General features: G+C 45.9%; 7 protein-coding genes and 1 pseudogene across 27 annotated transcripts; 2 read left to right on the forward strand and 6 right to left on the reverse strand.

The window, feature by feature from the left end:
- The first annotated feature begins 36,600 nt into the window (after positions 1-36,600).
- On the forward strand, positions 36,601-293,559 carry RBFOX2 (RNA binding fox-1 homolog 2). Of its 20 annotated transcripts, none has more exons than XR_004424162.1 (16): positions 36,601-36,884; positions 118,645-118,695; positions 235,684-235,908; positions 251,607-251,753; positions 254,549-254,602; positions 263,774-263,866; positions 266,659-266,719; positions 269,747-269,800; positions 269,919-270,011; positions 271,013-271,157; positions 274,882-274,921; positions 280,617-280,693; positions 284,322-284,410; positions 284,851-284,923; positions 292,178-292,253; positions 293,091-293,559. XR_004424162.1 is itself a non-coding variant. In XM_033117852.1 (15 exons), the coding sequence occupies exons 1-15, from the start codon at positions 36,693-36,695 to the stop codon at positions 293,096-293,098; spliced, it is 1,404 nt and encodes a 467-aa protein (XP_032973743.1). In that variant the 5' UTR covers positions 36,601-36,692; the 3' UTR covers positions 293,099-293,559. The 20 variants fall into 20 exon arrangements, 17 of the variants coding, with proteins under 17 accessions (XP_032973743.1, XP_032973745.1, XP_032973744.1 ...); XR_004424163.1 differs by having other exon boundaries at positions 292,178-292,241; XM_033117852.1 differs by lacking the exons at positions 274,882-274,921; positions 280,617-280,693 and adding an exon at positions 278,253-278,295.
- On the reverse strand, positions 66,606-66,981 carry LOC117028960 (40S ribosomal protein S24-like; annotated as a pseudogene).
- An 11,652-nt stretch (positions 293,560-305,211) lies between the features above and the next one.
- APOL5 (apolipoprotein L5) lies at positions 305,212-306,055 on the reverse strand (the record flags this gene model as incomplete). Its single annotated transcript, XM_033116724.1, is given in 5 exon segments — positions 305,212-305,564; positions 305,567-305,641; positions 305,644-305,735; positions 305,737-305,845; positions 305,848-306,055. Coding segments are annotated over 5 exon segments (837 nt in total), but the record flags the coding sequence as incomplete, so codon positions are not given.
- A 3-nt stretch (positions 306,056-306,058) lies between these two features.
- Positions 306,059-339,537, reverse strand: APOL6 (apolipoprotein L6). The gene is made up of 8 exons (XM_033116725.1): positions 339,375-339,537; positions 331,929-332,022; positions 328,980-329,802; positions 314,069-314,236; positions 312,872-312,923; positions 310,301-310,412; positions 307,061-307,119; positions 306,059-306,147 (listed from the first exon to the last, which is right to left on the reverse strand). Exons 2-8 carry the CDS (start codon positions 331,982-331,984, stop codon positions 306,059-306,061), a joined length of 1,359 nt encoding a protein of 452 aa, XP_032972616.1. The 5' UTR covers positions 331,985-332,022; positions 339,375-339,537.
- Positions 339,538-360,169: 20,632 nt separating this feature from the next.
- Positions 360,170-375,007, forward strand: MB (myoglobin). The gene is made up of 4 exons (XM_033118571.1): positions 360,170-360,321; positions 365,194-365,296; positions 370,429-370,651; positions 374,307-375,007. The coding sequence occupies exons 2-4, from the start codon at positions 365,202-365,204 to the stop codon at positions 374,451-374,453; spliced, it is 465 nt and encodes a 154-aa protein (XP_032974462.1). The 5' UTR covers positions 360,170-360,321; positions 365,194-365,201; the 3' UTR covers positions 374,454-375,007.
- A 46,816-nt stretch (positions 375,008-421,823) lies between these two features.
- On the reverse strand, positions 421,824-435,279 carry RASD2 (RASD family member 2). 2 transcript variants are annotated; one of them, XM_033118264.1, is made up of 3 exons: positions 434,900-435,279; positions 427,957-428,236; positions 421,824-424,300 (listed from the first exon to the last, which is right to left on the reverse strand). In XM_033118264.1, exons 2-3 carry the CDS (start codon positions 428,225-428,227, stop codon positions 423,771-423,773), a joined length of 801 nt encoding a protein of 266 aa, XP_032974155.1. In that variant the 5' UTR covers positions 428,228-428,236; positions 434,900-435,279; the 3' UTR covers positions 421,824-423,770. The 2 variants fall into 2 exon arrangements, with proteins under 2 accessions (XP_032974155.1, XP_032974154.1); XM_033118263.1 differs by lacking the exon at positions 434,900-435,279 and adding an exon at positions 433,754-433,926.
- A 76,649-nt stretch (positions 435,280-511,928) lies between these two features.
- Positions 511,929-531,383, reverse strand: MCM5 (minichromosome maintenance complex component 5). The gene is made up of 17 exons (XM_033118744.1): positions 531,315-531,383; positions 530,909-531,083; positions 528,561-528,687; positions 528,354-528,482; positions 525,742-525,914; positions 524,213-524,368; positions 522,449-522,615; positions 521,856-522,027; positions 520,793-520,904; positions 519,323-519,466; positions 518,880-518,945; positions 518,493-518,669; positions 517,761-517,873; positions 516,088-516,216; positions 514,937-515,079; positions 513,126-513,253; positions 511,929-512,234 (listed from the first exon to the last, which is right to left on the reverse strand). Exons 2-17 carry the CDS (start codon positions 531,073-531,075, stop codon positions 512,133-512,135), a joined length of 2,205 nt encoding a protein of 734 aa, XP_032974635.1. The 5' UTR covers positions 531,076-531,083; positions 531,315-531,383; the 3' UTR covers positions 511,929-512,132.
- Positions 531,384-534,103: 2,720 nt separating this feature from the next.
- Positions 534,104-541,078, reverse strand: HMOX1 (heme oxygenase 1). Its single transcript, XM_033118436.1, has 5 exons — positions 540,926-541,078; positions 539,686-539,806; positions 537,119-537,610; positions 535,712-535,811; positions 534,104-534,835 (listed from the first exon to the last, which is right to left on the reverse strand). Exons 1-5 carry the CDS (start codon positions 540,946-540,948, stop codon positions 534,705-534,707), a joined length of 867 nt encoding a protein of 288 aa, XP_032974327.1. The 5' UTR covers positions 540,949-541,078; the 3' UTR covers positions 534,104-534,704.
- Positions 541,079-568,085: the final 27,007 nt, after the last annotated feature.

The raw sequence follows: 568,085 nt of genomic DNA on the forward strand, positions 1-568,085 counted from the left end.
AAGAAAGATCACCAGCAGGTCCCTAGCATCTAACACCTGGTACAAAGAAGGGAAACAATAATTCTTTTCAGAATGACTATCAGCCCATATATTCTATTGGGTGCCATGCCCTGTGCCCACAGGTGATCAGAGTTTATGGGGTGGACTCCAGGGCTGTGACAGGGAGAGCATGGATGAGGAAGCGTGTGCTACCTGGAATCTGGGTGCAAAGGTCAGGAAAGGCTTCTAGAATGAGGTGAGACCTGACACGAGTAGAACGAAGCAGAGGGAAAGCTTGAGCTATGGGAGGCCTGAGAAAGCTTTTTGAACTGTATGCATGGGGCTGACAGGAGCCAGTCAGTTCAGGAGGATGTAGGGAAGGGAACGTCCTCTGCAGGAGGTGGGAGCAGCGGAGGAATGGAATGTCATGGAAGTTGGAGCAGAAAAGAAAAGGTATAGCTTAATCTCAATATAGGGATTGTGGGATTATTTTTTCATGTGCTCCTCCTTCCCAAAAATAACGCTTAGAGATTACTGTACACACACGTCCTTATCTTGTACCAACAAGGAGAGGTAAATACTTAGTGCGATAGCAGCTGCCATCTTGTGGTCATATTGCTAAAGACACCCTGAGGGAAAAGCGCCTAGGCTTGCCTTTGATCACTAGTTTTGTTACTGCTGCAGCGATGATGATGATTAGATATCATTTATTGAGCTCTCCAATGCGTAGGATACATTACTCATTTAATTCTTGCAAAAAATCTTTCAAGGTAGATATTTTTTTCCCATTTAACAATGAGAAGCCAATGAAGAGGGTCAAGTAACTTGCTCAAGGTTACACGGCTGAGCAGACAAGGAACCAGGATTTGAATCCAGATCTCTCTGGCCACAAAGTTCATATATTTGCCACTACACAAGGTTCCCAGATCCATGAATATGGTGCCTTACATTTAAAATAATATAATTTACATAATTTGCATAATATAAATATATTTATAGTAATACTATTTGTGACAGGCAGACCTCTAACGTGGCTCTCAGGGATCCCACCTCATGGTATTTGGACTCTTGTATAGTCCCCTCCCCTTGAGTGTGGGTCACACTTAGTGACTTCCTTCTTATAGTAGAATACAGCAAAACTGAGGTGATGTAATTTCTGAGATCAGGTTATAAAAGATACCATTAACGAGATACCATTCCCAACCACTGGGATGGCTATTAAAAAAAGGAAATGGAATAGCAAATAAGTTATTGGTGAAGATGTGGAGAAACTGGAACTCCTGTGCAGTGCTGGTGAGACAAGTAAAATGGTTGTAGCTGCTGTGGAAAACAGATGGCAGTTTCTCAAATTAAAGTAGAATTACCAATGGATCCGCAATCCCACTTCTGGATATGTATGTACCCAAAGGAATTGAAAGCAGAGACTACCACACATATTTGTGCAACAGCATTCGTAGCAGCATTCACAACAGCCAACAGGTGGGAACAACCCAAATGTCTGTAGACAAGATGTGGTATATACACACACAATAAAATGTTATTCAAGCTTAAAAAGGAAGGAAATTCTGACACCTGCTATGACATGGATGAACGATAAAGACATTGTGGTAAGTGAAACAAACCAGTCACAAAAGGCAAGTATTATATGAGGTCAGACAATTAAGTTTGTGAACTTGTTGCAGCGATGTTGCTAACCTTTTTGATATCAGAGGGATTATTCATTATGAATTTGTACCAACTGGTCAAACAGTTAACCAAGTGTACTATTTGGAAATGCTGAAAGTCTTCGTGAAAAAGTTCGATGAAAACGACCGGAATTTTCGCCAACAATTCATGGCTCTTGCATCGCGACAATGCACCAGCTCACAGGGCACTGTCTGTGAGGGAGTTTTTAGCCAATAAACAAATAACTGTGTTGGAACATCCTCCCTATTCACCTGATCTGGCCCCCAGTGACTTCTTTCTTTACCTGAAGATAAAGGAAATATTGAAAGGAAGACATTTTGACGACATTCAGGACATCAAGGGTAATACGACGACAGCTCTGATGGCCATTCCAGAAAAAGAGTTCCAAAATTGCTTTGAAGGGTGGACTAGGCGCTGACATTGGTGCATAGCTTCCCAAGGGGAGTACTTTGAAGGTGACCGTAGTGATATTCAACAATGAGGCATGTAGTGCTTTTTCTAGGATGAGTTCGTGAACTTAATTGTCTAACCTCGTATAATTCTACTTATATGAGCTATGTAATGCAGTCAAATTCATAGAGACAGAAAGTAGAATGGTGGTTACAAGGGGCTTGGCATGGGAAGGGGAAATGGAGAGTCATTGTTTAATGGATACAAAGTTTTAGTTTTGCTAGGTGGAGCGTTCTGGAGATGCGTAGCACACATAAATGTACTTAACACCACCGAACTGCTCCCTTAGCATGGTTAAGATGGCAAATTTTATGTGGTATGTTTTTCACCACGATGTTTAGAAAAGGGAAAAAAGGAAGGAAAGTCTGACACATGCTACAAGATGAATGAACCTTGAAAACATGATGCTAAGTGTAATAATCCAGTCACAAAAAGAACAAATACTATATGATTCCACTTGTATGAGGTCCCTGGAGTAGTCAGATTCATAGAGACCAGAAGTAGAATGGTGGTTGCCAGGGCTGGGGGGCAGGGGGAATGGGGAGTGAGTGTTTAACGGGGACAGAGTGGCTGTTGGGGATGATGAAGACATTTTGGAGATGGTGGTGGGGATGGTTGTGCTATACGTGACTATGCTTCATGCCACTGAATTACATACTTAAAAATGGTTAAAATGGTATATTTTGTGTTACGTATATTTGAGTACAATAATAATACATTAATAATAATTTCTGAAAAGCCTGTGACTTCCGTCTTGCTGGCACGCTCTTTCTCTCTCCCATATACTCCCTTTGATGAAGCCAGCTTCCATGGTGTGAGCTACCCCATGCAGAAGCTCCCGTGACAAGGAACTGAGACCCTCCGTCCAACTGAATCCTGCCACTGAATGAGCTGAAAAACAAATCCCGGCCCCGCTGACTCTTGGGGAGACCGTGGTCCCAGCTGTCACCCTGATTGAGACCCTGAGCTGGAGGGCCCAGCTAAGCTGCACCCAGGTTCCTGACCCACAGAAACGGTGAGGAAATCAATGTTTGTTGTTTTGGAGTAATTTGTTAGTCCGCAAGAGAGAGCTAATACACTGTTCTTGGCATGTCTGCCTCACAAATCTTGTTAGTAGGATGAGATGGCATTTATGGAGGTGCACGGATATGTTAGGCCTTGTAGAAGGACAAAGAATGACATAAGAGGCAGTGTCATCCAGTGATTGAGAGCCCAGACTTTGGAGCCAGACTGTTGGGTTTATTTACAGGCTCTGCCACTTTCTAGCTGTGTGACTCTGGGCAAGTTAGTTTCTGTCTCTGTGCTTTAGTTTCCTCTATAAAATGGAGATAACAAGTACCTTCCTCAGAATGTCACTAAGGATTGTAATTACTTGTAAAGCACTTAGAACAGTGTCTGACACGTAGTTCTTTATGGTACTATATAATGATATTTGCTATATACTACACTAAAGGATCTTATAAATTTTGTTAAATATCTAAACCATAGTAGCTAGGTAGGCGCTGTTGTTCACAGCTGTTGCTATGATAGATACTTCTTACTTAATTCTGTGTATACGTATGTACATTGGTTACCAAGGTAACTCACATGGTTGGGTTCCCTGATGTATTAGGACCACCCCCCCACCCCCCACACACACACGCCACACGCCACCACCATCAAGACAAGAGAGCTCCCAAGAACAGCCTATCACTTGCCAGTCACATAGCAGGTACAGCAAACTCAGACACCTGGGAGAGACAGAGAAGTCTGTTGGCCCCTACAGGCTGGGGAAATACTGTGCAAATGCCTGACCCTGGTGGGAGGTCCCTCTAGACTTACCCTTAGATGAAGTATCACAGAAACTGGACAGCCCCTTCTTCCCCCACTTTCTGAGTCACAGGGATGAAGAAACCAAATATGAGTGGTCACATTACCTGGGGGAGGTGGGAACTGGTAGTTGACCCAGCGGCCTGGGCTTTGGGGGACTAGGCTCTATTCCTACTACCTGAGTGACTGTGGGTGAGTTGCCCTCTTTCCCTGGGCCTCAGACTCCAAATCTGTAAGAAGAGGTAGCTAGATGATCACCCTGTGATCTGAGAGGCAGTGTGGTAGGTGATTAAGCATATGAACACTGAGGCCAAAGGCTTAGGTTTGGATCCTGGCACTGTCACAAACCAGCTGTGTGACTTCAGAAAAATCAATTCACCTCCCCGTGCCTCAGTTTGCTCATCTGTAAAGTGGGCATAATAATAGAACCTGCCTCACAAGGTTGTTGATGGGCACAAATGAGTAAATAGACAGAAAGCATCTAGGGCTATGCCTGACACATGCTCCCTAAATGTAGCCATTCATATGACTCTTGGGCTCTTCTTTTGTGTTTTGGACACGAGGTAAGAGGTGGGAAAGAGGTCAAGGTCACTCAGATTCCTCTAGACCTGGAGATGATGCCACCTGGAAGGTGCTCTGGGGCGCAGCAGGGATTGGGGCCAACTTCAGAGCAGAAACAGGATTAGAAGTCTGACACCTGACGCTCAGAAAGAGGAAGGACTCGCCCAAGGCCCGTGTGCAAGTCAGTGGCACCCAGGCTGGTGAAACGGACAGTTAACAGTGAAACATGTTTAGGTGTTAGATTAGAGTCTAGAGCTATAACTATAGGTTTTAACTAAATGTTTCGATTGCTTTGGTTGTCATGTAACTTAACAGTCAAGATTAAGAAAGTATGTTAGTCATATCCTAGAGGCCTGCCTGTAAAATAAGTTCCAGGAAAAATGTTTAAAAGTACATTTGCTTGAGATAATAGAGAAAATGTAGCTACTCATCAGTAAGCATAAAGTAATGATAGCTTAAACAACAACAAAGTTCACAAGATGTTTACTTTCCGCATTTGCTTCAAAGATAACGTCACCGACATACAACCCTGAGCCAGGTAGATCATCCAACCAACCACAATGCTGAAAGCTCTAAATAAGATGACATCAGGACCTAAATACATCAGACAAAGGAAAACCACTGAAGCTTGCCCAGGAACTAACCAATCAGCTTCGCCCGTGACCCCTAATGCGTAACCCTCAATCTTGGCCTTTAAAAACCTTGATTAAAAACCATCGGGGAGTTCAGGAGTTAAGCAATAGCTTCCCGGTCTCCTGGCTGGGCGACCTGCCAAGACTTTGCTTCAATGTCTCCACAGCGAAACGCAGTGCTCCGTGTTTGGCTCTGCTGTGCATCCAATGGCCAGACTCTCTTCAGTTCAATAACCCTGGCGATACCCAGGCGTGGAGAGCTCTGGAATTCTTCCCTTGCACCTTCCTGGCCTCCATGGGCTGACCACAGGGTCTGTGCTGGGAAATGACCAGTGTCCCATCTTGAAAGACTGGCAGGTGTCCCCACTCCCCACTGGATGGGGATATATGCATGCAAAGTGGCCCTGGCTTCCATGGAGGAGGGAAAAGCAAGCAGCCAAGCCTCAGCTACCAGCTAAAATGTGATCTAATTTAGGAAGGTTTGGAGAAAACCTTGTGGTATGTGGCAAAGCGACCCCTTGAATAATGTGGGTGCTCTGCCCCTTCCCACTTGGCAAGCTTTTCCCTGCTGCCTTCCTCTACCCCACGCACACCACTGGTCTCACCCCTGGTGTGCGAGGCAGGGGGTGGGGGTGGGACGCACCAGCTTTAGTCAGGCATTTCAGTTCCAACCTCACCGCTCACCATGACTTTGGGCAAGTCGTTTCCCTCTCTGAGCCTCCATTTTCCATCTTTAATTCCGTAGCCTTTAGTTTTCTCATCTGTAAATGCAAATAACAATCTCTGTTTCATAGGGTTATTTTGAGGATGAATATGTGAATAAAAATGGTTAAATAGGTTAAGTGAAAGAAGTAGGTTAAAAAGTACTGTGATGTCAGTCGTATTAGAGTAAATGTATATGTGCATGTTACCGCACAGGAAATACCTGGCCCATTTGTGACAGGTTCAGGGGAACAGTGGGGGCTAGTGATGAAAAACACACACTAGAACTAGACCGGGAATAAATCTCCGTTCCATCCCTTCCTACCTGTGTGGACGTGAGTAAATCACCTAACTTCTCTGTACCTCAGTTTCCTCAACTGGAAATTGGAGGTAATAATAATCAATACCTACCTACCGAATATGGTTGCGAAGGAAATATGTGTGACCTGCACGATGCCCAACACACAGTAGGTGCTCAATAAATGCTAGCTACAGCTCTATGTGGGCTGTGCTCACAATGATTTTCAGGCTTTCGTGGAACTTCCTGCAGTTCCTACATCGATTATGAATTACTTCCACATCTCTCGGGGAGACATTTATATGAATTGTAGTATGTGGCAAGTGACTGGCACAAAGTGACCTTTTGAGTAACTTGGGAGCCCTGTTCTACCTGCCCCTCAGCAAGCTTTTTTTCCTCTCTACGTCGTGTGAGAAAGGCACGGAGGGTCTGACCCAGGGTCACTACAGCAAGGCACAAACATTTGTATGGCTGGAAAGGTGGCTGCCAACAAGGAGACAGGAGTTGGAGCTCGGGGGGTGGGGTGGGGTGCTGCGTGAGGGATGTGAACTGTGGGGAGAAGGGTGTTCCGACTGAACCCCCTCTGGGGTCCTCAGGGAGGTGTGCTTGGGGGCTTTCTGCCTCAGGGGTGACCAGAGATACAAGGTGAAGAGAAGAAGGTGGAGTCTAACACGTGGGTATATAGGTGCTCACTATAAAATGGATTCAATTTTGCTGCTTGTTTGAAAATTTTCAGTTGTATGTTGGAAAACTTATTAGCCAAGGGGGAGATAGAGAGAACGAGAATGAGAGAGCGCTGGAATGAGAACGAGGGAGAGATAACAAAAATGAGAGAGAGAGAGAGGGACAGACACGAATGAGAGAGAGAGGGCAAGAATGAGAATGAGAGGGGGGCACAGAATGAGAATGAACAGGGTCTGAGACAGATGACAGACACCGTCCATGGACTCAGGCATGTCCCACAGTGTAGAGCAATTAACTCACTTGGATGTCACGTAGGCCATCCTTCTTGCTTTCCAGATGAAGAAACCTCTGTTGGTTCAAGGTCACCCATCCAGGTGCAGTGGCACACGCTCCTGTCGCAGCACTGAGCTGCCTCATGTTTTGGATACAAAACAATGGAGGATTTTTCCCCAGGCTTCCATCTCATGCAGAAAGTTCTGTGTGCCTCTGACTCATCCAGATGGGTAAAGGCCAGAGTGGGCGGGGCTGAAGGAGCTGTGGGCTGACCCCCATGGAGGACAGGTGCTCAAAAAGCCTGAGTGGGGTGACTGGCCTCAGGGGACGGGCCTGCCCCACCATGAAGAAGCCTGATATGTGGAAACCCCCATCGCGTGTTCCTTGCAGAAGGAGTTATTTAAAAGCCTCTCCAGAAGGGGTATGTCCGTTTCTGTCACATTGTTATATTTTAGCCGATCACTTTCCCAGAATCCCTCGACCAAGCAGCGACTCGTGATGAAAATACACCAGCGTGAAGTGATGGGACTGCAGGAACTAGAGTCCTGGACACACTTGGCTTTCGCCTCCGCTCCGTTTCTTGCTAGCTGGTGACATTGGTCACGACATCTGGATTCTCAGCTCCTCAGTTTCCTCACCTGTAAAATGGCAAATTACCTCACCAGGCTTTGGGAAATGAACTGAGGTAATATAACACCACAGGCTTAATCCAGTGTCTTGCGTGTATAAACACGCAGTAAATGATAAGTAGTGTTGCTGTTTTTGTTGTGGTAGTGTGTTGTTTATTTGATTTGTTAATTTTAAAAGACTCATCCACGTAGGAGCTTCCGCAAGAGGTACGTGACACCCCCTCTAAACCTCAATTTCCTTCTCTGGAAAATAAAACAAGTAACTCCCACTTCAAAGATTGTTGTGAAGACTTGGGATTAATGATGTGAATTGCCTGGCTCATAGCCAGAAAAGGCCATGCTCCCAGGCCCTCTCCTGCACCTGGGGCAGACATTACTAGCTGAGCTTAGATGCAATGGCATTTTTGTCAATGCATGAGTCAAGGTGAGGATGGAGATGAACTCTATTTGCCATCCTTGGCTTGTACTCAATGAATATTGATTCCCATGATCCTTTTCTATCACCTTTCCTTCCCAAATAACTAACCTCCATGTGCTGACCTGATTTGGTGAGAGTGTCAACCTGGATGAGGCTGTGCTCAAAATTGTAGAGTCCCATGAATTATGAAGGCTCCAAATACATGTTGACACTGTGTCCCTTACCATCCAGATTCTTGGGTTTCCCAGAAAAAGCATTCTAGCTAGGGAAAGGCCCCCTGTGAGGTTAGGGTATCCCATAAGTGGAGGTATGGGGGCTGACGTTCCAGGAGCTCTATGTCCCTCACATCCATAATCAGTGATTAAAATTTCTACTTCAAAGCTTTATACCTCGGCCCTCACACGTTTTGAAAATGAAAACACTGCAGGAAGAATAACTCCATAAAATATTTGTTATTTATTATATTGTTCGGAGCTAAGAGTTGACTTTGAGAGGCCTGAGTACACCAAGGATTGGGAAAAACTATGAGGAATGCAATTAGTTCTGAAAAATAAAATTTGACTATAGAATTCTAGAACAGTGCTGAACTTGAAGGTAGGCAGAACTGACTTCAAATTCCAGCCAGACCACAACTAGCTGTGTGACCTTGGCCAAGTCCTTAACCCCTCTGAGGCCAAATTTTCTTCTATATAAAAATGGGAGAATAATAGGCAATATTTTTTTATTATTAAAGCTCCCCCCTTACTTTAAAATGCACTATCAAAGAATATAATAGACAGAAAAGTGCTTCATAGTAAATGTCCCACTAGATAGTGGGTGGTTTATTTATTACAAAGACTCAGTTATGAGAGAAATCCAGTTCTAACTAGCTGAAGCTGTAGAAAGGAACTTATTGGCTCTTGTAAGTAAAAACCAGAGATGCAATGGCTTCAGGCTTAGCTGGATCCAGGAGATGAAATCATGTTTTCCTGGCTGTCTCACCATCTCTCATCTCTGCTTCACTCTCAGCTGACCTAATTTTCTCCTACTGCATATAGTTTCTTCCATGTGGCTGGGAAAGATGGCCACCAGCTGCAATACATAAATTTCTTCCCACCTTAACAACTCCAGGGCAAACGAGAGTTTCCCTCCCCCCCACCCCCACATCATCATCATCATCCTATCGATCCCAGGGAAAATTCTAAAATTCTAAATGGCACTGATTTGGTCGCGGGCCCCCCTTGGAACAATCACTGTTGTCAGGAAATGGAATACAGTCGTTGAGTTACCGACCTACCTCATAACTAGGGGTGGGTAGGATGGATGGACTTTATGACTGACGGCCCCATGAGACCTACATGTCTGGGGCAGGGGCAGGAGTAAAGGTTCTGAACAGGCAAAACCCAAAGCTGGCCGGGTGGTCTCTGCAGAAGGCCCAAGTTGCCTCATGAGAGAGACAATGTCATATGAGCCAGGGCTGCCATATGGCCCTTCAGTGGAGGAACAAAGCTGTAGCCACTGCTTGTCACGTTTTCCGTATACCCATCACATTTTCAACACCTTGTGATATTTGAGAAGTTTGCAGCCTTTTAAGCCCCATCTTCCCAAGGCGGGACACAGAAACGTTGGCTCCCCAGCCTTCCTTACAGCTGAGGTACCAGCACGTGACCCCAGTTCCACCAATCAGACTCGCCTCGGAGAGGCTTGGATAAGGAAGTGAGGACTCAAGGATAGAGGGTCTGTGCCGCAAGGGTGGCTGCGGGAGCTCAGTTTAGGCTGAAATCCTTGGTGCAGAAATGTCTAGCGAAGCAGCAGAAGCGGTGGCATTTTGCTCATCCCACGGTTTCTATGGCCTTTTGGGTCATTGATCGTGGAAGCTTAGCATGGAGCCAGGTCCGCCAGCCCCTCCTATTCCGTGAGTTAATATCCTTTTAATAAGCTCCTTTTCTGCTTAATCAGCTGGAGTGTATTTCTGTTGCTTGTAAGGAAAAGCCCTGATTAATAGATACTCTAATCCTCCTGGGCAGATACCAGATGGGAACGTTCCTCTGGAAGGGCTGTTTTCCTCACTTGCCAGGGAAGACCCAATGGGGACCAGCGGAGCAGGGCAATTCAAGGCAGACCAGGGCAATGCTGTCAAATCACCTGCTAGCCCAGCTCCAGCCCCAGCCTAGGGATCATGTGCCAAGGTCCTAGGGAGAAGATGGCTGACATGAAGACAAACTAAGTCAGATGAAAAAGCAGTATGACTGGATGGACATGGGTGACCTAGCATTTCTTACGTATGTAGGTATGTATTTTATTGAGGCAAAATTCTCATAACATAGAATGAGCCATGTTTAAATGTACAGTTCAGTGGCATTTAGTACATTCACAATGTTGCACAAACATAATGTCTAGCTAGTTCCAAAACATTTTCACCATCCCTTAGAGGAGACCCTGTACCCATTAAGCAGGATTCCCCATTCCCCCTCCCCCTAACCCCTAGCAATCGTTAGTCTGCTTTCTTCCTCTGTAGGTTTACCTATTCTGGATCTTTCATACACATGAAATCATATAATATGTGATATTTCGTGTCTGGCTTATTTCACCTGGCATAATGTTTTTGAAGTTCATTCATGTTGTAGCAGGTATCAGTACTTCATGCTTTTGTAGGGCTGAGTAATACTCCATTGCATGGATGGACCACATTTTGTCCATCCATTCATCAGCTGGTGGACATTTGGGTTGTCTCCACCTTTTGGCTATAGTGAGTAGTGCTGCTGGTCAGGAAGAAGAAGGAGGGAGTGACTGTGGGGTGGGCTGTTGGAGTCCATTGGGGTGGCATCCGTGAGCCAGCCCTAAGGCAATGACACAAGCCAACATCTTCAGCCTAGAGCAGACACTGACAGAGTCTGGGAGCCTCCTAGTGAGTCCCGGGGTGATCAAAGGACCTGAGACAAGTGCCAGGAGGGAGAAAAAGAGGTCTGCTGTGGTAGCTGATACGTGTGGGAGTCTCTGGGAGCTTTGAAGGAGAAATGGTGGGTCTGATGGGGGAATTGAAGTCATTTTGCCAGAGGCCAGTATAGCATAGTCATTAAAGTACAGCTCTGGAGGCAAACAGGTCAGCTTCTTGAGTCCTGACTCACCAGCCGTGGGACGTTGGGGCAATCCTTCCAGGTCTCAGTTCCTCTTTTGTAAAGGGGCGAGTAGCCATGCCTTCACAGGGTTGTGAGGATTAAGTCAGATAATGTAAGTGAAGCACAATAACGGACCCCTGGTAATAAATAGTAATACTCTTATTATTATGGTTTGGTTAGTATTATTGTGTCTCTGTTCTTTTGTTGCACCCTGAAGTAGGTGTACGGTGCTAAAATGACGCAGTAGGTGTGAATCGACTTAGCCCATAAATTTGGGAGTGCAAAAAAATTGTCTTTCTTCATTTTTCAGCATCTGAACTAAATTTCTTTATTGATTCTCCATTCCCTTCCATGATGGAAACTTATCTCAGCCAATTTGGGGATTTTCTAACTCTCCCCAGGGCGGCAGCTAGCCGTTGACGGGGGCTCACATCTGTCTGGTCTTTGGTTCTTTGGTCATTGTATCAGTCAGTCTTCCACTGGAGAAACAGAACCAGTAGGATATATTAAGAGATTTATTGCAAGAAGTTTATTTATGCAATTGTGGAAGATGGCTAGGCAAGTCCGAAATGTGTAGGGAAGGATGTCAGCAAAGCTGAAACTCTCAAGCACGAGCTGAAACTGCAATCCACACAGTGGAATCGTTTTGGCAGGGGAGCTTCCGTTTTGGTCTTAAAGCCTTTCAACTGATTGAATCAGACTCATCCAGATGATCTAGGATAATCTCTCTTACTTAAACTGATTATATAGACTAATCACAGCTACAAAATACCTTCACAGCAACAGAGCTGTGAGTAACTGGGGATGATAGCCTACCCAAAGTGACCCGTAAAACTGACCATAAGCCTCCATCTCTGTTGTCCTCTCCAGCTAGACTCCTGGGCTGTCTCAGGCCAGTTATCCTCCTTGCTACCCATCACAGTGTGGTGGAGAGGAGCATGGCTTTGGGGGCCAGGTAGCCTGGATTTGAATCCTGCGCTGTCGTCAGTAGCTGTGGGACATTGGGAAAATTACTAAACTACCCTAAGCCAGACTATGAAATGAGGATAATAATAGTATCCACCTCCTATGTTTGTTGTGAGGATCAAATGGGTAAGAATACGTAAAAAAGTGCTTAGAACGGTGGCTGACCCAGAAATATTCTCTCATCCTGCCCCCATGCTGGATGCAGGAACTCTGGGATCTTCCAGCGTCGTTGAGATGGCTGTTCTCACATCGCCAATCTTACCACAAATCTGTGTTATCTCCCAGCGCTTAGCGCATCACATGCCAAACCAAGTGGCGGCGAGAAAAAGACAGGTAACCAGGCACATGAGCAGCCCACCTCAAAACCGGTCCCGGCAGTGCGCGCGCGCGCCCCCCAGAGGAAATAGGGGGAAATAATAGGAAATAATCGTTTCCCTGGACGCTTTGCTGTGGAACAGAGGGTAACACAAAAGAAAGAAGTTTTCTTCTCCCTCTCACTTCAAAAGATACTTTTGAAGGTGCCACCATTTGCTCTAAACAGAGGTGGAGGCGCATAACATCTTTGCACAGCGGGAAAGAGCCAGCAACCGACCCGCCTCCAGGGGGCGTGACTGAGCTTCGGCTGCTCAGCTCTCGGCTGCGCGCCACCGGGACCTCGGGCACGTGTCCACACCCTTGAGCGTTCTTGGAAAACCCAAGGAAAAGACTGCACTTCCTGTAATGCAGTGGGTGGGGACCTCGAGAGTTTGTGATCCCGGGATTACTGTAGCTATGACTTCATTTGCACTGTCAGCCAGGACAGCTGTCATGTGACCGTGCCTCGTTTCCCAGGGAGTCCGCCCCCCTCACTTTAGTCTCTGAATGAGCACGCGTTTAGAGTTGATTGTGCCTGTCTCGGTTTTCCCTGGTGTAGCTGAGGGAGCTGTAATTAGCCTGTGCAGACCACTCTGAGACGCCTGGCTGGAAGGCAGCCCTTGTGAGTATTCAGGGTCCGATGGTTAAAGGACCGTCTGTTCAATTACCCGGCATCACGGGGCCTGTCTCTCTGCTAATGAAGAGGAATTTATGTCGCAGTGACTGACACTGGTCAGAGCAGGCTGGAGGGAAAGCAGAGGATCAGAATAAAAAGTGACACCTCGTGGGGCTTTGTCAAAATGCTTCCTCCTTCACTAACTCCCTAGCCATGGTTTCGGGACCAGGCTGGTGCCCTCAGACTCCAGTCCTGCCCGGGAGGTCAAGAGGCAGGGGCCCTGTCCCCTGAACATGCAGTTCCCTCGATGAGTTTATCAGGACCTCATGCAAACCAGATCCCACAGGTTCCCTCCATGCTTGAAGAAAAGAAGTTGGGATCAGGGAATGAGCCTGAGTTTTGAAAACAAGCAGACCTGAGACCAGGGCTGGAATCTTGTTTCGGCTAATATCATCATGACCCTGGTTAGATCATAAGTTCTAGAAGTTTTCTCAATGATAAAATGGGCATTGTAATACTACCTATCTATTAGGATTAAAGACGTATGTGAAATACCTAGTACAGAACCTGGCATGTAGCATGCAAAAAATAAATATTTGTTGTATAAATGAATAATGTATTTATATATAAATACATATCTAATTTGAAATATACTTATTTATGTGTAAATTAAGTAATCAATTAATAGTGTAGATAAGTAGAATCTCAATGTTATAGACCCATAAAACTGGAAGCACCTCTGAGATCATGGCCCAACCCCTTCTTAATAAATGTTTAGGGTCTTCCCAAATCCGTTTATCATGGCAGAGTGGTTAAGCTGTGGACAACAGGGCCAAACCGCTTGGTTCAAAATCCTGCTGAGACACTAACTAGATATGTGATCTTGGGCAAGTTACTTAATCTCTCTTTGCCACAGTTTCCTCATCTATAAAATGGGAATAACGACGTCTACTTCACAGGTTGCTGAAAAAATTAATGAGAGAATGAATAGCTGAAAAACAATTAGGTCAGTTTTTAGTAAGGGCTCTGCAAACGTTCACCATTGCATCAGGAACCATCAGGAATTGTGTCAGACACAAATGACCTCATCCAGAGATCAGTAGTTTCCAAAGTTTTTGTTTTCTAAACAAAAAACTTATGTAGATGTCAAATCATTCATTTATTTGTTCAACAAATATATATTGAGTGTCTATTCTGGGCCAAGCCTTATCTAGGTGTTGGCGATACAGACTTCAAGCATTTCTGCTAGCAAAGAACATATACGCTACTGAAGGGAAGCATAAAATATACAAAAAGCAAAAATAGATCCATAACGGGGTGGCTGGTTAGCTCAGTTGGCCAGAGCGTTGTGCTGATAACACCAAGGTTGCCGGTTCCATCCTCGCATGGGCCACTGTGAGCTGTGCCTTCCTTAAAAAACAAAAAAAAAATTCTTTTAATAAAAATAAGTAAATAAATAAATCCATAACACAGGTGGTGATCGAGACTAGGCAGGGAAAGGGGGTACAGAAAGATGCAGAGAGAAAATTTGTGGGTTTAGGGAAGGCCTCTCTGATAAGGAGACATTAGAGCAGAGATCTGAAGCAAATAGGAGAGGGAGCCATGTGGATACCTGGAGTAAGAGCAATCCAGGCAGAGGGAATAGCCAGTGCAATGGCCCTGAGGTAGGAGTGTCCTTAGCATGATCAATGGTCAGCATGGAGGCCAGCATGACTGGAGGGGAGTGACCAAGGGAGAGGGTAGTGGAAAATGAGGTCAGAAAGGTAGCCAAGGATGGTGAGAGGTGGTTGGATTATGTGTTGCTGTCAGGATTTACTGCTGGATTCAAGAGCTCCATGGTGTTTGGCCTAAGCAACTGGAAGAATGGAGTTGTTATTTATTAAGATGGGGAAAACTGTAAGGAGCAGGTTTGGGTTGGGAAAAATCAGGAGTCTATTTTGGGACACATTAAGATTGACACGCATTGGACACGTCACCAAGACTAAGAGGAATGTAGATGAAATGCTTGCTGTGGTGGGAACAATGAGAGCGGATTATCAAGAAGTCTTGACTTTTCTACTTCTGGAATGTTCCTTTCAAAAATCCTTTCCTCTCCCATCCCCACTGCTACTTCCATTCTCTCCTCATCTCTTCCCACTCCCTGACTGGGGCACCTGCCTGCAACCTGGTTCCACTCTAGTCTGGCTTCCACACTGCTTTTAGAAGGATCTTTCTAGAACAAAATCTCAACTCTTGTTCAAATCTGCCATGGATTTCTCTGCTTGCAGCAATGGTTCTTATGTTACTGAGAACCCCAAAGAGCTTTTGTTTATGTGGGTGATAGCTATCAATATTTACCATATTAGAAATGTAAAGTGAGGATATTTTAAATACTTATTAAAAAATAAAAATAGGAAACCCATTACATGTGGATATTTATGTGAAAAATAGCTAAATTTTCCAAAACAAAAACATTTAGGAACCAATGTAGCGTCATTTTATAATTTTGCAACACTTTTTATTGTCTGGCTTAAGTAGGAAACAGCTTAATTCTCATCTTTGCTTCCACAATCCATCTGTTGCAATATGTTGTTTTGGTTGAAGTTTATGAAGAAAATTGGACCTCACACTTTACCACTCACTTGGTAAAATAAGAGTATTTTAATAGCCCTTTCAGATAATTGTGAATATTCTTTAATACCATACCAAAACTCAACAAATTGTAGTTTCTTAAAGGTTGGTTGCAATGTGGAATCTGAAACCATATCAATGAAGTTTTCTTACTCTGTTACATTAAAATTCATTGATCTAGCTTCCATTTTTAATAGACATTTTATCCATGAATGATTTTGGAGCGTCATGCATTAGTCCTGTTAAAAAATATCGAGTCGCAAACTTAAGCAGATCTTTGGAATGCTGGCACATTGCATTACTATAATGAAAATCTCATTAGTTAATATTACCACTGATATTACTATTGATCTCATCAGAAAATTCTTTTGAGTATCGGGAAGCTGTCAAATCCATGGTGTAAAATTTCCAACATGTTAATTTTTGCTCAAAAACTCAAATTTTATCATTGGCAACAAATAACTGTCAGTTGTTTACCTTGAAGTGACAGGCTGACTGCATTCATTTTCAGGATAATGCCTGCCAAGTATCGAAATCTGAATAACCATATTTTTTTTTAGCAGTTATTCTTTCGAATGAAAATGGTGTTCTATGAAAAAGGGATAGTTTGACCTGCAACTCAGACAAGTGCCCGAGTGCTTTTTCTGGAGATCGCCATGATTTTGGTATCGAGCAGAATTGCTTTATGCATATTTCCCGTTTCATCATACAGAACATTGAAAAGTTAGGTAGTCAAGGGTCAAGGCTTAAGGAAAATCATAGTTTTACTGTTTCATCAAAGATATTCTTAAGTAAAGCAAGCTTTTTAAAATAATTGCAAGTGCCCCGTGGTGAAGCATAAAATGATTGCCTGTACAGTTAATTCCTGCTAAGATGCCAGCAGTTTTACTCAACATTGCATATGTCAACAAAGTTTTTAAAAAGCAAATACGTAATGTGTTAGCATTACTATGATAATGCTTTTGACCTTTTGGACTCCTTGAAAGGGCTTGGGGACCACACTTTGAGAAATGCTGTCCTACTGGGAGAGGCCCAAACTTGGCATGGTCCAGATGCCCTCATGGCCCTGCCAACCTCCCCAGCCCCGTCTTTCTTACCATTCCATCCCTACTGAAGGTCATGCTTTCTCTGGAAAGAGTGAACTCATCCTGTGGCAAGACACCTGGCTCTAGAACTGAAACCAAGCTGCCTAGCAGCTCATTTTCTCCAGGAGCAGGAAACAAAGTCACATTCTTTCAGGCTTCAAACCTCTGGGCCTTCGCTTGTGTTGCTCACTCTGCCTAGAACTCCGTTTTCTCTCTGGTGAGCTCCTACTCGTTCTGCAAGGCCTAGCTCAAATGTCATCTCTTCTGTGGAGCCTTCCAGTCTATATACCCACTGTACTTTGTACATACTTCATTTGTAGAACTTAATGCCTTGTAGAGGTTCGCAGGGCCTGATCAACAACTCAGAATTCCCAGGCTGAAAACTGGTCTTAGTTTGTTTTGTTAAATCATTTAGTTTTCAAGCCTGCCCTGGAGGGACGTGAGGCTGTTAATAGTCTCTCTCTCTCTTTTGTAGCCTGTTTAATGTGAATACCCATATGTTTCACTGCAGCAATAAAAATGTGTTTGATTCCCAGGTGTTGCTGCAGGCCTCTATGGCGTACTATGAGAATAATGGCATATGCTTCATATTATCTTTATAAAATCTGATCAATTCTTAAATCCAAGATGCATTTGACCCTCAAGGATTGTGGACTTGTATTCCGTTTCCTTGAGTGTTTGCATCTTTTCAGCTTAACCGATATCTGTGAGGATGGGTACCGTGTCCGAAACACATCTGCATTCTCAGATTCCAGCAGAGTGCCTGGAATTTCAGGGACAGATTGGATCCCAGGATTTTTGGGTAGCGTTCAGGTTACAGTGACAGATTGAATACATGCATCTAATTTTACTCCTTCCTGAAACCCCACTGCTACCTCTGGAAGAGGGATTTTTGAAAAAAATAATAAACCCACAATGTTGAGAAAACAGGATGGGAAAACCACAGCCACAAGAGGAGAATGACAGGGTAACTAATTTGTCGAGCCTGGGAAAGCTGAGTCCAAAGCAGCCGTGGGAAGGGCTGAGCACAAACCCAATTTTACACAGCAGATTCGGTCCAAGACGAAAAAACTGGCAACACCAGGCCCTCTGTGAGTGGACGGGGAGGGGTGCTAAAATAAGAAGGACTGAGGGAGCTATCTCGGAAGCAGTTAGACCCTAGATCCCTTCTCCCACTCCACACTCCTTTGCAATCATCCTCCCCCACACAGGAAAAGTCTGGAAGATTATTCTCAGGAGAGAGTAAAGCAGAGCTTCTCTGGGTTGGGGGGTGCACAGTTGAGGACGTGGGTATTGCACAAAAAAGGGGGAATAAAGGAACCATGTGTGTTTTAATGTTGATTGCTGAAGCACCGCCTCCCCACTGCTCCACCCCTCACCCCTCAGCTTGGTTTCTAGAACTCTGGCAACCAAACCTTTACCTTCCAGGGAGGGTGTTGGAAGATGTCTTAGCTTAAAGGAAAGACTTCAAGACAGTGAGATACTGGGTTTCCCAACAAATAGGCCCCCAGACAGTCCTGCTGTAAAGCTCCAAGTGGATGGTCTCCCATGTGCTCAGAGCTTTCAGTGAGCTTTTTAGCATTTCGTTGACAATAGAACTAAGGGATACCTCGTATCTGAGGAAAACCTTGAACATGGACGAGAAAGACCAAAACAAACAGGATAAATGCAACCTGGAAGACACAGACACCATGCAGGGAGTTTTTTAAAAAGTGTCTTCAGAGAGATAAGAAAAGACAACTGCACCCCTGAACTGAAACAAAAACAGGGTACCAGTAGAAAACATTCAAAGGTTCAGAAAGAGCTTTTAAAGGCATGTTGATTGAAATAAAAACAATCAATTCAAGAACTGGAAGATCCAATTGAGGAAACATCTTAGAAATCAGAGCCAAAAGACGAAGAGCTTGAAAATGCAAAAGAAGAAAAATAAATGGAAGTCTAGAGCAGGAGATCCAGCATCAGAATAATATGGGGTTCCCAGAGAAGAGAACAGAGAAAATGAAGGGGAGAAAATCATTAATGGGGGCTGGCCCGGTGGCTCAGGCGGTTAGAGCTCCATGCTCCTAGCTCCAAAGGCTGCCGGTTCAATTCCCACGTGGGCTCTCAACCACAAGGTTGCCAGTTCAATCCCTCAACTCCTGCAGGGGATGGTGGGCTCCACCCCTGCAACTAGGATTGAACACAGCACCTTGAGCTGAGCTGCCTCCTGGATAGCTCAGTTGGTTGGAGTGCATCCTCTCAACCACAAGGTTGCCAGTTCAATCCCTCGAGTCCCCCAAGGGATGGTGGGATGCGCCCCCTGCAACTAGCAACGGCAACTGGACCTGGAGCTGAGCTGCGCCCTCCACAACTGAGACGGAAAGGACAACAACTTGAAGCTGAACGGCACCCTCCACAACTGAGATTGAAAGGACAACAACTTGACTTGGAAAAAAGTCCTGAAAGGACACACTGTTCCCCAATAAAAGTCCTGTTCCCCTTCCCCAATAAAAAAAAAATATATATATATTAAAAAAAAAAAAAGAAAATCATTAATGGAAAACTGGAGACAATCAGCAGAATGCAAACTTCCAAACTGAAAGGGCCAAGTGCCCAGCATGATGGGTGCAAATAGACCCAAATCAAGGCACCTCGCAGAAATTTCAGACCACTGAGGGGAGAAAAGGAAGATCCTACAATCTTCCAGAGAGAAAAAGAAAAAACAGAATTCGAACAGCTTCAGACTTCTCATAGCAACACTGAGGGCTAAAGGATGACCTACTGCCTTCAAAAGTCTGAATGCAAATAATCTTTTAATACAGAATTCTATTCTCAGTGAAGGTATCAAACGGGTCTGATGGTTTGACAAAAACATTTTTAGACATCCAAGATCCCCAAATACTTTCCTGTTCAGCCTTTCTCAGCAAGCTACTGGAGGATAAGCTCCACCAAACCAAAGAGTGCAAATCACTAAGTTGATAGATGCCCCAGACTCAGAGCGCGACCAGTTCAGCCAGTCCAGAGGGAGTCCTGGGACTCGGCACACACCGCGTTTCCCCGAAAATAAGACCGAGCCAGACCATCAGCTCTAATGTGTCTTGTGGAGCAAAAATTAATATAAGACCCGGTCTTATATTATATTATATTATATTATATTATATTATACCCGGTCTTATAGTAATATATAGTAAATTATATAGTAATATAAGACCGGGTATAATATAATATAATATAAATAATATAAATAATATATATAATATAATATAATATGTATATATTACTATAAGACCAGGTCTTATATTAATTTTTGCTCCAGAAGACGCATTAGAGCTGATGGTCCGGCTGGGCCTTATATTCGGGGCAACACGGGAGACAGATGTGTTTTGGGCATTATCACGAGGATCCCAGCCTGAAGATGACAATGCCCAGAGAAGCAGAGCTCTGGTTCTTTTCTAGCTCTGACTTGCCTTGACCAGGTGCTAGTGGAGCTCCTGCTCTCCCACGGCTGCCCCACATGTGTTCAGCTTTCACTCCCTCCCAAGACCTAGAGGTAGGTCATGGAGCTAAAAGACAAAACCAAAGTAGAATGGAGCAGCCTCCTCCCAGTGAATGAAGTTCTACCAGCGTGCAGTACGTGGCTCACCCTACAGCCTTTCAGACGCCCTGGTCATCCTCACTGACATCCCTAAAAGCATCTCTTGTGAACAGCTGGAGGCACACTGTGATCCCCACGCTGTCCAGTTCATTTTCCCCTGGGAGAGGAGAATCTATCAGTAGCAATATTGTCCCTTCCTCTTCATGGTTCGAGCTTGCTTCTTGCTCAGGCAAAACGGAACAATATGTTGTGTATTGTTACACACCTGTCTGTACGCAGATGGTAAAACTGCAAAGAAGTGCGAAGGAATATTGAACTCAAAAGTCAGAATAGGGCTTACCTTTGTGAGGAGAGGGGTGTAGCTTGGAGGGGCTCACGGTGGCATTTTAAAGCTACTGAAAATGTTCTTATTTCTGAACCAATTTCTCCAAATGGCACACTCATCATTATAGATTCTTATATATTTCTGGTTCAATTCACAATAAGAATTTTAAACTTAGGACAAATGAGGGAACTTTAAATGCAACTCAGAGATATCAGATATTTGATTTGTAGGTTTATTTCTCAATGGAGCCAACTTGTATCAGCCTATTTAATACTGTAAACTGCCCCTCTCCTCCCCATAACCCTTCCCCTGCTTCTATTACCTCCCGTCATCCTCGGGCTCTTTTAATTCCCCTTACCTGACTCTAGTTTTTCTTTTTCTTCCATAGTATAGTATTTATTAGCTTCTTACATCCTCTAGAATAGTGGCTTTCAAACTGTTGGGTTTTAAGACCCCTTTTATGATCTTAAATATTATTGAAGACTTCAAAATAACTCTTGTTATATGGGTTGTAGCTATTGATATTTAACCATATTTGAAATAAAAACAGAACATTTCAAGACCGAAGGATCGCAAACACACATTCTATAAGCTGTCAGACGTCACATAGCCTCTGGAAAACCCCACTGGACATTCATGAGAGAATAACGGTGAAAAACGTAAATAACATTAATATTGTTATGAACATATTTTTGACCTTGAGGACTCCCTGAAAGGGCCTCAGGGGCCCCCAGGAATATCCAGGGTTCTACTTTGAGAACCTCTGTTGAGAACAATGCCCAGCGCTAATAGGCATTACTCAGCAAATATGGACTTAGAGGCCGTTACCCAGGAAGCCCTCTGTAGGTGCTATTGGTGATGCAAAAGTAGGACCCCCCCACCCCCCTGGACTCACATCTCCCAGACGCCCTTGAATGTTTGTGTTCAACCCAATTCTCTGTTTCTCGAGAAACACTTTCAGGGCAGCAGTCCTGGCGTTGTTCCAAGAAGAGTCTACAGCCAGCCCACGCCGTTAACTAGTCCGGAGGCCTTTATGACATATTTGGGAGTTTCTCACAAGGGACTGGTCGCTGTCTTAGAAATGGTGAGAGATGAGCACATGCGGCTCCTTTCTGAGAAGAACCAAAGGGAACAGTGACAGGAGGAGAGATGCCGTGGGCCCAAGAACCACGTGACCTTGGGTGGGTCGCTTTCCAAATCAGTTTCTTCCTCTGCTAGTCGGGCTATGCAATGAGAGGCTTGTCAGTCCCTGGGTAATGGCTAAGAGTGCTTCCAGTGTTAACATGCCACGGTTCCACTAATGTCAATGCCACGTTTCTGGATTCTAAGCACTTAGTCATCAGTTATCTGTCTGATTAGTGTGTGAACCTGTGGAAATTAGCCTGTTTCGGAGACATTTGATCTCCTGCCGCGAAAACCCCAAGGCCACTGGAGTCCTTTGGGATACTGGAGTAAGAAAGAAAACAAACTGGAATGCCATCACATGATGAAACAGAAAACTAAGCCCACCCAACATTTCATCTGGAATCCAATTTTTAAGCCAACTGATGACAATTTAAGTCTTAGGTGGATGGCAATGAGAAGAGGTGACCTAATAAATTCCATAAAGTTTGTTTCCTTTATTCAACAAATATAATATTATTGAAAAACTATTATTTGTCATTTGTTGTGTGAGATACTGAGAATACCGTTAGGAATAAAATGAGATCCCTACAAATGAGGACTCATTGAACTTTTCCAAATAATTAATTGCCAACTTTTAAATATCTAAAGATTTCACATAAAAATCCAAATTTCCAGCATTACATGAAAATTGGTTTTCCATTGGCCTCCTGTTGCCTTCACTTGTTTTATAGTCATGTACCATCCCCGTGTGGACCTGCGGGCCTTGGGGTTTGCCGCCCTTGATGTACAGCTGGCGGGGTAGACACACATGTTCATGAGTAACAATGCGTTGAATACATAACGGAAACTGTTGCAGACGCTAAGGGAGTGTGATGAGAGTGGGAAGAAACAGGCGTCAGGAGAGATTTCACAGAGCAAGATTATGTATCAAATGGGCCTTGAAAGGGTTCTTCACAGCATTTCTTGACATAAGTACTGTGTGTCCTGTATCTTCCTAAATGCTGGAGTGGAGGGTGGGGAGGAGAGATAGAGATAGAGATAAAGATAGGTAGATAGACGATAGATAGATAGATAGACAGATAGACAGATGATAGATAGAGATTCCAGCCCCCAAGGGGCTCCTAGTCTTGGAGAGAGAGTGAGAGAGAGCTGATGTAGAATTCCAGTGCCGTGCCTGTGGGATACGCTCCAATGCTACCGTGGGGTCTTGAAGGAGCAGTTCATTTCACCAAGGTTGGGAGTGGGGGCAGCTTCTAAATTCCAAGCCGTGTTGAGAGAGAATAAGCTAAAACGGGTGATGGAGTGAGAAGGGGTTGTGATCGAGCTGGGAGTCCAAGCTCTTTGTATGGACTCTTCAAAGCCCACTCTGAAGACGAGTGTGAGAATTAACACCCTCTAGTTTTATCTCCACGCCAGCACTCTCTTTTCTGGGTGGAATGTTTTCCCCCAAATCTTTCCATGGCTGGCATCTTCTTGGTATTCGGCTCTTAGCTTAAAAGTGACCCTCTCTGAGAAGCAGACGTCTCTGGTCTCCCAAAGGAAAAGAGCCACCCACTCCTCCTCCTCAATCCCATCACCATCTTCTGATTCTCTGAGTAGCATTTATCACTATCAAATGCTTATTTTCCCCCTCTCCTCACCAGAAAGGAAGCTCTGTGAAAACAGGGGCCTGGTCCGTCTTCTTCTCTGTCGTATCCCACGCGCCTACAACAATCCTCCACTTAAGAGCCACCCAACATCTGTTGAATGTGAATGAACTGTGTATGAAGCATGGCGATGGACACAAAGGGACAATTGGGCAATCTTAAATTACAGGCTGGAAAGAAAGGGAGGCACCGAGATGTCTAAAGCGGAGACTGGCTCACACCAGCCCAGATAGCCGCAAAGTCAAGGTGGTTTGACCAGAAGCCAGAAGCCTCCCCAAGAGTGCTAGGGGGGCTGGCACTGGATGGCCACAGCCAGTGCCTCTCCGGGCCTCAGTTTCCTCATCCACAAAATTGGGGACGATAATGATACCAACCTCACACGGTTATTTGGAGAATTAAATAGTGAGGTTCAGGATAGGAAAGTGCTTAGTATGTTCATATTAGTTATTTTATTTCCTTTTTTTTTAATATATAGCCAGAGGTCTCTTATTTGTTTGTTGGTTTATTTTCACACCTACGATGCTATGAATTCAACGGGAATGGTTTCCAGCAGCTCAGGCTCCTTTCCTTCGGTTCCCACAGAATGTGCTTCTCTGGATGGAGCAGACTGGCGCTTCTGCTCCAGGAAGGAACCCAAGTTGCCTTTCTTCTTGGCATCCTTCTTTTTCTGGTCCTTTTCCTTCATCCATTTCAGGGAGCTATCTCAGCCCTTAGAGCGCTTAATATGGTGTAGAGCGCTCCATACATACACCAATTTTCTTGGCAAGAATCTTGCCCTTAACCTGTTTGTTTGCTACAACGCCAATGGCATGCTGGGTAACCTTGTAGACTCATCCCCGTGTGCCATGGGAACACTTAGCGGACGTTCCTTTTGAGTAGCATCCATTCCCTTAATGTCAATGTCACCTGTCTTGTAGATTCATATGTATGTGGCCAAAGGAACAACTCCATGTTCTCCTAGAAAGCACCTAGCAGAGTCTCTGCTCCTTCCCTTTGTGTTGGTCATTTTGGCAAATTACTAGAAGACGGCAGCTCCAGCCGAAAGGAAGGTGTTAGTTATTGTTTAAGATGAATTTTGCACCCACACTGTCTGTTTTGTGCTCTGAGTCTGAGATGACAGAAGAATCGCTGGAGCCTGATGAGAGATTAGGAAGTAGGTCTTTGATAGGAGAAGCTTTCATCCCTGGTACAGTTGGGTTTCTCCAGAACAGACCCCGACCCTGGGATTTGGGTGCAGTGCTTATTTGGGTTGTGATCCAGGCGGCGTAGTGGGGAAGGAAGACAAGAGAGGAAAAGGCACATTTGTGAGCCAGTTACCATTGTGGGCAACTGGTGCTCACTTCCAGTGTGGGTCCTCTGAGAGACTGCGTGGAAACACCTCTCTGCTGTTCTGCTGAGAGGGGAGGACCGTGGGGAATTTCTATACCAATTTCGGTCCCTCCTTGGTCAAGGGGTACACCTGCGGGTGCTCCTGGAATCCTTGGCTCCATGGCCAAGCATGCTTCTGCAGCTAAAGAAAGCCCTCGGGCAGGTGTCCGAGTGAGGGAGCAGGTGACGTGTGTGGAATGTGTGGGAACTGCCTGCAGAATCCACAGATGATTTCCATGGTAGGCCAGGGGGCTATTCATGCAGCAACAAAGGCATCTGCTACTACCCCTTTGGCCTTTGGGTATAGATTGGGAAAAACGACCCCCACATCTTCATTTTCCCCCTGGCGAAAGGAGTGTAGAATTATTGAATTTATTTAAATTATTATTTTAAAACATTCATTGTCTCTCCTTTCAGGAGGATTAAACATTCCCACCTCATTGGGGGCAATCTTGACCATGTTATTTGCTTTGGCCAATGGAATGAGAGGAGAATACAGGTGTGTCCCTTCCATCATGTGACCCACCACCCTCCCTCTTTTCCCTCTGCCACAGAAGAGTACAGGCAAACCTCAGAGATACGGTAGATTTGGTTACAGACCACCGCAGTGAAGCGAGTGTCACCATAAAGCAAGTCATACAATTTTTTGGTTTCCCAGTACATATAAAAGTCATGTTTACACTATACTGTGGTCTGTTAAGTGTGCAACAGCATTTTGTCTAAAAAATGTACATGCATTAATTTAAAAATATTTTATTGCTGAAAAACTCTAACCATCATCTGAGCGTTCAGTGAGTGATAATCTTTTTGCTGGTGGAGGGTCTTGCCTCAGTGTTGATGGCTGCTGACTGATCAGGGTGATGGTTGCTGGAGATTGGGCAACTGTGGCAATTTCTTAAAATGAGGCAACAATGAAGTTTGCCACATCGATTGACTCTTCGTTTCATGAACAATTTCTGTGTCGTATGCAAGGCCATTTGACGGCGTTTTACCCACAGTAGAACTTCTTTCAAAATTGACGTCAGTTCTCTCAAACCCTGCCCCTCCTTCATCAACTAAGTTTATGTGATATTCTAAATCCTTTGCTGTCATCTTAGTGATCTTCATAGCATCTTCACTAAGAGCAGATTTCATCTCAAGAAATGACTTTCTTTGCTCCTGCTTTAGAAGCAACTCCTTACCCATTCAAGTTTTATCAGGAGATGGCAGCAATTCAGTCCCATCTTCAGGCCCCACTTCTAATTCTAGTTCTTTTGCTATTTCCACCACATCTGCAGTGACTTCCTCCACTGAAGTCTCAAAGTCATCCATGAGGGTTAGAATTAACTTCTTCCAAACTCCTGTTAAGGTTAATATTTTGACCTCTTCCCATGAATCATGAATGTTCTTAACGACACCTAGGACGGTGAATCCTTTCCAGAGCTTTTCAGTTTACTCTGCCCAGATCCATCAGAGGGATCGTTATCTATGGCAGCAATCACCTTACGAAACGTGTTTCTTAAGTACTAAGACTTGAAAGTTGAAATTACTCCTTGATCCATGAGCTGCAGAATGAACGTTGGGTTAGCAGGCATGGAAATAACATTCATCTCATTGTCCATCTCCATCAGAGCTCTTGGGTGACCAAGTACACTGTCAGTGAGCAGTCAGATTTTGAAAAGGATCTTTTTCTCTGAGCAGTAGCTCTCAACAGTGGGCTTAAAATATTTAGTAAACCATGTTGTAAACAGATGTGCTGTTATCCAGGCTTTGCTGTTTCACTTATAGAGCATGAGCAGAGTAGATGTAGCATAATTCTTAAGGACGCTAGGATTTTCGGAGAGGTAAATGAGCACTGGCTTCTGCTGCACTGGCTTCTAACGAGTCAGCCTGTCCTTTGAAGTTTTGAACCCAGGCACTGATTTCTCCTCTTTAGCTATGGACGTTCTAGATGGCATCTTCTTCCCATATAAGGCCGTTTCTCCTACATTGAAAATGTGTTGTTTGCCGTAGTCACCTTCATTAATTATCTTAGCTAGCTCTTCTGGATAGCTTGCTGCTTCTTCACCTTGCACTTTTATGTTATAGAGATGACTTCTTTCCTTAAACCTCATGAACCAACCTCTGCCTAGCTTCAAACTTTTCTTCTGCAGCCTCCTCACCTTTCTCAGCCTTCATAGAAGTGAAGAGAGTTAGGGCCTTGCTCTGGATTAGGTTTTGGCTTAAGAGAATGTTGTGGCTGGTTTGATCTTCTATCTACCCTTGTAACTTTCTCCATATCAGCAATAAGGCTTTTCTCTCTCTTATCATTCATGTGTTTGCTAGAGTAGCACTTTTAATTTCCTTTAAGAACTTTTCCTTTGCATTCACAACTTGGCTGACTGTTTGGCACAAAAGGCCTTGGCTTTCAACATTCCTTCCTCACGAAACTTAATTATTTCTAGCTTTTGCTTTAAAGTGAGAGATGTGCACGGCTCTTATTTACTAGAATGCTTGCGGTCTGTTGTAGGGTTATCAATTAGCCTCATTTCAATATTGTTGTGTCTCAGGGAATAGGGAGGCCGGAGCAGGGGAGAGAGACAGGGAAATGGCTGGTCATTGGAGCAGTCAGAACACACACGACATTTATGGATTCAGTTCACCGTCTCATGTGGGCACAGTTCGTGGCGCCCCCAAACAATTACAATAGTAATAGCAAAGGTCACTGTAATCAGTGATTACAGATCACAATAACATGTACAATAATAATGAAAATTTTGAAATATTGCGAGAATTACCAAAATGTGACACAGAGACATGTAGTGAGCAGATGCTGTTGGAAAATTGGTGCCAATAGACTTGTTCAACGCAGGGTTGCCACAAACCTTCAATCTGTAAAAATAAATGCAGTATCTGTGAAGCACAATAAAGCAAAGTGCAATAATAAAATAAGGGATACCTGTAATGACCAAGACGCGGACCAGCCCATCCACCTGGGGCCCAAAGTGAAGACGACATACAGCCAACCCACAATGGATACGTGAACAAGACATCTTTGTGGTTGTAAGCCCCTGAGAATTTGGAAGTATTTGCTCTAGCTAACCTTAACTGACTGACAGAAGAGGCGATTTACCCGATTGGTGATTTGGGAAGAACACCTGGACATGGCTTGGATTAGCTTCTTCCTTACTCTTTCTTCAAATCTGTTGGTCTCTGTGAGGGGGATTTCTGGTGAGCTTTCTGCCATGCAGACTGGGGAGCAGTCTGCAGTTTTTCAGCTATGCCAGTGGCATGGTGGTTGCGTTTATCTAATGCGAGAGTGGAGGCTCCCAGCATATCCATCTGGCTGCACACTCAAACCTGGTGTTTATTAGTAATAAATCATTTTGGTTTCCTCTCTATGTCTATCCCTAAATTGGTTCCTGACTTGACAGAGAAGGCAGGCGCTATGTCTTGAGCCCCATTCGAACCCCCAAAGTCTTTCTGCATGATTCCAAGTCTTAGGGACAGAATGGCTTTTTCCAACCTATTGACTTCTGCCTGCCTCTCACTGTGGCATTTTCCGTGCTCAGCTTCATTTTGTTTGTTAATGTCAGTAATAAGTAGGAATTGTAACTTTACTTTTGTATATTTGTGAGCATGTAGAGGGAGAAATTGCAGAAGGTTCTGGCTGATAAGGACTGTTTTAAGTAAAGTGGGCATGGGTAAAGGTACATGCCTTCTGGAAAATTATTTCCACCTTGCCTTCTCATTATTCCCTATTTTCCCAGGCCCTCTCTTTTCTCTTTTCTTTATCTCTACCTCTTTGCTCTTCTCCATAAAATTTAAAATAGTAAATGTCCTGGGTTTAACCAGAGTTGATAGGTTAATGGAGGTTTTTCATTCATTAGTCATTACTTATTAAGCATTTCAACATTGTAGGTATTATGCTAGGTTGGTTGAAAGAAGGGACCTGACATACCTTTTTTTTTTGTTTTCTTTCCCATCATTCTCCTTCAGCATCAAGCTTTGAATATTATCCAAAGATAATACTAAGTTTGTTTCTTAGAATTGGTGTCCTTTTATGCACCTTCAATTTCATAGATTTTAATCAAAATGGTCAAGCTTCTGGTTCCCAGTCTCTGATATTTTGTGCATTAATTATGAGGTAGAACAATATTTAGGCATTTTATTAATCAGAGTAAGTAATATAAACTGCTGTGAAACACACATACAAACATAAACCTCAGTGTCTTAACACAACTAAGTTTCATTTCCTGCTCACACCACAGTCTGTTGCTGGTGGGGCAGCTTCTTATTGTAGCTCTCCTCCAACTGATGACTCAGGCTCCAGGTTCCTTTCCTCTTGTGATGTTACTGTCTTTAGCTCATGTTTTCCACCACTGCCGTGGAGGAGAACAAGAGGGCTAGAGGACTGGCAGGCATGTTTTCAGGGGCCAGGCCTGTAAGTGGCCTCTATTGCTTTTACCCATACTCCTTTGGCCAGCATGTTGTCACATGTTCCCATCCCAACAGCAAAGGAGGCTGAGAACTGTCTCACTGTGTTTGCAGGAGGAGGAAATGGTGCAGAGATTGTCTTTGCCACAGAAATATTAACTTAAGTTCTCTGTTTTCCCTCTCCCAGGTATCCTCCAACCATTCACACCCTCCCTTCCTTTCAGGATTAAAGCTGTTATAGCGGAAATGCAAAGAGAAAGAAGAGTAGGACTGAGCTTTTGAATTCCCAAATAGACTTTGAAACACATGGCTTGAAAGGAAAGTCTCTGTGTTTCCTAAGCCAGGTCTTTTGAACTCCCAAAGTCTAAACCCTGCATGACTCTCTGGTGGTGAAATTCATGCCCTACAAAATTTAGCGATTTTTGCCAGAATCAGAATCAGTCAGGATGAGTCTTGTGTCCCCCACCTAGAAGAGGCAAATGAGGCAAATGAAGAGAGAGAGAGGCAGCCGCTGAGAACAAGAGCTAGGTAGAGCCTGGGGGGGGGGTGGTGTCTGGAGGACACCTGCCTCCTGCCTCCTCCTAGATGGAGCATGGGGAGGAGAGAGGGAGGGAGAAACCAAGCTCCAGGTAGGTGTGGCATCCGGAGGGAGAGATCGTTGCCTCTGCCTCCATCCGAGGTCCTGGAGGGGCACATTTGCAGTGTTTTCCTCCAATAAGGGTATGAGGAGTTGGGTCACCTCCTCAGTGTTTCTACACAACAGGGCACCGAGACAGCCAGAGCAATGTGGGAACAGCCAGGGTTTTCCCATGCCCCGACAGAGGTGTGAAGCCACTAAGACAGAGCCTTTCCAGGAGAGGCCCCAGGCAAGCTGCGCTCTGGGCAGATCAACCACTGAGGAGACAGGACAGCTCAGTGGAGGCCAGTTGGGATCGATATGACAGCTAGACAGGGACCTGGGGAAGACACCTGAGCAGATGCCGGCGGGGACAATGAAGGCCCAATAATCTGATACAACAAAGGTCTAGAAGGTTACGCCCCAGAGGGAATGCAGGATCAAGATAGTTCAATTCTATTCCAGAGGGCAAGAAATAAAATTTCCTTAGCAGATTTGTAGCCACCCAAATTAAAACACCCTAAAAAGTCCACAAAGCATGGAGAGGCATGAAAGGAGCCTGGAGAAGGGGGACGGGTTCCTTTGTCAGGCACCATTCTGTGTGACCTTGAGCCTGTCGTTTCACCTCTCTGGAGCTCAGTTTTCTCATCTGTAAAATGAGATGTAATACTACCTCCTTCGTGTATGTGCTGTGAGGATTAAATGCAAAATGAACGCACCTAGTTCAGAGCCTGGCACGTATTAGGGACTCAGTGAATATGGGAACCTTCCCCGCCTTTCACTTCTGAGGTCATTTCCCATTTCAAATCACCATAATTCTTTGTGGAAAAGATGGATATACAAGCTTATGTATACCAGAGCCTGGAAAATAAAATTAAATGCCCCCCCCCCATTCTGTAAGGAAGCAATAAAAACCTAGGAGGAGGCACCAAACAGACAATGAAAAGCCGACTTGAGAACAGGGTGGGGGGAATGGGCAGGGTGAGGGCGTCGACTGCACTAAATGAAAAACAACAACTCAATACCCTGCTATCATCCTTCATCAAACTACAGAAATAGAAACCAGACAAACACATTATGTGAAGGGCAAAAGGCTTGGCAAGGTTCTGGCCTATAGGAAAAACCCAGGTTCAATACCACCATGAGCAGAGGGAGGTAGGGAAGGGAGGTCAAAGTCAATCGTGGGGTTTGTGGCGAAAAGCCTGGTTTTGTAGTCCTAATGAGGCTTAAACCTCACACCTTCCCCTGTTGCGAACTCAGTTTCTCATTACGCTCTGTATCTGCTCCCGGATAAGCCGGCCACATGGCACTTCCACTTCCTCTGGCCAGTGAATTATCCAGGGTATTGGCTGCCTTTCTTTTTTTGGGGGGAAAAGAAAACTTTGGAGTAGAAAATGCTGTCTTCTATTTATATCTGCTCTTCTCTCTCTGATTAGAGAGATGATAAATATGGGGGAAGGACCCAGCCCCAGAGTGCTCTGTCTTTATTTAGAAGGGTACATGGTTAAGATAGCATTCTAAGGTCATCTGCTCTGTTCTGGGCCTTTATCTGCTCTTCCGGGGCAGTGGGGGTCAAGGGCTATGTTTTTGAATATTTTTAGGATTATTGGAATAGCCACATATTTTGTGTTAAGATCTGGGCTCGGTGCTAGGGACACAAATATCAAGTAAGGGATTATGAAAGTGCTCGCGTTCTCAAAAAGCTTATAAATACAGAGATTTACACCAGTAGTTTGTCTGATGACTGTCGGTCACCAGAATACTGGGTTAACAATAAATGGTGTTGGAATAGATCTTTCATAACATTGATTCCCTCCTACAGGCCCCACTAGCCCTGTGGCTAGGTGCTCTGGTACCCACCTACCTCTTTTAGTCTCAGTTTGATGACCATAGCTGGTCCTGACTCTGGGCCTAGTCTTCTGACCCCAAGGCCAGTGCTCTATTCTACTGGAGTTTTCTCCTGGCAAAGAGTGCTGAACTCCTCCTAAGCCCTTGCAGGCACATAAGAATTTGCTCACTTTTTAATTGGAAACTGTATCCTGGGAAACTCTTCTTCATTTTTAAAGACCCAGCTCAAATATAAGATTCTCAGTGAAGTATGTCCTGTCTTCCCCGAGCACGGTGGTGACATCTTCCTAAATGCTCCTATAGCTTTCAGCGCACATAAAAAAATCATATTAATAAGAATAATAGGAGGAATAATAGCAGTAACAAGGTGTGAGTTACCATTATTGGGAGCCAGGTGTCATGCTAAGTGCTTTGCATACATTATTTAATGCTCAAGAGAACCCCAGGGGACATACTATTATTATCCTTGGTTTACAGATTATATCAGGAGTTAAGTTTGGCTGCATGTAGAAACCTGTCCATAGTGGCTTACCCAAATGGGAATGTATTTTGCTCAAATAACAATAAATTAGAGGTAGAAGGGCTAAGGCTGGTATGGTGGCTCCGTAATACAATTCTTAGCATATAGCTTTTGCTACTTTGAAGACAAGATGTCTGCTGTTTTTCCAATCTGTGTTCCAGGCAGGGGGAAGGGGAAAGGGCAAAGGGCAAAGGATGAAGGGCAAAGATCCTTTTCTTCTTGTGGTTTTGTCTTATTAATTGGGAAAAGATGCTATCGCCTACCTGTACCTTGCTGGCCAGACTGTGTTATGTGACCACCTTTAGCTGCCAGGGAGCCTGACATTTTTATGTATATTTTTTCTCTTTTTAAAGCTGGAAAGATTTCTTCCCTGAATAAAATGGGGGTTCTGCTGATTAGGAATAAGAGGATATAAGGGTTGGGAACTACCAGTGCTTGCCACACAAATGAAGAAACTGGGTCTAAGAGGTGGTAAGGATCTTGTACAAGGTCAAATATATGGCCAAGTCATACTCAAACCCATGTGTGATACCAGAGTCCATGTTCTTAACCGCTATGAGAGATGCCTCCTTCTCATGGTGCATTGTAATTCTTAAAACACACACATACACAACCTTGGGGTGCCCAAAAAAAGTGTATACAAGTGGACACTTTGGTCGACATTGCTCAGGCAGTAGTTTGCCGTAATGCAGAAGTGTCTGGATGCCGATGGGAACCACTTTGAGCACCCTTGTAGTTGCAGAAATCAAACGTAATTTGTATTCATCTTTTGTTATTGGTATATATTGAGTAGAATAATTTTAATACAGTTTTCCTTTCTTAAAATGTGTATACATTTTTTTGGCACTCTCTGTGTATTTAATTTTTCAATTACAGTTGACATTCAATATTTTATATTAGTTTCTGGTGTGTATTTGTCTTTTTATTTGTTCATCCTTTCTTTCCCAGACTGAGCTCCTCAGTACCAGGAATCAATTTTATTCTTTTTGATATCCCAGACTTTTGCCCATAGTTTGTCAAGTGGATAAATAAATAAACATTAGGACTTCAATAATTTCTGCAGCTAAAAATTCTTTCTAGGAAAATATTCTTTAATTGTTTTCTTCCTCTGTAATATTTTATAACCACCTGCTCCCACAGAGGTGGCTGCAGATGTACATGAAAGAAACGATCCTGGTCTTTGTGTCACTATAGGCTCATTTGGCCTCTTCTACTATTTATAGGCTTCTATTCGCAAGCTCTCTCTAAAAGCTTAATGCTTGTTTACAGGACAAGGTTCAATTTCTCTTTGTTCTGCCTGGTCATTCAAACATTCCTGTACCACATCGCTCTATTTCTCAGGGAAATGTGTGCTACTTGACTTACAATAATTTGAGTCACAAGCAGCCCTGATACCAAATCTCATTTCTTGCTGGGTCGTGGAGCAGCCCAGGAAGGACCTAGAGTCATTTAAATTCTAGTATTTTGGCAAGGCAGGTAGGGAGGGGAGAAGAATTTTCAAGACACCAGCTTAATAAGTAAAAATTTCAGAAAACCAACCACTGACGTCCCTAGGTTAGACAAAAGAAGCCATTGTTGTTCCATAGACCACCAAGAAACATCCTGATTTTTCTTTAGAGCTATAATGCGCATGCTTGGTTGCACAGGATTAAGGCCTATCTGCCCAGGGGGCACTGCCAACTGGAGATCCCTGCCGTAGGTTGGGACTAATTTAGCTCAAGTACAACCTTTCAGGCACTTGGACTTCCAACTTGATGGCCCGAATGGCAGTAGTAGAAGCTGCCTGGGCTTCTCTTTCCAGCCGCATGAACCCCTGACCAGCGGCTTAGCATCACTGAACAAATTAGGTGATAAATATTGACCACTTATTAAGCAGTTCGACGCCGTGCTCTGGTCAATATTTATCACCTAATTTATTTACATTGTTGTTCTTTATTTTGTCTCATTTAATCCTTAGAACAACACTGTAACTAGTATTGTCATCTTACAAACAAGGAATGTAAGGTTTAGTGAAAATAAATGACTTGCCTAATATAGCTGTTGCACTAAGGGGTGACTTGGGGTGATTTGTCAGCCCATCTTAATCTCTAGCAGGCCCCCACCCCCCACTTTATGTAATTGGAAAAAAAAACCAGTAGTAGTGATAATGATATCCTTTGATCTTGATAAGAATATTTTTCTTGCTCACATTTAAGATGTGAATAAAATAATGGTAATAACAATAATAATAGCTAACATTTATTAAGTGTTTATCATTGGCCAATCTGTTCGAAGTTCTTAATGTGTGATAATTCATTGAATCCTCACAAGAACCCTTTCAGGAAGGTAGTATTATTATCCTGATTTTCAGATGAAGAAACTAAAGCATAGACAGGCTAGGTAGCTTTCACACGGCATCATGACTGGTTCAGGGGCAGAGCCAAAACTTGGCTATTTTTATTGATCTAGGACACAGACTAGGTAAAAAACAATGAGCTAGGAAAACTCAGCTTCAGGACAAGTCCTTCAGTCTTCCCTTCCAAACAGTCTGCAGGCCCTGTTCCCCTTCTATATAGAACTTCTTAAATGATCACTGGTCCAACATCACATGGGTGGTAGATGGGAAAGCTTGGACTCAAACCTTGGTTGGTCTGATTCCAAAGCAAGGATCTTTACCATTGTACTGTTTCAGCGGGTTAAACCCAAGTCAAAGGACAACTCCTAGACCCATCTGGAAATGACCTTAGAAATCATGTAACTCAGGGTTTCTCAATCTCAGTACTGTTGACATGTTGGGGTGGATAACTGTTGTGAGGACTGTCCTGTTCATCAAAGCATGGTGAACAATATCCCTGGTCTCTATCCACTAGATGCCAGTGGCACCCCTCAGTTGTAATGACCCACAATGTCTCCAGACAGTTGACAAATGCCCTGGAGGAGAGGGGAAAGGACAGAATTGCCCCTGGTTGCCAACCGCTGATCTAAACTATCTCCCCATTTTACAAATGATGGTCAGGGGTCCAAAGAGATGAAGCTCGTTTGTAGAATCCAAGTCATGCATGCAACATAACTATATCCCTGTAACGTACAGGGCACAATATGGAACCCAGAGAAAATAGATGCCCTTTTGGTCCTTACAGACTGGTAGGAGAAAGAAGCTGTTGCACAGCATCTCTAATTGCAGAAAGTTGAAATTAACAAAGTGTTACACAGGCAGCAAGGCGTAGAGAAAAGATGATCTGATGTCCTGAGAGCTGGATCTGCCACTGTTTAGCTCCAGGACTTAACGAAGCTTCACGTTCATCATCAACGTAAAGGAGTTCCTGGTATCTACTCTGCTCATACCATCGCTTCAAAACGGGTCTGTGAACGCATTGTGCAAACTGCATTGTGCAAGCTCTTACAAACATCAGGTGTTATTATTAAGATGATCAGGAATGGGATAATTATTATTATTAGAGTCAAAGCTTTTAGAATTGGGGAGAGCCATGTAGTGGTGATTTCATTCCTGGACCTTCCAAATCGAGATCCTCATTCTTCCGCGGGAGAGGGAGCAGGCTAAACGCCCCCTCCCACAGAGTGCCGGTTCCCTAGTCGGGAACTCACGGGGCCCTCGGGCCTCTCAAGCTCCGCCTGTCCTAGGCTATGGCCCCGCCCCTAGAGGAAACAGACTCCGCCCCCTCCGCGCTAGCTGGAAATCCAGCCGCACGGTGCCTCCAGGACAATCCCTCGCCGCTGGCGGAGACTCCCGAACTGTCCTGCTCTCTCCCCGGCCTCCCTCGGGCGCCAGGAGAGGAGGCGGCGGAGATTGCCGAGGGGAGCTGGCCACGCCCCCTCCGCAGGCTCGGCCCCCACCCCCGCCACGCCCTCCCCGCCCCACCCCCGCCACAGCCTCCCGCGCGGGCTGGAGTCCCAGATCCCGGTCCCTCCCTCCTCCTTTCTCTCTCCCCGCCTTCCCGGTGCTGCCACAGTGGCGGGTCGGAGGATCCCGGCCAGTCAGCTCGTTCCGGCCTCGAGCCCCTCCTCCCCCCAAATAAACACCCCTCCCCAAGGCTCGGGAGCCCGGACCGCCCCTTTCCTCCCTCGGCCCGGCGTGTTGTGAGGGACAGTGTGAGGGAGCGGGCGCGGGCCGGCGGGCGAGCTCCGTGAGTGTGAGGCGGGGCGCGCGGCGGGCCAGGCCGTGGGTCGCGTGTGCGCGTGGGGGCGCGAGCCAGTGCCCGTCGCGACCCGCCAGCCTCCCACAGCCGAGGACCGCGCGAGCGAGGACGCCGATCGCCAGTCGCAGAGGAGCGCCGGGCCCGCGCGCTCGCGCGCGCGCACGCACGCACGCACGCGGGGGCGGGGGCAGGCGCGCGCCCGCCTGTCGCGACTGTCGGGGCCGAGGCCCAGGGGGAGGTGGCCTGTCGCGGGTCGCCCGGCTCCCGGAGGCGAGGGGGGCGCGGGCGGATGGCGGAAGGCACCCAGCCGCAACAGCCATCGCAGCTCGGGCCCGGCGCCGCTGCCCGGGGGATGAAGCGGGAGTCGGAGCTGGAGCTGCCGGTGCCCGGTGGGGGAGGAGACGGAGCCGAGCCCGGCCTGAGCAAGCGGCCGCGCACCGAGGAGGCGGCGGCCGACGGCGGCGGCGGCGGCGGGATGCAGGTGACCGCGCGGGACGGGCGCCCGGTTACGGCGGGGGTGCGGCGCGGGTCCCGGGGGGCGGCCCGGGGCTCCCGGGGCTTGGAAAGGGGAGGGCCTCGGGGTCTTGGCTTGGAAGTGGGAGGGGGCCGGTCGTGGCCTGTTTGGAAGGTGGGGCGAGCCCCGGCTTGGAGGCGAAGTGTGCCGGGGGACCCTGGCGTGCCCACGAGGGTCCTGATTATTGAGGGCACAAGGGGACACGACGCGTGGATGGGTTTCGGGGGGAAATCGAACATGGTTGAGATGGATTCCATTTCTTCCAACCCTTCCTTAGTTCCTTGGGGTGGAGTGAAAGCCGGGAGATCCTGGGTCTGCAGCCCAGAGAGCCGCTGGACTGAGTCGAGGACGAGGGGACAGTGGTGGGACACCTCCCGAGGAGGAGTACCTTTTGGCAGCCGGGGACACACACTGGGATGGGGAAGGGGAGTGGCACATAATAAAAGAGAGGAATCAAAGGCCAGAAAACTCCTCGAGAGCCCAGAGGGGATGTGGCTTCGATTGTGGGTTAAATCAGTTCCACCAGGAATGTGAGAAGTACGCGGCGTGTGGTAGTCTTGTGGGGACACCGTGGTGCTCCGTCGCATTAACTTTGTGAAACATGCTAATGAGTCTGAAGAGAGACGCAGGGCATGTCCCTCCTGGACTTTGCCAGTGGCCTCTTCCATAGCTAGGGCACCGACTAGCTCTGTAATGTTTTGGGGTATGAAAGAACAGGTATAGGGCTGTTAGAAGCCTGGATTCTGAGTTGTGGAGTCAAGGATGAGCTGATTGATGTGGGTAAGGAATGGGAAATGGAGCAATGATGTCAGTTGACTTTGTAATTTGAGGAAGAATGTGAAATCTTGATAAGCTTTAGTTTTAGGATTTGGTCTTTGTTCAGAAAATACTTGCTATGAAATGGTGGTGGTGGTGGTGGTGGTGGTGGCTGGGGGTGGGTGCTAATGTACCAGCAGTTGTTTAGACATCTGCCTAATTCTCTTAGAATCATAGAATGTTAGAAGGGACCAGCGACGTCATCTTTTCCAGGGGTTCTAAACCTGGGTAGACTTGGAAGACTTGTGCAAAATAGTTTACCTGCACTTTTTAGGGGGGGAAGTCAATAATTTCTTTTTTTCTTTTTCTGGATTGGATTCAAGTTCCCAAATGTTTTAACCATCTCATTTTATAGATGGGGACTCAAAAGTCACGAGAAGACTAGTGACTTGCCCAAGGCCACCCAGTGAGCTCGGTAGTAAAACTAGAGCTGGAAGCCTACTCTTCTAATTCCTATTCCTGTGCTCTCTCCATTACACCACTCTTGGAAATCTCTGCAGTGCTAAGAGACTTCCTGTGCTCTGCTCCTGCTTTTCAAGGCTCTGCCTGACTTCCTGTGTTAGAGACGGAGCTGTAGTTAAGCCTGGCGTGTTTACTGTGTGCTTCTTGGTCTCCTTTGCAGAGGCCACTCTTACTTCTGTTGACTTGGGTACAGTGATCCTCTGTGGTGTTTATTTTTGAATTCTTTTGTTTTGTTTGCTTGCTTTTGTTCTCCTTTAGAACTCTGTCAGGCAGAGGGATTGTGAGAAGTGAAAGCTCAGGGCCATGGGAAAAATATATATAAAGGAATATGGGGAGACTTCAGGTGAGGTGGGTTAGTACTGGATGGGAAGGAGGGAAGACTGGATGAGTGCTGCTGAGCGTTTTCTGCGTGGTGTGAGCATGTATCTGTGTCTGTCGGTATTCATTTATTGTTTTGTCAATCATAGTTAACAGCGAGACTCTTCCCTTTCCCCCACCTTTCCTCCTGGGGCCCATTATTTGCTGGTTGCCTTCAAATTGGCTAAGGACAGTAATATTTGGAAGTGGAACAGTGTATAGGGACTCTGGGGTATGCAGAGGAAGGAGTGGATTAGGTCCTTTGGGTACAGATGGGCGACTTAGAACCATCCCACAGAGAATGTTTTTTGCACTCTGTGTATTTGTGGATCTTTATTTATTTTTCACTTTATGCATTCTCATTGTTGGACTTCCAACATACCATGTCACACAGGTATTCATATCATCATTGATTTAGTCCCCTGCCTTCAACTAGCTGTATGGTTCTGGGAAAATCCCTTCTTTTTGGGCCTCTATTTCCTTAGTTGTAAAATAAAGTGTTCATACATGATGATTTCTAAGTTACCTTCTAAAATATATGTCAAGTTCCCTGACCTTAAAGTGTTTGGTGCTTACAATCTAGGTAGGGAGACAAAATGGGTGAAAAGTTGTAAAAAGTGTATATGTGTGTGTGTGTATATATATTTATATACACACACACACATATATATATATATATGATTTTTTTTTGTAAGTTTAGAGAAATAGGAGTAGAGATACCACAGGGTAGATGCATGCCAAAAGGCATTCATTGCATGGTTTAGAGGATTTGTGCCACTCAGTCCAGAAGACGGAGATGGTCATTCCTGCTGAAATGGTCAAGGAAGGCTTTCTGGGGAGCTTAAAATTTGAGGTATAATTGGGAGTAACACCAGTTGATTCACACCAGTCAGACCCTCTTGTATCCTTTATATCCAATGCTTGTTCATGCATCATGTATATTGTCCCTTAATTGTTTTGTTATTCTTGTTTCCCTAGTGAGACTAAGCTTCTAGGAGACAGGAACTGTACTTCTTTGTATTAATAATACCAAACGGTTTTGGGTCCATTGTAAGTGCTCTGTGCTGGTTAAGTTGAAGTTAAAATTTACCTTTTATACAAATAATTGAAGGATAGAGAAAAATCATGAAACTTAAGGGGGAGAGTACCTTCATGAACCTCCTCAATCTTTTGAGTGTCAAAGGATTAATCCCTTTTTTACAGAAGAAAGTAATTTACTGGGATTGATTTCCCAAGGCTGCTTATGAAATGGAGCCCCACCTCTAAGTTGCAGACTCCAAAGCTAAACCCTGTTGAGACTCAGCCACTGGGCTTTTGGAGTAAATCACTACTTCCCAAAGTGGACCATAGGGGAACCCAAGAGAGTCTGTGGTACTTACGTTAAAATCCTTAGGCTCACAAGGAACCCTAAGGGAGAGAGCGTAGGTCCTTTTAAGGGCAGGATCCAGAAGCTTTATGTGGATGGAGGAGTCAGTACAAGCCTGGAAATAGTATAAAATAGATAACCCTGAACCATGGAGTAGGAGGGAACGGATAAGTTCAACTTGAAAACTGGAATAGGGTTTGAGAAATGCAGTTGTTAAAGAGGGTACTTGGCAATGTTGTACTCTAACCTAGTGGAAGGTTAAATGTGTTACATGTATACATATTAGAGGTTCATTTCACTTTAAGCAAGTCTGATATGTATGGAAATTGGACTTTCTAAAACATAGTGGGGAATGAATTCTTTTGGTCAACTTTCCTACTGAATAAAAACAATTTAACAAAAGTTCAGTTTTTGTGCAACTTTCCGGGAACTTGGCTGCTGTGTAAGGCAAGATGCACCTTAATGATTACTTATAGCTTTCAGCAAAATTCTGGATGGCAGTGAAATGTTGGTATGTGATCACTATATGGTCGACTAACTGCTTTGAACCATAGACTCCTAACTCCAATTTAGCTAAGTGGGTTCAGCAGTTGTTCATATTAGTTGTTGATTTTAGTAGAAGAAAGACTTTCTACCTGGTCTCAGGGAAGGAGCTCCAGGTAGCCTTTAATTGTGATGTGGGTGCTGTGTTTCCTGAAATAGTTTATCTTCCCTTGTCCTGGGAGTCTTTCCTTCTCCAAAGAGGTGGGTGTCTCTTTGGACTCTCGTTTAGTCTTTGGTGCTGAAACTGAACATGGTGCTACCATTTGAGTTATAAAAGTAAAGTGCTTTCCTTCCAAGTGATAATCATAAACAGTATTTCACTAAAATTGTTGAATTTTTCATTTCTACCTGTGTTAGTCTGCTCGGGCTGCCATAACGAAGTACCAGAGACTAGGTGGCTTAAACAACAGGAATTTATTTCTCACAGTTCTGGAGGCTGGAAGTCCAGGATGAAAGTGCTGGCAGATTCATTGTCTGGTGAGGGCTGTTTTCCTGGCTTGTAGACAGCTGTCTTCTCTCTGTGTGCTCGCATGGCCTTTCCTTGGTGCATATTCCTGGAGAGGGAGGAGGAGGAAGAACAGCAGGAGGAGGGAGAGGAGGAGGAGAGAGGGAGGGAAAGAAGGAGGGAGGGAGGGAGGGAAGGAGAAAGAGAGAGAGAGAGAGAGAGAGAGAGAGAGAGAGAGAGAGAGAGAGATCGAGATCTTCTTAAAAGGGCACTAACTCCATCACAAGGGGTGTATCCTTATGACCTAATCTAACCCTAATTACCTCCAAAGGCCCCACCACCAAATGCCATCACATAAGGGCTGGGGCTTCAATACATTAATCCAGCCCATAATACTACCGGATGCAGAAACAGACACAGTCACATAAAAAGGACCAATTTTTTTCAAACCTCACAAGGAAGACTGACTGTAAAACTGGGAATATCTTTGAGAAGGAGAAATTCAGATCTGAATTCAAAGTAGAATTATTCTTCAGGGTGATTCAAGAAATTAGCCTGAGTTGAATTTGTTTCCCAACTCCCTCTCCCATTTTCTAGCCACCTTGTCATTTTCTCTCAATCACACTGACATGCGAACACAACAGAAGCTAACTAGAGATTTAATTTTCATTTGATAGAAAGCGGACTAGTGCAGACAGGCTTCAGCTCCACAGGACTAGAGAAAGAACTCTATACTATGTAGTGTAAGCAAGAATGTTGCTAGTGAATTACTGGTTTGACATCTTTCAGGCCATCAGTTTGACGTCAGGCTTTACTTGTAGAAACAATAAAGATGGTCATTTCAGTGAGTAGAGTTGTTTGCATTTTTGTTGCTATGCATTTGTAACAGATAGTAAATGTCTTTATTCTGGGGTAGGTGTGCACTTCCTCCCAGGGTAGGGAAGAGCAGCAGCAATTCCTGGGAAGGAAACGGCAGTAATTGGAGCATGAGCGAACAGATGCAGAGAGGGGTGACAAGTGCATTTGGTGTTTTAGGTGGCCCCTAGGAGTATTGAGTTTCTTATTCTTCTCCCCTCCAGCCCCAATACACGCAGGCAGCTTACATGGCTAAGGTTTCATTATCTAATCCATCATAGATCAGCTTGAATAAACCCATTGGCTGGCGCTGATCTAGTTAAGAGGGTAATGCAAAGCTGGTTGAGCCAGGATTGGGGCAAATCGGATCAGAACTGCCAAGTGAATCCTGGACATATTTCTGTAATTTGGGTGGGGAAAGTAGTTTGGGCAATTGAGAAAGAGAGAGAGAGAGAGACAGAGAGAGACAGAGAGAGACAGAGAGAGAGAGAGAGAGAGAGAGAGAGAGAGAGAGAGAGAGAGAGAGAGAAGCCAGCCACGAATTTTTTCAAAACGTTTTCTTAGGGACTCTGAGGGGAAAGTGTATGGAGGACTTGATATATGTTTTTGGAGTAGAGCCAAGTTGCTCTGATTATTTGAAGTCGGAACATTTTTTGGTCACTAATGCTCAGGAATGACCTTTTTAGGTAGCATTTGGAGATTGCAGTTGTGATCATTCAATTGTGACCTCTCTGAGTGATCCCTTAATCCGAGACAGTATGATGTGGGTCCCCTCTCAATTTTTAAAGGGGGAGATATTGTTTTTATTAGCAACATACTATATAATTATATTTGTTACCCATATATACTTGAAGTTTGTTACAGTGAAAGAAACACTGTTTCAAATTTCTCATATTTGGGTTTGAATACTGGCTCCTCCACTTGCCAACTGAATGACCTTTGGCAAGATATTTAGCATCTGAACTCCTGTTTACATATCTGTGAACTGCGAGAATTAATACATACACTAATGAGCTGCTATAATGAGTAACCACGATTATTTAAAGTGCCTGTCATGGAACCCAGCAGGAAGTATTTATTTCTTGCCTCCCTTATAACCTGCTCTGTAGCAGCACTCAGGGAGTTCCTGCTCAGGGCTTGATCAGCATGGCGCGGGTAACGCACTTCCCACTGATGAAATGCCTGAGCTGGGAACTACTAGAGAGGTGTGTTAAACTGGAAACCTAATTTGCTGCTCCTCCGGGTGAGAGAGGGAAATGGATCTGGCCATTGTGGTCTCTCTGGTGAGAGGAAGACGGGACATTTACTTCTTTGCTAAGGACTGAAAGGAGGACTGAAGTATCCCAGGGCCTGAGTCAGGTGTGTGGACGTTTCATGGAACCTCTGGAATCTTTACTGGGAGTGGGGCTGACAGATAGATGCCCTGGCTGTTTTGATGGTACATGGACGCAAGAGCAGTGAAAATGTCAATTGTTTCAAATTTTGTATGGTTTGTTAAATATGTTGCATCAAATAGTAGATGGCACTTTTTGTTCTCATTTTGGTGTGTGGAAATTGAGCTGGGATGCCTTTGTCTCTTGTGGTCTCTTTCCAGTCTTTTTAAACCCACCGTCCAGACTACGAACAGTCATCCATCAGAAAGAGCGTAAAATCATTTGGTAGCTTGTCTTTGACTAAAGGGTCAAGTCCATTGTCTGGTTGGGCCTACCAGGTCCTCCTGGCCTGACTCCTGCCTTTCTAGCCTCATCTTTTTTTACTCTTCACCTCCAAGTACCCCGTTCGGGGGCTTGTAGTTTCTTGAGCACACTGCCACCCCTGCTAATTCGTTCCTCTTCTTTCTGTTCCTTCAACCTGAAATTCCTGCTTCCTGTCTCTCTCTCATTTGTAAGCTCAATGTTCAAGAATCAGTTGGGATATTGATTTCTCCTGGAAGCCTTTTGAGTCTGCTCCCATCCCTCCCACATTCCTGCTGGTTTCCAAAACATAATGTCCATAGTTCTGTCTTAGGACTTTTTCGATTAACATTTGTTTAAATGTCTGCCCTTCCGCCCCGACCCAGACTGTGAGGTCATAGGGTCCTTTGGGGTCCCTAGGATTTAGCACTGTTCTTGGGGCCATTGCCCTTGAATTGAAACTTTGTCTTCCCGCTCCTCAGTTGGGGCCTGCAGATGGCTTTAATTGTTCCTCCAGATTTTCCCTGGGGGGTCTGGCCCTTGGTCTGCTTTCCAGCTCCAGTGAAGACTGGGTGTTAAGGGATTTGTGAATGGTACCTTTTTTTTCATTGATACTGGGTTAAAGGTGAGGGAGGGAGTCTTTGAAAACAGAAGCTGGGGTGGAATTTAACTGCTGAATGTGCTGGGTGGGCATGGCAACCTGATGTTTCGTTTCCTGTGCTCAGATATTAATTGAATGCATGTGTTGTATGTGTAAAAAGTGCCTTTGTGACGGTGTGGTTAAGGAATAGAGGAACCACACAAGTAAGGGGCAGTTAGAGCCAACCTGTTCCAGCTCATTGAAGCAGTCAGTCTGTTGATGTGCTTTCACAGTGCTGCTGGGAGATTGTGGAGTGTTGCAGTTGGATGTATTACCACCATTTGGGCCTGAGCCCATTTGATCAACTATGGACCTTAAACTTTCCCTTCTATACCAATGAATTTCATAAGCTGTTATAGCTTGTTTTTATGGATGCAGGAAAAATTCCATATTGAGACACCTCACAAAATACACGCTCTTTTTCAGATTACTCATTGGATATGCTGAAAATAAGGAAGTTTGATACAGTTCCTTTAAATCTCAGCTTTGGAGATAGATTCATAAAATAATTTTGCAGGAATCGTCTCTCACTGGCTCTTGTTCTCCCCACCTCCTTCCCTTTCAGCTTCTGATTTGTACTCTTGTATAACCCTCACCTGTTCTCCAACCTGGAGACTGCCCTTGCTGCTAAGTGGGGGCCCCTTTCAAAGGTGGAGGTGAAGAGGTATACTTTGTAGTGCCTCTGGCTTTTTGGATTCTGAATGAATAAAGCAGATTCTGAGAAGGGAATGGAAGAGAGAGCAACCAGTAATATGATTTCCTTCTGATGTGTCCTGCACGTACGTGGCATCTAGAAATTTTAGCTGAGGATTCAAGGCGCAGGACACATGATAAATACCACTTAGGAAGTAGATGACAATTTTGAATTGCCAAATGATAATGGTTCAGTAACTGCTTAAAAAGCTATTTTTCCAAGGGTGGAAACTGAGCCTTTGAAGTTTAGACTTCCCCATGGGTGTGTTCAACCATAACACTGGGGTTTTTTTAGGGACCTGAGTCCCCAGACAGTATTCTGGTATGTGGGATTTTTCCCATGTAGAGGCCGGTTCCTTGGTTTCTCCTTTGCTGAAGAAAAGAGATTTTGCACTGAGGATTGGGTGTTTTGTTCCAGGCATGTGGCTTTTGAGGAGGCATACTGTTTGTTTTTCTTCTTGGCCACATCGATTTTGTCGGGTCCTAATGGGGAGTATGACAAGCAAAGCATGATTTACCGGGAGGGATGACCCGGGACAGCTGTGGGACTCTCAGCTCTGGGTTTTGGGGTGGGTGCAGAAGCGACAGTGGTCGAACTAGTCTGGGGGTGCTGTGGGATTTGAATGTGGGCTCCAGCTACTGCTTGAGTTGGGACACTTGGAGCATAGGCTCATGGGAAATTCTTCCCGTTGGTTTATTTTGAGCAGCTTTTTCCTCTGCGAATCGGCAGCTGTTTGGAGGAGTGGGTGTCGTTTGCTGTGAGCCAGAACGATTTCCAAAGCAGACCTGTATGGATTTCATTTAGGGACTTATTTCTGGGGTGTGGGGCTTGTCCTGAGTCAAGAGGACTCCCATTTGCCTGGAAGTTGGTGGGCTTCTGTGATCCTGCTGTATTTTTCTTGGACTGTTAGGCAAGTAGAAAAGCAGCTGCATAGTTAGCCCTCGTTGCATGGAGCTTAGTTTCATAGGTCATCCTGTCTTGGGGATTTTTATACAGTCACGTTTACAGCCTTAAGTTGTCCTTTTGTTATTACTATTATTATTACTATTATTTGTCTCTTCTGCAGTTCAGTGCTGCACAGAAATTCTGAGGAGAGTGGGCAATGATTTTGGGTAGAAGCGGGAATTGGTTAGCTCCTTCCCTCACTGTCTTACTCAGTCCCCCCACCTCTCCACACTCCAGCCCTGTGCAAAAGAATCCTCTAATCAGACTGGCTTGTCCCCTAATCAGTCTGAACATGTATGTGGCTTTGACAGCTTTCACCTGTTATTTCTTGGTTTCTAGGGTGTAGGGGAGTAGGAGTGTGTGATTTCAAAGCAAGAACTGGCAGCATGAGAAGATGTTTTGTGGTGGCTCCCAGTGCCCACAAAGCTGAGCTCATTGGTTTGCACCTCATACAAGCTTCCAGGGACACGGTCACTGTCCGAGGCTGGCACAGTGGGTCTGAGCACTTTGTGGAACTTCAGGAAGTCCCCACAATGGCCGCCTCTCACAAGGGGAGCTTTGGCAAAGCTCACAGGGAGTTGGTAGTGCTTGTTTTGAAAGTAGAACTCTGGTCTTACGCTGTACATCTCTGAGAGAGGCGGAGACGGACTGGTTCAGAGGATGGAGAACAGTGCTATCCAGCTGTCACGGATGTGGTCCATTGCATGGGTCTGTGTTTGCTTCTCACATACAGATTTTACTGCACGTTTTGTATGTTGTATTCATAATTTGACACATGCCTTTTACTAAGCTGATTTGGCTAATTCTGATATCACCCTGGACTTGGAAGTGATGCTGGTCGTATTTAAAAGGCCTGTGTTGGGGCTTAGAGGTTAATATTTCTGTTGGCTACCTCCTCTCCATCCCCAGCTGCTGCTCGTTATGCATTATAGGCACGTATTTGTCCCCTTACTTTCTGTTATAGGTCTTTAGCTGCTTGTCATACTAAATAGATTTGTTTTTTTCTGCAACATTTTGGCTTTGCACTGGTTGCTTTACAATATTGGCAATCAGTTGGTTAATGATGGCATGTTATAAAGCCTTTCAGAAAAGTGCCTTATCAGGTCAGGATTAGTGATTTTTGTCAGCTGTATAAAAATGCTGTGATTAACAGGCTCATGTATCTGTGCATATGTGCAATTTTCCTTTATGCTTACTTTGTGTTTCTCTCTCTAGGAGTAGTTTTCAGTAAGTGCGAGCCACCCTGTAGGTTCTGCTTTTTATCCCAGGAAACCTGTTTCAAGAAGCCTTTATATTTGATTTTCATGAGCTCGGTGAAGGGATCATTTACCCTTTCTGGATATTTGCCTTACCAGAATTATTTTCTGCAGTGTTAATTTTAAGCAAATAGTAAATACTTGTTTTGCTTAGCAGTATCCTAGAGTTCGAAGAAACCTGAACAATTTGACTGGTTTAGTATCCTGTTTTAAGCAAGGAAACGATCTAATTCAGGGTATCCCAACCTGTTTTCCATTGATTGTTCTTTGAGAAACGATAATAGGTATTATTCTGGAAAAAAAATCAAGCAATGTGGAAATTAAATAAAATTTTCTTAACTATTATTGCATTTTGCTTTTCATAAGCAGATGTGACTCTAAATTTATAAAAATGTATTTAGTGAAGCATCTTCCTTACATCCCTGTTCCCTATCTGCCCTGTACCCATTCACGGAACAAGTAACATTGTTGTCAGTTTCTTAGGTTACATTTCCCCCTTTTTTTTCCCTACACAAACAGTAGCGTACTCACCACTTTCTCTTGCACCTTGTTTTTTTCATTCAGGATATCAGAAGTTAATTTTTTAAAAAATGTAACAGGGTCTGTTACTGTTTTCTTTAGTGGTTTCTGTTCTTTTGTATCGTACTTAGGAAAGCTTTTCCCACTCCAGGGTTACAAAAAATGAATGGGCTTGCAGACAGGCAGACGAGTTGGAGTCCCAGCTTTACTGCTTCATAGCTGTGTGATCTCGGTTAAGTTACCTAATCTTTCTAAGCCTCAGCTTCTTCCCTTGTAAAACAAACGATAGGGTTAGTGTAAGAATGAAAAGAGATAATGTATGTAATGTCCTTAATTCAGGGCCTGACACATAGTAGGTGTTCAATATATAATAACCATTTTTTATTATTATTACCCAGCCCTGTATTTTCGTACCCCAGTGTCTTTTGAATTCCTTAAGGCTGGAACAGTTTCTTAATTTTTGTATCCTTAGCTCCTTTAGTGTCAGGGATATATGATAATAGGGAACTCAGTGAATGTTGAAAAAAATAAATCAACCTTTATATAAATATTTTTAAAATTTCTCCTTAATTTTTGTTGCTTTTTCTGTAATCGCCATCTCTGTATTTGAAGCACGGTGACTAAAGTTGCACATAATACTCAATTCTTAAATTTATATTACATTTTACAGTTTACAGAGTGCTTTGACACAGGTCTTTATTCACTACTACAACCCGGAAAGATAGTTGATTCTTCAGATGGTGAAAATACACCTTTCTAAGCCTCCTGACCAGGAAGTGGCAAAGCTGATGCTTTTACCCACATCTTGTCTCTTTAGCCAGTGCCGTTTCCTCCTCAGACAAGGGGTGTGATAGTTGAGGAATGGAGCAAATATGTACTTCCTTGTCTTTGCATGACAAATATTTAATATTGAAGACATTTTTACCCATTACCTGAAAGCTGATTCATGTAGAACTTGATGTCAATACTGAGCCCCCGTTTCATTCTTCAATAACTTAGATCTAGCCAGTGTTTTGAATTGGGATTTTGCTAAAATTTATTTTATACTTGAATGTGCTAAGCATTGTGTTAGGGACTTTATGTGTTTCTCCCCCTTTCCTGTAGTTCATATTCAGGGGAAGTTAAATGAGAGAATTGTACGAGTATATATGGTGGGTTTTTTTGTTTGTTTTTGTGCCTCAAAGTTATTCCATCTCTGATTTTATTATTGATCAAATAATAGATCAACATTAGATAAATCAGTGGATTCATAAATGTTGGGTAGTATGAAATCATAAGAGCTGAAGTCATCTAGAAGTTACCTGGACCAGCTCTCTGCTTCAGTCAGGTAAAGCAGATGATATTCTCATTTTTATGGCTCAGGCAGAGTATCTGAGAGCAAGCAATAAGCTCAAACTTTTGGCTTTAGGGCTGAATAGAATCTTTCATTTCGTAGTCTTTTTTCTATTCTGGTGTGATTTCTCTGAGAGTTTCTTGTATGGAGTTTTTTCCCCTTTTCTTTTACATTTATTTTTAAACCATATGATACATTCACACGGTTAATGATTCAAAATATGCAAAAGATTGAAGAGTAAAAAATTCCCTGCCTTCTGCCGGTACCTGGTGTCTCTCCTTGGAGGCAATCAGTATGGTTAATTATTTGGGTGTTAGTATAGTATACATACTATTCTGTACTTTGCTTTGCTTTTCTCTGTATTTGGAGATTACTTTATATTAGGTTGTAGTGTTTTTTTCTCTATTTGTTAGGTTTCTGGAATTAGGATTATTCTGTGCTGGTCTACTGAAATGACTAGATCCGAAGGTCTCTGGTAAGGATGATATAATACAGGGTCTCATAAAGTATGAGTCTACTTTTCTTGTTTAGAAACATGGGCTCACAGGATGGGAGACCTGATTTGCATGTCAATTCCTTCATATGAGTACCTTACCCATTCCTGATTGGTGATACCTTTTAAGGATGTCTGAGTCAATGATGGGCTTCCTCAGCTCTCCACCTGCCCCAGTCAGCTGCTCCTGGTCCTGTCTTTTTGCCCTAGTCGGGCTCATTTTGGGTCAGATGTCCTGTTTGTCACTAGTAGAGTTAGTAGTGATACTCAGGATCTGCCTTGAGACCTTGTACATCTAACTGCAGTGTGATTTTATTCAGTATGACGTCTTTTATACCAGACGTATCCAAAATGCCCAGGTTGATCCTGATTGAACATCACTGATGTCAGGAGGCTGTGCAGTGAACCAAATTCGGTGTTGGATTGTGAGAAAGGAAGGTTTAGTTCCTCTAGGTGTTTGCATTTCAGCAGCCATAATTGCTGTTGCTTTCACTTAGCCTCTATATTTGTGGAAAGTGCCAGGACTGAGTGAGTGCTTTGCATCCCTGGGGTATTTCTGCCACTGAAACTTGATGTGGTTCAACAAATGGAATATTTTTCTTTTGTTTACTGGACAGTAGTGGATTCTGATTCCGGCATAGAATTAAGGATTTCAGGGTTAGGCTTGACTGTAGCTCAGTTGTCCTTGATAGACTCCTGCAGTTAAAGATACAAAAAAAACCTGCTTCTCAGAGTTGGCTTCTGCAGTGGATCTTTGTCTGACGAGGACATTATGGAGGAGACAGCGTTCCCGCTGTTTGGAGAACGAGGCCGGTGGGGATGCTGTCTTGCATTCCAGGTGGATGCTGACCTCCATTGTCTGTTAATGCTAATCTCACCATACAATCTTTGTGGTTCCAAGGCTTCATGGGTGAGTGAGTTAGGCCTACTGGACCTCTCTGGTCCCAAGCAATGAATGGAAGCAGGCAGGGCACCAGATGCTGTGCTGTTTCCCCTATTGCTTCTCCCGTCACACTCGGTGTAAGGTTTCCAGGCATTTGTGCAACCTGATAGCAGAAAGCGCCTGTCTTAGCAGTTGAGAGATGGGTTGGCAGGTAGTTCAAATTACTCCATCTTCCTGATAAGAGCCACTGATCCAGGCTGCTGGCTGCTGGGGGTGGGAGCTGCACTGCCAGTGCCCCTACCCAGCAGGAATGACGGTGTGAGTCTCTGGTGTGTCAGGACTCCCAGAAGGTACCCAGGGCACAGTGAGAGGCCTGGCCAGCATCTCGAGGGAAGCAGCACAATGTGAGAAGCAGATCTTGTCTTAGAGGAGATAGGTTTTACGAAAGGGTAGCACACAGAAGCAGAAGAAGCACCAACATTGAAAATAAGTGCAAACCCAAGAAATAGAAATGATATTTTCTTATTGCACCTCTTAACCCCAAACCCAGTTGAAGAATTTGTCGAGTCGGGTAGTGCCAGGCACAGTGACGGCTAGGACATGAGTCTGCAATGTGGAAGTGACGTGGACGCAGGTCGTTTTAACACCGTGTGATAGTTGCTGTGGTAGACAGATGCACAGAGCCTGCGTATGGCCAAACCTCGTGCTTTGGGAACACACACTCCATGTACCACTTGACCAGAACAGTACCACACTGCGCTCAAATACTGGGGTAGGCGGACCCGTTCTGGTATCAGACCGCCGGTGGTGTTTCCCTGTCGCTTCTGGACTGTGTGGATTCCCATTCTGTCCCTATACCTACTTAGCTCTGTGTCCTCTGAGCAAGTTGCTTGCCTCCTCTGTGCTTTGCTTTTTCATTTGTAAAATGGGGATAATAGTTTCTATCTCATAAGGTTGTTGTGTTAAATGCTCTAATATAGGAAATATAACGTGCCTAGAAATCTGTTGCAGCACCAGGCAGGCACCCCAGAGCCCATGGCGAACATGCTAACGGTGGTGCTGCAGAGTTCAGTATTAATTGTATTCACGGAGAGATTTTTAGTGTTAATATGCCAGGGAGTGTACAGAAACAAATCAATGACATGTTAACCAATTCTGCAGTTGTGTATAATACACAATGAGAGTCAAATTTTTGGAAAGTTGTGTATAAAAGCAGTATTACTGTAAGAAGCTTCAGTATCCCATGGCAGTTTCAGAGGAGTCTTGCTGTTCCTTTGGGAGTTGCAGTAGAGGCCCTGCAGTTTTCTTGACATTTTGAAGATAGGCCATATACCTTACTTTAAGGTAGGATAGTACTTACCTATTTCAGACAGGTATGAATCTTTACTGATTTTTTAAAAACCTCTAGAATAAACCATTTTAGATCAAAATCTATCCATCCATTCACCCTTTCTTCCTTCCCTCTCTCCCCCTCTGAAAGGGAAAAAAAATGCTAATATTTAAATCACTGTCATTGTTCCTTATATTAAAAGTAACCCTCTCATTGTGCAAAAGCCCTTACCCTTTTGCATGGGCATTCACTCTTTAAGCACCATTTGAATGCTGTGGCATGGTGTAGACCCTGGGGTTACAGAGTTAAAGGAGTGTTCTTATGGAACCTCTGAGGTTCATTGGGGAAGTTTCTGGAACAACTATACATTAGAACAAAAATTTCGTAACACAATGTATTGATAAGGCTTTAGGTAGCGAAATAAATACTGGTCTTGCTGGTGGGGTAAAAACTCGCATAACCTCCATGAAGAGAGCTATTTTGCAACATCTGTTAAAATGTAAAATGCAAATCCTTTGACTCAGCAGTCCCATCTCTAGGAATTTATCCTACAGATCCTCTTGCATCTGTGTGTAAGAATAAACATTACAGCTTTATTTGAAATAGCAGAAGACTGAAAAACCAAAAAACTCTTTGACAGGAATTTTGTGAACTAAAATAAGTTACATTTATAAAATGGAATACCACGCAGCCACTAAAAAGAATTAGACAGCTCTATATGAAAGGACATAGACGATTCTAAAATATATCAAGTGCAAAAAGTCAACATGCGGAAAAGCATATAGTTTACTACTGTTTGTGTAATAAAAAAAGTATATATCCATATGCATGTAGACTGCGAGGAAACACGAGACTAACAGTGGTTGCCTCTGGGTCTAGGTGTGGAGTGACGGGAATTAGGGCTACAGGTAAAGACTTAATTTTTAGGTGTACCTTTTATGCCTTTTGAGTTTTGTAGTATATGCATGTATTGTGTAAAAATAAAGTAATTTACATGGGGATAAGTACAGGAGCTATTTTACTGGTGATCTTTGAACTTGGTAATTTTCATAAAATAATGAATAAAGTTATGTGTTGGAGAAAAAGTGTGCCAATTCTGCTTACCACAAAGAAAAAATGGTGCTAGTGGTGGCATAGGTTATTTCAATTTTGTCTGTCCCATCGTTTATTGGTAGACAGGGTGTTTTCAGTGCTTATATTTATTATTAACTATGTCTTATTGTATTTATTATTAACGGTCTTATTAAAGAAAAATCCTCTGATTGTAATGAAAATGCTGATACAAAGGGGTGGTTAAAAACGGAAGTAATGTTGAATATGTGGACAGGATGAATGATTCAACAACAAAATTATTAAGGATCAAGTACAAATCTAAAGTGAGTTGAGAAGAAATAAAACAAGTGAGAACCACTACCGTAAGCCTCTGCGGGTTTCTTAAGAAATACTCCCTCACTACATGTGCACCCATGGGTTAGTTGGGTTTTTTCCCATTGGAATTTTATGAACCAGTGGACTTAGGAGCTCTTTCATTCCAGACCTAACCTGATGGTAAATATAGGAGCTTCTGTCCCTAGATAGCAGTGAGTACAGTGTTTCTATGGGAGCATAATCACAGAGGGATTCTTATGCAGCCAGGTGCGGTGGGCACAGGGAGCGTGTCCTGCAGGAGCTATTTCTGAGTGTTGAGTGAGTGAGCAGGGGTTAGGCAGGCAAAGGGGGGGGGGGGGGCAGGCCATTCCAGGCGGAAAGAGCAGTCTGTACAAGCACACGGCATGAGAGGGACTGCAGGGGGGTCAGTGGGCTTGGATGGAGGGCATGCGGGCAGGGGATGGCCCCCAAGTATCGTTGGTAGGTAGTTCATCCGCAGGCTGGCTGCCATCCCTTGCAGTCACGTACCGTTCTTCTCTAAGCTGCTTGGATGACGGTGATCGGCTTATCCTGCCATTCAAAGGAACTGGGAGTCTTAGTGGTAGGTGCAATGGTAACACTTTGTTCATCCCCCCCACCCCCCAAATAAATAAAAAGAGTAAGAGAGAACAGAGAAAGCCTGTATTTGACGATGTTGTGTATACGAGTCTGTAGTTGTTCAGCCTTTTAGCAGAATTACTAATTTTTTCCTAGCTGTCTTTTCCCCTCCATTTGGAATCACTTCGAGTGCTGCATGGAAACAACGTGAACCTTATGTTCCATTTCATTATATTTAAATTTACGGGAAGCCCTTTCTACGAACATGCTGGCGTACAGTTTGCTGTTTTAGAGCATGGACTGCTGTCACAACAATGTTTTGTCCACCAGAGGCTTTCAAAAATTTTTATAAATGTTATGTGCTTAATCTCCATAGTATACCAGGGTAGGTGGCAAATAGGCAAGTGATATTTCTTTACATACCTTGTATATTAGCACAGTTTGGTCATGTCTCTCGAGGAGAAAGTTTTCCTTCGAAGCTGAAATGTTCTATGCTTTGAATCCACTCAAAGACAAATTATTCTGGAAAGCTTGAACCAAACCTGGTCAGAAGCTTCTGAGTTATGAGAGAGGGATTGAAATAAACTTTTTTCAGCTAAAAATAATTTTGCTCACAAGTTACCAAAAATGGCTGACTAGAAATGCTTTTAAGATACTTGTCTAAGCTGCCATAAGCTGAAGGTCAAGAAAAAAAGTTTAGGTCACGTTTTGAGAAATGATTGGCTCTCTTTCGCTAAAGCTTTTGCCAAGCTTCTTATTCCATGATTACCTCACGAGACAAAAGCTGGTGGATGTGTTCTTCCTTAGATTCAGTAGGGACCTAGCGCTTTCTTTAAGGAGAATGTGTTATATGTGCTACCTGTTCCTTCTGAAGGTAAACTTGCACTCGTGGAAGGCATTAGGGTTAGGTGAAAATGGGACATTTAATTCTGAAGATACTGTACAGTTGCCTATGCTAATTAATTATTTCAAGCCCTTATCTCTTGTTGCAGAGCAATGTTTACTCTCAGGGAATATTTGTCAGTCTCCACAGAGAGCCACAGGGGCCCGTCTGTTGCATGTGGACTCACCATTGATACTTCGTCATCTGTTAAGGTACTTTCTCTGCATCTCATTCAGTTGGAATGAAGATTCACTCACAGTTAAGGGAAATACTTTCTATTTGCGGTGTGGTCACTTATCATTGGAGTCTCTATTTTATGCGTTCTAAAACCTGCATGTGGTTTAGTGACTACCCAGAGGGCCCCTTTGCAGCAGCAGTAGGTGCCATTGTTTGCTGGTGGGAGCCTTGAGAAACTTCAGCGGCATGTTGACTTTTTTCCTTAAGGTTGCTTAGTATTCTAGAATAGAACACAATTTTAAATTAGAGTAAAATTTAGAGCTTTTTTCCCCTCCTAAAAATTCCCATTTCCAATCCAGCCAATATAAAACTGTGGTGCTTTTCCTTCATAAATACAGTGCGTCGTTATTGAGTATCGAATGTTTATGAGGTAATGAGAAGGAAAGGTGACGGAGCTCGTGTCCTCCTTGAGTTAGAACGGAATGCTGGCCTGGGGGCCGGGGAGGTGTTGACACTTGGAGGAGAGAAGTTTTAGAAGTCGGGGCTGTCGCAGTGTAATAAAGATTCATCCAAAAGGAGACTAAAAGGATTGCTAAACCTCAGTTAAGTGCCCGCTTGGATTGAGGTGGCCCTGGTGGCTTCCCAACTTGATCGCACAGTAAGTGCTCAGAAGCCCACGAGTGTGGCCAGGTGCACAGTTCCTGGGCTGGGCATCAGGACACTGGGGCAGCCAGGGGGCATCAGGGAGGTGGCAGACACGACGGGCCTGTGATACGAGATGCTGACGTTAGAAGAGTTTGGGGGGTGATGATTCCTGAGGAGTGGCTAGTAATGGGCGATGGTGATGGAGGTAAAGCCCCGGAAATCAACAGGTGGAAGGCCTTGGCGGCTTTGGAAGGGTTGTCACCCTTCCAAATTGAAATTATTGAGGGCTAAGCATTGAAATCACGGGGGGAGTGAGGGAAAGTCATGGTTGAGGAAGTGGAGAGGGTGCTGACATACAAGCATTAACTCAGTGATTCTCAGCTGGGGGAGGTTTGGCGCCTCCAGGGCCCATTGGGCCATGTCTGGAGACATTTTTGGTTTTCATAACTGGCGGTGCTGCTGGCATCTAGTGGGGAGAGGCCGAGGATGGTGCTTTCTCACCCTAAAATGCATAGGGCACCCCTACACTGAGGAATTATCCGGCCCAAAATGTCAGTCGTGCTGAGGGCGACAAACGCTGGGTTAAGTTCGAGAGAACGGCTGCCGATGGAGGCGGCGGCGGGATGAGTGCTTGTCTCTGCCTCCGCTCTGCTCTCTAGGACTCTGCACGTGCATTTAGTCCTTTAGTTAGTGAGCGTTTCTGGAGCTCCCTGGATGTGCCAGGCACCATGCAAACGAGCATTAGGAATCTAAAAATTAGATATCCTCTCCTTTTTAAAGTTTATGTTTAATTGTAAATTATATGCAAATATATTCTAAATAAAAAAAACCAAACCTCCAACATGACAAGCCAGCGGCCGCTTTGACCACCACCTCCAAGCTCCGTTCCTTTCCTCGAGGTGCCCAGAGCCTTCAGTTTGTGGGGTACCGCTCAACAGCAGAAGGTTGCTTCCCCTGCATCTGGTTTCTTTCCCTCTCTTGTGTGCTGTTCTCAGAGGTTTAATTTTGAAAATTTGTCCTAAACTGCTAGTTTCCTCGGACAGAGACCAGGTTTGGTTTCTCTTTTTGATTTATTATTATAATCCGTGGTATATGATTGTCACCCAATAGATGTTTGTTGAATAATGAATGAAATGAATTGGTAGAAAAGCAGCAATGAGCAAAAAAATGCCAACTCTTATGATGACCTGTAGGCTTTGGAAGGCTGTGAGATAGGTTTACGGAAAAATGAGTGAATGTTTGGATGTAGAAGTATTGAAAGAGTGAAGACAAGTTCAAAGCTGTCGAGGTGTAGGGACGGGGACCAAAGGGTCCATTTGATGAGCTGATAGTAGGCAAAGAAGGGGCCGAGAAGGAACAGAAGCTTCGCTGTACTGGGTTCAAGAGTTCAAGGAGAGCTAGTGGGGCTGAGTCTTGAAGAAGGTTATTGCAGGTTATCAGTGGGGAAGAATTTACGAAGCTAGGAACGTTCTAGAACTAGAAGAGTCCTACAGTTTCCGTCGGAGTGTCAGTGTGACAGAAACCTTAGTTTTTGGTACGTTCTGGAGAAATGTGGTGCATGTACGTACGCATGGATGTAACCCCTTCAGGTGCCCAACGGCCCTTTGTTGGTTTTCACTGAACAGAATGTCTTGGGGAACATTTTATTTAAGTTTATGCAGATCAACTTCATTTTTTTTGACATGACCACATAGTAAGATTTGTTTGTTTGTTTTTAAATCATGATTTGTTTACACATTTCCTATCGCTAGATGTAGGTTGTTTCCAGTCTTTTGCTACTGTGAGCAGTGCTGTTCGTATGTGTGTTCTTGCACACACAGGTAAGTACACGAGAACGGACTCTGAGGAGTGGCATTGCTGGGCTTCTCAGGGTATGGACATTTAAATTTGATAGGGATGACCAAGCGGCCTCCAAAATGTATACTTCTACGAACAGCGAATTCCTGCCATCTGGTCAAACTCTGCTATCGTTCTTTGATTTTTACCGGTCTGATAAGTGAAAAGTGGTATCTTGATCCTTTGTATTTCTGTAACATAAGGGGTCTTTAAAAAAATATACCAAAAGCCATTTGTATATCTTTGTCATGAACTCAGGTTTGAAAGAATTGTTTCCTTACTGATTAATAAGACCTTTTATAAATTAATGAAATAACCTTTGTCATTCTTGTTAGAAAATTTCCCATTCAGTTTGTCATTTGTCTTTTGAATTTATTTATAGTATGTAAGTATATATGTACGTGTTCAAGTGTGTGTTGGGGCCAAAAACATTTTAACGTAATCAAATATGTACGGTATTTATTTTTAAACGTTTGGGTCTTGTTTCTTTCTGAGAAAGACCTTCTCAACTCCGATTTAACAATAAGTTTCTATGCTTTTAGTGCTTTAATGGGAAAACCTGGAGTTTAGTTTGAGTTCCATCATTTATTAGTTTTGTGACATTGGGCAAATTATGTAATCTTTCAGAGCCTCAGTTTCCTAAACTGGAAGGTTCGATCAGATGATTTCTAACATGTAAAGAATTTGCAGTTCTATAATTGCGCGTATGGTTTTGAGTGGGGTGTACTTGTGTGTCATGTGGAGATGTGGAGTTGGAGGCCGGTACAGGGACGAATGTAAAGAGGCTGGCGGGCAGACATGGAAGGAAGGTGGACAGAAGCGCAGGTGATGATCGAGAGAGAAACCAGCACTGTGAACAGAAAGAAAGCATAAGAAAACCCAGAGAGGATAGAGAGGGCAACGAGGGAAAGCAGACAGAAGGAGGGCAGATACTGAGAATCTGAGGGGGTGAGTTGTTCATATCACAGGAGGGAAGAAACATTTTGGGCACCTTTGTTCATTCACTCTCCCTCCCTTCCTCTTTTCCTTCACTCTCTCCCACTTCCTTTTTTCCTTCCATCCCTCCCTGCTCTCCTTTCCTTTCTTTTTCTTAGAAGAAAGTTAACTGTAATACAAAGACTGAATAAGCATAAAGTCCCAAAGTGCGAAAGTTAAAAGCTTTGCAGTCTTACTCATGCTGCATATATATGGTATTTAAAGCCAAGTGCTTTGAACTTCTTGGATGCCAGTGTGGTTGGAATTGTTATTATATTGGTTTATTGTCTAGCCATCCCTTCCAGCTCTAAAATTCTGTGTTAAATATAGTGTACGTGTTTTAGCATTGTTATAAGAGCTGTTAACTTGCATTTCCTGCTTTTGGATATGAAATGTATAAAATTAGTAGTGCATTCCTGTATCTTTGTATTTCATGTCTAAGAAAGACATTCTCCCCATAAATTCTGCCTTTAAGAAGTCCAGTTTCTGTCTTTGGATACCTGTCTTCTGTGAAACCTTGAGCTGAGATGCTTAACTTCTTCCCTGTGTGTTTCCCTGTCTGCTAAGCATGGATAACAATGCCTATCCAACAATGTATAGTTAACCAAAGTTCTTACATGACATGTCCCTCTCATGTATAATGTTTAATTATTTCCGTCACTTATTTTAAAATAAGAAAGCAGTTTGTGCTTTGCCCTTAGACCCTAATTGTGATTCTTTTTTCTTGTTGCCTTGGTTGGGGGGAAAAAAACCTTAAAAAAATCCTGTGGTTTTTATCATGTACACATTTGAGTTGAATACACTCTGGCCTTTAGCTGATGATAAGTTCTTCCCATAAACCCCTTCTTACCCTTTTAGCATCACTGACCACCAGAGCTGGCCTGGGACATTCTTATCTGTTGGCTTCCTCAAGTTGCCCTGAAAACAGATGACGAGACTTATTAAAATCATTGCTGGTTATCAAGGCAGTGGCTGTCACCGTGGGCTAATTGGAAAGGAAGTTATTGTGGGTATCTAATATGTACTAAAGGACAAGAGATGAAACTAAGTGGCTGTGGCTGCCTATCTGTTAGCTATCTGTGGGGGGGACATGCAAAGAGTCAGATGTCATCTTCTCGTAAGATTTGATTCAAAGCGTCTCTTCCAGTTCTGGAGGATGGCTTCTTCTGGAGACAGTCACCTTTGTGGCTTCCTCATTTTGTGCATTTTGGATCTAGTCTCTCCTTCTCATGCCTGCACTCATTTTATATGAAAGAAAACATGAAGAGGTGCTGTTTGAAGGTCTGCTCTGTTTGGGCAGGAAGAGTAAGAGCCAGGGGACGTTCTGTAAAGGCTTTTTATTTCATTGGGTTCATGACGGACAAACTCAGCGTAAATTAAATAACAGTTTAAGTTGATGGTGTAAAATATGGTAAAGGATCAATGCACCATGCTGATTTGGAGGTGAGAAAGACTAAGTTTAGTACAAAATTGTACCATGGTTGTTTTTCTAGATTTGCTGTACTCTTGGAAAGGTGAAACATAAAGGAGAATAAAAAGGGGACCCAGAATGTAAGCTGCAGAAAGTGAAAAAGTTTTTAGGACTTTATATTCTTTTTAAAGAAGTTGTCATTATTTTGATCTTCAACCTGGGGGGCCAAGGGAAACTTCCCTCTGGCCCCAGAAGGTGACTCAGACCCTTTATCCCACCCCCCACCCCCCACCCCACCCCTGTCTCTCCCACCACTTACAGGATCTCCAAGGCTGGCTTTAGAAATTAGTTGAAAGCGGTGCTATACATGATGTAATAGACTAAATACTTAGTTGTTTGTTTTTTTTGTGTGGAAGAAATAACTAAAGTTCTGTAGTGAAAGAGAAGGGAATGTATAGGGATATTTTGAATCTTTGTATCTTACTTTGGCAACAGTGTTACTCGTGGCAGGTGAGCGGTGGGAGAGTTGAAGGGGCTTTTCCTTGGCTTTTAAAAATCTCTCTAGACCTCTCCTGAAGGCCACAGTTCTTCTGTTCTGAAGGATGGTTTGGCTGGTGAATTTGAAGGACATGAACTGCTTCTACCACATGAATGCCCAAAGAATGACTGAAGAATGCAAGACTGTCCCCCAGGAGTGTGTGCTGTTGATCAAAGCCATTTGAGCTGTAGGCACCGGGCTTTTGAAGGACGGCTGTCTGGGTGGACTCTGACCGCGTGGAAGGGAATGCCCGTGAGCCCCCGTCTCGTTACAGAGCCCTCTGATACTGGTTGGTGCCAGGGGCCTGTAAGTCCCTCTTCTTCCCTTTTGCACTCTGAGAAGTTCTCGTTTAGGACAGGCTTCTGTGGTTACACTGTCGTTTTAGTGCAGTATCTGAACCGGGGGGTAGCAGCCACCTTTTCTGCAGGACCTCCAGGACTGATGGGTGAAGGAAGCTCTGTATCCTTTTGGCTGGTAGAAAAGTGGTCTAGAAGTCTAGAGGCTGGATATCTTCTGTGCAGCGAAATGCTCTTCTGGCTCCTCTTCCTTTTCCTTACTCCAGTGTTTATAACACTATCATGTAAGGAATGAGAGTGGAACCCCCTTTCCCCTAGGCCTGTTTTTCTGCTAGATGTCAGCAGCCTCATATTTCCTGGTGAATTTTTTTAAAAAGAGTTTTATCCAAGTCAAAGGTGTCTTGCCTCTCCGACTACATTTTAAGAGTTCTTTCCTTACCTGATGGATTCTTGTTTACCCTGTGTTATAGGAGACACGTGGTGGGAGTGGTATCCCACATTGGATCATGGTCTCGGGGGCTTTTTAGTGGTGAATCAGTTGTTGCTTGCTTCATTAGGAGAAGAATCTTAAGTAAGAAGGGAGAAGAAACTTTTTGTTTGGGAGAGAAAATACAAACCAGCTTTTCTGAGGCCAGCATGAAATCATGTGTAATAAACGATGAATTCACCCTCTTCCCCTTCTTCCCTCCCAGTTGGAGTTGATCTCACAGCAGCTGTTTCCAGCTGTCCTCTGGATTTCGCCCAGGCCCCTCGGGATGGCTGCAGTGACTCACACAACTGGGCTTTTTTCCACAATGGTCTCAGTCTGGCTTCTCAAGCAGTAGGAGCGGGAGGAGGCCGAGGGTGACTCTGGTGGTGCAGGAGTAGATTTTCTCTCTGAGGTGACTGTGTCTGCTGAGGGCTGTGGCTTCGATTTGTCGTCCGGTACAGCAGTGACCCTAGAAGAGAACCCTGCTGGGAAGGGGCGGCAGACGTGTCAGCTGGTGGAAGTGTTTTTGGAGAAAGCAAATGTTCTTTGGCTTTTTTTTCCCCCCTCTTCATTTCCTTCCATACCTTCCACTTCAGAACAAACGGCATCTTTCCTTTTCAGATGGATGTTGGGTTGTGTGTGTAACGGCTGAGGGCGAATGCTGAGGGAAACATCCCCTGAAAATGCGGATGATGTTCTTCATACTCACTCTGATTCTTGGTGTTGGTGGTTTTGTAAATAGAAATAGTTTTTTGTTTTTCTTTTCGGTTTTTCAAGGTGGTCCCTCTTTCCAACATTAAATGTTGCCCTTTCCCTCCCTCTTTCCTTCTATGAGGGCCCATCCTTCCCAGCTTCAGAACCTATGCAAATGAGATATCTCCGTTAATAAAAGAGAAAGGATCTTTTAGGTAATTACAAACTTCTTTCCTTTGACCTCTTGGGGCTCTACACTCAGGTTTCTAAAAGGGGAACAGGCTGCAGAAGAAATATTGCCTAGACCTGCTCTAATACGGTAGCCGTGAGCCACAAGCGTGACCGAGGACCTAAACTATGGCTGGTCCGAACTGAAGGTGCTCCGAAAGGGGAACAGACACACTAGGTTTCAAAGACTTAGTACAAAAACAGATTTCACTGAAATTTGAAAACTATTAACTATGTTTTTATAGTGACATGTTGAAATGCTAATACTTTGAATATGTTGGATCCAGTAAAGTATATTATTAAAATGAATCTCACCTCCTGTTTCTTTTTACACTTTATTTTTTGTGGCTACTAGAAAATTTTAAATTATGTAAATAGCCCATATTTCTGGCTCTCATTGTATTTCTGTTAGACGTCACTGCTCTAAGCAGAAGAGGACGTTACTCCTCTCTGGGAGTACCTGTGTGCAGAACCTTGGGGGACTTTTTTTTTTTTTTTTTTTTTCTTTTTGAAGATTTTATTGGGGAAGGGGAACAGGACTTTATTGGGGAACAGTGTGTACTTCCAGGACTTTTCCCAAGTCAAGTTGTTGTCCTTTCACTCTTAGACGTGGAGGGCGCAGCTCAGCTCCAGGTCCAGTTGCCGTTGCTAGTTGGACGTGCTCCAACCAACTGAGCCATCCGGGAGGCAGCTCAGCTCAAGGTGCCGTGTTCAATCTTAGTTGCAGGGGGCGCTGCCCACCATCCCTTGCGGGACTCGAGGAATCGAACTGGCAACCTTGTGGTTGAGAGCCCACTGGCCCATGTGGGAATCGAACCGGCAGCCTTTGGAGTTAGGAGCATGGAGCTCCAACCACCTGAGCCACCGGGCCGGCCCCATTGGGGGACCTTTTTGATAGTTTGGGATTCACAGTCCAGTGTGCTACAACATGCCTTCTGTATCTATTGCTGTGTAACACATTATTCTATATTTACTGACTTAAAACAGCAAACATTTATTATCTCACAGTTTCTGAGGGTCAGCAATCTGGGAGCCACCATAGCTGTGGTTCTGGCTCAGGGTCTCGTGTGGTGTCATGTCAGCTGTTGGCTGTAGCTGCAGCTGAAGGCTGGACTGGGGCTGGCGGGGCTGCTTCCCCGGTGGCTCATCTCATGGCTGTGGGTGTGTAGTCAGTGCTCACTGGTTATTGGCAGGAGGCCTTAGTCCCTCCTGACGTGGACCTCTTCTTAGGCTCCTGGAGTATCTTCCTTACATGACAGTTCACTTCCTGAGAGTGAGTGATCAAGGAAGAGAGAAAGTGAAGAGGAAGTTGTAGTGCCTTTTATGATCCCGTCCCTGAAGTTTGCCCTGTCATTTCTGCTTTATTTTGTCTGTTAGAAGCAAGTGTCTAAGTCTAGTTCCTCTTGAGGGGAGGAGAATTAGGCTCTACCTCTTGAAGGGAATAGTATCAAAGAATTTGTGGGCATATTTTGGAACTACTACATCTACCTTTTTTCTGCTGTTTTTCCGTTAGCCTACCTGCATTTCACTGCCTGCCTCTGGCGAGGGTCAGAGTCTAATGGCTGAAGTCCATTTCACCCTCAGCTGCTGCATCAGCAGTATTAGTTGGAACAATGACATGCATTTTGGGGATGCAAACTCTGACTTATGTAGTAGTCCCCCCTTATTTGCGGAGGATATGTTCCAAGACCCCCAGTGGATGCCTGAAACCACGGATAGTACCGAACTCTATACGCTCGTATACTATGTTTTTTCCTATAACCCATACCTATGACAAAGTGTAATTTATAAATTAGGCACAGTAAGAGATTAGTAACTGATAATAAAATAGAACAATTCTAACAGTATATCATAATAAAATGATGCGAATGTGGTTTTCCTCTCTCAAAACCTTACTGTACTGCACTCACCCTGCTTGTGCTGATGTGAGATGATAAAATGCCTGTGTGAGGAGATGAAGGGAGGCGAATGAGACATTAAGTAAAATAAAGGCGACCTGAACACAAGCACAGCGATCCGCAACAGTGGATCTGATAACAGACGGCTGCTCAGTGACTAATGGGCAGGGCGTGTCTGCAGTCTGTGTTTCTGAAGTTCAGGTTGAGGCCTGAGGCAAAAAGGACAGGATAAGTGGCCCAGTACATGGAATCAATGAGGGCCAATTTTTGTCTGCTCTGGGTCAAAATGGAGCTTTAGCACAAGGAAACTAGGTACAGCAGGGAAGGTGGATTAGGAAAGGGTTCAAGATTGAGCAAAGCAGGTATTCATTTCAAACCACTTGACTTCGTTTTGTTCGTGATGTCTTGCTATGATTAACTCAGAGATTTCCTGAAGATTTTGACACTTCTTCTGTTTGAGAAGTTTGACAACTTAGATGAGTGGGTTGTTAGAAAGTGTGTTGCCTTGGAAAGAGACTTAAATGGATTTGAAGAATCTATTGAATCTAGTAATCTTTTAAATCCCTGTTTTTTCATAATCTTGGTACAGTAAGTCCTCATTTACTGTTGTTGGTAGGTTCTGCAACTTGAAGCGAAATGATATATAATAAAAACAGTTTTACCATGTGCTAATTGATATAAGCAAGACTTAAGCTCCTACTGCATCACATCAAAGTTACAAGGAAACGACATTGAACCAAAGGACGTTATTCCAGGACCTGCTGTAGTTGAATATAGTTTTGAATTGTTGCTGTTTTGCGTTTATGTGTTTATCTTTTGTCTCTCTAGCCAGACTTAATTTTCTTAAGGACCATGCCTTTTGTTTCTTTGTTTTCTCCCTAATAATGACTATATTTTGAATTGTATATTCAAGAGGACATGTACTTAGATATTTTGGCAATTTTCTCTGGTGTAGTGGGTTAGGCATAGAGTTCAGTGGTTAAGAGTTTGGGGTTTAGAGACCTTTTGGCTCTGTTGCTTAATAAATTTATAGCCTTGGGCAAGTTTCTTAATTTCTCTGAGGCTTAGTTCCTTCATATATGAAATGTTAGTAAGTTTCCGTCTCATAGAGTTGTGAAAACTAATGAGATATTGCAAGTAAAGCACTTTGCACAGGAACAATTACATATTTAGATTTGTAAAAAATTGTTTAGCTTATTAATTTTTTTATTACAGATATCAAAATTCTTGACTCTTGAGACTTTTGTTATTTCTTTGATGTTATTTACTGGTTGATCAGTCATTGTTCTTAAGGTACCAGAAACCCGAATCTGGTGTCTGTTTTTGTCAGCCCAAATGGGTCCACCTCATATAACTGACTCCACCCAGAGAGTTTTCTGGTCTGCTGTGGCAAAATAGATGGTCTAGGCCATGGCTTCTTCCTTGGCGAGCTCGAGGGTGACCCCTCTCTCCAGCTACCAGAGGCCACCATTGTTTTCAATAGATGGTGGGTCACTTGGGATTCAGATCACCCTGCGTTGGTCTTCAGCTTAGATTCTGACTCCTCCAGACGCTCACGTAAACCTGGCAAATGCGGACTCCTGTCAAAAGGCCCAAGTCCTGCACCCCTTCCAATTTTCTATTCAGGAGTTATTGGGACTTGCTTTGAAACCTTTCAGGAAACCTTGCAGCAGCCAAACAGATCGTTCCTTTCCACTCTGCACTCCTTGGTCAGCATCCAGGATGTGAGCAGCGATGGCCATCTGTATACGGCTGTGATGGGCCTGACGATGGCCTGGCTTCCTGCTTTTTCTCGCCTGGCCTGACCTTCCAGTGGCTCCTTCCCTCATAGACTATCCCCTTTTCCCTGTTACAGTCAACAAACTTCTTCCTCCTCTGCCTTTTCACTGCGTGTTATTTCTACCCCTTTCATTGAACTAAATTGGGTTTCTTTCTGAGGACATCACATTCCCCTCGTAGTGGGTGTTATTTGTTCTCCTTCATTGGGGAAGTCAGAATTCTGACCTCTCTCCCCCTTCCGGTATAATCTTCTGCCCTTGGATGAAATTCCTTCCTCCTTTAAAGCTCTTGTAATCTGGCTAATGTACCCTCTTCCCTTCCTAAGCGCTGTCATGTATTAACTGCTTTGTCGCTCTTCCTCATGGACAACAACAACCAACGTTGGCATGTGGATGGTGGACTTCCTTCCTACCTGAAGTCCTGTGGTCCCTGTGGGAGACCCCGGTGTGTGTGGACGACGAACCCCGCAGCTCAGCTGCCGCCGTTCATCTTCAGTTACTCACCTCCCTGACGCCAGTCGCACTTCACTTCTTCTAAGGATGCACCCTGCGTCTTGTCAACCTGGACCTGCTTCGTTTCTGAAAGTTAAGACAGGCATCTTGTTTTCTCATTAAGACTCTTCCAGTTCTCTTGTTCATTTTCTCCCCCCACATCTTTTCTCCAGTGTTAGCGAGAAACCCACTGCATTGGCTTTCTCTGCCTCCGTGTTCTCTTCTTTCCTGTTAACTCCCCCATCTCTACTACCTTCCCTCCCTTGTTTAGATTTCGTGCTCCTTGGCCAATATCCTCTCTTTCTTTTCATTTTGTTTTACCTCCCTAGCAAAACCCCAAGCCTAGATCAATACAGCTGTCTGCCTTCATGGTTTCCAACCTTTCCTGGACCTTAGAGTCCTGTCTGCCTGGCAGTCTTTCTGTTTTTAAGTGACCTCTCTTGGGGACCTGCCACAGTGGCCGGTTCAGACGTTCCTCGTTGCCCTGTATTCACTTTCCCTTCACATACAGCAAGAGATCTTGCCTTGTGATTTATAGATCGAACAGAAGCCATCAAATTAGAACTCTTAACTTTCTGCCACCAAACCTACAAACTTCGTATGTTATAGTGAAAAATGTATCTTTCTTCTTTTCTATGGTGAATCTTACTTGTATCTCTTTCCTAGATTTATTTATTTATTCATTCATTCATTTGTTCCTTCTTAGTTTATTAGTCCTCTCATGAAAATCTGCTCAATCACCACAGATAAAGTCACTGAGGAATCTTTACTCCTTCTGTCGTCCAATCTCCACCTTACTTTTTGCCAGCACCAGCAGTGGTCTTTGCAGTTCCTCTGACCTTCTTCATTCTGTTCTTGTGTTCCTTTTGCTGTTTCTTGAGGTCTTTTTCTTCTCATACAGGCCAGGTCTTGCAAGTCTACGTTTGGGTTCACTTTTCTTTGCGTAATCCAAGGAATCATAAATCGTGCCAAAGCCAGTTGTCTTGCCACCACCAAAATGGGTTCTGAATTCAAATACAAAGATGACATCTGGTGAGGTCTTTACATTTTGGCTAGTTTTTCCTGAATTTCTGTCTTAGGTACTGCGGCCTTCCCAGGGTGAAGGATGTCGGTGACTATTTGTTTCCGTTGACGTAGTCCTTTGGTCATGAACTTGCTGGTCCGGATAGTTACTGTGTGTGTCGTTCATGATGGCGGCCGACGCTCAAGCAGCCAGGGAGGAAAAGAGCTCTTTCTAAGATTTTTAAAGCTGCCCCTGTATATCTTTTTTTAAAATCAACTTTGTACATGCTTTTCCCATTAAAAATAAATGAAATCTAGCATATTTAATCCTTTAGTCTCCCTCTCCCTCCAGACCCTTTTCACTCATTTCCCTTCTACGCACCAACTTATTGAAATAATTGTCTATGCCCTTTGAACCCACTGCTTTCTGGTTTCTTCCTCAACTACAACATTGAAACTCTTTCCCCATTGTCACCAATAACCCTCTTGTGGCTAAATCCAGTGAATATCCTTTTCTGTCTCCTACGTCCTTGAAACAGCTCTCTTCCCCTGGCTTCTCTGGCACCTTCCTTTTCAAAGTTTCCCCTCCCTCTGCTGGTGCCCTTGCTGAGTCCCTTCCTTGGCCCAGCACTTAAGAGTTGCTGCTAGTCAGGATTCTGCTCTTGGCCTTTTTCTTTTTTCTCTTTATTATATATGCTCTCCTTGGGCCAGCTCATCCGTTGCTCAGACTTTATTTATCCAGTGTATGCTGACAGCTTCCAAATTGCTATCTCTAGCCTAGATCTCTTTCCTGCACTTGAGATGTCTGTATCCAGCTGCTCAGTGAGCGACTGCACTTGGGCGCCCCATAGTTACTGCACACCCAGCACGGCCAAAGCTGACCTCGCCGCAAAACTTGGCCCTTGTGCAAGTCAGTGGCTGGTGCCGCCGTTTACCCTGTGGTCTTTGTGCCTTTAGTTTTGTCCCTCCCATTCCACGTCGCTGCATTGCAGTGGTCTTCCTTAGAGGGATCCTTCTGAAACAGCTCTAGTCATATCATTATCCTCAGTTCCATGAAAACACATGGGTGATCCGGCTCCTACCGCCTCTCCTAAGCCCTGGGCCCACTCATACATAGACCTGCGGCGCGACCTGAAGTTACCTCTGTAACACTTCTCCTCCCACCTTTGGCTGCTCTAACCCTTATCTTTGAGATTTCGGATTAGAGGTCGGTTTTCTTTGGGAACCTTTGCAGAGTGTCTAAGATGGGGTCAGGAACTCTCCTGACTGCTGTCATACACTTTGTACTTGTCCCTTTGTAGCACTTATCGCACTGTATTATAAGTGCCGATTTACTCTGACCTACTAAACTCTAAGTTCCTTGAGGGAAGGGACGAGGCTTTGTTTTTTCTTTTTAAATTCCCATTACCTGGCAGAGTGCCTGATATATAGTAGGCCTAATACTTATTGGATGGTTAATGGTTGGATAGATTATACGATTTTAGAACTGAAAGAACCGTATCTGTATAGAATACAGGTCTCAGATATTCCAGGTGAATGATCACTGAGTGGCATTTGGTTCTTTTGTTAGAGGTAATCATTTCAAACAAAGTGCTATTCAAAGTCCAAAACCTCCTTTTAATGTATTATGCTTGACTTCTTGAGTTAAGCAACCTTAGCTAGTTTGTTTCAGGGCTTATTATTAGTTTGACCGATGTTTCTCAATGCTGGCTGTCCACTAGTATTATCTGGGGAGCTTAAAAAAAAAACAACCATTGCTTAACCTCACCAAATAAGAGTAACTTTCATTCTTATCCTGGGAAGTCATCCGTTTCCAGCTTGTTAAAACTGATTAACACAGCCTTACTGCTTGTTGATAAAAGAAATGGCAGGTAAGAGTGTATATACCCTGTTTCCCTGAAAATAAGACCTAGCCGGACCATCAGCTCTCATGCATCTTTTGGAGCAAAAATTAATGTAAGACCCAGTCTTATATTTATATTATATTATATTACATTACATTACATTATATTATATTACCTGGTCTTATATTATAGTAAAGCAAGACCTGGTCTTATATTAATTTTTGCTCCAAAAGACACATTAGAACTGATGGTCCGGCTAGGTCTTACTTTCGGGGAAACACGATATTATCTGATTTCTAGAAGTACCAGTCATTAAGCGTTTGGACAGTAGGGGCCCTTTTCTGTCTATGACTCTTGGGAATGTGCCTTATGAACCCTTGGATCATGATCTGTAACAGAATGAGAGCAAAAAGTTTCCATCTGGTGTCGTCACTGTCGGCTCTAATAGGGTCTCTGGTTTGAGTCACTGCTGTTGTACCACAAGCCTCTTCATGACGGGCGGACAGATTAATTTCCTAGGGGCTGACCTTATGCATATGGGAAAATTTGGTTATCATCACCAGAAGGAGCAGGTTGTTATTTAATTACTTTTTTTTTTTAACTGCTATTTCTAATTTGCTTTTAGGGCTGAAACATCCCCTGTTCAGCTATTTAAATTTTAGAGAAGTTACTGCTTTTGGTAACTTTGAGGAATCAGGTTAATTTTTAAAATGGTTTTTAAAAGTGTGAGCTCACTCTAGAGCACACTTATTTGTGTTAGTAATTGCTTGATGGAATGTTTTCTGCTCAACCAGTATAATATTTAGGATCTGTTTATTGCAGAGAGACTTTGTATCTTCACAGAGGATTTGAGGAGCCCCTTAGATGTGTTCTCTTCCATTGATTTTTGTACCAACACAATTTGAATACCGAGGCATCTAGAAGTTAATACATTCTTGGTGTTTTGTTTGCAAGTTGCGTTTTACAGTTGCAACACTGAAAGAATTACTCGCACCAATGAGTATCATAGATTTGAGAGATTTAAATGCGGAATAATTACAAATATTTTTTTCTTGTCATTAAAAAACAAACAAAAATGGAAGAATAAACACCAAACCCATCATAGAGACACAGGAAAACAGGTTGGGTGGTTTACCTTCCTTTTTCTCTTCTAGCTCACTTATGTAGCAGCTTTAAAAAAAAATCTTTATACGAAGTCCTGGTTTCCAAAAAAAAATAAGAGTTTATGATGACTGATGAATGTTAGGGATACATCTGAATCTGTTTTCAGCATTGCCTGTGTCTAAAAGTCACATGGAACTTAGGTTAAGTAATTGGTGACTATTAGTTCATAAATTGGTCATGATTGTTTGTTTAAAGACAATTAATGGTGGTAACTTTCTTCAACCTTGGAAGTAGGACAGGAGGGGTTGGGAAGATGTCTGTACACTTTTAGTGATTCTAGCTGATAAGTTTTTCTTTGGCCTTCCTCATTATCTTGTTCACTTTGGCTTTCTAGTCTGATGGAGACCTTTTTAAAGAGGGTGGGCATAAATAAAATATGCATGTTTGTTTTTCCTTTGCTAATGACAGTGGGAAAACATCGTCTGCTTTTAAGTGTGGTCTGTTACGATGAATTGGCTCTCAGAAGAATGACTTGATGTATTCTAGGTGCGAGTTTGTCATTTCTTCCCTCTCCCACCTTCCGAGCAGGCACAGTTGGCTTCCATTCAGCAGTGAGCTCGTGTTGCCTTTCAGCTGAGGGAGCTCGGTCCACAAACCCTGGGTCTCAGCTTGTGCTTGACACAACTTTGTTAAGTGAATCGGGGAGTCTGAATTATTCATTCTCCTTCCTCATCCTGCTGTTCAGATCAAATTCCTGCTGTGTCTTTGGGGCATCTTGCCAGTCTTGAGCATAATTGATTTCCTTGCTTTGTGCGGTGTGTGTGTGCGCGTGTGCACGAGTTGTCCCTCTGCTTAAGCGTTCCTGATGGCTGAGGCTAGGCATAGTTATTCAGCACATGTGGGCAAAAGCACAACAGTTCAGCTCCAAATCACTGAAAACATAGTGGCCTTGCTGCTTTTATAATCTAAAGGAGAGGTTGGATTGTTCTTTTTATTGCCCAGGATACATAATTTTCTTTCCAGGTACCAAGATTGTACTTCCTGATGAATTATGAAGGACACTCTTCTGTGATCTGATTGGAACACAGGAGAAGGAGACTGTTCTCTTCTTGTTGTCTAATCCTGTTGTCTCTTCTTCAGTGTTTTTCTTTGAGAAGATGTCATTCTACTTGGTGTGTTCAAAAAATACGGTGAATGTTTAACTTAAAAAATTTATTACAGTAAAAGACACATTGTCATTAATCTCTCTCAAAATACTCTCCTTGCTTTGAACACACTTATCCCATCGTTCTTGCCACTTTTTGAAGCAGTTCTGGAAGTCCTCTTTTGTGAGTGTCTTTAGTTGCGCTGTCGTGGTTGCCTCGATGTCCTGAATCGATTCAAAACTTTTACTTTTCATGGTCATTATGACTTAGGGGAAGACCCAGAAGTCGCACGGTGCCAGATCTGGTGAATAAGGTGGATGAGGACACACTGTAATGTTTTTATTTGACAGAAATTGCCGTACCAGAAGCGATGTGTGACAGGGAGCCTTTCCGTTGTGATCATAACATACGGTGAATGCTGCTGCCGAGTGCTATCCAACGGAAAGGCAGGGATCTTCAATACGGGAAGCAGTGCATCGAACCTTAGTAACAGTGTGTGACAAGTTTCAACTTGTTTGGTGCAGTCAGTCGGGTGTGAGCTATGGTTAAGAGAAGGAGTGTTTTAAAGTGTGCCATAAATCGTCCTCCATCATGACAATGCTCAGTGTCACACATCGCTTCTGGTATATGGCAATTTCTGTCAAATAAGCACATTATGGTGTGTCCTCATCCCCTTATTCACTGGATCTGGCACCGTGAGACTTCTGGCTCTTCCCCAAAGTCAAAATGATTCAGGACGTCAAGGCAACCACGACACCGCAACTAAAGACACTCCGGAAAGAGGACTTCCAGAACTGCCTCAGAAAGTGGCAAGAACGGTGGGATAAGTGTGTTCAAAGCAAGGGGTGGGGGGTGGTTTGAGGGGAATTAATGGCAATGTATCTTTTACTGTAATACATTTTTATAAAATTTGAACATGCATCATATTGCTTGATCACACCTTGTAGGTCCCTGGACTGTTAGAACTCGGAAGGATTTAGAGATGATCTAGTCCAGTGCTTGCAAACTGTAGGCCTATCATCTGGCCCTTACACAGAGGTTTTGTTTGGCTAAAGACTGTGGATTTAACTTGAAACACTGGGAGAGCTCACATGAAATCCAGCTTTTTGGCTTTTCAAGGCACACTGGGCTCACATCCCTGCGTGGTACACGCTGTGGGACGGGATGGTGGTTGCTTTTAGGAGTGGCCCGTTTGCTCCAGGACTACAGTGTCTAACAGCGCACTGCATTTTTTATGTTCCCTGTGGTGAGCATCACAGTCTATTCTAATCCAGTCTGTTTATTTTATAGAAGAGAGGGAGGGATTTGCCCAAAATCTTGTAGGTAGTGGGGTAGTGGGACAACCTCAGGTGAGGATTCAGTCTCTTGACTCTTCCTAGTTGATGATGATGATGATGATGATGATGATGATTTATTTATTTATTTATTTTGGTTGCTATGATTTATTTTGTTCCTGTGCAAAGTTGGTGTTTGCAGCTCTGGTCTCACTTTAGTGAGCCTGTGAATGCCACCCTGAATGAAGTGACACCACAGGCCAACTGCATGTCCTCTGGCTGTTGTCTTTTTTTTTTTTAATTAAAGCTTATTGGGGTGACAATTGTTAGTAAAGTTACATAGATTTCAGGTGTACAATTCTGTATTACATCATCTGTAAATCACAGTGTGTGTTCACCACCCAGAGTCAGTTCTCCTTCCATCACCATATATTAGACCCCGTTTACCGTCTTCTAGAGCCCCCCTCCCTCCTTACCCTCTGGTAACCCCTAAACTATTGTCTGTGTCTATGACTTTTTGTTTCTTCATTTGTTTGTCTTGTTCTTTTGTTGTTTTAGTTTTATATACCACATATCAGTGAAATCACATGGTTCTCTGCTTTTTCTGTCTGGCTTATTTCACTTAGCATTAGAATCTCAAGATCCATCCATGTTGTCACAGATGGTCCTATTTCATCTTTTCTTACCGCCAAATAGTATTCCATTGTGTGTATATACCACAACTTCTTTATCCATTCATCTATCGAAGGACATTTTGGTTGTTTCCATGTCTTGGCCACCGTAAACAAAGCTGCAATGAACATTGGAGCACACGTGTCTTTATGGATGAATGTTTTCAGATTTTTTGGGTAGATACCTTTTTGGGTAGAGAGGGATTACTGGGTCGTACGGTAACTCGAACCTCCACACTGCCTTCCATAGTGGCTGCACCAATCTGCATTCCCACCAACCGTATATGAGGGTTCCTTTTTCTCCACAGCCTCTCCAACACTTGTTACTACTTGTCTTGTTGATGGTAGCCATTCTAACTGGGGTGTGGTGATATTTCATTGTGGTTTTTATTTGCATTTCTCTGATGATTAGTGATGTTGAGCATTTTTTCATATGTCTATTGGCCATTTGTATGTCCTCTTTGGAGAAATGTCTCTTCAGGTTGTCTTGCCCATTTTTCAATTGGGTTGTTTGTTTTTTTGTTGTTGAGTTGTATGAGTTCTTTGTATATTTTGATATTAGCCCCTTATCGGAGGCACTGTTCGCAAAAATCTTCTCCCATTCAGTTGCTTGCCTCTTTATTTTGTTGATGGTTTTTTTTGTTGTGCAGAAGCTTTTAAGTTGGATATAGTCCCATTCATTTATTTGAGCTTTTACTTCCCTTGCCTGTGTTGTCAAATTCATAAAGTGCTCTTTGAACCCAAGGTCCGTAAGTTTAGTACCTATGTTTTCTTCTATGCAGTTTATTGTTTAGGTCTTATGCTTAAGTCTTTGATCCATTTTGAATTGATTTTGGTACATGGTGACAGATAGCAGTCCAGTTTCATTCTTTTGCACGTGGCTTTCCAATTCTGCCAGTACCATTTATTGAAGAGGCTGTCTTTTCTCCATTGTATGTTTTTTGCTTCTTTGTCAAAAATTATCTGTCCATATTTATGTGGTTTTATTTCTGGGTTCTCAGTTCTATTCCATTGGTCCATGTGTCTGTTTTTCTGCCAATACCATGCTGTTTTGATTATTGTAGCCCTGTAGTACAAGCTAACGTCAGGGAGTGTGATACCTCCAATATTGTTCTTTTTTCTTAAGATTGCTTTGGCTCTTCGGGGTCTTTTGTGGTTCCAAACAAATCTGATGATTTTTTGTTCTACTTCTTTAAAAAAAAATGCCATTGAGATTTTGATAGGGATTGCATTAAATCTGTATATTGCTTTGGGTAATATGGCCATTTTAACTATGTTGATTCTTCCAATCCATGAGCACGGAATGCCTTCCATTTCTTTGTGTCTTCTTCAATTGTCTTTTAAAAATGTCTTACAGTTTTCAGCATATAGATCTTTCACATCCTTGGTTAAGTTTATTCCTAGGTATTTTATTCTTTTTTGTTGCGATTGCAAAAGGAATTATTTTTTAAATTTCTTTTTCTGAGATTTCATTGTTAGTATATAGGAATGCAATGAATGGACTTTCGTACGTTGATTTTGTAGCAGGCAACTTTACTGTATTCATTGATTGTTTCTAATAGCTTTTTTGTGGAGTCTTTAGGGTTATCTATATATAGCATCATGTCATCTGCAAAGAGTGATAATTTAACTTCTTCATTCCCAATTTGGATGCCTTTTATTTCTTTCTTTTGCCTGATTGCTCTGGCAAGGACTTCCAACACTATGTTGAAAAGCAGAGGTGATAGGGGACAGCCCTGTTGTGTTCCTGAATGTAGAGCAAAGGGCTTCAGTTTTTCACCATTAATTATGAGATTAGCTGAGGGCTTGTCATATATGGCCTTTATTATGTTAAGGTATTTTCCTTTTATACCCATTTTATTAAGTGTTTCAGTCATAAATGGATGTTGTATCTTGTCAAATGCTTTTTCTGCATCAATTGATATAATCATATGATTTTTGTCCTTTATTTTGTTTATGTGATGTATCACATTGTTGGATTTGTGTATGTTGAACCGTCCTTGTGCCCCTGGGATGAACCCCACTTGGTCGTGATGAATAATCTTTTTAATGCATTGTTGCATTCAATTTGCTAGAATTTTGTTTAGGATTTTTGCATCTGTATTCATCAGAAATACTGGTCTGTAATTTTCTTTTTTGTGGATTACCCTTACTAGGTTTTGGTATCAGGGTAATGTTGGCCTCATAAAATGAGTTAGGGAGTGCTAACTCTCTCTTCTTCAATTTTTTGGAAGAGTTTGAGTAGGACTGTTATTAGGTCCTCTTTGAAATTTTGGTAGAATTCACTAGTGAAGCCATCTGGTCTCGGACTTTTGCTTTTGGGAAGGTTTTGGATGACTGATTCAATTTCCTTACTGGTGATCGGTCCTTTCAGATTTTCCAATTCTTCATAGTTCAGCCTAGGAAGACTATATGTTTCTAAGAACTTGTCCATTTCTTCTAGGTTATTGAATTTGGTGGTAAATCGTCCTTCATAGTATTGTTGGATGATCCTTTGTATTTCTGTGGCATCTGTGAGAAGTCCCCCTCTTTCATTTCTGATTTTGTTTATTAGTGTCATTTCTCTTTTTATCTTAATGAGTCTAGCCAAGGGTTTGTCAATTTTATTAATCTTTTCAAAAACCAGCTCTTTGTTACATTAATTTTTTTCTATTGTCTTTTTGTTCTCTATTTCATTTAGTTCTGCTCTGACTTTTATTATTTCTTCTGCTGACCTTGGGTGTCATTTGTTCTTCTTTTTCTAGCTCTTTAAGGTGTAATGTGAGGTTATTTATCTGGGATTTTTCTTGTTTCTTGTAATGATATAAATTTCCCTCTTAAAACTGCTTTCGCTGAATCCCAAAAATTTTGGTAGGAGGTATTTTCATTCTAATTTGTTTCTATGTATCCTTTGATATCTCCTCTTATTTCTTCTTTGACCAGGTTGTTCTTTAAAAGTATGTTGTTTAATCTCCACATATTTGTGGTTTTTCCTGCTTTCTTTTTGCAGTTGATGTCCAGTTTCAAAGCCTTGTGATCAGAGAATGTGCTTGGTATGGATGATTATTTTTTTTAAGGTAGCTTTTGTATTACCCTTATGTTTTTTATTCATTGAAAATATTTGTTTTTCATTCATTCAAAATATTCATTGTATGTGTATTAAGAGTAAATGCTGGGAGTGTAGAGAGGGCTATGGTGAAGCCCCGGGTCTTGATTTGGTCCTGAGGTACCCAATGAGTCTGCCTCTGGGGACAGTTACCAGCCACCATTACTGTGTCATGTTGTGATGCTTTATTTTCTTCCTGTCGCTTAACCACCATCTGGAATTACTTTGTCTCCTTGTTTAGTGTCTGGCTTCCCGAGTAGAATGTAAGCATCGTGAGACCCGTGAGAGCGTCTTGCTCAATGTCACATCTCAGTACCTAGAACAATGCCTGACACGTAGGATATTCTCAGTGTTTGTTGAACGAATGACTTAAGGAGGCATTTGAACTGGGCTTTGAAGGACAGATAGGAGTTTTTCCATGAAGACAGAGATATTGGTACGAGCAAAGAGAGGCATGGAGGCATGAAAATACATGGCATATTCTTGTGCTTATTTGGGGTTGGTCACAAAAGCTATTTTTGACACAGAAAGACCATCTGGATTTGAAGGACTCTGCATCCTTGGTAAAAAAATCAGAAACTAAATATGTTTCTGAGTCAGAAAACTCCAGTACAGTCCCCCTCAACCCCCCGTAGTCTTTCAGAGGCTGCTGGCCATTCGTTGTCATTAATGTTTTATACAGCTTTACTGGCATATTTACCAAAGTATTAGTATATGACAGGTGTGAAGCAAGGGTGTGGTTCTAATGTGCCTTTGTTCTAGCAACATGTGCCTCGGTGCAGAGCAGTCTAATATTTTGCAAGTTCAGAACAACCAGCAGTAGTTATTTTTAGAGTATATAATGGACCCAGTGGTGAATTCCTGCGGGTGGGGCAGAGGTTCGCAGTGGTAGCTGGCCGTGCATTAGACTCACCTAGGGAGCTTTGAAAAATTTCCTTCCTTGGCCATACCCCGCCCTGACCAACTAAATCATGAATTCTGGGGGGAAGACCCAGGAATCAGTTTCTTTTTTTTTCAAACGTGCCCAGTTGATTCCAGTGTGCAGCTAAGGTTGAGAACCATTGGCTTAGGGAGAGCCACACAAGAGAAGGGACACGGGTTGTTGCAGGTCGAGGTATAAGGAGGGATCCCAGAGAAGACAGTCATTAAGAAGATTAGGAAGGAATTGAAGAGAATTATTAAAATGGTACCTGGGTGGAAGAGGAATGAAACTTTGGGAAATTGGTCTAGAAGTGTTGTATGCTTTTTAGAGCAGTTAGACCGCGAAGAGGTTGAAAATCTTATAGATGGTGTCAGAGATAAAGGGAGTGAACGACAGAGGGAGAGAGCCTGAATTCCGTGGTGTCTGCTATACACGTGAATTACCATCCATAGAGCCGAGCTTTCTAGTCACAGATGATGAAAACACACTATACTTGAAGTAAAGCATCATGGGTCATAGGCCTAGATTTCCCACTAATTCGTTGCATTCATTTAGTTCAGTTCATCAACCATGTATCAAGTGCTGAACATGTATTGGACCCTGGGGATGAGTGAGATACAACTCTTGCCATTTAGGATCTGACATTCTAGGGAATTCCTTTCTGTAACTGTAGTTAGGCACTTACTTCTCTGGGCCTTTCTCCATCTGTGAAGTAAATGTGTGGGTAAGAAGAGGTTATTGTGAGGTTGCTTTCAGCTCTGACATCTTATGCCAGTGATTCCAAGTATAGTCTAGTAAAAATCAGCACCTCTCCAAAGTAATTGTAGTTTTCTTCAGTGTAAAAAAAAAAATCCAAGAAAAAGTATAGCCAAAGGGTTTAAATGAAAACAATCCCAGGACCTTACCAGACTCTTCCCATCTTAACCTTTGTATCAGGTTCTGTTTGAATTTCACAAATAGAGTTGGTAAGGAAGATTCCAGAACAGATGTCCCTAGGGGAGGAGGTTCCTAATGGATGAGAGCAAAAGAAGAGCCTGATAAATCCTCATAGCCGCAGAGCTGCGGGCAGATTGGGAAATGGTGCTAGCAAAGTATGCTTTTCTAAGGCCTTCCATTGTTTCCGGCATCATGTGGAGTTGTTGACTCCTTTCATCCCGCAGATGAAGTCTACTGTAACCGGGAACAAATTGCTTATCTTGCCAGCAACCCTGAGATAAACTTGGGAGACCTGAGGAGATGTGTCTTTCTCAGTATGCTTGGGGATTGGCAATACATTCATTGGGGTTTTTTGTTTTTTGTTTTGGCAGTTGTAGTGGGGAGGGGAGAGTGCAGAGGTTAAGGGGCAGTGATGAGCAGATACGCTTCCAAGAAAAAGAAGAAAGAAAAATGGAGGCCAGAAAAGCCGAACCTTTGTGCTGTGAACTGGAGCTGGGTGGCAGCTGTGCTAGTCTCGTAGACTACACTCTTTTGTTGCTGTTCTGTTTTTGGGGACACAACACTAATAATTATGATTTTTCTTTTTTTTTAATGATACTCTTAGCTTTATTTTTTGTACTAAAATCTATTAGTGGCTGTTAAAAATATGATTTTCTTATGTAAATGTCATTTCTTATGTCTTATGTCATTCAACATATTGTTCCAATGTAGAGACTGTACCATGACTTCTGTTCAGATAGCCTGGACCATCAGATCTTAAATTACAGTCCAGCCCTTTGCTTTTCCACCGCACACTTCCCTTCTCATTCCGCAGTTCTTGTGTGTACCCCCCGAGCCTTTACCGGCACCTCTTCGCCCGGCACTGTGCTGGCTTTGAGGGTGTGGAAGGAGGCCGATTGCGAGGCCATGCCTGGCCTCAGGCGCTCACAGCTGGTGGGCAGTAGGTACCAAGCAGGTAGGTAACGTGGTGAGGGCCATGAGGGAGGTGAGTACATGTGGAGACGGGCAGAGGGTACCCAGTGCAGCTGGGGCAGGGAGGGCATCAGGGTACGGGAGCTCGGCGACATAACAGGGGCCACATCTCTGTGTTTTAGAAGAAACAGGGCAACGCTGGTTTAGTGGATAGAACACAAGGTGGGGAGTTAGGACCCTTCCTTTTTGGTCTTTTTATTCCAAGTACAGCAGCTTTCGTTGCTTCCCACTCTTGGCAGCAGATTTTTCTCTATTCTTCTGGAATTATTATGTGGGTTGGAAAAGAATGGAGAGGAATTGGCCTACCTTCCTAAGGGGAGCAGGAGGCATTAGGGATGTGGGTGTTTACAGTCTCCTGGCGTGATTGGCCGTAAGTACTGACAGCTGTGTGCGTTACTTTATTGTTGCTGTTACGCCTGCATTCCCTTTGGTGGGCCTCTCTGCGGGGCTAATTGTGGGGTCCTCGCATCCATCTCTTCCTGCTGCCAGATAAAATAGATGCTGATGTGTTGTACATTGCAGAGTATACAATGAATTCTGTGCGGGCTGTCTTTCTCCTGCTGCCTTAAGCTTTTGGGGCCTCTGCAGGATAAGGGAAAAAATGTTTTATTTTTGTGTTGAAATGCATATTGGTGAAAACATAAAAATGAGTATATTAGATTTTACTGAGGGATTGACCCCCAAATGGAGCTAAAATTAACTTTGGTGACTGGATTTTGAAAGTATTAAATACCAAGGATTGAATATCCACAGAAAATGTGATTTGTGTGGGAATCCAAGGAACTAATCACATTTTGGGTAAAACTCTTAAGGGGGAAAGAAAGAAAGAGAATGGACTTTACAGCTGAGCTGCCATTTGTTTGTTGTGACCTTGTCCATTTGCCTTAACTTTTCTCAAGCCTCCGTATTCTCGTTAGTAAAATAAACCGTAGCTAATAATAACTACCATAGAATTGTTGTGGTGGTGGAACGTTTATTTTTCCACAACTTAAAGCTTCTTTCTTAGTATGTATGTCCCAGCAAGATGGAATCACTTGCTATTTCTTTCCCCTCTCTGCTTTTGTACACATTTTTTCTTGTATTGCTTTTTATCTGCCCACTCAGAAAATTCTTCATCAAATAAAACACACCAACCTGGCACTTTTGGGTTCATGCTCTCTTGTTCGTCAATCTCAGCTAAATGGTGATCCCTTTACAAGGAGGCCTTTCCTGACCCTGGCCCCACTCCAGTCGAGAAGGCATCCTTGCTAGATGTCCCGCAGCACTCTTTCTGTTTGTCTGTCTCCCCTGCTCAACAGGCAGCTTTCTGAGGGCAGGGGTTGTCACCTGGACACTGTTGTTACCCGCATGTGTAGGCAGCCTGGGCCCTTCTTCCCTTCAGTGACATGATGTTTGAACCCAAGCTACTTGCAAAACTCGGGGCAATACCTAGAGGCACACACTCCCTCTGTCCCGAGTTGATTTATAACTAGAAGAAAACCACTTAATTTGGACATAATTGATGGTGAAACCCACTTCCTCTGGGGGTGGATTTGTCTTTCAAAGTCATTGAAGCAGGGAGCCCAGTAAACCTGACTCTTGGTGCTTTGCTAGAGATTCGGACTTTCACTCTCTTTCATACGCAAGACTTGTTTCTTTGCTCTGAGTAGAACACCACTAGAAAACAAGGATATGACTTCGAGCAGTAATTCAGTTTCGTAATTGGGCTGAAGAGTTCTAATCTCATCACAACCACTACTTTTTAAGAAAAAGTCCCCTTTAAACGAAATACAGAATGCCTCTGGGGATGATGACATCCTCAGGGGAAGAACAGTTTAAGACTCCTCAAATATACTCATATGATCCCCCCTCTTTTTTTCTTTAGGACTGTTCAAATTTTGGGGGGTGTGTGTGTGTGTGTGCGCGCACTGATCAGACAGGAGCCTTTCACTTCCATGACTGAGGCACATTCCACCGTGGCTATTGGTCCCTTTGTCCTATATGTACATCTCAGGAGTGACCTTCCACCCTCTCATGTGTCGTACTGGATTTGCTGCAGAGTGAGGGCCAACATTGCTGTGAAGGTAAAGGCAAACCATAGCACTTACAACCCGTTACTGCTTGATAAGACTCTCTCTCCTTTAGACTGAGTTCCTTGAGGGCGGGATGTTCCGATTCTTTTTCCATCCCCAGATCCATCATCAGTCCAGATGTTGGCACGTCCCTCAGTAAACACCGGTTACCCCTGTTTGTTGAAGGACGCCGCGTGGTGTGGTAGAAGAGTAAAGGCTTTAGAGTTTGACCTCGGTTTGGATGGGTCCAGCACTTGGTAGCTGGAGCGTTTTAACCTTCTGGGCTTTAGGGTCAGCTTTTGTTGTGAGGATAAAAGATACTGTGTCTTGCACAGGTCCTGGCAGTAAATGGCTATTATTTTTTCCTGATAATTTATTTTGAAATAATTTCACAATTAGAGGAAAGTTGCCAGAACAACCAAAAACAAACAAAAACCCCTAAAAAATCCTGTATTCCCCTCACTCCAGTTCCCCAGTTGTTAATTTTATTTCCTTTCTGCCCTCCTTCTCTGTGTGTGTATGTATGTGTACATGCACACTCCTTATCATTCGTCCTTTTCTGAACTCTGTTGGGAGCAAACACTGCAGCATGTGCGGCCCGGTGACTCCTGTGTAACCATGTGTAACTCTCCGAATCGGGAAACCTGGTTGGCCCAGCGTCACCGTCCATCCACAGACCCATTAACGTCTTACCAGTTGTACCTGTAATGTCTCCTCCTTTGTTGGTCCAGGACCTTCTCTAGGAATATATGTTACATGCAGTTACGTGTCTTCTCAGACTCCTTCCGTCGGGAACAGTTCCTTAGTCTTTGCCGTTTTTTCACGTCCTTGACATTTTCACGGCGTCGAGGTCTGGGTCTGTCTGTTTCTTCATGACAACAGTCAGATCGCTTTTGGCAGGAGCAGCACAGACATGACGCCGTGCTCTTCTTAGTGTGAGACCTGAAGGCGAGCGATGCCTGCCTGCCTCACCACCCGTGCTGCTAAGCTCTGTCACCTGCTTTATTTGGTCTTTGCCAATTTTCTCCACATTAAATCTATCATTTTCCCTTTTGTAATTGATTCTTTTCTTGTGGAAAGATATTCTGAGATGATATCACTGGCCCGTTCCTCACCAAGAGCTACCTGCCACCCACTGACAGCTCCTTCCTGAACCCACCTGCCACTTCTGTGGTGGTGGCCAAATGGCGATTCTGTGTTTCTTTCAGTCTGTCTCTATTTGTTAGTTGCCATTCTACTATAAGGAAGAGTTTTCCTTTCTCATTTGTTTGTTTATTTCTGTCAGTGTGGACTCATGGATTCCTGTTGCATTCAGTGGATTGCAATCCATCTGTATAATTATTCTGATCCTGAAGCTGTCCCCAGTTTGGCCAGTGGGACCTGCTTTACGCTGCCTTCTTTGTACTGTTGACCTGTCCCTGTCATTCATGGGACGTTTATCTTGACTTTGTGGCACAAGATTGTTTTTCAAGCTTAGCTTGTTCTTTTCCTGCCGTAGCCCCGGAATCAGCCATTTCCTAGGATCCCTGGTTCTTTTAAATGGAGGGTAGTAATTAGAAACCAGAATCTGGGTGCTAGGTATTTATGCACGTTGCTACTGGGGTATCATTGCCTCTAGGCTCTCTCAGGAGAAAGAGCTAGAAGATATATATGTAAGTGTATATGTATACACAACACACATACATACACACATACACATACATACACCATACATGTCCATCTGTGACTATTTCTGAATGTGTATATGTGTATGTATGTATATATGTATGTACAAATATATGCATGTATGTATATGTGTTACATATTTTATATTAGAAAACAGTGAGTTTTATATTGTAAAACCAGACTTCACGGTGATGACTCCATCTTAAATCCAGCCAACCTTGTTCCATTTTTGTAATATATTCTCGAGTCAGGAGAAACTTGGCTCTTCTTATCCTCAGTATATTTACTTATTTCGTTTTACTTATTTGCTCAGTGTAGCCATTTTTCCAAGCACGATGACTGTCTTCTCTGTCTCTATACCCCACTGCTCACGGCCTGGAATCGGCCAGTGGGGCCTTTGGCGGGTTCTGCCACAGGGCCTGTCAGCTCCCTACCGCTCCTCAGCTTCCTCTAGTTGCTTAGCTCCCCCAGGCGCTCTGTGCTGGGCCTCGGGGCCCGCCGGCCTGTGCGTCCTCCTAATTCCTCTTCTCACCTGTGTCCTTAGCTGTTATGCTGACCTCTTCTCTTCTGCCGACGGAAGGGGGCTGTTGTTAGTTTTTGAGGAGGTCATATTTTTTTGTTTATTGAGGTATAACATATATGCAGAAAAATTCATCCTTTTACATTCCTGTCAGTTTTGACAAATGTAACACAATCATGTAGCGACTACCTCAGTGAAGATATAGAATACTTTCATTACCATAGTAAGTTCTCTTGGGTCCCTTTCTGGTTTATCCTGCTGGCAATCACTGATCTAATATCTGTTCCTATGGTTTTGCCTTTGAAATGTCATATAAGTGGAATCATATACTACGTAGCTTTTTGAGTCAGGCTCCTTTTACTTTGTGTTCTTTGAAGATTCATCCCTGCTGTTTTATGTATCCATAATTTGTTCCATTTTTTTTAATTGTTGAGAATGACTTATGCCTGGGCCACCATTTACTTTTCCGTTCACCAGGTGAGGGACACTGGATGGTTTCCAGATTTTGACAATTGTGAGTAAGGCTGCAGTAAGCATTTGTATATAGGTTTTGTGTGGTCATATGTCTTCATTTCTCTTGGGTGAATACCTGGAGATGGAATTGCTGGCGCGTATCTTAAGCACACATTTAACTTTATAAGAAACCGCCAAATTGTTTTCCAGAGTGGCTTTCCATTTTTGCATTCCCACCAATAATGAATGTATGAGAGTTCCAGTCGCTCTATATCCTTTCACTATCTGGTGTTGTCAGTTTAAAAAACAATAATCTGTCATTCCAATAGATATGTAGTGATATCTCCTTATGGTTTTAATTGGTATTTCCCTAAGTACTTGTGGTATTGTGCAGCTTTTATTTGCGTATTTGCCATCCATATCTTTCTGATGATGGGTCTGTTAAATCTTTTCTGTTTTTTCTTTTTTTAATTGGGCTCTTCATTTTCTTAATGAGTTTTGAGAGTTTTTTATATATCCATGTTACCAGTCCGTGATCAATGCTGTGTTTGCAGATATTTTCTCCCATTCTGTTATTCTAAATGATAAACATAGTGGCGTTAGTATATAAAAATGTTGGATTGGATTCTTTGGGACTTTCCATATAGCCTCGATGCTGTGAGTACCCAAGAGACATGTTTGTAAGAGGATGAATCTGTGCTTGATGGGCAGTGGAGATCTTGGGGGCTCAGAACTGCCTCTACTCAGCGACTGAAGGGAACTTAGGAAAGGAAGGAAGGACTGAGGGGAAAGGAGGGCAGTGAGGGTGGTGGCCAGCCTTTTGTGCGAGAATTCAGTTGTCAATTCAGGGCTGGGAGAATGGTTGCTAGAATTGTCTCAAATAGACAGGTAAGGAGCCTGAGAGGAGCCAGGGGGACTTCACATGGAGTGTGCTGAAGTGTTGGACCTACGTGAACTCAAGCAGGGAGATTCATTTGGTATGTAAGAGAGACTTAGAGAGGGGATGTGACCTATGGAAGATGATATGGGTCAGCAAGTGGCGGAGCCGGGGCTTAAGTGAAGATCTTTAGGAAGAGTTGTGAAGAAGGGCCTCAGCAGCATATGAGAGGGGAAAGGACTGTCAGGCAAGAAGGGGCGAATGCTAAACTGCGGAGATGCATGTTTTTGTTATTCTTTATATCTATACATGATGTATAAATACTCTTCTTGTAGCTAGTAAATGTTTAGTAAAACATAACAAAGCTGGAATGGCAGCAGAATTGGTGGTTGAACTGGTAAGAGTTTGACTAAAAATCAAATTGAATTGTATTTTGGGTTAAACAGAAAACACTAGAAATCAAATGGGAATGAATTTTTAGCAGAAGAAGAATGTTTGGTTCTTCCTGTCACCAAAAGGGAAAGGATACTAAAGACAGTAAGACATCACAGATCTGGCTTTTGCTAATTATCATTAGCCATGAAAATACTAACTCCCAAGGTTAGGATTTACTGGAACTGGAATTACCTTTGGATTAAAAGAGAACGATGAAAGGAAAATAGCTGGAGAAACCTGAGAGGAATTGTTATCTTGTTGGATTCCTGGTCTAATTCAGGCACTGTGCTAGTCTCCTTGCCATTGTGTTGTTCTAGTCCTTCTGTGACCCTGCAAAGTATCTGACAATACGGTACATTTCTATTTTACAAATGCAGAAATTGAGATTCAGAACAGTAAATGATATGGCCAAAGTCATATGCTAGTGATTGAGCTGGGGTTTGTCCTTCGGGCTGTGTGGAGTCAAAGCTAGTTCTCTACTCACTGTCCTGGTGCTGATCATAGTGTCACCAATAGGCTGATGTTGGTCCCCTGCTCGTCACCAATTGGCCACCAGATAGGCATAGAAATGGACTGTGAGCGCCGAGACTCTTCCCGCAACTTGATAGAGTGTTGAATCTAATAACAAAAAGTTTGTATTTCGTGTGTCTTTTTAAAATTTCATTTTTTCCAGTAATTCATTTTATTGCATTTTGCAAAAATATTGCTCCATGATGGACTGGAAACTTACAAAGGAAAGGGTTGCCACCGTCAGTTGAGAAGCCCTGCCCTCTGCCATGCTGCCCCTGCTGTGGAGTTTGGAATGGCAGGGGTGACAGGGTTCCAGGTAGCGTTAGAGCCATAGGGAAAGGCGAGGACCGCGGGGGAAGGCCCCAGACTGCCCTCAAGTGGGAGGAGTCAGGGTGAATCCCCGTTCTCCCTGCCTCCTTTGGTCCAATGTGGTGCTGGGATTGTGGTAGCCTTTCTATAGCGTCCTAACCTGCTTTGTGTTACATTCTACCACAATGCTGGTGTCCTTGCAGAGGAGAACAAATACAGGAAAAGGAATTTATGGAAATAAAGTTAGCTGAAGGTTGGAATTCAGAAAGTCTGAAAACTCCTTTCCTCTCCTCACAAATACACACACATGAACGTTCACCTTGAAGCACTTTCCCTTTAAGGAAAAGACTGCAGTTCTTTGGCAGGGCCGAGAGTTTGGGTTGGCCCCTTCTGCTGCTGTTTGCCACGAAGACTCCTGACCAGTCCAGTTTTGTTCAGAGCTGGTTTGGGAGCCAGCCGAGCTGCCAAGTTCAATGTACCCAATTGGAAATATGTTCATGTTTAGGGAGTGGGCCAGATCCCTCGGGGGCGCCTCCTGCAGTTCAACTTTCCAAGGCCCCCCAGGAAAATGACCCTGCTGTTTGTGGAACCCCATGTCATAGATTCTTCTCGATCAGTGTGTTTGAAGTCTTGCCGGTTTAGGGAGCGGGTAGTTTAACTCCTCACTGAAGGGAAGCTGTTTTTAGGGAGCTGACCCGGAATGGGGTACCCTCTGCAGCGGCCCAGGAAAAGGAGCCTACTCAGCCTTCTGGTGACCGAGGATAGGGAAAGGAAAGAGGTCTCAGTTTTATAGGATCATTTTTCTTTCTATTTCCACGTGTGAAATAGCAAAACGGGCCCTTTAAGAACTAGAGCCTTGTTTGACCATTTTACTTAAGAGGGAAACATCGAGCACACACCTGAGATAAAAGCTGGTGTTTCGTGGTACCATGTTTTCCTGAAAATAAGCCTGGGTCTTATACTGTATTTCCCCAAAAATAAGACTGGGTGTTACATTAATTTTTGCTCCAAAAGACGCATTAGGGCATATTTTCAGGGGGTGTCTTATTTTTTCATGTACAACAATCTACATTTATTCAAATACAGTCATGTCATCTTCTTCTGGAACATCCTGGAACATTCTGGAACATAACGTACTAAATACATCCGTCTGGCTGACGATCGTAACTGGGGTTTGTTCTCAGGGTAGGTCTTCTTTTCGGGGAATCACGGTAGGTAGGTGCCGCTTGCCCCAAACCTTACTTGGGATCTGTAGTAATTCATGCCGTTCTGGTCGTGGCTGAGGGCAAGGCTGCACTAACGGCAGTTCTAATCCAGCTCTAGTTGCAGGATGTTCACCGGCACCATGGTTCTTAATGTCTAGATCCCAGCCTCGGGTCAAGAATTGATTTCCGATTGCCCTAGGCCTAACTGTTGAGACGTTTTCAGTGCTCCTGCACTGGTGACAAATGTGGGTCAGGGATTGGTTTATGTAGGTCTCTCTCTCTCTCTCTCTCTCTCTCTCTCTCTCTCTCTCTCTGTAGAAGCTGCTTATTTAACATTTATTGAACCCTGTGACTATTTAGAGAGTTTATAATGCCAGCCTTTAAATTTCATGGTGAAACATAATTTTCAGATTTGTTAGAACGCTAACAGTTTAACGGAAGGAAGAATATAAGGGAAAGAGCTCTAGGAAGGTGTAGCCCTCCAGGAATGTGCGTGGGGGAAGCAGCCGTCAGGGGCCTCTCACCATACGCTGTAAGTGCCTCATTGTTGTCAAGTCTTGAACTAAAATTACGTTTGAACGTTCCTGTGTCTCTCCTGTAGATTATAAACTTCCTGAAGATAAGGCAATTTCTGATTCTTTTTTGTATTCCTCAGAGAATCTTGGCCTTCTGAGTAGATTCAGTAAATATTTGTTGAGCTCAATTAAGTAAATAAGAAGCTTCTAAACTGAGCACAAAGGACAGAATTATATTTCAGTCATTTATTTGTGAATTTAATTCTGCAGGTCTTCGTGCTGTACTTCTTTGATCAGGTGGCTGGGCGCAGATGACTAGCCTAGTATTTGTCCTTAAGCATTTTACCCCTTCCTTGGTTATGGTATCAGTAAGCCATGTGAAGACAGAGAATGTGGCTTCTAGAAGAGTCGTAGGAGCTGACGGCCTCTGCCCATTCTCCCCGCCGTATACCTAACCCCTTCCTGTACGGTCTTTGGGGGCAGTAAGGAAATTGCCTTCAAGTGGTGATTCCTAGGTAAAGCTGGAGGCTGGTTGTGTGTGTACTGTTACGTTTTGTTAGGTGTGTGGAAGTTGAGGGGGTGGTGGTGCTGGAAATAATCGTAGAGACTCTGCTTCTCCGCCATGTTTCACCCATGAAAAAACAGAGACCCAGAAAGATGAAGGAGTTTTTTCCTATCCACGTGGCTAACGAACGGGCGTCAGGACTGTTCTCTGGATTTCCCAAGTCTTAGTTCTAGGCATTTGCCACACTACATAGAAGTCCTGGTTTTTTATAGAAAGCGTCAGTAAAAACCGATTTCCTGCAGAAATGAATATTGGCAGTTTAACTGAGGAATGTGAGTGGAAAAAGATTTTTCCTTTGGAATGCTAGGAGAACCATCCCAAAGTGTCTCTCTTTTTCTACTTTTTTTGTGATTTAGAAGACAGAACAAAATGAAAAAAATTTCATAAAGGACATGCTTCATTTAAACACTTAAAGAAAAAAGCAGGCCTCTTCAAATTTCAAAAAATAACATTTAAAACCTCCCAAAATTGTGTAAAATGAGATTTTAGTTGCACGAATGCTGTAATTTTCTTGGGGTCCCCAGGCCTGGGGAGGATGCTAGCTAGCTCTCTGAATGCTTCATATTCTTATGTGACTCTTTTGTTTATGGTGACCCCAGAATGTGAGATGGAATAACGTGCCTGAAGGATGATTTGGGGGGAAGGGATGAGAAGATTGCAGGCGGGAAGGCGCAGCCTAGTGCTTTCAGCCTTGTTTTCTTTCCCCCCCTTAAAGGAAAGGCCTGCTAGGAGCCTGGTCCTAACTGATTCCAGATGGGCCTGCCGCAGTACAAAGGTTTTCAGTGTGGTTGGGACCGGGCTGACCGAGAGGCCCCCTGAGCACTTCCTGTGCAGCCCTGCAATTGTACTCACCTAATCAGAAACAGCCCTGACTGCTGGGGCGCAAGAGCAACCTGGGGCTCTCTAGGGGCCTCGTCCTGCCGCTGCCCTGCTCACCTCCCCATTTTAGTCTCCTTTCCTCCTAGTCTCCTCTCCATTTGTTTTCAGGGAATATTAAAAAAATTATATGAATATGAATATTTATATTGCCCTATTCCGGGGGGGGGGGGAGCAGGGATGAGGGGGAGGAGGAGGAGAGAGGGAGGAGGGCGGAATGGCCAAATTAAAGGCAGATGCCGAAAGGCTTTTTTTCTGGACCTGGCAGCTGTTTGCTGGAAGTGGATGTTGGGAACATGAGAATGTGAAGCCAACTTGGAAAACCGAGCCACTCTTTACTTTTTTATTTTTTCAATCCTGGCACCCTTTCCAAAGGGTTTAGAATATTGCACAGGGATGTTTACGTTATAAACAGGCTCATTGGCCCCTTCTGGCTGTGTGCCAAAGGGCGAGTTTGATGGTGACCTTATACCCAGTAGAGGGAGCGAGGTGGTTTGCACTCAGATCCCTCGTAGCACTATTGCCAAGCGAGCGTACCTTCTTTGCTGTGATGTCGAGTCGAATGTGGCCAGCTTCTCAACTACCGCACGGTATCTCAGGCGCTCTGCAGAGGTTACAAGAGGATTTTGTGGTGACACTCAGCTGCGGGACCTGGGCTTGTTCTTAAGGGCCTTCCAGACTCCACCAGAATATATTTTACGTGTAAACTTAATTTTGTTTTGGTTCAGACGCCTGTTAGACTGAGAGTATGCGTGGTATTCAAATCGCAGGCTTCTTTCTCCACTTGCAGAAACCCTGCGGTCCCCGGGGTGCCTCGGGGGCTGCGCAGTTTCAGTCCGACCTATCTGGGTGTTCATGTTGTTGCATAAATGTGCATTTATTAGGATAGACTGTGTGAAAATATCCGATCTAGTCATAAAGTTCTCAGCAGCATTGGGTTGCTCTCCTGACCTGTCTACTTTTAGTGTCCCTTTTATCCTCTTGTAAGTATGATGGTCACATTTTTCCTTGAGCCCGGTGTGGTATATGTTGTCTGATGAAAAAGTTTTGTGCTATTTCTAGGTAACGAGGTCGTCTGGGAGATATGGTTTGGAAATGGAAATATTTGAATTTCTGGAATATTTTGATGTTTGTGGGAATAATGGATCAGAGTATTTGAAACTGGGATTTCTTAAGACAGGTCACATGATCCCCCTCCTTATGAGTGAGTGTCAGCAATGTAGCATTGACGCTAACGCAGAATTACCTGATGTTTTTAACCGTCGGCTGCTTGCAATAACGTCCTCAATTTACCTTTATTTTTTAAAAATCCTCCTTTAGGTGTGAGGAAGAGAAATCACCTGAGGTGTTTGCTTGTTTGTTTGTTTGTTGAGTGGCTATAATTTGCCAAAAATCATATTATCTCACTTAATATGAGGTGGCCTTCCATTTGCAGATGAGGACACTGCACTTGCCTAGTGTCATACAGCTTGTACGTGTCAGGGAGACAGGCTCAGCCCCTTACGTTCCGGATCCAAAGGTTCTTCCACACCCTGAGTTGTATGTGAGTCCTAAATTCTTCTCAGGAAGAAATTCTTTCCTAAGGGGAATGTAGTGATTAAAAATCGGTTTCAAGATCATTTTAAACTTCTTATTGTCATTGTCTTCCCTTTTCAGACGTGCTAACTTTATGCCTCTGACATATAAAGGTCTGATACCGGAGAGAGGAAGGAGATGAACCATTTAGTTACTGTTTATAGAGAGGCTTTGAGGCTCTAAAAGCTGCTGTGTTTTTAATTGCACTTTTTATTGCAATAATTGTAGATTGACATGCAGCTGCACAGAAGCTTCTTTGGAAGTGGCAGGAAGGCAGAGGCCCTGCTTGAGAGCACACAGACACCTTTCCACATCTTCCAAGGCCGTGGGGAAGGAGCTGTGTGAGAGGCTCTTGAGGGCTTGCTTCACCTCGGCAGCCAGCTCTGCTGTCTTGCGGATGCGCGCTCGTCAGATGCTGCGCGCTGTGCCGCCAGAGCGCCCAGATGCCGTTCCATCGCAGGCCGGCCATCCCAGGAAGTCGGGCTGATTTGAGCAGAGACAACATTGAGGATATAGGGATAGACTGGGTGGGGGTGGAGACAATAGCTGACGTTGGAAGAAATGAGTCAGAAATGATAGGGGTGAATCAACCAGACATCTTGGTTGTGGTCACTCCGAAGATTCCTTTCATTGTGTTCCCATTAGCTTAGATGTTGTCTTCCTAAGCAGGCCTTTTGTAACCCTAAAGTACATTTACCGCCATTTTCTTTAATATTTATTGTGATTGGTAGCTAGATATTTGCTTATTGGTGTAATGTCTTCTCTCCAGTTTGACTAAACCACATTAGGGCAGGGACTGTCTGTTTTTCACACTGTGTATACATGGTGCCTAGGCGGTGAGACCATAACAGGTGAACATATTGTAAAAGCTTGTTGAGTAAATGAATACTGGGGGAAATGATGGTTTCTGTTGAAGAGCTTAATTCTTAGCTGGTTATGCCTTTGCGTATTATTTTGGGTCAGAGCATTAACTTGGAACATTTTCGTCATGAAAGAGTTTTAATTCTATAGGTTTCTTTTCTTTTCTTTTCTTTTTGTAAACAAGGTAATAAACTACCTGAGCTTGAGGGTCATCCCTTAAGCTCTGTTAATGGATTCTTGCTTCATTTCAGAAAATGTGCTTCCGGCCTAGAAGCCCAGCCTATAAAGCAGCTGGTCCACCTTGACCTCTAAAATTAGCAGACTTGTTCTTTTCCCTCCTGTTCCGCATGTTTGGAAGAGCAGCACAATTCTATTTTGAGGCTTGTTACAAAATAAAACTCAGTGACTCTGGTTTAAAAACTCTCTGCTCATCTAAATTGGTTTAATGACGATTCTTTAACCCCTTTCAACTTCTCATCTCAGAATTGACCTTCCCTAATTACCTTTTATAAAATAGGGGTCATGTACGCATATATATTTAATCTCTAACTCACTGAGACCCTTTCTCAAGTTTGGCTGTTCTTCTTTTTCATTAAGGTCACCTTTCTCCTCAAGACCAGGAAGAAAAGGATAAATAATGATGGGCAAGAAAATTAGGAAATATTTAGGAAAAATATGTAGGGTTGTGTGAGTGTGTCAGAGTATATATGTATACATATATCTTTTTTCTCCTTTTCAGCCCCACTCTTCTCTAGCTAGAATGATATTTTCTTTAGTCTGGGAATAATTGCAGAATTTCTAGATTCAGCTATTTCTTTTAGGTAGTTGTGCAATAATACTGAGTAGGTAACTCTTGTTAAGATCTTTGCTGTACTCTTATGAAGACTGGTAAATGATTTTTAGATGTGTGCATTGAAGAAGCAGTAACAGTAATAAAGTAAAGCCTTTGTCCTACTGTCCCTTATTGAAACATAAATTGGGAGAGCTGAGGGTGGTGGAAGATTATTTATGATTTTTGAGCTCTGATGTCAAAATCCTCGGTGAGTTTTACTTAAACATTAGACACAACTAATATTTGAGTATCATGCTACCAGGGAAGGTTAATATTCACTCAGGTCAGGGATCACCTCTTACATGTCCCCTTTATTTGTTGTAGCACCTACCACAGTCTCGGGCACATAAGAGGCACTGAATGAATTTAATTTAGTGTGATTGTGCTCAATTCACAGATGATTTGAGTTGGTCGATCTATTTGGTGGAAGAAAACTTCACTTGTGTATTTTGTATATATATAAAACAATGTGCCTGGGAATTTTTAAAATAATGCATTTGAAATACTACTTTTGTTAAAGTTTCCAGAAGAAAACATATGAGAATATCTTCATGGTAGTCTTTACTTGAACCAGGACATAAACACTAAGTGTAAAGGGAAAAAATGATTGATTGACTACATTAAAATGAGGAATATTTGTTCACTAAAAGACATCACTAAGAAAGTTAAAAGGCAAACCGTAGAGTAGGAGAAGAAATTTGCAGTGTACGTATCTGGTTGGTGTCCAGGATACAGAAATAATTCTTACAAATCAATATGTAGAAGTCCTATAAATCAATCTTTGAATGACCTAGTAAACAAAATGGCAAAAGATTTTAAAAGTTACTTCACAAAAGATGATATCCAAATGCCCAGAAAGCGGTCCACAGCATTCATCAGCCACAAACAACCACAGTGAAATAGTGCCACACCCACTCCAGGATAACTGGAATGAAGCAGGCAGACAGTGCCACATCTTAGCGAGGTTGTTCAGTATCAGGAACCCTTATGCCTTGCAGTGGGAATGCAGGTTGGTACAACTTTAGAAAACTGGCAGTTGCCAGAATCTCCCAAAGCGGAAGGAACATCAGTGTACCCTAGGACCAGCATTTCCACGCCTGGGTATAACCGACAGAAATGGGCACGTACTCATATGTGCACCAAAAGACATGTACAAGAATATATGTAGCAGCTTTTTTAGTAATAGCCCCAAGCTGGAAATACCACAAAATACCTTTCAACATTTCTGAAAAGTTTTTCAATAAATCGATATATTTATAAAATGGAATACTTTCCAGTAGTGATGATGAATGAACTATTGGATCATTTTACAAACACAATATGGAGTGAACAAAGCAAGCACAAAAGAGTACATAGTGTGTGATTCCATTTATTGAAAATTCAGAACAGGCAGGACGAATTGATGGTGTTGGCAGCCATCATTGCAGCCAGGTAGGAGTGACTTTGCAAAGGCATGAGAGAGGCTTCAGGAGTACCTGTCGTGTTCTTTATTTTTTTACCTAGATGCTGGTTACATGGGTGGGTCACTTTGTGGAAATTTACGGAGTCCACTTACGATTTTTGCCCATTTCTATATATCATATAGTCACGTCATTAAAAAGTTTACTTAAAAATTTGATTCTACTTTTATCCTATGATTGCGACAGCTGATACATAGGTTTCCTTTCATACACGTGCTAATCCTTTGCCTGTCAAAGCTGGTAGGATGTGGGTATGTACATACTTTACGTATTTATATGTTAGTGTTGTGTGTGGGTATGATGATGCTTCTTTTATTAATCTAAATTTGCTTTTCAGATAGCACTCTAAAAGTTTCACACAGCCATAGGAAGGGAACATTGATTGAATAAACTCCATTGATCACTTTTTAAACCAATTCTCTTAGTAGAATAAGGAAAGCTTCACTCTCCTTCACCGGGCAGCAAATTTGGATTTTGCTCTGCAGACAGGATCCTCTTAATTAAGGATTCTCAGCCATTAACAGCTTCATTTGGAAAAGAATGCACCTCATTTTGAACTTTATTCTTTTTTAAAATTGAGATATAATTGACATATAACATTGTTAGTTTTAGTGTAATGATTTGATGTTTGTCTGTATTGTGAAATGATCACCGTAATATGTCTAGTTAACCTCCACCACCTTATATAGGTACAGATTTGTTTTCTTGTGATGAGAACTTTTAAGATCTACTTTCTTAGCAACTTTCAAATTTACAATACAGTATTATTAACTGTAGACCCCATGCTGTACATTACATCCCCATCTCTTACTTATTTTATAACTGGAAGTTTTACCTTTTGACCCTCTTCACCCATTTCTTCCATCCTATACCTCTGGCACCCACCAGTCTGTTCTCTGTATCTGTGAGTTCATTTAAAAATTTTTTTTTAAAGATTCCACATATAAGTGAGATCTTACAGTATTTGTCTTTCTCTGACTTACTTCCCTTAGCATGATGTCCTCAAGGTCCATTCATATTGTTGCAAATGGCAGGATTTCCTTTTTATGGCTGAATATTGTTCCAGTATGTATATATACACCACATTTTCTTTATCCATGCATCCATTGATGGATACTTAGGTGGTTTCCACATCTTGGCTATTGCTGTAATGAACATGGGGGTGCAGATACCTTTTCAAATTAGTGTTTTTGTTTCTTTCAGATAACTACCCAGAAGTGGAATTGCTGGATCATATGGTAGTTCCATTTTTAATTTTTTTGAGGAGCTTCCATGTTGTTTTCCATAATGGCTGCAATAATTTATATTACTACCAGTAGTGTACTAGGGTTCCTTTTTCTCCATATTCTCACCAACACTTGTTTTTTCTTGTCTTTTTAAAAAAATTAGTTTCAGGTGTACAAAGCAACATAATAGACATATACACCCCTCACAAAGTTATAACCCCCCCAATCTACTCCCCCTCTGACAACATACACAGCTATTACAATACCATCGACTATATTCCTTATGCTGTACTTTACAGCCTATGAACTAATATATATATTTGTGTGTGTGCGTGTGTGTGTGTGTATATATTCTACTTATTCTACTTTAGCTTCAGGTGTACAGTGCAGTGGTCAGGCATCTACACAGTCTATGAAGTGATCCCCCTGAGAAGTCCAGTGCCCATTTGGCGCCCTACGTAATTTTTACAACATTGTTATATTCCCCATACTCTGTTTCATTTCCCCGTGACTATACTGTGATTACCAATTTGTACTTTCTAATCCCTTTGCCTGCCCCCCCACCCCCCTCCCATCTAGCAACCTTCAGTTTTTTCTTGTCTTTTGATAATAGCCTTTCTGACAGGTGTGAGGTGGTATCTCATTGTGGTTTTAATTTGTGTTTCTCTAATGGTTAGTGAGGTTGAGCACCTTTCATGTACCTGTTGGCCATCTATCTGTATCTTCTTTGGAAAAATGTTTGTTCAGAACCTCTGCCCATTTTATAATCAGATTGTTTGTTTTTGCTATTGAGTTGTATGAGTTCTTTAAATATTTTGGATATTGACCCATTATCAGGTACATGATTTGCAAATATTTTCTCCCATTTTGTAGGTTGCGTTTTCATATTGTTGGTAGTTTCTTTTGCTGTGCAGAAGCTTTTTATTGATCTTTAGTCTTATAATGGACACTGTAAAGAGAAGAAATCTCCACATGGTGTTGAGATTTTCCCCCTTTAGTCTATGGAAACCTAACTTACAGTAAGGCATTTTAGGAAAACTTAACCTGGATGAGGTAGAAAACCTAAAAGATGTCGCCTTGTCTTCTCTCAACTGGGCATATCTCTCAATTCTCCACCTAACCTTAGTAAAATACTTGAAAATTCTCTTAAGTTTGCCATGTTGTCTGATGACCATACCTTGGAAATTTTCATTCTCTCTCCGTGGAAGGCCCTAACCTTATCTGCCTCATTACCTGAGTGGTGGAGCTCAGTCTCCATGACACCTTCTAGAATTAGTCATTTCCTCTTGTGTACTTTCACCGTTCCTGTATACCTCTCTGCTGTATCACATCACATTGTAGCTGTGTTTGTCCTCCAGTGCTGGCCTTTTGAGACTATCAGTTGGCATGTGGTAGGTAATCAATAAATATTGAAAGAAAGGATGAATGATGACCATATTTTCTGAAAGACAATAGCTATTTTCTAAAGGGTAAAAGCCAATTATAATATTTGACATCAGTAGATACATGTTTTAAATTTTTTTCAAAAGAAGTGATATTTTGCATTAATCTCTCAGTAAACCCAGGGGTATGTTTACAACAGGGCCCCTATTGTTGGGAGTAGGAGAGGGCGATGCTGGCCGGTTCATGCTGGTATCAGACGCCTGACCTTGGCCTCGTTAGCATTGTCCTCTAATCAGCTGATTTAATTTCAGTGGGTTCCCTGGAGAAGGACTTTGAAATGCTCTGGTTCTAATTGCAGAATTTAGAAATCATAAATCTAATGTATAGATGCTGACTGCATTAGGGTTTATGGATTAAAACCAGCAGATGAGACTGTGTAGGTATCAGGACATTATAGCTGAGCCAGTGTAGGCATTGTGACAGCGATAATTTTGTTCATTTCAAATATTATAAAATTAAATTCCGGAATATGTTATCTGAAGTTTTGTCATTTCCCTTCAGCATTTAATTTCTCAAGCCAGTTTTAATTTTAAAAGATCTGAGTAGAATCATTGCCATTAGTTCAGAAGTTTAAAATAGTGGGATTAGAACAATAAATCAATAAGTATTGAGTGCCCGCTTAGGGTTCAATACTGTTGGTAATACATAAAAAGTATGACTTTGACCTTGATGTCAAGCAACCTATATTTTATTGATGACATAAGAACACACAGATACAAAATGATTTCTAAATATTTCCTTCTAATCTCAACAGTCTGTAAATGGGAGGCCAAGTAGAAAAAAGCACAAACTTGGGAGTCCAAACAGATCTGGGTTGAATCTTCCCTTTTAAAAATATTAAATGAGTTATAGAACCTTGGTCACGTTGACATCTCTAGAAATCTTTGTTTCTATTTGCAAAGTGAGGTAAGAATATATACAACTTGCCAGTTTTTGGTTTTATTTTTGAGAAGTAATGACAACCCATATGAAAAAAACCCTGGCACACAATAAGTGCCCCAAATGCTCACTTGCATGAAAGGAATAGGTAACTAGAGCTTAATTTGTAGCAGCTCACTCATGCAGTCCAGGTATTGTTGATAGATTTCATAATGGTAACTAACGTAAGTCAAGCTCAGTAATTGATCTGGTAGGCAGGCAATCTTGGAAGCGCTGCTTCAGCCTTCCCATTGTAGAACAAGGTGACTGATGTGTTTGTTGTTAGGCATTAAGAAGGCCTTTTGGAAGAGTGCTTCTCACGGTGAGCCTGTGGAGCTTTCTGACCAGTGATGGTACGCAGCAAAGGTTTCACAGGAGGAGTGGCTTGTCAGGAGCCACAAGGGGTAAGATAAGCAAGCACGTATCTCAGAGATGGGCTAATCAGACTGAGTTCCTTCCTCCCCTCTCAGCTGTTTATTAGCAAACGCTGCATCCTTTGGTGTTTTCCATAGCAGTTGTGAAGCTTATTCTGGATGCCTGTGTGGTAACTAGTGGGACATTTTGACTTTGCTAAATGTTCCAAATTGTTTAAATTCTGTTTGGGGTAAATGACTATTTCTTATTATACTAAGTCATTTTCCATTCATGGCTAATTTTTCACTGGAGAGTTGATGCCCTGGAGCTGAGTCTTTGCCCTGCAAACCGAAAATACAGTTTTCCCGGGTGTGTCTTATTTTAATCCACTCTCTTTCATACTACAAGGCTCTGACCTCCTTGGAGCCTTTCCTACTTGGTGACAATTGATGCTTTGTCCTTTAAAGTCATATAGGATATAGCTGCTCGGTTGATAGTGTTCAGCTATCACATATGGCTCTGAGAGAAACACGCCTTCCCTCGAATGGGAGGTGGACAGCTGAACTGGATAAAGAAGCCCCGGTCCATATTCAGTCATCATTTAGGGAGCGTGAGTAGCAATTTCCAAGTTAGAGTCAGGACTAAGCAAAGAAAAAACAGGGCCAGCTCCAAAATTGGTTAGTAATCAAAAATTGGCTGGTGTATGAGGCTGGATTTTTCTGGAAGTAGACACCTTTTAAGGAATTGTCTATGGTTCAAGAAATTATGTGCATTTTATGGTATATCTATGCTTATGAAAGGATAGTTTTCTGCAAGTTCATGTTGTTCCTCTGCAGATTATTAATTTCTGTTAATATCCACAGGAATTTCACTCTAATGATGTCAGCTTACTCTCTATTTATTCAGTCCCTTTGGCCCAGGGACTTAAACTACTTTACATTAATTTTGTCAGTAATTCTTACAGCATCCCTGTGTGGGAGCTGCTTTTTAGATGAAGGATGTGAGAACATGCTCCAATTTACATAGCAGGTCAGCCCCTGGGATGGAAAATTGGACCCAGGATTTGTGGTTCCAGGCTTAGCGTGTTTGGTCACCGAAGTATGCAGTCTTTCTCCCTCACTTCCCTCCCCCTTTTCCTCCTCTTTTTTCCCCTCTGGTAGAGGAAATGTTATCAAGCCAATAGCTCGAGAATCCGGTCTTTTAAGAAGTTAGAGACTGCTGTGCCTTTCGGCACGGCTTGGGATGGAAGGAAGCAGCGGAAGACTGACGCTCGGCACATCAAACATTTTTTGACCGCTGCGTGCTTTTATTTTGGTTCTCTCATTGGGAGGAGAGGTGGGTGTGAGATCTTTTTTTGTGTGCCAACCTTCTGTGGGGGCAGTCCAGCTCTTTTAACGCTCAGCAAATATTGCTTTTGGGGAGGGGGCCAGAGAGAAGGAGGTGAAGCAGCCACGTTGGGGTGGGCTTGAGAGGAGGATGGAATGTAGGAAGGAGGACATTTCTCTGTGTTTTCTTAGTCATAGGACTCTGAGTCCCAAGTAGCTAAATTTAGCTCAGGTTCCTGTTGAAAGCATCATTTTTTGGGGGCGGGTGGTGCGGGGAAAAACGGAAAACCTTTTTGTGTATCCTGCTCTGTGAAGCCAATAGGGAAGCAGGAGGAGGTGAGGTTGCCATGGAGATGGTAGCTGTGTGCAAGGGGAGAGCAGCAGGGTTTAGAATTCCAGGAAGGAAGAGAGAGTGATGTCATCAGATTCCATGGACCAGCCCAGGAACCCCTGTGAGGTTGGTGGGGAGTTGGGTGTGCGTGGGGGGTGGTGGAGTGGGAGTTTGTGCAGGGGAATTTGTGGCTTCAGTAAGGTGTGGGGAGTCCAGTTCAAGCAGAGAGGTTGGTTGTGTGAAATTGTGCTGCTCTGCATTAATGCCTGCTTTTTAAAGACCTGTAAATCATTCTGAATTTGCAGAATGTTTTCTTTGTTGAAAAAGGACGTATTCATTTAACAAAGGAGCAAATCTAGATGTAGAATATAATGTCTTTTTATAGTTGTGTTCCTGGAGTATTTGTGTGTGCCTTTATCCCTTGTACGTGAGGGTATTTGTGCATACATTTTGGATATATATTTGCCTTTGTGATGCTTTTATGATGCTGCATGCAGTCAAATGCTTCGCTAATACCTGATTATCGTGTTTCTTTTTCTATGACTGGATGTGTGTACATAAAACACACTTTTTATTAGAAAAATCTGTAAGAAAATCAGAGCAGTTGTTTTTGCGGCAGAAGGGAAGAGTGCGTGCTGCAAGACAGCCGTGGTGAACATATGTGTGCGTGTTCGTACTGATTGTGAAGGGCAAATGGGGTGCTTTGAGAATGACCGAGAGGCTGATTTTCCTTTGAAACACATACAACAGCATCTGTGCCTCCAAATGAGTCCTGCCCTTGAAAATAGTCACTTTGGTTCTGGTGACACAGCCGTTGCGCAAAACATAGATTTCTCATTTGGAATCGGCTTCAGAGATGAGTGATGAGCAAAACATCACAGTACCTAACACTGAATATTTTATTTAAAAAATACCCAGCTTGATCAGACACTAAGGTTTCTTTGAATTGGCTTTTCCTGATTCAGGGTTGTCAGAGGTCAAATCTATGCTCAGATGATGACCTTTTATCCCAGTTAAGATATTTAAAGTCGTAGGTTTAGGTTCTGAAGGCATTTTCATTTTCAGAGCAAGAGCTCTTAGATTATTTAGTTTAGCAATGGCAATGTTTTGAATGATGGCAGCATCTGAGGAATAAGAACATAACCTACCCAGGGTGACATCTTCTGAGGTGACCCATTTGGATGTATTTGTTCAAATGTGTCTGTTACCATTGGGTAATGTGGGAAGCAGGCTTATGAGTGCGTCTGCGAGCACAGACTCTTTGGAATCAGATCGGCTCCAGTCTGAATGCCTGTTCTGCGACTCCCTGTCTGACCTTGGACAAGGAACCGTCCCTTGGTGCGTTAGTTTCCGCATGTAAAAGTATAAAGTAGGAACGCCAGTGCTGGGAGTACCAGCCGTATAGGGTGGTGAGGGGTCAGAAAGCTCCACGGGAGGCACCGAGGCGTTTGGTGTGTTCTCAGTCAGTGCTTATTTTGGTTATTGTCATCAATAATGGTGTGTTTCTTTGAATTACAGAATTATGAGGTAGAAGGTCCCAGACACCACTGAACGTCTTGGAAGGAGGGACCTCCCAGGAATCTATAGTGTTTAAAGGATTTCCAGATGATTCTGATGATCCAGCCAGGTTTGGGAACCATTACTGAGTGTAGTCTCTTTTGAGTATGGCCCAAGCACTGGAAGCTGGAAGCTGCATCATCTCCTGGGAGCTTGTTAGAAAGGCAGAATCTCAGGGGCCACCCCACACCCACTGAATCCCAATATGCATTTTTAGCAAGATCCCCTACAGTGACCTGTATGCACATTGAAATTTGAGAATCATTGCTTTTCTTCTAGCAAGGGGAGTAACTGGGTGCTAGCTGCAGGTTAAAGATGCATTGCCTCTCACTTATGCCCACTTGAGAAAGAGGAACGGTCTGGCTAAGCCCGTGTGGAGGTGAGCATGCACTTACCCTCCAGGTTGCTTGGCCTGGGGATAAATGCTTCTCTGAACGAAGTCACTGTGTACCACGGAATGGGGAGAGCACTGTGAAAATTGTGACTCTTGCTCTGCTACGTGCTAGCTGTTTGGGCTTGGCCCAGTCATTGCATCTTTCTGAGTCTCAGTCTCCTCACCTGACAATGGAAGTAATACCTAGACCACGAAATCATACGTATAAAGTATCTAGAATATTGCAGTGCCTCTATATACTACTGCCTTCCCCTTTGTCCTCCCCTTCAGCCTGTCAATGATACCCGTATTGTAGTTCTGTCCCCTCCGAAAGGGCTGCCAGGGGACACCCAGTACCAATCTGTCTGTGTAGGTTCCTTGCCTCTTGCCCTTCTCTCAGCTCTCTTGACCTCTAATTGTACTACAGAGAAGTGTAAGTATAGTTTTCTTTGCTGTCGTTTTCTACAAAGTGCCTTTTACTTAATGGAGACTGTTATCCAAGAAGGCTGGAAGAAGAATTATAGGAGTTGAATAGTTGAGCTGGTACCGGAATCAAGGTATGATGAGATGTAAGAAAGGCAGCTCTGTTAGCAATTCTTAAATGTTGACCATATATTTAAAACAATTAAGTTAGTGTTTTTAAAAAAATTGGTATTGGAAAAGAACCCTAAATAAATTCAGAGGGTTTCCTATGAAGTCTTTTATTTGTTTGTTTGTTTGTTTGTTTGTTTATATATTTTTAAAAGATTTTATTGGGGAAGGGGAACAGGACTTTATTGGGTAACAGTGTGTACTTCTGGGACTTTTCCAAGTCAAGTTGTTGTCCTTTCGACCTTGGCCAGGGAGAGCGCAGCTCAGCTCCAGGTCCAATTGCTGTTAGTTGCGGTGGGGGGCGGGGTAGGGGGGTGTGCAGCCCACCATCCCACGCAGACTCGAGTTGTCGAACTAGCAACTTTATGGTTGAGAGCCTGCGCTCCAACCAACTGAGCCATCTGGCCACTTGGGGGCTGAGTGGCAGCTCATTGACTACATTCTAGTTGCGGAGGGCGCAGCTCGCTGGCCCATGTGGGAATCAAACCGGCAGCCCCGTTGCCCAGAGCTCTTGCTCTAATCAACTGAGCTACCCGTCTGCCCCCCATGAAGTCTTTTAGACTAGTTCCAAGCAAAGAATTAGCATGGCAATTATCAGAAGATCATTGAATTGATAAGTAATGAGTATTAATTTTTTTTTCTGACCATGGAATTAATACAATAAAAGCAAGTTCAGGGACTGACTGTGGGGACAGCAGAAGTAGATGGCAGACAGTTTAGATCTGAGGATTGGCAGTGTAGCCAGTAGGGATTGGAAGCAACAGCAGAAGTAGGAAATAAAAAGGTCCATTTTCACTTAAATCATACAAATCTCAGGGGACTGAGGGATAAGACAGAATTGTGAACTCAAAACATATAATAAAAATTGTTATGATAATAGCTTTCTTCTGTAGGATAGGTACACACACTCCTATGTGTTTTTTATACGTTATGCCTAATCTTACTTAACATCTCTGCAAGGCACAGGCACAAGCACACGTATTATACGGATCAGAAAAGTTGAGTAACTTGCCCTAAGTTGACTGCTGATAAGCAACAGAGCTGGTTTGACATCATATTGAATAGCAGTGGGAGTGATGAGACCCTTAGAAAAGCGAAATTGAAATAACTAATACACGCCAGTTAAAATAAACTTTATTTTGTCCAAATTGACCTCTTCGGTAAAAGTATCAATTTAAATTAAGACTGTGATATTCAGCGTGTTAGCCTATCTCAGAGGGGTGTTTTGAACATTGTAGCATTATCCTTTGGGATATATTTCTTTTGTGCTCTAATGAGGCTAATGAAGAGGTATCTCTTTCTTTTTTAATGTCAAAACTTGTGAAGTTCAGTGACACACCAGTTTGAATTGAATATCAACACAAAACTAATTTGTTGGTGGTTATCAATTTGCATATTTAGTTATAATAAATATTCACATAACCATATCAGTTATTCTATTCAGATCTAAATGCAAATAATTATCAATGTTTGCACAAAGTGAATTTCATGTTGTTGATAGCCTTCTAAGTTATAGTTGGAAGAACCCCACATTTGCAATTGAAGTCTTGGGTTCCATGCCCCTTGTTGGTATTTATAGCGTATGAGACCTTGGACATATCATATAACCTCAGTAAATCTGACCCTGAGTTTCCCTTATCAATCAAAAAGGATTACTATCATCTATTTAGCAGGATTGTTATGAATAAGAGGATGGTTTGACACTAAGTTTGCCCCTCATGGCTCTATTAACTGTGAGAAAGACGTTTAAAACCTTGTGCTGAGTGGTGTTCTTATCTGTGAGGTCTGTCTGTGTGTGTGAATGTGGGCCAAGGTGAGAATGCAGGGAAAGGAGCTGGATTAGAATTAGATGACTTATGTAGTTCCCTCAAAATCTGTGATCCTGTAATTGTTGGGCCTGCCTGTGTTTTGTGTGTGATGAAGTGTTTTGTATGAAGAAGGCCTTGCGTCTTATTATCATTACTGTTCTTTAGCAGTGTTGTCCCATGAAGGGACTGGCACTATACACGTCACTTTGCATGTATTCTCTCGCTCGATCCTTGGAACAGCCCTGTGAGGTAGGTCATGTTCTCATTTAGAAGGTGAAGAATTTGTGACGTGCTGTGATCATGGAGCTAGTAAGTGTGTCAAGGACATAGCTCAGGTCAGTGTGATGCCAACGACTATACTTTCCCCTCTGTGCCTCAATATACGTGCAGTTATTCGTGACATGTCAAAACTAGGAAGTTTTTGTGAGCTTAGTGTGCCACACACAGGTTGTTTGTTGGGCCCATAATACACTGATGAGGGAATTTAATACATTTTTTGTTTTGAGAACCTGTGATATATCTAGTATCACTGGGGGAATATACAGAGATGTATAAGACGTAGTTTGAGAGCTTTGGAAATAGGAGCCATAGGCATATGTGTAATACATTTGGAGATTAGTCTGTAGTGGAATAAACTCAAGTGCTCAGTAAATGCTATAGTAGTTTTAAGAAGGGAGTAATTGCTATGGGCTAAAGGAGTGTTTTGCAAGCTTTTTTGACCATGACCCATAGATGATAAGAAATCCATTTTATATTACAATCTAGTATATAGTTAAATATCTGTACATATGTGACTAAGTTTCATGAAATAATTCATGTCCTTACTTAGTGTGAGGTAGTTGATTCTTTTTAAAAATGGTGTTGTGATTCTTAAAGTGGTCAGGCGATGGACACCCCTCCCCAGGTGCCCAACACTCTTTCAGGGTCAGAACTATTTTCATAATAGTATTAAGAGGTATTTGTTTTTCCACTGTATTGAGATTTGCACTGATGTTGCATCAGCAACGATGAGTAAAACTGCTGACACCCTAGTATGAATCAAAGCAGTGGCACCAAACTGTACTAGTCGTCATTATATTATTCACCAACACAGACTTGCAGTTAAAAGAGGAAAAGAAAAAAGCCAGAATGTTGTTGATCAAACCAGAAAAATTACGACTATTATTTAATCTCCACCCTGATTACGTCTTTTTAATATTCTGTGTGACAAAATGGGTAATGCACATAAGGCATTTCTGCATACTGAGTATGACAGTTGTCTCAAGGAAAAACACTTTTGTGATTATTCGAGTTTCCAGCTGAGCTACCCACTTTTTTTCATGGAATACCATTTTTACTTGAAAAATAAACTGACAGACTGTGGTTATTCAGATTAGGTATTTGGCAGACATTTTATTTAAAACGAATGAAGTGAGCCTGCCATTTCAAGGAAAACAATGACAGAATTTGTTCCCTATGATAAAATTTGAGCTCAAGCAAAAGTAGATTTTTGGAAAACTTGTGTCCTGGATACTGACTGGGCTTGACAGCTCCAGTGCTTAAAGATTTTTCTGATGAGATTGATGGTGATTGAGTGAATGTGATTTTTTAAAGATTATGTAATGAAATGTATCAAAATTTAGAAGAGCTTTATAACTTACTGAACCGGTATTTCATAAATGAATGATGTATAATGTTACATAGTCATGATTGGTAAGAATCCCTTCAAAAGGCAAGACAGACCAATAGATTTTAATCAAACAGAGTATGAAAAATTTATTGATAGGATTTCAGATGCCACATCTAACTTTTAAGAAACTTACTTTTCAAGTTTTGGTACAGTATTAAGGAAGACTATCCATAGATATGTGAAAAGACTATTAAAATGCTCTTATCTTTTCCAAATACATGTCTGTGGAAGGCCAAATTTTCTTCATTTATTTCAACCAAAATAACATATCATTACAGATTGAATGCAGAAGCTGATAGGAGAATCTGTCCATCTTAAGTTGGATATGAAAGATACTTGCAAAAATGTAAGACAGTGAAACTACTTTCACTAAATTTTGTTTTAGTTTTATAAAATGTAGTTATTTTCATAAAATTTTTTTGTTAGTGTAATGGTTTATTGGTATAAAATGAATTAACAAATATTTAAAAAATTACTGAGTTTTAGTTTCTAATGGGCAAGTATCAATACTTATAACCCACATAAACAAAACTTTTTGGGGATCTTAATTTTTAAGGTGTAAAGGGACTTTAAGACCAAAACGTTTGAGAACTGCTGCTCTAATTTTTTTTTAATAATGATTGAGACCTCTTAAATAAGTCGTCAATGGGTCTTGACCCACAGGTGGAAAAAATACTGAGCTTTAGGGATTATGGGGATTACATTGTGAAGAGACGTAGGACTTCACTAGATTTTACTTAAGTTGAGTTGAAGTGGGAGAACACCCTAAGATAGGAAGTAAATTGAGTAAGTTTGTATCTTGAAAGTAGCCATTGGCCGCCATCCTCCAAACTCCATTCATATCTTGCCTCTTGTGTGTTCCCTTCTTTGTGATTTCTTCATGCCTTTATCACGCCATTATCAACCATGTACTCTTGTTCCCTCTGGGCCTTACATTTACATCTTATTACATGATTCTTGTTGTATTTATTTACATGCCTCTCTCTTACTAGACTATGAGTTCCTTAAGAGAAGAATTGATAACTTATTTGTCTTTCTGTTTCTACCATAGTACCAGACACAGGAAAGTCCCTCAGTAAATATTTGTCGAACGAATAAGTAAATGGGGAGAAACAGGGAATGACCTGGTGAGGCCCGATTTGGGATGTTTGGTACTTGATCGTCTAAGCAGTGGGGGGCCGTTAGCATGGGCCGTTAGTGAGCGATATAAATGGTGTTTTATGAAGTTAACCCTGGCCCTGGTAAGAAAATTGTGAAGAGGTGGATGGAGGCTGCTGGTCCAGCTAAGAAACTATTATTACATAATTTAGGCTGGACTCAGGTGACTCAGGCCTGGATTAAGGTGAATGCTTTTGCCTTAGATAATGAAAGACATGTATCCTGAGGAAAGGTTACAAATCCATAAACATAATAATATCATACTACCTAACATTTATTGTGTACTTACGATATCCTGAATACTGTTAAGGGCTTTATGTGTATTATCTCATTAATCTTCACAGCATTTGTGAGGAGATGCTGTTATTGTCTTCATGTTTTTGATGATTAAATAAAAATAATACATGTTCATTGTTGATAAATTAGAAAATACAGATAGGCAAAATAAAAAATGTATATCACTCATAAACCCAAACTCAACACTAAGACATGTCATCACTAAACATTTCAGGATATAGCCTTCTAGATTGAAACAAAAAAGGTATGTATATGTGCTATATATGCCTGAATATGAGGAAAATCTGAATATAAGGATTTATGCTGTTTTTTTCATTGAAAGTATGGGCCAACCTAAATGTATATACTTTTAGGGATATTGATGAAATAGGCAAATGTCTTTAAAATATTGATTTTATTTATGCATGCATATTCAAAATTATATATAAAATTATATAGTATTTTAGAAACATGTTTTCTTCTATGCTTTTGGAAGAACGTTTATATATACTCTACTGCATCAGAAATACTTTGAGTCTTCAGTTTTCCAGGGTATATATTGAGGTGCAGCACTTTTTAAAATCTGTATCTGTTGAAGTCACGGATGTTTTTATTTCAATCTATAAGTGCCCATTCAAGATAAAATCAGGAAGGTTAGTTTTCTTCATTTACACCATGGTGTACACTGCATTGCTTTTCCAGACAATTTTTATTGAGATGAAATTCACATAACATAAAATTAACCTTTCTGAAGTGAACAATTTGGTGGTATTTAGTACATTCATAGTGGTGTTGTATAGCCACCACCCCTATTTAATTCCAAACATTTTCATCACCCCAAAAGAACCCTGTCCGTGCCCATTTAGCAGTCATCCTCCATTTCCCCTTCCCTCCAGCCCTGACAACCACCAGTCTGCTTTTGGACATAAATGGAATCACACAGTATGTGACCTTTTGTGTCTGTCTTCTCTTGCTTAGCATAATGTTTTCAAGGGTCCTCTATGTTGTAGCATGTGCCAGTACGTTGTTCTTTTTCATAGTTGAATAATGTTCCTTTATATGTACATGCCATAATTTGTTTATCTGTTCATTCATTGATGGACATTTGTGTTGTTTCCGTCTGTTAGCTGTTGTGCACGGTTCATAGCTGCTATGAACATGTGTGTACAAGTATTTGTTTGAGTACCTGTTTTCACTTCTTTTGGGAATATATGTAGGAGTGGAATTACTAGGCCATATGGTAGCTCTATATTTAGCGTTTTGAGGAATCGCCAAACTGTTTTCTGTAGCAGCTGCACCATTTTATATTCCCACCAGCAATGTACAAGGGTTTGTCGATGTATTTTTAATGAGGAACACAATAAGATGGGGAAAGTGAAGAGAAAAGACTCTGCAGCCTTTGAGTTTATTAGAGCTGCGTATCTCGGATTTTGCCTGATGGACTTATTAAATATTTAGCATCACTTCAGCACTAAGAATGAAATTTAGCTCAGAGAAATGTATCTAATCTATTTTAAGTGGTGAACAGACTAAGAAATGAAGATCAGAGAAGTGAAAGAAGGGAAATTTCAATAGACTGGCAGATTCCTTGAGGGCGAAGGCCTTATCCATCGTTGTGTCCTCCGCATTTAATAAAATGTGTGGCATGTTGTAGGTTGTGTCCGGGGGTCCCCAAGACTACCTTAGGTCCAGTGCTTCACTAGGATTTACAGAACTCAGCATACATATAGTCATACTCATGGCTATGATTTATATCAGTGAAAGGATAGAAAGTAAAATCAGAAGGGGAGAATGTGTGTGGGGTGAAGTCCAGAAGACGCCAGGCTCAAGCTTCTAAGAGTTCGCTCCTAGTGGAGTCACACAGAATGCGCTCACTTCCGTCAGCAGTGAGTCGAGACTTGGTTGTCTACCAGGGAAGCTCATTAGACTTGGTGCCGAGAGTTTTCTTTTTGGGGGGTGAGTGGGAAGGGCTGTTCATAGAGCCACCCTCTCTGCCTAGTACACACCGAATTCCAGACTCCCAGAAGGAAAGCAGCTTCCCAGCACAAGCCGTATTGTGTGCACAGCTTAGGCACAGCGAGCTGCTCCCACCAGTTCTGGGAGGAGAACCGCCCCGACATCTAAGCCGCTAGACAGCAGCCGAGGCCAGCCGTGCAAGCTGCCCTTTCCAAGGATAGCACTTAGGTCTGCTGTGTTCATTCGTTCCTTGTGCAGAGATGTTTAGTTCTTTAAAAAGTGTTGCTAGGTTCTGTGAAGAAAAATAAATTGTCATAGCAGAGAACCAGCAGGGACTTTAGTGTCAGACAGACCTGGATTTCTGTAGGCAAATTGCATACTTTTCTGAGCCTCACCTTTTTTTAAGTATACAGAGATACTTCACAGAGTTTTAGTGAGAAAGCAAAGTGGTAATATATAGAAAACACTAAGCATAATGTCTGTCCTGTATATAGTTAAGTGGCTGTTAACGTTTTGTTTCAGCTCACCTGTATCAGTCTGGGTTCAATCAGGAGAGAAACTACAAGTACCGTGTTCCCCCAAAATAAGACCGAGCCAGACAATCAGCTCTGATGCGTCTTTTGGAGCAAAAATTAAATATAAGACCTGGTCTTATTTTACTATAATATAAGACCGGGTCTAATATACTAATACTATACTATACTATACTGTACTATAATATATTATAGGGCTTATTTTCAGGGAAACACGGTAATTTGGACTCGGAATGTAATATAAAGAATTATGTACTACAACAGATGGTTGAAGTAGTGTTTCCCCAAAAATAAGACCTAGCCGGACAGTCAGCTCTAATGCGTCTTTTGGAGCAAAAATTAATATAAGACCCGTCTTATATCATATTACATAAGACCCAGTCTTATTTTACTTATAGTAAAATAAGGTCTTATATTAATTTTTGTAAAATAAGACCAGGTCTTATATTAATTTTGATAATTAGGGAATAGCTTGTAAAAAGTAAAGAAAACTCTAATGAATAGCAGATATAATAGCAGATATAAGATAAAGTAATATAATAATGAGATCGATACATGATAAAATATCATTAATATCATTAGTATAAAATTACATATTACCCCAGGGCTGAGATAAAGCACCCAGAAGAAGAGCTCTCTCCCCCTTCCTCTGTCCCCTGCACTGGGGACTGAGATCTAGACCTTATTGGAGAGGGCATGGCTGTGGCTCTCTGAGTGGCAGAGAAGTAAGTCCCTGTGATACTACTAGACTTGCAGAACTTGTTGGAAATCTGCCTTTTTAAAGTTGCCAGAAAACTACCCTCTAGGGTACTGGGGGGAAAGCTGTTCACAGGGAGTTGTCTGCACTCTGCTATGTAACAGCCCAAAGGGGGTTACTGGGGGAGGTTGCTGGCTGCTGGGTACTGCTGGCTGCTATGCACTGCATAGCAGTCTCTCCTGGGAAGGCGGAGACTGCTGAGAAAGTACCCTGGGACCAAGAAGCAGAACCCATTTTTCCTAAAATGTCTTCCCTGTGCCCTCTACTGACAAAGCTTGACATCATGCATGCTGGAAGAATATTTAAAGGGCCCAGATCCATTTTCACTGAGCAAGCAAAAAAGGTGAATTTGGTGCTGAATCAGTTAATTGATAACCAGCACATGGGTAGAATGGATATCTAATTCCAGATGTTCAGAAACCAGAAGATGGAAAGTAGAGATCTAAGAAACTTCAAATATAAGTAAGACATGCAAAAAAATGAAGTTGGACTCTCTTCCCTTACACCATATACAAAAATCAACTCAGAATAGATCAAAGACCCAAACATAAAAGCAAGAACTATAAAACTCTTAGAAGAAAACATAGGGAGAAAACATGACTTTGAATTTGGCAATAGGTTTTTGGATACGACACCAAAAGCACAGATAAAAGAAAAAAGAGATAAATTGAACTTCATGAAAATTATAAACTTTAGTGTATCAAAGGGCATTTATCAACAGAGTGAAAATGTAGCCCACGTATGGGAGAAAATACTTACAAATCACGTATTTTATGATTCAAAATATAAAAAGAACTACAATTCAACAGCAACAACAACAACAAATGTCCCTATTAAAAAATGGGCATAGGACTTGAATAAACATTTCCCCATACAAGATATACAAATGGCCCAGACATACATAAAACGATGCTCACCATCAGTAATCATAGAGGAAATGCAAATCAAGACCACAATGAGAAAACAACTTCACACCCATTAGAAAGGCTGTGGTAAAAAAACAAACAACATAAGTGAGGATGTGGAGACATTAGAACTGTTATGCATTGCTGGTGCGGATGTGAAATGGTGCAACTGCTGTGGAAAAGGGTATGGTGAGTCCTCAGAATATTAAACAGACGTTACCAATAATTCAGCAACTCTGCTTCTGGGTATGTACCCAAAAGAGTTGAAAGCAGGGACCCTAACAGATATTTGTACACCCATGTTCATAGCAGCGTTATTCACAATAGCCAAAAGGTGGCAGCAACCTAAGTATCTATGAACAGATGAATGGTATATACGTATAATGGAATGTTATTCATCCTTATAAAGAAGGAAATTCTGACTCATGCTAAACATGGATGAACCATGAAGACTTATGGGAATTGAAATAAGCTAGACACAACAGGAAAAATAGTATATAATTCCACTTATGTGAGGAACCTAGAATAGTCAAATTCATAGAGACAGAAAGGAGAATGGTGATTGCCAGGGGGTATGGGGTTGGGGAGTTTATTGGGTATAGAGTTCCAGTTGGAGAAAGTTCTCGAGATGGATGGTGGTGATGGTTACATAACAATGTGAATGTACTTAATGCCACAGAACTGTACACTAAAAAATGGTTGAAAATTTTGTCCTCCAATTTTATGTTATTTATATAAAATCACAATTTTTTAAAAAAGAAAAAGGACTCTGCTGAAGAATATTTGTAGTATGATTTCAAACCTTAGTACCGGAAAGGGTAGATTGAAGGAGAATTTTATTTATTATATATTACTTATGTACATCAAAATATAATTTTAAAAAATAAGAACATGGTGGATTTGTAAAGGAAATTTGAAGAGCTGGGAGTGTTAGCCAATGTGAATTGATCCCAGCAATGGCCTGCTTAGCTGTATGAAGCATGTATGTCACAAAAGGCAAAGGTGCTTTGGTCACATTAGAGATAATCTCATTCATTCTCTCATTGAACCCTGGAATCGATTTCCAACATCACTAATTTTTATCTAGTTTTTGAACACCTTCAGTGAGGCTGGTTGGCCATTTGGCACATATTCCTAAAGAACTGACTTTAGAATAAGCTAAGAAAAATGGAAGGTTGGTTATTTAGAAATGTGTTACTTAGTTGGAATGAGTCCCATAGATTGATTCAATTTCTCACGTCATTTGCAACTGGTAGGCATAGAGGTGGGGAAGGATTTTTTTCTGGAGCTTCTGTATGTTAAATACTGTGCTACATAAACTTCACCCGAGTTATCTCTTTATCTGTTACACAATTGAGAAAATTGAGGCTCAGAGAGATTAAGCAATTTGACCAGAGTGATGTAGTTAGGAAGTGACACAGCCAGTATTTACATCGACATCTCTTTGATTCCCAAAGTCCACACTTTCTCTAGTGCATCATGAAAGGAGCTAGTTATGCCTTCCGTTAGCAGAGTCTGAGGCATGAATAGCATACATGATTTGAGAGTCAAGAGTTCTAAGTTCTAGGTCCTCTTTTATGTCTTAGTCCATTGACTATGGACAGGACAATTGTCTAAGTCAGTTTCCTCACCTTTGAAGAAAAGGGGTTTGATTGGTTACTTCTTAGAAACCTGTGACTGGTTTTAAAAAGGGGAAATTATAGTCTGTTTCAAAGGTGGGCTCTGAGGACCCAGTAAATTCCTGTGTCAGATATTAACATGAAAAATACTACTTATACCAGGGCATTTTTAACTTAAAAGACAAAATGAAAAACATCAGGCAGGGTATTTGAGATGGAGTGATGAGTGTCACAAAAAACTAAATCATCAGTTATCTTGATGGGGAGGTGGAATAATGTTTTATTTTATTGGTGCTTGAAAGCGTGGTTTACGTTACCAGCGGACCTTATGCCGGGACTATGTTAACTACTACGAGATTCATATCCCTTATAAGCTGTTATCTTGTCTTTGGGTACCTTGAACCCTATGTGGTTTTGAAGCAGCACGATGCCCTGTGGTTTGTTAGCAATCCGTCTTCCTGAGACAAAGGTACTTGTTGCTGGTACTTTTGAATATGGACTTCAGGTATAGCGTCAGTTTCTGTGGTGTTCCTTCCATGACCCAATTCAAAAAATACTTGAAAAACAGTAACTCTGGCTGCAAAACAAGATAGTGAAATATCCTGGGAAATTTGACTTGCTTTTTCTCCCCAGCCAGGATGGTCTAAATCAATCTCTCCTTCCGTTGTTAAATGTATGTCAGATAATGTGCGATTCATTTTCAACTGGGAGTAAGTCAGTGAAAAGTCTGGGCTTGTACTACCACTGCCCAGTTTTGCTTCTAGAGGACAGCTTCATTTCTTCCTCCCTCTACTTCCTTTTACTTTCTGCTCCCAAAAGTGCACGGTGACAAGAATTTATTTTGTTCCATTCTCAATATTTTTCTTTCATCTTGTGAAAAGGGTTTGATTTTGTTAGTCACATAAGAAAGACAACAGGGTGGGTTTTTAAATTTTTTTTTTTTACTTGCTTAAGGTAACTTCATTGTGCATTTCCATTTTCTTCACCCTGCTCCTACTGATAGAAGCTACCGTGTTTCCCCGAAAAGAAGACCCAACCGTAAAGTAAGCCCTAGCATGATTTTTCAGGATGCTTGTAATATAAAATGAGCCCTACTGTATTTCCCTGAAAATAAGACCAGGTCTTTTATTAATTTTTGCTCCAAAAGATGCATTAGGGCTTATTTTATATTAGGAGCATCCTGAAAAATCATGCTAATACTTATTTTCCGGTTAGGTCTTCTTTTCGGGGAAACACGGTAGTAAGAAATACTGTTGTAACAGAAGCTGGGTCGTTTAGTCTTCAGTCCTCTTTTAGTACCTTTCTTTTAACTGTATTTTAAAAATGCTTAAGGAAGCAGTACTTTTGTTTTTCTTCTCAGGTGCAGTATTCTGGGTAGTTTTACTTTGGAATGAGCAAATATATTGGCTGATCATTTAGAAATGATACTGATATTTTTCAGAATACATTTCGAAACGTGGCTTTGAAATTGTCTTTTCAGCATGCATCAATCCGTCATAGCATTGGAGATCTTGTCTTGAGGTTAGAGGTTAGTATCTGCTTCCCAGGCTCACACACACTTTTAAAAAAGATCACCTGCAGCCCGGTAGTTCTTTTTGTAGACTTTGGTTATGTGGTGTCAGTCACATTATCTTTATCTAATTATTATGACTCTGAGCTCCTGAAGTACTTGGATTCCAGCACAATGCTGCCATAAAACAATTGTTCCATTCACTCTGACTGAAAAAATGAAGGATTTTTCTGCTTAAATGGATTTTTCAAACATAGGTGCATATGGGAGCTTCTAAGCAGCCAGTGAAAAATACAAAAGTCAGGTGTATTTTCCTTCACTTCTGTGTCCACTGTACATGCACGATCCATCGCAGTTGCTCTATTGGCCAGTTACTTAAGGATCCGTCTGTTACTCTTTCACATGTCCACAAACTAGAAGCTTCTAAACTGGTTTAATTGCTGTCCTCTAGTCAGTAAGGATTCTTGTGGTTGGTATTTTATTTCTTATGTAGTCTTTTTATTTTTGAGCAGCCTCTGGGCCTAGGCAGAGTCAGTTTCTAACTCTTTCAGTCTTACTAGGCCGGTAGCTCCTGTATGGACACATATGGTAGCTGCTGAAGACTTTTCCTCTTTAGCGTTCAATACATCTGATTTCTATCCCATGTGTTCCATTAGCTTGTCTTATGATTCCAGCTCTGCTTTAAATGTTGGTTACTATTTTTACACTGATTACAACCTCAGATCTGCACGTCTTTAGGCAATCATCATCATCCCTACCTGGACCAGGGGAATGTTTTGTTGTTGTTGTTTTTTTCTAGTTGTCATGAAGTAGCAGAGTACTGGGTATAGAGTTAAGACCTAAATCTGATGGCAGCTCAGCCATTATCATTAGCTGTTTGGCCTTGAACAAATCACTTAATCTTCCTGAACTTTGGTGTTGTCTTCTGTAAAATGAGAGTTAGAAAGCCTATTTTCTGCAGTGTGAGGACTAAATAAGATTATGTGAAAGTATTTTTGTAAGTTATAAAACATTATGAAACACTGGTAATAGTGACTTTTTTGATTCTTTTTAATACTCTACGAAATACGTGAATTTTACATTTTGTAAAATTCCAACAATTCAGATAAAGTATGCCCTCTCTGCCTTCCACAAATCTTATGATTCTCTTTAGAGATAACCACTGTTAGAAGTTTGTTGTGTATCTTTCTAGATCTTTTCTATGCATTCATTTCTTTTTTATACTCAAATAGAAATACGTATTTTTATATTGTGATAAAAAATACCACACTGACTGTTATGCTATCATTTAATATTACTTGAGATAGTTCATAGGGATTTTTATCTTTTTAAAAACTTACACAGAGGATGTTGAAATAGTACAATAGTTGATAATACTGTTTCCCTATTATTAATGGAGACTTGAGGTTCTTTCTAGTTTTGCATGATTACAAACTGCACTGCATTGAGAAATCTTTGCACGTTTCTTTGAGCACATGTGCAAGTGATTCTCTACATACAGAGATCAAAGATGTGAAATTACAGGAAGGTATGTGCATTAAATATTTTAATAATTATTGTTAAGTTGTTTTGCAAATATGCTTACATCCTGCTATTAGATGTGAAGGTATCTATTTACTTACTCATCTTGCCAATTTGTGATACTTTCATTTTCTCCAATCTCACGAGTGAAAAGGTATCTCAAATCTAAAAATGTTCATAGGCAACGTGGTTTGTGAGTGCAAACAAAAAGGACTGGAAACAATTTAAATATATATTGATGGGGAAATAAGACAGGTAAATAAATTGTGATATGTTCATAAACTAGAAAACTAACAGTAGTCAAAATTAGTGAAATTCATCTTATAATATTGAGCAACCAAAAAAAAGGAAATTGCTAAAGAATACTTACAGTAGGACCCATTTCTATAATCTTCAAAAACATGCCATGTTAATGCATTTTGAAGGGAGAGCTACATACATGGTGAAGTTTAAAGAGAAAGCAAGTCTTTGTCATTACGTACAGGCCGCTTTCAGAAAGGTGGCAGCTTCGGGGACTGCAGAGTTCCAAATAGCCTATCTGGGCGATGCGGACAGAGAAGGGTAGTGCTTTGCCAAGGCAGGTGGAGGAGTAGATTCATTTCCTCTGCTACATCTCCGTACAGCCTGTTGCGTCTGTCTTTGCTAGTCAAGTTTTTGACAGTACTGGCTTGTAGGATTGTGCTTTTCTTTCCCTATAAAAAGTTTTCTACGTTGTTGAACCCAAGAATATGGCTTATACATGGATATTCTCTGGGAGTGCTGAATCTGTTAATTTTGCTTTTGGATGTTTTTGGTTAGTTTCTTAATCATATAATTCCCTTCTCAGACGATCTTGAAATACTGTAAAGGAATAATATGGAATGGTTGTTAGAGAAGAGAACTTGATAAATGGGAAGAACAGGGGCTTTGGAGTCTAACAGACCTGGGTTGAAAGTCTGGCTTTCCCACATCGTATCTGTGCTTTATTATCTCCTCTTCGCTGCTTTCTCTTCCTTCTTGCCTCCATCCTGAAACTACTATACCTGATCAGTTGTTCAGTATCTAGTGTTATCATTATCTTTTTCCTCATCATTGTTAAAATCTGTAGCGCATGGTGTTGAAATAAATTTGTAGAATCCAGAACAAACAAGACACTTAAAAGTTTCGAAGGAGCACTGTTCATTGGTTACAGTTAAGCTGTATATGTCTCCCCTGTAAAAATTAGTGTGAAAATAGCCAACATTGCCGTAATTGTTATTATTTTTAAATAATAGGTTTATTGACATATAATTCACAGACCATAAATCTCACCCTTTTGAAGTATTTTTAGTGTTTTGATGGTTTTTAGTATATAATCATCGAGTTGTGTATCCATCATCACTAGCTAATTCCAGAATATTTTCATTACGGAAAATAAACCTAGTACCCATTAGTCGTCACTCCCCATCCCTCCCCGTAAGCTCCTGGGACTGCTCATTTACTGTCTTTCTCTATGGATTTGCCCATTCTGGATATTTCATATAAATGGAATCATACATTTGTGGCTTTTTGTCTCTGATTTTTTTCCACTTAGCGTGATGTTTTCAAGATTCATCCATGTTATATCAGTGCTTCATTCCTTTTTAAAATTGCCAAATAATATTCAGTTATGGATATACCACACTTTATCCATTCATCAATGGATGGACATTTGGATTGTTTCTACTTTTTGGCTATTATGAACTAAGCTGCTGTGAACATTTATTTACAAGGTTTGGGGTGGACATGTTTTCACTTTTCTTGATTGTACCTGGGTGTGGAATTGCTGGGTCATATGGTAACTGTTGTAACATTCTGAGGTTCTGTCAGACTGTTTCCAAGGTGGCTGTACCATTGTACATTCCCGCCAGCAATGTACTACGAGATTCCAGTTTCTCCATATCCTTTCCAACACTTGTTATTGTCTGACTTTTTTATTATAACCATCCTAGTGGATGTGAAATATTAATATCATATCACTGTGGTTTTGATTTACATTTCCCTAATGACTAATGATGTTGAACATCTTTTATGTGCTTATTTGCCATTTGTATATCTTCTTTGGAGAACTTCCTGTTCAGATCTTTTGCCTATTTAAAAATTTGGGTTATTTGTCTATTTGTTGTTGAGTTGTAAGAGTTCTTTATGTACTCATATTCTGAATACAAGTCTCTTATTAGACATGTAATTGGCAAATATTTTCTCCCATTCTGTGGGTTGTCTTTTCATGGGTGTCTTTTTGCCCCCAGCTTTATTGAGCTATAACTAATATATAACATTGTGCAAGTTTAAGGTGAGCATGTGTTGATTTGACACATTTATATATTTTGGAGTGATTAGCATCATTAGCTAATACCTGCGTCATGTCATATAATTACCATTTCTTTTTTCTGGGGACAACACATAAGATCTACTTTCTTAGCAACTTTCAAGTACATGATACAGTATTTTTAACTGTAATCATTATGCTGTACAATTAGATCCTCAGACTTGATGGTATCTTTTGAAGAACAAAAGTTTTTAATTTTGGTGAAGACCAGTTTATCCAATTTTCCTTTGTCACTTGTGTTTTTGGTGTCATATTGAAGAAACTATTACCCAATCAAAGGTCATGATGACCTTTGTTTCTTCTAAGAGTTTTATGGTTTTCAGTATATGATCTATTTTGAGTTAAGTTTGTATGTGGTTTGAGATAGAATTCCAACTTTATTCTTTTACATGTGGATATCCAGTTGTCTAAGCATCATTTGTTGAAAAGACTGTTCTTTCCTTCATTGATTTCTCTTTTTTCTTTTGCACCCTGTCAAAAATCAATTTATCATAACTATAAGGGTTTATTTCTGGACTCTCAGTTGTATTCCATTGGTCTGTATGTCTGTCCTTATGCCAGTATTACACTGTCTTGATTGCTGTAATTTGTAGTAAACTTTGAAATCAGGAAGTATGAGTCCTTCTACTTTGTTTTTCTTAAGATTGTTTTTAGTGGTTAGGGGCCAGGGATGCTAAAGTCCCACAGTGTGAGGTTAAGAATTGTTCTTCCTCAAATCCCAGTAGTTCCCTGTTTGAGATATCCTGAGGATGACACAGATTTAGCTGCACAAGGAGGAAAATAGTGTTTATGAATAGTGTTCATGAGCAAATACTGATTTTCTTGTTTGTTTTTGTGTTTTGCCATGGTAGAGGCTGAACTGAGAAATGTATATAGTTAGGTAGAGTGGAATATAGCAACAGAACACCTTAACATCCAGTGCTGGAATTTATATTTGATCAATTTGGATGATTTTGATTATTTGGACCATTTTCTTTCATCTTATAATTTGATTTTTCTTTTCTTTCTCTTAGAACGAGCCTCTGACCCCAGGTTATCATGGATTCCCAGCACGGGACAACCAGGTTGGTATCTGCTTTTTATAACTCAGATGGTGTGTGTATGTGTGTGTGTTCGTTTTATCTAAGAATGCTATGATAGAGAGCATTACCTCAAATTATTTATTTTGGAAAGCGATATGGCTAGTTTCAGCAATGAATATATATTTAGAGATATAAATAAAATATATTTCTTAATCCTAAAAGTATTGTAATCATGTTATTGAAATTGTGGATATTATAGGGTGGAAAATCACTTAAGCGCAGTCATAATTGCTTTTGTTTTTTCTTCTCCAGGCTATATAATCATTTTTCAACCAGGTTTTCTTGATGCCTCAGAATTCTAAATGCTGGACTTGTTTTATTCTCTGCTACTTAGCCCCTGCCTGCACAGATTTTTGAGTCTTGCAATAATCTACAACAAGAAAATTCCATTCTCCTCCCTGGGGGAATTCAGCCTTATGGTTTTAATCAGGGAAGGCTTGCTTGAGAAAGGGAAGTTTCTGCTGCCTTTCTTTGTTAGATAGCAGGGATGACTGGAAAAAGCCCAGGCTCTATTGTGGGTTGGAGCAGAACTGCTTCCTAGGAGACATGCTGTGTGTGGTTTAGGTGAGTGTATAAAATGCTTCCCCTGTCTTTTGCTATTGGAAGCTTTGAGCAGATGAGACCAAAGCAGAGTAAGGGTAGAACAGGTAAGGCTGAGTCAGAGACGGTGTGGCTTAGGACACACAGTCCCTGAAACTTACCTCCTTGCTGTCTGGGGATATTGACATTCTTCAGGAGCCTTGAAAGGGTAGCTTCTAGAAATATCTTCGAATATTTATCCAACAGTCCTTACAGAGTTGTCAGAAAAAGGGTTCCACCATTATTAGGCATTTTCCAAGGGATTTGGGTCATCAGAGTGCGAAACCAAAGTCGGCATAGTAGTTCCCCTTTCTAGAAATTAATGAATCCCATCAAAACTCCTGAAGCTGATTTGAAAATAGGATGGCCCCATAATCAACAGTCCTCTCTTTGGGGGGCCTTCCAGATTTGAGAGAATTTGCCCAATTCTTGCAGTTTTGGTGCTGGGTCGGCACCAGAATGGCCCCAGGAGGGATATGGAAACAAAGGGAGAGAAAAAAGGTTGTTCATCTCTGTGTTCATCTCCCAGTGGGATCATCACCGTTGGAATTTAAGATTGGCTCTATGAGCATTTTTGGTGAAAGATAGTCATTTACCCCAAATCTAAAGAGAATGTAGAGGGTTTTTTTTTCTTCCTGGTTTGGGTCTGCCCTAGAGTTTCTGTAAGCTGTGACATTCATGCCCTTTGATAGTAGTTCTATATCCTGTTTATATATCAGAAAAAATACTGTTGCGTGGAGCTCTCGCCCTCAGGATTTGGATCACACAGGTCTAAGGCTGGGCTGGGCTGGGCTGGGCGGGTGTTCAGAACTCCCTGCAGGTGATGCTGTTGCGCCGCCACGGCCTGTGTCTGGGCTTCTCTAAAGGAGTGAGTGGTCTGTGCTCTTTCATTCTTGCGCTTCCCCTGGGACCCTTCAAAACATACGGGCTCAAGGTCAGTCTCTTAATTCAGTCTTGCATACTGAGGCAAATATTTAATCATTTATAAAATGTTGCTTATTTTGCATATAGGCTTATTTTAGGTATAGGAAGGTAAAACTAATTGAGGTATGGGAATAGACTTACTGAGTTGAGAAGAATCTGGAAGGGTACAGTAGAATGCTGTGTTCTTCCTGTGGGGGTTACAGGTCGATCAGGAACCAGGCGAAAGGAATAAGAGGAGTTTTTTTAAAGCACAAAAAGGAGTCTGTTTTCTTAGTACTTTATTTGCCCTTCCTTTTGCAGCAGGGACCCACTTCTGTAACCTGCACGTTCATTACTCTGACGTTCTCTGCTGTAGGCCTATGCAGAACCTTGGCCATGGTTTAAAGCTGCTGATTTACTCGGAGGCACATTCTGATGGTGACAGGTTTATTTTAGGTTACTTTCTTAGGCTTTTTTTTTTTTTTTTTGTAGTCTGGCTAGATCTTTGCATTAGAGATCTTAGAGTGGTGCAAATAGGCGAATACTGAATTGCTGCTTGTTGTGTTTGATGAATGCAGAATCCAGGTGAGTGCTGCTAATAATGTGCCTGACCTTGTGAACTCGCACTTTGTGCTCTGAGATTTGAGAGGCATTTATCAGTGTGAAACCTGGTCGCTGAGCAGCCTGAGCTGGGCAGAAACTGAACTTGTGATCTTACATCTCCCCTGAGTGGTTTGGCTCCGCAAATCCAGGATCCGGGGGATGGGGTGAAGGTGACTTTTAATTGTGGGTCATTATTTGCTTTCCTTATTTATTCTTTTGCTGTTCCTTTCTAAATAGATAGGAACCATCACCAGGCAGGATTTTTATCAGCATCTACTGGTGATTCTAAAAGCGATAAAATATGCAGTAGTTTTTATTGCCACAGAGGACTTGCATCAATATTTTCTCATCTCATCCTCACAACCATTTTTTCAACCAGATATTCCTTTGGAAAGCTAAGGAAACTGAGACACACAGAGATTAAAGTGATTTATCCAAGGTAACCATACAAGTTGGTAGCTAAATATGAACTGAATGTTGTCTTCTCTTTGTCGAGGACTCTTCCCTCTGTACTGGGGATTATTGAGTCACCTAGAGAAGTGTGGGCGTGCGCAGGTCTGCCCGCTCACTCGCTTTACTTTATTTACCATTTGGGGACTTCATAGGCCCTTCGAAACTAACCTGTAGATCTAGGAGACCATGACCCCTGGGAAGATTATTACAACTGAGTTCCTTAGCAGAAGTGGACCAGCATTTCACTGTTTTCAGTGACCCTTTTCGTCCTGTTATGAAGCTCCTGGCAACACATTTGAATTAAAAACCTGTGAAGAAAAGGAGGGGGGAAAATACCCTTCACCTTGTAGAGGTTTTTTATGCAAGGTTACCTCAGCCTCTTTCCCAGTCAGTTAACAGCTAGCTGTAGGGGATGGCAGTCCATTACTTTCAGGAAGCACTCCAAACACTTCACTGGGCGCGCTAATGCGGTCTCTCTGTGGAAGTGGAGGAGACACACGTCGTTCCAGAGGCGAAAAGCGGCTCAGAAAGGCTGCATATTTTATCTAAGGCCATGCAGGATGTGAGGTTGATGATACAGTGTCGTGGTTTAGATTCCTCGCCGACTTTCTTTGTGATTATGTGTATGTGCTCTTCTCTAGTGTTGATTAAGACTGGACTATTTGGTGGGTTTGTAATATGTTTTAAACCAGAGAATATTTGTGTGCATTAGCTCCCGAGTTTTTGTATAGGAGGGGTTGAGGATCAGCAATTTGGTGAGGCTCGGTTCTGCATAGCACGCTTACTGTTTTTGCTAACATTGTTTGTTTATTTGGGATGGCTTTCAGGGGCTCCTGGAAAGTACAGTGGGAATCCTAAGGCCAGCCCCTTGTCACCTCTTGGTACCACAACTTTATGTCTGATATAATTAGGGTGACCTTATAATGTGTCATTCAAGTGGAAGCACTTTTGAAAGTGAGAAGGGATGGTAATGTGGAAACAGTCCTAGACAAACCTGGATGAATGGACGTGTGGTCACTCTAGCTGTAATGAAAGAAATGCAGCAAACATCCTCTTAACAAATGTGATCAGGACTCGCGATTATGGCTCATTGCCTAATAACACGGTGTGGGAACAAAACATTGCCGTTCGCATTTGAGATGAGAGGTGACAGCACAGACTCTTGGTGGGGTTCAGGTATTGAGTCAGCTATGGAATTGGGAATATCAGTAAATTATAAAAATTAATATTTGTAAAGTACTTTACAGTTTATCGTGTGTGCTTCCATGGGTATTCAGTTTTGATCTTCACAATAGTTCTGCAAAGTAGGTTGGGCTTTATTATCCCTGTTTTGTAGATAAGGAAACCAAAGCAGAGATTTTTAAATCAATTTCCCAATGTTACAGAGATAGTAAGTAGCAGAATTGGACTTGAACCTCGGATTTTCAGCCGCCATGATTTGGATTTCCCTTTTGTGTTCTCCTGTCAGTGTTCCCTCTTTGAATTGGGGATGTTCTGTTGCTATTGTGACAACAAGATATTATGGAATATTTGGAGAAAATAGCAACATGAAAAGACTTTATATGACCTGTAGGTCCCTCAAAATTTATTTGTGTCAAGTTTTCTTTTTTTCTTATTTGTAAAAATAGTTTATGGTCCACAATTTATCTTTTTGTATTTTAAGTATAAAGAAAAAAAAATTGATGTCATTGTGTCAAGCTCTTTATTTGATTTTTTAAATGCTAAGTCAGTGCCTCCTTAAAAAATTTTCCCTTCAGTTTTGTAAAATTCTGTTGAAAAACATCTTGTCCATGAACAAGATGGACATGTTCAGATGATTCACAGAAACAAAGTGGGAATATCACCTGAGATGTGTAAGTTGACATACGACGTCTGACAATTAAGTTCGCGAACTAGTCCTAGAAAAAGTGCTACATACCTCATTGCTGAATATCACTATAGTCTCCTTCAAAGTACTCTCTTGGGAAGCTACGCACTGACACCAGTGCCTAGTCCACCCTCCAAAGCAATTTTGGAACTCTTTTCCTGGAATGGCCATCAGAGCTGTCGTCGTATTACCGTTGATGTCCTGAATGTCATCAAAATGTCTTCCTTTCAATATTTCCTTTGTCTTTGGGTAAAGAAAGAGGTCATTGGGGGCCAGATCAGGTAAGTAGGGAGGGTGTTCCAATACAGTTATTTGTTTACTGGCTAAAAACTCCCTCCAGACAGTGCCGTGTGAGCTGGTGCATTGTTGTGATGCAAGAGCCATGAATTGCTGGTGAAAAGTTCAGGCCGTCTAACTTTTTCACGCAGCCTTTTCAGCACTTCCAAAAAGTAAACTTGGTTAACTGTTTGTCCAGTTGGTAGAAATTCGTAATGAACAATCCCTCTGATATCAAAAAGGTTAGCAACATCGTTGCAACAAGTTCTGAACTTAATTGTCAGACTTACAAAATTAGAGATTTAAATTCAGAGTGACAACCTTACTTTTACTTTATAGACTAAAATGACCTAAGGGATGGATATATTTTTTTCCAAAGGAATTTCTTCTCAAGAATTTTTTAAAATTTCCTTTTGTCTAACCAGTTCTCCATTTTATCCATGGGATGGACTTTATTTTAGTCCAACTTTTTCTAAATGAACTTTTTCAGGGATTTTTGATATTTTGATCGGGAGCCATAGACAATAGCAAATGCATTTTCTTTCATACTCATTTGGTTTGGTGGCAAATAAATGATGGCTACTTTTCTTCCCTTGGGGAGAGTTGGACTAAGAGACACAGTGAGGATATTCAAGATCTTGCTCAGTGCTTTCAAGCTCAGAAAAAGATGGCAACCACTAGTGAGCAATACGTTTTACATTGTGACCCATTGTGCACGCACACACATGTATGTGTGAATATAACTTAACATTAGTCTTACCAAGTAATAGTTTATCCTTTTTATGTTCTAAGCACTGTGATACTTTCCATCCTGTTAAAAAAATTGTTGGTGTGACCAACAATTGATTGACCAAAATTGATTTCCTGGACTCACTAATAACTTGCAGTGTGTAGTTTTGAAAACAGAATTCTAATAATTGTCCTAAAATACAGCCTTAAACATAGTCACGTCCCTATTCCGTATCCCTCCACACCAGCCCTAAGCAACCACTACTTTCTGTCTCTGTGGATTTGCCTATCCTGGACATCTCATATAAACGGAATCGTACAGTATCTGGTCTTTTACGACTGGCTACTTTCACTTGGCATCGTGTTTTCAAGGTCCATCCATGTTGTAGCATGTGTCAGTACTTCATCCCTTTTTTTGGTAGAGTAATATCCCATCATATGGACCTATGAGTGTTTTTACGTGAGCCTACTGCCTACCTCTGTAATTCTGTTTCCATAGCTCTGCTCTTTACAACCGGCGTTGGCCTCCATGGGCATTCTGTCCATTCTTGCACTCGTCAAGCTTGATCCCAGGTTTGTGCCGGTGGAATCACGGTCTCCTCCACCTTCAGATCTACAATGCTCTTCACCCAGATCCTCGCCTCCTTATCTGGTACAAAGTTTACTCCTCAGGGAAGCCTTCCCTGAGCGCACCAATCGAAAGTTGTCCACACACATAACCTGACTCTTCAGTCTTCTTCAAATCTCTAATCATTATCTGAAATTCTCTAGTGCAGGTATTTTATTGTCTGTCTCTCCCACTAAAACGGAAGTTCTGTGTGAGCTGGGATTTTGCTTAGAGCAGAGCCTGGCATGTAGGAGATCAATAAATATTTGTTGAATGAATAAATGAATACTATCCTCAATTTAATGCTAAGCCTTTGAAAGGTTTTAAGCAGAGAAGTGACATGATCTATTTACATTTTTTAAGAACAACATGCTGATTGTTGTGAAGAATGAATTTTAGGAGGGCCAAAAAAATATGCAACCTTAAAACTGTCTAGGCAATAACTTTATCATTTGTTGTGTTTAATATCAGTTACAGCTTGAACTTATTTGTTGAGTGAGAAGCTTTATTCCACCCCACCCATCCCCTGCAGGATTTAAAATGACTGGTTCAGAAGTAAAATGTTTCATACCCTTTCTGTATCTCACAATCTATAATTTTCTAACTGCCCTCCCCACTTTGAACTAAAATACTTCTGATTTACTTTTAAATTACAGAAAGTATGAACGCACTTCCTTTTTGTCCTGCTAGGTTGCCCCGAACCCCACTTCCAGTCTTTATGTGTGGTTTATTCAGACGGTGCTTCTCCCAGTATCTGACCCGAGTGGTTGAGGGCCTTCTGTGGTGTCGCCTTGCGCCCTCTAGTGGCTGAAGGGCTGATGAATGCGGCGGCGTCATGTTCTCCAGCCCTTTGCTCAAACCACGTGATCAGCCTCAGGTTTAGGATTGCATTCTGCAAATAGATTATAAGCGTTTCCCTCCTGGGAAACACCATTTTATTTCATCTGCTGCTTACTGCTATGTATTTAAGTACCGTGCTTATTGTGCTGTTTATCAATTTTAGACACTTCTTTGGCTTCCTACTGTTGAAGATGAGAAATTAAGTTTTATAAACACTCTCCTTTCAAAGAAACCATTTTTTTGGTTAAATCAGTGTTCATTATTGATTTATGATTGCTTAATGATTATGTTATGACTAAGTATTTTATAGCTGAACCATAAAATATTATGATTACATTCCCTTTCTCATATACTTTTTTTATTTCCCCTGGAGTTATTAAATATACAGAGGGTGCCAAAAAAATGAATGCATATTTTAAGAAAGGAAAAAACTGTATTAGACTTGTACTACAACGAATGACGCTACTAGCTTTCGTTTGATTAACGCTATCTTTTGAGCGAATGTCATACTACACATTGCTACTGTAATTCAATTCAACTTCGAAAAGTAGTACATAGAGAACATCTCTTAAAATATGTACATTTTGGCACCCCCACTGTACATAAATATATAGGAAATAAATAAATATATATTCACTAATTACTTTTAAAAAGGCACTATTGAGATGTAAATTCCATACCATAAAACCCTCATTGTGAGTGTACTACTTCAGTGATGTCACACAGTTCTGCCACCATCACTGCAGTGCAGTTTTAGAACGTGTCCCCCAAATTTAGAACATTCCCCCAAATTCTCTTGAATTCTTTTGCAGTCAGTCTCCACTCCCACTCCAGCCCTAATAGGCAACCACTGATCTGCTTTCTGATTCTATAAAATTGTCTTTTCTGGACATTTCATATAAATGGAATCAACGAAATGTATGTAGTCTTGTGTGTGACCTCTTTCATTTAGCATAATGTTTTTGAGGTTTGTTCATGTGCTAGTATCACTACATCATTACTTCTTATAGCTAAATTGTATTCCATTGTATGGATATACACATTTTGTTAATCCGTTTACCAGTTGAAAAATATTTGTATTGTTTCCAGTTCGGTGTTATGAATAATGCTATTATGAACATTTGTGTACAAGTCTTGTGTGGACATATATTTTAATTTCTCTTGGGTAGATTTCTAGGAGTGGAATTGCTGGGTTTTATGGTAAGCTGTTGCTTAACTTTTAAAGAAACTGCCAAACTTTTCCAAATTGGCTTGGTTTTATGGACCTTTTTGATTATAGTGAGTGTATAGTGGTATTTCATTGTGGTTTTGGTTTTAACTTGTATTTTCTTAATGATTAATGATTTGGAGTACCTTTTCATGTGCTTATTAGCCATTTATATGTTGTCTTCTTTGTTGAGACGTGTGGTTAAGTCTTTTGCCACCTTTTTATTTATTTGGTTTTTGTCCTCTAATTGAGTTGTAAGAGTTCTTTATATATTCTGGTTATGGGTTCTTTTTTATATTTACAATTTACGGATACTTTATATCAGTTATGAGATTTTACAAGACAAATCTTCCCCCCTCGCCTCAATAAAACATAACTATGTTTCATCCTAATTTGCTAAGTTTGAATACACTACATAACTCTTATACATGTGAAAGAGACAGTAAACAGACATTAGACTATCTCTGTTCAGGCCTAGTGATTGCTCCAAGGAAGATTGGCAGGTTTCTGGCGGCTTTGTGTTTGGCTGACACAGCCTTCTCCATATCCTCAGTGACGGGCACGTTTGGGCAAGAAAGGAAAATTATGCTGCCGTCTGCATGTCCTAAGGGATGTGGTATGGTAGAGGGTCAGCCAGGTTCATTGTAACTAAGACACTGTAGCTTCTATGTAAGGCTGTCTCATGGAAATTCCTCTGTAGAGTCTCTCGCTCTCTCTCTCTCTCTCTCCCTGTCTCTCCCTCTCTCTCACCCTCTCTCACCCAACCACCCACACATCCTGGCTTTGAGTTAAAGTATCAGCTCTGCCATTGTAGGCTGTATGACTTTGGGCAGGCTTTTTCTTTTTCTGAGCCTCAGTTTTTCTTCATCTATAAAATAGGAATAGATCTACTCTGAAAGGTTGTTGTAAGATTAGAGATAGCATATGTAAATTTCCAGGCATGTAATGGGGTCAATAAATAAATTTTCTCATTTATTTTATACGAAAGAGGCGTTTGGGAAGCTTTCTAAGGAAATGATTAGTTCTCAGTCTCTGCTTGTCTATTTCCTCATTTTCTTTTTGAGTCTTAGTTTTTCACCATGTGAAATGAATTATATCTGTGGATTTGAAATTGCTAGCTCAGGAACATAGCTTTGCCATGTTTTCAAGAAAACTATGTCTGTGTGAGGGAAGTGAAATATGTGTAAGTTTATTTACCTAACTCATTATAGGTCTTGACAGTTTCAATAGAGAGAGTCGTTTTTGAGACTTTTATGACTTGAACAGAATCTGGTCCAAACTGAGCCAGACAGACATGCAAGGCTCTCTCCCACTTCCCTGGCTCAGAGTTACCCTCTGCGCATGTTTCTCCTGCTCTGTATGTCTCCTCGCAACCCTTCAAACACATGGCTTGGATATTTATTTCTTCCTAGTGCTTTTTGCTTGAAATGTTCCTCCTTTTCTCAGCTGAATCCTAAATATCCTTCAAGATCCCTGGCCACAACTTAACCTTTATGAAATCTTTCCTAATTGCCTCTAATCATTTGAACTCATTTACCAGGTTGTCTGTAGCGTTAGTATTTCCATAAAGTTCAGGTCAAGTAAGTTTGGAAAATATTGTGAAGACCGTGAGTAAGTTATTTAACTTCTTTAAGGCCCAGTTTTCTCATCTGTGAAAGTGAGGATAATAGTCCTTACTTCTGTAAGGATTAAATTTTTAAAGATTTTCTAGGTCAAGAGCGACTCATTGGTTGATGCTGTGATGTTGCACTTACCTCTCTGCCTTTAGCTTTCCATGTAATTAGAAAGTCTCTTCTCATCTCTGGGCCCAAGTTTCTTGTTTTTCCTTTATGAGCTCTTTTGGCTGTAATGGCTTTGATTTTGTGGTTCTGGGGAGTTTCACGCTTTGTTGTGAAAACATGGGAACTTTTATCACTTCTTACTTCTGAATCCATCAGGGCTGCTGTGGATCTTTGTGGATGGACGCGTGACTTGAGCCAGAAGCATGGCTGGCTTTTCTCATCTCCCTTCTGTACCTGGTTTCTTGGTCACATCCTGTTTTTTATGCCACAGTCGGACTCCTTCCCCCAGCTCTGCCTCTTTGCTCAGTTTAGGGGTGCTGTGATTTCAGGCTGTTAGATCAGTTCATATATGACCCTTGACCCAGTTGCTGAAGTATTTTGTAAATGGATGGATTATAACTTCACCGCTTGGCTTTCTAATAGATTGACCTAATAATACTTGGTACATAGGCGATTGATTTATATTATGAGAGGTTTTACTGTGGCCATTAAAAACAGTTGTCTGACTCAAGATTGTTAATCACTGGGACTATTTGCAAAGGAAAATTACAGAATTTCCTTTATTAGCAATTTTCAAAATTAGAGAATTCATCTGTGTAGAATTGCTTAGGGCAGCCAAGTAGTTAGTAAGCATATTCTTGCTCTAGTGGTTAGTTCCACCAAGTAGCAGATGGTCTCACCACCAGGCCTGGCTACCATTTTGTGAATTACTTTTACGAAGCTTGATATATATCTCCTCAACCCTTTATTCTTCAACAGACAACAATCTAAATCATACAACATGAATCCAACTCATTCAACAGATGATTTAGAATGAAACCAACTAGTTAAGTAAAAGGGAAAAGGCCTCGTAGTTGGCGGCCAATATAGTTTTGTGTTTCAGTTACAGATTAAATATTTTTATTTTCTCAGTAGCATTAGCTGTATACCATTGTACTGAGCTGATTTAGGGTTGATTTAGAGAGTCGGGAATACAATAGATGCCTCAAGTTCTTGTGTTAGAAAATATGGTGCCACCAGAAAATAGTTTCAGCAAGGTCTGTGTAATCATGCATTTAAACAAAGGCCCAGCTCTGATCTCACTGGGGTCTCATTACTCTGCTTAGCTTTTATCTGTTGACAACTCTTTAATGGATATTCTAGGCCTTCCATGATCTGGCCCCAATCTTTCCCCATCTGTGTCCTAGCCATACTGTGGGGTGCGGTAGGAAAGCTTTGAAATTAGATATGGGCTTTCATTCTATTTCTTTCCTTCCAGTATTTTCCATGTTTAAATACAGTCCATCTTTGAATCGCTCTTCAGATGCTACCTCCTCCGTGAAGCCTTCCCTGTGTACCTATTTGTGCATAGACTCTTAATGTCCACTGAACTGCAAGCACACTCCTCCTCCTTTGTAATGGCGCTTTATCGCTGCCTGTTAGGTTATGGGGAGCAGGTTTGATGACCTGCACAGTTAGTTCTGTGACGACAAGCACCCCATCATACTTCTTGATATTCTTTTATACTTTGCACAAAGTAAATGCTCCGGAAGAATTTGGTAAAGGAATGAATTACAAACTAAACTTATCTTCAGCATTTTGAAGCAATAGACTACTCTGTTGGGATTTTTCTTCCTGTGGACAAAGGAAAAAACAACAACTTTGTTCAGACTTCCACTAGGTTTTTATTGCCTTTGCTTTTCCAGAGCGATATGAAAAATTAATACTTAGGAAGCTAGATATCTGATCTTCAGCAAGAGAGGGCCTCTTACAACTTTAATGGGTTTGGTCAAGTGGATAGTAAATGTAAATCTGTCATTATGGAGCCATAGAAGGCTCTTAAAACACTCAATAAATATCCTTACTGAATTAGTAGAATTTCTCAACAGAGGACTGCCTGTGTATCTCCTATTATTAGGATCTCTCATTGTTCCTGTAGAGTGCCTTCAGCCTGTGCTCTCACAAGCTTTGCAGTGTCATGTGGATCACAGAAGCATCTAAAGTGAGGATGCTTCTAGCTTCTTAATTCGATTATGCCGTTACTGGTATAGGGAGCCCGTATGGGAATTCTAGCAGGTGTGTCTTAGTTTCAGAGTAACAAGTGTGTGGGGTCCCCATGAAAAGAGCTAATATATATTGAACACTGATTATGTGCCAGTCCTGTACAGAACATTTAAAAAGTGTTATTTTATTTCATCCTTTTTGCATGTGAAGAAACCAAACTCAAGGAGGTTTAAGTCATTGCCCAAGGCTGGGTAGCTGGTAATTAGGGAAGCTGGGTTTTAAATCTAAATGTATGAGATTTCAAAGTTTATTATGATCTTTTTAAAATAATTCTTTATTTTTCAATTATAGTGATATACTATTATATTATTATATTAGTTTCAGGTATACAATATAGTGATTAGATATTTATATAACTTATGAAGTAATCACCCCAATGAGTCTAGGACCCATCTGACACCATACACAGTTATTATAATATTATTGAATGTATTCCCTATGCTGTGTTTTACATCTCCACGATTGTTTTTATAACTGGCAATTTGTACATCCGAATCCCTCCCCATTTTTCACCGATTCCCTCAATCCCCCTCCCATCTGGCAACCATCAGGATTTCCAAGTTTGTGATATTTCTACTACTGTGCATATTTCTTTTACTTACTTACTTTTACTTGAATGTTTGTTTGTTTGTTTATTTTACATTTTACTCGCATGTTTGATTTTTCTTTGGTCAGCAACAAATATCATTTCCCTATTTGCTCCCCTCCCCAGCACTTTACTGAGGAGATGATAATTCTGTATTATATTTCTGTGATCCTATATAGTTTATATGACACTTTCATATTCATTCTCATTTGATGTCGGTGAGACCCCAGTGAGGTCTGTATGCAGGCGCCAGAGTCTTAACCTCCGTTGGCAGATGAGGAAATTAAGCTTTCCAGTTTTGGGAGAGATTTGCCAAAGACGGTACTAAGTGTCATGGAACTTAGCTTTCATTTTGAAGAGATATACTGGCCTTCAGACTAAATTTTTCAGCAGCAAATTCTCGTTTTCAAAATAATAACAAAAAAAAAAAATGTAAGTGAAGTGGTCCTAGTGGAGGATACGCAAGGCCTGGAGCCCCAGCCTCTGGGCTTCCTTGTGCCCAGGGGGCCCCTTAGCTGCCAGGAGCCCTGTTTGGAAACCCCTGGGGAGTGATCAGAGAGGCCTTTGGTGCCACACAGATCGCATACAGACTCTCGTTCGGCCCGACATTTCAGCTCTCTTTTCTCTTAGGCTTGGCTCCTTGTTTGTAAAGTGGGACTGCTCTTAGGGAATGCTGATGAATAGTAACTGAAAAACATGCCAAAGCCCAGCACAGAGCCCTCTGCTGCTCTAGAGGGGAGATGTGGTTGGCAGGCCGTTCAGGTGGGCTCTCACCCCATTCAGAACTCCTGCTGTACACGTGGTGTGGGGAGCTTGCGCCTGGGCCTCCATAGAACTGACCACCCAGTAAGTACTTGGTACTCGACGGAAGGTTCACACAGCACGTTTATCAGTTTAGAACAGGGACGGGCAAAGATTTTCTGTAAAGGATCAGAGAGAAAATATTTTCAGCTTCTTGGGCCATACAGTATCTGTAGCTGCTACTCAACTCTGCTGCTGTAGCAAGTAAGCAGACATAGATAATAGTAAACAAATGAGCATGGCTGTGTTCTAATAAAACTTTATTTGTGGGCACTGAAATTTCAATTTCACATAATTTTCACATGTCATGAAATACTATGCTGTTTTGGATTTGTTTCCCCCCAACCATTAAAAAATACATAAAAAAATCTTAGCTTATGGTCTATACAAGCCACAGGCTAGAGTTTGCTGATTCCTGATTTAGACATTGCTTGTTGATAACCAATATAGTTTTTGCCCCTGGGAAGAATAGTTTAATTTAGAAACAATTGCTATTAAGGAAGTATTGATAGTAGGAAAGGCTTAATTTTCCCAATAGAAAAGGGTAGAATTTTTTTTTTCCTCCCTCCCTCAGGAATAGCTAGATGTTCATTAGTTCATTCTTTACCCTCTATGAAGTGGTTAAAAGGCAGTTATCCTGGTCTTGGTAATGACTAAATGAAAACAATTTCTAAATACAGACTGTATAATATAGTGGAAAGACCGTGAGTCATGCGGGAGTCAGGAAACTTGGCTTTGACACTAATTTTGTGACTTTGTATATGTCACTTTACCCCTTTGGGCCCTTCAGTTTCCTCACATAAATGAGGAAGTTGGAGATGATAACAGAAGAGATCTTTGCCAGCTCTAAAATTCTCTCTTTCCACTTTTAGTTGTCTGGAATAGAAACTCTACGTACTTCATCACTTAGTATATATTTTTTAATACCAACAGGGTTTCACATTGTATTGGATACTGTTTACAAAAGCAGTTATTCCCACTGTGCTAATGCTAGCCATCTCTGGCGTGAAACACAATTGGGATTTAAATTCTACATACCATTCTGATAAATTCTGTTCCCTTCTTGTTCTACCCTCCTGAGGCAATTGATTTGTTTGGAGATGAGCTGCAGGTACAAAGAGAAGGGGACTAGGAAAACTGGAAGAAGAAAAGATCTATGCTGACTATGTATGGACTTAGGAAAGTTTCATAACTGGAAAGCTTTCCTCACGTCTGAGTCACACTGGAAGGACTGTTGGCTCCCCTGGGATGGGAGGAGAAAAGGGAGGGCGCAGCGGAGCAAGTGGCTATGTCTGTTTTTGTCAACAGAGGGCACCCAGAGCAAAGCGAGTGCTCTGTGACACTGGAGACCGTTCTCAGACGGGTACAGGGCACAGGGCAGCAGCCTGCGGTGCGCTCGCCTCGGTCCGGCTCTGTCATTTTGTTTTATCTGTGGCCACATTCTCAGATGATTTATCCCACGTTAAGTCAGATATTCTGAACGCAGTCCTAATAATTGTTATTTGCTTCCATCTCAAGTGGAAAACCTGTTCTCTCGAGGTCTTGGAATGAATGATCCCAAGTTAAAAGTCTGGGCTTTTGGGCGAATGTACAATATTAGGCTCTAATTTAATTGAGTATCCAGTGAGCAAATATTTCTGGAAGATTGTTCTGAAAGAGACTTAGTATCTGGGTAGCACATTGTAAGAAGACTTTGTTCTTACTACTCAGAGCAGTGGTCCTCAAAGTGTGCTGTCCCGCCCAGCCACGCCCCCATCACCTGGGAACTGCTGCAAATTCATGGTCGCCTCCCCCAACCTCCCCAACTACTGAGTCCACACTGCTGGGAGGTTGGGAACCAGCCATCCTGTTCAGCGCACTCTCCAGCTGATTCTGGTACACACTCAAATTGAGAACCATGGCCAGGGAAAGACACTGAGACCTACTGAAAGTCCACATGCCAGGCATTCCGCTAGGACGGTCATCTTTACCTGCACTTTCCAGATGAGAACACCACGTCTAAAAGGTTTCTGTGACTGCTGCAGTCATACTTGTAATAAGTGCTAGAGCGGGGATTTAAAGCCTGGGTTTTCCGGCTCCAGAGTCATACTATAGTGTCTGCTAAGAAAACGTTAAGAGGCATTGTAGTATTTCAATTCATTTTTTAAACATCCTTAAAATCTGTTTTGTAAAAGGAATATAAATTCATCGAAGAAAATTTAGAAAATACAGCATATCAAAAGAATAAAATAAAAAATTTAAAAATATATTTAACTTTATCTTTTTATTGTTTGTTGGTCTAATCTTGTTTCTGTGCAGCTGTATTTGCATATACACACGTTTTTAAATTCCTTCCAGAATGTCATCACATTGTACAAACTTTTGTAATATGTTTCCAGCTTCTTCCCAATCTATTGTAAACATCTTTTCATGCCTACTAGTTCTATGCCTTTTCAGCTAGTTCTACATCATCATTTTTCGTGATGCCTAGTATTCCATTGTAAGGTTCCATCATAATTCTTTCTAATGTCTGTCTTAAGTTGTTTTGATTCCATGCTAGGCTTTTAGGAGGAGTGGTGTGCTGCTCTGGGTAAACAATTTATCCACTGTGCTTTAAGTGTTATCGTTAAGGTGACGCATGCAGGTTATGGCTGAGGAGGGGACACAAGCTGAGGGACCGTACGAAGCCTAACAGTTAAGGTTAAGCTGAGTCCAGAAACAGGACAAAGAAAAGGTGAAGTAGAAATCCGTACATATTAGGAATGGACTAGGGATCTGTGAACGAGGTGGGTTAAAGCAACTAGTCAGAAGAATGATTATAAATAATGTGATGGTGCCAGTGGCCTGCTTTTATTGCTGCCTTTTTTATGTAGAGGCTGGCGTGCTGGATGACAGGATGAAAAGTCTGGGCCTAAGGCGTCTATAAATAATGATTATTATTTGTTGAGTACCGTCTGTGTGCCAGACATCATAGTCATCATTTACATAGATCTTCCCATTTAATTTTTATAATAATCGGTGCTTTAGCTAGTGTTTTCCCCCCTCTTGTAGAGGTGGACACTGAGAGTGAGACTTTAAATAACTTGTTCAAGTGCTTTGATTGGAACCCAAATTTGTTGAAACTCCCAAACCTGTGCTTTTATAGTATCATTTATCTTCATTCCTTTTTCATGGTGTGGCAGGTCTTAGCCACTGACGTGGGGCAGGGAGTGATTTTACTGTCTCTTCAGGGAGAAAGGAAAACTATACGTGGAAGGAAGGACACCAAAGTCAAGATAGAGCAAGGGTAGACTTTAAGAGCCCTGCAAGGCTTCCATCCCATCCAGTTGTCCCAGGAAAGGTGTAAGCCTGAGCTGGAGACCGCAGCGGAGCAAGGGGCGGGGGCGGCACAGTGAGCAGTAGACGGGAAGGAGCGAGGGCAGGCCTTCAGAAACGGGACGGCCGGAAGACTCAGCTCTCATGAAATGTCCCTTTTTAGAGGAGGGTGTGATGCCTTGGAAGCATTTTTTAACAGCTTTATGAGCTCTAAGTTCATACTATTACAGTTCCCCCATTTAAAGTACGTATACAATCCAGTGGCTTTTAGGAGGTTCACACAGTTATTCATAACCACAACCAATTTGAGAACATTTTCATCACTCCAAAAAAGAAGCGGAGTACCCCTTAGTCATCATTTCCCAATTCCTCTATGCCCCCGCCCACCACCCCATCCCCCCCACCCCTCCGCCCTAGGCGACCACTGATCTACTTTTCGTCTCTATAGATTTGTCTATTCTGGACATTTCATATAAATGGACTCAGTATAATATGTGGTCCTCTGTGTCTGGCTTCTTTCACTTGGCATAATGTTCTCGACGTTCCTCCAAGTTGTAGTGTCAGTACTTCATTCTTTTTTATTGCCAAATAATATTCCATTCTACGGCCATATCACATGTTGATTTCGGTTTTTATGTTGGGAAGAGAAAGATAAAGGGAATGGGACAATAAATAAGAATTCTCCCTAACTTAAAATGGATGGAACGGGCAACGAGTGTGAAAGGCAAATGTACCCGGTTCTCTTGAGGAATTGTAACTGAAAGCAGAGGGAGGCAGGGTTTGCGTGGCATCTGCTGCTTAGAAGGCGGTGGCAGCAAAGCAGGAGCTCTGGTGACCTGAGCACGTGCAGCATTCAGGGAGCTCATTGTGTAAATCTTGTGTGTTGGCCAGTGCCATTGCCCCCTACAATACCTCCTGTGGAACCGGAGAGGCCTTTGCTGATCTAATCTGGGTACATTTCCCTTGGTTACTGCAGCTCTGGGTCCCCAGAGAGTTCTCTCTAAAGAGCTGCCAGTTTGTTGAGTGCTGGCAATTGCAAGATTACTTCAGACTATACGATTTGTTCAGTGGAGATTACACCCACTTTTCAGGTCCCGATCCATTGGCCAGAAATAGCAACTGTCATTCCTGTATTTTTGGAATGAATGCTTACTCTGAGGCTCTGTGTGCCCTTTTCAGTGTCGTGGTGGGAGGGCTCCTTTGGCCAGCAGAGGATGTGTCCTTCCAGGTGCCAGGTCACTTTACTGTTGTCCCATTGCCTTCTGTGGCTTTCTTTTCCGGTTTACGATCCAAGGAACAGAGAGTCCGAACCTTCATAAAATGAATGGTCTGGGCCAGGACTGTTAAGTCCCCAAACCTTCCAGTTTGTATTCCAGAAATGCTGTGGCTGGCTTTCTGCTGTGCCTGAACTTGCATCTGCTTTAGAGAGTGGCTTGTAATCACTTATCTTAACAGCCTGCTCTCCCGTGGCACGTCTGCCCCAACGCTGACACAAGATCAGGGTAGGGAACATAACTTGACCCTCAGGTCCTAAATCCTTGAATGTTGGAGCTGGATTTCCTGACATCGCCCTTGTTCTGCAGGTGGGAAGTGAGTCCCGGAGAGGTTAGGTGACACACCCGAGGCTGCAGATAGTGAGGTTAGGTGACACACCCGAGGCTGCAGATAGTCACATTCTTGGAGCTCCCGCTAGTGGCAGATCTGGGTCTGTGATACAGAGCCTCCATTCTCAGTTCAGTGCTTTCCCAAGCCCAGGGTAATGCTGTTACCTGGTGACCAAGGAGGGGCCTGGTCCTGCTCTCCTCCACCAACAGGGCTGCCTTTGAAGTGTGTGTGAGAGAGTGTGACAGCTTGGGGTTGTGATGGTGAAAATTTCTAAGAGAGAAAGAACAAGAGCACAGGTGTGTGAGTGTGGGCGCCCCTGACAAGTAGAACCCAGCCCCTCCGGTCTCCCCAGTGCAGTGTCCAGTGAGTATGCGTGTTTTTGATGACACGATTGTAATTCCTTGAGATCCCCATGTCTATTTGCCGTATATATATATATATGCACGAACCCAACACGCAGTGATCTTACAGTGCCTGCTGGAAACGTGGGCTTATGGTTGCCAACTCCATGCTTGTTATAATTTTTGCCTGGTATAACATGAAAAGACCAAAATCCTTCCACTGTCCACATTCCCACTCTCCCCTCCTCTCACTCTTAGTGTGTAGAGCTCTAGAACGGTCCTCGCTTTCCAGCACTCCCGTCTCATGACCCTAATAGATCTACTTAACGTGATCCTAACTGTTGAACTGGACTTACACATTTCACGTGGAATACATAGGCGAAGTCGTGGTTCCCTACTGAGCCCCTCCCCCCACCCCCATGACTTCCTTTCTGTCGTGTCTGCTCTCACCAGCTCAAGCTGCCCTACGGGGAGAGGTTGTCCTTCACTCTTCCCTAGCGCCTAGCACATTGCTCAATAGAGTCATTAAATAAACTTCGGCATTCTCCTGCTGTTTACAGTTGTTGGCTGGCAGTGTTATTTCTTTATAGGAGTTGTTTCATAGTCCTCAGTCATAATTTATAGTGACAGCTACTGTTTATTTATTGAATGCTTACTATGCATCAAGTACTGTGCTAAGTACACGCATATACCCTCAATTCCTTATTATTCTTAACAACTCTCCCATTAAGGTAGATGGTAGAAGCCGTATTCGATGGATGCAGAAACTGAGCTTTGAGAGGTTTAGGTCACAGAGCTAGAAAGTGGTGGAACAGGTATTTAAACCTAGGCCTGCTTGACACTGAAGCCTGTGTGTTTAATGACCATGCGGAACCTTCTTGTGTAGTTAATTTGCTGAACATTCCTGCGAAAGAGAGCTGAGTCACTTATGTTCCCCGAGGTTTATAAATGAGACATCTGTGTTAGCAGAGGGCATTCGTAGCATACTTTAGATTAAATTGAGCTTTGGGATTATAGAGCAGAAACAAAGGGGAGACATGAGGAGCCTGTGCGATTCTCTGAAGCTCGTTTGCTTTGTTTGGCCCCGTGTGGAGGAATCTTTGCTTTTTGAGGCCACTGTGGTTTCAGGTCATTCCTAGTCTGCACAATCCTGAGAGGTGGGTCTGCCCACAGTTTCGGATGGCTTGGGTCAGGGGCCTAGTCCTACTTCCTGGGGCCGCACTGAGGCGGGCTCACATTGGTCCCTGGACTGACTTGGTTTCTTAAAGATTTTCTCCTTTTAGTCATTCAGTAGGAGGCTTTCTCTTCAGTGTTACTGTAGTTGTCCCCTCAACCCCCAGGATTCAGTTATTGGGACTTTTGAATTTCGTTGTAGTCTTGTGTAAGAACAAAGGGAATGAAGTTTCCGGTGGCTTTGCAGTGATCTGTCCTGTGGAGTGCCCGAAGTGCACTGGGGCTGAGGGGCTGCCTCTCATTCTCTGCTCAGAACTGAAATACTTTGTGCACACCCGTGAAATAGGAGAGAGAAACTTCTGGGAGAAGAGAGTTGTTGGGGACAATAAGGTTTTGAGGAGACAGGCCCCTCCTGCATTCTCCCCTGGGGGAAAGAATGTAGCCAGGATTGAAGGGCATTACCTCAACCAATTCGGTTAAGTGGCCCCGTCCTGGATTAATAACTTGGGCAGACTTCCCAATGGATTTGGCAAGGTATTGGGTTTCTCTCTCCGCAAACCCTCTCTTCTCTCTGCTCTGCACATGTGTGCTAATATAATTACGGAAAGGTTACATCTTGCAATAAGATACCCTTTTAGAAAAGGAGGGGGCTCCTCTTAAAGAGGATGGAAAGAAATTCAGAGGAGGAAATGTGATTGTGTAGTCTTGGCATGTTTTTGAAACGCAGGGTTTGAGAACAATGGTGGAGCAGAAGCGAGCAGGCTGGTTCCTCTCTGACTGCGAGGGGGAAGGCGGGATGGCGGCGGTGTTGATTTCAAGCACCGAGAGCATGAGCGTTGGATACTAATTTTGTGCTAGAGTAATATTAAACTGTCTGTTTGCATTTGTCTGTCCAGATTGTATTACCAAGAATCTGGTCATTACAGAACAAGGGCTCTCCTGTTCGTGAAGGTTAGAGGTTACAGTCTTACGAGTTTGGTGGTCAAGTGTTCAGAAATATTTTACAGATTTAGTTGAAAACCTGAGCAGATGCTCCTGCTGTTGTTTACCCGTGGGGATCGGGTGACATTCTTCTCCCTTTGCCTCTTCCCCACCCCTTTGGGAACCAACCAATCACACCGAGGAATGGATTCCAGTGCGGCTCTGGCCCTTGAGGAGTCGGCCCAACTGCAGCTCTCCCAGCCTGGCTGGGGCTGATGTTTAACTCTTGGGTGTCTGGTCGCAGGACGCTGCTGACATTGCAGTTAGTGTGTTCTCTTGTTCGCATTGACTCGCTGAGCCCACAGAAGGTGAAGCTAAGCTTGCCGTGTCCCCGAGGGAATGTTACTAATGAGGCGAGGTGCACCGAGCTCGAAGAAGCTGGTTTTAATCCCTAATTCTGCCAGTAACCAGCAGTGTAACCTTGGGAAAGTGCCTTTCCCTACTTGGACTTGATTCCCCTTCCTGCTAAGTTAGCAGGAAAGGACAGGGGGAGAAGGAAGCTTTAGGATACAGCTACCTGTGCCGCCAGCCTGTTACACACAGCGAGCCTGAGGGTTGGGGAGGCACGGCATCTGTATCGAGTGCCTATCCTGAAACAGTTGGCTTTTTACGGTTTGCCCTCTGCAGCAGGGAAGTGCTGTTCACCTGATTGTATAGATGAGAAGAGTGAAGGCTGGAGAGGCTGTGCAACTTGCCCAAGGTCAAATACCTGGGAAGGCCCGTCTGGCTCTAACACCCAGACTTTCCTCCATGCCACCGGGTTGGCTAGAAAAGCCCTAAAGTCCTTCCAGCATTTTCATTCTAATGCCGCGAGCTTTAACGTCCTGTCCTATAGAAGGACCACAGGGCTGTCTCCCCTTCCACAGTCCTGTTGCTAGAGCAGGTGAGTGACTTAAAACAGTCCTGCCATCTCCTGAAAACAGCAAAAGAAGATGGTGAGCCACTAGTATTCTCTTTCTTCCATAGGCAAGTTCTCTCCCTGTCTCACCAGCATCTCCCACCTCCTCAGCGGCCCCTTTCCTCACACAGGTGCAGGTGCTTCCTTTTCTCTTTGTCTTGGGTTTGCGATTGTCAGGTAAGTATCTCTGGCTTAAGGGAGGGGTGGAATTTTGAGATTAAAAAAAACACCACTCCTTTACTCAAAGCTTTTCAGTGGCACTATTGGGTTTACTCTTACCCGAACTCCTATGGTAGCTGTCCCCCGGCAGCTGCTCCCCCTTTCTAAGAGCGTTGTTTTCACTGTAGTCCTTGTAAATGACCCTAGCCATCTGGTTTTCTTAGGGACATCTTGCCCAATGGAACACTGCGTTTTTCTTCTGCAGATTTTACTTTTAATCACAGACAAAATAGCTATCTTTAAGTGAGTTCTTATTGATATTCTATTGCTACCAATTTAAAATAAATTCTAATAGTAACCCTAAAATGTCAGATTTGCCAAGGAGTCGTTTTCTGTCTTTTGTTGTGGGCTTAGAAAAATGACAATAAGCAAATACATTAACAGTTGTAATTCATTGAGCCAGGCACGGACTTAGGTGTTTTATGTACATTATTTCTAATTTTCATAATAACCCTGCATTTGTAGATGAAGAAACAGACTTAGTTGAAAACAGGGGTTAGAAGAAGTTAAAGTACTTGCTCAAGATTACAGCTAGTGAGTGGTGCTTTGGCAACTTGATTCCAAGTCTGTTTCGCTTCCAGACCCAAGTTCTTTCCTTGCTGCGTCTGGACACTGACCTTGAGAGTTCATGTAATCATCCATGCTCATGCCTCAACTCTGATCACTCCAGAAAAAAAAAAGCCGCGTCTTTTGTTAAAAAGGGAAGTACCATTTTTTATGATAAACTTCACATTCAAAAAACGTTTTTTAAAGAAGCAGTTTCTGGTCTTTGCCAACTTTTATAATTGGGTAAATTTACCAATATTTAGTTTGCTTTATTATTTTCTATAAACTTAAATCCATCCCTTGTCGTTACAAGAGAAAATGCTAAATCCCTAGCTACTCATCAGTTACTGGAGAGTTAGGGCTTTCACGGTGGGTTAGGCTGGGCGGGAGGAAGTAGGCCTCGGAGGGTGAGTAAGGGATATAGAGGGAGATGGAGAAAAGCAGGTAGAGTTTTCTTGGCATAAGGAAACGTTATCGATTTCTCCTCACTTGGTCCTCCCTCCTGTGTTCACCATCTCTTTGAGCACCGGAAGGTGTTGGCGAGGATCCCGTGGAGGGTGGGCTGCTGTCACTTAATGTGCTTCTCCCTCCTTTCAGGAATTGGTTGTGATTCTGTTCTACTCCCGTTCTGTGGGCTTTCTCAGTGGTGTGCCGTGAGCGAGTCACACGGAGGAAGTATACTTACTGCACTGTCCTCACCCTGCAGATCAGCCTAACAAACATGTCACAAGTGTTCACTGTGTGCCTGTTACATGCCAGTCACTTGGCAAAACGCTGATGATACTGAGACGAGAAGACGCGGTCATTGCTGTTCAGGGGTTCCTACTTGAGTGGAAATTGCAGTCTCATTCAGGATGCGAGACCTGTAAACGTGGAATTCACAACAAAGGGCAGTATATCTTTAAGGCTATAAAAAAATAAGTGAACCTGGGACAGCAAATTTTCCTGGGGTTCAGAGATGAACGGGGTTAGGGTTTGCCAGAGCAGTAAAGCCAGGGTTAATTTACCAGTGCACCAGGGAATGGGCTGGGGCAGGGCTCGGGTGAGTTGGGTGTGGGTCATGCCACCACTAGTGGAAGAAAGCAGTGAAAATGGTGCACTGAATAGGGTAAAACCCCCTTGGAGGATTGGTGATGGAATCATATCCAGCAACTGGGGGGGGGGGACCAATTAGCATTTTAAGTGGGGAATGTGAAGATGCCAGCAGCTAATGTGAAACAACAACAGCTGAAGAGATCAGAAATTTTGAAGAAAATTTTAATAAATCTCATTATGTATCTTTTGGTTCCTTGGTTGGCTTCTGAGTACAATATTCTCTACTTTAGAAAGCCCTTCACATTTATTCTTGTTGGGTTTTTAAAAGATGGAAAACTTTCAGCTAAATCACACACAGATAAAGACAGCAGTAGTCCCATTTGCCATATGCATGGCTCACTTCTGTAGCAGTATTTTTGATGATTGCTGAATATTTGTGGGGTTCCCTCCCCAAAAGCTCAGCAAATGAAGAACTCCTCTCTTCCCCCTTTTCCTGAAACTTACGTAAAAGTCTCTGGTGGGAGATTCTTTCCTTCTCCCTTCCCTCCACTCCATAGTAGCTTAACTTAAGTACCCTGTGGAGATAAAGATAAATGTGAGAAACTTCAGGATGAAAAGAACATTAGAGACCAGAAAAGTCAGGGGAGGTCATATCAGGCTTAAAGTGGAAACTATGTTACAACCTAAGCAAGGAGCAACTGATAGGTCTATAAATAGGATTTTATCTCCTCAGAAAATTTTTGGCATGGTTGTAGCTTCCCATGTGGGGGACTATTATATTTACTAAAAATAAACTGTGTTTCAGAAATGATCAAAGTAAGTCCCACTGAACTCATTTATGTTATTAAAAGTATAGTCATAGCCCGCAGATAAGTTTCTAGAGTTTGGTATGTGCTAACTTTTGGGAGAACTTTGATATTGAAGCCATCGGTTGGAACTGGGATGAAATGGTCTAGTCCAGTCTGGCATGGGTTAGATAGCGCACCTTTGCAGAAGCTAATGTTATTTCAGTTTTTTCCTGCTAGTTCAGACCTCTAATCTCCAGTTACATGTTTAGACTCTTAAATCGGCATTATAAATGTATCATATAGGAAAGGTAAAGTAGTTCTTATTTTCCAGAAATCTTACTGCTTAATAAAAGCTGCTTGAATATAACTCTTCAGAGCAGAGGGGTATATAAATCAGCAATACCTTTGGTATCCCGTCTGGGGAGCAAAAGCCTTCAGAGCCGCCTGAGTTTGTTTCTCACACTCCCATTATCCTGTCTGTAGCCCTTTAAATTGTGTGGCAAATTCTTGGCTTCTATCTGCCTGTCCCCTAATCTCTGACACCCCGGAATAGCTTGTTTTCTTCCTATGAGTATATTTGAAATTAGTAAAAAGCATCTAATAATTTTAGTATCCTGTTAGAAGATTACGAAAAGCTGAAATTTGACAAATAGTAAAATTGCTTAACACGTGTTTCCCAAAGTCACTTGAGCCTGGATTACTTTTCAAAATTCAATGCATTGAACAACACAGTGCAGTATGACTCACGAACAGTGTGGGTATGGATTAGAGGAGCCGCCAGAAATGGTTTCAAAGACGAGTTAATGGCTCCCAGAAGTGAATCCATTTGATTTATTTTTTCGGACTTCAAAGCATGTTTTGGAGAAGTTAAAACATTTTTAAGTGCAAAAATGAAAGAGATTAACCCTTTTTGTTTTAAATATACCGCCTGTACCTTAGTGCATAGGTTAAAAATCGCCTTCCTGCATCAGAGGACCTCACACATACCATCTTTATTTCTCAAAGATGGCATCCCGCTTTTAAATGATACGTTGTTGTACACTCAGTAGAAACTATATACATGTGTTTAGTATTTTTGTTTTGAATGAATAATACTGTAGAAGAAAAAGACTGCTAGCTTCAATTTAAAATTTGTTGGACTACATATTGACAACTTGTGAAATGCTAAAACAAGATTATGTATTTCAAATGTGTCCTATTCTCTAATTACTTTAAACCTTTTACTACTGTTCTTTTTCTCCCCTTACAATCACTCAACTCCCATCAGCCCCCCCCCCCCCCCCCCCCCACCCCCCCCCCCCCCCCCCCGCGCTTTAAAGAAGTTCTTGATGTGTTTTCTGTAAGATAAAATAGGTTGGTTAAAGAGGCTTGGTAAGTTCCCAGAATTCTTTGGGCTCCAAACCCAAGTTTCTGTCTCTGTAATTGCTTTCATCTGATTTTTGTTTTGTGATTCATACTTACCTATCGTCTGTTATAGTGGTAATTGTGATGGTAATGATAGTATATAATGCTATTTACTGAATAGTTAATGTATTCAATTTTATTTGGGTCAGACACCATCCCTGCGATGCAGGCATTATTTCTTCATTTTACAGACGATGAATATGACAGTGTGTATATACAGAGGGAGCCAAAAAAATGTATACACATTTTAAGAAAGGAAAACTGTGTTAAAATTGTAGTACCCAATATATACCGGTAACAAAAGATGAATGCAAGTTGCGTTTGACTCCTGCAATTACAAGAGGTGCTCAAAGTGGTTACCATCAGCGTCCAGACACTTCTGATGACGGTGAACTACTACTTGAGCAACGCTGACCAAGTGTCCACTTGTGTACATTTTTTCGGCACCCCTGGTACATTTGACTTTTTTTCTTTTTTCATTACTAGAAATCAGGAATTAAGATAAAATTTTATTTCTATCATTTTGTGTAGAATGGTGAAGGACAGTAGTAGATTAGGCAGATAAATTTAGTTGACTTTTTGGCCTCATCCTCAGGCTTGTTCACTCTTAAGATATTAAGCTTTGTGTTGTTTCAGTTGAAATTGAATTTTGATTTGTAAGTTACAGTAAAATACTTTACTGTTGAAAGCATCCCTTAGAATTAAGTTCAGCTGCATAAAGCAGAACACTCCCTAAAGTGGCTTAAACAAGAAAGGGGGATTTTTTTGTCTTTCATGAAAAGGAAATTTGGAAGTAGGCAGTAGAGGACTGATGACTTGCTCCAAGGTGTCAAGGACCTGGGACCCTCACTGCTCTTGGCTTCTGCCTGGAGGACTTGGCCCAGAGAGTTGCCCCACCTCCAGCCATGGTTCCCACGTTTCCGTGAAGCAGTTTCTACTTAAGACTCCTAGGAAGTCCCACGTAACATTTCTGCTGACCGCTCATTGACCAGAACATAGTCTTATAGCCACACCTCCCTGCAGCTGAGGTTGGGAGATAAGAGTCCTGTTTTGGAGGGTGTGTATGGTCATGTCCTGGAATTAAAACTGGGGTTTTGTTACTTAAGGAAGAAGGAGAGAAAGGATATTGGGAAACCACTTGCATTCTCAATCTCAGGACTGTCGGAGTGACCTAACCCATGTGGTACAGGAGACCATTCTGTAGCTCTCCTGGGAGCTTTCCAGCCCATCTCGGTTATATTATCCAACAACATGACTTTTTTTCTTGAAATGTATATATCTTCATGCAAACATTTTTTTTAAAAAGTTAATACTAGTTAATAATGATCGTCACAGTTTCTGTTTTAAGTTCAACTTTGAGTTTTTAGAAATCAGTTTATTGGGACTTCAAATAGTATAGTTAGCTGTTTAATAAGATCTAATAGAATATTTGTTAGATATTTAGATGATTAGTTATTGGTAAAGGAAAAAGTGTAACAGTTTTTTGCAGCCTGGATAAGACATTAGATTATACGCTTCTTGGGGATAGAGAACTTGCTTACTTTTCTTTCTTTCCTTCCTTCCTTCCTTCCTTCCTTCCTTCCTTCCTTTTTTTGAATTTAAGGTGATTACTGTTTTTTGAATGAATAATACATTTATCTGACTCAATATTCCAAAGGTACAAAGTGGTCACATAGTGGAAAGTTGCTCCCGTATTCCTCTCTTGAGTTCCCCAGTGTCTTTCCCCTAGAGGCAAGGAGTGTTTTACATTTTTATATATAATTGATCCTTTTTTTCTTTTTGAATTCGATGGTACTGTCCTATACATTGTTCTGAAGCTATTTTTAATCACTGAAAGATGTATAGTAGAGTATTCACCCAGTATTTTAAGAGCGTCCTCATGCCCTCCCCCAAAGGCTATGTACTGTTGCGTTGTATGGGTGGAATAAATCCTTCTAAAATGCGCTATATAACTATATAATTTATTTGCTCTTAATAGTATAATAGTAGACACTTTTCTTAATGGCTTAACATAGTTGTCAACATCTGTTATCGTTTAGGACTGTAAATGAGTGATATTTCAGGAGCTATTGTTGGTTTTGCCTTACTGTATGACCTCATTTTGACTTACGTCTGCTTTTTGATATCTTACCTGGTTTTTAGATTTTTTTCCCTCTTGATCTGCTTTGTTCCTTATGTGGCTGCCTCTAATATAATATTCCTCATTCCTCTGGTACTTATTCCCTACTGCTTCCTAGCTCCCTTTCCTAATTTGCTTTAGTATTTGGTGGGCAAGTAGCCAGATAACAAGGACAAAAAAATTCTAAAATGAAAATAAATAGATTTAGAGAGAAAACCTGGCAGAGCTTTTCTGCTGAGGGTCATATATGAACGTTGTGATATTCTGAGTACTTACCGTAGAGGGCCTTCTGCTTCCTGGTTATCACCATGGTCTAGAACAGCTCTGTCTGGTAGAACTTTCTGTGACAATGGACATGTGTCATACCGTGTTACCCTGAAAATAAGACCTAGCTGGACCATCAGCTCTAATGCGTCTTTTGGAGCAAAAATCAATATAAGACCTGGTCTTATTTTAATATAATGTAAGACCGGGTATAATATAATATAATATAATAAATATAAGACTGGGTCTTATATTAATTTTTGCTCCAAAAGACGCAGTAGAGCTGATGGTCCGGCTAGGTCTTATTTTCGGGGAAACACGGTATCTGCTCTGTCCACGAGAATAGCCAAAGCCTTGTGCGGTGCTTGAGCACTTGAAATGCGGCTAGTATGACTGAGGAACTGCAAGTTTAATATTAATTTTTAATTGAAATGGAATGAGATGCAAATGGCCACATGTAACTAGTGGCCACTCTGTTGGATGCATGGTTCTAGACCAGGGGTGTCCAAACTGCGGCCCGCAATCCATTTTTAATTGGCCCACAGCAAATTCTAAAAATATATTTAGTTTACTTAAATAAACCAGGTGAGGCAATACGTACTTCACCTCGAGTGAGTGGCCCGGCTGTTTGTGTATTTTACCTCATATGGCCCTTGGTGAAAAACGTTGAGAAAAGTTTGGACATCCCTGGTCTAGACTATAGATAATTAACTCTTACACGGCAAGCTTGATTATAGTGGAGCTTAGATTGGAGATGCTATTAGGTTATTGTGCTGAGCAAAATAAATTTACAGTATTGGAAGGGAGGCATTTTGGAATGTTTATGTTCAAATTAGCTTCAAGTAAATGACTGGATTGGAACTGCTTTTTGATATTAATATTATCATTATTTCAAACTGACATTCTAAAGCCACTGGTGTTGGCATGTATTTGTGGTTTGTAGCTAGAATAAAACTTGAGTCCTTTTGGTAACTAAGGAAAAATTAGTAGCACTCTAACTTTATTTATAGGACTTGGTTAGACAGTTGCCTGAGTGCCAGAAACTCCTACAAATAACTTTGACCTTCCCTAATGAAAGTCAAGGGATAAAATGTTCCATAGTAGAAGATCTCAGTTGTATGTGCTATACAGAGAATATTACTTTCTAATGGAGAAATCTGTAACAAATAAGAAAACAAATGAATAAGTAAGTTAGTTGTAGACTTTTGTAACTGCTAGGAAGAGTAAACAGAGCACAGTAATAGAAAATACAGGCTTGTGGGGATGGAGCTCCAACTAGCTGAGGGGTCTGCTGCCTTTTATCTGAGGAGGTGTTATTTAAGCTGAGGTCTGAAAGATGAGAAGGAGCCAGCCTTGCAGAGAATGAAGGCAGGATGAGGAGGGCTTTCAGGAAGAGGGAATGAGAGGGTTACAGGGGTGCCAGGGGGAGGGATGGACTTGCTCTAGATCAGGAGCTGACACAAGATTCCTGTTTTTAGAGCAGAGTGATTGAAAGGGAGATAATGATATGAAATGAGGCTGGAAAGGCAGCCACTTAGCGGATCATAAAGGACCTTAAAGGCCATTATAAGGACTTCGGATAGAAAAAAAAAAATTAAGTGCATCGTGAAGCTGTAGAACCAGAGAAGTAATGTGATCTGATTTTCGTCTTAAGAAGTCCTTCCGGCTGCTGTTACGAATGTTTTGAAGGGAGTGGAGGAGCTATTGTGATGTGTAGGAAAGAGTGATGGTAGCTTTGGTTAAGGTGGGGCAGTGGACATCAAGGGAGGTCAGCACACAGGACTTACCCATGGGTTTGATGTAAGGGGTGAGGGTAATACGGGTAGGGGCTCTGGCTTTTATAATTGCCAGGCACCACTTACTTACTGAGGAAGGAAAGAGCAAGAGCGAATCAGGTTTCAAGGGTGGCGGTGGCGGAGAGTTAAGAGCCCAGTGTTGTGCATGTTACGTTTGACTTGCCTGGGAGACAGCTGCATAGTCATACTGGAGCATGAGAAGAGGTCAAGGCTAGGCCTATAACTGGTAATCAGTAGCCTGTTGATGGTATTTGAAGCAATAGGAATGGATACGAGAACTCAAAGAGAGAAGAGGATGAGGCAGGATTGAGCCCCAAGGAACACTTCCTTTTTAGAGGTCTGTTGAGAGAGAAGCCAGAAAAAGATACTGAGAAGTAATCAGGGATGTAGGGGAAAAGAAAACAGGGTTATAGTATTGCAGAAGCTAGAAGAAGAGAATGTTTTAAGAAAGTTGCCAACTTTATTGAATCCTGCTATGAGGTCACATAAGTTGAGGGCAGCAAACTGTCCATTATATCAAGTCACGTGGAATTGGTTGACATTGGCCAGTTAATTTAATAGAGAGAGGGCTTGGAAGCTTTATTTTGAGTAGATTGAAGAAGAAATGAGAGGTGAAGAAGTGGCGACAGACAGACAACTTCTTAAAGAAGTTTTACTGTGAAGTAAACAGGGAAATGGTAGGTAGCTGGAGGGGAAGTGAGGGATCGAAGGAGAGTATTTTTAAAACCATGCTTCACTTAGTCACCTATCTAGTATTGGACATTTATGGTTTTGAAGTATTTTTCTGTTACAGATTGCTACAGTGTAGTTCCTTCTACTGCTACAGGGATTTCCCAAGACAGGCTCCTTGGAGGCAAACTTATCAAGCTCCAGGCAATGCACATTTCAAAACGGAATAGATACTGCCACACTGACTTCCAGAGTGGTGACACCATGTCCACTGTCCCCATCAGTGTATGAGAGCAGAGGGGAGGTTTTTCTGAAGATGGACATGTGTTTATTTGCTGGCAAGACAGTAAGGAGTGGAGAGGGGAGTGATGGGTGGATGATGCCGGGGACAGTGGCTGCTTACAGAGCAGCACGGTCCTTCCGCAGGCTCGGGACGGGGTAAGGAGTGAGCAGAAGTAGTGAAATGAGCCTTTGGTGTGACGGATTCTCCTTCATTGTGACAGGAGGAGCTGCATGCATTTCTAGCTTTGATAGTAGATTTGGTGGACAGAGAGGCCGAATGCTTCTCTGTTAACACGAGATACTTGGAGAGAGCAACAGCTCAGAGTTGGGTGGTGAGGAGAGAATGAAGTAGGTTTGAGGAGCAAGTCAGAAGGAGTCATTTTGCTGAGATGGAAGGCTTACGAGGGCGGCTTTCGTAGGATTGCTTGCCATTGTCAGCACGCAGTTGAGGTTTGTGATCATGAATGTGTAGTGAAGTCAGTCAGTGGGTTATGTGATTATTTTTTTAACTCCGGTAACGTTCAGCTGATTGTGCCCAGGCACAGAAGAGGCAGAGTATTGTATCTGGATTGGAGTTTTGACAAGTGGTAGTGATGGCGAGAACAAATGATTGAGGGTATTCACAAGGGAGGGGTTGTACTTATGGACCATGGAGTCAAAGTTGGAGAAAGGAAGGCGTGGAAGACGAGACCGGAGTGGGTGGTAGATAAACGAAAAGGTGGTTGGGATAAGGGGTTTCATGAGGTCAAAAACTGTGGTGGAGGAGATACCAGAGCAAGTTATGGGAGGTTATTTGAGTGTATGATTGAAACGTAGTAAGGACAAATAGAGCTCTTAAGAGAATACGTTTTTCTCTTTTAGGGATGGTCGCTCTGAGGTCCCTAAGATCTGGGGTAAGAGCGCTCACAAATCATCTATTTACCCGTAGCTTTTCTGAGAGCTGAGCTTTGAGATGTACCCTTTGCTCGTGTCTGCACCTGGAGCTCTTGTTAGACACTGTCGACCACAGTTGACTGGTGTTTCCGGAACCATTCTCTTAATGACGTCAGTCACAGCAGCTCCATTTGACCAGAGCCCCAGCCTTTGGAAACTCACACACAGTGTGTCCGAAACCTCTTCTCCATCATTTATTGTTTGGCGTCTCGGAGATGGGCAGAGGCAGACTGCAGGGTAAACTTTCCAATGATTTTGGCAGTCTTGATTTGATTTTATCAGTGAATAAGTGTGGTGTCATTGAGACGATCTTGGAGTCTTAGAAACTTGTGTTCAACTTTTGGCCCCTTCACTTACTTGCTGTGAGACCATGAGCATTGTGGAACCATTTTAAACTCCAATTTCCTTTTATATGTGAAAAAGACAAAGGAGAGCTTACCTTACTGAGATACTGTGACGATGCAATGAGATCATCCATGTGGAGTCCTGGCATATAATATGTTCTGAATAAATAGTAGCTGGTGTTACACTGAAATCAACAAGCAGGGGTGGAATACTCACTAGTCTTCCTAGTGGTTCAAATCCCGTAACTGGCGGTGGCAACCACCTCCACCCCTTTTTTCCAACAGTCTCTGCTGCTATGTGAGGACGGTGCTCTGTCTACACTAGCTTCTCACTTAAATGTGCAGGTCAGTCACCTGGGGCTTTTGTTATGTCAGTTTTGATTCTGTAAGTCTAGGATGGGACCTGAGATTCTTCATATCTAAGAAGCTCCCAGTTGATGCTAACCTTCCCATACTGCTCCAGGGGTCACATTTCCAGCAGCAAAATTCTATTAGAGAACTGCCCTGTGGGAATCCTCGCTATTTTAAGCTGACAGGAAACAAGGTTAAAAGAGCCCCATTCTTTCAACTTTTTTTTTTTAAGTCAAGTTCATTTGGACCATCTATTGCCCATTTCTGTAGCTCATTGTTGTGGCGAGGCTGTATTGTCTTTACTAGTCCTGAAAAGTGAAAGGAGCTTAAATTATGCACAGAGGGTTGCCTCAAATTTCTTTTGAAAAAATTTCAGTGCCTGATTTCTCGGGTATAGTTTTGAGAAGTTGTGTTGGCTCCCCAGATGTACACGCTCCCCCCACCAGCCTTTTACACCTACAGAGAAACTTGCATAAAGCATACAGTTGCATTAGACCTTGAATTATTAGACTTGGAGGCAGGAGTCTAAAACATGGCTCCAAACCCTTTCTGCCTACCACACTCGTCACGTTACAAAGTCCAGCACTTTCAGAAGCAGGAATTCAGGATGTGCTATCGGGGTAGAATTTCTGGCAGCACATAATTGCTGTCCCAGATAATCTGATTTTTCTTCCTCAGAAGTGAGTGTGCCAGACTTCCCCTGTGGGCTCTCCCTGGTAGAGTCCCTTTTCTGGTGTTCAAATTCACACATTCTTTCCTCTGAACTAATAGAAAGGCTGATACTGATACGCTTCTGAGTCAGGCAGTCTGATAGAATGTTCTCCTGATAGAATTAAGTACGTGTGCGTCTTAATCCTTTGTGTAAGAATGTGGTCCTTTTCAGAGTGTCTTCCTAGTGTGGAATTATTAGACCTTTGTGTGTCTTAATCCGAATCCTGCATAGTTATAAAGCATAGGTTTCCTTATTTGACTTCAATGACTTGAGACAATTTTTTCCCCTCCTACCTCTTTGTTTCCTTTCTTCTTCTTCTTCCTTTTTTTTTAAGGTAGGGAAATGTGGGCATGCAGGAGCATGAATGAAAAGATTCACTTAGCTTGTCTGTGGATTCTTGGGTGTGTGTGTGTGTGTGTGTGTGTGTGTGTGTGTGTGTGTGTGTGAGAAACACACAGAGGAGCTTGATTTCTGACCAGGGTATCCACCCAATTCTTAAAGTTATGATCAGGGAAGGAAGAGATGCATTTAGTTTAGGGTAGGAATTTATGAACTCTTCCTGTTTATAATGGTTCTGCTCAGGGGAGTTTTGGAGGTAGTTGTCAGTTTTTGTGACATACTTCGATTTTTCTTATTTCATTTGAGGCTCGATTTTCTCTATGTATTTTTCTCTTCCTTTGCTCCAGGAGAGTAGGGATATCTTTATCCTATCCTAAACTTGCTTAAAAGATAACACCATCAAGTGACAGATGTGAAATTTTATTGTATTTGGTTTTTGATATTTGCTAAGAATGAATATTAACAATTTTGTGTCTCCAAAGAGCTTGGAAGGACTAGGACCTCTTAGTGTGATTTTAATATAGTTATTTCGAGTGCAGTATAAGAGGTGTGGTGACTAGAGAGTAAAGGTTCATAAAAATATTGATTACAGACATACAGAGGGGGCCCAAAAAATGTATACACATTTTAAGAAAGGAATAAACTGTATTAAAATTGTAATACAATGAAAGGACACTAGCATTCATTTGATTAACGCCATCTTTTGAGCGAATACTACACACTGCCACCATAGTTCAATTCAACTTCGAAAAGTAATACATAGATAACATCTTTAAAACTGTATACATTTTTTGGCATCACCAGTGTAAAATACTCTAAAATAACAGTTTATGGAAAGTCAAGATTTGTTTTCCTATTTAAAAAGACCCTCAGTTTTAGACTTGGAAGTTCTTTTCTACTGAAAACGAGGGAGCTCTCTTCAGAGGAAGCTGATAGGTTCTGCATAAAGAAAAAGAAAAGGTTTGGGTGAGGCCGAAAAGAATACTTGCCCTGCCTTTCCAAGTTTAAATGAGCTGGGAGATTAAAGTGGGAGGAGAGAAAATGCACATATTTAGTGCAGAAGAAAAGGAAAAGTGTGGACTTTACTTTCCCCCTAAGAGACAAAGAAACTCCACCTGGCAGGTAACTCGGGTCTGAGCATTGCTGGGGGTGGGACTAGGTGGGAGTCTGAATGTACCTGGACCTGCGCAGGGCCGGCCTCCAGTGTGAGACTCGCAGACCTTACTTGGAGATTTTATACGCAGGAGAGAGCTGTTTGAACATGTCTGAGGGAAACAGAACCCCGAGGCAGCTGGAAGGCGGTAGGCCTCGTTTTTGTTTTTGTTTTATTTTGTTTTTCCTTTAATGAATCAAAGGAGTGAAATACTTCTCAAAACACAGAACTTTTGAGAATGTATTGTGCACCTACTGTGTGTTGGGTCCTATGCTAAAGACTCCATGGCCAAAAATAGAGGAACTGTACCCTGAAAGGTGTGGCTACGGAGATAAGACTGGTAGGTACATGAATACCTGTAATGGCACCTGGCAGAAGTGGGGAATGCCTTGTTACCGCACCAGGCTCACAGGCCAGGGAGAGGCACTTACACAGCGGGGGTGGGCTTTCGGACTTGAACATGGAGAAGTGGGTAGGCAAGTAAGGAAAGAGCATGGGCATTGGCGTGTGGAGAAGACAGCTATTTTCTAAATAAACACCGTGAAGACAGATGATTTGATGTTCGCCATCGAACGTAGTGGATAAGTGTATGCCTGGCTTACAGGAAATGCTTAATAAACGTTTGAACTGAACTCAGTTAGAAAGCATGGCCACCAGGAACATGGCAGATAGTTTACGTCATGCGATCTAATTCCAACAACTCCGAAAGGAGTATTGTACCAGTTTTTGGTCGAGGAAACAGAGGCTTAGGCAGGTGAAATAACTTCTCCCAGGCCATGATGACAGTAATTGCAGACCCAGATTTCAAGCCCAGGCTTTGTACCTTGCGCTGTACCCATGCCTAATAAAGAATCTGCCATACAGCAGGGGCTCAGAATCCACTTGATGTGGAAAACCTGATCCTTTCTCCCTTCAGAAGGGCGGCTCTGTTGGTCTGAACGAGGGCAGTGGTAACAAACAAGAGGAAAACTTATTCAAGTTTCTATAGCATTTTTCCTGTGTTTTAAAATCTTCTAAGATTCAGAATTAGCAGTGGTGAGACTTGATCAAGAACAGTGGCGCAAGGCTGACCTTTCGGGGAGGGAACATGGGCCCCGAGCAGGTTCTGTGTTCATGCTTGGCTTCTGCGAGGGGCCGCGGAAGAAGTGGGGCAGAGGGGAGGCTTGGCTCATTCCCCTTGATCTTGGAGGTCAGAGTTTTTTGATTGCTTCATTTATGTTTAAAGAACCCATCTTAAACTAGTTTATCTTTAGCATTAGAAACTGGTGCCGGTGGTTTATTACTAACCCCACCCATCCCTGCCTTTTGCAATAATCTCTATGAGAGATGATTGTGTTTCTAGAAGTAGAATGACAGAGACAGATTCCCTGAAGGCAAATACAGAGAGTGTGCTGTACACTCCAGATCTGACACACGGGGCTGGGAACTCCCAGAGAGAGAGAGAGGGAGCGAGAGGGAGGGAGAGAGGGAGGAGAGAGAACAACAGAGCAGTCAGCTGGAGAGGAGGGAGGAGGGGGGAGGAGACCGGTCGTTTTTTAGATTTTTAAACTCAAGTGATTTTGGGGGGGTTTCTCCCACCCCGAACCGTAGCCCCCCATTCTGGCACCTCCTTCCCTCCAGTTCACTGCAGTGCCTTTTTGCAGTCCAGGATCAACTGACCGCTGAGTTTGGGCAGCCCGGTCTGACATGATGTACCTCTGGGTGAGTACAGAGTGCTGTGGGTGAGGGTTTGCACTTGCACATATAAGGAGTGGAAAGCTGCGGTTCTGCTCTTGCACAAACGGCCTTCCCCACAGAGCACAGGCTGCCACGTCCCCTTCTACTCCCAGGTGTTAGGTTTTTCAAACCTAGCAGTGATTGTGACATGGGTTGTTTTTTTAAAAAATGTTGTTTATCTTGTTAGACTTAGGCGCAAGGGTGAGCTCCCAGTTCAGTGCCATCCTCTGCGCTTGCCGGTAGGTTTGCAGTAGGCGAACAGGGCAGCTGGTGAGCCTGTCCCTTCCAGAGCTGCCGTCTTCCTGGTGGGGCAGGAGCCACCTGTGTTTTGTGTGGGGGACACTGACTTTGCTAATCAAACCATCTTTTTAGATATTAAGAGCCAATAGGTGGCGCGATTCTTAATAAGGAATAAGCTTCTCTAAGTTTTTATCTAATCATTTTTATTGTCCTTTACAATAGTCTTGTAGGTCACTGTTATTAAAATTTTATGAGGGAAGTAAGTAAGTCACAAAGAATGACTTGCCCATAGTTAGAAACCACGCCTATAGCAGCTAGAATAGTCATTAATAACCAGACATTTGATATCGGCCAAGAACTTAATACCTTACATTATTTTAATTTACTGTTAACTATGGCATTGTCATTTGGGATGGAGGGAAACACACTGGGATTGGAGAGGTTTTTAAATTAGGAAATGTGATAACTTTTAGGAGAATGACAGGGAAAATAATACAGGGGGAAAAAATCACCCCTGCTTTTAGTTGTGAAAACAAGAACATCTGCAGTTCCTTACAAAGATGGCGGTGTCCTCTCTTGAGCTGTTGTGTGTTGCTAAGGGAGTCTCCCAGACGTGATGCCCTTGGCGATGAGCCAGCTTTTGAAAGTTTCACTTTGCCCTTTGCCCTTCATCCTAGATGTCTGGAATTGCAAAAACCTACTTGGCTCAGGCAGGCTAAATTTATAAATATTAGAAGGCAGAATTATAACTAGGTTTACAGAGACAGAGTTTGGTCACAGAGGGGGGGTGTGTGTGTGTGTGTGTGTGTGTGTGTGTGTGTGTGTGTGTGTGTGTGTGTGTGGAGGGGCTTTTCCTGCTTCTCCCTTCATATTTGAATATGACCTTGAAATGTAATTTCCTCCCCTCTTTGATTTATTTTTGTAGTATTTGTAAGAAGTCAAAGAACTTCTCTGACACCCTTACGTGCTTTCAGTTGTTTTCATCTGCCTGTGAACTAGGCATTTGTGTCTGGGGTCTTTGCAGCCTCGTCAGTGGGACTGATCAGCTATCTTTGACCAGAGGATGGGTTGTTTTGTCTTTGGATTTGTTTGTAAGAAGAGTTATGAAAGGAAGCAAATTGAATTAATCTCATTTCCACTCATTTAAGTTTGATGGAAGCAGACAATGACAGTCTCCTCAGTTATTTCCTTTGCACTGCTGTTCCACATATTTCTACATTTGTTTCAGTCCCCTTCACTTATCGGCCCTAGAACAGAGCTTCCCCCGCAAAGGCCACAGGTTGAACTGAGTTGCGGGTATGTGAAAATAACTATTCCGCTCAACCCTTGGAGCAGCCAGGTGGGACCTACGCTCCCCGGGTCACCTGGACCATGTGCACTCTAGTTTGTTTGCCACTTTGTGCCACACAGATATTACCATTTTCTATGTGTGCCAAGACAACTGAAAGTTGGGGTAGCACTGTCTGGAGAGCACAATGTTTGTCAGCTCTATCTCTTTATTATCTGCATCATCTAGCCCAGTGCTAGTGAAAATGTCCAGAAGGAGCCATAGCTGCGTAACACCCAGGCATAGAAAAGGAAATCTAGGTGGTCAAGTACTAAGTGGGAGGCACTGAGCAGCTGCTGTGGAGAAACTTACTGGACGAGGAATAGGAGATGGGAGTTTTGTCTAGGCCAGTACCAGGCTGTGTGACATTGAGCAATCACTGAGCTGTTCTGAGCCTAGCTTCTATATCCCGAAGCTAATAGAACCTCTTCTAATTCTGAAATTCTGTGGAGTGGATTTTGTGGAGCAGTCCGTATGCCACAAAAACACCCAATTGTGCAAAAATGTTTGGATCCTGGAAAACATGACAAAGCTGTGAAACATGTATCACCTCCATTTGCTGCTTGGTTTGGTACCAGCAGTGAGTTAAAGGCACTATTTCTGCGCATTCTAGAAAAATCACTGAACTGTGTTCAGTTGTCAGCATCTCTGAGTAGTGTGGACATTTGTAGAACCTCGAGAGCTGAAGAGTGGAAGTTACAGCTCCTCCAGCATCTTAGTTTGTGAGTTAGGTGTGGCTCGTTAATTTGCTCCTGTGTGTCTAGAACTCCGAGATGGAATGCCATCTTGTGTGTGCTCTGTATGTATCTCTTTGCCAGATCTCCTCCCCACTTTCCTATTGAGTCACCTTCCTTTTTAGAGAATTCGGTAGCGTCAGTGGACAGCATGGTGTGGTGCAAAAATTATGGCTTCCAGAGACTTTACTACGTCTAAATGCCACCTCTGTCATTTTCAGTTGTGTGGCCGTGAACAACTTGCCTAACCTCTCTGAACCTCAGTGTCTTCATTTATCACGTAGGGAAAATAATGCCCATCACGCAGAATTATTGTGAAGATTTGAGATAATCTTTGAAACATGCTTAATACAGTGGATGGCACGTAGTAGATGCTTAATAAAAACTACTATAAGCCAACATTTCGCTTTGAACATCTGCATAGAGAGACTAGTCACTACCCCAGAGCGTTCTCTCTGGCGGAAGGATGTCTTTGAATTCATGTAGGGAGCACTTTGATAAACGCAAACCAGTTTTGTGTGAAACGTGTCTCCCTTTGATCAGCATTTTAAGTACTTGTGACTGGCGGACCCTCATTAAAGTGGCCTCCTGATGGACAACATCCCCATTATTTTTTCTAAACTGCTGTTTGGAGGGGTGCAATACTATTAAGTATTCGTTTATTCTGTCTTCTCTTCATTGTCCAAAACAGGGAAGGAGGAGGGTGGGAAACATACACATGATTCCTGTACTGAGGGAACTTACTTGTTTGATGATTATACAATTTATACCCAGTAAACAAAATTAATAGGCCACTTATTTAAATTCCCAGAAGTCAGGATGTAGTCTCCCTGTCTGAGTTAATCTCAGCTAGACTGGTACCAGGCTCTCTTTCCTCATATTCTATATGGATGAACGTCTGGATTTCATTTTGAGCTGTTATTTTGTCATAGGTTAATCCTGTCTTCTTAATAAATCAGTTCAGCCAACATTTGATGAATGCCTGTAATGGGAGAAGACTGTGCTACCAGCTGTTCCAGACACAGAGATGATTGAAGACAGCTCATGTCCTCAAAGAATTGATGACACAGTGATAGAGAGTGTGTGTACACTGATAATAATGATTTTTGTATGATGCTATTCAATTAAGAAAGTGCTTTTATACGTTATTTCATCCTCACAGCACGGCACAGGGCTAAGTATCATCTCGTTGTACAAGTGAGGAGAGAGACAGAGTGCATTACAGTTAGTAAATGGCAGAGCTGGAAACTCAGTCCCACCTTTTTAAAAAATTTATTTATTAAAGTTTATTGGGGTGACAGTGGTTAGTAAAGTTACATAGGTTTCCGGTGTACAATTCTGTAATAATCGTCTATATATCACACTGGTGACCACCCAGAGTCAGTTCTCCTTCCATCAACATATATTTGATCCCCCATCTGTTTTTCAAACTCTATGTCTCATTTCTTTTCACACTATCCTCTTTTGGGAGAAGCTATGGTTTTGTTTTGTTTATTTGAAACTGTTCATTGAGTGATAACATATGTTAGGCATATACTTTACTTAGCTGTCAACATCACTGGGAGTTAGCTGTTATCTTCTTACAGATGAGAAAGCAGAAACTTCAGTAACTTGCTAAAGTCACACAATCTAGAATTGGCAGAGGTAGGATTTGAACCCTCATCTGTCTGGCCTCGGAGCTTATTGCATCACACCTTCTTTTATTTGTTCAATAGTGTCCGGTTTATCATTGCTACAGTTCAGCATGATATAAGCTAGAGTAGAGAAGTGAAAATAAGGTGACCCGCATTCTGTTTCTATATCCGTTAGTTACTTGAGACAAGTTACTAAACTGCATGTACCTTGATTTTCAAGGTTGTGAAAAGGATATGCTAGTTCTTAGGAGAACATGAGTGGAGTAATCTTTGAAAATGTGTATCGGCCATTTTAGAAATAAAGTATAACTGATGGCTTTATCATAAATCACGGACATCATGGACCATGAGTCAAAAGATATGATTTTTGGTCTCGGTGGTGCCGTTTGTCAGTGTGTGACCTTTCTAGCATTAGTTTCCTGATCTTTATAACGGGACTATTCATACCTAACAGATTATTGAGATAATCTATGTTAACATTTTTTGAAAGCATTTTGTATTAAACAAATGTAAAGTAATGATAATAAAAACAGCACTTTATTATTCAGATTATAGTTAGGCTAATCTTTGAATACTCATTGTTTATCATTATTTCTCCATTCTAATTGGTCTATACAGTTAGAGAATTAGACTTAATAGTAAATTGAGTTATCATAAAATGTAGAAACAGTTTAGTTCAGATAACATCGGAGGCCAGACTCTGAATAGATACTTGGCAGTGAAAAGCCATTAAAAGATTTTAAGTAGGATGGGAGTAGGGTGAAGTAGAGTTTATAATTAGATTTGTTTTTTTTAAAAGATATCTACACAGATGAGAGGGGAGTAAGAGTGCAGAGAGAAGTTAGGCGATTGTTGTGTCGTAGCCTAAGTGACAGAATGATAATGATAGTTTGTGCTAGAGAGTAGAACTATGTGAGAGGAAATCAGAAGGCAAAATTGACAAGGTATTGTCATGATTTGGAAGAGGACCAGGGTGGTTTTTGTAGGAGAGAAGATGAAGGGCTCATGCCTTTGATTTTGGATTTAGTAATTTGGGGTAACTATAGTTAAGCCTCTAGATTTCATTGTATTTCCAGACTTAGCTAGCCAGCTAGCTAAGCAGCATTTCCTCTTGAACATCTCAAAATTGGCGAGAAATCTTCAGGCAGTAGTAATTGAAGCTGTGGGCAGGTATGATCATGGCTTAAGAGGAGAATGGCTTATAGGAGAAAATGTAGCACAGGAAGGGACGCTTGTGTCTGGTAGAGAAGATGGACCTTCAAAGGAGGCAGGACACAAGGTTCCAGAGGACTTGTTCATCAGGACGAAAACCAGGACACTAGGAAATTAAGATAAAAGAGTGGCAGGAAGAGAGAACTGAAAGATGCCCATGGGTTTAGCAACGTGGAGGTCATTGGTGACTTTTGCAAAGGTCACTTCTGTGACCAATGAGGGCAGAAACCTGAGAGTGGAGTCAGTTGAGGTCACGGGGAGGCAAGGAAATGGAGACAGAAATAGTGAGTGTGGACAATTGTTGGGGAAGTGGGGCTCTGAAGGAATGTACAGCGTAGCTAGAAGACTGTGGAGCAGAGAAAGATTTATTTGTTTTACGTTCAATAAAAGAGACTTGATCATGTCTGAAAGCTAATTGAATAAATCCATTCGAGGAGGAGAAATGGAGTATATAAAAGAAGAAAAAGGGTAATTGTTCTTACGCTTGAGAAGATGGAATTGGCTTTAGGAGTAGGGAGGTAACAGGAAGCAAAGCAGATAGAGGACAGAAGACCTAACAGCATCTAGGAATTCATAAAAGCATACAGAGAGGAGATAGACAAGCAGAGTGGGTGAGGAGTAGAAAGGGTGATTGATTTTCCAAAAAGGAACAGTTTGGTGAACAGTACATACATTTGGGAACCACATATAATTACATGTGGTTTGTATGTACCAAATGAGTGACATAGCGGTGGATGAAAATTTAAATTTAGAGGTCAGAATATCTGAGCAGTTTAAGATTTTTGTTTATTCAAATAAGGAGCCACTGATGGATTTTAAGCAGGATCAGGTAGGATCAGACTTATATATTAGAAAGATAACAAGAAGCTTCCATTATTAAACACCAATTCTTCTATTGCAGAATTTGTACTTATACTTTGGGCAAAAGTGATTTGATGCCTATTTTAAAGGCTCAGAAAATTGTAAGGGGCTAAACAAATCATTATATCAATGACATGAAACTCCAGAAGTTGACACTTGTATCGATGACTACAGTGTGCTGTTCACTTTCTCGGGTTGGGAAAGAGCATGAACAAGACAAAGTTCTCTCCCATAGAGTTTGCATTTTTTAACCGAGGAAAGAAAACTGTAAACACCTAAGCAAGGAATATGATTTCAGGAACGAATAAGCACTCCAGAGAAGACAAGATACTGTGAACCTGAGTGCTTTAGCTATTAGGGTGCAAAAGGCCTGAGTGATAAGAAACACCCTCTTGTCAAAACGGGAGGAAAGCATTACAAGCAGAAAGAGGAGCAAATGCAGAGTCTTCCAACAGGAATGCGTTTGGGGTATTCAAAAAGAGGGGTGGTGTGGTTGGAGTGTAGAGAACAAAAAGAAGATCAGACTGGAGCGGTGGGCAAGGGCCAGATCATTCTCTATGGTGGCGATTTGAATTGTGTTCTGGTTACAATGGGGAGGAATTGGAAGATTTAAGCAGGAGAGTGACGTTCCTTAGGAAAAGCGATAAGGGAGGCCAGGAAGCCGTTGCTGTGTCTAAGCGCGAGGTGATGGCTTAGGTTCCGGAGGGCAACTTGATAGGACTGAAGATGGCTGCATGTGGGGTAGGTGGAAGGGATCTGTGGGCCTTACTCGGCCTGTGGCCGGAGGAGTTAGAGGGGAGGGGCCGTTTCCTTACAACAGAACAAAGAGGGCGCGGAAACAACAGTGTCTGTGTCTTACGTTCGAATGTCTATTCTACATCCAGGTGGAGAAGATGAGTGGCAATTTGATACGAGTCTGGAGCTCAGAAGAGAGAGATGTGAGCTGAGGGTATAATGTTGAGATTCATCAGTGCTCATTTAACGCCTTGGGAGAAAACGTGACTAGAAAACAGGGCCGAGGCATTTCCGTGGAGGTCTGAAGGGTACTGAGCATTGGGTGGCGTAGGAGGGAAACAAGGCAAGTCTGTGGTATCACAGACTCTGGAGAGGAAGTGCTGGCTTTGCATAATTGAACGTCAGATCATCGGCCATGGGCCTTGGTAGGCTGTTGGTCATGGTGAACTTGGTAAGAGCTGTTTTACTTGGAATGCTGGGGATAGACAACCAGCTGGAAGGCCTGGAGTCGTTCATTGGCAGGTGAGGAGGAGACAGTATTGTTTAGTTGTGGAATGGAGCAAAGAATTGGAGCAGTAACTGGGTGGGTGTGTGGGTTCCAGGGAGGCTTTTTAAAATGTAGGTGATATGACGGCATGTTTTGTATCATCATTAGGAAAGATCAATAAGGGGAAGAAACTGCGGATGCTGTAAAGACAGGATAATTGGAGGAGCAAAGTGTGTTACATCCAGCACACAGAAGAGGGAGGGGCCTCAGATACGGCCAGAAGCACTTTTTTCTTTTTGATCGGAAGGAGGGCAGAGTGTGGGTTTAGAGCCAGGTAAGCTGGTGGCATTGGTTTCAGACGGAAGAGAGTCCTCTGATTGTGTCTGCTTTTTAAATAATATATTGGATGAACATAGCTGAAAGTGGACATATAGGGGAGTGAAGAACTAGTGCAGATTTGAGGAAAAGAGGACAAGGTGTAAAATAGGAATCATTTCAAAAAATGGGAAGTGAACTTACTAGAGAGGTGTAGTAGGCTTCAAATCTGTGGTCCTAAACATGATTTGAGTGGTGGCAAGTCAGTGGCGTGATTTTTATCCAACAGTCTTCTGGTGTTTAGATGCAAGAGAGGAATAAGTAGATAGATGGATTTAACTAGGAACTGAGATTTTACCTTGAGTTAGACCAAGAGAAAAAGGGGCCGGGGAATTAAGATTTTTGAAAAGAACTATGTATAGTCTTGGATCCTAGAATCTCAACTGGCTTAGGAGGGAAGTAAGAACATGAGGAAGAGTAGGAATAGTGAAAAAGTGGTAGAATCAATTTATAGATTAGAGGATTAAGGAGGGTGACAAATGCTGGTGTGGGAAAACTACTAGAGCAAGCCAACTTGATGGTGTGAGAGGAGAATGCTTGAGATTTAGGGAGATGGCGTGGTTACTGGTGACGGTAATGCTAGGGGCGTGGCTTAGGTGAAGTGGTGGAAAAATACAGTTGGTGCTAAAGATGTTAAAATGAGACCAATGAGGAGGCCAAAGTATTGGATGAATCATCGATGTGTTTGCTGAAGTCACCAAGGATGATAAGACTAATAAAGGGGATGGAGACAGCAAGCCCGTGCTAAGACGGGAGCAGGTCGGCAGGTGATTCCTGACTCAGGACCTGCAGTTTGGGTGCAGGGAAGAGAAGTGGTTTGGAAGTCGTATAGGAAAGCCAGGAGGATACATGTACGGTCCAACACTAAATGGTAACGGGCAACAAGGAGGCGGCTTGCCCTGGCCGGAGGTCTGTGATGGACATGAACAATGCTTTCCCAGCAGAAGAAGCAGTGTTCTCAGGGGTAGGCGGGTTTCCTTTCGAGCAAAACGGTGAAGGAAGCATCACAGATAAGAGAGGAAGAGTATTGAAAAGTTTGCGAGTGATGGCTCATGACTTCAAGGGCCCAGGAGAGCAAGGAAGAACAGGAGATGGGGTCAGACGAGGGTGTCCAGCGCTGTATGGGCTGAGCCATCTGGAAGGCTTGGGCTGATGATGAGGATGGAGGTGAAGGAGGACACGAGCCAGACTGGAAATGTTCCGGAAACACTGTGGAAAAACAGGGTCATGCCTTAAATCTATAAGCGAGAGCAATAGTTCTCAAACTGTGGTGCCTCAGAGTACAGCTTGCCCAGCCCCACCTCCAGCGTGGTAGAGTCATTCGATCTGGGCGGACCTGGGTATTGACACTTCTAATAAATTCCCAGGCGATGCTGCTGCTGCTGGTGCAGAGCCCACACGTCATCCCAGAGAACCCGGCTGTGGCTGAGGAAGCAGCTGTTGGGAACCGTAGCTCCAGATGCTGTGTGGCCGAGGTTTCCTCAGGAGAGCTGGGTCAGGCCTCTCTTTGAGTCGGGCAGTTGAAGAAGAGAGTACATTATCATTTCTTTGGAGGGATAGACATTTCTAAGTGCTTCAGTTTGATTATCAGCAAGCGTTTGTTAACTATTTATTTTATGCAGCAAAAGGAGGATACCTAAAAGAGTTGTACATTATGTTTTTTCCTTTTTCTTCAAGGATAATGGTAAAAGGACACAGAAGTTAAATAGATAAATAAGTGTAAGACTGCATGGCAATCAGGGCAGTTGTCAGCAGGAGTTCTCAGAGAAATGGGCAGTCATTAAAGGTGGGATTGGCTGGGGAAGGTTTCTGGAAGGAGGTATAATTTAAGCTAGATTCTGGCAGGACGACACAGAGACAAGCTGGATGGAGAACTGGCATCAGCGAAGGCACCGTGTCAAGAGTGAACATGAACTTGACTGCTCCGGAGTCCCACTGCTTTCCTCCGGACCCAGGCCACCGTTATCTTCTGCCTATATTATTATAGCAGTTTTATGACTAAACTCCCCACTTCTGTTCTTCTTCCCCAACCCCCTCCCCAAGGGAGAGTGGTCCTTTTAAATGTTACGTTATATTGCTCCTCTGCCCAAAAGTCTCCAGTGGCTTCGTATCTTACTCCCCATAAAAGTCAAATGCCCTACACAGGCCCACAAGGCCCTGTGTGACTTGTTCCCCTGGCTGGGTGCAACCTCGTATTTTTCTACACTCCTGGCTATTTTTTGAACATATAAAACATTCCCTGGCCTCAGAGGCTTAGCACTTGCCTACCCTCCTGCTCTTTCTTCAGATACCAGCATGAATGCTTAATTTACATGAAATCTGTACTCAAATGTCATGTAACCATGAACGTCCTATGTAACTGGTAATTTCTTACCCCTTTGTGCTGTATTTCCCATCCCTTTCCCCCTGTCTTTATTTTTCTCCATAGCATCCCCCACTATCTTACTTGCTGTATCTTTGTTTCATGTCTCCTCCAACTAAAGGGTAAGCTCCATGACGGCACAGGTGTATCTTCTGTGCCTAGAAAGATGCTCAGCACATAGTAGGGGCGCATTGGACATTTGTGGGATGAAAAGAAGGGTGGAAGGGAAGTTTGGGGAATTGTGAAAGACCAATATCATTGGAGGAGACAAATGAAAGAAATGGTTTGATGGATAAACTAGAGGATCTTGAATATACTAGATCACTATTCGGTAGAAAATAGGAATTATTAAAAAAAATTTCAGTATAACAATATTTAACTTTCTTGAAATAGTCTGTGTAATTGGGTTCTGTGGATAGGATGGTTTGGGGAGGGCCCAGAGCAGGGAGGTCAGCTGCTGTTGTAGTTAGTTGTTCAGGTACACAGGTCTGAGGTATAAAAAGGCCTTGGGCGTGAATAAAAATGGTAAGCAGAGAGGAAAGCTTATGCATGAATGCTAAAAGATGATAAGCTTCCAGCTGTATGAGAAAGCTGCCTTGTTTTGGTATGTATGTTTTAATACTATTTGTTTTAATATGGCATTTAACCTTAAATGAGTATATTTTGTCATGTTTCAAACCAGAATGTGGAATTTTGTTGTTTTAAAATTTATGAATTAGGGAATAAATTTGTAACCAATTAAGCACATATTCATGTTTGTGGATCTTAAATTGTATGTTTGGGGGTTGGGGGGAAATCAGCGAGGTCCAAGCACATATATATATTGGCGAAGGCAGGGGCGGCTGGGGGCCACAACTCCCATGACTCTTGGGATCCTCATTTTGCTGCACAAAATAGATATATAATAAATGTTTGCTGATAATCAAGCTGAATCACTTAGAAATTACTATCCTTCAAAAGACATTATCGTGCACTCACTTCCTTCTTGAACTGCCCAAGTCACAGATGCCTGACACAGCGGGTCCTGAGGAAAGAAACCTCTGCCTGTCACCTCAGGTCCCTTTGTTCCTTTTGGCAATGATGGAAATACGTGCCGCTTTTAAAACTTGTGCTCTCTTCCTCTGAATCTAAGCTTGCCTCTCCTCCTCACAATTGCTTTCTCGGCATCCATCACTATTACGAGGTGAGATAACATACAGTACTTGTAATAAAAGGCCAGCATAGAACAGATGCTCCACAAATACTGGTTGAAAAGTTAGATACTCTTAGTATAATGAACTGTCTGTGTAGCTGCGTCCAACTAAAATACTGGGTTTTGCTTCCACTTAAACCTGTAGGTTCTGTACGATTGTAATTTACATATTAACTCCTGTGGTGTTTTACTTGCTTATTTGAATCTAGACCACTAAATCAGAGGTTTAAAAAAATCAATCTACCTTTTATTCTTCAAAATAACTGTCAAGTTGTCGACATAAGAAACATCCAAACCTGTAGAGAATTTTTGTAAGAATTTGAGTGAAACAGGATAAGCCTGGAAGGAAGATCTCAACAGACTGAGAAAAATGCTTCTGAGAATAACATTTTTTAGGGTTTTTTTATGCATTTGAGATGAAGGAGGGAACGCAAAGAAGATTACTTGAAGGTGGGAGAGAGCAAGACTAGGGATCAGATTACAGAATAGTTAAGATTATGAGGTCTCTTGCAGGCTTTAGAAGGTCTGAAAGGGTGGTCAGGTATTAGAAGGAGGAGTCTGAAAGGGGACATTTCAAAGGTGTGTTAACCTAGATGTACAGAGACATTGGACTGGCCTTGCTTAAGGCAAAGATAAGCCTTTTCTAGAGAAGTTATGTGCCTGGGGCGTGACTACCCACCATGACCTGCCCAGTTAGGAATTTATGATCGGATCTCCCTGTGAAGGTACTTTCTGTAGAACTCCTCTTTTTTGATCCACAAAGTTATTTTTCCTCAGTGTGAGATGAACCCTTTAATCGCTGGCTGTTTGAGCCAGATTGCCATATCCATGAAAATCAGAAATAACTGATTATAGCTTCATTGTGTCTTACGTCATATGCTGGTTACAGTTCTGTTTCTGGCTCAGTCATTAACCTGCTATGTGATTATAGCCAGTCACAAGGTCTCTGTGCCCTTGTGTCTCATCTGTACGATGGGGGCCATAGCACTACCCAGTCACATTGTTGAAAGCTAGTCCTCAGATAAACGACATCTGCATGAAGACATTCTTAATGAGTTAGTTATTCTATTTATTGTGCTTGTAGTTGCCAGTTAGATAAAAAGTGGTACAATGTGATTGCCAAGATTAGCTTGAAAGTCTTACTAAACATTACAATTTAGAAGCAGGTGGGAAGGTGGGGCAAGCACGTGTTTGGGGAACAACAGTCGCTATTGTGTGTATGTTCCCACGGTTGTAGTTCCTTAATTCTGGATGTTTATTTTTATCCTTTAGTTTTCGTGTTTAATTTTATTAAATTGAGTTTATCGAAAATAAGTTTCCTGCACTCATTGAAAGTCAAAATCATTTTTTGTATGTTGCTCAGTACCGTGTTGCTGTGGGATGTTTGCAGATTGCATCCAACACCAGAGAAATTTTCAAGACTGTTAAAAACATTTGAGATTAGACAGCAGGAGAGGACAGGAATTCCCAAGTGCCTCCTGTGTAGGAAGCACTGGGTTAGGTCCTCTCACCACTATTATTTTATGTTCCTCTTGCGTCTTACAATGTGGAAGCAAGAATCAAACCCAGTGGTCTTGTTCCAGCCAGCGCTCTCAACCAACAAGCTGTCGTGCTGTCAACTTGTCTGTGGTCCACAGGCCTGTAGGGGGCCCGGCGACCCACCTCCTCCCAGTCAGGCCCTGTGCAGCCGCTTGCCTTTGAGTGCAGGTTGGACCTAGTGACTGACTTCCAACTAACAGAATATGGCAAAAGTGATGGGGTGTGACTCCCAAGATTTGGTCGCAAAGATACCGTGGCGTTCAGCTTGGGTGATTGCCCTCCCTCACTCTCTCTCTACAGATTTTGGTACCAGAAGTGGGGTGCTTCTTCATTTAGCAAAAGTCTAAAATGTGGGAGTGACTTTGGAGGCGGGCAGTGGACTTTGGGGAGAGTGTTGTAGAAGAGTAGAGGACCTCTAACACGTTGTTGGTAAAGTGTGGAACTTTGAAGAGGTTGCCGTGAGGGCTTTAAAGGAAAGGAGACTAGGAGAAAGGGGTCCTTGCCGGGGCAGGAAGTTCGGCAGCGCTCTTGTGTATAGTTTATGAGAAGCCGAAAAAGTGCCTAATGAACCAGAGACCTAGCTATGTAAATTGCCAAGCAACACACTGATGATTTTGAAAATTCTCAGCCTTTCTGCTTGGGTTCCTAGCAAAGATCACTTCAAGGGCACTGCCAGGAGAATGGTAATCTGAAGATGGATCTGAGGGTCTGGCTGTAAAACCTTTTGTTAAGACCTGAGAAAAATCAAAGGTAGTGCCTCAAGAGGCAAACAAAAGGCCCCTCAAACACTAGGGCTTCTGGCCATTTTGGCAGGAGCATAAGGTAGAGAAGGCTCTATGGGCTTATCTTGAAGCTATTTATATACACAAATACAGTGTCTAATGCAGTGAATCTCAAGGAGATAGAGTCACAGGAGACCCACTGCAGCTAGGACAGAAATGAAACGGCTCAAAATGAAAAGAGGCTGTTGAACCCCCAAAATTCTTCTGGTAGGCTGAGAAAACTCCTTAGCTGTTAACACATGCCACCTTTCTTGAAAAAGGAAGGATGGCTCAAAGGCGAGAGCTTTGAGACCTAACCAAGGAACGCCCAGCAATTGCCCGGCCACATTTCATGTTTTGTTTGTTTATTTAGTTTTGGTTTTGTTTTCTCTTTTTTTGCCCAGCTACATTTCAGAATCACTGCGGACCAGTGACTCCTCTGTGCTTCCCATTCCCCGTCCCCCCTTTGAAGAAGTTATGCCATTTGGAGATTACAAGAGATTTCAGAGTAACAGAAACCAAAAGCGGGCGAGTGCCCTGATACCATGCCATTGAGGCCAGGCTCCCGCTGAATACCATGCCTGTCACTACGTTGTCCACTTCTTTTGGCGTTTGTATAGGTCTTATAGTCACCACAGGACATGTATGAAAACTGAGGCAATCGGATTTCCCACCACTGCATTTATCCACCTTGCACCATCAGCACCACCGGAAAACTTCTCTCCTATCACCGTACACGAAGCAGTTGTGCCCCCATCTAAGGCCAACCCCCCAGTGGTAGACCAGGCCCCACCTCAGCCAGCCGGTTTATTGAGACATGGACCCAGCGAATCTGTCTTTTCTCTCTGGGATCATTAAGTTTTTTCTCTTGACTAGATTAGTCCCATTAACACACAATTAAGCTGTTTCACCCATGTAAAATAATACTCTTGACCTCACTTTTCTGCCAGCAGTTGCTAAATTTCTTTTCCTTTAGAGCAAAACTCGATAGAGTCGATTATATTTTGTCAGACCAATTCTTCTCCTTTCGTGCCTTCTTAAACCCGCTCAGTTAGGTTTTTCTTGCCGCCACGCCACTGAAGTGGCTCTTGTCAAGATGGCCAGTAGCCTCCAGGCTGTTCAGTTGAGTGGTCAGCTGTCAGTCCTCATCTTACCCGACCGTCTATAGGACATGACATTGCGGGTCATTCCCTCCTCTGTGATACACTTTCTTGGATACTCGTCTTCCAGGACATCATACGCTCCTGGTTTTCTTCCCACCTCACTGCCAATTACTGCTCAGAAGTGTTAAAGTTTTAATACTCTGGGCCAAGTCTTTGGACTGCTTTTCTTGATTCTTTGATTTACTGATTTCATCTAGTCTCGTTGCTTTAGCTCTCGGTTAACCAGGACAAATAGCCAAAACCATTTATCATCTGGGTCCAATGGACTCTCTAATCTTTTTATATTGTTTAGCTCTTATGACTAATTTAAAAAATAAGAAGTGATAGTGAAAAACCACCTTATTAGAAAGAAGAAAAATATGCATTCATGCAACTAATTACATACCACCATTGCAGTGACTACAAATCACATTTCATTTTTTAAAATCTTTTTTTTTGTTTTTTTGCAGTACTTCATGTTTTTCTATCCTTTTTGTATCACCTTTCTTTCTTGCTATAGTCTCCGAGTCTCATGCTTATGGTTGGGAGGGTAGACATTTTCTTCCTAGTTCTGTATTTATTCCTGCAAGTTCATTTACTAGCTGTGTGAGGAATTCTTATTAATTTACAATCTTATAATTGAGGACTTTCCTGTAAATAAAAACATTCACTGTACTAACATATCAACTATATTGAAGAAAAGACACATAGGCTGTCTATCCTCCAGTCACTTTCCCAGGTCCAGATCCTAACTCTCTTACCACTGGGCCTGCCCCTCCTTTACCTTAGTTCCTAGTACAGGATCACTTTAGGTTTCTTTGTTTGTTTGTTTTTTAACAGCGGTTTTTGAATCTGTTAAAAGTTGAGAAAGCACTGAGCTGAGAAGAACTTTAATAGTTTGTCTTAGGACAGAAAGAATCATCGAATCTCTTTGAAATCCAAATAACGTATTCTTGATTTCTCTTCCTTTTTTGTCTGTGAAAATACATTGAAATTCAACCCTATTCTTGCTCATAGTGCAAACTACAGCAAGGTTTTTGCTGAGGAAGCACTCAAGCCAGTGCCGAACGTGTTCTGAAATTGTCCCAGTTACGTTTGTGCCGTAAGCGTCACGTGCTGCGCCAGTGCGTGCAGCTTTGAGCCCTCTCTGCCTGTGCTCTTGCTCCTTGGAGAGCTCTGCCTGTGTGGATCCGAATCTTCCAAATACATGACATGCTGTTTCACTGACACGTACTGTCCGCATTTTTATGCCCTATTTTCCTGGTTTTGAAAGCATATATACCTCAAAAGGTGACTTTCTTTGTCATTTAATTGCTTCTGCGCTGCCATGCGTCAACCTCCATTTTGCAAATTCTGACTCCAGATTCCAAATATCATATACACCTTTAGTAAGTTCTAGTTTCTAGTTTTCTTATTACCTCTGGTTCTCCTTCTTGCACGTACATAGTCTAAATGCAATATTTAAAGATTTAAAAAAAATCTTTGACAATACATGATTTTGTTGAAGAGACAACGGATATCTTCTTTGCTCCATAATTACAATTTTTTAGATTTATAAACACTATTTTGGAATGATCAAAGAATTTTTTTTTCATTTCTGTATCATCTGTTTCCTTCCAGTCTACCTACCTACCTACCCACCGTCAGCATTTGGCTACTTACAAACTCCATCAAGTAAATTTTGTCACATTCTAAGAGATGAAAGAATACTGTCATGTGTCGTTTTAGTGAGACACGATAATCACGGTTCTTGTTGTAAAATACTGCATGAAGAAATTCTTTCTGTTGAACTGAACGAGAATACCATGGTTCCCTTTCGTTCTTAGAAATAGATTATTCAGTATTGATTCTTGACGTTGGTCAAGGTTGTATGCTAGGCTAGGGTACGATAATCTAAAAAGTCATAGTCTCGAGATTTTGCTTGTATATCAAATCTCACCATCATCTTTAGAGTTTAGAGTGCTGCTATCTGTGTTTGCATTCATCTTTTGATTCATTTAATAGCTGTGAAACATTTTCCTGTGTTTGTTTTTCTATTCTTTGTCATTATGGGTGGGATGTGAAAAACTGAGTTTATAAGTGTATCCAGTGAAAACTAAGCAAACTGTAAAGACGGTGTCTCAGTCTTCTTTAACATCTTCTTGAAAGATAATAAACCTTTCACACAATAAGAAAACTGAAGGACGATGTGTCAGTGATGATTTATTTCACTATTGCATCATTTTCTAAGTGAGTATGCCATTGTTATTATTTTTTTCATGATTTTATGTGGTTAGGAATAATTAATGAGCAAAGGTTGATAGCAAATCATATTTTAAGATACAGGAAAAATGAGATCCCTAAAATTTCTTAATACATCTTAGATTTATAAAAGGGTTCTAGGAACCCATGTTAATTGTAGGATATAATGAGTTTATTATTTTTTTAAGTAACATTCTCTTTTTTAAATGCCACTAAGAAAGAATAAGTGATATAAAAATATAAATTATTTTATGATTTATAGAGCTGCCTATAGAACTTACTTATAGAACTGCTCAAAAAAGGAAAGTTGGGCCTAGTGGACTCTGATGGCATACCAAGGGTTAAATACTTAACTATCTGTATGATGATGACTCTCAAATGTTTAACTATTGGCCAGAACTCTCCCTGGAAGTTGATATCTAGGTGCCTACTTGACATTTCCATGTGTAATAGTTATTTCACACTTAACTTGTCCAAGCCTAATTCCTGGTCTTTACTTGCCTCCCTCCACTGGCAAACCTGTGGGAAAACCTACAGGTTTCCCCTTCTCAGATGATGACATTTTTCTGTTGCTTGAGCCAGAAAAACCTTGGAGTCATCCTGGACTTCCCTTTTTCCCTCACTCCAATCTTACTAATCACATCCTTTCCGCTTTCAGAAATAACCTAAATCCGACCCATTTTCACTAGCTCTACTGTTAGGTTGGTACAAAAGTAACTGTAGTTTTTGCAATTATTTTTAATCTTTTAAACTGCAATTACTTTTGCACCAACCTAATACTTCTGTCCTGGGTCAGTACACCATCCTCTCTTGCCTGGATTATTTTAAGTCTCCTACCTGGTCTCCCTGCTCCACCTGTTCACTCCCAAGTAATTTATTCTGAACACAGCATCTGACATGATCCTTTTAAAATAGAAATCTGATCATGCTCAAAAATCCACTAATGTGGAAAAGCCAGAGTTCATACAAGGCTGGTTGAGCTGGCTCCCACGGACTTCTTTGACTTTCATCTCCTGTTCTCCCTATTTCTCGTCTCCTCCCCTCACCCTGGTTTTCTGGCGGGTCCTCCAACTTGCCAGGTACTTTGTACAATGCTTGTTTCCTCCGCTTGTAATGCTCTTCTCCAGATATCTATGTCCTAACTTCTTCATCTTCACATTTTTGCTCAAATATTGCCTTTTCTGTTCCTTTGTTTTCAGTCATTCTATTTTAAACTCTCCATAGTCCTTACCATCTTCCAGCATATTATAAAAACATCTTTTTTTTTTTTAACTGCTTATGTCTCCTATAGAGTTCCTGCCTTGTTTTTTGTGTTTGTTTGTTGAATCCCCAGTGACAGTAATGAATGATGCTCTGGAAGTACTTGTCAAATGGGTGCTACATTCCAGAGATTTTCTAACTTGTTACTTTTTCATTAACCGGGATACTTAGTAACTATAGGAATTTCATGTGTGGAGCTCTTGTGTGTCATCAGTCATTCTCTCTCATTTACTTGGGACCACTTGTCCCTGTGTGTGTGATGGTTTGCAGTACTTCATGATGCCGGCTTTGGAACCAAATTGACTAGGTGTCAAACTTGGCTCTGCTGCATTCTGTCCTGGTGACATTGGCTCATTACTGTGCTTCCTCATCTAGAAAATTAGAACAAACATAGTATCTATCTCAGGGTTGTTTTGAGCCACCCAAAGCTCTCAGAACAGTTCCTGATACATAGTAAATGTTCAATATATGTTATTACAATTGTTAATCTTTATAGGCCCATCCTAGCCGTCCTGAACCAGCTGTATTTCTGGTGGCAGTACTGAGAACTTCCTGATTCAGAGTCTCCTTTTAGCACCTGTTGTGTTCCCCCTTCAAAAATATTGTGGATATGTTGGGTCTTTCTACTTTTTGCCTCCATCTTCTCTTTTGCTGTTTAAACTTTAGTTATTTCCATTTCAGCACTCTTTTACGACATCTACAGTCTTCTTTTTCTCTCCCTTTCTGCTTCCGCCCTTTCCTTTCAGAAAGTATTTATTAAGTATTTACTTTTCCCTTCCCATTCTGTTCTAAATCTGCAGTTCCCTTTTCCTTGTCTCCATCTCTTTACTCCTTTACGAAATAAAAAAGAATTACCTTCCTTATGGTTGATTGACTAGAATTATATTCGAATCAGGGAAAATGAAAATGTAGATGTTGAAATAAAATTGAAATTATATTTTTAAAAGTTGTAGCAAAAAAAAAAAATTTGTACCAGTCACTGCTGAAACCCTTGAGAGTACTTCTATTCCTTCCTCTAAGTCTGCATAGGAGCCTCTGTTTTCGTAGTGAATTCAGTGTCTTTTACTAACCAATATGAAAGATGCTTAGAAAAACATCTATTACATTGGCATTATTCGTAATTTGCTCCTATTTTATCTTGTTTTCTGTTTATTTTTATTTCAGAAGAATTTGTAGAATATGACCCATTTTATGTTGGCTATAATGTTCTTTTCAGAGCAGGTGAGTGGACCCATTTAGATGTTCATTTAAAGAGGTTTTCTTTTGAGACTAAGGGGCCTTCATCTATAAGGTATGCTGCTGTAGTATTACCTAATAAATGTGACAAGGAGAACAGTATTCTTTTTGCTCCCTTTTCTTGGTATAATCTTTTTTCTAGGCACATTTCATTAACTAATTTAAGACAATTAAAAAGTATACTCCCTCCATATTTATAAACTCCAGGTTCTTCTTAATCTTTTTTTCTAATTATATATTTAGCCCATTCATTCATCAGTTATTAAGTCTATGCTAATTGCTAGTGACTGTTTTGGGAAAGGACAGTACTACCAGGTAAAATTAAAAGTGTTAGATTTCTACTTATGCATGTTAGTAATTTTCATTTTTTTGTAACTTTTATTTTCCTTTGAACTCGTAAGATTTACCTCATTTCACTAAAAAGTAAACTGATTTTTCACTACAACTTAAAAAACATGTTAAAATTGGGCAATAAACCTTTTTACTTTTATTTTTACTATTTCACTAAACAAAATATATTAGGCAGAGTTCTTAAAATTTGATAGTGAAAAATTCTTTTTTGTTTTGCCAGTAAAATGTAAAATTTTAAATGTCAAAGCGTAAACTCCTGAGGGGATAAGAAGGGGCTAGGAAAGTAGACAAGTTGAAAAAGGGCGTTTGGGACTTGGCCCGATTCCTAAAATGGCAGTGTGCTTACTTCTATGTGGTGTGGACTGTGAAACACACACGCAGACACACACACACACACGTACATGCACACACTGTCGTGCCTTTGAGCATTTGTTATTTGCAATTGGTGGCGTATAGTGTAGGGACTCAGTAAAGGATATGTTTACTTTCCTAAGTACAGAAGTAAGTTTTAACCTCTCATTATTTGATTGAAAGTGTATTGAGTCTTGACTACGTGTGGGTTACTTGTAGGGAAGCTTTGCCTCTGGAAGTGGTGCCTGGATTTTTGCTTCAACTATACCTAGACTGTGGCCCCATTCTCATTCTCTAACAGAAAGGAAAGAACAGAAAAGGGGGGTAAGGTGTATTTATGTTTTAGGTTTAGTGAATAAGTTAAGACTTCTTCTCCTTTTGAGTACTTTGCCAAAGGCCTTCGGTGCTCCTTGACTTAGTGTGCTAGGGCTGCTACAACAAATTACCACAAATTAAGCTGGGTGGCTTACACAACAGAAACCTCTCTCCCAGTCTGGAGGCTGAGAAACCCAAGATCAAGTGCCTGCAAGGTAGGTTTCCTGAGGCCTCTCCTCCTGGCTTGTCGGCTGCCACCATCTATCTCCCTGGGTGCTCTTGTGCCCTCCTGTGCATTGAGGGAGAGAGAGCAGTGGCCACATGGGTCAAGCTCTCTGATGTCTCTTCTCATAAGGACCCTAATCCTATCAGATCAGGCACCCCCTTATAACCTCATTTACCTTAAGTACTTCCTTAGCGGCCCTGTCACCTAATACAGCCACACTGGGAGTTAGGGCTTCACCCTGTGAATTTATGTGTGTGTTGGGGGTGCGGGGGGAGGGAAGAGGGATACACACATATTCAGACCACAATACTCGTCTTTTAATTCGTCAAAAATGTGAGTATTTACTACTGTTCCTTCACCACCTTCACGGCCTGCCACTGACGAGCTGCGTAAACTCAAAGACATTACGTAACCTTGGGAAGCACAAGTTCTTTATCCAGGAAACAAAGAGGTCCAGCCGATCAATAGCTACGGTTCATTCCGACTCAATTAATATTAGTTCTGTTCTTATTTTTCTCTTCCTCTGACATAGTTAGGATTGTTTGTGCCATGTTTCCCCTCTGTCTTTACCTTTCTTTTTCTCTCCTTTTGTTTCTTTGTATTTTCTTATGTGTCATGTTCTGCCCTTTCTCCATCTACTCCTTCCCTGAATTGGATCTATTTTCTGAGAATTTATTTATATTAAATAAGTTCACTATAGTTATTAGCTCTTTAAAAGTTTAACCAGTAGATAGAATGTTTTATATTTCTTTCTGTTAAACATCCTGAAAACTTGTAAGCTAAATTTACTCTAAATGAAATTGCTTTTTAGTCACGTCAGAACACATTTGGTTTGTCTTCCTGTAGTCCGTTGCTCTTTGCCAGGGAAGTTTTCTCACAGCATTGTCTCTTAGAATCTAGCCTGAGGAGGCTGGAGATGTTGTTTTTCTTGCATCCTTTTACTAAAGCATCTGTTCATTGTAGGAGATCAGTAAGTACGAATTGATGAGGATGGCAGCGATGTATTTTTCACTCTTGAGAGAAGGTCGGCCCTTGTGCTGTCCCTTCTCATGTCTCCCTTTTGGTCTGTCACACTTGAAGGAACTGTGTTTCCCTGAAAATAAGACCTAGCTGGACCATCAGCTCTAATGCGTCTTTTGGAGCAAAACTAATATAAAACTCGGTCTTATTTTACTATAATATAAGACCGGGTAATATAGCATAATATAATATAATATAATATAAAGTAATATAATGTAATATAATAATATAATATAATATAATTAATATAATATAAAACATAATACCGGGTCTTATTAATTTTTGCTCCAAAAGACTCATTAGAGCTGATGGTCCGACTAGGTCTTATTTTCGGGGAAATACGGTAGCTGTTCTGCAGTCTCAGTAGCTTTTTTCCTTTTATGAATATCAACTACAAAGTAGGAAGTCAGCTTCACAGGATGCAAAAAACTGCTTAACGTGGATGCGAGGCTGCTGGTGTTAACATGTCCGTGACTGATGGAGGAAGGTTGCCAGAAACGGTTTCGCTAAGACTAGATCGTGAGTGGGCAGGGGTCTTCTCCTAGTTTTAATATAAATCTTTAGTCTTATGGGCACAGTCTTAAGAAACAAACCATTCAAAAACAAATTCCGTACAATTGAAATTTGCTTCTTCTAGAATTTAAATATCTATTAACCCGACTCACAGAGAACAAATTAATTGTTGGTTGCTGGATGCGAGAGGGGTTGGAGGATGGGTGAAGAAGGTGAAGGGATTAAGAAGTAAAAAGGTTTAGTTATGAAAACAGTCATGGGATTGTAAAGTTCAGCATAGGGGATCTAGTCAATAATATTGTAATGACTGTATATGGAGTTAGATGGGTACTAGGTTTATCAGGGTGATCACTTCGTAAGTTATATAAATGTCTAATTACTATGTTGTACACCTGAAACAAATGTCTGTGTGTCAACTATAATTGAAAATAAAAAATAAAAATCTGTTATTCGTACTGCATGGTAATAGGTAGTGTAGTGATGATGGTAATATTTATAAGGTTGCTGGTTAGCAGCTACTGATTTTGAATGCCTACCATTTGCCAGGCTTTATACGAAACTTTTTAAGGTCATTAACACATCGAATTCTAACAGCAACCCTATTCAGTGGTCGTGGACAGGCCACTCTGGTTTCTCCCATGAACTCTTTCAAGTCGAGTGAATTCACTGTGGTCCAGCACTTAGCATAGAGCTGAGCACCTCCACGTACCAGGTACTCAGGAGGAGATGCTGAACTGATTTGAACTCGAGCGTGCTATCTTGCTTAGAGCCGTCAGTCTGCCTGCCCTTGCGCTGCCCAGCTTTGGATACAGAAGGCTGGCAAGTTCAAGTCTCTAAATTAGAGTTTAGTCTGCCCTTATGTTGAGGAGTTCCTTTCCCAGTAGTCAGCACGGTCTTTAAATAATTTGATGCCTCATTACCCATGTGCCAAGGGTTAAACATTACCCTTATTAGATTGGGTAGTCTCTTCGCCTGGCCTTTCTGTTCTGGTGCATGGTAGCATGCTAGTTTTTCTTCGAGCCTCACCGAACCCCAGTTCAGTTAGCAAAGGACGCCTGCGACCATTTCTTGCTAGTGCCTTTTTTTAATTCATTGGATCCCGATTCTCTTCTCTTGCTTTGAGTTGATGGTATTCCTTCCCATCTGATTAGGAAGAAAGGGAGATTTGTCCTGTCGTCTCAGGCTGAACCCCTCGAACAAGAACAGCTCAGCTTAGGCTAGTTCGATTATCCTTAAGAATTGATCATTGGCCTCTTCCTGTGGGAGATCAGGCTTTTCCCAGTTTCCACCTCCATCAGTCTTTATTTCAGTTTAATAATTTGTTGCTCCCAGGACTTCACCACTTTCCCATATTTCTGGTGTTGCATACTGATAACCTATTCATCTGAAGCTCCTCTTAACTGTTGCTTAGCACGCCTATTCTTCGGCACTGGGCCTTCCATATCTTCCTACTTTTTAAAATCCCCTACTCTTACCTCTACATGTCTTTCATTCCCTTTTCCTCCAACCGTACAACACTCATTACTCAGGGAAACTCAGTTGTAGTTCAGAACATGGGTCTTGGAAACATGTTTACGCACTGCCAAAGTTTAGTTTCCCTTCATCGGTCTCTCCGTAGGTAATTAACAGAAATGAAAATAGTGACCTTTTCGAATAGTTTTCAAAGGAGGTAGCAACATACCAACTCCCCCAGGATACTGTTGAACGGAAGCCAACTGGCATGAAGAAGTAAGAGCAAGAAGAGTAAATCTGTCAAATGAACAGTTTCAAAAATATGGAACTAAGTGGAAGCAAGAAAAGCAGGGGGAGGGGAAAGTAGTGCTGGCTCTGATGTGGAAAAGATTTTAAAATAAGAACAATAAGAAGAAGAGGAAAGACAACCTGGAACATGTTCAGAGCCCCAGTGAGCTGTTTTCTGTAAATTTCATATTCTCTGTAGCCATGTCTCTCATTGCATTGGTAAGTGGACTAAATCATGTTTCTTTACACATCTCTGAATAAAAGGTGAAAAGAATATACTTCATTAAACTCCTGGTTGCCTTCAAACAAATCCTAAAAGTTCATATAACTGGAAGTTAATGCCTAAAAACATAATATCCCCTAGTATTTTGAGAGGAAATTGAGACCTGCTTTTTCAGCCGTTTATCCAGAAAAGCATGTTTTGTATACATCCAGCCAAGTCTCTACACTGTGTGCCTGGACTCTGCCGTGTAGTGGATACTCATAATGTCATCACATATTTATAGGTTAGTGCTGTTATTTTGTTGATTCTCACATATGACAGTTCTAAGTTAACCAAAAACTCCCATTTTTGTATTCGATTTTATTGTTTTTCTTATGAAACAGAAGTTGAAAAGCCTTTTTCTGTTATCCATATCATTTGTATGTAGATGGATTTTGAACCTTTGGAATGGACCTTGCCACAAAAGTCCATGTTAACACACTGTGTATGTGTAGCCCTGGTCTCAGTCAGGAATGAGAAGGAGGGATACCTCAGAATCTCCGGGTTGGGGTGAGGGACACTATACAGTTCAAAAGGAATGTTTGAACCTCTAAGTCAAAAAGAGATTTCAGAAATTAAGGCTGTCTGTGCTATTCTGGGCTGATGGAAGAGTCAGAAGATAAAAGCGAGTGAATATTGTAGAACAAGGGTTTTTCAAATGGTTAAGAAACACTGGTTTAGAGTCTCTAATTTTCTCAGTGACTAAAAGAATTTCCACGTTGGTTAAGTCTGCTGTAGAAGTATGTCATTAAAGCATGTTCAGACTGAAAGCTGTGGGACGACATGAGGACAATTCGGGCGTGACCAAAACGGGGCAGAAGACTCCTGACTCCAGATTTCCCTGGAGGATTCGAAGCCAGATTGGCTTAAACAACTGTTTAATAAAAAACAGAATACACACACACACACACAAAACAAAGATCTCTCTTAGTGGCCTAGCCCCTTAGTAAGACAGTTGGAATGTTGGAGCTGGAATGTTTCTTGTCAGTTGGTCCCTGACGTGAAAGAAGTACAGTGGAGCTAGGATTTGGGTCTCTGGCCCATAGAAGAGAAGGGGGTTGGGGGTTTATGAAAGGAGATGATGGTTAGAAATGAAAGTAAAGTCCCCTTCATCAAAGGAAAACATTCAAAAGAGGTAGGATTAGAAAGTGAGCTTGGGGGAAAATGGGTGAAATTAGAAATATTAGTTGTTCGCCAGGAAAAATAGGAGTGTTTGAATGGCATAGCGCCGTAAAGAAGAAATTACCTCATAACCCTGTTAATTTTCTGGCCTGTTGGTTCTTAGTCTTTATTTTGGGTCTTGAACCTCATTGAGAACCTAATGAAAGTTCTGGACCAGGTCTACAGAACAGTACATATTTCCAACATTTGCACACGATTTTGAGAGGCTCATGGGCCCCGTGAAACCAGCCATGTTAAGAATGCATTAACTCTTCTGTCATCCGCTACACTCCAAACTTAGCCAGAATACAGTGAACTTGGCGCCACAGGAAATATTTGGACACTCTAAGATAATTAGTGTTGCTTGGCATGTGAATTGAATTAAGTTGCTTGGCATTTGAATTAAGTTTTTTTTCTTTATTACCTCCAGAGTAAGTTCCCTTCAATCACCTTAGCCAAAAACAAAATATGAGTATCAAGCAAAACACACACTTTTAGATATTATTTTACCACTGTAATATGCAACATTGTATATCATACCAGTTGAATGGGTTAAATTCAAGGTAAAAATGTGTATGTGTGTTAGACCTGTACCAGCCAATAATAGAATCTACATTTTAAGGAACTTAATTTCTTTTCATGTCTCTTAACTTAGTACTTCTTTTAAAACATTGAAGGTAATTGAAACAGCTGAGTTAGTAGGTATGGCATTTAATGGGCCAGACAGAAGATCCTGGAAAATCAGCTGCAATCCAGACGTTGCCTCATTTACTGCGACTAAGAACAAGTAATTATCCTGTTGCCCACAAAAGGATGCATCATAAAAAGATACTGCTACCCAACTCAGTTGTAGGATACTGAAAAGCAACAAATGCAGAATCACTCCAAGTCGCATAACGTGCACACTAAAATCACAGGTAGTGTAGAATACCAGACGGAATCAAGGTCAAGAGGCTGTGTGAAATTGGGTGTTTCTGTATAAAGCAGCTTTGTAGTTAGGTGGAAACAGCAGGCTCTGGATCCAGGTGATCTATTTGGAGTAAGGGCCTGTATGTGTAAGAAAACTAGAGCCAGAGTGGGCTTACTTGCTGGGGCTGAGTCAGAACAGAAGGTCAAGCGATGATGAAGGTCCACGCGCAGGTCGAGTCTGGAATCCAGGGAGACTAGTCTAGCAGGTGAATTTTGATGCAATCCAATTCTTGGGTAAGGTGCCTGAACGCTGGGCATTCAAGGGACCCTCTAGTAAATAGTTTTGGATACTGTTTCTTTCGTCCTTTTTTTTCTTTTATTCAGCAAATACATTGTGCAACCTCCTGTGGGCCGTGCACCATTGTGGGTGCTGGAATACACAGCAGGCTTGATTTGGATGTTGAACCAATCCATGGTCTCATCACAGACCTACTTCTGTATGTCGTCGGAGAAGGTAGGAATGAATTCCTAAACTGGTTAGCCCGAAGCTTGGTGGAGTGAGTGAGACAACCCGGCTGGAATGCAAGGAAGGAGACAGCGAGTAAAACAGTTACTCCTTCCTGCCCCCAGAAATGTTTTAGGACTTAGGGATTGAGTTTCCTAGATTTCTGTGATTTGGGTGGTGAATAATATACTTTTTGATACATTTTCTTAAGAAACATAATTGTGATGATCACTTTTGTAGGAATTTTATGTATGTTGTCTTAGTTTTAAAAGACGATCCAAAATATCCAACATAAATCCTTTCCCATTGTTGTTTTAAGTGGGAAGGAACAAGTACTCTAGTATTAACCCAGACTTTCGAGACAGAGTGTATAATACTCGTGTTAGTATGTATTGGTCCTTAATTGATTTGAACCCGTACTTCTGTCTTAGTCAATCTTCGCTCCCTTCCATTCCGTTTTTAACAGTTTATATAGGTAATATAAAACTTAGTTTTAAAAAAGTGGTATGATATACGATGTTGCATATTACAGTGGTAAAATGATATCTAAAAGTGTGTCTTTGCTTGATATTCATATTTTGTTTTTGGCTAAGGTGATAGAAGGGATCTTACTCTGGAGGTGATAAAGAAAAAAAGCTTAATTCAAAGTGATGATCAAATGGAAGGTGTGAGTCATTTTTTCATCATAAAATAATTTTCAAAAAATACTGATTTTTTAAAAAGCTAATCAAACATATTAATAGAGGAAACGTCTCTTAAGTTCTAATAGCCCTTACCAAAGCAACAATCTTTAATTTCTTTAAGAAACATGAATAATAAATAAAAAGCGGTTATGAGGAGGCGTCTGCATACTGATTCTGTCCTATGATGTGAGCAACTATGTGTCTTGTGAACACAAAGAATACATTGTAAAGCCTGTAAAATGTTTTGGTGATTCCAAGAATAAACATGATCAAATAATTATAAGTAACAGACATAGTCATTTTGTGGTATTCTGGGTGACATCGAAATATAAAGCTGCTGGCAGATGTATTCAGATCATTCTGGATTACAGTGTTAAGTAGTTTTTAACAGTTTTACCTTTATTTTGAGGTAATTGTAGACACACCGCACAAATTTAGAGTGGTATCTGATGGGGTTTTGACATAGGCAAACACCTGTGACACAATCAAGATAATGAATATATCTATCACTCTCCAAAGTTTTTTTCTTTATCATGTTGCCACATTTGCTTTACTATTCTCTCTTCTTTCTAGAATTGTTCTGAACCTTTTAAGAGTAAATTTAAAAATATATGTGTGTGTGTGTGTGTATGTATGTATGTATTTGTATGTGTGTATATCATGTCTCTTTAGTTCCAAATACAGTACTTCCATATTTATTTTCTAAAAACAAGGGCAGCCTCTTAGCGGTACTGTTTCCGAAACCAGAGCATTTAATATAGATACTGTTATCTCATCTGCAGCCCACATTTCATTTTGCCATTTGTCCCAGTAATGTTCTTTAGAACAGCAGATAGACTTTCCTTTTCATTAAACTTTTTTTTGTAGATTTGCATGCAGTTGTAAGAAATAATACAGAGAGACCCCATATACCCCTTTACTTAGTTTTCTCCAGTGGTAACATTGTGCCAAACTATAGTACAGTGTCATCACCAGGACATTGACGGGGATTCTGTATCTTTTTATTGCTTCGTAGTGTTCTGTGATTTGGATATGCTATAGTTAGTGTAAACATTCACATGTTGAAAGATGTCTGGGTTGTTTCCAGTTTTCGCCCATTATGAATAAAGCTGCTATAAACATTTGTGTATAGATTTTTATGTGAATATTTCTCTGGGATAAATGCCCAGTAGTGCAATTGCTGGATCCTATGGCAATTGCATGTTTACTTCTCTAGGAAACTGCTAAACTATTTTCTAGAGGGGCTGTACCATTTTACATGCCCACCAGCAATATATGAGTTACTCAGTTTTTCTGTATCCCCACCGGTATTTGACATTGTTGTTTTATTTGTTTGTTTATTTTAGCCATTCTGATAGATAATGGAGTGGTATCTCATTATAGCTTTGATTTGCATTGTTTTCCCTAATGGCTAATGATGCTAAACATTTTTCCACTGCTGATTTACTACTGGTGTATCCTCTTCGGTGGTGTCAGTGTCTTGCTCATATTCTAATTCAATTGTTTGTTTCTTTGCTGTTGAATTTTGAGAGTTCTTTTTGTATTCTAGATACTGGCCCTTTCTCGCATATATGGTTTGCAAATATTTTCTTCCACTCTGTAGTTTGTCTTTCCCTTTTTTATCAGGGTCTTTCATAGAACAAAAGTTTTTAATTTTGATGAAGTCCAATTTATCAGTTTTTCCTTTTAATGAAGAATGTTTTGGTGTCAAGTCTAAGAGCTCTTTGCCTAGCTCTAGGTCCTAAAGATTTTCTTCTATTTTTTTTCCCTAAAAGTGTTACAGTTTTGTGGGTGATGAACATATTGGCTCCCTACTTCTTTTTTTCTAGTATTACTTGGGCCAGGGTGTTGGGGTGCTTGGTTATAGCCTAGTGAGGGTAGAAGTCTAGGGCTCCCCACTTGGCCTTGCTGATGTGGGTGGGAAGGAGGTGAGTTTGGCTGGCTTAGTCTAAAATTTTCTGTCTTGCTAGTCTGTCCCTTTCCTTGTCCTCCCTCGCAGAGAGCAGGCTTTTGTTGGGGCTTTTTTTGTCTACTCCCATTGGCATTTCCAGGTTCTTTAGCTCCAAGTCTAGGCTCTATTAAGGAAAAAAGAAAACCCCGGGAACTTACCCCACACATCCTGAGGTCCTGATCCGGTTTGCTTTCTTCCCTCCTCCTTTAAAAGTCTTCTTATATTTGTTTACCACATCAAATATCCGGGTTTTAAATTGTACTTAGTGGGAGGAATTGGGGTAAGTGTATGTACTTTTCCTGGAAGCAGAAGTCACTAGTTTTATGTTAATTGATAGTATTTCTGACAAAGAGAAATGTGCGTAAATTAATGTATAAATATAAATGGTCCAAGAGACATAAATGGTGTTTGAAAATGAATTTATATGTATAAATGTGAGTTTGAAAATTTATTGTACAAATGTTCCAAGAGAAATAATGGTACCGGGGTGTTGTCCAAATTGCCTTTCCGTGTTAAATTGTTTTAGGAATTAAATTCTAAGAATAATAGATCTCTAAAGGTTTTCAGGAACTAGATATTTATCCAATTATGCCACTTGCATAGAACCTTCATGGTATCTTTTCTGATGTATTCCCCCCAACGTTTTTCTGTTTGCCTTTGATTGATGGCAAGTTTTAAAAACTTACCCCTAAACCAGAAGTTTGAGAAATTTCCCTCAAAATAAACTGCTTTTCTGGCCATTATTAAAATGCAGCGATCAGTCTGCAGCATACATGGTTCTAGCTGCGTCTGTCTCGTCTGACTTGTGCCCAGTGCCCACTTAGGCTTCAGCCGCAGTTTTGCTGACTAGTGGTTTGGCGTGTCGTTGCTTATTGTATCAGCAGTTTTCATTTGTTTTCCTGATTTGCCATCATTCATGTTATGGTTTTAAGCTGAAGAACTACACATTGGGAAAGTTAATGCAATTCCACAATTCTTTATCTGAAACCCTTGGGGCCAGATGTCTATCATAATTTGTAATCTTTTGGTTTTTAGAGGGGACATGAGGTAACACCTTGTAATCTCACTCATTCATATATTTGCTGCTAAATATTTTTGAATATTCACACCAATCATGGTGTTTAGGTCACATTTCATCACCAAATAGTTCCTCTTCCACCACCACAAACTGAAAAAAAACAGTTGGGGTGGGGAATGAAGAAGAAAGAAAGAAACTTAGTTTTCCAAGTTTTGTATACTTCGGAATTACACATAAAGGATTTTGGACTCGTACAAATAGGGCAGTGAGCAAGCCGAGTTGGAGTAAGGACCCCCATTTTTAGCCCTGAACTCTCCTCCATTGTTTAACGGCTGAGGTGGTGCTCTAGTCTGGATTTGCCGACTGTGATTGTTTCCAGGATGAAAACAAAAGCGGCTATTGGTTTAATCCTGTTATATGCTGCTGATCTTGAAAATCATTGGATTCATATTAGGATTTTGGGTTTAATCCTGTAAGGATCAGACTAACTTTCATCTTATTTATCCTAAATCCCTCTTTATCTTGTTAATTATGCCAAACCAATTTCCCAAGGGCCAAGGTGTGTATTATATATAGTATATATTCGTTGTTTTTCCAAAGATATCTTTCTCTCTGGAAAAGATCATTTTTCTCACAAAGAGCCTTAGAGCCATACATACTTCTTCAGAGTAACATTGGTATTTCAAGGATGACATCAGTTCTGTATTCTTGCACCTGAGACTAAAGTAGGTCCTGGCAAGACCTCCTGAGAAGAGAGCTGGTCTTGGATTTCCTGAGAAGGCATATGGCACCTTTCTGCAAGGGGGATGTTATACAAGTTTAGAGGCTCTTAGTAAAAAAATATTAGCTGAATTACTTATAATTGAGACACCGCTCTCTGATACTGGAACAGAATATCAGTTCTTAACTTTTGACCTTCACATTGAAATTGTGTTGTGTGCCTTAGGAAAAGAAAATAACACATTTGGTGTTGGATATCTTTGCTTCCTTCCACTTTGCAGAATATAACTGATTTGGACTTTGTGCTCTTCTTTCTTTGTTTTCTTTAAAGGGTAATTGTCAATGACTTGCCCTCTCCAAGCAATCAAAATAATACATCCTAGCAAACCATGTGTGTGTATATACACACACACACACGCACACACACACACACGGTTTTGTGTGTGCTTTTAGGTGTGGGAAGTTTTGTAATTGGATCAAAAGTTTTGCTGATTGATTCTGAAATCAGGAAACCTGTACCGAATGATGTCTCGAGTGCCCATGTAATTACTATTCTCCCTTCTAGTTGTTGAGTGGTTGCCGCTATTATTTTTTTGACTAATAATTGGAGTATCTCATGTAGATTCCTTAAACTGCTAGAACATGATGGTTTTATGTTGAGGGGGGTAAAAATACTGACAGACTCTATATTAATCTTTCTATGATTTATCTCACTTATCACAATTACTCAAGGATTCCTAAATACAAAAGGTGTATAGTAAACCATTATATTATGAATTAAAATAAAATTGGCTTTAGAACTATTGATATTTTATATTCATCTACCCTTTATTTTTCCCAAATGAAATTGATAGTCTTTTTATGTTTATGCATGTATATTTATGAATGTGTACTTTGCATATTTATTTAAAAGGAAATTAAGGGACCATCTTTGTAAAAAAAATGAGAGATGTCTTCATTATTGGCAATCCGGTAATGCTGACATTGTGCTTGTGAGAAGTGGGAAGGAGTTTCTACCAGGATCTAATTATATAAATGGGAAAAATTGAGGGTTAAGGAATCACTTTAGGTGACGGAGTGACTGCGTGTGCATGCTTTGCCAGAAGTGAGGAGAGGCAACTTTGATTTCTAATCCTCTTTAGGAGAAGCTCCATATCAGGGCTGCACAGAAACATTCAGTGAAGCAGCTCCTTTATCATAAAGAGAATTTTAATTAAAAAATGTTCTTGCATCGTGAGCAGAGTAAGCGACAGCAGGCTACACTGGGCATTTATCTCCTTCAAACCACATTACCAGTAATTGCTGCATTAAATCAAAGTCAGAAGAGATTACAGGTCTGAATCGAGCAAGGGGCTGGTGGCAACCCAAGGATTCCCACACTGTGCATGGCTGCCGTCAGCCCTGCCCCTGTGCCCGGCAGGGAGGAGAGTCAGGTGGTGCCTAATGGTTCATCTGGAAGGCACAGCATGGTGAACACAATCCAGGAAGAGAAGCAGTTCTACGTTCAAGACCCCATGGCCTCTCCTTTTGATTAGCTTGTTAAATTTTGAACACAAGGGAATGGTTTCTCATTGTACATGTTACCTGCTTTGCACTTGTGGAGATTTGCTTTGGGATAAAAATCACTTGTCCTTTCTCTGTTCCTTTATATATTAATAGTCCCTTCTTGGTCAAGCATGGCCTTCTCGCTTGATTAATCCATCCAACAGAAATGTATTGCCCCATACTAGGTAAGTGTCAGAGTTTGCTCTTCCCCTCCACTGCCTTTCCTCCTTCTAACCCAATTACGTAGCTCTTTACATACTATCTGCTTCCTGTTGAGGCCACGTATTCCTCAGGTGGATCTGGCTTCATAAATCAGAGAATCCTGAACGTCCTCTAAACGCCCTTCTGAAGGTTTGGAGATGATGATGACAATGGCAGTGATGGTAGCGGCAGCTATAATATTAGGTTGGGGCAAAAGGAATTGCAAATTAAAAGGTTAAAAATAATTGTACAAACTGCAATAGTTTTTGCACCAACCTGATATCATACTCACTGTATGGCCCGTCTATTCATATGTGTACTGATTCAGTCATCGTCAACCCTGTGCGATGTGTATTATCTTCTCTTTCCAGATGAAGGAGCTGAGGCAGAGAGATGTTAAACAACTTTTCCAAAGTTACACAGCTAGAAAGCAATGCAGCTGCAGCTTGAATCCAGGTGGTCTGACTTCAGAACCCTGAACTCTTAACCACGCGCTGCGTTGCTTGTGTGCACCACTCAGGCATTCTGCTAGGTGTTAGGCTTTCTTTGAGGAATAAGCCAGGCTATGTAGTCCCTGCCCAGCTGAAGGGGGACAGGCTTAAATTACTGTGTGACAAGTTGAAAAGGATATACCATATGTGCAAGTGCTAAGGGGGTATGGACCACAAATCTAACCTACGCTAAGCAGAAGTAATTTTCAGAAAAACTTGCCTTTTTACTTCTGCTTAAATCTCATACGTAATTTGCCACCATCCCCATAATTCTCCTCATTATTAGGTTTTCTCTATAATGTTTTAGGACATGCTGGTGACTTTCCCTATCTCCTTTTACCAGTCCACCCCCAACCCCTAAAGAAAATAACTAGCCTTCAGCAAACTCATTGCAGTGAATGGGACAGGAAATCATTTATTTTAGTTTTTTCACAGCTCTATTGAAGTATAATTGATATACAATAAATTGCACATATGTAAAGCTTATAATTTGATTATGTTTTGACATATGTATATACTCACAAAATCATCACCACAGCCAAGATAATGAATATATGAATCATCTCCAGACGTTTCTTCGTGCCTGTTTATAATCCTTCCATCTCTTCCCCTACCCCACACATCTCCATGCAACCAGCGATCTGCTTTCTGTCACTATAGATGCCTTTGCATTTTCTAGTATTTTATAAAAATGTAAGCATACAATAAATACTCTTTTTTTTTTTTGCCTGGTTTCGTTCACCCAGCATAATTATTTTGAGATTCATCAATGTTATTGCCTGTACCAGTGGTTCGTTTATTTTTATTGCTAAGTAAGTCTATTGTGGATAAACCATTATTTGTTCATCATTTATCTGTTGAAGGACCTTTGGGTTGTTTTCAGTATTAGGCTCTGACAAATAAAGCTGCTATGAGTATTCACATGCAAGTCTTTCTGGATGTGTGTTCTCATTTCTCTTGACTGAATACTCAGAAGTGGAATAGATGGATCATATCATAGGTGTAATTTTAACTTTTTAAGAAATTGCTAAACTCTTTCCTCATTTTACGATCCCATCAGCAGTATTTGAGACTTTTTGTTCCTCCATAGTCTGTCAACGCTGGGTATTATCACTCTTTTTAGTTTTAGTCCTTCTAATTGGTATGTAGTGGTATCCTTGTGTTTTTTATTTCCAGATGAATATTGACATTCAGCATCTTTTCAAGTGCTTCTTTACCATCCCTGTATCTTCTTTGATCAAGTGTCCAAATCTTTTGCCCATTTTTTTAATTGGATTTTTTTTTATGGTTGAACTTGGAGGGTTCTTATATATTCTGTATACAAGTCCTTGATCAGGTATATGCTTTACAAATATTTTCTCAGTTATGGCTTGTCTTCTTATTCTTCTCAATAGTGTCTTTTGTAGAGCAGAAGTTTTTAATGAAGTCCCTTTTATTAATTTGTTCTTTTACAATTGTGCTTTTGGTGTCAGATCTTAGAAATCTTTGCCTAATCCAGGGTCACAAAGGTTTACTCCTAGAAGTTTTTACAATTCCATGTTTTATATTTTTAGGTCTGTGGTCTATTTTGAGTTAAAAGTTGTATATGGTATAAGGTATAGATCTTGGTTCATTTTTATTGCATGGGATACCCAGTTGTTCCAATACCATTTGTTGAGAAGACTATTCTTTCTCCACTGAATTGCCTTTGCACCTGTGGATCTATTTTTGCACTTTCTATTCTGCTCTACTGATCTGTTTTTCTATCATGACACCAATACCACACTGTCTTACAGGAATGTGACTGCTAAGGGACTAGTCACATTCAGAAAAGTCACAGTGGGGTATCACAGACCTCGGGTGTAGCATTTTGTTGCAGTACATGCTTAGAGAAAAGATGGCTAGAAGTTTTAAAAACCCATTTTTTAAGAGTGGAATGAGGTGGAGAAATATACTGTGTTCATGAGCTAGAAAACTTGAGATTCGTAGAATGTGAATTTTCCCCAGACTGATGGTTAGATTCAAAGTAATCCCAATCAAAATCTAAGCAAGATTTTTATATATATTAACAAACAGATTCCAAAATGCATATAGAAGTGCCAAGGACCTAGAATAGCCAAAATAACTTGAAAAAGAACAACAAAGTTGGAGGAACGACACAGCCTGGTTATTCCTACAGTAATTGAGACAGTGAGGTATTGGTGTCAAATTCAGGTGTACCTCTTAATGTTATGCAGTGAGAGAGTGTATCCGTTAGGATTTGCTGCCTAACAAACCTCCCCAAAGCTTAATGGCTTAAAACAATGTTAATCAGTTATCTGGTCATAATTCTGTGGGTGAGGAATTTGGGTGGTTCTTCTAGTCTGGGTTGATTGGGCCTGAGTGTTTTAGGATAACCTCACTTTTGTGTCCGGCATTTGTGAAGCTCATTGATTTGGGAGGCTCAACTGAAATAGCTCATGTCTATTCCACTTGGTTTCTCATCCATCTGTTATGGTTCTTCCCATAGTAGCCTCAGAATTCCAGAGAGCAGCAAGGGAGGCTGAGCCCCAGTGAACAAGTACACGTTAAGCCTCTGCTTGTATTACATTTGCTAATATGTCAATAACCAATGTAAGTCTTAAGGCCAAGACCAAATTCAAGGAGTGGAGGAAAACTTCCACCACTTTGTAATCTTCCACAGAGATATTATGAGTTGAGATAAACGTTTCTGTGGAGGGTCAAAGGCTCTAATACGTCAGATAGTGTCTGTGCAATCATTTGTAGACATATTTTCCTAATGGTATTAGATTATTGACAATTATTTTCTGCTTTAAAAGTTGATCTTTATCTTTATTCTTACCCTTTATGTACTATCTTTCTGGATTTAAAATGAATGTCTATTGTCCTGTTATTTATGGATACATTTTACTTCTGAGTAGTACGGATTTAGAATGAAAGAGTAAGGAAAGACACTTCTAACAAGTATGTTAATTTCTGGCCGCGGAGTTTGCATGCCCTGTGTCTCACTTTAAATAGAATAATGCATTTCAGCCATAGCATGGCTTACCCACACTTCTTTTTGTACCATGTGTTATACAAAGGAGTCTTTCTGTACTTAACTGTGATTTGCTGTTTTTCTGGTAGGTATGATTTAAAGCATTTCCATTGGTGTAGAAAATTCATCAATTCTCGTAGTACCTTAGAACCAATAGAACTCTCATATGAATATTTTTGAAGTAATCAGGAAGAGCTTCGTGGAGCAGATAGCATTTAAGGTTGGCCTTGAAGGGGTTCATTTTAAGATTTGGACATTTTGAAATGGGTAAGAAAACAGTATGATCAAAGGCACCAAGGCAAAAAACAAAACATCACCTTAATAGAGGTAATAGTGGGTAGTTGAATGTATCTGTGATTATTTTGTACTTTATTTGCCACTTGAAAGACAAAGAAGTATCCCAAGATAGAAAGTTTTGTTAATCTGCAGGCACCGTGTCTATTTTTCATTCTGATCATGAATTTATCAGTTTTGCTACCATCCTTTTTCTGATATTACTAAACAGCTTTCTCTCAAAACTTCTCTTGATTGCCTACTTGCTAAATTCAGTCATCTTTTCTAAATTTGCATTCCCTTTAACCTGTTTTTCTACTTGACATTGTTATATACTCATCTCTGATACCCATTTATGAAATACTTTCGCTAGTATAAGGGATGCAGGATCGAAGAAAAGTAACGCATGCCCTCTGTGTCCTGGCTTTTGTGAATAGTACACGATCCTGCTTAAGCTCTTTATCCTTTGTTGCTATTTCTGCCTTCTCGAAGTGAGTATTCCTTAAGGTTCTATTTTCAGCCCTTTGCCTTGTATCTACCTCTCTCTCTCTCTCTCTCTCTCTCTCTCTCTCTCTCTCTCTCTCTCTCTCTCTTTCACTCTCTCTCTCTCTCCTTTTCCTCCTTTTTCCCTCCTTCCCTCTCTTCCTTCCTTTCTTTTGCTTCCTTCTCTATTTATCTGTTCTTTTTTGAAGTACAATACATAGTTGATGTTCAGTAAATGTTGTGGAGGGATAAGTGTGGGAAAAGAATCTGAAGCACGCTGTGGCCCTGGCTGTTCCCCCCTCACTCCTTTTGGATCTTCATTTCTAACTCTGACTGCTGCTTCTGGGGCTGAGGCCCCGTTAGAGATTTCCTATTGGATGTCCTGCTATAACTTCAAACCCAGTCCCTGCCTTCCGGTTGTTCCCCTTTCCATTCTTCCTGCAGCCACCAGAACATTTTCACAAAATGCTTCTCTCCCTCTCCGACCATCTTTAAAGATAAGGTCCTAAGTACATAGCTTGATGTCCTCGGCGCTCCACAGTGATTCCATCCTACTTTTCTTGCCATTTCCCACTATTCACCCCCAGTCAAGTGGACGGGTCACACCGATCCCTAAGTAAGTTTTGCATATTTCTAACTACATATCTTACCTACATATGGATCTTTATTTCCCCCATTCCCTCCATCCTCATCTATCTATCTATCTATCTATCTATCTATCTATCTATCTATCTATCTATCTATCTATCTCAAGCACTATCTCTCTTTGAACTTCTGTATTATCCCAGTACCCAGCACTCTTTGGAACTTTCCAAAATTATTGCTGCTGAAGCCAATGTTATACGTTAGAGCAGAGATCTTTGCTAAAACATTCTACCCTGAGGCCTAACGAGTATCTTTGAACACCCTTGGTAGGATTGTGGCATAGGCAGAATGAAAGGAAAGGGAGAGAAGAGAACAAGAATGAAAGGTAGAGAAGAGAAGAACCTCACATACGCTCTGGTTACCCAGTACCTAGTAAGTCTTGAGGTTGCGATATCTAGCTCTAAACGTCATAGGTCTATTTCTCTCTGGTATCATTGCGTTCTATTTAACAGACATGTTCTAAGCGTGCCAGGTGTTAAAACGTATGGCCTGCATGTCTCTGCTAATGAGATAATATAGTAATGGCTATGAAAGGCCATTTTCTGTATTCGTGTTTTTAATTGATGAGAACACAAAAACTTTCATACTATAAAAGCGTTCATAATACTGCGTAGTGTGTATCTTTTCAAATGGTATAAATTGGCATTGTCAGCAAATAACTCAGAACTTTTTGTGGGGAATCAGTCTTTTTATTGCTGGAATTTTTGAGTAAACATGATAGTATTTAAAATTAAAAGGAAATACCCAGTCTGTTCTGAGGGAGGGAATCACTTAGTAATTTCTGAGTTGAGAATGTTACAGTAACAGGTGGGTAAAAAGGCAAAAAATACAGGGAGTTATAATTCAAATATTGAATTATTTTGCCATTTTTCTGAAAGGCTATTGGAACTAGAGTTGGGTACTGTTTGGGCCGAATCTAGATAAGATATGATTGAGATTATTTCTGATCTGTGTCCTCCAGGCTTAAATGAGAGGTTATAGCCAGCTATCATGTTAAGTAAAGCAAAAATCATGATAGAAATTAGAGACAGAGAGTATTACTAATTTTCACAGTACTTGTAATCAAAATAAAATTTGTTCTGATTCCCTTCAATGTATAAAAGGAAATTATCAGAGCAATAAATTCTAATTTAAATGCATTGGAACAAATAAGAAGTTTATCTCTAACATAATAAATGAAAACCAACTCCCTCCCTACCATCCCACCCGCTAGAGGTGTTGGTTTTGTCTTACGTCTATAATATTTGTGTGTGTGTGTGTATAAATATATATACTGTATATAATACATATAATATATGTCATAAATTGGTATGTGTGTCAACCAATAAGTTATGTGTGTGTGTGCATAAATATATAACACATATATGACATAAAGCTTATAAACATACATAATTTTTTGATTAACATACAGATACATATGTGCATTTACAAATATGAAATTAAGACTCTACACATTATTCAACAACATAATCAGTCACATCTTTTCACCTTGATGTATAGATCTATCCTCCAGAGGACTTTAAAGCTTCAGAAATGGACTAGGCCCTCAATAACTTTTTCTGGGACCACTTTCAGGTTTAGATTGAATCAGTTTTAACTCGTAAAGTTTCAGTTTATCAGCCGTAGTTCATTATCACAGCCCTCTGTAGAGAAGTTACTTGCAATGGTTAATTTTGTGCTGTAGCATCATTTTGCCTTTTGGTTTTACCTGGGTGCTTGTCTGTTTCTCCCATAAACTGTAGAGTCCTTGACAAAAGAGCTGTCTGTTCATTTCTCTGTGCTCAGCACAATACCTTATGTGTGTAAATGTTTTTTTAATTAGACTGCACTGATTTCTCACATAGACTCACTACCGCTAATCTGAAGATAATTTAGTACATTATAGTGGTTCTCCTAATCTTAGAACTGATCGAAAGTAAATGTTTAACCAAGAGACTGTCTTAGTTGTATTAAGGCCATTTTGACTCTTAAAAACCAATTACTTCAGAACAATCCTAAAATAAATTACAATGACCATAAAAGGAGAAAAATCACACCAGCGGGGGGGGCACGGTAATACATGTATTCTCACACATGCCTCATCACAGTTGCGTTGAATCCTCACAGTTTCATCTTACTAAAACATGTTATAATACTACTAGCTCTCCAAGGTTAGGGAGATTGTAGCCCCCAAAACTAATTTAGAATTGTTCATCATTTTGAACTTTTGAATGTTTGCCCTAAGTAGGGGATTTCTTAGGAGCAATAGTTATAAATGGTGTGTCTCTTACTAAGCATTTATTTTCACTTTCTTCTCCCTCTGTGTCCTATTTTCTAAGAACTATTTAGCAGTTCCCTGGTTTTCAGATGGGCCGTTGAGGCTCTGAAATCCAACTCTTTAACCTGCCGTGCTTTGTCAGGCTGACTTAACACCTGTCCATGTTTGTTAGCGTTTTTAATATCTGTTATAGAAATATGTGCGCACATGTGTGTTTGTATATAATGGTAGGGCGGGCATAGCAGCTTCCTAAAATGAGAAAAGCAACTGGCTTTTCTGACAAGACCTTTCCACCCCCACCTTTTTGTAGGCAGCCGGAGTTAATCCTTTCATGTTTGATTGGAACAGCTGAGAGAGTATCTTGCATATCTGAAGGTCTCCAGTGGACTCATGTTGCCTCCGAGTTGGGGCCACCTTCCTCATTTTTAGTGCTGATCCTGTCAGCTGTCCTAGCGTCTGTTAAAGCAGAGTGAAGGAGGTGTTAAGTGATACACAAACATACAGTATCATGAAAGGGGATCCCTTTACTGCGTGTAGCAGAGCAGTGTGACTTCTTTTTTCTCCCATTCCTTTCCATAGCAGAAAGGTTTTACACAGTTAATCCTAACACCTGTCTCTGCCGGAGACATTGAGAAGGGTGTGTGTGTGTGTGTGTGTGTGTGTGTGCGCGTGCGTGTGTATGTGCGCGCGCGAGCACACGCGCGTGCGCACGGTCCTGCCCAAGAAGGAATAGAGAAATAATACCAGTCCCATCTGCCTTTCCATGTCCTGGATTGGGAGTGTTCCCTCTGACGCATTTAAATCCTGGAACGTATATATCATTTTGGCTCCTGGATACCTCATGCTTCCTACCGGTTTTGCGTGCCGCTTTAAGGAGCCCGTGTTCCTTTTCCTGGCTGTCATTCTCTGCCTCTTGAGTTTCTGGTGGAGTTGTCAGGAAAACCAACAGTAACAGCAAATCTCTAGTGTCGTTTTCGGTGTATGTAACTCGTAACTCAGTTGAAGCTTTTTGTTTTTTCCTGAACGTTTCTTCTGTGTAGTGTTGAATCTTATTGGGGTTGCAGCCCGGGCTGAACCGAGCTCCAACTTCGCCATCTGAGCCAGCATACCTATCTACGTAGACTGCAAGTCAGCTAAGTATCTTTTGGTGCTACCTAGTCCTTTGGGACAGGACAGCCAGATCAAACAAGACAAGAGCTTAGACACTTTTGTACTGTCTTTACCTGAAGATTTTTTTTCCCCTTTGCTATGTATGGTGTGTATTGTATGGATTATCAATATCCTGTTGTCCAGGTAAGCTCAGGGTTATAACTTGTTTTCTAGATACTGTTTGTTTGATGTGAAAGTTTTATGGTGGGATGAAAGGCTTACAAGCTTTCTGTCTTTTGACCTGGTACCATTCAGGGCGTAGACGTCCCAAAGTTTTTTGCTAATTTGCTGTAACAGGAGGTTTGAGTTTTATGTCACATTGAAAGCTGGGCAGGGGTGTTTGCTTTCAACTCCAGAAGTTCTGGCACTTCAGAGAGAAGCCCATGCGTGTGTGTGTGTGTGTGTGTGTGTGTGTGTTTTAAAGAGTGGGCTTGACATTATAAATAACATAAAGCCACCATATTATAGTAAACTTTAGGCTTCGTTTTGAGTAGATGAGAAGCACAGATGGCAGTTTCCAAATGTCGCTGTATTTTTCAGAAAGATAATATACAGTAGAGGACACTGTCCACGCTTAACATTTTATTTTATAGACTATTTTGTGATGGGATTAGTGACATCTTAGTTATTAACTTGCTGAAATCTAGAATCACAAAACTTTAGGCCATTATCGAGCATATTCCTGTGTATCTGTTGGCCTTTAAATTAATAGCAGTAGCGTTAATGAAGGTGACGTTACGAATCCTGAATTCTGGTTCAAGCTGTAGTTAAGCCGTGTTCGTGCTCACGTAGCTCTTTTTCCTTGACTTCACTTTCCTTGTCTCTGAAATGAAGGGATTGGAGTAGGCGATCTTTTATTTGTCATGGATTCTTTGAAATATTAACGGTGCTGAAAGCCTAGAATAGGAACATAAAAACAGTTTCCAGTTAACACAATTAATTCTGAATTATAGATATTACTTGGGTTCTCAGTTTGTTTTAATTTACTTGTGTTTTCATGGCATTTAATTATTTTTTTCTTTGGCCATTTCTGTAATAATTAGCACCTAAGTTTTAGGTTGGATAGAAATGCAGAGGGTTAAAGGAAGTGACTAACCAGTACATCTTCTTAGGTATTTTGGGCCTAAAGGCTAAACCAAGCTATTTTTAATTGGGCCTGCTGGGGAAGCTCTCCAGAGTAAACAGCTCTCATTCAAGTCTTAAACTATCGGTATTGAAGTCATATGGGAGGGATGTGCTTATGTTTCTTTAACTAGATTCTAACCCAGTAGTCTATATACTATATGTTTTCTATTAATTGTATAACAGTTTCAATTTTTTTGAGTTATTCAAATTAAGACTATATTATATTTACCATAATGAGGTTTTGATATGTTTGTGGATCTCATATATCTATGGACCATTTCTCCACTGGCATAAAATAATAGGGCAGCTCAAGGCTGGGAGTGTCATGAGACTAGAGTAGAGGCAAAGCTTCTTACAAGTGAATATTGATGTGCTTTCGAAGAGAAACATCTGTGAACAGTAAATTTCTGAGACCCAACTAGCAAAGTAAGGGACTTGTACAGGTAAAACCTGCCTGAGGAAAAACACTGAAAAAAATAGGTGTTTCCAAAGAAAATGGAAGTATTGGAAATATATGAAAAAAATAATTATATATAAATGATTTTTTTTGAAAATTGGCCACTCCCCCCAAAAATAAGAGTTCCTGTTTAGGAATTGTGGCATTTTTGATAAGGTCTTTTGCAGTAATATTTTATTAATTTATGATAAAATGAATTTGCCACCCCAGATCTTTTTGGTCATTAACATTTAGTATTGGTAAATGTAGTGTTCAGGATTTAAAACAACACTTTCTTGGCTTTGCTCCATTTAGTAGGTTTATTCTATCTGAAATTAAGGTAACTTAAAAATGCAAGTAATGGGATGTTAAAATTTAAGAGGATGCTCTCTTAAATTTTAAGAGTATCAAGGAAATTAATGGGATTGAAAAAACAATTTCAAGTTGAAAGATCCGAAACTATTTTATAATCTTATTTCTTAGTTCTGTTAAGGTAACAGTTTTCTTTCAATGCATTTATAAGTAGGTAATAGATTGTTATTTGCTACCCAAACTCTTAACTATGTTTATAAAATTTTCTTTTTAGCTTTTGTTATTTTCTTATACTTAGATAAGTCAAAGCTCCTCTTTGCATAATACTTGTGGTTCTGTACCAGTGCAATTGGAAATTATTGAGGACATGATTGAATAGTATTTTTTTAAATTAAATGTTTTGCACCTATTTTTAAAATTAAGTACAGTTGACCCATGAACAACATGAGTTTGAAAGGTCCTGGTTTACTTATACACAAATTTTTTTCAATTAATACAATCGGCCCTTTGTATCTATCTGTGGGTTTCGCAGTTATGGATTTAACCGACCCCAGATGGAAAGCAGTATTTCCACATTTCCAATTGTGGATTCCCACCTGCAGATCAAAATACTGTTTACTATGCGCCCTGGGTTGAATCCTCTGATGTGAAGGGCACACTGTAGAGTTGAAAGTTACACACGGATTTGTGGGGTGGGGATGGCGCATGCCCCTAACCCAGGTGTTGTTCAAGGGTCAGCTGTGTTTCTAGAATTGCTAGTGTTGAGATAATGAAACAAAGTGAGTCTCTTCAACATAAGGCAATAAAATATTTTAGGTACTTGACCTTTCATTGCTCTTATTGTTAGTAAAATCATGCCTGTCTTAAGAGTTATGAAATTGAAATTGGTTATTTTATTAGTTATAATTTCTGCAGAACCAAATCTGGGCCAAATCAGTTTAAAATACAGGCAGAGTAAGTAGATAGGAGCTTGCTGTATATAATTTAGAAGACAATGAGTATAGTCTCCCTGCCCAGAAAAAAATCTATTTGAGCAAACTGTTCCTGAAATTATTCTTTTGTGTTAAAAATGTACAGCCTCTGACCGAATGGTTAAAATATAACTTGTTAGGATGGCTTCTGTCAAAAAAACAGAAAATAAGCATTAGTGAGGACGTGAAGAAATTAGAACACTTTTGCACTCTTGATGGGAATGTAAAATGGTACAGCTGCTATAGAAAACAGGATGATGGTTTCTCATAAAATTAAAAGTAGAATTATTATATGACCCAGCAGTTCTACTTCTGGCTATGTACCCAGAAGAATTGAAAGCAGGGTCTTGAAGAGATATTTGCACAGCCATGTTCATAGTGGCACTATTCACAATAGCCAAAAGGTGGATACAGCAACCCAAGTGTCCATCAGTGGGGTATGGTATATACCAAAGTGTCCGTATGGTATATACACACAATGGAATATTCCTCAAAAAGGAAGGGAATTCTAAGCACGGAAGAAGGGAATTCTAAGCACGGAAGCAGCACGGAAGAACCGTGAGGATATTATGCTACGTGGCGTAAGCCAGCCACAAAAAAGACAAATACTGGATGGTTCCATTTATATGCGGTCCCTAGAATAGTCAGAATCAGAGACAGAAAGGAGAATGGTGGTTTCCAAGGGCTGGGGACAAGAAGAATGGGGAGTTCTTGTTTCATGGGTACAGAGTTCCAGTTTTGAAAAATGAAGAGTCTGGAGATGGATGGTGGTGATGGTAGCACATTATGAATATATTTAATAACCACTGAACTGTGTACTTGAAAATGGCTAAGAGGGTAAATTATGTTATTTGTATTTTACCACAATAAAAAAAATTGGGGGGAAATGTAACTTGTTGTCAGTTAGGGGTTCATCTATTCCCAGTTTTTCCTGAGGCCAGTCTACTTCACCTGTCACCCATTGAACACATTGGCACTGATTAGCATTTTGAGATAAGTGGGGCAGTTGGAGGAAGAAGAAGCAGGGTCTCGCATTATTGGGAATGAACCCGTAGCTAAGTGTCCTGACTTGAGGGTTTAGGACAGCCAAGTACCGCTTAAGGATGTCAGGCACCTGAAAGATAGAGAGAAGAAAGTTCCTAGGACGTGCTGTTGCTCGGCCTGCCTGCGCTGGGCTCTGCAGAATGCCCGAGGGTGACTTAGTCCCTAGCTCTCCACTTCTCCGTGGGCAGATGGCCTTGATGGATAGGGAGGTAGATAGTCTTTAATTTCTCATTTGAGAATGTTTTTTGAGTACCTGTGTGCCAGGCACAGGGATTTAGTGGTGAAAAAGACAGCAGAATCTCCAGTAATTTAGTAATAGACACAGCATATTTTAACATCGGAGAAACAGCACGCTTCAGTTTTCACTGGTTAGTCGGTGTTATTTCCTTGATAATCTGGTTATTGATAAATTTATTTACATCCCATTCTTTTTTAATAGATGTCTAAGAACCTTTTTCCTTAGTCTCTGACAGAATACAGAGACTGTATACATATATGATTTCAATCGTATTATATGACAAGTTATCTAGAGTTTGGGATATTTTAAAGATATGCGTACATTACCCAAATCCAGATAATAATTTATGAAGTGATGTTTTCTAACTTCTCTGGTCTCACCTGTGTCTTAGTGTTATGTTATTTGTGGTCTTGTTCTAAAGGCTTGAATTTGGAGGACAAAAAATAAATATGAGGGTTGTTTGATTTTTAGAAGCATATAAGGTCTAGAGCAGTTGATTTCAAATTCTGCTCTCAGCTTATTTTCTAGAGAATGGGTTCTATATAAGTGAACCCTGCCTAAACTAGAGAAAAGAAGCTAGAAAATTAATAGTTAGCTATTATTTGGCTTCATTTATATTAAAGGGAATGTGGAGGTCAAAGGATATTAAAGTGGTATTGTGTTAGAGGTGCTTCTGAGAAGGTATTTAATATCTATTAGGTGTAAATTGCTATTTACACTTAGTTGGGGTTATTGTGTGAGGGCATGCTGTGAAAAGCTTTTATACCAACACGTTTTTATTACTGCAGGAAATACCATCCTTTTAAAGTTGCTTTTCACTTGGGTGTCAGAGGCAGCACGGGAAAGGATGAGAAAAACCTGCCTTCTAGTCAGGGACTCTTGGCTCTGCTTTTATAGCACAGCTGCTGTGTGGGTGGAAGGTAGAGAAGTTGAGTCACATCTCTGTAAAATTGTGAAGAGCCAGAGCACCTAAAGTTGCGACTTTTTTAAATCAATGAGTATTATTTTGTCTAGAACCTGAATTCTTATAATAAAGTCGAAAATAAGGCCCTTCTCCCATTCTCCCTTTTTATACATCTTCCTCAGAGCTTCACATTTCTAAGGTACTGAAGTGAATTTATAATTTTGAAGTTATTTCCAACTACTCTTTTGAAAGAAAAGAATGCTTTGATAATATTTTGATAACCACATAAGTACTCTTTATTCTTAGGTACCCATATATGGATAAATAAATGGCTACTGATAGAAATCAAGGCATTATTGTTTGGTTTCAACAAACATTTATTTACCTAATATGTATTCGGGCCCTGGGTTAGGGACTGGAGATATGGTAAGAAATACACAATTCCTCCCCTCAGATTGCTCAGTCTAGTCATAGTTACACAGAAACAATAACCCCAACAATTCTGAACCATGGGTTAGGCGCTAAGGCACAGATCGGATAAGGGGTACTTACCCCAGATGTGGGAGCAGATAGGGTCAGGAAAGGCTTCTGAAGCAGGGGATCCCTGAAGGGATCCTTGAAGGATGAACTAACCAGATAGAAGCGGAAGAACAGAAAGCAGAAAAGAATAGAAACTTGGTGTCATTGAGGCGCTAACTGCATGTTGTTCAGTGTGGTGGGGTAGGGGCAGAGAAGAGCGGGGTGGGGGCGGGAGCAGTGACTGACAGGAGCGGCGGAGCCAGAAGCCAGATCACGTGGTAGGTGCCTACCTAAGAGTTAGGATCTTCCCCCCTTTTAGACTCTGGGGAATAGTTGAGGATTCTAATCAGGAAGGTGCCATGATAAGATTTGCATTTATGAAGATCACTCTGGCAGTAGCGAGAAGTTTGGATGGGAAGAGTGGTCTACTGGCGGCAGAGAGACAATTCCCTCATCTCTAAAAAGGAGATTAAAATATCTCTTCAAGAAGATGAAGTGAGCTAATATACAAGTAGTTGCTTCATAGGAAGCCACCACAAAGTAAATTCTCAAGAAATGTAGCTATTTTACTGGTCATGAAATTGAACCATTCACCAAGAAAACAGACATGGTAGAACGAGTAATAGAATCCAAGCCTTTGTTCATTGCTTGTTTTCCCCAGTGCCTAGAACAGTGCCTGGCATGTAGTAGGCACTCTGGCATTTGTTAAATGACTTAATGATTCAGTTTTGAGAATTTAGTTTTGGACTTTTAAATTAGAGAAATTTGTAGGATATCTAAATGGAGTTGACCATCATTTGGCAGTTGGATATTTTTGGTCTGAAATTCAGGAGAGGTATCTGGACCAGACCTAAACATGTGGGCATCATTAGGGTAAATGGGTGGTACATAAGCGATGGGGTGAGTTACATCACCTAGAATAAGTGCGTTCAGCAGTGTTGAACTTTTTTGAGGTTTGTACCCTTTTGAGAACCTGATGAATCCTGTGGATCCCCTTTGCACAGGAATGCACAAAAGAAAACAAATTTTCACCGGGGTGCCTGTGTGAGGAGCTCTACACCTGGGGTTAAGAATCTGTGGTATGCAGTCAAAAGAGGTCTGAGGATGGCACCTCAAGCAATAGCAACATTTAAAGGGTGGACAGAGGGAGAAAAGTAAGATGGGGAAAGCAAGTGAACACCGAAAGGGGAAAATCAGGAAAGACTGGTATCGTTTGAAGCTGAGAATGAGAATTTCCTAACGGAGGGAATTCCAAATGCCAGATAAATCAAAGAAGATAGAAAATGTCCACTGCATTTGGCCATGGGAGGTCTTTGGGGACTTCAGTAAGATAAATTTCCATTGAGTGGTATCAGAGGAAAGGAATCTGGGGATTGCATGAAACACTGAGGAAGCAATGAAGAAACTGAGACACATAGGAGAAGTTCCTTCATTTGTTTAACAAATATTTATTGAGTACCTACCATATACCAGGCACTGTGCTGGAAGCTAGAGATTGATCCATGAAGGTGGATGTCGTCTCCTTCCTTAGCTGACATTCTTATTGTGTATTTGCCTGTCCACCTCCCCAACCCACACCTCCCACCAGAAAATGCCCTGAAGTGAGTTTCTTTGCGGTGCACTACCGGGTCCATCAAGCTACCGGGGACGCACGTTGTTCAGCTGGGTCAGATCCAGGCCGCTCAGTCCAGGCTCTTCTCTCTCTTGGGCACCAGGGAGCAAGTTGTCCTCTATAACGCTAGCTTTTTAAAGTCTTGGACACGCTTCAAAATAGCCTTGAGTGTGCACACTGCTCACTATGATCCTGTTATTCAGTGAGTTTATAGAAATCATTTTAGTATTTATTTTACTTGAGCTCATACTAACTGTATGGTAATGAGACTTTTATAAGCTTATTATTTGCAGTAGAAAATGTTGGTCCTAAATGTAGAAAAGAGGCATGAATACCAGACCTAAGGAAACCTTTCTGCTCGTCCTAGTCTAGTCTAGTCTTACTGTATGTGGGGATCTCTCTTTTGCCTTTTTATTTAAAAAAAAAACCTCTTCTTGGGGCCTTGTTGTCATTTTATATGTGGGGAGGCTGCCATCACACACAAGCTTCAAGACAGCTGCTGCTGTCATAAGGGTATTTGGGGGGAGCAGGGTCTGTCATCTTGGAACTCCAGGGTTTTTGCCCCTTTTACTGTAGTGGACCATGGATTCAAAGAATGGTATACGATGATTAATTCTCAGGTTTATTTCTTATATTAGAACTTAAAATGTAAAACATTTTCCCATGAATACGATTTAGATTTTTCCGGAAGTACACTGGGTTGCCCCTGCTTCCAGTGAAACTCATCTGCCTCTTTTCTGTTTACTTACTTTGTCTTTTAAAAACTTGACTGCATTTTGTCTCCTTCTGATTGGCTTTTCAGTGGCAAATTCAGAGAACACACTATATTCTATCTTCCTGATCATTTCTAAAAATGTTGAATAAGAACAAGCCTAGTACTGAGCTATCTCTTTTCTTATAATTTTTTTTCTTTTATTTAAAGATCCCATTCTTTGGTACATGTTTTTTTAATATATATTATGGATTACAGCAAAGGTGTACAGGTATCTGTAAAATGCCACAAATATCGTCTGACTTATTGTAGGTACTTAGTAAATAGCTGTGATTGTGCCAGTTTCTCCACGTTCTACAGATTGTTTGGTAGTTCCTGTATTCTGTTCAGAATTGTTAAAATGATTATTAATTTGGGTGGGAGCATGATGATATTATATCGGTAATGTGCCAACCGACATTATTTTACACTAGATTTTTAAAAGCCTGGTTATATATTTTGCCAAACAATTTTTATAGAGATAGCAAAAAACTATGTATTCTCAATGTGATTTGTGATTTTTAATTTTGATTTGTGTTTATTTTAAAAACAGGAAGCTTAATTTGGGAATTAATCTCTTTTGGGTTATCTGTAAGAGATTATAAACATAACAAATACAGCATAACTGAAATATATAACAAAATCCTTTAGGATCTTATTAGAATACTTAAAATTTAGATATTCTTTATGAGATATGAAAAACATCATAAACTCATCAAACATTTAAACATTGTTGTTTTTAAATATTTAATAATACAAAGTAGGGAGATTGTAAAATTTATATTAAGAGGTTAGGACTTTTCCAAGATTACTTAGTTGTAAAGGGCCCAGTTAGGGCTTAGATGAGGACTTCTGGACTGAATCACGTCTTTGATGTTTTCTTCCATTATGTCCTTTTAATAAAAGAACTTTAATGAAACTCTTATGTTCACTAAACATTCTCCCAAACCACATATATATGTGTATGTATATATATATATATATAAACTATTAACTATGTTAACTATTAATTTATATCTCCCAAACCATAATATATATATATAACATTCTCCCAAACCATATATATATATGTATATATATGTATTAACTATTATTTATAATAATGACACAGATGTCCGGTGTATATATAAGAAAAGGTTTATTTTTTTCAAAGGAGGCAGAAATACAGAAGGCTGGGGAACACAAAGGGTGAAGTCTCAGTTAACCAGAATTTTTAATCAAGCTCGAAGCCTTAAGCAGTCAAATTTGTATCCACCTTTGTATCCACCTTAAGTTTCTTAAACAGTCACGTTTGTAGACACCTTTTTCAGAATTCCCACGTTTTTTTACAGTAGAAAAAATAAGCGCTTTAATTACCTTCCTCCTCTCGTTTAGTCCTTTGCACTCATTAGACTGGTTTAGGACAAGCCGATTCTTGCATGTTCCCATTCCTTGAAAACCTTTCCAGTCAATGGTCATTCGACAGCTTTTCACAATTTTCATTAAATCCACTACATCTATAAACTACATCAGTGGAAATGTTTTTTAAAAAATAATTTTTTTCATTTCTTACTTATCAGATATTCATGAGTAGAATATTTTAAATCTGTATTAAGTATGGTAAGCTTCTCCGAATGCTTCCAGTGCTACATAATTAATACCACCATCGCAGATACTCACTCCTTAAAAATATGCCTGCACATGGCGCCTGCCCCGCCCTCTCGCGCTCCCTCCTTCCCTCCTCCCTACACACACACATACACACATACACACACTCACTCACATACACGCGTGCGCAAAGCACACACACCACACTGCCATTCTCCAGCAGGCCTGTTTCTGGAGTTGGGAGATGTCAGCCTGCTGGGAGGGGCTGGGAGGAGGAAGAGGTGGGGCTCTACTCTGATTAATTACCTTAGGCATTCAGGGGTGGGGCTTCCTTCAGCCATCTGCCTGAGATATGGGAGGGAGCTGGAGAAAGAAGGAGGGGGAGAGACTGCCAGAGAGGAAGAGAAAAGAAAGGAAGAAACACTAGAAAGAAAAAGGAAGGAAGACGGGATAAAGGGAGATCAATTGCCCACCCTTACATAGCTAGCTTAGGGGGGGAGGGGGGTGGAAAAAGGCTTTGGAAGGGGTGCCCAGCTCGACTGCTTGGAAGTGTTCATCATCTGTTCGTTTGGTTTATGGAGAAAAAGAAAATGGTAACTCAGGTAAGATTTGCGTTTCCTCGGCGTGTTGCTTTTCCCGTTTTGGGGATCTAAATAAAGATAATGGGGGTGCGGTATAGTAAGTAGAGTTTTAATTATTACTGTCTTCTTAGAAAAGGCCAAATTTATTGTTATCAGCTGAAAAGTCTGTGTGTGTGCTGTGAGTTAGAGAGAGAGGGAGAGAGGTGTATCCGTACCCTTTTTTCTCCTCCCCCCCCAGCTCCATAGCCGATTCCTGTTTCCTGTACTTTGCAGCTGTAGCTCAGGAAAGACCCTGTGGGGATTTGTCTACCTCTTTGTCTTGGTTCTGAGAAGAGGGAGGGAGAGAGAGACTGCAGAGGTAGGAAGAGATTCTTGTAGACTGCCAGAAAGAGGGGAGAGATTGACTTCCTTTTAAGAATTGCAGAAGAATGTGTTACAGGGAAATCTGATTCCTGATTCACTTCGGTTTCTCAGAATTGGCTATAGACTTGCAGTTTTGCTGCCTTCGTTCTAAATGGTTATTAAAAATGAAGACTAGGAAAATATGTTTCATTTTCATGGCTTTGTTACTGGCAAAGAATGTTCTCAATGGGAACCTTAGGCGCATTCAGGTGTAGCAGAGGCAGGTAGAGAGCCCGCCCTGACAGGAGAACAGATCTGAATGTATAAATGACAACCACAGGGGCATTAAAAGGCATTTGAAGGAGAGGGAGTGGGAAATGGAAGGTCTCTTCCTCCCCATCTCTCTGGCTGTCTTTGGTTACGCCAGGCAATGTCTCATCTGCATTTTAGCAAGTCATCCCTGGCACATGGAAAGGTGAATGAATACTCTGCCATGATTTCCCCTGGCAGTGCTTTTTCTCTTGTTGGCACCCTTCTGTGTGTTCCTTTACCCTTTTCGCTTTATATATAGGGTGAGAAGGAATGGCGAGGCTGTGATTGATCAATGAGAAATCATTTGCATTGTAGAACACTCTTGTCCTTTAGTCTGAGATTTAGGATCATTTTCACTCCAGGCTTTTATCCTCTGTAGGGAAATTTCATCACTGGACAGTGCTTTCCTTTTAAGGAGCTTGCCCTTTTTTTGTATTCTCTCTTGTCTTTGCCTCTTCAAGTCACCACCGGAGGGCGAGAGAGTCAGCTAGCCATCCAGATGGAGGCATCGGTTTTGGAGCTGGAACCCTGTTCCGTTAAATGTTATATAATGCCCCGCAGTGTTATTTGGAAGGAGGGAAAGCGTTAAGGAAATTTTCCCAGCGTGACTTAGAGGAAAGGGAACTTTCAAAGAATATCTCTTTCCAAAGTAATTCTTCACCAGACCTGAGTTTGGAGATTATCAACAAACCCCTCCCTCTTTTGGAAAGTGGAGACACCCTTGAAATATTTTCTCTTCCACTTCTTATCCCTTCATTGTCAGCCTAATTAACTCTTTTGAAATATTGCTTTACTTTTTAAAAATTTCCCTAAGAGAGAAAACCTATTTCTTTATTCTCTTTGTTGTTTGGGAGATGATACTTCTTAACCTTGGAGCCCTCATTCAATTTTCATTAACTGGCAATATTAGAGGGTATTAGCTCTCTTCTTTCTCAGCTATTACTGAAGGCTTATCACTGACTTGACTTTTCACTGTATAAATTTTTAAATCATTGAAAAAGTTATCTAAAGTAGGACTTTTTATAATCAGGTTTATCATGGCCTCTTAGAACATGTCCCCTTACTTTCCAGAGGAGCTGGTTAAGCATGTGTAAGCGCAAGTTAGAACACACATGCAAATATGTGCACTTAATATTGTGGTCTTAATAATTGGTATTTAAGGAGACTATAGTTTTAGGAATGAAGCGAAAGAGATAAATAGAAATGGGAAAAGGGGATTTCTTGGTAGCGAAGAAGTCTAATAGGTAAATTAAAATCATTATCATTTTCTCAGGATATGCTGAATGCTGAAGGAAACAAGTAACTTGCTTTTGCCCATCCTGAATTTATACAGCTGGAAAGTACAGAATATCAAATTTGTGAATTTTCAGTATTCCAGCATATTTGTTGTTTACACTTTCTACGTTAATACAACATATATCATTGTTGGTAAAACCAGGTGGGCCAAACCTTTACTTGTCCTTTGGGGTTTTTTTTTGAGGGGAAGTGGTGTTTTTTGTTTTTTGGGTTTTTTTGGTTTGTTTGTTGAGCCAGACAGCTAATCCCAATATATGATAATGATCTGTCACATAAGCTTTCTGAATATAAAATGCCTACACTATTTAGGGTTTATCAAAGTTAAGTGGTTTATTATATACAGTGTCTTGACTAGTATATTCAGAAAAGTATTTAGGTATGTTTTCACCATTTGTCACCTAGGTTCTCTGCATCTTGGATCTTAACATTTCTATGTGCCTTGATTTGCATCGCTCACTTGGTAGAATGGCTTTCAGTGGACATTTTCATCATACAATATTAGATCTGTATCAGTAGTTGGAGAGTGTGTCCACTTTATTATTATATATGCTCTAGTATTATAAGGCCTGTTTAGCAAACTGCTCTATGATTTACAATAAGTAATCAGTGCTTTGCCTTTTTCAAAAAAAAAGAACAAATCATAATTTAATCACAAAATTCTATTATGGACATGCCCATAGGATCTTATTTTTTTTTTATAACTTTATGTTTATCTTTTGCTCGTGTATATTTTGTAGGAGTATTTCACTGAGATACTCTCATATCTGAACATGTGAATCAAATTATTGCATCCTATTGCATCTGTGAAAATAACAATGTGGAATAAGAGGACAGAAAAGAGGAAAAATCACTCTCATAAAGTGTGAAATAGGAAAACAAATTTGCAGATGACTCCAACTCCAATTAATTTAAAAAATGTTTAGCCAAACTCAGATTCAGTTATACTATTTATTGTTGAAAGGGAAAGTATACGAGGCAGAGAGGATAAGATTTTACAGTATGGATGTGAAAGAAAATGTGGTACTCCACTATAGTGTAAGACTGCCAGTTTCTGTGGAACACAAAGCCCTCCCTTTCTTGGACAGCTCAGTGCTTTGCTGGCATTTTCTTCCAAATCTGTTTTCCATCAGGACCAAGAGGAGGGAAGGTGTTAAGAATAAGGGAGGTTGGAAAGGGGGTTGCTGTTCCTTTAAATAGTGCAGTGAGCCCATGTGGCAGCAGGCCGCTCTGGAGTGTATTCTTTTGTAATGAATCACCAGTTCCATTGTCTGCTATCTCCCCTCTTTGTAGCTGGAAGGCTGAAGTCTTTCACCTGAGCTCCTGCCAGTTCGCCCCTCTGTTCCAGGGTGGTTGGGAGAAGAGAAGAGGGAGGGTATTTTATGCTTTAATTAAAGACAGATAAGAGAGCAGGTATGTTTCGCTTTGTTTCATTTTTTCCTATCCTTTCTGTTTTTGTTTTCTTGAAATGAGTTGGAGTAGGGAATCCGTTCTCCAGTTTTGCTATGCATATCCCATTTTCTATGAATGTTGCAAGTCCTCAGTGATTATTTAGTCTCCATTTTGTGGCATTGCTTTAAAGTGATTCCATTCGGTTGCCTGCCAGTTCCACCCGAACCTCAACCCACCCTCATCCACAGAGCTTCGGCCCACACTGTTTGTTTTGGCACACTTTCCACTTTTCTGTGGGCTGCGCAGGACTCTGGGAAGTTGGGGGGGTAGGCGGAGATTGTGGGTTGGAGACTAATTTATGTTCCTTTACAATGAACCAAAAAAAGCCTCACTTTTTCCAGAGATTTGGTTTCTTTCTGAACTCTTCTGCACTGCTCCATATCTTCAGTTATAACCATTTCCTTGCCAAGACCAAGACTGACTCTTGAAAAATACTGCTATTCTAAAAATCACTTAGCTTTCCTGAAAAGATACCCGGAATTCCATAAATGTGATTAAATCTGAGCAATTTTGACTCATTAAATGGTTTTTCTTCCCATTCACCCTCCCCACCCCAAGCACACACCCTTTTCTGCCCCCTTCCCTTTATTGATTTTTTTCCTTTATCTTTCTCCTTAGTTTTGTAATTGGGACTAGGTAAGCTTAGGGTTTGACCAGCTGCTGTTCAAGTTTGTATTGCTGCAAAGGATGTCTCCATGTTGAAAGGTGAGTGACACGCTTCATTCACCCCTCCCGGGTGCTGGGGCAGAGCCGGAAGTCCTGGTTTTGCATCTCCCATTTTCTGTTCTAACCTGAAAATTTTAGAACTCATATCTATACAGACTGCCAGGTGGAAACAATTTCATCTCTCTTTTGACTTTTGGCTCACGGAGTGCTCACATTTTAACTTGTGTTCATGGAGCTCCTTACCTGGGGTTGTTTCTTGGACATCTGTATGTGATAATGATTCAGACAGGTCTTCACCAGGAACCACAGTGATGACACAGCTCCCCGCTGCCCACCAACCGCACCTTCTCGTGGACTCTTCTTCTCTGGAATCTGACTTTGTTGGTGTCTCCAGCATTCCCTTCTGGAGTCATAATTCCTCGCTCTTTGTTTTTTTGCCCCAGCATTCCAAAATGACTGTCAAATCTTTCTTGAATATTTCCTCACAGCACTTCACATGTGAAATCTAACAAACAAATGGATGCTCCCCTGCAGCCAGTGAATGCTTTGTTGTTTTGAAGGTAGTGACTCTGCTCTTGGGCTCCATGCTCAGCCTCCTCTACGCATGCAGAAAGCTGTGGTCTGCCACCACAGTACATTATTTCCATTTCCCAGATGCTTGACTGTTCCTCTCTTACTATAAGAATGATGAAACTCAGGAAACCTTGGCGTCAAATAATTCATTAGAGGTCACTGCGAGAGTGAATCATTGAAAATGGAGGTCTGGGTTTGTCGCCCCTTCTATAATAATTGTTTCCCTTCAGGCTCAGAATAAAATCCCTTGTCCTTTACTCCAGGCTCTCGGGCTCTGCTCATATGATCAGGAACCTGGCTGGCTGTACAGCTTTCCCTCCTGCTGCCCTTCTCTTCCCATGTTTTGCTCCAGTGACACTGGTCTCTTTGCTGTTCCCTTAACACGCGTGCATCCTCCTGCTCAGGGCGTTTCCTTCTGTTTCTCAGCCCACAATGCTCTTCCTTCAGACGCCCACGTGGTTTCTCAAAGGAGAGCTCTCCTTTGACCTTCCTATCTCATCGGAACTCTCCAGTCATTCCCTATCCCCGACCATGCTTTTCCTTCACTTATCACTGATTTTAGTGCATATATAACTTGTTACATGTTTGTTTGTTATCTGTGCCCCTTCTCCACCAAAGAATGTAACACTTGTGAGGTGAGGGACCTTTATAGCAGTCGGTTATATTCCTGGTGTCTAGAATTGTGTCTGGAATGGGGTCAGAATAGTAGCCAACTAGCTAATTCTTATATATGGTTATCAGGTGCTGTTCTAAGTACTTGACCTACATTCACTCATTGAATCCTCTCAACTCTACAGTTACCCTGTAGTGCAAAACAGGAAACTAAAGCATACGCATACGTTGGCTAGGTGACTTGCCCAAGTGTAGATAGCTGTTACACTAGGAGATGTTGAGGGTTCACATCCACAGACCGGCTGGGAGTCTGTGCTCTTCACCTCTGTACTCCGTGTTACATACATATTCAGTAACTATTTGTTGGATGTGTGAATACATTAATTTAGCTGAGACTCTGATTCACTTCTGGAATTCTCATCTCTGACTTACACAGGACTTTGATGGAATACTTGAACTAACAGACTTCACTATTGAATAAAATTAATTCAGTATTGTACTATCGCATAATCATAACGAGAGGTAACTACAGAGCACATAGTATGCAATAGGCACTATTGCCAGTGCCTCCTATAAAGTCATTTATTCCTTCAGCAACCTTATAAGTACTATTTAATGTCCATACAGTAGAAATTAGGTAGATTCAGGAAACAGGAGTAGAGAGAGGTTACTTTTGCCCAAGGTTGCAACGCCTGCATTTAAACCTGAGGACTTTGGCTCCAGCTTCCCTCCTCTTAACCACCATGGATAATGACTGTTATTGTAATAACTTTTTATTTTGCATACCTGCTTTGCACCAATTTTACATAAAAATCACATTGACATACATAACAATTATGTTTCTCTCATATATCACTTGTCAGTCACCTTTTAAGGTTGGTGGTGTTTTTCCTATTTTGTCCTCATACGTTAGATTGGGATTTGAGAAGTCAAGCAACTGATGGCTCTGGATACAGACGATACATTTCAAACTTGAGATCAATTTAATTCTAAACTTGTACACTATTCCACTATGCTACCAGCCTCATAAGATAAATAGTTCTATTGTTGGCCAATAAAAAGTAGAAACGTTTTCCATATGGTTATCTAAAAATCTGTTTTCATTGTTGTCTTCTCACTCTCCCTAGTTCTGTCATCCGGAATCACACAATAGTTTAATCGTCTTCATAAAAACCAAATATTTGAAGATAATGGCTAAGTGTTCCCTTTAATCTTCTGTTCTCTTGGCTCATCTTATCTACTTCCTTGAATTATTCCTCGTACATAGGAAAACATATGGTTTCCAGAGTCTTACTGTCCTGGACTAACAAGGTCAATTCATATGAATTATCATTTATATCTAATTAAGTAAAATATCCGTTTTGAGTATTATTAAATATATCTTGGTTATAAATAGGGGTTTTTTGACAACATGTTTGACTTTACTCCGTTTTCAAAGCTTATTGATCATGTAGTGTTGTCAGCAACTTATAACTTGAAAAATAAGGGGCTATTGCCCTCAACTCTTAAGCAGAATACTTCATTATAAAGCCTGCTGTCAGCTGGTTGGCAAGAATCTACCTGTCTTTCAACCTCTGGGTCTTGCCCAGACGACTCAAAGGTTACCTAACACAAATTTTCATGTTTAAACTTTCTTTTTAGAAATAGTATTTCAAAAGTTCCAGGTAGACCAACAAATAACATATTGAAAATCAGCAAAAGTAAATTTGATCACTTCCCTTGAGATCTTGAAATTGTATCGAAAGAGTGTTGAAAAACCAAAATTGGGAATTACGGTCTTTTAAATCAGTAGCAACAATAAAACATTATTGAGAATAGAAGTAAAACACAACAACAAAAAAACCCTTAAAAAATACTCTGACTTAATAATACTTATTATAAATCAAATACCATAGAAATATTGTTAGATTAGCTTACTTTCGGATATTTATTCTTTTCATCATGCCTCTTGAATTTTTTCAGAAGGCATTCAGTTTCAGAATATTACAATAACATATCTTTTCAAATTAATGGTTTAGGAAATAGGTATAGCTAGACTGCTACTAACAAAAGGAAATACAGTTTTTAAAATTGGAACTTAAAATCATAACGAGATACTTAATTCATTCAGAATTACAGGATAATATGGTAATGTAAATCAATAATTTATGAAATTATAAAAGAATATTTTTACATCCACAAATATTACTATATTTTATCTAATTGATTATGAGATCCCTTTAACAAGTTTTGAAGAGACAAACTGGAACTTAAGTGACGGGGGTGAGATTTTGAAAAATTCTTAACTCAGAGAAGATATCCACAAATTTTTTTTGTTAATGGCTAGATAGTAAATATTTTTGGCTTTGCAGGCCATGCTGTCTCTGTCACAACTGTTCAGCTCTGCTGCTGGCATGAAAGAAGTGGAATGATGTATCGATGAATAGGGGTGGCTGTGTCCCAGTGGAACTTTATTTATGGACACTGAAATTTGAATTTCATATAATTCCCATGTATCACAAAATATTCTTTCTTCTATTGAATTTTTTTTCAACTATTTAAAAATGTAAAAACCAAGCTTAGCTTTCAGGTTGTACCAGGTGATGGACCAGCTGCCGTAGTTTGCCAGCCTCTGACTTAAAGGGATGTAGGTCCTCCCTATTTTTTTAGTATAGGGAAGGTTTTCCCATACAGCTTGGTGATAGAAACAGAGTTTTGACTTCACTGAGTTCGTCTTGGATCTCTGTGAAACCTTGGATCAGAGTGAAACTCCTGACCTGCTCTTTCATTTCCTGCCCAAGAAAATAGAAGGATTCTTCCCTTTTTCTCACTTCTTTTCTCCCTCCACCCTACCCCCAAATCTGAACCATTTGCAATCCCCCAGATATGCCATATTTTATACCTTCTTGCTTTTCATACTTTTTTTTATATATTATTTTTCATGTATTATTACTTTGGGCCAGAATACCTTTCTCCTACATGATTAATTTCTTGCCTTAAAGGTTCGACTTAAATGCATGTTAACGCTTTGACAGAGTCCTCTTTTTGAAATGCAAAACAGGATCATTGAGTAATCGCACATATCCTAGTGCTAACTTAAATCAGTTAATACTTAAAATATAATGAACTTTTGGAAATGGATGCTTTATTTGGCTAGAAGAAACAAGGATTTGGGAGTAAACAACTATTTGGAGAACACATAAATCTCTTGTAGACATTCCATTGGAAGGCTGTGTATACCCAGAAAATAGCACGTGGGTAAGTGGCATAGGAGCTTTAGCCTCCTGGGAAGTCAGGAAAGTAGTCAAGAAGAGCATGACCCTAACAACTGTGGAAAGGTGACAATAAAATCTTAAGGTTTGGCAAATTATGGTGAGTATACCAAATGTGGTATATTAAGTACAGCCATCTCCCTCTCTCCTTTTCCTTCCACTCAAGATAACCAAGAGTTAGATTCTTTGCATGCTACTTGTGTTTGTTTTTTATAAATTTTATTGGGGAATATTGGGGAACAGTGTGTTTCTCCAGGGCCCATCAGTTCCAAGTCGTCCTTCAATCTAGTTGTGGAGGGCGCAGCTCAGCTCCAAGTCCAGTTGCCGTTTTCAATCTTTAGTTGCAGGGGGCGCAGCCCACCATCCCATGCAGGAATTGAACCGGTAACCTTGTTAAGAGCCTACGTTCTAACCAACTGAGCCATCAGGCCGCCCCCTTCCAGAAGCTCAGTGGCAGCTCATTGTCTTCAATCTAGTTGTGGAGGGCACAGCTCACTGGCCCATGTGGGAATCGAACCGGCAACCATGTTGTTCAGAGCTCGCATTCTAACCAACTGAGCCATCTGGCCGCCCAAATTTTACCTTTTCTAGACATATTCTTGAGCTGAAAGAGTTCGATCCTTTCACATCTCATTTTTAGGTTTTGTTAGATATAACCCGAGCTCTGTTTAGTCTCTGGTTAATTTTCCCCTACTGTGGACACAAGACTTCTTAGTACCCTAACTGATGCTCCTTAAATTATCAGGTTTTTCACACTCATTGTTGGGAACAGGCTCTATTCCTGGCACTGGGTGAGCTCCTAACATTATTCCCTCCAACTCTGTCAGGTGGTCTTTCCTTCAGCCTCAGGTAGTTCCTCACGTACATGCAGTGTCCATTGCTTAACTGGGTACTTGAGGGGAACGCTCTGTAGTTCAGTGTTCTCTCTCTCTGCAGCTTTACTCTTCCCTGTGAACTCTAGCTGTCTTGGCTTCTCTAGACTCCCAGCTTGATGGTCTCAACTCATGGAGACCACCAGGCTCTGCCGGGCTTCCCTCTCTCTGCGTCACAACCTGGGAGCTTGCTCCAGGCAGTCGGCGGGGGCAGTTACAAAGCTCACCTTAGTTGTCTCCTGTCTCAGCTCACTGTCCTGCTTTGTCTACTATACAGTGTCTTGAGTACTGTGGTTGCATGTATTTCATTCTGATTTTTTAGTTGTTTGAGATGGCAAGATCAATATGGTCCTTGTTACTCCATCTTGATTGGAAGTGGAAGGGAGACCACTTATTTTTAAATGAAAATTAAGTGGTATCTCATTTAATATATTCCTAATACATGAATGAAAATCAGCTGAACAGTAATTTCAAGGAGTGGAATGCATAAGATGCATAAATAAAATACAAGATGGAATGTGATAAATTACATGAATATAATGTCAATAAAATACCATTAGAAGTTCAGATGAAGAAAGAAATAGTTTGGAAAGTTTGAGATGGAAAAAGTGAGAGGAAAGGCCCTGGGCATGTATTGTTTTGTGTTGGAGTTCTGGAAGACATTATAGCGTTTCCCCGAAAATAAGACCGAGCCGGCCAATCAGCTCTAATGCATCTTTTGGAGCAAAAATTGATATAAGACCCAGTCTTATTTTACTATACTATAAGACCAGGTAATATAGCATTAATATAATATAATATAATATAATAACATAAATATATAATACCGAGTCTTATTTTACTATAAGACCGGGTATAATATAATATAATGTGATATAAGACCGGGTCTTATATTAATTCTTGCTCCAAAAGACGTATTAGAGCTGATTGGCCGGCTAGGTCTTATTTTCGGGGAAACACCGTATCTGCATCTAGAACCAAATTCTTGAGTATTAAATGAGATTCAGTGGTAGAATAGTTTCAGGAAGCCTAGGACTGATCATATTAAAGGTAAAACTAGTTCTTTAACAAAAATACATGGACAAGATCACAGGGAAAGTAAGGGTTCCATGTTTTTGTAGTTCAGCATGATTTATAGTCCGTTGTGGAAAAGACAAAGAGACCCTTTCCTCCAACAGATCACCTATCATTTCAAAGCTAGCAGAGTAAGGAAGGAGAAAAATCAGAGTACCGTTTGTTCACATAAACAGTGTAGAAGATGGGGGTACTTTGGAATGTGAAAATGATGTCATTAAAAAATGTTAAAGAATGTGGATGGCACTGTTTAGAGCTTTCTTAACTTCAGTTAAAATGGTTGCCTGACTATTATTTCTTAGCATAGCGGCTGTGACCAAAAGTTTATCCAAGTATATGCTTTAAACTTTTCTTCCTTGGAGAACCTGGAGACATTTTTGAGAAACTGGGCATGTATGTGTTTTGTTTGGCTTAATTTCACTTAGCCTATGTTTTTTATAAAGACTTTAGAAAGAAGATTGTGATTTCCCCCCTTGTGTTTGTATTGATGTGACTGTTTATGTGGGGGGGAAAAAACAACGTGAAGAACTTTACAGTTATAATTCAGCTGTTAGGTCTTATGTTGGGGACTATGTATACTCTTGCCCTTTTTTCTTTTTCCGTCACAATAATGATGATTATGCTCTCTACCATTTTTTTTTTTAAGCCAGAAGCGAATAATTTTGTATACATGATCTCAGTTAATTCTTACAGATAACCCATTAGGGTAGCTATCCTTCTCATTTTACAGATAACAAAAATTGAGGTATGACAAAGCCTGGGTTTGAATCTATGTTTATCTTATTCCTGACTTTGTGCTATTTCTACCCCTTTTTTGGGTGTTAGCCATTGCATTAAGTATAGTATGAAGAGTACAGGCCATAATATTTATTTAACTTTTTCTTTACATAAGAATAATCCCTGTAACTCACCTATAGCCAAACCTTGAGAAATGTCTGCTAATTTTCTTGGAGCCTTAGGTTCTTCTGGGATAAGTGCAGAATTGATCGATTTGACTGTTCTATACACAACTTTAGTTTCCTGAAATTTTATCTCAGCACAGAGGTTTTACAGCTCAATGGTTTAGTATTTCTTGTGAGAACACTTGTACAGGGTTAGGGGAGAAATCCAAGGATTGCTGCTTAGAGTAGCTCTTAGCCATTTTTGGCAGTGGACCAGATAAACAGCTTCATGGCGTTTTGTTGATTGACTCTTTCTGCTACAGAAGAAAATACTTAGTTTCACATGGTGATATACCTAATGTTTTTTCCTTTTCACTGTATGCTGCCCCTTTGGTAAGGCCTCTTTAATCACAAAATCATAGATTCTTAGAGCTAGAGTGACCTTTATTTTACAAACCAGGATACAGATCCAGAGAGGAAGTGAAGTTGTCCAAGGTCACCTAGCAAGGTAATGGCAGAACTGCAGCTAGTCTGCCCTGGTCTCTGTCTGCTATTCTTTCTACCTTCAGAACATCCTCCTAGGAACAAAAAATTAAAAGATGTTTAATTTATAGAGGCTAAAATATAAAATCTATGTGCTCCTCATTCCTGAGAGAGAGAACCTTAAAATAAGTAAAAATCATGTATCTTGGGCATTCTTTGCTGGAAAGTTATTCTTGAATGAAGCTTTTTGATAACGAGAGAGTCATGAAGTTCTAGGTGTGGAAGATTGTTAAGTGGGAAGAAGAAATAGATAGGCCTTTAGATTTTTTTTTTTAAAGTGTGCTTGAAGATATTTTTTGTTTTTGTTTGTTGAGCATTTGATTTGACATGGAAAGGTAGGAAATGTGGCGTGAAATCCAGGAGTGCTTTGTTACTAAGCAACCATTAAATTATAAACAACTTTTTGGTACTATAGGAGCTGATTTTAGGTCTCTGTTCTCAATTTTCTCGTGCCACCTTTCTTAAGTTGAATATCTTCCCTTAGTCTGAGACAGGTTTTCTTGTTCAGTAATAACAGCTTATTTATGATAGCTTTTGATGACTTCTTCCAGCGTAGGACTTCAATTTCTTTTTTTAGGTTTGTCTCATTGTGATAAAGGATTAAATATTGCAGTCACTAGTTTATATTTCGTTGCCATTCCTGCCCGAAGGGTCACAGTCCGTGCCGTGCCTTATTGATCCCTGTGTTAGAGATCAATGGGGTAACAGGGGATGTTTTTTCCCTTTAGACTGCCTTCTGATCTTGGCCACAGCCGCCCCTGCATTCGTGAAGAGGGAGGGAGGTGAAGAGTTAGGCATTCTAATTGGTAAATACTTGATTTCTGCTTTGTTTTGTTTTCTGAGAGTGATTAGACCGTTGAAAGTCTTTTGTATTTGTCAGGCCGTAGAATCATGGTTACCACATAGCGCTGGGTGTGCTTGTCGATGGCACTTGGACCACAGTTTATAGACACATTTAGTTCTGATATTTCTCTCTATTGCTTTGCTTCCTGTAATCAAAATGTGTCTAATGTATTAAAGCATTAAGTACAAGGGCTGTTCGAAGAATTGTAGTAAACACTTTACGTTTTCCTTCAAGCTTCTCCAATTTTAATAAATCTTAGTGTTGTTAAAGGATTATTTTAAAGAAACATAGAAGTTCATTAACTCGGTCCTTTCTCAAAATTAAAAAGGAACCTGGAATTCTGTAGCTTACTTATGGTTGAAATCTTTTGCAGAAAAAAAAAAATCACGACTTTTGGGTCAAGATGATAGATACTTTTGCTTGTCTCTGGTAAGATCCACCGAAATAAAGGAACAGAAGTCCAAAAAGAAATCAACCTGTAATAGCAAATAGAAAAGGGTGAAGGATGATATTACCAATAAACAAGAGAGTTAAATAAATTTCTGGAAAAGTTAAAGCAAATGGGAACCACCTGGTAGATGAAATGGAGGAGAAAGTAAAGCCTGACAATTAGTACAAGGAGGCTGCTAGTGGTGTGGCAGCCAGTCTGCCCAGCAAGAACCACGAAGTGTGTCTGGGCTCAGAGCAGGAGTGAAGATGGGCTAGAAAACAGCAGTTCTGTGTGCACTTGCTAGGGGATAACTCAATTGCTTGGCGTTGCTGCAGCCTTTCGAACCCCTTCCCAAAGGAAGTAGCCAGAACTTACTGTGCTGCCTGCTCTCTCCAACATTAAAAAAAGAAAAATAAATAAAAGGCCAAAATTGTTTGGCTCCAAATAAATAAATAAAAATCCAAAATTGTTTGGCTCCAAAGAATTGGGTCAAAATGTTTTCGTTTTGTATTAGATAATGGTACCCCTTCCTTTAGTCTGATATTTGGGGGATGTGAGAAGAGGTCATGCCACTCTTTTCCTCGCAGCTTCCGTGAAAACGAAGCTTGCCAGTTACCATGCTTTTCCTTATCTCATACTGAGTTCCCAGTCAGAATTTTAATTCCAGGGAGAGACCTAATCAGAAAACAGACTTACTTGTACAACAGCAGAGGAAACCCACACCAGCTAACCAAGTCGTCATACCTGGGTCACCAATGCATATGAGAAAAACTTTAAGCAGAAAGAGCTCAAAAGAAACCAAAGGAAAACCTGACCCTAAGGGAAACAGACTAGGGAACAGAGGAGAGTTTAAAGAAGCATTCTGACTAATATAGTCAGATTCAGGAAGATAATACATTCATAAAATCAGTACTGGGTGTAATGAAGGGAGCAATTTGAGAACATGAAAATGAGAAAGTTAGAGATTGAGAATGTGATTGTCAAAAGAAAACATGCCATGGAAGGACAGAAAAATCAAGCTGAAGTATCTCCCAAAATGTAGAACTTTAAGATGCAAAGATATAGAACACAAAAGGTAAGACAGATGATTTCCTTAGCCCACATTCCCTAGAAAATAGAGCCTGAGACAAAATCTCACCTGCTGATACTTTATTGGGGCATATAATCTCAGGAAAGCAGGGGGGAGCGAAGGGGAGTGAAAACCAGACGCTGATTGCCTGGTGTCAGTAGAAGTCTTCAGAGAGGTTGTATAGAATTATTGCTCTGCTGCCCAGTTCATCCACAGGGAGTGTGGGGAGAGGTATGTTACCTACTGGTTTCCTCTCATCTCCTGCTCCTCCCCCTTTGGTCACTTTACTATACAAGCAGTTAGCGGACCTGACCCTTCAGTGGCCTGTCTCAGGAAGGCCAGGTCCTACATTCTGTGTTCACAGAACTGCAGAATGACATGTCATCTAAGCATGGAAAGGTGAGAAGAGTCACTAACCCCAGTGGCCGCCTCTGGCCTTGGAACCTCTGCCTTTTAAGAAACTATTAAACGAAGGTCACTCCCAAGAGGGCTGACTAAGGGAAGGGGAGGGGAATGCTGCTTTTTTATCACAAGCTCTTTTCCCCATTTGTTTTGTCATTTACATAAATTAATTTGATAAAAATAAAAAGTAAATTTAAAAGGGGAAAATAAGTTACCAAAAACACCCTAGAAATAAATATCAGAGATCTTTTAGAATGCATTTGGGAAAAAAATGAATTTCAAATATGGAAAGATAAAAATCTAAAAAGCAGTTTATGTCAGGATAATTTTTTTAAGAAAATTGGACTTGTCCAGTTGATCCTGTCTCCTTTCCCACCCATTCTTGCCTCGCTCCGCATTATCAGACAGTCCCCAGGACTGAAATCTAGGCGTGTTCTACCCCTCCCCACGCCGTCGCCAGGCTCTGCTGACTACCTTGGGATGGTCTCTAGCACTTACCTCCTAATCTCCTTCCTGCTGCCTCTGCTGTCGTTCAGATTCAGAGTCTTCGGGTCCCTTCAGAGTTTGTAGTGTCCTCCTAACAGATCACTTTGTCTTCCTTTTCTCATTTCATTGTTTCCCTGTGCTGAGTTGCCGGCCATCCAGAGTCCATGTTCTGCAGAGGCAAGTGATGTGTAAACAAATAATTGTAATAGAGGTATCATAATAAAGAATTAGGTGCGAGTATGGTTATAAGGAGGGAATTAGGTTTTTCTATTTGGGTGAGTCAGAAACCTCAGAGAGCAGTAGGTGATCAAGTTAAATATTAAAGAGTATGCATGTGTTAGCCGGATGGGTAGAAAGGAGAAAGGCTTTCGAAGCAAAAGGATAGAGGTGCAAAGAAAGTGGAAGGTGAAGCAGCACAAGGAGTCTTCCAGGATTTGCTACACATAGAGTGCCACCTGGGCCGAGCCCCTGTCATCTCTCAGTGGGGTTCTTGTGCTGGCCTCCTAACTGGTCTGCCTGCTTCTGCCTATGCTGAGTGATCCACTTAAAACCTAAGTGTGACCGTAGCCCTTCTCTGCTCAGAACTCTCACTGAAGAGGAAAAGCCCAAACCCGTGCAGTGCCCTTAAGCTTCACAAGATTTCTCCCTGACATCGCTATTTCCGCACTGCCACCTTTCTCCATCTCCTGCCACTCTGTTCCTGGCTTATTCCAGTCCAGTCCCCTGGGCCTCCTTGTTCCTAGTTCCTAGATTAAGCGGAGCATGTTTTCATCTCTGAGCCTTTGCATTTGTGTTCCTTTTGTGGGGCAGGCTCTTCCCCCAGGTAGACGCATGGCCTGCTCCCTGAATTTCTTTAGGCTTTCGTCACGTTACCTCCCCTGACCACCCATATCAAATAGCAGGCCTCCGTCCCTCCAACCAGCCCCGGTACTTCTGGATTCTCTTTCTTGCTTTACTTTTGTCCATAGTACACCATCTATTTCTTGTTTTGCTTGCCTGTTTCTCCTTTGCCTCTCCTTTCTAGAATGAAAACTCCATAGGGCAGGAACCTTGTCTTTTTAATTACTGTTATTTCCTCAGCATCTAGAACAAAGTATCTAACACATGATAGGTACTCAATAAATATTTGATGGCAAGAACTGAAGCTGAATAGGTGAAATAAGCAAGGGCATGACTTCCATACCAAGGTGTGTGGGCTGGAGATTGCAGACATTGAGGAGCGTAGGGTTTTTATGAAGAGGGTTAGTTTACAATATCTGATTTAGATTTATTTTAGAAAGATCATTCTAACGGCTGCTTGGAAATTGATTAGGTTAAGGTTAAGTTAGAAGAAAGGAGAGCCATTAAAAAAAAGATTCTTGAGATAGCCTGGGTGAGAGCAGAATCTTTTTTTTTTTATTTCCCACAGTACATAATGCGGACTCTCACGTGTCGCCTTTTTATTAGATAGTATGTGTATTTAATAGAACTGTAATAACTCATTTTCTGTGGCAAATATTTATGAATGATTATGCTATAGTAAGCTTTCTGCAGAGTTCCTAAAGCCATGGAGGGAAAGGTTTCTATCTTTTTTACGGAACTTCTCCTTCCGAAGCAGATACTGAACTACCTGGTTAATTCAGTTTAGTAAGCATTTTCTGTAGATCACCTACTGTGTGCTTATGGTTCGGTGAGGAAGCTATGATGAAGTGTATGATTCAGTCCCTGATCCACTGAGGGGCTTCACCTCTGAAACAAATAGAGGAAATATAAACCATCGTGGAACTGGTTGCAGACAAGACAAAGTGCAGTTTTCTAGGACGGGTATGGGGAAAATTTTGTCTGTTACTATTGTATATTGTATGAATCGTTCATTTTAAAGAAGTGGACTTACAATAGAACATCCAATGCAAAATCTATGAAGAATAATTAAATTTAAGTAATTAAATTTTATGACTCAGAAGACACTACAAAATCTTGCTGATGTTTTATTCTGAAACTGAGTTATGGCCGTGTTCAACGATATTCCACTTTAATATAGAAAATGCAAACTTAATTGTCTGTGAAGACAAAATAAAGAATAAATTGTAGTGAAATGTTTGATTGAGAAAAAGAATAATCATCCATTGTATAAATCAACAGTTACATTGAGGAGAATAGACAGCCAATTATTAATTTTGTGTTGGGCCTTCCATTTCCAAGGAAGCAGGTACCTAGCCTAGAATGTCTCTTGTCTCTTTTTGCTGGTAGAAGGCATGACTGATGGATGTTTGAGGTTCTAAATACTGCTTTAAGGAGATATGGAGGAAAGAGCTTTTAAGAGGTTGGAGATATTAAGACTGTTACAGGGTTTGTCATTTTTAACCTAATAGACTATTGGTTTGAATGACTTTGTTCTGAAATATTTATTTTTCTGTTTAAATATTCATTGCTTTGATATGGCAGAACTCAGCCTCTGGGGAGAGGTAGAGCTAGCTTTTCTCTGGGTAATTTGAAAGAGGGGTGTGTGTGTGTGTGTGTGTGCGCGCGCACGTGCGTGATTTGTATCTGTCTTTAGACTTATATATATGAATATATGAGCTCCTGTAACTTAGTTTTATTCTAAGCATGAAGGTAAAGCATATTGTATTTCCTGATTTACTTGTATTTATTATCTGGTTGCTAGAGCTCAAGATTGCACTTAGTTCCTTCCTGCCCTGCGTCTCCGTCATGTGGCTGTAGCACACTTACACGCTGGGTCCTGGTCCTTCAGTCCTACCTGTGCTAAAAGAAGGACCCATTGTTAGCCTTGCATTTCAGTAGGTTTGCATTTTTGAAAACACTGGTGTTTAATTACATCTGTGGGTTCCATATAAAAAGGCAGTCCTCTACTGTCAGATAATTTACGTTTATGGCCACTGTGACCCTAACTTCTTCCTCTCATGACCTATTCCCTCCCTAATCTTTGCCTTCTAGGCGTGTAGATGCTTCTGGGCATTCTCTCTCCTTCTGCTCAGCCCAAAGCCTCTAAAACAGTCCTTCTCAGTGTGGTACCTTTACCACCTATGCCTGGAGTGCAGGGCCCTACTCCAACTCACTGAATCACAGTCTGTGGGGAAGTGATCTTGATTTAAAAAAATGTGCATTTCTAACAACCAGAGTGATTGTTGCACACAATAAAATATGGGAATCTCTGCTTCCAAGAAGCAGGTAAAAGACGAGTTTGTGGGTGTGGGGCTGGGTATAATGGAAGTGGTGCGTACTGCGTGGGGTTAGTGCTCGTGTGTGTGTGATCTTATTGGTGAGACTGCAGCAGGAATAGATGTGTGTGTTCCTGGATTCCTTTCTTGGAATCAGACAGTGTTTTCCCTTACATTTAATATTTCAGTTGGTGATTGGCTTTATTACTATAATCATTATCATATAATAATTAAGTCTAGTTTTGTTAGCTTCTTTGGCATCTGAGTCATCAACTAACTTACAGACAACCAAATGGAAAATGAACTGTTGGCGTTCAACCTGAACAGAAAAACGGGAGATTAACTTCATGGAGGAAACTTCATGTATAGGTTTTCCTTCCCAATTTCTAATTTACCTACAGATTGTCTGACATCTTTTGGCTCTGGATATAATTTATATTCACTGTGAAAGAGAAAATATATCTAATTAACTTTTGATACTATTGAATTTAAGTATTTAGGTAAATTGGGGATCTAAAATGAATTTCACTTTCTGTCTAGTAAATGGGTGTTATTCTGTCTTTGTACACATTTATTCATTCGTTTTATTTCTCTGGGTTTTCTTCTTGGTCTGTCATTCTTCTATATAGTTTTTTAAAATTACTTTAATTGCTTCTAGATCATTTTTAATCCAGTGTTCTGTCCTTATCTTTCTGTGATAACAGTTATATAGCTCTGTTTTTTCCCGTGGGTCACAGATACCTGGGCAGAAGTCACTGCTTTTAGTACAAGAGCTGAGAAGAATGATGGGCTTTTCCGTAGGCACTCTCAACTGAAAGCTTTTTGTAAACTCTTTCCCAAAGACAGATAGAATTTGAAATCGGAGCCTATCTAAGCAAATCCCAGGGGATAAAAATGACGTAATTTATAAAATGCCAAAAGACAAAAATATTTTCTTTCTATTATAAACCTAGCGAATTTCCATTTATCTACAGCATTAGGAAAATGACTAGTGACATTGGCAGTGGTGATGAACTAGTTGAAAGGTGCTCTGAATAACGAAGTGATTCTTTGTATGGCGATGTAAATAAAATTGGTATCGATCTATTTCTATTGGTGACCCAGTGTGATGATAGATGTAACGTGGGAATTGGGATAGTTTTTTCTTAAGACACGATTTGCAGTCTATTAGCGAGAAGCAACACAATAGCCGATTAGATATATAAGTGGGACGGAGGATTACCAAATTAAAAAATTAGAATGAAGTTGAAAAATAAATAGGAGGATATAAACAAACAAAAATACCCTTCTCTTTCTGAGCTTACTTAGACTTTAATTATTCTAGAGAAATGAAGACAAGTTATATTAGGGGCCATTCCGTGTTCTCCTGGAATACTTTATGCTTAGTTTTGTTTGTATCACAAATAACATTGACGTAATTATTAGTTTTATATGCCTTTCCTACCTTTTAAATTTGATCCTACAAAAGCAAAGTCTTATTTTTGCCCTTGTGTCTCCCCTCCCCTCCTACAAATAGCATGCTGTAGATGCTTCAATATCAGTAAATAATTGATTCAAATAATACTCAGAATAATTAAGTAGGAACAGAGGCTGTTCTTAAGAAACAACAACAAAACAGGCTCCTTTACCCCAAGCAGTAGGACTTGTAAATAACGAGAGAACTTTTCTTTAAAGAATGGACAAAGGTGAGTGGGTTAATAAATCCTGAATAGTGAGTCTGCAGCTATAAATCTTTAAAAAACCATCTTGTTCTGCCTGTTCCCTGTCACTGGTTGACTGTCAGATTCTTTCGGTTCCACCACACAACGTCCCTGATCCCACTTCCTTTGCCCACTGCGTCTGTGCAGGCCCAGGTGTCTTCTCCAGTCAGTTGCAAAAGCCGCTTCCTCCTCCTTGCTTTGCCTGCCCTCCCTTTGGCACATCTCACGTGCTGTTACCTTCACACAAGCTATGACTCTGTCAATCCCTGTTTTGATTTTGGTAGTCCTTGCTTACCAAAAAATAGTACTTATAGCCGTCAATGTCTAACTGATAGGATATTAGGACACTCGATATACAGAGCAAAATACCGTAAAGGATAAAGGAGAGGTTTCAAGTCTAGTTGACTGGGGGAAAAATGGTTAGCTCAATCAGAAGAAATAAGGAAAGAAGGTAATAAAGTCACTTTTTAGACATAACCGAGTTTGTTTTGCAATGTTAGTGGGACACTAAGGGTGAAAGGGTCCGGTTTGAGTTGGAAATGTGCCCCTGGAAGAATTGGAAGCAGAAAAAGAAACCTAGTTAGGGAGCAGGCTGGCACCACATTAGTGAGTTTCACTTGTCCTCATTTAATCCTCACAGCAGCCCTCTGATGTAAGCAATCCATTTCGCAGATGAAGAAACAGGCCAGAAAGGGTTGAGTAAGTCATTCGTCCATATCTGGTAAGAGGGATAGATGGAATTTAAAGTCAGGTGTGTCTTTTCGGCTCATGCTCTTTCTTCTTTTGCCTCTACCTCCCGTGAAAGCTTGGGGGAAAGGACCTGTTAGACTAAAAACTATTTGGAAGTCACCCATAGGTAGGTACTGGTTGGCACTCTGAGATGGCTGTGGGTGAGGGAATGCACCAGTAAAAAGCTGGGAGACTTGGTCCTTGGGTTACACATTTTTCCTGTTAGATGGGAACTGTTTACTGGGATAAAATATTTGAATTTAGAGCTAAAACATTTAGCATATTTCACATTGTACACCAGAAGGCTATATATGATAATGTATCGCCTCTGTTACCACATGTGATTTGAAGGAAAAAGACACCTGTGGCTGGCTGCCTTTGTGTTAGGACAGCAGAGCTAGTTGCCTCAGAGACCACACGGCCTGCAAGACATAAAATGTTACCATCTGGCCCTTTACAGAAAAAGTGCGACCAGCTGCTTTCTACCATACTTCCTTTCTAGGAATATAGTTTCATGGAGAGGGATCGAGTTGATCCTTTATGGCCAGCTAAGTTTTTCAATATGCATGAATATTCTTTTTTTTTTTTTAATTTTTATTGGGGAATATTGGGAAACAGTATGTTTTCCCAGGACCCATCAAGTAGAGTCGTCATTTTCAATCTAGTTGTGGAAGGCACAGCTCACTGGCCCATGTGGGAATCGAACCGGTGACCTTGGTGTTGTGAGCGCTGCACTCTGACCACTGAACCACCCGGCCGCCCTGTACATGAATGTTCTTGATGGAGGATGCAGCATGGGGAAACATTGATCCCTGCTGTGGTAGTCTGGCTGTGGTGTGGGAAAGCACCATGTTTGAGGGGTATTGAATAGTCTAGATTCATTGCAACACAAAATTAGAGTTGGGGTTTGTGTATGATACCACCGAGTGACAAATGCCTGAAGACACCACTGGAGATGCCCCTTAGAGTAGTGACCAGGAACTCCCGCTTTAAAATTGGCTTGGATTGGGATCTGAGTCTGCCCGCTCATGGCCAGTTATTAGCTGAGTGGTTTTTGATAAGATGCTTAACCTTTTCAAATGTAGTTTTTATCTGTAAAAGGAGAATAATGGGAATACCCACTTTATAGGATTGTGAGAATTGAACGAATTACTATGTAAAGTGCTTAGTGTATTGCTAGATACTTAATGAGCATTCATTAAATGTAAGCTGCTAACACAGGTAAGGGAGGGTCTAGAGGACTTTAGAATGTATTTAGTAGGCAATAGTGAACCTTTGTGTCACCAATTTGGGTACATTGCTCTGAATTGTATTGAAGTTTTGCATATTGACAATAACCTCCCTAACGGTACTGTAAATTCCTGAGAGGCATGTTTCTAACTTTTGTTCTGATGCCTTCAGTGCCTGCCACAGTTATGGACCCATCGTAGGTGTTTAGTTAATAATTTATTTTCTCAGATGAGATATACTCAAGCTGCTTAGACTGTGGTATTAAAAATGAAACATTTTCATGCAAGTACAGAGGTAAATTCTTGACTAGAAATAATCACGTGAACTGTTATCTCATAGTTTGTCTGGGGACTACAATATTTCTCTTCTGAACTTATAACTCTGGAATATGGCCTGGAAATTTAATAGAAATTGACAACCATGTAACATTTTTAATAATAATAAATACTTGGGGAAATTTTCAGGCATTGCAGTGTACGAGATAAAATGTGAAATCACTCCTCTCCCAGTTTCATTCCCATAGTATATAAATATAATGCTTGTTTTTGTTTCACAAAGCTAAAAAAAAAAATTCCTGTAAGTAACAAAATAATCTACCAAGAATTTCTTCTTGACCTCCTGACCGAGGTTTACATTTCCCTTCTTTTCGGGAAACAGTTCCGCCTCTGCCTGTCTTGTGTCTCTTTGAAACATAGTGCCAAGTCTGTAAGTGGGTCCTGTAGGATGTTTGTACCTTTCTTCCCCCCTCTCCCACTGCTAATTAATTGTTTCTTCAGTTGACGGAGCCAGCTTTGTCAGGACTGCCCCTGTGGGAGAGTTGCTAGTGTGCCCGAGGGGCATTCCCTCGGGGCTGAGGGGAGCGAGGAGGCTGGAGAGGAGCCCAAGCAGAGCACTGATGTCCCCTTTGTCCCATTATTCCTAACTGGACAGTGTCTGTCCTTTAGCCGTTGCCACCCTTGCTCAGTGGACTCTCCCTGTGTCTTACAAGTTATATTTACGCCTGGAGCTGGAGGCTTTTGGTGCTCCTGTTCTCTTTCACTTACTAATCCACCTGCATTCGAATTTTCTCTTTCATATCCATCTTCAGGCCAGTAAATCCTGTGAGGGCTTCTGAAGCAGCATGCTTCAGGTAGGTAGGTAGGTAGGTAGGTAGGTAGGTAGGTAGGTAGGTAGAAAAATAAGAAACAGAGCACTGAATAATTTGAAAGAGAAGGGAGAAAATTCTTTGATTTCCCTCTTAGAACGTCCTGAGTAGCTACGGAGAAATCATCTACAATACCCGACCCCGGAGATCATGAAAAGAACTTAAAACAGTTATAAATGTCGAAGATAAACTTTTTCCCTGAAAAACTATAGGTAAAAATGTAAAGTTTTTCGTAATGTCATTTCTACGAAGTAAACACAGGGAAGACTTTTATGTAAAGCAATCCTTAGTACCTTGTAGAAGTGATTCTTGGACACTGGAGACAGCTGAAATTTGATGCTGTGTAACTTTAAAATGGAAGACTGTTATGAATCTTTATCACTAAGTAACATCACTGTCACTTTCTTAAGAATAGCAACAATTCAGTGCCTCAGCGTATTGACTTCCTCTTATTGATTACACTTTCTTGTCATTCTCTTTTATAATTAAAAATACTTTGTAGGCTTTATCACAAAAGTAACACATGCTTGTAATTAGGAGCACCAGGTAACATGGGGATTGGGGATACATATGTTCACTGTTTTGCCTGGTGATGATTTCATGTGTGTGCATGTATCTATGCCAAACTTACCAAGGTGTACACTGTAAATAAATAGATGCAGTTGATTGTGTGCCACTTATACCTCACTAAAACTGTCTTTCATTTCTTTTGACTTGATGGCTAAAAAAATTGCACTGATTTTGCTGTTAGTATGTATTTCCATTTGTTACTGAGATGGCACATTTTTAATATATCAGCCATTTGTATTTCATCTTTGGTGAATTGTTCAGTTTACCAATTAATAACTGAATTATTCAGTTTACTTTTTCTGTTGTGTTTTCTTAGCAATTTACGTAACTTACTCTTGTGTTAGTGATGATAAAACCCTAGTGTGTGTGTCCTACCTGTTGCAAATATTTCCCCCCAGTTAGCTTTACTTTTGAGTTTGGAGTCCATTTCCCCCCTCCCCCCCTTGTTTCTCCCTCCCTTTCTTCTTTCCTTCCTAATTTACATAGCCAAATTTGTCTTTTTTTTTCCCTTTCCTTTCTGGTTTTTGGTTACCTGTATCACTTAAGAATTCTCCACACCCCAGTTAGACTCCCAACTTTAAAAATATATATATTTTTATAGTTTTAGTTGTCATATTAGATTTTATTCCTTCTGGAATTTTGGGGGGTGGAGTATGAGCCGAGGGGTTTATTTTCTTTCTTGTGCGTAGCCAACTTACAAATACCATATGATAAATAAACCATTTTTCCCCACTGAATTGAAATGGTACCTTTATCCTCTATTAAGTTTCCATATAAACTTGAATCTGTTTTAGGATTATCAGTGTTGTATTCTTAACTTTATATATTCTCACAGTAGTTTTATGGCAAGTTTTAATATAAAATAGAGCTTGCCCTACTTCATAGGTTTTCCTTTTCCAAACTTTCATAGTAGTTTTTCATATACAAATTAGAAAAGTATTTATTCCTATTTCCTTCCCCAGACACTATTTGCTTTGGATTGTACTTGACATCAGGTACAGATTTTATTTTGGGAAGGATTAACATTTTTTATTAGGTATTCCTCCAGAAACAAAATACATCTTTCTATTATGTAGGTCTTGTTTTGTAGTATATGTTTTATATTCTAACATAAGTTTTGTTTCTCGTTTGAATAACTGGTTACTGCTAGTTTTAAAATAGTTATTATGTATAAATTTGACATTTTTATTATTAGGTCTACTAGTCTGTAGTTAATTCTTTTGGCTTTTCTAAGTACATAGCCTTATTTGTAAGGATAACTTGTTTCTTATTATGTTTATCTCCATTTTATTTTTATTGTCTTATTGTACATATTAGAATTAATAGCGATGGGTACAATTATCTTCTGATTTTTAATAATAATGACAAGTACTTCAGTCTAACAGGTTTTTTTTATCTTATTTTTTGTTATAATTAACATATAACAACATACTTGCCAAGTGTTCAATGTAATGAACTTTAACTATTTGATACCACTATCCATAACATGATATATAACATTTCGGTCATCCTAGAATGTTCCATAATATCAAATTTCAATCAACACTACCTCCCAGAAAAGAGACAACTACTTTCTCATTTCTGTTACTATAGATTAGTTTTTCCTATTATTTTTCTTATACTTCAAATGAATGGAATTACACAGTATGTATTTTTTTGTGTGTCTGGCTTCTTTTCATTCAACACTGTTAGGATTCATCCATGTTATAAGTTCATTCCTTTCTGTGTGTGTAGCATCCCATTTTGTGAATAGATCACAATTTATTTTTCTGTTCTCCTATTGATTTCAGTACGGTTGAGCTCAGCTTGGGGCTATTATGAATAAGGCTTCCATGAACATTCTCATACAAGTGTTTTTGTACACATACATTTTTATTTATTTTGGGTATATGTAAGGAGTATTTTAACTTTATAGAAAAATGAAACTGCAAAACAATTCTATAAAGTGGATATACCATTTGACATTTTGATAAGCAATGTATGAAAGTTCTTGTTGTTCCACAGCTTTGTCAACATCTGTAGTTTTGTCTTTTAGCCATTCTGGTGTAAAATAGTATCTCGTTTGGTTTTAATTTCATATCCCTAATGACTAATGTTGAGCTACCCATTTGTGTGTTTTCTGCCCATTGGTATATCTTTCTTTGGGAAGTTGTCAGTCGTTAGCCCATTTAAAAAAATGCTTTGTTCTTTGCATTATGATTTGTTATAGTTCTTTCTAGATTCTGGGTATGTGTCCTTTGTCAGATATATGTATTGTGAATACTGTCTGATCTCTTTCTTGTGTTTTTATTATCTTAACGGTGCCTTTCAAAGAGCAGAAATGTTTAAATTTTGATGAAGTCCAGTTTTTTCTTCAAGAATTCTTGTTTTTTGTGTTCCAACAATCCTTTGTTATTATGAAGTTGTGAAGATTTTCCTATGTTTTTCTAAAAGTTTTATAGTTTTAGCCCTAATGTTTAGGTCTGTTAACTTTTGCATATATGGGATAAGAGGTGCGGTTTATATTGTTTCTATGGGATGTTCAGTTTTTCTGTTTTTTAAAAGGCTTGTCTTTCCCCCATTGAATTGATTCGATGCCTTAATATAGATTGTATGTGCATGTATCTGTCTCTGGCTTCTTTTCTATTTTATTCTTCTCTTTGTCTACCTTTAAGCCAGTACTAACTACACTGTTTTGATTCCTGTAGCTTTATAATAAGTCTTGAAATCAGGTGTAAGTCCTCCAATTTTTGTTCTTTTTCAAAATTGCCTATTCTAGGTCCTTTGTATTTCCATGTAAATTTTCGTAACAACTTTATCAATTTCTGCAAAAGTATACCTGCTAAGATTTTGATTGGATGCTTGTGGGATGTGAAGTGCGCGGTCCTCTTAAGAACACGCTTTCCAATCCATGATCATCTATTTCTCCACTTATAACAGCCTTTGTAGATCTGTTCTGCTTTAGTTTTTGCAGAATAACTGATTGTTATTCTGTAATGATGGTTGAACCGTCCTTTAAAAATAGTGTGAGATCTCTCTGCAGCTTTGGATTCATTTTGTTTGGGAGAGTATGAATGTAATGGCCATCAAATTAATGTTGAAAGCCTGGGATGATGTTTAGAAAGTGCTGCTGAAAGTTCAGTTTCCTGCAGCTCTCAGTAGGTAGAGAATCCACTCTTTTTTTTTTCTTTTTAATTAAAGGTTATCGTGGTGACAATGGTTAGTAAAGTTACATAGGTTTCAAGTGTACAATTCTGTTCTACATCATCTATATATCGCATTGTGTGTTTACCACCCAGAGTCAGTTCTCCTTCTATCAACATATATTTGACCTTGTTTACCCTTTTCTACCACCCCCCCTTACCCTCTAGTAACCACTAAACTGTTGTCTGTGTGTGTGAGTTTTTGTTTCTTTGTCTGTCTTGTTCCTTTGTTGCTTTCACTTTTATATCCCACATATCAGTGAAGTCATATGGTTCTCAACTTTTTCTGTCTGACTTATTTTGTTTAGCGTAATAATCTCAAAATCCATCCATGTTGTTGCAAATGGCACTATTTCATCTTTTCTTATGGCAGCGTGGTATTCCATTGTGTATATATACCACATATTCTTTACCCAGTCATCTATCAAAGGACACTTTGGTTGTTTCAATGTCTTGGCCACAGTAAATAAAGCTGCAGTGAACATCAGAGCACATATATCTTTACAGATAAATGTTTTCAGATTTTTTGGGGTATATACCCAGAAGAGGGGTTGCTGGGTCATATGGTAATTCTATTCGTAATTTTTTGAGGAACCTCCACACTGCCTTCCATAATGGCTACACCAGTCTGCATTCCCACCAACAGTGTATGAGGGTTCCTTTTTCTCCACAGCCTCTCCAACACTTGTTACTATTTGTCTTGTTGATGATGGCCATTCTGACTGCGGTGAGGTGATATCTCATTGTGGTTTTTATTTGTATTTCTCTGATGATTAGTTATGTTGAGCATTTTTCATATGTTTAATGCCCATTTGTATGTCCTCTTTGGAGAAATGTCTATTCAGGTCCTCTGCCCATTTTTTAATTGGATTTTTTTGTTGTTGTTGAGTTTCATGAGTTCCTTATATATTTTGGATTATTAGCCCCTTATCAAAGGCATTGTTTGCAGATATCTTCTTCCATTCGATTGGTTGCCTCTATTTTGTCAGTTTCTTTTGCTATGCAGAAGCTTTTTTTTTAATATAAATTTTATTGGGGAATATTGGGAGACAGTGTTTCTCGAGGGCCCATCAGCTCCAGGTAGTTGTTCTTCAGTCTAATTGTGGAGGACGCAGCTCAGCTCCAAGTCCAGTTGCCATTTTCAATCTTTTTAGTTGCAGGGGGCGCAGCCCACCATCCCATGCGGGAGTTGAACCGGCAACCTTGTTGTTGAGAGCTCGCTCTCTACCAACTGAGCCATCTGGACGCCCCTCTGGAAATTCAATGGCAGCTTGTTGTCTTTAGTCTAGTTGTGGAGGGTACAGCTCACTGGCCTATGTGGGAATCAAACCAGCAATCCTGTTGTTCAGAGCTCATACTCTAACCAACTGAGCCATTCGGCCACCTTGTGCGGAAGCTTTTTAGTTTGATATAATTCCATTCATTTGTTATAGCTTTTACTTCCCTTGCCTTTGAGGTCAAATTCATAATCTGCTCTTGAATTGAGGTGAAAATTGGGACTGAGAGAGAAAGAATGATTACTTCCTTGTTTGAAGGAAGTTACGGCTCATGACTATGAGGAAACCAAGTGACATAAACCCAGATTTTTCTTTGATCCCTAATGATTTGGTGTCTAAAATATGGGGTGGGAGGGAGTTTTTCAAAGTGCTAACAGTTTGAAGCATTTGGCCGTCTCTGCCAAGTACTTCCAGGACAGTGGCCCAAGACTTTGCAGACTTGTATATCTTCAGTAACATAATGGCTTTGCTTTTCATGGAGTAAAATGGGAAGTCTGGAGGTCAGTTGTTGAAAAGCGAGGACTTCGCCAAATCTCTTACACAGATTTAAACATCTCTTTTGTATCTGAACTTAAAGCCAGAACACAAGTAGGAGAGCGGCTATGGAGCCAAAATAGCTTCTAATGGTTTCCTGTAGTTACTGCATATTCTTTATTAAATATTGCATATTTATATTTCACATATCACACTGGATCCTAAGTAAGCATCTGAGAATGGATCTTGTGTATGTTGTCAGCCTGGTAGTGCTAGCAGTAATTGTGAAAAACTCGTTCCAGTTTTTTTGTCTGGGGAATTTTTTGTCTGTTTCTAGTATTTCTAAGTTAAGGGTTTTTTTTTGTGTATATGTGTTTTTAATATTACTATTAACCTAGTAGACAAGATTTAAATAAATCTCTACCTTGAAATGCAAAGATTCATTTTTTAATAATATACTTTCTCCTGAACTCCATGCTTTTAAAATCTAGAAGTCTACGTTGTCTGGTTTGGAGAATTTAATTTGTAATGTCATTCTACCTGTTTCTGTGAATTGTGATTTAATGAAATTGATTTGTTTTCCCCTAAGAATCACTGAAGGAATACAGTGTCCTAAAGAAAATACTAGTAATTATCTGATATGAGAAATTTCTTGGCATTTTTTTAAAACTTGGTTTAAAGGAAAATTTCTGACCCTTTGGTAACTAGTCAACTTTATTATGATCATGGGCCTGTCCGGTACCACAAATTGACTGAAGTTGGCTCTGTGTTTGTGACTACATACAGCTATATGTGTGTGTGTATATGTACAGCAATATTTTCCCCAGTCCTGAGGCAGTAAGTGTTCTACCTGAGCAGTGAGAGAATATTCAGAAAACTTATATACTCACCTTAAAAACCGTTATGTAATGAGAACTTAAAGTCACTTTTTGTTCTTTCCTTGCTCTCTCACTGTTTCTTTTAGGGTAACCAGGAGCCAACAACAACTCCTGACGCAATGGTTCAGCCGTTTACTGCCATCCCGTTTCCACCACCTCCGCAGAATGGAATCCCCACAGAATACGGAGTGCCACACACTCAGGACTACGGCGGCCAGACCAGTGAGCATAACCTGACACTCTACGGAAGTACGCAGGCCCATGGCGAGCAGAGCAGCAACTCACCGAGCACACAGAACGGGTCTCTTACGGTATGTGAACTAGCAGATGGAAAGTGGAAGGCTGGGTGTCGTCTTTGAAATCTTCACTGTAATTATCCTACCAGAAACCCTTTGAATTAACTTAGCACTTACATTACGTAGCATTTATGTAATTTCAATTCTACTCTAAGTGTAATTAGAAGATAGGACTTAGAATTAAAACTCAGCAGTCCCCACCCAGGAGTTTACAGCCCAGAAGTGGAACAGACAGTATAAGAAGGTAAGTGCAAACGTGAGGGTACACTTAGAGGGGTGCTGCTCTTTTCAACTTCACCAGGAACTTGCATTTTGCAAAATCTCCTGATCCCTTCTCTGTTCTCATCAGACACAATTGCTGAGCAGCGTCCCACACATCCTCCTTCCTCCTCCTGGAAAGACTTAGTGTCTTGGCTTTTGTGACAACTCCCTGTTCTCCTCCTAAGCACTGGAAGTTCTTTCTTAGTTTCTTTTGCTGGTTCCTTTTTTTTTGTTCAATTTTTCAGTGTTGCAGTACTCCAGGCCTGCATCCTAGGACCCCTTTTCCTTTTATTTTCTGTCCTCTCTGTATAGAATTATACTACTAAATTCATCCAGTTGCTTAAACAAAACCTATCCGTCATTCTTTATTTACTTCGTGTCTACATTCAGTTCATTAGCAAGTCGTGGTAACCATAACTCTAAAACATTTTGTTACTTCAGTCTCTTTATCTAAAGAATATAGCTGGATAGTGTACATGACTAAGAGCTCAGCTCTTCTGCCTGAGTTCTTGGGTTTGAGTGCCAATGTGGCCCTACTTAGCAGTATGACCTTCGGCCAGTTATTTACTCTGCCTTGGCTTGCTTGTCTGTAAAATGAACACTAGTACCCACCTCAAGTGGCTGTTAGGAGATTTAGAAGAGTTTAATTTATGTAAGGTGTGTATCATCTTCGTTACCACTCTAACCCAAGCCTCATCGCTTATTTCCTATATTACCACTGCCTGACTTATCTATGCTCCACACCGCATCCAAGATAACGTTCTGGGTTTTTTTCTTTTTAATGCAAATAATGCTATTTCCCTGCTTAGCTCTCTTGATTCCCTAATATACTCAGAATAAAATCCAAACTCTGTACTTGGTTTACTAATCCTTGGCCCAGCCTACCTCTTACTACTAATTTGCTAAAAGTAAAGGAAATGTCTTAAATTAACAATAGGTATGTGTCACACATATGAGGTGTGACCAAAAAATACAGTGAATGTTTAAATAAAAAAAAATTATTACAGTAAAAGACACATTGTCATTAATCCCTCTCAAAATACTCCCCCTCGCTTTGAACATATATATTATCCCATCGTTCCTGCCCTTTCTGAAGCAGTTCTAGAAGTCCTCTTTTGTGAGTGTCTTTAGTTGCGCTGTCTTGGCTGCCTTGACGTCCTGAATTGATTCAAAACGTTTACCTTTCATGGTTATTTTGACTTTGGGGAAGAACCAGAAGTCGCACTGTTGCCAGATCTAATGAATAAGGTGGATGAGGACACACTGTAATGTTTTTATTTGGCAGAAATTGCTGTACCAGAAGCGGTGTGTGATATGGAGCCTTTCCGTTGTGAGTGCAAAATACATTGAATGCTGCTGCGGAGTGCCATCCAACGGAAAGGCAGGGATCAATACGGGAGCGGAGTGTTGAACCTTAGTAACATTGTGTGACTAATTTCAACTTGTTCGGTGCAGTCAGTCAGGTGTGAGCTCCGGTTGAGAAAAGGTGTGTTTTGAAGTGTGCCGTAAATCTTCCTCCCTCATTACAACGCTCGGTGTCATACATCACTTCTGGCATATGGCAATTTCTGTCAAATAAAAACATTGCAGTATGTCCTCATCCCCTTATTCACTGTGTGGCTTTTCCCCAAAGTCAAAATGATTCAGGACATCGAGGCAGCACGACAGGGCAACTCACGAAAGAGGACTTCCAGAACTGCTTCAGAAAGTGGCAAGAACAATGGGATAAGTGTGTTCAAAGAGAGGGGAAGTATTTTGAGGGGGATTAATGGCAATGTTTCTTTTACTGTAGTAAATGTTTTTGTATTTAAACATTCACTGTATTGTTTGATCACACCTTGTATCACATTGTTTGTGGGATTGTGTGGTATATTTCCAAAGATAAAAATGTTCTGTGCTTTGCATAGAAAGATCTATCTTTAGTTTTTAGATTTCTTTTTGCCATTTCTCTATCATTATCAGAAGAGCTTTATTTAGTCTTTAAGCCATGATAAGGTTTGTATATGTGTGTGTTAAATCATTTGTCTGGACTTAAAGTGTAGAATATGAGTACTCCATGGTGTTCAGCCACGATGTTTCTGCTTAGTAATTTTCTCTCTCATTTTGACTTTTTAGCCTGGTTAGAAGTCACCCCTGTCTCCATAGCTTAGTGGTCAGTCAGTGATTTGGGCAGACGTTGTGCTTGAGCAACTGAAGCTTATAAGCTTCCATTCCACCCTCTGTCAGTCCTTCTCTCTGTGGGTTGGGAAACTCATTCAGAGTTAAGCCAGTTTACCTTGGATTTTTCTTTCTCTTGGGCCCGTCGCTGTCTCCACTTCTCATCAGTGTAGTTGCGTAGTCAGTGAGAAAAGTGAGGAGAGCATATCCAGCTGTTCTGTGAGTCTCACATTTCCAGGGTCTCCCACCGATCACCCAGTTAGACCACAGCCTCAAGCTAGAAGAACCGTATTTCCCCTGTTAGGTTCCTACCAAGTTTGCTATCTTTAGCTGACAAAGGTATGGGTTACCTACTGCCTCCCTTACCCCCCACCATCCAGTGCCCCAAATTGAGTCTACCCCTTCTGGCAGCAGAGCTCCTGGTTTTTGTGGCCCCAGCCCTATGCTAAAGCTCAGTTCTCCCAGCAGAGGTGAGAGATTGGGAGGTGGGGTTAGGGGTTGATTTAGCCCAGGCAATAAGTATGTAAACTCCTGCTGATCTTAAACTAAGCTCTAGCAATTTTTCAAGAAATTTATCTGTTTATTATTCTGTTTATTATTCTCTGATTGATTTCCAGAATCCTAACATGACTCTTGGACACTTTTGTCCAGTTTTCTTAATGTTGCATTGTTTTGAGGGGAGGATTCACTGACCAGCTCATGCCATCATAGCCAAAAGTGCCTTCCCTGAATCATTTCATGGTAGTTTAGGTACTCACGGCACCTCTCCTCACCACTGCCCATTTCCCTTCCTCTTTTTTTCCTTATTGCCACCATTTCCCATTGTTTCAGACCACCAGATTGTATGTTTCTAATGACAGTGCTAAGGGCAAGTCTGTCCCTGAATATAATAAATATATACAGTTAAGACTTTCTGTTCCTCAACCATATTAGAAACTATTCACTATATAATTTGGCATTGTATCAATCAATTTGAGTTCCTAAAGAAACATTGAAATAAAATTAGGAATCTGTGTGTATACGATAGATTGTGAACTTATTGGTGCTGAGGAGAAAATGGAAAATCCCCTTAGAGTTGTATCTACAAACAGAGATAGCACAGGTTCTATAATTTTAGGAAGTTGCCAGCAGTAAAATGGGAAATTATTGGGAAGCTCTGGTTGAAGATACTTCTTATATTTTTAAGTGTATATTTTAAATGTGAATGTGAATTTGCTGCGCTTAAGCCTTTAGAAGTTGTACACGTGTGTGTTCCAAGGGGATGTGTGTGTAGAGAGAGAGATTGAGTAGTATATCATAAAACCTGGATTTGACAATATTACAGATTATTTTGTTAAACTTTTACTATCTAATTATATGTTTCTTAAAATGGGTCTGGTAATTCCTGTGGCCAATTAAATTCAAAAGGTAGATAGGAAGCATTGCTATTTATAAATAACTGATACCCTACAATTTGCGTAATACTTTTCAGTTTAAAAATTTGCTTCCACAAACAGTATTTTATTGTTGTTCATAAAATAGCTCTTTGTGTTATGTTAGGTATTCACGGTTGGGGAATTCAGAGGCTGTACTCTGCACTCTCCCGCTCTACCCCACCCAACTCAGCAACAGAAGATAATGTGTATTTGCATCAGTCCTCTTACCAGGCCCTTGTGCATCTTTTCCCACTCAGTCCAAGGGTCAGCTCTGCCGGGAAGCCTTACCTGACGTTCCCAGGCAAACCAGATTTGTGTATGCCTCATTTAGGCTCAGGTAGACTCCTGAGCTGACCAGTTTTTGTGGAACTTATAAAGTAGGATGTTTTTGTTCACTTTTGTCTCCCCAATGTTTTTTTTTTGTTGTTGTTTTTTTTGTTTTGTTTTGTTTTTGTTTTTATTGGAGAAGGGGAACAGGACTTTATTGGGGAACAGTGTGTACTTCCAGGACTTTTTTCCAAGTCAAGTTGTTGTCCTTTCAGTCTTAGTTGTGGAGGGTGCCGTTCAGCTTCAAGTTGTTGTCCTTTCAGTCTTAGTTGTGGAGGGCGCAGCTCAGCTCCAGGTTCAGTTGCCATTGCTAGTTGCAGGGGGTGCAGCCCACCATCCCTTGAGGGAGTCGAACCAACAACCTTGTGGTTGAGAGGACGCGCTCCAACCAACTGAGCCATCCGGGAGGCAGCTCAGCTCAAGGTGCTGTGTTCAATCTTAGTTGCAGGGGGCAGAGCCCACCATCCCTTGCGGGACTCAAGGAGTTGAACCGGCAACCTTGTGGTTGAGAGCCCACTGGCCCATGTGGGAATCGAACCGGCAGCCTTCGGAGTTAGGAGCATGGAGCGCCAACTGCCTGAGCCACCGGGCCGGCCCTCCCCAACGTTTTTAAAAAATTTATAATTGGTTTCGGGTGTACAAAAAACATCATAAGACATTTATACCTGTCACAAAGTGATAACCCCACCAAGTCTACTGCCCCTCTGACATCACACATAGCTATTACAATATTTCTCCCTAACTTTTAAAGACAGAGTTCTTTTTTATTCATTTTTTTCTTTTTCTCGTTTTGCATTTCTGACTTATCACAGTACCTGATACTTAATAGTTACTCAGTAAATATTTCCTGTAGAAAAAAAGTGAAAGAAGATACAGGCATGCCAAGGGAGTTCTGAGGAGAGAAGCTGAGGCTTCCTGGGGGAGATGATATCGATCTGGGCCTGTATTGACAGTGATTAGAATTTGCACATGCGGAGATGGTGGTGGGAAGAATAGGAAAGTCATTTCTCAAAGCGAAGTTGGAGAAATGCAAAGGATCACACTGTCTGAATAAAAGCATGGCTTTCCATTGGGCTGAAGCTTTGGGTGTTTGGTCCATACTAATGGGAAATAAGGTGGGGAGAAGGGTCTCTGAGTACAAATTGGGAAGAGTATGTAAATACCTGGCTGAGAAATAGCTATTGAAGGTTTTTGAACAAAGAAATGGAAGTGAACAGAATTGCGCTTCTAGATTAATCTATTGCGTATACAAGATTGAGTAGAGAAGCAGGGAGACTGGTTAGGAAAGAGTCTTATGCTTGGAATTGATAATGAGATTCTGAACTGGGGGTTCGCAGTGGTTATGTAGAGGAGGGATGAATTAAAGAGAAATTTTGAAGGTATAATATACAGGATTTGACAGCTAATTGGATGAGTAAAATAAGGAGATCAGAGTAAAAGATTGTCTGATCCTTATGAAATAACCGTATCGTGAATAAATCATTTTACTGCCCAAGTTATAGTTTCCTCGTCTATCAGTGAAAATAATAATGCCCAGCTGACAGGGTTGTAGTGAGAATAAATTAGAAATGCTTTGGAAATTACTTGTTTAAATAGTTCTTCAAGATAATTGCTTTCAACTGTTTTTTTAAATTGGTTGTCCCAATTGTTGTCACTTATTTGTGCTTTTTATTATTGTGAGCTACAGCTGTATTTTAAAATAGATCTTGTTCGTGTTGGATAATTCCATCTTGTTGATGGAGAGAACAGAAAGAAAGAACTTCTCATACAAAAATGAGAAATAAGCAATGAAATCTGGAGTTTTATTTCTAAAATGTATTTTAGAAATTGATTTTAACATTGGGCTAGAAACTTCTTGTGCTCTTAAGATGAGAGCTTGTTGACAGTCAGTCGGTCCCATACTGTGCATTAGCAGAAGAGGTAGCCGTTAGGGGGTCCCCCCCCCCCCCCCGGGTCTGCAGAGGCGTGATTATCACTGCGCCTGCCTGCAGAGAAGAAAGGACCTCAGTCCCTCCATGTTTAGATATCTTTCCAAATGTCAGCAGGCATAAGTCACTGAAGTATTTGAAGTAAACAAGCTTTGGGGAATAATCTTCAGATGTGAGGTTTATATTTGTATATATATTCTGCCTTCCTATTAGATTATATATTTCTTGAGGGCAGGAACTATTACTTGTCCTCCTTTTATTACTCCCTTTGGTATATATGTTTAGTGTTTGTTGAATGAAAAAAAGAAGCTTATAAAGGCAGAGTTAGCATCTTTGGTTGATTGGTAGAGTTGATGTTAGTAGTATCTTTGAAAGCACTTGAACAGAGTCGTTGGTGGACCTGAAGCAGAGATTTGAGGAGATAGCAGAGGGGTCACCTTGCAGTATTAGTCAACTGGAGACTTGACAGCTCTACTCACTGGAGAGCCTGCAAGTACAGCTCTTGATAAACACAGCTCAGACTCCATACTGTCTGTCATCCTTAGTTCCTTTACTTTGTCACGCACCCTTTCTCTGGAGTTGAAGCCAGAGTTTCTTGTACTTCTCTGCTATCCGAAGATCAGTCTACCCATCCTCTCTTGGAGTTCCCCGCTGACTCCCTTACTTGAAGGTGCCTGTGGATTTGGTGACCCTCTAAAAAAACATAGCGAAGAAGTTACAGCCCATTTACCCAAATGAGGACCTCTGGAAGGGAACGGGGAAAAAGGAGCCCAAGTCTTTCTGTTACATTGCATGTCGTTGGGCCGTGTCACCCTCAGCCTTCAGCAGAGGTACTATCATTAGCATGTTCTCTTTCCAGGCTAAAGTTAGAGACCTGGGACTGCAAGGGAATGCATTCATCCAGCCGTCTGCTTTTCCAAGAGGGGCCTCAACTTTCCCCAAAGTAATAAAAGGTAGAGGATGCTGAACCTACGCAATCTACGCTCATTATCAATTTACCCTTAAGTAGAATTACTTGTGCCCTCCAGCTCTGGAGTTTTGATGCCTATAAGCCATTCGGCAGTTTCAAAGTGGGATCCGTGAGAAAACTGTATCCTGGTCTGAGAATGCCCAGAGTTGTACAAAAACCACACTCCGAGCCTGGGATGGATATTTCCAAATAGAGAACATTGCCCTTGGGTTCATGTAAGACTCGAGACATCCATTCAGAACATTCCTGTTGTAAACTTCTTGGTTGTTTCTGCTTCTCCTTTGCTTGCCGTCATTAAGTTGTTCACTCATCCTCCCCAAAAGAAACTCGACCTAAAAAGTGCTAGGAACAGTACTCTTGGGCTCTGCTGAGCCTCACCGCTCTCCAGGTTACGGTGAGGATGAAGACGTGCTGGTGATTAAAGCATGGTTTTTCTTGTCCTGTCTACAGGAGTTGTACATTTTTCGTAAATATTTTGTGCTATCTTTTGAAGTCAGTAAACTCTGATTAGAATCACTGGATTTTAAAGCTAAAATGGATTTTAGAAATCATCTTATGCCTTCCTTTTACAGCAGAGGTCAGCAGTCTTAAGTGACTTGAATGAGGTTCAGCTAGCTGGTAACAGAGCTGAGACTCAGGAAATCTGCTTTCCATCAAGCTTTGTTTCTGCCTCCCCATGCAAATTATAGAAAATGAAAAGGCATCCATAGGGATGGTCTTATCTTCTTAGCTTCCAATTACTCCTCAACTTTAAATCTAAGAACTTAGAACATGCTAACAGATTTCTTTCATTCTCAAATGACAATGTACATTAAAATATTAAAGAATCAGTTAAGCATAAAGTTTTTAAAATTGAAAGTGATCATCTATGTGTGTTTCACTATTATATATTACATGTAACTTTTATATAATTCTTAATTCCTCTTTATAAAAATAAGTGACTTGCTGTGATTTTTGTTTAACAGTGTGATACTGGGTTTTGTTTCACAGTATGAATTGATAATCAGTGTATGATATTACATACACAAATGATGCCTTTTGTAATTCCTTTTTATAGCTTTTTGACCCACTGTAAAATGGAATTAGATATTTTCTGAAGAAAACTGAATTACTAGTTTATTGGTAAACAATGTTAGTTTATGTTTAAAAAGAATTTCGTTTGTCATGACAGTATTCAAATACATGGAAGAAATGCTTAGGCATTTCTCTTTAAAATGACTAAATCTAAAAGTAATTTTCCTCAAATAGAAAATTGTTCTATAGTGGTAAATTCAGTTTTCTATGCCCCTCCAAATTATTTGATGGTGGCATTAGATAAAATATTTAATACATCGCAAGTGTTTTTATTGTTAAGTTATTTTAGCACTGTGAAATACCCTGATTTTTAGTAAATAAGCATATGGACCAAGATTTCACTGTTTTAGAAAATATTCTATCATGCTAGGACATTTTTACTCTATAACAAGTTCACATGATCTAATTCTACCATGTTTTAACCCATCATATATTCCATTATAAATATTTATAATAATGCTTTAAATGCTAACAGATCTAATTTGAAGATCAGCATGGATTGTAGTTCCTTATTTTTTTAAGGCACTGTGAAGTGACATCATAAAAAGTATCCCAACCCACTGTCTAAAGTATTATCAGGAAAAACTGAATTAGAAAAAGGTTTTTTAAAAAAACTTTTTTATTATACAATATTGTGGTTAGGGAGCTTGAGCGCTGGATATCAGATTGAGTTGGGTTTAGCTCCCAGCTTCTTCTTCCATTTGCTAAATGTATAACCATGAGAGAATTATAACTCTAATGCCCTTTTCCTCATCTGTAAAAATGGCGATAATAGTTCCTACCACATAGTGTTGTTCTTAGGATTAAATGAGAAAATGAATAGCAAGTCCTTAGTAGGTAATGCCTGTCACATAGTAAATGTTTAATAAATATTAGCAATGATATTATTAGTATATAATTATTTCAAAGAAAGTGTTACAGGCAGCCCTTGACTTTAAAACAATACAGATTAACAGGCCATCCAATTATATCTCTTTTCTCTTTTGCCATTTTCTTCCCTCACAGCCTTGGGAGCTAGTGCCCTAAGGGCCATTCTGATTAAAACAGTATTTTTCAAAGTGAATTTTATAGCCTGCCTACAAAAATGAATGAATGAGTGATATGTGTAATACATGTTTGGGGAGAAAGGTGAGTTCTCTCTCTTCAAAATTCACAAGAAACCTATAAACTTTGTAGAAGTATTGTAGAAACCCATTTGCTACAAAATACCAATTAACATCCTGCAGAACTGTCAGTCTACCCTTTGGGAAATACTGCACTGTGATTTTTGAAGCATATACACACACGTGTCCTTTAAATACTCTTAAAGATATTCTGGTCAGTGAATTTTCCATTAAATTTTCTTGGGTATAAAATACATTAGTCTTATTTTATACAAATTTGAACCATTCAGAATTGAAATAGTGTGATATAGAAAAATTAATCAAGTTTTACTTTTGGGCAAATTTTAAACTGTTAAAGAACAAAATTCAACTGAGTAAATTACACTGATCAGTGATTCATGAATCAGATAGCAAACAATTTAGCAGATAGAAAGGTGCTCCAAAGAGCTATACAAGGTGAGATTTTATAGGCAGAAGGGAACAGAAGCAAGGAAGTTGTATATACTGGGCATTTGCTGATTGATTAAGGAAGGGTTACTTTCCTTAAATGGAGCAGAGAAATCTTGGAACCCGGTCAGATAACTTGTGCTGAGTAGGCAAGTGATGATTGGTTGACTTAGGCCTTCCTTTTCTGGGAGAACCGAGCATAGAAATTTAGTTAAGTTTTGGTTTGCTGACACGGGGCTTAGCATGAGTGACTCCATTTGGGGCACAATCTGATTCTTTTAACAAAACCAATGTGAATCTTCCTAAATGAAAACTTGGTTAATAATTGCCTAATTTCAAAGCTATATGAATTATATGGCAATTCACTTGACAGCTCTGCTTTTAGTAGTTAATAGAAACATCTATCCTTTGGTAAGTTTAGTCTTGAATTTTGCAGTTTTCTGAATCATGTCCCTTGCACTATATGTGACTGACTTTATAACACTGAAAATACCTAATTCATCTTATGAGGAAGATTCACAAACCTTGACTGAAGACCAATCCCCATCCAAAAGAAACTGAAACCGACTAGAGGTCTACAGTCTCTTATCCACAAATCCAAAAGTTCTGAAAATCAAATGATTTTTCATTAATTTGCAGCAAAACTGACACTCTATATATAGTCTTTATCCCATGTGTGTGAATATGCATATATTTTGCTAAAGAACTATCACTGCCCCAACTGTCATTGAAGGTTTTACATTATGGGTTATACACCATTACTGCCTTTTAAAATCCTGAAAATTCTGGACTCTGATATACATTTGGCCCCAAAGTTTTCAGATAAGGGATTAAAACTTGTATCCCAGGAAAGAGTCAAAAGGCAGACAAATGGAAAATACAAGAAAGACATAAGAAAATTAGCAGACCAGTCCAGAATATCCAGTATCTAATAATACAAGTTCCAGAAAGAGAGAAAGACAAAATATATGGGGTGGAATCATCAGTGAAATAATTCAAGAAAACTTTCCAGGACTGAAGGACATTAATTTCCAACTTAAAAGCGATGAAATTCCTAGCTAAATATATCAAAACAAGATAAACCCACATTAAGCACATCACTGGAATTTTAGAACACTGCACATATTTGGATAGTCTACAAATGAGAGAATGGGGGAAAATTCACATACAAGGAGACAGGAATCATGATGCCTTCAGCTTTCTCAACAGCAACACTGGGAGCTAGACAACACGTGAGAGTTGCCTTCAAAATTCTAAAGTTTTTTTTTTTAACCTAGAATTTCTATACCCAGTCAAACTATCATTTAAAAATGGCTTGGCTTAATGGGTGTTTAGTTTTGAATCAGATTCTCAAGAAATTTATGTGCTGAATCAATTTTCCTCTTTCCCTTCAGCCTTACACAGGTGAAAATAAGAAATGAAGACATCTCAGAAAACAGAAGAAAATTAATTATTGAAGAAATTGGATAATTCATAAATCAAAATATTACTCCTAAATTAATCAGGAGATTCCTTAGTATCTTAGACTATATATTATGTCTTATTACGGTAGAGACTTGGAAAATAATCCTTCATATTGTATTGCTCAGAGTTATCTTTCGGGCCATGACAGAACATTTGATCACAATGTATAAATAGTTAAAATATTCTCATTGTCTCCTGGAAAAGTCAGAACAATTAATCCATTTCCCAGTTATAAGAATTTTAAAAGTTTGAGTTTATCAAAAGTTTATCAAAACAAAACAGTTTTAGTCCTCATTTCTAGAATGAGGTTTTGAGACAAGAATCTGATTTGCTCTTCAGTGGAACAAGCCCTGAGCTCCTCTGCCGTGTTGACAGATAGCTGGACCTCCGTGGGGAGGCCCGTTGTTTACAGAGTAGATGCATAGACTTTAGTCATAGGATTGCATCGAGCACTGCCGCTGCCAGTCCTCAGTATAAACTCTCAGTACACAGACTCCAGCCTCTTCTGTTTCATCCCCTGCCCAGTGAATAAATTAGGTCAGAAAATGACCACAGAAGGAAAGACAGGACCTTGGGACGTTGTTTATACCGTCAGTAAAGTTGCTCAGCAGATAACAATAGAAAATACAGCAAACCAATGCTTATTGACTGAGATTTTTCTCCAGACAGTTTAACTGTCCACTTTTCACAAAGAGAAAGGCTAAAAACTTTCTGCTTTTCTCTCTCATTTGTCTGTTTCAACAATTAGTAGTCTAGATTGAGGTAAACTTAAAGTTGAGAATGTCAAATGGGAAATCTGATCTCACTTCATTGCGTTCAATGTGTATTTCCTATTCCTAAGTCCGCTCCGTACAGAAATCTTCTGTTCAGCTCCTTTGAGTATCAGTTCAGTACTTCTTTGGCTTTTTTCCTTCATAAATCTCAGTGTGCCTTGCTGGTTTTGTTTCCTCTGGCTTTTCCTCCCCTTTGTGGCCTGACCTGTCCCTCTTCCCTCCAGGTGTAGATATATGTCACCTTTTGTAGAGCTTTCCCTGTCCCTTGCCCCCAGTGCCTGCCTCCACCCAGGAGAAGTCATGTTCCGTCAGGTGAGGGACCTGAGAAAGTGAGAATGGGATCCACGCATGTTCAGCCTTCTGAGGAGAGGAAATGAAGAGAGAGAGCATGGATACAGTGCGAGAAAGGAAGTGGTTTAGCACATGAAATTGGGCTGCCGAGTTGGGAATTCTCATCCAGCACCTTCAGACTTGCCTCTCACATTGCACAGCTGGGTCACATAAACTTTCTTCAATCAAACTTGAAAACCACCAGACTGGATCTGCAGGATGTCAGTGTATCCCTCCGAGAAAGGTTAAAAAGACTGATATTAAGACTCTGCCACTTCATATGTGACCTTGATCAACTAACTTAACCTCTCTATGCCACACAGTTTCTGCCTCTGTCAATCGGGGGTAATAATAGTACCTCATAGATTATTGGAAAATTTTAAAAAATACTACATTTACAGTGCAATATAATATAGTGGTTAAATACATACACACAGCCAGACTGCCTGTGTTCAAATCCCTGCTCCATTACTTAGGCAGTCTTTCTATTCCTCAGATTCCTCATCTGAAAAGTAGGGTTAAAAAAAAAAAAAAAAAGTACCTATTATGTTCTCAGTTAAAACAAAACAAAACAAAACAAAAACCCTACTGTTAGGCTTTTGAAAGAATTACATTAATTAAAGGACGTAAAATACGCTGGCCAGTGTCTGTAAATAGTAAACACTAAGTATTAATTACTATTGAAAGACTTAGATATGGGTCTGTCATATAGTATATACTTAAGAAATAGTTGCTATTTTACAAGGAATTCCAATTTTAAAACAAAATTCTGTAAGTGGAAAGGAGAAAGGATCATAGTTTTAAAGAGAGGAAAGCATATTAAAGCCACATTGTGATGCTGGTACCGCCCACCAGAGTAATTAAAATGAAAATGAAAATACTAAGAGCAGCTAGAACTCTCATACACAGTGAGTATAAGTTAATACAGCCATTTTGGAAAACCCACGTATCTACTAAGGCTGAACTTACGCATATCCTTAACCCAGCAGATCCACTCCCAGGTGCATATACGCCAAACAAATGCATGCTCGTGTGCACCATAAAATATGTAACAAGGCACTTGATAGGCAAAAACTAGAAGTAATTCAAATAAATTCTGTAGGTTTATGAAATGGAAAAAAGAATGGATGAATTATAGCAATGCATGTATAACAAATATGTGTGAAAGAAGGCAGACACAAGAGTGCATACTGTGTGATAACCCTTTTTTTTTTAGGTTCAAAAATGGCAAAACTAATCTATGCAGTTAGAAGTCAGGAAAGTGGTGACCCTTTGGCAGGAAAGGAGTGACTGGATTGGAGCCTGAGGGTACTTCTGGAGTTCTGTTGCTTGATCTAATTTGATGTTTACATCAGTGTATTTTCCTTGTGAAAATTAATTCAGGTGTAATGCTTATGATCTGTGCATTTCTATCTATGTATGTTAAACTTCAGTTTAAAAATTTATGCTAAGTCAGAAGGCTTGAGAATTTTGGAAATGATAGTTCACTTTTTCTACTTGCCAATCTTTCTAAAATTAAAGATTTCATACTTTTAAAAAAATATAGGTGTTCACTACAACGCCTGAAAATCGGGCTTCTAACTGTCTTCATATATTGTGTCTTTAGGGCTGTTAAAAAATTTTAAGAGCAGCAAATAAGTAGCTTGGGCACCATACTTTGAAGTAATTATTAGTTTTCATTTATCCTGTCACCTCACATACATTATTACAGATTACAGGGCCTACAGATACAAGTTATATTTAAAACTGTGGTTTGGAGCTAGAATCAGTCTTTTGAACCTTTCTCGGAGTGATACACTGACATCCTGCAGATCCAGTCTGGTGGTTTTAAAGTTTGACAGAAGAACATTTATGTGATCCAGCTGTGCGATGTGAGAGGCAAGTCTGAAGGTGCTTGCTGAGCATTAGTTGTAAGTGATTATGCTTATTTCTTGGGCGTCCGTGGCGCTGTTTTAGTAACTTAGTGAGTTTTGTCTTTGGATGGAATTTGTTTTGTTTAGTCTTCATTGTGCCCAGATTGATGATTGAAAACCTTACACTTTCGCAGAACATTGCTTCGTAGCTCTTGCCTTTTCTGCTATTTTTATATCACATGAATCATAGCACATTTAAGCCATCTGGAAGGCCTGAATGGAATGAGATAAAAGCCATCATCACTTAGATTGACACTTGTAAAGCTGATATTCATTTAGAATTTATTCCTGATTATCTTTTATATTTTGAAGTCTTCAAACTTCATTTCAAGATGGTTGCTGACATCTTGGAGCCAAAAGTAGCTCTGATTCACAGTTTCTTGTAGTTGAACATTGGGTCGAAGGGCGGTTTTTTGGTCTGTGTCATCCAGAAGAATCTGTTAGGGACTCAGTTCTAACCCTACTGAGATAATAGGAACAGCAGGTTCCACTCCTGTTTTAAAAGTATGTTAATTTAATTAGCTCAGTGAGCCATCCGGTTTGGCATGCACTTCATAGAGAATAGGGAAAACATATGGTTATTAAATTACCTGATGAATACTTCAAAATCAGTGTTTTTTGAATGCTTAGAATGTGTCACACCTGTTAGATATTTGTCAAAAGTGTTTCTCACTCAGCCTAGCAACTTTTTTGAGGATTTATTGGGGAAAAAATTAGATGAACGCGAGCCTGGGATGTTGCAGAAGAGATCATGATTAAAAAGGCACCCTGACACTCACTTATACTCTTTCACTTTGTGAATATACACAGATGTAGCATTTATGTCTGTGTAGTTGATTAGTCAGGGTCCCTTAACGCCTTTCCCAGTAGATTTTCTCAGTTTAGCCTTGCTCTGGGCTGTGAAAGGTTGGTTTCTCCTATGATAAAGTTAGCTAGAATTGCAGAAATGAGGGAGGAGAGTACAGATTGGTTACAGAGAAAGAAGCTTCTTTAATTTTTAAGTGCCCACTGTCACTAAGTGTCTCCTCTTCATAAATAATATTAAACTACTTTACTAATCCAGTAGTCATAAACTCTGGAACTAATAGAGGGGAGGAAATATTAAAATATCCCCTTATTTCCTGAAATGATAGACCAGTGTTCTCCACAACTAAGTACAACAGACTCATTTTCAAAATGGAAAGATCTCAATAATAGGAAGCTCTATTAAGAATCTAAGAATAATGGTACGATTTTTTATTTTCAGTTATCCTAATGTATCTCCATGTGATCTTGGGCAAGTCACTTAGTGTTTTTGTTATCTTCCTTTTTTTTTTTAACTAATGTACTGTAAATATTCAAAAGACCTAAATTTTGTTTGTAAACTATAGCATTTTGAACATAGTTATCTATCTTTGTTTTTTTCTCTTTGAAGAGACAACTGTAATTTTTGCTTAAAGACACACTGAGAACGATTGGGATGGGGGAGAGCTTTAACTATTTTTACATAATTCTTGTGAAGTAAGTAATTGTCTGTATTTTTTGTTCACTGTTGTTTATTTCTTTGCTTAGCAGACAGAAGGGGGAGCACAGACAGACGGCCAGCAGTCACAGACACAAAGTAGTGAAAATTCAGAGAGTAAATCCACTCCTAAACGACTGCATGTCTCTAATATTCCTTTCCGCTTCCGGGACCCTGACCTCCGGCAGATGTTTGGGGTAAGTCTCTGAAATCTTTTTCTGGGTTTTACAGTTCAAATATAATTTACTCCACCAGATATATTATTAGTCATTAGTACTTTAGGATAAAACTGCAGATAGATGGAGAAAGATCCTGCAGTAAATCAGTCTTTTCATCAGAAACTCTTCTAGCACCTGTCTGTTGTACACATCAGCCTTGCACATTCTCATGCACACAGGTGATGGTGTGACCCGGTTTGCTTGGGACGTGAGACTTTCAGTGACAAAATCAGGACAAGATAGTAATCACTACCTTTCAGAGTGTTACGAATTAAATGAAATAATATCTGTGAAAGCAGATAGTACCTGTGTTTTGTTTTTACTTCCTTGCGTATAATTCAAGTTTCAAGACCGTATCTAAAACCAGGCATAGGGGGTTAGTTTGCTACCTCTGCTGTGTTCTTCTCGCTGTTTACTTCCTCCCGAAGTCACTGTCATGAAAACAAAGTGTTGTAATAGCCAAGATTTAAGTGACTGGGAAATGAATGCCGAGAATCTTAATTTTTTTTCTAGGTGCATGTGTTGTTGCCTGTTTTAATTTGACCAAACTCTTAATTTGAACTAGGACTAAGAGGTAATGGGGTTTTTTAAATTTTTATTAGTATCGCTGCCTAGAGCTTCGTCAGAAAAGCAAATACCCTTCTTTATGTCTTGACTGGCCACTTCATGGTGACAAGAGCCTGGAACAAAATTCTGTCACAGCTGACTACTTGGATATGTGTTCGACACTGAAGGCAAGGCCAGGGTTGAGACTTAATGATGTTCTTTTGAAGTACTTGAGAGAGCTTTTACCAGAAAACGGTAGCCAGCTGGTCTCCTTCTCTACACAAGAGACAGTGACAGAAAATAGGAAGGGGAAGCATGGAGAATTTAAGTTACATTTAAGAAGAAACTTCCTAGGAGTATGAGTTATTAGGTTCTCTACTGAATTACCAGAGGTAATGTGGAATCTTAATCTTTGGAGATCTATGAAAATGGAGTACACCCTCACCTGTCCGAAGTGTGTTTTCTTTTAAGTCAGAAATAGTGTCCATTGAAGATCTGCCTCGGCCAGTTATCGGTGATTTCTTAAAATGCATGGCGCCCTTCCCGGAAGGCGCTAAGTGCAAAATAATAAAATTTTCCCTGCAGGGGATACCTGGTTGCCCTGTCTCCTTCCACGTGGTTAGAAGGCCAGTCGCATCAATAAAGAGCAGGGATTTCAGGCTCCATTTTGTTTCCATGTTATTAGCTCTATAAACTTGACGAATAGCTTTGTTCAGCCTCATTTTCCTTAATCACAATAGGAAGGCAGTCCTTACTCTGGGAAGATATTATAAGGACACACTAGAAAATATAAAAGAAAACAAACTCTAAAACACCAAATCTTAGTTTTGTAGGATAGGCATAGGAATAAAATAAAATGCCCTCCTACCTAAAATCAGACATTTTCCTCTTTCCTTGATTTTTCTAATTTTCTGTTAAATGATGAAACTGGAATCAAGCCCACAAGTCTTACTCTAGAAAATGAGCTCTTAATACATGTTCTTTGATAAAGATAGTAATGATTCGGTCGAGTGACAAAGCATGGTTTCTGTTTTACTCTTTTCATTTTTTAGTTTTTACACATTTCTCAAAGTCTGGTTTGAAATTCAAGCTAAATAGATAGATAATTGGGTATATGAGTCTAGTACTCAGAGGGAAGTGTGAGCCAAAAAGATACCTGGAGATTTACTGCACATTCCTTCAATGGAGTTCATCCAAGTATTGATTAAGACAGGTAGTTTTGTCACCTTATATACACGTCTCCTCCACATAATTACTGTGTTTTGCGTATGTTCTTCTGGTCAGCTATTTAGCTGCCTAACAATAGAATTATTTAGGCTTTGTGCTTTTTAGATTTGTTTGATTTTTCAAATGTTAAAATATTTAATTACAAAAGAAAGGTACTATTTAAAATATTCTTGATGATGTTCATTGCAGAAAGATAGAAGTGGCAAATATGTAGAATCATCCATAATGTCCATGAATGTTTAAGTACAATGGAAAAGAACACGGAACCTATCGAAATAACACAGATATATATTGACTTGGAAAGTTGTTCATAGCATATTAAGTTAATAAAATAAAATAATATCTGGAAACATTCCTTTAACGATATATGCCTAAGGAAAAGCCAGGAAGGCTGTGTACCTGAAGGCTAAGATGGTGGGATTACAGATGTTCATTTTTCTGCTTCCCCTTTCTTTTTTGTTTATATTTTCTAATTTTACAGTGAACATGATTTACTTTCATAAATTAAAAGGGGGGGGAATTAAAACAGCCTTCAATAGTGTTTCTTTCTACTTAGGATTTACTTCTTAAAACTGAGACATTTGAAAAATTAGAGATGTAGTTGGGAAAATCCCTAGTATCTTTCCCATGTGAAGAAGTGTGTAATTGGGTAACTCTGAAAATCTTCTGAAAACAGTTTCCACAGTCTAGAGGTGGATTATAGATGTGTGAGTGAATTGAAAAAGGAGTGAAAAAGGAGAAATTATCAGCTCAGTGATGAGGAAAACTCAGAAACTGGTATTGGGACCTACCAACAGATAGAAACATGGAAGTGATTAGGTTGGTGCAAAAGTAATTGCGTTTTTTGCAATTATTTTTAACTTTTAAACCACAATTACCTTTGCACCAACCTAATAAATAAGTAGTTAAAAAATAAAAACACTATTCCCTTTTCAGAAGAAAGTGAAATATGTGGATAAAAAGCTGACCATAAACAAATGTTTTTATTTTTGTCTCTGCAGCAGTTTGGCAAAATCCTAGATGTAGAAATAATCTTTAATGAACGTGGCTCTAAGGTAAGCTCCATTTCAGCATTAAGTATGCTTGGTTTCTTTTTAGTTTTGTTTTATTTTAAACAGTAAGTAACCAGAAAACATAAGCTGTTTTTCAAGCTTTGCAGAAAGTATCCCAACTATCTGGCTTGGATTGGATTATCTCTAAAAATAAGCTACCACATGGCCAAACTTTATCCTAATACTTAAACTGGGAGAGTGATGGGCTAAAAGCAAGAGAAGTTTGTTTTGCAAGATGAAGAAAGTCTGGAGATGAATGGTGGTGATGGTTGCACAACAATTTGATATTTTTAATACCACTGAACTACACTTAAAAGTGGTTAAGTTGGTAAATTGTGTTACATATATTTTACCACGATAAAAAGAATAAACATTTTTAAATTTAAAAAAAGAAAAAAAAGAGAAGTTTGAGGGAAGAGTGTGGTGGTCAGGAAGAGAGGATGTAGGAGACAACAGTCCTTTATCAGACTTAAATTTGGCCCAAGCTTCTTACTTAAAGGCAGAGAGAGAGAGAAGACTAAAAAAAGTGAAATTCTAGGAGAATTCTAGTCTTTTAAAATCGAACTTTGAAACACCATACTTAGAACAAATTGAATATTTCAGTTATTCAATTGACTTGCTCCCTCCTTTGAATAAATTTTGACAAGGCTTAAATACGGAAAGTAGTGACTCGGGAATTCACTATACACTGACTTCCTCCTTTAAGTTATACCCAGATAAACAAGCTGCAGAGTGTAGAGTCACTTCGATCACAAACACAGTGAGTTGATTTTTTTTTTTTTTTGCTTAAAAATGAAGTAAATTTGCAATTTGATACATGTGTTCTCTTCTAAATGTGTTCTACATAAGAACTGAAATTTTTAATTAAAACTTATTTTCCTTTAATAATTTTACTATTTTAAATTCCCAATCTACACGATTGAGAATTTTTATGCACTAAATTAAGCAGCATTGTTTTTAGGAATGAGGGAGTGGTAAAGTCTTACCATGGCGTTATGAAAGAGTATTTGATGAACTGAATTTCGGAAAGTTTTATTTGAAAGTTTCTTCCTCCTCAGCAAATTAAATACACCCTGCAGACACAATCAGCTGTGGCCAAGCTTATAAATATTTACCTTGCTGTGTTCAGCTCTACTTGCATTTTTAGGTTAGACCAGTTTTTGTATTAATTTTCATTTGGTCAGCTCTACTGAACTTTGAAAATAGCCCTTGGCTATGATTAAATCTCTAAGAATGTAATTTATTCACTTTATTTAACTTAATATGTATGTCTCTTCAATTTCTTATTCCAAATTCACCATACTTTGGGAATTAATAACACAAATCTACAGAGTTATATTTACCTGCTGCCCCCATCTGTACTAATACAAATGTATGTACTGTTTTAACGATCCTGACTACTATTCCCTTCCTTTATAGAATGCATCAACACTAAAAGTATTTAACTCTGACCATAATAATTATTTTTTAATTATTAAAGAGGTAATTATACTTTAAGCTTCCAGTTTTCAGTTAAAACAAAAAAGATTAATATGCCTATACAGAATTTTCTCCAGCACTTACTTGGTAAGTAGTTTTAAAATGAAATCTATTCAAACTGTAACCAGTAAAGCTATTTATGCTTGTAATTTCCTCACAATGGATTTCTATTCCTTTGTTGTATAGTTTGCTTTTATTTTGTTTTACCTTTTTAGATACAAGGTGGAAAAATGACAGTGGTTTAGAGATGAGAAGCACGTGTTTGTAAAATGAATGTGTGAAGGTTATTGATGACACTGTTTATCTAAAGTAGCAGTTTAAATGTTTTTGGTTTTTAAGTGTATGCATTTAAAATATCCTTAACGAGACACTAACAACCAACCAAAAGCCCAGTATAATTTCATCAGGCATTGAGGACTTGCTCCTTACCAAGAAAATAATTTGATTGAATTCTTGTGAAGCAAAGGAAATTGATCTTTCTTAAGGCTTCTTTCATTGACTTCAAGGATTTGCCTACTACCAGAAATTTTTAAATTTACCCAATCTAATTGCTTCTTCCCTGTAACTTTCATTTTAAAACGACACAAGCCTTCCTTTTCTCTTTGGGGAATGAACCTAAAAGCATCTGCTACTTCTCTCAGCTTGATGCTGTGTCCTCACTGCCCTTTTTCTTTGGGCTGCTGAAGGATAGACAAATATTACTAATTGGTAAATGTTTTTAAAACAAAGCACAGAATGTGGAATTGTCTTGGATCTGCCTTCAAGGACTGATACAAGATCTGTCTTCATCCTTGCCCTTCTTAACTGTTACCTAAAGTTCTTCACTAGAATGGGTTCCTCTGGAACCATTCTGAGGCTTGTTAATAAGAGATTTATTTTGGAGTCAAAACCTAGATGCCTCTTCTGGGATCCACTTAAGATAAATTAACAAATGCTTTTCTTTTTGTGAATTAAGTTTAGTTTCTTATTTCTTTTATGTTTGGGGTTGACTATAAAATTACAATGCCTTAAAAGGAACCAGAGAAAAGGAGACTTACGTGGTTCTATCATTTAGTTAAGAGTTATTCATAGTTAAGAGTTGTTCACTGTTTTAACTGAATGCTTTTCAGGACAGAAATTAGCTTAATTGAATTTTTTTTAAGCAGTAATGGAAAAACTAGTCACAAAATAATTGAGATAAGGAATACTTACATGTAAAACAGTATTTAACCAAATGGTTCCAAAACAAAAAGCAACTCTTTACCATGTCTTATTTTTTAATGAGACTTTTGGCCCAAGGTTTTGCAATATACCCAAATCAAAACATAGGTGAACACTGTTATGCTTCCGTGCCCATCCCTTTCCTGCCTGCCAATATTCTACCTTTCCAGCTTGCCTGGAAAGCAAAATTTCTGTGCTCCGGGAAGTAATTGTTTCTATGTTGACATTTTTTTTTCCTCCTTTGCCCTTCATATTCTGGATTTGGTTTACCTAGATTATGGATTGAATGTATATCACTTACATGTATACACATGCGTACATACATAAATTATTTCATGTGATTTAAAAAAAATCTTTTTACTCCTTTATAAAAACATAAAGTCAGCTGTATCTAATTTTCTGTGATTCACTGAAACAAAGAGAGACTATTCTTTTGAAAATGTTCAATTAGGATATATGATGAAAAATGGTACCCCTTGCCAAAAAAATTAACTAATGTACTCAAACAGACTCTAGAAAATGATTATACGGATATATTTGGCTTTACTGAGTCTCCAAATTTCACCAGTCATGATCAGGACAATGTATCAGTAGAGTGGCCATCTGTTCTGGTTTAGCCAGGATAGTCCCAGTTTATATTCACTATCTTAACATACATATTAATAGTGTCGCCTTCTTTCCTTAAAGTGCCAGTTTGAACAATAAATTGTATTGTCACTCTCCTTATAGATCCTTTGAGTAACAACTTTTAAAAAGTATCTTTTTAAAAACCATTATAAAAAGAAACATGATGTGTACTGAGAAGTAGAAGGAAAAAAGCATACACAGTTCAATATTCACTAATATTCTCACATAGAATCTTAAACAGAACTCTAAGTAACGGTCACCTAGTTCAACCCCCGTATTCTTGGCCTTGCATTCTCTGCCCGACACTTCTAATGACTAAGAACTGGTTGCTTTTCAAAGTGTATTCTATTGTTGAAATTCAGACTTTCCCCCATCCTTTTCACTGTCACCCAGCCCCATGACAATTTGTGATAATTATCAAGTTTATTCAAGAAAGAAATACGTAGATTCTAACATTTCTGTTTTCCATCAAGTTTTGTCAACATACTTTTGGTATAGTTGTCGCTTGAAGGGACGTATGTATTATAAATACGCAATGCGTAGAAGGTGAAGAGTTTCAGACTGTGCCAATGATTAAGTTAACTACAGGACTACAAAATAGAGCCCAGCAACAATTATTGGTATTTCTAGCAATTTTTTAGTTGATGTGTTCTTATTACTCCTCTCAGGTGGATTTCTGGAATGGTGGGGATCTGGGTTTGGGCTAGGCTTAAATTTAGGCTGGAATTAGGGAAGATAAAACCTCTCCATTCCAGAGGTTATCTCCTGCCTATTTCCCTGGCTTTTGATTTCATGAAAAGGGGAATTATTTATTTCTTCCAAAATACAATCAAAAGACTGTCTCTGAAATTGCACTAAGTTGGCCTTTGTGATTTTCAGTAAAATTTGATAGGTAATGCTGAGGTGAAATGTTTTTATTTACACTTAAAACTGAATTAACGGTGCATGTTTTTCCAAAGGACTTAGTTTATTTCCTTTTGTTACCATTTATGGGTTTTTAGTTTTATTTTTCTTTTATGTATTTTTTAATTTCTGTGTTCTGGCCATACCCAGGAGAACCGTCTGCTTTTGATTTCTCCCTTAAAAGTTACATGGTAAATTTTCTTTCTCATTCTTCTGAGATGGGAAAATTCAAAGATTATACAAATTAAAAAATATTTTCACAGTGCTCATCCTATTGCTTGTTATTTATTGCAGTCTGAGGCCAGACTAAAAAGGTGACAGTTATTCGGCTCATATATGCCCTTGATGATAAATGGATGTCAAGGCAGGCGATAAAATTTTTGTCACACTCGGAAGAAGTTTAAACCACCATCATATACCTCGTAAACACCCCATTCCAATTTCCAAAACACGGCTAAGATAGCTGGTAATCTATCACTTTTGTAAAACTGATGTGTTTAAATTACTAGCATAGAAGGGCCTTGGGAACTGAGAACTTAGGACAGCAGCCATATCGAGCACTTGAAGTGTGGCGAGTCTACATTGAGATGGGCTTTAAGTGTAAAATACATGCCAATTTCAAAGACTTAGCACAAAAAAAGAATGTTAAACATCTCCCTAATAATGTTTTTATAATGATGCCATGTTGAAATGATAATGTGTTGTATATATTGGATTAAATAAAATATATTATTGAAATTAAAATAACTTGTTTTTACTTTTTTAATGTGGCTAGTAGAAAATTTTTAATTATACATGTGGCTCATATTGTATTTCTGTGGGATAGTGCTGATGTTGACAAACATGTCAACATCTTTTTTTAATTAAAAATAAAAGTTTACCTTTAGTTTATCTGTTCACGTTCTTTACATACCTGAAATACTCTTGGTAAGAGATTGAGATTAAATCTTAGTTTGACTTTGTAGTTATTCAAACTGGCTATTATGTTTCCCTGTTTGATACATCGTATGATCATTTTAAAGATCTTCTAAGGTATATGTGTTAGGTTTAGACATAATTTTATTAAATTTTTTTTCGAAGCAAAAGATCTGAATGACCAAACTTAATATGAATTAGATTTACAAAAGTGAAGGGACATTAAAACATAATTTCATGTAAGTATATTTTCCTATTAGTAAATTTTTAAACCTAGATAATCTGTGAATATCCTTAGCTCAATTCCTGGCACATTTTCAAAAATGCTAAATTTTGTTGAAGAAACAGGACATTAAATTTTTTTTCAAGCTTTATTTGAATTAATATTCTTGTAACCAAATTGTAAATGTGATAGATAACTAGCAAGCATGAAGTTAAGTTGCTAGAATATCATCTGTTCAAAGTTTCAACACGAGAGAAAAGAATTTGAAAACAATACTTTAAAAATGCTGGTTATACTTCTTACCTTTCTAATCACAGACTGATTCTAAGTGTATATATTAATTTCCTGTTGCTTGTGAATGAATTAACCATAAATTTGGTGGCTTAATACAACACAAATGTAGTATCTTACAGTTCTGGAGGACAAAAGTCCAAAATGGGTCTCACTGGGCTAAAATCCAAGTGTTGGAGGACTGTATTCCTTCCTGTGGCTCTAAGAGATGATTGACTTCCTTGCCTTTTCCAGTTGCTGGAGGTGGTCCACATTCCTTAGCTTACAGCCCCTTCCATCTTCAAAGCTATCAATGGCCAGTCCAGTCTTTCTCAGACTGCTACACTCTGGTTCTGACTCTTCTGTTTCCGTCTTTCAAGTATAGGCACTCTTGGGATTACATGGGGCTCACCTGGATAATCCAGGATAACCTCCCCATCTCAAGATCATTAATTTAATCACACCTGCAAAATCCCTTTTGCCATGTAAGGTCACATGCTCACGGGTTCCAGGGATTAGGACAACTTGGGGTGGGGGCATTGTTCTGCCTATTTATCTTCAAAGGAAAGAGGAAATCCCTTGCCTCTGTTTCATGTCAGGAGATCCCAGGTATCAGTACGGTCTCGTCCTCCTCTTTCTCTAGGTGAAGATGCCTGCAAAGATTGCTTTATTTCCATACCTTTGGTATCTTGATAAACATTGCCTTGGGAGTATAAGCACCTTCCTTTATGAAACACTTTTAAAGCATTTGAAAGTGAAATTTTGTTCCAGAATTAAAGTCATTATTGAGAAAAATATTACACAAGCAGACTTCAAGGTTAAACTTGGTCATTTGCTGACTGTAAAATGTCGCTGCTGGTGATACCACCCTGCAGTTTTTTGGATATGCAATTATTGGGTCCAGGTGTTCTGTCAACACATTCCAGAAAGGAGGGTCATAGAACACATTTGGCAATTAGATTTGAAAAAGAAAATTGGAAGGATTTTAGGACTAATGTAGGTTAGTAAATAGAATACCGAACTTAGATTTCAAAGCTTACTTTCTAATTACCTCACCATTAGCTGTAAGAAGTAGCTACCATGTTTCCCCGAAAATAAGACTGGGTCTTATACCGTATTTCCCCAACAATAAGACCAGGTGTTATATTAATTTTTGCTCCAAAAGACTCTTTAGGGCGTATTTTCAAGGGATTCTTATTTTTTCATGTACAACAGTCTACTTTTATTCAAATACAGTCATGTCATCTTCTTCTGGAACATCATAACGTACTAAATGCATTTAGTCATAACGTACTAAATGCGTCCATCTGGCTGACGATCTTAACTGGGGCTTATTTTTGGGGAAACACGGTACGTGAAGGGAAGAAGGCCTTGTTGGTGCTCTGGGCCTTGTTGGTGCTTGGGTACTTAACCTCAGTTTCTTTCCCTTCAAAATGAAATCAGCAGATTTATCCTTTCTATCCATGATTGTATTTAAAAGATAAACAACTATGTATGTATGTATATAGATAGTCATAATGCTCAAATTAAAAGCCTAGCGTTAGCCTCCATGTAATCTGTTATACAAGTACTAATTTGTTAATTTCACCCAAGGCATAAAATGTATGAGGCTGTGACAATCAGTTGGAATACAGTTTATAATACTTCTAAAATGTGATATAAAAATTCATCACTACCTGTGACCTTTCTCAAAAGATTTAACTTTCCTACTGGAGGATTCTCCAGAATTGGAGAACTGGTTTCCTGTCTTCACAGATCTAGTGTCGATGACAAATGGTGTGATTTGTTAGTAACTTACTCTTGTATACCTTGAGTTGTCAAAGTGGCTGTAACATATTCATACTAAAATTTGTTTCTGAAAAGATGTTCCCATTGATATTTTCAGCACATTGACATTTTTAAGGGAAACACTAACTAAAAATTACCCATAATATTCCAAGCAACATGCGTTTAAAATTTTCTGTCAGCTTAACATTGCACTTTCTAGAGTATTTGTGGTGATATCCAAATTGACAGTAGACATAATCCATTGGAATCCTCCATGGATCGCCACCCAGCCATATCATCATTAGCATGGAGTAATCAAATCCTTCAAAATGATGCTGTTGCTTTTATAAAATCTTATTCACCAACGCACACTCTACCGTCTCAGTTAAGAACATGTTTTGCATATGGAGGAGTACCCATGGTGTTAAGCTATAAAGCAGAACTTCAGTAAAAATAAAGGGTTCCACTTCTCCTACAATGGAATGTTCAGAGAACACTGAAGGGACTGTGACACTGGTGAGCAATGAGGACTTACCCGGAAAATCCTAAGAACTTTTTATTCCACAGAGGTAAATAGCTTGAGAGAATTTTATAGTTGCAAAGTGGAAAAATAAGGAAAAAGTACCTAGAATGTAACTGATGTAATTCTTCATGCAATAACCATATAAGAATATAGTAAATCCTACTGATGTTGAAATTAACAGTATGACTATGACCCAGACAGTATTTTCAGATATGTGAACAATAAAGTAGGGTAACTCCCTGGTCCACTTCATGAATTAAAGCTACGTGGGTTGGGTTGGCTTGGGTTGGCTTGGGTTGGGTTTGGTTTTGCAGTATCGACAAGGCACACATAAATTAATCCTAACTCAAGGTATCAGTGGTATTGCTGTTTTACGGTATTCTCTTCTTGTTGAATAGATGCAACTGATGTCACTAACGTAGATCTCATTCCCATTGCCTTTGACTATTCCTTTTTTCTCTATATACGGAAAGTTACCAATACATTTAGTAGCAGATGTAGACTTCGACAAATGTGTAACTTCAGCAAATTTGGATAAGCAATTATCTGAAATTCAGCTAAACGTATTTTTACTCAATGTGCCAGTCTGGTCGTTTAAAATCAGCACTGAAGAAATGCCATAATTGGTCACTGCTTGGTAGTAGTTTCATTTGCTTAGATGAACATGAGTACTTTTCTTTACCACACCCATTATATACATCAAGATTATGTCAAATAATCCTGTTTCCCAAGGAATTAATGGTAATATAAGCAAGAGACAAAATGGGGCTAAAATGATAAGACTTCCTAAAAATCTCATTGTACAATGATGATACCTAAATGCCAGGTTTCCTGTAGAAACTACTAGGGCCTAATCAATTTAATTAAATATTGTTTTAGTGTCATATAAAGGGACAAATATTAACAGCATGAATTGAGAAAGGTAGGACATTTTCAAAAAACACTCAGATTCTTGGTTGAATAATTTGACCCGAGTAACTCCATACCTTAATTTTGGTCTGGCCTCACGCGCTTTATGTTTTATTTTATTATTATTGTTGTTAATTACATTAGTATCATTACAACTACTACAGTTCTTTATTCTTTTATTGGGTTTAATTTCCTTTTACAAAATATGCATGGACCAAAAATGTGACTTTGGGAGCGTATTGCTGAGTTGTTGCTGATGTCAGTTTCATACTGTGATATTTTTTTCTCTATTTACCAAGGGATCAGTATTTCAATATAACGATGTGCATGTTTTCCCCCCTTCTCCCGCTGCATGCAGGGATTCGGGTTCGTAACTTTCGAGAATAGTGCTGATGCAGACAGGGCCAGGGAGAAATTACACGGCACCGTGGTAGAGGGCCGTAAAATCGAGGTGCATGTCTTCAATAATTCAATTTCTGGTTTATCTTCTTCTTTCTCTTTTTGTGTATTGCCTCACTTATTTCACATTTGGAACCCTGTCTTGTTTGTGTGTGTGCACACATGTATGTGTGTTTGTGTCTCTGTCCTTCACTTTCTTGCACTAAAACATATAAAAAGTAACACTTCTGTCCTCCTCCCTCACCTTTTCTTGTTGTTTGGGGATTTTAATTTTAATTTACTTGTGTGTGTATGTGTATTTTTCATTTACTTTTTTCCTCCAAAATGTTCATCCTTCCGCTCTCTTGATTTTTTTCCTTTGCTTCAGTTTGCGAGACTCCAAATTCCTGTGATCAGGCCAAAATAAAACTAACTTTAAAAATGTCTGTAATTATCCAATTTATAACTTTGTGTCCTGTAATAAATCAAGGGGCCAGCCAGTGTCCTCTCTGGGGAGGCCAGTTCGCCTCCACGTGCATATGAGAAGCAAAGAACAGGAGGTCGTGGGGAGGGAGGGAGGAATCCAAAATTCATGTAGTTTTCAAATATATTTAATATCAAGAATTTCAGCAGTTGATGGATAAAATCCTCAAACAGGGCTTGATGGCTGCCTGGTGAATGTCCTGTTGTGACTGAGCCAGCCACCTGGTGGCCACCAGCCCTCCTCTAGAAAGCGACGAAGGCTAACTGGCTCCTTGCCCCGCCCCAATTTTTAAAAGTATGAAATATCAAAGCCACCGTTTTGAGTAAGATGTCTGCATATTTTGCTTTTTTTTCCCCCTCCCTTTCCAATGGTTTAGCATTTAGGGCCCTTCACTTGACTCACTCTTTCCATGGTAACTATACACAATGCTGGCGATGGTGCCCGTTGGCGGTAAGTGAAACCAAAGCACTAGAGAAGAAGCTTTATAAAATGTAATGACCGAACAATTAAATAAGAAAGAAAAAGTCCATCTGCCATCTCACATTAACACTACAAAATGTGACTTGACTTGTCGCTCCTCCTCCTTTCCCTTCCCCCTTTTATTTTCAATGCTGTTGGGTAATGCCGCCTGGACTTGGATGTACATTGTTTTGTGGCAGTCTGAGCTGTCTGATACTGACGTCATGGTGATTTTCCCCCTGCACATCTTACTCAGAGTTACTGAACTCCAGTTTGGCTGGTTTTATTAATGCACTTCCTGCCCCTATTCCCTTTCCTACTTTTCCTCTTTCCCATACTGTTCAGAGCTATGACTGTTCTTTCTTTGTCCTTGATGGCTCTGCTTCCTGCCCGTGATACCCTTCCTGACCTTCTCTTGTCTTTCCCCTGCCTTTTTGTTCTCTTTACCCAAGTTCTGTACCTGTCCTTTACCCTATTCCTTTCCCACCCTTTCTTTCTGTTACATGCAGCTATTGGTCTCTTTTTGCTGACTGGTGGTTTCTGATTGGTTCTGGCCCTTTTTCTTTTAAGTGCTTGGGTGCGTTCTGCTCTAGCAGCTGGTGTAAGCTCTTGCCCCATTCTAATCCTGTCTGTCAGACCCTGGCTCTTCACTCTCTCCCTTCTTTCCGAAATTGATTGTTTTTTTTTCTTTCTTTTATGTGTGTGTGTGTGTTTTTAACTGCATGCCCTCAGTCTCATCATTGTTGTATCCCATTCTTTCTTTTTAAATGTGAAATGTTTGTATTATTTGGTGGGTCAGACTAGAGTAAATGCAGTTTCAAGCTCTTTTCCTCACATAGAAATATTATCACTATATAAATCCTAAAAGACATTAAGACATTTTTTAGTTCCAATTTTACCTAAAATTGGCCTTTTCATAACATAAATTTATCACTATACAAATTTATCATAATGTAAATCTCCAGAGACAAATTAAGACAGATTTGTATTTTGTATGTTTTATAATTTTTTTAAAAAAGACTGGCCTGTTTTATGATCTGACAACACTATATAATCAAGTTCTATTGTGAGGCTTCATCGTTCTTGGCAAGAGTTTTGAGGCTGGTTCTGACACTGGGCCTCAGGATCCTGACTTCTAAGGAGTATCCTAAGCTTAGTATCCTAAGCTCCATTTGTCGTTCCTCCATCAGCACCACCTTTGTAACTCCCACTTACCCTAGCACTGAGAATGCTTTCAATTACGCCATTCTATATCGAGGGTACCATAACACAAAAGAAACATTAGCGCCTTTTTTTTTCAGTTCCTTTAATTGCCTAAAGACCTTCTGAAAACTTTATTCATAAATGGTAAGACCGCAGAGTCTAGAAAATTCACAATGGTTCTGAAGACTGTCAACATGAGAATCGAGTTCCTATATTGACTAACTTCAAACGGTAAAACCTTATACAAACATCAAAAATGCTGAACGTTCAAATAGGTGAAATCAAAAATTCATTTTCTTACCTTCTTGTAAATCTATTTCTTGGCCCATGTGGGAAGCCTCTGTTTTATTAATGAACTTAAGAGTTCATATGCAACCAGAATTGTTTCCAATTTATTTTTTCCCCATATTTTCTTTAATGCAGAGACTTCTCTGTTTAAGAGATATCCAAAGAACTTGCAAATGTATTTTTTCTTATTGGGTGGTAAAGTAGCCCCAGTTTCCCATTTGGAGACTAAGAAACTGCATTTTACTCTTGTTAGCCTCATTTAATAAACACTTCAATTAAAATACTATATATTAATATTTTATATTGTATTAATTATTTAAAGCAATGCTCTCAGAAATTTACATTTTAAACTGAGTGTATGTCATTGGATGAGCAACCTCCATGTTCCTTAATGTGGTCTACTCCTCCCTGCCCCTTCTTTCTGTGTTTAGGTGAATAATGCTACAGCACGTGTAATGACCAACAAGAAGATGGTCACACCGTATGCAAATGGTAAGAGATTACAAGTCATCTTCAGAATGTTATTTATCCTTGAATAAATATATGAGCTTTTCATAAACATCAAAGAATCTCTCTTGATTTTAGTCTTAAGACAGTATTTTCTTTACCTAAGGATGGTATTTTATTTTTAGAAATTAACTTTTTTCTTAGAATTAAGCTAAGTTTTTTAGTTATTAAGGTATTAATGTCTCAGTAGAGGTCATTTGATACACAGTGTGAACATGTCATTTGAGGTTACTGTTAACTCTAGTTAGGTCCCAATAGAGTACCCTGTTTTTTAGTTGCTGTAGTTCTTTGTAATAATATTAGGCTTGTCCATAATAGCCCTGGATACCCACCAACTCTCACTTTTACTACTGATTCCTGCTCATTTGAGCATGAGTGGAATAATACTTGACCCCTTCTCCTTTTTTCTAGAGGTAACAGCCACGGGTGTGTGTGTGTGTTTCTTTTCTACTTTCTAGCCCATGACTACATGTTTTATAGTGAGTTTTATAAATGTTTTTCATTGAGAAGGAAATTTTCTGTGACTAAACAAACAAACAGAACTTTTACATCAGTTGTCAAATTTAACCTAGACTCCTGTTCTCTAATGAGATAGGATACGATTTTGATCTGTAGTGCAACAGTTGCTTTGCAAATTGTGTTCTATAGGGCCATCTTGGGGAGGAAAGAGGAAACTAAGTGGGTTGGGTCCTGAGGCCTCCCCATTCTACTTTGGTCTGAGCAACTCCTCATTCTCTGTTGTGTATTTTAGAGTTCTGCATAAGATTTATCTAGACTAAAAGAGAGGATGTCTCCCTTTTTATTGCTTTATAAAAGTTTGACCTACTGCTAGCATATGTGCTGGTAGAAGTATATTAGTATTGTGTCCCACAAAGTCTTCAATAAATATATTTAACCCAGCGTTTCAAACAGATGATATAAATCAGCATAATTTTTATTTTCCCTGCTCATTTTATCAGTGGTATATCATGTGAGCCCATCACTTCCCACTTTACCTCTTGTTTTCTTTTCACTATCACAAAAACAGAAGTGTCTGCAATTTTGATAAAAACCCAATATAAACAAAAAAGGCAGGGAGAGGAAAGCATGTCAGATTTCCTTTAGATCCAGGGGGAATGGTGTGGCAGAAAAAGCCTCTGACTGCAATTCAGAAGACAGGAATTCTACTTCCAGTTTTGACTCTTCATTTTTCCTCTGTGACAGTGGGCCAATTTCCTAACCTATCTGATTCTGTTTTCAGCTTTATGAATTGGCAGCCACAGAATTTTAGCACAAGTAGGCTCTTTAGAAGTCATCAAAAGCTAGTTCTCTTAGCTTATTATTATTTAGGAAATGAAGCTCCGAGAGGTATCATACTTACTCATTGTCCCAGAGGTAGTACTTATCTTCACACTCTCTTTGGGTTTTGTGAAAGTCAAAATGACATAAACATCTCTGAAAATACATTGTAAATTGTACAAAACTAAACATATACAGCATACCATTGTATAAATACATCATTATTATAACGTGCATCTGTTGTATGCATTTGTAGGGATTGCCTAAGTAATAGTCCCATTGGTAGGAAAGAAAAGGTTATTTTTGAATATGATTCTAAAACAATATTCAAATCTCATGGAGCCAAACCTGCATCTGCAGTGTTAAAGGTTCTGTAAATACCCTTCTGGTGAATTCTCAGGCAGTGTTTTAGTTTATCTTGGTTGGAGTCACTTGATTTGTCTGACATTGTAGAACATTTGTGCTCTTACAACTCCAGTAGGATTTAAACCCAGATTTTGTCAAATTTTTCTGTAGAATAGTGATGAGGCATATCTGTGAGCACGTAAAATAATGAATGGGGATTGGATTGATTCATAATGAATGAGTTTTCTCTTGCATAATGTCTTTGCTTATAGCCATTTAAATGTGGTGATTGGCTTTTTCTTCTGTCCATTCATATATTCACAGAGCAGCTGTGGCACACTTAGGCTCTTAAGCTGATACAAACGAAGTAAACTATTCTTGAGAAAAATAATACGGCATGGTTGCTTATTTATGTATAAAATTCAATAAATAGTTATTAATGTTACTATATGTAATTTTACTCTTTAATGATCAGTGGGCAGGAGGACATTTTTCTTTTTCTAACACTTGTCATAATTCTACAAATATAAAAACGGGAATGAAGAAATACAATTGACTCCAAACATAATACTTGGGAATACTTAAAATTTATAAGTATTAAGCTAAGTGTTTAAGTTAATACTCGACAGCAGTCCACTATCCTTTAGCTAAAAAGTCTGATTAACTTAACTGTGTTCATTACAAAATTAAAATCTCAGAAGACGTGCACTGAAGTTGGGAATGTACCTGGAATTTTGTTAACAAAATTCAGGTCAGTGTGTCTCTTCCTTGCTGACTTGGTTAACTCCAGAGAAATCCCAATGCTAAATCCCAGTGAAAGGAGATTTCAGTTTATCCAGGATTCCATCAACATGGTATAATTGAACATGAAGTTCAAAGATCCAGGTCAAATTTGAATTCACTCAAAGGATATCTTTATTAAAATAACTGCAGTAGTAAGTAGTGTTAAGATGATATATAAGAACGTGCATCACAGTGTGATGTAGAACGATACACACTGTTTTCTGCCTCTTTTCCTAAACAGAGAACAGGTCAGTGGGCAGTTCTATGCACGGCACTGTACCACACCCCAGGATTTACTTATATTTCTTTTTCCTTCTCTCATTCCCTTTCCATCTTCCTACCTCCCAATTTGTTTTCTCTGCCCCCTTTCCTGCCTACCGACCCCGTAGCCCCTCATTATCCCTTTACTTGGCTAGACCTGCTTAAAGATCATCAGGTCTGGGAACGTCACTGTCAAGGTTAGAATGCCCCAGCTGGCATTCTGCAGAAAAGTTGGTACGAGACAAAACTCAACCCAGAGATGTCTGAAGCCAGCTGGCACATCGCTCCTTTCCCTTGTGTTCCTCATGCAGTCTTCAGTGCTCACTGTCCTCTCTTCCATTTCAGGTTGGAAATTAAGCCCAGTAGTTGGAGCTGTATATGGCCCCGAGTTATATGCAGGTAGTATTTAAGTTAATTTTTCCTTGTGTGCTATTTAACTGTCACAACATCTGTTGTTTTTCAATTTGCTATTCCTTTGTAACCGTTTTACATTTTTTAATTTTTTTAATGCAATCAGCATCCAGCTTCCAAGCAGACGTGTCCCTAGGCAACGAAGCGGCAGTGCCCCTGTCGGGAAGAGGGGGCATTAACACGTACATTCCTTTAATCAGTAAGTAGCCTCTGTCAGCCTGGCACGGACTTGGCTGTCATGTGTCGGCAGTGACGTGCCAGCTGTCCTTTTTCCCTGATGTAATCCATAGCTGAAAAGGAGGCGATGCCCTGGCCTGCTTAGCCTGTTCTAGAATCTCTTGGACCAAATGTGAAGATTGTCACAAAGCATAAATAGTTGGAAAAGGCAGAGGTGGGGTGAGGGCATGTAAAGAACATTTTAGTCTGTACTTGATCATAAAGAAAACAAAAGAAGCATTTGTGGAATCTGTTATATACGTCCTCAGCAAGTCAGCTTTGGGCCTCAGGTAGAGTGTCACTGCAAAGAGCCTCCAGGATTATTGGTTCTTCTCAGCTCTGTTGATACCTCTAACGTCATTTTGACCTGAGCCATGTTGCTTCAACGAGAGCTATGATCCAGTTCAATGAACCCTTAAACAGTATCTGCGTCTTTGTAGGATACAAGGCCACAGAGGAGAGATAGTTTCCTTCTCACCTTACGTTTCTGGATTAAAACATTTTAGATAAAGGAACGAAGTTGACTAATGCGATGAAATGTCTGAAGACTATTGTGTGCCTTGGCGTTTGGCACTGTGTAAAAACATAAGTGAATATGCTTACGAAGAATAATGATTATATGCACATAACCATGTCTAGAAACAAGATTAATCATTGGCCAGTCAAAGAGTTTTTATCAGTCTCTTTAAACTGCCCACAGAAATTAGAAGTCTCGCCTCTTATTACGGCCGTAGTTCTCGGAGCTTCTTGACCTGCTTCTCTCCAGCTTACATTGTAATGCCAAAATTAGGATGGGGCAGAGGAAACTTAGTCAAGATTTATAACGAAGGAGGCCTGGCACCATTAGCTTTTGCATATTGGGTCTCTCTTTGCATTTCTTTTTCAGAAAAGCTGTGGTACATACCTTTTACTCAATTAGTTCAAAGCAAGTTGTGATTGTACACCTGCTGTTGAATGCAAGTTGACATTTGTGTCATATTTTGGGTCTCCCTTTAGTTCCTGGCTTCCCTTACCCAACTGCAGCCACCACGGCGGCCGCTTTCAGAGGAGCCCATCTGAGGGGCAGAGGGCGGACGGTATATGGTGCAGTCCGAGCGGTACCTCCAACAGCCATTCCCGCCTATCCAGGGTAAGCATTAGATTCCAAAATAAGCAACTGGACAAGAAAGGACTATGGCCCTCTTATAACTTCTGGGACGTTGCCGTGCCACATAGTGGAGATTCTATGAATATTTGCAAATTAATGGATTAGATGGCAAGAACCAAAATATACCATCATCAGAATGTAACAAATACCAATTCATTATATAAATCTTCAGTTGGCCACCTTAAGCCCTCTTGGTAGTGGCTTGAGACAGTAGCCAGAACGTCTTGTGTTTACTAGCAGTGTGTTGGCATGGAGTTCACTCAGCATCGCACGAATGTGGATTAACACTACTGCAGAGAGCCAAAAGAGAAGCTCAAGCTTGTAGTTCAAGACTGCATCTGCTGTGTTCACCCCCCATCACCACCCTGGGCTGGGGCTGAGGCTACCACACCTGCCCTCCCTTTCAGTTACACTGCCTGGGTGGTGAGCAGCAGAACTAGTTACCCACAATGGATTTGCTTTCTTTGTAGGAAACGGATTAAAAGAGGTTAATTCAAAGATGAACCAAGTCCAATTGAATCAAGGGAGAAAGGGAGAAGTAGGAAGAATTAAACTACAGTTGGCTTCCGAGTGATGGTAAAACCACGAATGGAGCTGAGCGTCCCTCACCCTTTGATTTTTGTATGGAGGGTGTCTCCTGCAGTGGACTGATTCCATAGCAACAAATAAATCCTTTGTTACTGAATGGGGGAGAAGGAGTGAAGATGGCAGGTGGTGTTTTTAGTTGTTTCTCAGTGTCAGCCTAAAATGTATATTTTTATAGTGGACTTTTTCATAAGTTAGTTGTATCAAGGACTTGCCTTCTCCAAAGATGTGACATTTGTGTTCTTCATCTTCTCTCTGCCTATGACAGGGGTTTTTTTTTTTTTCCTTATTCTTATTGAGGAATAAACTTAGGGGCAGAGGAGCCTGTTCATTCTTCCTTAGTTAAAATACAAAAGGAAAGAGCCTCCTTTGGGTCCTTTTCTGACAGTGAACTTGGCTTTGAGGTGTGCTGAGTCAGCATTCAGTCCTAGACCAAATGGACCTGCCATCAGAGGTCCTCCATGGCACAGTCCTGTGCTGTAATTCTAAAGCATTTTTATTAGCAGATAAGTGTGCATGTTGAAATAGACAGGTTTCAAAAGCCCCTGGAAGGGAACTGCTTTAGAAATAAACTTCCGTTTGCAAGTTATAGGTGATTAAATCCCATGCATTCCGTCATCTCCATCTTCTGCCATTACTTACTTTTAATTTGATCCTTTTTTCTCTCAACTTGCCTTTGACCTTCAACCTCTGACATCTCTTTTTAAAGAAATAAAGATAAAGATGCAGTATTGTTTCATCAAGAAATAATTCAAGTAAAACATAAAAACTTACCTTTTGGAAGTTCTACACACTAGGAAAATTGTTCACGAAGCGTCTTCCATTTCAACCCAAGAGAGTTTACTGGCATGTTTGCAAAGAAGTACTGCTCACCAGAAACATGGGACTTACTTATTTTGTAATATTCCTGAGTTACTTTATAAAGTGGTCGAGTTTGTTCCTATTCAATGTAGGTCACTTGAGTATTTTGGCCACACTTGAGTCAGGTATATATTTGCTCAAAGATATTTTATCTTTCTGTCTGATCACATCAATTACCGTGCATCACATCGAACACTAATTTCCCATGTTTTCTTTATTAACTAAACCACCTGTTTACATGGAAGATGGCAAGGAATAAGTCCAGTATTTTATGGGGAATGGCCTAAAATTGCTTCTCAGCTTAGTAAACTAATTTCATCATTAATCGTTGTGTTCTAGCCTCCTTGTGGCATTTGATGCAGGGGATAGTGGAATTCTGCTAGAATTTAGCTGAATATTCCCAGTGAGTGATGCAGCTTAGTGTAAAATGTATTCATGTTTTTAATGCCACCACTCTTCTCTGTGGGAGAAATGGTTTTTAACAGTCGCTGTATCCCCTCTCTGAAATTGTTGAAGGTTAACTAATCACCACTTGGCATCAGTGCTTTGCATTTGATTAGCCTTCTCATTACGAACAAGTCTCTTTTTTACAAAAACGCAGTTGAGAGGCAGATTACTCTCCAATATCATTCTTTAACTGCAATTGGAGACTATGAGAATGGATAGAACTTAGCTAAGTAGACATCACAGATGGGTGTAATTTGCCTGTTCTGTAATCCAAAGGCACAGCATGTTTGGGGCATTGCAAAGTGTGACCATACTGCCCTGTAAACACCACAAAATGTCACTGGGAGTAGAACTCAGAAACTTTCCCACTACCTATAGGAAATAAATGATTGCATATTCAAGTTAAAAATATGAATTGATCACCTCACTTGCTAGCTAATTGTTTATTGTAACAGAGAAGGTAGTGGTGAAAATGTCCAGCTTGTTTAGTTGAATAAACAATAAGCGGATCTTCTCATTTAAAACAGCCAAATCTTGATTTAACAAATATGCAGAAGAAAATCTTATCTTTTATCCCTATCCCTATTCTGTCTGTTGGTCCCACAGTAATATTTTGGGGAAATTATATGCACAAAATACCTCAAAAGTTTTGAAATCTGTATTTCAGTTATAAAAGTTTAGTGTTGCTCAGGATTAAAACAAAAAGTCATGCATTTTATTTGTTGGATACAAATTAATTTTCTAAACAGGAAAATAAACCCTTCTGTTCCTAATCAGCTACCTTCTCAGTTTTATTCTTTTAAATAAAACACGTCATGCCTAGCACTTCAGTTAACAATAGTATTTTTCAGAATTCCATGAATATTCTTATAGTCAAAAGAGAACCCTTAAAATCTTCCAGTTACTCCTCCCACTCTGGATTATATTGTTACTATCTGGGATCCCCACTGCACCTTTCAATTCTTGAACCTTGGACCAATCACCTTAACCTTTAGCTCATTATCTCTGCTTGTGAAAGCAATGCATTGTGGGTATTTTTGGTTGTGTTTTTTTTTTAATTACATTCTGTGTTTACTTTGGTCAGAATTGATTGACTTGTTTTCTAAGGTGTTGCATTGGTTCTTAAAATGCTGAATAATAATACTTTGCATGCTTGTGTGATCAGCCAAATCTTATCGCATGTCTAATGTGCAGGGTAAAAAGCAGGTGATGTATGGATATTGGGGAAAATTTACACTTTACTATGAAACTAACAGAACATAGTGAACATCATTTTGAAACATAGTTTTGCATCGGTCCCACCCTAATGGAATTCTTTGGCTTTGTTTTTTTCATGTTAAACCCCTCTCTACATGCCAGCCCTTTCTGCCACTCCTCCCCCCAGACGCACACACACACAGATACACATACATTTTGAAGCTCTTTAAAGAAAACCTTCCTCATAGGTCAAGCTTCTTTTTAAAAATACTCCAGATATGAAAAGGTGATGTATCCAACCCAGCAGATTTTCGATAGCTACAGTAGGCCCTCTGGGGGTGCTCTTTATTGTTTTCATCTTACTTGATTGCCAGCCATCCAGGTGGTTCATTCCAGGTCTGCACGCCTTCCCCTCTGCGCATGTCCTGGAGCTGTGTAACGTGCGTGTGCACCTTCACATTTTCCTTGCTGACTTGCTGTGGCCCCAAGCCCAGGTTATGTATTCATACATCACCTGCCTGTGTAGAACGCATGTGCATGCTGCCGTCCTCAATAACCGGAATGTGTTTCTGTTCTTTTGTTTTTTTGTTTTTGTTTTTGTGTGGATTTTCTGCAGTGTGGTTTACCAGGACGGATTTTACGGTGCTGACCTCTATGTAAGTACACACACTGGGGCCTTCTCGACCCCATCCCCTGACAAGCCAGCCTTTTTTTTTCTGTTTCTTTGGTTTGGTTTGGTTTTTTTTAAATATAATTTATTTAATTTTTGTTTTCTTTTTCCATGTGGATATATATATTTATATATTTAAGAATGCAAGCATGCTTCTCTGCCACTGCGCTTACCCCTGGGTGCAAAAACTAAGCCTTTGGGTTTCCGGGTCGTTGCTAGAGTCAGTCTACTGGACATATTCTTTTCCCTTCCCTATACCTACAGATGTTCTATGGATCACTACGATATCTGCAAGATGATCAGCAGGTTTCAAGTCTTTTATTACTGTCGTATCATGTGCACACATAAATGGCAGGCTAGCTGAGCCCTAAGCCAACTCTTTCCCTTTCCTGCTTTTCTTTTCATTTCACATCCCTCTTTAGATCATTAGAGCCTCAATTTATATAGATGGTAGTGTGCTTTCGGAATTGTGTGTTTTCCTGTTTGACATTCCTGGAGAGAGTACCATCTTGTGAAAGTGAGATAAGGAACTGATGCCAGTGAAGAGTGGGTCGTAATGAGAGGAAATCAAATATCCAGTTGCTTAAGGCCTTTCTTTATCAAAAGGTCCACAACCGGTGGGTCTCTTTTCTTAAAGAGACATCTAGAGAGAAATGAGTGGCAGAAGTAGCAACCTAGACTCTTCTTATGGACACTGGCCTGGCATACAAGATTTGTTGATTTCTACCAGACATGTTAACACGTAATCTATTACCAAAACTGTCTCGCTGTAGCTCAAGTCATGTGATTGGTTTGTCACGTGCTATTTAAAATATGGACAAAGTGATCTAACTCACAGAGTCACAATTTTTGAGTTTTGAAGTCTTTTATTGGGACCTCTCCAAATGATCTTTTCTGAATGCAGGCTTGGTCTAACCACCAAATCACTAAGAAACGATTCTGTAAGAAAAGCTTGTCGGCTTGAAATTATCCCTTGGGCCTAGGTTACAATTGTCCGGAAATGCTTTCTCCATCCTTACCTCCCCAAATCAATAAGGGTACCATTTTAGTAAACTATTTTCACAGTCTGTCAGAGATTCTCTGGCAATCTAAAAATGTTAATGCATTTTCAGAATACACTCTGTATTGCAGAAAGTAGAGATAGGATAAAATGATCCTCCAGGGTACTGTAGGTGACTATACACACCTCTCCTGTGTAGAGAAGACCTTCCAAGTATGCTCTAATTTGACAGATGCTTCAAGGAAACTTAGCCATAATTTGGTCCTAGCCCTCTCGCTTCATAGTTAGTTTCTTAGAGAAATTGTTACTTACCCTGGATTACATAAGTGATTTATATAGTTAAGCATAAAAGCCAACTAACTAATCCTTATTTCATTACCTCTCTTAGTATTTAATTAAAATTCACATCTTTCCTCAGATGATTTTTCAAGAGGTAATGTAAGGTATTTTTTGTCCTATGCTCACAGTGAAACTTGAGGGTTAGGGATAAAAAACCCTAGTTTTACACCAAATTACCCTTTTCTAAATATACATATTTACATATGATCTTCCCATGTACATTCTCCCATATACATTAGTGTTCATATGCTCATGAATCTCATCTTTATGTTACGAGGTTTTCTCGAAAGCTGGTCTATTAGACCAGCTTTCCATATGAATTATTTCTTGTCAAGTATTTTTCCTCTTTAATATCTTCCATGTTTGGTGATTTTTAAGTATGGCCTACTTCTACCTTATTAAGATAAGAGTTGCCTACTTCCACCTTGTTAAGTCAGCCAACCATGTATTTGTTGACAGTTCTCTCATTTCCTTCATTCATAATATATGATTTCATTAAGAGGAAGGATTTTTCTGTACTTGTTAAGAAAATACTCTTGAATAATTTTATCTACTTACTGGATTACCTTATCGAGCTAAACAGAAATAATTCAGTAATCCAAAATTCTTTTTGACCTGCAACCCCTTGTTGATGAAAAGAATTAATAGTAATGTTATTATCATTTTTAGTTCCTGTCTTTTTTTCCCCCTTCTTCCGCCTCTCCACTCCCCACTCTTGTTCAAGCCAATGTTTCTCAGTCTAGTTGTGCAGGACACAGCTCCCTGGCCCATGCTGGTGTTAGGAGCCTTGCGCTCCTCCTGGCTGAGGCAGTTGGTCTCCGGTCATTGGTCAGCCGCTCACAGCAGCTCACGGCAGCTCTCGCCGGGCTGCCGGCCACTCAGCCACTCAACGCTAGCCACCGGCTGCTCCTGGCTGCTCACGGCAGCCCAGCTCCAGGGAGAGCCATTGTTCACAATCTTAGCTGTAGAGGGCGCAGCTCACTGGCCCATGTGGGAATCGAACCGGTGACCTTGGTGTTAGGAGCTCGGTGCTCCAACCACCTGACCCACTGGGCAAGCCCTAGTTCCTATCTTAAAGCAGTTACTAGGAAGAAAAAAGTGGTCACTAGTGCTGAAATGATATCCAAAATCACTAATGAGAAATAAGAACACATTATGAGGTAACTGTTGAGTGAGGCCTAAAATAACTATAGCTTTTCAAACTTTATGTCCCCTCCCCCCGTTTCATTAAAGATTTCATGAAATATTACCCCCGGAGAAAAACAACTTTATATGCCCTGTTCCATATGTGGGGGAGCTAAGGATGCTCCTTTAAAAACACACAAACAAGTAAAAAACCCTGTTGTTTTACCTTGAGTTTGTTCTGCTTCTCTCTGTACATTTTTCCATCTGTGGAAATCTGTCCAGGTATGTTTAGCTCCTGTTCCCTCAGAAGGGCAGATTTGAAATACAAAGAGCGGAGGGAGGGTTTATCTAGTATACAAAGAATGCTGAACCATAGCTTGAAGAGATGAAATGAGGGGAAAGAGTTGCTGATTTTGTTTTCAGTTACATTAATTTAGGTTATTAGTTGTGGAAGTTTTGAAAATCTCTTTGCCTGCTCTATTCTTAGGCCATAATCCCTACTAGCCATTGCCTTCCTTTCTGTTGCTTTTATGGCACGTTCCTCCCTGGAGAACTGATCTAGCAATTGTGCCCATAATTGGTAAAGTGACCCCCTGGGTAAGACTTGAGAGAGCAGCAGATAGATTGTATCCACCCACCTCCTCTTTTCTTGTGATCGATAGAATTACCCATGGTTCTCCCTGATTCACTCTCTAAATGGGATCACAAACTGCTCCTAATTCTCCTCCTGTGAAAAGCATGCTTGCATCGAAAGGAAAGAAAAGGCTGGTGGGCCCCTAAGCGGGCTTTTTGTATGATTGTTTTCCTTCCACAGCTGTGTTTTTTGAACTGCTCTTCCTGTGTTCTGTTATAGAATAGTCTTACAGGAACCAATCATTAGCGCTAAAATACCTCAGGTAGGAGTGCCAGTGTGACCTGCCAATCAATCAGATTGTGGATTGCAGTGAAAAAAAATTGAATTATACTAACCATTCCAGCTCCACGTTAGAGATGGGAACAGAGGCTTTTTTGGACAATCAAGACTTGTGAGCGTGTGATCTAAGCCCTGCTACCTCAGCAGTGCACACAGTCAAGTTCCATACATGATGGCACTTCCTCCGAAATTAAATGTTCCTTTCCCATTGTCACATATCCACACCGGGCGTGTTCTATGCACTGTCCCATCACTGCCACCTCTTTTAGTTTGTCAGTTCCGTTGAACAGTGGTGTTTAAACTGGTCTTTTATATTTGGAGATCTTAGCAGTTGGGGACATTTTCTTACTACTGTGAAAGAAATGAGAAAGGGGAGAGGAAGTAGGATCTTTCCAGACAGGACTCATGAATCCCAAATTGGGCCCTATAGTGAAATCATGGTAGTAATTGGACTGTGCTCCTGTATAAAATTGAAGTTGCCTTAAAAATCTACACATATTGGGACTGTAAAATGGAAACACCTATTTCCCTTCCTCTTTTCCTTTCATCTTAAAACAAGATCAATGAGCCCGTTTGGATAATAACACACTGTTAGAAGGTTTGCTGATAGCTGGATGCTAGGAAAAAGAAAGCAGTAGATAGCTTTTCACAGTTGAGTTAGTTTATTTATGTAGGTACCCAGCAAGATTTTAGAAATGCACTATGGGGAGATGTGGACTAGTAGAGTGTTCAAAAGATTTAATTCATGACAAATGATCTCTCATCTATCGTAGAAGTAGCAAGTGAGAGGTATTAAGTTCATCTTAGCAATTTCTTCTCTTAACCCCAATTTTAAATAATAATATGATAAAACCTAAATACCTCAAATTCTTTTCATAACTACTTTTCAAAGTAGATAGGTCTCGCAGTCAAAAGCATAGCAGTATTTCATTAAGTTCTTGTATTCACGTCTGTGTTATTCACAATCAAAGGTGCCACGTTGCCCCGCCTCGAGAGCAGTCCAGAGCAGTGGCTCCCAGCTGGAGTGGGGAGGAGGTGAGGGACAGGAAGGAATTAGGATCCTGTTGGGACAAGTGACACAGTCTGCAGAGGTGCAGCAGTCAGCCCAAACCGGGTGGGCAAGATTTCTGCCCTCTGTGCTGCAGTGACTGTGGCATCACACCTGCCATTCTCCCTGCACACCTGCCCCCCACTCCTCTTGCTCTGGAAATCTACACACCACGTACAGGAACAAGCTTTCGCATTTTGTCTGCTGGTCTTGAAATACACACTTCTCCTCAGTGTCACATAATGTCATTGTCTTCCAGGTAGAACGAAGGTGTCTTGACATCACATGCTCACCAAAGTCCTGTTTTAATGTAAACCTAAAACAAAAATATAATAAAATTAAAGGCTAGGTTAAAACCAAGACGAGGGGAGAGTGTGGCAGCGTGAGGTGAAGCTAATAGATATGCAGGTAAAGATCAGACACAAGAAGGACAATATGGAGAACCCTTCCATGTTGTTCCAGGTTAGAACACAGCTGCAGAGCTGGGCAGAAAAAATCTGTGGTCAGTGTGGTAATGTGACAAATTTAATTAGACGATGACGTAGGGTCAGAGTGCAGTAGGGAATCCCTAGGAGGTGACATTGAGTCGTGGAATCCCGAGACTTGAACAACAAAAGGCTCTTAAAGGTAACAGCATTCCCTTTGAGAAAGCTGGAAGTGGAAGGCAGGGATGTGTTATGGCTGTGTGGACAGACACAGTGCCCAAACAGGAAACACCATGGAAGAACACTGGCGTCGGAAGGTGTGGGTGCTGAGAGGGCAAGCTTACAAGTGAGGACTGCGTGTCAGGACAAAGGCCTGCTGTCAGGGTCAGGAAGGGTGAAGAGGGAGTGGTTAGCCTTGACGGGGACACTAGGAGTCCTTCAGAATGAATTACAAAGGGATAAGAAAGTCAGTGTTTTTAAAGGGGCATGTGTATATTTGGGTCAGGCTTAGCCATGCCAAATTTATCCAGCTATCAGGGTTCCAAAAAGCTGTCCGTGTGTGCCCTCCTACATTAGGGTGTGCTGTGGCCATGCTAATCCCCATTTTTTGTTTTATTTCAAATCACACACAGATAGAATCTGCAAACTGCTTCAGATCAAACAGGTCTGATTGTGTGTAAATACATATGTCCTTTTTAATTTTTATTAATGGTTGCTTCAGTTTTGCATCAGTGCATGGTTAAAAGCAATACACATCAGCTATTTCATGACTTCATATCTCCAAATGAATTATTTCTCCTCTTTTTTTTTTTTGTTTGTTTGTTTGTGCAGTCAGCTGAAGAAATGTTAACATCTCACTCTAAATCTCTCAGTGGAGTCTCTGTTCCCTTCTCTGATATAACAGATGGGTTACTGCTTGTTATAATTATTAACATTGTGGTGCGGGCCCGGGCGAGGGTGGGCGAGGTTTAGCATCTCTTTGGGCCGGGGAGGGGCCAGTCGGTAGGCTATGGAATGTTAACTCAAGTGGTGACTGACTGTTTCCGTAATACCAGGTCGTTGTGGCTGCACGCTCTAGTTATTGAGGCTGTGTACTTCACCGAGCTTGTGGTAGAGCCTAGGGCAAACCGCTGTCCCAAGAGAATGCTGGGATAGATAGAGTTAGCCAGTACGAGTCTGAACGTGGTGGTTTTGCTGGTGTTTTAGCTCCAGATGTCGGCATGCTGAGTTTTCAATGTGATTAATAAATGTGGCGCCATCTCGCCTCCCACGCCTGAACTCTGTCTCCCCTCCCCCGCCCCCACCTTTGTTCCTTTTGAAAACCTTAAGAAACAGTAATGAACACCTTGGTGTTTCAAACTGCACTGTGTTCTCATGTTCTCTAAAAGACTTCAGATTTGCTCATAGACGTGAAATTGAGGAAAGGTTCTCAGCCAGGAATCTTTATGCACTCCAAAATCCAGAAAACAGATAAATGGATCCGAATTTTCTTGGTCTTATATTTTATATTATATGGTGTATTCTGTTGAATAACAGAAATACTTTGGAGTAAGAAAACCTCAAAGAGGAGTAAATCCATGATGCACAATTTAATTTTTCTAATTTGGGGGTCGCCATCGATGAATTACCAGATTAGTTTATTAGAATGGTACCTGCCCGTCCTAAACGTGCACGTCCTGTAAAGGGCCTCTTTGTAACTCCATTATCATAGAGTAATCAGGAGAGTAGTCATGTTGGAATATCTGCTTCAAAAAAAATTAATGCAGTTTTTCTTCTTGAGCCTTTTATTGTCAATAAAAGGTTTGTACCCCTGTCCAGTTTTCCTGAAATTGAATAGCAGAGAACCCATCCCCATCCAACTCAAACTCCAGAGACAGAGTTCACTTGTAGTGGTAGCAGGAAACTACTACAGAGGGAGTCTCTCTGCACCCTTCTGGCTTGGAAGGAAGCTTCTTTCGCACAGTGACCCATTTTGAATGGTTTTCATTAACAATGACATCACCCCCAAAGCACTGAGGTTCTCGTGGCTTCTTGCAGGAAAGTGAGGGCAAGTGGTTCCATCAGGAACCTCATTCAGAACTTCTTTTTTCCCCCAGAAGTAGCAATACAGCTCCAAGCTGTATTGATTTGATACACTCCCCAGTAACTGAGTTACTGAGTCTGGTCAGTACTTTTGAGCCTCAGAATCCCTTAATGAGAATATATACTTCTGCCCTCTGGCACAGAACTTCAGTTTTTAAATGTTTTACTCAAGTAAACATGAATTGGGCTTTAACTGCTTTTATTATCTTGACTGTTTATAATTTTAAAGATGTTTTGGTGTTTGAGTGAATGCTAGAGACCAGCCACGTGTTTGTTGACCACAGTATCCTGATTTACAAAGAAAGGAGTTTTGCTAAAGATTACTATAGACTTCACAGTAGCAAACTTTAATTTAAGCTAATAAAACCATCTCTAGTTACAATGAAAAAACGAGCCTTTCAGATCTATTGAAAGCTTAAACTTTCAACTATAGGGATTAGCTTGTTTTCTTAGCAAATGCTTTTACTGCTTCATTTCCTCTTTAAGATAGAGAGACACTTCAGTGAGTTTATAAATAATGTACGCACACATGTGTATAGGTTGTAGCCCGGATGGTCGGCTGTGCTCACGTCCGTCTGGCCTGCGCATTCCCACACACCTGGCTAGAAGTCAGGCCACGTGCTGGTCACAAACAGCCCTGAGGTTGCGTCCTGCCCGGTCCCTCCCTGTTCATTACCACTTCATTGCCAGGGTTTGGTAACATTAATTAGAATTTTCTTACCTATATGAATATCTGTAGAAGAATTCATAGTTGAGAAAGACATGTTGTCTTTTCTAAGTGATTCCCTTGAGGAACACAGAAGGAATAATACATACGCACTGAAAGCCAATCACGGATTTTTTTTCTTTAATGTACATTGGAGCTACTTCTGATGACTTCAGGCAGATAAATTTAAAGAGCAAGAGTAAATTTCCCCTCAATGTAGTTTCTTCAGTTAGAGAAAACAATTTATATAAGAAAGAAGCAAAAAGCTTTAGAAGCCTTGAAGAAATTACAGATATTTCTAGAGCAAGGTCTGAACAGAAAAGCAGCAAGCTAGAAGCTGCCACATCAGATGGCTAAGAAGAGCAGGGGTCCCCTTAGAAAATACTTATCAACCCTAAGAAATGATATAGAAGTAAATTTGAAATTTCTTGTGTAGATTTAGCACAATTGAACATTTGAAGGAATAGAAAATAGAAAGCACGGGGCAGAAGGCTTCAGATGTCCATGAGAAATGCACTCACTAACCTACAGAAAAACTGTGCTGTCGTTTCACGAAAGAAATGGTGTCAGAATGGACCAGTTAAACATAACATTTGACAAGGAAAGGCAATACTAAAAATTCATACCTGAATTAGGTTTAGATAAAATAGATGAATTCTAGAAGGATAAAGAAAAGAGAAAAGCTAGGGCTTGCCACTTTCTAGTAGCCTGCCTCGTGTGGCAGCTGTTGTGATGCCTTTGGACTGCTTTATGAAGCAGTGCGTTGGTTCCCCCTGACAGGGAAAACCTTTGGAGTATTAGGTTCATCGAAACTAGGGTGGAACGGCAGGAACTCAGCGTTTGAAACTCCTTAGGACTGAGGATGTTTGAACCATTAAAAGAAAAGCTCCCGAGCTTGCTATGAAATCAGGAAGTGACAATGTCAGAATCTGTTAGGGAAGGAGAATAAATGCAGTTAAAACACTTTGCGCTGGGGCGCTTCTTACTCTATTTGAATACAGCCAAAGGAGTCTCAGTGATTTGTAATCTGATTTCCCTGAGTCTGAAATACAGATTGGAGCTGACAAACTTTTTCTGTAAAGGGCCAAGTGGTAAATATTTTCGGTTTTGTAGGCCATGCGGTCGCTGTCGTAACTACTTTCAGAAACAGGTGGCAAGTTACATTGGCTCCCAGACTGAAGTTTGCCAACCTGTGATTTACCCTGGTTTTTCCTTCTAAATATTGCCTGTCTTAGCCTCTTGGCAAATGTGCTAGGTCGATGGAGCATAGCACTATACGGGGGGCTCTCTGTTACATACTGTAGTCTCCCAGCAGTAAATCAGAGTACGCATCAGGGAATCCGGAGTTAACACACATAAATTTAATATGTTGTCATTCTATAACATACACTTGGTTGGTTCTCCCAGCTTCCTCTAAATACTTTCCCTGTTGAAAGTTCCAACAGAGACTGTGAAGTAAGACAGATCCAAACTCTTCATTTCTCAAATTTGAGAACAGCCACCACCAATATAGTTTATTTTTGTGACCGTCACAAATTGGCTATCAAATCCCTGCGTTGGGTGGAGCTTACTCTTGTACTGGAGAAATAACATGTAGACTGATGCAGTTTGAAACATTCTCTTCCCATGTGTGTGTCTGTGTTTGTGTCTGTCCCTGTGTCTGTCGGTCTGCGTGTGGGTGGGTGTGTGTCCGTCCGCCCTCCCATGGGGAGAGGTATCTGTAAAGTCAGTTCTCTTTTCTCCTGTAGGGCGGATATGCAGCCTACAGATATGCACAGCCCGCAACTGCGACCGCAGCCACGGCTGCTGCAGCCGCTGCCGCCGCATACAGTGACGGGTAGGTACAGACGGCAGAGTGAGCACTGCACCGTCCCCAGGCGTCTCCCCTCTCTCCTCCCTTCACTTCCAAAAGGGCACCTCGCACGGGGCTGCCCGCAAACCCTAGTCTTCCGCAGGCCTTCTCCCAGGGGCCTCTGTCATGCCCGACGCAGGTGGCACTGACCCTTCCACCTCCGTCTCTCCTTCGTTTGGCTTTGATGCCAGTCTCCCTCTTTGTCGTGTCCAGCTCCCTTCTTTTCCATTTTAGAGAAGTACTTCAGAATTTTTCAGAGTACTGCATTTAGGAGTAGAAATAGGAAGATTTTTTTCCACTCTGCCAGTTTCCTAATAACATTCCAAGACCAAGTTACTCAGAATATTAGCACAGTAAACCCTTGATTTTTTTTTTTTTAATCACTGTCGTTTCTTTCTCTCCCTGATTGTACTTCTTCTTTGCAGTTATGGCAGGGTGTACACAGCTGACCCCTACCATGCCCTTGCCCCTGCCGCTAGCTATGGAGTTGGCGCTGTGGTAAGTATACGTATCATTTTTTTAAAAAACACGTTACTCCTTGTAACTTTTACCAACAGCCTACAAAGGATCTAGGAGGTAATAACTTTAGCCCTTCTTCTGTTACCAAAGTATTAAAACCACATAGGGCTGTCTGGATTTCACATCATCTTCTTTCCCCATGTGTTATAGTACAAGCCACATGGCTTGGCTAAGGACAGAACCGCGTGAACAGTGAGTCTGCCCTGAGTAGCAGCACTGTTCGGGAGAGAAAGAAGGGAACAGGTTGATGTTTCCTACAGGCTCCAATGTTGGATGCACACCCGTGGCATCGTTTTATTGACAGCAAAGACTTCAAGGCATAAGACTCTCCGATTTTCTCAGGAAGCTTTACAAAAAAACTGAATGTGTCTTAAGTGTCAAACGCAGATGCCAAAAGATGTCCTTGCTTTTCCTAAGCCTTCTGGAAGACAGTGCTAGAAGTCACCAAGTGAACGCCTTACAAAGATATTTTATTAGTAACATCTGTGGCAGAATACGGTCTTTTCATAGAAGTAAACAGAAAATCCAGAGAGCTTGTCTAGAATAATCCCTCCTAACCAAACTCAAATCCTCACTGCAGTAGTTTTGTGTTGACCTGGATGCCTCCATGTCCAGTCTTTGGGACTCACGGGCTCCTGCAAAGACAGGCCTTTCTGCAGTGACACCTCTTACTGCCAGACATTCTCTGCAATCCGAAACGCACCTGCCTAAGAACAGAGACAGGTGTTCGAGAGGGGGTCAGAATGATATCACATTGAAGACGTAAAGGAATATGGGAAAGCCCGTCATTGTCTCACACTAAATTTCTACTGATGAAGATTTGTGGGAGGAAGTAATAGTGTCCCGGGGCAAGGAGGTAGAAGGAGGGTGGGTAATGTTAGAACTGAGCTAGAGACATATATGTAAAGTGATGGAGTTCCTGAGGTTTTGTTTACTGCCAACATCACGTAAGCCCTATACTGAAAGACTGACCCAAGGAGAGCTGTGTTCCTAGGGAACGTTTATTTGAAAAAGAGCAGCCATTAGGTAAAGATAAAATGAAGGAATAAAGCCCAGTTTAAAACCCCAGTTATAAATACGTATAAATTCAGATATGTCAAGAAACAACCTATCGGTGTTATTTTATAGATTATAGAGGAAATAGGCTTTATTAGTTGAGAGATAGACTCAGGTTTAAATGCAGCGCCATCTCAAACATGGGATATGACAGAGAGTGGTCGGCAGTAACGTGCGCTCCACTGGCAGGTAACACGTAAGAAGGTAAAGACAGTCAGCTTTAGGTCACGATTGTAATGATGTGATCAAGGTAAACAAAGACCTGTGCTTTTAAAAATCAAACTATGACACATCTAGTTTTGAACTGCATTGAGTTTCCCTTCTGTGCTAATTTGCGTAAATAACGAAATGAACTGTTACCATACTCTCTCCTTGAGAATATCAGGTCAGCTCTGGTTTGAGCATCTTACAGGCAGAAGTTGGTTTCCTAACTTCACTGCCCCAGGCAGTGAATAATCAGCTGCTTTGAAGCTTCTAAGGAAGCTGTTTTTCCAAATCCCTTCTTAGGGCAGTTTTCTTCATTTTTAATGCTTCTCTCATCAACCTTTTAATTATTTTTATGTCTTTAATTACTGCAGGCGAGTTTATACCGAGGTGGCTACAGCCGATTTGCCCCCTACTGAAGTGACGTGAGACCCCTGCAAATGGGACAGCCCCCCCAGTTCATGAGGCCTGGCTATTGCAATATTTACTAGTAGAGGAACTCTATAGCAAGATGAAGAGGAAAAACAAACAGACAAACAAACAAACAAAAAAAAACACAAAAAAAGAGAGAATACTTTTTTATACCTCACTATGTTCTTTGAATATGTATTTTTCCTTTAAATTTCTGCCTTTAATTCTTTTGTTCCAAAGATTGTGCATTTTTTCTTTTTTTTCTTTTTTTTTTCTTTTTTTAACTGTGGTAAAAAAAAAAAATTAATGCATTTCCATGTCTGTATGTCCGTGCTTAGCTTATTCTATCAATCACGGAAGAGGCAGTTAATGAGGAAGGAAAAACATTAGGAGCCGATAAATATATGTGATCAGAAATCAGCAGGCAGAATTACCAAAGTGTATCTGGTGCTGAATGGCTGGGGGACAAACAGAAGTGGAAGAGACCTTCCCACTGCAGGACATTCTTCTTGTCTTCTGAGTTTCTGGTCTTTGGCAGGCAGTTCTGACGGGCTGTGGCAGGAACCCATAAGCTGAGAGATGCTAGCAATTTGTGCTTGCAAAGCAGGAGAATTAAAAAGACGTTTTCCTCTCCTCTTCCCTCCTGTCTTCTCCATTCTTTTTACAATCATCTTACACGCACAGCCTGAGACAGTTGGCATAGTTTTTGGAATTATAGTATTAATATTTCCAAACATGCTCTCAGACTGTGGATAATAAACACCTCATTAGGAAACCAATCTCAGAATGAACTCTGGAGTATGAAAAAGATTCTTCTTTTCTTTCCTGTCATCCTAGCGTTCCTGCCGGGCTTCTTCCCTTTTCATTGAACCACAGCTTAGCTCAAGTATTCTTTTATTAACACCCTGCTCCCGTGTCCTCAAGATTCAGGAATTTAGAACCCAGGGACAGGAGAATAAATAGCCGGTGGCCAGGTTTCCTCCAGGTATCTGGGCCCGGCTTGAGGGTTAGAAGTACAAATTGTCGAGAAGCCAGTAAAGAGGCTGAGGAAGAGAAAGGCGTATTAGGCAGTGTCTAGCAAGGCATGCTGATAGTCCCGATCTTTTTCTCGCATCAGAAAGGCAGTACAAAGTATAAAACATACAATAAAGACGCTCTTGGCAGAAGGTAAAGCACCGAGTCCTCGGTCAGCTGTCCCTGGCAGTTTTGGTGACTAGGAAATGTAAGGGCAGGCAAGGCACTTTGTACTAGCTCCAAAGCCATAGGAATTCTCATCTTCCAGAGCCTTTAGGAGTCACTTCTCTTTCCACAGTCTTGAGCCCTCGTGGTCCTTCCCTCACCCCCCCCACTTTCTCTTTATCCTCCAAAGACATCCCAGCTGAGCACCTGGACCGCGTGGTCCACATGAACACTACAGGGCATGAGACGCGGAGCCCCTGGGGCTGCTCCCCTCCCGACTGAAGGAGGGTCTGAAATGGCCAGAAAGCCATGTGGTGGCCGTGGCAATGAGTCACCTGGCTTCAATTTTATGTATATATTATCAAGGGAGAGGAGAAAGTGATTCTCTTCTAGCAATCAGCTCTTAGTGATACAGGCAAGGGTCCTGCAGCATTTCCAAAACGAAGGTATTAGAAAACAGAAAAGCGCGGTCTGTTTGGCTCCCTGGTCTATTCACATGGTACTAGGGTGACCTTGCACCCAAGGGATAGCTGCTAAAGGGAGTAAGTCAGAGACATGGAGCTTTTGGTCTGTTATGGCTTTGTTTTGGGGTTTGTTTTTGGTTTTTTTTTTTTCACTCCTGCCTCCACACACATTCTTAACTGATACTGAGTTAAAATGACTGACATATGACAGCATCAAGCATTCTTTGTAAGCAGAGTAACATATCTGGGAAGGACTGGCCTGTCGTGTACATTATTACATCTCTCCTCCCTTCAGAATCCTCTCTCTCCTAGTAAGGGGGACAGAGGCTGCACCTGAAACTAGGGGAGACATCAAGGAAGCTAGAGGCCTCGATGCAATTCTTACTGATTCTAGGGAGGAATGCATAGAATAAAGGACACCAAACTGCCCTGTCCATTGGCCACTTTTTAATGGTTCCCCTCCCCAAGCCAAAGTTTGGTTTGTTGCTGTTAAGACAATTTTTGTTGTATGTATATAAATATTTTAGTTAGAGGAGGGGGATGGGATGTGGGGCTTTCACAGTTCTAGGGAATGGGGGCAGGGAGAATTTTTTTCTTTCTTTCGCTTTTCTTCTGAGGGAGAGCTTTTACTGACTACAGAAACAGAAATTTCGTATCATGTTCAATAGGGGCCATTCTCACAAAACGGCAAGCTGCTGCTCGGTGGAGATAAGGCCAGGTTCTAACTGGTGTGTGTGTCTGCACAGGGGAGGACAGTAGGACCATGAGTGTAAGAGTCTGTGCTTCTCTTTTCCAGAAAGAGAGAGGGAGGGTGGGAAAGGTAGAGAAGGCAGCCTCTTTTTAACAGGCAGAAGCTTGAGCCGGAGGCACCTTGTGCGCATTTCAGTTCAGCTGGTTCTGACTGAGGACCGGAAGGCCAGCTCCGCGTCTTCCGGCGGCTTTCCGCTGCTCTTCCGTGGCTGGTTCTGGTACTGCGTCCTCCAGCTCCCTTTCCTGAGAAAGACTAAACAGAGTTCTGCTCTTCCCGAAAGGGCCTTTGGTCTCCGGTGTCAGCACTGACCTAGGGCCCTCGTAAGCACCTAGATGGGACGGCATTGACCTTCCTGCCTGCCTTTGAACTTGGACTCCATACAGTCAGCTTCGTCAGGAGCAGGTGCCTCCGAGCAGCGCTGCTTGTAGATTCCCGACTCGGTCCCATTGGACTAAGCAACAGTCAGAAGAGAGTTTGGCATCTTGGGCGTTCGTTCGAGGATGCTGGCTGATAATTCCAGAACACTTGCTGATGCTGAATCACAGTGCGGGGATGACGTCAACAGCTTTACTGCAGCTCATGATGGGGACTTTCCATACTAAGCATCTCACTCTCAGAAGCTGGGCTCCTTTAAGGAGACTGCAAGTGAAAACCTTTCTCTGAGTAGTCCTCTTTCGGCCCAGAGAGCTGTCCTGAGGTCTTTTCCAGAATTCCTTGTGTTACATAGTCTAACTCCCATTCACCCTGGCCTGCCATTGTGAGTCGTCATTTTCAAGGCTCTCAGGTTTTACAAACCTACTTTCATCATCATCCTCCAGCAGCCACAGTTAGAATTGAGCCGATCTCATTTTTCCTTGGAAAAAAAAAAGGGGGTCTGAGTCTCAACTCTTAGTTTAAAAGGAGCTAGTGGAGATCAGTACCATAGAAATCAACGATAGCAGCTTTTCCTCAAAAGGGACCCCTTGGGCTGAGCTGCTCTTGTTTCGGTTATACTGTCCTAGAGACGGAGCAGATAAGGCGGGACTCCCCATCACCCTAGAACCAGTCACGGAGCCTCCAGGTAGGAGGGAGGTGTGGACTTGCGGGGAAGCAATCCAAGGATGAGCCAGGAGGGCTTGATAAACCCCCTTCCCTCCCGCAGGAGAACGAGGCCAGGCAAGGAACAGTCTGGAAGACACTAGACGTGCACGGAGGCAAAGGGGGCCTTGTTTGAACCCTCCCCTTTGGCCAAGTCCAGCCCCTTCTCTGCTGCTTGCCACCTTCTAGCACAGTAACATTTGCAGAACTGCAAGTGTTTTTCCCCCAGATAATAGGAGGAAAGGGACTTTGGGGGGTGGGGAAGGGGTAGTGGTGTTTTAAAAGCATAAGTTACCTGTTTGCACTGTTTTAAGATAGGAAAAGAATAGTGGGCAAGGTGAACATCAAACGTAAATTTGTGTTTTTATTTTGTCATGCTCTTGAAAATGTTTGACCATTTGTAGTGTACACCAGTGAAACTTGATTCTCTGTTGCATAAAACACTATTATTATTTTTTTTGTTACTGTCAAAAGCCTCTTCCTCCCTTTCCCTTTTTCTCTGTTCTTCCTTCATACTTGCTTTACTGATCAACCAGGCAATAGCCATCCAAGAGCTAGAGCACGAAGCGGGGCCCTTCCCAAGTAGGCTGGGACCCCAAGCCAGCGCGTGCCCTCTGGTTTAGGGAGTGCAGTGGAGTCCCTGGCACCTGTCTTTAAAATAAGACTGACAGACCAGACTACAGCAGGTTCTCAAATTCCTCAGTCACGTGCTCTCGGAAGGACGGGCCGCGGGGTGGAGGGAGACCTCGAGACGTAGTTGGCTGTAGTGGCTGAGTTCTCACCACGTTACCGGCACTGTAGCCAGTTACAGTTTACTCAGGAAACCGGTAGATCAATTCAGCCATGGTAGTGCTGGTTGGCAGGGATTGGTAACAGAGAACTGCTCATCAGCCAAAAGTCAGACCTTGCCTTTAAGGAAGACTGCCAGCGAGGAACTCGGGCCTGTCGTCTGGTGGTCCCGTCCATGCCGGCGTTGTGAGGGCTCGGCTCACACTGGCCAGCTGAAAGGGAACGTTGGTTCTCTTTTCTCTCCCCACCCCGGCCCCTTGTACCGACTCCAGAGTCCCAGGGGGTCCCTGAGTTTTTGAATTTTTAAAAAATGTTTTTTGGTTTGGTTTTTCCGGGGACTGATAAGTGCTTTAAGCAATGTCTATACCCCATCGAGACTCCCAGCTTAGTCATTTTCTGGTATTTTTCTGTTCACAGTATTTTTGTGTGTGTGTGCTTGTTTTGGCAGCTCATTTTGGCTGTATTATATATCGAGTGATGAATTGATCCTCTTTTTTCCCTGAGGGATATGAATTGTTTTCTCTTGTGTTATAATTCTGCTTGTGAGTAGCTGGAGCAACCTGGGGCTGACACACGTAAGCTAGGGCTGCAGAGTGCTGAGAGCAGGAGGGTTCACTTGTCACTGACATGCTGGCCTCCCTGAGTCTCTGAGCTCTTCAGTCCAAATCTTTGCAAGGCTAAAAACGCCACAGAACCTCTCCTCTCCCCATTCCCCACCCCCATGGCAGGGACTGAACCATCCCTACGTGCAACATGCAGTTTCTCCAGCCCCCTCCCATTGCCATGGCGAAACAGGTACCTTTGGGGCATGGGGGCATCACATGGGATGCTTGTATAATTGACCACCTTGCCTTCTCTCCCACTCCCTCCCTCCTCCCCAGAATCACTTCCTAGGACACCCGAGCTGCTTGCCCAGGGTCCTGTTTCCCTGCGAATTCCAGAGAAGCACCCCAGGGCTTTGTGACAGTCTCTGATTCCCTCCCCTTCTCGTTAAGAATCATATTGTATAGTAGCTTTCAGACCATACAGTATTCATTGGGTTACTCCTATTATTATCAAGTAGCTGGAATTGTGAAGGTCGGAGTAGTTAGATCTTTAGCTTTTATTCCTTATTTTTTTGTATTACTATCCATGTGTATAAATTATTGATCATGTTGCTGGCTTTTATAAACTCTAAGCGAAGGAGGAGCGCTGCCTCTGCCTTTGCAAATGGTAATGAAGCACTGTTTTTAAATAAAAGAGAGAAACACCATTCTTCGGCCTGTGTGTATTGATGCCCATCCCTGTTGCCTCCTCCTAAAGATACAGCTTGGATTTGACTTCTTAAGATGGAAAAAAGACGGCGGCAAACCAGCAGTGCTTCCTGGTAAGCCAGGAGGTCAGTGAGGCAAACGGCCGCGGCTCGGGGAGCTTCTCTCTGTGGCTTCCTCCAGCTCATGAGCTCTAGTCTTTGCAGAAGCTGTTTCTCATGCTTCCGCCTCTGAAAACTCCTTTCAGGTTCACGACTTCACCTTTCATCCTCTCCCGGACTCCTAGCTGCCCTCCTCACCACGCCGCAGACTGCCGTCCACTCCCCGGGGCCCAGTCGGCCCACCTGACCTCCTGCCTGCTGCCTCTGCCCCTGCTTTCCCCTGGTTCTGGGCCGCCGCCTCCTTGTGTGTAGGAAATGCTCCTCCAAGAGTCCCACCTGGCCCTTTTCTTTCTTACCTGTGCTTCCTCAGCTGTCCCTCCTGCCAGTCATTCCCACATGTCTGAGCTTCTCAGTAAGTCTCCAGCTCCTTAACCTCACTCTAAGCAGCATGACACTTCCTATTTCATGGAGAAGATGGAAGCCATCACTCGGGGTCTCCCTGAATGAATTTTTTGCTACCAAAACGACTATCGACACCTACTTGCGTTCACACCCATTCTTTCTCCTCCTTCCTGTTCTACTGGAAGAGACGTTCGTTTCAGGAGCTGCCCCCTCACCTGTGCTCTGCATCCCGTCCTTTCCCTCCTCAGGGACCTTGCTTTGTTGTCCCCTGCTGCGTGGGTAACCTTTCCCTTCTACCAGTGCCTATGGCAGGTGAGCATGCTTAGATCTTTGAACACATTAAGAAGTAATTTTGCAAGATCCCACGCCCTCTCCTTCACTGCAAACTTCTGGAATAAGTTTCTTCCCGCTAAGTCCACTAACTTGCTCTTCACCCTGCTGCCATCTGGCTTCTCCCTCCAGGACCCTGAAGCAGCCCCCTTGTGATGACAGCAAATGGACACTTCTGGGTACACTTGACCATTGGCATTCAGCACTGCCACGTAGTCTCAAGACCCTTCCACTCGTGTGTCGGACTGTGACAGGCCGAGGGTAGTGAGTTCCTCCACTACTGCCACCCAGTGTGCAAGCCAGCTTGTCTGGCCACGGCGCCTGAGCTGGTGCTGGGCCCCCTGCTTCCACTGTTTGCCCAGCAGCACCCATCGCCTGTGTCTGGTGTCTAAACAGCCACTGTTGCCACGTACATTGCGTCATGATGTGCTTCTGGACAAAACAGCCCCTGGTCAGCTCCCAACCTTTGTCCCGTCTGCAAGGCCCTAGGTAAGGGTCCCTGCTGGTGTATTTGTTGTCTCCCTGTCGTAGGATGTGAGCACCTGGGGCTTCGGAGCTTCCGTCTGTTCACTGCTATATCTCCAATGCCTGGCACATAGAAGCATTCAATAAATCTTTGCTGAATTACTTTTATCCGTTTTTTACGCAAAGTGAGACACAGCTCCTACCCCGCCTCCCTCCCATCCATATTGCCGCCCCCAGTGGTTCCAGCGGACCCTTCCGGAGCACTGTTGAGAGCCCTTCACATACGTGGGTCCAGTTTTCCCAGGCAGCCCCAAGGCGAGTGCTTGCGGGGGCCACTCCCCCTCAGTCCTTTCTGGCTCCTACCCGTCTTGCCGGCTGTGCCACCAGTGAAGTCCTGACTGCTGTTCCCCCAGGCTGCTTCTGGGGTTATTTGCAGCAAGTAACCTTGAGGCATAAGGTAATGTATCCCGTTGGGACAAAGAACAAGCTTGCTTACTACCTGCTAAGTGGATCCTCAGTATTCCTCGGCTGCAGCGCAGACCTACTGTGTGCAGCATCCATCCAGGCCCACGTCACCTTTCCCCACACCCCACGGGGCTTGGGCCCAAGGAGATCTGCCTTGTAAGCCAATGCTCACGCTGCCCGCTGTGCCATGAGCAATACAGCCCTTTGTCTCTGACCTACTCTTGTGTCTTCTGCCAGAATCCATGAAACGGTCACGTGAGCCCTAACACATTGTAAGCACTCAAAGTCGCTGTCAAAACAGAGTGGCCTGACCTCTGCTTCTGGTGTCTTCTTTTAGGCAGGCCCTCCTCTACACTTTCACCCGGATTCTCCTGAAATAAAGACAGCCATATCCTTTGACCACATCAAAATCCTTGAGAAATTCCCATTTCCCAGAGTCCCCAGTTCCTCCAGATGGCACTGCACTCAGGACGCAGGTGGCCTCACCCACCTGGTTTCTGTGCAGTCTCTGCCCTGTCACCAGCGCCTGTCCCCCAGACAAGCTGTGCTTCCTCACCCCTTCCTTTTACTCCTCTACCCCCTCCAGTGCAGTTATCCTCAACCTTCAGGGCTCAGCTCAGGTGGCACCTATTGACCTCCTGCCCTCTGCTCCCCAGCACCCACACTCCTCTGGGATAGCACCTGCCATGCTGACCTCTGCTGTCGGGCTGTGAGGGGCTGGTCCCTGGCCAAGCCTGAGAGCATCCAAAGACAAGTAATCTTTAGCTCATAGTGTGTTCTTCATACATCGTATCTCGTTGGCTTGAACCCCTTGCACTCACGAAACTCTTCCCGTTTGACAGACTAACTAGGAGGCTTTTCTCTGGCTCAAGCTCAGCCCTGGCCTGCAAACATGGGTTGGTGACACATTGGCACTCCTTGGACATGAGACCGGGAGCAGCTGGATTTTCTGTTAGGGGATGTGTGCCTGTCTTTTCCCTGCCAATCTGAGCATCCAGAGGTCAAAGGACCGTATTAATCATGCCCAGTGTCCTGGGGCACCTGCCAGAGCTCCCGTCATGTAATCTGTCCCAAAGGTGCCACGGAGACACGGACGGGAACACACAGCCAGAGATAGGCCAGGCACGGACACAGGACGTGCTTCTGAGAGTGAACCCCACTCTTCATCCCCGAAGATTGCATGTAAAATGCAGGCTGACTCTAAGACGGGTCAGAAAGGTGGTTCCTGGCCTCGGGCTCCCATTTCTGTGTCGCCATCCATGGTCCTTGGACTGTGCCCTCACTCTCCATGCTCCCGAGCTGCCAGTGGCTGTTGTGATGCCACCAATGACATGCTTTTTGGTTCGCAGAAGACTGGATTCTAGGCTTCTATTTCTCCCTGGGCCATAGCAAACGGTGGACTCTTGGTCAAGTCCCTACCTGTCTGCCCCACAGCGTCCCCCTCTGTGGGATGTGCAGGTAGAGCAGATATTCTGTGGGGTCCCCCCTGACGCTGAATGCTGATTCCATATTGTTAGTAATGGCACACATCTCTCCAGGTGAAAATCAGGTCGAGAGAAATGCTCAGTCCCAGGAGTGGGACAGTCCGGTCATGCATTCCCACCAAGCGTGTGTCTTCTCCATGGAGCAAAATTCCTTCTCCTCGGCAAATAAAAGCCCTGTAAGAAGCCTCGGGGGCAATGATGCCAATGCTTTGACCACGTGGCATCAAAAGCTGGCACCACCCAGTAGCTTGTCTGGAAAAGGACGCATCAGTTTTGGAAACTACCTGATCTTCGAGGCCGTACATTGGAGGTTCTCAACCAAACGTGTAAATCAGAATCACCATTTACAAACTGAGCTGCGTGCCCAGAAGTTCTGACTCAGCCGACCTGGTGAGGGCTGGGCGTCTGGATTTTGTAAAGACGCCGAAGGTGCCGCTAAACGTGCACTCTGGCTGGAAACCGGCACAGTAGGTGATTTTGGATCCTACCATCTCTGAAGCTGGAGGCTTCCAGAAGTCTCCTGAGAGAGAAAGAATGGAAAAGCTCATTACGAAAGGCTGGCATTGATGTCTTAGCGTTGGTTCATTGTCACAAACGTACCACACTGGTGCGGGTTGGGGGAGGGGGCGTGTAAGAACATTGTACTTCCCACTTATTTTGCTCTAAAGCTGCTCTGTAAAAGAAAGACGTAACTACAAAGAAAATGCAGCGAAGGGGCGCAGGTCCATTGTCACAGGGTCAGCGGCCAGCTGCATTCAAGGGCCACGGCTCTGTGCATCTCATCCAGATCGCTCTTCCTAAACAGTTGTTCTCAGATGGTCTCCTGATCTGGAAGAGCTTCTGTTGTCAGTGAGCAAAATTCTGAGCTCCTTAGCCAGGCATCGAAGACACCTTCCAGTTCTGGCCTCAGACCAGCTTTCCAGGCTTAGAATCAACAACAATGAACCCAAACTGAAAGAGACCTTACAGGTCACCCCCACAACCTCCGTGAAGGCAGGAAGTTGGTCTTGTTCACCACCACGAGCTATGACATGACCGAGGTCCCCTAAAGCAGGGACCTAGAATGCGGTCTGACTCAAGGTGAGTGCGCACGGTCCCCTCCCCCACCTAAATCCTCCCGTGCTTTTCAGCTTTTCACGCTAACTCCTGACTCCTGCCATGCCGTCCCTCCCGTCGTCCACCTCTTCCCGCTCAAGGCCGGTTCTCCGTAAACATCCCCAGCAAGCTCCAGCCCCGCCATCGCTCTTGCCTCTGAGCTCTCTGGCAGACTTTATTCCTACCGCACTCAGCTTTGTGCTGCATCATTTTGAATTCCTTGAGTCCAGGACTGTGCTTCGTGCAGCCCTGTCTCCAGGCCAGATGCGGACCTGGAGCTCCCAGCATCCCTCAGGATCCATGGAGGCTCCAGGCCCGCCGTGGGCACCGGGCCTATGGTTCCTCCCAGCAGGGCCCTGTGTGGTTCTCACTCCATTGACGTGAGTGTAGATCCACTTGCTCCACAGAAGATGGCGCTCCTGAGCCAGACAAGGAGAGGATGTGCCCGCGAAAACCCACCCCCTTCAAGCCGGTCAGCTCCTCTGCCCTGAGAAGCAGTATTTGTTGAAGTATTTAAGAGTGTGGGCTCTAGAGCCAGCTTGTCTGGATTTGAAATCTGGCCCACCACTTCCTCCGGCAAGTCGCTTAGCACGCCTCAGTATTTTCTTCTGTAAAATGGGGGTATTAATAGTCCCTACTTTACGCAGGGTCGAGGTAAGGATTTAAAAAGTTAATATGTGTCACATGCTTAGAAATATATGGCAGAGAATAAATGCTCAATAAGAGTTTGCTTTATTATTATCATCACTATTGTTATCGCTGCTATTTATTAGGAGTGCAATCCACAGGCTCCAGGACTCTGGACCACCATCCCAGGCTCCAAGGACAGGACAGCAACCGGGCTTGGACCTTAAGTCTCAACGTGCCCTTCACCACCCAGTTACAATTGATCAACTCCTTTATTCCCTGTGCTGCCCACTTCCTTGGGAAACTGAGGCACAGAGAGGTCGTAGAGTTAGTTCATGTGTGGAGGAAGTAGTGGAGCCTGGACTGAGACCAGGAAGAACGAGCGGTTTTGTTCATGTTGTGCCCCAGGCCTTGCATGGGGCCCGGCACACAGTGGCCACTGGGCTGCCATCAACCTTTCTTCACCGAATGGAGGTGATTTCATTCCTTGCTCCAGTGCTTACTCTCCATCTGTCCTTAGAGTCAAAGCCCTGACTTGCAGAGTTGAGTGTATGCCTTGGAGGTCAGGTAGCCCAGCATTCTGTTTCATCAATAGGAGCAATGGGCCGAGAGAGGCAAAGAAAGGACCACACGGCCAGATGTCGGCAGTGACACACCTGAGGAGCCTCTCTTGTCCACATGCTGTCTTGCTGGGCTTTGAGCATCTTTGCCGGATGGAAAGAACAGAAACATAGAATGGCCTTTCCAGAGAAATGGTAAGTTCTCCGAAGTCTGCGGCTTGGGCTTTTCTGTCTTTCGTGCCAGCTCCCGGGTCCTGCTCCAGAGTGCTGTTCACTGGGGAACATTTAATAAATGCTTCCCGAGTGTCCTTCTCCAAGCAGAGCCCCGGCCGAGTGAACGCCACATACCAGGGATGGTGTCAGGTGCCTTCACATGTGAGACCTCGTTTGATTTCCACCATATTCTTGAGCTGTTATTTTTGTCTCCATTTTGTAGATGAGAAAACAGACTCAGTGAGGCCAGCCTTGCCCAACTCCACAAATAGAAATGGCTGAGAGTCCACATGGAGCCAGGGATTGACTGAGGAGTGATACAGAGAGAACTGGACTGCAGGGGCAGAAGGAGCCCAGGCGAAGAGAGATGGGTGGCGAGCTCTGTGGGGGCCGGTGGGCAGAGGGCTGCCCAGCTCCAGGCCCAGCTGGCCACTGGCCTCTCCCGAGGCTAAGAGTAAGCCCTCTGTCCAACCCCTCACTTGAGCTCCCTTGAGGGGCCATCTGGCTCTGCAACAGGCAGGGGGCAGGTGTGAAAAGTACTCTCAGAATCACCATCGCCCCTTGGTTCCTTTTGGGTTCTGGAAATGACTTCCCTGCTCACAGATGGCAATTTCCCATTTTGAAAGCCAGGATTCTAGATACTCAAAAGTTGTGTCTCTTGGAACATTAAGACAAAAAGTCAGCAAACTTTCTGTAAAGTGCCAGATAGTAAATATTTTAGGGTTTTCAGACCACACGGTCTGTCACTTCTCTGCCATTGTAGCAGGAAAGCAACCAGAGATGGCACATACATGAATGGGCATGGCTGTGTTCCAATAAAACTTTATTTACAAAAACAGCTGGTGGGCCACATTTGGCCCATGGACTGTGATTTGCTGAGCCTTGCTTTAGACAAATCACAAGGCTCCAGAAATCTCTAGAAGAGTTGAGGTCAATGCTCATGAGAAAAATCCTCCAGACCGAATGTGACAACTAATTTTGGTATACATGTGCAAGTGTGAAAAACACTAAATCTCTCAATAATTTTTTAAAGTAAGCGATGCCAGAATCGGCTCCCTTATACAAACTTAACATACCTGCTTTAGGCCTACAAACACAGACATAGACAAATTCCAGCCCTACCCCTCCCTGGTGGTACGACCTTGAGAAAGTTACTAGCCTCTTGGACCCCCGTTTCCTAATTGGGATAATTAACCAAGGCAGTGAAAGGTAGTGGTTAAGAGCAAGGAGTCAGGAGTCAGAGGATTCCAAGTTCAGTCCCTGTGCTACCACCTGCTAACTGGTTGACCTTGAACAATTAATGTCTTTATGCCTTAGATTCCTCACCTATAAAATGGAGATAATATGTGCACCTACTGTAGTAGCAAATTGCAACGGTGAAATAGGACAATATGTGTAGAGCACTTCACACAGTGTATAGAAAAGTGCTAAGTAATAATTATGTGCCATTGTTATTTGATAAAGTTGGTAATGCATTTAGCAGAGTTCCTAGTACAGAGTAACCATCAGTGAATAGTTCTTCCCTTTATGGGGGGCGGGGTGGGCAGGGATCAGAGAGATTCTGGGTGCGTACAAGGATTCCTCAGATTGGGAAGGTTGGAATGAACCTTATTCCTGATAGGGAACAGCACAGAAGATTCCCCAGGACTGTCCTTCCTCAACTATACGTGTGAAGAATGAGAAGTTACCTATAGAATGTCATAGATCAGATTTTAATTGCTAAATTGATATGTTTCTAAAAACCACGTCACCAGGGTGTGGGGAAAATAGGATGAGTTGACCCAGAGGTACAGGCAGGTACGTAGAGTCTAGAGATGGGCTTCCAGTCCAGCTTGCCATCCAACCTGGGCACTAGGCACTGAAAAGTAGGGGGCAGACCCGGGGCATCGCCACCACCATCTCTTCATTATTGGATCATGCCCATCATCACAGTGTTTCTTCTATCTTTTTTTTTTTTTCCTTTCTTGACCTCACTCCCTGCCCCCCTCCCACCTGCTGCCCCATTTTTCTGGAAGTCTCTTCAGGAAAACTCCTCAAAAGCTTTACCTGTACTAAGTCTCCAATGTCTTTCTTTTCTCTCTTAACCCCTCTCTAGTCAAGCTTCTTGTCCTCGACCACTGCGCCATAACTGCTCTCGTCAAGGTCACCAGTGGCCACCATATTGCTAAATCAGGTCAACGCTCAAATCCCATCGTCATTGACCTCACAGGCCTTGAGTCTCTTCACGTGGCTTCCTGGACTCCCCTGGGTCCCCTCCAACCTCGGTGGCTGCTCCTCGGTCTGCTTTGAGGTTTTCTCCACGTCTCCTCATCCTTTTCAAACCAGGGTGCTGACCTCGTACATTTGTTCTTTTGTGCCTAGGCTCACTTTTTTGATAATCCTGTCCACTCTTATGATTTTAAATATGATCTATTTACAGATTTGTGTCTGTCACCAATGTGTTGTTGGAGACCCAACATCTTGAATCTAGATTTATCTATTTCACCATCTACTCAACATTGCCACTTGCATGTCTGTGGGGCATCTGTCCAAACTGAGCTCCTTGTGATGTCCTCCTATCCCCGCCGGGACCCCAAACCTGCCCATTTCAGGTAATGGCAACTTGATGGGGTCAGTTGTTTCGGCTAAAACCTTGGCATTATCCTGCCTCTTCTTTTCCTCCCACACCACAGCTCCAGTCCGTGAGCAAATCTTTGGCTCTACCTCCAGAATATACCCAGAATCTGACCCTTTCTCATCACCTCTACGTTACCACAGTGGTTCGAGCCCCTGTCCTCTCTCCAAAGATTGTTTCAGTAACTTGCTAAGTGGTATCCCTGTGATAGCTTTGCCCCTATACTCTCTTCTCAACACAACAGTGATGCTGTTAAAATCTACGTTAGATTCTGTCACTCCTCTGCTTGACATCTGCCCATGTTTTCCCATCTCAGTCAGAGTAAAAGCCAAAATCCTGCCATAGCCTGTTTGGCCCTGCACATTTTGGCCTCCAGTTGCCTCTCTGACCTCATCTCCTATCCTCCCTTCGGGGTCCCCAAGCCATTACCCCTCTCCTGGCACACCAGCCTGCCTGCAGCTCCCTAAACATGCCAAACTTGTTGCCTTTGCCAGCCCTCTGTCTGGAATGCTCTTCCAGATATCCTGACTGGCCCCCTCACCACCTTCACAGCTTTGCTCAGCTAGGAGGCTCTCAGAGACTTTTCCTGATGATCCTATTTAAAATTGCATTCTTTTCCACCTACACTCCGTGTCCCCCTTCCCAGACTTATTTTTCTCCCTAATATCCACCACTTTATATTACACTGTAGAAATATACTGTATAATTTATTATGTTTCTTGTCTGTCTCTCCCACCACCACCATGAGAATATAAACCCCACAAAGGCAGGAATTTGTTGTATTCACTGCTTTGCCCCCAGTGACTTTCACGTGGTAGGTGTTCAAGCAGCATCTGGATGGATGGATGGATGATGGACGGATGGATGGATGGATGGATGGATGATGGACGGGTGGATGATGGATGGATGGGTGGATGATGGATGATGGACGGATGGATGGATGGATGGTTGATGGATGGATGGATGTATGGATGGATGATGGACGGATGGATGGATGGATGGATGGATGGATGATGGATGATGGACGGATGGATGGATGGGTGGATGGATGATGGATGGATGGATATTATGTTAATGAGGTGATTTGGGAAAGCACCTAGGATGGCGGCTGCTTGCCAGGAGAACCACCTGTGTGATTAGGGGTTGGAACTTTCAGTCCCACTCCCTGGCTTCCGGGGAGGGTAGAGGGGCTGGAGTTTGAATCAATCCCCAATGGCCAATGAGTTCGTCAATCATGCCTATGTCATGAAGCCTTCCTTAAAAAAAAACAAAAAGAGGGGGTTTGGTGAGCTTCCAGATGGGGGAACCAGCATGCTCCCACGTGCTACCAGGCCAGTCCCAAGCTCCATGAGAACAAACGCTCCTTTGTTTAGGAACTCGCTCTATGGATCTCTTCACTGGCTATTGATTCGTATCCTTTAATATCTTTTGTAATAAATCAGTCATCTAGTGAGTAAGTGGTTCTAGCGAGCTGTTCTAGGAAATTAATCAGATCTAAGGAGGGGCCATGGGAACCTCTGGTCTGTAGCCAGTTGGTCAGAAGCACAGTTCACAAACCGGACTCGTGGTTAGTGTCTGAGCGGAGGTGTCTTGTAGGATGAAATGCTGAATTGGTGGAATCTGACGCTATGTCTGGGTAGACAGCGTCTGAGTTGAGTTGACTTCTCAGACACCTTCTTGGTGCTAAAGAATTCCTTGGTGTGGAGACACACACACACACACACACACACACACACGTGAGAATTGGGTCCGGGACAAAAGACTCGGCTTCCTTGGTTGTCAGCCACGGCTAACATCATGGGAATGGTGATTTGGGAACACACCCTCGTCCTTCTCCCACTGCGGCTTCATTCAGTGGTGAGGCGGAGACTACTCATTCCAGGGATGAAGAAGCTAAACGAAGACCAGCAGACTGAGTGGGTCCTCTTTTTAAAAAACTCTTTAATTTTGATGTAAATACTTATTATCTATTCTTTCCATTTTATAAAACAGTAATTCACTTGAAAATACAGAAAGGCAGAAAGAAGAAGGGAACAGTAACCACAAGCTTGAGCAATGAACTCCCATGCACAGCGTGACTATAACCAGAGGTGGGGGGGGGGCCAGGTGAGAAGGGGTGGGAGGGGTAGCAGAGCATAGCTTATTTTAAAGTAAAGGGTTTCTTTTTCTTTTTTTCATTTTAATTATAAATGTATTATGTCGTTATATGCAATTTGGAAAATATACGCGTTCTAAACGTGTCCCAGGCCTCAGTTTAAATGGACATGAATATTTAGGTCATTTTGTAATCTAACCCCATCTATCCACACAGAAACTCTGGTCTCTTGCAAATCTGCTCCCGTCCCAGGTATTTCTAGAGTCCCAGGGGTTATCGCGAACGATTGCAGGTCTCCTTCTATCATCACGGTTGGTGCATCGTTGCAAGCAGAAGTGTTCCTACCCCGAGTTTTCTTAATTGAAGACTTGCATTCTGCCTCTGCTAAACCAAGGTTCCACAGAGACAGCTTGACCAACTAGGACAAAAGGAAAAGGAAGTAGTTTACTCACTTCTGTGGCATGACTGGGATCTCACAGCGGGTTCGCTTGAGCACCCAGCTATCTCAGGGCTGGGCGAGGTAGTTCTCTCACTCTACACCCTCAGCCCGTCTGTCTGGTTCACATCTTGGCCTGGCCTGACGCCTGGCACAGAGGTGACCAGTAATACTTGTGCACTGACTAACTTGCTAAATGGCCCCTCTGGCTGGATATGCACTCAGGCAACATGCAGAGGGACCGACCAGGGAGGTGACTGTAAAGGCACAAGCTCGGAAAGCCCACGTCCAGTCAGTGGGGCAGAAACGGGGGCACCAGCAGGGGCTCTCTCCCCTCCCCCCACAGCCTACCCACCCTAGGGGTAAGTGCACCTGTTCGGGGCTCCCACAGCACCCTGTCCTCCGCATGTCATACCATTACCTCTCCTCCTTGTTAATGGCTTATGGGGGTCTGGCCCCTTTCTGAGCCCCAAGTGCCATTAGACTCTTTTTCTCACCATGACCTCAGTTCCCTGCAGGGGCCTGGCCTAAGCCTGTGCTCTAAGACAGGCAAAGGAAAACGCAGGCGAGACCCTTTAGAATAAGAACCTTAGTGTCTCATAGCTCATCCCCCCACAGCCCCCAAAATCTGCCCCTGGTTACTAAGAAGCTAGAATATGTGCCCACAGTGGAAAAGCAGATTGCTGCAGTGGAGTAAGAAGAGAGCTCCTCACACCATAAAGCAGTGTTCCCAAACCCGGCTTCACAACAGAATTACTTGGAGATCCTTTAAAACTCCTGAAGTCTGGGTCCCACCCCAGGTCAATGAAATCACTGTCCCTGGAGGTAGGACCCACCCCCTCATCAGTGTGTTTTTAAGCTTCCCAGGTGATTCCAACATACAGGTCTGACAGTTAAGTTTGTCAACTTGTTGCCGTGATGTTGCTAACCTTTTGTTGATATCAGAGGGATTGTTCATTATGAATTTGTACCAACTGGACAAACAGTTAACCAAGGTTACCATTTGGAAGTGCTGAACAGGCTGCGTGAAAAAGTTAGACGGCCTGAACTTTTCACCAGCAATTCATGGCTCTTGCATCACGACAATGCACCAGCTCACACGGCACTGTCTGTGAGGGAGTTTTTAGCCAGTAAACAAATAACTGTATTGGAACACCCTCCCTACTCACCTGATCTGGCCCCCAATGACTTCTTTCTTTACCTGAAGACAAAGGAAATATTGAAAGGAAGACATTTTGATGATATTCAGGACATCAAGTGTAATACGACGACAGCCCTGATGGCCATTACAGAAAAAGAGTTCCAAAATTGCTTTGAAGGATGGACTGGGTGCTGGCGTCGGTGCATAGCTTCCCAAGGGGAATACTTCGAAGGTGACCATAGTGTATTCAGCAATGAGGTGTGTAGTGCTTTTTCTCGGATGAGTTCGCGAACTTAATTGTCAGACCTCGTACAGACAAGATTGGAAACTTCCTTAACCCTTGGCCCCTGTTACAGGCCTCACTTCATTAAAATCTGTCCAATGAATGAATGAAATGAATGAATGAATTTCGGAGCCTCACAAAGTCTTCTGTCCCTTTCCAGGGTCTCAGGCAGGAGCCGTGCTACCCAGTCCCACCCTACAGCCTCTGTAGAATTAAGGAGGGATTTTGAAATTCTCCTTCATTTTCCTGGTAGTCGTTTTCATTTCATTTTTTACATCTTGATATTTAATGTCTCTCAATAAGACAGTCTAGAAATAGAAACTATTTTTCAAATACAAATCCTTTCCCAACTCCTTTGAAATGTCACCTTTGTCATAAAATGGCACACTCACGTCATTCAACACATATTTCTGGCACACCTGCTACGTGCCAAGCACTGCTAGATGCTGGGGACACGTCCCTGCCCGCCCAGAGGCTGCAGTCTCCAGGAAGACAGACAGTAACACCCGCACAAACCAACACGGAATTTCAAAAATGTGTGGTCAGCATGTTGAGAGAAAAGCATGGGATGCAGGAAATAACAGGAAGGACCGAATTTAAGTGAGGGGTATGGGAAGTGCTCTCTGAAAAAGGGCAGTTGTGCTGTGTATCCATCTGTGCCTGCCTCGTGATCACCCCCGCGGTCAGCAGGGCAGCTTTGTGAAGACCATGCCCCTATCTGTCCTGCCCCCGTCCTACCTCCTGGTTCAGTAATGGGCTCCTCTGTGGCCCTGCCTCAGGGTGGCCAGCTCTGGAGCTCAGTCAGCTGGCCCAGCTCCTCCTCCAGCTCCCAGGCGAGCATCCTAAGTTCCTCCGCGGTCTCTGCCCTCGCCCGTTCCTCCAGGTGTGTCCAGTTCCGCAGGAAGCTATTCACATCTTGCACAAGTAAGAAGCTCACCCCAGCAGCTCCCACCAGCCGGGCACTGGTGGTCATGGTCAGAGTTGGGCCTTCAACAGCTCTCTGCACCCCTCTGGCTCTCCAGAAGGGCACGGGGCCTATGGTCACAAAATTCCTGACCATCGCCATGAAGCCAGAGTTGGCTTGGGCCATCCTGTAGGCACGAAGTTGCCTGATTCTCCTGACACATCAACACCCTGAACACAAACCCTAGCAACTCTGACCTCAGGCAAGTTTGTTCCTCCAACAGTGTTGCTGGAAGAGCCACCAGTCTGCCAGCTCTCTCTCTTGCTGCCGAATTGCTTCTATTTTCCAAGACATTCGTCAAAATGTTGGTGACAGCAGCCGCTGCCCCCAGGCCCAGCTGCTAAGAGCATCAGACTCCCTCTTCCCGTCACAGGTGCCAGGGCGAAACCCACAACGGTCATGACCGCAGACACAGCACCTGAGCCGTTGGCGACCAGGCTGGCCCTGTGAGCAGCTTGTGGGTTTTGTCAGCGTGGTCTGCGATGGTGTTAAGTTCTTTGATAATCTTTTTCAGCTTGTACTTATAGAAGAGAAAATATAAGAGAAATAGTTCATCCTTGGACAGATTTTCTTCCAGCACGAACTCTTTCTCACATTTCATCAGCTCTTCAAACAGGATGTTGTCCAGCCTCAGACCGGGAAAGTCTACATCACGTGATCACTGTTGCACCTCTGGGGCAGGCTCACCTGTGAGGCTAAAACCTTCTAGGTCATCTGAGTTCTTGAACACATTCAGGGGACAGGGCCCTGGGAATGGAGGTACAAGTGGGGAGCAGCATGACAGAGGGTCGCTTGCCGGGCCTGCACCCCTAGGTAGCCGTGTGTTCATGGCCGGAGCGCAGCAAATGCAACCCCACTGCTCGTCAGACTGGCTTACCAGTCCACGCACTGTCTGTGGATACCGAAATGATGGATAAAACCCAACTGAAAAGCATTACTGACTTTTGTCACCCAATCTTTTCTCAGCAAATATATACCTTATACATAATTTGTACGTATGTAACGGATTGTGAGCAATTCTATTTTGGGAGATAGAGTACTACGAGCCTCGTGAGAACACGCCTCAGTTTTCATGTTTAAAGGGGAATCTGGAAACGGTGTTTGCTTCTGGGGAAGGGAGCTGGAGAGCTGGGGGAGAAGGTTTCAGGGAGACATACTGTTTACTGTTTGCCCCTTTGTTCCTAAGTTTTGTATCATGTGCATGTGTTAGACTCCCCCCCACACACACACACAAAATTAATAAAATAAGCTATACTTCTAAAGAAAAAGGCGGGGGGCCTCCAATGAGACACCCAAATATCATCTCTCTGATAAGGGAGGATTCGTTGTTTGTTGTTTAGTTTGACAGTGTTGTGTATTTTGGAAACTGAAAGTAGATTTCTAACAAAAGGGTGGTCAGGCTTAGAAACAACAGGTTCTACTCTGTTCATTTTTAACAGGCAAGTAGGAGAAATGTATAGTCTTGAGAAAAGGTGACAAAGAAGAAAAAATGCACAACTGAGAAAATTCTCTCCATTAACTCAAGTTTTCCATGTATTTTGGAGGAAAAAAACACCATTATTTAATTTTCTTGTGGAATCGATTTGGTCCCACTCCTGGAACACCAGAGTTCTACCGGGTCTTTGTTCGAGAATCACTGTTTTAAGTAAATTTGTCTTACAGGGTCTGGGGTTTCCGAAGTCGACACCATTGGATTGTGTGGGTGCTGCGGTCAACTTCCTACAGCACGAAACAGGGTCTGACTTGTATGGCCTTTGTGCCTGGCTTCCAAACAGCACCCACAATGAACTGGGCGTGGGTTTAAGGGTATTGGACAGGGGGGCTCGTAGGAAAACTCTATTGACACCAAGCTACCCCGAGGCCTCAAAGGAGCTGTTGACAACAGCTTTGGAGTCTTCTGTTCTCTGGGCAAAGCCAGGAGCAGCCTCGGGTCGACCAGCCAACTGACCCCACCCAAGGGAAGCAGGAGGGGCCTTCTGACATCCTTCCCTGTCGTCAAGTCACTCTTAAAAACAGGCTTAGTCAGAGTTTTCTTTGGGACATCTCCGTACACCTTGGAGTTCAGCCTCCCTCCAACCTAAATCTTAGAGCTGTAGGACGTTAGGCCTGGAAGGTTCACCAAGGTCATCCAGTACATAGAGGGCAAAGGGGTGCCAACCCCCCTGCCATTGTTGGGAAAGGTGTCTAGAGCATTGTCGCAAGAAGAGTTGAGAGGGTGCATCTTTCAGAAAGAATGTTGCAGTTGACCTCATGCTTTCTGTAGGGCCGGCACAGAAGATGCGGGAGTCTGCCACATTGTCACCATGAGTCCTGCCCCCTTTCACAGAGGAGAAAGCTGGCCCCAAGGGCCACGTGACTTACCCTAGATTACAATCCAGTTAGTGATGGAATTCGGGAGAGAACCTAGGATGCCAGCTTCCCAGAAGCCTCTAGTCGACCTCACCCCCCAAGCAAGGAAGCACCATCTCTTTGCCTTCAGCAAAGGAGGGAAGGTCAGCCCGTGCACAGGCACGCGGGAAGGGACCTGACTCAGTCCCAGTTCATCAGCCAGCAGCAACTGTGAAGGATGTTGTTTTGCACTGTCTCGGGATTAACGGGAGCTGTGGGGCGGGATCTAAGGAGGGAAGAAGGCCGGGTCACAGTGAAGGGATGGCTGGGCCCAGGACATGGGCACAGAGAATGGCTTGCTCCTGACCGGAAAGGGCAGGAAACTCCGATTGGCATGACTTCTGCAGATTTTATCATTTAAGAGTTTGGGGTAGCACTGAAACTCATTTTACGGAAACTTCTAGATACTTTGGCAAGAGTAAGTACAGCTTCTGTCGAGCAGCAGACTCTATTACGAGTAGACTGCCTCAGCTGAGCTCCGTGGGCGAGCCTGGGACGGCCAGGCGAAGGTGGTGGAAAGCCACGTCCCAGAGGTGGCATCTCAAGGCAAAACGTGGAAGAATATGATCTTGATTTCTCCAAAGTATTGTAATGTGATGTAGGGCCAAGGAAACATTCTGGAAGGAGCTACAGCAAACATGCTACTTTCACAATAAAAACCAATCAAATAAAAACAACTTAATAATGAAGCATCTTCATTTCTCATTCTTTTCTCATGATAAAATCTCCAACGTGTACAGTAAGGCATGCAGTGCATGGTACACTGCCGAGCACATAGAAAGACAAGCAAAGTCAGGCAAATTAATGTCGTTAAATATTAATATTGTCATCTTTTAAAAATTTACATGTGACGAGTTTTTCTGACCTGTTATTTTGGCCATTTGCGTTATTTTTATTTCAGGATATCTGTTGTAGGCAGAAAATTATTCAAATCTGATTTTTACCCTATTTGATACTCTTTACGTATGGATGCTCTTAATATTAATTATTATTATTTATTGATATCATTGTTCCACTTTGATTTGAGTCACATTATCTTAGGAATTCCGCTTTTTATTTCTTTGCTCTCTTTTTATATTCTACGCAGACTGGCATCATGAATAGGTGACATGGTGAGTGGTTTAGAGCGGTGCCCGGCATAGTTCCTCGAAGGTAGAAACGTCTTTGCTTTCTTATCTATACTGTAGCTGGTAAGTGACAGGTACTGGGGACACATTAGAATAGGGCTCATAGTTCCTGACACTAAGTTCTTTATGTTTAAAATCATGGCTGACTGTCTCCCCTAGCTGGCCTGGAATACATCTTGGGGAGATGACTCTACTTCATTTTGCAGGCGGGGTTAAGGGGTGAGTGACGGGACTAAGGCACAACAAAGCAGAGTGAAACGGGATGTTGGGGTGGGGAGACCCGGCACATGCGCAGTAGTGCTGGATCTCCATGAGATGGGTTCTTCGCTTCCTTCCGGTTTTAGTAAATACTCTCGGAGCCTTTTGTGATTTATACCTAGGATTAGAGGTAAAATAGAACGCTGACTTGTGTGTTATCACTTCACTAATCATCATGTTTCACATTCCATCACATTTCTGGAGTTAAGAATGTATCTTCTGTTGAGAAAGCTCAGAATATCACACTCTCTGGGAAGAAGAAAGAACCATCCTTCTTGCCTCGCTTTGCCTCACTGTTCCCAAAGACAGCATCCTACTCATCTGATTGGTTTAGACGCCCCGACACTGAGGGGACACATCGAGTACAGGCTGGTCACCCTCTGTCCAAGGATTGCACACAAATGCATGTAGTCCCCTCCTCTCTCTGTGTCCTCTCTCCTCACGTGAGAAGCGATGAACTGGCCTGAGCTCGTCCATCTTGCCCCCTCATCTGTCCTCAGTTGGACACTCTCGTGTATCTGCTGGAGGCCAGAGTGCTCCTGAGATTTGGGTTTTGTTTAGAGGGAGGGAGAGGCTCTCTTAGATTAAACCACATTATTAAATCCATTTTGCCAGAGGACTCTGCTCTGGAGATCCAGGCTCAAGCCAGGAAAGGGAGAGACACTGCCCTGCTTTTCTGTTGCATTGTCTCTTGTGCTAATGTCTCCGTCAAAGACCACTGAGTGTGGCTGGACCAAGGCCAAGTTCAGGTAATATGAGCATCCTGATAGTACGAACAGATGATGAACTCCTAACTGACCACAAAGCCTGAGAGTGGCAGGGCCCAGAGGTTGTACCACAAATGTTGTATCTTGATCTGAATAGATGTTCTGATGTGGGGTTCACAAAATGTGGTTGCTGTAGCCGAGGGACCCAGGATGAGATACCTCTAATTGTAGGAGGAGTGTGAACAGGGTCTCCCGGGAAATAGGGCAGGGGTGGGACTTAAGACCCTCCCCTTCACTTTAGGAACTGGGATCACCCACATTCAGGGCCCTGAGTCACTTCCCAATCTCCAGTGTCACCCATTGTAGGTCGAGACAGTGCATGGTGGTCAAAAGAATTTGCCAAGGAAAGAGGAGGGTTACCTGAGTTGGTTCCAGCTGGTGCTGTGATCATGGTGCCTCTGGGGGCTCGTTGGCTCTTCTGTCTCTACAGGTGACAATGGCTCCTGGGCCAGAAGAGGTGCAGCTTCACCTCCTAAAAAAAAAAAAAAAAAGAACAGACCCCCACAGTCATTCAAAGAGGCAGTGGCTTCATCTAGAGCTGAGACGTAGAGACTCAGACCTGGGAATTCGTTATCCTGTGTAACCCGCGGGAAACAATGAGCTTAGAGGAGGGAAGACAGCTGAGGCTGGAACCCTGGGAAATGCCAACAGCAGGTAGGAAATTGAGGTATAAAAGGAATCCTTTAAAGACTGTCAGAGGAAGTTGCCCATGAGGTAGGAGAAGCAGAGGGAGGAAACTAAAAGTCCCTTTCTTCTGATGTCAAGTCCGGTCCCTATCCACGTTATAATAGGATGATGTTCGGAACAGTCTGTGTGGACTTCCGATGTGACGATGAATGGATCAAGTTAGCAGTTTCTCTTCTCCTGGCAATTATCCTAGAGCAATTCAAAATGATACAAGCACCATCTATTAGAAACTAGGTAAAATAGATTAAAAGGATGTCTAAGGCGGTGGGGGTGAGCTTTAATGAGGAAAAGGGGAAAGGGTGCTGGTAATTGCAGATTCCAGGAAAAGTCAGCGATGACTACAGATTTCAGGGGAAAAAATGCCTCTCTTCAAGGGGCGGGGCATTCACAAAGTACAAAGCTAAAATCTCTTTTTCAAAATAGAGTAAAAAAATAAAAATAAATAGTCAGAATAAGGTGTACCATTGGCCCTACGTCTGGGTTGGTTCCAAGAAACAGTGGAGACAGGATTCCATGAGGAAACCTCGTGAGACAAGTCCTGTTTGTAGGAGGCAGTTTGTTCTTGAGACAGAGGAGAAAGAATCTGCCTCTAAACAGTCTGAAAGCTGGCAAATCGCTTTGCCTAGGGAGGTAAAGGCTAAACCCTGAAGTAGAAGGTCCCAGAGCAGGAGGAAAAGTTGTGCTTGCCCAGAACACAGCCCTGGCTTCTTCTTTATTTGAATCTCCCACAAAAAGCTAATCCATGCAAGAAAGCAACCAACACAATGTCTACACAAAAAAATAACAATAACGACAGAAAACACAACCAACCCAAATGAAAATAAATGGGCAAAGGACTTGAATAAGCATTTCCTCCAAAGAAAATATACAAATGGCCAAGAAGCGTATGAAAAGGTGCCCCACATTACAGAATTGCAAATCAAAACCACAATGAGATATCACCTCAGACCTGTTAGGGTGGCTATTACCAAAACAAAAACAAATAAAAAAACCCAGAAAATAACAGGTGTTGCTGAGGTTGTGGAGAAATTGAAACCCTTGTGCATTGCTGGTGAGCATGAAAAATGGTGCAGCCACTGCCAATAGTATGGCAGTTACTAAAAAAATTAAAAATAGAACTACCGTATGATCCAGCAATTCCACTTTTGGTTGTATACCCAAAAGAATTGAAAATAGGGTCTAGAACAGATATTTGTACATCCATGGTCATAGCATTATTCACAATAGCTAAAAGGTGAAAAGAATCCACATGTCCATTATGGATGAGTGGCTACATAAAATGTGGCATATACATACAACGAAATATTATTTAGCCTTAAGAAAGAATGAAATTCTGACAATGCTACAACATGGATGAACCATGAAGACATTATACTGACTGTTAAAAACAAAAATTGAAGAAGACAATTTAGGTGATACAGATAAACTTTACAACACTCCATGAAGTGGACAGTCTCTGCATTCGGAGAACTGCAAAATTCGGTGAAAGGCAATGTCGTGCGGGGCGGCCTGCGGGATCGCTGGTCCCGCTCTCCACTCCACATAAGAATGCAGGACATGGTGAGGCTAAAAAGGAACACCCACGGAGCCATAGATACGGGAGTCATGCCACTATATTCTCGCTGGCGGCTGGGTTGGAGACACAGGGAGCAGGAGCCACACTGTCTGCAACCCGCCGTCCTAACTGCAATCCGTGCTTGCCAGCCACCATCTACTTGCTAGCCCCCATTTTCTGTTAGCGTAGCCACAACAGTTACATTAGTGGCCAATGGCTCACTGGTTACAGCTGACAGCCAACTAGTCACAGCTGATGGCCATCCAATCACAGTTGATGGCCATTTACTACCTGAGTGAGCACCTTTCCACGTGAGGGAGAGAGCCTGGAAACTGCACTCCTGGCTGTGTCCCCACAGGCAAGATACTTTAATAGGGTAAAAAACAAAGAACAAAGAAGAAGCAAATAGAACAAACCTGATTAGCTGGAACCACACCACGTCATGTGGGGTGAGGAGGCCCAGAGCTCGCCCGGCGTTTGGCAGCTCACTGACAGGGTACACTGCATCTCTGGCCAAGCAGAGCATTTACAGGAACACGAAACTTATCTGATTTTCGGTTTCTTGACACCGCACCTGGGTCAGAATGAGTTCTATCTTGGTCCAGGAAAGTGATTTCAACATAACTAAGTGAGATAAGCCAGTCACAAAAGACAAATCCTGTGCGATTCCGCTTACATGTGGTACCTACCTGGAGGAGTCAGATTCATAGACACAGAAAGTAGGCGGGTGGTGCCCCGGCGCTGAGGGACTTGGGGAGTTAGTGTTTAACGGGTACAGTCTCAGTTCAGGAAGACGAAAAACTTCTGCAGATGTGCGGTGGTGATGGTGGCCCAACACTGGGAACGTGCATGATGCCACTGCCCTGGACACTTAGAAGTGGCTAAAACGGTCAATGTTACGTTATATATGTTTTCCCACATTAAAAAATATATATCACCGGGGGTAGCCAGTTAGCTCAGTTGGTTAGAGCGTGGTGCTAGTAACACCAAGGTTGCCGGTTCTATCTCCATGGGCCACTGTGAGCTGCGCTCTCCTTAAAAAACAAAACAAAACAAATTATATATATATACATATATATGTGTGTGTGTGAATATATATATATTCACCAGACAAAAAGGAAGACAGTAACAACAAGAAGAAAAACAAATGACAGACAAAGAACAGTCACCTGAAAAGCGTTGCCAAAAAGCTGATGAAAACTGTGAACAATTATTTGGCAATTAATTTTTTAAAAGTCAGTGATCGGAACAAATCTGAGGGCTCAAGGAAGACAGCAGGAGGAAATGAAATGGAAACTGGTGAAGCTTAGGAAACAAGACGAGAAAAATAAAGCTGGCACAACAATAAATGCTTATTGGAATTCATACAAGCGAAAAGAGACACTATTTTTTAAAAAGGAACACTAAAGACGGAAATGAAGAAAGTGAGCAAAATGAAATGAAAACAAAGTGCTGAAAAAAATTGGCAAAAATCCATGGAATAAAACGTGCTAATGTATGCTAGTTGGAATCCCCAAGGAAGAAAAATGAAAAATATGAACAGAACCAGAAGCAGCACCTACAAAACCTGTACGGAGAGCGATCTTCAGAGCATCTGTGAGTGTGTATGTGTGTATGACAAGTTTGTCATTTTCATGTCCCAGGATATTTTTTTGGCAGGCTATTTGGGCATGCTTGTTGTTGGGTCCTCTGAACCGGATGTGTGCCTCACATAAGCTCTCCCATGGTTTTAGAATTCAGATACCCAAACTGTGGCTTCGCCCAGGTAAGGGTGGTAGATTTTATAAATAATAATTTTTAAAGAGCATTGGAGGCAGAGATGTTTGCTGAGGGGCTCCAGGCCAAAGCTGTAAACAGGACCCTGCCCACTGGGGTGCAAAACTCACCAGGTGGAGGGGGCTGCTGCTGACCTCACTGGGCATCCAATGGGCAGAAGCCTCGTTGGGGGAAAGCCTCAGCTTCCCCATGGAGTTCCCGTGGTGCTCACCCGCAAGTGCCTCTGGGATGATGTGGAACTCGCAGGAGGTGATTCCCTCTGGTGTTCCACCTGATGGCTGAGCACGGTAGGAACGAGGAAAGGAGTTTACACCTGAACCTCCTCTTGCTGCAAGGTGCCCTCCTGTCCTGAGCGGGACTGGCTGTCAAAGTAGCAGTCACACACGTTTGTGTCTTTCCACAATGTCAGACAATATTTATTAGAATAAAGCCATGTATCTAGACCTACTGACTCAGTTTCCCACAGACATTAACCAAGGCTCCGGTCAGAGCATAGCCTCCAATAGTCGAGGTAGAGCGGTTTCACACAAGAAGGTCACACAGATTTGTAAGCAATAGGGTTAGGCAAGGCAAACAGTCTTATAAAAGAAGGATGAGAGAGAGAGTCCCTTCGGTGCTGGGGTATGTTAGGGTCGGGTGTCAGGCCAGGCTGGTGAGACGGTCAGGAGGCGAGGCTTCAAGCGCTCTGTCTGGGACGCGTGCACATGGGGCTGTCAGCTCATCAGCTGAGGCTTGAGCAATGAGCCGTCAGAGAGCTCTGATTTTAGGCTCAAGACTGGGGGGCGGGGGGGTGCACCCATCTGCAGTCCGATAAAGCCATCCAGATGGTCACGCTCCACCCTGCGTGCGAAGTTATCTGGTTAGGGCGCAGACTGGGTCCGCCTTTCCCTGGATGCTCTGGCATCACTGTCCGTTTGTGACTGACATAGCTATCGGAATGATTGTATATCGGAATGTATTCATAATGAATGCTCTATACACCTCCACTGACACAGCTTAACATGAAGCCAGCTGGCAAGGGAGAACCGCCAGGTGAGTCCAGCTCCAAAAGCGCCCGCCATGCTCTCCAGGGTGGGCTTGAGGCTGAGACGCGGTAACTTCGTAACTGACACAGGGACAAAATCTGAATGGTTGTTGTGGGGACAGAGTCCCAGGGAGCAGTTTCCAGGCTCTCGGCCGTGGGGAGGTGCTGGCTCGGGTAGTGAATGACCATCAACTGTGATTGGTTGGCCATCAGCTGTAACCAGTTAACCGATTGGCTACTGATGGAACTGCGGGGCTGCGTTGATTGGTTGGTTGGTTGGCAGGCAGAGAAGTGAATGGCAGACTGCAGATCGTGTGGCTACTACTGCGTGTGTCTCGCTGAGCCTCCAGTGAGACTACAGTGGTATGACTCCCCTACCTAGGGCTCCGTGGGTGTTCCCTTTTGACCTCGCCACATCCTGCGTTATGTGGGGAGCGGGAGCTGAGACCCCGCAGGCCGCCCTGCAGGACAAATGGCGCAGGGAGCGGGATCTCCCGCTCGGACAGTTGTGAATCCGGGTGAAGGCATACAGGGGTTCTTTTTACTAGTCCGGAGCTCTTCTGTATGTTTGGGATTTTTCCTAAGTTTAAAAACTTAAATAAAAGGACCCCTGTAGCTGGAACTGGACAAAATAAGTCTTTGGGGAGGATGATTTTTCAGACTAAAAATAGCACTGGACTCTAAAAAGAGAATTTGATGCTTTTGGACTTTAAAAGATTTTGAGTTCTTTGAACTTTTAACTCATGAGGGCAGCATGATTTGATTTCAGATTCATTCCTTTAAACTTTGATTTGCAAGGAGATCGAATTTCAGTATGTCTCCCAGGGAAATTGTCAATGGAAGGGAGTTTATAGGGAACAAGGGGTTTCTTCTCACTGGCCTTTTACCATTGGGACTGCCTTGATGCTAAATCTTGATCTGATTGCAAAATCTCTGAAGAGCTATATTGGACATGGCTTGATATCATTTGGGATGGGGAATGGGAGAAGAAAGTAAACTTTCAACTCTGGGGTTCATGTTTTGGTCTGACCTGTTCCAGAACCTCTTGATGTCAAACTTTACACTGCCCAACAGTAGACCCAGGATGACTCAGACAGCAAACGTGACCAGTACTGAGCGAGCAGCTGGGTGAGACTGAGAGCAGGGCCATTTTGCTAGATGGGTGATTGCCACCTGCTGACCATGGACTTCACAGTTAAGTTCAATGCATTATTTAAGAAAGGTTAGAAGTATTAGAAGGACCCCTGCTCCTCTTTCCCTACTCCTCTTTCCGTAGGGAGGAATTCCCTCCAAGTAACACTCCTGACCTCACTCCATTCTCTTGCTTACCAGCTCCAAGGAAGCATGAGCAAGTTACATGGTGGGCAAGTTCGCGGGAAGGAGCTGACATTAATCTGGGAACTGCTGGCCTTCTGAGAGTACTCGGGATGCTGTGTTCCTAAGCTTCACAGGGCTGGCCTGACGTTGTCCAGTACTGCACATGGCAGGAGGCTAAAACCATCTAATTCAGGAGTGAAGTATTAGCAAGTCAACTTGATCAACCAACCCAAAGCCACCTTCTCTAACAACTTTAACCAAGCTGATACTTTCATCTCCACCTGCCTGCTTCCCGGTCCCTTTCTTCAGTGGCTTTGAACTTGGGTGGGAGAAAAGGGGTGTTATTGATTAGCCCCCCCACCCCCCACTTATCATTGAAATTATCTTCCTCTTTTTAATTTTATTGTCTCCATTAGTGTTGTCCAGAAGAACCATGATGCAAACCGCAGATGTAACTACATTTTCTAGTCACATTATATTTTATTTAATGCAATATGTCCAAAATGTTATCATTTCAACATGTGATCAATTAAAAATTATTAATTAGCTATTTTATATGTTTGTTCCTATCACGTCTTTGAAATCTAGTGTGTATTTTACACTTACTGCACATCTTAAATAGGATTCACCACATTTCAAGTGGTGGCTATTATACTGAACAGTACTGGTCTACATGTTCTTGCCTGTCAAAGAAAGGAAGGCCGGTGTCCACGTAATTCTGTGTAGCTGTACTAGAACTATGAGTTAAGGCTGTCTCTCCCTTCTTCCCCGTCCCCCCAACATACACCTTTTTCATTTTCTTGAGAGACCAAGAAAGGGTTCAAATTGCTTTCCAATATACTGTCCCCCAGATGGCTACTTCTTTGAATGTAACATTGAGTATTGACCGAAACACAATGACCTTTTGGTTGAAAGTTAGCTTTTAGACCCAAAGGAGTGTGATTGATGGGTGACAACAGCTTGCATTTCATCACAAATTCATGGGCCACCTGGATCTCATGGTTGGTAAGGGTGGCCCCGGACGAGCCAGAATGACACAGGTAGGCTCCTGGAGACCACCCACAGCTAGTTAGGTGCTAATAAATCTGGATCAGTAGAGTTTCCCAGCCTTCATTGGGGTCTGTCCCCCCCAACCCCAGTCATCCTGGGATTCAGCTTGATGACTGAGGTCCCTAATTTCGGTAGGGCAGGTCATGAGCAGGACTGCGACCACCTGTTTGCTGTTGTCACAGACCTCAGCATGGGCAGGACAAATTCACTGGCCACTTTGGAAGGCCCGACACTTTGGAAAAGCCTTGAACTTGTGTTGGTTGTGATATCAAGGGGCATCTGAGAGCTGAGAGCTCCATTTTCATTGGGACACGTGAATATGTGGGTCTTCCTCATCTTAATAAAATCCAGATTACATCTCAGAACTCCTGGTCTGGTTCACCATGGTGGACGGGACTGCACCACCTCAGGGGCACCCATGGAGAATCCCACTCAACCCAAAAGGGAGAGAACAGTGGTGGGGGTTGGGTTGCCCCAATTAGCAGGAGAGTTAAGGGGCTTCGCTTGGCAAGGAGTACACAGATTGAACTAGTGGGGAGCTATAAGGAGATGAAGGCATCTGCTCACCAGAATTCCAGGTGGTGTAGGAGATGGTGCTTCGGAGAAGACCAGAGAGCAGCTTGGCATTGAAGGCATTGCAGGGAGGGAGAGGGCAGGAGAGCTGCTTGGGCTATGATTCAGGAAGGGAGTACGGGGCCAGAACATGGGGGGCAAGGAAATAACAGTTTGGGAGCTTCTGTCCTGATGGAAGAAAGTCTGAGAATGAGAAAAGCAGGCAACCAGGGACGATATTGGCTCAAACACTTTATTAAGGATTTGAATTTCACTCCCAGACTTCCATTTCTGTGAGCAGGGCACTACAGCTCTGCGCCCAGGTGGAGTGGCTTTCACTCAGGTTACACGTATTTCATGGCTGAAGAAACCACAACTCAGAAAGGGGACCAGGCAAATAAGCATCAGAGATAAGTCTCACATCTCCATTCTCTGATTCATTCTTCTTTTTTTTCCAGACAGTCCACAAAACAAACAAAACTCCAAGCTTAATAACTATTTTGTGCCACGCATTATTATTGAAAATGTTTATTCAGAACTTTAAGGGTGCTCATATACCAAGAGAACAATATTAAATGTGGAAAAAGCTATTTATTTACAGTTGTGCTCATGAAAAAATTAAAACAGGAAAGGAGAGCAACAAAAGCAGGAAGCACATGGCCCAGGCATGGGATTACAACTATTTAAAACCCCTAAATCATAAGATTTATAAAACGAAGACTGGCAGGCTGTCGTTCAAAAGGTTAATAGTGGCACTCTTTCCCCCCCACTTTTTACCTCTTTCCCAAATTTCCTGTTTTACTATTGTAATGTAAGGGGAATAGACTCCTACTTTTTCTTCATGAGGTCATTCTTTATTTTAGGTATCCCACTTTAGGGACTCTATTTTAAGAAAAGAATTTTAATAATAACACAGCAAGATTTTGGCACATGGTTATTTATTTTACCACTATGTATAGTAAGAAATTTGAAATGATCTAAATATTTCAGAAAGGGGAGGGACATCCAGTGTTGTTTTTCATCTAGCATCTCTCTCTGTCCACAGACCATATAGTTCCCTAGCAACCAACAGGCAGGCATAGGCAAGTGATCCAGTCCTGACCAATCAGAGTGGGTCCCTGGGATTTGCCCCGCCCCTTTCCAGATGGGAGGGGGCACACCTGGGGGCTGTTGGGGACATCTTTCCTGCAGGTGGCGGAAGCCTGTCTGAGAAATGAAAAGACAGAGGCCTGATGACATCACTTTTAGCCTCTAGCTCCAGACACACCTGAAGCCCACTTTTTAAGTACATAAGACAGTAAGTTCCTTTTTCTGCATAAGCCAGTTTGAGGTGGCTATGAGAGTGATGACTGATATGTGTCTAATTAAAAGATTATACATACAGTCAAGAATATTTTACAACCTAAAAAAACAATGTCTATAAAAATGAAGTAAAACATTGAATGGTAGAAAATATTGCTATGTGAAAACAGCAAAAGGGAAAATTATAGATCTGTAGGCAAATGAGGGCATTGAGCATGAGGAGGAAACTCAGTGGGTTGCAGAAAAAAATATATATTTTATAATGCAGGGTCCCCAGCAGGCAATCTAATGACAACTACTTAAAGTTAGTACTTTAACACCCAAAGCAAGAAAAGTGCAGGAAGAAAATTCAATGCCAAATTACCAACAGTTGTCACCCTTGATTGTGCATTATTTCTTTCCCTATCTTTCACGTTCCTGAATTTGGAGGAAAAAATGCATTTAATGTCATTACTTTCCAAATAGCAGCTAAAAAAACAAACAAAAAAAACATGCGTTTAGGATTGGTGAACAGGGAGGAATGGCGGCAGCGAGGCAGACTTCTTGACTTCTCCAGAACCTACGACAAAAGGAACATCTGTAACCCATCAAAGGACTCTCTGCTCATCACACAGAACAGCTAAGAGACTCGTAGAAGGATTACTTGAAGGTGGGCAAATTGGGTGAGCAGGGGAAGAGGGAAGGGAGTGGAGTGGAGACACAGCAAGCATCTGCGGCTGCGGAGATGCAGGGGATCCCAGGACGGAACAGAGACCACAAAAGCCAGGAGGTGGGCTCTTTCCCTGCGTCCCACAGCTGATCTCTCCCGCCGAGGGGGCAGCATATCCAGCATTTGGGGCAGAAACCTCAGCTGAGACCTCCAGCTGGGCTTTAGGTTGGACAAATGATATAAACGCCATACCTGGGCCCCTCCCCCCACTCTTCCAATCCTACCCCAGCCCTTCCAGAGACTCAAACTGGCCCTTGAACTGAGGAGTAATGCCAGATTACAGAGGAGCTGTAGCCTCAGGATCTGGGAAGACACGGCTTGCAGCTCTGACCCAGGGAAGAGGCTGGGAAGTGTGTGATTCTGCTGGGCTGGGAGAGAGGAGACTCCCCCACTCCCAACCCCCACTTTTTCTGGCCTGCCAGAAGAGAGTGACACTGCTGGGCTGGGAGAGAGAAGACCCCTCCATCTCCAGCCCCCATCCTTTCTGGCCTGCCTAGGGCAGGGCAATTACAACTGCGGAGACACTCCCAGGGATCAGCAGTAGGTAGCATATGCAGCTCTGGGCTTTCAGCAGCTCAGAAATCTCCCACCCTCCACATACACACACACACACACACACACACACACACACACACACAGAAGAAGTGCCCTAAGACTCAGGAGACCTGGGCACAGGGCTAGTGGTGCTACTCTCCGTGCGCATATGTGCAGGCAAGAGCAGAAACTGCACTGACTTTGTAAAAACTACCATCCAGACCCCATAACCCCAGTCATCTAAAACTGCAGTCCCAAGGTTACACTGGGCACCAGGTGACCAGCTCTGCCTGCACAAGACGCAGAGGACTCTTCGGTACAGCAGAGGACAACCTGGAGATTACTTGGTGGGCTTAAGCCAAGACTGGCACTGCTTTTTTTTGTTTTTGTATATTTGATATTTTTGCCTGTGTTGAGTGTGGGTTATCAGTTATTTACATGTGAATGTATTTCGTTTTTTCTTTGTTGTTGTTGTGCTTGGTGATTTGCTTCTTCTGAAATTGCCCTACACCAGGGCCCAGCTCAAGAGGCACAAGATTCAACACACCCAGAGGCCAACTCCAGACCAAACCAGAGTATTACCGGGTTTGACCTACAAGTGACACATCCAGAGGGAATTCTCTGCAGGCACAAGAGCTCATAGAGGCCAAACCACATTTAAGTGGTCAACCCTCACGCAGCAGAACACCCTGCGGTGGGGAGAGCCAAGTCTCACAACTAGTCAGCCTAGTACTCAATCCCTCCTACTCACAAGCTAAAAGCAATTAAAGATCAACTTTAACAGGACAATATACACAACACAAGAGTCATCTTTGGAGCACACGCAGAGGAGAAGAAGGAAGTGGTGCAAGTCAAATATAAAGGACACATACTACATAAGATAACCCAGCAAAAACTAAGAACCCTAGGGCATTTACCTAATACATCGAATCAAACACAGAGAGTCAGTCAGAATGGGGAAACAAAGAAACATGTCCCAAATAAAAGAACAGAAGAAACCTTCAGAATTGGAACCAAATGACACAGAGGTAACCAACCTATCAGAGTCAGAGTTCAGAACACTGATGATAAGAATGTTTAAGGAGCTTAGTGATGACATAAAGAAGGATAGAGAAATCATAATGAACAACCAGTTAGAACTAAAGAATACAATAACTGAAATAAAGAACACACTTTAAGGAATACCAGCAGGCTAGATGAAGCAGACGATCGAATCAGCGACTTAGAAGACAAGGTAGCAGAGATCACCCAAACGGAACAACAGAAAGAAAAAAGAATAAAAAACAATGAGGATGGTTTAAGAGACCTCTGGGATAACATCAAGCGCAACAACATGCGCATCATAGGAATACCAGAAGGTGAAGAGAGGGAGCAAGGGATCCAGAACATATTTGAAGTAATAATGACCGAAAACTTCCCTAACCTGGTGAAGGAAACCAACATACAAGCCCAGGAAGTGCAGAGAGTTCCACCCAGGATTAACCCAAACAGGTCCACACCAAGACACATTATAGTTAAAATGGCAAAGGTTAAAGACAAAGAGAGAATCCTAAAAGCAGCAAGAGAAAGACAGCGGGTTACATACCAGGGAACTCCTATAAGACTATCAAATGATTTTTCTACAGAAACATTGCAGGCCAGGAGGGAGTGACAGGAGATACTCAAAGTGATGGAAAACAAAGGCCTACAACCTAGATTGCTTTATCCAGCAAGACTATCATTTAAAATTGAAGGAGAGATAAAGAGCTTCCCAGAAAAGAATAAGCTAAAGGAATTTATTACCACCAAGCCAACATTGCAGGAAATACTAAAAGAACTTCTGTAAATAGAAGAAAGATGAAAACAATCTAACTACAAATTTTAAAATGGCAATAACTATGTACCTATCAATAATCACTTTAAATGTAAACGGATTAAATGCTCCAATCAAAAGACATAGGATACCTGAGTGGATAAGAAAGGAAGACCCTTGCATATGCTGTATATAAGAGACTCACCTCAGATCAAAAGACACACAGACTGAAAGTGAAGGGTTGAAGTAAGATATTTCATGCAAATGGAAATGAGAAAAAATATGGAGTTGCAATACTTGTATCTGACAAAATAGACTTTAAAATGAAGAATATATTAAAAGACAAAGATGGGCACTATTTAATAATAAAGGGATCTATCCGACAGGAGGACATAATCCTAGTAAACATCTATGCACCCAACATAGGAGCACCTAAATATATAAAACAGATATTGACTGACATATAGACAGAGATCAACAGTAACACTATCATATTAGGGGACTTCGACACACTTCTGAAAACAAGGTACAGGTCTTCCAGACAGAAAATCAATATGGAAACAATGGCCTTAAATGACACATTGGACCACTTGGATTTAATCGATATTTTCAGAGCATTTCACCCCAAAGCTGCAGGATACACGTTCTTCTTAAGTGCACGTGGAACATTTTCCAAGATAGACCACATGTTAGGGCACAAAATAAGTCTTGATAAATTTAAGAAAATTGAAATCATACCAATTGTCTTCTCTGACCACAGTGCTATGAAATTAGAAATCAACTACAGGAAAAACCTGGAAGACACACCAATTCACGGAGGCTGAATATCATGTTACTAAATAATGAATGGGTCAACCATGAGATCAAGGAAGAAATCAAAAGATATCTCAAGACAAACGAAAATGAAAACACAACGACCCAAAATCTATGGGATGCAGTGAAAGCAGTCCTAAGAGGGAAATTCATAGCATTGCAGGCCTACCTAAAGAAACAAGAAAAATCACTAATCAACAGTTTATCTTCACACTTAAGGGATCTGGAAAAAGAAAAGCAAAATAAGCCCCAAAGGAGATAATAAAGATCAGAGCGGAAATAAATGAAATAGAAACCAGAAAAACAATACAAAAGATCAATGAATCCAAGAGTTGGTTTTTGGAAAAGATAAACAAAATCAACAAACCTTTAGCCAGACTCATCAAAAAAAGAGAGAGAGGACCCAAATTAATAAAATCAGAAATGAAAGAGGAGAAGTGACAACAGCCACCACAGAAATACAAAAAATTTTAAGAAATTACTATGAGCAACTATATGCCAACAAATTAGTCAATCTGGAAGAAATGGACAATTTTCTAGAAGTATACAACCTTCCAAGGCTAACTCAAGAAGAAACGGAAAACCTGAATAGACTGATTACCACCAAGGAAATTGAATCAGTAATCAACAATCTTCCAACAAACAAAAGCCCTGGACCAGATGGCTTTACAGGTGAATTTTACAAAACATTCAAAAAAGAATTATCACCTATTCTCCTCAAGCTCTTCTAAAAAAAATCCAGAAGGAGGGAAGGCTCCCAAACACTTTTTACGAGGCCACTATCACCCTGATCCCCAAATCAGACAAAGACACTACAAAAAAAATAAAACTACAGGCCAATATCTCTAATGAACAGAGATGCAAAAATCCTCAACAAAATATTAGCAAACAGAATTCAGCAATACATTAAAAAGATCATACACCATGATCAAGTGGGATTCATTCCTGGTATGCAAGGGTGGTTCAACATCTGCAAATCAATTAATGTGATACAACACATTAACAAATTAAAAAATAAAAATCATATGATTATATCAATAGATGCAGAAAAAGCATTTGGCAAAATCCAGCAGCCATTTATGATAAAAACCCTTAAGAAAGTGGGAACAGAGGGATCATATCTCAACATAATAAAGGCAGTATATGATAAACCCACAGCTAGCATCATAGTCAATGAGGAAAAGCTAAAACCATTCCCCTTAAGATCAGGAACAAGGCAAGTTTGCCCACTTTCTCCACGTCTATTCAACATAGTGCTGGAAGTTCTAGCCACAGTAATCAGACAAGAAAAAGAAATAAAAGGCATCCAAATTGGTAAAGAGGAAGTAAAATTGTTATTATATGCAGATGACATGATACTATGTATAGAGAACCCTAAAGACTCCACCAAGAAACTATTAGAGCTGATAAATGAATTTAATAAAGTAGCAGGATACAAAATTAATATTCAGAAATCAGTTGCATTTGTATATACCAATAATAAAATATCAGAAGGAGAAATTAAGACAACAATCCCATTTACAATTGCTTCAAAGACTATAAAATACCTGGGAATAAATTTAACCAAAGAAGTAAAAGATCTGTACTCAGAAAAGTATAAGATACTGAAGAGAGAAATTAAAGAAGATACAAATAGATGGAAACACATACCATGTTCATGGATAGGAAGAATTAATATAGTTAAAATGTCCATACTGCCTAAGGCAATATATATATATATATATATATATATATATATATATATATATATATATATATATATTCAACGCAATTCCTATCAAATGACCAAGGACGTTTTCCACAGAAATAGAACATATAATCCTAAAATTTATATGGAACCATAAAAGACCCCGGATAGCTTTGGAAATAAGAACAAAGTAGCAGGTATAACGATACCTGACATCAAATTATACTACAAGTCTACAGTAATTAAAACAGCATGGTTCTTGCATAAAAACAGACACATAGATCAATGGAACAGAATAGAGAGCCCAGAAATAAATCCATGCCTATATGGTCATTTAATCTATGACAATGGAAGCAAGAATTTACGGTGGGATAAAGACAGTCTATTCAATAAATGGTGCTGGGAAACCTGGACAGACACATGCAAAAAAATGAAGCGGGACCACCTCTTTACACCATATACAAGAATAAATTCAAATGGCTTAAAGACTTAAATGTAAGATCTGAAACCATAAAATTCCTACAAGAAAATATAGGAAGAAACTTTACAGACGTTACCCGGAGTAAGATTTTTACTGATATATCCCCTCGGGCAAGGGAAGTAAGAGAAAAAATAAACATGTGGCATTACATCAAACTAAAAAGTTTTTTCACAACAAAGGAAACCATCAATAAGACAAAAAGGGATCCTACTGAATGGGAAAAGATATTTGCCAATGATATATCCGATAAGGGGTTAATATCCCAAATTTATAAAAAAACTCACTCACCTCAACTCCAAAAAACAACCCAATTAAAAAATGGGCAGAGGACATGAAAAGACATTTTTCTAAAAAGGACATACAGATAGCAAACAGACATATGAAAAAATGCTCAACCTCACTAACCATTAGAGAAATGCAAATAAAAACCACAATGAGATACCACCTCACCCCGGTCAAAATGGCTATCATCAATAAATCAACAAACAAGTGCTGGCGAGGATGTGGAGAAAAGGGAACTCTTTGCACTGTTGGTGGGATTGCATATTGGTGCAGCCACTATGGAAAACAGTATGGAGGTATCTCAAAAATCTGAAAATGGAACTACCTTATGATCCAGCAATTCCACTCCTAGGTATCTATCCGGAGAAATCCAAAACTCTCCTTGAAAAAGATTTATGCACCCCTATGTTTATTGCAGCACTATACACAATAGCCAAGACATGAAAACAACCGAAATGCCCATCGGTAGACGACTGGATTAGGAAACTGTGGTACATTTATACAAGGGAGTATTAAGCAGCCATAAAAAAGAAAGAAATCTTACCATTTGCAACAACATGAATGGACCTAGAGAACATTATGTTAAGTGAAATAAGTCAGACAGAGAAAGACAAATACCATATGATCTCACTTATATGTGGAATCTAAAGCAAAATGAATGAACTAATCAGAAACAGTCTCAGAGACATAGAGGAAAAACTGAGGATTGCTAGATGGGAGGGGGGGTGGGGATAAAGGGATAGGTGAAGGGATTAGACAGCACAGTCAGAACCACAAGATTGCTACAGGGTTACAAAAATCAATTTGGGGAATCTAATCAGTAATGTTGTAAAGATTTTGTAGGGTGTCCAACGGACACTTGTCTCGTTAGGGAGACTACCTCAGGGAAGATGTAGATGCCTGATCACTGCACTGTACACCTGAAGCTGAAGCTGAACAATAATGAATGTCAACTACAATTTTATATATATACAAGAAGCAGAGTACAGTGTGAGGGATATAAATGATAAATGTCTAACTATTATGTTGTTTTGTGCACCTAAAACTAATAAAAAAATTAAAATAAATAAATAAATAAATTAATTAATTAATTAAAAAAGAAAAAAAGATTGGTGAACTGGGAAGCCTGGAATGTTCCTACAGGTTTCAATATCCTGAAGAGGGAGTTCCAAGAACTTGGGTTGTGGGGACAACATGGCCTCTGTCCTCCATAATGGAATCTGGTTGAGCAGGTTCCGGTGACAGCCTTTTGTATGCAAACTTTATCCAGCAAATGACTGGATAAGAAGGATCTTATCCAGCCATTGCTGCCCAGGTGGGAGAGGAAGAGAGCAGAGAAGTAACGGAAGGGGAGTTGATATAGAACATACAACATACCCTCATAAACAATAAGATAAATGGAGCCACTTTAAAACGGACCCGGAGCTGCCATCCCAGAGGAACTGCCTGGAACGTCTTATGCCTCAAACTTTTGCAATGTTAAAACAGGGCAAAATAACCTTTGAACTGGACCTAAGCAAACTTGCACCCCTGAAAAACTGTTTACAAAGATAACAAGACAGTTATTATGGCTACTGGACTGATGACAACATTAAAAACATTGTTTAGAATTAACACCTCTATGTTATGTTATCTGCACAAATAGAAATGCCTTCCTTCTATTGATGTACCAGTAATTGGTCCCCTTCCCTTTCTCATAAATACCCCTTGCCTTTGAATCCTAATTGGAACATTATTTGGCTTCTGCCTGAATTAATGATTCTAGAATAGGTATTCTTATTGAACTCAAATAAATGCTTGTTTGCCTCTCACTTTGAAAGGCCTTAAAAAAAAGGGAAGGGGGCGTTTTTATTTTCAGATTAACACCCTTCACATCAGACACCCTACTGTGTAATCATCAGTACTCAATATGGATACAGAGCCCAGCTCTGTATGTTTCATTGTTCCATATGAAACAATACATATTTAATATGGACTATGCAGGAGAGTGATTGGGGACTAAAGAATAAAGTGACTGAGTTAGCACCAAAGTGAAGGAATGAATGAAGAAACAGAGTAGAATGCAGGAGAGGGGACAGACTGACCTTCCCAATACTCACTAGCTGACAGTGCACTCAGGACTCAGCTGGTCCTCCCAATTAGACTCCAGGCGTTTCCTCTGCCAACCCTGCCCACTCCACCCTGTCCCTTTTATTCTATTCAGAGGCCTCAGGGCTCATCTTGCCTTCTTCATCCTTACCTGACACCTGGGATCCTGCTTCCCCCATGCCTGGCTTAGGGCTAAGGCAGAGCTCCTGAGCCTTTCTTCCTGTAAGAGACTTTCTTCCTGTAAGTGCCTTTCCTCCTGCAAGAGCCTTTCTTCTTCCTACAATAACCTTTCTTTTTCCTGCAAGAGCCTTTCTTCCTGCAAGAGCCTTTCCTCCTGCAAGAGCTTTTCTTCCTGCAAGAGCCTTTCTGCCTGTAAGAGCCTTTCTTCCTCCTGCAATAACCTTTCTTCTTCCTGCAATAACCTTTCTTCTTCCTGTAAGAGCCTTTCTTCCTGCAAGAGCCTTTCTTCTTCCTGCAATAACCTTTCTTCCTGCAATAACCTTCCTTTTTCCTGCAAGAGCCTTTCTTCCTGCAAGAGCCTTTCCTCCTGCAAGAGTTTTCATAAAGAAACAAAAACATCAATCACAGGAAAGCTACAGAGGGTTCCCATGCACCGTGTTGCTCAGACCCAAACCTAGGCTCTGAATCAGGCTCCTGGCTTTGTCATCCTGACTGCCTCCACCTAGCTGGGAAAACTTGGCAGCTCCACCTAGCTGGGAAAACTTGGTATCGGGCTACCATAACAGAATACCAAAGGCGGGGTGACTTAAACAGTAGGAACGTTATTTTCTCATAGTTCTGGAGGCTACACATCCAAGATCAAGGCAGCAGCCAATTCAGTTCCTGGTCAGGCCTCTCTCCTGCAGATGTCTCACTGTATTGTCACATGGCTTTTCCTCTGTGCTGGTGCAAGCAGAGAGAGATCACTCTCGTGTTTCCTCCTCTTCTTAGAAGGATTATGTTGTGACCTCATTGAACCCCAATTACCTCCCAAAAGCCCCATCTCCAAATAGTCACACTGGGGCTTAGAGCTTCAACATAGGAATGTTAGGGGGACACATTTCAATCCCTAACACTCCCTGCAGCTCAGTGTCCTCTTCTGTACAACTTGAAAGACCGTATTCCCAGCACAGGAACCTCTAGGAACATCAAGGGAGAAACAGAAGGCATGACCAGGTCTGTGCAGGACAGCCCCCATTATGTCCAAGAGTACGGATACCGTTTGGACATCCAGGGCCACCGTTCGCCCCATGTCCTCAAGAATATGCATGCAAACTTCACACATGCACTGGCTTCCTTAACACCGTCCCGTAAACCTCGGGGCCCATCGGCCCCTGTTAAATCTCCGTCCTCCTTCCAGCCCCACCCAAGAGGGAAATCACAGCCTTACCTTCTTCCTCAGCCTCTCATAATGCTGGGTGAGTTGTGCCAGCTTTCTTTCCTGCTCCGAGGCATGGGCCCTCAGCACTTCCGCATACTTTGCCTTTGCTCCCTCTTTCAGGTCCTTCCACTCATTCAGGAGAGAGTGCAGCTCTGTGCCGAGGCCTAAGAGAGCCGTCGCACCACCCAGCAAGTAAGTACTTCTCTTCAGCACCAGCGTTGTACCCGCAAAGGCCTTTTGCACCTGTCTGGTATGGCGGGCTGAGACTTGGCCAGTGGTTAGGAGACGCTTGGCAGCAGTGGCCAGGCGTGGGTGGGCTCTGGCTACCTGCAATGCATCCATGTTCTTCTTGATGCTCTTCATGTTTTTTCCTTGGTTACAGAGAGTCAGAAAATAGGAGGCTAGCTTGTCTACAGGCTTCCCTACCTCTTGGTCACAGGTGGACACTTGGCTGCTGACCTGAGCTTGGACTCTTTCATTGTGACGATGTTCCAAAACTTTGGTCAATATGCTGGTGGCCCCGGCTACTGTCCCCACCCCTGTGGCAGCAGCAGAAAGCACCAGGCTTCCTCCCACTGTCACTGGAGCCAGGGCTAAACCCAGGAAGCTCATCACACTTGAGACGACAGCAATGGAGCTGGTCACCACTTGGGTCGTGGCGAATGTTTTGTGGGCTCTGTCGATGTCGTCTGCAAGGGAGAGGTTCTTTTGGATGGCCACTTCCAGTTTCCTTTTAATGGTGGGAAACTCTTGCAAAAATATTCTATCTTCAGCTGACAGATCTCTATCTTGTTGCTCCTCATCTTCACACAGAAAAATGGCATCCTCCTCCCTGTGGATGAGTGAAATGAAGATTTTTGCTTCATGCTCCCTGAAGGGAAAGCCAAATTCTTGGGCCCATCTGGTTTCCAGCTGTTTTTGCTCCTCCCAGTTTTGAATCCTGCCTGCATCTCCCTAACACCTCCGTCACCTCTGACCTGACCGTGAAAAGTCCTGGAGTGTTGTTGGGAGCTGCTGTTTCCATGAAGAGAAGAAACACATAAAAGGGGCGTCAGGAGGGACAAATGGGAGAAATGCAGCCTTGGCCACAGAGGTGGAAAAGGTGGTTAGTCCTGAGGGACATGGTCAGCCTTGTTCAGAGAGACGCAGTGAAGAAATGCTAATATCCTAGTGGGACTAATGGTGGGAGAGGTTCAGGAAAAGTAAGAGAAAGAGGAAACCAGGTGTTGGGTGGGAGGTTGGGAGCTCTATACATGTAGGGGTGAGTCAGAGGGAGGAAGCTCCAAACTGTGTAACGCAGCCTGCACTCGATGACCTTGAGTTTGGCTCCTGTGGTGTGTCTTTGCTTCTGTCAGGAGTCGCACACTGAGAAGATAAATGATCAGTAATGTTCTGAACGTTCTCCTTGGCACTTGGCCAGCTTTACTTGACCCCTCAAGCAGATGGAATTGGTCCTTCATGAAAGAAGTCAGGGCTAGAGGGACCCAGGCCTCTCCTCCCCCTATTTCTCATAGTATGAAGTGTTAAGGGACCTTGCCCAGCCCAACTGAATGTATCCTTTGTGGGAGAGCAGTGTCAGGGGAAGCAAAGCCTACTCCCTCGGGTACTTTCCTCATCCCAAGTGCCATTGGCACATTCCCTTCAGAGCCAGATCTGTGGGCCTGGTGATAACACAGATCCCCCGGCTCAGAGAAGAGGATCAGAGTTGGAAGGGACCTGGAGAGGACTTGAGCTGCCTCTTTTACTTCTCAGTGGAGGGAGCGGAAGCTCAGAGAGGAAAGGGGACTCGCCCAAAGGGACACATGAGGTAGAGATGGAGCTTTGAATGGGGTGCAGAGTTCCAAGAGCGTCCATATTTTCAGCTGCTCCTCTCTCAGTCAGGAATTCCCCACTGAGGTGTACGTACCCTTGAATATGTCTTTCTCTCTCTCTCTCTCTCTCTCTCTCTCTCTCACACACACACACACACACACACACACACACACACACCTACCTCCTGGAAAAAGTTAAAAATCAAATATACTACCAAGGAAACCCTTGAGTGTTAATGAATTAATGAATTTAAGCCCAGGTACCAGTTAATCAGCAGTTGTAAATGAGTTTCCAGCACAGAAGGCGGCCACGGGCTTGCAGGATGAAGGGGAAGAGGATCACCCTACAGAGGAACCCCAAGCTTTACAGATGCCACCCTCCAGCCCCCCCGACCCCTGTGTGTCGTCAGGTTGGCATGGATAAAGAGAAACAAGAAATAGCTATGTAGCTGCACACATTGACAACACCACTTTGCGTGTTGTCGAAAGTTGTGTCTTTCACATGGTGGTTAACTAGTGGACGCTTGTCGCCTTGTGTTTTTGAATTGAACCAAATGCCTGAAACCAAATGACACTTCAGCTGCAGTACATCAGCCTGTATTAGGCAATGATACTGACTGACCCAGTGTCAAATTGCAATCTGGTTCTATGAAGCACGACACACACAGGTCACCTAATTCACTCGGTGAACATTTGCTGATGGTCCACATCGTGCTGGAGTCTGGTGACACTCTGTTGGCTGGCGAGCAGATGACAGGGCTTAAATTCATCAATGCAGCAACACTAAGGGCCTTCTTGGTGACATGGGAGCCCAACACACTGAGTTCCTGCCTCCCGGGTCTCACAGTGGTGAGGCCCCCAAGTGGGAAAATTGATGCCCTGAGCGTCCCATAGCCCTGTGGCATGTGTGTGACTAGATATTGACTTGCTCTGCAAAGTATTTAGTTTACCCTGTGGACTACTTTTTTTTCACCTGGGAGGCTATGTCTTCCTACGTGTAGTGGAGACCAGTGGGAAGGCAGGGCCCGAGTTATGAATAATACTATTGTCATGAGGACATCTGGACATTTCAGCGGAAAAAGTCTTTTCCCAGGGACAAATCCCTCTGGGTTCCCGTGGCAGACCACGCCCAGCCTTGCATTCTTACCCTGCCTTGTCGTCCATTCGCCTCAGTAGGGCCACAGCTGTGCTCATTTTGTCCATGGGAGAATTACAGGTGTCCCCAGGAGTCAAATGATTTTCTGGTTGGAAACACAGATAACAAAATCACTGCAAGTGCCACAAAACCTTATGAAATTCAAGTGTGGAGGGATTTTAGATTATGTGGAATAAAATTAAGAATGAAACACTTCTAATGGGCTAAATATTTGCATTTTATATTGAGATATAGCTTATATATGATAAGTACACACATTGAAGTCCTCAGCTCAATAAATGTTGGTATTACACATATATCTGAGTAAGCACCACCCAGATCACTATATAGAACAGAAGGTTTCCTGTAACCACTCCCAGCCAATACTCACCCCACCCCAAAGGTAACCACTGTTCTGATTAGCTTGCCTATTCTGGAACTTTGTACAGATAGTCATTTGTTTTGCCTTCTTTCACACAATATAATGTCTGTGAAATTCACTCATTGTGGGGACAGAGCCAGGAGTGCAGTTTCCAGGCTCTCGGCCTCACATGGAAAGGTGCTGGCTCAGGTAGTAAATGGCCATCAACTGTGATTGAATGGCCATCAGCTGTGGCTAGTTGGCCGTCAGCTGTAACCAGTGAGCCATTGGCCACTAATATAACTGCCGTGGCTACATTAGCAGAAAAATGGGGGCTAGCAAGAAGATGGTGGCTGAGCTAGCAAGAATGCATTGCAGTTAGCAGGGCATATTGCAGCTAGCAAGTGAGGTTGGTTGGCGGAGAGAGAGTGGACAGCAGGTTGTGGATAGTGTGGCTCCTGCTTCCTGTGTCTCCAACCCAGACGCCAGCGAGAATATAGTGGTATGACTCCCCTACTTATGGCTCCGTGGGTGTTCCTTTTTGGCCTCACCATGTCCTGCGTTCTTATGTGGGGAGCGGGACAGGAGACCCTGCGTGACTCCCTGCATGACAGTCATTTTGTTGTGGGCACCAACGGTTTTTAAAAGTGATTGCTATGCAGTATTTCATTGTATAAATACACTACCATTTGTTTATCTATTCTTCTATCAGTGGATATGTTTGAGCTGTTTCCAGCCATTGGCTATGATGAACAAATTGATTATAATGATTAAAATCTCATCTTTACAGGACAAGACAACAATGTATAAGGCCCCTTTATACAAATAATATTCCCAAGGACGTAATAACACTATTATAAGAACTTCAAAAGGCCCTGTCTGAGCAGGCAGGTGGGTTCTGAAATCCATCCCAGAATCAACTTGCCAAGTGGTGAGACCTGGGGGCCAGGGATGGAAGGAGGTGCTGTGTCTATCTGGAGGAAGGGGCTTGATTGATTGATTGATTGATTGATTGATTGATTGATTGATTGCTCAGAGTTGCCATCCGTTTGTAGAGCTCTGTGTCCACAGAGCTCTATCCACCTGTGGGTGGGCTTTATCCAATAAGCCCTAAAGCACCATATGGGCTAGCAGTGGCCCTGACCTAACTTATGTGTTACAATGAACACTCAAGCTGGAAAACAGACGCTAGGTTTGCAAGAGAGGACAGGGAGACCAATTAGGAAGCTACTGCAGTGGTCGAAGCAACAGGTGACAGACAGCTGCTTGAACCAGGTGGGTAGAAATTCGAAGAATGATTGCATTTGAAGGAATCCACAGGATTTTCCCGTGGATGTGAGATGGGAGACAGCAGAGTTGAGGCTGACTCCAGGCTGAGTCAGGTTTGGGGTCTGAAGGACTGTTACAGTGAAGAGTCCATCTACTGTTACAGTGAAGAGATGGAAGGGTGGAAGGTTTTCTGGGTGGGTCATAGGGTTCCATTTGGGCAGGTTAAGTTTGAGATATCCAAGTGATGTTGAATAGGCAGTGGATAGATGAGTCTTGTTCTGGGTGGAAGATTCAATTTGGAAGCCGTCAGTGTAGAAAGTAGTTAAAGCCACGAAATTGCATGTGAACCCTAGGGAAACAGTAATACTGTGTTTCCCCAAAAATAAGACCTGACCGGAAAATAGCTGTAGCCTGATTTTTCAGGATGCTCGTAATATAAAATAAGCCCTACCATATTTCCCCGGAAATAAGACCAGGTCTTATATTAATTTTTGCTCCAAAAGACGAATCAGGGCTTATTTTATATTACGAGTGTCCTGAAAAATCATATCTGTTGTTGCAACGTTCAAAGGGGTGTCTCTGCTCATTTCTATGTTCAGAATGACAGGGAGTCTGACTAAGAAGATTGTTTCACCTGCCTCTATACTAATTCTCTATACCTTAGAATTAGTATAGAGGCAGTGTGGGAAAGTGGACCCAAAGCCCTCTCTGACACTTAACCAGTACTGTGATTTCAAGAAAATTCACTCACAGCTGTTTCTCTTTCCTTCCTTGTGAATAGCGAGTGAAGTGCCTATCTCAATTTATGTTAGAGAACAGTAGTTTCTGCATTTTTCATAATTATAAACAGGATAAAAATCCTCTTTTAAAAGGAAAAGACTCTTAGATTGGGTCAGAAAGTACAACTTAGCTATACACATTTCTTACAAGAGCTACGTCTGAAACATAGTCTCAGAAAAGTTAAAAATAAAAGGATGAGCAAAGTTACAACAGGCCAGGGAGGTGGCTGTGTTTCTAAAATGTGGCCAAGGGGTCCCCTGTGTCTTCATAGGGTGTGGAAGTGATCACACAGATCGACACCGTGTGAAAAATTACTTAGAATTATTTACACACACACACACACACACACACACTCACTCACAAATAAGTGCGAGTAAAGCCGGTGAAATCTGAATAAGGTCGGTGGTTTGTATCTAACTCAATTTCCTGGTTATAATTTATACTATAATTTTGTAAAATGTTACTGGTGGGGAAACAGGGTAAAGGGGGTACATGGGATCTCTCTGTATATTTCTTACCACGGCCTGTGAATCTACAATTATCTCAAAACTAAAACTTAAAAAAAAAAAAAATGGCACACACCTATTAGAATGGCCCAAATCCAGAACACTGACACCACCAAATGCTGGTGAGGAGGTGGAGCAGCAGGAACTCTCATTCATTGCTGGTGGGACTGAAACATGGTGCAGACACTTGGGAAGGCAGTTTATCCATGTCTTACAAAACTAAACATGCTTTGACCATACGATCCAGCAATCTTGCTCCTTGATATTTCCCCAAAGGAGTTGAAAACTTATGTGCACACAAATCCTGCACAGGGATGTTTACAGCAGCATTAGTCATAAGTGCCAATTCTTAGAAGCCACCAAGGTGTCCTTCAGTGGGTGAATGGATACATAAACTATGGGGCATCCAGACAATGGAATGTTATTCATTGCTGAAAGGAAATGAGCTATCAAGGCGTGAAAAGACATGGAGGACACGTAAGTGCATGTGACTAAGTGAAAGAAGCCAGTCTGAAAAGGCTACACACTGCATGGTTCCAACACTGACATTATGGAAAAGGCAAAACTTTGGAGACAGTAAAAAGATCAGTGGCTGCCAGGAGTTGGGGGGAGGAAGGGATGAATAGGCAGAGCTCAGAGGATTTTAAGGGCAGTGAGACTAGTCTGTATGATACTCTAATGGTGGATACATGTCATTATATACTTGTCCAAACCCATGAAACGTACAACACTAGGAGTGAACCCAAATACGAACTATGGACTTTTGGTGACAATGATGTGTCTTTGTAGGTTCAGTAGGGGATGTTGGTGATGGGGGAAACTGCATGTGTGGGGGCCGGAGGCATATGGGGAATCTCTGTACCTTCCCCTCAATTTTGCTGTGAACCTAAAACTGCTCTAAAAAAATAAAGTTTATTTAAAACAAAAAACACAAAAAGCCATTGCATGTGGATACAAAAGAGAAACATTGCACCATTATGCATTGTTTTAGGGGAAAAAAATCTAAAAGCCACCCAGATTTCATTTAAGGTGGACTGATTAAATAAACTATGGTTTATCTAGCAATGAAAGTATGCAGCCATTAAACTAACGGAGGCAAATTTATATGAACAGATGTGGAAGGATCTCCACTATACCTTGGTAAATAAAAAGTCAGGGTACAAACACTGTATAGATGCTTTTATTTGTATAGAAAAACAGATACACATGTTTGTATGGACAAGAAAGTAGTTAACACTGATTGTTAAGGGTCAGAGATGAGAGGAAAGCTTGCTTTTCACTGAATACCCTTTTATATGTCTTGTATCCGTGATTTTTGCCACGTGCCTGCCTGTGATACCAAAATTTTTTAAAGACTGTTTAGCTCCGGTAGTGGGTCGAATGATGTGCCCCCCAAATTCATCTCCACCTGGGACCTCAGAATGTGACCGTATTTGGAAATAAGGATCTTGAAATGAGATCATCCTTGGCTTAGGCTGGGCCCCAAATCCAATGACTGGTGTCCTTATAAAAAGAGCAGAAGACACAGAGAGACACAGGAGAAGATGATGTGACGGCAGAGAAGCAGAGATCGAAGCCAGACTGTCACGAGCCAAGGATTGCCCTGGGCCACCAGAAGATGCCAGAGGCAAGGAAGGGGAGCTTCTTCTGCAGACACTTCAGGGGAAGTAGGGCGCTGCTGACACCTTGACCTGGGACTTTGGGCCTCCAGAACTAAGAGAATAAATTTCTGTGATTTTAGTCCACCCGGTTTGTGGTACTGTGTTTCCCTGAAAATAAGACCTAACTGGAAAAGAAGCCCTAGCATGATTTTTCAGGAAGACATCCCCTGTACATAAGCCCTAATGCGTCTTTTGGAGCAAAAATTAATATAAGACCCGATCTTATTTTCGGGGAAACATGGTACTTCGGTTATGGCAGCCTTCTTTCCTCCCTTCCTCTATATTTGGCACTTAGTCCCAGAGCTTAGGGCAGAAATGGTATTTCCTAAATACGCCTTCTTTCTGATGGTCATCTTCCTTTTCCCTCTCCTCTCCCCGTTCTACTTCTAAAAAACTTAGGGGGAAAAAAAAACCCTTCCATACATATTTTGAAGGCGCAGAAATCCTTAAAACCCCCTTTTGCTAATTACTTCAATATATACAGATTTACTACAGAAAATTTAGAAATAAAGAATGAAATTTGTCTGTACTCCCACTTCACAGAAAGAAACAATGTCAATGTTTTATTTTATAGGCAAAAAAAAAAAAAAAAAAAGTAGCCTCATGCTGCTCCTACAGTTTTGTGTGAATTTTTGTCACTTAACATTATATTATTAAACAGTTGCCAGAAGGATATTTAAAGGCCGTGTAACATTTCATTGTATGGATGTATTATTATGTATTTAATAACTCCCCTGCTGTTGAAACTTTGGGTTGTTTTCAGTTTCAGTTTTTGTTTTGTTTTGTTCTTATAAATACTTTTTGTTTCATAAATAATCTTTGATCTTTATGTAACTGTTGGTCCACATGTTTGGTTATTTCTTTGGGATAGTTTTCAAGATAGAAAACAGTGTCTTCTCTCTGGTTATAAGGCTGTTTGGGGGAGTTTGGCTCCAAGGTGACCATAGACTATAAAATGAGTCACGTTTTTGTGTTTACTTGTGCCTGACATACATCTACCGTTTTTATACACCTTTAATCTTCTCAATGAACTCCTGAAACAGATGCTAATATTATCCCCACTTTACAGATGAGAAAACTGAGGCACAGGGAGGCTAATATCATGCAATTGGTAAGTGGGAGAGCCAGTGTGATTCCAGCTGGGAAACAATACGAGTATAGAACAGTAGATCTCAATCAGAGTTGAGTTTTCTCCCCAGGGGGTATTGGTAATGTCTGTAGATATTGGGGGAGGGAGGAAGAGAGAGAGAGACAGAGAGAGAGAGAGACAGAGAGAGAGAGAGAGCTGTTATTGGCATTTAGTGGGTAGAGGCCAGTGACGCTGCTAAACCCCCACACTGCACAGCACAGCCCCCACAACCAAAAAGGATCCCGTCCAACACATCAGTGGTCTGGGGCTAAGAAACCCTGGTCTAGAGCCCCACTCTTTACCATCACCCTGTGATAACTCCCCATTTTTCATATTAGTCCTCAGTCCTATCAGATGCAGGGCAGAGGTGACGATGATAGGGTAGGTAGAAAGGTAGAAATGAACAGGAGGAGGAGGGACTCCCCCGGCTCAAACCACCATTAGGGGCCACCCGAGGCCCCTGCCTTTGGCCAATCTGCATCACAAACATCCTGCTTCTCAGGATTTATATCTGCTTACCTGGATGCCCACGGCTGCGCACTGTGGTTTTGCCCCCTTTCGTGGGCTTTCAAATAAGTTATGGGAAATCAATGGGCTCACACTTAAGCCCTGGGAAACAAGAAGGGAGGACAGGACACATCAGCAGAAAAAGAGGTAGATACTAGAAAGGGGCCGGGAAGACAATTCTACCATAGGGATAAAAACGCTCACACAATGTAAGGAGAGGCTGCTCCCCACCCTCGGGTCAGCCTGCTCTACATTTCAGAGTGTATTTGCTTGTTAATAATCTTTGCTTTCTGCATCTTGCTTAAGCCTGTCTCTTGACTGCATCGTTTCTTTCAAGAGGACAAGTACCAAGGAAAAAATGTCGTTCCCAGTAACGTCAGGGAGCTCTCTGGTCCCATCAGGTCCTATCCCCTCCCTCCTGACCTGGGTGGATGTGAGAGGAAGGTGATATTGGGAGAGTGATGGAATGATGGGAGAGGATTAGCGACATGGTTTCATTTGAGAGCTCCTATTTCTGACAGCCTTTGTTTGCCTGCTTGGGGACCCTTCAGCTCCACCATATTCTCCAACATTTCCTCCCCCTGCAGACCAGCTCCCTCAAACCTCCGACCTAAGTAAGAAAAGGTGACTTATTCTGAAAACACAGACTGAAGATGTTCCCCTTAGTCTTTATCACCATCTCCCCCCTTCTTGCCCCCAACGACCCCCGATAAACCTACAATCCAGGAAACACTGGGGGTTGGCTTTGCTGTTTCGAGACAACTCATTCAGCATCTTTTTTCTACAAAGACGACATCCCCTAAAGCGCTGCTGCAGAGAACTTCTAGGGAAATACCTGTGGTAGAAGAAGGCCTCCTACATTCTGGGGGCCAGGCCTTCTCTATGTAGGGCTCTGGGGTCCCCAAGCAAAGGAGGTGAAGATGCAACTGGTGGGTCATATCTCGTTCTTAATCACGTTTTCATTTGAACTTCAAATGGGACAGTGAGGGAGAGATTCCTGTCCTGATTTATCAGTAGAGTATTTAAACTTCAGACCTTCTCAAGCTTTCAAAGTTAGTAACTAGCAGAACAGGGATTTGAATCTTGGTGGCCCTGACAAGACCTCTTTTTCTGTATCCAACCCCTTGGGCACAACGTCCTTTCTGGGGCCCTGAAGCACCCCCTCCCCTCCAACCTCTGCCTGTTGTCCCACCTGTTCTCCACGAAGCTCTGAAGACTCAGGTCCTGAGGGAAAATAGGACTCACCTCTCTGGGAGTCTCCAGTTTGACAGGGGACTGTGAGCGACTCGGCTGCAGGAGGAAAAAGGCGAAAGTACAGTCTCCGGCTGGTTTTGTTCAGGGCTGGGGTGGGGGTGGCTTATTCTGAGGAAGGATTGTAAAACTAGGTTAGGTTAACTGTTGCGATTACAAAAATGCCAACGCTCACAGCAACTCTTCTGGGAAGCCTGGGGCTTGCTGAGAAAGGCCTTGCCGTTTTACTTTCGTTTGCTAATAAATACACAGTGCAGTGAACCGGACAAATTAAAGCCAGAGGCTGTTTCACCTCTCCACTTCCTACCTGTGAAAACAGGTGAGTGGTGATACAAGGACTCTGAAGTCAAGCCAACCAGTTGGAGCTGTGTCACCATGACCCAGTTCCCCAACTGCCTTGGCCTCGACTCCCCATCTGTGAAATGGGTATTAGAATAGCTCCTGTGGCACAGAGCCCTTGTGAGGAGCCATGAGCAAGCCACGCAATGCCCAGTGTGGCAGAGCACCCACAAACACATCATGGCGTGTGCAATGACTGTTGTAACATCACTGTCCTACCCTCTGAGGTGGACAACATTAAAGCTCTAATAACTCTTATCTGAAAGGTGAAAACATAAAATGATCTGAAAACTGAAAGGTTTTTCCATAATTCAGTGGGTGGTAAAACTAAGCTTGTAGTTTTTATGTATCTCTCTTTATTTGAATATTCATCGTTTCGCAGCAGAAATATGAACAGGGTTTGACTAAGGAGAGCAGCTGGGATGTTACATAATGTATAGTATCGACATCTTTCCAAAAACCAAAAAAAAAAAAAAAAAAAGGAAACTCTGAAACACATCTGGCCCCAATGATTTGAGACACAGGATTGTGGTTCCAACGCTCCCATTTTGCAGATGAGGACACTGAGACCTCAAGAGGGTTCATGGCTTGCCCACGGTCACACGGCTAAGAAATAGCAGAAGCAGTTCTAGATTCCGTGTCTGTGGGAATGAGACCATAGTGCTGTCCTGGCCTGAGATTTGTGTGTCTCCATGTGTGTGCAAGCTGGGATTGGGGGCCGTGTGGCTTGCTCACATTTATACACCCAGATATCCCCGCATCCTCTCCGTAGACCTACCTGAGGCCACACTGGGGGCTGCTGCTTTGCAGAAGGTGTGGCCCACCCACCCAGTCTTGGGGGTGGGGACTGACTGATGTCCCCTGGGCCCCACAAGCAGAAATGAGAGGCTACTGGGCCATTGAGCCTTTTCAGCCTTGCGCCATGGCCTCTGGAACTTAGGGACTCTGAACAGAGGCTGTCCTTGAGATGGAGCTGGCCAGCCGGGACAGCCGCTATCCGGGCCTCCCTGCTGTTTCCCTGGCAGCAGCCCCAGATATTGGAACAGGGGTGGTTTTACCACAGCTGCTCTTGTGCAATAGCCCCAGGAGACTCTGGGTGAGCAAAATAACATGTCACATGAGGGAAATGCTGCTTATGTGGTGAGACAGAAAACTAACCTGCATCCTCTCACTCAGGTGAGCAGAAAGATGGAGTTGCTTCATTTCCTAAAACTCACTGAAGCTTCCACAGGACCCTCAACCTGCTGAAAAGAAACAAACTTGCTTTTAGGTGTTAGGCAGAAATTAGGAAATGTGGGAAAAGGAGGGGTGGGAGGGGGTCCACAGTGCGCACAGAAAAAGCTCATAACTAGCTTTTTTCAAAGCTAGCTCATAACTAGCTTTAATTAACTGCCTCCAGCCACGGATCTGTGTTTACCAGAACAGATGACGAGGTGGGCTGCAGCAAGGTGAGGATATGAATTAACAGACCCCCGCCCATCCTGGAGGTCACTCCCTCCCATGGGAGAGCACGCACCACCTTTTCCCACCAAATCAAATGTAACTTCCTCACCCCCCCCAGCAAACCATATGTCCTCAAGCTCTCTCTCCCCCCGCTCCCGCTAGGCCCATTCTCTTCCCTGAGAACATATCACTGATAAACCCTGCTTGCTTATTAACCAGCTTGCTGACCTGTGATCCTTCATTTCCTCAGCAAGGAGAACCGAGCCTCCCGTAACAAAGGTACCTCAGTCTCCTGTGATTTAAAACACTCTTTCAGGTAAAGTCAGTCACTTGGGGGTGAAGGTCTAGGCAAATTCAGGTTCAAATCTTCTCTCAGGGCCTTTGCTCTTCCCTTAAAAGTTTGCTGTGCCCCAAAATGGCTGCAGGGGCCTGGCTGTCCCTCTGGGGTCTCACTGGCCTGCACGGAGGCCTCCTTCGTCCCACCCTCCCACTGCTGGCTTGAGGTCCCGTCAGCTGGCTCGGGGCCGCCTCGGCTCTGAGGACATGCAGGCGCTCTGCTTTCAGCCACACCTGCATCCCATCAGCCCTGGGAGCAGACGCCCTGAGGTCCCCGGAGCCCTCGGCCCCCAGCCCTTCTCCCGTGCCTTGGCCAGGCCCTGGGCAGCAGCGGGGGGTGGGGGGACAGGGGTGGTGGACATGACAAGGCAGAGGAGGGATGTTGACACAAAAAAATATCCAAGAACTTTTCATAAGAGTTCATTTGCGCCAAAACTGATGACATCTGCTGGGGATCTAGCTGGGGAGCTAGATCTCAAATGCTCTGGAGACTAACAGTTTTGCTGCTGCTTTTATGCATCTGAGATTAAGAAGGGCACGAAAGGAAGATTACATGAAGGTGGAAGAAAGCCAGGCGTGGATTGGATTGCAGGACAGTTAACAAGACGATGTGCTCTCTTGAGGGTGGTTAGGCTTATTTCAAAGTCGTGTGAACCTAGATGCACAGAAACAATGGACAGGGCTGCTTAAGGCAAAGATAAGCCTTTTACTAAAGAAGTTATGTGCCTGGGGCGTGAGTACCCACCGTGACCTGCCCAGTTAGGAATTTATGATCAGATCGCCCCGAGAGGGTACTTTCCTTAGAATCCTTTCCCCCTTTTTTCATCCACAGGGAGGTGGTGTGTCAGCCCCTCTCTCTACCTAAACAACCGCAAGGCCTCCTGCTTCGGCCCAAATCCTCTCTGTTCCTGCCGGTAACTGCCTTCTTCTGCTGGGAGTTTTTTTTTTGTTTTTTTTTTTTTTAAAGATTTTATTGGGGAAGAGGAACAGGACTTTATTGGGGAATAGTGTATACTTCCAGGACTTTTTTCCAAGTCAAGTTGTTGTCCTTTCAGTGTTAGTTGTGGAGGGCGCAGCTCAGCTCCAGGTCCAGTTGCCGTTGCTAGTTGCAGGGGGCACAGCCCACCATCCCTTGCAGGAGTCGAACCGGCAACCTTGTGGTTGAGAGGACGCACTCCAACCAACTGAGCCATCCAGGAGCTCAGTGGCAGCTCAGCTCAAGGTGCCATGTTCAATCTTAGTTGCAGGGGGCGCAGCCCACCATCCCTTGCGGGACTCGAGGAATTGAACTGGCAACCTTGTGGTTAAGAGCCCACTGGCCCATGTGGGAATCGAACCGGCAGCCTTTGGAGTTAGGAGCATGGAGCTCCAACCGCCTGAGCCACCGGGCGGCCCTGCTGGGAGTTTTTATACCACCTTTGGTCATGATGGGCAGGAACTGCAGTTGGAACCCCTCTGACCTTTTGCTCTTGTCCCTCCCTCTGCCTGTTTCCCTCCCGATGAGACAAGTAAAGAGTTAACGGGGTGTAAGGGTGGCTCAGTTGGTTAGAGCTCGAGCTCTGGGCAACGGGGCTGCCAGTTCGATTCCCACATGGGCCAGCAAGCTGCACCCTCTGCAACTAGAATTAAGTCAATGAGCTGCTGCTGAGCTGCCGGGTGGCCAGATGGCTCAGTTGGTTAGAGTGCGGGCTCTCAATCACAAGGTTGCCAGTTCAACTCCTTGACTCCCACAAGGGATGGTGGGCTGTGCGCCCTGCAACTGTCACAACTATCAATGGCAACTGGACCTGGAGCTGAGCTGCGCCCTCCACAACTAAGATCGAAAGGACAACAACTTGACTTGGAAAAGTCCTGGAAGTACACACTGTTCCCCAATAAAGTCCTGTTCCCCTTCCCCAATAAAGTCTTAAAAAAAAAAAAAGTTAACAGGAGCAAGCTTGTGAGCTGTCAGGAACGATCTTAAACATTAACCACTTGACTCTGAATCCCCTGGCTAGCACTGCACCTGCAGGCTGACAAGCACCTTACATACATCATACGAGATAAGACAATTAAGTTCATGAACTCATCCTAGAAAAAGTGCTACATACCTCACTACTGAATATCACTATGGTTACCTTTGAAGTACTCCCCTTGGGAAGCTATGCACTGACGCCAGCACCTAGGCCACCCTTCAAAGCAATTTTGGAACTCTTTTTCTGGAATGGCCATCAGAGCTGTCGTTGTATTATCTTTGATGTCCTGAATGTCATCAAAATGTCTTCCTTTCAATATTTCCTTTATCTTCAGGTAAAGAAAGAAGTCACTGGGGGCCAGAACAGGTGAGTAGGGAGGGTGTTCCAATACAGTTATTTGTTTACTGGCAAAAACTCCCTCACAGACAGTGCCGTGTGAGCTGGTGCATTGTTGTGATACAAGAGCCATGAATTGCTGGCGAAAAGTTCAGGTCAGCTAACTTTTTCACACAGCCTTTTTTAGCACTTCCAAATAGTAACCTTGGTTAACTGTTTGTCCAGTTGGTACAAATTCATAGTGAATAATCCCTCTGCTATCAAAAAAAGTTAGCAACATCATGGCAACAAATTTGCAAATTTAATTGTCAGACCCCATAGGTGGGGACAGAGCAGTTCCCAATTGCAACAGCAACCGCCTGCAAGCTGACATCCATCATAGATGGGAACAGGACAGTTCCCAGGAGAAGACAATTGTAACGGCAGCTCCCCTGAAAACTGACATGCACCCTACATCCTGCCTGCATGGAAAAATGTAAAACCCCAGCATTTTTGCTCATCAGCACAGCTGTCTCCCTCAGACTCTGCACTGGCTAAACTTCTGCCAGTTCCAAACAGAACTCTCTCTCTCTTTTTGACTTTCCATAAATCTTACTCTTGTAGAGTCTCATAAAAGCTTTTACATTCTGCAAATGACCAGGGGTTAATTCTACGCCAAGACACCTCCCAGTTCTGGAAAACTCCTGCCCACACTCCGCTCATCGGGGCATCTGTCTTCTCTAGACACTGCCATAGGCACCCTCGTTGTCTAACTTCCAATAAACCTTTTCTCGCTTTCCTACTTTTCTGAGTCTCGTGAATGCTTTCACATTCTGTGAACGACCAGAGGTATCCAAAAAAAAAAAAAAAAAAAAAGATACAGTTTAGAGAATTTCTGCTGTTAACAAACAAACAACACTTTCACTTTTGTAACCTAAATGGAGTACCTAACAGGTCAACCACTCTGAGGGCCAGATGTCACAGCATCTTGTCACTCCTCCTCTGCCCTGGGGCCTGGTCACAGTCAATGGTGCTGTTGGCAGGCTGACTACCTGAAACCTGTGGGCTACCTGGAGTTGTAATTCTAAGTTCTTTGAACAGAAGAGGTACGATTGATTCAGGCTAGTTTAAACTTAAGAATTTTTGGACAGCCCTGGGGACAGCTCCAGCCTCAACATTACAGCTGGACGACTATGCCTGGGAACAAACAGGGAGCAAGCCTGATGGGAGCTCAGGGGACAACGCATGAGGTTGCTTGCATCAGGTGACTCAGCCACAGGTCCCTTCTTGTCCACACAAGTTTCATACTCAGGGAGAGAATCTGATTGGCTGAGCTGAGATCACATGCCCAGCCGTGCGCTGTGGAGTGTGTCTTCATTCAGACTGCTTGTGGACGAAAAAGGGGTTCTAACCTCACAGGGTTAGCTGATCAAGATTCCTTACGGGGCAGATCATGGTGGGTAGACATGCCCCAGGCCTGTAACTTCTGTAGTAAAAGGTTTAGTTTGCCTTAAGCCAGCCCTGTCCATTGTTTTTGTGTCTCTAAGTTAACACACCTTTGATATGCCTTTTGTCAGAGCCCTCAGGGCAAACAACCTTCAAGAGAGCACCTAATCTTAACTATCCTGTAAACCCATCCCTGCTTTAATTTCTCTCACCTTCATGTAATCTTCCTTATGTTCCCTCCTTACTGTCAAATGCATAAAAAAAAAAAAACCAAACAAAAAAAAAACCTGTCAACTGTTATTCTCAGAAGCATTCTTCTCGGTCTGTTGAGATCTTGCTTCCAGGTGTACCCTCTATTTGACTCAAATGAATTTGTTATAAAATTCCTCTGCAGGTTTGGACATTCTTATGTTGACATGCTATAACAAAATAGCACAGACTGCGTGGCTTATACACAATAGACACTTATTTCTCGCAGTTCTGGAGGCTGGAAGTTGGAGAAGAGGGAGTCAACATGGCCAGGTTCTGGTGAGGACCCGCTTCTTTGCAGATTGTCAGCTTCTCCCTGTGTCCCCACAGGGGCCAGAGAGCTCTGTGGGGTCTCTCTTATAAAAGCACTAATCCCATTCCTGAGGCTCCACCCTTGAGACCTAAGCGTCTCCCTCCCCCCAATACCATCACACGGGGTGCAGGATTCCAATATGTGAATTTGAGGGGGACACAAACATTCAGACCATAACAGGGTGGGGAGCACGAAGATGAGGTTTGTTGGTTAGTCTACCCGCCAGAACTACATGGGGTGGAGAACAGGTAATTACCCAAAGGAAGGGGGCGCTGTTCCCAGAAAAGGCCAAGAGAGGATGTTGGGGAGGCAAAAGCCAAGGTGTCTACTGCACCCCACCCTTTGCCCAGCACACACACAGACACACACACACACACACACACACACCCCTTCCTTTCAGGTACCGGGTTTTAAAAATGCCTTTCTTATAAGATGTGATAACCCAGGTAAAGCACTGAAATGTACACTTGGTTAAGGGGATAAATTTTATATTATATGTTAAATAATTAAAAAAAAAAGCCAGCTCAAAGTACAATGGCACAGCCACTTTAAGAAACAGTCTGGCAATTCCTCAAAATGTTAAATATATCGTCAATGATGAATGGATAAATAAATAATGGCCTATGTACATACGATGGAATATTATTCAGCCATAAAAAGGAATAAATTACCAGTACATGCGACCATGTGGATGAACCTCAAAGACATTATGCAAAGTGAAAGAAACCAGGCACAAAAGGTCCCTTATTATATGATTTCATTTATATGAAATGTCCAGAATAGGCAAATGTATAGAGACAGAAAATAGATTAGTGGTTGCCAGGGCGTGGGGGAAGGAGGAAAGGGGAGTGACTGCTACAAGATATGGGGTTTCTTTGAGGGTGATGAAAATGTTCTGGAATTATATAGCTGGCTGCACAACTCTGTGAATATACTAAAAACCATCAACTTATACATTTATGGGAGAAGGGTATGGTACCGAATTATATTTCAATAAAACTGTATCTTGGTTGTTTGTGTTTTTTTTTTTAAGCCAGTTCACACTTTCAGTTTCCAATTTAATCATTACTAGGTGAACTGGTGGAAGCATTCCTTTTTTAGGTACTAAGCTAAACCTTCTTGATGAGTAGAGCCTCAAGTCATATAATGGGAAGCAAAATTTGGGGGCAAGTGGTGTAATTGTAAGAGGCAGCACTCCCACCCCTCCCTGTCAGTTTCTGGACGCGTGTATCCTGGTTATTGGAAGAAATGGCATATGGATTATTGCTCGTAAAGGTCCTACAAGACAGCGTCCTGTCCCACCCCTGCTGGAGCCACTAGGATCTCAGGTCCTAAGGATGAGCAGGGTGAGAGCTGCCCTGTCACCTACATGACGCTTCCCCCGACACCTCAGAGCCATTAGGGTGGTAATTATAAAAATATGCAGAAAATAACAAGTGTTGGTGAGGGTGTGGAGAAATGGGAACCCTTGTGCACTGTTTGTTGATGGGATTGTAAAATGGGCAGCTGCTGTGGAAAATAGTCTAGCCGTTCCTCAAAAACTTACAAATTGAATTACCATTTGACCCAGCAATTCCACTGCTGGGTATGTACCCAAAAGAAGTGAAAGCTGGATCTTAGAGGTGTTCGTACCCCCATTTTCCTAGAAGCATTATTCACAATAGCCAGGAGGTGGAAGCAACCCAAATGTCCATCGCCAAAATGTGGTCTATGCGTCGTACACTGGAATGTTACTTGACCTGACCAAGGAAGGGAATTATTCTGGCACATGCTACAACACGGATGAGCCTTGAGGACATTATGCGAAGTGAAAGAAGCCAGACCCCAAAGGATAAATACAGGAAATAGAATAGCGATTGTCAGGGGTTGTGGGGGGGGGGCTATTATTTAACAGTTACAGAGTTTCAGTTTTACAAGATGAAAAGAGTTCTGGAGATGAATGCTGGTGATGGCAGCACAACAATGTGACTGTACTTAATGCCACTTAAAAATGGTAAGGATGCTACCTTTTATGTGGCTTTCCCCTACGGCATGCTGCTCTTTGCTCTGTGAGGTCCCTTGTTAGGTAAGGGCTGCGTGGCCCACAGGCGCTCCCTCCCTCCCAGCGCTGCTGCTGGGGAGGTTGGGATTGCAACCTGGAAGATTGCCACGCTGCTGACTGGCTGCTCCGACCCGACTCCACGGTGGCAGCTGGCAGCAGGAAAGTCCACACAGCTCAGCCAGCCGGTGAGTCAGAGCTCAGCGCTGTAGGCCCAAGGTTACGATAACCCTAAGCCATAGCTGCGATATTCACGGCCCGGGACCCTCTGGCAGCTCCATCGCAGAAACCCGACTCCAACAGGGCAGTCAGGGAGGGTGGAGGAGGGGCCTTCAGGAGCACTGACCCTGAAATTCTTGGGTTCCCACAATCTCTTCCCTATGGCATTTAAGGATAGTTTGAGCAAGAGTTTCCCAGAGAGCACAATTTGCTAAATACTAAAGTCCGAACCCTGCCCCATAACTTCATCTGGAAGCAACCCCAGAATCCCACGGCCCAGTCCAGAGTGGAGAGAAAGCAGAGGTCACAGGGGAAAGGAACACTGAACTTGGCCCCTGGTCCGCTGGGTCCCAGGCCCTTGCTGTTTGTCCTAACAACCCTCCAGCACCATTTCAGCCACTTCCCAGAGCTCTTGTAAAGATTGAATGTTTTTCTTGACCGTGATAAAGATTGTCATCAGGTGCTCTGGTCATCGTTGACCATTTTTTTACACCCAGGTCTTGCCTTTCATGGAAGATTTGGGGGACTCTTGAGTGGATGCTCCCCTTCCTTCTCCGCCCCCCCCACACATAAAAATATGTATTTTCGTGCTTGTGGGGTTGTAGGGACGGGAACTGCCAAGTGTAACACATTGCACATGGAGCAGTGTGTTGGGAGCGTACAATTCTGCACCCAATTCCAATGTTAAGTTTTTCCCCCACACCACCAAGGAATTCTTTGACATCATATGGGTGTCCTACAAGTTAACTCACTGCTGACACTATCTACCCAGAGATGGCATCACATCCTATAGGTCACGGGCTCAGCCCTATACGACTCCCCCGGCCCCGCCCACACCTCAGACTAGGTTGTCACCTGTGCTTCTGACCAACTGGCTATAGATCAGAGGTTTCTGTGACCTTCTCCTTGGGTTCGATTAAGTTGCTAGAGCAGCTCACAGAACTCAGGAAACTAGTTTACTTCCTAGATGACCAGCTTATTATAAGAGGATATAACTCAGGAACAGCCAGATGGAGGAGCTCCACTGGGCCAGGTGTGGGGAAAGGGTGCAAAGCTTCCACGTCCTCCCCAGGGGGGCCCCTCTCCCAGCACCTCCATGTGCTCACCACCCAGAAAGCCCTCTGAACCCCATCCTCTTGGGTTTTTATTGAGGCTCCATTACCTGGGCATGACTGATGATATCATCGGCCTTTAGCAATTGAACTCAAAGCTATAGCCCCTCCCCCTCCCTGGAGGTGGTGGGGGTGAGACTGAAATCTCCAACCCACTAATCACATGGTTGGCTCCACTGGCAACCAGTCCCTACACTCAGGTGTCGTAGGAACATTCCAGAAGTGACCTTAGTAAGGTCACAAGATAACGTTTATCGCTCTCATCACTTAGGAAATTCCAAGGATTTTAGGAGCTCTGTGCCAGGAACGGCGTTGAAGACCGAGTATGTATTTCTTATTCTAAGTCACAATATCACGGAGCATTTCATGTATGGTCTCGTTTCATCCACACCGTCCTTCGAAGAGGCAGGGAGCACACGCTCAATGTATAGTTGCCAAGACAGGGGCATGTGGATTTGAGTACCTCACCTGAGGTGCAGAGTCTGACCCCACTGCTAAGTGCTAGGGTTGGGTGACAACCACGGTCCGTCCCACTCCGAGTTCTCCCATTGGAGCACATCTCAGAAACCCTCAGCGCACTTCCACGGACCAAGAAATAAGTGAGTTTGCAAACTGCGCTCCTCGTGGTAGTCTGGCCCTGTGGTGGGTAAGCAGGGCTTGGAACGGGAGGCTAACGTGTGCGAGGGGAGGATTTAGTTACCTAGTTAGCATTTTCTTGGGTTGCAAGTGACAAACCCACCTTGAACTAGCAGCAAAAGCAGGGATTTATTTGAAGGCTATATCCAGCTCAGCTGTTTTTGTATTGCAGGTCACAGCCCTTGAGTGGGTCATGAATTCAGCTTAGTGGGTCTCAACTCCTAGTAAAAGAAAACAGAATGGAAAGTATTAGAACGTATCATACATAATAAGGGTGTAAGTATCATTTCATGAAAATTTCATAGGTATGTAATCGTAATCATATTGTGCGTATGTGTCTGTGTGTGTGTCCCCGTCCCGGGTTGCAATGTGAAATGGGTCATAGATAGAACGTTTGAGAGCTATTGATGTAGCTCGTGGAACCAGAGGGAGATCTACAGGGTGTCAGGAGCTCTGGGAATTTCAGGTCCTGGGATTAGGGACCCCATCAGAGGTCAGAGGTCATAGGTCTCTCTCTCCCTTTCTCTTTCCCTTTCTCTCTCTGCCTCTCCGTATCCCTCTCCCCTTCCCTCTCTTTCTCTCTCCTTTCCTTCTCCTTCTTCTCCCTCCCTCTCCCTTTCTCTCTCCTTTCCCCCAAACTCCATGCTTCTCGCAGGGTACCAGCTTCATTCAGTCCCAGTACAGGTGGGCTTTTTCCCTAACAGAGAGAGCAGAGCTTTAAGCCTAATCCATGTCCTCTGTTTCCTGGATTGTAGCTATAAGAGTGTCTCCCCCTCCAAATCCAGTAAGAAGATTCCATGGGAAGATGCCCCTGGGCTAATCTGTGTCCCATGTCCCACTGCTCCCTGTGGCCAGGGGAATGTGGTTCCTCAGCCTGCGTCCCATTCCTTTTCCTGTGGCAAAAGTGGTGACCTGTTTCTGGAGGTTCTCACCAGAACCAGGAAGTTGGAGGGAGGCAGAAACGAGGCCCAAATAGAGGGTGTTCTTTTAGACAAATCAATCAATCACTGTCCTCTGCAAAGGGCTCAGGTGTCAAGGAGCTGGCTGCTGCTCATTTGGCCCAGGGACAATCTGGATAGCATTTTTCAAAGTGGCTTTTTTCCCAAGCAGTTGACCCTCCATGGTCGGGGGGATCTGGGTGCCCCGTGGACCTGCAGACCCTTGGCTGAGCCGCCCACTCTGCTTCAACAGAAGAATCCATTTCAGGATACCTGCTAAGCTCTCTGGACTTGTGATTTGGGGGTAAAAATGACCAGTGGGCATCTTTCCATGTCACTCACAGACAGTTGGTCCCTCTGGCATCAGAACTCGCCCTCTTGCTCCACTGGGGGTGGTGTTTATGTATCCAAGGAACTGGTGGGATGGCTTCAGGAACTAACGTGGCCAGAGGCAACCCGAGCTTGGCCAGGGTCCCAGCTCAGCTCCCTTCCTGCAGTGGGTGTGGACATGCTACTTCCCCCACATGGGTGGGCAGTCGGACTCTAGCTGACTGGTGGGGGTCCCCCGGGACCTCAGGGATTGACTTTCACCGGGAGGAGCCCCAGCCTTCAGGAATGAGCATGGACGGTGGTAGGCTCCCCCTGGAACCACCAGATTCCCGCCCACATCTATAATCCGTCGGGTGAGCTAGGGTCCTTCTCTTGGCTGATTCTATGATCTTAGTTCTAACATTCTATGGATTCTGAGATCATAAGAATTGAACAACCTTGATTATTTTGCATCCTTGACTGCTGCTTTGATCCAAGCCTTAGTCTCTCCCCAGCGCCATGGATTTGTTTCGGACTGCCTCTTGCACCCAGGAAGGCCATCCACAGAAAACACGTTAGGTCTCCCCCTTGCTCTCACATGAGGCCCCAGCCTCATCTAAGGGGAGGACACTTTTACATAGAACTTCAGCTTCAGCTAAATAAGATCCCTGCCATGTCCACGAGCTCTCCCATTTTTATACCCATCACTAGGTGACACCAGGGCAAGGTCTGTACCTTTGTCATCTTTTTTCTTGGCAATTAGCTCCTAGCACAGCGAACCTTAGTTGGCCCAAAGTGACCTAAATCCCACAGCTCACACTACATGTAATTCCAGTCTAGTGAGATGGAAAAATGTTCTGCACCAGAACTCAGAAAGGTAGGGGTGGGTCCGGTGACTGGACTGGCCTGTTCTCCGTGAGCACAGCAGGCAGGGGAGCACTAGGCTCAATCCTTGAGAGAAGCATATTTTGAGGCAGGAGCGCAGGCTTATGGGGCCTGGAGATGGAAGGAGTGAGAAGCCTGGGAGAGGTTCAGAGGGGACAGAGAGAATGGACTGGCTAGTGAGGGGCTGTGACAGAACAGAGGGAATGGGATTCAGTTTGGTCATTGCTGCCAGGCATGACCTTGTCCCTAAGGATGACGCCTCCATCCAGCTCCTTCTGTTTCTGAGTCGGGATTCTCCAATGTGACCACGAGGAAGTGGCCCCAAGGCCAACGTGGGCTGCTGGGATGTCCCACACCACTTAGCAGTTAAAGTTCTAGACTTTCGTTCTAAATTCTAAAACGCCATGGGCAAGAAGGCGACCATTTGGCTTGATACAGAACAACCCAAACTTGTATCTCATCCTGTGCTGTGCAGAGGGCAAGGATTGCTGGGTAGGAGCTAGGGGCGAATTTGCAGAGGCCCAAAGTCTTCTGGGAGAGAGAGAGAGAGCAAGCGCCTGATTCCTTCTCTGTCCATAACCAGCACGGTGAGCGTACTGCTCATGTGGACCTAAGACCCCCACAGCCCCCGCCAGCAACGTGAACCCCCACATCTGGCCTGCTGACCTGGTGCTTCGACTGCCACAGGAAGGCAATCACACATTGGCAGAAGAGATCAAACAACAGAATTCTGTCTTGGCGACAGGCATGAGGGCCTGATCTTAGGTTATTTTATTAAGACAAGAAAAGATCTCTTTTCTCCCCCCAGTTCTGACCAGCACTGAATGTATACGGTAGCAGACTGGTGACGACTCCTGCCTCTCTCTTCTCTTAGAAGTTCTTAGAACCAGGATTGGCTCAACAAGGCCTGTGACCATTCCCTAGCTGAGGACCTGCATTGTGACTTGCAGAGAAAACCAAAGCCCTGGGGCCGAATGGTACTAGTAAGAAGACAGAAACTTCCAGCCAGGAAGAGCTGGGGGCCGGAAGTTGTATTCATGTGATCACAGCAGACGTTTGACTTTATTTGTAGCCGGAGCTCGTGGTCAGTAGCACCCACAGGTGGTGCATATGACAATAGCCATCTCCCCTGCTCTTACTCCGGGCTCTGTGATAATGGCTTTACGTGCTTAGGTTAATCCTTTGAATAACTCCATGAGGTCAGGCTGCTGTTGTGCTGTTTCACCAGTGAGAGCACTGAGACTTGGAGACATAAGTAACGTGCTCAACGCCACACGTTCAGCCAATGGCAGAGCTGGGGCCTGAGCCCGGAAGCCTGGGTTCTGAGGCCAGAACCCAAATCGCTCTCTGTTCTCTGCAGCCTCCAGGAGCCAAGAACTCTGGCTCTCTCCAACCCTGAGGTCAGGGGGACCTCAGTCCTCCGCCCTCTCCATTACGTCCAGGGCGGCCTCTGGCCTCTGCGGAGAGGGGGATGGGAGCAGGGATTCCACAAGCAGGAGACATGGGCTCTTCACCAGAGTTGGGCCGTGTGCCAGCCAAGGTCGCAGACATGCAGCCAGCCAGGAAAGACACCCCTCTCTTTCCTGCCACTCTGCGCAGGGAAGGGCAGGCTCTCCCACGCCAGATGGTCTCCAGATGGCTTTTCACTGAAGACTTTCCCAGAGAATCTCGGGGACCCAGGGAAACTTGGGCTGGGACATTGCTCCAGCCCAGCATCCAGCGAGCCGGCTGCCCCTTGGCTGCCCTGCAGAGACCTGAGCAAATCCCTTCTCTTCTGGGCCTGTTTCTCCATCCGTAGTGACCCCAGCACCTGTGAATTTATTTGGAAATAGGGCCTTTGTAGATGTAACTAAGGATCTCAAGATGAGATCATCCTGGATTTAGGGTGGGTCCTAAAATCAGTGGCAGTGTCCTTACAAGACACAGAAGAGGAGAAGACATGGAAACACACACCGAGGGGACGGCCATGTGAAGATGGAGGCAGAGATGGGCGTGGTGCAGCCACAAACCGAGGGCATGTTCCCCAGGGCATGTTCCCCAGGGCACCCCAGCTAAGCCAGCAATAGAATGGGACCCTGGACCCTCAGAGGACACGTCCCAAGTGTTTTACATCCTCACAAGTGGCACACTTCACAGTTTACAAAGCACCTCTCCATCCATTATCTACCTGGTCCCCGGCGGTAGGCCTTTCCTTATTCATCAAATATTTATCAAGCACTTGCTGCTTACGGTGGACGTGAGGATGGACTGAGCCTTGGCATATAAAGGACTTAGAGCCGTGCCTGGGCTCTACGCGGGCCCAGGCCAGCAGTGGGTGCTCGTGGTGTGGTGCTGAGTGGGGGTGGTACAGCTTTATTACCAGCATGAACTTGGCCTTGTACCAGGCAATGGAAGTAACAAGACTGATATGGGACCTGCTTTTATGGCCCTCATGGTCCATCAGGGAGAGGGACTGTACTCACTAATTGTATAACAGAGGAAAAATCCTAACCATTTCATCTTAGATGTTTGAAAAAAAGGTGGTTTCTTCTTTTAAAATGTGGCTTTTTTATTAGCTATAACTGAGAGCAATAGCCCACACGTGTATTGCTTGCTTCCTCTGTGCCATGCATAGTTTTAGGTATTTTCACCTAGTTTAAATTTCACAACACCCTATGAGGCAGGTACTGTTACAATTGCCATTTGGCAGATGAGGAAACTGAGGCACAGAGAGGTTAAGTAACTTGCCCAAAGTCACACAGCTAGCAAGCAATGAAGCCAGAATTCAAACCCAGCAGTCTGGCTCCAGAAACTACTATACTACATTGTCTCTTGTTTACAAGCACCCCTCACTGTTAGGTATGTGTGGGGTGGGGGCAGCAACTTAGATGAGGCAATTCAGAGATCAGAGTCTCTCCCGGTAAGTGCTTAGTATCTCAGGGTCCCCCGCCACCCCTACCCCCACCCCTGCCCCTAACCGCCACTGCACTTTCTCCTCTCCAAGATGGTGCCTGTGTGTATGGGAGGAGAGGGGAGGTGGCAGAGGGGGCCTGGGATAGGGCCTGCTGAATAATACATGATTTTTTAAATTTACAACCATTATTCAGTTAGCAATTATAATTGTGAATATTGTCTCACAGGCGAAGTAAAAGAGTCTGTTACCTGGTCTTGGCAAAGAAGGCCTCCATGAAGGAAGGGCTGGCAAGGTGGAGGGGAGACCACTCTAGGCCAGGAGAGGCTAACCGGGTAGTTGGGTCAAACTGCCCCCCCCCCCCCTGCTGCCAAGGTCAGAAACCTGGAGGTGCTGTCCCAGGAGTCCGCAGCGGGGCACCAGCTCCAGTTCTGAGCCCCCTCAATCCAAAATAGGAAAGCCAAAGTTTCCTCAGAGAAGCACAACGGCCTTTGGCGTCTCAGAGCTGGGCCGAGGTGATGAACTTTGACCCTGCTGACTCACCCCAGGAGACTGAGACTCCCCTCTCCTACACCCAGCCCAAAGCCAAACCACAGACACTCCTCAGGGCCCCAAATTCTTAAGTCCACAGCCTGCATTCTAACCTTCTAACCTCAGCCACGACCAGCTTCACAAAATTCCTGACCTGGCCAAACGGGTCTTCTCGGGATTTCCTGAATATTCCATATCCGTTCCTACTTCCCTAACTCTCGGTGACCATCTTTCAAGTCCCGATACCAACACCCGCTTTGCAGGGTGCCTTTCTCATCATCAGACAGGTGGGGTCGCCCTCCCCCAGTCCCTTCCGCCGGCCCTTCTCCCCACCTGCCAAGCGGTGGTGATAAAGTTCAACTCACCTGAAAGGTGACTGTCTGAAGGGCTTTAACAGATACTGAGCGTATCTCAGTATCTCTGCGGGAAGACGTTCTTTATACGAATGTTTGATTCCCAGCTCCTCTCTCATCTGTCCGCGAGATGATAAAACATTTCATTCACACTCACTTCTCTCTCCTCTCATGAGCCTACTCGATACAGAAGGATCACGGGTCTTTGAAGTCCTCGGGGACGGAGCTGGGTCCCTCAATCACTGTGGACCGAGCCCTGTCCCGAACTTGCATTGGATTATGAGGTAAATGGGAACCAAACCTCTGGGGCCCCTGTTAAGAACAACCGCTCCCCGCCCCACACCCCCCTCTAGACCTGGGGGTTGGTGATCACAGCAGCTGGTGCTCTAACTCATACACGCAGGTCCCTGGGTGCTTCCTCCCTCACCCACGCCTAGTACTCAGGAGTCCCTCATATTCATCGTCACCTCCAACCCTCCATGTGCAGACCTGACCCGTCACCGACCTCCTTACGTTCTCTCAGGGCTCCCCATTGTCCTTGGAAGTTTCCTTCTCCCGCTCCTCTTCCCCTTCCCAATCCTTAAATGTCAGGGTGCTCCTGGGGGTCCTTCTCTTCTTCCCTCAATGTCCTCTCCCGGGGGATTCTGTTACTTCCTCTGCACTAACTCGTGCCCTGGCCCTGTGCGGGTGGGGTAAACCGAGGCTTCTCCAGATTGCCAGATAAATTCAGGGTCTTCTGTGCTACCACTCCCGGTGGCGGTGGGGCTGGGGCTGGGGCTGGGGCAAGTTCTGTCAGCCGAATCAGGTCAGAGGAGTCATTCCCAAGGAATACGTCCAGTCCTGCGAATCGGAAGGATAGGAATCCCTCCCGTGGACCACACAGGTTTTGAGAAAGAAATGACTGTGCTGGGGTGAGTTGTGTGTGATTTTAGACAGACTAGAGAGAAACCCAACAGCAGTCAGGGCTGTGGGTTCCTTTTCCACTTTGTGTCCTCTGGGGACTGGGGTGGGGGTGTATGTGCAGAGCGGAGGTCCCTCCCCTGCAGAGGCTGAAGCCTCAGAGGGCTTTTTGGTAGCTAAGGCCTGGGTTTTTATTGATTTTAAAGGAAAGGGGGCAGGCATTAGGAAAGGGATCGGAGGTGTGGGGAGAGGGAAGGGTAGCTGTAGGATGCTAGGCAGAGCGGATAAAAGCAGGGAGGAGGGGAGCCCCAAGGGGGCGCTGCAAGCCCCGCTCCCCCTGGGAGCCAGAGCTTCTCTCCGAGCCCTGCCGACCAGAGGTAGCCACTCCCCGCGCCATCTCCACGAACGCTCAGCCCCCTTGGGGAAAACAGGGGCGTGGCTTCGGGGCAGCAGAGAAGGGCCCCTCCGCCTTTACTGGCGGCCGGAGCGCTGTGGCTCCGGGGCTGGGGAGGATATAGAAGCTGGAGAAACGTGGCCACTTTCCCGATGCCACCTCGCCAGAGGACAGCGCAAGCTTTGGAACGCATGTGTATCCTTACGCCTGCTCGACAGATGTCCCACAGACACTTCAGATGCTACTGTCCCAAGCGAGACTGGGCTCCTCCTGGGGGCCCTGCCCACCTTAGTAAAGGGCGCCACCATCTGCCCAGTCACTCAACCAGAAACTCAAGTCCCCGTTCCCCTGCCTCCCCTGCTCAGCTGGTCCCCTTCCTTCTTTTTCCCTCTGCCCTGCCTCTCCCAGAGCTCAGAGCCCCCGCCCCACCCCAGACATGGGCTCCACAGCAGGCTCTTAAAGGGCTCCCTTCTCCAAACCAATCTGTGGTTGACAAAACAAAACAGCAGGACAGTGGTGTCCTCTGGGAGGTGGTGGCCGCAGGGATGGACCCGGAAGGGGCATGTGAAACTTTTTGGGGTGAGGAGAATGTTCTGTATCTTAATAGGGGGTTGGGTTACACAAGCGTATGAATCTGTCAAAACTCAGCAAATAAACACTTCAGACAAGTGCGTTTCATTGGATGGAAATTCTTCATCAAAAGAAAAAAAAGGCAAATATTGAATTCTCTTGAAGGACATCGTATTGAGGGGGAAGTGGCCGGCGGAAGTCTGCAATTTACTTTGAAATGCCATAAAAATAAGAAAGATTGATGGATATATGGAGGGATGGATAGACATGTGGTAGATAAGACCAGTGAATGTCAGTGGAGAATTTAGGTGGTGGGAAATTCTTTCAACTTTGCTGCATGTATGGAAATTTGTATACGATATTGGGGAGAGATGTCTCCTGCCTCCAGACTTGTCCCCTTCACTACGTTATTCCCATTTGCAACGAATATGGTGTTTCCAGGACAGCAAATCAGACCATGGGCTTCCCCTGCTTGAAACCCTTCAGTGGCTCCTGGAAGGAACCTCAACTTCTGTGCCCTTCCCCTCATAAGGCAGTCCATATTGGCCTCTGTTTATTTCTCTGGCTGCTTCTTCCATCACTCCCTCGCTATTTCCACTACAAAAACACCAAACTATTTGTACTTCCCTGCATGTACAATGCTTCTTACAACTCCTGTAGCAGAAATTTCTATTATACTTTACATTCACTATAACTTCTTCCCTTCTTTCTCAGTAACTGATCTCCCATTTTTTTTCAGTTTTAATTTCTTTTACTAAAATGTATTTTATTTTTATTGAGATAACATTGGTTAACAACATTGTATAAGCTTCAGGCATACAACATTATAATTCGATCTCTGTATATATCATAGTGTACTCACCACCAAAAGTCTAGTTTCCATCTGTCACCATATACTTGACCCCCTTTACCCATTTCACCCTTCCCCTCTTGCCTCCCCCTCTGTTGTCTGTATCTATGAGTTTGTTTTTGTTTTGGTTAGAACTCCCAATTTCTTTCTGGGGATATGGCCATATGGAAATAAACACTACATTTCCCAGCCTCCCTTGCATAAAGGTGGGGTCATGTGATATGCAGTGAGAGGAAGTATTGATTACAACTTCCTGAAAGTGTCCCTAAAAGTAAGGGACACAACCTTCTTCACCCTTTTTGCCTTCCTGCTGGTTGGATGATGACATGATGGCTGGAGCTCAAGCAGTCATCTTGGATCAAGAGGTGGAGGCCATGTGTATAATATGGCGGAGCACTAAAGTAGGCTAGGTCCCTGACACTGCTGTGTGCCACGCAGGCCCTGGATCCCTACCTCTGGACTTCTAGATGAAAGGGAAATAAATATTCTCTTGTTGAAGCCATAGTATTTTGGATTTTCTGTCATCCACCACCAAACCTAGTCTTAACACACCAGCTTCCCTGTCCTTAAATGTTTTTGTCCTTGTGCTTGGAGTAAGTATCCTTTCCTCACTTCACTCCTAGCAAACAAACCCCTATTGACCCTTCAAATTCATACTCAAGCATCACCTTCTCTATTACGTGTTCCTTGATGGAATGAATCATTTTCTCCTTTATGATTCTTTTGTACCTCATATCACAGTGAGCAATTATTGAGCACTTATTGTGTACTAGGCACAGTACATGCACTACCTCTTTTAATCCTCCTGATGACATTTGAAATAAATAGGTAATTATTTTCAAAGTCCCCATTTTACAGATAAGAAGACAAAAACTCTGGAAAGTTATGATGCTTTCCCTGGATCACAAAAGTTATACATGATAAGGCCAGGCATCAAATCCACATGTTTGATTCCAAAGCCTTTAACCCTCTGTGAAACTGCCTCTCTTACTGTCCTTATCACAAAGTGCTGCCAGCATCTGTTTACACATCACTCCCTCCTATCATCCCCTAAAGCTCGGGGACAGTGTGGTATTCATTCACCTTGGCCGCCCAGAGCCCAGCACGGAGCCTGGCACCAGGTGAGCACATGTTTGTGGAACCGAACTGTCCATTCTAAGTCCCCTCGTCCTGGTTCTGACACTGGAGGACCTTCCTGGGAGGTCTCACCGCCTATAGCACTCCTGTCCCCACGCATCCCTGCATCCCTTGAGCTTTGGCACAGTTTGTTACCTGTTTAGAAGAACCTTCAGGGCGCTCCCTAATACTTTAAGAGCCAGCCCAGTTGTCACCTTGGCCAACAGGACTTTTCCATGTAGACCTCAGCTGCCTTCCCGCCCTCCCATAGCTCTTTGCTCAAATCCCTGTTGCTTTCCGAATCCCCTTGGGGTGTTTCCTCTATTCGACCTTGAGTTTCTTGAGAGGACGGACCATGGATTATTAATCTTTTAATAATTTGGAAAACGATCCCTGGTCGGTGCCATGTGTATACTTGTACGGATGGAAAAAGACCCCACCCTGGCTGGCTGGGGAGGTGGATGGGTAAGCAAAGGAACCCCGTGGAAGAGGCCCTGAGCCAGAGATAGATGCTTTTCTCCTTGCCTCCACTAGATGGCAGCAGGGCCTACCAATTGTCAGCCTTCCAACTGTCTGCTTTCATCTCCAGGAAGCCAAGACCCTGAATGATTCAGTTCAATAAAATTAACTTTCCAAGAGCTTACTGACCTGACTCTGTTAGGTGCTGTCAGACAGGTGAGAGGAGGGAGAGGAAGGATCCAAAAGTTAGTTAGACCAGTTCCTAGCTGTGAAGCACAAATTCTGAAACTAGACTTCTCTGGGTTTGAATTTTGTGCTTGGTATTTCCTAGCTGTGTGACCTTGGGTGAGTTACTTAACCTCTCTGTGCCTCAGTCTCCTCTTGTGTAAAATGGGGATCATAACAATGTCGATTGAAAATGGCTGCTGGGTAGGGCAGTGCCCCCTGAATGCCGTAAGTAGAGTGAGTGTCTGGCTTTTATATTCCTGCCTCTGAGGAAGATCACAAGGTAGCAATTGGGAGCTGTACCCCAAAGTAGAGAGAGGTAAAAAGGTTGCACTCATGTAGGAGCACAGAGGGGGAAGAGGGCACACCTTCTGGGAAGAGGGTGGAGTGGAGGGGGAGATTCCTGGAGGGGGAGCTATTTCTGTGAGATGGGCAAGGAAGGGAGCGGGATCACATTGAGGAGGGTGGGTTGTGAAGGTGGGGCTGGAGGAAAGAGGGGAGGAAAAAGGAGTGGAAGGCAGGCGGTGTCCCCAGGCTACACATGTTGACCGGGATATTGGGATCCTTGTGTGTCCCTGCCAGCCTTCCTCCAATAAGCCCCTCTGGGCCTCCAGGGAGAGGAGGAGCCTTGCTGTGGAACTGTATTTTTAGTTCCCTGTGCCTCTCCCCAGCTGCTATAAGACACCTCTCCCCGCCCCCAGCCCCGCTGCCTGGCTGGAGGCTCCACAAGGACAGCTGGGGAGAAGGGGAAATGTGGTCAGTATGGTGGCTGCTAGGGGGCTGGTGGGAGTGGGTGGTGGGCCCGAGTGGGGCCTGGGGCAAGCTTGGGGTCCCGCCACCCTGTCAAGGGCCTTGGGCGGGTCCTGCAGGCTCCAAGCCCAGCCCTGCTCTGAGTCTGGCCTGGCTTGGTCCAGGAGGGCAGACTCTGCCAGGAAGGAACAAGTTGAGCTGGGGGCAGGAGGGAGGCACTGCCCAGGCTGGCCTCCAAAGGGGTGGCTGCCAGGAGGAGGAGGAAGAGAGATGGTCAAGGTTGAGGGGACCCCTGCCTTTCAAGAGCCAAGATGCTCTCATTCTTTTCAACTTTGGCCCCCCTCTGTAGCATGTTAAAGCATGATCCCCCTGATTCACTGGGGGGAGTGGACTGCCTGAGGGCTAGCAACTCCTAGGTCAACTAGCCTGTACTTGAGCCCCTCGAAAGAGAGGGGCCCAGTGCACAGCTGCCTGGGGACTCAAACCTGTGCAGTGGGTGCTGGAAGCCCCTTGCGAGGGAGGGCTCTGTGCGTGTGTGTGTGTGTGTGTGTGTGTGTGATGAGAGGTGAGGGTCGCCAGACGCTGAAGAGCACAGAACCAGTCTTTTTCCCCACACAGGCTCCTGCCTTACCCTGCCAGGGGAGGGAGCTCAGTTAAAGTTCTGGGGATGTTTAGTCTGAACAGGAAAAGCCTAAGGTGAGCCTGCAGCTTCCCTCGTGTAAGAGACTCTGCTTGTCCTCTAATCCCCAAGGAGCCAGCAGAGCAAGGGAAAGCAAGTGAGCATGACCAAAAGGCGTATGTTGTTACAATATAAAGAAGGTCCTTTAAAGCTTTAGGGAGTGAGCTCACTGCTCCTAGGAGTATTCAAGCAGACCCTGCATGATGATCCATAGGAAGAATTCCTACACTTAGTGGGAACCTGGACAAGATACCCCTGAAGGCCTATGTTAGCTTCAAGATACTACGTATGGCCCTGTAATTCTAGACTTCTCCATTTCTCCATTTCCATGATTCTGGAATCTAGAGCCCCAGACCCCAGAGTGGTGAAAATTGAAGACCTTGGCACTCGAGAATTCTGATTCTGGGATCTCAACACTCCAGAATTTGAAGACTTGAGGGTGATTCCACAAATCTCAGATTTTCACATTCAAAGGAATCTTGATATGAAAGGGAGAAAGAGGACTCGCCAGGTCTGCCTTGGTGGGATTCAGTTTTGCCCCCTTGGGTGTCAAACTAGCCCCCCTCTGTGTATGCGTGCATGTGAGTGTGTCACGGGAGTGTGGAAGGCTACACTGAGTGGTGCACCCAAAGGCAGCTTGGCTTTCCTAGTTCATGCATCTCCAGCTCCCTTGCCCCAGGCATTTGAAGGCTGTCACAGGGATAATTATAGCCCCCAAACAGAACTGGCGACTCCAGGTAGCCATAGCAACTGTTAGGTAATTCCTGTTCTGTTGTAGAGATGTGTTAGTGCAAACAGATGTCGGTCCTTCCTATTAGCTTAAAAGGTAAAACTTAAAAGGTTCATCAACTTCAAAGCCACAGGTTTCCATGAGCGTGCCAGTTAATGTGGGTGCCTGCCAAGGGGTGACAGCTTCATATTAAACACTCCAGCATCAGTAACGAGTTGATGAGATTTTAAATACTCAGGCTGTCGTCCCCAGACAACTCAGAGGGCTGGACATGGGAGAAGAGCCATAGATTTGGGTTTGGGTTCCAGCTCTGCTGCTTTCCAACCTCCAAATCCTTTGTTTCCTTACTGCCAGGTGGGATAAAAATCAGCCCTGCCCTGCCCTGGCCTGCCCTGGCGCACTGCTGGGCTCACCCTCCAGCAAGTGACCGGAAGTAGGGGCGGAAGCTGCTGAGGGTCTGAGCAAACCCTCTCAGAGTTGCCATGGGCCTGGCAGAGAGTGGACCTTCAGTTCCAGGCTATTAACGAATAAAGGAAGGAAGGAAGGAAGGAAGGAAGGAAGGAAGGAAGGAAGGAAGGAAGGAAGGAAGGAAGGAAGGAAGGAAGGCCCCCGGAAAAATCCCTATGACATTTTTAGCTACTCATTTTGCTACTGCATCTTCCACTGTTGAAGTGGATGGGTTTGGCGTCTTGGGTTAAGACTCACGTGTGAGTTCTGGAGCACATTGTCAGGGACGCGCGCCTGACCTTTTTGGTGAAGGAGCCAGCTGACTCAAATAAACGGAGTTCTTTGAAAGGATATCCACACAAGGGGTCATATAGCAAGTGGCCGCTCATGGTGATCCTCAAATGGTAATTGGGCTTTACATCAGAAGGGAGGGCGTTCTAGACCCAAGGTTGCCCTGAGAGGCTCTGGGTTTGGGGGTTCTTACTGTGCTGCTCATGACACCGACTCTCTTGGACTCTGCATTTCCTGCCCGCTAGTCAGCTCTTGTCAAACGTTCCTGTTCACATTTTGAAGAAGGGATCTGACTGAAGTTGCTAATAGACACTGGTTGTTGCACAGAGCCCTGCCCTTGGCTGACTCAGGCTGGGTGCCAGCCCTGGTCCAATCAGCTGAGTCTGGCAGTAGGTTAGCAGGAGCTGGGGCAGGGCAGTTACTTTTAGAAAGAGCTATATATATGGGGTAGCCATAACTGACATGTCTAATACAGACCCAGGACAGTCAGGACACTTGCTTATTCTTTCTGAGTCTCATTGTCCACAGCTATACAATGGGGTGACACTCATGAGCTCACAGGACCATTCGATGAAGATTAGCTGTAATCCTGCCCAAGGAGGCACTTTGTAAATTGTAAAGTCCTGTGTCGATGGAAGGAAGGGCCTGTGTATACCTTCATCAGGTAGGACTAGGTAAACTACACCGTAATGTTATTCCTCTTACTTATCTCTCCAAGGAAACTGGGAGTTTCTTGAACACAGAGATGTGTTTTATTTGGTTGGGTTGTCCTCAGCATGTAGTACAGTTTCTGACACACAATAGGGACTCTCTAATTGTGTGTTGGATGAATGAATGGACAGATGGTAGATGGATGAATGGACAGGTGGGTGGGTGAGTGGATGGATAGATGGATGGATGGATGGATGATGGATTGATGTAAAAGAAGGCCAATCATCTTCACTTGCCTTCCTTGCAAGGCCATCCATCTTTTCATTCAATAAACATTTATTCAATTCAGACCTGGTACAGGGCGCTCTGTGAGGTCCAAGAGACACACAGATGACTAAAACAGACTCCCTGCCGACATGAACATCAACATAAGGTGTTCAGTGGAGTGGATTCAGGGGGCCCGACTTTCTGGGTTCAAATTCCAGCTCTTCCATAGATTACTTGTGGGACCATGGCAACTTTCCCTAACTTCCCCTCGATTAAATGGGGATAATGTCAGTATCTCACATAGGGCGGTTGGGGAAATTCAATGAGTTACCAAATGTCAAGGGCTTGGAATAGGGTCTGGCAACCAGCAAGGTCTCTGTGAGTATTGGCTGCTATTGTACTAAGGGAGGAGCCGGAATGGAATCAAAGAAATACAATGCGACAGGACCATCTACAAAAAATGGAAGGAGGAAGCAATTAATTGTGCCTTGAGCGACATCAAGCAAAACTATTCAGAGGGAAATATTTGAGCAAGGCCACAAAGCCAGGAGTTGTCTGGGTAGAGTGGGAAAAATTCAAACTCAAAGAGGTTATGGATTTGCCTGGGTTCACCCAGCTGTAAGCAGGAAATCATCTAGGCTCCTTCCCACCATTTCTGGCAGGTGAGGGGCTCTCTAACAGAGTGGGCAGAATGCGGGTAAGGAGACTGCTAAGGGCTAGGACTGCCCCATGGCCAGCCCAGAGCACCTGCTGCCCAAGCTTAGAAACATGACAGTTCCTCTGGAGGGATGGCTGACGGCGGCAGGAGAATTGGGTTTCAGGCTGCTGGCAACGGCCTCGGTAGTGCCCTTTCTATTGGCCTTTTTGACTCCAAACCGTGGCCCAACCTCCTCCCCACTCTTACCACACACACAACCACCCCCACCTCCCTGTGGCCTGAGTTGTCCTACCTCCCCACAATGGCACCTGCCCCAAAATAGCTTCCATGTGAGGGCTAGAGAAAGGAAAAGATTAGACCCCTGCATGAAGGGCGGGGGGAGAGCGAGCGAGCTGTCAAGTGATCTGTGTCAAGCATCAGGGAAGGTATAAAACCCCTTTGGGACCAGGCAGCTCAAACCCCAGCTGTCAGGGTCAGGACGCCCAGTCAACCCACACTTGCTCTTTCTGTCTTCTTCAGACTACACCATGGGGCTCAGCGACGGGGAATGGCAGTTGGTGCTGAAAGTCTGGGGGAAGGTGGAAGCTGACATCCCGACCCATGGACAAGAGGTCCTCATCAGGTAAAAGGAAGAGATTCCATTTTCCCCTATCACCTACTTCCCAAAGATCAAGGGTGTTTGCCTGCAAGGGTGTTTGCCTGCAACCCCGCCTGCCGGGGTTGACCAGTTGACTGTGTTAGGTGAGTTTGTTAATATCCCCACGTGGTTAGCGTTTGCTTTTAAGTGTCAAGGATTAGAGTCAGGAAAAGAAAGGGGAGCCATCTCGCACCTCTGTCAGCAGTTGGGAGAAGCTTGACGATCAAACCTGAATGCCTAGAGCCCACCAAGAGGAATTATTGATGGTCAGAGTTAACAAAGGCCCTGAGAGGTATTACCCAGCTGCCTCGCTTATTGGATGAGAACATAAAGGAACCGAGAGGGGAGGGACATCCCCAGAGGTATAAGTTCATTAAAGTCTGTAAAGTGTCAAGGCTAAGACCTGACCTTCCAGATGAGGCAGGTAGCTCTACACCTGGCTTTGCCACTGAGCAGCTGTGTGACCTTTGGGCCTCAATTTCCTCCCCTATACAATGGGGGAAATTCTAATATATACGTCAGAGAGTGGAAGTGAGAATTAAATAAGATGATGCATGTAAGGGGATCGGCACAGTTTCTGGCATATAGTGAGTTCTAGAAAATGTTAGTAACGGGTATCGATGAAGCCCAGCCTAGGGACGTTTAAAAGATCATAATTAGAAAACAGGTGACACAGGCCCATTAGTGACTTTTGACGTTGAGTATGTCTTGAATCTGAGAGCTCAAGATGATGTGGTCTCCAAACACATCTTGCCTTCTATCGCAAGGGGTTCCAGAATAAACCAAAGGAAAAAAAGTTTTGTAAATAGAGGATGGTTTGCAGCTTGTAAGTAGAATCTTATTTTCTCATTGCCGTCCACCGCAAATGGTGATCCACTCTCTTCTCCCGGCCCCTTCTCTCATGCTCTGGGCCAGGGAAGGTCAAATATAATGGGGTGTAAATCAATATTGCTGCACCTGGGAGAAAAGGTCCGCGAGGCTGCCACAGACCCAGTGAATGTCCTTTGCACTTGAATTTACCGATGAATTTCTCCTTCCTTCTGAGCAGGTTTTCCTCTCCCACTCAGATGCCCTTTCCATCTCCCTTGGGCTTCACCTGCTTCCAGCTCCCATGTCTGGGGAGAACAGTCAGTCCTGGAAGCTGTGGTGTCTGAAGTTGGAGCCTTTGGTGGTCCACACTAGAAACACTTGAGGAAGGACAGCCAAATTCTCTGTTGACTCTAACTGGCACCTTGGGGGTGTTTTCTTATGTGTTTCTGCTCCTGTCTCTGTCATCTGGCTGCTGGGGCCGCAACAGGTCCTGCTCTATTGGACAAAAGGTTCCCCCCAGGTTGACATCAACTACTCAGCCACCGATTTGCTGTGTGACCTTGGAAAAGTCACTACTCCTCTCTATTTGCCTATTGGCTGAGCGAAGGGATGGTCTGCCTTGGTGTCTGGGGTCCTTCTTGCTCTCAGTGCCCTGACATTCTCCAGATCCATGATCCTCCCTGCTTTTGGAGAGGAGGCAGGGCGGTCAGGGGAGGAGGCGGGTTTGTAGAACGGGAGTCTTTCCAAGGTGATCTGGGGGCTGCCAGCCCTAAAGCAGTAGTTGGATGTCTTGAAGGAGACTTGGGGTATTGTGTCATCAAAGAAACTTTTCCTCACATCCCAGGGTAGACCAGAGACTTCTGCCAAGGGCCAGGTGCCAGGGACAAGACGTGATGCCTAAGGCTGCTGGCCCCTTCAGGCCTCAGAGAACCCTATGCCCTAGCACGACTTAGATTGTAGGTCATGCAGAGACCATAACAACTGATTCTGCCTTCTCAGTGTTGGGGGTGTGGGGAGGGGCAGAGGAGAGGGTACTAACTCCCAGGGCTGCCGATGCCCGTGTGGGACCTGGCCTCTTGGTTCTGCTCCAGACGATGAACTTGGGCTTTGTTACTGACCTTGGAAAGGTCATTTTTCCCCTTGCCTCTGATTATAAAAGAGGGCAGCGCGGTTCAGCTGAGTCTGTAAATAAAATGCTGAGGGCTTCGCTGCAAGCGCATGATCATAAAGTTCTAGAAAATAAAAGCTGAAAGGGCAGTTGGAGAATCTGGTTCCAGGAGTGAGGGCTCAGGAGGGCGGGGGCTGCTGAGTGGGCTCCAGGCCTCGACCTTTCCTTCTCTTCCCCCAATTGTTCTGGTTCGTTTATTTTTACATTTGAAGAAAGGATTTCAAGGCCATGAAAAATTTGAAAATCACTGCTGGTGGCCAGTACTTCTCATGGTACAGGAAGGAAACATGGTCCAAGAGTCTCAGCCAGCCAAAGGTAGCTACAGGCAGAATCGAAAATTCCTGATTCTAATGATTTTGCTGCTGATGGAGATGGTGTTGATGGAGGTGGTGATGGTGGAGGTGATGCTGGTGGAGGTGATGAGGATGATGACAGAGGTGATGATGAGGAGGATGGAGGTGATAATTGTGAAGATGATGGTGGTGATGATGGAAATGACAACCGTGGTAGAAATGATTATGAGGAGGAGTAGGACAGCAAATATTTATACCGTACATCCTGATTGCCAGGCCCTGCCTTAAGTACTTCACATATATTAAGTCATTTAAGCCTTGCGACAACCCGATAAGGTAGATATTCTCATTATCACATTTAACAGAGAGTTAAAGTAACTTGCCCAAAGTCACACAGCTGGAATTCAAATCCAGGCAGCTTGGATCCAGCACATCTGCTCCTGCCCATTGTGCTAATATTCCCCCAGGATCTTGGTACATCCGTGATGAGCTCCCATACTCACTCTGGTTCTTTGGTTCCAGAGCAGAGAAGGATTTTTGCAGTTCAGAGAGTCCTCAGTCTTCTCTGTGGGCGTCCGATTGGTGTCAGTTCAGAGGACAGCTGGGAAATGGCCTCCTTTCTCCCTGACTTGCCTGTAGACCTGTGATAAAGTAGGCAAGTTGGCAGTAGGATTGAAGATGAAACCACAAGGCAAGGGGACATTTCCAACACACTAGAGAAAATGCTTCCACCCATTTCTGCAGTGTGATGGGCTTTGTCAGCTCCTTTGGGGGGTTGCTGCTGTCAAGAAAATCTGGGTATGGCCTTCTGTGGCTATTTTGGGGACACCCAGCTATAGAACTTGAGGTCTAGAGAGGAAGGCAGCTGCGTGATGCAGAGTGATCTGGGGGGCACTTACTAGCCCAACTTTCCTGTGTTGTTTAAAATAAATCTGGGGTCCCTCTGTGGCTGACTTGTGCTTACAGTAGAGGGTGAGGCGGGGGTTAAACCTTAGAACTTGGAGGCTGAGAAATCATCTAGACCAACCCTTTGGATTTACAGATGGGTGAACCAAGACCCAGAGAGGTTGAGTGGCTTCTTTAATGTCACACAGCACATTGAAGACAGAGCTGTGGCCAGAACTCGGCTTCTGTAATTCTCAGTCCCATGTTTTTTTCTCCCAGACACCAGGGGGACTCCCCAAATGTCTGAGATCCCTGGCTCCCTTGGGTCCCAGGTCCTTGACACCATTCTGCCCAGATGGTCTCCGTCCAATTCCTTCCCAGAAGTCCCAACCTCAGGCCTTCCCCTATGGGTGCTGGGTCTCACATCTGTCAGGCAGGAGTTCAAGGATCATTGTCGCCAGATAATAATAGCCATCAGCTCAGGGACCCTTGGGTGAAAGGTGCCAGAGATAAGCTGTCAGTGAGACACAAGGCTTGGCCGGGGACTCAGGGTGAGGTGGTGACCCTGGGCCTGGCTGTGCACAACCCTGGGTGTTCTGGGGAAGCAGAGGGCATACACTCCTGGGCGAAGGGGGTTCCCTGTCCGTACTATGTGGTGCATGCGTGTGTGTGTGTGTGTGTGTGTGTGTCTGAGTGTGCGTGCATATGAGTACAGTGGTGAGCTGCAAGATACTTACACCAACTGGAGTGTGAACACAGTCAGGTTTAAGGGTGTTGCAGAGCCAGGAAGGTGCAAAAGAGGAACCTTTAAGGTACAGAAGCCATTAGAAAGCCATGAAGTGCAACCCAAGGGACATAGCGTGAGTTATGGAACCATCCAATGCTGGGTTTAGGTCTGGGCTGTGTCACTCACTGGCCTTGTGAGCTAGGACTAGTCACCTACTGCTGTGGTCTTCTGTTGGCCCAAGAGTGAAATAGGGAAAATCACGCCCACCCAGGGGCCAGCTATGACTCCCTATAACTAACACCTATCTTTTCACAGCAGGAAAGACTGAGGTCCAAGGCTGGAGATGGTCACTCAGGATTATGGGCAAGGTCCCTCTGCAGCCAGCTCACTGGTTCCCGGGCAGGAGCAGAGACCTGGTCTTTGGCAGGTGGCTCCCACCAGGGCCCCTCCTCACCTGTGTGAGGCGCCTGGGAGGTGCAGGAACAAAATAAGCCTGGGCACAAAATAAGCAAGAGCTATCAGGGCCCGAGCTGCTCTGGAGTGGAATGGCTCTCATAGGTAGTAGTGAGGCTCCTGCAGCTAGAAGTATTCAAGCAGCCAAGGATGACCCCTAGGCAGGAAGCTGCACAGATGGTCCTCAGCATGGGTGACATGTTGAGTCACTCAGACCTGATTTCAGTCTGCACACCAGCCCTGCAGTATTGAGCTAGGACTGCATACCTCTGAGCCTCTCTGTTCCTTCATCTGTAATGTGTGGATAACATGACCCTACAGGAAGTGCAGGTACAGAGCTTAGCATGGGGCCCAGCACATGGCAGGTGCTCAACAAATCCAGGGTGCTTTGGCCCCCATCTCTGCTGCAGCCTTGATGCTCCTTTCCAAACAGCTGAGGCAAAATTAGGGTGAGGCCAGGGTGTAATGCAGAGATGTCTTTCCTTCCTGCCTCTCACAACAATGAAGAGATGATAAAAATATCAGTCGCAAGCATTTCTACAACGCTTACTGTGTTGTACTCCGCATGCGTGATCTAGTTAATCCTCACAGCACTTCTGTAGGTCGGGACTAGTTATCCCCACTCCTTGAGTGAGGAAGCTGAGACACGGAGAGGGGAAGTGCATTGCTCAAGGTCACACAGCTGGGAAGTGGGGGAGCCCGGACTTGAACGGGAGTCAGGCCACTTCCAGACCCCACCATGCATTCCTACGTCTGACTTTAGCCCTGTCTGTGCCCACAGTCTCTTTAAGGGTCACCCTGAGACCCTGGAGAAGTTCGAGAAGTTCAAGAACCTGAAGTCAGAGGACGAGATGAAGGCCTCTGAGGACCTGAAGAAGCATGGCGCCACTGTGCTCACCGCGCTGGGGGGCATCCTCAAGAAGAAGGGGCAGCATGAGGCGGAGCTGAAGCCCCTGGCCCAGTCGCACGCCACCAAGCACAAGATTCCTGTCAAGTACCTGGAGGTGGGAGGCAGGGCCAGGGACGGGTGGGAGGACGGAAGGAGAGGCCCAGAAAGGATGAGATTTGGGTTCAAGTCCCAGCTCAGCCTCTAACTTGCTGGGCGACCTATGTCACTGCTCTTTGTGCCTCAGTGTCCTCATCTGTAATGTGGGCTGTCACCCACTTTGCCTTTCTCCTAAGGTCATTAACATTAAATATATTTCTCCCCAAAATTAGTATGTTGTTACCAAGGAAGAAGGGGAGAGTAGACATTGGATGCGCAACTTGGATTCTCTCCATGGGTAGGTGCTATTATCACACCCACTCAACAGACGAGGAGACTGAGGCACAGAGAGGTTAAGTAGCTTGTCCATGGTCACAGAGGTAGCAAATGGCCGAGCCAGGATTCAGATGAGATCTCTATTCCTGAAGAACCCCAGCTCCTAACCATTGTGCCGTTGGGAGTCTGAGACATGCAGGACTCGTGTGGCAGGAGGTCAGCAGCTGGGGCTCAATTCTGGGGTAGGAGTGGCCAGCAGCCTGGCTCTATTGGTTCCAACATCTTTACAGATGAAGAGATAGAGCTTTAGGTGTCCTGCATAAGCAATTAGCTAGAGCCTCCTATGATGGGCTGAGAAGTTGTGTGGGCTGGGGAGAGCCTGAGCTTCAGGTCCTGTCTTATGTGGAGACAGGGAGCCCTAGGCATCAGGGGTATGAAGGGCTGTATGGATAGGTGCATCCCCTAAGGATGGGAGCAGCAGGCAGGCTGGTGCAGCAATCATGAGAGGGATAATGGTGATAGCTCCCAGTTGGATGGTCCATGGTAAGCATTTGCCTAGGTCACTGCATGGAATTCTCGCAATTACTCCAGGAGATTAGAAATTGCATTGTGTCTTCTTTTCCTCGCACATGAAAGAAGTTGAGAGGTAGGGAATCAGTCCAGAGCTGGTGTTGGGGGGTCCCATAGTCACCAGGATTGCAGGCTCTTTCTGTGCTACCATTCTTGGCATGGGGTGTCCATCCTGAAGTTGACTCATGGTCCAAGAAGGCTGCGAGAGCTACAGCCATCGGGTCCATATTCCTAACAGGAAGCGGGAGGAAGAGAGTAAGGCTCTCTTTTAAGGAGTTTAAGGTGTCTCAGAAATCTTATTCAACAATTTTGTTTACATCTTGTTGGCTAGAAGTTAGTTACAAAACCACACTTCTCTGTATGGGAAACTGGAAAATGTAGTCTATTGCCATTCTAAATACAATTAGTATTCTGTTACCAGGGAAGAAGGAGAAAATGGCCATTGGGTAGGCAATGAGCAATCTCTGCCCTAGGCAGTTGCTTTTTTTATCTCCATTTTACAGATTTGGAAACTGAGGCCTCAGAGAGGTTAAGCAGCTTGCCCAAGGTCACGTAGCTAATAAGCCAGGAGGTACCATTTGTTCTATGATACTCTGGAACCGAAGCTCTCAATCCCTTGTGACACAGTATCTCCCACCAACAACCATTTACACGACCCTCTTCAGCCTCACCTCCCTGCACCCCCCCTGCCCCCACCCCACCTCAATCACATACGAACAGTCCTGCTTGCCCAGCCCACTCAGCATCACAGACATGAGAAGCCAGTCCTGACTTTAAGATTCTGCATATACTGCAGTCACTGCCCTCCCCATTTCTCTTGGCAAATCCCTATTCATCCTCCAAGGCCCAGCTTAGAAGCCACCTCCTCTGCATGAGGCAGTCAGCTGCTCCATCCGCCAGCCCTGGCCCCCCAGCAAGGGCACTTGATCCTCATTCTGTCATGATACCTGCCCGGCTATGTTATAATTTATCTGTTTGCCCAGCTGTCAACTGACGGGACGGGAGCTCTTCAAGGGCAGACCCTGGCTCTCTCCCATTGCTGAGCCCTAGTGGCAAGGGATGGGCTCAGAACACAACTGGAATGACCGGTCCCCTCTCTGGGGATGAGGAAACTGAGGCTGAGTGAGAGGAAACGGTGAAGCCAAGGTAACACCAGCAGCCAGAGGACTAGAAGCCAGGTCTGCGTAAACAAATGTAATTGACTGCAAACAATTAAGACAGAACCTCATGTCTGCTCTTCCCCTCACCAAGAAACCTCCTTCTGTGCTCGGCATAAGAAGTTCCTCTTTCTCATGTGGGAGTGAGGGGCCGCCAAGGGGGCTGGGTGCTAAGAGCAACTGTCTTTTCTCATTCACCCAGCGGTGCCATTCCCCAATTTTCTCGATACTGGTGGCTCTGCCATAGACTCAGGAAAGGCTGAGTTGGGGTGTCGGATAAGGTCATTGAAGCGCCTGTTATACAGGGGAAGTCACACATGGGGTCTGGAACTCGGGTCTCCCAAGTTCTCCAAGGACAGGACTTGCTCCACAGCACCTGTACCCCACCTTTGTTTCATTGCATTTATGACATTAAAGGTGAGCTTACCATATGTCCCCACATCGAGACCCAAAGGTAGGTGTTTGTGGTTTCTGAGCCAAATGGTGTTGACTGGGTGTTGACACTCGTGCTTCTTGAGGCCGCCCTCAGCACGTTGTCTCCCACCCCCGCTGCTTTCGGTCTCTTGCATCCCCGAGAAAATGGGACAGTCGGTGGCTCTGTCCCAGGTTCTGGCAGTTAGTTTTACACAATCCCATGGGTGCAAAACTCCACCTCTGCTGTCCACTTGCCATGTGAACTCAGTCTGGCCACTTCCATCTGGGCCTCTGTAAACGACACCGCTTGATCCACCGACCAGCGTGGCGGCTGGCACCAAGTCTTGATTAACTGTTGACAAAGCGCAGCCGCATTTTACATCCATGACACCTTTCAGCCCTAAAGCAACCCCTTGCTATAGATTTTCCTACCTCCATGTTCCTGGTAATGACCTTGTGGATGTGATGATAACCCACTGGGGATGGTGAGGCCAGTATGAGACATTACTATCCTGGGGGGTGAGCCGCAGGCCTGCTCCCTTTTCTCCTCCTCTCTCTCCTTCCCTTTCACCAATATTTCTGAGCACCAATGCTGTGCTTGGCACAGAAATAGGACCCTCTGCACCTCCATAGACTACTTAGAGCAACGGTCACAGTGAGCCATTAAATGCGAAAATTAAATACACACAGATGGAAATCATTTCTTTCTGGATTTCCTGACTGCAAAATCCTGGATAAAATCACTGAAATGTGAGCATTTCTACCACCACCCATGTGGTGCCAGGGCCCAGAGCTCTTGCCTGGCTGCAGAGAGCTACAGCCATCTGGTCCATATTCCTAACAGGAAGCAGGAGGAAGAGAGTAAGGCTCTCCTTTAAGGAGTTTAAGGTGTCTCAGAAATCTTATTCAACAATTTTGTTTACATCTTGTTGGCTAGATGGCCCTTGCTCTCAGCACTAGCTGAGAAGGGTAGTGGGTGAGCCGGCCCACCTGGCTACGGGACCTTGCGCAGACGGCTTAACCTTTCCTATCTGAACCAAGGTGGGCCTTGGTTTCCCCATCTGTTCCCCATCTGTCTCAGGGGTCAGAGGCATTAGAAGAGTTAATCTATGGAGACCACTCAGAAGTGCCTAGTGTATAGTAAGTGCTCAATAAATGGCCCCGGAAGAAAGAGAAGATGGGATGCGTCCTGAGTCTCAACTGGCTCCTGGCTTGACCCAGCCCAGTGACCTGCACCCCTCTCACCCCTCCCTGCAGTTCATCTCGGACGCCATCATCCAGGTTCTGCAGAGCAAGCACCCCGGGGACTTCGGTGCAGATGCCCAGGGAGCCATGAAGAAGGCTCTGGAGCTGTTCCGGAACGACATCGCTGCCAAGTACAAGGAGCTGGGCTTCCAGGGCTAAGCCCCTCCCCCAACCCCACCCCCACCCGCCCGGGCTCCGGCCGGAGGAGGGCGGGGACTGAATCTCCCGTAGCCATGAATGTAGAGTGTGTTTCGAGTGTCTGCTTGTTTATGAGGTGGGAGGGAGGGGCAGAGGGGCTGGGGGCTGGGACGCTCAAGGTGGCTTCGCTCCCTGTGGAGGGTCGTCACCTTGCGAACAGGGAGACACATGGCCCTTAGCTCACTGTGGCCTGCAGAGTTTGGGTAGCCCTTACTTCTCCTCTCACCTAAATCCCAAACCAATTCCTTCCAACCTCCAAACTGACCCACACCTGCACCCTCACCTTTAACCCCAAAGCCAAGCCATAAACTAAGCCCCAGCCGTGAGAATTCTCTGATCCATCACGCCACTCCTTGAGGGTAGCAGAATGTCCCTTTGCAACGAGAAGGAGGTCTGGGCAGGGTGGGACAGCCACAGCCAGCCCGAGGGAGGGAGGGGTGTCTGGAAGAGAAGTGTGCCTCCTTGGACAATGGAGTGACTCACCTGGTTTCAATAAAAGACTCTGCAACATCACAGTTTCTGTCTGGCGGTTTTCATCCCCTAGAGCAAGTGAGGGAGACTCCACAAGAGAAAGGTGGGAAAGCAGACAATGGAACTGAGTGGGCAGAGGCCTGTGGGAAGATGAGGGGGAGGACCGCCTTCCTTAGGCCGCTATGCAGTGGCAGGGACGATGCTGGGCACAGGGAATGGAGGAGAGAGCCTTGTCTGGTGAGGGAAGTGGACAGGTCAACAGACCTTTGCCATTACGGAGTGATCGGTGCCAGGAGCAGGGGCACAGGAGTCGGGGGAGATGGCCAAGCGGTCACCACGACCTAAGTCACATGCCAAGTAAGTAGCAGCGCTGGGTTCACACGGTGGCCTGGAAGGCAGTGGGGACTCCAGCTGGGGAGACAGCTGGCGGCCAGCCAGTGACAGGTGCTGACCTTCTGGCCACAGGGAAAGGACAAACACTGGGGAATCACTTACAAACACAGGCCAGGACACAAAATCCGTATCTACGAAGGCCAAGTGCACCCACAGAATGTGTAAATATTCTGGCAAGGACCCAGAATAAAACTTTGGCGTGTGACCGTGGCACCCAGGAAGCAGGCTCGAGCGGAGGCCGTGGGCAGGGGCCGCAGGAAAGGATCTGGTGGTCTGGGTCTGCCCAGGTGCTCAAGCCATAAGGGCCTCAAATGACACTGAAGACTCAAGGCACCAACTCTGGGAAGCCCCAGGTCCTCGGCCCCGTAAATTTCCAGGGGCTCCTAGTCCCTGCCCTCGAGTGTCCATACCAGGGCTCAGCCCCCCTGTAATGAGCCCGACCTCACCGCCCTAAACTTCAGACCACGCCAAAGTTCATGGCCGCTGAACAGGGCAGAGTTCGTCTCCCGAATGTAGACATGTCTCAAATCCTAACAGGCTCATTTTCCAGGCCGTGCTGCAGCATCAGACAACAGCATTAACGGGTCCATCTCCTTCATCTGCTTCTGCACCAGGCTTTGGGAATTCTATGCTCTCTGAGAAGGTGGGAGAGAAGAGGATGGGAGTACGGGCGAGGAGTGCTTTTTGATCTTGGAGCCTGGAAAAAAAGTTCCACCCATTTGTAGTAATTCAGGGGAACGCCCAGGCCCTGAGCACTTCTGCATAGAGATACGTGTGCAGGATTTAAAATTGAGCAAGCAGGTCCCTGCCCTCAAGCTATTGACAATCTAGTCAGGCAGATCCATGTGCTCTGATAAGGAAATCAGGGCAGAATAAGATTAGGGTTGCAGAGAAGTACCAGCCATTTGTCATTTGTTCCCCACTCATTCAAGCAATATTTGTTGAGCACAGCAGGTAGAAAAAGAAAAAAAAAAATCTCAGTTTACGCCATCAATGAGCACAAAATACCACTTCTTTTTTCTCTAACTCAGCTGAATTTCTATGTAGAATCCTCATGGTGACTGGGTGGCAGAGACTTAAATGTCAGCCTTCGTGAGGTTTCACCTCACTTCCACATTTCCTTGGGGTGTGGGCTAATACCAAGGAGCTTCTGTCTGCCCAGTTGTGGTGAGTATGGATGGGCAGGTGGCAATCTGGTCGTTGCTGTCATCTGTCCCCAGTAGTGTCCTCAGGGCTACTACACCACACCCGGTCTTCACTTATTTATTGTCCTTATCAGGCACTCGAGAAAACTCTGGGGCTGCCCAAGGCTCCTTCAGCCTGCGAGCTCCACCTGGGACGTGAGGCACGGATTGCCGCTGTGCTCAGACTCCACGGGCCTGTCTGAGCTTTCACTGCCCCCTCTAAGGCTCAGTAGGCTGTGTGCAGGGCTGCCCTGTAGTGGTGTATAGGTTGTGCCAGGCCAAGGGAGCTAGGAAGGGCCGGATCTAGTCTGTGCCCCAGTGGCCAAGCTGTGTGCCCAGAAGGGGAGCCTTTTCCGAGTTCACACAAGAATGCTCTCTGAGCCAGCAATGGCCTTGAGCAAGGGAAGAACCACTTTCTCTGGGAACCAACTCTCTTCCTTCTGACAGTACAGAAAATCATTTTCCAGCCTGGCAAGCAGGAATACCTCATGATTTTTCCCCAAATCTTTTTCCCCTTTGCGTGTTCTTTCTGGCCTTCTCAGGGCCTAAGCTTTTGAATCTGCAAATCCAGGCAAGAGATCTGTTTTGTTTTTTCTGATTTTAGTGGTCATGTCCTTTGCTGAGCCTTGGGCACAGAAATACCTGCTGTCTGAAAAGGAAAAAGCAAGGGAGGAAAGAAAATCCCAGGGGAAAATACAGGCAATGTGTTTAAAAATATGATCATGCAATGGCTTTTATTCTGCACTGATTTAACAGATATTTATGGAGCAAACATTATGTGCCGGGCCCCAGATTGGGACAAGGGTCTCCACCCTCAGGAAACTTCTGCAGTGTGGGAATGAGGAGGAAGGTCTGTGCTAGGCCTCAGGACAGCAGGGCATTTTGACAAGTGGTCAAAAGAGAAGAGAAAGTTTCACGGGTAGGGAACTGCGTCAGGAGAGGCTCTCAAAATTAATCCACTCCGTGGCGCATTCACGCTTTTGTCAGGCAAGTATTGACTGAGGCCTGATCTGCCAGGCCCTGGGCTCAGCTCTGAGGTGCCATGGTGAAGTAGGCCTGGCCCCTGCCTTCAGGGAGCTCACAAGGCAGAGGGTTCTGGAAGTATGGGGGTGGGTAAGGCTGAATCCTGAGGGGTCAGGAGAGATGGGGGCCCAGTCACGGTGCCCTGAAGTCACAAAGATGGTGGTGTTTTAGTCAGGGCTCTTCAGAGAAACACAACATATAGGATTTATTTTTATATATAATATATATTTTATAAATATATAGGAACTGTTAAATTTGAAGAAATAGTATATATATATATGTATATATATATATATATATATATATATATATATATATATATATAGAGAGAGAGAGAGAGAGAGAGAGAGAGAGAGAGAGAGAGAGAGCCAAAAAATGTATACACATTTTAAGAAAGGGAAAAATTGTATTAATACTTACCGATAGCAAAAGATGAGTACAAGTCACGTTTGACTCCTGCAATCACAAGAGGTGCTCAAGTGGTTACCGTCAGCATCCAGAGCCTCTGATTGTGGCAAATTCCTGCTTGAGCAACGTTGACCAAAGTGTTAACATCTCTTAAAATGTGTATACATATTTTTGGCATCCCTGGTGTGTGTGTGTGTGTGTGTGTGTGTGTGTGTATATATACACACAAACACATATACACACTATTTATATATATATACTATTTATAATATATATTATTTATAATATATAATACCATATATATATATATATACACACTATTTCTTCAAATGTTTCCTTTCCTGCATTACTCTGTTATCTCCTGGAATTCCTGTAAGATGTGCTTTGGACTGACTCACACCATTCTCCATGACTCTTTTCTATTTTGCACCTCTTTGCCATTTTGCATTCTGAGTAAGGATTTCCCTTATTTGCTTGCTTGCACAGTTATACATTTTTAAAGTTTTTAAAATGCGTTTTTTTAATGTTTTTTTTTCAATTTTTTATTGGGGAACAGTGTGTTTTTCCAGGGCCCATCAGCTACAGGTCGTTGTCCTTCAGTCTAGTTGTGGAGGGTGCAGCTCAGAACTAAGTCCAGTTGCCGTTTTCAATCTTAGTTGCAGGGGGCACAGCCCACCATCCCATGTGGGAATTGAACTGGCAACCTTGTTGTTGAGAGCTCGCGTTCTAACCAACTGAACCATCCGGCCGCCCCTAAAATGTTTTTTTTTTAATCAAGAATTATTATGGTATTAGGACTGCAGATATTTACATTATCTTGTCTGCTATATTTTCAAAAATGGAAATCTTTATCACAATTTATACTTATAATCTTAGGTTGTTGCTTTTGTTTTTTTTAACCTGTTTGGATTTTTCGTTTGTTTGCTTCTCCCCTATCGGACAGAGAGAGCAGGAGTCCTCTCTGTCTTGCTCATCATTATGTACCTAGCCCCTGACCCAATGCCCACTCCATCACACCAGCTCAATTAGTGTTGGCTGAATATATGAGCTACACTGAGCTGTTTCTCACGTGGACATAACAGCTTGTTGTAAACTGTAGTGGGAGGCACCAGGGGAGCCTGGTTCTGAATATCTGCTTCCTGAAGTTGAGCCATGTGTGTATGTGTGTGTGTGTGTGTGTGTCCATTGCCGTGAGTGCAGTGTCTCTATGAAGATGCCGATGTGTGTGCATCTGTGTGACACTGAGTGTGTGAACATCTAACTGCTGCACGGTTAGGTCTGTTCTCGGCTTTCAGTCCATTTATCGGTTGTTCTGAAATCCATTGGAGTCATGCCCCCCCCGGGACAGCTGGGGTGACCTCTCCATGGGCTCTCCAAGCCAGCTCCAGTGACTCTGCCTGGGACTGTGGCTTCCTGGGTGGAGCCAGGCTGAGAAGTCGGAGAGGACACGAAAGGTCTGGGAGTGCGTAAGCAGTGAATTGTGAAGAGCTGTGGGAGGGCCCTCTTGAGCTCTTGACTTGGCAGGGCTTTTCGCTAAGCAGAGCAGGAGGTATCAGGTGACGTAAAAAACATGATAGCAAATGCTTCATGAAGTACACCACACAACAGACATACGAGTTTGTCATTTGATTGATAATTTAAGTTCGGTTTCACATTTTATATTTCATTGTGTCTCTCTCTCTCCCTCTCTCTCTTTTACACACACACCCACACACACACCACTCATTTTGTGTTCCCAAACAAGTGAAAGGTATATCCTTTTTTAAAAAAATAGCCACAAAACCTTCACCCACTTCAATTCTGCTGCTTTTGTCCGACAACAAATTACCCAAGAAAATAAAAATTCTTTCCGTGATGGCATTTTGCACAAAAATAGAAACAAAATATTGAACCTGTGTGAACACATTTAGAAGAGCAGGGTCTTTGCTGAAAATATTTTTACTCGTCAAAGGATGTTTCCTCACAGAAAACAAATATCTTGTCTGAGACACTAGCTCCTCATATTCTGTCCAGTGGCCTTTCCCCCACGGTGGTGAATGTAGATTTCAACCACGTCATCAAAAGTGTTCACACAATTTATCACATTCAAACACTCAGAGGACAGACTGCCCCCCCCACCCCACCCCCCGCCACATGTCTTAGAGAACAGGTGTGATTTTGTGGGTCTAGTGAATTATGAAACTAGGTTATTTGGAGCCTCAGATTTTGAGCATTGGAGACTCAAATTCTTCTAACAAACGTGGGGAGCGTGAGATATGGGGGAGGAAGGATTAGGTAGAATGGGGTTCCACTGTGTATGTTGGGGTTCTGCATATTTTAGTAGAAATAAGCCAAATGGGGCTATTCTACTGGAAAAGGTTTGCTACAACCATTAGCTTAGGTGGGTGGCTCTCAGTGGGGCTCACTTTGTCTTCTCTGGGGACATTTTGGATGTTTGTATTTTGTTGCAGTGATGATACTGACATTTAGTGAGGGGAGGGAGAAGAAGGGATACTGGGTGTTTTAGAATGTGCAGAAAAAAATACGTAATGAAGATTTATCCCATATTCTAGACCCTAACTCTAGAACTTACACATTTTACTTATATATACATTATATCTTTGAATTGTTAAAACACACACACACACACACAAAATCTTTCAAGAATACAACTACTGTGTAAATTTTTTAAAAAAAGATTTTATTGGGAACTTCTCAAGACTTGTTCACCATTTCAGAAAATTGCACCCACCCACCCCACGGCGGTGCCACCATGGGATTTCGGCGGCTCTGGCAGTCATTATGGAAGTCTGTAAGTACTCTGGGTATCCTCTCCTTTCAGGTACATGGTAGAGTAGCATTAACCTCTGAAGTTAAGTTCGTGTGTGGCGCGTGTGGGTCAATGAAATGTAAATGGATATGCATCATTTCCGGTGGAAGTTTTAACAGCCGGTGAACACTCTCTACATCCCTCCCCTGTCATAGCCATTGTGACCGTGCTTGTCTAGACGGAGTCTCTGTGATCCAACTGGGTCTCTACAGGAAGAGCAGAGCCCCTGCCCACACCACACAGAACGTGAGATGTGAGTGAGAAATACACTTGTGGAGTTTTGAGATGCTCGGGGTGTTTGTTATTGAAGCAAAACCCAGCCTGTCCCAACTATGCAGTCACTGACCCAACACACGTGCGCAGGTCAGCATTGCATACACGGCCATTCTTTGAGCATCTAACCGCTTCGTATGTCCTGTAATGCCATCATGCTGAAGCTTTTAAATACTGAAAACTATGTTATTTTATTAGAAAGTTTTTTTACCTTTACACATATTGCAGTTAGGACATGATTTCGAATTTTTAAAATTGGATGTGGGTACTTTATAGTATCAATGAGCTTCATTTCAGGATAGTAAAGGGGGGTGTTAGCAAGTATTTGTTATAAAGAGGGCATGTTGTCTGATGGGGATGATAATCACTGATCTAGAAGCTTCTGCTTTGGTGCTGGCTCCTGTTCTGGTATTCAAACAGTATAGGGAGCTGGAGTAGGAGGTGTCGGGGAGAATATTCATGGAAGTCACGTGATAGATAATAATTAAACTTCAAAAAATGCATGGGCTGGTTCTAAGCTAGATGCTCATCAATGGGATCCTGCATTCACTCACATAAAGGTCACAACGTCAAAGAGAAACCTATATCTGAGCACAAATTAACCTAGCGATAACTGGGTACAGAATGTCTAACCCTAGTAAACTTAGACAGTCACATGGCTCAAGGCCATGTTTAAATAAGACAGTTCAACAACCCAACATAATTAAGGACAAATTCCATTCCTGAGTTTCTGGAAGGACATTGAAAGAGCCCCCAATACATAAGCCACATCAGTACTTATTAGAACTGCCTTTCCTTTCTTGCCTTCTTCCCTCGGCCCTCACGGCTGCTGTAGTAGGTCCTCTCTTCTTAAAACTCCTTGTCAACGAGAATTTCCCCTCTTCCTCTCCATCCCCCATGACTTTATTATATACATCAAATTAGCTTCTCTTCCAGCAACTAAAAAGTGGCCTTCCTCTTTAGGAAGACGAGAAGGAGGGAGAGAAAAATGGACAAATGACCAGACAATGGTTTTCGGCCAGGTCTGGGAGAGGAAGGTCCTGTAAATGTCCCACGGTCACCCTTTTTGCACCATCACAGTGCGTTAGGACCTCTGAAAATGGACCTGGCTGCCTGGGGGGAAGAGAGCTCCCGATCACCAGAAATGAACAAGAACAGGCTGCATGACCACTGGCTGGGACCGTTCAACGCATTTAGCAACATTTATCAAATGCCTCTGTGCCAGGCACAGCTAGACGAGGAGAAACGAAAAGATGACGAAGACAAAATCTCCAGGCAATTTGCGATCTAGAGGGAGAGGGAGAGAGAACACAGTGTCTACAGGGCATGGGGGCAAGTAGAAAGGAGAGACGTGATCAGTTGTGCCTAGAAGGGACCAGTGAACACTGGGTCTTGAAGGCTGGGCAGGAGTTCATCCTCCCTGCAGTGGGGGAATGGGGGACGAAAGAGCACGTGCAGGGATGCAGAGCTGGGATGGACCAGGTCCCAGCTGGAGCCAGCCGAGGGGAGCCGGAGCCCACAGTGTGAAGGAGAAATGAGGGGTGGTTTTGCAGATAACTCTGCGGTGTCAAGTATCTTCTGTGCCAGGCTAAGATGCCTGGGAGTCGAGAAGAGATTTTAAGCACTAGGTAGATAGAGGGGTGCAGGCAGAGGGGATGAGGTTGGGATGGGGATCTGTCTGCCCTTCCTGTCTTCGACCAGGCCGCCCCCATAACTGAGTGAGCCAATTCCTTACAATATATCTCTGTACGTCCATCCCATTGGTTCTGTTTCTCTGGAGGGCCCTGACCGTTACAATCGCCATCCCTGTTTTACAGATGGGGAAACGAAGGCAGAGAGAGTTTAAGCCACTTGCCTGTGCTCACCCAACTGAGAAGTGGTAGGGTTGGGATTACACCCAGGGGCTGCACTCTTAACTGCTCCCTGCCTCAAGGGACGTACAGATTTCATGTAAGCATCATGGCATGCTTCATCAGCTTGGGGACACATAGTCCCCCAACTCCCACATTTTTCAAAGTAAAACCAGCTTGAGCCTCCACTTTCAAATTAGCGGGAAACCTGCTTTACCTTCAGGGTAAAGGGATCCAGGGGCTAACTCAGTCCCAAGAGGGCCAGCCAAGCTGCAAATGTGGGTGGGAAGAGGACTGGGAGGCCTGATCTGTCCTCCTGTGGTGATCTTGATAACGCGTTTAGGGTGGGCTGACACTTCTTTGTCCAGCGACCTGCGTCCTAAAACCTGCCTGCCATCCCGCGGGCAGCCTGAGGCAGGCTGATGACATTCTCTAGGCAAGACCCGTTAATCTGTCAGTTGAAGACAAGTGACCAAATACTCCGCTAAGTGTCTGCAGGCTGGACTGGCAAGGATCCTAAGCCATGGATGATGTTCCAAAGGCTACTGGGTTGGCCAGATCCGGGGCACTTGTATCTCACCTCTCACCTTACGTGGTAGTGTCTACGACAGGCCACTGCGGGACTCTCTGGAGCAGAGGGGAACCACTCCAGGGGACCTGAGGTTACCGCCACCCAGTGGAAACTCTTAGATTTTTGTACATGGCCGCTTCTCTAAAAATAAAAAATAAAATTCACCTAATCATGTACCCAGTACCTTTAATTCACCAAATATCTGTGAAGCACTTACTATTCTGATTTCTATTGTTGCGTAATAAGTCACTCCAGACGCTAAGATTTAAAACATAGCAGTTCAACATTTCATTGCTGCCTCTCATGTCTCTTGGGGTTGACAGGACTCTGGCTCAGGGTCATGCACACAGCTCGAGGTCTGCTTCTCTACGATTCGCCTTCCCGTCAAGGTCACAAGACGGCTGCCACAGCTCCTGACATCACATCCTTACCCAATATCCAAAAGCAGGAAAAGGCAAGTCTCTGCTTCATGTTGCCTTTTGAAAGAAAGGAAAACTTCTGAGGAGCCCCACTCCCTCCACTCTGACAGATTCCCTCTCAGCTACCATTTTCCAGGACTTGATCACATGCCCAGGCCTAAGCCAATCATGAGCAAGGCCACCATGATGGTCTGAGAACGACTGTAACTTACCTCGGACTCCAGGGCTGGAGTTACCTTCTCTGAGCACCAGGGTGGGGTCAACCCCCAAACCAACATGAGACCCTTGAGGCAAGGAACATGGGGTGGGGTTGAGGGGAGGGCTGTCAGGCAGGGAAGTAACAGTGCTGACCACGATGATGAAACGCCGTGATACACGCTAAACACTCAGCCCAGAGCTGGGACGTGGGCACTCTCGGTGAGGATGAGCTGTCACACGGGGCAGATGCGGGTGTGACTGCAGACAGGGGGACACAACCCTTGGTCAGCACAAACCCAGGCTCTCATACTGGCCCTGCCTCTTCCCCAGGCGCAAGTTATTCCACCACTCAGTGCCTCAGTTTCCTCAGCTGTGAAATGAAGATAATTTCTTATTACTTGCTCCAAAAGGCCTTCGGGAGGATTAGCTGACTCAACACACACCAAGCACCTGGAATCGCACCTGCTGTTTCTGCCTGGTCTTTCCCATCAGCCATGACACAGGAGTTACGGAGGGCAGCCTCGCTGGTGGGTGGCTCCAGTCACTGGGCCCCTTCTCCCTGAACTCATTTATTTCCTTAGTGAAGGAGTCCCAGACTGCAGAGTCTTACTAAGAGCAGGGGGCAGAAGGGAGCCTCGTTGAGGAGTACATGTTTCTGCCCTGCCCTGTGCAGAGAGAGGGACCACAGACCTTGTGGGGAGAGTCAGGTATGGGTCTGCAGACACACGCAAGCAGAAGGTGGGTGCAGAAGGCCTGCCCACTGCACTCAGCAGCCCTGGGACGCGTCACCCCAACTCCTTCTCAAGACGCCTCACACCACTGGGTCTGAACACCAGAGTCCCGGGAGCCCTTGGGAGTCACGTAGCTCAGATTTGGGTGTACAAACGAGAAAACTGAAGCCCAGAAAAGATAAACCTTGGTTGGGCCCCCAAGCCTGGCCCCTCTGTGCTGGGGAAGCCACCTCTGCCCTCTGTCTTTCTCTGTCTCCTCCATCTTTCTATCTCTGTGTCTGTCTTCTCTCTCTCTCTTTCAATCCTTTTCTATTTTTCTCTCTTTGTCTCTTTGTGTTTGACTATAGCTCTCGCTTTCCACTGCTATCTTTGTCTGTCACTCTGTTTCTGTGTCTCTGTTCTCGCTCTCCCTGTCTCCATCTCTTTCTATTTCTGTCACTCAGGAGCAGTCTCTATCCCTCCTTCTTTCTCCATCTCCAATCCTGTAACTTTTCTGTGGCTTGTAAACAGCTGAAAATAAAAATAAAAATGTTTACAAGCACGGAGTGGGGCTGAGGACGGTTGTATCACCGCATGTACTGAGGCCAGGTGCTTAGAGAATGGCGTCCCGCTATGCTCCCACCTCATGTTTCACAGGCGGGATAAGGACTGGGAAGGAGGTTGGTGAGGGAGCCAGCCCAGACTCAGACACAGGATGGGTCGCGCTGCATGACCTTTTGGCTCTTTGCACACGCCCTGGTTCTGATTCCAAGAAGAGTGCTGGGACTGCCCGTAGTCCGGGTAAAAATAGCCCAGGTAGCTGTGGTGGCCTCCTGGATGTCTGGCTGCCTATGTCTTTGGAGAGACAGTCCAGCACCTCCACCGTACAGAGCAAAAACCTGTAGCTCAGAGCAGGCAAGTGACCTGCCCAAGGTCACAGAGCAGGTGGGCAGCAGAACTGGCCTCTGCCTCCCAGCTGGCACCCTCCATAGCACCGTGGACCTCCCGAGGGGCCCCCAGTCTGGGCCAGGTCCCCATTATACAGAAACTTCATCCCAGCCCTCACCTCTCTGGATCATAACAGCCCTATTTTCTTGACTGTCTCTTGCACTTCCCTGTGAGCTCCTTGAGGCTGGGGGAGGGGTGGGATTGGGCTCTGCCCACAGAATGCACTCACCAGGAATAATTGTAACAATATGAATTAGCTCACATTCATCAAGCACTCAACATGTGCCAGGCACTTTCTAAGCACAGTACACATATTAACTCATTTAATATTCACTATAGCCCTATAAAGCAGGGGCTGTTATTATCATACCCATTTTATAGGTGAGGAGACTGAGGCTCAGAGTGGTTAACTGACTTGCCCAAAGTCACAGAACACTAAGTTTGGTGGAGCTGGTATTCCATCGCAGACTGTCTGGCTCTAAGTGAATTACTAAATGAAGAAGTGAATAAAGTTTTGGTGTTCAAGCCTAGTAAGCAGCTGCTGCTATCATTTTACTTGGGTCACCAAGGGTCACAGGGCCCCCCTCCCCACACTGGCAGGCTGGGCCCATAACCGCACCCTCAGAATTCCATTTTCATGGGACAATTGTGCTGGGAGCGCGGACACATATTCACACCTCAAGCCTGTCGCTTCCCAGCCGAGTGGCCTTGGGGAAGTCCCTTTCCCCTTCTGAGCTTCAGGGGTTCATTTAGTCAATGGTTCCCACGGAGCTGGTGGGATGGATCAGACAGGGGGTCCAAAGCTGAGAATAGCCTGAAAGACCATATTCTAAAAACTGACTTCTTTTCGTCAAGATATGGAAATCATTTAAAACATATAAAGAGCGTTAAAGAAGGACGTGAGGTTCTTCTGTTTACCCAAAGGGGACTTGCCAATAAGGGGTGAGCAGCGCGCCCTAACTGAAAGGCTGGCCTAGAGGACGTGGGGGCACAGCTGCTCGCCCTGGGATGCTGGCCCGGGCAGTCCTGGCACAGCCCTCCGGGTGTTGGTGATAATTATATACCACACACCAGATAGGGACAGGTGTGGGGCGGGGGAGGCAGCAGAGCGACAGCGGATCCAGGGCTCAGGCTGAGTCGTCCTGCCAGGCCAGGGTCTGGGGAGACGGGGGAGAGGGCTGTTTCCAGAGGGAGAGGAGGCAGCAGCAGGAAATCCCCCAGGGGATGTGATTGGGCCAGTCCCCAGGGAAGGGCGGAGCCTGAGACTGCTGCCCTGGGGGAAGTTCAGCCACCCCTGCCCCTGTCTACCTGTCCTCACCACCTGCCCCTGCCACCTGTCCCTACTACCTACCCTGCCCCTTTCCTTTCCTCCCTGTAATCCTGGTATCTGGTGGATGAACCCAGTGCCTCCCCTGGACCCTCAGCACCCACAAACGCCCCACCCTCTCAGCCTTCCTCCCACCCCTTCTCCTGGACCCCCATGCCCTTGAAGCTGTCAGGCAACTCTGGTCTCTAGGCCGAAGAGGGTGGCCTGAGGTCTCTGCATCCAGACAGACATAATCCAAATCTGTCCACCATTTCTGAATTGCATGACCTTGGGAAGTTACTTCACCACTGTGACCTGCAGTTCCCTCACCTACAAAATTGAGAGAATACCATCTTACTGCAAAAGGCGACTGTACTCCTAAGCTTCAAAAAGAGGTGCCATGTGATTCCACTTATAGCAATGTCCAGAAGAGGCAAATCCATAAAGAGAGAAAGCAGATTAGTTCGTTGTCTAGGGCAGCAGGAAGGATGGGGAAGAGAGTGACTGCTAAGGGGTGCACAGTATTTTTGGGGGACGATGGTTCTAAAATGGATCGTGGTGACCGTTGTTCAACTCTGAATGTACTGAAACCACTGAACTGTGCACTTTCAATGGGTGTAGTGTCGGGAATGTGAGTTCTATCTCCAGAAAGCTTGTAATAAAAAAGGACGTGCCTGTTGGGTGGCTGGCACACGTGGGTGCTCAAGGCTCACAGAGCCAACCCTGCTGGCTGCTTTGCCACCTGCCCCACTGGGCATGGGCTGCAGCTTCTTGGCCAGAGCACGATTCATTTTCCAGAGGGTGGAACTGAAGATAGTCCCACCCTGAAGGTCAGATGAGATGACCTTGGAGGGAAAGGAAGGTAGGCCCATCCTCTCCCCCGAGAGGCCACCAGAGCCAGGGTGACGTGGGGCAAAGACTTGGGACTCCCCAGCCACTGGCAGAGTTTCGCTCCCAGATCTGTTGCTCACTTGCTCTGTGGCATCGGGGAAGTTCCTTAACCCCTCTGGCTGCAGTTTCCTCTTCTGAAGACATGGAGGTGATGATATTCCCCGTCCTTACCTCACAAGTTAATCTGTGCAGAACCTGTGGGACAAGGCTTAGCGAATCCCAGCGGCTTGAAGAATAATGGCTATTTCTGTTGTCTGGTGGGAAGGGCCAGGAGTGAGACCAGGAGGCCCTGACCCCAGTCCTGCCCTGCCCGGGTGAATTATCCCCCTTTGCTGGAGCATTGGGCTTTGCTCACGTCCCCCTCCTCTGACTTTCGCGGCAGTCCTGTGCCCTAAATGACATTGCAGATCTGGGCCACGAGACTCTTCTCTCTGGGTCCTCATTTGGTCTTCTGTCCGATGAGGAGATTGGACCAGAAAAGTCTCAGAAAAAAAAAAAATAAAAAAATAAAAAAAATAAAACAAAAACCAAAAAAATAAACTCAAAAAAAAAAAAAAAAAGAAAAGTCTCAGGTCCGCATCCCTTCTGCACGCCCTGGGAGCACTGCCCTGGGAGCATCGCCCTTGGCCTTAGAGTTCCTCAGGCCTGTCCGAAGTCCTGTGTCTTCTTTCCCACCCATCTGCCTTCTCTCGACACTCAGAGGCAGGAGCTCACCTTCCTGCTTTGTCTCCCCCTGGGCCTTGTGGGGTGTAGAGTGAGCTCAGCTGAGCATCTGCCTTGACTGAAGTCCCAAACCAGATTCACCTTGGGCTGGATGATGACACTGAGTAAATCCCAGCTCTGGGCCTCAGTTTCCCCCACTATAAACAAATCGAATCGTCCCTGCATCCTCTTTGTCTTCTAGGGGAGAACAGTGATGAACCCTAGCATCTAGGGGCAGGGAGGGACCTTAAATGCACTGAGTTCAACCCCAAATCCAACACTCGAGGACCCCTACCACAGCAAGGCTGAGCTTGCATACCTCTGGAGCGACGGGGAGCTCACTACCGAGCTCCCACAATCCAGTCTATTCATTTGCTTGACGACAGTGACTGCATCTAATGGGTGCCACACCCAGTGGCAGACACTAAAGGCTCAACAACGCGTAGGGGCAAAGTGACACAGAGGCAAGAACAGTGCTCAGGTCTGAACCCTGACAGTTTCTACCTCTTAGTAGCTCGGTGTGGCGCAGAGGTCCTTGGAAAAGACTACAGTTTAACTGAAGATTCTGGTGCACATGAGCCCGCATCTCACACCAGGCTCTTTTATTCTTGGGGAGCAGGTTCTGGTGTCACCCCAATGTTTTCAGATGAATTCTTCAGAGGCACAGGGAGGTTAAGGAACTGACCTGAGGTCACACAGTGAGTGTGACAGGTAGGCCTGACCTAGACCCAGGCTGCTTGTGCCCAGGCCCCTTGGACCCCTCCCCTCTCCCAGGGGCCTGGCTCTGCACCAGCCAGTCCCCTTTTCTAGGACAGTGTGGGCATGAGCACTCCATGCTCCCCAGAAGCCTGCAGACCCTTTTAGACTCCTTTTCTTAGAGGGTAAGAGGGGCGGGTGGTCTTGCATTGTTTTTTGTTTTTGTTTTTATTAGTTTCAGGTGCACAAAACAATGTGATAGTTAGACACTTATCATTTACATCCCTCACACTGTGTCAATCCCCCTCCCCCATCCCATCCCCCATCCCTCCGACATCGCGCAGCCGTTACATTTCCACTGTCTCTATTCCTAATTGCATTGTTATTTTTTAGCGCTGCCCCCACCATATTGTTTTGGATCCAGAGAACGAAGACTCTGAGGTCCTCCGCGAGCCCAGCCAGCACCCTGGAGTGTGTGACCTCAGCAGTTTGGCTAAGGAGCAGGTGATGACAAGCTGACTGGAATCCGAGCTCTCTACTCCCCACCCCCACCCCGACAGAGACTCAGTTCCACTCGGAGTGACTCAACAGGAGCTGCGCTCTCTCTCCTATCCTATCCAACTGGTACCCACAGGTAGGGGACAGGGCAGTGTCCCCAGCAGCTGGACAAGAGGAGCCGGCTCCGGGCCGTGAGCTCTGCCATTCCCAGCTCTGCCATCCGTGTCCACTCAGGTCCAGGGTCAGCCTCTGCAGGACCACACGGCCTTTGGGAGGGACCCCTTCCTGGTGAGGAGGGCTTGGGCTGGGACAGGAACCCCCGAGGTATTGTGGTGTAGCAGTGAAACCTATGGCTCCAAACTGCCAGGCTAGAAGCGCGAGCTCTGCCAGTGTGATGTTGCGTGAGTTATTTAACCTCGCCACACAGAGTTGCTCATCCATAAAATGGGCACAGTGTAGCGACCGTCTTGTAGGTTGCTGTGATGATTTACTATGAGTCAGCCCCTGTAAGTCACTTGGTACAGTGCCCAGTTCAGTCACAGGGCCCACAGGTGAGTGGCAGCTGTAATTATCACACACCATCCATCTAGCCACCTATTTATACACGTATTTGCTGAGTGTTGAGTCCGATATCTACGGCTTCATAACAAAGTACTCCAAAAACGTAGCAACTTAAAACAATAATAGATATTACCTCACACAGTTCTAGTGGGTCTGGAATTTAGGAATGGCTTAGCTCAGTGGTTCTGGCTCGGGTCTCTCATGAGGCCATAGTCAGGATGTCAGCTGGGCTGCAGTCACCTGCAGGCTGGACCGGGGCTGGAGGACCCTCTTCCAAGGTGGCTCCCTCCCATGGTGGGCAAGTGTATGCTGGCTGTTGGCGGGAGGCCTCCGTTCCTCCCCATGGGGACCTCTCCACAGGGCCACTTGAGTGTCCTCATGACATGGCAGCTGGCGTCCTCCAGAGCCACTGACCCAAGAGAGCAAGGTGGAAGCGACAATGTCTTTTATGATGAAGCCCTGGAAGTCACACTCCATCACTTGCACAATATCCTATTTGTGATACAGGTCCACCTGCCCAGTGTGAGAGGGGAAGACACAAAGGTGTGAACACCAGGAGTCAGGGATCTCTGGGGAACCATCTTGCAGACTGGCTAGCCTGGAACAGTGAGCAAAATCACAGTTCTTGCTCTCACAGTTGAGAATGACTGTGTGTGTGTGTGTGTGTGTGTGTGTGTGTGTGTGTAAAACAAACAGGGTGGCATGGTGGCCTCTAACAGAGTGGTCAGATGGAGGGCCTCTTCAGGAGGAGATGTTGGGATTGAGGCCTGAGGGTGAAACCAGCTGCCACAGGAAGGACAAGGAGGAAAGGTGTTCGAGGCAGTGTGCCTTTGTGTGCCATGAGAGGGAACAGTGTGGTGGCCACTGAGCTTGGCCTACCTGGCTCTAATGTTCATTTCTTTCCCTCTTTGGCCTCAGTTTCCTCAGCTATAAAATGGGATAATAGTTGCTATCTCCCAGGGGGCGTTCGTACAAATAAAGCCCTTAGCACAGTGCCTGGCCCTGAGTAAGTGCTCGGGAATGAGAGTCGTGACCATTATATGACAGTGGCATATGACGATGACAAAGACCTGGTCCCAGTTGAAACCATAATGCCTAAGCATTTCATAATGACGATCTCACTTCATTTAATATAAAGGAGATGGACTAGTAAGCCAGCATGGACACCCTGTGGCCTGGGGGGTCGGAGCAAAGCCGGACTGTGGGGGGTGATGTCCCTGAAACCATGGGGGTGCAGGGAAGGCTTCCCTCAGGAAGGGCACGCAGGAAGGGCATCTGGAAAGATGAGGCAAGGGAACCAAGATCGGCGGTCGTTCTAGGCAGACGACCCCCACTGGGAGGGAGCCTGCAGGGTCTGTTAGGAAATGGCAGGTAGCTGGGTATAGCTTCAGGTAGCTAAAATTCTGGGTCCCTGTGGACACAAGGAAGGAGGTGAGGAAACAGGCCAGTGCCAGGAGGGAGGGTGGGCCTTAAACGTCACATTTGAATGGGCTTTCCTGTGGGGTAGACATCAAGAGCAGGAGAGAGACAGGGACAGACTGATTTGTGCTCTAGAAGTTCCCCTGGCTGCCGGGAGGAGGGGGTAGGGGCAGCGAGGCCAGTGGAAACGCAGGTCCAGGAAGGAGATGGTGAGGCCTGGCCCAGCGCAGCGGGTGTGGGAATGGAGTGTAGGGAGTGAACCCCAGAGCTGCAGGAGGAGCCAAGGAGGAGAAGAGGATGAGGAAGAGAGGGCAGGACCCCCACCCTCTCCAGGCCCTGGCCAAGTCTCCTCTCCTTTCCAGGGGTCTATCCTAATCTGTTCCCTCTCATCCTCTCCCGACCTCAGGCAAACTGTCCCCAACCCTAAGATAAAACTTAGATAAGTGTGAGGTTGTGGGCCTATTCAGCATCCGTCCATAATAGCACTCATCATTTCAATGGTGGCTACCATTTATAGAGTCCCTACTGCATGCCAGGCACAACACACACACACACACACACACACACACACACACACACACACACGCCATCTCATCTAAAACCCACAATGACCTAGCAACGTAGATATTATGGGTCCCATTCTGCAGATGAGAATATCGAGGATCAGAGAGGTTAAATAATTTACCCAAAGTCTCACAGCTAGTAAGAGAGAGCCAGGATTTCATTACATTCGCTAATATACGGAAAGTGATCACACAGTGCCTGGCACATACTGGGCACTCCATACATGCGATCCGCTTTTTTTGTTCGTATCATCAGCTAGATCTGGCTGGCTGCAGAGCCCGCGCCCCTGCTGGAGACCTCGCCGATTCACCTTGTCCAGTTCTCATGGTTTGTTATCTCTTTGCCTGCCCCACTGGACTGTGGGAAGTGGCAGAGCAGGAACCAGGTCTGGTTGGTCTGTGGGTCCTCAGCATCCCTCAAGGGCAGGCACAGAGTAGGTGGTCAGTGATTGTTTGTTGAATGAATGAAGAAGATACCAAGCACCTTCAAGGGCAAGGACCATGTTTGTCTGTAAGAATCACAGGATGTCTCCAGCAGTGTTCATCCCTTAGAATCATGGGATTTCTCCAGCCAAGACTGTCCCTAAGAAGGAAGGGATTTCTCCAGCCCTGTTTGTCCTTAAGAATCATGAGATAGCTCTATGGGAGGAGACTTGGTTACTACTTCAGCCGAGACAGTCCATCTCTATTCCCAGCCTGCCGTCTGTCCTCAGGAATCCCACTATAACCAGCTCTACCAGTCACACCCTCCTCTTAGCCCTGGGATAGGCCCTCCTAGACCTCATCTGGAACAACACATCCTCCCACTCTGGTGTTCCATGGCCTACCCACAAACGGACCTGGAACTCCTGTGTTGGCATAGAGCAGGGGCAAGGGGCAGGCCACCTGGGGTCCTAGCCTGGCATCTGGCCTAGGAGCCTGGGCAGGTCTCTCCCACTCTGGGCCTCATTGTTCACACCCTCCTCAAAGGCTCCAGAGGCTGGACAGGTTCAGGGCAAGCCTTACTTCCCTGCCAGTCCCTGCAGCCACCTGGGCCTGCCCCTGCCTGGCTAGGTGTGTCGTTCTCTGTCTGGGCCTCAGTTTCCTAAACAGCAAAATAAGGATGGTCATGTTGATTACTTTTAGCTCAGCCTTGTCGATCTGCTACGAGGATCCAGCCGGATGCAGGACGAGGAAGTTCTGTTAATATCCTTCCCAGTGTCTCTGGGTCCTTGAAGCCCCCGGGGAAGTGGCATGTTTCCTAAAGGCCACTAGGTGGCACCAACAGGTCACCCATTTCCCTGAAGGCTGTTCTCCGGAGGAATTCCAGCCTGGCATTAATCCCTCAGGACCACAGCCTCCCACTGCAGACCCACCAGCTGGCAGAGGCAGGGGATGCCAGGGTTAAAGACAGATTTTAGGGTCAGGCAAACTTGAACTTGGAGGTTCCACGCCAGGCCCTCCTCTTAGTGGGTTTCCTGTGTCTCTGCTGGGCAATTAACTCTCCAGGTGACCCTGAGCATGTCATACAACCTAACACTTCAGGTTCTTTGTCTGTAAAACAGGATAACACATTTCTTCTCCTGGGCATCATGGAGACGCAGTGACACTGGGCATGTAAAATGTCCGAACGACCTCCTGGCCCAGAGTGAGACTCAATGAGCACTACCTGGCACTAATCATTACTACCTCACATCTCTAAGTCTCCTCTGGGAAGAACGTTGGGCAGGATGCCCAGAGACCTGGGTCTGCATTTGGCAAGTCCTCTCCCAGCTCGGGTCCTCTGCTGGCCTCAGTCAGGTTGAGAGACTGGGAACGGCGGGGAACAATAAGGGTTTGGGGATCAGACAGACTTGGGTGTGAATCCCACCCACTTCTCCTCTTCCCAGCTGTGTGACCTGGGGCCTCTCTGAGCCTCTATGGCAATTGCCTGATTATTTGTGATTATTTGTTCTAAGTCTGTAATTCCCACGAGTGCCTGGATTGTGTCTATTTAGCTCATCTATAGAACCTCAATACTCAGTTCAGTGTCTGGCACATAGTAAGTCCTCAGTTAACAAGAGGACTTAGCATCATCATCATTTCAATTGCTATGTACATCCACTCAACGATGGTAGCAGGCAATGTGTGCAGAGCTTTCCCTGTATTATCTCTAATAATCCTCAGTCAACTGTCTCTATTTTACAGATGAGGAAACAGGTCTAGAGAAGTTAGGTCCAGACCCAAGATCACACAGCTACAAATTGTCAGAAGCTGGGATTCGAAACGGAGCTCCATGACAGATTTGTGTTGACAGATGTAGTAGGTTGAATAATGGTCCTCCAAAGATATCAAATCCGAATCCCAAAAATACTTGGCAAAGAGAACTTTGCAGATGTGATTCAGTTCAGGATCTTGAGATAGGAACTTTATCCTGGATTATCCAATGAGACCAGTGTAACCGCAAAGATCCTTTTGATAGGGAGGCAGGAAGTTCAGAGTGGGAAGAAGGAGATGTGGGACAGAGGAAGCAAGAAGACGAAAAGGCCATGCGATGCAGGAATGAAGACATCATCCATTCTAGAAAAGGAAGGAAAAGGATTCACCCCTAGAGCCTCCAGAAAGAACGAGCCCTACTGACACCTTTCACCCAGTGAAATTGGTTTTGGACTTCTGACCACCAGAACTGTAAGGTGATAAAAGTGAACTGCCATCTCGGGATGCTTCACCATGGAGCTGGGAGGACTGTGGGTGGAGCTGCCCACCCCCCCACCCATTGATTCTCTAGCCCTGACTTCCTGTTGAACTTTGTGGTAACTTCAGGGGGAGGGATGGTAATAAATAGAATAGTCATCTTAGAACCGGGCCATTATTTTCCTTCATGTGGGAGCCCTGCGTTGGAGGTGTGCGTTGGTGGGTTTTTTGTTTCTTTTTCCTTTTTTCCCTGAATAAACTGTTTGTCTTGTGGATTTAGCTGGAGATGTATTTTTGCCAGTCAACAAAGGTAATAAATATGTGTTGTTTTAAGCCACCAAGATTGTGGTGATTTGTTACAGCAGACAAATGCGATAATGTCCAAAAAGCAGCTGGCATACAGTTGGGGTTTACTAAATTCTCTTTCCTTCCCAGCCATAACTAGGTATAAAAGATATATAACCAGATATAAAAGAATGGCAGAGCAAGAATGGATTTGGAGGATCTTCCAGCTCAACTAGCCCATTTTACAGATGTGGAGCCTGAGGTCAGAGTTAGAGAACAATTTGCCCCCATCTCAGAGAGGTTGGTGGGGGAAGGGCGCTGTCTCCTGGGCAGGTCCTGGGGCTGCTTTCTCTGTTCTTCTGGACTCCAGTCCTGGGGCTTCTTGGGTGAAATCGTCTAGTCCAAACCCATTTTCTAGGTGAGGAAACTGAGACCTGGAGTTGCCCAAGAGAATTGCAACCTGATTTCATGCTGAGAGTGTGCGGGCTCTGAATCCCCAGAGTCCTCCTCTTCACAAGGCTCTCCCCTCCCCTTCGGGAGCGGGGCTCTTCCATGTTTATACCCAGCAGACTGGGGCCAGCAGGGTCTGGGAAAGCCACTTCGGGAACAGCCCAGCTGTGGTGGAGGAATTCAAGAGCAACTCCTTGGTGGCCTTCAGCCTGGGAAAGCACTGAGGTCTTCCTGTCCCTGACCCCATTGCTCCTCCCAATGGCCCTGTCCCGACAGCTGTGAGAAGTCCCCTGGAGGGACTGTCTAGTGGAGCTGGGAGGAAAGAACTGCCTAGAAAGGAGGGACTTGATCTTTGGTCCTAAGCCAGCAGTGAGTCCTAAGCCAGCATTATCCTGGATTACCATAAACCAATCCTGGGGTCCTGGGTTGATCTAGAGGACCACTGGCTCTCCCTGCCCGTGCACGTGGGGGCACAGTGGTACCATAACACCCAGTGACACATGCACGGTTCTTACACAAAGCATTCACATCCGTTGGCATCCTCAGTCCTCACAACAGCCCTGCAAAAGCGAGGTGCTACTGTCCCATTTTACGGATGTAAAAACCAAAGCTCAGCGAGAAAAAGGGCCTTACCCAAGATCAAGGTCCCATGGTGGCAGTGCTGGGACTCTGCTAACTCCATGAGTTTTTGTGAAATGATCCTGGACCTGACTCTGACATGTTCTGGTCCTAGCCTTGCAATGGGACCTGAGCAAACTCCTTCTCTGAGCCTCTGCTCTCTCCTCCATAAACTAGGAGATAATAACAGTATGAACCTCGTGGAGGTGCCATGAGGAATCTATGGTACATGGTAAACACTCCATTACTCCTTGCCCTCATCACGCTCACACTACAGTTATCGGATAACCTCAAATAATACTATGCCACACTATGCCTAGGAACTATTAAAAAAACAAAATTCAGGTCAGTAAATTTGAAAATCTAATTGGCTTTATTAAACAATTTATGAATTGGGGAGCATCTCATCTAGCAAAGAGAGAAACACTCTGAGTTACAGAAAATGGAAGATTTTTATAGAAAAGAGGGTGGAACAAGGAAGTCATTAGCAAAAAACAGAAATAAAAGAAAGTTCATTGGAGGAAAGTAAGAGTGCAGGGTGATGATGGCTTCCCATTGGCTGAGTTGTGGCATTTCTTATTGGCTGGGTTTCTTGTACCTGCCAGGCTAGTAAAGTGGATGCAAAGTCTGTCTCTTCCTATTGCGGGTAATTGAGCAGGAGTAATAAGACGCGAGAGCTCCCTCTATTGGTTTTCCTGACACAAATTTTAGTTGAGGTTTCCTTTATTAATTTTCACATAACCCAACACAAAAGTCCATGCCCTCAGAACTGACATTCTGGTCCTGGGGAAGACAGACTATAAACAAAATAAGTACATTAAAGAATGTGTTAAAAAGGAGTAAGTGCCATGGGGACAGGGCATGCTACGGTGGGGAGCAGGGGGTGTGATTTAAGTAGGTCATACAGGACTTAAGGGACGGACCACGTGGTTCCCTGGGCTAGGGGTGTGTTATGCGGGGTGTCATGTGGGGTCTCTGGTGCCGCTCCCCACATAAGAACGCAGGATAAGGCGAGGCCAAAAAGGAACACCCACAGAGCCATAGATAGGGGAGTCATACCACTATATTCTCGCTGGCGGCTGGGTTGGAGACACAGGGAGCAGGAGCCACACGATCTGCAGCCTGCCGTCCGCTTCTCTGCCAACCAACCAACAACCAACTCTTGCTAACTGCAATCCGCTTGCTAGCTCAGCCACAGCAGTTATTTGTGGCCAGTGGCTAACTGGTTATAGCTGATGGCTATCTACTCCCCGATCCAGCACCTTTCCACATGAGGCCGAGAGCCTGGAAACTGCTCTCTGGGGCTCTGACCCCACACTCCACCCCTACAGGGTCTCACCTCACAATCTACGCGACAAGCTTCTTCTGCAAGGAGCCCTGTGTCAGGAACTCAGCTCACAAGAAAAAGTTCCAGTCCAGTTCAAGTAATGTCCCAGGAGGTGTCCCTCGATGTCCACCTAATTTCTGGGCACAGCTAGACTTCCTGGGCACAGCCAGGGTTCCCAGGGCACCACCAGTTTTTCTGGGCACAGCCAGGGTTCCCAGGGCACCACCAGTCTTTCTGGGCACAGGCAGACTTCCTGGGCACAGCCAGGGTTTCTCAGGGTACTGTGCTAGAACAATAGTGGTTCACAGCCAAAGTGCTTACATATTCTCGAAGGCGGCCGGTCAAGACACAGGAAACAAACATCTGCCTGTACCCCAACAAGGGGTCTTCCTCTACCACAGTCTCGCCGGCGGTCGGGCGAGACACAGGAAGCAAACATCCGCCAGTTCCACCACACGGTGGCACGTTCCCAAGCAAACAGTGAAGTGGTCCATCAAATCAGGGATGGATGGCAATTCCCCATAGTCCACAGTCATTCGCCAGGGCTGTGCGCCGGCTCTACAACGAGTGCCCTCTCCTCAGGGTGAGGGCTCCAAGTCCTCCCCAACCTGGGGGTGAGGGATGACCTTGACCTCACCCGTATCTTCCACCGAGGACTCAGCAAGCGTTTCCTCCTGGGACTCTGGGACTACAAGTCCCACATCTGGGCTGGCTCAGCAAGCACCTCCCAGCCCACAGGACCGCAACGACCTTCGCTTTCTCTGGCCTATGCTGGTTGGAGAACTGCCCACGTATTCCCACCCCGCCACTGGGGTCCAGCTCTCCAGCAGCTGCATAGCCCCCTCCACGCTGGTCAGAGAGCCATTCATGTCCTCCCACCCCTTCTCGGGCGTCCAACTCCTGAAAACAGTGGCAACCGGGCACCACACATTGTGTGGGGGCCACATGTCCTTCTGCCCAGAATCAGACATCATTCCTACCTGGCCAGAATCCTGCTCCCCGCACCAGGTGTCCGAATGAGTGGTGGCCTAGGTGTAAGATGTCCATGACTCTAGGAGCCCACGGCAGCAGCGGACCACCAAAGGAAGGCGGCACCTTCCATGGCCAAGAGGGTGGTGTGCCATCCAGAGGCTTGAGTCTCCCAGGCTGACTGCACCTCCTGTTCCCGGCGCCTCCTCACGGGCCTCCAGAAGCTAAGCTTTCACGCATATAAACTGCTCCATTACCCCTTTGGGGATTCTGGCTGGTGCCATACCCTGCTCACTGAGCCATGTGTCATGCAGAGTCTCTGGTCCCGCTCCCTGCATAGGAACGCAGGATATGGCGAGGCCAAAAAGGAACACCGACAGAGCCATGGATGGGGGTTCATAACTCTATAGTCTCGCTGGCAGCTGGGTTGGAGATACAGGAAGCAGGAGCCACACGATGCGCAATCCACCGTCCACTTCTCTGCCAACCAACCAACCCCCTACTAACTGCAATCCGCTTGCTAGCTCAGCCATGGCAGTTATATCAGTGGCCAATGGCTAACCGGTTACAGCTGATGGCCAACTAGTCACAGCTGATGGCCATCTACTACCCGGGCCAGCACCTTTCCACGTGAGGCCGAGAGCCTGGAAACTGCTCTCTGGGACTCTGTCCCCACGGGGTGTGCCAGGCAGACCAAGATGGGCCTGATCGGCATGTTCCAGTAACACTGAGAGACCAGTGTGATCCGAGGAGCGTGAGCGTCGTCGGCGCAGTGACAGGAGGAGAAAGCAGAGAGGTGGTGGGGTTACGGCAAAGCCAAAGGTCACGGCGGCCACTGGGTGGATTTCGGCTTTCACTCAAGTGAAGTGGGGAGCCATCCCAAGGTGTCGTCATTGTCAATTAAACCCCTGAAGCCTGAAACAGGCCCTTCGACCTTGGGTCACCATCTGAGGAGGATGTGGCCACTCCTCCGCGCCTCTCCATGGCCCCGCCCCTCCCTATGATGCTCCTGGAAGTCTGGGATTGTTATAAGGTGTCAACACTAACAGGGAACGTGGAGGTGATTTGGCTTCAATTACAGGTGAGAAAAGGAGGCTGGAGGCTCCTTCCCAGACCACTTAGCACATCAGTGGCAGGGGCAGCAATTCAGCCCAAGACCCCCCTTCGTCCCCCCCCATAGCAGGGCCATCCTGCTGCAGAGCCCTCCGGTGATGAACGGGACATTTTGTTCTTACAGCTGAATCCAAGGAGTCCCCAGGGGCATGTTCTGGTTTGCCTTTGCCAAGTCCTTTCCAGCTAAGAGTCCCTTCTAGGCTGTGGAGCTGCCGCCACGTCTGGTGGAAGCTGTGTCCTCCCAAGGCAACCCTCCCACTGCACTTGACATTTAGGAGCGTGTGTCCATATGAAGGTCAGGCCCCTATGCCTGCCCTCCTCCCAGTCATTTCGCGCCACAGGGCTTCCGACCAAACACAGACACTGGGGTACAATAAGCGACTGCTCACTGCCACACTTCCAGGGTGACCCTGTTGGAGCAAGAAGCTCTTGACCTCTCTTTCTTCCCCATCCTGCGGACGTCCACGTCAGTTCTGCAGCTGCCACTACCAGCTCCTCAACTTCAATTCAAGGGGAAGGAAGAACCACCATTTATCATGCTCTGGTCTTCCATCCTCCCACCTCTATCTTCCTGCCCCCTGGTTCATTCATTCATCTTTCCACCATCCACCAATTACCCCTCCCACATATCCATCCACTGTCCTGAATAGCCACCAGTGTCTGATTGCTATTGGTCCATCCTCTCATCCATCCAGCCAGCCACCTACCCTCTTACCAATTTCCCCATCCATCCATCCATCCATCCATCCATCCATCCATCCATCCATCCATCCATTTATCCACTCACTACCTTCCTCCCATCCATCCATCTCCCCACCTTACTTCCCACAGCTTTGCCAACCAACTTGTCCGCCTGTCTATTGGTCCATCCACTTGTTCATACCACATATATAGAGATATATCCTGTGTGCTCAGCATGGTAACAGTAACATTTATAATAATAGCTACCACTCACTGAACACTTGTTTTATGCCAGGCACTCTGCCTACATTCTCATTTAATCCTCACAGCAACCTATCCTCTTTTGACAAATGAGGGGAACATGCTGGACAGCCTCAACTAGAAAATGGTCAAATTGCTCAATTCTAATACTACCAGTCTACATGGTAGATATTACCATCATTTTGCAAACGTGGAAATTGGGGCCATGTGGTTTGCCTGGTCACCGCACTAAAGAATGACAGGATTTGGGCCCAAGTGTCCTGAGTCCAGTGCTCTTTCCTTCTGACCCCCGCTGCTTGAGCTCCGGCCTAGGGGTCCAGTCCTGGCCTTCACCCCGCTGTGTGACTCTGTTTGGCAAGTCAGGCTCAGGGCCTCAGTTTCTTGCCTGTAAATGAGGGGGTTGTGGGAGTGGTTTCTGACATGCCAGGATTCGTCTGGCTCTTCCTTCATTTTTTCCTCTGTCTCCGTCTCATGAACAGTCATGAAGGCTCAGGAGAGCTGCTGGGCCACGGGAAGCTCTGACATGGCTTAGCCCAGCGGACACCCATTTCACTCACTCACTCACTCACTCACTCACTCACTCACTCACCAAATATCCTCCCCTGAGTGCTCACCACATCTGGGCATGACCCTGGGGACTCCATTTCTTACCTGGGTCTCAGGGCCAGGCAACACACAGCCAGGAAGAAAGGGGCAGCCCCCTGAGAAGAGGAAACTCACGTCTGCTGCCAGCTCATCATGGGACCTCGACGTTTCCTTCAGTTGTCTCATCTGCCCAATGGGTTAATACATGTCATACCCACCTCAGACCACAAATGAAGTAATAGGATGTGAACACACTCAACGTGCCCTCTCCTCCTCCTTCCTAGTGTGGAAATAACGGGGTTCGGCTTGAGTTGAGGTTCCCCAGGTGGGCTCGTGGGTGGACTCCAGGAGCAGGAATAACCTGAAATTGTGTGCAATGTGTTGTATGTGCACATGCCATCTTCTATCAGGAAGGTCTTGTCTTTCATCAGATTTTCAAGAGGTCCATGAAGTTGTTGGTTATAATGATAATCACTGATGACGGCCGACTGTGAGCTAGTACAGTGCTAGGTGCTTAATACACCACATTTCTTTAGTCCTCAGTACACTGTAGACCAGAATAGTGGTTAGACTCAGGGACTCTGGAGCCTCATTGTCTGGAATCAAATCCTGGCTCCATTGCTTCCCAGCTGTGTGACCTTGGGCAAGCTACGTAACCACTCTGTGCCTCAGTTCTCTCAGATCTAAATCAGATGACAGAAATACCTACTTCATAACGTTGCTTGGAGGAGTAAATATAGGTACAGAGCATAGAACCATGCCTGTCACCAAGACAGGGCTCACGAAATAATATCTTAATGTAGATGAGGAAATGGAGGCTCAGAGACACCAAGGAACTTGTGTAGGGTCACCCAGCTGGGAGACAACCCAGATTCTAACCCAGGTGGTCTGACATTGGAGCCCTTGCAATGAATGGGTATGTTTAGTGTATGTTCTCGAAAGGACCCTGATCTCACCCCAGGCCTGCCCTAATTATGACGTACAGGGTTCTAGATTTTATTGACAAAGGAGGGGGGCTGGCTGGGCTGGTCTCCAAGGTTCCCTGCCATTTGTGACAGTGGAGGCTTCTCTGTGTAAGCCCCCAGTCTGGGGGCCGTTGACCCGCAGGCTGACATGCTTCTGGAGGAGCTGCAGAGAAAGAGAGAGAAGGAGAGAGGGAGGAGGGGAAAGAGGGAGGGAGGCAGGGAGAGAGAGAGAGACAGGATGAAGAATAAGAGAGAGAGCAAGCAAGCACGTGTGTACTCCTGAGCATGTGCACGTCCCCTGCCAACACCCACAAGCTGCAGCTCCCAGGGCTCCCTGCACAGCCTCCCAGGGAAGGCACCCCCGCATGCCATGTGACACTGGGGGGTGGCAGGTGGCAGGTGGTGTGGGAGGAAGGAAAAGATGAGCTCCCGCTGACTGACAGCTTTCCCTCTGGAGCAGAGAGCTCCTGGGGTTGCAGCTCTAGCCCCAGATGGCTTTTCACAGACCAGAAAAAACAAGATGTGCTTTGCTGGGCCACGTCCTGGCTTCGTGTGACCTGGGCAAGCTTCTTCACTTCTCTGGGCTTCCCTTTGCTCATCTGTAAAGTGGGGACAATGGCTCCTACCCCACTGGGCTGTAGTGAAGGCGACAGAAGATCATAGGTGTAAAACAGCCAGACCTGAGCACACTCTCCACACTGTCTCTTCCTTCCCACCCCTGTCCCCTTTGGGCGGGGTGGGACTTCTGGCCTGAGACAGAAGTGGCATCCTTTCACAGGGACAGGAGTTTAGCAGAGGCCACGGCTGGAGGCCCGGCATGGGCTGGGGTGGCCTGTGCAGCTTCCTGCCATCAGGAAAATTGCTCAGGACAACTTGCTCTGTGACGTTGGGGAGCTGAGTGAGTGAGCCCCTTTCTCCCTCCAGGCCTCCGTCTCCCCCTTTACACGTGGGTCTCCAAGAACTCCACCGGCTTTGCTGTAGGCTGGGTGGGTATCTCAAAGGCTACAGGACCAGGGGCTCTACTGGGCAAGAGGTGGGGCTGGGAGAGTGGGGGGAACCTTCTCCTATCCTGCATATTCGTTCATGTGCTCGCTCCTCCAACAAATACCTATTGCGCACCTACTATGTGCCAGGTTCTAGGTGCTGGGGGGAACGGCAGTGATCAAGGTCATTCCTTAGGAACTGATATTCTGGTGGGGGCAGCCAGCCTCCATAGAGCAGGTAATGACAAGTAAGTACTCACAGAGAACAGGCATGGCATGACTGGTGCTCATTAGGTAGAGGGTTGGAGAAGGCCTCCTGGGGGAGGGGGGTGGCATTTGAGCAGGAGCCTGAGAGAAGTCAGGTGGGGACCACGTGGACAGCTGAGACAAGTGCATTTGGGGCAGAGGGCATGGCAAGTGTAAAGCCTTGAAGCTGTAACCTGCTGGGCATGTTTGAGAAGCCAGCAAGAAAGCCCTGGGGCCAGAGTACAGTGAGGGAGGTGTGGGGTGAGGAGAGCAGATAGGTCAGAGAAAGAAAGGGGGGGTGATATAGGAGCTGGTGAGGGATCCTGGGTTTGGGAAGCTGGGGAAAGGGAGCGTTCTTTCGGATCACTCCTCCGAGAGCTCTGGCCCAAGGGCAGCAAGCCACTTGGGCTTAGCGGATGGACAACGACACAGTTTTGAAATTCTGGGTTCAGCCTAAGAACCTTAAAGCAATAAGAGGTCGTCTGGTCCTGTCCCCTCTGTTCACACAAGCGCACGTTGCAGATGAAGAAACTGAGGCTCAAAGAGGAGACATGCCTTCCTCTAGGATATCCAGCCACGTCTGTGCCTGCCTCCTGAGGCACACCGCTCTTCCTGCTTTGGCACCCTACAGCCCGCGTTCAAAATGATGTTTGTGAAAATTAGTCTCAGTAAAGACAGAAAAGAAGCATGGTTTGGAGATGTTTTCAGCGGCCTGTGAGCCAGATAAAAGGTTCTGTTGCTGGAAAAATGCTCTTCTTGTGTATGCTATAAGCATCCATCAATTTCAGAAATTATCCAGCCTCACTAACTAGAAATGATGGGTGCTTTCTGAATTTGAGATGAAAGGGGGTTTTTTTTGGTGTGTATCTTGTTGATGGTGGATTACTCATTTCAGACTCATTTTCTACCGGAGTGTAACATCCTAAATTTCAAGGAGATGGGGACCATTTCTTTTTCATCTCTGCAGCCCTGGCTAAGTAGTTTCACCACTAATATTAAGTGAAGAGGGGTGGCTGCTCAGAAACCTACAATTCTGTGATCCAGCATATTTACATGTATGTGGATAGGCATGAATGTTTGTTAAATGAATGAACAAATGAATGAATCTGGGTCCAAAAAGGCATGTTTTCAAGTTACACATAGCCAGGAACCACCAGTTGGCGACCTCTGCATTCGGGGAAGGAGGAGGAGAATTTTTAAGGGAGGATCACAAGGTGAGGACAAGGTTGAGAAAAAAAAAATCCAAACCTGGGTTCCTCCCTCCAGAGCTAAGATCCAGTAACCTCAATGCTAGAAGAGACCTGGATTAGTCCGTTTCAACCAGGTTATGCTGCATGACAAGCAACCCCAACCCTCAGTTTCTTACAGCAACAAAACTATCTGTTTCTCACTCGTGTTCCATGTCAGAGGCGGGGGGCCCAGCTGCTGCAGCCCTGGTCCAGGATAGGTCAGAGTCAGGTCTGCCCCACCTGTCTCTCCTTCCAGGACCCAGGCAGCAGATGCAGCTCTTACCTGGAATGGTATGTTCTCAGGGGGCAGGAGAGCAAGAGGGATGGGGGCCACTTGCAATGCCTCGAAGGCCTCCAGTGGAAACCAGCCCACTGTCACTTAGGCCTACAAGTTGGGGGGTAAACACCAACGGGCAGGGCTGGTGATGAACAACATACTTGCTAAACAACAATACAGTTTATTACTGGGATTTAGGGAACCCTGGGTCCAGTGGGCTTTAAACTGTTCTCCAAAGCACTCCCCGATGCTCCTGGACCACAGTGAATACAGGGGTGCGAGGGGTACAAGTAGACAAGGCTCCCAAACCTTCACCTTAAGCAACAACACCTCTACTGAATCTGTCAGGTTGCCATATACATTTTCGTTTGAAAGCTGCTTTAAAAAATATGAGACTTTTTAAAATCACTGGTCTAATACAAGTTCCCCATATTACAGAGAGGGAGGTCGAGACCTCCAAAGGAGACATGAATGAGGCTGATCAGTGAGTGGCAGAGCTGGAACACATATGTAGCAAGAGAACTCTTCAAGTGGCACCCAGGTCAATATGTATTCATATATTCATTCAACAAACATTTGCCACCCAAAAACTCTGGGCCAAATTTTGACCATCATAACAGCCTTCTTCATTCAGTCTATACTTTGACAACCTACTTCATGCCTCATTCATTCAACAAATATTTTTCTGAGGGCCTGCTATATGCCAGGCCGTGCTCCAGGGACTGGGGATAGAGCCGTGAACAAAACCGATTTTCTGACCCCATGGAATTTGAACTGTATGGGGGACAGAGATAACAAATAACATAAACGACACCTATACAAAGTGTGGACAGTGCTATGAAGGAAGGAAAAACAGAGAGAGGGTGAAATGAGTGCCAGTGGGACTGTCCTTTGGACAGGGTAGGCCAGGAGGCCTCTTTGAATAGACGAGATTTCAGCAGAGACTGGGGGAAGTGAGAGATGAAGCCACACGTGTCTGGAAAAAGAGGCTGTGGACAAAGCAAGGACAAAAACCCTAAGGTTTGTGCATAGCTGGTGGGGGGCAGGGGGTGCACAGCAGAAGGCCTGAGTGGGAGTGGGGAGGGGCAGGGAACAGAAAGGAGTTCAGGGGCCCCAGGAAGGAGTTCAGGTGTTTTGCTGAAGGAGGCGGAGCCTTTGGATGGTCTGCATCAGCGGTGAGGTCTGACCTGCTGTGTCATCCAGGCACAGGCCTTGAGAAGAACCAAGGCAGGGAGACCCAAGAAGGAGGCTCTTGCTGGGTTGGCAGGGCTGCTGGCGGCTCAGAGGGTCTGGGGGCTGGTTTCAGTGTGTGGCCAAGACAGTCCCAGCCTTTACCCCACTTCCCAGAGAGTGCGGCCCTGGGAGAGTCACGACAGCGGACACTTGTCCCCTTGGAGCAGCAGGCTGTGAGGCTGTGGCTAGGAGGGGCAGGCCCTGGGGAGCAGGACAGTGCCAGCTTCCAAGGAGTGATTGATGGCAGAACAAGCACATTTCCTCCCCAGCGCTGCCAAGCTCTGAGTGCCCTCATTGGCTGGAATTGTGCCCTGTGCTGCTGGCTGGGCTGAGTGCCTCCCAGGTGCCGGCCTCTCAGGAACATTGCCCAGGGTGACAGGGCCACTGTGATTCTCACCATGCGCAGAGCCCAGCTGCCTTTGCCATCTACTTCCTCCGCTGACCTTTCATCTCGCCATCAATCTCCCTGCCCCCTTCCTCCCTTGAAAAAGTCAGGGAGGTTCTTGGAGGGGTGGGTTTTCTTTCCCTCATTTTATTTTCACCTGGTTATCTCTTTCTAACCTCAGTTGAAGCCTTCCCAAGTATCCCCCACTTAGTGACCCCTCCCATTATGTACTCCAGTAGCCCTTCTCAAAGTTGCAATGTTCCCTTTCCCTCTGATTATTTGACTGGCGTCCATCTGCCCCACCCGATTATGTGTTCTATCAGGGCTGTGTTTCATTTTGGGGGTGAGCTGGGAGTCACCGTTGTCTTCCCCAGTCCAGAAAGTCCCAGATACATAATAACTCGGTAACACGAGTTTCCTGCCTCTGCGGTGGCAGGTTTTCTCTCTCCCAAGGATTAGGACCTGATGGCCAGGAGCTGTGTGGGTATTAGAGTACGGGGGATATGTTTTTTTCCCCACTTTTTGTGTTGTGGCAAAATACACATAACAAAAATTTATCATGTTAACCACTTTTAGGCGTACAGTTCGGTGGCTGTAAGTACATTCTTACCATTGTGCGACCATCACCACCATCCACCTCCAGAACTCTTCTCATCTTGCAAAACTGAAACTTTGTTCCTATTAAGCAATAACTCCCCACCCCCCATCCCCGTAGCCCCTGGGAAACACCATTCTACTCTGTCTCTATGAATTTGACTACTTCATATGCTGCAATTATATATTTGTCCATTTGTGTCTGATTTATTGCCCTGAGCATAATGTCTTCAAGGTTGATCCATGTTGTAGTTTGTGTCCGAATCACCTTCCTTTTCAAGGCTGAATAATATTCCACCGAGTAGATATACCAGTGCCATGTTGTGTGCACACACCAACAGCCATGAGAGGCCCACATGGCAAGGCCTGGGGCCTCCAGACAATGGCCAGTGTCAGCTGTCAACCATTGAGGGAGCCATCTTGGAAGTGGACCCTCCAGCCCCAGCCCAGCTTTCAGGTGACACAGCCCTGGCCGACATCTTGACTACAACCTCATGAGCCATCCTGAGCCAGAGCCACCCAGCGAAGCTGCTCCCTGACTCGCAGAAACTGTGTGAGAGAAGAAGTGTTGATTGTTGTGTTAAGCCACTCGGTTTTGGGGTAATTTGTTACACAGCAGCACATAGCTGAAATCATCACCACCTTATTCTGCCAAGTTTAGCTGCCACCGGCCTTTGGCTGCCTCTCAAAGTCAGGTTGATCTTCAAAGAATGAAGATTCGCCCTCACGGTGGCTTTGAGAAAGGATGTCATCCAGTGGGGATTAACAGACCAGGCTCATGGGGACTTTGGATTTACAATGAGAGCGTGGAGGTGAACGGGCTGCGTAGGACAAAGGGGAGGCAGTGAGAGGAGGGGGAGTGGAAAGAACCCAGGTTCTTTCCACTCTCAGGGCCCAGCTGCCTTCCAGCCCTGAGAGCCCTGCTGGGCTGCAGTCTGGCCTCTGTTGCTCGCTAGCCACATGACCCTAACAGGTGACTCGGCCCCCTAGCCCTCAGGGTCATTGTTTGTTTTACAGACCTAGCTGACAGCACCTTGTGAGGTTGACAGGCTGTTCCCCCATGAGCAGCCAGAAGGATCTTTTAAATTGCAAATCCGCTCATGTCATCCAGTGCTTACAACCAGTTAGCGGCCTCACATTGCCTGGATAGAGGCACACAGCCCAGCTGGCCTCCACCGCCTTCTGAGCGCCTGGCTGCCCGGTTCCCAGGGCCTCCCTCACCCACTTCGCCCTCCTCTCTCAGTTTTAACCACCCTGCTGTCCTTTGGTTTCTCGAAGGTGCCTTGTTCGATCTGGTCACAGGACCTGTGGCGCCTGTGGGATTTTTTCACCTGGAATATGCGCCCCCCCCCCCCCCCCCCCCACACACACACACACTTGCTAACTTCTCCATATCCTTCAGCTCTCAGCTCGAATAGGAAGCCTTCCCTGACTGCTTGGGCCACTCCTCATGGTCCTCACTGTTGCTTGTAATTACATGTGTGTTAGTGTGATAAATGGACACGTGTCTGCCCCCCCACAAGTCAGGAAGCAGCACAAAGGCAGGGCCCCCGCCTCGTCCCCCGCTGTATGCACAGCATGAGCTCGTGGTAGAAGCTTAGGCGCTTGTGTGGAAGGAAGGAATGAGCAGAGGTGCCCAGCCCTGTGCAAAAAGTAATTTCCACCCACCTCCCTGCCCCCCACACAGCCCCAGCTTCCACTCTGACTTCACGAGCTCCCTGTGGACTCAGGCTGAGTAAACGTCACAGGGCAAATAAATACTCTCAGATTTCTACGTGTCCTTAACTTTGAGTGAACGTTGGCACTACCTGTAGAGTTTTCCAAGAAAGCTGACACCTGAGTTGCCCTCGCAGAGATTCTGGTGTAGATCTGACGTGGACTGGACTTCAGGATGATTAGAAGTTCCCAGGCCCAGCCTCCGCCTCAGAAGCAGTGCGCCGGCCCGTGGGGAGGCTGGGGCCCTGGCACCGCCCTTCTCACCTGAAGACTGGAAATGGTCTATGGGGACAGAGCCAGGAGGGCAGTTTCCAGGCTCTCGGCCTCATGTGGAAAGGTGCTGGCTCAGTTATTAGATGGCCATCAGCTATAATCAGATGGCCATCCGCTGTGGCTGGGTGGCCATCAGTTTTTACTGGTTAGCCATTGGCCACTAATACAACTGCCGTGGCTATGCTAGGGGCTGGGTTGGTTGGCAGAGAGGCGGAAGGCAGGTTGCACATCGTGTGGCTCCTGCTCCCTGTGTCTCCAACCCAGCCACTATAGAGAATATAGTGGTATGACTCCGCTATCTATGACTTCATTTTTGTTCCTTTTTGGCTTCACCATATCCTGCGTTCTGGTGCGGGGATCGGGAGCCGAGTCCCCGCATGACATGGTCTCACTGTCTAGGGCCACAGGGCTATAAGTAATGAGAGAAAACCCAGAGGCTACTCTGTGCCAGACACTGTTGAAGGATTTCCCTTAGTTAACGCATGTGGTCCTCCGAAGAGTCTGATGAAGAGGAAGGTATTATTATTATACCCATTTCACAGATGGGGAAACTGAAGCATGGAGCTACCAAGTAACTTGTGCAGTTATCCAGCCACTAGGTGGCAGAGCCAGGATTTGAACCCCAGGTAGTCTGGCTCCAGCGTCCAGCGCTGAGCCACCTCGCTGTACTGCCAGTGACTGTGGAGACGTACTCACTGACTGTCTTTATCTAATGATTGCTTTCCTATTCCCTGGGGGGCCAGTGGGAGTGGGGCTGCTGCCTATCTGTCTTCTTCATCCTTTGCCCCAAGGATGTGCACTGGACCACGAGCAGGCATCACAGCAGAGATTAGATGGGTCTGGCTGACCCACTCTGGGCTGGGCTTCCTAAACACCAAAAGCCTCCCCCAGTGATGGAGCCCATTGTCAGCTTCAGGAAGAGACAGGTCGCTATGGAAACCACAGGACTCTACAGTCATACCACTGCTGACTTCAAGGAAACCTGTTTGTGGCTCCATTTGGGGCTCGGCTGGGAGGGAGCCAAGGGGGCTGTAGCTAATTTGGCCCCCTGTTTAGCCAGGATGGCATGTTAACTCCCAGCACACAGCAGCCACCTGTGCCAGCCCTCCTCCCGCCTCGTGCACATACACAGGCGCTGCTTTCCAGCCCTCCGGTGGGAAGGTGCGTTGGTGGGGGAGGTCTGCAGGTGATTGACATGTGGGGTTGAGCCTTTAATTAAAACGTGCCTCATGTGCCAGTCAGAAAAGAAAGTTCAACTCGAAGCCGGGGTCGTTATCCTGAGCATTATTGCAGGAGCTCTTTCCCGTGGGGTTGGGGTGACCTTGTCTCATAGCTGGGCCGAAATCCTTCTGAAGCTTTGCCAGCCTGTTCCTGAGCCCGGCGTCTGAGAGCATGGGGTCAGTGTGAAGACTGAGCCTCTGGACCCATGCTGCCAGAGCGGGGCTGACCCTTAATAAGCACCAGACCTGTGGTTCTCAACCCTAGTATCCATTTTTGAAAAAAAGACACGTCTGGGCGTCACCCCAATTAAATACATCTTTGAGAGTGGCACCCAGGCCAGGGTACTTGGTAAAAGCACTGCCTGAGCCAACATGCAGCCAGGGCTGAAAACAAGCCCATCCCCTCTTCACACAGATGGGGAAACGGAGGCTCCGAGAGAAGAAGGGACTTGCCCTGGGCCTCCAGTAGTTAGGAGCTCCAAGGCCAGCAAAACGCAGGTCATCTTCATCCTTCTGACACCCACAGTTCCAAAGGTGGGGGTGGGGGAGGAGCTGGTTCAGAAAAGGGCGGTGGGTGGTACTAGGAGGCCCCAGTGCCAAAGGGAAAGGGGGCAGCTCTGAGAAATTATGATGACGTCATCCCTGTCCTAGCCAGAGGGTTGGGGTGCAGTGGGGAAGGGAGCATCAAACCCAGCCTCACCCTACCTTTTAAGAAAGTGTGGAAGAGTGTAGGCCTTTCTAGTAAAGCTGTAGTCACGGGCCAGCAACACTGGTGTCACCTGGGAGCTTGTTAGAAAGACTCTCAGGGCCACTCCAGACTGCCTGACGCAGTCTGCATTTTAACAAGATCCCCAGGCGACTCGCCTGCATGTTCAAATTTGGGAAAGCCTGTAGTAATGAACCCTGGGATGCAAACTACAACACTTGAGTTCTAGTTATGTGGCCCTAGGAAAGTTCCACAATTTCTTCATCTGTTATAAGGAGATACCTGAACCTTCAAATGTCAAAGCTGGAAGGACCAGAGATGGGGAGCGAATTGATCGAGTGTCCACAGCAAAAGAGAGGCAGAGCTGCTAGAAGCAAGTGCAGGGCTTCCGGCCCAGTGTACTTCCCTCTGCTGTGTTGCCTCCTTGCAGGGCGTGTGGGGGCTGGGGTGCTGCAGATATAACAAACACTCCAAGGGGCCTCCAAGTTCTTCTGTTGTTATGTCATTTTGTTCAAGAAGATTCATTGCTAGAAATCGCATCTTCCATCTGTAAAACCAGGGATTTGGTTCCCATCCCATGTCTTTGTAATCTAAAAAAATAACAGATATCAAAACAAAAGTTGGTGCCAAGTCATTTGAACTAGAGGGAAAAGAATGATGTACCTTCCTCCTCCTCCTCCTCCTTCTTGTTCTTGACAGAAGGTTGTGTGTGCCTATCCCTGCTGTGCCTGTGCACGCGTGCATGCATGTGCGTGTCTGTGCTTTGTGTACGAGGGTATGCCTGTGTTGTGTGTGTATACATGGGCATGGGCTTGCAAGGGTGTGTATTCCATGTGTGCATGTTGTGTGTGCGAGAGTGTGTCCGTGCATGCACGTTGTGTGTGCATGTGCATGCAAGCATTTGGTATGTCTGTATGCGTGTACATGCATGGCTGTAATTGCATGTGTGTATGGTGTACATTTGTGTGTGTGCATGCATGCGTGGCGGTAGATGTGTGCATGCCTGTGTGCCACATGCATAAATGTGTGTGTACATGAGTGTGAGTAAAGTGTCTTTGTGTGCATTATGCATGCATTTGTGTGCTTGTGTGTGCATGCGTGCACGTGTGCCTGGGTGTTCATGTGGATAGGCATGTGTGTTAGGCAGTGTGGGACATTAGGTGACTTAGAGGCCACATTCCTCACGTGTGGGGGAGGGGGATTGGAAAATCCAAAAAGTCCTTGACATTCAAGGGCTTAGCATGCAGTTTGGGCTCATTTCAAGTGAACCAAAGGCCGTGGCTTGTAATATTTTATATTTTTGGTGAGGCAAAAATGGCAGCGTGCAACTGAGCTAGTGAATAAGCCTAGCTGACCTCCCCGTGATAAGCACTGTTTTTTTCAGGAAAATGGCCTCAGAAGAGTTCCAATTGCTAGTGCTAATCATGGCAAGAAAGATGAAGACATCTGAAACATTACTGGCTTTTCGTCTGAAAAACAGAAGCAGGGAGTAGATTAAAGAGCAGAGTCTCACGCAGCCCTGGCTTAGCTCTGCGGCTCCAAACGAGCCCACCATATGCTGCTCTCAGTGCAAAAGCGATTCTTTGCCCAGCTCTAGGGAGCCCTGGAGCCAGCACAGAACAACTCAAGTGACAGGGGACGCTCCGGGCAAGGCTGCTGAGTGGGGAACACACGTTACCAACTGCAGAAGTCCTCACTTTATAGTCACTAAACATCCACATAGCACCTTCACATTTCACTTGTACTTTCCTCCTTTATGTTTATGCTGGAGACCTTCCTTCTCAGTGTGGCATTTTTAAAACTCTCTTCTCTGATTTCTTGTGAAGATCAAGGGCCCACAGTAATTTATAAGCATCAGAAAAAAAAATTGGGGGGAGTTGGACGGAGTCAAATTTATAAACGCGTGAAATTATTAGTAATAATATTTTCCTGGCTCATCTATCTTGCAAGCTGACGATGAGCTAAGAGCTTTTATATTAAGTATAATTACATTTATATTAAGTACCATAATATAATTCCCCATATCCAGGAAGTCCTTCCTGGTAAAATACTACAAATCCTTCAGAGGAAGTTAAAATTGTTAACGTCCTCTGAGAAACCTTTCCCACGCACGTCAGCGATTACTTCCCTGAATTAAGGTACCTGTCGGTCGCCACCCCACACCCCCAAGATTCCTTGAGGACCTTATTCATCCATCCCCAGCTCCTAGCACTGTGGGGGTCTGGGCACAGAAAGAGTGCCAACTTTGTGGGGTGACTATTAAATGTCACATGGCTTCTTCATTTTAGTTCTCTCTGGGGATTCCACTCCCAGCCTCCTGGACTGCCGCCATCATCTCCGCTCGTTTCTCATTTTGGATAAAATTGATTCGGACTTTTCTACTTTGGGTTTAATTTCTTGTAAAAACATTAGAGAGCTGAGAACATTCTCTCTTAGGGACCCCGGGAGGCAGCACAGCAGGACGCCGATTGCTCTGGAGGGCTCGGCTCAGCAGACGGACTCAGTCAAAGGGCCCCCCCCCTTCCCTGCCCTCCCCTTGGAGGTCAGCATCCCTCTGGATTGAAGCCAATGTCCCCACCTGTGCGCTGGAGCCCAGCCCTTCCCACGTCTTCAGAGACCCCTCTCCAGCAATCAGTCATCCCTTCCTTCTCTCCTGTGTCTTCACCCTGTTGTTCTAGAGCTTTCTTAACAGCATTGCAGTGAGTTCAAGCCTCTCCATCTTAAAAAATCATAATACTAACCACAATCCTTCCTGAACCCTGCATCCCTCTCTAGTTTTGCACCATGTTTCTCTTCCATTTTACAGCCATGCTTATTAAAAATCATTTAAAAGACAGAGGAAAAGGTGCCCTTGCTATGTATTTGCAAGCCACGCCCCCTCCTTCAACCTCCCCTCCCTGGCCCCGCCCCCCGCCCACGCAGTCCGACGTTTAGTTGGGCTTCTTCCAGGGTCCATTCAACACTCTTCCGCTTCTTCTTGGCAGCATTGGACACTGGAGCCCATCTATTCCTTCTCAAACTGTCCTGTTCCCCAGCTTTCACGGCCCCACACCCGTTTTCCGCCCAACCCTCTTCTGTCCTTTCTCTGTCCTCTGCTGTCTTCCTAAACCCTGGCGTTCCTCTGGGTCTTGTCTTACTGCCTGGTTTGTCTCATTGACATTCTCCCCGCGGCTGACGTGACCTATCACTCAAGGCCGGACTCCTCTCCGAAGCTTCAGACCCTCACATCAGATCCTGCTACTCAGTTGCACTTGAGGTCTCAAGGGCACCTCAAACTCCACACGATTCAAACTCAGCTCATCTTCCCTCTCCTTTTCCCCACCACACGTGGCCTTCAAACCTGTACCCTCTCCTCCTGGAGCTTCCGTTTTGGTGACTGGTACCACTGACCACCCAGCGGCCCAGGTGCTCATCCTGGGCCTCAGCTTGGCTTCTCCACCCCATGCAACACCCCACACCTGGGTTGTGATCCCAGGTCTTCAGTTCTGCCCCTTCAATCCTGCCCTCTCCTCACCATCCCCCCACCATCAGGTCCCACCTGGATAACTTAGCCCCCTCTCACCTGCTCTCCCTGCCCCTCTCATGCCCCCCAACCCATTTCCTGCAGCCAGAGTGGGCTTGCAAAAGGTGATCGTGCCTCTCTCTGCATTCATCCATCCGCTCCTGGTATGTTATCAAAGACCTACTGTGTGCCAGGGACTATGCTATACTGGGAGAACCTAGGCCTTCATCTCATATAGTTCACATTCTGGTGGAAGAGACATACAATTAACGAACTCATGATAAAGAGTCAAGTGGTGGCAAATGTCAGAAAAGATGAAGCAGGCAAAGAGGGTGGAGAACCTAAGGAGAGGGGTCAAGAGAAGCTTCTTTGAGTCAGTGACATTTGAGCAGAGATATGAATGAAGTGAGCAAGTGGGCCAGTGGGGTCTCTAGAGAAAGCACATTCCAGGCAGCGATAGCAGCAAGTGCAAAGGTCCTGTGGCAGCAGGGTATTTAGGGTGCTTCAAGGAAGAGCTGGCTTTGTCCTCTGTGCTCCAGCTCACGGAGCTCTAGTTCCTTGTGCATTCCATAGAATGCACATTCTCCTGGTTAGCTTTCGTTAATCTTCCTCATTCTCCTGGTTAGCTTTTGTTAATCTGTCAGATTCACTGCAGTATCATCTCCCCCGGAGAGAGGTCAGTCTAGAACCTCAGCCAGGCTGGACTAAGGGCCCCTCCTCTGAGCTTCCATAGCCCCTGTCACAGCATACGATAAACTACATTGCAATTGCCTGCTTATGGGCTCTTTGTTGGTTCTTTGGGGAGCAGGGTCTGACTCGGATTCATTTCTGTGCCCTGAGACCTGGACAGTGAAGGGACGTTTGGTGAATGTATTGTTGTCTAACAAAGCCCTCCACATTTAGTGGCATAAAACAGCAACTACTTTATTCAGCTCTCAGATCCTGTGGTCAGGAATTTGAACGGAGCACAGTGGGAATGCCTTATGTCTGCTCCATTATGTCCAAAAGACTCCAATGGCTGCAGCTGGAGTTACCTGGAGGCTCCTGCAGACACACTAGCCTTTGGACTGGGCTCAGCTAGGACTGTGCCCAGAGCGCCACCACACTGCCTCTCCACATAGATGGGGCTTCTCACAGCACAGCAGCTGGGTTCTGAGATAGAGCATCCTGAGAGCAAGACAACGTTCCAGAAAACCCAGACAGAGTTGCATGGCCTTTTCTAAGCTGGCTTTAGAAGTCACAGAGCATTACTCCAGCACAGTCTATTGGTGCAAGAGTCAGAAGTTCATCCAGATCCAGGGGAGGGGACATAGACCCCTCTTGGAGGGAGGTGAGTCAAAGAATTTGGGGGCCATGTCTTAAAACCCTCAGTGAACGCATGTCAACTGATCAGTGTTTGCACCCCATATACAAATTGCCAAGTGCTTTCATGTACACCTTCCCGGTGGTCCTCACTGGGGTTCAGGGATGAAGAAATGGAGGTATAGAAAAGTGATGTGCCCCTGGGTGGCTCATAAGAGGCACATAGCCAGAGCTGATGCTGCAGCTGGGAGTGTGCCCCCCCCAGGTGGGGCTGCAGGGAGCCTCACTGGCACAGCAATACTGATGGCTGGCATTTGTTACGTGCCAGGCACCATTGTAAGTATTTTATGAGTATTAATCCTCATTATTAAGTATTTTATGAGTATAAATCCTCATCACAATCCAGTGAGATGGTGGTATTATTATCTCTATCTTACAAAAAAGGAAACTGAGTCACAGAGAAACTAAGTGTGGTCGATTGTCATGTCCACAATCCTTCAGGCCTCCCCTGGATTAGAACATGCCTGCACGCCCTTTGCCGTGTGATCCCTCTAGAGCGGAGAGAGGCTACTTCCCTACCCCATGAATGGTGGGCTGGCTATGGGCTAGCTTTGGCCAATGAAATGGGATGTGGCAGAAGTGACAGTGTCCGTTCGGGGTCGAGGTCTCAGGAGGCCTCTTGTGTTCCACCCACGCTTTTGTGTTCTGATGATTGGTCATGAGAAGTGCATACCTGAGGTAGCTGCAGGCTCTTTGGCCTGGGATGGGGGTGGGGGTCCCAGAAGAAAAACATGTGGAACAGACCAGAACCCATCTTGGCCTAGAGGCATGGCCAAGACTAGGGGTAGGTGAGTGTGGCAATGGCCTCAGGTGCCACATTAAAGGAGATGCCAAAAAACTCAGGCATAGAGTTTCATGTAATATTTTTAAAATAAAAAGTAATATAAAAAACCCATTGCTATAGACTAAATATTTGTGTTTCCCCAAATCCATATGTTGAAATCTAACCCCCAGAGTGAAGGTATTAGGAGGTGGGGCCTTTGAGAGGGGATTAGGTCATGAGGGTGGGGCCTTCATAAATGGGATTAGTGCCCTTATGAAAGAGGCCCCACAGAGCTCCCTTGTCCCCTCCCCCATGTGAGGACATAGCCATTTACGAACCAAGACGCAGGTCCTCAGCAGACACCAAACTACCGGGCCTTGATCTTGGACTTCCCAGCCTCCAGAACTGTGAGAAATAAATGTGTGTCATTTCTAAGCTCGTTCATGTTGTTGTATAGGTGTGTTGTGAAAACGCAGTTTATGATGTTCTTGTTATAGCAGCCTAAACAGAATAAGACATCCACAATGAACAAAGGATCAAAACTTTAAATAAAGACAGGGTCAGTATTGAAGTCAAACCCAGCAATGCCCAGCCTGGACCATTCAAACTGCAACTGACCTGGAGTCCTAGACAGAAGAAGAATGTTTCTTGCAAACCACTGTCTTTGGGGGGTGGCTTGTTACACAGCATTACTGCAGTGATAGCTGACGAATACAAAGAGTAATTTGTCTAAGGACACTCAACTTGCAGATAGCAGAGCTGAGATTTGGACCCAGGCATTCTCAGAGCAGAGTCTATGTTATTAACAATTAAAAAGCTATGTCTTTCATGTTGAGACACACGTTAAGCTGTGTGTCCAGGATACCTGGGTCGGTTCAGGTCTTACACTGGGCTCTGACTCACTTTCCTGTTCAGTGTTCCACTTCCTAGATGAGGCTGGAGTCCCTCCCTGAGTGCCATTCCCCAGTCCCCTTCTACCTGGTGGATAAGCCTGGCCCTCTCTCCTTCATGTCAGCTGAGACCCTACCAAGATTGGTCTCAGATTCCAAAGCAAGATTTTGGAAGCAAAGCCAAAATTCTCAACATATATGGGCAAGAACCAGCTATTTGACACTCAGACTTCTCACCTATGTCAACGATATAAAAGAGTCAGTGGTAAGATGATTTCTCAGGAAAGAGAATTTTCAAAGAGTGCTACGAGAATGCCTCTCACTTTAACCCTAAGAGTGCTTGATGTGTGTCCCCGTAGCTGAGGCCTCTGTGGACCGCTGTTTGCCCTCTGCCTGATAAATCTAATGGATGATAGACTACCTGGGTCTGATGCTAAAGATCCTTACTGAACGGATACTGTTAGAGTTGATTGAGGCAAAGGATTGGAGCTTTATATGGACCGGATGTGGGATAAACACGAGAGAAAGCTGGTGTGGGGAAGCCTCAGGCCTTGTCCAAGAGAGCATCCTAGAGGGGCAAGAGGCCTCAGCACAAAGGCTCCACACTTATTGCAACATTCCTAGGGACTATGGGAGGACTCAGCAAGCCACCTAAACGGAGACGCACAGAACTACATCAAGACGCCCGCAGGTGAAAGTTTCCCAGAGGTGAAAGTTTCCCAGTGACGGCAGGATGGTCCCTGAAAAAGTGACAAAACTACCCCTGAGGTTTTAATGCCATTGTTAAACATCTATCATGCTCTGAGCATGACACCATCTACCACAATACCCGTCGAGAAAGAATGTGCCAGGCAAGAAAGAATGTCCCAGCTTCCCTCACCTCTTCTCCACGCCCCACCAGACCCATCTCGCAAGAACGGAGGACAGAGAAACTGGAATGAGCTAAAGGGAAGATGGAGAGTGAAAAAGAGAACTTCCCCACCTTTGTTTTCCCCAGATTCCAGCTTTTTTGTGCAACGTAGACCTCAGCTGGGAAAAGGAGGGAAAGTCTTTCCTTTGAATGAAGACTGAAATGTCACTTATCACGTGAGCCAAGGATTTTTAATCAAGGCAGTATTTTCCACCTGAAGTGCTCTGAAGATGAGAAAAATCATGGGACAGTCCAAGGTTTCATCAAGGGACAGGGGGAAATAAAGGCCAGAGCCACTTTAAAGAAGCAGCAGGAGGTTAGAGCTGCTTTCTGAAGCGGGGGATCTGCTGCGTGGAGCTTGTTTGAAACTAGGTTGCATGTGGGGTCCTGAGGTCTGGACCCGCTGCCTGAGGTGACTGAGTGCAGACTGTTAGCGGACCAGCCAGATTGCTCCTCCTCTTTTGCCACAGTAACGAGTTGCCATAGGGCACAGGGCCCCCTAGCAAGGAGCTGCATTTCCCAGCCCTTCTCATTGGTAGGTAAAGTCCCATGACTGAGTCTTGCCAGTGAAAAGTGAGTGGAAGGGATGTGTCCAGGGCCCTGAAAGCAGCAGATATGCATCCTCTGCATGCTCTTCCATTACTCCTCCTGCTGAACCTAAATGTGGTCATGGTTTGAACCTTGCAGATGATGACAAGATCCTAGAGACGGAGGAGACTGAAACCTGGATGCCTGAATGACCAGGTGGAGCAGAGCCACCCTCTGCCGAGCACACTCATCTCAGACTTTCCCAAGAAAAAGAAGTGAAGTTCTTCTCCTGCAATAGTGGCTGGGCCTTCTGCTCTGAGTGGCAGGGCTTCTCACTCCCTGTGAATTAGATCTGCCCCAGTTTTCTGAACCACATCCAGACATTGCACCACAAGTTGCTGACCTCTCCATCCAGACAGGAGCTCCTCAGCTAGCTTAGTTATGAAAGCTCTGGGGAGAAAACATGCTTTGCAGTTGGATATAGAGTCCAGCCCAGAACTGCTACTCCAGCTATGCAACCTTGGACAAGTGGCTTTACCTCTCTGAGCCTCATTTTCCCTCGTATATAAAAAGGGATTCATAATCCTTCCACATAACTTGGCCATGAGAATCCAATGAGAAAATACAGGTAATAGGCTCATCATGGTGTTTGGTGCACAGTAGGTCTTCAACATAGGTCAACTCCCTTTCCCTCCCCCATTTTCCTTCCTGCATTCCCAGCAGCCTTTGCCACTGAACGCCGGCTGGCCTCCTGTCAGCCCCCACCAAGCTGTGACGCAGACCGAAGTTTTTCTTTTGAGTAAATGACAGGTTCAAGGAGGCAGAACAGAACAAGTACTTAGAATTCACAGTGCAGAATTCTCTGAAATCAGATTCCCAACGTTCCCTTCGTAGGGTTGGGAATTAAGCTGGCCGTCCTCGGCTTGTCTCTGAGTGGTTTCCCGTGAGGGGAATTTTCTTACTCCACCCTGTGTCCCAGTGCTAAGAAGAGATTTGTTGGGGAAGTCTTCCTCGTCTGCTAAAGCCCTTTGCTGATTAGCCCACTCCAGGGCAAGTCTGTGGGATGCAGGGAGTGGGGCTGGAGCAAGCGTGTGCTGTTTAGTAACGAATGGAATGTTGTGGGTTATGTAATAGGAATATTAATTCTCTTGCAGAAAGCAGAGGGCTGCAAGGGGCTGTTCGTGTGTCGGCCGGTCGAGCTGTCCTCCTCCTCACCTCCCATTTACAGCTCAAGAAACTGAAATCTGGGAAAGGACATGACTTCTTCGCAGTCCTACATGCAGGAGGGGAATGGCAGAGGAGGGCCCAACCCGACACACAACGACGCCTTGCTTTAGTGCCACCAGCCACCTCCGTTTCTTACGGTGCAGTGCTGACCGGTGGTGCAGAGGGACTGTTCACTGCCACGTCCCACGTTTTCAAAAACCAGGTCTGGGAAAGCATTCAAAGCGACTTGCCGCCCACACTGAGCTTTTCTGGCTGGTGTGGGCAAAGGATGGGAGGGAGCTGGGCTCCCAGGTGGGCAGAGATTGAGAGACCCCACACACCAGGCTCACCTGGTTTTGTCTCCACTACAGCTGGGCTCACCTTGCTTTGTGAATGTGCAAGCAGGGACTCTTTCCTGTGGAGAGTAAGCTCCTGGTACACAGGGACCTTTTCCTACTTCACCCCGAACCTCCGTCTCCAGGCCTTGCACCTAGATGCTCGGTGGCCTTTGCAGTGATCAAAAGCACAGACCCATCGCCATCTCCCAGAGGCAAAATCCTTTCCTCACCCACATGGAGCTCCGATGGCCTCTGGTTTGGAATCCTTTCACCAGCTGTGCCATCTTGGACATGATATTAAAGATGGGTGAACATGACAGCATGTGTCTCCCGGAACTGAAGACAGGAGGACGGCACAGGAAGAGACGAGATGTTCGAGCACACAGCAGGTGCGTGGCGATTTCCTTCTCCTCCCTCTGCCCAGGGAGACCTCGGTCCAAGGCGGCACGTTCAGGGATGTAGGGGACAAGACCTTCTCCCTCTGCCTCCACCATGGGTGGGGTGCCATCCCCACCCACGCCCCATCTCATTTCCCACAAGTGCACACTCTGCTCGTCCAGTGTTTATTAAGGACCGTCCAGAAAGTTGTACGTAGTATCAACCATGCAGACACGGGCCGTGTCCTGACCTCCAGAACTGACAGTCCAGGTGAGGAGGCTGCCCGCTGCCCACATGTGGGGCAGGCGGCCTCTTGATCGTGCGGCTGTCCTGGCCGCGGGAGGGTGCCAGCAATGTCCCTGGCCTCTGTGCAGGGACGATCGTAGCAAGTTACAGCCCACTCCCTCCTGTTTGGACAATCAAAAATGTTTCCAGACATTGCCCAATGTCCCCTGGGGACAAAACTGACGCTCTTACCAGAGCCACAGAGAACTCGGACATGTGGTGACGCTAAAGGGCTGACGTCCATGCGGTGCCTCTCCTGTCTGCCCTGGCCACCTCCCTAAGGGGACACTCAGCACACACACACAGAGGCCCCAGAAGGGCGCAGGACGAGAGAGGGCACAAGCTTCTATCTTGGGCTTTCATCCCCCACCTCAGCCCCCCACTGCCTCACCCGACACGCAGGGCAAGGGCACCAGGAAGGGTCTGTCTGGGGAGGGCAGGGCCAGCATGGTTGGGGCAGAGGCACACCTCCTCCTGGAAATACAGACAATACATTCGGTCAAGGACACAGCTTACAAACAAACTCACTTTAATTGAGAATGTACACAGAGATCTGGGAAATTAGGCGCATGACTGGGCAAGACCAGGCCACACACCTGTCCTGGCCAAGGGACCTGGTCTGTTTGGAGGGTTCAGGCAGGGGCCAGGAGGGAGCACAGGAGCAGGGTGAGAACTGCTGCTGTGAGCAGCAGGGGCCAGGGCCGGGGTGTAGGGGGTGCAGAGCTGAGGCCAGGGTGGGGTGTATCTGTGTGTTCATGTGTGTATACATTATATACATGGGCACAATGTACACAGACTCTACAGGAGCCCTCAGAGACCGGTCCAGGGAGAGAGTGGGGAGATGATGCCTCAAATCCCTGAAAGGGCCGAGGCAGCACGAGAGGGGTCATATCATGGTGTGTGCTGAACATCCAGACCTAGCCCTGCTTCCACCACTCATGGACTTGCTGTGTGACCTGGGGCAAGTTACTTACCCTCTCTGGGCCTTGGAAAGATTCACTAGATGATCACTAAGGTTCCTTGTGGCCCTAAACGTCAATATTTTTCAGATCAAAATACAAAATGTATTTGTTAAGAGCTGATGACAGAAGCCTTTGGTCTACAGGTTCAAATCCCACCGGGCCTAGCACCCAGCAGAGCCCAATCCCAGGCAAGAGGAAAAGACCCACAGGGAGCCTTTCCACCTACCTCTCTTGGGCTCAGCTCTGGTTCCCAGCTGTTCTTCCACACCTCCCAACAGCTACATGTGTAGAAGGCAGTAGCACATCAGGGGTGGGCAGAGGCCAGGCAGGTGAAGGGAAAGAGGCCAGGGCTGGGGAAGGCCCTGGCCTTGGGGGCATAAAGTGCATCGCTCACCCTCTTTGTTTCCTAGCACACAGTGGACCCAGTACCCAGCAGGTGCTCAACGAACGCTTCAGGAACAAGCCAAGGCATGGACAGCCTGGTTCTAGGTAGAGCTCTGTCCTGAACTAGCTGGGGGCCAGCGCTGGGGCATGTCACCTTCTCCTCTGAGTGTCAACCACCTCCTCTGTGAAATGGGGGCAGGAGGAGAGGCAGCCCCGGTGGCCTGCCCCACCTGTGTGAGTATAAACTGTACAGCTCAGGATGGAGGACAGTGTCCAGCTGCAGACAGGCCATGGGAACCCCATATGGGAGCAGGGGAGGAAGGTGTCCCCAGCGGAGGCAGTGGATCTGAACTGGGTGTGGGCCAGGCCGACGAGGGGTCACTAGGCTTTTACAGTACAAGGATTTCCATTTCTACTGCTATACACAACATGAGAACAGATGTAACAACAAAGCATGACCAGCAGACGGGAGGAACCTGGGAGAGGAGGCTGAGGAAGGAAGATGGTCCCGGCTGGACATGGGCCAGGAGACATGGCCACATCCTTTTCAAACACACACAGATGCCCCTGGCTCAATGTCAGGGACAACGGGGGCCAACTTGGGAGGCAGGGGTACAAACAGCTGAGCCAGAGGGTAAGAGTTGCAGGATTGAGAGTATATGGGAGGGGAGTCTGCCAGCTGCCAGCTAACCCAAGTTGGGTCTCACGCCAGAGCGCTCCCCCGTAGGCTCCGGGTGCTGCTTTCATTCTGTGACTGTTCCAGGAGGCTCTGTTGGAGGCAGGGGTCCTGGCCCCTCTGGCACCAGCGTTTCTTACAACCCAAGGACAGGAAGGCTCCGACTTGGGTCCCTGCGTAAGTCCCAGTGTCTCCCAACCTTGTCACCTGCTCTGTGGAGATCCATCCCCACACGGAGGAGCTAGAACCACGCGGAACCGTGGAAAAGAGGAATCAGAGGGACGTGGTGAGAAGGCAGAAGGTACAGAGGTTCCAGTCCGGCACCCAAGGCCTTCGAACACGACTGCCACTGGGGTCCTGTTGGGGGGGTGCAGGCATCTGGGGCCACGACCGGTAAGGCACTGCCCACGCCCCACCCCCACGTCCTGCCTGCTCACTGGATGGTGCATTTGTCCCGCTCCCGGGCTTGGCCCTCCCGAAGGACCTTGGCTTTGATGTACTTGAGGTCGCTGTTGACGCTGGGGCGGCGGGCGAAGGGCGACACCATGCCGTAGGCGTCCGTGTCCTTGACGCGCCGCATGCAGAAGGGCCGGGGGTGGAAGGCGTCCCCGTACTGCACCGAGATCTTGCGGTGCAGGGCGGGGCTCATCTCGTGGGGCAGCTTGGCCATGCTGAACAGCATGAAGAACATCTCGTCCACGTTCGTGTTCTTCTTGGCCGACACCTCGAAGTAGGCGCAGTTCTCGTCGCCCGACACCAGCAGCTCGGCCTCAGTGGCCGGCACCTGGCGGCACAGCTCACCGTGGTCGTTCTTGTTGCCGCAGATGACCATGGGCAGCTCCGCCACCTCCTTGGTCTTGTTCTTCAGGCAGGACTTGACCTCCAGGATCTGCTTTTGCAGGCGCTTGACCTCGTCGAAGGACTCGCGGTTATCCAGGCTGAATACCAGGATGAAGACGTCACCTGGGGGAAGACAAAGCCCGGCGGTGAGCAGGTGGGCAGCTCCTGACCGGGCCTCCCCCCCAGCTCACGCAGCCCCCACATGGCACAGCCTGGTGCAGACACGTGAGTTCACCCCACAGGTCCCTGCAGTGCGGGGGACGGCTGAGGACTTGTGCACTTGTGGGGACAGTGTCCGAATAACTGTTCTATGCACCTGATGCATAGTAGAAACTCGGAGTATTGGCAGCAGGTGGGCCAAGGGGAACATCTTGCTTCCTCCACTTACTAACGACTTGGTCTAAACCTTGGTTTCCCCGTCTGTCCTGTGCTGATGAAACACTGCCATGCAGGACGACCTTGCAGGTCACAGGATAATGGCACGTGCTCAGTGGTCTGAGGTGTCAGTAATGACAATGAGAAGAAGCACCTGCGAGAGCCGGCACGGGCCACGCATTTCATGCACGTGTTTCCCAACTCCTCACAAAACCTCTGTGAGATTTCATTACCTTCATGGTCGAGGTGAGCAAACAGGCTCAGAAAAGGTGAGCAACCTGGCCCAGGTCACACAGCTCCAATGCGGCCAGGCTGAGTTCGGGGCCTGAGTCTGGCCGTCCTCACCTAGCCGAAGCCCGGCACACATGGGTGCTCTCTACTTCTTGAACAAATCCTGGATGGCTCAGGGAACGCTGGCCCCAAGGCCCACACATCCTTAGTTTAACTTATTGCATCACACAAGACACCTTTGAATCTGACACAGGGACAATGGGGAGGTGGCAGGGGTGGCAGGGAGGGTGAGAGAGGGCTGGGCTGGTGCCTTCATTCCAATCTATAGATCTTACTACACGGATCACGATCTCACGCTCAAAGCACCTTACTCACTTTGGCTTAAACTCTGAAGAACCTGTAGTGAGATGTCAAGATTCCCATTTTACAGATGAGGAAAGTGAGCTTCAGAGCCATCGGCAACTGGCCCAAGTTCTCAAGAGTAGACACAAGCAATTCTGGCTCTGGCAGCACTGCTGCCCATTCCCCGGCACCCCACACCACGCCGCTTGTCCCCCCATAATAGCACGTGCCACATTCAGAACTCAGAGTATTGGCAGCAGGTGGGCCAACGGTGTGCTCTGCCGAGTGAGCTCTGGAGCAGACGGGGACGTCGTCACCCACTCCCTGTCTCCCAGGGCCCCGCGCACAGTGGGCATTTATAAAGCTGGCTGAATGGACGGGTGGGGTGGATTGGATGCTGGTGGGCGCTATTTTAAAAGATACTTGCAAGGCAGCGCCACCCAGCCTGGCTACTGATTCCGCTCCAGCTTCCAAACCCATCCTGTTAGGCTAATCCTGGACCCCTGAGGACTCCGCTGCCTTGACATATTCAAATGCAAGACTGCGTGCAATGCCAACCTTCGGAGCCATCCGGCTGGCAGCTGGAAGGAGAGCTGGTGGCGGAATTCATGGTTTTCAGAGTGTCCTGCATATCAGCACCAGGTTGGAAAATGAGGCACGAGTTGGTGAAAAAGCAAGCAGCAAGCAGATGTGCTCAGAATGATATATGCACATAAAAAAGAAACAGACAAAAATACTCTCTATTCTGGGGATTCAAATATGATTGTCAATGTATTCATGGCGAGTCTGGAAGGGTCCCCACCAGAGTGATGGGGTGGCCACCTCCAGGGAGGGGGCAGAAGTCTGGGGGTGGGGACATGGGTCAAGGGGGCTTTTTAGCCTTGTCCATATGTTTAAAAGAGTGTGAGTTTGTATATTCTTTGTGTGATTAAAAATTAATTTTGGGGGGTGGCTGGGTGGCTCAGTTGGTTACAGCGCGAGTTCTCAACAACAGGGTTGCCGGTTCAATTCCGCATGGGATAGTGGGCTGCGCCCCCTGCAACTAAAGATTCAAAACGGTGATTGGACTTGGAGCCACAGCTAGACTGAAAGACAACGACTTGGAGCTGATGGGCCCTGGAGAAACACACTGTCCCCCAATATTCCCCAATAAAATGTATTTTTTTAAAAAAATAATTTTGGAAATATGCACGTGGCCTCTCCCTGCATTTCCCTTATTCCTCCCTCTGATGTTTGCCTTATTTACATAATGGCACCCGGCCCCTGCCCGACGCAGGAAGAGCTGCCATCCTGCAATATTCACCATGTGCTAAAAGTGCCCCCAGCACACTTTCCTCCAATCCTCGAAACCACACTCGGGGGAAGCAAAGTTATGCCCGCTGTGCAGCTGGGGAGACTGAGGTTCCGACCTCTGGTTACACGTTTAAGCCACCCCAGTGGTGGAGCCAGAATTTGAACCCAGGTCAACCCAGGTCTTCTATCCACACACTTCCTCTCCAAAATATAAGGGGGTGGGGTGGGTGTCTGAGTGTGATCTGAGTCAGATGCTCAGCAAGAAGAAGAGGAAGCTGTCTGCCCAGGGCACTCAAGGAAGGGTCTTGGCTAGGGTGTGGCAGGAGGGTGGGCACGGTGTGGGTTTCTTGGTGCAGAACTCTCTGATTTGGGCGTTATTTTAGCGCTGGCTGGAGGGTTACCTGCTCATTCCTTCCCTTCATCACTGTCCAGCAATGGGAGGGGCATGGCTTAAGAAAAGACTCTGCAGAGCCTGTAGCAGGCACACTATAAATGCTGCTTTAATTTAAGACCAATATTTATTGAGCACCTACTGTCTGCTCACCTAGCACTTTTCATATATTAACTCATTTAATTCTTACAGTGACCTTTGGGATGGGTGCAATGTGATGTCAACATACAGATGAGAAAACTGAGACAAAAGAAATAAAGCCTATGCCTAGTACAAAAGCAGGAAGCAGTGGAACTAGGATTCAGATCCAAGCAGACTGGTGTCTGGGCCTGCCCTCTTAGCTACCATACGAAACTGCTTGAGTCATATAATGATGGCCCAATCTTACATCTCCACCTGCCTCCTTGCCTCCCAACCATCTCTCCCTCCCTGCTCACCACTCCCAGCAGGGCTGAGAGGCTATACTATCGGATAGCTTAGTGACAAAGCCTGAGACAGACTGCCATGTACCAGCTGTGTTACCTCCTGGAGGAACTTAACCTCTCTGGGGTAACTTAACCTCAGTTTCCCCACCTGTAAAATGGAGGCAAATACCTTTCTCCTAGGTTAGTTGTGAGGATTAAACAAGTGGGCCCAGGCATGTAGTGCTACCGCCATCCCCGCTACTGTGATTATTACCGAACCCCTAGCATGAGCAGGACCCCTGCCTGCCCTCTGGCTGACCACTGCCTGGTCCTGCCCTTATCACTCTGAGAGGAGGCAAAGGCCCGGGGTGTGAAGAGATCTGAGCTCAGCAGACTGACCACGGGCCCCAGAGTTCTGCTAGGTCACTTCCCGTAGAAGGAAGGCAGCAACCCCTCGGTGTCCCAGAGAGGAACCCCCCCAGGGCCCGTCTGTGTCAGTCCCTGATCTGGAAGGCGCCACCCGCAGTCATAAGTAATCAACCCAGAGTCAGACAGGATGGAATTTGGGCCCCGGCTCCATCATTTGCGTGGGCCAGCAGCAACACCTCTCTTACCTTCGCGGTGCGAGGGGGCTTGCTGCGAGCTTTACCTCAGACGATGGAGGTGCACATGCTTTGCAAACTGTAAAGTGCCAAGCACAGCGGGCCCAATCCACAGCGCCCACGCCCCCCCCAGGCCCTCACCTGTGAGGATGGAGAGCCTGCGCATGGCGGGGAAGGGGTGGTTGCCAGACGTGTCCAGGATGTCCAGCTGGTACATGTCCCCGCGGATGTTGTAGACTTTCCTATGGAAATCCTCGATGGTGGGCGTGTACTGGTCCTCGAAGCGGCCGTTGAGGAAGCGCGAGACGATGGAGCTCTTGCCCACCCTCGAGGCGCCCAGCACCACCATGCGGTACGAGTTCTTGGCGGGCACGCTGAACGTGCAGTTCCCACTGGACAAGGTCTTCATCATGGCTCGGGGCTGCGACAGAAAACAGGGAGCAGGCTTCAGTAGGCCCTGGCCCTGCAGCCCCTGCTGGAGGCCTTGGCCTCCTCTGGGTGGTTCCTGACTAGGTCTCAGTTTTCTGTCTGTAAAATGGGAACGTTGGACTAGGGTCTCTCCAAGGGCTTTGGAGTTCTGCCTGCTCTGCCCTCTCTTGTTGCTTTCCTCCTTCGTTCACCCACTCACTCATTCATTCCCCCTTGCATTCATTCGCCCCCTTATTTATGCCAGCACAGAACTGCTGGGGCTTGAATCCTCACTTTACCACTCGCTCACTATTGCTCCTGGGCAAGTAGCCTGACTTCCCTGGGAGTCACTTTTCTCATCTATAACGTGGACTCCACTCACAGGGCTGCGGTGAAGGGCTTAGCACACGGCGAGATCTCAAAGACCTTAACTCTTGTTACAGTCCATTCTCTCCCTGATCCACCGATCTTTTCCAACTCTGGCTTCCAAGGAGCCTGTGATTCCAGGACATGACATGGGCAAGGCACGAGAGAGCATTTTGTAAGCACAGGAATGCCATGGCCTTTCAGCCCTCCCAGGAAGAAGCAGAATGCCATGTCCGGACCACATCCTCCATGCCAGGGCCTGGGGCTGCCCAGAGATTTTCGTCCCCCGGGTTCTGGGAGTTTGCTCACCTCCAGGAGACCCAGAGGCTTGGACTAGGGGATGCGTGTCAGAGAAATGACCCAAGAGCAACTCAAGTCCCTCAAGCTCAAGGGTTTATGGATTTGCGGTATACCCAGAAATTTCTACGGGAGCTTCCCGGACTTGTGGAAGAGGCTAAAATGGATCCAAGCTCCAAACCCCAAGTGGACATAAGTAAACCTCCAGGGGCTCCATCAGACCCACCTCAAAGGCACTGCCACCCTCCTTTCCTGTTCAGCGCCCACCAGAATCCCCTCGGCCCCAGACATTCCAGTTAGTTTGAGCTCTGCTGAAATCTACCTCCACTCCTTAGCTTGGGCTAGTTAGTCCCCACCCCTGAATACCCTCCTCCCTTATGTTTTAGGGTCTGGCTCAAATGCCACCTCTTCTCTGAAGGCTTCTCTGACCTCTGCCTCACCCCAAAAGGAATCCCTCCCCTCCCTAGAGAAGAGGAGCTACAAATGGATACAGGCCTCCTGAAATATGGATCAGGCTGTCCTACATGGTTGTGCAGGTTGGGCACTGCACAAAGCACCCAACTAGGTGGGAAAGCAGGGGCTGTCTTTGTGGAGTTCACCTTCTCAGAGAAGGCACCTTTTTCCAATTTGCACAAAGGGTTGTATGTGCAAGCTACGACTGGTCCCACCCCTGGATCCCCCAGGTCAGTAGCCCAGACTGCCTCATCCATTTACCCCACGGCTCTCTCCAACAACGTAATGTTCTATCCACCATGATTCCAGGAGACTTGAGGTGGAGATTGCGACTTCATGCAAGTCTCCTGGCACGTGTCATGTTCAGGGCACTCAGGCATCGCATTTGCCTGCCTGCCCAACTGAGAGCCACTGTGCCGTCAACCGGCTCTCAAAAATACCTTTTTAAAAATCTCTTGTGGTTAGTGTTTGCCAATTTCCACGACATACATACTGCCACCATGACCAATTCCATGCTACCGAGATGATCTCAATGAATGAATTGCAAAGAAACACATACAAGAGGCCCTCTGAGCACGCCACTGACCCCAGGCCTGTGCCACGACAGTAATCACCATTAATTAAGCCCCTGCCATATGCTAAGTACAGAATAATAGGAAGAGCTGACATTTATTTTGCAGTTACTATACGCCAGTGTTCTAAGTGCTGAACATGTAATAACCCACTTCATCCCTCAGTAATCCCAGAAGGTAGGTGGAGTTATCCCAATTTACAGAGGAGGACACTGAAGCACAGAGAAGTTTAGTAACTTGTTCATGATCACAGAGCAGTAACCAGCAAAGGAGGGATTTGATGCCATGCAGTCTGCCCCATGCCGTATGGAGTCTCCTCACCACCTCCCTATGACGTACATACCATCTTCTCTGTTTCACAAATAAGGACCCTGATGCTTAAAAGCTATGTGACTGGCCCATTTAGTTAATAAGGGAGCCAGCACAGTGACTCCAAACCTAAGAAACCCACATCACTACCCAGTTCATGCCTGAAGCCATCTTTCAATTTATCCCACAGGATTTCAGCACCATGTACACAGCAGGTATTCAATAAGTGATCGCTAAATGAATGAAGCAAATGGCACTGTGCTTCTGGAGCTAACTCAGCCTCCTTCTGGGGCTGTTTCCTTCCACCCCCACCCTGCCTGGTTGGCGCATGGGCTATGATGAGAGGGTCTCAGGGCCCTGGGGACATTCATGGGTGGGCAGTGGGGAGGGGGGTATGTAAGACAAACAGCAGTGAACCCTTTTCAGTCTCCTTTGGGTCTCGGTGAGCCAGCCTAGGCCTTCAGCAGAGGTGAGGGGAAGAGGCCCCATGCCAGGACAGCTCCCCTCCCCAAGTCCCTCTGCAGGGAGCTTGACTCTGCTCGTGGTCACCTCTGTTTAGACAGAGGGGGGAAGAGGCTAACAGCTCCCCAGGGACAGTGTTTGTCTACATTACCGCCTGCCTCACCCTCCAGCCCAGAGCTCCTGACACATATGCGCTAATATCAGTGACTGAATGGGCGAAGGGAGTCAGAGAGGAGAGGCAGGGGGGCAGAGAGGGGAGGCAGGGGGCAGAGAGGGGAGGCAGGGGGGCAGAGAGGGGAGGCAGGGGGGCAGAGAGGGGAGGCAGGGAGGCAGAGAGGGGAGGCAGGGAGGCAGAGAGGGGAGGCAGAGAGGGGAGGCAGGGAGGCAGAGAGGGGAGGCAGGGGGGCAGAGAGGGGAGGCAGAGAGGGGAGGCAGAGAGGGGAGGCAGGGAGACAGAGAGGGGAGGCAGGGGGGCAGAGAGAGGAGGCAGGGGGGCAGAGGGGAGGCAGGGGGGCAGAGAGGGGAGGCAGGGAGGCAGAGAGGGGAGGCAGGGAGTCAGAGAGGGAAGGCAGGGAGGCAGAGAGGGGAGGCAGGGAGACAGAGAGGGGAGGCAGGGGGGCAGAGAGAGGAGGCAGGGGGGCAGAGGGGAGGCAGGGAGGCAGAGAGGGGAGGCAGGGAGGCAGAGAGGGGAGGCAGGGAGGCAGAGAGGGGAGGCAGGGGGGCAGAGAGAGGAGGCAGGGGGGCAGAGGGGAGGCAGGGAGGCAGAGAGGGGAGGCAGGGAGGCAGAGAGGGGAGGCAGGGAGGCAGAGAGGGGAGGCAGGGAGGCAGAGGGGGAGGCAGAGAGGGGAGGCAGGGAGGCAGAGAGGGGAGGCAGGGGGGCAGAGAGGGGAGGCAGGGAGGCAGAGAGGGGAGGCAGGGGGGCAGAGAGGGGAGGCAGGGGGGCAGAGAGGGGAGGCAGGGGGCAGAGAGGGGAGGCAGGGAGGCAGAGAGGGGAGGCAGGGAGGCAGAGAGGGGAGGCAGGGAGGCAGAGAGGGAGGCAGAGAGGGGAGGCAGGGAGACAGAGAGGGGAGGCAGGGGGGCAGAGAGAGGAGGCAGGGGGGCAGAGGGGAGGCAGGGAGGCAGAGAGGGGAGGCAGGGAGGCAGAGAGGGGTGGCAGGGAGTCAGAGAGGGGAGGCAGGGAGTCAGAGAGGGAAGGCAGGGAGGCAGAGAGGGGAGGCAGGGAGGCAGAGAGGGGAGGCAGGGGGGCAGAGAGGGGAGGCAGGGGGGCAGAGAGGGGAGGCAGGGGGCAGAGAGGGGAGGCAGGGGGGCAGAGAGGGGAGGCAGGGAGGCAGAGAGGGGAGGCAGGGAGGCAGAGAGGGGAGGCAGAGAGGGGAGGCAGGGAGGCAGAGAGGGGAGGCAGGGAGGCAGAGAGGGGAGGCAGAGAGGGGAGGCAGAGAGGGGAGGCAGGGAGACAGAGAGGGGAGGCAGGGGGGCAGAGAGAGGAGGCAGGGGGCAGAGAGGGGAGGCAGGGGGGCAGAGAGGGGAGGCAGGGAGGCAGAGAGGGGAGGCAGGGAGGCAGAGAGGGGAGGCAGAGAGGGGAGGCAGGGAGACAGAGAGGGGAGGCAGGGGGGCAGAGAGAGGAGGCAGGGGGGCAGAGGGGAGGCAGGGAGGCAGAGAGGGGAGGCAGGGAGGCAGAGAGGGGAGGCAGGGAGTCAGAGAGGGGAGGCAGGGAGGCAGAGAGGGAAGGCAGGGAGGCAGAGAGGGGAGGCAGGGAGGCAGAGAGGGGAGGCAGGGGGGCAGAGAGGGGAGGCAGGGGGGCAGAGAGGGGAGGCAGGGGGGCAGAGAGGGGAGGCAGGGAGGCAGAGAGGGGAGGCAGGGAGGCAGAGAGGGGAGGCAGAGAGGGGAGGCAGGGAGGCAGAGAGGGGAGGCAGAGAGGGGAGGCAGGGAGGCAGAGAGGGGAGGCAGGGAGGCAGAGAGGGGAGGCAGGGAGGCAGAGAGGGGAGGCAGGGAGGCAGAGAGGAGACAAAGGAGGAAAAAAATCGGTGGCTCTGAGAGAAGACTGAGTCTTCACATGGCCTCAGCCACGTGAGGCTGTGTGAGGCATCCAGACACCTGGATGCCAGGTGACAGCCAGGTGACAGCGTCTCCATGGGCCCCGCCTTCCCCCCGCCCCCACCCCACAGCATCTTTCGTAGCTTCTCTTCCCCCTGAGGAGGCACTGGGGGCAGCGCTGTGGACACAGCTTCTCTTCTCCACTGCCTGCTCTTCTCTACCTTCAGCCAGGCTGACCCTACACAGTGAGGAGCTGACCGGGGGCAGAGTTCAAAGGGCCCTTTTAGAGTTTACAGCCCCACCTTGGAGGCGCAGCGAGTGGTGAGTAGGGACCAGTAGTAGCGTGAAGACCAGAATGCAAGTTCTGTGACTCTCAACTGATTGCTCCCTAGGACCATTCTAAGAGCACCTGGGAGGCAGAAAGGCGTGGGGCGGAGATGGAGGGGGCCATCCTGGGAGAACAGTAACCACAGGCAGGCAGGCAGGCTTCCATCATGCTGGGTGCTTTCCATGCCTTATTCCAATGACATCACGACCGCCCAAGAAGAGGGGACCACCATTGACCCACTGGGATGGGGACACTGGAGGGCAGAAAGGCTGACTCACTTGCCCCAGTTCACACAGATGACTGGCCGGGCTCCAAACCCTGGCCTCTTACCTCTATAAAGACCCATGCCCCAGGCAAAAACTAGAGTCTTTTCAAGAACAGTCTGATTCAGTGAAGCCTCAGCTGGGATCAGGCAGGGGGAATGATCCCTGAGGCCTCCTATATATATTCTCATTCTCTCTTGCTCTCTACAGCAGCTGGGGGTGGGCCCCTGCCCAGAACTTTCCCCCAAACCCTGCTCAGCAGCTCCCAGCAAATGCATCTGTGGGCTCCTCTGCTTCTCCCTGGAGCCCCTCCCCCAGGGCCTGCCTAGAAGATGGAGGGGTCAGCTGAGCAAGGCCAGCAGGACAAGCGTCGTCAGGACGTGTCCTCCTCCCTGAAGTACCCTAGCGCTTGTGTCACTGCACTGTCCGTCCCACTCTCTCCCACTCACCTCAAGCTTCCTCCATTAGGGCACGTCCCAGCCTCTCTAGACACACAGATGCACTGGCCTCATGTCCACGCTGAGGCAAGTCCTGGGGGCTTTGCAAAGCCAACCTCACCACCCATAATGGCTCAGGATGGAAGAAAGCAAGCAGGCATCAGCTGCTGGCAGACCAGCTCTACCTCTCACCAGCTCAGCAACCGTGGGCAAATGGCCTGGCCTGGTGAGGTCAGTCACCTCTCAAAGGGATGTGGTAGAAACAAACCCAGAGTCCAATGAGAAGCCAAGAGGCTGATTCAGCTCCTGGCACGCAGCAAGCGGGTTCCTTGCTTTGTGGCGCTTCCTCTTAGTAGTAAGGGAGGCTGCCTGGAGAGCAGCCAGGTGGGGTGAACTGGAGTGCAGGCGGAGATCTTGGGGGACCCCATGTTGTCTCTCTGAAGACTGAATCATGGGCTCCTGAGCTGGCTGCCCTTTCCAGCCCAGCCTTCTATCCCATTAGGTCCTGGACAACATCCTTCGTCATCCTCCCAGGGGTCACAGAGAGCCCCTCAGAGGTGCTTGGGGGCCCTCTGGTCAGCTGAATACAGGACACCCAGCCTGGGAAGGGAATCGCCCAGGAAACTCACTCCTTGCACCAACACAGAGAGTTCAAGGAACTTGCCCAAGGAAGGTGGTCCTTAACCTTCCCTCCTCAGAGGAGATCCTGACCAGGGCGGGGGGCAGGGGCACCAACTGGCCCAATCCCAGCCCCACCTCCCATCCAAGTATGCAGGTGGCAGCTGCCTCAGGAAGGGGGGATCGGGTGTTTGAGGAAGGTAAGTGCTTCTACTCCCTGAGCCTCAGTTTCCTCATATTTAAATGAGCTATTACTCCAGATCTCTTAAATGGAAGCACCTAGCACCAAATCTAGCAGAGAAGCTGGATAAGACTTTCTTACCTGGGATAAGTAAACGGGCTAGCACCCAGCCTGACACATAGTAGGTGCTCAACTAATTTTTCTTTAGATACGTAAAGTTGCCACATGGTCCTGGCACATACAGTAGATCAACCAGTTTAATTATGCTAGTCATGTAAAGCCTCACTTAGCAAGCCTCCAGCCTTTTTTCCTGGCTTCCCCACTTCACCCAGCTCCCCATTTCTGTCGGTGTCTACTACCTGGGAATGGCGGGCGAGGCCTCTGGCTCTGCTCGGAGGGCTACTTGGAAGCGCCTGGAGGTGAGGGGAACAGCTTGCCTCTCCAGCCGCCGAGCCTTCCAGAATCTGCCGCGGCTCCCGGGTCACTGTGCCGTGCTCCTCCTCTGCGCAGCTCGAGGCGCCAGGCTCGGCGCAGCAGGGCGAGGGGGTACGGGAAGCTGGTGCCCCATGGGTGGGTTCCGAGGGCTCGGCGGGGCCTGGGCGCTGGGCGGGCTCCGGCTCGCCGCCGCCGGCCCTGCCCTGCCCCGACCCGGGGGACTCGTGCTGAGCCAGGTGCCCGGAGGCACGGAGACGTCGGATCCCGGGGTCCCCGCCTGGGGCTCCGGGCTGAGGGGACAGCTGTAGGGGAGAATCAGAGGCTTAAAGAGAGTCCTTAGAGACTCCTGGAGGGTCCTTTGGAGGTGGCTGTGGGTGCGTGCGTGGGTGCGTGCCCCGGGTGGGCGCACCTGTCCTGGTAGCTTATGCTACCTTCTCCGCCCACCCTAAAGGGGTCGCTCGGATTGGGGGTCTGCCCGGCTCGGCCGCGGCCTCCTCCTCTGCTCGCAGCTCTGCAGCGCTCTCCCCGCGCGGGAGGTACGACTCCTTTCTCCCTGAGAGGCGACGCCAGCAGCTGGAGGAGCAGGACGCTCCGCTCCGCGCGCGCGTGGGAAGGGGCCTTGAATGCCGCGCCAAGGCTTCCCAGCTCTGAGTTAGCCTTAAACAGGCTCCTCCTCCCACTTCACCTTCTCCGGCCCCGAGAGCATGCGAACTTTACGCGGAGCTCCGGCTTCTCTCTCCTTCCCTCTTCCAGAGGCAAACGCCCCGCAGGGCGAGGTCAATGGTCCCTCGGAAAAGTGGATGGAGCCAAGGCTCCTGATGGTGGTCCCAGCGGCAGAAGCCCAGCACAGGCCTGGGCGCTCTCCGCCGCCCCTGCGAGCGTCACCCTTCAGGCTGGTCGCGCGGCGCCCACCCACCCCCTCTGCGGCCCAGAGCAGCCTGTCCCGCCGTCGCGAGCTGTCCTCTCTGCCTGCGGGAGCCCACTCACCCGCCTTCTCCCGGCGCCCCGCCCCCGGCACTGAGCTCGGCCAATAAGCAGCGGGTCCCGCTGCCTGGCCCCGCCCCTCCCACCCCGCCCCCGGCCTCTCGGGCGCCGCAGTCTGGCGCTCCGCTTGGCCCGGCGCGTGGGGCCGGGGCCAATAGGGTGGAGGGGGCGGACAGCCCGGGGCGCGCGCCGTGACCGGAAGGCGGCACGGGCCTGGGAGGCTGACGTCTGCGCTTGCTTTCAACACGCGCACCGCCCAGCCCTCAGGTGACCTGCGAGGGTCCTCCCGCCAGTCGGCAGGGGTCCCGAGCGGCTCGTGCTGGGTCTGGCTGCAGCCCGCGCTCCACGACTCCCGCGCGTTCCTCCGTCGCGGAAATCCCCAGATGCCCAGGTGCCCGCCCTGAGCCGCCGCCTCACTTCTGAGGTCTGGGGGCCCGGGGATCCCATGAGATGGCACATGTTCTGCGCACGTGCCGCCAGGAGGGGCCGCGGCGTCACCTTGTTCAGACACGCCTGAGTGGAGGTCTGCGTGGCGTGCAGGTCTGGGAGAGTGCTGTAGAGAGAGCCCTGCTGGAGTTGGTCGGGGGGGACTACCAGGTGCCCTTGGACAGCTCCTCTCTCGCCTCCATTCTCCCCACTTTGAACTAGGGCAGACATGTCATTCTCATCATGCCATATGTAGACACCATTTATTAGTATTTTCTTTAAATCCAAGACCCACTTTTCCCTCCCTTAAAAACGTTTTTTAGAGTCGTTATATCAATGCCTTAAATGGGAAGCCAGTATCACTTGCCATAAATAGAAGGTAAGATTAAAAATAAGCACAATGAAAACAAACCAAGGTTATTAAATTCTAGTTGGAAACTGGCCTGCCAAGGCTTGAGATGTGCCCTCTGTGAAAAAGGGAGATCCGCAACGTTTGGAGAGGGTTAAAGACCTATTTATTAACACCCCACCGAGACTCTCCTTCATGTTATCTGGAGGCTGAAAAGAGAATGTTCTCACTGTGATACAAGAAAGGGACACAAGACCGTGTCTGTCAAACCATACTTTGTATCAGCCAGGGAACTTCCAGGACCCTGGAATTGGAGGATGTCTGTCAATCCTCCCCCCACCAACAGACTTCTCCTCCCACTTCATGATAAGCTGTGGGTGTCCGGGGGACACCAAACTGAGGGTCCAACAACACCCTTGGATGAGAGATTAGCATTCAAGCCCTGCCTCTGTGACCTCGCATGTATTTGGCCCTGGGCCAGTCATGGGAATTCTCTAGGCCTCGGTTAGATCATCCATAAAATGGGCATGGTATGCTACATCTACAGAGTGACAAAAGTGCTAACATGGTTTTGGATGTTTGATTATAAAAAGTAGCTCGCTCTGCTTGTCCCTGTGCAGTCTTGAGATTCTCCAGGGAAGTTAACCCGAGAAGATGGGGCAGATGGAGGTGGAGGGACCGGCTGCAGGGCACAGCACTTGCACTGTGTTTAACCCCCTAAGTGGAGGAAGTGAAATCTAGGCATCAGATGGACTAAGGAAGGTGTGTGCCCAAGGTCACCCGGCCAACAAGTGGCAGGATCCCAGCCCAGCACTCTTTCTACATCCAGACTTTGCTTCTAGGAACTGGCTTCAGCCCAGGAGGGTTTGTGCTCAGCTTGACGCACAGAGGTTGTAAGCCTTGAACAGGCCGTGCACTTGGCAGCAGGAGCACGCAGGGTGGCACACTTCACCTGGAAGGCTGGGGTCAGGAAGACTCGGGTCACTGGGCCACTTCCCCCACCCCTATGCCAGAAATGTAGCAGGCAGACAGCTCTGAGCCCGCCCAGGAACCCATTACCTGCTGCTTCTGTTGAGTTCTCCACCCTGAGCAGGTCACACTCCACTGACCATATCCCCATATTGAGGGTTGCTGCACGTGGAGCTGTGGAGCCCCAGGATACCCACCTGCCCCTATCCCTACCCCTGCCCATTCCTCCAGCACAGAATTGGCTCACTCAAATAAGCAGGAACCCATAAGGGAGCGATGCCAAAGAAGCTTCACGTGGTGACAGCACACCTCCCACGTCTGCCCCTTTTCTATCCTCCCCCCATTTGCCTCACCGTCTCACATAGACCATTTGTCATAGCCTACTCCTTCCTTACTGGGCTCCCTGTCACCCTCCGCCCCCCGTCATAACCAATAACCACATTAAACTTTTGTAAAAATGCCACCCCCTGCTCAAGAATCTTCAATGGCTCCCCATTGCTTAAGACATAAAATCTAAACTCCTTAGCTCAGCATAGGCCTCCAAGCAGGATCTGATTCCCATGTCCCACCGTCAGCCTGCATGTCAGCCAAATCAAACCCCTTCTGGGTCCCTAAAGAAGCTGGGATTTCCCCTCCTCCAGGCCTTGATGTACGCTGATCCCTCGATCTAGGATACCTTTGTCTCTATCTTTAACCCATTGAACTTCTACACATCCTTCAAAGCATAATGTCTACACACCTCTCTCCACAAAGCCTCCTAGCTTTTCTAACAGTGTGAATCTCCTCCTCCGGGCTCCCGTGGCAACAAAACCTGGCCCTTGCACTGTGGGTAACTGACCATCTCTTTAAGCCTCAGTTTTTCATCTGTAAAGGGGGTGTTATAATAGTAGCTACCTCATGGGTTGTTGAGAGGATTAAAATATACCATAAAGTGCCTCGCATTAGAGGCTTTTCATACAATGGCTTTCATCATGATTACTTCCTATATAGCCTATGTTATATCCAGCCTCATGTTTTGGACACATTGTCTCCTCAGCCCCAGTAGCATGTGAGTTCCTTCTAGTGGGGACGAGCCTGATTGGTCTTTGTATTCCTATATCACTAAGGGTAGCATCTTGCACATTGTGAGTTTTTAAAAAGTGCTTATTGAATTCTGCTCAGCTGAACAGCCTCAGAACAGAAGAAATGCACAAGCTGTCCTTGGAGACGAGGAAGGAAAGGGTGGGCAGACACAGAAGGCAGTTTCACTTAGTCCTCCTAACAGCCCCACTTGCAGAAGGGGAAACTGAGGTTCAGGGAGGCTGTTCAAAGCCAGGCAGCTCATGAGAGGCTGAGTTGTGATCCAAGAAACATTTCTCCAAAGGGACATGAGGTGTTTGCCCAATCAATGTCCTGTCACATCCCCAGCTGCTTTTCTAGAACAGCGGTCCCTCGTCCAGGCGGAGCCTAAGACTCACCTGGGGAAGATATTAAATGATTACAAAGCCCAGGCTCCCGTTCAGAGATGCTGACTTAATTGCTCTGGGATTTAATCTGCCTGATACACTACGTGGTTTAAAGCTCCCCCAAGTCGTTTTAATGGGCAGCCAGGGTTGCTAGAACAGTGGTTCTCAAAGTGTGGGCCCTGTGCCAACAACACGCTTCATAAAAGACTCGGTAGAAATACACCGCAGACCCAGTGAACCTGAAGCTCTGGGCGGGGCCCAGCCATCTGCGTTTTCACTAGCCCTCCCAGGAATTCTGATACATGCCAAAGTTTGAGAACCACTGACCAGAAGATTAGAGTTGGCAAAACCTAGAGGTCATGTGGCCTGACCTTCCCATCGTGTAGGCAAAGAGATGATTTGGGGCTTGACCAAGTTCAACACAGATTAATGGCAGGCTGGACCCCGAGCCCAGGTGTCAACTGCTAGCACAGGACTCCTTCTTGCTGAAGGCACCAGCTAGGGCTGCACAGCCCCTAACTGGGTTTCCGGCCTCAGCAGGCCTGGGCTTCTGAGTCAGCCCTGAGCCTACAGCAGAGGTCACTGGGTCACCAGCTGCACACCTGGACCAAGGGCATGGTGTCAGGCACCAGTCAGTGCAGAGAACAACGAGCTGGAGTAGACTGGCACCACACCTGGCATTACAAGACCTTGCCAAACATGCCTGGAGGCAAAATAATCAGGACTGAGGGGTGCCCCGGGGTCAAAGGTCAGCAGGAACACAGTTGAGCCGGTCACAACCTGTGTCTATCCCCTCATCGACCCCTTCTGCCTCCCGCTGAGCCTAGAGATGGTACTTGTCACATAGTAGGTGTTCAGTACAAGTTCAATGAATGAGTGAATAGCAGTCAGTTTCCTCTTCTTTGCAATAAGAACGATAGGTCAGATCCCCTCTAAGGCTCCCTCTGATGCCACATTTCTAAGCTAGATGAATCCCACTCCAGGTGACTCCGGTGCCTTCCCGCCCACATGTAGTTCTTATGCAAATTAGAAAAAGGCACCTCCTCCAGGCAGAAGCAACCCTTCTCTGAGGCTAATGAGGGAGGGGGCGCAGCAAAGGCTGGATTTACTTACCTAGTCCCTCGAGCAGTAAGCAACCTGTACAACCATACAGGGCAGCCCTTTGTGACCTAACCTTGTCCTTGAAGAATGTAATATAGGATAGTTTTACAAGGAGCAGTAGTAATGAACAGTAGGGTGTGATCATGATACCAGGTTGGGCCAAGCTGAAGGTGTGACCAGAAAAGAAACCACCAGAGTGGACCAGAAGCTTTTAACCATAATGAGGACAATTCTTGTAGTCCCCACCCCATGCAGGCACTGGATTGGCCCTGTAATTTCAAGAGCCCATTTTAGCCAGATCACAATCCTGTGTGATGGTAGCACTATGAGCGCCATTTGTAAATGAGGAAACTGAGGCTGGGAGGACCTAACTAGCTTAAAGACACCTGGGCAAGGAAGTAATATATCTTGCACCGGAACTAAGTCAGCTTGACGGCCATGGCTGCCTATGGGTACGATTTGCTCTCAGGTACGGCAGCAGAATGAAAATAATCGTAGCTGTGATCTCCAAGGATGCCCCCTGTGAGGTAACCAGGGCAGGGTTTTGGTTACTGTTTTACTGGTGACAGAACTAAAGCTCAGAGATATTCAGTGATTTGCCCAAAGTCACAGACTAGTAAGAGGCAGAGCCTAAACTGAAAAAAATATCTGGGTCTTTGAACAACTAGTGCTTTGATCTTTTTATGGCACCCTGTTGCCTTCTGAAGGCACGGCTGGAACGTGCTGTAGTAGGCTCTCTCATCTACTCATCGAGCCATCAACACCATCACCACCACCATCATCCTTTCCTTATCTTCATCATCTCCTCCATCACCTCCATCCCCATCACCATCACCTGCATCATCTCCTCCATCATCATTTCTGTCATATCTATCAGCATCAGCATCATCTCCCAAGCTCATGGCTTCTCCTTCTCGCTAGATGTTTATCAGGCCCCTTGGCCGTGGTGCGCTGTGGTCCAGATGGAGATACAATGGCAACGCAACTGCCTTTAGCCTTGCCCTTTGGACAGGACTTTAAAGGTATCTCCTCCATCACCTGTCACAGCTAATCCTCCCACACCCCCAGGAAACATGCAGACCAAAACATTACATGGAACTGAAGCTGAGGCAGGAGAGGTTCAATGGCGATGGAAAAACAATGAGCCTTCTAGCCTGATATGTATCAACTGCTACCCTTACGCCGGGCTCAGGTTGGGGAGGTAGGCACTGTTCTAAGCATGCTGCACAATTAATTAATCCATTTAACTTTGTCAACAACCCTATGAGGAGTGTCTTATTATCTCCATTTTCCAGACAAGGAGACTGAGGCTCAGGGAGGTGAAGTAACTGGGCCGAGGTCACTCAGCTCTGATTGGTGGAGCTGGGATCCTGAGTCTGTCTGGGACTCTGAAACCAGTGCTCTCGCCATTATAGGAAGTCGCCTCTGGTGCAGCATTCTGACTGCCCCTCGGGGCCAAGCTGAGGGTGTGATTCTGACCAGGAAACTGGCTCGGTTTAACCACAGGCTGCCAACTCTCTGGATTCTGACAGCCAGCTGAACCGCTGGCCTGGCACCTCTTGTTTACAGAGACGTGCCTGCGAACCCTCAATTCAAGAGAAACTAAGGGAGGCCAGACTCACAGGCTCAGCTGAACACTGTGTGACTCAGTGGCCTAGCCCAGGGTCCACCTCCGTCTCTGGCATTACTCCCCGTGAGCAAGGGGTGGAGAGGCGCCTTGACTTTCACTTGTGCCCCCAGCAACCTCTCCCCACACCCCATCACCACTGTCTACTCTTTCATTTACCCTCATGAGGTGTGGCAGAAAGGGCAGAAGCTTGGCCGCCAAACTCTCTTGCATTCAAGTCCTGGCTCTGCCTCTCACCTTATCTTGGTCTTGGACAAGCTAGTTCTCTCTGAGCCTCATTTGCCTCATCTGTCAAATGGACTCTTGTGAAGACTCATTTATATCATCATTCAGTCATTCAACAAACATTTAGAGAGCACTGGGCTAGGAGCCTGTTATCTAGCAGAGAAGGCAAGGGACCAACATTTGAGGAATGCACTGGAGTTAACCAGAGAAAGAGTGTTTCAAGCAGAGGGAACAGGACATACAAAAGTCCGTATAAGGAAGAGTGGGCCGTTTGAATAACTGAAATACACCCATATTGACTGGGACGCAGGGAAAATAGTACAAGATGAGGCTCAGCAGAAAAGCAGGGACCAGACATGCCTAGTAGCACTTGGCACAAGGTAGGCACTCAATCAATGTGAGTTGCCCTCCCCTGAGCCCAGAGCTGAACCCTAACCCGCAGGTGCAGGCTGATTCTCGCCAAGTGTGGGGAGTCGTTTCCTCTCTTGGTCAGCACTCGGCACTTCTGCTAATGCCACATAATATAGTGGGCTCATTACCTTGAAGTGCTGAGCCGGGAAAGCAGGGGGTAGAGGTTTGCCAGCTACCTTGGATACGCCAGAAATAGAGTCCAATGTTCCAGGATGCTAATGACCATGGCCTTGGTGTATTTCTCGTTCCTTTTAGTGGTCTCCAGCCAATGGGGTTGTTTGAAGAAGAGGAAAGCAGGGTAATGGAAGAGAGGCAGAGCCAGCTGTGCAGAACCCTAGCTCCAGCCCTGTGCCGATGGGCGCTGAGCCTCGCTTTATGCACCAAACGTGCTTCCATAACGTTGTGCATTCGTCAGATTTGTGTAAATCACATCTTATTTTCCTTCTGGGTTCCACGATCCCTATCAACTTCCTATGGAAGTCTGTCTGCCAGTACGGCCACCCACGATTCCTCCTATCAAGAGATGGAGTTTATTTCCTCCCCGCTGGAGTTGGGGATACTGTGTGACTTGCTTCGGCCAACAGAATGTGGCAGAAGTGACACCATGCCAGTTCCAAACCTGGACCTCAAGATGCCTCTGCTATCAGTCTCTCAGAATCCAGCCACCACGGAGTAAGGAAATCCAGGCTGTCGAAGGAAGAGAGACCAGGTGAGAAAGGCCACAAGGAGGACGACATGCCATGTGGAGGGGAGGTGACACCTTTCTATAACCATCCAGCCACCAGCTGAATGGGCTTCATGTGTGATCAGCCATGACCACGTGGAATAGGAGCCCTGTCTGACTTCCCGAGAAGCACGAGAACCCTTGTGATTTTAAACCACCGAGTTTTGAGATGGTTTGTTATATAACAAAAGACAACAGAAACAGACTCATTTGCTTTGTTTCTGTCTTGTGACACTCAATTTTGACTGCAGTGTCTACAAGGACGTACAGGCCTATCAAATACCAGAAAGCAAACTGGCGTATTCTGAGCCAACCATGAACATTCAGTGAGTCCTTATTTCTCTCACCAAGTCGCTTTTTGTTTCACATCAAGGATGCCTCAGAAGAGCATCTGGTATCCCACCTGCCTCTCAGCTCCTTCTCCCTACTCCTTTACCCCAACAAATCCTGTGACCTTTAACCCCACACTCCCCCCGGGCATCCTGGCTCAATTGTAGAGAAAATGTACAAGGCCTATGAGCTTCGGACTGTCTCTTAGAATATTCCTGGTAGAGGCTTTACACATTACAGATTTTTCCAGAGACTCCAGAGACACATGAACCATTCTCTTGCTACCGTCAGCCACCTTTCATGACATAATGAGTGTGTCATTGTGCTTAAGTCTTTGTCCTTGCTCTCGTACAGGGGTGGGGGTGGGGGAACCCCGTGCCCGGCCACAGGAAGAGTGAGCGGACAGCCCCAGAACCTGGACGGCCCTGTACCCTTCCCCCAGGAACTACACGCTCCTGCAAACCAGAATGCGACCACTTCTCAGAGAGAGGTGCCTCTAGTCGGGGTTGAGGCCTGGTGAACAAGCCAGCCCACTTCTGCCTCCGAGAGGGGGCTCTGGACCGCAAGGCCCTGCTCCCTAACTCCAGGAGGAACTTCAGTTGCAAACTGTTTCCCTGTCTGCTCGAACTCAAACCCCAGCCCTAGGGTTACCTGCTTCATGGGATGTTGTAATAGAGGAATAGATGAGTGAATAAACTCTACCCATCCTTGGTGGGTCCATCGACTAAGCAAATGAGAAGATAAATGAATGAGTGGAGAGCAAATGAACGCTACCATAGCTAATTCACCCACAAGGCCAAAGGGGCCTGTCCCGTTCTACAGCCAGACGCACGACAGCCACAACTTCTGCCTCACTCTGTGAGGGGAAACAAGTCTCCTACAAACTTTCTCCTCTTTCCACCCAAAGCTGTGTCTATTAGGATAAGGATTAGTCAACTGGAAACCACAGAAAACCCAAAATAAAAGTGAGTTAAAGAAGAGAGTTTATTTTTCACTCAACTAAATTAATTCTGGGGCTACGGGGACTGATGTTCCACAGGGTCGGACACCCAGGCTCTTCCAGCTTTCTGCTCCACCACCCCGGGGATGGCCTCGTCCCCATGGTCCAAGATCGCTGCTGAAGTCTAGCAATCACATCGCAATCTAATAAGCAGGGGAAGTGGTGAAGAAGGGCACACCTCCTTTCTCTAAGGATACTTTCTGGAAATACGCCACAGCTGAGCCACATAGCCACAGTGGGCTGCAAAGGAAGCCGGGAACGGTGGCCTTTATTCTGAATAAGTGAACTCATGTCCAGCTAAATTTGAGGTTCTGTTATTCAGGAAAAAGACAATCATTGATATTTGTAGGTCACCTAGTAGGTTCTGCCACCAAGACTAAGAACCATCTTACTTGGGCGCCCACCTCAGCCTCCCATTCCATTGTGGTCACCCACTTTGTCTCTCTATTATGAGTTCCCTAAGAGCAGGAGACAGTCTTAATCTTATGTGCATTCTCCACCTCCAGAGTAGGGACTGGCACATCAGAGGTGCTCATCCATTCAGGAAATAGAAATATATTTAAGCACCTACTATGTGTCAGCACTGATCTAGCTGATGGGGGTAGAATGGTGAACCACACAGACAAAAGTCCTACTCTCAAGGAGCTGACGTTGTAGAGGAGAGAGGGGGTAATCAATAGTTATTACATAATAATTATAATATAGCAAATATATATTAAAAAGTCAAGTAATGATTAGTGCTATGAAGAAAAATGACCCAGGCCAGGTGTGAGAAAGAGTGATAGGGAGCTACTATAGACAGGTGGTCAGGAAAGTATGTTTCAACAGAATAAGGCAAGGATGGGAAGCCAGGTGGACATCTGTGGGAAAAGCATTCCAGGCAGAGGGAACAGCAAGTACAGATGCTCTGAGGTCGGCATGTGCTTGGTGTGTTCAAGGAAAAGCAAGGAAGCTCATGACAGAGAGCACGAAGGAGTAAATGAAAGAAGGGAAGGAAAGAATGAATAAGTGAATGGTGAAGAAAATATGTCATGGTAGAGGAATCCTAGGCTACAAACCAGAAGGTGTACGTTCTAACAATTCTAGTGGGAAAAACTTCCAGCAGTTTCAGGACAAGTGTAACTATCAGAAGCTCTGACATTGGCCAAGTCACCGAGCCTTCGCAAACCTCAGTTTCCCCGTCTATAAAACTGAGGTGTTGAGAGAATTAGAGATTGTACATAGAGTCAGCACAGAGCTTAGCACACGGTGGGCCCTCAGTCATCAGTTTTGCTTGCCTGTTTTGTCATCAGAAGGACACTCACCCACCGTCCTCCCCGCTCATGCTCCTGGAATCCTGGATCTCACCGCCCACGCCCAGGGAAGCCACCTGCTCGCTGTAATATTGAAACCAATCCCAGACCTGGTTTTCCTCTCTCCATCTTGCCTGACAAGCCCCCAGAATGGCTCCTGCTTTTCTGTTGTTTTTTTTTTCTTCCTCTTTTTCCCCTGGAGGCCTTTTAATTTCTTCCTCTGTATCATAAACACAAAACAAGTGTTTAAACGTCTGCCTGGAAGGCAGTCTGGGAAGCGGAGCAACTCTTACATAAAGCCCAGCTGATGCCCAAGCTTGCCAGCAGGGCCATCTGGACACTCACTCTGCCACCCTTCCCTCTCTACCCCACTTGGGAACCGCTGTTGGTTCATAATTAAGGATTATAATGAGGAGCTGGAGAGAGCAGTCAGGACGGGTTAATCGCCCAGTCGCTCTTGCCTTGGGTGGCCACTGCTTCCCAAGTCAGGGCTCCTCTTCCCTCTCCATCTACTACTGCCCAAGTCCACGGTCCTCCTGTGGGGTCCTGGCCGTAGAGAAGGAGCCCTGCTGTGGCAGAAAGCTGGAGCAGAGGAAGGCAGCAAAACCTAATGGTGACTCTCCTGGGGACTGGGGACAGACAGCCTGGATATGGATCTCAGCACCGCCACTTCCTGCCTGTGTAAATGTAAGTACATTACCAAGCCTTTCTGAACCTCAGTTTCCTTGTCTGCAAAATGGGAATAATACTGATATCCACTTTATAGGTTTGTTGTCAGGATTCATTGAGACCATGCCTGCAAAGTACTTATCTTAGGGCCTGCTTTAAGAAAAAACCGTTAATGTCCTTAGGGAACCAGTGGCCCCCAGTTGCCTGTAGGGAGGGGCCTGGCTGTGGCTAGTCTCAACCTGCATGGCCACATCCAAAGGGGGTGGGACATAAGAGGGAAACAGTCTTAGGTTTTGTTGTACATGGTGAAAATTCAAACTGTGGTTAATATCAACCTTAGGTGGCTAATCTTAACTCTAACCAGCTACAGATTGCTATTAAACTGTTACCCAAATAAAAACAAAATTTTAAACAAAAGTATCAAATTAGCAGTTTTAAAAACTTGCCAGGACAGCCTGGAGCAGTACACGCCATCGCAGATAATGAGCGACCTTTGTCTCTTCCAGCACACTCTGAACCAGGGGTCAAGGAGATTTGGCTTCTCTTTGTTCCGCCATTAACAGGCTGGTGACCTACATCTGGGCCACCTGCTACCTGCCTTCTTTACGGCTCAGATTATGGTGAGACCAACGCGGAGAAGGTTCTGTGAGCAGGTTCTGGCAAAGTGGCGTGCAAATGCTGGCCGTTTCTTTACCAGCGACAACCACCTATTAGTCTACACTACTATAAAGCTAGTAGGGATGTATGAAAACATGGCACACCTCTACGTTGCAAGCACACAGCGTGCACATGTTCGCACACACATGCAACGTGAAAGGGCTCTGCAGGGTCTTGGTGGCGGTGGGTTCTGTCTAGGATTACTAGGAGACAGCATCACGCAGTGGTGAGCCTAGAAGCAGAGCTCCTGAGGGAAGAGCAGTGACACTGGGACCCTCTCAGCAGGCAGTGCTTCCCACCATCGCCCAGTTAAAGGTGGAAGAGGCTGCTCCCACCCGCCGAGCTGGCCTCGGTCTCACACCCCCATGCCCAGGTCATCCATACCGACAGGTGTGTGCACCCAGAATGCATCCTGGAGCAAGGCCAGGGCCAGCATGGCCCAGACTGCAGGTGTGATGCGGCTGAATAAATCATGATCAGGCCCAATCAAGCATCTTCCCCCGGAGGAGCGCTCTCTGCCTCCCAGATGCTATCTCCCTACCCCCCCAGGAAGCCAGGTGGCACTTACATGACCCTTCTTCAACAGATGGCGAGCAGGAGCGAGCCCTCCACCTGGCCAGGCTTACGTTTCCCAAGCTGGAACCAGCCTTTGCCGTGATGCACACGAAGCTGGGCAGCCTGCCACTCTGCCCGGGCAGCCCCTGCTCAGAAGCTCCCCCAAAAGTCTCCATCACCCACAGAAAGTGGCCTCCGATGTCCTCACCAAGCCCTAAACCAGTCCCTGTTGGAGCCCCCCAGCATTCTCCCAGCCCCTTGCCACGCTCTGCACATGTCCACCTTCGTGGCTTTGTTTATGCTATCCACTCCTCCAAATGGGCTCCCTTCCCATTTCTAAGGCCCACCCTGGTTCCGGGCCATTCTGCAGGCCGCACTCCCAGGACTGGGTTTAGTCACCTGGACCCCATGTGCTGTTGGTCGCTGTGACTCTGAGCCTGTGTAGGGCAGTGCCCACATTCCGGGTGCTTAGCGCAGGGCCAGCACACAGGCCCCTCCGCAGGCGCCCAGGACCCATCGGCTCTAGCATTCCACACTCCTTGCGCTCCCCTGGGCCCAAAGTCCCAGAAGGATAGGGGTGTGTCCCAGTTGCCTGTTAGTGTCTATCTCCACGTCCTTTGTATTCCTAGGACACAGAACAGAATAAACCCTCGTTCCCATATGAAAGGAAGAAAGAAAAGATGCATTATTCCTCTGGATGAAAGCCAGATGTCTCCAGACTCCTCCAGTTCATCAAATCTCTATTTCAGAAACCCTCAAGCCAGCACATCTTTCTATTATCATCTCTTATTCCACCCTTTATATCAGGATCCTTGTCTGAAGTACCTGGGAGCAGTTTTAACTCGGTTCCAGAAAAGATAAATAGCTTATGACTGACACAGACAAGTAAATAGCTCTAAAATGGTCTATTTTTGCCCTGGTTTCTTACGTTGACACAGCGATCGAGCTGACGTGGCATGGCGTTGCATTGATCCAGTAATTCCCTTTATTAAATGACCTTTGAATGCTGCAATTTTCACGCAGAGAAATTCAGTTAAACTCTGTAACTTACTCTGGGTATCACATGTTCTTTGAATATTCTTCAGCCAAAAGTAACAAAATCTGAGAGGACCAGATAAGAAAGACAGGGGATTAATTACTCAGTCTTGGTTAAGTGCTGCTGGCAGGGTGGGGCACCATTCATTTTCTTGAAGGGGGGAAGGAGGATGGGAGACAGAGGGACAGAGAGAGAGGGGGGCAGTAACATAAAGAGAGACAGAGGGAGGCAGGTGGCAGAGGCAGGGAGGGAAGGTATGATCCAGGCAACTCAGGGGACTTCCTGCTTCTCTTCCCCCACACACATACACACCAAAAAGAATCTGGGCTTGCTCCCCTGTCTACATGTGTCGCATTTTCACCTTCTTTTAGAGCTTCCATATTCGTCATCTCATCCAATCATCCCACCTCGGGCTACAGGAGAGCAGAAAGGTCCCCCTGTGCCATCCTGAAGGGCCCTTCCCACCTGTGCTGGCCCGTGGCCGGCGCCAGGCAGCACCTCACTCCTCCCAAGGCAGCCCATTCCAGCCTCAGACGGCACCCATGGGTGGAAGGTGTGGTGTGTTGGATAGCAAGCCTGTGGGCTCTAGAGCCAAACCTGAGCTCTGCCTCTAGATAGCGCTGTGACTTGGAGTCAGGTGCTTGTTCTCTGGGCCGCTGCCTCCTAGACTGGGAAATGGGGGCATGGTGTCCCTTAGAGGGATGATGGCGACATGTCAGTGATTAGGACTGCAGGCTTCCGAGGGGGCAGAGCTGGGCTCAAACCTGGTGCCACCATTTTCAATAGGTGACCTTGGGCACATGGCTCACTCTGCAGGATCCTCAGTTTCCCCATCTGGCTAATGGGGATAATAACAGCATCTCTCATAGGATCTTCGTGAAGATTAAATGATGATCAAGTGGAAGTAAGGGTAGTGGCCAACACTCACACAGCACTTCCTAAACACTTACTACTTGCCAGGCTCTATTCTGGGACAGATGGATGAACAGAGAGCTATGTACACACAACTTTACAGTCCCTCCTGAGTTAAGCAACATTAACATCCCCAGTTTACAGATGAAGAAACTGAGACTCCGAGATGAGAAGTAATTCTGCCAGGCCCACACAGCCAGTTAATGGCCAGAGCCAAGATTTGAAGCCAGGCCACCTGGGTCGGGACCCTGGGTCCTCACCCTCCCTTTATAGCCTCCCAGCAGGGACTTACCCCCATCACCCTCGTACAGATTGAAATGCGTCCTCTTACTCATCTGTCCCCAGGACCTGTTTCTAACCATCTCTCGCCCCTGTCTCGTCACAGACATTCTGCTGTGTGGAGATCGGTTAGCTGATTTCCCATTAACCTCTTCTCCAGGCTAACCTTTGTCATCATTCCCAGTGGGAACGCTCGTTGATTTATCATTCCTACATGCGCATTAATGCTCTTCTGTGTCAGGCAATGGGCTGGGCACGAAATGGAGCCTGATCTCTTGGGATGCCCCCTCCATCGGAGAGACTCGGGGTCCCCACCCCATTCTAATCACTCCTCGTGGGACCCCCTCTGGTGTTGCTATGTCACTCTTAAGGCTGGGGCCAAAAAAATCAGCCCAGCGCTGTTTTAAGCTTCCACACCTACCCTGGGAAGTGGGCAAGACAGCAATTCCTGTCCCCCTGCAACAGAGGTGGCCACTGAGGCCCAGAGAGGGGAAGTGACTTGTCCAAGGCCACACAGCAAATCCAGGTTTCACAAATTAGTGCCTCTGGCTTCAGCCTCCTATCAGGGTGAGACTTTCCTTGACTTGGAGGAGGAGAGTAGGAGCTTTTCTGGGGAGGGGGAGATGGTGACATCAGCAAGACGCAGACCTTCTGGGCACCCCCTCCCCACTGGGATTTGCAGGACCTGGCTGGTGGAGGCCAAACTATCCCCTGCTTCATTTCTTCCCCAACTCAGTGCACTCAGGGGCACCTGACATCCTAACCCTTGGTCTGATAAACAGGAAAGCTGAAAAAAAAAAAAAATCCCTGACAAGTTAAAATTAGTTTTCCACCTTCTTCTGCCCCAGAAAGAGCTAACAAATCACCTGCAAGGGACTCTTTCCTTTCTGAGAACTGAGGGGTGCTGGCGGGGGTGGTGATGTGAGGACTTGGAGAGTTCCTCCCCCCACCCCCACCCCGCACGCCCATCCTTTTCCCCCACCACAGAGAAAGCACAGCACTTTATTCTATTTTAATATTAAAAGTCAAAAGAGAATTGTTTCTGCCACAGGCCTGGTCCCCCTGATGACAGAGTCAGGAGGCATCGTGGCTTAGCATGTGGCTGAGGGTGAGGGAGCCCCGCAGGTCACACGCCTGGCAGTTAAGGCCAGCTCCAGGCAGCAGCCAAGAGCAAGGGGCTGCCGGGAAGCAGGAAGCAGGAAGCACTCAAGGCTCCTGATCGGTCCCTCGCCCTGCCCTGGCCCGACTCCCTGTGGGCTGTGAGCCCCTTCCTCCCCCAGATGGGGCTTCAGTCTCCTCATATGTAGAGTGGGGCTCATACTGTCTACCTGAGAGGGAGCAGGTGAGATGGGGGGTGGAGGAGAGGATCCTCCTTAACTGGAGGCTACCTTCTCTGTGGACACATGGCAGGGGACAAGTTCACAGAGTCACGGTCCCATGGAAGCACTCTGTGAGGTTGCTGTCACTCGGCACATCTTCTAGACGTGGTGAAGCTGAGGCTTGGGGAAGCGGTTATGCTGGTATTTGAGGCTGAGCTCAGTAAGTGCAGGACCCAAGCTCTTTGCATCAGCCCATCTGACTGCGATTTGCAACCTGTTCTTTGCCTTCGGAGTGTGACTGACCATTGCCAGGATGGTTCCATGGGAGCAACCTGAGCTCGCTCCATGGCTGCCTTTCTCCCTGCCCTCAAGTCAGAAGCCCTGAAGCCCCTCCTGGGAGCAGGGTCACCCCAGCCCCTCTCCCAGCTCCCATCCTCCCCTGCACCCCCCACCCCAGAGCCAGTCCTGCTGCACGCCCATGCCCTGTGCGGCAGGAGTGCCCCCTACACACCCACCCCCCCACCCCTGACACAGGAGCTTCCCACAGAGAATGACAAAGGAAGCAGGGGATGGCAGTTTCCATAGCAACGCTGGGTTTCTCATTCCTGGCACATAAAATGCCAAACCAGGGTTGGAGAGGTACAGCCCCTCTCTCATTGGAGAAGATTCTCTCCTTCCACCCCCTTCTCTACCTTGCTAGGTCCCATCAGGACAAGGAAAGAGGGGCTCTGGGACTCTTGGACCCACAAAGGCCATTAAAGTCAACTCCATGGATGACAGACCACCAAGCGCTGAGGGTGGTCCGCGGGAGTCCTCAGTTTGCAGCCTTGCGCAGAGGGAGTTGTGGAAGGAAGAGAGGGGAGGGAGAGGGAACAAGACTGTCTCTCACACACACACACACACACACACACACACACACACACACACACACACGCCATCCTGGGAGAGGACTGCCCATGAAGAGTGACCCCTGTTGATACACAGAGGCTGCCGGGTACACAAGGATGATGCCCCTCTCATTGCTGCCCCCTTGGGGTCAGGCAGACCTGAGTATCAGCCAGGCCCGGCCACTAATTCGATGAGTGGCCTCTGCTCTGAGCTTGAGTTTATTCATCTGTAAAATGGGAGAAGTAAGAGAATCCAGGCTCCGTGATGCAGGGCTTGGTATCTCCGAGTGCAAAGGTGATGCTTCGTGCTTCTTGCTTCGTCATTATTATTAATAGTAACACTGAAGTCCAAACACCTCAGCCTGGCAGGGAATCTCCCACAGTCCTCTGTTCTGCTCTTGGCACTCGCCCACCCCCTACGCCAACCCGCTTGCCAACCCAGGCCAGCTGCTCAGCTCCCTGTCTGTGACTTTAACTGCATCTGAAGGTGTGGTGGGTCTGGGAAGCCAGCATCACAGGCAAAGTGCAGTCCACTTCCTGAGCCCCTGCTATGCCCCAGGGGATTCCCTAAGCGCTTTAGGTCCATTAACTCAGTCACTCCTCCCAACAACCCTCAGGAAGGTATGAGGAGTGTTGGTTCCGTTTTGAAGAAACTGAGGTGCAAGAAGTTAGGAAGCTCTTCCAAGATCACACAGCTAAGAAGCAGAGGCAAGATTCAAACCCAGACTCACGGGCTCCTGCGCTCACGCTTTCGAACTGTTTTGCATAAGATGTGGACTGGAATTGGTGGTTTTGCTCCTGGGAGGAGCAGAGCAGAGACACTGGAGGTCGGGGTAGACAGATGAGAAGCCATCTAGATGGCCTGAGCTGGGCTCCTGGGGAGCGAACCTCCCGTGGCAGGTGGCTGAAAGGTCTTGTAAGAGCACAGATGCTTATTGTACATTTTAAGGTGATTCGTATTTCTGTTATAGAAACCCTTGCTTTCTCCCTGCTCCCTTCTCCCCCAAAGTCTTCAGCAATGGGTTCGACACCAATGACTGCTCTGTGTGAGTACAGCAGAAGGGGAGACGTTAAGGAGACAAAAGCGTTATCTTTAGTGCTGTAGTAGGCACAGTTGGCGAGAGGGGAGGGGTATAATAATCACTAAGAAAGCTCGCCTCTAACACACTCACACACACACACACACACACACTCACACACACACACTCACACACACACTCACACACACACTCACACTCACACACACACACTCACACACACACTCACACACACACACACACTCACACTCACACACACACACTCACACACACACACTCACACACACACTCACACACACACACTCACACTCACACACACACACTCACACTCACACACACACACACACCCCCTCCAATGCAAGTTCTGTCTTTTACATTCTATTTTACAGCCCTCCTGTGATATTAATTTGAAGAATGGTCAGAAATAAAGAAATAGGGACGATAGGGGCCGAAGGGAAGGGGGAAGACGTCGGAGGACGTTGGAAAGGTTTGGAGGTGAACAGCACAGGAGCCCCTGGATATGTGAACCAGAACGAGCAAGACAAAGAAGAGAGTCTGGGGAAACCGTGAAATATGATCTGAAACTCTTCAGTTTGAGTTGAAAGATAAAAGTAAAGATTGGAATTATTTTTTAATTACCTTTGATTGCGGGACTGTGCACCGAGTGCAACAGCATGCCAAGGCCGGGCCACCTGGGAGGCTTGCTTGTAATCAGGTTACAGGAGAAAACTGTAGGGCAGGAAATGATCTTCATGTCTCATCAGTGTGGTGTGACACAAAGACAGTTTCAGGGGAAGCAATAGCCTGAAGATAGAGGTGACTTTGACAACAGGCGTCCCTACCTTCCCTCCGAAACTCCCAGTTTTATTTGGACGTCCACAGGGCATGGAATTGAAAAGTTCATACTAATATATTGGAAGCTGCCAAGGGGTAGGAAGGCTCCCCCTGACATTTGAATTACATAGGAAGAACTGACTACTAGAAAAAAGGCCAAGAAAATCTGAGATCCCCATGCTCTCTCCTGCCAGCTAGCACCTGAGGAATAATGAAGACTAAAACACCACTTCTGGCTTCCCACGGCTAGAAGAGTTTTAACTGGTAAGAGCACAGCCTTCCTGTGAGGTAAGAGCTGTAATTAGTTCTATCGATGCTGAGTTATTTTAGTAGGTCTACATAGACTTCGTCTGGAATGCTGTTTTGATTCTCCTCAACTAATTTCTTTGGTCCTTTCCAATTCTAGCAAGTGTATAAACCAGACACCTCTAACTTACGGGGTGTCCAACCAGCTGCGTACTTGCTGCCAAGGCGGCTTCTCCATGACATCTGTTACAGAAGCGGAGCCCAGAAAGTGATCTTAAATCAGATAAATTGATAAAAGGTGACCCACATGGGGCTTCCCTGCTCTGGGGAATCATCTTACCCAGACCCTTGATGAAGGTTTGTTGAGCATTTCACTAGATCTGAGATATGGAGGGTGGACACCAAGTCTTCGTCATCTCTTTCCCCGATGGCCCTTCCGGGACCCAGACCCAGCACCTGAGAACCTGCTGAATAACCACCAGGGACCTGACCGCCCAAGCTCAGCCCTGACGAGCAGCCCTTGACTCCAAGCTGGATCTCAGTTCCCACGCCCAAGTTATCAGCAAACCCTGCTGGCTCTGTCCATGCAAATCTGTCCACTTGTCACCACCTCCATTACCTCGCCACCTCCTGTCCTCTCCTAGCCACCATCATTTCTTGCCTGGATGACAGTAGCAGCCCCTTAGCTGGTCTTCCTGCCTCCATTCGCGGCACTCTACATTCTATTGTCCTACAGCAGCCGGAGCCCTTCTTTTAAAACAGAAATCAGATCATGTCACACAGCTCCCCTCTTCCTTCAACTAAAACCGCCCGTCCTCACTGTGCCCTCGAAGCCCTTCCATGTACTGGGCTCTGCCCACTTTCACCCTCTTTTCCTTCCTCTCACGCCCTCGCTCCCTCCTTTCCAGCCCTGCACGTGCTCACTGGTCCCCGAATATGCCAAACATGTCCCTTTCCCAGGACTTGGCCCTGGCTGATCCCTCTACCTGGAATGTTCTTCCCCCAGATGTCTGCACGGCTCACAATCTTGTTTTTGAGTCTCTGCAAATATTTAAAAAGCCGTCCACTGACCGTCCCCTCTAAAACAGCATCTCCCGTCACTGCCTTGCCCTGTCTTATTGTTCTTTGTAGCATTTGTCCCTGCCCCTCGCTTTATTTTTAATCCGTTATCTGTCATTGCCTTCCTCTTGCATGACAAGGACGTTAGCCTCTCGGCTGATGACAAGGGCTTTGTTTTCTGCGGAGTCCCTGGTGCTGAGATCTTGGCACACAGTAGCCACTCCATAACTATTTTTCAATACAATGCATGAGCCAGGTGTTGAACAAATGCATGAGCCAGGTGTTGAAAGGAACACCTGGGTGAAGTACCTGGTTGTTAAAATATTGGCAAGAAAGAGATCCTATAGTTAGGACAGTGCAGTTATGGGAGGACGACGTGGTCCCCAGAGAGCAGCAGCAGCATTATGCAGAAGTTTGTGACACATGCAGGCCCCACCTGAGACCTCTGCATCAGAAACTGCAGGTGGTCCAGCCATCTGCATTTTAACCAGGCCTCTGCGTGAGTCTGAGTCTCACTCATTTTTGAGACCTGCTCTGCAAGAAGGACCCCCGAACCAAGCATCCCAGGTAGACCACACACTTCAGGTTGTTTCCTTTGAGCTGACGGCTGAAGTTATTTTGTTTGGGGGTACCGATTCCCATCCCCAGTGCTGGGGAAGAAATGCTTCTCAGCGTCATAAATAACGCTTGGACCAAAGACCAAAACAGGATGCGTGTGGCATTGTGCAAAGTAAGCTCGCGTTTTCTTCAACCTTCTGAACAGTTGTTCTGAGGTCAGGAGAATTTTAAAAAATCAAAATATTATAAAAACTACACAAACAATAAGTACAAATTTGTCCTTGGGAAAGGGAAATAAATGTTCCTTTTGACTATTTGTGTGGGTGACAGCAGGCATCCCCACCCTGGAGGGAGTTATGGAGCTTAACCCTGTGGGGGTGGGGGAGGAGGGAGAGAGAGAAAGAGAATGATGGCAGTTGCACCCCATGTCATTCAATGAGCAGGACGTTCAGTTCACCAGCCCTCTGTTCTCACCTCCGCGCCCAGGCACCCTCAGAAATATGTGAGGACAATTTTGCTGTGCCACCATGGAGGTGCTACTGGCATTTAGTTGGGGAGCAGCTGTCCTAAAGGTCCTGCAACTGCAGGAAAGACCCACACAGCAACGCCAGGGCCTGTCCCGCATCCCTCCTCCACAGTGAGTGCACCCCGGGGCCCTTCTCTCCGTCTGCCTCCGTTCCTGCACATCCCTCCTGGAGCTGAAAGCCAGTGTTTCGACATCCACGTTTTTCATTCTACCTGGACCCTAACATCTGGCCAGATGTGAGGAGACGGGTATCAGAGCCAGCATCGGAGGAATAACAGGTTGCGCTGACCCGATCAGAATCTGTGGGGCTGCTGCCGTGTGATGATGCTGAAGGAAATGTCGAGGGTTATCTGATCGTTCCCGAGTCTGACCTTTTGCTGAGTTGATTACTGAGCAAGTTGCAGCTTCACGATGAAGGAAGGGAAGTTCAGTCAGTCCGGTCTCCCCACGCATAAATTGAGGGGGCCGGATGTGGTCCTCTCCACAGCGCCCCCTTCCAGTGCTGGGAGAGGACAGCCCGGAGGCTGGGAGCTGCGACAGGGGCGCCACTGCAGCACGTGGAGTTGCATCACCTTGGGCAAGTCACTTGCCCTTCTGTCTTGGTTGATCAACCCAATGGGACAGTGACAGCAAGTTGTTAATCGGGCTGCTGTATGGATTAAATGAGCTCAGATTTATAAAGCATCAAGAACTGAGCCTAGCACTGTGTAAGTCTCCAGCCCTGTGATTGTAATTAAGGATTTGCCATGGTCCCGCCCTGCTGTTACTAAGTCAAGATGGAGGAAAACGTGGAGCCCACGGGAGCCTCGGCTAACGTGGACGAAAGCCAAAGGGGCGGCTCCAACCCTTGGGCCTCGCCGTTCTGGACCCTGGAGAAGCGTAACTCCCCATTCTACATCAGCACACTCAGGGGGGCTCCAGCTGAGTGGTACGTGTTTGTGGTCCAGCCATCTGGGAGGGAGAGGGAGCGTCCTCCAGTTATCGTGGCTCCGTTAACGTCGGCCACTGAACAAGGGAGCAAGAAGCTGTGTTTATAAAGAGAGGAAAATGAGCCTCCCACCTTCTCTCCCACACTCCACCCCCACAGGTCTGGGGCTCATCACGTTCGAACCAAAAGGGTCTGAAAGACCAGTCAGCTTAACCCAACTCCCAGCCCCTAGTCCCCATCACAGTGGTCTGGACACTTCTTGTTCAGTCAGCATTCTCAGTCTGTTCCATTCAAACATCATCAAGGTGGAGAGATGGAGGACCGTGTGGAGTCAAGGTACCTAACATCTCTGGAGTACCTACTCTGTGCCAAACCACACGATAGGTGCCTTATGCACAGGAATCCCCTGCAATCCCTGCAGCAAACTTACATTTAATGAGACGTAATCTGAGGACATGTGAGAACTTTGCTACACCCAGGTCACAGAGGATGAATGATCCTCTCGGAGACTAATTTGTCAGAAGTCCTGTGGATGGGAAGCAGGGGACCTGAGATCCAGCTCAGTCTGACTCCACGGCCCACGGTCTTTCCCCTTCACTAGGCTGCTTCCCAAAGTCGTTTCCATGGAGAACATGCTCATAAGCAATAATGATAATCCTGGGAAAATGGAGCACCTGGCAGGGACTCTGCTAATGCCAGCCTGCATTCTTCAGGAGCCGGGCACAGCTACGAGCACTGGGGTTCCCCCTTCAGCAGTGAGACCACGAGAGGCAGGCACGGCACTGCCATGAGGTCTTCAGGACCTCGGGATCCTTGGGTTGTTCTGTTCTGCCACCCTCACGTCTTCCTCCATCCTCCAGATGGCTGCTGGAGCTCCAAACATCACATCTGTGTTCCAGGCAGGAATGCAGAGGAAAGAAAATGACCCAAAGGGCCCACCCATGCTGTGTTCTTAAGGAGTTTTCTGAGCAGTTCCACTCGGAAGCTTGTATTTATGTCTCATTGGCCACCCCAACTGTTCCGGGAACTGGATTATTTCAACTGGGCACATCGTTGTTTATAAACCAGTGCTCTATTACTGAGGAAGAAAGAGAATGGGTGTCGTGTGTGTGTGTGTGTGTGTGTGTGTGTGTGTGTGACTGGTAGTATCCTCCACCCCAACTGGGTCTTTCTCCTCTTTAAGATCTAGATAAGAATGATTCTAATCCCCATTCTATTCCCCAAGGACGTCCCCAGCCTGCCCCAACATGTATGCTAATTCCCAAAGGATTTGCATTCTCATGGCCACCTCTAGCTCATGTTTCTGCTGAGCTAACTCTGTTTATGGGTTGGTTCACTGTCCTGCATGTTCTCTGTCTTGGGTTACTCTAATTGGGGCATCCAACTAGATGTACACCCTATGTTCACACACACACATCCATACCTACAAGGCATTTCTGTGGATAAGCAATTGTGTTTAAGATTGGAGGGGATGAGCTAAGAGGTTACGTCACAGCAAGAGATGAAAAATCTTGCCCAAATCGGCCCATCTAATAAGCAGCAATGCAAATAGGACATTAAATATGCATGTGCTTCAAAGGCTTTGGACTTTGGTCATTGTGTCCCATCTGAAGGGGCAGCCCGGTGCCCATCTCTCCTTCTCATTCCCATAATCACAGGTCTGGTTTTGTAAGAAGCAGCATCTGAAATAAGGATTGTTGTGCAAATGGCCTACCCAGTGTGTGCTCTCAGGAGGAACTGGTAAAAGAGTGGGAGTAGTGGGGGAAGCAGAGATGGGGGTTGGGGGGGCAGCTTAGCCTCAGCTGGATTCTACAGGAGCTCCAGAGTGTGAATGGCTCCACAGATTGGTCCTAACCTTGAGCCAAGGGGCGTGGCCTTGTAGACTTCTGTATGGGCCATTCATTGGCTGAGGGCAGGCAGGATGAGCTCCCAGCCTTCCTTGGGTGGGGGCAGTTCTCAGTGGAAGATGTGGTCTACCCCCGCAGGTGGACACACTGGGTGAACCAGTCCTGCAAAGGGGGCCTGGGCAGGCCACCCACAGTGTCTAAGACACTCTACCTTCTCTCTGGCCTCTACAAACTCTAAATTATCCTCCTTCTTTTAGGTAGAGGATTTAAAATCCCCTATTGCCCACTCCCAAACACGCTTTTCCAAAATTATCCAAGGGCTCAGTAGAACACAAGCAAGATCCAGCCCTGAACTTAGAAGGAAGCGGGTCCTCCATACAAGCAGCTCAGTTCTCCGAGCTAAAGGGTGAATACCTGCAAGGCACTTCCCTCACTCCAGGCTGCAGCCACCGGAGATTTTCTGTCTTTAGGCAAAGTTAAATGATTTCCCTCGTTAGCCCACCTGCCTGCACTGCTGGCCCAAGGGGCCTCACCACCTGAACCTGCTCTGCTCACCAGCTTGGCTCTAGCAGCAGGCGATGCTGAAATTCCTGAAGGAAATGTGTCATCCTGAGCTGTCCAAGTTTATTTCCACTAAAAATACACTCTGAAACTGGGGCACGATGAAGGATTGCTGACAAATGGGGAAGAGGAACAAATAAAGACTCTGAGGCCATGTGATTCCTCACTGAGTCACCTCCAAATACTCACCATGAGCTGAACGTGTACCCTCTCCACTCATCACTGTCACCAACAGAAGCTCAGGGGGTCCTGTGTGGCTCTGGGGGCCTGTGAGTCATTGCTAGGAGATGCCCCTGATGTAATGCAACCCCTCCTTTTACTGAGGAGAAAACAAGAGTAGCGAGAGGGCAGGTGACGTTGCTCGCGGCCATACCGCTCCTTAGCGCCCTTACTCCCAGGTCAGCACTGTCACCCCTGCACCTTGTGTCTGCACTTCCTAAGGACGCATGGGTGTTTCTGAGGGGTCAGTAAGGGCATCCTCATTCTTATCAATAAAGAATGCTTTCATTTATAGATGATGTGATATAGAATTGCACACCTGAAATCTATGTAATTTTAATAACAATTGTCACCCCAATAAATTTAAATAAAAAAAAAAAAAAGAATGCTTTCAGCTTCAAGTTACAGAAAACCGGATCAGTGGCCACTCAATTGTAAGGACCAGTGTTTACGTAATAAGACTGGAGGAAGGTAGTCGTCCCAGGGTAGGGCTGCTGGCTCAGCAACGTCATAAAGGATCCAGCCTCTCTCCACTATACCATTCTGAGCATTTTGACTTTTTATCCTCAAGCGTATTGCCTCATGTCACAAAATGGTTGCCATAGCTCTGGGTATCAAGTCTTTGTAAATTGTATCCAAAGCTAAAAAGAGCTATCAAAAAAAAAAAAAAAGAGTGGGGTGCCCTCTCCCTGCGTAGGCCCCTCTACCCAGAGTTTCAGTAAGCAAAAACTCTCCTTACATCTCATTGGTCAGAACTGGGTCACATGCTCGCTTCTACACCAATCACTGGCAAAGGGGAATGAGATCATCAGGCTCCGTTTAGACCAATCAGGATTCACCACTGAGGCTGGACACACTGCAGTGCCAAGCAGCCAGGGTTCTCTCTGCAGTTATTCATCTGTAAAATGGGGATAATTCATTCCCACCACTTAATGGTTATAGTGAGGATCACTGAACAAAAACGCACTGCACCAATATAAAGCAGGAATATTATTCTTGCAATCCTGAGAAGGAAGAAGTCTATAAAAATAGACCTATGAGCGTTAGCGAAATACCTTCTATGAAGAGATGAGCTACAAGATGTTGCTATGAGACATTTGTTCTTAAACACAGACGGAGCTTCTCTGGTAGAATAACTCCAAGGAGGGAACTCCCAGGATCACACAGAGACCTGGGTGTTGAAGAAAGGACAGGAATAATTTGAAGAACTAAAAAGGTGGAGGGAATGGAGAAGTGGCTTGATTCCTCGGCTGTGCCTGCAGCCCTGGCCCTGGCTGCGTGAGTTGGTGCTGGAGGGTGTCAGAGCAGGAGTGGAGGAGCAGGGGGAGTCGGGAGCTGCCTGCTGGTGTTTGGGGAAGAGGCACCCAGGAGCAAGCTTTGGAAAATCCTAGGGAGAGTGTGAGGAGCCACGGGGATGAAGGAGGCAGCTGTGAGGTCTGGACGGAGCGGGGCTACACAGGCCGGTGGGTGGGAGGCCAGTGGGGCAGCAGGGAGAACCCAGCCTCCCAGTCAGGCACATGCACCGCCCCCTGTTCCACCTCTGCCTCACTGAATGACCTGGTCAGTTGCTCTACTCTAGAGGGGCATCAGCTTTCCTAGCTGTAAAATGGGTGTTTGTTTGGCTGTTTGTTCTCTCATTCGTGAATCACTCATTCAACAAATACTCACTGAACTCCTGCATAGGCAGAGGCAGGCAGGGAGGCATGCAGTGTCAGGGCCGGCATGATCTTAGGTGACTTGCTTCACCAATCTGTGCCTCAGTTTCTTTGTAAAATGGAGTCGATCATCGAATCTATACCTCATAGGTTTCCATGCTGGTTAAAGAATGACTAGATGTAAAGTGCTGACATCAGTGCCTGGCACAAAGTATGTGCTCAGTCATTGGTAGCTACTGTCTTTATGCTCCACAGAACTGTGCTGGACACTGGGGATACAGCGATGAGTAAAACAGGAGAACTGGCCCTTCCAGTCTAGTGGGAGATACAGACATTGACTCACTACGAACAGAATAGGAATAAATGGTGGCAAGAGATTTGAAGCAGAATCACAGCGGGCTATGGCCACCAGACTGGCCAGGTGTGGGGATCATGAGCGGCTTCCCCTAGATCTGAAGGATGAGGGGGTTACGTAGGCAAAGTGGGGGAACATTCCAGGCAAAGGGAGCAGCGTGTACAAACGCATGGCATGCTAGAGAAACCGAAGGAAGGCCTGGGGGTTTGAACTCGGAGTGGGAAGGAGAGATCCCCAAGAGGGAGTGGGGCAAAGGCCATGCCTGACCCTGGGACCACATTATAGACTTGGCATTTTATCCTCAGAGAAATAAATGGGAAGCTACTAAATGGCTACCGACAAGGAAATAACACGATCACTGTTGTGTTTCAAAAAGAAATCTCTCAAAAGATTGGAGGCAACCTAAGTGTCCATCAACAAGGGACCAAGTAAATAAATTATGGAAATTATTCCCCCATACAATGGAAAACCTACAGCTATTTTCAAAAGGTCAAAGGGGCGGTGACTCTTCCTATACAGAGAAGGTACAGCCTCCAAGATATGTTAACCAAGCAAGGCCAGGGAAAAACAGTGTTTCTCATGGGCTACCATCTGTGTGAGACACAGCAGGAAGAGAGACAAATATGTGGACCCTTAAACAACACAGGTTTGAACTGTGTGGGTCCCCTTACACGCAGATTTTTTTCAATGAACACTATAAATGTATTTTCTCTTCCTTATGATTTTCTTAATAACATTTTTTCTCTAGCTTACATTATTGTAAGAATACAGTATGTCATACATATAACATACAAAATATGTGTTAATAAACTAGTCATGTTACCAGGAAGGCTTCCGGTCAACAGTAGGCTATTGGTAGTTAAATTGCTGGGGAATCACAAGTTACACTTGGAAATCTGACTGCGTGGGGATCGGCACCCCTAACGCCACGTTGTTCCAGGGTCAACTGTATGCACCTACACATTCACATACACACAGAACACCTCGGAAAGAATGCTTAAGAAACTATTAGGTTGGTGCAAAAGTAATTGTGATTTTTGCAATTATTTTCAACCGCAATTACTTTTGCACCAAGCTAATAGTATACTAGCTTTCTCTAGAGAGCAAAGCCGGGTGCCTGGAGAAAGAGGTGAGACGGAGACGTTTCTCAGCACATGCTTTTGTACTTTTTAAATTTTAAGCCATGTGTTTCTTGATTTAGATAGATAGATAGGTAGATAGATAGATAGATAGATAGATAGATAGATAGATAGATAGATAGACAGACAGACAGATGATAGAGCAAAGCATTATGAATTAAGCAGTTCCCCTGGCTGCTATGTAGAGGATGAGCTGACAGGCTGAGAATATACGTCAGCAGGTCAGTGAGTCATCCAGCCACAAGCTGATAGTTTGGCCTGGAGAAAAATGGATGGAGTCAAAGACAGGCAGGAAGTAAAACTGAATTCCCTTGATAGGCCAGTTTTGCTCTGATTCTGCCACTGTTTGAATGGAAGAGGAGAATTGAGATAGGAGAGATTGTCCCCTGGAGAGCTGGCAGAAGCGGCCTCTAAGAGGGAAAGCCCTGGGACCTGAGCCTAAAAAGCAAGGGACAGTGATGACGGCAGGACAGCTTTGGCAGCCCCCTTCCGTCTGGAACTTTTTCCTCACTGGTCACACTCCCTTGCAGAATTCTGGTTAGCAGAGATTTTAGGGGATCCATCTACCTGTAGTTCCAGGCAAACACATGGTTCCTTGGTACCACAGATGCCATTGCCATCTCACCTGGCTGAGCGTGATGCCCTCCTACCTGCTTGCTAGCTCATGGGAAACATAGCTCATGGCGGGAGAAGCTAATCCTTTGACTTAAGGTTTAGGGGGAGTGTTTCTTGAATGAAACCACTGACTTCTGATTAAAATGCAAATACACGTTAGAGAGACAATGTAGCAACCTATAATTCACTCAACAAAAGTACAAAGCAACTTTTATACAGCTGTGAGTCACATGGTGACCGAAAAGCAGTTCCAGGTTGGAAGTTTGTTATAAAGTTAAATATACACCTACCATCTGGCCCAAGGATTACATTCTCAGGTATTTACACAAGAGAAATGACAATATATAGCCACTCAGAGACTTTCATATGAATATTCATAGCAGCTTTATTCATAACAACCCCAAACTGGAAACAACCCAGACGTCCATCAACTGGTAAATAGATAAATAAAGAGTGGCTTCCACACAATGCAATATGACTCAGCAGTCAACAGGAACAATATAGATACATGTGACAACATGGATCTCAAACCCCGCACATTAAGTGAAAGAAATCAGACACCAAAGGCCGATCACCATGAGAGTTGGTGGGGTCCAGGGAAGGTCACCTCGGAGAGGAGGGAGGGACGGGCCTGGGAGCCTGGTCAGAGAGGAGCTTACCTTGACCATGACCTCCCCTGGCAAATAGGTTTTGCAGATGGTCAGGATGAGCAGAAGGAAAAGAGGGAAAGAAAGAGCACCAGGTCTCCAACGCTGAGGCAGTCTGCAGAATGCTGGGCCAAAGGAGGCACGTCGGGGTTTGTCTTCGTCCCCTATTTGCCAGGAGCAGTGGCCTCAGACCATAAGACGATGAATGAATGAATCCGCGAATGAATTAAGCCAATATTTATTCACCACCGTGCTCAATCCCAGGGTCTGTGCCAGATGCTTTCCCTAATACTAACTTATTTCATTCTCATAATAAGCTTGTAAAATAAGTGTGATTATTCCTCAAGTCTCCCTTGGCAAACACATACAGAGTGCTTATGTGTGTGCCAGGCAGTCTGCTGAGTTTGAGAGACACGGAGACAAACAAGATGATAGATGTAAACAATACTTCAAGCCCAGGGTTTGAATCATGATTCTGCATTTTACTAGCTTGATGTCACTGGCTAAGTTACCTCTCTGTGCCTGAGACTCTCCCTCATCTATAAGTGGACACGGTCATAGCACCCACCCAGGACAATTAGAAAGCCTGGCTGCCTACGTGTCACATGAGCCCTTAACAGCAGCTGATTGGAGGAGGGGTGGGTACCCACACATAAGCAGTCAGCCCACTGACCAAGGGCTTATGATGTGGCCTGCAGCAAAACGATGGGCTGAGCCCACCAGATTCTTTCTGTGATTTGGGAAATACAGAGAATGAAGGCCTAGCAAAACAAAAACAGTCATGTAGTCACACGTACCCACAAAGGTTAGAAAGATACAGTAGGAATGCTTCAGTTTCCTAGCTTCTGAAAGGTCTGTCAGTTTGACTAATTAAGCCCTACCTCCTATTTCTCCAATGCCATCCAGTTTTCAATGCATTTTCCCATCCAATATCCCCACCAGACCTGTGAGTTGGAAAACCGAGTCACCTCGTTTTACTGATGAGAAAACCGAGCTGTGCAGAGCACAGGGACTAGCAGTGCTCGCAGAGCCGGCCCATAGGGAAACTGTACGCAGAGTCAAGACTGGATCTGGAGCCAAGCTCTTTGCATGACATCAGGCTTCTTATTTCTACTGGTTCGCCGGGTGTTCAAGAGAAAAATCTTGTTCACTTTGGAGTGGAGTAAAAATAAAAAAAACATATATTATTGTCAACTCTGAGATACGTTCAGGGTTGGAAATGTGGTACGTTTTGTTCCAGCTTTTATTTAGTACATGGTTCAGATCCAGGCCCTGTGCACAAAACATCCAGGGCTGGGGCTCGAGTCCCTGTGCCAATGGAGAATGCTGGCACCCGATGAGTAATTTCAAAAAATGGGCAGCCCCTGAGCCCTGCCAGCTTTCCTCCTGGATGCCTGATGGTCTTTTTTCAGCCCATTTTGTATTTTAGAATTCCTAAAAATCATTTTTCTGTGGATATTCCTCAAAGTCAATGTCGGGAGGTTGGAGTTGGGGTCTGACGTGCTCAACTTGGCCTCCAAACTCTACAAATTGGCAGCTCCTTCCTGGTTAACCTTGTATCCAGTGATCCAACATGCTACCCAAACTCCAGCCGTGATTAATCATTCATTCATTCATTCATTCATTCATTCATTCATTCAATTTGCTCAACATTTATTGAGCACCTACTACGTGCCAGGGCCTGTGCTAGATGCTGGGAACACAATGACAACAGAGAGATAATGTCTCTATATCCATGCATATGGTTTCGAGTGAGGCATATACATGCACATAGTTTAGAGTGAGGTATATACATTAATTAAACAATCATGCATGTAATATGAAACTGCAATTTGAGGAAAAGTCTAGAGTGGGACGATTGGCTCTAAGGGAGAGACCTGGATTAATTTGGGGGTGAGTGGGTCAGGGAAGGATGCTCGGAAGAAGGGATGGCTCTGTTGAGATCTGACACCCAGAGTTCCACAACCCCGCCCCCCTCCCAACCCTGACCATTTCCACCGTTGAGTCTTCCCTGAGGCCAGAGTGTTTTTAACACCCCCGTCCCACCATGCCACAGTCCTGCTTGTAAGCTGGCCGTGGCTCTTGAGCTAAAACTTTTCACATAACCTTCAAATAGGGGCCTTCCAGGCATGACAAGTAGCCTATGCAAAAGCTGGGGCTATAAGAGAATGAAGGTGGCCCCTGAGGAAACTCCAGCAGAGGTGACAGTCATCTCTAGAAGGTGACATCCCGGCCCCCACCCCCAATCCATCACTGAGTCCATCGAGGCTACGTCCCGCACAGGCCTCTAATCCACCCACTTCTCTCCAACGCATTGGCCAGCATCTTGGTCAGGTCTCATTACACTGGGGGCGGGACCACTGCGACAGCACGCTCCCCTCTCTGCCTGCCTCTGGCTCTCCCCTGCTTTTCCCTGCCGTGGCCAGAGTGCTCTGGGACCCATCCATGCCCCGTGGCTGCACCACTCCCGCACGGAAAGCCTTCAGCGGCTGCCTTCACCACCTACACACGCTGGCCTGATGTCACAGCCCTGCACCACCTGGCCGGGGCCTCGTCCCCAGCCTCTGGAACCCTAACTTCAGCCATCAGGGAGGACGCGTAGCTTCCCTTGGGAAACACTTTCTCCCAGGAGGCCAAGCCTCTGTCCTTGCTGTTCTCTTTGCAGGACGCCCTTCCTCTCTTGGCACCCCTCCCCTCGGGACTCAAAACAGGGATTACCCTCCGCAGACACCCAGCCTGGGCCAGGGGCCTCCACTGTGCTCGCACAGAGCGTGAGCCCGTTCACAACTCTCATCGCAGTGGGTCCTCATCACCTGTATGCCTGTCAGTCTTGCCAACCAGACTGAGAGCAGGACTATGGCCACCGTGCTCAGTGCAGAAATCTGGTGGCAGCGCAGTGGTCAGCAGGGGAAGCACGGACGGAGGGGGGATGGCTGATGACTGGGTGGGCGGATGGGTGGATGGGTCCACGGCTCGATGGAGGGAGGCGGGCACAAGCAGGCGATAAAAGAGATGGATGGAGAGGTGGGCAGACAGGCAGGAATGGGGTAGTGGATTTGAATCCCAGCTCTCCCTCTAATTGTGGACCTTGAGCGAGCTATTTAACATCTCCATGCCTCAGTTTTTTCATCTGCAAAATGGAGATGATGATAATACGGTCCCCAGATAGCTACCGTGAGAGGTTAATGAGTTGATACAAGCACAACGAGGGAAGCCATGCTAGGAACTACGGCACACAGTCTGACCCTGCAGAGCTTCAGGACAGGATGGAAAAGGCATGTGAAAGGGTAGTACAGGCAGGGCCAGGAGAACGGGGTTCCTCAAAGGAGGCTGGGGTGCCAAATACACGGTGGGAGGAGCCCAACTGAGGAAGGTCGTCTACAAAAACGCAAAGTAGAGATTCTGGGCGCCATTCAAGGGGAAGCAGAGTGACCGTCTGCAGCCGGTGAGGGGCAGAGCCCAGCTCTGTCTGGCAGTCAAGTGCCTTCCCCCCCCCACATTGCTGCTCCCGTGTAAGATGGCATCCACTGCTGGGGCACTGTCATCTAGGACTGACTGGTCCAGCTCTGGTTCCTAGAACGCACCCCTTCCTCCTCCCAAGGATGCCTGGAGTGGGGAGGGCAGGCCTCTCTGGGAAGGAGGAAGGGAACCATTTGTCTGGGGATTGGGGAGGGAAGTGACCTGATGTTCGATGAGCAGAGTTTCTGAGCTGGAAGCGACTTGAGAGGTGGTACTGGTGCCAGCGTAATGGAGAAGGTGCGGAAACCGGATCCAGATCTTGGCAGAAAATGCCTGCAGCGGCATTGATTAGAACCTCCTGGGAAGATCCAGTAGCTCCTCTCCACAGATAAGGTGCGTGGGGGGGAATTAGGTATTGGCTGACGGGGCTGGGCCAGCTGAGAGGGGAAACCGGCCAGCTTCTCCTCGTCAAAGCGGGTGGAAAGTAAGCAGAGGGGAGAACAGGTGACCCGATTCTCCACCCCTCCCAGCACTCCCCAGACCTGCCACTACCGTGCAGGACAGTGGGCGAGAGACAAGAACGCACCTTGATTGGAGACCTAACACGTGTGGGGTTACATGCATATGCTTTCATAGATGCACTCTCACTTTGTCCCCACGACACCCCATTTGCTGATGAGGACACTGAGGTTCAGGGAGAGAAATGACTCAACCAAGATCCTACTGCCAGAAGTTGAAGAACTGGATCCAGGATAGGTCTCTGTGTCCCTAAAGTAGGTGCCACCACCAGCGCTCAGCATGTCCTTCCCCCTCTCTGGGCCTTGGTTTCCCCATCTGCACAATGACGGTGCTTGATGAGATCACCTGTCAGGGCTTGTCCTGGGCTGGAGCCTGCTCCCGGAGTCAAACACGTCTGCTCTTTAGTTCTAGGAGCACCTACTTCGCGCCAGGCCCTGTGCTGGGCGCTGGGGAGAGGAAGCTGAAGAAAACCTGATCCCTGTCCTTGAGGAGGGGGTAGCTATGGGGGGCAGACAGCGACAGGCGGTTCCCATACCACGAGGTGAGTGCTCCCATACAAACTGAGTCCTCCCGGGCACACAGTCCAGGCCCCCAGGCCCAGGGCCCAAGACGATGGAGAACACGGGTCCCACGCAAATGGGCTGTCTTTCTGCTGGAGCCCCAGTGGGGCCACCGCAGCTCTGGACCCCCCAGGAGGAGTGTAAGCCTCACTTGGGCACATCCTTCGGCATTCATCCATCCCTCCACATGGGCCCCAGGAGTTAGCTGAGGAAAGCCTCCTCCACTGGTTTCATCTTCTAGATGAGGAAAACTTGAGGCTCAGAGGAGTCGAGTAACTGCTCCAAGGTCACAGGGCTTTGGAGGAACAGGAAAATACAAGCACACCGTTGCCCTGCTCCTTCCACACTAGTCCACATCCCTTAAAACTCAGAGACCTGAACACACACAGTAGGTGGTGCCCTGTGAGTCCAAGCTGGCTACTCAACCACAGGGCGGACACCAAAGCCTCAGGAAGGAGGTGGGCTCATGCTGAGTCCTGAGAATGGGTGACAACCGGCTAGAGGAGAGCAGGCATCCCAGGCAGAGGAATCACACATTCAAAGGCCCGGGGCAGAGTGAGCAGAGGTTAGAAAAGAGAGCACGCATGGGGCGGAGCACGCCTGGGGCAGGGAGCACCCCCGGGGCAGGGAAGGGTGAGGGGCTGGGGACCAGGGTGGGGGTGCCTGGCACTCTCATTTAAAAGGCAGGCTTTATTTACAAAGGACGGAGCTAGGGGCGGAGCAGGCGAGGTGTGAGTCTGGGACACACAATTTGGCTGACCTCGCTGTTTGACTTGACTGGTCACTTTTCCTTTCTGAGCTCATTCCCTCCTCAGAGGATCGGAATCTCCAAGAGCCCATGAAGTTGTGACATTTCTGACTCAGGGTTGGAATGACCTTCCCTAAATCCACACTGTTTTAGGGAAGAGAGTGGGTGCCGGACTCCGGGCAGGGATGGGGATGAGCCCAGGGAAAGCCCACGGGGTGGGGGCAGCAAGAGCCCTGTCTGGGCGGCCCTGGAACCCAGGGAGAGGAGGGGACTGGGCGTGCGCAGGAGGGGGAGGGACAAGCTCTGGACCAGGCGATCCAGGCGGATGGACCATCTGCAGCTGAAGGGAGGGGAAGTGACTGCCCTCAAACCTGAAACAAACCTGAAATGGCAAGCCCCAACCCTGGAGAGGCCAACGTCCCTCCGTGTGCCCCGCTGCACCTCTGCCCATCTTCAAGACCCAGAATCCAGGATGTTTTCTTCTCTTTCTGTAAATCCCTCTCTCCCAGCCTCTCCAGCCCATCCCAGCACTGCCATCTCAATCTCATCCCCTGGGCGTCCCGTCCTGCCTCCCGAGGCTGCTAAGGAAGGGTCGAAGAGCAGGCCTATCCAGGTGTTCACTCCCTCAGACAGCACGTGCTAACTGCTCAGCCTGGTCCTGGTCCAGAGATGAGCAGGGGTCCGTCTGCCAGTCCTGGCATGCGAGCCGCAGACTGTCAATAAACGGAATAGAAGAGGAGGTGATATGTAATAAGGAAGACAGGACAAAGGAACGCGGCAAGAGGAAGGGGGCTGCTGCCATTTTAAATCAACGGTCAGGCTAAACCTTGCTGAGAAGGCGACATTTCAGCAAAGACTTGAAGGATTTTGGGGGGGCTGGCTCTGCGCCACAGGAGCCCCACGAGGCAGTTATTTTACAGATGAGGAAACTGAGGCTCAGAGGGTGAAGGCATAGCCCAAGATTGCCCAGCTGACATGTGGTGGACCCTCGAACCCAAGTCCCTTGATTCTGAACCCACACTGGGAAGCATCAATGGTTAGGGCTGGAGTGGGGATGCTGGAGCCCGCGTGACTCGGAGTCGAACCTCAGCTTCATCATGTCCGAGCTGAGCCTGATGCAGGCCACTTAGCACCCTGGGCCTCAGGTGCCTCATCTATAAATGAGGGGTGTGAGCTGAGCCCTACCTCGTGGGATAGTTGAGAAGATTAGATGAGGCCGAGCACACAAAGTACTTACACAGTGCTTGGCAAAAGCAAGGGCTCCAAAAGGATGACAAATCATCACCACCATCATACCATCACCATCACCACCATCATCATCATCCCCCTCACCACCATCATCACCACCATCATCACCACCATCATCACCATCATCACCACCATCATCACCATCATCACCATCCCCCTCACCACCACCATCATCACCATCATCATCACTACCATCATCACCATCATCACCACCATCATCACCACCATCATCACCACCATCATCACCACCATCATCACCATCACCATCACCACCACCATCGTCACCATCATCATCAATGCCACCACCATCACCACCGTCACCACCATCATCACCATCACCATCACCACCACCATCGTCACCATCATCATCAATGCCACCACCATCACCACCGTCACCATCATCACCATCACCACCATCATCCCCCTAACCACCACCATCACAGTCATCATTATTTCTACTCTGTCCCATCTGCCCAACCCACACCGTGGAGCTTCCAATAAGAGTGCCAGCCAGGCCTGTGGCCCGAGCCAGTTGACTGAGCCTGTGTCGGGGGCCTGGCTGGGGTGAAGGAGCTGCCTGGTTGACAGGCAGGTTCCCTTCGGCTCCATCTGCCCCTGTCTTGCTCCCTCGCTCCTCTCTCTCCAGGCTGATGAAATATGGAGGAGCTAGCAGCGGTATCACTGCTGAGAAGGCTGCCAGCGCCCCGGGGAGGGTGATGGATAGCCCTGATTACACTGGCCCGGCAGGGGGAGGGCGGGAGAGCAGCAGCCACCCATCCATCTCGGAGCCCTGCAGCCAGGCTCCTTCAGCCCTCCTTCTTGGGCCTCTCCGGCCCACCCTGGTATAGGAGCCAGCCCTCCCAGGTGCTGCCAAGGTTTCCATTCCAAAGGCTTGTTGCTTTCGTCACCCCTTTGGCCCCTCACAGCAGCCTGTGAGGGCGAGATGGCAGGGTCTGTTTGCAGATGAGGGGCGTGAGGTTTTGAGAGGGGAAGAGACCTGCAGAGTGAGTGGCTGTGCTGGTACTAGAACCTTCCGATTCCCCAATCGAATGCTCTTTCACTGTCCAGCTCTTCGGAGGTATTTGCAATAACTTGGGGAGCAATGTAGATCAGACGTTCTGAGTTTTACTTCTGCAGTCAGGGAGTTTGAACCCCAGCTCTGCCACTCAGAGTGCCCTTGGGAAAATGAACTAACCTCTCAGGCTCAGTTTTCCCATCTGTTAAACGGGGATGATGACCCTAGTCCTCTCCTGGGTTCAGAAGCCCACCTCCCCAGACCCACGCCTGCTCAGGGTCTCTGAGGAACGCAGTCCCGCTTTGCCCTCTGGTTTTACCTCACCATGACTCCAAGGCTCCTTTTCCTCCTCACACTGTGCCTTCTACTGGAATGCATTTCTGCCTCTTCAGCTGGTGAGCCCTGGGCTCCAGTTCAAATATCACCTCTGCTGGGAAGCCTTCCCTGACCTTCATGTTTCTACATGGGGCATGTCACTCCCAGTGTGGAAACACCACTTGGCCTTCGCCACCCGAGTCACAGCCGAGGTCCCATGGCACAGGCTCTCCATCAGGCAGTGGGTCCTTAGAGAAGAAAAAATCCTGTCCCTGGAACCACCATGCCTGGCAGGGTGTCTGGCCAGAGTAGAGGCTCACTTTTGATGGAGAAGCTGGTCATTGAGCAGCGCTGACAAAGGCTGCGGGCTTTACACTTCCCAGGGATGTCTGCCTTTCCACAGGAGACTGAATGGAAGTCAGGAATTCCCTTTCAGAACCCCAAGGATAGAATCAGCAGTGGTGGACTTTCAGGATGAAGGATAGAGTGTGAGGAAGAGACGTTCAGGCCAGCTGGGGTTCTACAAGCCCCCTAAGTCCCATCCTGCCAACAGCTGCCCATGTTTCCCAGGGGAGGCAGGGCACGTGTGTATCACCTGCACCCTGTTCTGCTACGAACTCTTCCTGCTGCAGGATGGATAAATCTAAACTCTGGTGCCTGCCAGCTCCAGCCCATCTTCCACAAATCTCCTTGTCCCCTAAACAACCCCACTCCCCACCACATGCGTTGTCTCTTAGTTTATTTTTGCTACACTGGCTTTAAATGTCCTTCCTGTGTTGAACTCTCTTGCCTCAGGGCCTTTGCACAGACTCTCTCCTCCGCCTGTGATACCCTTTCCTCAACTTGTTGCCTGGTTTCTGTCAATTCATTTTCTCAGTCTCCACTGAAATATCATTTCTCCAAAGATGCCCTGCCTCACCCCACCCCTTAGAATAGGTTGAGCCTTCTCTTTGCTCCGCCAGCACCCCAAGCTTTTCTTCCATAGCACTTATCACAGCTTGTAATCGCACCTTTTAGTTATATCATGGTTTGCATCCTGAGAGAGCTGTGGCCAGGCACGGACTCTGGGGCCAGACTGCCCAGGTTTACAAAGGGGTTTTATCTGGCACTAGCTGTGCGGCCTTGGCCAAGTTACTGCATCTCTCTGGGCTTCACTTTCCTTCCTTGTAAAATGGGCCAGACAGGGTACCTACTCGCAGCACTGTTGTGAGGGTTACATGGTTTACGGGGTAAAGCACTTAGCGCATGGCGCTTAGTAGGAGCTTATCCACATATACCTGGATGGTTACCGTCTCCACATTGGAACGTGAGCTCTGAGGGCAGGGCCTGTGCCGGTTTGTACACTAACTGGTCCCTGGCGCTCACGGTGGCACCTGAACCAATAAGTAGTTACTGAATGAATGAGTCTAGGTGTCATGTAGTGAAGTATTTCCCCCGGTTTCCAGGTTTAGAATGCTTTATAATTTTAAAGGATTTTGTGGACTCCCATGTGATGTTTCATTTCAAGTCTTCATTAATGGAGAAAAGTAATACTCTGATAATATCACCAGGTTGCTAGGGCGAGAGGCCTGTGACTGCTGGGGCTAGAGACTGGTTGGTGCAGCCGTGGCTTCTGCCAGGACGTGGAAGCCTCGGGGGAAGCAGTTCAGGTGAGCACACGCTGAGATGGAGGTGCCCGTGAGGCGTCCAAGCGGAGCTGTCAAATGCTCAGCTGTGCATACGTCCTCGGAAGCAGGAGGGCTAGGCCGGGCTAGGAATGGGGGAGCATCTGCTTAGGCATGGAATTAAAAGGCAGGGAGGTACATGAAATCACCAAGGGAGAGGGTGCAGAGGAGTGGAAGGGCGAAGGGAGCCCAGGCTGGAACACTCCGGGGGGGCCAGCGGAGGCCCTGGGAGGGGATGGAGAAGCAGCAGCAGGAGCAGCAGGAGGAAACCAGGAGGCTGGGGCACCACCCACGTCAAAGCAGGGACGCACTGGAGCATGGAGGAGACATCATCTTGGGTTGGGTGCTGTCTCCACAGGCGCCACTAGACTCCAGGTCACTGATGACCCCAAATCGTTAGCCAGACTGGCACGGGCTGAAGAGCAAAGGAGGTAAGGAAGTAAGGGCGGAGCGCTCAGCCGTTTTGCTAAGAAACTGGGCAGTCTTTGGAGGGAGCATAAGGTCAGGAGTTCTGTCTGTCTCTGTTCTTCTCTTTAAGGGACATTAGGTCTCTTGTGTGTGCTCATGGGAACCATCCTACAGAGAGGGGGAGACTCCTGTTGCAGGAGCCAGGGGTGATGCCCTTGGAAGGCGTATGGGAGGGCCTGGCTGTCACGGGGCGGGGGGGGGGGGGCGCGGGGGGAGCGTTGAGTGCCGCTGCCCAGGAAACTGCAGGGTTGATTAAAATAATCGATAGATGTAAAGGACCTCGCCCAGTGCTGGCACGTAGAAGGTTCTGGATTATTCTGTTCTCCTCCATCTGTGCTGAGGAGGCATGTGAAGGAGGCTTCTCAGCAGGAACCTGCAGGTGGTTCATCTCTTCAGGCCTCCCGAGTGGACTCAGGGAAGAGGCTGCTGCTCTGTGCCAGCGACTCCCACCATCTGCCATCCGTCCCTGCTTCTCCTGGCCGCTGTCCTCCCACCCGCACAATCACTCACTGCCTGGCTGGGCAGCTCTGGGGCAGGTACCTGAGCCCACCTGGGGCAGCGCTGGCTGTAGTCTGGTCACTGGCGTCTCCCCTGCATCCCTGTTATGAAACCAGGCAGGTTGCTAGATCCAGAATGGATGGCGAGGCCGCAAGCCGGGAAACAGGGCAAGAGGCTGCTAGGGTTTGCGTTTGGGGTGGTTTTTTTTTTCCCATGCAAAGTAACAAAGAAATCAAAACAAGCCAATACTTTTTAATTAAGCCGAGCTTAAAGACAGATCCTGAAAAGGACCAAACTGGCTCTCTGCAAAACAGGCAGCATCACCAGCTCTCAGAATCACAGAGAATCGGAGCAACTTAGCATCCCGGGGTCGGCTCCAAGTCATAAAATCTGAGAGAGATACATTCTTACGGTGCTAGAGCCAAAATTCTCAGAATCACAGAGCCTTAGAACTCTAAGGGACATTAAGAGGCAGTTTGGCTCAGTGGTTAAGGGAAGGAACTAAGGCGCTTAAATAAATGCCTCTGTTCAAATCCTGTCTCCACCACAGATTAGCTCTGTGACTTTGGGCAACTTACCTAACTTCTCTGTTTCTCAGTTTCCCCTGCTTTAAAATCAAAATAGGGCTATCGTGAGAATTCTGTAAACGCTGTCATTACACACTGTTAAGCCAACACATCTTAGAAGCAGAGTCTTCAAGTGGTCCTTGATGCTAATCCCTCATGGCATGCATCTCTTCTAGAGCATGCCCAAGAGACGTTTACGGCTCTGAAAGCAGAGGAGACCGCCTCACAAAGCAGCAAATTCCACTTTTAAATAGCTCTGACCGAGAGCTGATACCTTGTTCTTAGGAACTTCTTACCCATTGCGGGGACTGGCTGTAACTTATTTTTGCTCGCTCTCTTCCACAGGGCAGATTTACACAAGTAAAATTTGTCATAAGTGCTCTCAGCCTGCACCAGCTAAGGGCCCAAGGGTTCCACACTAAGTGTTTGCTGCCAGGACTGCTGCCAGGAAGCCCTCTGTGATACACATGTAAGACTCATCCGTTCATTCGCTCAACATGCTCTGTTTTAGGTGACTCCTTGGGCAGCTTGAAGTTCTCTGCACTTAGGGAGCTTACAGTCTACTGGAAAAGATGCCAATTAAACAAGCAACAGCACTGAAGGATGAGAAGTGACTGGGGGGCAGCACAGGTGCCCCGAGTGTACCCCAAGTTCTGAGAAGAAGAGGAGAGATGGGAGCTAAGTTCTATTCATTTCTAATTTGCTGTGTGATGTTGAGCACATTTCTTGGCCTCTCTGAGTCTTGCTTTCCAAATAACCGGGGGCCTTAGGGACAAGGAAAAGTAGCCCTGCCTACCCCACGGGACACTGGGGGATCCCACAGGACAGTGAAGACACTGGCATTGTCCACCCTCTTCTTTACTACCAGGACCTTCTTAGGTTGAGTTCTGCACAACCCAGGAGATGATTGGAAGATGATCTAAGGTGACCATGGCAGCCTGTACCCTTTGCCACTCATTGGTCCTGAGTGGGCATGTGGTCCCATTCAAATGATAATACAAAGAAGACTGTCTGGAGCGTGCGGTGAGTGGAAGTATGCTTCACGGTAAAGATTTTCCTCTCTATTGCAAGAGCAAGCCACATGAGAAGGCTCCTTTGCTCCCTTCCCTCCCTTCCCATTTTGGAGGCTGTTGTGTGAGGATGTGATGCCCGGAGCTGTGGCAGCCTGCTTGTGAACACGAGATGTCAAGCCGAAGGACTATCGCCAACATGTTCAGGGTGCTAGAGTAAAAGATGGTGCAATAGACTGAGTGTTTGTGTCCCCCAAATTTCATATGTTAAAGTCCTAACCCCCAATGTGATGGTATTAGGAGGTGGAGCCTTCGGGAGATAATTAGGTCATGGGGGTGGAACCATCGTGAATGGGATTTGTGCCCTTATAAAGGGGACCCAAGAAACGTCTCGCTCCCTTTGTGCCGTGTGCAGATACAGCGAGAAGTTGGCAGTCTGACACACGCAAGAGGGCTCCCCGCAGAATCCGACCATGCTAGCTCCCTCATCTCAGACTTCCAGCCTCCAGAACAATAAGCAACAAATTTCTGTTCTTTATAAGCCACTCAGTCTACGGTACTTTGTTACAGAAGCCTGAACTAAGAGAAACGGGAAGAACTCGGGTGCCTAATGACATTGTTAGACTGCAGAATTAACCTTAGGGCCACTTATATCCCGACACCTCACTAAGTGAACAATGAGGACCCTTATGGGTTACGCGACTGATAGGTGGCTTTTCTGTTGTCACAGCAACCACGTCCTTTCTTCACCTCGTTAGTTCCTACGCAACCTTCCAAAGCCAGGGAAACCCTCGTCTCCCTCATATGGTCTTTCAGTAAATGTTTGCTGACTATGGACAAGTATTTATTGAGCACCCATAAGGCCCCTGGCTTTGTTTTAGGTAACAATATAGTGGGAAAGAGACAAAAACAGCTAAATAGACATGATTGAATTGATGATAAATTGTGACGAGCTTTATACATTAAACAGTGAAGTGTGGAAACAATGGGGTGAGAATGTCAGGGTAAAGGAAGGCCTTTGGAAGGAGGTGACATTTAAGCAGAGCCCTGAGTGAGGCCGCAGTGCAAGGCAAGGAGATGTCCAGGCAGCGAAATGACCTGGGCAAAGGTCCTGGGGTGGGAAACAGCTTAGTGTATTTACGAGGATGGAGAGAGGGTGGAGTGAGGCTGTAGGGCGGGAAAGGAGCGTGGATTCCATTTTAAGGGGCACCACTGAACAAGTGTAAGCCAGGCAGTGGCACAGTCCGATTTCTGCTTTGAGAAGCTCCTTCCCTCCAGCTGCCATGTGGGGAAAGGGTTTCCCCCTTCAGCCTCCCCTGGGCCCTGAAATCCCCCGGGTCACCTCTGCCCTGGCCCCTCTGTTTCAGCCCTCTGCCTGTTGACTGTCACCACCTCCAGACCATCATCTCCTCCTGGGTTGGGACTGTCTGCCTCTTCTCTCCCCTCGGCACCCAGCACAGTGGTCAACAGCCCGTCTTCTCCAGGGCATTCAGCCGACGGCAGACACTTCCAGGCGCTGGGTTGGCTACCAGGGGTCAGCAGCCTGAAAGTGGCCACCCATCCCCTCAGTCTGCACCCCTGGCCTCACGAAGCCAGTGGGGTGGGGATGCCAGGGACCAGCATGAGGTCTGGGTTTGCTCACTGTTATGACCGTGCCCGTGTCCAGAAATGGAAAAGCCAGGCGATTCCGTCGTCCTGATTCCGACTTCTCCTCCCTGGCCCCATCTGCCTCCTGACTCCTCCACCTCCTCTTCCTTTGGCTGGAGTCAGGCCGGCCAAGGGCAAAGGAGAGGAGGACAGAAAGAGGACACGTTCCCGAGCTGGAAAAGCAACACTGAAACCTTCACGTCATCACCAGCCCTCAAGCTCTTGGGGTGTGGAGACTCCGCCGTGACCAGAGCTGGGTTCTGGGTTAGCAGCTGGCAGCCCCGCCACCAGAAGACAGCGTGCCTGATGGCTCTGGGAGTCTCAGGGTGAATCAGCTTTTGGGGATGACAGAGAGAGGGGGCGGGCTGGACAGGGAGGGAAGGAGGGAGAGAGAGACAAGGAGAGAGGCTGATTCAACTCCAATGTCCTGGTCTCTTCCCTCTGCATCCCGGTCACATCCTTCCCCATGACACTGATTGCTCAGGACACCGAGTCTCAGCGCGCTGGAACACCGAGAACCCTTCGCGATCATTCCAGTCCTGCCCAACACCCAAGGGACGGCAGGCACAGCCCAGCCGTTGTCAGTACCCAGGAGGGCACCGGCCACACAAGTGCATCAGAACCTCAGAGAATCTGAGTCACATCCCCATGCACTTGGACCCTCCTCCCCCAGCGCAGGGTCACGGGACATGTCGCAGGGAAGAGCTCTCGCTCTGAACCAGCCCGACTGGGCTGGAATCGCAGTTCCTCCCTGACTGGGTGCATCAGTTTCCACATCTGTAAAATGGAGGTAGTAGCAGAACAGACTGCTGAGGGTTAGGTAACCGGCCCGTCGCATGCTCGTCACAGGGCCTGCCACACAGGAAGGTTGTCACAGAGTCAGCTGCTGTCGTCATTTGCCACTGAGGCTTCTCAGGCCAGAGACGGGCAGTGGCTTACCCAAAGCCTCCCGGTGAGTCTGTGGCAGGTCCCAGGCTGGAACCCAGGTCTCCCAACTTCCAGGCCAGCACGGTCACTGAGCCCACTAAGCTGCGATGGTTCAAGGACTTGTCTTCAGCATGTTGGGAGATGTACTCTCGAGGCCTCGAGCTGTCCCTGTAGCCATACGCAGACTCACACCATCTCCCCCGGGGACTCACAAACATAAAATCACAGACAGACGCATTGTACGTACACCCAGTGACAGATATGCTGCGATGCTGCTGTGTGTGCGGACACACACACACACACACACACACTCACTCACACACACTCACATACACACACACACACACACTCACACACACACGCATGCACACACTGGGCCCTTCAGGCTCCGGCATCCAGGCCTTCTCCCAGACCTCACCTTCCCTATTCTTTCTTTCCTCTCCTTCGCCTCCCCCTTCCTCTCCCTCACCATCCACATATTGTGGCCATCTTCCCCATGTCCCCAGCCTGTCACTTGAATGAGGGATGATGTGTCAGCTCCTGTCGCAAACTTCTGTTCCCAGGCTAGGGTCTTGGTGTCGCAGTTCACCTGGAGGGCTAGAGGAGGTCGTGGGGTGGAGCCAGCTCTGAGCGGAGGGACTCCAGCAGGGGCCACCTCCTCCTACACTCATTCCCCCAAAAGATGTCCCCAGGGCAGCTGGGAGCTCTGGCTGAGGCTGCCTGGGGAGGAGAAGGTGGGGGTCGATATGACGTCCACCATCAAGGCAGTCCAGCAAGGAGGCCCAGCCCTCCGAAGCCCCCCACGTGGTGTGAAAGAGGGAGCCTCAAACCTTACGGCATCAGGGCTGAAAGGACCGTCCCAGCCATCTAGTCCAGCCCCTCCTTTCATAAATGGTGAGAATGAGGTTCAGAGAGGAGACGAGATTCGCCCAGGGTCACACAGCGGAGCCCGACTCCCAGCCCGGCTCACTCTGAGGGCCCTGGGGCCCATCAGCAGCCTGATGCTGACCCCAGATAGCACTGTCCCCCACTGCTCATCAGGCCGCTTCCCCGCAGCCCTGCAGGCACCACGGTGGCTCCCAGCTCCTTTCCTCGGCCTCCAGAATCAGAAACCTTCCCAGAGCCTGTCTATAGACTCCGCAGTGATTTATCCCCTCTCTCCCTTCCTGTTTATTCAACCCCTTGGCAAAAAGCCCCAGAGGGAGAATTTATGAGAATGGGAGGGAAGTGGGGAGAGAAAGGGTGGGGAGATGAGTATGGGTTGATGAAGAAAAAAGAGGAAAGAGCAGGGAAAAGAGCATTTAAGGAAAAAGCAACACAGGATGTGTTTGTATGAGAAAGAGAAAGTGAGCAGTGCTGGCTTCTCACGAGGGGCTAGTCTGACAAGACTCTGGGGTCCAGGGAAAACCCCCCTGAGATCCCTCTGCTGGACTGCAGGCGCTCCCGTGGGGTGCCCAGGGTTCGGGAGCAGGGCTCAGGGGCCCAGGTGGAGCAGCTGGAGACACTGCACCCACGACCCTCCCACATTCCTCAGGGTATCCGTGTCCCCGGCCCCCGACACAGTGTTCAGCAAAACCCAGGAGACACGCAGCACCTGGCAGCTCTGGGTATACAGCAGGGGCTCCATAAATGCTGCACAGACACCAGGCAGAAAAGAGCCAGGTCCTCCTGTTCTCACCTGGCTCCTGAACGATTCGATGCATGGCCTCAAGCAAGGTGGTTCCCCTCCTGGGCCTTGGTGTCCTCCCCTGTCCAGTGAGGAGACACACTGGGTGGCGGCTCTGCCAGCCCAGGGGTTTGTGACTCTAGAGGTCACCAGCTAAATGCCATCTCCATCCAATAGCCTTGACCGCCTCCCCACCCACTCCCAGCTCCACGCGCAGAGGAAACACCAGGGCTCCAGCCAGTCCCTGAGGGGCTCCCGTTGTCACCCTGCTTCCTGGGGGCCTGGTGTTCAGGATAGTGTCAGCCTACACCTGCAGCTCAGCAGCTTCCTCGAGGCCTGCCCCATCCACCCACATAGAAGGTTCCAGAAGGACGCAAATGTGTTGGTAGACATCTCCACACTTAGATACCTTCTACCTTATGGGAGAAATGACACAATACCGGAGGCAAACAGAGGGAGGAAATGAAAGCAGACCAGGGGAGCTGGGTGACGGCTTCATGTTCTACTGGTCTGTCTGCCTTTGAATATGTTTGGTAATGTCCATAATAAAACATTAATAACAAAAATTAAAAATGCATTTTTTCCAAGATGCCTGTGGAATGCACAGCAGAAACCCATAGAAACACTTCTTGCTCAAAGGACAAAACAAGGTGATACCTCGGGGCAAGTGTGAAACCTGAGGAGGCTTAGCGAGTGCTTACACGTCCTGGGATCCCACGGAGGTGTAAGGGGCTCGGGCGCCAATGTGACAGAAAACCTAAATGCGCTGTTTCTTTCCACCTTTCTGAAATCGCCCCCCATTGCAAGTGAAGTTCCTTGCATACGTTCAAGGGTTTAGAAATGCTCTATATAATAGGTACACGTACTCAACCACTCCCACGATTGAACGAATCAGGTAACCACCAACACCTGATTCGTTTCTTTATCTTTGTGCTGTATGCATGCTTTTCTCATACTTTCCATGAAGCATGTCCACAGAATACTAAGTCCTTACTTTTGAAAGGGAAGAAAAGAATCATTTGGGTCAAATGAATATTTTCATGAAGTTAGAAAAAAAGCCACCCCCAACATTCTCTCCTCTCCTGCCTCCCTCTCGCTTGCTCTCTCCTCTCCTCTCCCTCCGTCCCTGTCCACCTGGTGCCAACAGCATATCCAGCAGAGGGTTTGCCCACTTCCCTTAAGCTCCTCTGACCTGCGGGGCTCTCACCCTGCACTCAGCAAGGACTCAGCAAAGACCGTTGCCGCCCCGAGAAGAATCCTGGGGCCTCAGGAGGGACGCAGGACCGGGAAGGCCCAAGAGTGGCTGGGAACGAAGGAGGCAGGTCAAGGTGAGGTCCCACCATCTTAGCACACGGAGGAATCTCTTGCCCTGTGGCACTTGCCTTGGGAGCAATTTGGGGACCAGGGTTTTCCGAAGAGATCACTCCGAGGTGACTGGTGGTTCTGCTGAGCCCATGCCCGGGCTTTGCTTCCTAACCCACCAGGGGGACTCAGGGACCTAAGGACTGAACAGGCCAGCTACTCCTTTGATAGAGGAAAGGAGGAGACACTTGTTCAAAGTCACACGGCAGAATTTGTGGGGATTGGACACAATCCCCTCCCCTGTGTAGAACTTCACAGGGCCCCCAATGCCCACAGGACAGGGTCAGATGCCCTGGCCTTGGCACACAGGCTTTCAACACCTGCTCCTGCCTCCCTCTCACGGGACTCACCAGCCTCGCACCTGTCCCTCCATCTTTACCCAGGTGGCTCGAACTCCCCGCTCATGAGGGGCCCCAGGTCCTCCTCTCCAGGAAGTCCACTTGCCCAAGTGGCAGAGCTGGCATTGAAAGCGAGACAGTGAGACTCCAGAGCCCACACTCCTCACCACTGCGCCCCTACCCCAGCCAGGGAGGGGGAGAGCCGTATGGAGACCAGTTCCTGGTTCCCCAACCTTTTGCTCCTGGCATCAGCACCACTGGACAGAGGTGGTCTGCGGGCGGGGCTGACCGCCGCCCCGGGGAAGTCAGGAAGAGGAAAAGCTCCAAAGCAGAGTGGGGTTCTGCCCTTTGCCATGTCCTCCATCACTCTGGTTCCTGAAAACCTCAAAGAAAAGAAGAGTCTAGAACTGGGCTTGGGCTGGGTAGAAAGTAAGATTCTCCTCACACCCCCTCTGGCTGCAACCCTGTACTTTCATAGAGCCCAGGCAGGACCACCTGAGAAAGAAGGTTGCCCTGTGCTGATGGTGGGGTGGGAGCTCTGTCCCATCCGAGGGTCCCCCTTCCCAGCCCTTCACTCTGCCCCCCTTGCCTGTGACCCATAAGCCTGACCCCCAGCTCTTCTCACCACCTGAGGGATGCTAGCAACATGAGAAAGCCAGAGAACGTCCTGGAAAAGAGCATGGTCCTGGGAGCCAGCCCCACTGGGTTTGAATCCTGCCTCCATCACTTACTGTCTATGTGACCTGAGGCAAAAAAATGGAACCTCCCTCTGCCTCAGTCTTCTCATCTGGGAGATGGGGGCAATAACGATCCGTACCTCAGGGTTGTTGTGCCAAGGAAACAAGTTAGGACACTTTAAGTGCTTGCAATTGTGTCGGGCACATCATTCAAACACTGGAATTGTTAGTCGTCACCAGACGGCACTGGGCTAAGTTTCATTCTCAGCTGCACTAGCTGGGTGACGCGGGGCAGGCTACCTAGCACGCGACTGTCCCTCCGCTGTTAAACGGGTACAGTCGTTGCATCGCTTCACGTACTGAACTCTGGGACCCGCACGGTGGTAATCATTCTCAGGATGAGGTGAACGACAACCATGTGCTTGTCTTTAAGGAGCTCACGGCCCAGCAAGGGCAGCAGACGAGGAGCTGGCCTCTCGTCCGGCAGCCCAGCAGCTGTGCTCCTAGAGCCCCTAGGACAGTATGCAGGGGCCCCCAACCTGCCTGGCTGCTCAGACGGCCCTGCAGGTGCAAAGGCGTAGAGGGGACAGGACATGGCACAAGGAAAGGACAAAGGCTACCCTCTTTCTGGAGTGTCTGTCCCCTTCAGCCTCCTTACCCTCTCCCGTGTTCCTCCAGTGGCCGGAGATGGCAGCACTGTGTCACTGGGGAAACAAGGAAGTGATTCATCACGCCCTGGTCACCTCCAAGGAGAAACCATTAAGGGGACATTCATGGACAAGGAGGAGGCCAAAAAACAGTGTTTAACCGGACCATGAATCTGGAGATCTGGGACTAGCTGCTGTGTGACCTTGGGCAAGCACCTGACCTCTCTGGACGTCAGCTTCATCTCCTGTCATATGTGTGGTTCGAAGGGAGGCGGAGATGCTGATTACTCCGCACTTGCCCAGCTGGCCTGGGAAACCAAGCCTTGTGGTCTGGGATGGTTGTCCTGGCTCCCCACGCAGGTCACGTCCCAGATTTCTCCCCGTCCCCTGAGACTTGCGGCATGGGAATGCCAAGCCCCACCTTTTTCGAGCTGCCTGCTATCTCCCACCCGCCTCCCCCACCACTGACCGTCCTGCAGCCCAGAGCAAAGGCAAAAGGCTGGCAGAGTCCTATGACGGCCTCCTTCAGTGGAATGCAAGACCTAAAGTTTGGGGCCCACTTAATATGCGCAGGAACCATCACCTCCTCTCTGGGCACCAATAGCCCTGTGGTCTTCATCCGGCTCCCCCGCCTCTTTCTGCTGTTCACCCAAGGAGTCTGGTTATTATCCCAAGAGCCACGAGGAGCTGTCACAGTGCTTTTAAGAAGGGTCACTAGTAAGTCGTTCCTTTGGGTTAAGCATTGCCCTCTCCAACCTTAAAAGCCAGGTGCTCACACTAGTATCTGCCCCTGAAGCTCAAGGTGGTTGGCGTCCTCTGGGGGAGGGCAAAGTGGGGGTCATGTCCAGGGAGGCTCCCAGGTCAGCCTTGCAGGCTTCTCCAGGAGACCAAGGCCCAGCGGAGGCTCCAGGCCATCCCTCGGCCATGTTACTGCCCGTGCATTGACTTCTCCACGCTGCCCTCTGTCAGCTGTGCCTCAGGCAGACGACACAGCCAGCCCTGAGCCCCTCCGCTATCCCCGATTTCACTCAGATGTGGAGACAGTGAAAGGCAGGAGTTAAACACGTGGGTCTTGAATTCAGGCCAATCTGGGCACCACTTTGGTCTCTACCACTTACAGACAGGTGATCTGGGGCAACTTATTTATTCTCTCTGAACCTCCGTTTCTTTATCTGTAAAAGGGGGGGTCATAAAACCTAACCATAAGAGTTGTTGTGAGTATGAAATAAGACAAGGACTAGAAAGTATGGAGCACTGCGCTGCAGCAGAAAATTCTATACATGTCACTAACTGCTATTGCTTTTGTTACAATTGTCTAATAATCAATCATATCTGTAGGGACAAAGGCTCAGAGATGGGACACAAATTGCCCCGGATCATATAGCCAATTAGTGGACGCGCTGGAACCAGAACCTGGCTCTCTCCCCATTTAATCTAACATTAGCAGTAACAATAACAAAACAATAGCAGCAGCTAACATTTACCATGTACCCGACACTGTTCTAAGTGGTTTATGCATATTTGCTCATCTAACTAACTCTCACAACTCTCTGAGATAAGTGTTATCATTATCTCCATTGTACAGATAAGAAAACCCAGGCCCAGAGAGGTTAATTCATTTTCCCAAAGCCACAGAGCCTGTCAAGTGGTCAGGTGAGGATTTGAACCCCGAGTCCAGCATTCACTTGCTGCACGTGTAGCCGATTCACTAAATGCATTTACCTGGTGCGTATCTGATGCAAAGACGTGCTTCTAGTTGCAGCATTCAGGCCCCTGGATGGGGAGTCAGGCTGGCCTGGTGGGGCTCTTTAAAGCACAAAGTGATGGGAGCTGCCTCCTCACCTCCTGTCTCCTTCGTAAACGGCATGCAGTAGGTACCTCGGGGGGCCCCTGTATGGGCAGAACACTGGGTTCCTGAGTTAACAGAGTTGCCTAGCACCCCAGCAGAGTATCCGTAGATGCCCGAAGGCAGCAAAGAGGAAGCAGGACCAGGGCCAGGAGCACAGGGATGCCAGCCCAGCCTGTGGTTCCCGTGGGGCTTCCCCCAGGCAGCCAGGGAACCAGCTGTGGAGGACGGAGCCAGCCTCATGCTGCTCCACGGGCCTGGAATATTCTCCCTGCTCCCAGCACAGCCTGCAAGTTCCTCCTTACCCAGCGCTCTCAGCCAGAGGGGCAGACGGCACAGCCGGGCCTGGCCCACAGCTCAGAGACACGCACACCAACTCCGTCCTCCCTGTGCCAAGGGTGGGCAGCCCACCTCTGAAGTCTGGCTCCAGACACGTTTAGAGGCTGAGGTCAGAGAACCCAAGGAGTGATGAAACGTGCCGTGTTTTCACTGTGGGGGGTACACACCTGTGGACATTTGTGAGAACTCGTAGAACTGTGCACTCAGAAGGCTGGACACTACAGTAAGGAGATCATACCCAAAGACACCGGACTAAAAACCATCTATACAAATACAGATGAATAAACACAAGATTTAAAAAGGAGAAAGACCTCTAGAGCTCTGCTGCCTAATTCACAGGGGAGGCCCAGAAGAGCCCGGGCCGTCCTCACCCCCTGGGCTCCCGGCCACTCAGGCCAGGTAAGCAGGGAGGACACCGCTCTGTGGGAGAAGCTGTCCCCTCCCTGAATGGCCTCATCCAGCCCATGCGTGCGTCCCACTGGCTCGGCCTCCCAAACACTTCCAGACCCAGTGCTCTTTCCGGGAACACCCCTCCCTCGGGCTGCTTGGGGCTCGCCACCTCGCGGGGCCTTTTTCCCATGTGAGGTCCACGTTGGTTTATTCCCATCATATGTGAGAACAAGCTGGGTGTGTGAGCTTAGTGGGACCAAGGAAGCTGCTGTCTCCCAGCTGAAAACATGAACACGGACGCTAACCTCCCGGCCTACATTGTCCTGTTTATCCTCACAGCTACCTTGAAGTAGGCACTATTGCTATTCTTGTTTTATAGAGGAGAAAAAAATGATGTCCAGAGAGGTCAAGTAACTTGCCCAGGGTCACACAGCTCATAAAAAGACAGAGTTAGCATTTGAACCGGGAAGACTGGCTCCAAGGTCCATCCCTCAGCCACTACTCTCTTTTCTCCCCGAAGAGGGCAAACAGCCTCTACCTCACTCCTCATCTTTAGAGAGGGGGCTCAAGCCCTTACTGTCTTTGGGAGTCCACCACAGCGCTGGCACCTTCTGCTAAGAGCAGAGCTGGCAGGTGGCGCAGTCCCGGGGAGGGTGCAATATAGCCACCCCTGGACAGCACGCTCCACTGGCCCCTCCAGTGTAAGCCCAGCTAGAAGTGCCTCACGTGGTTCTGCCTGAGCTGTGTGACTCTAGGAAGTTACTTCACCACTCTGTGCCTGTCGAGGGGACAGTTCCCACACCCCCACACAGGCTGCCTTGAGCCTCTTACAAATGAAAATGTATATAGTGCACACAGCTGCACCTGGCACTGGCCGGCTCTCCAGAAGTGTAAACCAGTGTGCCCTAACATTTTTACTGTGCGAAAGAGGGAAGGTACAACCAAAACCACTGGATCTAACTGCAGCCAGAACCCCCAACGAATGTGCACTTGTCCTGCAGGCCCCAGTGACACATTCTCATAAGGAGCGGTCATTGTTTTTTAGGTAGTTAAGTGTGTTTTTCAGGACCCATCAGCTCCAAGTCAAGTAGCTGTTTTCAATCTAGTTGTGGAGGGCGCAGCTCACAGTGGCCCATGTGGGGATCGAACTGGCGACCTTGCTGTTAAGAGCACCATGCTCTGACCAACCGAGCTAACCGCCGCCCAGGAGTGGCCATTGTTCCTGTCTTGTCAATTTGTCCCCATCCAAGGAGCAGGGCCTCAGCGCCTGGGGCCTGGGCCTCACCTCCTGCAGTGACCCACCCAACATCCTTCTTGGAGCCCTTCCTTGGCGCTCCGTCTAAGCCTCCATTTCTTCTGCTGCTGGAGGGGAGGCTGGGAGATTTCGGACCCTGCAGGTGGGGAGGGGACGGGGCAAGGCCCGCGCCAAGGTCAGCTCCCAAGGTGGTTTCCCCCAAAGACAGCCAGGCTTGCTGCTCAATCACGTGCACCTTACTGTGCTAACAGAGTCTGTCTTCTTGATGGTGAGTGTTGTCCTGCAGCATTTTGTTTAATGCAATTAATTATTCAACAGCTGTCTTCCCGGTGGGTGAGGAGAGGGCTGTGTTTCTCCTGTTCATCTCTAGGGCCTGGCACACAGGGCCGGTGAGGATGGGTGTGCAGGTGAGGATGAGTGGGTGGGCGGGTGGATGGATGAAAGCACGGGTAGATGGGATAAATGACGCCGAGCAAAGGCTGGGGCTGGGGACTTAGGGAAACCCCTTGCCTCCTCTCCACCTGCAGCTCAGGGCTGTGGTATCTCCTGTGCTGCTCCCTACAATCAGTGGGTCAGCTCCTGAGCCCCCCAGGCAGGGAAAGAGCAGCAGACAGAAGAACAGGATAAGGGCAAGAGGAGGGAGCAGCTGGGGCCCGGGGGTGCGGGGGGTGTGGGGGGACAGAGCCGACCGGAATAAAAGTCTGGGACAGTGGAAAGAATGTGTTCAGCAGGTGGAAGAGAAAGGGAGGAGGGTGGGGAGAGGGGACACAACAAAAGCCGGGGGCAGAGGGAAGAACTTGATCAAAGGACCGGCGAATTGGGCAGGGCACTCCCTGCGTCCCTCTTGGTCCTCTGACGAGCCGACATGTGGGTAAGAGCCTGCTTGGCTGACTCCCAGGCGCCTTTCCTCTCCATTAGCGCAGCTCAGCCTCACAACGTCCCCACGGGGCGGCTTTATTATCATCCTTCCAACAGCGTGGTCCCAAGATGGCACATGTCAGTGCCACCCTGCTTCCCATCCCCGGCTGGGACCGTGGCAGGTTGTGTGGCCCCTCTGTCACCTTACTGCCTGACAGGGATGTCATGAAAACGAAATGAGAGCCTGAGTGAGAGGGTCCGGTGCCCAGGCAGGGCCACCACCATTTCCTCTCCCTTCTTCTCCCCGGATTGAGTACAAGCTGCCCACACAGTCAGGGGCAGGCAGACCTGTTTCTCCACTGGGCCTGCCCAGGAATCGGCAGGTGGACCAGCGCGGGGCCTGTCCCCAGAGACTCTGGTCTCATTGACTTGGGGTGGGGCCTGGCCACCAGGACCCTTTAAACTCCCCAGAAGATTCTAGTGTGCAGCCAGAGTTGAGAAGCTCTAAGTATGTGTATGTGGAGTAGACAGAGGCCCTGCAAGGACAGCCAAGGAACTGGCCACAGAGGGCTGTGCCTCCTGGGAGGGCAACCGGCTGGCCGGGGGCACGAGGGGGCGGTGAGGGAAAGAGGAGGATTTTCCTCTCAGTGCCCCTGGGCCTTGGGAATTCTGTTCCATGTGCCCATTTTACCTATTCAAAGAGTAAATTAACATGCTTATAATAACAAGCGAATGGAATTAAATCCAGCTCGATCCGCCCCCAAGATCGGCAAGAAGTCCTTTGCGGTGCCATCTCCAGTTCCTTCCCCTTCCCGTGGATTTTACAAGAACCCAAAGTTACCTGGTCCTTGGGAAATGGCGGTGGCATTGGCCTCAGGCCCGGCAGTTGCCACTACACAGCTCTTGTGGGCTGAACTGTGTCCCCCCAAAATCCATGTGTTGACATCCTAACCCCGGTACCTCAAAATGTGACTGCATTTGTAGATAGGGCCTTTGAAGAGGTAACTAAGGGTAAAATGAGAACTTTAGGGTGAGTCCTAATCCAATATGACTGTCTCAGATCCCACGAGGAAAGTGAGATTCAGAAAAGGGGAGCTGAGTATGCCCCATGCACACAGCTAGGAAGGAGCAGAACGGCACGTCCAGCCTGCTCGGCCACAAAGCCCTTACTCTGTCCCCTTACAGCACAGGGCCTCAGTGTCCTCCACTTGTCCCCTCCCCAACACCTGCCCCCTCACCAGGTGGCTCTCCTGCCTCCCACCCCCTCCACTTTGCTCCATCCTTGACCCATCTGCAGAGGTGCTTTTTCCATAAAAACCTTGCCATGTGTTTCTGCCCTGATCTTGCTCAAGAACCTGCTGTGGCTCCCCGTCACGTCTAAGCATGAAGTCAGAAATCCCCAGCCAGGCACAGAATGCCTCTGACGCATCTGGCTCCATCTGGTCTATCTTCCCTTCCTCCCCTCACTGAACCCCCACCTCCAGGTGGGTGCATCTGCCAGCCCCTCCTCTGGGAAGCCTCTCCAACTGCACCAGCCCACCATAGCTCCTCCCCCTTCGAAACCCCATGTGGAGCAGGCAAAATAATGGCTCCCCAAAGAAATCCACGTTGTAGTCCCTGGAACCTGTAAGTGTACTGTGTTACACGGCAAAGAGGATTTACGGTTGCAGATAGAATTCAGGTTGCGACTCAGCTGCCCTTAAAATAGGGAGATTGTCCTGGATTATACGGGTGGATCCAGTGTCATCGCAAAGGCTCGTAAAATGGAAGAGGGAGGCAGAAGAGAAGGTCACCGGGATGCAACATGAGAAGGACTCGACTGCCCTCCCTGGTTCTGAGGATGCAAGTGGCCAGCAGTCAAGGAATGCAAGCAGCTGGGACAGGGGAGGACACAGATTGTCCCCAAAGGGAAGGCAGCCCTGCCAACATCTCGATGTTAGCCCAAGGATATCCTCATGAGACTTCTGCTCTACGTAATCGTAACATAAGAAGTTTGTATTCTTTCAGCCACTAAAGTCAGTTGTCATTTGTTACAGCAGCGATAGGAAACTAATACACCCACACAGAGAAAACCACACCAGCGCCCTGGGACATCTCGGAGCGGAATAACCTCCTTCACTTGCCTCATCCGCAGACGCAGTAAGGGCCAGCCTCCCAGCCTGTCAGGAGAGAAGAGAAATGTTGACCACGGTGTCAGTTCTGTGGCGTGTCTCACTTGCAAGGGGGACTATCATTTGTGGGCAGACAGGTTTCCTCTCCTCCAGATTAAATATTCCACCTCCCATCTCGCAGTATTCCTTGTGTTTCTCACTGTTTTATAAGTAGGTCTTGTCTCCCACACAGGTCGTCAGCTTCCCTGGGCAGCAACTGCCTTCACTGTGGCCTTAAAAAATAACAAAATCATTCTTCTTACCGATAATAACAATAAGTATGATTATTCCAGTGGTTCTCAACCAGGGTTGAGTCTGTCCCCAAGGGACATGTGTCGCTATCTGAGGACGTGTTTGGCAGCACAACTGGAAGGTGCTGCTGGCATCTAGTGGGGAGAGGGCAGGGATGCTGCTTAGCTTCCCACGGTTCTCAGAACAGAACCCACAGCAGAGAGCTAGCCGGCCTCAAATGTCAGTGGCGCTGAGGTGGAAAAGCCCTGGCTTATTCAGATGCTCGCCACGTACTGGGTTAGTTTTAGACATTCTGTGTCATGAGCTCCTAGCCTTGCAACGACTTTCCGAGGGAGCATAAACATCCAAAGGACAAAATTCAGGCTCAGAAAGGTCAAAGAGTTTGTGTAAAATCACACAGCTGGGAAGAGGCCTTACCAGGACTCCTCACAAGACTGCACCGGCTGCTCTCAAAGCCGGGGCGGGCCCTCCTGACTGGTCCGCCTTGCGCAGATTGTATGTAGGGGGTCGTTGATGGGCTCGGCCTCTGTGAGAAGCCCTTGCTGACGAAGGCCGAGGCACCCTGGCGTGGCCCATCAGATCCGAGCCCACACCTTTGCCTACAGGTGTCCTCCACTTTAAGGGCAAAAACACTGCATAGGAAAGTCTGGCATTTCAAAGATATTTTAAAAAAACAAAACCAAAAAACGACCCCAAAACAAACAAACAAAACCCCTCCATGTTCCATAAAGTACTTCATTGAGTTAACTGGCTATTCAGTCTGGGAGTCAAGTTTTACTGGGCACCATGTGCCAAACCTCTGCACACACTCTCGTGGGCCTGAGGACTCCGTGGCCCCTGCCCCAGGGGAGGTGGGCACCAGCACGGCAGGAGGGTAACCTGAAGTCAGACGGCCTGAGCTTGAACTTGGCCCCACTAGCCTACTAGTTGGGAGGGCTTGGGCAAGTTTGCCTCCCAGGGCCTCGGATTCCCCAGCTGTAAAATGGAGACCATGATGGGCCCGTTCTCACAGGGCGGTTGTGAGCTGGAGTTGCACAGTACCTGGCACCCACGCCATAAATGTTAGTTGTCAGCACTGCGCCCTGTTAACGAGTAATAGGGACAGGCCAGTATGAATGTGGGGACGCTCCTTGCCTGTGCCCATCCCTCCTGGCTGTCTGAGGGCTGAGTCAGCTCTGTGCCCTCCCTGGTATGCGGGATCTAGGCACTAAGCAAAGGGAGAAGAACCCCAAAGGAGCAACTCGTTTGGAGCAGCACGTTAAAATCCAAGACGGGGGGCTGGGGACATGCTGACAAGCAGTTTGGGCTCAGTGTCTGGGGAATTTGGATGGTTCAACGATGAGAATGGGGAAAGAAGCAACTACAGTTCGCGTGGAGAGTACTGAGAAAAAGAGAAAGTGTGTGGGAGAGAGAGTTTCCAAATTTTGCTAGGAGTCAGAAATAAATTTCTCCCTGACCCCAACCCTCCTGCCCATTTTGGGATTTCCTAGACAGACCAAAGTTCTTCCTGGTGGCTAGACTGCTTCTGGGCACGTGTCACCAAGCCAAGACCGGACTAAGGGGAACACAGTTACGTTGGGCTACATTCTCATCACCCCATTGTACAGATGAGGAAACCGAGGCTTCCAAAAGGGCAGCGCTTGCTTGCCCCCTGGTCACAGAACAAGACAAGGGCACAGCAGCAGCTCAGACACTGGCCGCCTGACTCCAATATTCCGTGCTCCAAAAGGAGCGTCTGAATGTCCCTTTTATGTAAGTGTTGGTCACAGGAATCAGTTTCTCTGGTGCATTCTCGATAGGATTTGGGTCACAAAGAAACAGCAGGGCTGACACACTTTGCTTAGAGGAAGAAGCACTAAGGCCTTTCCTGAGCCCAGGCCACCTCAGGAGAGTGCTTGGGGAGGCCACTCGATAAACTTTCCTAACAAACCAGAATACTGGTTCCAGAGGCACCCCCAAGCCCCAGCTCCCTCCCCAGATCTGCTGGCATTGCTCTGGCATTGTCCTCTCCCTTCCCCATCTGAACCCCTGCAATGAGCTGGCATCAGGAGAAGCACACCCCTCCCCCGGAACATGAGAGGGGTGGGCAGCCTGCCCAGAGCCACTGATGGGTGTCCTTGTGCACCCAACACCTGCTCATGAATTGTGCACACTACCTCCCTCGGGCTCACTGTCCTGCAGGCAGCCGCTCTGGGCTCAGTCTCTGCACTGTATGCCCCAACCTGGTTTCAAAGAAGGAATGTTCAAGTTCAAGTGTGACTGACAGACCTGAGTTCAAGTTATGTCTCTATCATGACTCGCTGTGCTACTCTGGCCAAGTTGCTCAACTTCTCTGAGCTCAGTGGGAGCCGTACACTGTGGATGCCTTAGGGTCCTCGTGAGGACCCGGTGGCTGGGAAAGCGGCCTGTGGACTGCACGGCCTTGCCCAGGCATGTAACGAGCTCCCTCGGTTCCTGCTGCCCACACCCTGTTCTAGGCCAAGTCAGGGGGTTGGGGAGAAGCTCAGGGGACTCTTTTTTCTTCAGTGACATCTGTTTGTTTAATAGAGGGCAATGACATTCCCCAGAACACTCTCGAGGTGTAAATATTTACCCATCAAGAGCTCTAGGGGGACCCTGGTCCTGGAGTGACGTGAGGTCCTGGACAACGTCCCCCAGCTTGGAGGCTGGAGCAGAGGGAAGCTGGTGACGGGGTGAAGGGAGGTGAAGAGAGAAAGAGAATCACTCGCTGAGCACCCACTGGTGGCGGCCTTTTCACGGCCCCGGCCTCCTGCGTGCATCGGAGTCCTGGGGAAGGACGTACTATTCTTGCATTTAACAGATGAGGAAACTGAGGCCCAGAAAGGGGAGCCCAGGCCGGATGGGCCTGAGGCTTCCTGACCTTCAACCCTTCCTGAAGCCTCCCAGCCAGGGCATTGAGGGCAGGTGTTTCTGGGAGGTAAGGGTAGGTTAGGCTAGAGCAGGGCTGAGGAGAAAAGAGCAGGGGCAGGAGAGGGCAGGCAGCACAGTCCTTCTTTCTACGGAGTCCCCCAGACACCCCATCCTGAATGTCTGCCTCTCTGGGTCCATCTCGGGCTCTGCCCTGCCCCCCAGGACTCCACGTCTCCCTCCTTCTCTCCGTCTCTGTCTCTGTTACTCTGACTCTCTCGTGCTGTCATTCTCTCCTCTATCTTTTGTCTCCATCTCTGTCCCTTAGTCCCTCTCCTCTCACGGGAGAGCATTAAGACATAGCAGAGGTGACTGAGTTCAGCTCCCAGGCCCTGTGAGACCCCGTTTCTGTGGCTGGAGCCCCGGGAGGCTGTGTCTGCAGGGAGGCTGGGCTGCGACCCCACATTGTGTCTGGGGACAACTAGGCAGGCAGCCAGAGGCCTTTAGAGAAAGAAGGAGCAGGAGGCCAAAAAGGATCCAGGGCTGGGGCCAGCCTAGCGCCTTCCCCAGGGAGAAGGGATCTGTCCCCCCCTCATTTCGGCCTTTGATCCAGCCTAGGAGATTCACAGTTCAAATCTCAGGCCTCAGTTTCACCACGAGCAACCCTCGTCACTTCTCCCAGCCTCAGTTGCCTCCCTCTCAGGGCTGGTGAAGGCGGTCAGGGAGATGAAACAAAGGAAGCCACTGGCAGGACGTCACATCACATGCTACGCAGTGAGGACACGTGTGGTCCCACCCCCCTCTCTCAGAGCCAGACTCAAAGAGCACATAAATATTTGCTGAATGGGAAGGAATTCCACAACTGACGGAACTATTTAAAAACATTCTACTTGCACAAGAGTTGGCCATGCCGGCACCACAGCCCGGAGGGTGGGTGAAGGTTGGTACTGAACACAAACACACACGCAGGGCCAATCACAGAACTGCAAAGTCGATGACGAGCTGGGCTTCTACTCCTGGATGCTTCTTTCTCACTCCACACACAATTCAGAACGTTAAGAGCAATGGACCGTCGGTGCTGAAGCCCCGCCTGTGCCATGCGTTTCCAAGCGGCCTTTCACCGAACCCCACACCCCAGAGGCAGGTGGATTCTTCGTCCCACTCACCACGGAGGCCCCCGCAGCAGCCATCCACCCACACACCCCACACACACACGGGGCATGCTCAGGGCCTGGCACACTCTAGGCAGAAAGTGGAAGATGAGTGAGACAGAGGTCCCCTCCCCTGGAGATGGACAGTAATGCAAAGAGTGACACCAATGGGGAGGGATGGTGGGATCCAGGCTAGTGTGTGAGGCAGGGGGGGGGGGGGGAAGGGAGGGGTGGCTTAGAGGGAACCTGATCCAGGCAGGGGGCTGGGCAGGTGCAAAGGCTTGGAGGACCGAGCTGAGGGAGGGTGGGGGACAGGGCAAAGGGCAGAGTCACTGGGATCTCTCTGGCTAAGGGGACAGCGGTGGAGCAGGGCAGGGTTCAATGCACAGCCCACCGGCAATGCGTGAGGCTGCTGCCAGGATCAACCCTGACTGAGTCCAAGGGTTTCTACACGAAGGTTAGGGGACAGGACTGAAGCAGGAGGGGAGGGCAGAGGGCAGAAGCCAGCGGCTGACACTGCCCAGGGCGGATGGTGCCTCATCCCATCTGAGCCGCCCCACCAGGGTTTCCCTAGAGGACTAGGTGCTGAAAGAGTATCTCTTGGGGGCTCAGACAGTCCCCCAGAAAGCCAAAGGGCCTGATTCCCTCTAAGTGGCCTGTCTGTGCCTCAATGGCAGCCTTTCTCCTTACCACCCGCAGGCCTCGGTTTCTCCCACTCAGCAGCTGCTGCTGGCGCAGCCAGGTCTTGGGAGCACTTGCATCGGTGCCCAGAACCCTCACCTGCTTCTGCAGAGGACAAAGGACAGACCAGCTAACCGAGAGGTGGGGGCCAGTGAGGCGATGACAGAGAGCACAACCGACATGGAGATGAAGGAGGACACAAAAGCCACCCCTTAGAGGCTGAGTCCACGTGGACGCTGCCCTGCAGGAAGCCGTATTGATCTGTCTCAAACAATGAGCCCCTGGCACCGGCTGGGGCTGCCTCCCCCGCCCTCCCCACCGAGGTGCACTTCAGTTCTGCGTTGGCAGAACCGCCTGGCAAGGGGACCGAGTCTATTTGACTTGCTAAGGCTAATCTCCCCACACTGAGACCCACCAAGTTTGACTTAAATATTCCGGTTGCCGTGGCAACCTTCTCCACTGGTTCTACCCCTGTCATTCTCTCTAGCAAACCGCAGCAGGAACTTTTTACTTCATTTGGAAACTTATGGTTGCCAAGGCAACCCTCTTACAGCACCCTGAGGAAGCAGGTGGGCTGCAAGTGAGGATGGGGACGGCACGGTGGGCAGAGGAGGGGTCCAGGGCAATGGTGGGCGGTGAGGTGAAGACGGTTGGGGTAGAACAAGGGCGCAGGGAGGGCTTCTGGAAAGAGAGGACAATGGGCCTCCTCAAACCACTCACTCAGCCCCTCGCTTGCTTGTAAGTCATTCATTCACTCACCTGCACACTCAGCCCCTATGGCACCTGTTGTGTGTTTCTGGCTATTCTGTTCCCTGCAGGCTAGTTGGACAGAGGACTGGGCAGTGCCCTGCACAGGAGTATAGCACACCTGGAAAAGCGCACACAGAACAAGAGCTGGCTTTGGAGTCAGACAGCCCTGGGTTTTCATTAGACTCCTGTCTCTCTCCTCATTTATAAATGCAACCTTAGACTAGAACCTGCTTCTGAAACACTGCGAGCAGCAAACAACACGAGTCCCCCAAAATGAAGTGAGACAGGTCTTCCCCACTTGAGGAGCATTCAGGCAGCAGCGATGGCTTCAGGTTGGTTCTCCAGTGGCAGGGAAAGGGCTGAGCCCAGGTGTGGGGTTAGGGGGTGGCAATGGGGAAACAGGGCCTGGGCCAACATGGAGGGCGAGGCCGGGATGTCCTCACCCACTGGAGAGAGAGAGACACAGGGCCCCAGTGAGGGAGGGACGGGAAGGAGAGAGAAGTGTGTGACATTCTAGGAGGGCCTCCCTGCCAAGGATTTCTAGGCACTGTCTGTCTCATTTTATCCCAACAACCTGTGAGACAGTTTTCTTTCCCCCTGTTTTGCAGATTAGGAAACTGAGGCTCAGAGAGGTGGAGTAAGGTTACCTAGAAAGTAAGCACATTGAACCAGAATTCAACCGTGGGCTGCATTCCTTCCAAAATCCCTCATGTCATTCTCCATCGGTTCTAGGAGGCGGATTCCATTATCCCCATTCCGCTGATGTGGAAAACAGAGCTAAGCAAGGTTAGGCAGCTCCCCTGAGGTCACGTGGCTCCTACGGGTGGGAGGGTGTGTGCTCCTTCCCAGCCCCTGCTCAGCCCAAACGCCCAGACCTGGAACCAGAGTGTACCCTTTCCCGTGCAGAAGTCACCACTGGAGGAGGGAAGGGGGGGACCAAAAGCAACCACGTTCTTTCCCTGGTTTGCCACCGTGCTGAACCCTCTCTTCCTCCCACAGGTGCTGGGGAGAATTTCTCGGCCACTCTCAGTGCCGTGGGTGTCTCTGGGTCCCAGTGACCTTTGCTCTGAAACGTGAGACGGGTGTTTGGAGGGGTCAGTGAGAGGCCTCCAGGGCCAGACGGCCTGGGTTGGAAGCCGGGGCTCACTTGCTGCATGGCCTGGGAAGGTGACTGACTCTCTCTCTGCCTCATTTCCTCTTCTCAGAAAGGGGGACTATCAAAGTCCCTGCCTCGTCTGGCGGTGGTGAGGATTTACCTGGTAAGCCGTCTAGAGAGCCTGGCCTCCAGGTGGCTCAACCAGTCTTTGCTTTGTGCTTACCCCTTTCAAGTCTGCCGGCTTCCCTGGAATTGCCTGGGAAGAGGCAGAGAGGCTAGGGGCCTCCCCAGACCACAGCTGCCCTTTCACTCCGTGTGCTTTTCCTGGCCCATCCCACCCCCTAAGGCCCCGTGTGGACAGTTCATCCAAAAGAGTTACGACCATGTGTAGACCACCGACTCCCTTCTCCCAGGATTGGAGACAAAGCAGAGAGAAACCCTTAGTGGCAGAATCTCAGGCATCCGTGAGGCCAGGGAGGCAAACCGAGGAGGAAAAGGGGGTCTGTGTAGGCAGCAAAAAACTCATCTGGGATCCAATATGTGGTGATGGAAAGAGAACTGACTCTGGGTGGTGAACACCCAGTGCGATATATAGATGATGCATTACAGAACTGTACACCTGAAATCTATGTAACTTTACTAAACATTGTCACCCCAACAAACTTTAATTACAAAAAAAAACACTCACCTGGGTTGGGAACCCCCGAACCAATGCAGAGGAGGCGTGGAAAGCAACACTTCCATCTGTTCTGCTCTTTGCAGTTTACAAAGCACTTTCCCACACAGCTCCGCATTCGACCCCCACAGCAACCATACAAGAGGATGCCATCTTCCCACCACAGATGAGAAGACTGAGGCTTGGTGACGTTCCTGAGCATGCACAGCCTTGCAAGACCAGAGCTAGGGTTGCAGCCCTGGGCTCACTGCCTCCACCCCAACCCCGACCCCAGCCTGTTCTGCATTCGCCCACCAGGGCTTTGCTCCTTTTGCTGCAGACATTGCGCCCAGATAAGTTCAGATCAGCCCACCAAAGGACAGCACGATGGCCTTGTCCCTCAGCTTCCAGTGTGGGCTTGGTTTTATTTGTTCCAATGACCCGGCACAAAGAAGCCATTGTGGAGGTGTTTCCTGAGTGGGTACAGATGAATCAGGCTGTCAATACTAGGTGCAAGCCTACTGTGTGCCAGGCAGGGGGCGAGGGTAAACCAGACACACTGTCATTCTTTCGCCAACAGATGGGGCTCTCTCCTGCCTCGTCTTTCTCAGCCAGCTGAAGGGAAGGCCAGCACCGAGACACACAAAGCCGGGAGTTGGGGACCAAACAGGAAAACAATAGCTTTCTCAGGGCCCTCCCAGCTAACTTCCACCTACATTTCATTGGCCAGAGGTGGGTCACATGGTCACCTGAGCTGCAAAGGAGTCTGGGAGGTAGGTGTGTTCACTGGTCTACCCCAAACATACTTGGTTCTTCGGGAAGAAAGAGGGACGGTGGACATGGGCGGGCACCTTGGCCATGTCCGCCTCGTTTGTGACAATGAAGAAGAAGAAGGTGAGCTCTATTATTACTGTCATTATCATTAGGGCCATTCCCGGCCTTCTCCCAGCACAGCCCCCAGCCCCATGCCAAGCAGGCACTTTCCCCTCCCCCAGCCTGCCACACAGACACACACACCCCCCACAGGACGGCTCCCTGAGTGCCCCCTGCAGCCACGCAAGGCACAGGTCACAGGGCTCTCTGCCAGGCTCGGAACCACTAGAGCCCAGGGCCCCAGGATGGGTCCAGACAGGGTTCCCAGCCTTCCCCTCCACCAGCCACTGGCAACAGGGACAGATGTTTTGAGAGCAGCTGGCTGACAGGTGACAATCGTGACAGAGGAATTCTCACTCGAGCCAGGCGGACTCTGGTGGATGCCCTTTGCTCTCTCTGCCTCCCCCTCTCACCACCTGGCAGCCTTCACTCTCAGCCTCAGGCCCCCCTCACCCACAAACCCCTCCCCAACCTCCTCTCTCTCCCCCCCACCCCCCCACCCCTGCCTCTCAGTTCTGTCAAATCCAGCCCGGATTGCCTGAGTCCCCAGCCATGATGAAAGCTCTGAGCCTCACACAGATGGAGCCTTTCCTGTCTGCCGGCACCGGGCTTCCTCTGTTGCACCCTCCCATTTCATCATCAGAGCAAGCCTAGGAGGTGTCGCTATCCCTGACCCGTTTACAGGTGCAGAAACTGAGGCGTGGAGAGGAAAGGACCTGGCACACAGACCTAGTCACGGCAGAGCAGGATTCAAAGCCAGGTGTTCTGGCTCCTTCACCTCTTCTCCCATGGGCACGGCACTCTCCCCAAGGGCTCGAGGAACAAGGGCCTGAAAAAGGAGCAGCAGCTGCTCTTGAGCTCTCTGTCCAGTGGGGAGCAGCAAGGACTCACTGCCTGGATGGAAATGGGCACCCCCTCTGGCCATCAGTAGGTTGGCAGCTGCAGGACTGCAAGGGAGAAGCCATTAACCAGAAGAAGAAGGTGGCATCTTGCATTGGAACAGGTGTGTAGGAGAGGGCAGCCCAAGGGTGTGACAGGGACCAGGCAGGGCAAAGGGCACGGCCCTTCGGGTAAGCACTTCCTTAAACCTATACCCCAGGTCCCCAGCTCAGCACCATGGAGACGTGAGGGAGTTCAGGGAGGATGACTTGTGAAGGTGTGGGGAAGGCCACGGGGACGAGGGCCAGGAGAACAAAAGCCATTCCTCGGCTGTCCAGATGAGGGTGCAGGGGCCGCTTCTGGAATACCAACCAGGCAGCTCCACCGAAGGGAGCCAAGAAGGCACACCCACCCTCGGTCCCCTCCCACCCTGCGTCTCCAGTGAGCCCTGCCTCACACTGGCCAAACCTGGCAGGAAAACAAAGGGCAGGAAGCCTGTTGATGTGTCTGCGGTGGGTGGAATGATGCTCCCCAAGGTGTCCACGAGGGCACCCCAGAACCTTCCATGGCAAAATGGACTTTGCAGGCGTGATTAAATCAAGGACCTTGAGATGGGAAATTATCCTGGATTATCCAGGTGGGCCCAGTGGAATCACAAGGGTCATTAAAGAGGGAGGCAGGAGGTCAGAGATAGAGAGGTGATATGAGAGTCACAGGGTCAGAGAGAGAGAGAGAGAGAGAGAGAGAGAGAGGCTGGAAGATGCTCCACTGCTGGCTGTGAAGATGGAGGAAGAGGCCAAGAGCCAAGGAACGCAGGCAGCCTCCAGCAGCTGGAAAAGACCAGGAAACAAATTCTCCTTCGAGTCCCCAGAAGGAACCAGCCCTGAGGACACCTTGACTTTCGCCCAGCGAGACTGACTTGGGACTTCTAACCTCCAGGACTGTTAAGAGAATAAATCTGTGTTGTTTTAAGTCACTGGGTTTATGGTCAATTGTTACAGCAGCTGCAGGAAACCACTACTCCACCCACAGCCTCGCAGGACCAGGAGCAGGGGGAAAGGGGAAGGGAGGCTCTGGAGGGGGAGGGGGCGTCAGCCAGCATAGGAGCAAGGCCCAGCAGGGGACAAAAGCACGAGATGGCAAGCCAGCCGCTGTGTCCAGAGCATAAGGAACATGGGGGCCGGGGGGTGTGATGGCTGGCGGAACTAGAACCCAGGCCTCAGATTCTAGTCCAGCCCGGAGTTAGGGGGGCTGGCAGAACGGGGTGGGGAGGGCTGGGATGAAAGCCCCATGGAGCTCCCTGCTATCCCTCTGCCTGCCCCTCTGGGCCTGGACATCAGGGGACAGGCCCAAGGGACAAAGGCTGCAGCGGGAGGGCCTGGGGACAAAGCTGCTGCTGTGTGGACCACGCCCTAAAATAAGCCCACTCATAGCGAGTCTAGTCACCACGGCAACACGAAAATTGCTCTGCAGAAGCGAAATCAAGTACTGCTGTCACTCTCACTGTCACCCTCAGTCATCAGGAGGAACCTGCCACACCCTGGCCCCGGCATAGGCACTTTTACACACAAGCTATCGCACTAAGGTCACCATGTCATCATCACTCTGCGCATAGGAGCCCTGGGCCGAGACAACGGCCCTGGCCGGTCACACACGGCCCAGGGCAGTCTGGCTCCAGGTCGGGAATGGACGGGAATTGGTCGGCCTGGACCCAGACCCCTATCTCCCTGCCTGTCTCCCAGCGACCAGACGCCTCATTCCTTCTGAGCCTCAGTTTCCCCTCCCCACCCAAAGCACTGTCAGGGGTACCTACGGGGATAATTCTGCGTCACTCCATGTGGTAGGGTTGGAGGACAGGACTCTGGGACTCCAGGAATAATCTCCCACCCTGGGGGCTTAATTACACCATGGCCCCCGTGAGATTGGTTACCAGTGCCCCCCCCTCACCCCCGTGGCGGGCAGCATCAGACAGACTTGGCAGCTCATGCTTTCTGTGCGCTCTAAGCGTTCTCATCCCCTTCTCGGGACAGGCGCTGTCCCCTGAGCACAGTGGACTGACCCAGCAGAGCCAGAGAGCTCCCCTGGGACTGATACAAGGATACCAGGTTTCCCCAAAAATAAGACCTACCCCGAAAATAAGCCCCAGTAAGATCGTCAGCCAGACAGACGCATTTAGTACGTTATGACGATGTTCCCGAAGAAGATGACGTGACTGTATTTGAATAAATGTAGATTGTTGTACATGAAAAAATAAGACATCCCCTGAAAATATGCTCTAATGTGTCTTTTGGAGCAAAAATTCATATGAGACCCGGTCTTAGTTTCGGGGAAACACAGTATAAGACCCAGTCTTACTTTCGGAGAAACACGGTACTAGAAGAAACTCTTGCCTTCTCGGTGGGGATGGGGAGGTTGCTGAGTAGGGATTTCTTGTGACCTTGTCCCACATACTCCCGAGAAGGTGACTGTCAGTCAGGCTTCAATGACAGACAACAGAATCTATTCTAGCTAATCTAAGCAAAAAGAGATCTTTTTAAAAGTATATTAAGTTGCTGAGCATGTAGGAACTGCCCCAAACACACCACACAACTGCGCCACCACGAGGGGCTGCGGCTTCTGCCTCCATCAGGAAGCTATGGAATCTGAGGTCACCGCTCAGCTGCCAGTTCCACAAGCATGTCTGCTTTGCTACCATCCACACGGCAAAATGGGTGCTCTGTGCCCTCTTGCTCTCCCACAAAACTCAGTTCCAACTTCTAGTCCACACCAGTGCTCTCTATAGCAGGATTTGTGTCACAGCTGCATGGCTACCTGCAGGAGAGTCCAGGAAATAGAAGTGGGGTTTTCCAGCTTCTGCGTCACAGAGGCACATTATGTGGAGGGTGTGGCCAGTGTGGCATGTGCCACGTGCCACAGGCAAAGCCTGACCCTCATCATCATCACTGTCATCAGAGATGGCGGTCACAATTTCCCACGTTACCCTGCAGCTGGAATCGGGGGTCCCAGGTCCGGCCTGGGCTCTGCTGTCCCCTCACTACGTGTCTTCCTGCAAACCATCTCTCATCTTGGGCCTCAGTCTGTTCTAATGTCGTTTGAGGATGCACAGACCTGCCCTGGATACATCTCTGAGCAGTGACAAATACGAAGGTGACTGAACAGGTGGGAAGGGCGTTGTGCCCCGTACAGACCTGTGCCCCTGGGGAAGTTCTTACCACTCAGTAAATGGCTTTAACCAAGAGGAAAAGGAACCCAGAGAGGGTGAGATGACGACCCCACTGCCAGGTCTGCAGGGAGGAACCGTGGAGGACTAGAACTTGAGAGTGGGAATTCTCCCTTAGGTCTCAGGGGGCAGGAGAAGGGAGCATGAGGGGCTGGGGGGTGGCTCCAGGAGGTGGTGGTAGTGAGTTGTATTACGTTATTGTGGCAAATTTCCCCAAAGCGTAGGGCCTTAACAACAAGCCTTCTTATCTCCGTTTCTATGGATCAGGGATGTGGGCACAGCTTAGCTGCGTTCTCTGGTTCAGGGCCTTTTGTGACATTGCCATCAGGGTGTCAGCCAGGGCTGTAGCCTCATCTGAAGGCTCGTCTGGGGACAGTTCACGTCCAAGCTCACTCACATGGCTGTTGATCGGCCTCAGGTCCTGGCCAGCCATTGGCCACAGCCAGGTAGCTCCCAACACGGCAGCTGGCTCCCAGAAGGCAAGACGGTAAGGGACACAAGCCACCATCTTTTTGCAACTGAGTCTCAGAAGTGACGTCCCCTCACTTGTGCCGTATTCTATTTATTGGACTCGTCCGTAAATAAGCCCACATTCAAGGGGAGAGGATGACACAAGAGTGCGTCCCCCAGGAAGTGGGGTTACTCAGGCCACCTGAGTGGCTGCCCACCACAGGGCTGGAAGGAGAGGCCCCCAGCACAGGCTCCTGCTCCCAGGCCCAGTCTGCCTCTGAGAGGAGGGGCAGATGCAGCAGGAGGCTGTTCCCACCTCCTTTGCACCAAACGTGCCCAGCGCTTGGTCTTGTGGATGGAAAAGCTGAAAATAAAGCCACCCCTGGCCACCACCCCTTCCCTGTGGGGTCAGCCCCATGGGAGGGGGAGGACGAAGATGGGGGACAAGGGCAGAGTGCAGGGTGACACACACAAGCAATGGCAGCAGCACAGCCACCCCTTAGATCAGGCTTTCCCAATAAAACAGGAGGCCCCAAGGTCCCATAAAGCAGTGGAGTGTCATTTGAGGAGCACCGGGCTAAGTGCCAAGAGGTCTGGGTTCTGGTTCTCGGAATCCTCTAACCAGCTATGTGTCTGTGAGCAAGTCACATGCCGTCTCAGAGCCCCAGTCTCTGCAGCTGGTGATCTAATGTCACCCAGGTCCTCTTGGGCTCCACTGGTCAGTTCTCCATGCAATGGGGACTGTGATTGGATGGAGGCAACCTAGGGGTTTGGCCTGGGCCTCCACCACCTGCCCTCAAGGCGCCTGCCCCTGCAGCCCTGACCCTCCCCCTCCGTCCTCTCTCCCTGAGTTCCTGGTTTCCCTCCTGACCCGCCATCTCTATCCTCACAGCCCAGCCTACCCCCCATCCCCAACGCCCCTCCACTCTCCTCCAGCTCCACCCCCACCAGCAGGGGCCAAACTGGGCTTGAGGACAGGGCTGAGCCGAAGGCGTGGGCCAGGAATTGGACAGTGGTGGGAACTGTCTACCTGATGCCTGGGGTTGACCAAGGAAGGTGGGGGAAGACGCTTCCAGACTTGCAGCAGCTGCTTTGACATCCCAGCTCCCCATCCCAGCTGTGCTGCTGAGGAGGAGTTCCATGGGGGCGCTGGGAACAGAACTGTCGAGGCAGCATCCTGTCCCAGGCTGGGGGCTTACGTACCGATGCCTGCCACCCCCACCCAGCCAGCCCCTTTGGCTCCATCTCCAAGCACGAGGCCACCTGTACCCACGCAGCAGGCCTGGAGGCCCTTCCTCTGGGAAGAGCCCACAGCACTCTGTGCTGTCACAAGGCCCTTCGTGCTGGCACTGTCTTTTCTGGGCCTTTCTCCCCCGAGGCAGGGAGAAACAAGCTTCACTCTCTGTAGTCCCAGTGTCTAGGAAACACAGTGGATGCTCAGTACATTTAGTTGAGTGAACTAAAAGAATCAGTAATAATAATAGAAACGCTTATATAGTATGTACCATGTGCCAGCACCGTTCTAAGAACTCTCCAGACATGAATGCATTTAATCCTCGTTACAACCCTGTATTGTAGGTACGATCGACACCTCCACGACGTGAAAGGATGCATGAGAATGCCGTATGCTCTCAGTGGGAAGGCACTGACCCAAGAGAAATGAGACCCATAAAGCACGAGAGGGTGTGGGGGGCAGTGATAAGGTAATAATCCGGTCCCTACCACATACATCTCTTTCACTTATCACAACTCCCCAGGGAAGTATAAGGCCAAAAAAATACTGTCACAGTTCCCACTTTCCTGATCTGTATCAGTCAGGATAGGTAAGCTTAAACTGTAACAAACATGCCCCAAATCTCAGTGGCTGAAAACAGTAAAAGCTTATTTCTCATTTGTGCAACATGTGCATTAGAAGGGTGGGGGCGGGGCTGTGCTCCCTGCGGTCCTCACCAAGGAACCCACCTACGATTTCCCAGTCACTGCTCAGGAGGAATGGAGCTGGAAGACTCATGCACTAGTTCTGAAAGGTTTCCATCCAGAAGTGACATGTGTTACTTGGCTCCTGTTTCATTGGCCAGAGTATGTCACATGGCTAACTCAAGGGGCAGGGATATATAATCCTCAATGGGCCCAGAAGAAGGGAGAACATGGATTTTAGTGTCAAATACTGGGTTAATTGGGTCATTTGTGGAGTGTCTGCTCTGTGCTGAGCACTGGGAAGAAAAACAAAATTCAGCAGCGCCCTCTTCTCCTAGAACACACCTTCTTATGATGCAACAGATAAACAGAAGAAAACTGGAATCCCGCTAGGGTTCTGACAGAGGGGTGCTCAGAGGTCCCGACCTGGCCCGGCAAAGCAGGGAAGGCTTCTGAGAAAGGAGAACCCAAGCTGAGTAAGGCTGGCCTTCAAACCCAGATCTGGGTACAGGGGCTTCTGCCCTCCCAAGTGGAGAGGGGAGATTGGCCGTGTTCCCTTGGGAGACCCACCAGCCCCAAGCCCCATGTTGCCGGGCAACCCCAGGGAAGGGCGTTTAGCCTTGGCGCCCAATGCCTACCCAGGACTCTGGGTACTTCCACTCTTCCTACCACGGGGGGAAAACAAACGTGGGCTCCCACCAGAAGCAGGTTGGGCCTTTCTGGGATGAGGAGCCCTGGAGGAGGGGCAGAGATGGAACACAGCCCAGGCCTCCCTCTGCTGGCAGGGACACTCTCTTACGTGCCACCAGCCCCTTGTAAAGGGATGGGGGGGCTTGAAGCTGGGGGACTCCACACAAACTCACCAGGTTGTGATACCAGCAGGAGACAGGGTGGGGGACTAGAAGCAGCTGGGTCCCGGAAGACCAGGTCGCCTAGAAATCCTGAATAATTTTAATATTTGATGCATCTATGCCTGGGAGCTGGTCACCTCCAGGGAGGGAAAGTGGGTGTCTGGGGGACAGCTTGGGGAAAAAGGGGGGCTGATTCTTAGTTTTATTTTTTTCAACTTAAGCAAAAAAATTTAAATATATATTTGACTTGAATAAAAATTTTCAGTCTAGTGTTTTAAGCCTCTAAGATTGTAAGATCCTCCTAAGACAGTGATTTTGTGATTCTCAGAGGCCACTGGCAAGGATTTGGGGGTCAGCGGTCTCTGAGTTTGGATCTCAGCTTTACCCATTGCTGTGTCTTACCCTCAAGATGCCTCAGTCTCCTCATGTGAAATTGGCGATGAGGACACCTGCTTCCCCTGGGGCTTTGTAAGATGAAATGGGATCAAGCATGTCAGGTGTGCCCCCAGGGCCTGGCTCCTGGCAAAGCCTTTGTCTCAACAGAGCAAGTGGTGAACACCAGGAGGCTGGAGGGTTCTGCAAGCTGAGTCCGGGCTGCTGCGTCCCCAAGATAGGGGCCAGAGGGTCCCTGGGAAGCCACTAAAGAGCCCAGGAATGGCAAGGCATGGCCCAAGGCCGGCTGGCTGCTACCCTGGCTGGTTCTCTGTCGCCCCCTCCTGGCCACTGTCCTCACACCCCTGGGAGACCAGGGCTGCCTACTTTTATCAAAAACCTCAATGCTGAGGTTAAAAAAAAAAAAAGGACCAAGGCTCGGGATGAGGTAAGAGGATCACTGGCTGTTCTGGGGTCCCCAATATACAGCACTTGATGTGCGCAGCTCCCGACAATGGCTAATCAACCAGTTGTTAAACACGGGTACCACCTGGTGAGCGGAAGGTACCCAATGCCCACAGAGCGGGGTGTTCTACCTGTGGCGTTCCACTTCATCGTCCCACACCTCGCTCAGTCTGCATTATTACCCTTTTTAAAATCTGGAGAAACGGAGGCCCAGGGAGATAAAGTAACTTAACTCAGGACACACGGCCAGGAAGTGGTGGCACTAGGATTCAGACTCAAGCCCCTGATTTCACCCCTCGCTCTACAAACATCAGTAACTGTAGCTACCATTTATCACGTGCTGGCCCTGCCTCACTCCCCAGCCGGACTTCCAGGCTCCACACTTAATAGCTGTGTGATATATCGTCCTGTCTGAACCCCTGTTTCCTTATCTGTAAAATGGGTAGGGCTTTTTGCAGGGTTAACACCAAAAATCCTGCATCCCAGGAACCTCAACGTGGGGAAACCAGGACAGTTGGACACCCTGAAAATGGGGGGAAAAAAACCCATCTTGAAGAGTTCTGGTCACAGCTGAATGACTCGTATGGAAAGCTCCCCCTGGCCCTGCTGTTTTGACTCATAAACAGTAATACACGCCCTGAGTTTTGAGCCCACTTTGAAATGTCTTCTGTAACTTTAATATTAGTACACACTTGGGACAATTTCTATGTGCCAGTCCTGTGAGCTTTATAAACACGAACCCGTGTCATCCTCACGTGCCTCCGTAAGAGATGGGCACTGCTCTGATCCCCATCTTACGGGCGAGGAAAGTAAGGCTCACAGAGGTGTAGCAAGTGGCTCACGGTCACGAGCTAGAAAGTGGCAGAGCTGGGGTTTGAACCCATGCCACCTGTCTCTCAGTCCATGCTGTTAACCACTATGCTTTATTATCTCACATTTTAAGTGAAAAATGCTTATTTTTGATCCATATTATTACCAAAACTTGTATTAGAAATCACTGTAATGGACTCTTTAGCCAGACCATGTTTTAAAACAAACGTCTTGTTTTGCTCATCAACTTGAAGCTTCCATTACATCACTTATTGTCAAATAAACACAAAACTGACATATTCGCATATTTAAATATAGTATATGAAAAATATAAAAACTTTCACAAGCTGATATTTAGAATGCTGGTCTTTTGCATTTTTAAAATTCAATTTTTTTTCTTCTTAAAGACAGAAGAATGGATTTTAGGCTGCTATTTGCAAGCACTTCTCTACAATAACACATTTCATATGCGGACCATCTCTATTTCCAATAAATAAAAACCTAAGCTGATATAATCTTCATTAGGTTTTCCTTTATAATACTGCCAATGGCACACTATGCATATAAATTAAACAACACATAACTAAGAACCATGAAAACCATGTAAGTTTCCAAACCAGCGGGCAGAGGGATGAAATCACGAGCAAGCTCATCTGGCCTCTCCTCACTCGCTCTCCCATGGATTTGGGGCTGGAAATGGAGGTTCAGGGTAGCTCTCTTAAGACCCACAGAAACCTGGGATGGAGGGGAGGCAGGGGCACCAGGAGAGGCCCAGAGTCAGAAGGCAGGAAAGGTGAGAACAGGGAACGCAGAAACTGTGAGGTAGAGAACATAGAAGCCCAGCCCTCCTAGGGACATCTCTTCATCTATCTCTTCATGTATCACCTCAATTAACCCTCTCAGCCACCCCAGGAGGGAAGGACAGAGAAAAGGGAGGAAGAGAGATTAAGCCACTTGTCCAGCAGAGGAACTCATCAACAGAACGGCACATGGCAGGCAAGGGAGGGAAAGGAGATCTGAGAGCAGCCGGGTCTCCAGTGAAGATTTTAGCCTCACCTGGAACAGCTGGAACAGCTGGAACAGCTTGGGAAGCGAACCCCCGCCCAGGTTATACTTCTTGTAGGACTTCACTAAGACTGTGGGCCCAACCCCCTCCACTCTACCCCGTCGCGGGGACACCCAGCCTGAATGCTCCCTTCTCCTGGCCTCCCACATGGCCTAGCTGATAACTGCCCCATCCAAAAATAAAAAAACAGCTGGGCTGATGAGAGGCAGCACGCTGCTCACCTCCCTTCCTGCTCTTCCCTGTTTTTGTGGAAGCTGTTTCTCCAAATGGCCAAACACTTCCAGGGCCCCAAGCCTTTCTGCCCACTGATCCTTCTGTGGCGATGGCCCGTGCTCCCCCACCGGGCATGCTGCTAAGCACACTTGCCCTATGAGCCCCACTCCCTGCCCCCACCAGCCACAGCCAAGCTAGATGCTCCACACTGTGCCTGCCAGTACTGTCATCTATCCCAGGGGACACCGCAGGGGATGGTGACCATGTCAGGGCAAGTCATCCCCCAGGACCAACACCTCCTCCAGGCCAGGACCGTCTACCCCAGTGCTGAATCCTGACCCTGCCCTCATTCACTTGAGGCTTTCCCCATGTGTAAAACAGAGACGACCACAGTACCATCAGCCACGCCTGAGGGGGCATTAAGTGCATCCCACTTTACAATGTGGAATGGTGGGGCACCATCCATCACTGGATGAGACCCCAGGTGAGTGCACTCCCTGGAGAAAGATCCCTCTCCAGCTCCAGGAAATGCAAACTGCGATGCAGAGGTAAAGCTCAGTCTGCTTCCAACACTCCCCGAGCAAGGAACAAAGGACCAGGTCTGCAAAGGGTACAGCCCATGCTCACAAGTCTCCACCTGAACAAGATCAAGGTGAAGAGGAACCGGAAGTGCTCACATGCTCTCAGGATGATCGCCATCCAAACAAGACAAAAATCTGTTCAAAAAGTTCTCAGGCAGGCCCGGTGGCTCAGCTGGTGGGAGCGCCGCGCTCCTAACGCTGGTCGCTGGTTCGATTCCCACATGGGCCAGTGAGCTGCGCCCTCTACAGCTAAGACTGTGACCTTCTCTCCCTGGACCTGTGCTGCCACGAGCCGCTGGAGGTCGGGTGCTGCAGGGGGCTACCGAGTGCTGCCACGAGCGGCCGGTGGCCAGCGTGAGTGGCCCACAGCCATCGTGAGCAGGCGGCAGGCAGCGAGAGCTGCCACGAGCAGCAGCCGAGCGCCTGCCTCAGCCGGGGCAGCGCAAGGCCCGTAACACCAGCCTGGGCCCGGGAGCTGCGTCCTACACAACTAGACTGAGAATCAACGGCGTGAACGGGAGGGGGAGGCGGGGGGCAGTTCTCCCCAAGTTATCCAAGAAATGGGCTTTGAACACCAGTGAGTCAGAGGAGTGTATTTAGCCCTGGCTCGCATCTCTCCATTTCCAGAGGTGCTCGGAGAGCTCCAAGCAGCTGGAGATGACGGCTCGCAGGTAGTTGGGATTCAACAATGACCTGGTGCACCGTTTTCCTGTTTGTTTCTAGAAAGAGCAAACATCTGACTTTTCTGTTCTTCATGACGGTCTTCATTTTTCGCGGTTATTTTTAAAGATTTTATCTAATAATTTACTAGAATAACACGTTTGCGATGTATTTCTAAATTCCTGTTTTTCTTGAGGCTTTATATTACTAAATGTATTTGAAGTATAAAATATTTTACCTCACGTATTTTTAATTTTGTGAATTCTAGCTTTTTAAAAACAAAATATACGGATATTGGTATTTCAGGATCAGGCAAAACAATGACCAAAATACCGGTACTCGCTGTCCCCAGTCATTAGTGTTACTCGCGTTCTGAAGCACCGGCAGGACGGCCAAGGTGGCGGAAACAGCAGCAGCAGCGGCCTTTCCCCAAGTTCACCTACCGTGGCGCGGTCCCCGGCCGCGGCTGGACGGCCTGCTCGCAGCGGGCGCAGCTGCACGCGCCCGGCCGTGGCGGCGGCGGCACCTCGGCCTGCGGGGGAAGCCACCCTCGCTGCTAACGCGCGTGCGCAAGGCCAAGGAGGCGGCGGCGCCCAGGTGGTGAAGGCGCCCCCGCGGGACACCTGGCGGCCTGAGTCGGTCTGCAGCGTGGTGGGCCTTTACAATGGCAAGGCCGTCCACCAGGTGGAAATCGGGCCTGAGATGATCGGCCACTACCTGGGCGAGTGAGTTCTCCATCACCTAACGAGCAGGAAAAGCACAGCGGACCTGGCAGCACCCCAGCATCCGTGCCACCCACGCCTCCCGCTTCAACCCCCTCAAGTAACCTGCTCGGCCATTAAAGGCACAGACTTTTATCTTAGGGGAAAAAAAAAATTACTGCTACTAGTGCTTTCTACCATTCAAACCTTACAACTTAAGGTGATGAAGTCTACGCCGTCTAGTTTACTGATAAACACAGGCACAGAGAAGTCAAGTGTTTCTGCCAACGCCACACAGCACGTGGGCATCCACCCAGAGAGAACCCATGCACAGAATTCCAGCACCTCTGCTTTTACCTACTTTGCTCTATGCCTGGTGGGAATCCGTCCCTGAATACCAAACACCATCAGTCTCCCCACACTGCCGGGTCCTCCCTGGGCACTTCATTAATAGTAGCTCATTTATCCTAACACAACCAGTGTCACCCCCGTTTACAGACTAGGAAACTGAGGCACAACGATTCAGTGAATCCCGCCAGTCTGACTGCAAAGCCACCAAACTGCTGGGAATAGCTGAGGCTGGTCAGACTCACCCACTTTACAAAGCACTTCCACACACAGTGGATCTTGCTGAATTGTCACCAGCGAAAAACAGACCTCTATCACCCCCACAGAGCAGCTGAAGAACCTGGAGCACAAAAGTAAGCCTTGCCCAGGAGCCCAAGTGGCAGATACAGGTCAGAAACTCAGGCCTGTCTGGCTCCGGAGCCTGTCCTGCCCCCCACGCACCCCACCATGAGGGCAGGACGGGGGGTGACAGGCCACCCAGTGCAGAGGCCCACACACATGCAAACACACACGGCTTTATTATCTCTCTGCTCTCCAAAAGCACATGCCCTGGACTTGCATTTGGGGCAGAGCCCAGCGGCAGGAGGCAGGTGGGATGGCTCCTTCCTCCAGGGGCAGGCAGAGGGCGTGAGGGAAGTTCATGGAGGTGGCGGCGGAGGCCCGCCGAGGTGAGGCGAGGCGACACTCGGGCTGCGGACATAGCTCACTTGAGGCGGTACAGGACCTTGCGCTGCATGCGATGCTGGACCTCGCCCCGCCGCAGCATGAGCTGCAGGACCTTGCAGACGGCGTGCTCTGGGTACTTCTGCAGAGAGAAGGACGGATGCAGGAGCATGCTCCCCAAGGGCACCCCAGGACACCCACCAGCCTGCCCACTTGGCCGCAGAGCCCATGCATTACCCTGCTCACAGGGAACTTTCCATCAGACCCGCCTCCTCTGATCTAAGGGCTCACCCTTCCTGAGTGCTACCATGTGCCAGGCACTGTTCAAAGTCCTCACGGGGACCAGCTCATCCCATCCCCACTGGGACCATCACACTTCACAGGGGAGGAGACTGAGGCACAGAGAGGCCAAGTCACCGCTCAGTCACACAGCAAGTAAGTGTTAGAGCATCCACCTGCCTCTAGAAGCCAAGCTCTTGACATCCCCAAACCTCGCTAAGCCTGCGTCTGCTTACCTATATGTTAGAATGGGTGTGGTACCACCTACACACAAAACTGCTCTAAGGATCCAAAAGAGATGAAGTACATGAAAGGGAAGCTGAGACCAGAAACTAGTATTGTTCCTGAGATTTTAAAGATGATGACAAGTGCTCCAAAGCATCTGTTAAGCCAGCTCTGCTCTATGGGGTCAAGAGCACCATCTCCAATAAGCGGGGCGACCTCACCTCCTGGCTCTGCCCCAACCGACCCCACCAAACCCAGGCAATGGGGGAAGGGTCGATGGCAAGGGCTGGGGGAAGCATGGGTGTACATCCAGCAGAACCCAGCCGCCTGTCCTCTCCCACAATAGGATAGAAAAAGCACCCTGCCCAGGACTGAAGCATTTGGGGCAGGAAGAGGCCGGGGACGAGGGAAAGCCTGTCTGCTGAGGAACTGAACACCAGTGCTGGGTGGGTGGGAACTGGGCCGTGGGCAGCCACCAGAAGACCGCCTGCACCCTCCCCTCCCCCCAGCCGGCCGCAGGAAGGCCCACCTGCTTGGTGAAGTCCTGGATGATGCTGTGCTCCGACACCTGGGAGCCAATGGCAAAACGGCGCTTGAGCTGCTTCTCGATGCGGCTCAGCATCTCCTGGTCCTCCTGGCTGGTGAATCCCTCCACCCCTGTAGGCATGAGGAGGGAGAAGGGGGGCGGGTGCCAGGGATCTCAGTCAGACCACAGTGGGAGGCTTGGAGACATGGAGGCCTGTAACCCAAGGCAGAGCAGCCGGAGCCAGGCTCAGAAGGGAAAACTAGAGGAAGAGTGTGCTGGGAGAACGAGGGCCTGAGATACGATGGCACAGATACCTAAAGTTGGGACAAAGCAAACACGTGGGGAAGCATGCTCCAGGCAAAGGGAACAGCAGGTGGAAAAACATGAGGCAGGCACACACCTGACTGGCTGAGAACCCAGTCCAGGTCCTGGGGGTCCCTGTAGGCCACAGCCTGGGTTTTGATTTGATTCTGGGGAAAGGAGAAGCCACTGGAAGGCTCTGAGGAGGGACATGAGCTGACCTGTGAGAAAGTGGGTCACACGTGGACCCATCCAGCTGGACAGGCAGCAGGGACAACTGCCTAGAGAAATGGACCTCAGATGGAAGCTGCAGGGGAACCACCAGTGACCAAGGAGGGAGGGCAGACGGCCCTGGAGACATCTGGGAGGTGCCCCGAGCACAAGGCTCCAGATTTCCAGCTACTAAGAGGCCTTGTTTCAGCCAAGAGGGTGAGGCTGTGCTCAGAGAAGCCACTGAGAGGATGAAATGAGGAATCTAACTCCTACACAAACTGCAAAGCCCAACTCACATTTCACTGCCCCAAATCCCCACTGTCCTCTGTGCCCTCAGCATCCCACAGAGCCCTCTATGAGCAGCTGTCTTCTGTGACAGGAAGCGTCTCGGAAGAGACTGACCTTCACCAAGGCTGGGAGTAGGGGAGCTCAGACAACTCCCAACTCCCCCTCCCACATCCCCTGGCTCCAGCCACACCGGCCCTGGAACACGCCGAGACTGCTCCCTCTTGGGGTCTTGGCACTCGGCCTGCCCTCTGCTGAGGGTGCCCCTCCCTGAGGGAGTCACTTTTCCTCACTTCACACCACTCCCTGATCAACATCACCTCAGAGAGGCCCCCATCCTTCTCCCCCACACCTGGCCTGCTGGGACTCTCCCCTCTGCATTTTCGCTCCCTGAACTTGATCTGCTTGCTGCTTTGCTCGTCTCTGCCCAGAGAATGACAGCCCCACACACAAGGCAGGGACTTTGAGACCTGTTCACTGTCAGACTCCCAGCACCTAGAACAGAGCCTGGCAAACACTGAGCACCATGAAGAATCTGCTGGGTGAGGGAATGAATGGATCCCGGAGAGCCTGGCACGTAACCAGAGCTCCTGAAAAGTCTCGAAAGGCTGAGCCTGAAGCAGGCGGTATGACTTAGGGCCCCTCTGCGGGCCTAGGGGCTGAGCCCTGCATTCCAGCTAAGCGGTGACCTTGGGCACCCTGAGAAGGCCTCTTTGTGTCCGTTTTCTCATCTCTAAGACAGGAAGGACGAAGTGCCCAGCCTGGCTTCCTGGGGCCAGCTGTACCTGAGGGGAAGAGCTGTGAAGCATGAGCTCCACAAACGGGTGCTGACTACTGTTCTTAACCAACAATAAAACTAACTATTCATAAGGAACTGGCTCAAGACAATTGTGTTCAAGGGTCTGGAGAGAAGCTGCTTCTCATCCTGGAGGAAAAGGCCGGGGAGCAAATGCAGAGAAGCAGCACGCAGCCCAGCCCACAGAGCCCCAAGCCGTGTCCCCAAGTCGCTCACCCACCTGACAGGGTGCCCGACAGGGCGGCATCCAGCGTGGACACCTGGAACAGCCTCAGGGCCTCCCCGACGTCTGCCTCCGTGGCAAAGGGCTGCAGCTTCATCTTGCTCAGGGCCTCGGCTATGCGCACGATGGCCTCCAGCTGCCTGGGTGGAGCAACGGGACACCAGGGTGGCCTCAGCCCAGCCCCCTCCGCTGCCCATCCTGACATCAGGGCGGTAGTACCTGCTCCCGGTAGTAGGGGAGCGTACACGGAGACTGCTGGCTGCCCCATGACCTGTCTCCGTTTCCTCAATAATGGAACCCCAACTTTTATCCCAGCATATGGCACCCAGCTAAAAGGCATTTCACAGCCTCTCTTGCATCTAGGTGTGTCTGTGTGACTGAAATGTGGTCAGTAAATTCTTAAGTTCAAATACTTTGTGGGAATTTTAGGAAGTGTCCTTAAAAAGTGGGCGCCCTTTTCCTTCCCCTCCTGCTGCCTGGAATGCAGAGGTGATGGCTGACGTTCCAGCAGCCGTCTTAGACTCTGAGGAGAAAGGTGAGCCTGAAGGAGCCCAGGTTGCTAATGACGCTGAGGAACCATCACAGCAGTCCTGGACTCCCTACCCTCAGATACTTTTACCTGAGAGAGAAATAAACTTCCAATTTACTGCAGCTACTTTATTTGGGTTTTCCATTACACACAGCCAAATCCACTTCTAATTAATCAATGCTACAGGCAGGATTCAGACCAGGTAAGTCCAAGCTCTTCATCACTACACTCAACTGGATAAACTCACAAGAATGAGGAGAGTTAGGAGCTAAGAAAACTGAGGCCGAGAGAAGGAGAACAATTTCCCTGCAGTCACACAGTGGCCTAGAGGCAAGGACCCCGGTTTCCTGGCTCCCAGGCCTGGACCTCCCCTCACCCTCAGCCTTCCCCACTATGGGGGAAGACAGATGGAATTCAGGAAAGAAGGTTCTAGGTTTTCCTAGCCTTACACCAACCAAGAAATGCAGATAGGGAGCCCACTGTTTCCACTCCAAAAGGAGCCCTCCTGCCCAGCCGGCCTCGCCGGCGCCTGCGCTGTGTGGTTCCGCGGCCCTGGCCGGGGTGCCGGGCACACCCTGTGACGTGAGGGCCGGGTGCCCAGCCCTGCCCGCCTGCTCACCGCACGGTGATGGGGATGCTACAGCGGCGGTCACGGTCTCTCTCGTGCTGACGGGCCCCACTCCGCATGATGATGTACCGGTTCTTTAGCTTCTCTGCAGCCTCCGCCGACAGCCGGGGGCCACATCGCCTGCAGAGGGGTGGGGAGCGGCTGCCATGGGGCCAGGAAGGAATCCTGAGGCACCCACCTGCCCTGAGCCCTCAATCAGCTATAAACACATGCTTTCCCACGCAGGCTGCGGGCATCATGTGGAAGAGATGGAAATGAAATCTGGGTCATGGGCAGGCACCAGAGATCAACAACGGGAGAGAAAAGGTGGTGCCACTGTCAGCAAGGAGGTGGAGGAAAGCCAGGCCCACGTGCAGGAGTGAAGACTGCCCCCTCCTTACTGCTGGATGACACGTGGCTCTTGTCGTGAGGTGGGCATTGCCTCATACACAGTACAGAACAATGGCACCGGCACAAGGCACAGGACCCACCAGACAGCAGGCTCACAGCAGTCCTCGACCCCAAACTTCTATCCAAAATATTCTCACAAGACTCGGCAGTGACTGCTGTCCAGGGCAGGGGGCACGCCTCTCTCCCGGGAGAAGGATGGGCAGCAGGGATGGCTGAGCAGGAATTCCCCGACTTACCCCGCAACCCCCCACAGGTCAACTGTCAATGTCTGTGCCCATGTCAGCCTGGCACAGTCCCGCGATCACACACACAGGTGGGGCTGGGCAGGGGAAGCCTCATCCTGAGGACGAGGAGATCGAGGCCAGAGGGAAGGAGGAAGCTCCCCAAGGCCATGAGGAGCTCAGACCCTGAGGAAGACCCAGGAAATGCTGGGCACCGCACCACCCATCACCCCAGGGGAGGTGGTGAGTTAGGGACCCGCCCGACTGCAGCACTTTACCTCCCATCGGAGGGGCACTAGAAGATTCCTCCACCTTGGGTTTTACCTCCAAGAGACAACTGAGGTGAATGTCAAGAATCTTGGCATGGTGGTTAAAAGCACAGCCTCTGGAGCTAGGTACCTGGGTTCAAATCCTGGCTCCACTAACTCCTAAATGTGACCTTGGACAAGTTACTTAACCTTTCCTTGCCTCAGCTTCCCCATCCATAAAGTGGAATAGTAATACACCAGCCTCCTAGGATTTGGGGAGGGCTCAAGTTCACTTGCCCATAAAATACTCAGAATAACACCTAATTACTCTATGTATGATTAATTAAAGTTTCAGCTGCCATTTACTGAGTGCTTACTTAATGCAGGGCTGTGCCAAGCACTTACTCATCAACTTGTGCAATCCTTGCAAAACAACCCCCACCCGGGGAAATCAAGGCTCGGAGACCAAATGACTTATCCCAGGCTACCCAGTGGGGGCAGGCACTACCAGAGCCTGTGTCCACAATGACCCCACTGCTCTGCCTCCCCAAACGTCAGCCGAGGGGGGTCGTCGATACCAGCTGAATCCTATGCCTTCATTTCAGAGATGGGGAAACTGAGGCTGAGAGCCAGAGTGACCTGTGTAAGGTCAGGAAGGAGCAGAGTGGATTCAGCAGAGCTAAAACTAGAAGAATGGCATCATTTCAGGGGTCCGGCGTGAGGAGCAGGCGCAGGGAACAGGGCTCTCGCCCACCCCAGGGGAGTCGGGCAGCCCCACCCCACAGGGCCTGCGTCCAGGACTCACGCCCGGCAGTAGGCGATGAACTTCTTCAGCTTGGCCAGGTCGATCTCACCCTCCACAGCCTGCGTCTGTGTCAGCGCACTCACGTGTAAAGTGATGACGTGTTTGGCCAGCATCTGGGGGGCAGAAGGGAAACTGGATCAGCCTGCTGGTCCTCCCGAGCCTGGGTCTCAGTACAGAGCAGGCAGGGAGGGAAGGGCTGGTAGGCTAGAACAAACAGAGAGGAGGAGGCTCCCTCGTTCCCTGGGGGCCATCAGCTGCTAAGACAAAATCCTAGAGCTGCCAGGGCCTCCTCTGCAACCCGAGGGGAGCAGCTGCTGAGGATAAGCCACCCCCACGGGAGGCCAGGCAGAGCAACAGAGACAGAAGGAGCCCTGGTGACACCAAGACCCAAAGCCAGCGGGGCCTCAAACCTCTGGGCTTGTCCACTACATGAGCCACAAGTTCGTCTCAGAATTTTACTAACCAGAACTGCACGGGGTTCTGCCACTTGTACCCAAATGTCAACAACTCCACATTTCATATGGAAGGGACTGAGGCCCAGGGGGAGAATGGCCCCAAATCACCCACACCCCTAGTTGCATGCTCTCTGCAGTCCCCAACCGCCAGCTCCTTGGCTGCCCGCTCACGGGCCTTCTCTGATGGTCCCACCGTCATCCAGCCCCTGGTGTGCCCGCCCCAGAACTGAGGGCCTGGTGGGGCCCCGCCCCGTGCGCCCTGCGGCCCCCGACGCACCATATCCCTCTCCTCGTTGTGCTCGTCCTTGACAATGAAGATCATGTCGAAGCGGGACAGGATGGTGGGCATGAAGTCGATGTTGTCCTCCCCCTTCGTCTCGTCCCAGCGGCCGAACACTGAGTTGGCAGCAGCCAGGACGGAGCAGCGTGAGTTCAGGGTGGTGGTGATCCCGGCCTGAGTGGGGATAGTGGGGGAGCAGATGATAGATCCGAGAACCGCAGGACATGTCCATCACGTGTGAATGCACGCACCTGTGACTCTAAGCCTGCTGCTGCTGCCAGCAGAGGCGTGTGCAGAGGACTTGGCCCCAGCGCTCAGCGCCCTGCACACGGCTGGGCCAGGCTGGTCCTCGGCCGAGCAAGCTTGTCAGGGATGACGGCTCACCTTGGCAATAGAGATGGTCTGCTGCTCCATGGCCTCATGGATTGCCACGCGGTCGTCTTCTCGCATCTGCACAGGGGAGAGAAACGTCCATCAGACCCAGGCGAGGGAGGGCAGAACAGTGGCAGAAGGAAAGCTACAGCAGCAACCATTCCAGAGTCCTGACTCCATGCTGGGCCAATGGCAGGAACTGGGTCACCTCTAATCCTGGTGACAACTGTGTGGGCTTGGCTCTATTCTCCCCACTCTCCAGATGTGGAAACTGAGGCCGGGAGAGGTCAAGCTACTGCCCACAGTTACCCTATAGCGACAGTCAGGAACTGACTATACGTCTCCAAGTCAGAGGTGGTTTCTGCTGTTCAAGCACAGGACGCCACGCCCCAGCCCCACGACTCCTAGGTGCTCCCCACCTTTCAGCCACACTTCACCCTGGCAGACAGCCTCACCTTGTCAAACTCGTCAATACAGACGACCCCGCCATCAGCCAGGACCATGGCTCCGCCTTCCATGATAAAGTTCCGGCTAGAGGGGTCCCTTATCACCGAGGCTGTCAGGCCAGCAGCGCTGCTGCCTTTCCCAGAGGTGTACACCTGGGGGAGGTAGGTGGAAAGACGTATCAGGGCCAACACAGCTCAGCTCCGTTCTCTGACCCCAGTAAGTCAACGGGCCCAGGTGGCCCAAGGTCACACACTATAGCTGGCTGCAGAGTACAGAACTCAGGGCGCCTCCCTCTGGATGGGGAGGCCACGGTGGCCCGAGTCTAGCCTGGAAGTTCACCCCGGAGGGGAGTTCACACCCATCACTCACCTGAGCCCCACCACTGCCCTGTGAAGCAGCCCTTAGAAGTCCACTCACATAGGAGCAAACTGAGCCCAGGAGAAGTGACACTTCCAGTGGCCTCGGAGCTGGATGGACTCCTGACTCCCAGGACAAGGCTTCCTCAGCCTGAGTCCCTCGTCACCTTTGTGTAGACTAGCAAGCCACATACAGCCATTGAGACCTGGAACTGTGGCAAGTCCCAATCTAGATGTGCTTAAGTGTAAAATACATACAGATTTTAAACTTTGTGCTAAAAAAAGAACGTAAGCTATCTATCTCCGTAACATTTTTTATATTAAGCTTCATGTGGAAATAATGTTTTAGATATAGTGAGTTAAGCGGACTATTACTCAGATTAATTTTACCTATTTCACTTTTTTAACGTGCCTACTAGAACCTTTAAAATCATACACGTAGCTCACATGTGTAGCTCGTGCATTTCTACTGGACAGCCTGGGCACACTTCAGACCTATCCCGAGACCACACCTCCCACCTGTACAACCTGTCCCACTGACCACAGCGGGCACTCTCACCCTGCTCTGCTCCCCAGTCACATGCATCACCACAGAGGCCTTAGCTTACCAGACACTTGGGTTCAAAGCCCTGTGGAGCACTTACTGGCTGTGGGATCTTGGCCAAGAACCCTTAGCTATTCTGTACCCATTTCTTCATCTATAAATGGGTCACAGCACCCACCGCAGAGTTGTGGAGAGCATTACATGAGTAAATGTGTGTCAAGCACTTCAAGCCGTGCTTGGCCCTTACTTTAGCCGTAACTGTTATCAATGTTAAGATTTAGTGGACACACTGAAGCTCAGGGAGCTTCGGTGACTTGCTGCTCAAGGTCTACAGCCATTTACTGGCCAGGCGGGACCCAGCCCATCCTGCATCAGTCCAGCGCCCTGCCCGCCACCCCAAACCTATACCCACCTGTTGGTTTCATTCCCCCTCTCCTCCCGTGGCCCCACCACAGCCAAGAGGAATGAGAGTCTGGGTGAGCCTGCCCACCGAAGGGGTTCTGGGGACCTACTGGCCCTGCCCTGCAGCCTTCTGCCCTGCTGGGCAGCCAGGAAGAGCAACTCGTCCCAGCACTCACCCCGATGGGAGAACACTTCTCCACAAACTTCAGCAGCTGGGACTTGGCCGTCCCCGGGTCCCCCAGCATGAGCAAGTTGATGTCTCCTCGGCGAGTGAGTCCGTCGGGGAGCCTAGGGGAGGACAGGCAGATGGGCGAGAACCCACCAGGGGCTGGGCTCAGGCTGGTCACAATGGCGGGCTGGCTGGCAGTCAGGCTCCTGACCTATCACAGGCCTCAGAGCAGATGGGGAGGCAGGGGCTCTGGGCTGAGACCACATTTATACCCAGCTGTGTCCCCTAGCCTTGCCCACGGCAACCTGCCTCCCAGAAAGGGGAGGGTCAAAGGAAATGGCTCTCAGGGCTGGGCGCACACGGTGAGCATCTGATAAACATCCCTCACAGCTGGAAAGGAAAGCGAGGGAGCCGCCAGTGGGCTATGCACGGTACAGTGGAAGGGGCACCAAGCCAGCCGGCTCCGGCCCGCGTGCCTGTAATGAAGTCCCTTTCAGTTTCAATGCCTCAATTTCCTCATCTATAAAACGGGTGTGATCCTAGGTGTCACAGGAACTGACTGGGTTTCAGACCCATAAAAACACTTAGAAGAAAGCCTGGCACATAGTAAGAATTCAGTAAACAGTAGCTGCGAGTAATATTATTTTCTATACCTCTATTATTTTATAGTTTCAAAAAACACATGCTGCCCTGTTAGGTTTTTCACATGGAAACTTGGTTTCAGAGAGGTGGTGTCGCTCTCCCAAGGTCACACAACAAATAAGCAGCACAGCTGAAATTCAATCCCTGGTCTCGACTCTAGAGCCCAGAGCTCTCCCCACGGCCCCTGCCATGCCCCCCAGTCTACCGCCATCCAGGATTGGCGGGAGGGTCTCTCTGGAGGGGAGAGCATGAATTAGCCCTCAGCCAGCTGACAACGAGCCCGCAGCTTGGGAAGGTGCTGGGAGTCGCAGGCAGGGCCGAGGGTCCTGGGAAAATGAAGAGCATTCAAGTCCTGACCATCTGGCAGCTGTCTGTCTGTGGGCCGAGTCTCCGTGCCCTCCCCAGACCTGGGGGGCCTGGACACCCACCTCTTTCGGGAACCCCCGAAGAGCAGGCAGGCAATGGCTTTCTTCATGTCCATGCCCCCAAAGATGGAGGGGGCGATGCTCTTGGAGATGACGTCATAGACGTTGGGGAGGGCAGCCAGGCGCCGGAACTCCTCCTCCTCTTGTGGGGTCACGGTGCCAGCAAAGGTGCGGCCTGGGGGGCAGGAGGGAGGTGCTGAGTGCCAGTGAGGGCGAGCCTGCTCCAGCCCACTGACCCCTCAGGGCAGGGCCTCAGTCGGGCAGTACAACCAGCAGCACAAGGCGACAGCACGGAGCCCAGGTCTCCACCTCAGGAGTGGGCCTGGGTCCCAGGGTCCAGAGTGACGGGGAGGGGTGGACGGAGTGTGTGAGGAGCCAGAGGCCCAGATGGTGGAGGCCCGTAAAGGGTCCTGGGAAGTCTTCCATCTTGCAGAGACGGGTGACCCACCATCTCAGCCAAGGAGTGACGTGGTGTCTTTGGTTACAATAGCACCACGACTGTGCTGGCGACTGTGCAGAACAGAGAATGCAGGGGCGTGGCCAGGCAGGAGGCCCAATGATCCAGCAGGGACAAGGGGGTCCCACAGCCAACTCACCAGAGCCATCTGTGTCCACCTGGATGCCAAGGACACGGATGTAGGAACTCCTGATGCCCACGCCCACCCTGTCGCGGCCCCTGCCAGAAGTCAGGCCGAACTTCTTGATGGAATAGATGCCCATGATGGTGACCCTGTTCCCGGGGACCACCTTGTCACACAGGTACCTGAGGACAGTGAGGACGAAGAAAAGACGGTGAGTCTGTGGGACAGCCAAGTCCCTCGTCACACGGTCCAGCTCAGCGTTTCGAGCGGAGGCCTCCCAGCTGAGCAGGCTCCACACCTCTCCACCCCCACGGCCTGGAGAACAGGCCCCTCCCCTCATCCCAGCCCACCTGTGCTCGGACAGGTCAGCTGCCTGAGGACCGTGCTGACAGTCCTTGGTCATGGTGGCGGCCCGCCCCTTCCACTGCCTTCACAAGCTCATTTGTCATACTGTCTCGGGTCAGAGGACACTCAGTGCTAGCCCACCCCCAGCACTCGGAAGCCCCATCTCCATCTTATCTGCTGTCAGCCTTGTCGTGGGGCTCCCCGTAGACACCTCAGGAGGAACCTTCCTCTTCAGGCCCTCCCAGTCTCCCCGCAAGGGCCACTCCTCTGCCTCTTTCGGGCTTCATGAGCTCAGCCCTATGATTTTGCCTCTGGACTTTCATTTCCTCTTTTAAAAAATAGGATGTCAAAACAAGGAAGTCTCCAAGTCCCCCTAGCCAGAGCCACCGCAGCGTGGAGGGTGAATGGGACATCTGTACTCTGCTATTTAGAAGCTGTGAGACCTCAAAGAAGTCATCACTGTACCTCTCTGAGCCAGAGGGGATGATAACGTGATCTGACCTGCCATGATTGTCATGAGATCAAGTGAGGTAACAGACACAAAGGTGCTTTAAACACCAGAAAGGGTCACATCCAATAAAGGACCATCACCGTCACTGTTTAAGTTCTATGAGTGGATTCTACGAATTCTCTCTTCCCACACCCATTTCTTAAGCTTTGTCAATCACACACCACTTGGAGAATAATCTAATACCAAGTATCTAATTTGTATTAAAGAATTATGTGAAATGCCTGACATAAATTTCCAGTTTAAATTTCACAGCAGCCTGATGAAAGCTCAAAGGCTGTCATGATCCCCATTTTACTGATAAGGAAACGGAATCTCAGAAAGCTGAGAGTCTCAGTAAGCTGGAGTGTCTGACTTCTACACCTTCCACCGCCACTGCTGAAACTAATGGAACCTGTGGCTTCCCAGAAAAACGCCCATGTACACAACACCTGCCTGCACTGTCAGGGTGTGCCAGCCCCGGTGGACAATCCTAATCAACCTCTCCACGCCTCCCATCCAGGTCACCGTGAGGGGACCAGGCTCCAGCCTAGCACCCTCTCCCCTTTCCCAATCACTCAGCAAAACCTAAGGAAGAATCTTATGAGAAAGTCTGGGGCAGGGGCGGGGGCGGGGGGGTGTCAGGCTGGGAAGGGGCTCTCACAGCTGCTGGTTACCTCGCTGTGCCTCCCAGTTCTAAGGGGCTGGATTCTCCCAGGAAGAACACAGGCTCAAAGTTCCTCCACTAACTTAAAGATCGTCATCTGCAGTGGGGGCTGACGTGCCCCTGCAGATCACGGGAAGATGAGATGAGCGGAAACGTATGGGAATCACCGGGCACAGGCAAGCGTCCTGAACCAGCCATCCTCTCCTCTCCCTCCCAGCATGCTGGACGGTCCACAGCTGGGACGCCCACCCTCGCGGATGCCAGCCCCCGTCCACCTCACCTGTCGCAGTAGAGCTGCACGTGTCTAGGCATCTCGCCGTGGGGCACTGCGTCTGGCAGCTCCTGCAGCTTCAGGGTCTGGAAATCCACACACTTACACTTGTCTGGCATGATGAAGTACGGGTCCAGCGGGCACTGGGGGCGTCCAGCCTGATCCCTGTACGGGGGCAGGAGAAAGGGTCACCAGAGCTACCTTGAGAACCTGGAGCCCGGGGAACCCATCCCAGGAGTCAGCAACAAGACATAGCCAGCAGCAGGTTAAAGGTCGCCTGCATAAGCTGGAAAAAGGCCCCGAAAGGAGGGTGGCTCTGTGGGACCATACTCCAATTAGGAGTGGGGAGACCTGCTCCAGGCCTGACTCTTCAATGCACTATTCAAGGCAAACAAGCCCCCTCATGTGGTCTCCGTGTCCCACGACCTTACTAAACCCCCACTCAAATCCCAGGATCTCCCAGTGAGGGTCTGGGCGCCTGCAGACCATTCTCAGAGTCCAGGCCTCTATTCACCCGTATGGAATGAAGGTATCATTCAACTGTTAACAGCAATCAGAGCAAATCACCTACGTGCTAGGCCCTATTCTAAGTGCCAAGGACATCCTGATAGTTTAGATACAAGATGGAAAGAAACATTAAGACCAGGATTTGGGCCTGAACACCTGAAAAGATGGTGTTTCCATTTTGGGGTGGGGTAAGGGACTGTGGAAGGGCAGGTCTGGGGATGGGATGGAGTCAGTTCAGTGCAGGTTGTGGCACGTGCTCACCCTGCAGTGCTCATTAGACACCTCGCGGAGGTGGCTGGCAGGCAGCTGAACTCAGTCTGGAGTTCAGTGGAAATACACATCTGAGTGTCTGCACATCAACAGTTTTTAAAGTGTGAGGCTACCTAGGGAAAAAGTGTGGGGAAAGGTGTGGCTGAGCCCTGGGGCACTGAAACATTTAGGTCAAGAAGCTGAGGATATTTATGTAATTTCACAGACAATTGTCACCCCAATAAATTTAAAAAAATAAAATAAAATAAAATTGCAGTATGTTTAAGAAAAAAATAAAGCTGAGGAGGAACCGGCAGGAGCCGAGGCGCAGCAGCCAGGGAGAGGGCGCACCCTTTAGATGAGGGGGCCGCTATGTTTTCTGTAGGGGCCGCACGGCAAGTATCTTCAGTTTTGTGTGCAAGAGGCCACACACTCCCTCTGCAGTGCATGGGCGGTCACAGGCAACGTGTAAATAAGAGTGGCTGTGACCCTGGGCCCTCGGATCTGGCCCAGCACGACACCGTTTGCTTCAGAAGACTCCACACAGACTCCCTGCCCTGGACTGCTTTACTCTCCCAACAGTGGGTTCCCCGCACAGGCTGTCTGGGCGTCCTGGTTGGGGGGAAGTCACCAAATGCAGAGGGACACCTGGCCGGGCGCATAGCCCTGAGCCCCAGGGCGTCAGCTCTGTGCCTCTCCCACCAGGCCACCCCTGCTCCCGCCCGTCCCCTGCAGCGTCCTCATCCTGCAGGCCCCACTCAGGCGGCTCGAGGCCTACTCACGCGTTGCACTTCCTGGGCAGGGCGTAGCCCTCCAGGCCGGGGCGCATGGCGATGTTGGTGAGGGTTTTACGGCAGCTGCGGCACTGGATGGAGATGCGCGTGGCCTTGGCGCGGACCCCAGAGGCCGCGATGATGATGCCGGGGATCTTCACCAGGTGGGACATCATGTCCGACTGCAACAGAGCCCCCGGGAGATGCTTGGTTAACGGGAGCCGGGCACACCAGAGATTACCGTGTTTCCCCGAAAATAAGACCGAGCCGGACCATCAGCTCTAAGGCGTCTTTTGGAGCAAAAATTAATATAAGACCCGGTTTCTGCTCCAAAAGACGCATTAGAGCTGATGGTCCGGCTCGGTCTTATTTTCGGGGAAACAGAGTATGTATAAAAATCTTTTTTTTTTTAATGCATATTGAAATATTTAGGGATAAAGTGTCATATCTATAACCTACTCAAAACATATTTTATCAAAAAAGAGAGAAAGCAAATAAGGCAAAATGCTAACAGCCATTAAATCTAGATGAAAGTACGTGGGATTTGTTACACTATTCTCTACCTTTGTGTTAATATTTCATAATAAAAAGCAAACAACAACGAAAGTTCCTTTCATCATCTCTTCTCCCCAGTCTCAGTGGTTTTCCTGGGACAGACAAGCCACGCTACAGGTTTGTATGCCCCTCTGCAAAGCCTGGAGACAACAAGGGGAGAAACAGAAAGGAGGCGGGTCCCTCTTTGGTCAATGAGGCCAGAGCCACATGTGCTTGTCATGGCCCAGGGGGACATTAAACTGTTAAAAACAACCAGAGCATGTTCTTTTGGAAAACAATCTACAAAGCTGCAGGTACTGTGGCCCTCCAGAATTCCAGCGTTGGAAAGGACTGGGATTGCCTCGGCTCTCCCTCAGGGATGCAGGGATGGCTGCATCCCTGACAAGTCACCCTTCTAGAGCGGCCCCTCCTCTTGTTATAGGCCATTCGCTGTATTTTCCAGTGAGTGTGACAACACGAAGCTTGTCCCTGGGTGGCGCTGAGGCTGCCTCTCTGATGCAACAGCTGCCCCACAAAACAAGTCCAATGTCACTTCCACAGACAGGCAAAACGTGTGCTCCTCAGTTTGGTTCCATACATGGTCCTAGAGCCCCTCCCTGGGTCTGGGAACGCAGAGATGAAGCCACCATGCTCCACAGCCTCGAGTCCACAACCCTGCTTCTGAACAGACCTACCATCATGCTAACGAAGACAGGCGTCACAGGGACCCCGACAGAGCTGCAGGACCACAGGGGTTCAAGCAAAGACCAGAGCACAGCCTTGTGGGTGCAGTGCACGAGGAGGAGGTGACATTAGCTGAAGGGGTGACATTTGGGTACTACTGCAGAGTTCCAGCACAGCCACGTGCGCCATTTCATTTGATTCTCACAACCTTACAGCAGAATCACCTACGTCATGACCATCACTTCCTCCTCACTGCTCCCCTGGCTTCCACTCCTGCCTATTGTATACATTTTCCATCCATACAGCAGACAGAGGAACCTTTTAAAAATGCAAGCAGCCTGTTCTTCTGCATAACTCTCCACTGGTTTCCTGTCGTAATTAAAAAATCCAAGCTCCTTTCCACAGCTGGGAAGACCTGGCCGTCTGGCCTCTCCACCCACTTCTTCCCTTCCTTTCCCCATCCTGACTCCCTGGGGTCCGGCCACACTGGCTTCTTCCTGTTCCTTGAAACATGCCATGTCCCCACCGCAGGCCTTTGCACCTGCTTCTTCCTGAGTCTGGAATGCTCCTCCCCTGGCTGTCGCATCACTCAGACTCACTCCAAACACTTCCTCAGAGAGGCCTTCTCCAACCACTATCCACCTCCCTCGGCCACTGTCACACTGCCTGTTGTCTTTTCCTCATGACTCAGATCCCAGCACCTGAATCACGTCAATGCTCCTTGTCTGTCCGTTTCTCCCTGTGGGCCCCACGGGAAAGAGATCCTGTCTGCTAACAAAGCTCTAGCCCAGCACCGGGAGTGGAGCAGCCACTCAGTACTTGTTGAATAAAAGAGTAACGACTGCATTGACAGACAGGCTCTGCCAACCTCTCCTGCTTCCTCGTCCCTCTCCAGCCACGCTGGCCGGCTTTCAACACGGCCTGGAACAACATCCCAGGCCCTCCTCACTTCTCAGGCTTTGCTCTAGCTATTACCCCCTTACTCTCCCCCAGCTGTTTGCATGTTGCTCGTCCCCATCCTTAGCTCTCCACTCGGATGCCACCTCCTCAAAAATGCCTTCTCTATATCAGAGGGACCCCCACATGACTCATCACCCTCCTGATTTCTTCCACTGCACTTCCATCTAAAATCATCACGGGTGATGTTTTCTGGTTTACTCCCCGGGGCGGACAGAAGCTTGTTGTTCAGCTCACCGTTTTCTCCAGGATCCAATTCAATGCCTTGAGCACAGGAGGAGCTCAGTAAACATTTGTCCAATGAGTTAATTTTACCGAAGAGGAAACAGGCTCGAGTGAGCTGTTCAGGGTCACACAGCTGGCACCCAAGTCTGCCTGTCTCGAAAGCCCCTCTGTGCCATGCAGCAGCCACTGCCACCCTCTTCCTGGCCTCTAAGCAAACCCACCTTCAGGCTACGAATGCTGGACGGGCTGGCGTCTGACTTGAGAATGACCTGGATGTCCTGGAGCACCTCCTCACCGATGGGCCGGGGCCGGGTCACCTCGTCAGCCACCTCCTTGGCAGCTTCCTCCAGCTAGAGAGAAGGAAGGGGACAGGCCGTTGGTGACGAGCAGGGCCAGCCCTGGGGGGTCAGAGACAGGGTCCCACTCACCAGCTGCAAGTGCTCGGCTGGCTGCTTGTACAAGAAATCAGCCAGGTCCTCGTCAAAGCTGGCCAGGTCCTCCATCTCCACCTCGATCCAGTACTCCCCCAGGTTGTAATGCCGCTTGAGCTCATCCCTGGAGGGGGCAGGTGGCAGAAAAGAGCAACCAACACTGGCTAAGGTACACCTGCACCCTGAACCTGCCCTTACCATCACCAACACTGCTCACCACGTCGCTCCCCAAACGCACACAGAATTCCAGGGGGTTCTGCAAAGGATCCCTGTTGTCACACAACAGCCTAGCAGCCTGCCCCCGACTCCCACACCCCATGTCTTTCCTTAAGGAAAGAAGAGTCTGTGAGACTGTGTATCTCTGGGACTGTATATTTCTCTCTATTTAGTCTCCAAAAGAGGGTTTGCGGCCAATGACGAGTAAGATTCCCCACGGCGGGGACAACTCAAGCCAGGCGGAACCCCATGGAGACCCCCAATGAGCTGCCTTAGAAAGATTTGGGAAGGGGCCTTGTCTCCCCTTCCCCCTGCCTGGGAAAAGTCGCTGCTGACTCTGGCTTCCCCTCTCACCTAATTGGGAGAAAAGTCTTGAGAGTGATAAGATTAAGCTGTCTCTGCTCAGCTCTGTGAAACAATTTCGACATGTGATATATGTCCCTTAAAAGAGTTGCATACCTCACCTCAAGGACTTTCTGCTTCGGCTGTTTGAAGATCAACATAATTGGTTTGGGTTGTTTCTATAACGTGGTGAGTCCCACAGACCGTGCCAAAAACACTGCTACTCCCTTGTATACTTATCAATAAAAACCTCCAGTCGGCTCATATCTGGGCTCCAGTCTTTCAGAACTGTGAGACCCCTGGCCTTCTGAGATTTAACTGCATTAAGTCTCTGTATGTTTCTTTCTTAAAAACTTAACCCAAAGCCACCCCTTCTCGCACCCTCAGTGCCCGTGTTGCGCTGGACGCAACAGGTCCCTACTGCCAGCAGAGGCAGCCTCCAAAGAAAGCTCCGTGGAAGGATATTTCAACCCTCAAAGACGAGGTTCCACGCACAGGTCAGTTGGGGAGACTCTCACTGCAAATCAGTGCTTCCATTGCAGGACTCTCTTGGGAAACTAACAAGGCACACGCCCCAGAACTGGGGAGGCACACGCCCCAGAACTGGGGAGGCACACGCCCCAGAACTGGGGAGGCACACGAGAGTAGACATTGTATCTTGTCAACCATCACAGATTCTTTTCAGAGCATTCCACAGCACGACTGTACCAAACACATTTGGGGACCACGGACCTACGCAGAGCCGGCTCCCAAGCCTCACCTCAGGCCTCATCCTCTTCTACCTTATGCGTGGGAGCCACATAAAGCAGCCTGTCTGGCCCAGAGAGCCCCTTGCTACAACAGGCCACCCCATACCTCTGCCCATGCAACTGCCATGTGGAATGCCTCCCACACCACGACTCTTCTCTCGGCTCAAGGGTCACCCAGAACTTTGGCTCCTCTGGAAGTCTTCCCCAACTCCTCTTTTACATTCCTCCCTTGAGGTGACTATCACTTCCTAATTTATGCATCGCTCCCACTGAGCTCTCGAAGGCAAGTAGTACGAATGTTTTTGCGTCTGTTATCTCAGTGTCTAGCAGTGTCTGGCACATGGGTGATCAATGTTAGCTTGTGCGTGAATAAATGGAAGCAGAAATGGCTATGCCCATTTTACTGACGAAGAAACTGAGGCCCAGAGAGACTGTCACCCGAGCCTGGACCTGCAAACGCATGTTTGAAGGGCCTACAATGATGTGGCATGATGTCACAGGTTGCACAATGACTAGAAGCAGGGACCTAGCCCAGATCGTTCAGTGCTGTAGCACCTGGAACAGTGCCTGGCATGCAGCAGGCACTCAATCAATAGTGGTTCCAAGAGAGGAATGAACGAATGAATGAGTGAAGTGAATCATAACTCCCACTTCACCTACTGTACCCAGAGACAACTAGGGTCAAGAAAGTATCTCTGACAGTATGTATAAGGACAGAAACAGCAGACAAACAGGAACAAGAAATGGACAACGAACCAAAGGGCCCACGTAGCTCCAGCTGGGTTGGCGGAGGCCCATTCAGCAGAAGACTGGCTCAAAAGTTAACTCCAGGTATAAAACACAGGAAACCATAGGCCATAGGTTTGTGGGGGGGAGGGGAGTGCCTGATGACGCACTGCTGGACCAAAACCCGCAGACCCGCGACAGGCTCCTCCTCCTCTCGTCCTGTTTCCCCATCCGTGTCTGGACTGTCTATGACACTGCAAGGTTCTCCGTGGAGACTGCCCAGCTCCCCTCCGCCCCCGCTCCGGCTCGCACCTGTATTTGAAGGTGAAGCCGGTGCGGTCGGTGCCCACGCGGTACTGCCGCAGGAACTCCTTGAAGCGCCTCTGCAGCTGCGATTTGCGGGCCTGCCCCTCATCGGTCGCGTTGTCACCCCCGAAGCTGTCGCTGTAGAAAATGCCGAGGTCGTCGAAGCCTGACATGCCTGCACCTGGCGGAGAAAAAGAGCTGGAGCAGAGTGGGGGCAGCGCGCGGCGACCGATGCCTGGGTCCCTCGCTCCGAACGCGAGGCGGGTGTGTCTCGACTCAGGGGTGGGGGACCCTGACCCCAGTTCTCCCAGGGGATACCCCTACCCACCCTTATTGCGCCCCCATCCATAGCCTACCGACCCCCCGTGGGGCGGGCTCCCGGGTCCCCACTCCCCAGTTCCACCGGCCTCACCTCTCCTTTCCGCCACTCCACGGACTCGGAGAGACAGGCACCCCGACACTCTCCGCCGAGTTTCGCGGGAAAAACGAGAGGCCGCGTTCGGACGCTGCGGCTGCTGTGCCCCAATTGGTTAGCCGAGGCCCCGCGGCCATTGATTGGACCGCTCTGCGCCCTCAAGCCCCGCCTCCAAGGCCAGTAGCCGAAGCGGATTGGCTGAGGGGCTCATGATGTCAGGACTCCTGGTCTCCTTCCGGGCTCCATTTTGTGTGGCGGGCAATTTGGCGCGAAATTTATGACGGGAAGGGGAGGGGTGGGGCCTGGCGTAAAGATGGTGGAGGGGTGGGTTTTCGGGCCGAGGGACAGTGCGGGCGTGCTGAGGACGCTTGTGTACTCTTCTCGAGGCTTTCTAAAATCTCTTGAGAAAAATAACTCCTTTCAGAGCCACGGGGTGAAAGAACCAAGGGTTCAGAAGCTATACGTCCCTACGAAGTACACGCTTGCGGGGTGCGAGCCCGCTGCCGTCCAGCGGGCGGGGGCGGGGGCGGGGGCGCGGCCACCTGCACCCCTGCTCCGTGTTCTCACAATAACAGACTCTTCTAAGATTGGGAGATTGATCAGGCACAAGTCACCTCTGGTCTCCTTAACGCCTCTGGGAACAAAATCGTCCCAAACTTAGGACTCAAGGATGTTTTCTTAGACCTAAAGGAGAATTTTTGTTTTAACTGTCGATTTTAAATTATTTGGAAATGCTTAACCTTGGCGAAAATTCACGACCGGGTTCCCAACTGAGCTTGAAAAATGGGAGTATTTGGCCAAACTCGTCGCGTTCTCAAGCAGCAACAAGGACGGCATACTTTTCTTCATTTCTACCCACCTCCCCTCAAGGACCTGGAAAGAACTTTGTATTGTCCGCCACGGTCACTCAAACATGTTTGCAAGGCATGTTTGAAATGTGTCTTTTCACAGTGTATAAAAATACCAAATAAATCGGAAACGCTTTTCTGCTTAATACTGCACGGAAGTCCCTCTGACGGGAAACATTTCATTCTATCTAACAGTGATTTAATTTTCCATAGTATGAATAGAAGGCAAACTATTACCATTTTCCTGAGAGTAGAATCAAGATGCTTTCTCTCCCGCCTCCCACCCGCCCTCCATCACCACCATGAATATCATGCCCCTTTCACAGAAAACTGGAAACTGGTGTCGTGCAGGGGACCCTGCTCGTTGCGCCATGTGTAGTGCAGGGGATCCAGGCGGGGTCTCTGCTCCCGCCCCCCACATAAGAACGCAGGGTATGGCTAGGCCAAAAAGGAACATCCACGGAGCCATAGGCAGGGGAGTCACACCACTATACTCTCGCTGGCGGCTGGGTTGGAGACACAGGAACCAGGAGCAACACAATTCTCAACCCTCACTGCACTGCTTGCAGGCTCAGCCACCATCTTCTTGCTAGCTCCCCCTTTTTTCCTGCTAGCCTAGCCACGGCAGTTATATTCATGGCTAATGGCTCACTGGTTACAGCTGACGGCCAACTAGCCACAGCTGCTGGCCATTTGCTCACAGTCGATGGCCATTTACTACCTGAGCCAGCACCTTTCTATGTGAGGCCGAGAGCCTGGAAACTGATTTTTGGGGCTCTGTCCCCACACTGGGCCCAAGGTGGGCAGAGCTGTAGTTGCTGTTTGAATGACTACGATTTGCATGCACCATCTCATAAACAGTGGCTCCTGTTGCTTGGCTGCCCTTCGCAATCTCCCGGGGAGCCTGTTATACACAGGGTTCCAGAATCTAGCCCCAGGTTTCCAGAATCAGAACCTCTCCAGTGGGGCCCAGGAATATCTGGGTGATCATGATGCCACCATCCACTGACTGGTGCTAGGACACCACTGGAGTAGGTGTATTGTTCTCATTTTGTCAATGAATAAAGGAGACTTGAAGTGACTTGTCCAAGTTTCCAGACGTAGTGACAAAACCAGAACCAGGGACAAAGGACGTCCTGACTCCCAGTCCTCACCTACTAGTTGTCTAAGGAAAGGCCTTGTCCCCTGCGCTCCTAAATACACCTTCAGCGAGGGGCTTTCACTGTCTCGGATTGGGATTCTGCATTTTAAATAAGCTGATGGCTTTCATGAGTTAAGGGAAAGGCTTGGGTCACAGAGCTGAACAGACCTGGGGTAAATCCTTCCTGCCCCTCAGGGTGGTGCCGCTCGTCACACAGACTCACTGTGAGGATTAAATGAGATGGCATAGGTGAGGTGACTGCCAGTACAAGAACCACTTAGCAAGAATCACAAAACCCCGATCTCCCTCGTTTTCATAATAGGGGCAAGTGTACAATGCTGGCATTTTACATGCATCTCATTTGCTTCACAGGCAGGTGAGGTAGGTCTCACTGTGTTCATGTTACAGGTGACACCACTGAGCCCCAAGAGGGGTTAGTAACTGACCCCTCTGTAGGCAGAGTGACAAAGTGGAGTGGCAGGGTCTTGAACCCAGGGATCTCTCGCTAGTCTCTAAGATTCACTGGACAAGACTCAAATTTTATCCCAGAATCTGCTCATTTCAGCCTAACAAGGCAAAGCTATCCTCTGTAAAGGTGAGTCTTGCGTCAAGCAGGGTTCACCACAAAGATACACCCACCAACTACTTAAAGCTCAGCCCCCATTCTCAGAACAGAACACAACATCTAAGACAGGCTCCTGCACCCTTTCTCCCCACCAGACATCCAAGAAGCAAGTGAGGAAAAGGTCAGTTCCCCAAGGTAACAGCCCAAGAAAAACACTTCAAGTTATATCAGGCAATATAGTTTATTATTTCACATAAAAGTTAGGGACCAAGGCCACAGTGCTGTTAAAAACACCTCTCTCCCCACCCAACCACCCTTACCCTGCTATAAAAAAAAAAAACAGAACACAACAAAATGCCACCCCAGTTCAGGCTGAGCTGGGAACAAAAAGTGGCTCCAACAAAAACAAGACAAACACAAGACACAACATCTTTGCACATTTATATGAAAATTGCCATGGCCCATGAGGAAAGCGTTCATGGCAAGTCAACAAGGAGACTGTGACCCCAGGGCCTTTGGAGGTTCAGGACAGCTGCTACTTCTGGCTGCTACTTCTGGGCTCTGCTGCAGGAGTAGGGGAGGGGAGTGTTCTGAGGGCTGGGCAAGGACCCCTCATCCCTCTCTGGAAGGTCAGGTCATTGGCTGGATGTACTTTTGGTTGGGAAGACACTTAAGTCTCCTTCTTCCTTTCCAGAGAGGGAAGGAGGGTGGGGGTGCTGACAGCCCCCCATGCCCAAGGGAAGGAAGCCAGCTGAGATTTTCCCTCTAGAAAGAGGGTCCTCCGCTGGACAGAGTTCATGGCCCCAGGAGCCAACACGTGTGTACGTGTGTATTCACATGGCATAAAGCCCCATGGCAACCGTTGCCACCAGAAAACTGAGTGTGAGGACCCATCGTACTAGTGGTGCCCGGGAGAGGATACTGAGCTGGGACTTCCCTCTGGGTGTCTCGATGGGAGTAGCATCTGAAAGAGAAAGGGGTCAGTGTCAACCACACAGATGCACAGAGGTGGGATGTCTGATGTCACAGAAAAACACAGCACAAGGGCCTCAGCAGTCTCTAGTACAGTCCCACTCAATGCCAGGATTCTACTACAGCACAAACAGGTAGCCCTCTAGCCACTGCTTGAATACCTCCAAGGACAGGGAACTTACTATTTCTCCAAGCTGTCTAGTCCTCACTTTTCAGCCAGCCCACCTTGTGAGACCATGCCCTCCCGGGGACCACACTTTGAGAACTGGTTAGGGCAACTACGCCTCACCCCACCAGGTAACCTGTCCTACCAGGACTGGCCACATTCCAACACTCTGAGGCACAATCCCACCAATAGAGGGGTCCACATGGTCCTGGCACATGTGGAAAAGCCACAAGGCAGGGGGTCAGAGTGGCACCAAGAGCCAAGAAGGCTTCATGGAAGCTGCCAAGCAGGCAGTGAGCTTCACCTCTCCACTCTACCCATTGTCAAAGCCACCCTCCCACCACGCATGTGTCAGGTTCGGTGGACGTCCATTTTGTGGAGCATTTGGGTCTCTTGGGACGTTTCCCAGATATTCTCTCAGCACAGACACAGCCTCTGAATAACTCTCTCTACTTTTGAGCCAATGAACTAGAACAAACTCAACCTCCCTTGGTTTGGGAGTTGGGGAAACTGAGGTAGGGAGAGGTGCCCAGACTCACACACTGGAGGTTGAAACCCCATGCCCTGTTGCCTGCATCCTACTTCTCATTTAAAACATTCAGAAGACAGGAGAGTTAAGCGATACTGGAGTCAGAGTGCCGGGCCATATGTCCCCCGCCCCGACAGAGCCCAGAGGAAACGCTGCTCCCCAGAGGCCCTCACCTTGCACCCTGCTGCCCGCCCGCTGGCGAAGCCCTGGCTCCTGCGAGGGCCTCTGGTCCTCAGCTTTCCGGGTCAGCCACTCCTGCAACTCCTCGAACAGCTAGAAGACAGAAGACACACAGTGAGAGATGGCGCTAGGCTCCAGCTAACGGTGGGGTTGGAAGTTGGTTTTGAAGTATTTAGGACATAACAGAATCATCTTATGATTGAATGTTCGTGTATCCTTTAACCTGGCTTAAGAGAGAAGATGTTACACGTACATTGGAGTCGCCTGCCTGCTCTCCCCAGATGCTCCCCAGCAACACCCATCCTGAATTTAGGGCTCACTGTCACCATTCATGGCCTTCTCCTGTGTCCCTCCTGAGTGGCACCCGAGTCTATGCAGCTTTCTGCACCCTGCTTTCTTCACCAATTTTCTTTGTGACAGTCATCCTTGGAAAGTGTGTTTCACGGTGTTCATTAGCTGAGGTTTGCAATGAGGGAGCGGTAGCTACCAGAGGGTTACGCGCCTGGACCAAGGCTCACCAGGAGGCAAGAGCCAGCCGGCCAGCCAGTCGGGCTCTGGCTGCCAGTCCCTCAGAGGCACAGATTTTCTTGGAGGATTGACCAGGTCTGGTTTGTTATTGTTTAGGGAACTGCAAGGGAGGGCGACATCCCATAACAAATGCTTAGACCAGTCTCTCCCGAGGTCCCAGGCTGGGAGCAGGGAGCCAGGAGGCCAGGAGTGGGCGCCCCCGTTTCCATAGCGCCTCCAGGTGGGGGGAGAGCAACAGGTTCTACAACATGTGGGTTAGAAGGAACCTCACCCCCACTCAGGACACCCACCCCCAGCTCTGCCCAAGAACTCATCCTTCTAGGCTTTCTCAATGCCCACCTTCCCCCTGGGCTTGAGGTACTTGTAGAAAGATGCATTCCCTCCTCCCTGGCTGGGCTGAGAGGCCCTGGAGGGCAGAGGCCACATCTGTGCCACTTGTAACCCCTGCAGGGCCAACCTGGCTAGACACAAGTACACACACAGCTTGAGTGTTGTCACAGAATGTTGTCACCGAGTGCTACAACTGTGGCGTTCACTCCCCTTAAGGACAGTAGCTAACATTAGAGGACTGACCCTGTACCAGGCCCTGCTATGGGGACTTTACTGGTATAAACTCACTTAACCCTCACAAGATCTCTAAGAGGTATATACGATTCTATCCCCATTTTACAGATGGGGAAACTGAGGTACAGAGGGATTAAGGGATTTGCCCAAGACCCCCCAGCCACTAAGTGGCAGAACTAAAACCCTGGCTCCCATGTCTCTGCACTTGACCCTGAGTCCCCGACCCCCTTCTCTGCTATAAGAGAAATGTCCCGTAGAGAAGCAGTTGGGGGAGGCGGCGGCAGCAGCCTGGGCTGCCAGACCCTCACCTGAATGTTGAGCAGGAACGCAGTCTTAGCTTCTTCGATGACCCTCTGCCTGACCGTGGGAGTCATCTCCAGAGAGTTCATGCGGGAGCGGTAGAGCTGCTTAAACTTCGTGGCACTGGCGATGTTGGGGAAGGTGAAGAAGGCCAGGCCCTCGCCAGAGCTGGGCAGGTCCAGGGCCTTCTGAGCAATCTTCTTGAGGACCTGGCCCCCAGACAGGTCGCCCAGGTAGCGGGTGTAGGCGTGGGCCACCAGCAGCTCGGGCTCTGTGCGCCCCACCTCGTGGAGTCGCTGCACATAGTGCCTCATGGCCGGTGTGTAGGGGATGGCCTCCTGCCAGCGGGGCCCGTACCAGAAGGCCAAGTCCTGCTCCAGGGCAGCCCTCCGGTGCAGCTCTTCCGGGAAGTAGAGCGGGGTGAAGACCGGATTCTCCTTGTTGCGCTCAATCTCCTCCTCCAGAGCCTCATAGATGTGGAACAGGGAGGCCATCACCAGCTGAAAGCAGAGCGAGCAGGTCAGGCCTCCAGCAGAGGAAAAGAACCCCTGTCCAGCCCCTTCACTGCCACCATCGCAGAGGCCCTCAGGGGCTCCCACCTCCGGCTGGCCCTCCAATCCTCTCCATAGCAGCTGGAGGAGTGTCACGTGAGAAAAACTCCAGTGTGTACTTTGAGCCCCAAGCCCTTTTACCCCTCTGAGTAAAACAGGTGGCCGTGATCCTCATAAAAACCCACAGAGCCGCTGTCGCCATGTTACAGAAAAGCAAACTAAGGCTCAGAGAGGGTGAGAGATGCTGAGGTTGTACAGCTAGTAAGAAGTGAAACTGGAGGCAAGCCCAGGCGTTGCTAGGGAGCCATCACAGCTCTGGAGCAGGGGAAGGCCTGGATGAAAGTGCTGACGGGAGACGGGGTGCCTCTGGCCTTTGACCGCCGATGACGGCAGCAGGGCCCAACTCTCCTTCTTAGAGGCCCACTCTGAACTCTGCCGCCTCTGGATGCAGCGCTGGGGGGTCAGGCCCCGTGCACCTTGGCTCAAGGAACTCCTGTTCCACATTAATACTCTCGTTTGAGTGTGAAGGAGGACAAAGTTCCAGTTGAGGTTTTACGGTTATTTCTGAATCTTAAACCTTCACAGCAGCCCCATTTCTCAACGGGACAGAAAGCCAGGCAGCCTGGTCCAGAATAACCAGGGCTTTTGCGTGTGACCAACCTGATCTAATCTCAGCTCAGCCAGTCGGCAACTGTGTGACCGCAGGTGAGCCACTCGCCCTCTCCGGGCGATCTGAGGTGTGAGTGACTCTGTGCAAGTCATGCCTTCGCTCCGTCCCCTGCAACAGGATCATCTGACCATGTTCTAAACGGGGCTGGTGTGAGGGTCAGTCAGGATGACACAGGGAAAGCAGCACTGGGTGCAGCCTGGCACTCAGCACTCAAATCAGAGGCCTTGGTGACAAATGCCACCTCCTTCAGCATACTCTACGTGAGCACTGGGTCCTCTCACAGACCTCTGTGTACACTTTGAAATTAGTGGCTTAGAGGCAAGATCCAAATCTAAGGTGGCTGGGGATGGGATAGTCCAGAGGTCACATTGCGGCAACTGGGTGTATCTCATCTTTTTGAGGGCGGGGAGGGAGAATGAGGAAGAGGGAGCAAGGGTTAGATCCAGCACCCACAGGAGGTAGCCAGGGGCCCCATCCCCTCTCCTCCCACCTCAGAGCTGCACCTTAAATCTCCCTTCACTGGGGCACCTCTCAAGTTGGAAGTCGAGGAGGACCCAGTTTGCAAAAAGGGAGGGGTGTTAGGAGGGGCGGGATACAGCTCCCTTCCCCCACCCTCCCCACCATTCCATGGGAACAAGCCTTGCCTCATGCCAGACACTCGTCTGGTTCTTTGTCAAGTGCTTCCCTTCTATTTGCATGAATTTCACAACAGTGCTAGGAAATAGCAAAGTCTGTGCCTAGCTTAAAGAGAGTGCTTAAGAAAACGCTGCTGTTGAAATCCCACTTCACAATAAAGGAAAGGTGCCTCAGGGAGGTTAGATGAGGTGTGTCCAGTCTTACTGTCAGGAAATGGTTGTGCTAGGGCTCACATCCATACTACCCCTTGCCTTCAGAGGCAGATTAGAATTAAGTCAGAAGGACAAGCTCTGAAATGAGACCAGCCTTGGCTTGACTTCAGCCTTTCCCATTTACTTAGTGGCGGTGTGACCTTCCATTTGTTACTTAACCTCTCTGAGCCTTCCCTCCCTCCTCTTGCTTATCAGGGTTGAAGCACAAATTACATTTCAAGTGCGTAAAACGCCCGGTATGGAATAGATGCTCAATTGACGGCACTGCTGCCCCAGCCCCTCCACAATACTGTATAGCAGGCCGTGAACTTGCTGTGTGACCTTAGGTAAGTCACCTCCGCTCTCTGGGCCTCGATGGCATCATCTGTAAAATGATTTCTCAGACATGCCCATCTTGTCCCTCAGCATCCCTGGTCCCAGTCCCCACAGAAGCCACTAGCCTGGGCCTTGGGCACACCCAAATTCGTCAAACAGCCCCCCAGGGTTGGTCCCACCAGGCCACATACCTTAAAGCCTTTTCGGGTCAACTGGCCCTTCTGAAAGTTCCTCATGAACTCAGCGTTCTCCGCCTGGGTGTGCACCTCCTTGGTGGCCTCCTTCAGGGCCTCTGACAAATCCTGGGGCATGCTGCAGAGGGCGGGGAGGGAGGGTGAGCAAGCAGGTGACTGTCAGCAGGGTTCTTCCCAACACGGAGCCCCTGAGGGTGCCGCTGTTGGCAAGCCTCCAAAAGATTTCCGCTTTATCACAAATCGTCCAGCCTCCCATCTAGTAATACACAGGCCACGTTCCCAGCCTTCACTGCACTCCCACCAACACTCTTCAGTCACTAACACCCTATGTAATATGGTCCCCAAATTAACGGGGAAATCCTGGCGTCAGGGAGAAGCCGCAGTGGGCAGGGTGCGCATTCGGATTCAATGCTGTGCTGATGGGCTTTAGAGCCAAGGTTTAATTCCTGTACTTCGTTGAGGTTTCAGGTACAACCTTCACGACCCCCTACAGTGTTACACTCATCATAAAAGCATCTGGGCTAAAAAGCCTGACTACAGCTCTGCTTTACTCAAAGAAAACGTTTCTTTCTGGAAGTATTTCTGTCATATACCCTGATGGGCATCTCACAGAATTGTCGTATCTCCTCCTTTCTCTCCCACGCCCCTTCCAGAAACATCATCCCGTTCTGTACATGCAGACCAAATTCTTGGGCGAAGGGGAGGGGACCAGACTTGGACATGCCAGATGACCAAGGTTCACACCCCGGCGCTGACACCAGCTAGCCAGGAATCCTGCGCTTTCTGCCTCCCTTCTCTGGAAAATGGGGACCCGGTAACCACGGTGAAGTCTTGACACCTAGTGAAAGCTGGACTCGGTCAAGAGTGGGCTCTGTAAGAGAAGCACACACTCTAGTCCAGGCTCCAGCAGCCCAAAGGATCTTTGATTAAGCAGAGAGCACCTCCAAGCACACAAAAAAATCCAAAACTACCCAAAACAAAGTTGGATACCACAGCGACCTCCCAGGGGTCACCCCGCCCCCGTGCCAAGGTGTCGGGCATGTAAATCACCTTTCATCCCTCTAGTTACCCCAGGAGCACAGACAACACTGGAATCCAGCTCCTCCTTCCTCCCAAGCCCAAGCGACTAGCTGTTCAGCGACTTCGCTGCCCGCCCCTGTCGGGGTCGGTCGGGAAGGACCGGCAGGGGCTGCCCTGCGTAGCCCGGCGTCCCCCTGCCCCACCGCCCGGGGCTTGCCTGTCGAGATGCGGGCTCTCCATCCTGCCGGTGCTAGGCTTGCTGGGTGCTGGCTCCGGGGCTCACTCCGACGTCTACAGTCGAGGAAGGAGGCAGACGAGCGACTGCCGAGCTCTGCCGCCCCGGTCAATTTATCTCCGGGGCGGATCACGTGCCCGCGCCCAACAGCTGATCCAAACTTTCTGACCAGAAGTTGCAACACCCGCGTGAGCGGGCGCCCCGCCTGCGGGGGTGGAGGGGGAGTGGTCACATGAGCCTTGGAAAACAAAGCCTTTTGAAACGACGTAAAAAAATAAATAAATTAATGCTCTCTTCCGGAATTCTGAGCTGCTGTGTGATGTTTCCCCTTCCAGAACCCCCCCACCCAGTGATGAGACTTGGAGCACCCCAGGAATCGGAGAGTTCCAGAGAGCTGGGAGGCAGCGCTTCTCAGAGCTGGAGGCTGGTGGGCAACACAGGGACTTACCCCATCCAGCCCCAGCCTGTAGACACCCAGGGTGCCCAGCCTGCACCCTAAAAGTCACCTCCTCCAGGACCTTCAGCTGACAGCCTGCCTCCTCACACTCCTTTCAAATGTAGGATAAGGGCTTGTGTTTGGAGCGTCTACTAAGTGCTAGAGACTGTAGTGTTTTCATGGTTCATCCGTATAACTACCCTGTGGAGTAGATTACTCCCATTTTACAGACAGGGAGACTGAGGCTGGGAGGGGAGGGTGAAATGGCATGTCCAGGGTCACACACACAGCAGGAAACTGGGACCCAAACTCTGGGTGAGTCCCTGTCTCTGCCTTCCTCCCCGGGGCTCTCTTAGCACTTGGTTCACAACTTGTCAGAGACAGATGCTTGTCACCTAAACTACCTCCCAGCTTACTATGTCGAGTGCTCCTCCAGGGCTGGGCAGATCTGACTCACGCCCGGCACCCACTGCAGGCCTGGACCAGAGCCGGCCCTTGCTGATCTGAATTAGTTCTACATGAGGCTGCTCGCTTGGGGCTGCGAAAGCAGGTCACTGGGTGAGCCCAGATGACAAAACGAATGAACTGGATGCTTCCTGGAGTCCCTTCCCAATTCCACAATTCTGAATTCTCAATTTAAAAAAAGAAAGAAAGAAAGACAAGAAAAGGTGACTTTGTCTCGTTACAAGGACCGTTCTTTGGAAATGCGGGGAGCAAGTGCCCACCTCTAGAAGAATACAAGTATAGGACTGAGGCGGACGTCAAGTATGGACCCCCAGCTGGCAAACTGAGGTGGCTGAGTCCTGTGGTCCCTTCCACCCACGCACGTCAGGCGTCTCTGACCCTTGGAGAGAGTCTGCGGGAACCAGGCAGGTACAGGTGGGCTGTGGGTCCATCCCATCCAAGGTCAGAGTTCTGGCCCATGAGCCGTCCTCTTCCAAGGTCACTTAGACCTGAGTGTCAGCCACCAGGTTAATGTAGCCACCTGGGGGCTGCTGAGCTTTCCAGATAGAAGGGCTATGCCAAGGAATGCAGCTCTTGCTATAACCCACATAGCCACCTTCTGCTTCTGTGAACAATACCAATACTGTTGAGACAAGTGAAGAGTTAACAGGAGTGGGCTTGTGAGCTGGCAAGATGGGACGGGCAAAGAGTTAACAGGAGCGAGCTTGTGAGCTGGCAGGAATGAGCTAAACATTTACCGCTTGGCTCTGAATCCCCTGGCTAGCACTGCACCTGCAGGCTGACGAGCACCTTACATACATCATACCGTGTTTCCCCAAAAATAAGACCTAGCTGGAAAATCAGCTCTAATGCATCTGTGGAGCAAACATTAATATGAGACCCGGTCTTATTTTACTATGAGACCCAGTAATATAATACGATATAATATAATATATAATAAATACCAGGTCTCATATTAATGTTTGCTCCAAAAGATGCATTAGAGCTGATTGTTTGCTTAGGTCTTATTTTCGGGGAAAGAGGGTAGGTGGGAACAGAGCAGTTCCCAATCGCAACAGCAACCGCCTGCAAGCTGACATCCATCATAGATGGGAACAGGACAGTTCCCAGGAGAAGACAATTGTAACGGCAGCCCCCCTGCAAGCTGACACGCACCCTACATCCTGCTTAGAAAAATATAAAACCCGAGCACTCCTTCTCTTCAGGGCAGCTGTCCCTATCGGGCAAAACTTCCCTTTGCCAGAACTGTCTCTCTGCCTTTCAATAAATCTTTTCTTACTCTTGTAGTCTCATAAATGTTTTTACATTCGACAGATGACCAGGGGTTAATTCTATACCAAGACAAATACTAATAGCTAATATTCACTGAGCACTTACTGTGTGCCAGATACTACACCAAACACATGTATTAACTCATTTAATCTTCCTATCTCCGTAAGATTTGGTACTACCATTATTCCCATTTTACAAATGAGGAAACGGAGGCAGAGGGACTAAGATAAGCGTCCCAGGTAGTCTGGTTCAGAGATTTCAAAACTGCAAGGTGGGGAGTCATCTCTCAGAATGCAGCAGGGGGTGAGACAATACAAAGGGACATAGTTATTCCCACTAAGGTCCAGACAGCACCTCCAAGGTTGTCTTGGAACGGCTGGTTCTGCTAGTCAGGACTGTTGCTGCTAGATGATTTCAAAAACAGTTGCCAAGAACTTTCTAGAAATGAGGACTATTAGAAACCAGTGGCCTCGTTAGAATGGAAGATCTAGGAGGGCAGAGACCTGGTCTGCTTTGTTGTGTAAATCTCCAGAGTCTGGGACCGTTTGTGGCAGGTAGCAGACAATCAGTACTGAATGAATGAATGAATGAATGGATATCACAGATCTCTTTCTGGTAAAAATGATAACATTGCTAGGCGGCCGGAAAGGGCTGGAACCAAGCCACAATTACAAATTGCAATTGTAGCCAACCTTTACTGAGCACCTACTGTGTGCAGAATCTCATTTGAACCTAACAACAGCCCTGCAAAGTATCAGCACTTGAATCTCCATATTGTCCACATAAACACTGAAGCCCAGAGAGATTAAGTAGTTTTCCCAAGTCACAGCTAGTGACGGCAGAGCCAGGACTCAAACCATGGCCCTCCGGCGCCGTAGCCCGTGCTCCTGATCCCCACACTCAAGCCCTCTCACTGAGGGGCCAGTCTGTCCTCTAGTTTAGGAGATGAGAGTGGGAAGGCCTGAAAATTCCCCATCAGCAGCTCCAGAGACTGCCAATTCAGGAACCCCGGAAGGTAAGCTCATGTGATCTGATCCCTTCTTATTTAACATGGGGGAGCAGAGACGCCAAGAGAGGAGTGACTTGCCCAGGCTGTGCCCCCATTGGACACAGAGCCTTCAGTAGCCAAGTGTCCCTGGCTCCCAGTCCAGGCTTGCTCCTCATTCCAACTGGGAGCCCCTGACTTGGCTAGAACAGACTCCACTCTGCACCCCACCCCCACCCAAAGACAACCTCAGGGCAGAGGAGGCAGGTCCGAGTTGCTCTGGTTCTCTGTCCCACTGTTGAGCTTGCAGCTTTTCCCCATGCTGAGTCAGTTTCCTGACTTCCCCTGCCCTGTCCTCAAGCAACAGGAATGAGCCACATGGTGTTCTTTCTCCTGCTGTAGTCTGCTAACAGCCCCCCAAGGATGTCTCCGTCTTAATCCCCAGAACCTGTGAATATGTTACTTTACCTGGCGAAAGGGATTTTTCGGATGTGATTAAGGATCTTGAGATAGGGAGATTATCCCGGATTATCCATCTGGGCCTAATGTAATCACAAAAGTCCTTGTAAGGGGGGAGGCTGCAGAGTTACAGACATAGAGTGGGATGTGACAAGAGAAGCAGGACAGAGGACTGGAAGGTGCTGGCTTTCCAGATGAAGTCAGGGGCCACGAGCCAAGGAAAGCACGTGGCCTCAGAAGCTAGAGAAGGTGAGGAAGTGGATCGTCCTTAGGACTCCAGAAGAAATGCAGCCCATTTTTAGGACATCGGACCTCCAGAATCCAGAGAATAAATGTGTGTGTTTTAACCCCCGGTGCTGGTGGAATGTCATGACAGCAATAGGAAAGGATACAGCCTCCCTCAAGGCCTGTCTTCCTCACACTCAGGGCACAGCCTCAGCTCTGGGAAGCAGGAGAGAGGGACGGATAGAAAGACCGTGGGAGGTTCGCCCTCAGTGGCTCCCCTCTGCCCTCTCCCAGCACAATGTCTGCCACTCCCTTGTTAAGCTTTAGTCTGTCAGAGAACCCACCAGCCTCTGGGCTTTTCTTTCAGTCACTGCTTACGCAGCTTGGAATGGGCCAGTTTGTATCAGCGCTGGAGACAACAATGCTGGAGAGGCTAGAAGCCCACCTTGACAGCATGCGCACTCAGGAGCCTCATGGAGGAAGTCTGCATGTAGGGAAAATGATCCAGAAAGGGGACAGAGGCCATGGAAGACAAATGTGGGTGAAAAACTGGAAAGAAACACTGAAGTTTGTTCTGAGCCAGCGTTCTCCCAAGCTCAGTCTTGTTTCATCCTTACCAAACCAGGAGGTGGAAGTTTATCTGTGGTGGGCAGAATCATCACACACACACACACACACACGCACACACACACACGCCCAAGTTGTCCACACCCTAATACCTGGAACCTGTGAATACATTTTGTTACTATTGAATAGATTCATTAGACTTTGCAGATGTAATTAAGGTTACAGACCTTAAAATAGGGAGATGACCGGAATTCTCCAGGTGGGCCCTGGGTGGAGAACTTTGCCTGGCCGAGGCAGAAGAGACATGGCAGGAGAAGTCAGAGAAACGGGAAGTGTGAGCAGGGCCCTGTTAAATCAGGGGCAGGTCAGGGAGGACTTCACAGGCTGGGAGGTGTGGGAGAAGCCTTGTTTTGGGCAGCAGGGAATAGGCCCCCCGAAATCAAGGACAAATCAAGGCCCCCAGGTGAGACAAACGTGGCATGGACAAGCAGCAGTGTGGAGGTCAGTGTGACTGTAGCAGAGAGAGGGAAGGGTCAGGCGGAAGAGAGCAAGGTGAGACAGACAGAGCCCACCTGTTGCAAGGACATTTTGTGAGCAGGAGACACTGCGGGGTTTGCAGCAGAGGAGTGACAGGACCTCACTTCAGTTTTGCTGGGATCGATGGTGAGACTGGACTGAAGAAGGCCACCGACTGCAGTAATCAGGGGAGAGGTGATGGTGGCTAGGGACAGGATGGGGTGAGAAGCGACCTAGGACATCCATATTTTAAAGGCAGAGCCATCAAGGTTTTCAGAAGAATAAGGGGTGGGAGGTGAGAGAGAACTGGAGTCAAGGATAACTCCAAAACTTTTAGTTCAACCAGCTGGGAAGATGGAATTGCCAGTGTCCTGGGATGGGGGAAGCTCAGTCCTGGACAAATCAATTGAGATGTATGGGACAGGGCTTTGCAAACAACGTGATAAATGGGAGGCTTTGTCCTTTTCTAGAAGTTTCACTTCCTCCTGCCTGCCTTGAAAGCTGACCTTTCACCGACCACCCAGAGGGAGGCTGAGGATGCAGCTAGTGACTCAGCAAATCAGTCTGCCCTTCCTCTCTGAGAGTCCCCCCTCCCAACCATGACACAGCAAAAACGCAGCTGCAGGAGGAGAATGAGGAAATCTTGCTGAGTACTCCACAGCCGCCTGCAGCCTGGCGCCTGGAAAACAGAAGTGGTTTGGGCTGCAGGGAGGGGCCGGGCTATGGCTTCCAAGGTTCTAATAGAGAAGCAGAGGTGAGGTCCCGCTGAGGCCGGGGGTGCATGGGGGGTGGGGTCTCTCACCTCACCTGGATGGCATTCCAGGATAACAGGGAGACCTCCATCAGGTGTCCTCAAGCAGGGGGCACCCCGGGTAAACAAGGCCACACAGGGTATCCTGACCCCACCCACTCCCCACACAGACCCAAAAGGACATGCCTTTGACCCAGCAGTGGGGGTGGGGGCCGTGATGATGTGCAGCCTAAATGGAGCACAGCTTTCCTCAGCAAGGCAGACAAGCTCAAATGAAACACATCCTCAGACTGGAGGGCAAAACACTGAAGCTTTCTGGGTTGTAAGCAAGGTTGAAACCCTAAGACAGACTGAGAGACAATGCTTGTCTTGCAGAGTCTCAGCTCCCGCTCCCTACGCAGGATGTGGTGAGGCCTAAAAGGAACACCCACGGAGCCATAGATAGGGGAGTCACACCACTACAGTCTCGCTGGCGGCTGGTTGGAGACACAGGAAGCAGGAGCCCCACGATCCGCAACCTGCCGTCCACTTCTCTGCCAACCTGCTAACCCACCCCCTCCACTCCGACCCCTACCCCTAGTGTAGCCACGGCAGTTATATTAGTGGCTAATGGCTAACCGGTAACAGCTGGTCGCCACTCAGCCACAGCAGACGGCCATCTGATTACACCCGATGGCCATTTAATAACTGAGTCAGCACCTTTCCACGGGAGGCCAAGAGCCTGGAAACTGCTCTCTGGGACTCTGTCCCCACACTGCTTGCCACACATTAACAGAGGAAGATGAACATTCCTAATAAAAGAGCTCTCCAAAGCAGTAAGAAACAGTCACCAGGAAACGTTAACATTAAATACAGAGTGATTATCATGAGCCTCCTGGGGGGGCTGGGAGCCCCAAAAAGACTGGAAGAGGGCTGGCCTGGCTGATGATGGAACACCTTTCCGTTCTTTAACTCCTTTACTCCTCTTGCCCCAGATTTTGCAGATAAGGCCCCTGGGGTGGCTGCACCACTCCTCTGGTCAACACCCTTCAGTAGCGCCCCACTGCCCCTGGGATCAAGTGCCAGCTCACACCTGTCACACCTGGCCCTCTGCCCTTGGGCCCTGGCCACCTCACCAGCAAGAGGATCTCACCCCACTCCCTCCTTTACATCACGTGTGCCAGTTTCAGAAATACTACCCCCACCCCCAACAACCATCAAGGTGTACATCCCTCGGGACCTTTGCCAGGGTGGTCCCTCCTGCCTAGAATGTTCTCTCTTGCCCCTCTGCCAGGCTAGTCATCTTTCGAAACCCAACCCAGGAATGGATTATAAACCTCCACGAAAGAGCTAAAACCCATGAAACATATAGAATAAATCATAAAGGAAAACCTTAGTGACCTTAGATTTGGCAAAGATTTCTCAAATACAATACAAAAAGCACAAAATAGAAAAGAAAAAAAAATCAACCAATGGGACTTTCTCAAAATTAAAAACTTTTGCTCTTCCAAAGCCACTGTCATGAAAAACAAGAGGCAAGCCAGAGACTAGGAGAAAATATGTGCAAACATGTAGCTGGCAAAGGACTCCGCTCTAGGCTATGTAAAGAGCTCTAATGACTCACCGATAAGAAGGCAAATAAGTGCATTTTTTAAGATGGGTAAAAAATGTGAACAGACAATTCACCAAAGATATATGGATGTTAACTAGGCACAGGAAAACATGCTCAACTTCCTAGCTCATCAGGGAAGTGCAAATTAAAAGCACAGTGAGATACCACTACACACCTATTTGAATGGCTACAATTAGACTAGTCCCACTGTTGAGAATGCAGAGCCACTGGAATTCTCACTGCCGTTGGGAACCTAAAATGATAGCGGGTCAGAATCTGCCACCCCAAAACTCGCCACTTTGGCATAAGGGTGATTTTGAACGGATGACAACTGAGAAACAGCGAATGCCAAAAACTGCTCTCTGCCTTCCACCTCATGTGCCGAAAAGTGGGGTTTGACTGTTAATCACCTGAAACAACTCTAGACTCTTAGCCCAGAGATGGCGCCCAGAGGAACAGACACGACACATGTTCCCAAATTGACCCGGATGTTCCATTCATTTGCCCCGTATGTTCTCCTGCCACAGCTTGCTTCCTTTTCCTTTGTGTTGTCACTTCCCCACAACTGTATTGTTCTTTGTTAAGAGAATTCCTTTCAGTTACTCATCAGTGAGTTTCTCCCATGTGTATGTGCGCTGCCTGTGTTCATAAACTGCTTGTTTCTCTCTTATTAACTTGTCTTTTGTCACTTTGATTTCTAGGGCTCCTGCTGGAGAACCTAGGAGGGTAAAGGAAAAATGTTTTTCTCCTCCCCTACAGTACAAACACTTTGGCAAAACAGTCTGGCAATTAAAAAAAAAAAAAATTATTGGGGAATATTGGGGAACAGTGTGTCTTTCCCGGGACCTATCAGCTCCATGTCAAGTCGTTGTGTTCAATCTAGTTGTGGGGGGGGTGCAGTTCACTGGCGCATGTGGGAATTGAACTGGCAACCTTGGTGTTAGGAGCACTGAGCTCTAACCATTGAGCAAACCAACCAGTTTAGCAATTTTTTGAGGCAAAACATACACCTACCTTGTAACCAAGCCATCCCACTCCTAGGCAGTTGCCTATGAGATACGAAAGCACATGTCCACACAGACTTGTACACGAATGGTCAGAGTGGCTTGATTTGTAATAGTCCCAAATGGGACACAACCCATCTGATGCCCACCAGCAGATGAATGGATAAACAAATTGTGGTATAACATACACTGGATATACTCAGCAATAAAAAGAAATGAACCACTGATCCACGTAACAACGTAAATGAGTCTTGAAATGATTATGCGAAGTAAAACAAGCCAGACCAAAAAAAAAAAAAAAAGCTTATATTCTAATTACACTTACATAAAATTTTATTTTATGTAAAATGTACATAGAATTATATAAAATTTTAGAAAATGCAAGCTAATCTAATCAGATTAGTGGTTACTACGGTAGTTGGAAGGTGGGGGGATGGGATTGAAAGGACCACGAGGAAACTTTGGGGAGTGATAAACAAGTTCATTATCTTGCTTGTGGAGATGGTTTCACTGGTGTACTTATTAAAACTCATCAAATCATGTACCTTAAAAACGTAAAGTTTTTGTATGTCAATTATATCTTAATAAAGCTGTGAAACAAACTGAGCCCGGGCTTCCCTGAAGTTCTTGCCCTCACCTTAGTGCCTCAATTGCCCCCACCCTGAAGGTAAGCTCCAGGAAGGCAGCAAGGATCGGGTGGGGTTCACTTTCCTATGCCCAGAGCCTGGCACAAGGTGGGCAGTCCCTACATATTTAATGAATGAGGCTTAGCAGGGTTATAGTCTCAGCGTATGGTCACACAGCTCACCTGGGATCAAGGCCGGGTGTGTCTGCGTCTAAAACATACACAAGTTCTACAACAATCAGGTGTCCAGAGACCCTGGGCCTGACGCAATGAGGGGGTAGAAAGAACAACAGCTGTCTCACTGTCCGGCCTTCACGAGCACACGTCCAGTGACTGAAGACCTTCGGCCAGACCAGGCAGGAATTCCATGTTTGGGAGCTCAGGCTGCTAGGATGGCCTGTCCAATATGGAGCCTAACTGGGGCTCCAGGACCTGGTTCAACCTGATCTAGGGACTTCTAGGGTAAAGCAATAAACACTAAGCCAAAGAACTGCAGTCAAATCAGTTCTTTTATAATATAAAATAAATTATAATAAGTCATAATAACAAACATGACTTAAGTGTGTGCACTTTAACCCCTCTAAGCTTTTATTTCCTTGTCTGACAAAAATCTGCTCAAGGGAACATGGATTAAATCAGTTGAATATCTTTAAGAAGTTCAGCATGGTGCCTGGCCCAGAGGAGCCTCAGTAAGCATTAGCTGTCCTATTTGGTAGGAGCACGGTTTCCAATTCCTCTTTCACGATTCTGCCAGTCTTTTCCTATCTGGAAATTTCTAGATGGTTCTGTGTAGGGCGGGGCCACTAACGTATGACAAACCTTGCTCTCATTTGGAAGTTTTGAACCTCAGATTCCTCATCTTTATTTTTTTTCTCGAAAAGTAAACTTCTTTGGAATAATTTCAAATGTCCAGAGAAGTTTGAAGAATAAATACCTAGTACAGAGAATTCCTGTAGATCATTACCTAGATTCACTAGTTGTATTTTGTGACACATGTTTAATCATTCATGCTCTCTCTGGAATATAATATATATAAAACACACACACACACACACACACACACACACACACACACTGTGTTTCCCTGAAAATAAGACTGGGTCTTATATTAAGTTGTGCTCCAAAAGATGCATTAGGTCTTACGTTCAGGGGATGTCATCCTGGAAAATCATGCTAGGGCTTATTTTCCGGTTAGGTCTTATTTTTGGGGAAACACGGTATATATATATAATCCAGGTGGAGTGTGTGTATACACACACACACACACACACACACACACACACACTGTGTTTCCCTGAAAATAAGACTGGGTCTTATATTAAGTTGTGCTCCAAAAGATGCATTAGGTCTTACGTTCAGGGGATGTCATCCTGGAAAATCATGCTAGGGCTTATTTTACGGTTAGGTCTTATTTTTGGGGAAACACGGTATATATATATAATCCAGGTGGAGTGTGTGTATACACACACACACACACACACACTTATACTTTTTTTTTCTGGCTCATTTAATAGTAAGTTGCAGACATCATGTCCTTTTTTACCCCCAAATTCTTTAGCAGAGTGGTCTCTTGTAACCACTGTGCAATGATAAACACCGGGGAATCTGACTTCCATACAAATTCATTATACAAAGCTTTTAGTCTAATTTCACCAATTGTCCAAGGGTTCCAACCCAGATCCTGCTTTGCATTTCCTTGTCCTGCTTCTTTGCTCTCAGCATTGTTTCAAGACCTTGGGGAGACTTCAGGCCGGCTGTTTCGCCGGTTGTCCCTCCGTTTGGGTTACATCCTCACACTTCTAAGTGGGATCACAACGCCACCCCCACTGGGCTCTGCAATTTAATGAAGACCCCCACGCAGCGCCAGGCCTATCGGAGGCTAGTGAGAAACATTGTTCCCTAAAACAGGGATAGGGAGAACGACAGCCTGAACCAGCGGGAGGAGGGTGGAGGGCGGAGGGCGGAGGGGAGGTTTGGCTTTGCCAGTATTCAGCGGTCAGCAGAGACGTGCTTGCCCCAGGGAGTTGCCGCCTCCGCCCGCCCCGACCGCCGGGACTTTGGCCCAAGGAATTTGGCAGCTGGAACCGTGACTCAGCGAAAACAGACCTCGGGACCATGACACAGCGAAAAGCAGCCCGGGACCGTGACTCAGCAGGAAAGGCGCAGCTCAGGGCTCGCTGGAGAAAGGATTACTTAGCAGGCCGGGCGCGTCAGGCAGTCTCCAGCATTGGGACCATGGGCGCCTCTTTGCGCCCTGACTCCCGGCTCTTCACCAATGTGAGCTCCACGCAGGGTTGTTGGGAGGCTTAAGTGAGCCCAGGAGTGGCAGACACTCACTGGGAACCGTAACAAATGACCAGGAGCTAGTGACTCTGCCACTCAGCCTCACCAGCAGCGCGGGAACTGCTGTAGCAGCCCGGGAGGGTTTGGGTACGACTGAACCATCAGACGATTTCTTTCTCCCAATTCAGCACACACTTGGTGTCTCCCTGGGGCCTCAGTTTCCCCATCTTAAAACCGATGGACAAAGATAAGCTTTTTTCACCTAGTGACATCCCATGGGTCTATTATCATCCTTGACTTTTAAATAAAAATGTTAAATAATCCATTTTTTATCCACCAGTTAATAAATACTGCATGGCCACCTTACATTTATGGGCCCCGCACATTTCTGCTGCAATACTGTTTTCTGTCACTTTACAACATTTAAATCTAATAATCCCATATCTGCAGACAACCATTAATATTCTAGTGTATTTTTTAGGGTTAAAAAAAAGATAAACTATCATATTCACAAAGCTGTATATATACAATATGATTATATGTAAAGAACAATGATAACACGAACACAGCTTAATACGTTTCCTTAGTCTTTTTCTATTCAAACTCTGTACGCTGCCATCATGTTTATTTTGCACCTTTTCCTCTCTTTTGCTTAATAGAACTGTTTTCCCAATTTATTACAAGCTGCTTCACATACTGTTTCCCAAAAAATAAAACCTAGCCGGACCATCATCTCTAATGTGTCTTTTGGAGCAAAAATTACTATAAGACCCAGTATATTATATTATATTATACCCGGTGTTATTTTACTATAAGTAAATTTTAGTAAAAATTATAGTAAAATAAGACTGGGTCTTATAGTAATTTTTGCTCCAAAAGACGTATTAGAGCTGATGGTCTGGCTTGGTCTTATTTTCGGGGAAACACTGTAGTAGTCGAATGCCTAGCCCCACTGTTAAACCTTTGTGTTGCTTCCAATTTTTTGTTCTCCTATTGAAGGAGAAAGATAAGGAGTACTTAAAACAAACAAAAATAATCTCAGTGGCTTTCACACACGACGGGAGGGGCATAATTCATATCAGATATTTGTCTCATTTTTGAAATACGTTGTTTGCCTCCCCCTCCCACCGAGGTCTCATAGGAAAGGTGAAACCAAAGGGTGAGGGCACAGGGTTTCAGAGGCCAGGAGCCTTTAGCAGAAGCTGGGAAGCAGACAAGCCGGCTTCTTCACTAGGCAAAGGAGGCTCTGTGCCCAGGACTCCCTAGAAATGTTTTAATTTTAATTTCTTTCAAAATCGGAATGGAAAATAAAGTACAATAATAATAAATAGAGAATAATGAGTTCAGGTGGAGTATATTTTTCTTTATACTACCGCAGCCCTAAAATGTGATCATATATAATTTTATGGAGGAAAGGGCCCCAGAAGACAAAGGCGCTTGGGCCCTCAGAAGTCTGAATGCAGCCCTGCTGTGAAGCTGGGATCTAGGGTGAGAAAGCAGTGAGTCAGAAATTGCCAGGGGTGACAGATGGCCGCTGGGCTTGCAGACAGAGGTGGCGAGTGTTCCACTTTATGGAGCTGCTTGTGCTGTGTTCTGTACTTCACCTTCACCCCAAACCCTCAGTCTGAATCTGCCCTGAACCAAAGGCTGGGGCAGGGAATCAAGGAATGGGCTCCCAAAGAGAAGAGGAGGTTCCTGAGCCGGAAATGAGAGAGAGGGGTGGCCTGCGGGACTGTGAGCTCCCCTTAAGGAGAGGTGCCCTTGTGAATGGGGTGGGGCTGGAACCTGTGCACTGGAAAATCAAAGGACGAGGTGTGCCCACAGAACTCATGAACTTGACGTGCCAGGAGACACACACTGGGCTACACAGCTTTGTAAATAACCAAAAGAATATCTTCAGGCAAAAAATGCTTTGTGCGTTTTTGATCATAGGTGTAGATAGAAACCCAAGAGCAGAATTACTGGGTTAAATATAAAAGTATGTTGAAGGCTTCTGGAGTCTTACCTAATTATAGGTAAAAGTAGATTATTACTTTTTATACCTTTGAATATTTCCGACATGTCTATAGAAAATATGACTTTTATCATTGGGGTTGGAGGTGGCGGCAATTTACTTTGAGCCCCAGGAGGAAGGACTGCCTTAGTATTCTGCAAGAGGGTGTGCTGTTTGTCAGGGAGTGAAGGCACTGGGGGGCCAGCACCCACCCCCTGAGTAAGCTCCAGGAAGAGGCCTGTTGGGCTGCATCCAGGGTAAGAAGGAGCCTTGTCCCAAGTCACTTGGCGTGACTTTGCCCCTGAACAGCTGGCTGGGTGTAGGTGTTGTGTGTATGGGGGATGCAGTAGGATAGCGGGAGAGGTGGTACGGAATGGATGAGAGCAGGATGGTGGTGGTAAAGGTGGAAGAAGACCTGTCCCTTCCTTTCTGTCCCTCCTAGCAGATGCCAGCAGCAGCCCCCCCACCCCTATCCCACCCCCCCTGCCCGGAGCTCAGCCTCAGGGCTCTGCAGAAAGGAGAACCAGATAGACTGGAAAGGCCTCTTTGAGCCCTTGTGGAGTTTGGGGTAAAGTTCAAGTTAGCCTTAGGGTCTGTCAAGGGCAGAAATACGTCCCTTCCAAATCCATATATGAAGCCCTAGCCCCAATACCTCAGAATGTGACTTGGAGACGGGGCCTCTAGGGAGGTGAGGAAGTTAAAATGAGGCCGTGAGGGTGGGCCCTAATCCAGTGTAACTGGTGTTCTTGGAGGAAGAGATCTCCAGAGAGATGGGGTCACAGGCACAGAGGAGAGACCAGTGAGGACACACTGAGAAAGCTGCCTGCAAGCCACGGGGAGAGGCTCCAGAAGAAAGAAATGAAACCTGCTGAGGCTTGGACTTCCAGCCTTCAGAACTGTGAGAGAATAAATTTGTATTGTTAAAGCCACCTGGTCTGTGGCACCTGGTTATGGCCTTCCTATAACTAACGCAGGGTTCTAGGCTCTGAACCCAGAAGGGGCTCTGAAATATCAGGCTCCTCCAGCGACTCGCTCCTCTCCTTTTCCCTCTTCCTCCCTTTGTATCAAATATACGGTGATGGTCGAGAACTGACTCTGGGTGGTAAACACGCACTGTGATGTATAGATGATGGATTACAGAACTGTACACTTGAAACCTTGGTAACTTTACTAACCATTGTCACCCCAATAAACTTTAATTAAAAAAAAGTTCCAGCTCCACCACAAAGCTGAAATGAAGAGCACAATGAACACCAACACACCCGTCCCTTAGATCACACGTTAATAATGTCTCCTTTTGCTTGTCCTTTTTGCTTTTACTATTTTTGTTGCAGAACGCTTTGAGGGTATGTGGCAGACATCATGACACGTCACCCATAAGGGCAAGGACACAGTCCCCATTGCCATTCTCACACGAAAGTGAATGCTGCTGCCGTAATGTCCCTTCATATGGGTCCACATGCTCCTTTCCCTGGTGATCTCCAAAACAGTTCTTTAGAGGCTCTCACCCCCACCCCCACCCCACCCCCACCCCCACCCCCACGCTCAGTAATCCAGTGAAGGTTCATGCCTTCCTTTTGGCTGTCATGTCTTGTTAGTGCCTTCCATGACACTGACTCTTAAAGAATTGTTTTGAAAAGACAGGTCAGTTGCTTTGAAAATGCCCCACGTTCTAGATTTGTCTTTTTCCTTCATGATTTGATGATTCTGGTTCAACATTTTTGGCAAGAATATTGTACAGTCATGTTACATCTCCTCATAAGGGAGATAAGGTGACTGAGACCCAGCTAGTCGGTGGAAGAGTTTATAGATGTATTTCACGGCCCGATTTTTTATTAGCCCTTATCAGGCCTGTGACTGAATATGAAAGACAGGAAAAATACCTTTGAGTCAAGTGGGAAATGCTCACTAGACAAAGGCAAACGAGAGGTATTAATGTTCTGCCTTATAAATCCTGGTGATTTAACACATCCCTGCGACTTGGCTTTGAATCCCATTAGTAATAAGCTCGGTGACCCGGCTAAGTCTGTCCATGTTTCTGGGCCTCAATTTAGTCTTATCTATAAAACGGGGATAATAACATCCCGACCTCTTAGGCTTGTGTGAAATGAAATTATCTATGTCGCATATTAGCATTGTGCCGGGCTCGTTGTAATTGCTCAATAAAAAGTAATTAGTATTGTGGATATGTTTCTATAATTGTGATTATCTACAAATAAAAGTGCCCTGGCCCTGCCACCTGCCTCCTCCTCCTAAAATGAGTGAATCAGAGTGAGGCAGAGGTGCAGAAGAGTGGGACAGGCCTGTAGCTTGAACTTGAGCCCTCAGCTGGAGGAAAGACATGGCCGGAAGCCTGAGTGTCACAGCATTCTCCATGGGGCACAGGACTCAGGGACCCTGGTCTGCACAACTCCTGTGGCGCTGTCCTCGCTGTGGCCACGTGAATGGCGTCTGAAGAGGCTGCTACTCCACACATGGAACCTCGAGGCCCTGGTGGGGACTGTTCCCCATGTATCCCTGGTGAAAGTACTTCTTGACCCCCTTGAGGAAGGGGCAAGGCTGTGTGATGAGTCGAGGCCAGTGTCTTGAGGCTGGCAGGGACTCGTGTCACATTTCAGGCCTGAGCATTCGTGGCCAGTGTGAGACCCTCCAAAGCTCTTTTCCCCTGGTTTGGGATAGGCCGTATTTGAGATGGTGGCATCTCCAGCTGCCGGGGTCAGCCTCTCTGTCAGCCCTCTACGGACATGGGCGTGTGCAGGAAACACTCTTTTTCTGGGGCTGTAATGTACACCATAATGACTGCAGTTAACAAGACTATTGTATATTTGAAAGTTGCTAAGAATCAGTCTTAAAAATTCTCATCACAAGAAAAAAATTCGTAGCGATGGATGTTAACTAAACTGATTATGGTGATGATTTTGCTACATATACATATATCAAATCATCGTTTGTACACCCTAACCGAATACAGTGTTATATGTCAATATATCTCCATAAAACTGGGTGGGGGAGTAATGCTTTGTTGTTTGGAGTCGCTGAGACGAGGGGTTGTTTATTACCTCAGCAGCACCTGGCCTGCCCTGACTGATGGCCCCTTAACCACTGCTGTCCTTCCCAAGTTCTTCTCCTCCTGGGCGCTGCCTCCACTCTCCTTCCTCTCTGTGTCCTCACCAGTTCACTTCCTCTCCACGCTCCTCCCCAAATGCCTTTCAACTTACACACCTGGCCAGTGAAACAGCCCAGCTGCTGCTTCCTAAACATACCTGAGGGGACCTCAATTCTACCTGCCACAGCAGGGACCCCCATTTTACGGATAAAGAACCAGGGCTCCAGAGCTGGTGAGGAGAGATAGAATCAAGATAAGACCAGGGGAGAAAGGGATGGTGGCGAGAGGTGGCAACTGCGTCTCACCTGACTGTGTGCCCTGGAGACAGGTGCGTCTGCGGTTGAATGGGACACTTGGCTGGTGTCCTCAGGTTTCCCAGTCAGCCTCCCGCCCTTCCCCACGGAGGTGAACCCACCTTGCCACCTGACATGCGGGGTCTCTGCTCCTGCTCCCCACATAAGAACGCAGGATATGGTGAGGCTGAAAAGGAACACCCACAGAGCCATAGGTAGGGGAGTCACCACTATATTCTCACTGGCGGCTGGGTTGGAGACACAGGAAGCAGGAGCCGCACAATCCGCAACCTGTCGTCCACTTCTCCGCCAACCAACCAACCAACCCCACTTGCTACTCATACCATTACATTCTCTATGGTGGCTGGTTGAGATAAAAAAGCAAACATCCGCCAGCACCCCAACAAGGGGTCTTCCTGCACTCCAGTCTCACTGGCAGCCGGGTGAGACACAGGAAGTAGGATCCACACGATCCGCAACCCACTATCCACGCTTGCCAACCCACTTGCTAGCCGCAATCCGCTGTCCGCTTTTCTGCTAACCAACCAACCAACCCCGCATAGCGTAGCCACGGCAGTTATATTAGTGGCTAATGGCTAACTGGTTACAGATGCTGATGGCCAGCCAGCCACAGCTGATGGCCATCTAATAACCTTCCCACGTGAGGCCCGGAGCCTGGAAACTGCTCTCTGGGACTCTGTCCCCACACCACCCACCAGCAGAGCCACTTCTTTGGAGAATTGGAATGGGTGCTGGATGGTCCCCTGAGATTCTAGATCTTGGTCCCAGATGAGTCACTTACTGGGAAAGTCACTCGCCCTCTGGGCCTCATCGAACAAATGCCTCTGGGACACAGGAATGTTGGGTTAGATCACAAATCCTGAACCCCGAGGCCATCAGGGGCCCCACAGGCAGTGTGAGTGAGTGAAGCTAGTGGGTGGCGCCACGGCAGTCGGGGCCCACATGTCCCACCTAACAGGGGCAGTTGGAGCTCAGCTCCAGCAAGTCTTGCCATGTGAGACGAGACATCCTTATGTGTTTTGTTTTTTAAGAGAAACGGGAAATTTCACATTTTTCAAGCATTGCCAATAAACATTAAAAAAAAAAAAATCACTCTGCAAGACTTGACACGGCTGTGAGCTGCCAGTGTGAGCCCTCTGGGTTAGCTGGGTTTTCTGTTCCCTCTTGCTCTCCATCTAGTTCTCTGATTATTTGGTGGGTCCGTGATTTCTGGGGAGTTGGATTGGGTTGACCTGGGATGCAATTTCAGAGATGGTAATACCTGCCTCCTGTCCTTTGGCATGTCCCGTGTTGCCCTGTGTCACCAAGCATTCCCAGGAGGCCATAGGCGGCACCCCCACAAACATTCTGTGTCCTGAGTGCTCAGGGACCAGTGACATTCTTTGCAGCTGTCATCATTCCAGCCAAGTGAGGTCTTCAGGGACAGGTCATCGTGGGCCAGTCCCACGGGACTTCAGCAGCTGGGCCCAGTTTCATGGAGACTGTAGTTCTGTAGGTTTCTGCCCCAAAATTCGATTGTTCCCTGTGTGGGGGAGGATTGTTTCCTGTGTGAGGTTGTTCTTTGAGGCAACCTCAGAGCCTGGCACATAGTAGGCTTACAGCAGGGGTGGGTCACAGTGACTATAGCCACTGCAGGGACAGAGGCAGGATCTGAAGCTAGAAATACTGAGCCCAGATTTCCGAGCTGGGGAGACAAGACTGAAAAAAGGAAATCAGGATCGAAGAGAGTGGGGTACACCTCACAGTTTGTCACAACTGCCAATTAGCTTTTTTTACAGTGACCTTTAAAAAGGTTACTTGAAAAGTACCTAAAGCCACAGTTTGTAAGTTGTGAAGCGAGAGGCAGTGCATTTTTTTTGTGTGTGGTAAAATATACGTAATATAAAATTAAACACTTTAACCTTTTTCAAGTATGTTGTTCAGTGGCATTAAGTACATTTATGTTGCGCAACCATCACCACCATCCATCTCCAGAACTTTTCCGCTTCCCAAACTGAAACCCTATACCCATTAAACAATATGCCAATGAGATTTTATGACTTAATTGATGGGTCACTTTTGGGCTGGCCACGTTGAATGGGCTCCTATGGGAGGTGGTGAGTGTCCCATCACTGGAGGCGTGCAAGCAAAGACCGGACATGAGATACAGGGATTCGCTGAGTGGCACTGCTAGTCTATGACCACGTACTTGTCTTTACCAGGTTTCTGTTGAAGGGCGAGACAAAAAGCCTTAGCTGTCGTGGACTGAGGTGGGAGGTTTGGCTGTGTGGGCTTTTTGTGTGTGTCCCAGGTGACAGGATTTGACCTGCAGTTTACCTGTTTCAAAAACAAGCTGTGCGATGATGAGGCGCCATTATACCTCACACGGCCCCCGGTCTCGTCGGCCCCCAGATGTGCCAAGTTTATGCTCCTGCCCACGCCATCACCTGCATGACATGTCTGCTAGCCTCCCTCCACCTCTGCAAGGAGGGGGACTTGGAGTGTGTGGTGCATAGTAAGATGGCGGACACTGTTGGTTGTCCACGCAACAGCCACCCCCACACCGCAGGACAGACCCCCCGTGTGTTCAGGATTCAAACAGAAACATACTTACAGAAGCTGGGCCGTGCCAGGGCATGAATCATAATTGGTCTAAGGTGTGGACTCTAATAAGCCATCTTGTGGTGTGTAAACATGGAGGTGAATTCCGTGATGGATGAGTGACCTGGTCAGGAGACGAGGAGTCACTTGTCTGAGCTGAGCCCTGAAGCATAAGTTAACTGGGGGCTGTGGGGGGTGGGGCAGTTCTAGAGGGAACAGCACGGACAAAGTGCCTGTGATCAGGTGTGAAACTTTGAGGTGGGAAAGACAGCCCGTGTGTCTGGAGTGCAGAGAATTGGAGAGTGTGGCAGGGCCCAGACCCCAGCGGCCTTGGAGGCCAGGCCAGGAATGAGTCTTTAGCCTGAGAGCAAGTGAAGGGTTTCCGGGGTATGTGTTGGGGTTTGGGGTGTGGGTGCTATAAAACACAATCAGATTAGCCTTTTGAAATTGATTCTGGCTGCGTGTGAGGAAGACATTGAGGGGAGCACAGAGTCGATGCCTTAATCCCCTAACTTCACGTCCAACGTCCTGCTGAAATACGAGATCCCTGGGCGCTTGTCTCCACCACCTGCCCTGCTGTTCCTGCTCCTTCCTCAGTAATTTCTCCGGCCACTCTGCTGACTAGGACGTGAAACTTCCCCCTTCTCCATTTCCACAAAACCCTGCTCTTGACAAATACTTGTGAGCAGAGAATTTACTAAATATCTTGGGGTGACATCACGCCCCACACACACGACACTTGAACTAGAACTAGATAGGTCTGGTCTTGAACTAGATAAGTCTGGTCTTCCAAACCTTTCTGGGATATGCTATTCCCTCCCCTCTCCACACCAGTAATTCCTCTCCGGATCTTCCCAGAATCCTTTGCCTGGTAGCCTCGGGGCACACCCTCCCCTGGCTCCTCTCTCCTCGCCTCCCCTCTTCCAGGTGGCATTGGAACTGTAGGATCCGGCTCCCAGGAAGCTTCTGCAGACTAAATGGTGCCATCTAGCCCACCAGGCTTAGGGCCATGCATACATTTCCCTGTGCAAATGTGTACACACACACACACACACACACACACACACACACACACACACACACACACACTGTTCTGGCCCCAAAGCAGCCTCAGGCATAGCCCCAGCCCCAGAATAAAATGCATCTCACCCCAATCCCCACAAGGACCTTTCTCCCCAGAACGGACTCAGTGAAGCCTGTCTACTTCCCAGCTGCGTGACCTTGGATTGGTCAGCTGACCTTTTTGAGCCTCACTTCTCTCCTCTGTAAAATGGAGAGAGAAGGAGGAGGAGGGCAGGGTGCCACCATCCCAAGTACAGCCCAGCAGGGAGCACGGGCAGCTTCCTTGCCCTCCTCCTCCATGAGCCATCTGCTTCCTGTTTCTGGGGGTTAGCCTGGGCAGGGCGGCGGGGAGGGGGGTGCCAGTGCAAGATGTTCCCAACTGGGGTTTCATTTCCCTCCTGCCCTGAGCCCGCCAAGCTCCCCAGCGGGCATCCAGCACCCTAGCGAGGAGGCCACCCAGGGCCTTGGAACCCACAGCCACCCGTTTTGCACCATGCCCTGCTCACCTGCCCGGCAGGTGTTCCCCCACCTTGTGGGTCCTGGAGTGGGAGAAGAGCCCAGGGGCCCCATGTCCCCATCTCTGGTATCAGGATTTCTTGCCTCGCATTTCTTTCTTCTTCCAGAGGGAGGACTGTGGAATTTGGGGGTTGGGTGGGCAGAACAGCAGGATGGGAAGAGGCTTCGGATCACTTAATTCACTCCCTTCGGCTAATAGATGGGGAAACTGAGGCCCACAGAGAGGAAAGGGTTTACCCCAAATCAAAGGTCAGTGGATGTGTGGGCTAGAAGCTGGGTCTGCTGACTCCAAGCCGGTGCTGGGGCCCCCACAGCCCCTGGCCCCACTGCCCTCCCTGAGCTCTTGGGGTCGGGTGGGGCTGCCTCTTTTCTAGGCCAGGCTGGAACAAGGAGCCTCCCAACACCCTGCACTGGGTGGGTGGGCAGCACACCAGCTGAGGCAGCCCCCTCCTTTCCTGCCCCTCTGTTTCCCAGTAAAGCACGGTGGCCCTGTTGCTGGGACTGACTCACTGGGGATGTGGGGCCGGCTTGGCCTGGGCTCCTCCCCTCTGCTGGCCAAGCCCGGAGGTGCAGCCTGAGCATGAAACCAGCCTGGACAGTGAAGGAAAGAGGGTGCAGGCTGGCCTAGGGCAGCCACCTGGAGAGGCCATAGTAGGAGTCCTGAGTCAGAGGCGAGGGGAGGAGTAGGGCCTGGTGAGGCTGACTTTCCCAGCATGGTCCTGCCCCAGCGAGGGCAGAAGTGAACCTCGCCGGCTCACTGCCTTGGATCTGCTCGAAAACAATAGGTGGGGACCAGGATAGCCCCTAGCCCGCCTCTGGACACCTGTGGCCTCCTTTCCTCCACCTTCTTCCCATTCTGGTCATCCCTTGACCCCAACGGCTGCTGCCTCCTGGGCTCCCAAGGCCAGGTTGGCTCAGGGATGCTCTACAAGCCACCCTCACACCCTTACCAGGAGAGGATAAGGAGAGGAGGCAGGGAAATGGACTGGGGGTTACACCTGGCCACCTTACAGAGCCTGTGGGGGGCAGGGGTGATGACACCCTGGGACTTTGTCCAGAGCAGAGCTGGTGTGTCTGGGAGAATGGCCAGAGGGTCGGTCCAGGGGTGATCAGTGTATCTGACTACTCTGGGCTGAGCGTGTCCCCCTCCAAATTTATCTGTTGAAGTCCTAGCACTCAGTACCTCAAAATCTGATTTTATTTGGAGACAGAGATGATTAAAATTAAATGATGAGATGATTAAGGTTAAAGGAGGACATTGGGGTGAGCTGGGCCCTAATCCAATCTGACTGGTGTCCTTCTAAGAGTCGATTAGGACACAGACACACAGGGAGAAGAAGGCTGCCACCTGTATGCCAAGGACAGAAAGCGCTCAGGAGAAATACACCCGCTGGCCCGTTGGCCTCTGGCCCCAGGACTGGGAGGTAATACATTTCTGCTGTTTAAGTCCCCAGCCTGTGGCACTCGGTGACGGCTGCCTAAGTTAACTAATACACTGACCAAACGCCTTTGTGGTGCTTTCTGATGCAAAGGGCAGGCCAGGGTAGTTTGCAGGTGTAAATACAAGAACTGCACAAATGTTTGGATGCTGGGATTCAGACATCTCTTCGGAGAGGCTTAACTCTGATCATTCTTAAAATGAAACCTCTTTCTCTTCCACTCATCCTTAACAATCTGTCCCAAAGCCATTAGATGGGACCAAGCAGGGCAGGAGCTGCTTCGAGGTGGGGGTGGGTGGCAGTGGTCCCGAGCGGAGTGCTGGAGCCTGTGCTGGGGGAGGAGGTTCTGGGCAGGGGCTCTGGTGATCCATCCAGGTGTGTGGGTCCCAAGCAAGGTGAGAGGACGTGGCAGTGTAGGGCAGTGGTGGCAGCAGGAGATTGGCATTGGCTGCTGACAGGTTTGAGCAGGGAAGTCAATACATGCAGGATACTGGGTGTCGTGCGGAGTCTCCTGTCCCACTCCCCACACAAGAACACAGGACATGGTGAGGCCAGAAGGAACACGCACGTAGCCATAGGTAGGGGAGTCATACCACTATGTTCTCGCTGGCGGCTGGGTTGGAGACACAGGGAGCAAACATCCTCCAGTACCCCAACAAGGGGTCTGCCTGCACCCCAGTCTCGCTGGTGGCTGCGGGAGACACACACGAAGTAGGAGCCGCAGGATGCGCAATCTGCCGCCCGCTTCTCTGCCCGCCAACCAACCAACTAGCATCACGGCCATCATATCAGTGGCTAATGACTAACTGGTTACAGCTGACGGCCAACCAGTCACAGCTGATGGCCATCTACTACCCGGGCCAGCACCTTTCCATGTGAGGCTGGGAGCCTGGAAACTGCTCTCGGGGACTCTGTCCCCATACCGCGACCCAGGTTTCTCCCTGTTGGAGAAGGAAGTCACAAATACAGAAGTTGGAAGCTGGAAGGAATCGACCGTGCTGGACTACAACTGGTTATTGGCACGAACTCGTACTTTTCTACATGTGTAGGCAGAACTAGAACTACACACAGAGCTGAATGCTGTGCCACGAGAAGGCGTGTGTGTGTGTGTGGAGGGGTGCCCCGTAGGAGTGAGCACACCCTTCTTTGTAGGAGGTGCCCACAGCTCAGGGGTCTCAGAGGGGACAGGGCTGGGTAATGCCCACCCCGAGCTCCCATGAGCTGGCCCTCAGCTCCTCTCATGGAACCTTCCCCACCACCCTGTGGGTCAGGAGGTGTAATGAAGCGCTGGGGTCCTGTCCAGTCTGCCCCCCATCCTTCCCCGCCGAGCTTCCAGCCCCACCAGAGGTGTGCGTGGGCTTGGGGAGTTTGAGTGGGGTTTGGGTTTGGGTACAAACACCTCTGTGCTGCGGCACCGAGGGCGGAGAGGGACAGTGCGGGAGCTATCACCCCGCCCCCTGCTTTGCCCCTTGGCGCCGTGGAGAGGGACTCCGCCCCTGCGGGCGCCCGCACGTGTGGCACTGCTGCCATCTTGTGGTCACTATGGGACACTGACCTGAGCCCGTGCCATCTCCAAAGAGGGGGCTCGCAGAAGTGCCAGTGTTAAGTCCGCAGAGCCCAATCCTCCACCCCTGGCGGACCGTGCCTCACTCCCGTGGCCCGCCCTCCCCCACCCCCGTCGGGGCAGCGGCCCAGGCCCAGGAGGCAGGCGCAAAGGCATTGTCGCGGGAACTGAGGCTGTCCTGAAGGCAGCAAGCACCCTTGAGAGCTGGGGTCCCTGAAATTACCTGGGAGTCAGAGGGGCAGTGCCTTGGCTGGTCTGGATGGAGGGGGTACCACCTGTGACGACACGTGTGGGGCATTTTCTTGACAGGTGCTATGCCATCCTCTCAGTTAATGCTCACAATCATCCTATGAGGGAGTGACCACTATAATGCATTTTACAAGTGGGGAAACTGAGGCAGAGGTTAAGTAATTTGCCTAAGGTCACACAGATCTAAAGCGGCCACGCCAGGACTGGATGCTGACATTGGGGTAGGGGGTAGGTGGCAGGGCTCAGTGTCCAGGCCCAGTGTGGGGTCCTGGTGGCCCAGGGAAGCCAGGAGGGAGTGGAGGCTCAGCCAAGAGGCTTCCAGACAGCCCTGCTGAGGGCTTCCTTGGGCATCCCCAGGGGCTGCTTTCTGGGCGCCCCTGCCCTGGGGCTGGGCTCCACTCAACTTCTCCATGTCCTTGACAGCAGGGCCCAGCAGGAGCTGCCGGCACCTCACTGATCCTGTCCCTTGTGCACAGCTCAAGGCCTCCGCCAGCAGCTGGGCCTCCTTTCTGTGGGGCCACTGGATTTCCTGCCGCTGCTGAGCGATCAGCCCAGCCAGCCTGCACCGAGGAAACCCAGCCTGGCCAGTGCTAATGGCTCTTGCCAGTGCTCCCTCCCCCAGCAGCCCCAGCAGCCTTCTCTCTGGAAGAGGGACCCTTAAAGAAGGGACGCCCAGTGCTGCCACATCCAGAGGAAGTCCAGGGACATTCCTGGCCCCTCCCCGCCTGGCTCTCTGCACCCTGCCCCACCTTCTCTCTAGCCTGGGGCCCTTGGCAGAGGCCCTCCCAGACCTCCCAGCTCCTGTCACTCTGCTTGTTTACCTTTCCTTCATTTCACAGCAGGTGGCACTCTTTGAATTTATGTCCTTATTGTCCCCTTCCCTTCCTTGTCACCTACCAGGGCTGGCACTTGGCTACATTCACCTCTGTATTCCCAGCACCTACAACCACGCATGGTATGTAGTTGATGCTCAGGGGATATCATACATAGGAAAGAATGACTTGGCAACTTCAGCCATCAACAGGGCCACGAGCCCCGGAAGCCATGAACCTGACGTTCCCTGGGCTTCCTGCTGGCACTGGGACGCAGTCCTGGGCTTAGACCCTTGCTGTCACTCACCTGGTGGAGAGAATGTGGGAGGCAGGCAGTGGGGTGTGGGTTGGACAGGGAGGGGGGCAGCAGTGCATAAAGGACTGGGTCCCACTCTTCCATTACTTAGTGTAAGACTGGGCAAGTCCTTGCTTCCTGGGCCTCAGTTTCCCCACCTGTAAGTGGTCAAAACCATTGACCCCACAGGGCTGTTGTGAGGTGTGGAAAGGCCCAGGCCAGGTACCGCACACAACAGCTCAGCTGGATGTGGGTGGGGAGGGGGAGGACACGGGAGAGCAGGGGGTTGCAGGGGGAGGGGAGAAGCCCGTCCCTCAGCTGCCCTGTGAGAGGGCCCCTGTCTCCCAGGTCAGGCCTGTAACACCTTTGAGTCAGAGCTCACCAGGATAGCGTGCCCCACTGAATACGAGCGTGTGCGCATGCGCGTGTCCAGCAGGCCAGCTAAGCCGCGAGTGGGGGAATAACTGAGCAGTTATTGCCAGAGCTCCTATCTGGCCCCCGGACGCTGCCTACCGCAGCAAGGATGCATGGACCAGCTGAAAAAGGTGCGTATTATGACAAAGAGGGTCACAAAACCCAGGGGCTTCAGGGGCCTTTATCCCACAGGTGGATGGAATCCAGCACAACATGCAGCTTGCTGCTCCAGGGTGGAAGAGTCAAGGAAGGGGCCTCGGAAGCCATACGCCGGCAGGAGTGCTGACAGCAGTGGAGGACGCAGCAGGGCCAGCAAGGCAGCGCCGTCTGGCCATTCAGAGCAGGGCCAGAGGCCCGGCACCTGGCCGCCTCTGCGTGGCCTAAAGCAGGGTAAGATGGAGGGGGTACTGCTGTCCACGTGGAGGCAGAAGTTGCCAAGTGACAGCATGACACATGAACTTTGGTTTCATCCCGATTTGGAGTACGAGTGGCCTCTGGGCAGGGCTGGCAAGGCTCCGCCCCCTCAGCACAGGGGTGGCCGCAGAGGAACCAAGCGAGGTTGGCCGTCAGGTCTAGGAGACGCTTAGCACCTTGTTACGACCACGGCCTTCCCGTGACTAGGGCTAACACACAGCTAACAGATGCATGATGCAGGAGGTAGCACCCAGTTTGGACCAGCTGTGTGGTATGACTGGAGGGCAAGGGCCCAGGGTGCCACCCTCTCCTGGTGATGGCTGGCTGCTCAGGGGAGAGTGGGACAGCTGCTCCCCCCCAGAGGTAGGTTAGGTTGGGGAAATGGATCAGACATAAGGTACAGCCGTCGCCTTCCTCCGCGCCTGGCTTGTGTGCAAGCTCTGAAGTTCGGCCTAGACAATGAGCCTCCCACCCTCCTCCCTGCTTAGGGGATGGACAAGTCTAAGGTCCCACTGTTCCTGCCCCCAAGCTGCCAGCCTTGCCCCAACTCCACCTGGAGGCTCTCTGGGACTGGGCTCCAGTGTGCCCAGCTCCACGCCACACCTCCTGGGAGCCGGTGGCTGCTCAGACACCCAGGGCCCCCTGCTCTCCTCCATGCACTGACCTTTCAGGTCAATCTCCCAAGCCCCACACCAGGTCCCTTCTCTTCCACCACACCACGGGCTGGGCCAGGAGGTGCCGACGTGTCTCAAGCAGTGACTCTCCAGAGCCAGGTGGAGAGATTCCTGGTGTAGAGAAAGGCGGTACCCAAGACCTGAGGCTCTTGAGATGCCAGGAGTGAGATAAGGACCGATGGCCTGTCTGTGCCTGATCTATGACCCAGCTTCTTGAACTGTGTGCCGTCATCCACACCGAGCCCTGGTGTCATCTGAAAAATGAGGACAGTACACGTAGGCAGACGGTGCCTGGCATATGGCAAACAACTGTATCTGCGTCCTTCCTCCTGGGCTGGGCAGCTACGTGACCAAGTCCCAGACTCGGCGTCTGTGAGACGAGATGGTAACTTCACTTCGCCCAGGGCTGTCGTGACAGTTCCAATCGCCCACATATGGCCAGTTCAGTGCCTGGCACGTGGGCTCAGACAGGAGGCTGCTCTCCGCTCTGCAGGAGCATTTCCCCAACACGCTGCTCCCATCCTGTGATTG

The sequence above is a fragment of the Rhinolophus ferrumequinum genome, chromosome 10 (genome assembly GCF_004115265.2).
Source record: "Rhinolophus ferrumequinum isolate MPI-CBG mRhiFer1 chromosome 10, mRhiFer1_v1.p, whole genome shotgun sequence".
In the NCBI taxonomy this organism is placed as follows: Eukaryota; Metazoa; Chordata; class Mammalia; order Chiroptera; family Rhinolophidae; genus Rhinolophus; species Rhinolophus ferrumequinum.

Excerpts from the sequence above, each read along its gene's own strand:
- RBFOX2 (XM_033117849.1), top strand. The coding sequence starts at position 36,693 with ATGGCGGAAGGCACCCAGCCGCAACAGCCATCGCAGCTCGGGCCCGGC. Across the intron at positions 263,867-266,658 it reads TAGAGGGCCGTAAAATCGAG|GTGAATAATGCTACAGCACG; the intron begins GTGCATGTCTTC and ends TTCTGTGTTTAG. Across the intron at positions 284,924-286,578 it reads GCTATGGAGTTGGCGCTGTG|GCGAGTTTATACCGAGGTGG; the intron begins GTAAGTATACGT and ends TAATTACTGCAG.
- APOL6 (XM_033116725.1), bottom strand. The coding sequence starts at position 331,984 with ATGGACAAAATGAGCACAGCTGTGGCCCTACTGAGGCGAATGGACGAC. Across the intron at positions 314,237-328,979 it reads ATGAGAGGCTGAGGAAGAAG|CCATCAGGTGGAACACCAGA; the intron begins GTAAGGCTGTGA and ends TACCGTGCTCAG. Across the intron at positions 312,924-314,068 it reads GCAGCAGCCCCCTCCACCTG|CGCCGGGGCACCACCCGCCT; the intron begins GTGAGTTTTGCA and ends CAAGTCCCTCAG.
- MB (XM_033118571.1), top strand. The coding sequence starts at position 365,202 with ATGGGGCTCAGCGACGGGGAATGGCAGTTGGTGCTGAAAGTCTGGGGG. Across the intron at positions 365,297-370,428 it reads GGACAAGAGGTCCTCATCAG|TCTCTTTAAGGGTCACCCTG; the intron begins GTAAAAGGAAGA and ends CTGTGCCCACAG. Across the intron at positions 370,652-374,306 it reads TTCCTGTCAAGTACCTGGAG|TTCATCTCGGACGCCATCAT; the intron begins GTGGGAGGCAGG and ends CCCTCCCTGCAG.
- RASD2 (XM_033118264.1), bottom strand. The coding sequence starts at position 428,227 with ATGATGAAGACCTTGTCCAGTGGGAACTGCACGTTCAGCGTGCCCGCC. Across the intron at positions 424,301-427,956 it reads CAGGCTCTCCATCCTCACAG|GTGACGTCTTCATCCTGGTA; the intron begins GTGAGGGCCTGG and ends GTCTTCCCCCAG.
- MCM5 (XM_033118744.1), bottom strand. The coding sequence starts at position 531,075 with ATGTCAGGCTTCGACGACCTCGGCATTTTCTACAGCGACAGCTTCGGG. Across the intron at positions 522,028-522,448 it reads GGTGGACACAGATGGCTCTG|GCCGCACCTTTGCTGGCACC; the intron begins GTGAGTTGGCTG and ends CCTGCCCCCCAG. Across the intron at positions 520,905-521,855 it reads TTCGGGGGTTCCCGAAAGAG|GCTCCCCGACGGACTCACTC; the intron begins GTGGGTGTCCAG and ends GTCCTCCCCTAG.
- HMOX1 (XM_033118436.1), bottom strand. The coding sequence starts at position 540,948 with ATGGAGAGCCCGCATCTCGACAG. Across the intron at positions 539,807-540,925 it reads GAGAGCCCGCATCTCGACAG|CATGCCCCAGGATTTGTCAG; the intron begins GCAAGCCCCGGG and ends CGCCCTCTGCAG. Across the intron at positions 534,836-535,711 it reads GGCGGGCAGCAGGGTGCAAG|ATGCTACTCCCATCGAGACA; the intron begins GTGAGGGCCTCT and ends TTTCTCTTTCAG.